The sequence below is a fragment of the Pezoporus occidentalis genome, unplaced genomic scaffold, assembly GCF_034315485.1.
Source record: "Pezoporus occidentalis ecotype Australia unplaced genomic scaffold, CSIRO_AGI_Poc_V1 ctg122, whole genome shotgun sequence".
Taxonomy (NCBI): Eukaryota; Metazoa; Chordata; class Aves; order Psittaciformes; family Psittacidae; genus Pezoporus; species Pezoporus occidentalis.
This window is the reverse complement of record NW_026913016.1, coordinates 481085-1057800: the sequence shown is the minus strand read 5'-3', so window position 1 is coordinate 1057800 and position 576716 is coordinate 481085. Positions and strand designations below refer to the sequence as shown.

The window sequence follows — 576716 nt, the reverse complement described above, 5'->3', positions numbered from 1 at the left end:
TCACCAGGAAACTTACCTGTGTTACCAGTCTTCCTACAAGAAGACTGACCTTGTCAGCAAGAATGAGTGAATTCTTCCTCTGGAGATTATCCAGTGTGCACTCCTAGGCTTCTCACATGTGCTCTTGTAGTGGAGACTATCAACAAATAGGAGTGGAAAGTGGTGGAGAGTAACAGGTCAGGGTAAGGGGAAAGATACTGAAATAGTCTTCAAAAGACTTAAGAAAGTCTGGTAGATACCTAAATGTTATGGCGCTTGTCTATTTCATCAACTTACTGCACATTGTTTAACATGTGCCACCTTTTCCTAAAACCCTACATACTGCTGGAATCTCTTTCCACAAGTACGACGCAGCACAACTCCCTTGCTGTTTTCTCACTGGTACCTTTAACTAGCTAATACCTCCTTCTTTGCAGCCCTTGCTTTTCATTACTGCTGCTGTATTTTATCTATTAGTAGTCTATTGTCAGTAAATGAAGTCTGTTGCTCTCAGGAGTTTTTACTTGTTTCATGTTACCAGTTTTGACTGCAGTATTCCTCACGTTGGGTATATATTTCTCAGTAAAGTGTTCAGGCAACATTTCTGCATAGGGAAAAGCTATGCTAGCACTGGACGCCAAGAATTTCAGAGGTGAGCTGGCTTCATGTCTAGGCAATGTAGCCAATTGCTTAGGGTGACCAACTTCTGGGCACAAAGGGTGGCACCCATTCTGCCACTGCAGCCACAAAGTAGGCAGCTGGGTTTCACAAGGTGAAGTATACAGCTGAGTGAAGCGGAGAGAAAAGCCAGTATGCGGAGCTGCGTTTTGGAAGGTGTAGTACCGTCTACTACCACAGTGAAGGGGTCTCCTTCTCATGGAGGCTGTGTAATAGTGTATTACAGCAACGGTAGTTAAACTCATGTGGTTCTAGATGTTACACATATAGTTGTCTGCCCTGGTCCTCCACTGACAAGCCTTTCCTGCCAGCTGCAAGGGCAGAGGGAACGGTGCATGCCTGATCGTCTACTCTCCCACAGCCTCCGGTGAGGATGGAGTCACTGCTGCATGGGCTGAACTCTTTCACAATCATGGGGCAGGGGAGCAGACTTCACAGCAGTCCAGACTGTGAGATCCCCTGCATTCCAGCAGCTAGCAAGCCTCCTTCACTTGGCTTGAATACAGTGGAGAGCAAAAGTCAACAAAATGTATGTGATTTTACTTCATTCCCCATGGAAATCTGTAGGCATCGAAATAACCACTGCCTCTTGTAGTCCAACAACACTTGCAGCATTTCCTGCTATATTGCGGTATCAGTGCTGAAAGCAGGTCCATCTGCAATCCAGCTGAAGTGTCAGCATCTTCCTGTTGTTGTAATTACAGACTTTGAATCTAATAGAGACATAATGACTCGCATCAACTCCTCCTGCTCAACCCTTGCATACTCAAATTTGTGTATGCAATTTTTCCATGAGTTTAGTGTCACATCTGGGGACGATGTCAACCATCATAGATTCATTGGCCCACCCAGTTGTCCCCCACTCTGTATTTACTTAAACATTTCTGCCTGTATTATGTCTTGCACTGTCCTTATTAAATTACATTCCTTTTTTTTTCTTTTCCCACAGACCACTTTTCCAATTTTTCAAGTTTATTTTGGAGCCTGAGCTTGTCTCACAGTCTCTCACAACTTGTTTTATAGGCCATCTTAATATCTATAGTCTCTCCTCTACCATCCATGTAACAGGCAAAAACACATAAATAAACAACACTGAGGTTATGTCAGACTTCATTAAAGCCTTCAGGAAACCTTTTCCTTTTTGACAATGAGCCATCAACAGTTTCTTTTTATAAATAAATTGTCCACCCAGTGTTATACAAATGTCTCCTTAGTTCATTAAATGTACTGGTTTCAAATAGTTTTCCCCTGACTAATCTACACCGACAGTTAATCTCTTTGCAGAGGCTTAGTTTCATTTTGTCTTGTTTTGTTCCAGAGTTTTTCCAAGAATTGAATTAAGCTGTTTTTTTGTGTTTTGTATTTTTGTTTTTAATTCTTCGTTTGCTTTACCCTTCTTTTTCAAGGTAGGTCCCATGTATGTCCTTTTCCAGTCTTCTGGTCCCTCACCCACGCTCCAGGCACTGATTTAGCAAGTTTGCTACAGTAACCCAGAAACAAGGTCCATCCAACCTAGCTCACCAGAAAACATCTTTCTCAACTAGCTATACCCAAGCAAGTAGTTTCATTCCCAGGAGGGAAAGAGCGAGATGAAAACATTAAAAATTTAATCCTAAAGATTTTTCAGCAAATTAAAATCCCAAACCCAAAGGAAAACATTGCAAGATTTGGATCCTGAAATGGATTTTACTCTGCAATTATTTTGTTTATTGTTCAAATGAGAAAAAAACATAGGAAAAAAAAAGGAAAAACAAGTTGCCATTTGACATAAACTGCAACTCATTTCAATCTCAATTTTTCAGGTTAGCTGAAGAGCTGGAAAAATCAATTGTTTGCACAGCTCCTGTCCTGGAGCCTTAGAAAATTACCCTCTAGAGACAACAATTATGGGAGTTATGGTGCAGAACATCATCATGGAAATTTAAATCAGTTTTAGATCATTATAGAAGATGCCATCAGAGCTTTGTTTTGAAGTGGGCCTAAAAGCAGTTTCTGACACAGTAATGAATATGGCTTGGCCTTCCCTGAGCCTTTTCATCTGGCACCGTTAAGTGTGGTTACCTCTAGTGCTCTTCATGCTGACATCAAATGATAGGGAGTTTTCTTGTTGTAGATGAAATCTCTAAGATGTATTGCTGTATGACTGTGTTGCTGGGAAAGATGAGTTGCTTTTAACCTTCTTTCACCTTATTTGCATGTATGGACACCAGGATGTAAGCCTTTGATAGGGAATTCAACTCTTTTTCAGAGAAAGACTTCTGAGTTTGTCCATTGGGGCTCAGCAAGTGGGTTGTTGCTTTCTTCAGACCTTCCCTAATAAGGCAATATTACTCAGTGATGAGTGAAAAGACTGATGAGGGTTTGTTGTGTTGTTTTTTTTCCCAGTAATGTATCATCAGTGAATGGAATTAATTAAGAAGCTATTTGGTTTAAACTTTTTTTATCACTCAGTGTATGGTCCATGGATACATATATACACTGAAAAAAGAGATACAACGCATAATTCATCAACAGGACGGTTGGTGTATTCTGTCATTACCACTAAAAGAGCACTATTTTAAATTTATTCCCTGTAAATATTAGGCTTTTATTCAAATGCATGATATCATGCAATTTTCCCTTTGCCTTTCCCCACCTTCACAAAAAACAAGCTGCCATTTCTACAGCTTCTTTTATGCACTCTTTTTCTGAAAGGCTTGTGCTGCACCAATATTTTAGTGTGGGTATTAGGGAGACTTTTTTTTTTTTTTGCTGTGAAGCACACATTTTTCCTTTTACTAACCAGGAATACTCTTTTTTGACAGATGTGTATGAGCCATTGCACTGTTGAGTAAGATCAGGTAGAACCTGTACTTAAATTTGGACACCACGTACCAGAACAGAATGCAGATGAGTTTACTTTTCCTATGGGGGCTAAAACCATGTGGGGCAGGCTTGAGCTGGAAGGTGTTATAAAACAGATTCAGCATTTGGTGCCCGAGGTGGTTTGCAGCTTAGCTTGAAAGAGACACAGCATATTGTGTGGTCAAAACATACGAGTGTACAAATGCTAAATACATGACAAAGCAAGGGGTGCTATGGGGTAGCACTTAGAGATCTCTTGATTTACTTTACAGTGAACTTGAAGTCATCACTGAGGAAACACAAGGTGCAGTAGATGATCTAACACCTTAGCTGCTGGAACTAGGGCAGAAAAGCTGTACAACAGCATGGCTGAGGTGTGTGGATGTCAGCCCTGGCCACAGCCCCCTTTGCAAGACTTCCTTGATGACCACCAGTGAGAAGCAGGACTGAGCCTTGAGCAGCGGCAGCCAAATCAGCAGGAGCAGGGATGCTCAGCACCTTGGCAGTGAACGGGGTTTTAACTGCAAGTGCACACCTAGAGTTCAGGAGAGAGCAGTGTTAGCACACATCACTCACTCAGCTGTGCTAGAAACTGCAGCAGTTCCCCAAAAATGTGTTGCTGCAGACACTAATGCTGATGGCATTGACTGACTTAAGCAAGCACTCAGTGGGGCAGTGCTGTTGGTGGGTTTTTATAAGACAGATCAAGAATTTATGGCTGCCCATCACAGATGGCAGGCGCCTCAGAGGGCTGCAGCGCCTGGTTCATCTGGGGCTGGGCCAGGGGCTGGGCAGGGAAGGCTAACAATTTTGTCCGAGACTGCAATCACAAGGGAATTTGTGCTTGTCGCAGTAAGGTCTCAGTAGAGGGAATGTGGCACCTTCAGAGAGATCCCCTGGTAAGGTTTTTCCTTTGCCTTTATCCACCAGTGTATTAACTCATGTGTGCATACCTTTCATGTAGTTCAGCTAATCGTGTGTAAATTGTGCATTGTATTCAACTTCCTATGCATTTTAGTAAAGCAATGTACAAGGCTAGGGATGGGACATGATTTCCATTCACAAAACTACAGAAGAGAGGTTTTCCCTCTCATCTAGTGCTGAGGGCACCTCTTCAGGGTGTGAAGGACTTAATTCTGTGTCCTTTCTCTGTTTGACACACACTTTGACAGCAGCCAAGGGCTCCCACATCCCACAGAGATATCTGATCTCTGCCCTCAGCATCGTCTAAGGAGCCTTTTCCAATCTCTGATTTTGGGGTTCTTTTCTTCAAAAACAAGTCTTACAGTCATGGGAGTAGTCTTGAAGGCTAACATCAGTCACAGAGGTTGCTCTCATTAGGGTCCCTTTATAATCAGTGGACTATTTGTATCTGGAGCAGATATCTTGTTTTGATTTGAGTTCATTTTCAGAAGTGAGAGATGCTTTCAGAAGTGAGAGGTGCTGTCAAGATGATGCCCACACAAGGTCTGTGTTTTTGAAATCCATTCCCTTTAACCTGGAAATGTGCCAGCTTTAGTATTACACATAATCTGATTCACTCTGACTGCTTTTCCCCAGCTTTGTTCAGAGGTGCGTTGAATATACATATTATTAGTATAAAACAAAGCTTGTTGGGATTCTGGCTGCTTTAATGATTCTTGTAAGTCACATAAAAGTAAAAAGAAGCAATGTTGTAATGTCTCTGTAGCTGATTTAGTGTACACAGACAGTGGAAAAAATGTTCTGAATCTCACTACTTTGAGTATTGTTTCTTCCAATTTCAGTAATAAAAATGGAAGGTTAGTAGATCATACTAGTGGGTGCCCAGCACTTCCCTTAGCAGGCACCCTGAGTAGTCAGGAACATTTCTTTTTAAGCTTTGTCAGACAACTGCTTTTGAGGGAGAGGTTCTTAATGCAGAAGATCCTTCCGGGTTGTCCTGGGTTCAGCTGCAACAGTTATTTTTCTGCTTCCTAGTAGCTGGTACAGTGCTGTCCAGAAGAAGCAGAGACAGGACACCTGACACAAACTAGCCAAAGGGGTATTCCGTACCACAGCACTTATGCCCAGTATATAAACTCAGAGGAGTTACCTGGAAGGGCAGATCACTGTTCTGGCTGGGCTTGGTATCAGTTGGGAAGTGGTGAGCAATCGAGTTTTGCATCACTTGGGTTTATTGATTTTTTCCCTTTCTCTTTTTAGTTTTATATTCTCTCCCCTTGTTGTTTCCCTTATTATTATTATTGTTAGTAGTAGTAGTAGTTTTGTATTATATTTTAGTTTTTGGTTTAGTTATTACTGTTCTTATCTCAACCCGTGGTGGGGTTTACATTCTTTCAGTTCTCCTCCCCTTCCCATCAGGAGCTGGGGTGAAAGGGGAGGGGTGAGCAAACAGCTGCTGAGTTACTGACAGGGCTTAAACCATGACATGGCTTTTGCTTGTATTAATTTTACACGAGGCATTTTTGTTAGCCAGAACTAGATAGCACCAGTTATTTATGAATAACCCATGAAGGAATGCATGAGTCAATATGAGACATGCATGATAGGTGACTGGGAAAACCAAAAATGGCATCTATGCAGAACAGTCACCAAAAGAGATAGGAACTACCTTCCCACCTCTATGAGCTGCTTTCCTCAGTGCATGCTTTTCCAATCCTTCCCCTATAGAGAATAAGCCATGATTATGGTGGAATTTTTCAGCTGTGTAGATTGAGTGGCTTCTATTAAATGGTTCTAATGACTTCTCCTGAAAAAAGAAACATCTGGCACATGTTGTGATGGAGAAATGCAAAGTGGTAATGGCATCCTTGCCAGTTGCAAGATTTTTTGAGCTCAGACAGTTCTTCTTGGGTGACATGGTCTAATGTGAGGTGTCCCTGCCAATGGCAGGGGGGGGTGGAACTAAAGGATCTTCAGGACCTTTCCAACCCTAACTATTCTGTGATTCTGTGTGAGGTACAGCTTCTATAACATTACTATTTATACAATTTCAGAAATGAGCACAATAGATAAAGACCTGAACAAAAAAATGAATTACAACACAGTGAAAGAAAAAGTGTGATAAACTCCTGTAGCTGTGCCTGGGATTGCCCTGACCCAGGTGTAGAACCTTGCACTTGGCTTGATTGAACTTCATGAAGTTTGCATTGGCCCACCTCTCAAGCATGTCATATTATCCCTTACAGAGACTCAGCAATTTTAGCGTATTATAACCCCCTCAAAATCTTCAGAGGAAAATTTGTGTCTAATGTGTTTGCTGGAGCACGCTGCTGCTCCACTTAGCCATCAGGTTGCTCATTTTGTGTGCAAGGGATATATAGCCCATAGCAGCAGAGACCTTAAAGCATGAATGTTCATATCTGACTTGAGTTAAATTTTTGTACTGTAATACAGAAAGAGAATGCTGATTTGTAATTTGCCAGAAGCTTTCCATGACTGGTAAAATATCAGGTGAAATAAGGAAGCAGATTAAATATGGTCAGAGTATGTGTTTGGGCTCTGGAATGCATCCAGCTTAAACTGGTGCATGTAGGCAGTAAAACATGACAGTGATTTGTTTTGAATTGACATTTAAATTGCAAAGCAATCATTTAAATGATCAGCAAGTCTGGCTTTAGAGCACATTTTGGTAACTCATAGATATAACCATTAAAAAAAAATGGGCGTAGGCTTAATAGACTACTACCAAAATTCATGACCAGAATGATCTTACCTTCCCTGAATAGTAAGATAAAGTTCATTAACATGAGTAGTTTGGAGTGATTCTTGGATAACTATGTGAATTTTACTACACACATCTGTGTCCCCTAACCAGATCTTCCAGCTGTCACTCAGCATCCCTGTAATAATGTCTGCTGTAGACATTTTCAGGTTTGTTTTAGTATTTCTGCAATGTGTTTTGGGAGTCACTTGGAATATATGGAATTTGCACTGATCCTCTGGATAGAAGTGAAATTCATACACATCTGAGAGCAAGCACTCATAGTCCATCTGGTTCAATGGGTCTACTCATGACAATGAGTCCTAACCCAAGAATTAAGATCTTTAAAATTTCTATCCACAAAATTAAGCTCAGGCAAGTCAGACCTTTGGGGGGTGGGGGGAGGGACAGTATTCACTCTATATAATAAAACCAGCTTAATTCAGGCACAGAAGTTTGCATAGAAAACCTGAAACACCTTTATCAGAATAATCAGTAGAAAGTCTAGCTTTTTTTCTGTGTACTGAAGAATTACTAGGAAAATTCTTGAATGCTGTGGTTATTTTGTTTGCTTGCAATATTAGATGTTATAGTCTTCTTCTGGAATTGAATTTCAGTTTTCCCCTTCTCTCTGCAACAACTCTGCAGCAGTTCAGACATTATTACAGAGATGCTTTCCTTCCACAATATGAGGCAAGTCCAGCGATGTAGATGCATGAGGCATACACTAGGCAACCTAGTTCCAGGAAATAATGATTTTTGTTTCTAACAGACTAGTTACCCTCCAAAATAATCCAAGACCCAAAGTCCTAATAGTCTAGACCAGAGAATCATAAAATCCTAAATAACTTAGGCTGGGGGGAGAGCTCTGGAGGTCATTGCTCATAGCAAGATCAACTCTGAAGTTACCTCAGGTTGCTCAGGACCTTCTCCTGCCAATTTTTCGGTATCCCCAAGGACCCAGCTGCCATAATACCATTCACGTAGCTTCTGTATCAGATTGCTAATGTGATGTTCACAACAGAAACAATTCTCACTTTGTTTGATACATAGTCACATTTACAATCAAAGAAACAGTCAGAAGAATATTAACTTTCTACTTGGAGCAGATTTCCTAGATTTTTAAGACCAGAGGGACATCTGTCATCATGTCCAAACTCCTGAGCAACAGAAACTGGAACATTATCTTCATACAGGCTGGAAAGTAGTGTTCAGGCATGCATATATCTAGCAGTTCACCTCTGTGAGACTCCAAGATCACTGAGAGCAATCTTTATATTGTCAATCACAAAGGACAATTTTAGCTGAAATCCTGCAACTGTGCTCCACTTGCACAATCTTCTACTCATTTGTGCAGACTCCTTAATTTCTGTCTAGCAGACAAAGAAGCTTAAAGGGCTTTCTATGTTGAACAATCATTTCAGGTTAAATTTTAACCCCTGTGGATCAGTTATAAGTTGTTATTCAAACTCAGTTTCAGCAGAAGGATTATGTATATGATTAAAGGCTGTGAGATTGGCCCCTTTGTATTGTAACTGTAAATCACGATGCAGAAACAGGCTGTATCTGCATTTGAATATGCTAAAAGCTAGGAATTTCCAAATCTCAGCAAGGGCTGTTTTCAGGAAGACTTTCCAAAAAGACCTAATCTTTTGTAGTTGCTGGGTAGCTGAGGTAAGGAGCCTGTTAACATCTTATTTTATCTCCTGCTGTGTTGAAAGATGTAGCTTTCTTCTTAAACAACGTTTTTGTCTCTACATGGGCTGAAACACATCTTCCATGGGTCATGCAGTGATAAGGCACCTTCTCTCACTTCCAGAGTGCTGGTGTGCTGTTAGGATACATGAGAAGCATTAGCTGCTTCATGATTGTACTGTTGTGCTGCTGTTGTAACTGCTCAATGCATCAGTTAGTGCTTGCCTTGGAGACAGGTAGAAGTGTGCTAGGTTTCCTCAGCTTCACATCACACTGGACCTGCAGCATCATTCCTGCACATCTCCTGCATTGCCTCTGCAGAAACTTGCTACAAACAAATAAAGATCAACCCTTGACTCCTCTGCATGTTGGGCATTTAGCCATCTTTTATCCTTGGCTGTATTTGTAGGCTCCCAGTGAAGAGTTCTGGACAGTAATGACTGAATTTTCAATGTCGTCCAAATTCAAATTTCAATAAGTCGGAGGTACTTAGCTCCCTTGCATGGTACTGGTTTCTGATATCTGGTTGATGAGTCTTGCTACAAAGACAGAAATCCTAAACTTCAGCTGATGCATATGTATCTTTAACATGCAGCAGAGGCCTTGTTTCTGTGCTATAACATACCGGTCTAATATCTTTTCATAGAGTTTTCATTTACACCCCACTCAACTGCCTGTTTGGGCTTTCCCTCACCCTACTAGGAATGGGCTAAGAGGCAAGAGTCAGGGCAACATGTGTCAGTGCTCATCCTGCTGCAGTCACATGCTTCTTCTTCAAGCTAGGGCTGAGAAAGGGCTGCTTGAAGAAAGCGATTGCTTAGCAGTATCCAGTGCAGTCTTCATATCTGCTGCAGATTTGGAATGATCTGCCTGGTGTATAGCCATTGTTTCCTAATGGTGCATTTTCCTTAAATAGGTTTCTAGTTCAACTCCAATGAACGCTTGCTCTTCTATTCAGTGAAAGTCTGTTTTCTTGCTGTGCTAGATGAAAGTTTGATGCTAGTGTGGGGTAAATCACAGTTACAATGCTACAAGTTTCCAGCTTATCACACTAATTTAGGACCTGAAGTACGGCACAAAATAACTTCAAAAGTAGGTAAAAAAGGTGGAAGAAGAACACAAGATGTTTATTTTCTTTGCATCTGTTAGTAGGACAGGGTGCGAACAATGTAATTTAGTGTGCTGGTTAATTTGAGGCTAAGCAGGCACAAAACACATTTGGCTGACTTCCCACTCTTTTTGCCTGCCATCAGAAATGGAAGAAAGGTCTATTTCAAAGGTCAGCATGAAGTTACAGATTTTAGATGGGTCTCTTTTTCTTCAGGGTTCTGTTCCAGTTTACCCTGTGGCTGACACAGGAGCAGTAATTGCCTGCCCTGCTACATGCTTGACAGTCTCATATCCTACTGAGGAATGACATCTTTAAGGAACAATTCAAGTATATTGCTCAATCATTAACATGATTAAACAGCTGGATCACCTCTCCTGTGAATACAGGCTGAGACAGTTCAGCCTACAGAGAAAAAGGCTCCAGGAGACCTTGTAGCAGCCTTCCAGGAGCCTACAAGAATGCTGGAGAGCTGTAGAAGGACTCTTCACAAGAGCATGTACTAATGGGAAAAGAGGGAATGGCTTTAAGCTGAAAGAGGGTAGGTTTAGATTAGATATTATGAAAAAAATATTCACTGTGAGAGTGGTGAGACACAGGCACAGGCTGTCCAGGGAAGCTGTGGCTGTCCTATCCCTGGCAGTGTTCAAGGCCAAGTTAGATGGAGCTTTGAGCAACCTGTTCTAGTAGAAGGCATCCCTGCCCATGGCAGGGGGGTTGGACAAGATGGTCTTTAAGGTCCCTTCCCATCCAAACCACCCTATGATTCTGTTATTCTATGGTTCCAAAGATATTTCATTAACAAGACACAGAAAATACTTGCAGTCACCTTTGTTTATAAGAGAGGAAAACAAACCTCCATGTTACTGGCAGGTGAATTTTTGTGCATGCTCTGGCAAGCAAACAGATTTTGCATGCCTCTCCAGAAACCCGGTCAAACTGTCTATGGGAAGTTTCTGACTACAGGGGAGAAAGATTAATAATGTTTCTCTCTTGGATAAACATTTAATAAGTGGCATGCCAGCACCAGATAAATGTTAAACCTTTGTGAATAAAATATTAGGAAATAAAACATATTTTAAAACTATGGGGGGAAAAGGCCATTGTTTCTACTATGTTATAGCTCACTTTGGAAATGTGTGATTCACCTGATTGACCATATTTTCCCAAATACCGACAGTATTACACAATGATTAGACAATGATTAGACAATGACAAAGCCGTGGCATTCAGGTTTTGTGGAGCTGCACAGCCAGAAGTTCTGCAGCACATACACACACCCCAGGCCTGCAAAACTGGTTTGGAACCTCAGGAAAATGAACTTCACATAAAACTGACAGTTGGTCTTCTGAAAAATGCAATATGCTTGCTCAGTTTTCTGTAGACCCCCACCAGTGCACAGAGATGAAAAGTGGCAACTCAGTTATTTAATGTATTTTATCATCTCAGAGGAGGTTTGTTTTGGGCAAAAGATTAAAGAGTTGTTACTTGTATAAGGTCTATCCATGATTAATGAGCCATAAAATATTTTGGTTTGTTACTCATCATTGTCAGCTTAATGGGAAAACTTACCTTTTAACTGCACTCTGACAACTGCATTCACTTGTTTGCTGCAAAGCTCCGCACTGTTTAACATGGCTGTGACTGGAGACAACATTGCAAGACCCATTTCTGCAAATTTTTTCAAATACTTGCCTAACCTTCAGCATGCTCTTCACTCTGTACATTCCCCATATTTTGCTGAACTAGGACAAAATAAAAACTTAGCACTCTGCAGCATCTATCTTTAAGTCTTTTGTGATACTACTGGATGCACAGATAAGCCTTATCTGGCTATGCTGCTGCCATCCTTATTTCAGATACGTGATATTCAGCCCATCCTAGAACGCATTTAAGAATAAAGATGAAGCTGAAGATTTTAGGATGTCCTAGGCCAATTATCCCAGCTGGCTGACCTATGGTAGCTTTGAGCAGCTCCATGTTCTGCATAACTCAGAAACAAACTTCTTTTCCAGAGTAACAAAATGGTAGTTATTAGAGAAGACTTCATGGCATTACATGAGTTTGGAACATTATAAAGTGTAATAGGCAAGACTTTCAAAACTGGATATTTCTTTCTAGGCCTTTGAGCATAGATTTGGTGCCTATAAAAGTGGTTTCACTTTCAAATGTACCTAAAACCCTGAGGGGCTGATGAAACTTACATAGTTTCAGAAAAGATAGCTTATATTTTTAATATACTTTGCCTGGATTTTTTTTCTCCAAATGAGCTTCAAACTCCTGCATTTTTGTTGGGTCAATAGAAACAACAAGAGCTTTCACCCCATGGGAAATTCAAATGTTCAGGCACTTGCTTTTAATATGGAAGAATTGCACTGAATTCTACCACATTTCTTTTTCTCAGAGTGCACTATTTCCATATAGTTTTCTATGTGAAAACACTTTTTCAATGGCTTGTTTCAAGTCTGTATCAGCTCTACGTCCATTTTAAGCTATAGCAAACTCTGTGCAGACTGCAATTCAGACATCTTAGTCTCCTATTCTTCCTAAAGGTTTCAAGTCTCTTTAAGCTAGATCACCAGTGAGGTTGTACTATGGATGGTCAAATAATGCATACAAAATGCTTTGTCCTGGAGGAATAGCCCAGCCCATAAAAATCACTTAGGGAGCTGGAGAACAAGGAAGCATTTGGACTATTAGTTTTGTGAGGCACTGCATGATCTGATACCAGTTCTCATAAACACTCTATTGACAAAAATGAAATGAGATGATTGATTCAGAAAGCTCCAATGTGTGGAACTCGGATGATCTTTCAAAAAAAAAAAAACAAAAACCTGTCTTTATTTGTTGGTTTTGAGTTTGTGTTTGGTTTTGGGTTTTTTTTTTTGGTGGGGTGGGTTGTTTGCTTGGTTGGGGTTTTTTTTAATACCCTCATAAAATGTAAACCTAATCAACAACAGTTAATTTTTGATTTTAAAATGTCTATGTTGAAAAAAAAATCACTTTCTATGAAGTAAAAAAATTGGGAAACTATCACTATTCTTTTATGTAAGAAAAAAGGTGAAATTGCACATATTCATGGAAATAACTCACAGAATAGCCAGAGGCAATATTGCATAGACAAGTGGGGTTTTAGAGGCACACCGTTTGTCTTATTGAAAGAGAGATAAACCTTGGTTTAAAATTATATTTTCCTGTAATTCAAACTGATCTAGCACGCTCCTTACCCAATCTTCCTGAAAACTTTTAAGAGTTGCTGAAAATTAATATTGAGGATGAGCTGACCTAATTACTTTATTCTAGCAAAAAAGCTTCCCAACTGCAAAATGACATTAACCTGTCTTTATTATTAGACCTTGTCAACTTGGAGCTGAGTACAGTGGTAGTTATGAGGAACAAAGAACTCTCTGCTGGTTGTTACTTTATGTATTTTTTTGAGGAGGAGGAAGTCTGTTCAACAGTGCTTTTCTAGATCTGCATTGCAATTAGGAACAGCTTTAAAGCTTTATACATTATCTTTTCAACAATTGACTCAGTTTTGTGGATGAGATCTATGGCTATTGTGTTGGTCTCTGCTCCTGAAATGAATAAGAGATCATCAACATAAAACTAAAATGCTTTGGAGAATGATGGCATTCCGAGGAACACAGGAGCCAGAAGAAACTGATCAAGAAATATCAGAGGAAAAGGAGACCCAAACTTAACCAAAGACATTATAAACTTGATTTCTGCCATCAAGTGAAAGAATTCAGTCACACCCATGTTTAGTGAATCCTTCTCTCTCCCTCTCTGCAAAAAACTAAATAGCATGTGTATAGTATGTATGCAATAATATATATGCAGGTCGAAGGAGGTGATCCTGCCCCTCTGCTCTGCTCTTGTGAGACCTCACTTGGAGTACTGTGTACAGTTCTGATGTACTCAACATAAAAAGGACATGGAACTGTTGGAACAAGTCCAGAGGAGGGCCACGAGGATGATCAGGGGACTGGAGCACCTCCCATATGAAGACAGGCTGAGAAAGTTGGGGCTGTTCAGCCTGGAGAAGAGAAGGCTGCATGGAAACCTCATAGCAGCCTTCCAGTATCTGAAGGGGGCCTATAGGGATGATGGGGAGGGACTCTTCATTAGGGACTATAGTGGTAGGAGAAGGGGTAATGGGTTAAACTTAAACAGGGGAAGTTTAGATTGTATGTAAGGAAGAAGTTCTTTACTGTAAGGGTGGTGAGGCACTGGAATGGGTTGCCCATGGAAGCTGTGAAGGCTCCATCCCTGGCAGTGTTCAAGACCAGGCTGGACAGAGCCTTGGGTGGCATGGTTTAGTGTGAGGTGTCCCTGCCCATGGCAGGGGGTTTGAAACTTGATGATCTTAAGGTCCTTTCCAACCCTAACTATTCTATGTTTCTATGATTCTATTAAGCTGCTACCTTTCTGCACAGAATTGAAAGCAGAAGACACTGAGAGTAAAATGAGATATGCCAGTAATTGTGCAAGCTGTGTCACTTCTGGTGAAGGAACCATGGCTTTCTCCTAGTCATAGAATAAACACATAACTTGCAAAAACAAATCAACAGAGAAAAACAAAACTTAGGACAGGAGACAGAATGTGGTTTGTACATGTGTCTGCAGGGAGCTGATGGAGGCAACAGAGCCTGTCTCAGCTGTAAGGCAGCAGCTGCCTGCTGTGGGAACAATATCCACTTATTTCTTAGGACTCTGAGTCAGGTCTAGCCTTAAGTATACGCACATGTTTTCACAGGGGAGTTCCTGTGAACAGGCTGAATACAAGAAAAATAATGTTTACTTGTTTTTTTGCCTTGAGACTTGAATGAAGTATCAAGTTCTTAATACAACAGATGTAATGCTTTGCTAGACTTTATTTACCTTGCGGAGCACAAGCAAAACCTCCAAAAAACATACATAGCCCCACAAAACCAGAGAATATGGACAGCAAGAGACCTTCCAGGACTAGAGATAAGCCCTATGCTTACTTTCTAGAAAACAGCTTTGACTCAAGTTTGCAACTACAGTGTTACATTCTCTTCATGGAAGGAATTAACAAAGCAGTGTGTGAAAGTACAACACAGACATCTAGGGTGGGAAAAAAGTGGTCCTTGTAAATGTGATATAAAGGGAATGCCATTTATTATTTGTGGACCATTACTTGGAGTATCTCCTAATTAGTTTGTCAAAGTTATATAGAGCCTATGTAGACTTTACAAACATAGCTGAATTCACTGATCTCACATGTGATCTATATGACAACATTGTGCCTGTTACTTACCTGGAAAACTACATTTTCTAAAAGAGAGGAACAAGGAATGATAATTTAAAAAAAAAATAACAAAACCACAACATAGCTAACAAAACAGGTTTGCTGCTTCAGCTAAACAGAGTTTCAAACAAGGATTGAATAGCACTTGCAAAAGTGACATCTTTGTCTCTGTAAGTGAAAGCTACAACTGCTGCTGTTCTCAGACTGGGAATCATAACAAATCTGTAGTCAGATCTATATTGGTATATTTGTTTATGCAGATTTTCAAATGACATGCTTTTCCATGCATCACCTGCAGAAGTAATAAAAATGCTGAAAGATACCCATACAGTTAGTGAATACACTTAGCACTGATAAACTTGCTCACTCAGATGAACCCAAACTGTACACCAGAGCATTTACTGAGAATCTGGCTGAATTCCTAGGACACAGAATATAGCTCTGGTTAAAATGATAAATACTGAAATGCATGTCTTCTAGTTTGATTTTAGTAAGCATTTCAGATTGGGAAAACAAGTGGAACCTTGAACCATTTAGTTGTTCTATCGATGTGGAGCAACTTGACTGACAAAGCTCTATGCACATCCTGACACCTGTCAATCATAAGTAGCCCACCTGGGCCCTGCTCTATTTATTCCTATTCAGTAAAGAGATATCAGAAAGGAGGCAGCTGGCAGGATGCAGAGAACGCTTCCTCCTCCCTTCATTTTCATGCCTATGCCTGCAGAAGGCAGGATCTAGCCATAACAACACAGGTTGTTTTTTTTATGCGAGACTGGGAAATAGATGAGGCTGTTCTGGCATAATGGTGCAGAAACTGATGTCACACACAGCTGGATGGGGCTATGTTGAAGTGGCATGCAAGTGGGACACATCGTAGCAGGAAATGTCAACCAGATGATGATATGTCTCCGTTTGTGCCTTTTCCCCAGGCAACTCCACCACACCATCCCCATAATCATAACAAAGAGCAAAGAGAATGTGGTGCCCAGCACTGCCTACTGCTGAGGACCACCCAAAAAAAAAAAAAAAAAGCTATATAATAGAGAGGACCTGGATATTAACATGAACATTATATGGTGGTTTACATGTAGTCTTTACTCTATGGAAGGACACCATCTTTAGTGTGGGGAAGCACATCTAAAAACATCTACTGTCTTATTGGCCTTGGAACCACAGGTCACATAGCCAAGCTGCCATTTGAAGAATGATATTATCACACACAGAATATCAGAAAGACGGTCTGGGCAGGCCTCCAGGATGCCAACTTTTTGTCCTGATTACCATGAGCTGAATCATTGTGCTTATAAGCTGGGATCAGAGGGTCTGGACCGTCCAAGGGAGGTACATGAGAATGCTCAAATTGCACCAGGACTGCAGAGCAAAACCCTGTGGGAGCCCAGGTCCTGCTGCTGAGGTGCCCAGCATACTGCACCATGACAGAGAGAGCAACGTGTTCAGACATAGAAGAGGCTTTGCCTTCATTTTTTTCTTTGCATTGACTTTTCTTCACAGGTACTCACACTGCCTCTGAAGACCTTTGTCATAGAGAAATAATAAAAATACAATCCTCTGTGAAAGTCTGAGGAAACATTTTTCTTTTCAAGACACTTATTTTCCTTTTCCCAGAATTTAGCTTAGCCAGTACAGAACTATACAGACAGTGAAAAAATGGGGTTTCCTCACCTTTGTTCTTACTTAAATTAAATTCATCTGAAAACATTACTCCTTTTTCAACCCACTCAAGCCCAGAACTGCCAGAAGCAAGGAGTCTACAGGTTAAACAAGCTGACCAAGAGCTGCAGCAACAACTACAGTCCCCAGGGGGGCAGCTTGGAGAGTTACAAAATGTCACCTGAAAAGGATGCAGGTCTGACAAGGGTGAGCTGCTCCTCTGGCACACTTTGTCACTACAAATGTCCCAGAGACACACAGCCTGGGAACCTGATAGACAGCCTCAAAGTAATGTCTGTTGTCTGAACTCAAAAACATGTTCCAAACATCTGGGGCATTCGTTGGGGGAATGTCCCAGCTTTTCAAGCACATAGTGTACAGAGGGACTAAAATCTCCCCAGTATTGATTCACTGAGAAATAAAGAACGCAGTTCCTCTTATTTAACTTTGAGTGAGTGAATGCTGCTCCTGTGACTTCTCTTCAACATCTGCCTTTGGACAAGAAAATTCCTCTGGAGGTACTTCCGCCTTTCTACTGACCATAAGAGGATGCCAGGGTGACAAGTTCAGATGCAGATGTATCGAAGCAAGAGCTGATACATACGGAGCATATGCACATACAGGATATGCACATACAGGACAGGAATTTTAGTACTAAATTATATTTTTTTTTTTCAGATTGACAAAAGCAAAACTTCAAGGGCTGGTACTTTTATTCTGACGTCCTCATATTCTTACCTTTCCCTTCCCCATGATCTCAGCTCCTGGGAAAAAGCAGAGCTGACATGGGGAAGAGTTGCACGGGATGGAGAGTTGCAGGGAGGATCAGGATGGGCTTCAAGAATGGACAAGGTAGATGCACCTTATGCACAAATTCCGTTCCTTCTGCTCACCATTTGATTTCAGCATGTAGAGGTGAAGCCTTCAATTCTTATGATCTGCTTCTTCCTCTCCCAAGACAACCTCCTTTTCTACTCTCCAAGAAGGACTTTAGGCCCTTCTTAAATAATTTCCACGCTGCATAAAGACTAACCCAGCACATGATAAACATCTCTGACCCAGAGCTGATCTACAAAACATTTTTGAAGACTGTGAATTCCTACAGGCTAGCGTGAATCTCCAGGTCAATCACAAGTATGCAATGAAAATCATTACTCTGAATGACAACCTGCTGCTGCCTGTCCCATTCCTGCCACTTTGATTTCAGCATACACTTCAAAGTCATTGTTGCTTCTGTTTTGTTTGACACAGAGGAAAAAAAAGGCAAGAGACTAGCTGCAGAGACACATGGCCTGATGAGAGCCACGACACATCAATATGCTGACAGTCAGCCCCTGAGCATTTGGGTGAGCAGATCCCACTATCAGCAGCAAGGCCAAGTCCCACCAGCCCCATTCAGCAGCCACCAAGTCAAAGTGCACCAAGTCAGAGGCTGTCCTGGTTATTTGTCTCAGCTCATTTAAACTGTAAAAGCACAAATGGGCTTGATTTTATTACTACCTTTGACTTCAGCAGATGTCTTGTGGGTAGTAGCTATCTCCTTCATATTCCTGTTGAACAGCTTGCTGCTATACTGTTCTGGGGGAAAAGATAATTGCATCAGAGGCAGCCCTCTTCCTTCAGAGAACAATTCCCCCACCCTACATCGTGTTTATATTTAACTACAGCCTATATTTGGGGTATTTCAGAACTGATAGCTTATTAAAATGGCATCTTAGCCATCAGTCATGACATTCCATCCGGGAAGTAAAAGAACTATAAATTTTAAGCCAGCCAATAAATCAAGCAAAGTTCTAAATCTTTAAACCCATAAAACAAAAGAGGAAAAAGAAAAAAAGTTGAGTGACACATTAGACAAAATTATTCCTTCCTCAGGCTCACAATGAGGCCGTGCAAACAGTAGGCCCTACCACTTATTTTTCATCAGGAAAGGGGACAAATCATCAAGTGCAGGAGAAGCAGGTCTTCCAGAGAACCTGGGGGAGCGTAGCATCTCTACCTTCCACCTGTCATCTGTAGGTTATCCCTAATAATGTAATTTGGGAATGTTTGGAATTTTCTGGACAGATGCAGCTTCTGTACTCTCACCTGGTTAGTACCATCTGTTGCACTACATATGGAATTTTCTGGACAGATGCGGCTTCCATACTCTCACCTGGTTACTATCTGTTGCAACAAGGATAATGGACACTAGCTGCTGAATTTTAAACATTAGTTGGACAATCAACTCACAGCTCACATTTGGCACCAGGGCACAGATTCCAAACACCATCAGACACATTGCACCAGTGGAAAACTGGTGTATCAATACTTAGCAAATAGCACCATGTATTCAGGTGTTTCACCCATCTTTTTCCCCCCGAATTCCTTGTATGTAGCAAGATGAGGCATTTATGTAGTATTAGGAGAGGCCATGAAAGGACGAACGTTCAATGCTCTAGGGAAACTGCTAGTGGTACTTAAGCATCACTTTCAGTTTAAGAGGATAGGAGTTAGGAACCTCATCATCAGAGCCTTTCCAACAGTTTCAAATACCTAAAAAGCCTGAAATGTGAACAAGCATGCCTGAATATACTGGTGATGCTGGAGGGTCCATGTGTTACTTGCTCGCAGCACATATTGTCAGGAGACCGGGAATGCCACTCGCACACCTTTTCATACTCTCACACTGCTTTGCATTGATTAGATTACAGAAGCACACTTGTGGCTCTGCTCAGAGGGAAATATGACAACACAACTTGTCATGCTTTCTGTCTGCTGACATGCCTTTTCCACAGATAGAAAACTGGGCTGCTGCCGACCTTGTTGTTTGGAAAGACAAAATCCCATGGGATTATGTTTTTTCAGAGGTAGGTGTTTCTTTCCTTTGCTGCTTCTTCATCAGTACATTAAGAAGTTCCATGACTTTAATCAATATTGTGTCTTGACTTTCCTGACTTTGCCATAAGTTACCCTTCTTTTCCATTTGAACTTCATGTCATTTCCATCTCTCCCTGCTCAGCTTGTACATGATTTTGTCAAGCAGGCCCCATGAAGCACCAAAGACCATTGGCTATGTTGATTTATGGTGGTAGCAGAGGTGTCAGAGCATAAATTCAGAGGCATGTGGGACAAAAAGTTCAGAAGTGCTCGAGGATTTTTAACATTTCCACTTTGTACTGCACAGCCTGCAATGATCGTGGCTGGCTGTCTACAGTACAAAACCCCTACTATGGTTTTAAAGCCTTGATTATTCCTTCAGGCATAGAAAGGGATGTCGCTTGCTGCAGGGTGATGTTGCACTGAGCAGTGGTGAGGGTATGAACATGCTTGGAGTGTTACCCTTAGAGTAATTTGCACACTACAAGGTGGCTGGGTGAGTTTCATTTAATTTGGGATTTATGGATATCTGAGTTTCACTCCAACATAAATATGCATGAGTGGATGCTATGATGTAAATGAGAGGAGCAGATTGAGTTCTCCTGTGGCCTTAAGACATGGTGAGAGTAACAGGCAGGTTGAAACATATTTAAGCCATTTTCTTATAAAGCATCCATCTTCCCAGCTCTGCAGCCACAGCCTTTCTCCACCCTGGTACATTTGGAGCTTAGGGAGGTGGAGCAAGAGAAGAGTCGTGGCTTTAAGACAGAGGCCGCACAGGATCGCTGTTAAGACAGTGGCAAAGGAAAGCAGTAACAGATTGGAATATCACAACCCGATACTAGACTGAGCTGATGCTAGACATTATTCCAAGTATTTTCATGGAAAGCAGCCATCAGTTGTTGAAGAGCTGATATAAACTAAGTGAATAGTGAAAGGAAATCCAAATCATTCAGGGAGCATTGCTGCTACTTGCTTAATGGGATTAAGGTAAAAGGGAATTCAAAATATGAAGCAAGTTTTAGTCCTGAATTCCAGAAGCTCAGGAAAACAAGCAAAAATGAAAGTTATTCAAAAACAGCATCTGTAGGCAAAGGATGCAGATTTGTTCTTAAAATGACTGCAAATAATTGTTACAGAAAACTAAATTCCTGTTTGGCTGATTATCTGCTTTGCATAAATGTTCTGGAAAGGCCCTAGGGCATTACCAATTTATCACAAAATAAAAAATTACTACTTGCAGACAACCTTCTGAAGTTCATTTAAAAGGGCAATGTGATTTTTCAAGTGTTGCATATTTGCTTTTGCATGTGCAAAAGTAACAAGAAACAAATTATCTGCAAGTGCATCCTTTCTTAACAGAGAAATCCATGCTGAAAACATTCTTAATAAATTCAGTTCACATTACTGTAATGATGTTTGTCTAGTAATATCTTGGGAATTACATTTAGCTTTAGCGTTCATTAATTTGTTGAGATTTTCATGTGTTATTGACATATTTTACATCCTCTGCTGGAGTGAATTACGCCAGGATAATGGAAATTTTTTCTACGCATGAATTTTCAAAATGCCTTTCAAATACAACAAAGCATACAACAAAGAAAAGCAATCTCTCAGGAGCATCAGCATGCAAGATGGAATTTCTAGTTTATTATCTGCATGTATGTTTCCTGACTAGTAATATGAAATCTTAAAATAAATTGAACGCCACAATAGCCAGATCCTTGTATCATGGTTATAGCAAATCATTAAAAACTAGGTTTTAAAGTTCATATCTTAGAAAAAGAGCTGCGTGGGAGATGAAAAGAAGATTGTGATCAGTTTAAAATAACTCACAGAGAAACTTCCCTAGTACAATAAAAAACTTTTGAAGCTCAGTAGTTTTACATAGCTAACATCAACCCAAATACCTTGGGTTTAGCTAGCAAGGAGGGAAAGGCATTACTTCAGCCGCACAGGAGGTAAAAGTTAGAATTTATAAGAAGAAATTAAGCAATGGAAAATAAAATTTAAATGTCAGCGATAAAGCAGCTGACTGCGAAGTGTCTAAGAATTAGATGCCAAAATTGCCACAAACAATATATGAGCAAAGACGAATTATCACAGGCAACTATACTGCACTGTTTGGCAGCAGGAACTGTTTATCACTCTTTTTAACTTGGCATATTCCAGACCTGAGTCTGCCACTATTTATCCATTCACTCAAACCATGCTTCCTCTATCGCTTGCTACTGCAAGCAGTTGCTGTAGCTCAGGACAGCAATGGCAGAAGTTGAGACAAAGAGGAGTTTCACGTAGGAGGAGAGTGCAGGTGCAGAGCATATGGAGGAAGGGTGTTATTTTGGGGTTTTACCATGCTGGACATGCTGAACCCTCTTGCTGACCCTGTCCTAGGTGGGATAGGATGATTTGGCAGAGGTAACCTCCACCAAGAGGGTGGAAATACCCTGTAACAGAAGAGGTGGTGAAGACAGCTATCATTATAGGAGTTGTGACTATTTAAAACAAGTTCCCTTTTAATGCTTGCCCACAGAAGCAGAAAAAGGAGGAAATGGTGAAGCTGAGCAAATACCTGGTTAGACGTGCCCATGTGGAAGGTGTTTACTAAGGGCAGTTACATTTAATAACCAGAGGCACACCATTATTTCATCTGGATAAGGAACTGGCAGGGCTTGAAAGAAAATCTTGCTGTCCCTTTGTTGCCATGACAGCCTTATCAAAAATATAACAGAAGATAACACAACTATCAAACTCAGGATGTGAAATTCCAATGAATTCAGGATATTGTCTGATAGACTAGCTCAGTAATTCAATAAGAGCCATTATCTTTGAAAATCATACCTACATATACCATTGCTGGTGTGAAGGAAATGCAGCAGAGAGAACTGCTGCATAGTCTTGTTCAGTACTTCTGGAAAACAGCGAGACAGGAGGATCAGCAGCAAGGCTTTCTGATGTTTTCTTCCTTTTCACGGCCACAGAAATATTTAGAGTTCCTCTCGAATGTTCATTGTCTCATCCTAGCTAGATTTCAGTCTAAAGTCTTCACATTTTCACTCCTAGGATATGGCATGGTAAAGTTAGATGACACATCACCCCACTCTGAGCTAAAGCAGTCTTTTACATCCTTTACAGCCCTACAGTGACTCTGAATCCTGGTGGGAAAATACTCAGTAACTTTGAGAAACAAAACATTTTTGTTAGAGTGATTTTATAGGCTGATTTTGCAACTGAAGTTTTGGCAACTAGCATTTACTGCTTTGGCCAAAACCTGTAAATAATTGAGACGAGCTATTACTTTTGCAACTCTGTGTGCTTCAAGCTGCTGCAAACACCTGACCTTAGTTTTAAGTTCCCGTAAATCTTCTGATTAAGAGACATGAACTCTAGACCACATGGAGGTTGGTGGGATTTCTCTTTTCTGTTTGATGTCTACTGGTGGCCATCCAGGAGTGTAAATCATGAAGGATAAGTTAGAGGCAAGATGAGGAAATGTGAAAGAAAAATGGTACAAAAATAAAAGTGAAGGAACATCACCTTGTAGATGCAGTTGCCCTGCAGCTCAGTAAGGTCTGATGCAGGCCCTGATTAACATATGAATTTATTTTAATGCCACAGATAAAATATGATCCTTTCCACAGTAGAAAACAACAGGAGACCACAATGGTCTTTAAAAAAAGATTGTAAACAAAAAACACCTACTGGGATTCAGCTTGCATGAATAACAAATTCAGAGACATAAACAATCCATACCAATGAAACCAAACATGTACCAAGGTACTATTTGTTGCCCTGACACACAGGTATATACTCAGGTATATTCAGGGTGGGCCACAATTTATTTCAAATTTACTGAACATTTCAAAGCCAAAAAGAAACCAAACCCACAACTGAAAAATACAACAATCAGCTGATTACATTTCCCAGTAGCTAGGAACAGACACACTCTGCCACGTCATTTTTCTCCCATGCAAAACATATGCTGATTTTGCAGAAGGTCTCATATTTCCTAAACCCACCCCACAGTGAAAACACACAGCTTCAGTACTGAATCAGCGCTGTGCCAATGGTCTCTGTCGAAGACAAGCATCAAGCCAGCAGCATGGAACCTTCTCAGCTTCAAATGACTGGAGCAGGAGGACAAGCCAGAGGTACCCTTGTGCTATTGAGAAAGATAGTCTTTTCTGTTCCTAGGGACCTTATTCTTCTGCATGTAGGACAAAAGAACTGAAAAGACTTTCTCTTCAGGCAGCCCATTCTTCTATCACATGTCATAGAATCATAGAATAGTTAGGGTTGTAAAGGACCTTAAGATTTACCCTTTTACTGAAGCCAGTAACTTGGTTTTGGCTACAGCAAACATTCCAGAAAGCATTCCAGTGCTAATTTGCAAGCACAAATGAAAAATACACTGGTTCCAATGCGAGCTCCTTCACAGTGATGAATCAGCATCCCTGTAAAAAGTGTATATCTTAGAGCTCCTCTGGTTTTTAATTGAAATTCTCATGTGAATGTTGCTTCTGGTTCCGGTAGCATTAGGCCAATGAATTACCACAGCTCTGATCCAGCGTGACAGCTCCTACGTGTAACAGAGAAATCCATAACCTTAAGAAACAAAGAAAGCTAAATGGACAAATGCTTCTTATGTATCAAATCTACCAGCACATGAACCACTGCACACTGCACTGAACTAACAGCGCTCCAGAAAAAGGCAAGTATCAATTGGGATTTTTGTCATCTAGTATCGCAATAAAATATTCAGGAAGTCAAATGCTCTCTATTCAATCCCAAATAGAGAACTTTCAGTAAAAGTACAAAATGTGCAGGCTACAGAAAGAAACAGACACATACATGTCTAAGTTTACAGAATCATAGAATAGTTAGGGTTGGAAAGGACCTTAAGATCATCTAGTTTCAACCCCCCTGCCATGGGCAGGGACACTTCACACCAAACCATGTCACCCAAAGCTCTGTCCAACCTGGCTTGAACATCGCCAGGGATGGAGCATTCACAACCTCCCTGGGAAACCCATTCCAGTGCCTCACCACCCTTACAGTAATGAACTTCTTCCTTACATACAATCTAAACTTCCCCTGTTTAAGTTTAAACCATTACCCCTTCTCCTATCACTATAGTCCCTCATGAAGAGTCCCTCTCCATCATCCCTATAGGCCCCCTTCAGATACCGGAAGGCTGCTATGAGGTCTCCACGCAGCCTTCTCTTCTCCAGCCTGAACAGCCCCAACTTTCTCAGCCTATCTTCATACAGGAGGTGCTCCAGTCCCCTGATCATCCTCGTGGCCCTCTTCTGGACTTGTTCCAACAGTTCCATGCCCTTCTTATGTTGAGGACACCAGAACTGTACACAATACCCCAAGTGAGGTCTCACAAGAGCAGAGTAGAGGGGCAGGATCACCTCCTTTGACCTGCTGGTCACGCTCCTTTTGATGCAGCCCAGGATACGGTTGGCTTTCTGGGCTGTGAGCTCACACTGAAGCCAGCTCATGTACAGTTTCTCATCAACCAACACCCCCAAGTCCTTCTTCACAGGGCTGCTCTGAATCTCTTCTCTGCCCAACCTGTAGCTGTGCCGGGGATTGCTCCCACCCAGGTGTAGGACCTTGCACTCGGCATGGTTAAACTTCATGAGGTTGGCATCAGCCCACCTCACAAGCGTGTCGAGGTCCCTCTGGATGGCATTCCTTCCCTCCAGCATATCAACCGAACCACACAGCTTGGTGTCATTGGCAAACTTGCTGAGGGCGCACTCAATCCCACTGTCCATGTCAGCGACAAAGATGTTGAACAAGACCGGTCCCAACACCGATCCCTGAGGGACACCACTCGTTACTGGTCTCCAGCTGGACATTGAGTCATTGACCACAACTCTTTACGTGCGGCCATCCAGCCAGTTCTTTATCCACCGAGTGCTCCACCTACCAAATTGATGTCTCTCCAACTTAGAGACAAGGATGTCGTGTGGGACAGTATTGAACACTTTGCACAAGTCCAGGTCGATGGCATCAACTGCTCTATCCCTGTCCATCAGTTCCATAGCCCCATCATAGAAGGCCACCACATTGGTCAGGCAGGATTTCCCCTTAGTGAAGCCATGCTGGCTGTCACCAAGCACCTTGTTGTTTTTCATGTGCCTTAGCATGCCTTCCAGGAGAATCTGATCCAAGATTTTGCCAGGCACAGAGGTGAGACTGACTGGTCTGTAATTCCTTGGGTCATCCATTTTCCCCTTCTTGAAAATGGGGGTTATATTTCCCTTTTTCCAGTCATCAGGAACTTCACCTGACTGCCATGATTTTTCAAATATGAGGGTCAGTGGCTTAGCAACTTCATTCGCCAGCTCCTTCAGGACCTGTGGATGGATCTCTTCAGGTCCTATGGACTTGTGCATGTTCAGGTTCTTAAGATGGTCTCGAACCAGATCTTCTCCCACAGTGGGCCCAGGGTCTTCATTCTCACAGTCCCTGCGTCTGCCTTCCAAGACTTTGGTGGTGTGGTCAAAGCATTTGCCAGTGAAGACTGACACAAAGAAGTCATTAAGAACTTCAGCTTTCTCCAAATCCAGGGTAGCCAGTTCTCCTGAGAGCTTCTGGAGGAAGCCATCGTTTTCCCTAGTCTGTCTTTCATTCGCTACATACCTATAGAATCCCTTCCTGTTATCTTTCACATACCTAGCCAAGTTTAATTCTAACTGGGCCTTAGCTTTCCTAACCTGGTCCCTAGCTTCTCGGACAACATCCCTGTATTCTTCCCAGAAGCAAGCCTGTCCTTGCTTCCACCTTTTATAAGCCTCTTTTTTCCTTTGAATTTTCCTCAGCAGCTCCTTATCCATCCAAGGAGGTCTCCTGGCCCTCCTGCTGCACTTCCTTCTAGTTGGGATGAAGCACTCCTGAGCTTGTAGCAGGTGATCCTTGAATATCAACCAACAGTCTTGGGTCCCCCTGCCCTCTAGGGCTATATCCCATGGAACCTTACTAAGCAGGCTCCTGAAGAGGCCAAAGTCTGCTCTGTTGAAGTCCAGGGCAGTGAGCTTGCTGCACGCTCTTCTCACTGTCCTGAGGATCTCAAATTCAAGCATCTCATGATCGCTGCATCCAAGGCTGCCCTGGAGCGTCACATTTCCAACGAGCCCTTCCCTGTTGGTGAGCACGAGGTCAAGCATGGCACCTCTCCTTGTCGGTTCCTCTATTACTTGCAGAAGGAAGTTGTCTTCCACACAATCGAGGAACCTCCTGGATTTCTTGTGCAGGGCCGTACCATCCCTCCAACAGATGTCAGGGTGGTTGAAGTCACCCATGAGAACAAGGGCCTGTGAGTGTGAGGCTTTTCCTATCTGTCTATGGAGTGCTTCATCCCCAGGTTCTCCTTGATCAGACGGTCTGTAACAGATCCCCACAGTAATGTCTCCCATCGCTGTTCTCCCTTTAACCCTGACCCGCAAACTCTCGTTGACTGCTCACCTGTCCCCAGAGTTCCATACTCTCCAGCCTATCCGTAACGTAAAGGGCAGCTCCCCCTCCCCGCCTGCCAGGCCTGTCTTTCCTAAAGAGCCTGTAACTTTTTACTCCAACACTCCAATCATAGGAGCCATCCCACCATGTTTCTGTGATGCCTGTTATATCATACCCCCGTAGACATGCACACATCTCTAATTCCTCTTGTTTGTTCCCCATGCTACGGGTGTTTGTATAGAGGCATCTGAGCTCCAACTGAAGCCGGCTCATTGGCTGGAGTGGCTGGAATATCTCTACATTGCTCCAAGCATTTATTATAGGTGCTGGCAACTGACTGGGTGTGTTGGGATGGAATGATGCCCCCTTCCCCCAACACATCTAGTTTAAAGCATCCTCAACCAGCCTGGCAAGCTTCCTACCAAAACTGCTCGACAGCTTCACCAGCCTTCAGTAGACCTGGCCTCCCAAATAGAGTCCCATGTTCTACATACCCAAACCCCTGACTATGGCACCACTGTTCTAACCATTTATTAACCTGGCCAATCCTCCTAGCCTTTTTAAGTTACCCTCTTTTATCCTGGAGAATTGATGAAAAGACAATCTGAGCTCCAGAACTCCTAACCACCTCTCCCAGGGCTCTGTAGTCCTTCTTTATGTTCTTCACGCTACTGGTATCTCTATCGCTAGCCCCCACATGGATCACTACAAGTGAGTAATAGTCAGTGGGACTTACTAGAGCAGGCAGCCTCTCTGCAACATCCCTGATCCGTGCCCCTGGTAGGCAACACACCTCCCTTGAGACTGGGTCAGGCAGACAGATGAGTGCCTCTGTTCCTTTCAAAGTAGAGTCCCCTACTACTACAACCCACTGCTTTTTCCTGGCTGCACCAGTAGAGATCTTCTTCACCAGTGCATCAGCCGGTTGTTGTTCATGGTGCGAGTGTGTTTCCTCATTAGCCCCTGGCAGGACAGCAAAGCGGTTCTGGGTGGGGACAACAGGTTTAGGAGGAAGCCCCATGATTTTAATTGACCTCTTCCTCCTTTTATTCTTGGTTTTTTTTTGTCACTATTTCCTAGCTTCTTGGGTTAACAGCCTCCTTCTTTCCTCCATGAGCTACAGTGGACGCTTGAGGCCCCTCCACAATTTGGGCCTGGAGCAAGCAGTCCTGCTTCCTCTCATCTTCCCTGACATCTTTTAGCATAGCTTCAGGCTGAAGCTATGAGGACAAAATGATAGCACCAGCTGCCTCTTTGTCTTGCGTGGTTTGAAAACTGCATTGGAAACTACCCAGTGCTTTCACAGTGTACTAGACTTGAACTGCAGTTCATCTTCCTCATCTGCCTGCTCATCAATTTATCTGCAAACATTGAGAGAGACTAACATTAATCCTTCAACTCTCTGGACTGGTTTCTTTGTTAGTTATGATAACTCCTTTTGTGGAGGCAAAAATTGACAAAACCATGTTTTCCCACAAAGCTTTGACTCGTAAGCACTCTGCTTTCTCCACTGTGAGGGCTGCCTGCCTGGCTCAGCCTGAAGATAATAAGGGTCCTGGTGGTTTCTGGGGATGTGAATATAGAGAAGAACCACTGATTTCAACAGAAAATAAACACAAAATTGGTGTCTGCAACCTCTCAAAACACTGAGTGTGGGAGTGTAAAACTTCCTTACAACAAAGTCTGGTATTGCTTCTGCAAAGAGTCAGGTTCCCAGTGCTTTGCTTCACGATGTTTTGAATGCCCTGAAAGGCCCTTGCAGATTCATTTTGTTCACAGTAAGGCCCCACATTTTTGGAACAGTTTGCACCTAAGTATCTGCTGAATCTTCACTTAAACCAAACTGTGGTTAAGTAAATACAGTGAAAAACAGGGCTGCACTGCACAAACATCTGGAAACAGTGCCATTAATAGAAAATATTAATATTAGTAAAGCAATAAGCTTAGGCACCTTCATTAATGAACCTCATCAGTTCACACATTCAGATCACAATGGAACTAGCTTTTTTCAGAACAGCTTTGCATGCAATGCCAGAAAGAAACACCTACTCCATTTACTACAGAACTAAGTTTTTCAGAAATGTACATGTACATTTTGCTATGAATGCTTGAGGTGGCCCTGCCTTGGTAGGGGGTTTGGACTAGATGAGCTCTGGAGGTCCCTTCCAACCCTAATGATTCTGTGATTCCGTGACTTCCTATAAGTACCAGTGCACACATGCCCCTGGAGCAATGTCTGATTAGACATTACTACTCACAAGTAACTGTGAATGACTTCCAGGTAATTTCATGTGCTTATTATGCATTTATTTGCCCTGTTGCATTACTGAGAACCAGATTCAACACACCGGCCACAGGATATACCCATGGCAGTAATCAGGAGTTCATTGCTTTTAAACCATGCCTTGCTACACTGATGTCTGTTATGTGCTCCTCTTTGCAGGACCATGATGCCAACAGAAAATCTTTGTAGAGATTGTCAAACCCAGTGAGTCTATCTGAGAGACTGAAAGAGCATAAAATAATTAAATTATGCTGCCATTGCAAAGACTGGGGAAGGGACCCATGGACTGCTTTGCAGCAGGGCACCAAGATGCTCCTGGTCTGTCAGGAAAAGCTTGAATCCCATCAACTAATACGTGCTATAAACTGAGATTCAAGTCTAAGTGCTTAGGAAAACGTAAGATACTTTCACGTATCATAGCATTTTAGAGGTGCACATAATAATGAGTTTAGGATGCAGTTTATGTACTGTCACATAGTTTAGTCATGCATCTGTGTTAGGATTTTCCCCTTCACAGCTCTGGGTAGTTCCTTGTTATCATCCAACATGCTGGTTTTGAAATACAGAGTGATAGACTCTAAGATGTTTGAAAATCTCACCACTTAACAATGAAGTAAGAGCTTCACTCCTCAAACCAGTTGGAAAAGAAACTTAGTGACAGGTTGACATAAGTAAAGGGAATCAGGATTTAACCATAAATGGCTGTATACAAGGTTGAACTAACAAACTGAAGCGGCAAGTCAGTGCACTCCTCACATGACAAAGAAGGGATAGCCAACTTATACAAACACATAAGGTTTAACTGCAGAAACTCTCATGATCAAATGGACATTGGAGTAGAGGTGGACCCACTACCACCACCACCACACACTCCAATGTAAGACTCAATATAGAAAAGGTACTGCATTAATTCCAAATTAATAAAGTTCCTGCTTGCTTGTAAATCAGGGAAATTTAAGGTGTAGTTCTTTTGCCCTGTCTTGGTCGCTTAAAATTTGTATTTAATTATGAACTGATCATTTGGCACCCTTCACAGGTGGCTCTCATACCTTTTAGCTGGTGATGATCTCTACAGGATATTTTTTTAATAGATCTTTGTGTGTACATGTGTACAGGTACACACACACACATATAACACAGTGTTTTAAGAGAATAACATTGTACACAACAAAAACAGTATGTTTTATTAATTATCAAGGTAATTAAGAAGACAGTTAGTTGTTACACGTTGGAACAAAAAAAAAAAAACAAACACCCAAACCTTCATACTTCACATTCTGTTTGAGCTATCATGTGCCCATCTCTGTGTGCCTGGGGAGTAAGCACTGAAATCCCAACCAAAGGCTAACCTAGAGAGGCACAAATTCACAAGTACTCTGCAATAGATTTAAACATTAGTATATATACTTTAAAACAAGAAAACCAAATAAACAAATAAACAAATGAGCAAAACTATTGAAACTTGTTATATATTGTTACATGTTGATGTAACAGGATAGTATATGTCACAGCAAGCTAGTGTGAGTTTGGTAGTTAATCCTTTTGCATTGTGCTACTACTAAATACCTTTGATAAGAAAGAATGACAAGGATTTTAGGGAGGCTAATAAGTTTCTACTGGGTATGGATGCCACCATCTCCCAGAAAAGAGCTGTCCAGCTCAGTCTCATCAGACCAGCATCTCCAGCAGTAAGACAAATTCCATCCAGCTGTGCCCTTTCTCTGCATGAGACAAGGGATGTCTATGCAACTACTTCAAACTCTGATATCTAAATTTTAGACATCTGAAGTTAGTGTACATGAATGACACTAAGATCATTTCCACTCATGAAGAAAGACCTGAATAATAGGTATTTTTATATCATAGAATCATAAAACAGTTAGGGTTGGAAAGGACTTTAAGATCATCTAGTTCCATATCAAACACAAACTTTTTTTTTTTCCACACTTAGCTAGAGAAAGAAAGACCATTGTGATGGCAGAAAAAAATGTAGTGTAATTTGGTACGTTTGGGGGACAAAGCAGCACCATGGTACCCTGAGTCTATCACCACCATTGCTTTTCTCACATCTGACCTGGATTGTTCAAGATGGTCCAGCTACACCCTTCTGGCCCAGTACAGTGCACTGGAAACAGAAGTAGCTTGTCTGAAGCTTTCTACTTTCCAACCAGCTGCAATACTGCCTTGCATCTATGTCAGCAACTTTAATTATTTGTTCACTATACCCTGAGCATTATTTAAAGCATTATTCTTCCAAAAAGAAAGCTAAGTGCAAGTCTTAACAGGGACTCTCAGGTGAGATTCATATTCTTCTACAGAGGAGTTGTAGGACAAAATAGCTTTGAGAATCTGCATGGATCCTGTAGGAGAGAAATCCCATATCAAGTGTCTGCAGCAAAATCATCTGAGGAGTCAAGATTCTTTGGATTAGACTTGGACTGGCAGATCTACCCTTGCAAATGACCACAAAAATTGTTACTTCTGCCACCCTGTTCTGCAGATTCATAGAAGGGCCTTGTTTTGTTGACCCCTTAACTTCTCCTTTGGTGCTGGAAGTTGCCTAGACCATTGTAGAATTTAAAGACACTCCTTCCCATTGCTGTGGTGGGTTTCTGCCATCCTGCACTAGGTTTTTGGTAGGAGTTCAGTAACATTCAGCATTTGGGAAGACCCCAGAAATTAGAAACTCTGCAAATTCTAAACAGATAGCAACAAAAGAATTCCAAAAATAGAAGTCTAAGCATGGAAAATTAATAAAACGGTGAAGAATGTGTTCAGGATGACCAAAGAGCAGCTCAGCACTTGACAGAGCAGTAGTGTCTGTTTGATATTGCTTTTGTTGAATTACTGATGATTATTCTCGATTTAATGTGTGGTACTGCCAGTCTGGAATCAAAGCTGTCTTGCAAAATAACAACTGACCAGCTCAGGGGAATTTTGTTCATTGTCTTCACTCTCTGCATTTCCACAACATGACATGCTTCTGCATCAATACAAGAAGCCATCAGCATCCTTTTTTCCTGGCACATGGCCTTCATTCACTGCCACAATTACATATCCCTTCCAGTATGAAAAGTAATGACACTTCCAAACAGGTTTTCTCATAATAACAATTTAATCTTGGATTGGTGCAGTTTGTGATCAGAGGCAGGAGGATTTCAACCTAAGACATGAGTATATGCAGCACTGAAGCAGCACAACTAGAATTTCATGTGTGCTTGCTCTTCAGTGAAAGCATACCCTTAATTTAAATTACTGTCATTTTATAAGCAACAACTTTCTACAGTACAAAGAGAAGCAGAATTTGTATTAAATGTAGGTAGGTTGGGGGCTAAAATAAAAAATCTGGATAAAATACATCTCTGGAAAAATTAACTTCCACTGATGTAGTTGTTGCATGAAGAGGATTTTGCTATAGTTTATCACATGTCATTTAAGACAATCTTACAATTTTTTGTTAATACTTCCATACTGAACCCCAAACTGTTACTGCATTACCTGCAAAGTGGGACACCTTTAGGTTCAGTATATGAGGTTTAATGCTTTTGTTGCAAAGCAAAGACTGAGAAAAGCAGATCTGAGGACATTTGGGAGAAACGAGCTGCAGGGAGGCAGTCATGGAAGGAGGATGCAGCTTGCTGAATGGCATGCTGAATTCCTACAAGAGTTGGCATGGCTCATAGAAAGGACTTCAGACTAGAAAAAAAAATGGAGAAACTGGTCATGGTTTTAGTTCTCAGGAATAACAACTGAGGTAACCAAAAGTATGGCAACAGCTGATGGAGCATGAGGAAGGAAACTCATACTGATAGGAACCGAAGTCAAATAGCTGATAGCTCTTCCAAGGAACTGTTTCTCTCCCAGTTGGGTTACTGAATGTGGCTGGTGAGAAACTGCTTCGCATCACACACTCATGCAGGAGGCCTGGCAAACAGACTGGGCAAGGTCAAACTATTGGAACAGGATGTGAAATCAGACACTATAAGGGATAACAGCATGTGATAAAATAGCAGTCACATTTAGAGCAGATGTATTGAAGAAAAGCAGTCTGCAGAAAGACAGAGATGACGCTAAAGGCAGTGGGGTGCATCGACAAAGGAATTGAGTGTAAAACCGCAAAGGTAGAAACAATGGCACGGACAAAACAGTATCTGTCTCAATCTCACTGGGGAAAAAAGTGGAAAAGAGGCTTCACTGGGCTGAGAAACCACTGTATAATTTCATAAAGAGGTCTGGCTGTTACAGATATTTAGGGAATGTTATTAGAAAGAGAGCTTTACTAATAATCACATTGCTACAGCCTAGATAAAGAACTGCATCTATGTCTTAGATGAATGTAGAGTAAGTGTGAGGAGTAATTGCAGGGTAAGTTACTTCTAGATGTGATGGGTGGAAGAGTTCTCCACCAAATAGCCAAAAAAAAACCAACAGACTGTATGCTATTTTTACTGGTCTTGGAATTGCTGAAACCATTTTAGAAGATTTGATCATTAAAAAAAAAATCCCAAAGACTAAGAAGCTGAATTTATATTAGATGGAAGAGTATGTGAAATAGGTCTGGATGTTCTTCACTAAAGACAGAGCATTATTAGAAATTACAGAAACTAATTGAATCACCTGATGTTGAAAAGATCTATGAGCAATTGCAAATATTTCTGCTGTTCAGTAGGAGCTAACTACTTCTTACAGCATGATTTTTGCAGCCTTTCAAAAAGAAGAATGAGAAGTTGGCTAAACCCAGACACAGTGGAGAAAAGATCTGTATATATACACATATATAAGGCATTGGTTTAAGAGCAAGTTGGTTAAAGAATACATTAAAGTGACTGACTGTGCACACATTTAGCATAGAAATGGTGAGAACTCTTGCCTTTAAAGAAGGAAGGTTATGGAATGACATTTCAACCAAAGCAGGGGCGCAAAACCTAACTAAAGCTAAGACAGCTAGATCAGTTGATACCTTATGGCTGTAGCAAAAGAGTGACTCAGGCTCAGGAGCGCCCTTCCTGCCTGCTGTCTGCTCCAAGCTATGGTAATGCTACTGTCGGAAGTGCGGTGCTGCTTATTAAAAAACTGCTGAAAAGTAGGACAAACCAGACATCTTCCTTGCTGTCTCCTTACTAAAACAAACAATACAGGAAATAATAACAGAGGAAACTGAAGACAACGTAAGTTCAAAGGTGCAATTTTCAGCTGGCACTAATGTTTCAGTATTGGACTCCAGGATTTTGCTTTTGATGTGCAGGATGCTGGCTGTTGGACTGGAACTGCTGATAATTACATGGCGTTGATTTTTCTCTGTCTTTCACACTGCCAGAATTGATTGCTGACGCTCAGAGTTTGCCAAAGTACGTGGGCTAAAGGGAAAGAGCTCAGACTTGATAGAATACTCTCTTCCATTGCCGACAGTGCCTTCAGTGATGAAGAAATAAGGGCTCAGCCCTGCAAAAGGCATCCTGTCTTACTGCCCACAGTGCCACTGACTGCCACTAGCATCAAAGAAGTTGGCTGCAATGACCCCTGTTGCCTGAGGCATTTACCCTTAGAGTTTATCTACATTCAGCTGCCTAAGGGCCACCCTGCAGATGTAAACCCCACTGGCCCTCTGTTTGCTCAGTGGGATTCTATGAAAATCAAGACAGAGCACAGAGGGACTGAAGCAATGATTTATACTATCTTCATGACTGCTAGCCCATAGTCTCCTGGGGCCCTCCTCCTTGGATATTTCCTACCTGTAGCACAGAGAGAAAACCCATTAGATAGCCAAATATCATCTTCACTTATGTATTGAAAAACACCTGAATACAAGACTTTATTTCTTCTTTCCATTATGTATGATTTTCTTTCTGCATCCTCTTGGTTTGCTTTTTTGCTTTGCTGTCTGTTTAAGAATAGCCTGGCTTAGAGAGCCAGGAGAGTGTCAGCACATGCTCTGAGCCTCTGACCAAAGAGGCTAGTCACAGAAGCACCATAAACAGCCTGATACTTGTAGGAGCTTGTCAGCTCTTGAAGTTGTTGAAAGATCATTTGCTGTGCTCAACCGACTGCAAATAAGGAGTGCATTCACTTCTTATGCTTTCCTGTAAGATAAGGCATGCACAGCCCCAACTCTGGAGTATAGCACAGCTGTTATTTTTTTACCACATCCAAAGTACAGTGAATTATTTAAATATTCTATAGTTATTAGATTAACTCATTTTTCTTAATACTAGAGTATCGGGGTTATTTGTGGAGAAGGGGAACAAAGGATGCTTACAGTGTGCTTCGTGGGCTAGCAGTTGATTCTTACATGTTCTCTAGTAAGTGCCTCTCATTTTCACCTGCTTTATACATAGCAGTGTGGTTTTGCTTCTCTCTGGCAGCACCATAGAAGGCAGCTAGTTTTGCCTGACCCACACAGTTCTATTTAACATTCAAGACTTATGTTGCGGTTCTTACTATTGAAAGACTCAGCAAACAAATCCTGACAGTGGAAAATAATAGCAGCATCTATAAGAAGGATGTCTTAGGTTAGACATAACAAGACCAGGTCTGCAAAGATGGGGGACCCCATCTTGTTCATTGACAAACCTGGGATTCTGGTACTCAAACTTCCACCTGCTTCACACCTCTTTGAGCTCAAAATATTACCAAAATATGAGCCTTATTATGGTAAAAAATTGGTTTAGACGAATCTTCACTGTGTGTTACAGTTCCAGAGATCCCCAGAGGAGCCATGGAGCCCTATACAATGGCTAGGATACCAAAATCATGTGGCTAACAATAACATCTGGCACCAGTGAGTAACTGATGTCACTTCCATGGCAGTGGAAAACCAAGAGGTTATTCATCTTGATTATAATATATTTTTTAAGCTCCAGCAGTCTAAAAACAGATTTGTTTTTTTAAAACAAAAATAAGAGGACAGTTCGTGACAGCTAGAACAGCAGGTGGCCAGCAATCGATTCATTTTAAAGGAAGATGACTAATCCTGTCCTGTCACACATGAAAACTATTTCAATATCAAACAAAGAGTTTAATTTGGAGAGACCGCATTATCCTCCAAGCACTTGAACCCTGAGAGCTTCCTTCTGTATCTCACGCAAAGTTCTCCTTGCATCTCATGCACAATTTCTGTAATGTGCTTTTTAAAAGATTTTGACACAAACTGATCTATCACACCAGTCATCTGGCTGCAAATGCAGATGTATAAAGCATCATTAATTCTCCAGTGGAAAATATAGCGGTGGTCACAGTGTGGGCTTCAGTTAGAGATAGGCAGATCATAGAATCATAGAATCATAGAATAGTTAGGGTTGGAAAGGACCTTAAGATCATTTGGTTCCAACCCCCTTGCCATGGGCAGGGACACCTCACACTAAACCATATCACCCAAGGCCTCGTCCAACCTGGTCTTGAACACTGCCAGGGATGGAGCATTCACAACCTCCCAGGGCAACCCATTCCAGTGCCTCACCACCCTAACAGGAAAGAATTTCCTTCTTATATCCAACCTAAACCTCCCCTGTTTAAGTTTTAACCTATTACCCCTTGTCCTGTCACTACAGTCTCTAATGAAGAGTCCCTCTCCAGCACCCCTAGAGGCCCCCTTCAGATACTGGAAGGCTGCTATGAGGTCTCCACGCACCCTTCTCTTCTCTAGCCTGAACAGCACCAACTTCCTCAGCCTGTCTTCATACGGGAGGTGCTCCAGTCCCCTGATCATCCTCGTGGCCCTCCTCTGAACTTGTTCCAACAGTTCCATGCCCTTTTTATGTAGAGGACACCAGAACTGCACACAATACTCCAGGTGAGGTCTCACAAGAGCAGAGTAGAGGGGCAGGATCACCTCCTTCGACCTGCTGGTCACGCTCCTCTGGATGCAGCCCAGGATACGGTTGGCTTTCTGGGCTGCAAACGCACACTGAAGCCGGCTCATGTTCGTTTTCTCATCAACCAACACCCCCAAGTCCTTCTCCGCAGGGCTGCTCTGAATCTCTTCTCTGCCCAACCTGTAGCTGTGCCTGGGATTGCTCCAACCCAGCTGTAGGACCTTGCACTTGGCATGGTTAAACTTCATGAGGTTGGCATCAGCCCACCTCACAAGTGTGTCAAGGTCCCTCTGGATGGCATTCCTTCCCTCCAGCGTATCAATTGATCCACACAGCTTGGTGTCATCAGCAAACTTGCTGAGGGCGCACTCAATCCCACTGTCCATGTCAGCGACAAAGATGTTGAACAAGACCGGTCCCGATACCAATCCCTGAGGGACACCACTCGTTACTGGTCTCCAGCTGGACATTGAGCCATTGACCACAGCTCTTTGCGTGCAGCCATCCAGCCAGTTCTTTATCCACCGAGTGGTCCATCCATCAAATTGATGTCTCTCCAACTTAGAGACAAGGATGTCGTGTGGGACAGTGTTGAACACTTTGCACAAGTCCAGGTAGATGACATCAACTGCTCTATCCCTGTCCATCAGTTCCATAGCCCCATCATAGAAGGCCACCAAATTGGTCAGGCAGGATTTCCCCTTAGTGAAGCCATGCTGGCTGTCACCAAGCCCCTTGTTGCTTTTCATGTGCCTTAGCATGCCTTCCAGGAGAATCTGCTCCAAGATTTTGCCAGGCACAGAGGTGACACTGACTGGTCTGTAATTCCCCGGGTCATCCATTTTCCCCTTCTTGAAAATGGGGGTTATATTTCCCTTTTTCCAGTCCTCGGGAACTTCACCTGACTGCCATGATTTCTCAAATATGATGGCCAGCGGCTTCGCAACTTCATTCACCAGCTCCTTCAGGACCCACGGATGGATCTCATCAGGACCCATGGACTTGTGCACGTTCAGATTTTTAAGATGGTCTTGAACCAGTTCCTCTCCTACAGTGGGCGCAAGGTCTTCATTCTCACAGTCCCTGCGTCTGCCTTCCAAGACTTGGGTGGTTTGGTCAGAGCCTTTGCCAGTGAAGACCGAGGCAAAGAAGTCATTCAGAACCTCAGCCTTCTCCAAATCCTGTGTAGCCAGTTCTCCTGAGAGCTTCCTGAGGGGGCCTACATTCTCCCTAGTCTGTTTTTTATTTGCTATGTACCTGTAGCATCCCTTCCTGTTATCTTTAATACCTCTAGCTAAGTTTAATTCTAACTGAGCCTTAGCTTTCCTAACCTGGTCCCTAGCTTCCCAGACCACATCCCTGTACTCTTCCCATGCCACCTGTCCTTGCTTCCACTTATTATAAGCCTCTTTTTTCAATTGAATTTTCCTCAGAAGCTCCTTATCCATCCAAGGAGGTCTCCTGGCCCAGATGAATGTGTCAGAGGCAGAGAGAGGGAGGGGAAAAGAGGCATTTATAATTTTGTTAATTTTGTGGAATTAGAGAGAAAATTAATAGACATGCTAGGGTTTTTTCCCTCTTTATGAGAATAGATCACAGTGCTATTCAGACAGCTTAACACTGATGTAGTGGCAGTAAGCAATCTTAAAGCCTCTCGCATCAACTTTTGAGGGATTTTGGCATTATAGCTCCTCCCACAGATCTTTTCCCCACCTTTTCTTAAGAAAAAAACAATAAATTGGCCATATATCTAAGAGCTTCTTATACCCAGGTAGTCTGACCACTAGAAAGACATGAGAGAGTGTAAAGCACTATATTGGTTACAGCAGCCCATAGATTTGCAATAGGAACTGAGCTCATTGAAGCCTTGGAAGTGAGATTACATTGCTGCCCCATCTTTTAGTCTTTCATGAACCATAGAGTGCGAAGATCAGCAGATTTAGCTAAGATTGCTTCAGTGGTTCAAAAGGAGCAATCAAGACAGAAGCTCTATTCTCATCTATGATGTGCTAGAGGTCCGTGATCATTCTACATGTCACTTAAGTCCACTTAAAACCACTGATGGCACAGAGTCTGCCTTGGAAACTCTAAGTGTCTACTCTTCAAAACAGCAAGGCAGAAAAAATCAAGCTGTAGCAAGTGGCTCTTGAGCACACATAAGCTTGTTTTCAGCAAGGGGTAAGTGGAAGACTTGAATGGATTTTCACCACAAGAATAAATGGCATATTCTCAACACAAATTGAAAGCCAATCAAAAGGAAAAAGTTTTCTGTAATTCCACCTGAGTAGACATGGCAGGCAAAGCTTCACTTCAGATGATTAGTCACTGGCAACATAAGAAACAACTGAAAATGTAGTCTGAGCATGAGACAGACGCTTTTATTAACCCACACAGCAATCAGCTCTGTCTAAAATTATGTGTTTGGTGTATGCCCAATTTGACTGCAAACATTCAAAACTGTTCAAAACCATACAAAACATGCAGGAGAACCACCACTTCTAATCCTTTTCCCTCCAACAAATTACAAAGTACTTACTTGTTTCATCCATACCTCATTCTGAATGTTTTAATATCATTTTATCTAATCCCACGTAGGCTGGGACCACAGTCCTTGATAACCAGCTCACAGAGTGCTGAATGTTGTAACTTAAGGAATGTTAAAACTTAATGAACTCACACCAGCACCCTGCCTAGCTTGCTGACTTCCTGTCTTGATTTGGTGTTCAGCAGCACACAAGGAAATCTAAAGAGTGAAACTGCACTTGGAGGAAATTATCTGTGTAAGGAAATTATATATACTCAGAGCCATACCATTCATGTTATCATTACAAAACAGAGCAAAAAAGGAGATAGAAGAACAAATAATTGAAACAAACCAAGCAATAACCTCAGCTCAGGGGAAAAAATATTTCTGTAAATTAATAGTGTGATGCTTGAAATAAGACTGGAGAGATGGAAGATTCAGGAGTACCTCCAAGTTCAACAGCATACAAGCATTGTTTCAATGGTTTCAAAGCATCATCTTAGTGCCATAAAAATCCATGAGCAGAGCACAGTTCAAAACCATTTGTGGGATGAAGTGCTCTCAAAAGAGAAAGCAACATCCTTCAAGCCTAAAAGTGGCTACTTTTAGTAAAGTTACTATTCTGGCACTCATATCTTCAGCTTGAAGCTAGTGGTTACCTGAATATAAACAGTAAGAGCTAAGAAAAGAGAGGTTGAGTGTTCATCCTCCTTCGTCACTCTCCCTTGATAAGCCTTGCCTCACTGCAGCAGCATTTCAGAGCTGTGAGTGGTACATGGTTGTGTTCTTGGTGCTTCAGGTTATGGAGCAAGTAAAGTATAATATGATAACTTAGACTGAAAGTCTACTATTGCCATGAAAGTGTCTCACATTTCCATGTTTTCTTAAGTCCAACAAACAGCAGCAGGCTTTTGAATAAAGAAGAGCACTATACAGCGTTTAAATAGCAGATCTAATGTAATTACATCTAAGTTGGAGCAATTATATGAAAATCATGCTATAAAGAAAGGAGGCAAAGCACTCAGCCATCTCAAATGAAAATGCCAGAAGGGACCTAAACCTTCATTACAGACTGATGACCTGCTAAATTACATTGCCAGACCACAAGCAAGCCCAACATTGACAGAGTAATTCCAGCCTACCTCTCTGGAGAGATGAGAAATCCTTCTCTCAAGTCCATACACAGAAAACAGATTAAAAGAGCAATGAAAATGAAAAGCTTCACAGGGATCTGCTGGACCTTACTGGTACTGCACCAGAAGTTGATTAAAGAGGTTACAGGGGGCTTAATATTTCTCCAGTTGTCTCATCAGAGAGAATCTCATAAGAAACATAATAGATAGATTGAGAGTGAGGAAATGAGGACACTCACTGACCCATTAACTCTTGGCAGCCAGTTATAAATACGCTCTTTCAAGTTGTAAGTGCAAAGCGGCTCACCTTGCTTAGCAGAAATACAGATGACGGTGTCACTTTGGGCGCAGAGGAGAGTTGCAGTGGGAAGCACTGCTGGAATACCTCTGCAGCACCCGGGGGACCCAAGGAGAGAGACCCGTTAGCTAGAACTCGCTTTGGGGCAGTGTGAGGCACTGAAATCAAGCCCATTAGCTCAGCTGTGGGTCAGGGATCAGATTAATAGAGCAGCACTGAGGTAAAATGGTTATCTGATTTTTAAGACGGGAGCAACACCATGATGTACTGTAGCTGAACATGAACACTCAAAACTTTCTTGGGGTGTGCCATATGTACAATAGAGCTGGTTTACTGCTCTGGTTCCTTCTATGGACTTGAAGCAAATCTTTTAACTTCAATATTCACACATTACGTGAAAATAGGGACATTAGATCTACCTACCTTTCCAGGTTGTAGTGGCACTGATAAACTTGGTTGCGGCAGTTTTACCAGCAGACCAAGCAGGGTTATTGCAAGGCTTCATTGGCTAAAGAAAAAGTTTAGACCTCTCTTCAGCAGAGAGGGGCTGTACAGCACTTTGCACACCTGTGCTGGCTTCTGCTCTGGCTGCAGGGATATTCAATCATCCCAAGGGGCTAACCCAAGAATCAGGGAGCAAGCCCAAAGCAATGGCATGCAAAGGATGTGGAGATCAGTTTGGAAAAGGCAGGTTCCCTAAGAAGAGAGGATCCAGGGAACAGCAAAACCCCTCATTTTTGTGAAATGTCACAGCCCTTCACTGGCCCTGGATAAACAGACTGCAGTATCACTTCCCAGAGACTCTCATCCATGTGAAGATAAATATCTTGTTCCTTAGCTGAAAGTGTATGGAGTAATAAAAGTAAAGGATCTGTTCACATTTTTTTCCTGTGATCTAACTGTCAGGTGTTAGGAAGTGGGGGATAGTTTGTGCATGCAAACTCACTGAAGCATTTCCCCTTGGTTTGGTAGCAGGCAGGCAGAAAAACATGAAGAGGTGCTCTGCAGGGAAATACAAAAACTAGTGCAGAACAGAAGACTTAGTCCAGAAGCTCTGAGATTCAAATGGATAGAGCTTGTCTGCTAGACTGTAGAGAAGTACAATCTCTATTGACTGCTAAGAGTTAACCCTGTTTGCAGAGAAATAACAGGACAAACATGGTGCTCCTGCCACAGGACCCGAGAGCAGGGTGCCCTGCTGTCATTGCTCTTGGCCTAAGCAACCTGGGCTGCTGGACTCTGGGGCATAGGAGAGCAGAGACGTCTGGATGACTTTGCATGGCATCAGCCTGGATCCAGAAGGACTAATGAGCTCTGCGTTAGTGCTAGGCAGTGACTATTCCTTTCTGCACTGTACTCGCAGGAATTCTGGAGTCCAGACTGTGCTCAGGGTTAATGGTTTAGCTTTGGTGTCAAAACCTACACAGCTATGGGCTAATGATTTATGTATCTAGGGCTCAAAAGTAAATGCATTTTGCTAATGCAGAGGCCCTATTTCTTAAAGTTGATTGTAATTTTGAAAGAGTTTAAATGAGAAGTGTTTTCCTTATGCAGTGTCTGACAAAATCAGTCTTCAAAGCACACACCAATAAAGTGCATTCGGTCAGCCCAAGTGACTGTGAGAGTAGCAGCCCCACCATAGCATTAGAGTCATACTCAAGGCAACACCGTCTCTTGTGCTGGGACTGATGTAAAGCTGTGGTACCCAGACAGACAAGCGTATCTGCATAGAGCTGTGATTTATGAAAGTACAGCCTCTACAGGGATGCAAAAGTCAAATGCAGGAAAGGCAGGAGTGAGCATTAGCAGCTGAATCAGGCCCCTTTTACTCCACAAGACAACACATGCCCAGGTGCTATCACCATGGCAATGGTATCTTTAGCACAGCATCTGTCACAGAGGAGCATGGTATCTTCATAATGGCTGGGGAAGAAACAAGGGCCCTGATAGCAAGGTGTGCTACATGACAAACACATGAGGAATCACATTTCAAAGGGTTCTGGTTTAAATCGGACTTGTGCTAGAACATTTTCCTGGATCCCGACACCAGGCAGGATTGCTGGGCAGGAACAGGAAGAGTCTGACATGAGCAGGCTCAGGTGGATTTTAGCCTGTTATTGCTCCTAGAGATGAATATCTTCTTTTAAGTGGTGCAAAAATGATGTTTTCTTTACCATCACTCCTGCCTTGATATGCAAGGCCTGATCCAGACAGCCTTCAAAAACTTCACAAAAAAATAGGAATTTTCCTGTCAATGCAATGGACTTCATTTCATGCCTTTACCTTAAATTTTCTAGCCAGTGACTGTCAAACAACAGAGAAACAGGTTACTCTGCTTCATATATTATTGTGATTCTTTTTTTCAACCGGAGACAAAACAGCAGCACTTTCAGATGAAGTTAATTCCTCATTAAACACAATTAATTCTTTTTATTTGCCTCCAGACATGATGAGAAAAGTTTTAATTTCATTAATACACCCTCACTTCAGAGTATCAGATTGTGTGCCAGCTCTGTGCCTTTTGAATAATAAAATCACCATGTTTGGTATGAAAACACAGATTACAGTAGTTTAATTAAGTGAGTTCTGGAAAAAATTAACAAATTTCAGAACACCATTAAATGAAAAGCATTTTATTTGGGTGGTTATATATTTGGCAGGGGAAGACATGTCCTAGACAAAGACATATTTCTTCCTGCTATTCCTAGAGTGGAGCCGTATTTAAAGGTGCAGGCAAGATGAGGTTTAATCACAATATTGGGCTAATCAACTGTAGCCTGAAGCAGGAGAGAGAGTATATGGTACCAACTTAGAAACGTCCCCTCTTTCTTCTCTACATGCAGATCCAAAGTCAGGAAATCTCTCATTTGCTTTCCAGCACAGCTGAGAAAGCCAAGTTGCTTATGCAGAAAGAGATATTAGTATTATAATTCAAGCTGGTGAAATTCAGACTTCTTATCCTGGGGGAACTTCAAGGCACTGGCATTTCGTTTCATCCTACATCACAAAAGAAAAACAAAAAAATACTTCAGTTTGAGAGTTCATACATATTTTGTTTCAGCTCTCTCAAGCAAATGACTGTGATAATAAAGTCACACTGAAATGTTACACCCTATCTAACAAATATTTTGATAGTTTTCCACAAATATTTTGACACAGCCATAGTACGCAACCATGAATTCACCTAATTTCTTTCAAATAGCGTTTGCTGACAGACAGCTGTTATATTTACAGTTGTTGACAAGCTCTGATTAGAAATTAACTGGTTAATGATGAAGGAACAAATGTATTTCTCCACCAATGGCATATGGCCAAGCCCTGGGATGCTTAAACATCACCTAGACATAGAAGCAATCTGGTGATAGAGTGATGTTTCTGCACACAAGAGATTGGGCTCTCTCTGGACCAGTCTGAGGAGTGGACTTCTCCAGAAGGGATGATTATTCACAACATCCTCTGCTGCAACAATGAGCTCCCCATCCTTGACTAACTACCTTCTCCTAAGGTAGTTGTGAAAAGAGGACTAAAGGAAAGGAAGAAAAAGCATCCTAAATATCCTTACTTAATGTTCTTCAATTTTCTTACTGCCTCAGCAAAGTCTTTCAAAGGCACATATTCCAAAAGGGAATTGACTGCAATTCACTCCCCCCTAGTCTGTGTTTGATTTTGGTATTTTCTCCTCTTGTTTGTTTGCTTGGGTATAGATGCATTACCTTTACACTTTAAGGTCCTCAGGGTACACAGCTATTATCTGTCACACCCTATTTACCACTGATTTTTCTGGCCATCTGCAGTGCTAAGTAACAAAGAAGACAGTAACAGCAGAGTCAACTGAAAAGGATCCTCCAGATGTACAGAGAATGAGTTGGGACAGAGGAAGAGTGAGGAAGGATGCAGAGGAAGAGTAAAGACAGCAGGTGGTGAAAAGCTCCTTAATCCTGGCCTACCAGGTGGGATATTGGTCCCTTAGGGTGATGTAGGGTGCTTGGCTCCAACAGAGGCATGGAAATAGGAAAGGCTGTTGTACAAGTGAATCTTTCATGGGGGAAACATTGGTAAAAGTCAAGGCACACAGGCACTTCCAACTTTCTACCTGGAGTAAATGACCATAGTAGAGGCATTGGTCCCAATTAACTCCTGCCTCCAGTCTGGGCACGTAATGCAAGTGGAAGGGCAGTCAGCACAGGCTGCCTTGGTGGAAGGAAGGAGAAAACTTCCAGTTAGGAGCCCCAGGCTGGAAGGGATGAACTGGAGCCAGCCTGCCAAGTGGGCAGCACCCACCTTCCACAGCATAGGCACTGATGGCCGCAGTCATGGGTAACACTGCCCATGCAGAAAGCAGAAACTATAACTGGAATTTCATACACAGCTGAAGGACAAAAGCATGAGGCTTTCAGGAAGGGAGACTCTCTTGAGTGTCCCTGGCAGGAGCTAGCAAAGCCAGGTCCTAATCTCTATCAGTGCTCTTGGGTGCATTAAATTAACACAATCAATTGGTAATGCAAAAGTAATAGGATGAATTGAAGCACTGTTCAAGTTTAAGTACTGGGAAATCACCAGACTCCTGAGAAAAGAACTGAGAGATTATCTTAAACAAATCTTTTAAAGGCCACTTCTTTTAAATCTCCACTTCTCTTTCCCTCTGTATGGTTGCTAGGTAATGTGTATGTGATGTCAGCCTCAGGTGAGATCTGATTGCTTCCATGTTATCATGGCACACTTGGTATTCCACCATAAAAAAGAGCAAAGGATGAGAAAAACCCTCTAAGAGAAAGGGTTAAAACACTTGGGGGGGGCGGGGAGGGCAGAGGTAATTCTCAAAGAGCAGCAGCAGTGCAGAAATGGATCTGGCCACTCCACTGGGAGAGCTGTTCTGATCATCTACTGTATCACTGTGAAACACAGTGGGACAGAATACAGTTCTGATTAAATCAGCATCTAAGATAAGGCAGATACACCCTAATTAGCCCATTCCGAATGGTAATAGGCAGGAATAATCAAGGCTGGAAGCTGCACTGAAAACAGCTGCTCAGAAATGACTAGGACAAATATCAAAATGAGGAAACCTGTGGAAAAACTGAGAATGATGAGGGGGAAAATGGCAATGAGTCAATAATCGTTGGTCTGTATCTAATGATTCTCAGCCCAAAGGAACCCACATTTTACAGCATAATAGGGAAACCAATTAAGAGAGGTCACTTTACCCAGTGTTGGAAATGGAGCTGCCTCTTGTGTGTCTGGTTGATAGCAACAATTAACAACTACAACAATAATACAAACTGCTTAGGTCTGGAACTATAAAATACAACAAAATCCATCTGAAACATCTGGTAGGCAGGTCTCTCAGCCTTGGTTCAGGTTTGATTAAGAAGGCAGTTTTGAGTTTATCTGTTCAAAAGCTGTGTTGGTAGCAGCCAAACTCTCTGAAGTGTGCAACGCAGAGATGTCTGTGCCTGAACTGTTCTCCCTGGCCCCTCTTACAGACAGCAAAGGGAAACAAGTACTTTCAGTACACAATTCATGTGATCAATGACAGATATTTATTTTTAAATGAGACTAATCACATCTTGAAACTATGATCATCCTGGCTATAAAGGGAGCCTTGGCAAGTAGTTTTAATGTGAGCATCTTTACTGTAAATTTATTTATTTATGTCAGATGAAGGCTACTTGATGTATATAGACACTAGATGCTGTGTGCAAGACAGCAGACTTTGCTGGGTTGATTTAATTTTTTATTTTAATGAAGACAAGGAAAATGTAGCAAAATTAATGTGTCTGCAAGATAGTAAAGTATATGCTTCTCTGGTAACCATTTACACTAGCATGATCCTTGGCAACATGGAAAAATTACTCTTAAAGCTTTCTACCGGTTTTGAGAGTTACTATTTTCTCTTAAAATGTTTTTCTAAAAAAAAAACTTTCCTAAAAAAAGTTTCATCTTTTTTCAAGAATACTAAAGGGAATTTGTAATTGAACATAAATGAACAATTATGCTCAACATTCAGAAGAGGCAAAATTGAGTACCTAAGTATTGCCTCCAAGTAGGTGATTCTGAAGATGCAACCAGAAGTACAACAGAAAAAAATCTTCTACAAACTCAACAACAACTTCAGTGACATTTAAACTTTCATATTCTTTTACATTTACAAGAAAAACTTTCATAGTAGATGGACAATTTCTGTGCTAAATATATAGCTATATATATTGTCCAGGAGTCTTTCTGCAAATGGATGAAATTCATTATATCTAAAGACATGATAAAACCAAACCATAATCTGTAAGGTAGGGTGTGATGAGAAAGCAGATACAATGTAATTTGGAAGTCTGTCAAGAAACAGTGCTATGGAGACCTAGCAGGATTTTTTAAAATGTATTCAGAACAGATGGTATGATAGGTCCATGTCCTCTATGCAAGAGAGATCAGAAGCTGGAAGAATGCTGTATTTTCACTTCATTAGGTTAGGACCATCTGGCTGTGGTGGGAGATTTTGAACTGAGCAAATCCAGATCTTCACAGAGCCCTCAGGTGCTAAAGCATCTCAGTTCTCTCTGTTTTTTACAATGAATCCATGCAAAGTCACAAGTTCACCTTTGCCTCATTTTGCCAGTGAATTCTGTGTGTCCATATCCTTCATTGTCTCCTTGCACTTGGTTCGTGCAATCAGCATCATCGTTAAAAAGCAATTTGCCAGTCAGATTCTACTTTACATTTTTAAAGTGCTCTTGCAAGCTTTCTTTAATCACTTTTTTCCTGGCAAAACCCCTGGGACCATTGTCATCACCATTTCACAGATGCTGCCACCATTCTCTGACATACAGAGAAATGAAGTGACCTGTTCAATGTTACAAGAGAAACCGGCATCAGAGGTGGACTGAAATTCAGGAGTGTCTCATCTTTTTCCAGGACAATGATCACAGTTTTTCCTTTTCCTGTTTTAAAATCAAGCAGGAGGAAAAAAAATAAAATCATAGTCAGCATTGAGGACTGATTCACTAATAATATGAGACTCATAAAGGTATGAGGAGATAAGGCTGGTGCTATGCATAGAAAATGCCATATGGCCCTTGGGTTGGATGAGTTGTATCTTATCTAGTTTAAGAGCTGTAGGTTGTAGACACCAACTGAAAACTACAGCTCAACAAACCTGGGTGCCTAGCACCATTTGGGATTCCCTAGGATTTCTGAGATACCCGCATGAGGCTGACCTGCTCTGCAACATCAGCTTCAGCACATCACCAACAGACTGAAGGAAGCCCCTGTTGGTCTTGTTCATCAAGAACAGCTGCAGTCCTGGAGCCACTGGAGAAGAGGAGCTCTAGGCTTTCCAGGAAATTTGGAGGACCCTGTGGTGATAGGAAGGGTGACAAAAGCCTAACCAGAACAGCCAAGTACAAGACACTGTGGATGAAAAGGGAAAGCTCTATCCAGGAGACAGAGCAATGGTCACGTGCTGGGACAAGTGCATCTCCTCCTTGCATGCATCATGGGAGTCACCTTGGGCCAAACCAACGAAAGGGATTTTGGCCTCTAAAAAACATGCCCAGGGAAAGCTAGAATGCAGTGCCTCAAAACAGGATTCACAGTAGTCTGCACACTAAGTTGTGGGCAGCATACAAAATCACCTAGTAGGAAACTCCAAAGGGATGGAAGTATCCTCCTTTAGACACAGGCACCTCCATGAAGCCAGGATCACCACCAGGAACCCATACAAAGCAGCTAACAACTGCCCCAGTCTTTTAGAAGAGGTTGGAGGGCAGAGTGCTGGCCATTTCCATAAAGGATGGGAGTCTGTTGTCCCTTACCTAGGAAGCAATGGGCCACAGTACCACCATGAAACAGTGCAGATTCCCATGTTTGTCTCTTTCCAAGACAGGGCCTTAGGCACAGAGCTGGAAGTAAGCAAGGGAAGAAGATGGCATCCTTCATTTTTGCCTGTGTTATAGAAACATAAGGTCACTGATGCTGGAAGATGAGAGCACAACAGAGCCTTACCCTGTGGACCAGCAATTTCAAGGTCCATGTGCAGAGGGGATTCTGGGGCTCCAGCTCCAGCTGTGCATTCTTTATGACAGTATCCTGGGCAAAACGGTACATTGGGTGAGATGCAAGGACTGAAGCCAGGAATGCTGCTGAGATGAGTCATAGCTTTGTCTGCACAAAGTCCCCATGGAACTGGAGGTTAGAAAATTAAATCCCCACCCTAACCCAAAATCATCACTGCAACTGTGACCCACAGCATAGATCTGTCCATCCCAAATGTGGTCCTCCTCACAGGTCTACCCAGAATCAGTGACACATGCACTGTTTGCTGCATGTAGGAGATGCACAAGCAGCCTCACACAGCCACTGTCCAGCAGACAGAGGTGATCACAGCCATACACAGGGTCTTAACCCATCCCTCAGCAATCTGTACGTATCTGGAAACAAAAACTATGCTGCTGTAACCATAGTGATCTAAATAACTTAAAGGGTTAAGGAGAAGCGACATCACCTATTAGACCAATTACTGCATGCAGGAACATAAAAACTTCTTCAGGTCTTTTTAAGTCACTCTCCTCCACTGTTGTACACAAGTGTCATCCTTGGAATATATCAGGTCAAAATTGAGATTAATGATCTATTTTCAATAAATCACACATGCTAGTGCAACAATTGGTCTGAAGGCCAGTTGACCCATGTTGCAGTGTTCTGGGGCCTCTGCAAAATTATCTTGTATAATCACTGGATAGTAGCCCAGGAGAATTTTTATTTTGGCTAGGGTTACCAATAATTCTTTTTGAATGATGGATCATCTACATTATACAGTTCATATTTCTCATAGAATTTTTCCTCATAAATCAAGAGGGATACAGTCTCTTATGTACTTATCACCTGATAAAATATAGATTAGTCTGCAGGAAGATTTTTGGAAGTCACATGAAAGTTAATCTGTGTTTCTTCTCACCAGCCCTATTTGTTAAAAAAAAAAAATAAATAAAAGTCCAAGTAGGATACATCCCTTAAAAAGGTATTAGCACAGGGGTATTTCCTGTAGTCAAAGTGAGAGATTATTTTTCATATATAGGTAGGCAAGTACCTGGTTCAGATTGTAAACTACTACTGAGGTGCAAAGTAATGTCCTACATGTCCTACTTACTGAAATCCTGCAAACTCATTAAGTACATTTGCTTCCCTAGAGTTTATCTGATATGGAGGGTAACCTTGTAATGTTGTCAGTATGTGCTGACACAGCACAGCTTACACATACCTTGCAAAATCAGTGAGTTATAATTACAAAATGAGGATACCCAGCTCAGCATACAAGGTGGCTCTAAGAAATCAGAGATTAATAGAGTTTCATTTCTAATCTGTGTAAGCCATCCAGCCTTCACTTTGAGGCATCTGAGTCTCATTTTCAGCTGCACCAATTACTGTCTTCAACTTGGTGTAAATCAGGACCAAAGCAGGGGCAAGCAAGGTCTCCCAGGAGCAGTTCTTTCAGCAGGAAAGAACATATAGCCCAACTGTCAGGCAGGAACTCTTGCCTGCCCTCCAAGAAGCTTGCTCTGAACAACTTCCCAGGTGTCATAAGCTTTCAGCTTCCAACTGTTGATGGTTTTCACACACAGATGAGACAGGGAGCGGGGCTCAGGCTGGTAATCTCTGCAATGTCCTAGTGCAGTCAGCTGGGTCAGGCTAGGATGATTACTACAGGTTTTTCATGGGCACCACCAAAGACATGAGCTGGCAAGGGTCCAGGATGGAGGAATATGGAGAAGAGAGGATGGCAACCTCTGGGAAAGGAGGAGAGGATGTGTTGTGGAGGAAAGGAGATGAAGAAGTCCCTGGAGCAATATAGCAAAAGATGTACACAGAGGGTAGGACAGAGTGATGCCAATCATTGCAGGTCAATTTTCCAGTGGAGTGATGTTAATTCACAAGAGCTGTCATGTGTTCCAGAAAAATATCATGGGATGGACTATGCTCACACTGCTCAACCTTACTCTGTCAGCAGCTCTGAGGACTGAAGCAGAGGTCATTCGCACAGTAAAGCAACACAGAGTAAGCAGCACACCACAGTGGCTGGAAGCTGGAGAGAGCATACTAAAGCAGCAGTTCCATACTTCCCAAAGGACATAATGGAGAAATAATAGATTTCCTGAGAGGCCCAGAAATTACAGACGAGCCCATTTCCAATTATCTACTCATCTAAAAGGTGACTAGTGGGTGTCACTCCCAATCAGGCTCACAGAAACAGTGTACTGTATTTTTGAGCATGACATTTCTTGTCAAATTCAGGTAACAGAAGCTGAAGCACAGTGTTCATTCCTCCCAGGAAGCACACACTTCTAATTTTTTAGGTGGAAAACATGCCCAAGTACAGTAGCTCGTACCACCCAGGCCCATGGAAATTTCTTTGTATGGAAGTTTGGGAATAAATAATACTGTGGGAATCACCGTATCTTTTCTACTGCAATTTGCTGCTTCAGGGAGCAGTTCACATTTGCTCCCCTGATCTCCATGAAACCTGAGGAATCTGTACCTGCCCCAGGACCATCAACCTCTGCTCTGGCTCTTAGAGAAGATGACAAAATTATCTGAGTGGCTGCCTCTGCTATGAATAGCCATCATGAGAATTCGATGGAATTGAAAAAGAGGAAGGGGAAAGATTTGGAAAGAGGAAGGGGGAGTTTCTGGTAACTTTCCCTATCTTTATCTCTCATCATTGCCAATTCCCTGGTCAATTTGAAAAATAGTGTGCACCCCAGTGTTACTGTATGAACCTCTTCAGCCTTGTCATATATTAAGTGTTCAGGTCCTGAATGTATGTGTTCCTGAAGACTCTCTTAGAAGGAAAGTAATTTGCAACCTCATTTCTGTATCTTCTGCTCTCCTCTTCCTGATTGTGGAAAGAATTTGACCAGGTATTTATTTATCTTAATTACTTTCTGTGTGGTGCTGTGGCTATTTATACACACAGAACTGCGTAGAGTCAAACACTACATGCAGCACAGGATCATACGTAAACTTTTCATAAGACAGTCAAAATTTCAGGACTGAATGCAAATAGAAGTGCTCACCAGAGCACAACTGCTACCAAGAATCAAGCAGAGAATTAATGAACAAAGTTTTCCTCAGAGAATTAAGTAAATGGCAAAAGGAATAAATGACAAGGCTGACATTTTAATAGAGAATTTTCCATCTGAGTCACAGCTGTGGGTTGTGAATTGTGCTGGGATTATACTGAAAGGGTGTTGATTAACTCTTCTAATTTCTCAGCCACATGTGCTATTTAACACACTTAATTCATGTGTCCATAAGCTATTTTCTTCTTTGTTGTGATTTTTTAGATTTCTTTGCATTTTTTCACTCTATTTAGCAGATGCTCTTGAAAACCACCAATTTATTTTTTTAAAACACAGAAGAGGAATACAAAAATCCTCTTCATTCTGAAAATAATTGTGAGGTTTCCCACTAAGCAGAAGAGGCCTTCCTCTGCCATTTCTGCATAAAATTTATTACCTGGTTCTGGTAAAATGGATATATAGTGTGTAGATATGCTAGACCCCTTATGTGCTCTTTCTACCACAGGCAACTTACTGTCATCTCAAAGCATTGTTTTAAGTTGTTTACCAGCATAGACTCATAGAATAGTTAGGGTTGGAAAGGACCTTAAGATCATCTGGTTCCAACCCCCCTGCCATGGGCAGGGACACCTCACACTAAACCATACCACCCAAGGCTCTGTCCAACCTGGCCATGAACACCACCAGGGATGGAGCAACCCATTCCAGTGCCTCACCACCCTCACAGTAAAGAACTTCTTCCTTTTATATCTAACCTGAACTTCCCCTGTTTAAGTTTAAAACCCATTACCCTTTGTCCTATCACTACAGTCCCTAAGGAAGAGTCCCTCCCCACCATCCCTATAGGCCCCCTGCTATGAGGTCTCCACGAAGCTTTCTCTTCTCCAGCCTGAACAGCCCCAACTTTCTCAGCCTGTCTTCATATGGGAGGTGCTCCAGTCCCCTGATCATCCTTGTGGCCCTCCTCTGGACTTGTTCCAATAGTTCCATGTCCTTCTTATGTTGAGGACACCAGAACTGCACACAATACCCCAAGTGAGGTCTCACAAGAGCAGAGTAGAGGGGCAGGATCACCTCCTTCAACCTGCTGGTCACGCTCCTTTTGATGCAGCCCAGGTTACGGTTGGCTTTCTGGGCTGCGAGCACACACTGAAGCCATCTGATGTTCATTTTCTCATCGACCAGCATCCCCAAGACTTTCTCCGCAGGGCTGCTCTGAATCTCTTCTCTGCCCAACCTGTAGCTGTGCCTGGGATTGCTCCCACCCAGGTGTAGGACCTTGCACTTGGCATGGTTAAACTTCATGAGGTTGGCATCAGCCCACCTCACAGGCGTGTCAAGGTCCCTCTGGATGGCATTCCTTCCCTCCAGCGTATCAACCCAACCACACAGCTTGGTGTCACCCACCCGCCCTCTCGCACTGCCAGACGCAGCTGCCCCGCCAAGCGCTGCTCCCCGGGGCGGGTTTTCCCCGCTCAGGGCGGGACCGTCCCTCCTGGCCCCGCCCCCTGTGAGTCCCCGCTCTCCAGCGGGCCTAGCGGGTCTGCCGGCTCCCGGGCAGGGCCTGGCGAGGGTTGGAGGCTCCCTCGGCGGCTCTCGCCGCTCAGAGCTGAGGCTCCTGGACGCGGGGGTTCCTCCCGCTCCGGGGCTGAAGGCTCCTCTCTGGATCTGCTCCCCTCGGCAAATGCTGTCCATAGCTGGACCTCACCTAGACGCCAGTTACCGATACTTGCTTTCCCCGTAGCTTTTTACCATGGCACCTAAAGTTGAGTATTTATTCCGAATGGAACTTAATCACTGAGTTTTAAGTTCACTTTATTACAAACCTCGTGAGATCAGAGATAAAAGACTTCATTAAAGTTCACTGATGTGACCCCAAAACTGCTGTGTGTCCTTCACTAGCAGATCTTCCTATTCAAAAAACTAAAGGGAAAGGGAGAAATGCAGATGTCGTTAAGCATTATTCCTGATGCCCTGCTTTAGTCAATTCCGTGTTGCTTTGCACAGAACTGGACCACAAACATAACACATAGCACTATGCCCATGGGGAATAAAAGACAGCTGTCAAATATTGCCAAACCTTTTTCACAGGTTAAGGAGGCTGCGTGGTGGAGAAATGGTCTTGGAAGATGTTCTGCTAACAAGTCTCAGGACCTGAATTCTATTCCACCTTAGAGAGTCAGTAGCACTGAATTTAGTCACAGTGTAGCCTGTATCCCAGTACATCATTATTAAAATAAGCAGCAATTCCCAGTAGAAATAATATCGGAATGGCACTGATTGGTTCATTTGTAACGTCTTCTCCCAAAGACACATTGGAGGTCAAAATCTGCAGAAATCAATGTATGTCTGAAAAGTCTAATGCAATCAGCTGCGTATTATAGGTGATCAGTGGCTGCAACCAAGCATCACAAAGAGAAAGGAGGACTACAAAATAGCAAACATTGATAGTGACTGCTCAGAAACCTCATTTACTATCACACTGACTAACAGCTATGGTTAATAAAATGCTTAAGAAAAAATGGTAAATACGCAGATAAATAACAGTGGAGAAATGAGGACCCCAGTGATAAACATTTCTAAAATCTGGTTATTCTAGCAAATCTGTAAAAATTGCTATGCATCTGCTTAACAGTGAAGCACACATGCATTTCACCTGGTAGCCAAGAGGGCCAAGAGCAGTTACAGACAAATGAATACAATGCCCTGCATCTTTCTACTAAGCTTAATTTCAGCACTCCTTTAACATTCAAGCAGTCCAAGGACCTAATAGGATACATCTGGTGAGCTCAGAAATTTTATCCCCACTACCTTACAGGAGAGCAGAATTCACACTTTTGAACCTTGCGACATGCTGACATGCAATAATGCAGATTTCAGATCCACTAAGAAACTGCTAGTTATTCAATTCATTCTTCCTATTTTTAGTCACTTTAAGACCAAATTACATGTTGGTCCTTCACAATTCAAATGTTACCAATAGCATGTCTAGTTACCCACCTGAGATACCCTCTCTCACAGAGGGAATGTCTACACCAAAACCCCATACACATTCAGCATACAAGGAATGAGAGTAATGATGAAGAGTTTTGCATTGCTAGCCAGACTTTGGATTTCTGCTGGAGAGTGGGTGTTGTAGATAATAATGAGAAAAGTTCACTGCTATTTCCTAATAAGTAGAATCGGTGCCATTAATGTGGGTGTCCTTTACTACTCCCACACTTTATCCAGTCTGAGCATTGCACAGGATTTAGCTATGTCTCACTTACTCAGTGGTCAGGGAATTGAACTAACATCTTTTGCTCAGTGATTTTTTGGCATGAATAATGAAGTTGCAGGAATCCAATTTTTTTTTCCTAATTATCCATTATCCTTATTATTCAGCCACTGTCTGATTATCCATTCAAAAAAATCTATCTCAGCATTGACGGTTAGATCCAAGTTACTTCAGGTTAACTTAAAAAGAAAAAAGAAATCTCACTGGGAAATTATACATTTATTAAGATAAATTAAAAGTACTGTGTCATGTGAAAAATTACAACACAAGCCTGAGAAATTCTTTCATCACTTGTTGCAATTTTCCCTGATGCTTCATACCTATCTGGGACACATTCCCTCCAAAAATAGAAGTTCCAGTCAGGAAGAAAGCAGTAATACAAGGGCTTTACTAGTAGAGATAGAAACATGACCATCCCACTCAGTGTTTGTCAGGCTGCACCTTGAGTATTGTGTCCAGTTCTGGATCCCTCAATTCAAGAAAGATGCAGACAGACTGGAAAGGATCCAGAGGAGAGCTATAAAGATGATGAAAGGGCTGGAGAACCTGCCCTCTAAGTAAAGACTAAAAGAATTAAATCTTTTCTCCCTGGAGAAGAGGAGGCTCAGGAGAACCTCATCACAGTTTTCCAGTACTATAGGTGTGGCTGCAAAGAGGAGGAAGGCTCTCTTCTTCACAAGGAGCCACCTGGAGAAGAGCAGGGGCAATGGGTACAAGTTGCCCTAGTACCCATCTAGGTACTAGGCTCAGTTTCATCTTGATATAAGAAAGACATTTTTTACAGTGAGAACAATCAATTACTGGAACAATTTCCCTAGGTATATGGCAGAGTTCCCATCACTGAAGGTTTTCAAGATCCAGTTGTACAGGGTGCTAGTGTTCTCATCTAGACTTCCTTTCCCACGAATAGTTGGACCAAATGATCTTTCTAGGTCCCTCCTAACCTGGAATGTTATATGATTCATAAAGAAACAAATAATGAAAGGTGATAATGCATGGCTTTTTTCTTAAAAATTTTAAGTTGGGATTGCCACATTTTTACAGACAGGGGATACAATCAATGGTTATTCCTGGAGGCTTTAGACATGCACATTTGCCCTAAAAACAATCTCCCAGCCCAGCCTCTGCAATGCCTCCCTTACACTGAGGCTTTGCGGGTGCTGTGGAGACAGTGGTGTTTGTTCCATACTTTCATGCTGGCTACTTACATGGTTTGATTTTAAGCCCGTATACATAGCACAGTTCAGAGCCCCTAAGCAAGGATCTTACTGCTACCTGTTGTCAGGCAGCCTTTGTAGAAGACTCTCCCTCCCCTCCAGCAGACCTGCAGAGTTTGCTCACCTGTGTCTCCAGTGTAGGTCTCATAGAAACTGTGCTGTGAAGTCAAGCAACTTTCAGCAGCAGCTTGTGTGGGTTCATAAACCTTCCCCTCTTCCCTTACACTGAGCATTCCTCTGCCACACTGCATAATCTGGTTCAGTGTGTCTAATGATGACTGACGGATTGCTTTTTTACTGAAATGTGAGATGAAAAATCTGACATGCTGCCCCATAACAAACTGGGTGTGAAAGACTTGAAGATGTTAGAGTGCATGCTGAAAATAATTTATGAAAAAGTACAACTTGTGAACACTGCCACCATTGATGCAGAGTACAGACTGCTTCCTGGGTATGTGACATCTTCATCTTCTACACATGAAAGGATTTACCAAGTAAGGCAGATTTAGAAGGTGATGAGAGGTGCTGGAAATGCACTGAAAGTAATTGCACGTATCACTGTTTTCATGAAAGCAATATCCAATCCAAATCTATTCCTCTGGCCTCATTGCTGAACATCTAGAGGCAAGATGTACCCAAAATGAAGGAGGGACACAAAAGCAATTGTCAGGACATAACAGATTGCACTCAAGCAATTGCAGAATTGGCAATGCACCTCTTGTGTCCAGCCAAGAAGGCTGGGCAGAACTACGCGGATGGATAGCTGGATCCATACTCCAATTACATTTGATGAGATGACAGAAATTCTGAACTCTGGCTAACCAGGACTAATCTTTAATCAGTCTGGAGGTGGATAATCTCTGTATCATTTCCTCAAGTTATGTGTGAGTTATGAATGACATGTAAGCCAGGTAACGTCATCCGAACTCACATTTATATCCCAATACAACTATCTTAAAACAACAAAGGAAAAATATTACTGAAAATAAGGTAGGAAAACATGAGCAATATTTGGTACAAAAATTTTGCCTCATCCCCTCCCTACCACCTCACAAGGTGTCAATTTCATTTCTTCCATAGAAACTGAGATTTCTAGAGTTTTAGCTTTTTATAAGTATTTTTACATCTTTTCTGAAGACTTAGTAATAATGTACAATGGAGGTGAGCCAAATCTGACAAGGAGGAGGTGGGGAATACTGGAAAGCAAGAGAGATACATGCTAAAACCCAGGAAAGGAGCTTTTCCATGACCTCCCACAAATTTCTGATACCACTAGGCAATATTTAGTGAGGTTATGCACAGAAGTTTGCAAATAAGCCACACAGCATCATCCCAGCATATGCCATTCATGCTATGTGATGAGAAATAGAGGCGTCATGCCTGTGACTACTAGGACATCCTCCCTTTCCCTACTTAACATAGAGAAAAGCCTGAGCTAAATCTGCCTGATTCTTCCTGTAGCCTTCCCAGTTGTCTTAAACAGCCACAAAACTTTTGCTCATCTTTCTGAACTCTGGAGTTCTGAAGAGAAGGAAAGAAATTTTCTCAGGATGTCATGCAATAAAGATTGGGACAAATGTATTGTCTGCATTTAGAGTAATTGGACACATTTGCTCCTCATAGTTATTTACCCACTTTATCTTTGCAGTCTGGTGGCAAGTTGCCACCTCTTGAAAGAAAGAAGGTATATCTTCCAGTGTGCAGTTTCTACAGCATGAAGTTAATGAAACATTCAGGTGTTTAATCGATTCTTGTCACTTTTCAGCCATCTTGCTTCATTAGGTGTTTCCTTTGATCTCTAACTTGTCTCTTCTGGCTTCTGCAATAACATTATTTCTCATGGAGAATTAGCCTTATCTGACAAAAGCCATTTGCCTTTTATTAAAATATTTCATGGGTTGTATGCAATAGCATTGCTGAGAAAGGGCTTGCCGGAAGTGTTTCTCAGTCTATGTACATTCTATGTACTTTATTGACTTTAAGGTTACAATCATATGGAAGTCTGAAACTAAAAACCTTTCCGGAGATGGCCAGAATGAGTTCCTATCTTGTAAAGTACATCTTGATTGCACCTTATTTTACACAATGTCCTGCTTTCAGCTGTAAGTTATTTTTCTCCTTCCTAGTAACTGGTGCAGTGCTGTATTTTGGCTTCAGTCTGAGAACAATGCTGATGACATACCAATGTTTTTGTTGTTGCTAAGTAATGCTTACCCTGATCAAGGACTTTTTCAGTCTCATGCTCTGTCAGTGAGGAGGGGCACATGAAGTCGGGAGGAAGCAGAGACAGGACACCTGACCCTAACTAGCCAAAGGGCTATTCCATACCATGCCATGTCACACCCAGTATATAAACTGGGGGCAGTCACCCGGAAGGGCAGATTGCTGCTTGGGTCAGGCTGGGTATCAGTCAGAGGGTGGTGAGCAATTGTATTGTGCATCACTTGTGTTTACTGGGGTTTTTTCCTTTCCCCTTTTAGTTTTATATTTTCTCCCCTATTTCCCTTACCATTATTATTATTATTATTACTCATAGTAGTAGTTTTATATTATATTTTAGTTATTAGACTGTTCTTATCTCAACCCACGGGGTTTACATTCTTTTGATTCTCCTCCCCATCCTGCCTGGAAGGGGAGAGAATGGGAGGGGTGAACAAATGGCTTTGTGGTGCTGAGTAACTGGCTGGACTTAAACCACAACACACAATCACTCTTTCAGCTCGGAACAATCATTTTCCACATGAAGCCAGCTTTTGCTTGATCTGGTGTATTTTTTAAAATGAATAGTATTTGCATTAGGCAGTGAAAATCTGCAAAATTTCATAATTTCTTTTCATTGCTTTGAAAGAGGATGACATTTTGGAAAGGTTTTGATTTGTCACAGCAGTGTAGCAATGATCTGACAGCTAGCCCTCCAGTTAATGCTTTGCAATGAATCATACAAGCATTCACAGCCAGGGCCTAGAACTACCAGTTGTGGATCTGAGACCCATCGTGAAGTGCACAGGAGGAATGTATCCATCTCATTCAATCAGCTGTTACACAAAACATCCTTTTCTGAAAGTGTGGCACTCCCCCTCTGCTTTCTAATACCCTATGTAGGGACTAATGTGCAAAGCAGATTAGACAAGTCGCTAAGCTGAGATATGGCCATCTTGTGCTGTGACAAGCACTGCCAGTCACCCTAGCTCTGTCTTCCCTGGTTTTGCCCTGGAGTTGTAGTAAGACTTTGCAAGTCCTCCAATTAGGTTTCCAGCATGGGCAGAAGGGGAGTATAGGATGCTACAGAGCATGGTGGAGCATGGCTAGGTTGAACACACACACAGGGCAGGTGTGAGCCTGAGGCATAGAGCATCTCACATCTCAGAGGGACATGGGAACTGAAGGAGCAAGTATATCAGAATATGAGCCCTTCTGGGGTGAAGTTTCCCAGGAACAGGTCCTAGCCCTCCAGAAATACCAAACTGGTCGAGAACCCAAGATGGGAAGGAGATGGCTTGAAGGTCAAGGAGGCAATATACTGAGAAATTCAGCTGCCCTGTCAAAATCACCTTCCATATTTCTTCTCTGACACCTCCCAGAGCTCCACTAATCCTCCCTATATCACCTCCTGGCCCTCTGAAACCCTTCTGACATAGTGTGTGCCCTCCTACCAAACCACTGCCAAGCTGAATTTTGCTGCTGTCAGCAGTGGGCCCTGCACTCTTTCACTTAATTCTGGCAGCTCCAAGCCAGGCAGAATCACATTGCTGTGTGGCACAGGAAGACATGGTAGGGAAGGGAGGTGGAGGAGAGAGGAGTCAAAACTTTTAATTGAGATTAATTGCAGTTCTAAAAACATGCATTTGCAGTACTTCAGACTCTCACCCATGCACTCTGTTCAAAATAGGGCATCAGTCCTTGAACAGCAATTGAATTTAATTGGAGATCCATTTGCCATTGTCCATCTCCTACGTAACACTGAGTCACCATGCATTATGCGCCTTGGAGATTTATGTTCTGAACTGAAGGAAAGGAGCAGATAAATAAAGCAAAGTATTTAACATTGTGAGTGGTATTGTCATGTACCAGAAAAAGCTTTTCTCAAACATAGCTCTTGGATTTATGTTGGTTTTATGGTCATAGTTTTTGTGGTGGAAACACAGACTGAGACAATATCTATACAGTTCCTATACAGAATAGATATGAGCTTTGAGACTAAAAATATGTCACTTCCGTTTTTCCTAGAAATTGTAGAAAGCTCCTCAGGGATCATAGGCCAGCTTTCAAGTCAGAAAAAAAAAAAAAAGCCCAGAGTTATTTGTCATAACAAAAGAGGCTTTTGAGGCTTTTTATATCCCTCTAGGAAATCCAGACTTTCAACTCAGGGGTTTTTGAACTGATTTGGTCTTTAGTAGTATTTTAAATCCTATCATTTTGGTGATGACTCAAACTTGAGGGCAAAAGCCATCCCTGTTCAATAATCCAGCCGGTGAGGCACTCAGGCCCTTTCTGGTTCTGCATGCTGACATGCAAAAGACAATGAAAGAAGAAACCTCCTTCATCTCTGGGCAGTTGTATAGATGTATGTGCTCCTAATTTGTCAATACGAAGGTAACTCAAGGAGTAACTGATTGAAGGGGAAGAGCTTGCTCAGCTTCCTTTCAGACACCTTGGGTGCTCCTGTTTTCTTCAGTGTTGTTCTTCACATGTAAAATCCAGCCCTCACATACAGCCCTCACACACTGCAGAGCAGCCTCAGATGTCAATATTTTGCCTCCAAGCTGTAGGAGCACAGGGTAGCAAGCAGCTGGACAACCAAATGCTGCGCTGGGTGAGGAACAGGACTAAACTTTCTTCAGTTCATGGAGTGCAGCACTGTTATCTCAGCCAAATTCATCCTCTCTTTTTCAGGAGCTTTTTAATCTGTCCAGTACCAAAACCTGCAGGCATTTCCTACAGAAGTGGGAAAAGCCATGGTGAGGTACTCTTTAACTTCTATACTGATCTTGTCATGTAAGAGCAATATAGTCAGTGGAGTTCGGTAAGCCAATGGCCACGTGGGTATCTACTTCAGATTGAGCTGAATTGTCCTGCAAACTGTCCTACAAGCTCAGACCAATTCCTCACACTTAAGGGTGTAGCACTGTTTGACATGTCCTTGGGGATCCCACCTAGCTGACTCTTTCTGGAGCTGCCATTCGAGAAAGGCACATGTATCCAGACAGTTCCCATGCCAAATCTGCTAGACCCTTGAAGAAGACTTGGGTAGCCAAGGGCACTTCAAAGAGCACCAGATGACTGTATGCAGGGAATAGAACCTCTGTTGACTATAACAGGACACATCTGTATTTAGAAACCTGAACTGACATGCCCACACAGTGGAGTTGAATCCCAGTCCATCTTTGCCAGTAGCACCACTTGGGACACCACCAGCTCTTTTGACCTGTGGAAAAATGCAAGGTAATCTACCTTAAGACACTATCAAGGAGCAGATCTAGGAAATATTCTATGTATTTCTCTTACATTTCCTAGATGGTACACAGACCATGAGGGCCACAGGCTGTAGATACAGCTTAGAGGTGTCTGTGATCCAGATAGCGCTGGGAGAATGAATTTGCCCCCAGAGACAGCCATTACAGGATTCCCACCAAGATATCATTTGGTGAATACAGTGAAGGTTCAGCCAATCCCCTTGGTACAGAAAAATAAAATTGCCCATACATATCCACATAAGTTATTTGATGTGCTCAAGGTTATTGCCAGGCACCAAAGTCTCATCTCAGTTCCTGGCAAGATCATGGAGCAGATTCTCCGGGAAGCTATGCTAAGGCACATGGACAATAAGGTGGTTGGTGACAGCCAGCATGACTTCCCTAAGGGCAAATCATGCCTGACAAATCTGATGATGCTCTATGACAGGGTTGCAGTGTTGGTGGATAAAGGAAGAGTGGCTGATGTCATCTACCTGGGCTTGTGCAAGGCATTTTACACTGTTCCACACAGCATCCTTGTCTCTAATGTGGAGAAGCATGGATCTGACTGGTGGACCATTTGGTGGATAAAGAATTGGCTGGATGGCTGCACTCAAAGACCTGTGGTCAACAGCTCAATGTCTAAGCGGACACCAGTGACAAGTGATGCTCATCAAGGGTTGGTATTGGGACTGGCACTGTTTAACATCCTTGTTCATGACATGGACGGTGGGATTGAGTGCACCCTTAGCAAGTTTGCTGATGACATCAAGCTCTGTGGTGCTTTCGACACACTGGAGGGAAGAGATGCCATCCAGAAGGACCTTGAGAGGCTCAAGAGGTAGACTGGTGTGAACCTCATGAAGTTCACCATGGCCATGTACAAGATCCTTCAAGATCATCAGTCTTATATACTGCCATGATTTCACTGCATTCAAGAGAGAGTGTCTAGACATCATCCTTATGACCATATACTTATTTTTTTATGGTAATGCTATAAAAGCTAGAACAGTTTTTCAGAATGCAGATCACATTCAGTACTTTTTGTTTTCTAATATCCACAAAAACTGGTGAAAAATAAAATCACTCTTTCATGGTTGAGCTTCATGACTGTGCAGGAAAGTTACTTGTCTTCTTCCAAACATGTCTCTTTGACAGAAAAAGCTGGTCATTATAATAGTTTCTATGCTCTATTTTTCAAATAACAGGCCCATTTTTCCAGTAGGAAAGAAAGTAAATGCTATCTTTCTTTGATGAAAGAGCACCTTTTTCAGCAATATAATTGGGCCATAAGCATGGGGTCAAATTTGTAGGAGGAATAATCTCCATGACACAAGAGTAGTGTTTTAACAAAGGATGCTGGCTTTTCTCATCTGACCTTTGCATCTTATGATAGCAATTGATGCAGATGTAGATGATTGCATGTGGGCAACTGTTTAAAATTTACGCTTGCTTTTTCCATTTTGTAATGAATCTACCCTTGAAGACCCCATTTATAAAATAACTGTAAAGTATGCACTCTTTGAAAAAAAAAGGTGCTAATGCTTTTCAGTACCAAAATATATGTGACAAAGTATGCCTTTTTAAAAGAACTGAATTAGTATTCAGGACAATAAGCTTTCTTTACTGCAATAATAAAACACATTTAATATTCTTTTTTATCCTTATTGGAAACCATGTAACTTTAGTAATTTTAAATCAAGCTAAGAAGTTATAAGTATCTTCTCCTTCCACTACAAGATAGGCAAGGTTGAATTTCTGCATTTATTCTAAGTTCATTTTCCACCTGGTTGCTCCAGACACAAGCCTTTTTTTGATGACTGGTGTGTAACTAAGGAAGCCCCAAGACCCAAGTTCTCCCCTTACCTACTGCCCTCATGCATCACTGAGTCTCACTTCAGCAAGAGGGCGTGATGCACAAGCAAGGATTAGACAGACTACCTAAACCAGAAGTATAAGATGCCCACACAGTCACTGGGAACATCTGGTTTACACCTATTTACACTTGCAGTTCAACACTAATGTCTCATTTTTTATCATCTGTTTTCAAGGAGCAGTGCATTGTATAAAGATCAGCACTGAAGAAAACCACATGGGTTTCAGTTTATCACTACGTACTCCCTATTCCTGAGCACAGCAGAATACAAGCCAGACAAATAAAGTTGATGCACACACACCTAACCAAATACAGTCTTCCAGTTCCAACGTAATTTGGATTCAACCCAGCACTGGGAGATGAGCAGCTCACAGTCACTCAGCTGGGTCTTCATTCATGAAGAAAAGGAGGCTTACATCTATTCTCATCCTCCTAGGCCATTTGACATGAGTAAGGTCTCAGGAGAAGTGATGGGAATCTAATAAGATATAGTAGACTGTGTACTACTTCTGCTGGAGAGTCATCTAATAGGTGCTCACAGAAGACTGAACCTGCACCTCTCTTGCAGAAATGTGAAAGCCTGGCTGATTTTGTGATCCTTAACCGCCATATGCAGCTCCTGAGTAATCTGGTTAGGCCAAGCGAGCCCAACAGCATTGATAAGCAGGGGAGATACAACTCTACCCACCGTTATATACAGACATTTTCTGTCACCAAATTGACCAAAAGCTGTGGCAAGGTCAGAGAAGATGAAGATGAGTAAGCAGGAGTCAAACCTGAGCTATGTCTCTATGCCAGTGGTGAACAGAGGAAAGACAGTGATGAGTCTAACACCAGAGAGCAGTGCTATTTCTATGAAAGGTGCCCACCCAGTGATCCTCATACAGATTAGGAGATCTTGGGTTGTCCTTACTGATGCAAAGCCTGTCCATCTTGGTGTGGAAAAAAAGCAGGAACCTCAGCAGATCCCTCCAGATTTTGCTTACCTACCTTCCTCCAAACTGTCTGGACAGCAGACCAGAATGCAACTGAAATAAACAAGCAAAACTACCCCAGGATTTCCCTGTGAAGTCCAGTCTTCCCAAGCATCATCTTCTTCTATTCTGTTCAGGAAAAAGTGGGCCGATTTTTTTCAGTCCTGTCTGTTAAGACATGAAAGAAAGAACAGGAAAAAAATCCTTTTCTCACAGATTCAGTCCAGTGTTATCACAAATTTTCTGTGTTCCTACATCCTGTTTCAGCTGGCTGAGAAGCAGAGGAGGTGGCAAGTCAGCTGGCAGACTGTGTCACCCCATGCTACAAGGTTCCTATATCTTGTTGCCTAAAGTAAAAATAACCCTTTTTTACCCCAAAAAGGGAGACTTAATTGTGGTAATGATACATCAAGATCAACTGCACATTACATTTCAGCAACATCGATCAGCAAATCAATTTCTGTTCACTCAGAGTAGCGCTTTTGATTTCTCTGCTGAGGCTTCAGTGATCTGAAAGAACACTTTAGAAAATTCTCAGAATGAAGGCTGTGGATAGCAATTACATTCAAGGTGGCAATGCAACTATCTAGAAAAGGGGTACAGCTTTTCCATGGAAGAAAGACAATGTCTGTGAGGACTGAGTCAGGTAATGAAGTACTCCAGTATGTAGGGACCGTTGCAACCCTTGCATATGGTTCTTCCAGACAAAGAAGGTTGCTTTGACTCTATCATCTCTATACATATAAATACATGTAAATACATGTTTATTTTCCTTTAAAGTCCCTTTTGAAACAAAACATGTCATAGAATCATAGAATAGTTAGGGTTGGAAAGGACCTTAAGATCATCAAGTTTCAAACACCCTGCCATGGGCAGGGACACCTCGCACTAAACCATGTCACCCAAGGCTCTGTCCAGCTTGGCCTTGAACACTGCCAAGGATGGAGCATTCACAGCTTCTGTGGGCAACCTATTCCAGTGCCTCACCACCCTTACAGTACAGAATTTCCTCCTTATATCCAATCTAAAGTTCCCCTGTTTAAGTTTCAACCCGTTACCCCTTGTCCTATCACTACAGTCCCTAATGAAGAGTCCCTCCCCAGCATCCCTATAGGCCCCCTTCAGATACTGGAAGGCTGCTATGAGGTCTCCACGCACCCTTCTCTTCTCCAGGCTGAACAGCCCCAACTTTCTCAGCCTGTCTTCATACAGGAGGTGCTCCAGTCCCCTGCTCATCCTCATGGCCCTCCTCTGGACTTGTTCCAAAAGTTCCATGACCTTTTTATGTTGAGGACACCAGAACTGCACACAATACTCCAGGTGAGGTCTCACAAGAGCGGAGTAGAGGGGCAGGATCACCTCCTTTGACCTGCTGGTCACACTCCTTTTGATGCAGCCCAGGATACAGTTTTGCTTTCGGGGCTGCAAGCACACACTGAAGCCGGCTCATGTTCAGTTTCTCATCAACCAACACCCCCAAGTCCTTCTCCGCAGCGCTGCTCTGAATCTCTTCTCTGCCCAACCTGTAGCTGTGCCTGGGATTGCTCCGATGCAGGTGCACTGCATTCACTTGCATTCATTTCCAATGTCACTGCATTCATTTCCATTCCCCAATTGCAGAAAGCAAGAGAGAACAAACAACACATGACAGATGTTATTTATATTGTATAAAGTTCTGTTGAATACACTCAGACACTAAATGATAATACCTATAAAAATCTCTATAGCATAGACTTCACAGTATATCTCACATGTAAGACATGGCTTAAGAAAGGTTGATCAAGGCTTCCTTCATTGTTTGTTTCCCCTGGCTCAGGGGTAGGGCTACCATGCATCAAGTACCTCACAGGAATGTGCGGATGCCATGGGAGCTGTAGATGGTATTAAGAGCCTGTTATTTGGAGAAGATCAAATGTTGGTTTTCTCATATTCACGTGGAGCATTCTGACTTTGGGGGAAATGTGTTCCACAAAGCTCCAGAGAATCAGGTTCATCTGGTGTTTCTACAAGACCTTATTCAGAAAGGAGCTTCCTTTAAGCTTCTGTTGAATACTTCTGTCCACTGTATGTTAGAAGCAAAATGGGATTTGTAGGGAGAGGTAGGCCCTCTTGTTAGGCAGCTGGAAATATTTATGCTGTTTGTCTTTAGACCTACACAGCCCAGCCACGTTCTTAGTCCTGCTCATGGGATCACTTCATGGAAAGCAGAGGTGATTTAGGATCACATTCTGAGTCACAGATGGTTGAAGGTTGTAATGGCACTCAGAGGAAGCCATATACGTTGCACAGTGCATGTGGTCTCCTCTAGGCATCTACTTTTGTCTGCTGTCAGAAATGGCATACTGAGCTAGGTGGACCTTGGCCTGACTCAGCTTAACCACTCATATTGCAGGAGTTTTCAATAAACTCCAAACAATAGCCACTCCAGGCTGGTCCTGCCACTCCTGGTACTGTCATTTGAGACAAGGGGGGCACAAAATCACAAAATGGAATATAGAAACCTGTAGAATTAGTTTTAAGTAATGTTAAGTTTGATGGCTTTGTAACAGTAGCAATGGAAAATTACTGAGGTGTATGATACATAGAGAAAAAAAGATAGAGTACAGCTAGAGAACATACTGAAAATTCTCACAAGATAAATCGTTATAGTTGACATAGTTTAAGAAAAACAGTCTAGAAGAACAGGACACAGGGATAAGGAGTATCTGGGAATGGCAGGTGTCCAGGATGGGCTACGGTTAAACTAAACTGATAAGTAGGAGGACAGGAGGATTATTATGTCTCTGGTGCTAACGAACCAATTAAGCTGGTATGAGCAGTAGCGTGTGCTTCAAAGGCTGCCAGAAGTGATGAAGATTGTTGGAAGAAGTAAACGACCCTCAGAGACCACCACCACAATTCTGTACGCATGCGGGGAACTTTCTGGAAAATGATGTAATCCATACGTAGCCTCATGAATATGTATGTATGCCCAGTGGCTATAAAAAGACAGCTTGTGTGGCAACTGGGGAGACACACGTTAGGAGGAGCTATCCATCGTGTGTCTCCTGGTGCCGCAATAAAGAATACCTGCTTGTCAGCTTGAAACTTTGTTGGCAAGTTTGTTCCTGGAGTTTTCTCCGAATCACATTGCTGCCTCTTTCACCATGCAAATGGCATTAAAAACTCTGATTCTCTCAGGCTCTCAACTTTAGGCATGTCTGACAAATGAATCTATCATTCATTGCTGATTTTGAAAGTTCATGATCACACTTACTGCCTATTCTCTAGTTTATCCTCTTTTTAAAAGACCTGCCATGTTCGAGAACCTGGACTTTGCCCTTCTGATAGCAGAAAGAGCAAGCAAACAAATTTATCCCAGGCATGTTTCTGAGTACTTTCATCACATTTGCCATTTCAGTTGATGAATCTCAGTCTGCAAAAGTGACTCACCCTACAAAATGAATGCATGAAAATAAGGCAGAGCTAATAGGCATTTTGTTAGAGGTGTTTACCCGCAGACATTTTCCCTTCCAATTTTAAATAAATTTTAATCATAAAGTTCCTTGTCCTCCTTTTCTTAAAAGCACAAATTGTCACCTCAAAACCATCTATTTGACTGTAAACCTCCACGTTTCTTAAGTGCATTATTTTATTATTTTGCTATTCTTATGATTGCAGGGCTAATGTTTAATTTCTGGAAAAAAAAAGCAGCTATATTAATTTTAAGACAAATCATGTATTTGTCTTAAAATTAGAGATAAGCAGTCTTAAATTTTGTCTTAAAATTTGTCTTAAAATAAGAGATGAGGAACCACTCCAGATCAAAGCATGCTTGCTAAACAAAAGATATGTTAGTTGTGTTATTCTCAAACCAGTGCTCATCTTCAAGACAGTTTGTATGACTTGCTGTGCTCCTCCAGATATGCTCTTTTTCAAACATAAGAGATTTCTAAACTCAATCATGAAATTATTTTAACTATATTATAAATTTATTCTTTCTGATAATAGTCACTTCACAGAGGACAAGTTTTGCCCAAACCCAATGGAAAATACATGATTTAGTAGTTATATTAGTCCAGAAACAGCTAAAGGGGAAAATATTTTGCACACGCATTCATCCAGACTTAGAAGCAACCAACCTATTAATAGTATAATTTGTGCAAAGACAACTCTCATACAGAAGACAAAAATATAACAATAGAATTATTCTTTACAAATTATTTCTCCTTCTGCTAATTTTAATGTAAGAAAATAGGTCGAATTTGTTCAACAGCACACAAAACTAAACAGTGAAAAAGAAACAAATGGAAAACTGATGTTTTGTATGAAAATCTATCCTGGAGATTTGGAAAAGAAATCTCCCAGATTTACATTGAGGAAACTCCATTTTTTTAGACACCTAATCTCCATGACTGAGATATATTACAATTAACACAACCCCCAAAAAGCTTGCTGTGATGTAGCAGCATGAGATTGTCTGCATACTCCTTTCAGACCCAAAGTCATCCCATACCCTTGCTCATTGCATGCCAGAGGACCCCTTCACACTGCCCGGGGCTTCCCTGTAAACCCTCTGTCAATGGGAGCTTTGTTACAGAAAGCAAGCCAAAGCAGAGACCCTTGTTGCATCCCACAAAGCCTCTCCTGACACGCTGTATAGAGAAGTTCAGTACAATAACCCCTTCACCTCTGTCCCCAAACCAGCCTGCATTTTCAAAGAGCCCACAGGAAGTACAGGGATCTTTATGATCTTTTTTTTTTTTTTTTTCACAAAAACGAGCTGCAGAGATGGAGGTCCTCTCTTTGGACCTCTACAGGGTACGGTCTGCCCCCTGTTCACTGCAACCACAATTTTCATTTGCTTTAGCAAGCTCTCTGGTCGATCTCATTTAACATCATAGAATCATAGAATATCACAAAATGTCTTGGGTTAGAAGGGACCTTAAAGCTCATGTAGTTCCAAACCCCTGCCCTGGGCGGGGACACCTTCCACTAGACCAGTTGCTCAAGCTGTGTCCAACCTGGCTTTGAACACTGCCAGGAATGGGGCAGCCACAGCTTCTCTGGGCAACCTGTGCCAGCACCGCAACACCCTCACAGCAAATAATTTTTTCCTAATATCTAGTCTAAATCCCCTCTTCCAGGTTAAAGCCTTGCCCTGTCACCACATGCTCTTGTAAGAAGTCCCTCTCCAGATTTCTTGTAGGCCCCCTTAGGCACTGGAAGCTGCTTAAAGGTCTCCCCAGAGCCTTTGATCCTTCAAGGTGAACAAGCCCAACTCTCTCAGCCTGGCTTCATAGGAAAGGTGCTCCAGCCCCCTGAGCATCTTCATAGTCCTCCTCTGGACTCATTCCAATGATTTTTCTAGGATACTCCTAATAGATTAAGCAAGTGTGATTCCTATTTTGTAATCTCCATTTCTGAAGCACTTGCACAAAGATGAGAGGTGTGGGGAACCCTGGCTCAGCACCTGCTGCTGAAGAACAGCTATTGAGAGCACCAAAGAGCTAACAAGGAGGATGCAGGCAGGTGTGTCCTTGCACTGCAGTTGTACAACTGGATAATGTCCTGCTTTCTGTAGACAGCACTGGCATGTCCCAGCTACCTACAGTAGCTTCAGTTGGTAATGTCAATGGGTGCCCATACCTACTTCTGAAATACGGATGAGTTACTTGGATATTTAAATATGCAGTTAGGATGCTAACCGCAATCACCTATCTCAGAAAAATTCCAACATGGATTTTAGCATTTTATTTATTCATAGCTGGCAATGATTTTCCTGATGGAGTTAAGAAGTTCAGTGCTAGAGTGTGTCCTTAGTACACAGGTTTTTCTTATCTATAACACTGAAGCAGAAAATGTGCAAATATAGAGATAAGCAGCAGACAACAGGAATAAGAGCTACCAAGTGTCCTCTGAAATTTCAGGGTCAGTAAAATAAAGCAAATGTAAATATTGAAAAGGATGTTTGAATATTAATATACATCATTATCTCATTTGTAACTACCATATGTAAAGGATAAAGATGATATTTAAACCAACACAAAGAATTAATAGATCATAAGCACCAGCTCATTTGATCATGTTTTGTTCAGTTTAAATTACTTCAGTATTAACAGCTGTCTTTAAAAAGGATGTAAAATACTACTGACCTGAATGTACAAACTCTTCAATTCATTTTAGTTGTATTTTTGCTCTGAAGGAAATAGGATTATGGAAGTTGGCAGTGAAGTTGGATTATGGAAGTTGGCAGTGAAGATGGATTATGGAAGTTGGCAGTGAAGTTGGATTATGGAAATTGGCATGGAGAAAATGCAACATTAGTCCTGAAAATATCTCAGTGAAAGGAAAAAATCTTTTTTGTTGTTGAATTATTCTAAAATGCAGTCCCAAGAATACATTAAATTAGATATAAACATTACATAGCAATTTTTGTACTTTCTATTGTAAAAGGTTTGCTGGAGAAACTACAGAATTGCTCCATGAAACTGAATGCTTGTGTTACATTGGACGGCTGCATGTCTATTAGTTTTATATATCTTCAAATTTACCAGATGTCAAGGTACCAGTCTCAACACAGGCACTGCTGAACAGTCCATGAACATCAGATGTACTTGAGTGTTGTTTGGAGTCTTCAGCATCTCAAATTTTCACCAATAACCCACAGAAAAATTTGACTGTAGACCAAGAAAAATATGCTCATTTCTCTGGGGTTACCAATAACTACTTTTAATCACCATTAAAAGATAGGATGATCATGTTTTCCCACCTGTGCTTCTTTTCCCCTGTTTTTTCATTGCATTGAAATCTCAGGCCAGATGTGTCTTACACTTTGTCCGCCAAAATGTAAATCCATATCTGGTTTCATAATGTTTGTCAGCTCTTGCCAGCAAAGATAAGACACTGGCTAAAGTAAATACTGCTTTTTTCCATGGCTACCAGGATTATCTTTAAAGGAGGATAATGTGAGCTATCAGTTAAGGACTTCAGATGCTTTTTTATTATTTTTTACGCCATACATACACGAGTGGGATTTTTCTCTTTCCACTTGAGCAGTTTACAGTTCATCCATGTAGCCTAACATACATCTAATATACACACACACAAAGTGTGAAGGTGAATGGAGACATAAAGACAAGTAGCTAGGAGAAAATTTGGAAAATCATAAACTGTATACAATTAAAGCTCATCTCGGACTCCATGCACATCTAGAATCTCTGACCACTTTTACCCTCCATGTCCATCTAGCATCTCTGACCAATTTTACCATCTCTTCTGCCCACTTTCCCACTCCTTCTGCCCAGGAAAAAATAACTACTTCTCACCTCAGCCAATGGAGGCTGTTTGTCTGTAGCCTCTGTGTGTAGAGTATATTATCTATACCTGCAGGATCTGGCCTCACACTGGCTTTTCATTTACATCCTTCCTTTGCAGCACCTCCCTCGGCCAGTATCTTTCCAGTCATACACATTGTTCTGTTCCAGTAGCTCTGAACACATTAACCCCACTCTGAAAGACACCCTTTGACATTTCTCCCACACGGTGGAAAAGTAGCAGCCCACATCTGACCTCTCTCAGGTTTCAAACAAGTGCTGAGCTAGATCACTGTCAGAGCTAATCCTAAGTGTAAGTTGTAAATTGTGCAGCAGTGCAGTGTAAATAACTACTCCTTGGGTGAGCTGTCTATATAAACAGGAGGAAAAGGACATGGTATTTCTATTGTGAAAGAAGCCCATATATTTCTGGAGAGGACCTGGATATCTTTTGGCCAATTAGTTACATGAAACATTCTTTCCCTTCACAGCTTCTTCAAAACCCCTGTGGACTGAATGCAGCCAGCCTGGGAGAGCAGTGGCTGTGCTGAAACTTCCAGTTAATCCAAACCCAAGTTAACTGCAGCCGTTTTTTCACAAAGGGCTCTGAGAGACACAAAGCATGCACCATCCACCTCCTCAGCACACTCAGGTTTCACAAGGAAAGCACAGACCTCTAAAAGGCAATTGGGACCAGCCTCATCCCTTCAGAGCAAGGGAGCACAGTTTGGTTCCCGGTTAATGGGCAGGTGATAGCCATATTTCTCACTGGAAAAGGGTCCAACATATTTCACTCCTCTCTGTGTAAAGTCATGTTGATGTTAAGGATCAAATATCATTTGCTTTTGCATCTGTGAGGAAACCAGACCTTGCTGTGCATACTCAGAAGCTCTCACTCCTTTTTTTGAAAACTCTGCAATCTTTTTTCTTTAACCACAGGAAGACATTGTCACTTTTGAGCCAGAAAACAACATGAGATTTCCTCATCCAATGTAGCCAACAGCAAGTTTAAGAAACACAGCAGTTTCATGCAGAAACAGCAGAGTTAATAAAACCTGGTTTTCCCAGAGCTCTGCATCATCTCTGGAGCTACTCCAGCTTGCCCCCTTGTCCCCTACGTGGCACTGCTCCAGCAGAACTCTCCTGTCAGGATGGTGCTTTGCAGAATCTGGCCAGGTTAGGAGCCAAATTTTAAAGAAAATAATGGAAGCCTTGGAAGTGAAGGACTTGCCTTAGTGTTCATTTATTGGTGTTGCTTTGGATCACAGCCATAGCTACCTGATAAGATAAAACAGAGAAGCAGTTTGTTTACACACATAAAGCTGTCACCATTTATTTTCTGGGTAATTATCTGTGTTTTGAGATTCACAGATGGAGTCCCTACATACAAGTTTCTAGAGGTCCTGGGATTTCCCAGATTATAGCAGATTTGTTCGTGTCAAACTGTTACCAGCACCACGCTGTGGACTCTGCTGGGGATCCTCTTTGATTGTTTACCAATATTGTAAAACTAAGGAAGATATCCTGCTGTCCAGCATGCGTTCAATGGGAGAACTCAGGAGTCAATGATTTAACTAGCTACTGCCTACTTTCTCTTTCCAGTGCCTGCGTCTTTCACCAGGTCCTCCTCTGTCCAGGGATGAATATTGATAGTGAATGTTCCAGGCTCTGCCTTTCCCACCACCCCAGCTCACTCCAGTATTTTCAAAGTATCCCTTCAAAATAGGTTCTGCCTGTGCGGTCTTCTATCCCAACAGAGTGTCAAGACCAAACAGCAAGTCACAGCATGCAATGCATACTGATGACAAAAAAGTCACAGCAGGATCCAGCTTCCTGAATGCAGAAGGCCCAAGCCGCAGTTTCACATTGTGTGTTCTCCAATTATCTCCTTCCATACATGCTGATTACCCATAGGTTATAACTATCACACATTTTCCTATGTGTGATATTTGTACCCTATGGGTACCAATTCTGTCATGTCTCTAGGCATTAACAATCTCAGCATACACCCCAGTTCATGTAAAACATCTTTGAATGTCATATTCAGACATTTCCCAGTGCATTTTCTTACTGCACAGTAGCGATGTGCAAAGCACAAAAGCTTAGATAGGTTTTTGTTAGTCCTTTGAAAGACTGCAGACCTCCTCCCTGCTAGACTGTTCTCTGAATGCTGTTCCACAAACTTGTAAGCTTCCCTTTAGGCCATTTTCATGGCTACTGATATTCTGCTGAATAGTCTTCAGACCTGCTTGGGCCAGGTATCCAACTTTGGAACCTCTTCACCATATTTATTACAAAACACGTAAAAAAAGGGGCCAGTGCAGAATGTCTTGTGTCTCACCCTATCCTGGTCACTGGATAGACCTAAAATGGATATGGGAATTCACATCATGACCGTATTTTGTAAAATAGCAGCTGGCTTTTAGAAAGAAACACACATCTTTTCTTTGCCTCAAACGGCAAGTGAGTAGAAATGTTTCTATGGGAATGTACCACTAGTGCCCTTTAGACTAACACTTATTTTGGCTATGCTGCTTCCACTTCATGCTGTTCTTTCGATTATGTTATGTTGGTCAGACTCCCTAACAGATGGATTGATGTGTTTTTTTCCCAAATGACCAGGGAGATTCCTCTGTGACTTTTTCTTGTGTGAAGGATGGAAGGTAGAAGCAGAACAGTGCATTTTGGAAGAAAAAAAAACCCAGATGTAAAGTTGTGATGTACTATAGCTGTACATTCTGGCAGACACTGTTCTCTCTAGTGAGAAGAAACTGCTTTGAACAAGCTTTCCAGCTTTCAGCTAAACTTGAACTTGCCATGGTGAACACCATCAGAGCTGGCAGCAGCCTACATCACTTTCTACTAAGCTGTCTGAACTGCCTGTAAGCAGAACAGATTTCATTTAGCTGATCCACCTCTTCCCTCCCAAAGGGATCTCAAAGGGAACCAAGCAGGTAATGATCCATATCCCCTAAGCATGGGGAGATCAGGGGGCAACCCACAGAGCTCAGAGCTATCACCATTCATGCCTAACATGTGGGCAGCTGCTGGGCAAGGGACTGATGACAAAGACCTGTCTTGTGAAGACTCCAAGCTCCATCTCTTGCACTCAGTATACTCACTGGCTGAGTAAAGAAAAAGCACATATAAAACCACTGACACTTGTACCCAGCCCAACGCATGCAGAGATCACATCTGAATAGCAAACATGAAGATGTTTTTGCTTTCCTGAAAAGCATAAGTATAATGGGAAACAGGTAATCATTCTGCTGTCTTCTAAGCTCCTGAGCTGCCAGGAACAGCACGATAAATTCTGACACTTCTGATAAACTGGAGTATTAATAATAGGCAAGGGCCAAGCAAACTGCCATCAGATTAAAATACTGGAATGTTCCCAGTGGGTGTGTAAAGAAGACCTTGCTGAAATACATATGACATAGGCATACATTCCTGCTCAGCAGAAGATACCAAAGTAATAAATTAGAGAGGCACTTCATATTCTCCACTGCTTGCCTAACAAGATGAAACACTCTAAAATTCTTTATCTGCAAATCCCATGAGTGGCCTGATGACTTTATCCTGCCCCTTCCTTCCCACTAGGAGCTATGTGAGGCTTGAAAGTTTAGCTTTGGGAGAGAGATGCCAGCTCAGGCTTGGTGGCAGCTGAAGAGACCCTTCTGAACAACGAACACCTCTGCTAGGAAACTGTCACTTACGCTCACTGTTGGGAGCACTAATTGAAAAGAAAGTCTTCAGACTTCCAGAGCTATTTCTGAAATTAGAAGACAAAAAAAAAGTGAATCACTAAAAGGTGAATTTCTTTCTTTCCTACTACATTTCAAAACTCAGCATTTTTCATTGATCTACAGATCCATGGTCAAAAACTGGGGAGAGGCTGAACTTTTCCATGTGCATTTCAGAATGCTTGCAGTCTTCCAAAAATACCTTTTTTAAAGGAAGGGCGATGTTAAGAAGAGTGACAACTTGTTATCTGTATTCAAAATAACAGTGAAAACAATAGTTATAATACTTTATGGATGCCGTATATCTGCAAAGCACTGCAAAATAATCTATCGTTATTACTTTTATTGCCTCAACACTAGCAATAAATAACTTGCATTGTCATTGTTTTACCAAGTGCAGGAGATTTACTCCTAGATTTCACTGGCTTCTGTGTAATTTAAATTAAATGTTAATTTAGGTATTACAGAAAGTACAGAAGGTACAGAGTACAATATTAAATTTTTGTGAAGAAAAAAATCTGCCTTCTGCTTCCAGACACATTACCCAGTGGTCCCTTGTGTAAACTGTAGGAGGCAGAGACTAGAATTTATGGAGCAGGACATAGTTTGATTAATTACTGTTTGGAAACCCTCTTCCTTCTTAGATTCAGATGCTTCAGAAGTGAATACAACAGTCGTAAGATTCCAAAGGGAAGTGAGAATGATGGAAGGGTTTGAAACTAATTCATTTTAGCTTCATTATACAACCTCCAGACAGTTTCTGAAGAAAAACAAATCAATCAGCAAGCTGGAAGAGCAGGGAAATTATTATTTTTTTAAAGGATGGAAAAGACATACGAAAGAGAAAGAAGTTAAAATTGAGAGTAAAAGACATTCCAAATATATTTTGAAGTATATTTCATAGTTGTCTTAACAGATTTTCCAAAGATGAGGTAGAGCAAGAGAGCTGAAACACTGCAAATGGAAATGTAAGCATTCACAATGCTACAAATGAACAGTTACAAGATACTCAGTAAGTATAGCTAAAGGTTATGGAAAATTACTAATATTCCAATTGAGATGGGGGAAAATAGAAAAAATAATTTACAGAATGCTACCTCCTGATAGCTCAGACAAGTGTCAGTATCTGTTGCACTGTTAATGAAACAGCCTAAACACCAAAATTGAGGGAGTTTAGCAAGGAAAATGACTCTACTTTGTGGCTCAGTGGTAGATGCCTCAAAGCATCAGCATGAAAACCAAAATGAGATGTGGCAGTGTTTGTCAGCATCTGTTTGCTTTGTCTAAATTTGTTAATTTCCTTCTAATGACTGCAATTTCAGTCCTTCCACTCAGCAACTCACTTTTCATCATGGTTCAAACAGTAGCCACCAACTTTGCAGCCTGTCAGGACAAATCCCATTGTTACCTGCTCATTAAATTCATGTGGACTGGGTGTTTATACAGCTAACATCAGTGAGAAACTCCCATGAGTTCTCATGAAGCTGTTAACTCTTTCTTCTATTGTACACACCTTTCTTATTTCCTCACTTAACCATTTTGTAGATGTTTGATTTTCCATATTCCTGGACAGGACTGTAAGAAATGTCTGATTTCTGTTTCTAGGATGAAGCAAAATTGTTCAGAAGTTCAGAAGTCCTTTATCTTTTAAAAAATGCAACCTGAGAGATCATGATTAAGTCTCCAGGACTTTGTGACACTTCTGCTGTTATTCAAAGAGGTCCACAGATGTGGATTTGCAGTGGGATAATAGTTAAAAGGGATTTTTATGCTGTCCTACTCCACATCACACTGTGTAGATACAGCAGCTGTCCTGTCCACCCCTACAACAGAGCAGTAGGATCCAGACTTATGGACTTTTCAGTTGTTATGGTGTTGGTAGGCTATGCCCACACTCACATCAATGCTGCTTTCATTCCAAGCTGTCTAGAAGCCAGACAGTTACTTTTAGCACAGGTACAGAGAGACTAGTAGGACCTACTGAGAGAGTCTGCCACCACGCTAATACAGGAACATGGCATAGCAGGCAGGGGACCATACAACATAATAGAGCCGAAGAGCGTTGTAGGCTCATCATGTTTAGTGCCATCTTCTGGCCTGTTGCTAAAAGCTTGCAACTAGGTCACTGGCATTGAAAATCCAGCCTTGAGTAAGTCAAATTCATGAGCTATTTCCTCTGAAGTTGGGAACGTAGTTTGAGAAGCATGAGATTTAAAAAAAAACGAATAATGAAACTCTGGTTTCCATTCTTTTCATTAACTGCCAGGCTTTGCTACTGAGCACGTTCATATGATTGTAAACCTCCTCCCAGGACTTTATTGCTGTTGCTTCTTAACACCTCAGAGCCTGGATACGGCAACACAGTGGGGTGTAAGAAGTGGTAGATACTTGATTTTCTTGATTGAAGGTTCTCCTATGAGGATCTGTCATCTTGTTCTATTCTTGACACCAGCACAAAGGTTGGTCAGCTCATTAGGTTTCATTTGACTTCTGCTACAAAGGGTGAGATTCTGCCAGCCAACACTGTGTCAGTTAGACCCTCTGAAGAGGGAGTCAGCTTTTGAATGGATACCACCACCATGACAAGGAAGGGCAACCAGCCTCCTGCATTAGCCCTCAATTAGTTACCTTAGGCTCAGAAGGACAGGTCTGGGCTACCACATTTGCAAATGTATTAATGTATTTAAAACAAGGAGAGGCTCTTCCCAGCTCTCTCAGAATGACAGACTTCACATAAAACCAAATCCTGAAGGCCTTCCATAAGTCCCCTATCAAAACATACCTATTGAACACAAGCTTACGTCATTTCCTTAATGTCAAGCATAACTTGATGTCCTATTGCCTCTGCTTAACTTAAAGTACACATCGGTATTCTCCTGCATAGGAGCATTTTTCTGCATGTGCAGAGGAGTTTTCCTGGATGGGATCTTATAATTTCAAAAACTCTCTTTGACTTTAGTTCAAGTGCAAACAAGAACTTCCAGATTTCTCTCAGAGCCTGCTGCACAAATTATATAGTTTTCTATGAGATCACAGGATTTTCTATTCAGCAGAAGCTGTAAAATTTATAGTAAACTCATATGTCCTCTCAACTTTAAAGGCAAATCTGTACTAATAATATTTGTCTGAAGTCAAAGCATCAAGGAGTATGGACAGTACAGATTATTTAAAGTTGCTCCTTGGAAAAGCATTTTTATCTGATGCTTTACCTGGTGATTTTGACACTGTCTAAACAAAGTATTTACTGGATTTCAGTTACAGATGGATTTTCCACCCATCCAGAAGTTGGAAATAGCATACAACTGTCATTGTTCAACATACCCATAAAAATCGACATTAAAGTAAGAAGCAATCTTCTTTGAGTGTGACTTCAGGTCTTGGGTTTGCTGTGCTCTCTGAGCTCACCTGTGTTCAGTATTTCTGTAATATGTATTCACACAACAGCTTGTCCAACAAATTGGTTCACAATACAGAAAAGAGTAAATCAAGTGATAATTTTCTGTTTAAAAAATACCCTGTCAAGGACCTGAGCCAAAGACTCACTGTTGGCAAAGAGAGTCTTTCTACTTTTATCAGTGGACATTAAAATGATCTCTTAGCTCATTAGTCTGGAGAGAAACCTATAGCCAGTGTGACAAAATATAGGACTATTTTAAAACATGCTTACATACAAAAGTTACACAAACTTTTCCTTCAGAACTGATCTGTTGATTAAAACATACCAAGCCAACATTCATTTTCTCAGAGCTTGTCCCGTATAGCAGAAAATGGGCAAAACATTTTCACCAATAGATCATAGGATTGCAACCTTAGTACATAAAGCAGCCCACAAGACAAGGATCAAAAGGAATACCCATTGACTTGTCTGGCTTAATGTCCTCCTGCTCTCAAATGAAATACAGTACAAGCTGAAAAAGGACAAGTGCGTATTCTCTGCAGATAAACCTAGAACATGTGTTAAGAGATTTTATAGCTATTAACAGACCAGCTCAAAGAAAAAGAATTGTAAGAGAACTCACTTCTATTTCTTTTCACCTTGCAGACAACAATGTTAAGACATTTCAGATTTATGCAACTCTTCAGCCTCAAAACTGATTTCCTTAGCTACCAGCTAACAACTTTCACAAGTCATCTCTGACCCAACGTGTGAGGTAGTTATACCCCAGGGTACTACTGAACTTTGGTTTGATCTCAAGGTTAAAGAGCCCAAGTCCTGGTGTTGTTTTGGACAACAGTTTTCCCACTCCCAGGCAGCAGAAAAGACCACTGCATCAGGCTTAATTTAAGGCAGAACTGCAGTTTCAGGTTAAGCCCTTATCATCAAACACTAGCCTCAGGTTTTGAAAACTTTAAAACTGCTACTATTACCTGTGATTTACTGCTTCCTGTCTAGGTATCTGGGTTATCCCTACATATGTGGCATTACCTGTCTGGTAAGGAAGCCTTGCCAAAGGAAATGAAAACTGTTCTACCTTTTCACAGATGCAAAATGTAGGAGGTGAAGCTGTTCAGCACGGGCTGTAAAAGTATAGCAGGTAAGGAATATACTTCTCCTGGTACCAACTGACAATGTCAGTTTGCTGATGGAACTTTTTATTCTGTTTCTGGTTAACTTTAGCTGAGGAGATTTGCAAGGATTACTTTCTTTGATAAAAAATTACTTCCTTCTATACAGCCCAGTTCTAATCACTTAATTTAAAACCCGAGTAAGAAAACTGCCTCAGCTAAGATATAGCATTTGCATAGTCAAAGCAACTACTTTTTTAGAGTTTGTGCCAGTTTTGAGATGGGCAGACAAGCACAGTGCACACTGATGGCTTTGTGCAGCCATCCATTCTAAACAGCAGTTATATTGCAACACCAAGGTCTTCACCAGCAGATACCTCTCCTGCTCAGTCCCTCAGTCCTTGTTTGATAAGTTTTAAAAGATATGTTAGCAGCTCTTATTCTCAACAGAATATCCCCATGAATTAATGTTATCAACAAAATCATTCAAAAACAGGATTGGGTGACGCTCTGTAAGTCATATAACTCATTATCTTTCTCTGATCCCACATAGGTATAACTAATCACCAGGAAATCCTCTCTAACAGGCACTGGCCTGAACTATCTATAATACTGTCCAAAGACAATGATCCAACAAATTCCCAAAGTGGTCTCTTCCAGTTCACATCTGAACTTCTGTTTTGATAGTTAAGGTTGTTAGTTTCTATCCTACTACCCAGTTACAGAGAAGAATGATCACCATTCTAGTTGTATCAGTCACAGTTTAAACACAATTGTCATACCTGCTCACTGACCATTTCTAGAAAAAGGACAATTCCTTCAGGCTTTTCTTCTGTGATCCAAAGCTTTTATCATTCTTGTTCCTATTTTCTGTATGTCTCATAAGTATTCTCATTCGACTTCACAGATTGATATCACTACTCCAACTGAGGTCTCACCTGCACTGTGGAGAAACATACATTTATTTCCATGTTCTTTGCACATTACACTTTGGCTAATACATCCCCAGAAAGGATCCAACTTGTACTTCACTCCAACTCTCAAATGTATTTTCACAGTACAGATGCCCTGGCAGATTTATCTCATTTTATAGCTGCCTTTTACTTTTTTCTTTCCTAGCCATAGTTCTTTGCTCTTGCCTTGGTTGAACTCCATCTTGTTCATTTTCAATCACTTCTGCAATATATCTAGAGCATTTTGAATTAAAATTCAGCCTGACAAAGTGCTTTCAGCTCTTCCCGATTTTGTTTCATTTGCAAAGATTATAAGTATCTGTCATATTCCATACTCTAAAACATTAATGTCTATACTGAGTAAAACAGACAGACCTCTGCAGGACTCCACTTAAAATGTGCCGCTAATTTCACATGGAATCATTCTTAACAGTTTCTAGAGTAATTAATGTAATTATTCACCCAACTCATCGTCATTTCAGCTGGACCATATTTCCCAAACTTGCTTATGCAAGACAGTGCCAAAAGTCATACTCAGGTCAAGTTCACACCTTTTACTTCCCCTTAATGAGCTAAATAGATGGTTTAACATGACTTATTCTTGACTAATCCATATTAGCTGGTATATATCACCAAATTATTTAATGTATGGGACTTTAAAATGCTTTATTAATGGGTTCTCCTTTTTCTCTTTCTTGGTGACCTTCTTTCTTTTCTGTCCTTCATCTGCCCCCTGGACCCATCTTTGCCAGGATCTCTAGTGGGTGCTTGTGAATGTATCAGAAACTACTGCAGCTCTTTCCTAAGTACCACAGGAGAGCTCATTTGGGACCAGACAGCTAAAACGCCTCCAATTTACCTGAATATAAATATTCTTCATCATGACCTTTTCTTTTTCTGGTGTAAATTTGTATCCTCATGTTATAACTCATTACAGCAAGTATCCACTCACAGTTAACCTTCTGGGAGAAACTAAAGCAAAAAAAGAAAAAGGAACTGAAGGCATTAGTCTGCACTATGTCACCTGCTATGCTTGCTTTTTTCCTTCTCCTGCATTCACACAGCCTTTTCTAGATGCCTTTCACAAACCTCACCAGCTGGAATATGTTCTGTGCAACAGCCTTTCTGTCTTTCTGTGTACTTTACTGAAGCCCAATAACTAAACAGGCAATAGCAATCAATATCTGAGTAAGAAAATTGATGTATTTGAGAACTTTATTCATGTAAGTACCTGTTTTTCTTCAATACCTATTGTCTTCCAATACTTTTGCTTGGGTTCTGCATCCATAAAAACAAAGGGCATGCTCCTTTCAGCAGTAATCTGGATCAGCCTTCTGCAGCTGAAGCTGTGGTAGCTAGCTGTCAAAGCATAGTTAAAGCAGCAAAACAAAATGCTCACAATGCAGCTTTCCATGAAAATTCATATGGGCACAAATGGAGCTGCTAAGGCTTCTTTTTGAGAAATTAACACATACCATAAGCTAACAGAAATTAAAGAAATAGAACCATTCCTGGCTGGCCAGAAATACATGTCTGAAACAGCAAAGGAAAGACATTACTGGCATAAGATATGTTAATAGATCTAGTACTTTTAGGCTAAGCCTATTATCTCTACAGTTCATTCCATCAGTCGTTAAAAAAAAATGTAAAACCTTATCTTCTTTAAATCATGCATTATGCATGGTTATATAAATATTAAGTACCTAAAGTATGGCTGATCAGCAAGTACCAGTCAAACATTTTCCAACAGAATACTTTTTTTCCACTGAAAAGAAATGCTTTGACAAAACAGAACCTTTCAGTAGGCACATATCACTTGCAGTGAAATTTTGCAAAAGAAAAAGGAAAAAATTCAGTCCTCTCAGCACATTCTGCCAATCCAATTCTTTCAATCCTTTCCAAAACACTTGAGTTTTCAACTTGAAATGACATTTGATTTTGCAGTGTTGTGGTATTAAAAAGCAAAAGTCACACAAAGCACTTTAGTGTTATCACTAAACTGAAACATTCATGCAGATTTCCAAATACTTCCTAATTATTTTCATGGGAAGTGTCAAAACCTGGTAGTTTTAGTTTAAAACAAATTTTAACATTAGGAAAACTCCTGCAAAAAGGACAGTCTGGTTCTCTCCCATTTTCAGTGGGCCCGCCTCAGATAGCATTTCAGAGGAAATACATTAAAAAGGCATAAATGAACTCCAAGCTTGCAATGTCGTCACCTGAAGAGTATATCTTCTCTTTTCTAACATGCTTATTGTGTCATTGAGTTACGTGCTTCTTGAAATTTTGTCAGTGACAACAAAAGCTGACTTTGGGGGTTGTTCCTAGAGGATCTTTGCTTTCAGTTGGGAATCTCAAGAAACAAAATCAGTTTTCCTTCATTTGTGCTGAACCAGACTCCTCCTTCACATACCTAGGACAATTAATTGTTAAATATATTCTAGTTCTTAATTTAAAATTATTTAACTTTTGTCACTTTATGCTGCTATGAATATTATTCTGGTTATCCTTTGTCCTTTGAGCTAGGTTCCATCTTCAAACATCTTTTGCTTCTTGTAAAAGGGACAGGGTTATCAGCCATCAGTGAAGACCTCTGCAGAATATTGCACAGGGATGGATTTACACTGGGTTTGCAATACACAACAGAGGGGAATATCCTGTGTTTACATGACACAAACTCCAGATAAGTAGACGGAGGAAAAACTAATTTGTTATGTATGTATGTAATTTACTTATTATGTATGTAATAAGGTAACAGTTAATCTCATAATTTCACATTAGGAGATGGAATTCCAAGTGTATGCCTGAAATAGAAAGTAGTTCTCTAGACTTCATTTAACAATGCTGTGTTTCATCAATCATTTCAGTATCTTGAGTGATATATAAAAGAAATAATGCAGGCCGTATTCCCCAGTGCACCTCACAGGCATGTTTCTGTAAACTTCCCAGCACTGTTTCTCTTTTTGCTGTTGCTAAGTGGCTGCCAGGACCAGCATGGAGCCAAAGACATGGATTTATTCTCCTTCTCATATGTCAAAGTGGCCTTGACTAGTCTCTCTCAGCTGTTTTTTACCTTCATTTAACTTGGTTGTCTTCAACTAGGCTTCAAGATGCCATATGCAAACTGTAAGAAACAAGGTAGTACTCCATCTGCCCCTTTGCCTTGTTCTTGGGCTTTTCTCTTTCTTTCCAGCTTATTTTGTTTGCATTCTTGTCATGACTTTTACTTTCAAGATATTTTTTCTTTCTATTCATAATATGTTTAAGAAACTGTGGTACATGCAACTTGTTATATCCAAAACATTTGTCTCCGAGAGAACACTACAGACAGCCTGTGTGTGACTTGCTAATTAAGTTGGGATGGATCTGGCATTAAGAATGTTTTTATCAAGTAATTACCCCCATTCTTTTTAGGGGTTCTACTATTACATCTTTCCAAGTCCATATTCTTAACAGTGAGTTTTTCAGCAGGCAGTTGTCCCGACTGGCAGCTGAACTAAGTGTATATGAATGTATGAACATATGCATATTCTTGTTTCCTCACACTTGCATGTGTAGTTAGACCCTTAGGCACTCAAATGACAATTTGTATCAGCAATTGACTGTGTTCGCATGAAGTATGAAGACATGCATAAGTCATGAGGCTTAGATAACAACACAGAATACCTGTCAGTACTTCATTTGGCACTTGTTTGAGAAATTCTTTACAGGTATATTCACCAACTAAACTCATTTACCAATGCTTTGAAATTTATGCTAAGTTTTCCTGAAGTATGGTATTAAATATTTCCAACACAGACCTTATTCTTGTTTCTTTAGATAATTAGATTTTAAAGAAATGACATTGACTTTCATTTTCACAGAAAAGCTGAAATATAAAAAAGGAAAATTAAAAAAAAAAACTGATTGGCAGCTATTTTTAAAAGGCAAAGTCTAAAGCACAACTTTTGATTTCCTGCTTCAAGTGGGTGGAAGTAATTTTTCATGTGAAATGTTTTCCATTCAGAGAGTAGCAAAATACATTTAATGTTATCGCAGTTACAAATTGATTCATTTCCATGCTGCTACTATTGACACTCATTTATGTAGACTGCGTAGGAAAAATAATAAATGCAGTTTTAAATAAGCTGTTACAGTTTAAGTCTGAATAAAAAAATCAGGCAGGTAACAAACACACTGAGCTGTTAAATATGCAATTACTGCAAATAATATTTTAGTAAGGAAATTTTTCACCATATTCATTTGGGATTCCAGTGACTGCTTAAACAACCTTTGCAACAGTTTTTTTTGTTCCTACTCAATGCAATTATGATGCCAGATACTAATGAATCACCAGGACTGGATTCAGAAGTTTAGACTTTCCCAGTCAAGCAGCTTGCCTAAGCTGTTCACAACACACATGTTCTCAGTAGAAGGGCTCTACCAAAGCAAGTAGCAAGACTGAATCATCACCTCTCAGACTAGATGATCTTGGACTTCCTGCACTAGATCACTTTTAAAGGTCCTTTCCAACCCAGACCATTCTATGATTCTTGACGAAAGCCGCCAGCACACAAGGTTTCCAGCATATAGTGAAACCCTTTCAAAGCTGACTTAGCTAACATAAATTCCAGATTTTTCCAAAAGTCCCTTGAAATATATTGTACTGCATAAAATGGGTGGTAAATATGGCCATTTGCATGGTTTATATTTTGCCAAAGTTTTTTTCAGAAGACTCTTACTGCTGTGGGTTAACTCCAGTGGGTAGCTCAGCCCCACACTGCCCTGCAGTGGGATGGGGGAAAGAATAAGAAGGATAAAAGTGTGAAAGCCTGTGGGCTGAGATAAATACAGTTTAAAATGTAAAGCAAAGCTGTGCATGCAAGCAAAGCAAAGGAAGGAACTCATTCACTACTCAGCCCTGGAAGGCTGGTGTCCAGATGTTTCCAGGAAAGCAGGGCTCCATCATACTTAATAGCTACTTGGAAAGACAAAAGACAAAACTCTGAACATCCCCCCCTTCCTTCTTCCTCACAGCTTTGTTTTATATTATGAAGAAAATTAACTCTACCCCAGCCAAAAAACAGTACAGTTATGGAAGGAGCACTATCTCACATCACTGTCATGATGTCCTGTGGGCTAGAAAGAGAAAATTTTGTAAGTGCTCTCTATAAACATGCAAAAGTTGAGCACGAATTCTTCAGTTAGCAACAACATACCCAGGATCTTCTTGTAGCTTTTATGTTCATATTGTGATAGAGTTTTCTTCTTATTTAAACCAGACAAATGAAATGTGTCAAAGCAGATAAAGAAAACAAGAGTAGTACACTTGAGACATCATGTAAAGGAAAATTTTACTGATGGTATTCAGGGCCTTCTGAAAACCTTTGAAAGCTTACTACCTAGGGAATATCCACTCCTTTACTCACAACTTTGCCCAAGCACCTTTCTGCCCAACTTATTCTGCTGCTTTGCCAGTATCTAGATGACTTTGTGAAGATAATACGCCTTCTCTGCTTAAATAAAGCATCTCAAAAGAGTATTAACTAGTATGCCAGTGTTGCAAGAAGACTCAAATGCCTTGAAGGTTCAATGGGTTGACTGCACACGGGCTTGGAATGAATTGTCTGTATAAGTTGCTTTGACATATTTAAAGAGTGGAAGCATTATTAGAAGCAAATGTTACACAGACAAGTGCCCATTCCTGAAATTTGTTTAAACAAAAGAGTGCTTCAGTCTGATTATCTGAAATTGCTCATTTCATGTCATCACTATTGCTCAGCAGAGATATCATCACCCATTCATTGCTTGTATTTTACATAAGAATGATGGGTATAGCATGAATCTAGAGGGTATCACTGAATGACACAAACAGCTGCAATTGGGTGATGAGTCTTTGTCCTCTTCCCTTGTTCTGATAACAAGCAACTAACACAATCCTGAAAATATTTTCTGTTTTTTATGCAATTTACCTAGAGGTGCTTCAAACATTGTAAATTCCAGAAACCTTAAACTGTAAGAAACCATGGACAACCAATCATTTTGTCACACTGGCTCTCTCTTGACTACTGTGGCATAATCACTACTGATTAAAATCAAAGAGATAGACTCTTAAGTCACTGATGTCCTTCAGTGTCTATTTGCTTGTGTGACTGCCTGAAAGTGTTAATCTCCCTCCACCACTTCTCTCCTGAAATACAGCAGAATTACAAGCCCCTATAAGCTACTTCAGAAATGAAGAAGCCCTTCTTCCCTCCGCCTCTGCAAGGGGTGTCCTTGTCACATCAATTATCAGTGACATTTCCCTCTTGAGTTTCCTGAGCTTTTTACAGGGTCCTTGATGGATTAGGCAGGTGCAGACATTTTCTGATATTATAAAACAGGGTAACGTTGTCAGAAAATGGTAGCAAATTTTCCTACTAGTTTACTGTATGCCACAGTATCATCACAGTGGAAGTTCGGGAAATTTTTAGGAGGTTAGAAGATGGCTGCTTAGAAACATATCAAGATCTACACCAACAAATATATCTAAGAAGAATCTTAAGAGATGGAATTGAAAATATATCCTTGTAAGAGTACTCACTTTACAATCCACTTTCAACACACTTTACCGTTCATTTTAGTTTACACTGCTCTAATTGTGCAAGAAGGTGGGAACTTACGCGTTTCAATCATATGCCCCTGGGACTCCAGCTGCAGACAGATGTGAGTCTAGTTCTATAGTTTCTTGCCATGTGTCTTAGGTGCTCAGGGGCATCTAAAAAAACATTACAGACCCATGTCTGGGCATTCTGTCTCACATGTAGATATTTTACAATGTGCCGCACCACAACACAAGATTTGGTTATTTGGGTATTTTAGCTTTAAGAACATGCTTAAAACCGCTGATTTCAATGTACCAGTACCTTCCTAAAGGATGGTGGATTTTCATACATCTTGAAATACCTGGCTGAGCTGAGGCCTTTGAGAACAACTTTATCAGAAAGCATCAATGTTTCAGCAAAAACTGGCCATTAAAAATCTCATAGGCATGTCAGGAGCACAGGGATAAGCTCACAATTCACTTTTGTATATCCATGCACACACTTCTTTCTACTCTTCCAGGGATATCTAGAACTGCAGGTAGAGAAAGTCTGCAGCTCACAAAAATCACTTCCAGCCTAGATCTCAAGAACCAGCTAATTCTATGGGTAGCTGCCTGCCCAGCACACACAAGCTGCCAAGCATTTGCCTAGGGACGCAGGCAGATGCAGCAGCATGCCCTCAGCTGTGACTGCTTGAGTGAGCTGCTGCAAGACTTAGTCTATCTCCAGGATCTGCCATTTATCCTTCAATAACCCTCATTTACCCTCATTGGATTTGTCTATGTGACACAAGGCCCTGAAAAATGCCATCATTAGGTACATTTTCTTCTCAAAAAAAAAAAGGTCTGTTCTGTTCCATTTATGCCCTTGCTATTCCTTTGGAGGTCATTCCAATTTACTAAATACCATAAGACTACTTTGCAATGCTGAGTGTCTTAAACCTTTGGCTATGAGCTTGCATGCTAATTTAGCATATCAGAGCACATGGTTTCAGCAAGTGCAGAGCTGTAGAATTACCTTTACAAATGGTGTTGATCTGTGTGAATGCTGGCCCTGTCCCTTATTACTGTGTTTTATTGCCATGCTGCTGACAGCAACACCCCGTCATATATTGGCCATCCCATCATCGATCAGTTCAGCTACACAGCAGAAATTAATTCTGTTCTGGGAAGACATCATTCAGCCAGCCAGCACTGTCTAGGATTTTTTTTTCCCCTCACAGATAATCAAGATTCTGATGTGATGTGCTGCATTTATCTCACCTCCTAATAAGTTGAGAATAGGGATATCTTCTTGTTCTGTGATTTTTGTGTAGTATGTCCATGCTACGAATGCACTTAAGAGACACAGCAATTTATAACCCAAGGGCTTTAAACTACAGTAGGTTTTTTTTAAGGGATGCAATGCTGGGAGCAGGGTTTGTTTCACACATCAGGAGTGTCATGGACATGCAGAGAAAGGGACTCAGTTAGAAACTCACAGACTTCCAGTAGAAAGTGGTGGTTAACATCATGCCCTATACCAGCTTGTTAAAACCCAAGTATCAAGTAAGGTTTCAGGGCACACAAGGAGAGCTTGAAAGCCCTACTCATCGGCCAAGGAATCATGAGTACAGCTGCTGGGGAATCCTTGAGTGGTCTTGCAGAGGAGCAGCAGTGTAAAGACTGAATATCAAAGCCACTGGGGCATATCCTGGGAGAAGCCAAGAGAAGGGATGTATGAAGGGAAGCTTGAGGTACTCGCGGGTGGGAGTAAACATCAGATTGTTATCTGAACAGACACCAAGTGAAATGGTATAGACAGAGAAAAAGTGGGGCACCTTCAGATGTGAAGAGCAAAGCTCATTGCTCAACAAAGCCAACATGCACACTGCTTTTTCATTTTTTTGTCCAAATATGAGCTGCTCTAACACCTTGGAGCTAGAAAGAACACAAGAAAAAAAAAAAAAAGAAAAAACAAACCCTATTGCTTCCTTCTCTTTTTTCAAATCCACCTTCATCATTAAAAGCCATAAGCTACAATTTAGAGTATATATACTACAAATCAGGATCTCTTGAGTCTGGCCCTGTGTGACCTGGACAGCCACCACAGCTTGATTAGACAGTCTGAAACTTAAGCCAAGGGAGACTTGCAAACAGCTTGCTGCACCAGCAACTTCACTTTCACAGGGCCAGCTAAAGTACAATATCTGTCCCTGTGCATAAAGAGGCACATAAGTTTTCAAGGCATGAGAAGGAAAGCCAAAAGTTTAGATGGCCTCCTACCTTTTACGATGTGTTAAAAAACAGGTCATTTCTCCAGTACAGGGGCTGACAGACCTGCAAGCATTAGTTATAACACCGTGATGCATTATTAAATCCTTCTGATAAATATAAAATAAATAATCCATCTCTCCAAAAGGTTTTTACTAGTTTTGGAAGTGAAAGTGTCAGCAATATTCAGAAATTAAAACTTACAGTGTGCCTTTAGGGATAAAAATGAACTAGCTGGAACAGAAGTGCAAAACCACAGCTCTAAAATAGATAGGTGGGAAAAAAAAATATCTTGCAGAAAAAGATCCATGAAACATTTTAGAGAATGTTAAATTAAATTTTCTATGATCTAATGTATAAATTCTGAAGGTTTAGCTATACTGAGTTGATCTTTTGTTAGTTATGCTTACACTGTGATACTTGCAAAATTCAAGCACTGCTAAAGCTGATTTGAGATTATCATTTCATTAATTAATGATAAAAAATGATCCCTGGTGAGATAATGAAAGGAACCTGAAATATGTAATTTTGACTTCATTGTTAATCAAATCCTTTCACCCAGATCTTGACTAATATAAGGAATTGTAGACTTCAGTTAAGCAAGATATTTGAATGTGTATGCCTAATCTGGAGATATGAATAGTCCTATTAGTTTCAAAGAAGGAACCCGATAGAAGAAAGTTATTTACTGGATGAAAAGTAGGCATACGATTACACATCTTTCTGGATGAAGGCCATTGCAGCTCAGATATGTCTCTAGGATAATGTCACCCACAGCAGTAGATTTAAGCATGGATTAGCTCCAGACTAACATAGTCTAGGCTATTTTTTAAGTTTATATGCCACAAAACATGTGACAGTTGTAGCCAATATTTGTAGGTACAGTTGACAGACAATTGCATCCCACTATAGTGGAATTAGTGGCCTAAGGACGGCAGGCAAATGGAAGCAGGCTTCTGTGAATACATACCTTCTCTCCAAGCTTAGCTAGGCTTATAGGCAACACCCACTCTAAGGTTTGAAATGCCTCTTATCTTATCTGGGGACAAGAATTAGCAAACGCTGGCCCTGCAAAAGCTTCTGTAGTAAAGATCTTGACCTGTGGTCAGTGGGGGAAGGGAATAAATTGCCAACAAGCCAATTTGTTGCCTTTCATGGTCTGATCTCTACTCTCCAAGAATGCTACAAAGTGGGGCTTGCCAGGCAAATGACATATTTTGCCAGGAGCAATCTTTCTGCTTGGACTCCTATCTGAGAATTATGCCTTAATCCTTAAAAAATTGCTTTATTTTTATGTAAATGCATTTGCTTGTATGACAGAAGTCCATGTAAATACTATAATTGCATCTAATTGTCTCAAAAAAGGTTCTTAAGGTTCATTTTATCTTCTAGCTAATGGCATAAGACTTCAGATGTCACTTTCCTAACAGAAAACATCAGAAAAGTTTTGCAGTGCTAATCAGCACTAGAAGGCCTTACCCTTGATCTAACACTGTGACATACCATACAGGGCAACACTTCTGTCATTGCAGTAATTCAGATTATGTCTTGAAACATTAAGTCATCCACAGATTATATCAAAGTTACTTGCACGGCTCATTGAGGTTTCAGGAACAAGACCAAGCTCTTCATTTTCATGTAGCTAAGAGCAGGAGCATGGTCTGACTTGAGCTCAGGCTCTGTGTTAGAATCATAGAAGGATAGAATGGATTGGGTTGGAAAGGACCTTAAAATCATCAAGATCCAACCCCCTGCCATGGGCAGGGATACATCCCACTAAACCATGTCACCCAAGGCTCTGTCCAGCCTGGCCATGAACACCACCAGGGATGGAGCAGTCACAGCTTCCATGGGCAACCCATTCCAGTGCCTCACCACCCTAACAGGAAAGAATTTCCTCCTTATATCCAATCTAAACTTCCCCTGTTTCAGTTTTAACCCATTACCCCTTGTCCTGTCACTATAGTCCCTAATGAAGAGTCCCTCCCCAGCATCCCTATAGGCCCCCTTCAGATACTGGAAGGCTGCTATGAGGTCTCCACGCAGCCTTCTCTTCTCCAGCCTGAACAGCCCCAACTTTCTCAGCCTGTCTTCATACAGGAGGTGCTCCAGTCCCCTGATCATCCTCATGGCCCTTCTCTGGACTTGTTCCAACAGTTCCATGTCCTTTATATGTTGAGAACACCAGAACTGCACACAATACTCCAGGTGAGGTCTCACAAGAGCAGAGTAGAGGGGCAGGATCACCTCCTTTGACCTGCTGGTCATGCTCCTTTTGATGCAGACCAAGGTATGGTTGGCCTTCTGGGCTGCCAGAGCACACTGAAGCTGGCTCATGTTCATTTTCTCATGAACCAGCACCCCCAAGTCCTTCTCTGCAGGGCTGCTCTGAATCTCTTCTCTGCCCAACCTGTTGCTGTGCCTGGGATTGCTCCCACCCAGGTGTAGGGCCTTGCACTCACCATGGTTAAACTTCATGAGGTTGGCATCAGCCCACCTCACAAGTGTGTCAAGGTCCCTCTGGATGGCATTCCTTCCCTCCAGCGTATCAATTGATCCACACAGCTTGGTGTCATCAGCAAACTTGCTGACGGCGCACTCAATCCCACTGTCCATGTCAGCGACAAAGATGCTGAACAAGACCGGTCCCAAAACCAATCCCTGAGGGACACCACTCGTTACTGGTCTCCAGCTGGACATTGAGCCATTGACCACAACTCTTTGTGTGCAGCCATCCAGCCAGTTCTTTATCCACCGAGTGCTCCACCTATCAAATTGATGTCTCTCCAACTTAGAGACAAGGATGTCGTGTGGGACAGTGTTGAACACTTTGCACAAGTCCAGGTAGATGACATCAACTGCTCTACCCCTGTCCATCAGTTCCATAGCCCCATCATAGAAGGCCACCAAATTGGTCAGGCAGGATTTCCCCTTAGTGAAGCCATGCTGGCTGTCACCGAACACCTTGTTGTTTTTCATGGACCTTAGCATGCCTTCCAGGAGAATCTGCTCCAAGATTTTGCCAGGCACAGAGGTGAGACTGACTGGTCTGTAATTCCCCGGGTCATCCATTTTCCCCTTCTTGAAAATGGGGGTTATATTTCCCTTTTTCCAGTCGTCGGGAACTTCACCTGACTGCCATGAGTTTTCAAATATGATGGACAACGGCTTAGTAACTTCATTTGACAGCTCCTTCAGGACCTGTGGATGGATTTCATCAGGTCCCATGGACTTGTCTATGTTCAGGTTCTTAAGAACCAGGTCTTCTAGCTTTGGCTAGGGTGGAAATAGAATAACATTTTTCTACATTGACTAAATCTTGCACAGCTTCTTTTGTGCTTTCTTCTCCATCGTTTATGATCTCTGGTTGTTTTGGTCCACAAAGCAAACCATTCGTTTCTATTTCTTCTTCATATTCTGTGCTTCTCTAATGCCCAAGACAGGTAATGTCTATTAGGAGAAAAACTAGCAGTAATGGGAGAACAGCGCAACAGTCAGTAATCAAAACCAAATTTCGACATTTAACCCTAGTAACTCAAAGGAAAGGTAACACCTTCAGTGTCCAAAAATAACAGCCCTCCCATCCCCCATGATTTTAAAGAGAAGGAAGAAGTCATCTGTTGCTAATGCTAAAGATATTCTTAGCTGTGCTATGTTTTAACAAGAAAATAAACCAAATTGTCATTCCTTTATCATAACTCAGTGGTAAAAACCCCTTTAAACAAAAGGGTGTTAAATAAACTTCCATCAAAATCAAACATATTTAGTAGCACAAGCAAAGCACAGATAGTAACAGGACATCACATTCCTGCAATGATTTTCAGTAAATCTACAGCATGACAAGAAACAAGAGTCCCCAGGTCTGCCTCCCTAGCCTGCATTTTTGTCCAAATTGAAATGATGGCACAAGCAGGACTGTCTCAGGGACACTGGATCTTCAGCTTCTAAACAGTCATGCAAACTTGTTCATTTTAATTTTGATCCTTTCAAGAGGTGGGATGCAGATGTGAGGCAAATCAAACACAATTATATTTTGGTGTAAGGAGGATACTCAGAAAGCAGGGAAAGTTAAGGAGGCAATAGAAATCTACCATGAAGAAAAGAGGAGTGAAAACTGGAGAAAGAGAAGCAAAGGGTAGAAATCTGAGTAGTACTGGAGAGAAAACAGGATGTGGGAAGAAGTTGTAAGTAGTCATAACAGGGAAGAATTTCAAATTTCAGGGGAGGAGATCCCCTGACAGAAGAATAGTATCCCTACACTCTAGGTGGACATAGCAGCAGCCAATTGCTCAAGTGAGTTTGGCAATACTGTGGATGGCTGTGCTAATGAAAAGCTTGGCTGTAAGCAGGAAGAGGAGTGGTGCTCTAAACCTCCAGGGCAGAGGAAGGTGGTAATTACTGGAGCTAATGAGTCCTAGCTCTGATTTCAATGGCATGTCATTATGCTGGCATATACCCCCAAAATGAGATACAAACAGGAGAGAAAAACATAAAGCAGGAAGAGCAGATGCAGGATAATGGCTGTCTCATATGAAAACAAAGAAATGTAAGGCTGCATTGCCATTAACATCATTAACAGGAGCACAGTCATAAACTAAGATAAACTCACTAATCAAAACCCGCAGCTTTACAAGTGTGTCCTGAGCAGTTAAGAGAACTGCACAGCAAAGACAGTTTTCTAATGGAACTAACTATGCAATTCATTTGAAGAGTTAATCACTTCATATGAGATCATCTTCTCTGCTGGATCTAAAACATTAATTTATCCAGAACTCATCTTTAAAGGGAAATACAGCTTATTCATGAGAACTGAGAGGGAACAGTTGTGATTCAATTAATCAACTAATCAGCTAAGAACAAAAGGTCTTTAGACAGGTATGAAAACCAGAGCAAGCAGCTGTCCAGGATGGATCAGTTCCATGCAAGATTTGCTCACTTAGTCCCCGTCCAGGAATGGCAATGACATGCTATGCCCCAGACTTTACTCACATGATGACTTCCGCAAATATTTGAAATAAAATCCGCCTCCAAGTCAGAATTTACTGTTCGTGTGATCTTGGATTTGGCTGAAGCTGCTGGCTGACTTTTAAAGTCACTGAAGTACATGCTTGCAAAAGTATTTGGGCTGAAGGACTTAAGGAAGTACAGAAAATATCACTATCAGTAATCACACAGCCATCTTTCTTAATTAGGAGACAGGAATACTTTGGAGATGCTAGTGTTCTGCCCAAAAGACATTCCCTTCACAGTGACAGGTCTAGAAAGGCTCCAGGTGATGCTGAGTTCAGTCACCCAATTCTGCCAATCCTGTACAATGAGCTCTTGCACCTAATGCAATTTTGATTTCAATGCATAATTCTGAATTGGCATTCACGATATCTCATGTTAGCAGGAATATTTTAGTTGAATTTTTCTTGTGGTTTGAAATCTACACCAGCTTTACTTGCTACTTTTGTTATTCAAAACACTTTTAGGTGGTTTTGTTGGTTTGTTAGGGTTTTTTTACATTTGCAAACAAATCTGCTTCCTTGTTCTTTTGTTTAGGACATCTGCAGGAAAACAAACATGTTTAGGAAAAGAGTCCTTTTTTTCCAGCTGTACTATAACTAATCACCTGAGTTTACTGGTAGCTTGTTGTGAAGAGACTGTCTCAGTCCTGTACTGATCATTGCTACTTCATTCAGCAGACAGAGGAGGGTGAAAATCCACGGGGCTAAAGCTCATGAAAACCAAATAGACATGTTCATTCCAGTGCCTTTCAAAGGCAGCTCTGCAGGGCTGGTACAAAGGGTCCAGTGATCACAGAAACACAGAAACCCAAGGGTTGGAAGGGACCTCAAAAGATCATCTAGTCCAACCCCCCTGCAAGAGCAGGGTAACCTAGAGTACATCACACAGGAACTTGTCCAGGCAGGCCTTGAATATCTCCAATGTAGGAGACTCCACAACCCCCCTGGGCAACCTGTTCCAGTGCTCTGCCACTCTCACAGTAAAGAAATTTTTCCTGATGTTCACATGGAACCTCCTATGCTCCAGTTTACACCCACTGCCCCTTGTCCTATCACTGGACATCACTGAAAAAAAACCTAGCTGCATCATCCTGACACTCATCCTTTACATATTGGTAAACATCGATGAGGTCACCCCTCAGTCTCCTCCAACCTAAAGAGTCCCAGCTCCCTCAGCCTCTCCTCATAAGGGAGATGCTCCATTCCCTTAATCATCTTTGTAGCTCTGCGCTGGACTCTTTCAAGCAATTCCCTCTCCTTCTTGAACTGTGGGGCCCAGAACTGGACACAATAATCCAGATGCGGCCTCACCAAGGCAGAGTAGAGGGGAAGGAGGACCTCTCTTAACCTACTAACCACACCCTTTCTAATGCACCCTAGGATGCCATTGGCCTTCTTGGCCACAAGGGCACATGGCTGGCTCATGGTCATCCTCCTATCCACCAGGACCCCCAGGTCCCTTTCCCTTTCACTACTGTCCAGCAGGTCAACCCCCAACCTGTACTGGTACGTGGGGTTGTTCTTCCCCAGATGCAAGACTCTACACTTGCCTTTGTTGAATTTCATCAAGTTCCTCTCCAGCCTGTCCAGGACTCGCTGAATGGCAATACAGCCCTCGTGTGTCAGCCACTCCTCCCAGTTTAGTATCATCAGCAAACTTGCTGAGGGTACATTCAGTTCCTTCATCCATGTCGTTGATGAAAATATTAAACAGCACTGGTCCCAGCACCGACCCCTGAGGGACTCCACTAGTCACAGACCTCCAGCTAGATTCTGCCCCATTAACCACAACTCTCTGCCTTCTTCCTTCCAACCAGTCCTTGATCCACCTCACTACCTGATCATCAAGCCCACACTTCCTTAGCTTATCTATGAGGATGCTGTGGGAGACAGTATCAAATGCCTTACTGAAATCAAGAAAAACCACATCTACCACTCTACCATCATCCAGCCACCTAGTTACTTCCTCATAGAAGGCTATAAGGTTGGTCAAACATGACTTCCCCTTGGTAAAACCATGTTGGCTGCTCTTAATGACCCCCTCATCCTTGATATGTCTAGAGATGGTGTCAAGAATAAGTTGTTCCATCACCTTTCCAGGGATGGAGGCAAGGCTGACCGGTCTATAATTACCCGGGTCCTCCTTCTTGCCCTTCTTATAGACCGGCATGACATTTGCCATCCTCCAATCCTCAGGCACCTCTCCTGTTTCCCACGACTTACCAAAGATGATGGAGAGTGGCCCAGCAATGACCTCTGCCAGCTCCCTCAGCACCCATGGGTGTATTCCATCCGGACCCATTGATTTATAGATGTCCAGATTGCTTAACTGATCCCTAACCCAATCCTCATCCACCAAAGCAAACTCCTCCTTTATCCTGACTCCTTCTAGGGCTACAGGAATCTGGGTCCCCTGGGGAGAGTCTGCAGGAGTAAAGACAGAGGCAAAGAAGGCATTCAGCACCTCTGCCTTCTTTATATCCTCTGTCTCCAGGGCACCCACCTCGTTCAGCAGCGGGCCTATATTGCCTCGTGTTAGTTTTATCCGCTATGTATTTGAAGAAGCCCTTTCTATTGTCCTTAACCCAACTTGCAAGATTAAGTTCCAAGGAGGCCTTAGCTGTCCTAATTGCCTCCCTACATCCTCTAAAAACTGTCCTATATTCCTCCCAAGTGGCCAGCCCCTCCTTCCATAATCCATAGATTCTCTTTTTCTGCATGAGTTTGCCCAGCAGTTCCTTGTTTAACCATGCTGGTCTCCTGGCTCCCCTACTTGACTTCCTACCCATTGGGATACCCTGATCCTGAGCTTGGAAGAAGTGGTCCTTGAATGCTGACCAACTATCTTGAGCCCCTTTACCACCTAGTACCCTTTGCCATGATACTTCCCTTAGCAATTGATTGAAGAAGCCAAAGTTTGCCCTTCAGAAATCCAGAAATGTGGCCTTGCTAGGTATTCGATTCCTCCCACACAGGATCCTAAACTCCACCATGTCATGGTCACTGCAGCCAAGGCTGCCATTGACCATCACCACTTCAACCAGACCCTCCTTTTTGGCGAGTACTAGATCCAGCAGCACTCCTCTCCTAGTTGGTTCGTCCACCATTTGCATTAAGAAGTTATCATCAATGCACTGGAGGAACCTCCTAGACTGTGAATGATTGGCTGTGTAAGCTTCCAGAAAATACCGGGGTAGTTAAAATCCCCCATGAGGACCAAGGCATGTAGTCATGAGGCTGCTTTCAATTGCCTGTAGAAAGCCTCATCAACTCCTTCATCCTGATCAGGAGGTCTATAATAGACCCCCACAACTGTATCACCCATACCAGCCTGTCCCTTAATTCGTACCCACAGACTTTCCACTTGCTCATCTGCCCCTGGACAGAACTCAATACGTTCTAGTCTCTCACATAAAGAGCAACCCCACCACCTCTCTTTGCTGACCTATCTTTCCTAAAAAGGACATAGTCACCCATGACCACATTCCAGTCATGTGAGCTGTCCCACCATGTCTCTGTAATTGCCACCAGGTCATAACCTTTAGACCGCACACAGACTTCTAACTCCTCCTGTTTATTCCCCATGCTGTGTGTATTGGTGTACAAGGCATTTCAGGGAGCAAGCAGAGCACGATAGTGGCACCCTTGGGAGGCGGGAGGCCGTCTGGTCTTCATTAATACTAGAACAATGCCCCACTAGTTCAAACCCAGCTACAATCCCCTTGCACTTTGAATCTAACCTAGAGCTCTGTGAGTGAGCTCTGCTAACTCTTGCCCTGGTACCCTTTTCCCCCTGCGGGACAGGGTCTAAACACCTATCCTTTCCCTCAAATGAAACAATAGATTGAAAATCCTCCCTAGTCCGCCATCCTTCTAGCCCTAGCATGATTCTCTTGGGCTTGTCCCTAACAGGCCCAGTTATCTCCCCTTCCCCCTTCATATCTAGTTTAAAGCCCTGTCAATGAGCCCTGCTAACTCCTGCCCCAGAAACCTTCTCCCCCTCTGGGACTGGTGTATCCCACCTGCCACCAGCAAATCAGGTCTCATATAGCAGCCCATGATTGAAAAACCCCAAACCCTGCCTTTGGCACCAGTCACATAGCCATACATTAAACTGCAGACTCTTCCTATTGATCTCTTCACCCTTGCTTGTAACAGGTGTGGAGGCAAACACCAGTTGCGCTCCAGACCCTCTAACCAGCTGTCCCAGGGCCCTGAAGTCTCTCTTCATTGCCCTTGCCCTCCTTGTAATAATTTCACCACTGCCAACCTGAAAAACCACCAGCAGATAGTAGTCAGAGGGCTGCACCAGATCAGAGAGTTTCCTTTTAACATCCCTGATCTGAGCCCCAGGTAGGCAGCAGACTTCCCTGTGGGATGGAGCTGATCGACAAATGGGCCCTTCTGATCTCCTCAGAAGGGAGTCACCCACCACAATTACTCTTCTTTTCTTCTTAGTTGAGGAAGTTCTAAGGCATGGGGGTGAGTGACAAGCCCTAGGTGACTCACTAGATAGTTCTACCCCTCCATCTCCATTTACCTGGCCCTGTAGTTCCAAGACCTTGTACCTGTTATTCAAGGGCAACTGGGAGGGAGAAAAGGATTGCGAGGGTTTTCACTTACCTCTTCGAGGAGGGACCTCCCTCCATACCTCCTTGTCCCTTAAGTTCACTCCTTCTGCCTGATGGTAGGAGGGAAGGGGATCTATCACTTGTTCAACCACTTCCCTCTGCCCTTGCCTTAGGGTGTGGCTCCACCAATCTATTTCACTTTCACACTCTCTGATAGCTCTCAACCTTTCTACCTCCTCTGTCAGTTCAGCCGCCTGCCTGAGCAGATCATTTATTCGCTCACACCTCACACAAGCGGTGTCACTGGCTCTCTCCAGTGCAAGTGCCAGGCTCAGGCATTCACTGCAGCCAGAGACCCGCACGGCCGCGTGTCTGCAGGAAGGCTCAGTCCGGGTACCCACGTTATTCCTCACTACAGGTTTTGATCGAGTGGTGACCATGCTCTATCTGGTCCATCGGCCCGTCTACGTCTCTCAGCACAACAAGCAGTCCTTCCTCCTCCTGCGCTCCAGGCGAGTCCTCTTGACCAGGCGGTCACCCCGCCCGCCCGCCTGCCTGCCCGCGCAAGCTGCCTCGCCGCCCTCCTGGCCGCTCGCGCTCCCTGGGGCAGGTTTTTACCCACTCAGGGCTGGTGCCGGTGCTCCTGGCTCCGCCCCATGTGAGTCAGCTGCTCGCTCTCGTCAGCTGAGCTGCCGGCTCTGGGCAGGTCCTGTCGAGGACTTGAGGCTCCCTCGGTGGCTCTCGCCGCTCTGAGCTGAGGCTCCTGGACGCTGATCTCCCCCCGCTCCGGTGTTGAAGGCGTCCTCTCTCGAGCTACTCACCCCAGCAATTCCATCTCATACTTCTTTTAAATACAGGGAAGGCTGTTCTAATGTTACTTACTTAGGACGTTTGGCTAAACGTGGTATGTTTTGTAGGCACTGAGGGGGAGCTGCACTCAGAGCACTGGTCACCGGTAAAACCATGGAGCCTCATTGCAGTGAGCCATTTTACACCAGGGTTTGGGTATTTCTGCAGGATGAAGCAAAGCTTTACAAAAGCAGCCACCTTATTTTGAAACTAGCCAGCATGGGCACACAGAGCAGCATAACCTGCAGGAGTAGGATGCTTGTGGTAGCTGGTGTCCCCGCATGTTTTTTTTTTTTTGAGTCCCCATGAGCCCTGTGCTGCAATCACTGTGATGTGAGCTGTCTATAGTTCGAGGCTGCAAAGAGCTACCTAAAGCAGACACAGTCACAGGTTTTGTTCAAGAAGCCTCAGAGAGAACAGGGCAATTCTGAGGTAAAACTTTGTACACTTTTCCCTAATGTAGCCAGGTTTATTCTTACTCTGGAGTATGCACTCAAGACATGGAACTGTTCCTGAAACTCCAGAGATGTGGATGCAAGCATGTCTTTTTTATCAGTCACATACTTTTTAGCAGTAAGAAGTTACCCACAAGGGTGTAAATCTGAGATAGGTAGACAGACAACAGCAACAGAGAGGCTGTTATGATACATAGTACACTTCTGCCCTCTGCCTTGGATAGAATACATACTTCAGCCTTGTAACTTCCCATCTCAGCTTGTTCATGGTTTGCTTCTGTTTTATTGTTGCTCTATGTAGGGATTTTTGGAAGTCCTTGCCAAGAGGAAAGACCTCCATGAAACACACTGAAGTACAAATATTAGGGAAAGTTCAGATAGAGAATCAGACAGGGCAATTCTGAAAGGACATCTCATGGAATAGAGGACAGGGACTCAAAAATCTGATGATGTTCCCAATGTCATAAATAAAGCCTCTAGCAGAACTGAAATAGAACCCAAGATCTTAAGCCATAGCTTACTAGCTTAATCACAACAGTGTCTTTTCTTTCACTGACAAATCCATCTTTTGCAGCAAAGAAGAAATGGTGTTACAGTGGCAGATCCTGAGGCTTTTTCCTCCAATCTATTTCAAAATGACTGTTGAAGCTGAAATATCATGTCTAAGAGATAATGAAGTTACCTAGGCAGTTAATCAAATATTCAAAGCCTCTACTGAGATCCCAAGTTATATGTTTTTCTCTGGTTTAATCTTGCTCTTTAAGGGATTTTCAGGTGAAGGTTAAGAATTTCTAACCCACACATACAAGCTGTGCTCTTGCATTGCCTGATACATTTTTAAAACACGTTCTTCATTGTAGAAATCCTTCTTCACTGTAGAAGAGGGATTAAAAGAGGTCATTTTTACTTGTCCCATGGTTTCCCTGAGTGTCTTTGTTGATTATACACCAAAAGCACCAAACCTTTTCTTCAGACGACAGAGTTGATGCACCTGTATTTTGGGCACAAAGGGGAAAAGCTTCATTGGTTACAAAGTGCCATGTGTATCTCAGTCAGATGCATGGAAAAAAACGCTAGTGTCTGTGGTGGGTTGACCCTGCCTGAACAGCAGGCACCCCTCCTCCGGCAGTGAGGTTCCCCGCAACTGCAGGTGGATATCTACTCCTCCATGGACCTCCATGGGCTGCAGGGAGACAGCCTGCCTCACCATGGTCTGCACCACAGGCTGCAGCAAACCTCTGCTCTGGTGCTTACAGCACCTCCTCACCCTTCTTCTGACCTTGGTGCCTGCAGAGCTGTTTCTCTCACATAGCACACTCTCACACCTCTCTCCGGCTGCGATTGCTGTTGCACAGTTTTTATCCCTCTTCTTAAATACATTATCCCAGAGGCACTAACGCTGTTGCTGATGGGTTCAGCCTTGGCCATTGCTGGGTTTGTCTTGGAGCCAGATAGCATTGGCTCTCTCAGACATGGGGGAAGTTTCTGGCAGCTTCTCACAGAAGCCACCCTTGTATCCCCTGTGCTACCAAAACCTTCCCACACAAGCCCAATACATTCCAACCCTCACCTCTGTGAATCACATATTTAAGAATTATCATTGAAATTCACATTCAGCACACAATGTTCACCAAATTCACAAACTTCACTCACATCAATAAAAAAAATTCCCCACACCAAAATCAAAGCAACAGTTATCCCAGGTATCTGAAGTGCCAGGGCACTGACAAGCATTGAGATCCTGTGCCTGGGGACTGAGCCAAGAGCAGCTGTGGATGTGTCTCTATTCTCCTATGTATCAGATTAAAGACATATTAAATAGAGAAGATCCTCTGCCCTTTGTAATGAAATTACTTCTTGTTGCTGTTACCTTTAGTTGCCATTACTAGTGACTAAGACCCACAAAACTGTTTGGGATGCCTTCCTTGAGAATTTAGACTTGCTAATGAGATCTCTCAACAATTAAAAAGTAAGTTGCATTCAGAAGACCATGCCTGGTGAATTCTTAAGCACTGGGTTAATTAGTTTGTATTCTCAAACATGCGCTGTCAGCTAACACCAAACATGCTGCAAGTGTATTTTGTGTCTTGAAATCTGCTCAGTTAGGACATTTATAACATGGTCATCAGCAATCCTTCTGCTCCCATTTCAGAAAGGTCACATTAGGCTACTCCAAGCTTAGCTCACGTTTCACTCAAATGGGTAACAACACTGCTGCAAAGCTCATGTGGGGCTACAGCCACCAAAGCAAGGTTTCCAGCACTGAAGTACTGTTTAAATTATGTATTCAGCTAGATTAGCCCTGTGCAAGGTCTGCTGTATTTTGGGGGAGTGATTTTTGTACTTACAGCTCCAGGACAGAGGCTGGAGCTACTCAGCTGGGCAGAGGGGTATTTCTCTTTATCTGTCTCCCATAGTGGATGAACAGCTCCATGCCAGGTCATGGCTGGCAGCTAGTACCATGCACGGCCTCCTCCCACAGGCTTGGGGGCCACTGGGGAGCCTCAGCGGCACCAACGGACACAATCAACAAAGGGCTGCTACAGTCTAGGCACCAGGGACACACCTGGGTTTGGATTCAGGAATGAAAATGGTGCCCAAGTCCCGCTGGGGGTGTCTGATCTCTTCAGTGGCTTTTGTGGTTGTGAGGTTCGGTGGCGGGGTGAAGAGGCATGGTCATTCACATGCTGTTTGGTCAGCTTATCCTAGTGCTGGGAAGATGAACAGTTCACCTGCCATGCAAGACTATTGGAATCTAAGCACTTTGCCTTTGGAGACATAGGACAGGGCAATGCACAGAGCCTGCTTCTTTGATAACAGTACCTAATTTTGTTTTTTTTGCCATTCTTATCATTCCATCCCTTTCACATCATTGTGAGCCCCAGGTATTATGTCACCTCAGCCACACACACAAAGGAAATGGACACGTGTGCTGGCAGCTCCAGTACTGTTGATCCTCACATCCAGGTGATGCTGCCCACGTGTGCCTGCCAGCACAGCAGTAGCCTAGCAACACTGCCTGCACCAAGGTGTGGACATACAAAGTCCTGCTTGTTGTTAACAAAGAGAAAGGGCAGATAGAAATAATCATGGTGTAATTAATATACAGTTGTCATTCTCCACCATGTGGAGTTATTAATATCAGTCCTTTCAAACCAGAAATGACAGGAAGTGATTAAAACCAATATTTACAATTAAATAAGAAAAACAACCATGGCTTAGCCGGATCAGAAGAAATACATAAAACATGCAGACACTGCTGACAGTGGTGTAATTTTATTTAATCAATAACAAGATGTAGACAGGTACTTGATTGTGCCTGTGACACTTCACAGAAGAGCTTGCATTCCCAGATCAAAAAGCCTCTACAGTATGTAGCAGTATTTTACTACAGAAAGTGATTTATCTTGTAAGGCACTTGAAACAACATACATTGCCAAAAAGCAGGGGAAATTACAGAGATAGAAAATTGCTTTACTGGGTAACACCCCCCTGAACATTTCCCTCATTGAAGTAATTAGACATTTAAGACAAAGAAATGTAAAAAGCCTTGAGGTGTGCACATTTCAAATGCAGTTGACATTGTTTTGGTACACAATAGGATTTGATTAGTACTTGCAACGCACAGACCCACTACAGAGCATGAACAACATTTGCAATCACAAAACCTAGGAAAGGTAAATGCTATTCTTTAGTGGTGTTTCAAAATTCATGGAAGGGGTTAGGAAGTAGGCTGGGATGTAGCCTTCATCAAGCTGACCAGGTCCTGTGAGTTCAAAATGGAGTCATAATACATACACTAGTACTGGGTGGTGTTCAGTGTGTTACAGTGCAGTGAGTGATGTCTGTGTAGCTGGACAAGCTACTTACTTTGGAAATGTTTTCACCTTGAAATTCTCTGTCTGGAGTTGCAGCCATATCAAAAGCAGCAATCAGCACCCTTGTGAGCTTTCTGTTTTGCCTTGGATAAAGTTACAGCTTCTCCTAGATACTAAGTGTAAGGAATGGACCTGGAATTGGCATAACTCTTGGCAACATCACTTAAAATATTCAAATGTTTACTGTAATTTTCACTTGGTACGCAGCTGGTTATAAAGCGTGTAATTGTATCCCCTGGTTCAGCGAAGTGAAAGATAGTCATTCCAAGAAGACATTAAAAGAGTTCACCGGGGCAGCTGTACGTAAAACTGCTGTGTTGCCCAGAGCGGAGCTGCAGCTGGGAATTGCGAGAAATTGCTCAGAAAATGACCAGACTCAGACAAAAATTTAACTCTCATGCCTGTCAGCAAAGTGTATTTACAACTCACACACTGCTCCAGCAGTTTGACTTTCTTTAGCATCCTTTATTGCTCCATGTCTGCTTGTGTTCTAGTAAGCAGGTTTTAGGAGTAATTAAAGTCTAGGGGAGCAAGGGAAAAGGAAATTTTCTGCTTTAATTGTATTCCTGAAGCATATAAAAGTACTACATTTCTTCTTTAGAATGTATAATAAACTCACAGCAATTGTTCACTGTATCATTTAACTTTCCTAATTGTTGCAATAAAAAAAATAATCCTTTTATTACTAGAAAATAATTAGGTAAATAAAAAATGCCAGGAAGGAGCTGGTGTTTAGATCCATACTGATGAATCGGTCACAGCTGGAGTTTTGAGATTCAGGTGTGTTCCCCCAGGTGTGTTCCCCTCAAGAGACTTGGACACCTCCAAATTCCATTTTTGGAAGACAGCCTATAATGATCTATATACAATGACGTATGCTAGCTATGAATACATAGAGCTTTCAAAACAATATGTACAGATACTAAGGGTTCTAGAAGGATCTCTGTTAACGTCATATTGAGGCTGCTGGAGATTTCAACTCAGGAAAGCACTTGAGCATATGCTGAAGTTTTGATTCAGCCATGTACCTAAGCGGGAGCTGAATTCAATTCTATTCAAATGTACCTGAAGTTTAACCCACACTTAAGTCTTGCCACAGTCATATTTTCCATTACTGCTATTGTAGTGGCCATCTGGGCTCTGGCAGTGAACTGATGAATTATGAAGTACAACCTAATCTCCAAAGCATGGCAAGTATTGTGCTTGGACAAGAAGTGTGGAAGTGACTGCTGAATGTGTTTAAGAACCAGAGTTCACTCACTAAAGGTATAGGGAATGCTGATGGATGTTTTCTTAAGTGTGATTTTAAAATATATTCTTAAAAGATTATATACTTTTAAAAGTTAATTACATATATAAAAATACATCTATAGAAATAGAAATTTACCTATTTCAATAGGATGAAGAGCACTGGATATTATTGTAGGTTGAACTGTTATCCTGTAAAAAGGATTATTAATATTTTATTTAACATTAACAAGTAACAAAGTAAATATGTTTGACATACAGAGTGTTAAAAATACAAGTAAAAATCAATAGAATTCAAAACTAAAAGCCTGAAGATTTGGCATCTTTTTCATCCAGATTACATTTTTTTAGTCCTTTATTACAAGCTGCAACTTTTCCAGCAATTGTTAAGAGAATTGTTACCCCTCTCACATCTGTGTGTGATCTGAGCTCAGACAAAGCCTCTAGTATTGATGACTTTCCATGTTGTGGCCTATATTGCAGCAACACAAAGAATGAGCTTACACATGAATTTGTCCATCAGCTGTGTTGGCTACCCCACACTGCTTGTAATCACACTTGACTCCTTTCTATATCAAATTATCCCACCTTTATAAAGGTGCCAACTGAGGACTTTGTGAATCACACTTCTCCTTAAAGAGAATGCTTCCCACAAAACATACTTTGAGGAAGGAACCTATCATAGAATAAAACCATCAAGGACTTATAAGACATGCTCATCCTACCCCCACACACAAAGAAAAAATTGTTGTGTTACTACCTTTGCTTTCCTCCCTCAAGGGGAGGAAAAGGTTGCTGAAGACTCCTGCTGAACCCTTTCACTGGAGACGGGAGGAGGCAGCTCTATTGAATATGTCAGAAATTATGTCATATCATTGAAATGGGGTTTTTAATACCCATGCTCCAGACCCTTTTCCATTGTTTTGTTTCTGTCTACAAAGAAACAAGTAACGTATCCTGTCTTTCAGGCTGTTTATCTGGTTTATCCTGATTTTCTCATTCTGTCCAGGCTGATTCCAGATCCCTAGGTAAGGCAAGGCCGGGTGCTTTTCCAGTCTTAGGAAGATAAACTCGAATGCAAAAAGAGACACACACAACTGTTATTTTCTAAAGTGCTTTCTCCTCCTTTTTAGCTTGGAAAATGTATAAGCACAGCATTCACTTTCATTGCTGCCTGAAACCTGCAATGTGTTATTTTTCAAGTAACTAGCATTTTGTTTCTGATCTAGCTTTGAAGCTATCCCTCCTCTGAGCAGGAGATTGGACTTGTTCCCTCTTAAGGTCCCTTCCAACCTGCATTATTCTGCATCTCTATTTGTTTGAATACTGCCATTAAAAGCATCCGGAGGTGTTGTGGCTTAACCCAGCCGGCAGTTAAACACTACACACCCACTCCCTCATCCCCCCACCCTGGTGGGATGAGGGAGACAATTGGTAAAACATGTAAAATTTGTGGGTTGAGATGAAGACAGTTTAATAGGACAGAAAAGGAAGGAAAATAATCATAATAAAGTAATAAACAAAACAAGTGATGTACAATGCAATTGCTCACCACCAGCCGACTGATGCCCAGCCAGTTCCCAAGCAGTGCCATCCAGCCAACTTCCCCCTAGTGTATATACTGAGCATGATACCACATTAGTAACAAATCGAGGTTGAAGGGGTCCCACCCCAAGTCTATGCACACACATAGGGAAATGCCAACAGGGCAGCACTATGTGGAAAGCTCATGCCTTTTCTGACTGGAATGACTTGGTGCCTCTCTGAGGTGCCTGTACACTAATGCACACAGCATGGGGAACAAAGAGGAGGGATTTGGGGTCTGTGTGTGATTAAAGGGCTATGATCTATGATCTTCTTGGGATCATAGAGCTGTGGTGGGATAGATCATGTAACTGGAGTGCCGCAGTGGTTGAATACACTGTTTATGAAGTATGGAATGGTGAAGAAGGGGAATTGCCCTTCATGTGAGAATGCAGTAGGAATGAGTATAGCTCTACATGGACTCATGAACATTTGGCTCCCATCTTGGTATGGAGTCAGGACAAAGCCAAAGTGCACATCTGGTCTTAGGAAAAGGAGAGCATTCCTGCTGTCATAGTTCAGCCAAGAAAGTTGTCTTTTGTGGTAAATTATCTTTTCCCTGATAGGGGGATCAAGTCAGGAAGAGACACAGATTACAACCGGTATTTACTGAAAACCTTTCATCAGTAAAGCTGTTATTGATATGTTAGTGATAGCAACTAACAAAATAGTTAATTTAGTACATTCCCAAATTTTTTCAAACAGTTCACTCATTTTAAAGACACGCACAACCACTCATAGTACCTCATTTGGAGCACCATTTGAAATGCCCACCCAAGTTCACTCATATACTGATGGCCATATTGATATGCCAGTGGCTTCCAGACAGGTGTTCAGAAATCCTCAGAGGGTCATTTTCTTCCTCTATGTAGTCCTGTATTCTGCATACAGCAGCCACTGCCTTCTTGGATGTTGTCCAAGCTATTAACTGGAATTGCACTGATGGCCTTGTACAGATCTGGCTAACTTGCTGCCCTGAGTTTGTCAGTTCTCACAGATCTCAAAAGACCACAGGTCTCTAGGACTTACTGGTACTTGTGAGACATTCATGTACAGACCTCTCTGCTCTGTTATTTTGTGCTCACTTTCTTCGTCCACAAACATAGGGGACTCAGAGGTGTTATTCCCACAGCTTGTACAGAAAGTGCCTTTATGATATCTTTATTCCTTGAGGAGTAAAAATCAGTCAAAACCAGCTTTTCTTCATTCATCTCAACATAGGCCTTGACAATGTCAGCCTGCTTGTGTATTATGCACACAAGTTCTGTCCGACAGGCAGGATGCTGTGATACTTCAGGCTTTTCTGTGTCTGCTAATAGAGCCAGTCCCTTCTTCTCCTGAAAGCCATAGGTAAGGGGTGCTTGTAAGTGCTTTCTATGAAGTTTCAGTATAAAAGAATCATAGAATAGTTAGGGTTGGAAAGGACCTTAAGATCATCTAGTTCTGACCCCACTGCCATGGGCAGGGACACCTCACACTAAACCATGTCACCCAAGGCCTCATCCAACCTGGTCTTGAACACTGCCAGGGATGGAGCATTCACAGCTTCCATGGGCAACCTATTCCAGTGCCTCACCACCCTAACAGGAAAGAATTTCCTCCTTATATCCAATCGAAACTTCCCCTGTTTCAGTTTTAACCCATTACCCCTTGTCCTATCACTACAGTCCCTAATGAAGAGTCCCTCCCCAGCATCCCTATAAGCCCCATTCGGATACTGGAAGGCTGCTATGAGGTCTCCACTCAGCCGTCTCTTCTCCAGGCTGAACAGCCCCAAATTTCTCAGCCTGACTTCATACAGGAGGTGCTCCAGTCTCCTTATCATCCTCGTAGCCCTTCTCTGGACCTGTTCCAACAGTTCCATGACCTTTTTATGTTGAGGACGCCAGAACTGCACACAATACTCCAGGTGAGGTCTCACAAGAGCAGATAGAGGGGCAGGATCACCTCCTTCGACCTGCTGGTCACGCTCCTTTTGATGCAGACCAGGTTATGGTTGGCTTTCTGGGCTGCGAGCACACACTGAAGCCGGCTCATGTTCATTTTCTCATCAACCAACACCCCCAAGTCCTTCTCTGCAGGGCTGCTCTGAATCTCTTCTCTGCCCAACCTGTAGCTGTGCCTGGGATTGCTCCGACCCAGCTGTAGGACCTTGCACTTGTCATGGTTGAACTTCATAAGGTTGGCATCAGCCCACCTGACAAGTATGTCGAGGTCCCTCTGGAAAGCAAACTGGAACTGGGTAATAGGTGAAGGCTAATTTCTGGTTTTATCATTATAGTCAGGGTTTATATTCTGGAACAAAAAAATCCAGTTCAACAGCACTACTGAAAGCCAAACCAGAACAAGTACTCATTCAGTAATGCAGTAAGGATGGATGAGCAGTGGCACATTGTACAGAGCTGGGGAGCAAACATCTGTCCAGCCTGTCTGTGGTCCAGACATGTCAGAGCTTCAGGCTAATGCTGGTCTCACTGAAGCCACTGACAGGATTGCACCTGTATTTCAAATATGCATATTTTTTGCATCAGATAAATGAAAAGAGATGCTTATTCTAAGCAGGTCTGCACTATGAAATGCTGGGGCAAAGGCAACATTGAACACCTGCAGCAACCTGCAAGTACTTGTGCTAGACCACTCTCAAGAAGGATAGCATGCAGTGTCCAAAATAGGACTGTTATGAAATCTTGCCCAACCTAGTTAGCCTCTGGTTTAAATTCTTTTTGTTATAACATAGTTACATCTCACCCATGGTGTTTCCTTGCTATGTGCTTTTGTCTTCAAAAAAAATTAGAGACCAAGCTCAAACATAAACTTTCTGAAGCAAAGTACTTTCCTCTCAAATTTTTCATTATAATATAACAATACAGATGCTTCACCATTTAATGAGAGGGAAAAAAACATGATATGTGTCCCTCGTGTCTGGTCTCAGTTATTTTAATAACTCTTTCCTGGGATGCATGAGATATGGCAGAAAGCACCATCCTGCCAGCTGGTAATCTGCAGTCCTTTCCCAGGCCCAGATTCTCCTGTTAAACTAACATTATTCCTTCATCATCTTTTTGTTGTCTGTCTCTGCACTTTTATCCCTGTTCTAAATCTTCAGACATTGCAATGGCCAGCATGCTTTGGCACAACTGTCATATGGCAAAGAGAGAGGCATTATTTATGTGTGCAGGCAGCACTGAGAAATGTGACACAGCTCATCCCTCTCCTTTCAGACATCATCTGTCATTCATCCAGAAAAAGCATCAGCAGTAGCTGAGGAGCTGACAGGCTGCATGTGTTAGCACACCTGGTGGCTCCTGCATTGAGCTCTTCCTTGGCTTGGGACCCTTATAATAGAGGACTGGCAGTTTTTATGCATGTGGTTTCTTTCCTAATGTGCTTGAGTTCTTTTATTCTCTCACTTAAAACCTTAAACTAAAAATGTTGTGGTGTGGGAAACACTGGATATGACACTAAAAAAGGGAAAGTTATCAGGCTCTCTTCCCTCCCTGCTTTCAGCTATGCCCTTAGTTGTAAATGTTTGCGGAGGCACCTACAATTTTGAAAGCAAAAAGTTTCCAATGCAGTTCTGCTTCTTTTTTATCCTGTAACTCTATCAAAATCAGATGGGATGTGAACCAGTAAATTGCTTTCCTGCTGGAGGTGCACGGAGGAGTGGATTGACAGCAACCACCACCATTTGTGTCACCAAACAAGCTCTTCACAAGACGCAGCCTTCACACCTGCTCCTAACCCTGACAGGTCAGAATTGCTTCTAATTAGGAGATTCACAATTATTTGGTCATGCAAAAGCAGTTCAGTGGATTGATACAGGGTAATGATAATTAATGACTCCAGGGTAACCAAAATCTTTCCCTCATTCTTCTGGGTGTCATCTCCAGCAGCACCTGCATGCTTTGCACTTCCCCAGTGCTAAGAGCTGAGGTTGGGAAAGCCAGGGAGCTCTTGCTATACACTGGAGGGGGCACAGGGCTGTGAGAAGTCTTAAAGCACCATATGTGTTATGTTCTATTTTCTCAAACCTCACTTTTAAATGAAGATGCTTGCAGACAAATGTAATTGTTCACACCAAAAGAATCTTAACTTTGGGTGAAAGCATAAAATACTGGGTATCCAGTGATGTTAAAACATTTCCTTCACTCCTCTACTGCTCCCTGAGGAAGCTTATGGACAAGTTCTGGGCAACCTGACCTAGTTCAGGATGTCCCTGCTCATGCAGGGGAGTTTGTCTAGATGACCTTTGATGGTCCCTTCCAAACCAAACTATTCCATGATTCTATGATTCTGTGATTCTATTTTACATGGTTTCAGTATGGCATATACCATGCCATAATGTTTTTGCTTTTCCCTTTCAAGTCCCCAAATATTAACTTACACACTTAGTACACTTGAAAAGTTCTGGAGATGGCAAAAAAGGTAGGATGAAATTAGAACTGTTTATGAAATGAACTGCACAAATACGAACCCTTGCAGGATGGAGCAATTTATGCTATTTATTGGGTGAGTAAACTCAGAATAAAATGTTATTTACCCCCAAGTCCGCAGAATGGTCTTTCACAGAAATGTTAGCAAATACATCACGCCAGGTTTTCAGCAATCACTTTGAACTACACCATAGAGCAAGGGACATTTCAGCACTTATTCTGAGCAAAGCAATGCTTTGTATCTGCGTGCTTTCGCCTAAGCTGTTTTACTTGGGAGTTGATGACATAAGATAATAAGAGAGCATGTCTATAAATCTTGCATGATGTGCACTTGATGTTTTCTGAATGTGGAAGCTACTGAGACTTGGAAAATAGACAAACTCTTTAAATAAAAGTGTAAAAGTCAGAAAAAGTCAGAGAAGCAGAGGAACAACTTCAGCTGCCCCCTAATCCCTAAGATAGAGATGGGTGACGTGGTGAAAATGCATTTTCAGTTACTGCTGGAAATTACACAGCAGGAGAAACAACCAGGAAAAGTCTCAGTTTGTGCCAATAAAGAAGTGTCACTTCATGACAGGTCAGATCTTTGTGCTATTTCCAACACTTGCTGAGTCATCTTCTCTGCTGTCTTGTCCTCCTCATTTGTGCCTTATAAGTTCCTAATTGCTTTGCAGAGCCCCCTTCTTTCATCCAGGCAGAGGCTCTGCCATGTCCACCTTGGCATCAGTATTTGTTTCTCTTCTGGTGGTTTTAGAAATCCTGTCACCTGCATTTTGCTCCTCCTTTTAAAACACCACTTTCGGCCCTCAGTGGCATGAGGCTGGGCTGAACACAAGTCAGATGTGCTTTATTAGAGAGGCAGCCCTCTTTCTTTGCTCTTTGTCTGGCAGCTATCTGTCTGTATTACTTTAGGTCTTGCATTCTAGATTTTATGCCCTTCTGTGGTGTCTAGATAACAATACTTTAAATTTATTCTCAATGGCATTTGAGTCAAAAACAATTCATCTCAAGCACAGCTGACATTAGTTGCTTATGCTATGAAACAGCCTTAAACTATTTCAGTGAACAGGGGGAAATAAATGGAGCTATCTAACCAACATAGCAGGCTGAACTTGAAGTACCCATCCTTTATTTTAGCTTCTTTGCTGAGAGTCACTGTTTTATTAATCTTAATCCTGAGAACTGTAGTAAGTCAAAAGAAAGTAATTACTGATATTTGCTACACTTAGCCAGGAAAGCATTTCTCTATTAGAAGTTCTGCAGGAATACAGACATGCTTTCAGGACTGAAGGGTCATCAGCAAAGGTGTTGTTCATGAAAAAATGTAAACTGTCAGCAACAGAAACCAGCACTGAGTGGTAAACAACCACAGAGAAGCACATGGGAACATAACGCTGTGCTTGGTGACCGCGTACAGCCACAACGCTGCTTCCAGCCATACACAGCTACCCCACTGGGAAATGCAGCTCTCAGGATCAGATCCTGCTTTGGGTCCAAGTGAAAACAGAGACAAATGCCAAGTGCTCAGGCGTGTAATCTTCAGCCACATGTTATACCAGCTGTGCTTCACCAGGGTGCAAGTTTCTCTGGAAAGGCTTTCCCTGGACAAACCTAAGAGTAAATATTTGTGCAGCAGCAAGTACCAAGCTTGTGTGTGACAGGAAGAAGGCTTTGCATCACTTTCCTCCTTCTTCTCAACAGTACAGAAGCAGAGTAAGATCTTCTTCTAGACATTTCAGCCTATGGAAACACAGCCCACTTTACTGCAGCTCAGCCTTGGGCAAAATGTCTCTCATAACATGAGCAGAGGGGTTGCTGTGCATGGGTATGGAACATAATAATTACACTAAATACCAGTTTGCAGAGAAGAAGTTCCAGACTGTGATGTGTTCTTCCAGAATATTAATCTAGTATGGGGTAGCAGAGATACTGCCAAAATATCCAGTTATCCACCATCCTGGAGACATCCTTGGAGATGTTCAGGCCAGGCTGGATATGGTTCTGGGCAACTTGATCTAGTTCCAGATGTCACTGCTCATTGCAGGGGGATTGGATTAGATGACCTTTGAAGGTCCCTTCCAACCCAAACTCTTCTATGATTCTATGATCCTGTGATCCAACAGTCAACTTCACAGGTAGCTCAGACCCAGGGTTAGGAAAAAGCTGAAGCCTGCCTAGTGGTACCACTGCCATAAAAAAATGAGACCAGGTTGTCCATGAAATAATATAACATCATGAGCAGGGTGCCTCTTCTGCTGTAAGCCTCAGACTCTGGCACTGCCTGTTTGGGATGGATTTTTTTTCCCAGGCCACTGGTGCCAGACATTTCCTTTCTGACCAGAATGCTGGCTGGGCCAATGCTTCAGCATTGGTTACGAATGTACGGGGGTGGAATCTAAACCAAATGCTTTAAAAACTGCTTGGAGTGCCTTTGGTTGTGTTTGTCTCATGCCTTCATAAGTGATCTTTTGTCCTTTCATACCACTGATTTTCTAGGGAAGCTGTAAGTCGGGGATGGGGAAGAAGGGGACATTTTTGCACATCTATAAGCACAAGGAAAGATCGGTGCCCATTCCCCTTCATAGTACTGCCTGTGGTACACCTGCTAAACTGTCACTGGTGGCAATCTGAAAAAAAAAGGCACTGCGTGATTCATATGCCAAAAGGATCTTGAAAGCTTCCTTTTTAAGAGGATGTGTAGCAACCCCTCTGCTGTTACTCAAGTACTCATGTCTCTGATAGTACTGAAGGGCACAGCTTGATGAGCAAAAAAATCCTGCCACCACTGAGCAAAAAGGGATGGAAAAGGTGCTCTCCTGTGTGAAGTCTGCTGGGTGACTTCACCCCATGCATGAATGCTGGACTCCTGAACTGCTGGAGCCTTAGCCATGTAGAGCTCAGAGGCTACAAAAAAATTTGTTGTTGACTCAATATGAGAAATACAGTCAAATCCCTCTGTTAGACAATGTAAAACCAAATGGCTTGTTTCCTACAACATATTGCAGCTAGGCAAAAAGGAGTCCTTCCCTCTGCAGTTTCAAAAATGGAAAACTGAGAAATCCTTTCCTGGTTTGAAGTCCTGAGTAAGGACTTCTGCTTCAAGTGCCAGAGCCCCACAGAAAGCTCCTTCTAGAAATCTTTTATTTATGTATCTATTTATTTATTGTGGAAATACATTTGCAGGGCCTGGATATCTGGGACTGGGAACCAGCTGGTTTCTCAGAGTTCAGTCCTAGCACCATGGCTGTCTCTGCAGCACAGGCAAGCTGGGAAGTGGCAAACTATCACCAAAACTCAGCCAAGCTCACCCTTCTTTGTTAAATTTCACTGGGGTATTCATGTTTATGCATAGGAATTTAAGGGATCACCTGCCTCAGCCCCTTGGTATTAGGCAGCACCTTGAATGACAGAGACACTGGTGAGGTTTCCACCCCACTGACTGCAGCCAGCAGGAATCAAAGGAGAAAAAGTCCCAGTGGCTCCAATTTACTCCTGCCTGTCAAGCAGTAACCATCCCAGACACAGCGACAACTGAACCCCAGAGAGACAGGGTACAGCACGACAGCAGTGTTCATTCTCCTAGCTACAGCATCAGCTGCACTCATCCAGGTATTAACAGTCCTTACATGCAGACCCAGCTGCCCTGAGGGATGCCCTCACATATGGGACAGTCCCAGGTCATAGAGCTGTGCAGAGGGTTGCACTGTTTTGGATAACAAGTCATAGTGACTGGCACAAATTTGCTCAGTCATTAAATGTGGCTCATTTCAGCTGATATATCTGAAGCAATGCTTGTTATTACATCTGCTCAACTCATGTATTAACTGATTCAGCAAGCTGAAACAGTACAAGTTTAAAGCCTCAAAAGAGTCCTCCAGAGAAGCAAGATTTGGTAACAACTATAATTTGGGATCTTTCTGGGAAATCGGAAAAAGTCTGAACACTGAAAAAGGCATTTGTGAAGGTCAGGCCAGCTATGGGCAGCCTGAAAGCAAATAAATAAAGTTAGGGGAGATCATTTCCTCTTGTCTTTATCCATCTAGAAAGTGGGTGTTCAGTCTAGACTTCTGCAGATGTAGACTCATTTACATTTATGCAGCCAGCAGTTCCTCATCTCATGTCCCATGGCACGTGGGATTACTTCTCTCTGAAACTGCTTATCTGTGCCATGTATTACGAAGGAAACTGAGAGGGCTGCTGGAATGTAAATGCCTGACTCTTAGGTAAAGCTGTGTGAGCCAAATCCTCTCTTTAGTCATCATTAGCTCTTTCCTACATGTCAGAAAACTCAGCTTGCGAAGTTGTGATGCCTTAGTCTGACCATAGCCATGTTCGTGACCACACATGACAACACAAAGGTTTATTTGCAGCTGCAGCGCTGAAGAGTAACTAATGCCCCATCCCCAGAAGACTGGAGAGAACACAGTGTAAAGAGCTTTGGCAGCGTTAACTTACAACTCTTGACCGGGGTGCACTGGTCAATAAGGGACTATGGGGCCATGTGCCAGCTGTGCTTCCATTTCCAATACTACATTTACTTGTAAAAGCAGTGCTGTGCCAGCAGCAGTGCTGCAATGCATAACACAGCACCCTGACCAGAGTCTGCTCTGAATGACGGCATCTTGTTTTTTAAGTAGTTGCATGTTTCACCCCTTCCTGGCTTGCTATATATTGCTAGCTTTATACTGAGGAAACAGCTCAAACTGCTCTAAACTGAGAAATACGTGCTCATGTTGTGTGGTGAGTCAGAGAGAGGGAAGGTTTGATGCTGTAGTGGAAATACAGCCGTGAGCATTGATAAATGCAACTTGAACATTATTTTGGAAAAAAAGGTCTTTTTCAGTGCCCTAGCATACTGCTCCTGCCAAAGCCTGCTAAATAAACCCAGGGACTGTGTAAAAGGCAGATCCACAAAACCATAACCACAAGGAGCTAATGCTGCAGTAACAGTGCAGGACAGCTCTGTCTGTAGAATGCTAAATTCCCTCTTGCCTGTCTTCATGCAGCTTGTAGGGCTTGGGAAATCACTTCTCCCTGGGATGCTGAAGACACTCTTTTCCTCCTCACCCTGCTCTGTCTCTCCATATGCTCCCACTCACATTTCTCACACTGTGCTCACCACCTCTTCTCCATCTCACTGCTGCTGGCTGTTCTTAGACCATTTCTAGTTTAGTGCCTGGTCACACCTGCAGGAAGACATAGTTAGGCTCTTCATTAGCACTTTCTGAAGCTAGATCTATGTATTGCCATGGGTGAGAAGTACCTTATACCACTCTGTGATGCGTTTGGATAGCACATCTGTGATCCTGGAAGAAAGATGAGAGCAGCAGCAAAGACAATTGCTGTGCCTGCAATACCATCCATATGTCTATAGCCTTCTGGACTGCAGAAACCCAGCCCTGGAGTTGATCAGTATTCACTTCACCCATTGCCTAATCCTGCATGCTTCAAAGAGTAACAAACCTTTCTCTCACTGTGCTAATAATTCTGCTTCTCCATATGCTGAATGTTTCACACCCATTCTGGGATCCAGGAACTAAGAAATGTTACACATATGTAAAATTTTACCCAAAAGAAATGTTGGTGTGTCACAGCAGCCAGAGTGCAGGAGTGCCCTGCTTTGACTACCATGGGAGCTGGGAAGGAAATGTGAAATTAACAGTAAACTTTCCAAAGTCCCACATTGCCCAGGGTACTCAATTGCCTTACAGGGCAGCAAAGCTAAATTTAAGTGCAAATTACAACATTTCCAGGAGGAGAATGTAATGGGGGTTTACAGCATTCAACGAATAAAATTGCCTGAAACACCCAAGCTGATGCTTGTAGAGCAAAACATCAGTGTTGCTTCATTCCAGTTATAAACATCCTAAATCCCAAATCACAGGATTTACTAACATAATTTTCCTTCTTTAATGAGAATCATCGCTATGGTGCAAAGTCATTCCAGCTAGCTTGAGTCTTCTAAAATAGGAGCCTAACAGAAAGGCATGAGTTCTTTAGAGGACAATCCAGATCTTCACTGGAGTGAATTGCAGTCTCCTGAGGGGCAGAAATAGCACAAGCTTTCATAAAACCTCTGGTGACAGATTAGGAGCTATTGTCTGCAAACGATCCAACAAATTCACTACAAAGTATTGTTGACAGCATGAAATAGAAATGTGATAATAAGAAAAGCCACAATAGCCCTTAGTTTATTTATGTTTAATATTCCTTACATCCTTACTTTCTGTTTCTGATTTTTGACAGCAAGTCCTTTTTCCTTTTTTCCCTCCCCCTCTTTCCCTCCTTTACTTTCTGACACCCATTTATGTCCGGCACCAGATGCCTGTCCAATATCCTATGTTCTCAAGCTTGCCTCTCTCCTCCCCTCCTCCTTCCTTTTGCTGTGAAAGCTGAGGGCCTCAGCCTGAACACCCCTCATCCTTGTGAACAAGGGTTTGTGAAGCAATTTATGGGCACATGCCCTAGGGAAAACACATTCCCCTCTCATAAAGCACACATGTAGAGAAGGAACAGGAGTTACAGGAAGAGGTGCAGGACACAGTGCTGAGTGGTGAGCAAAGTTTCTCTACAGCCATTGCCCCTAATGCCCAGAAATCACAGAACTGCTCTCCACAACAATTTTTTTTCATACACTAAAAGAATAAGGCACCTGTATGAGAAGTGTCAGAAGACATCCAGAGAAATCCAGCTTTTTCTGTCATCCCTTGAGGTCTGCGGCAGGGGACAAGCCTTTCAGGATTTTTTCCTTTATTCCCGCCATCCCATTGAGACCAACAGCTCTCCTCACGCACTGCAACGGGGGCCAGTGTCCTGTCCAGTCACTGTCATTCACACTCAAGCATGATCTCTTCATACTGCAAGACAAGTCAGCTTCCCCATTTTTTCTCTCATTCATGTCCTGCTTTTCTCATTTTCCTACACAGTTTATCTCATGCAAAGACTTCCTGCCATGGCATTACAGACATGCATTTATGCAGGATCCTTACAGATCATCAGCACACAATGTATCTAGTTCAACTGTCCATCATCAACATCTGCCCGCTCTGTGCAGATAGCCTCATCCTGGTAGGTTTTGGACTTGTGTCAATACCATAAGCTCCTGTTTCTCTATAGCCTATAAAAATTAAATCAGGTGGAAAAGATCATCAGCCTGAGGTGTTTCCCAGAAGGAAATATATTTCTCCCTGCCCTCAGCTTATTACAAGCCAATCCCACAGAGAGGGTACGTAACATCTCTCATGAGTATGTCCATGAATTCACTAGGACATCCTGCAGTTCCCAGCAGCTTTATGGCAGGCTCTCCTCAGGAAACTCCCAGGACAGGAAGCCACACTATAGCAGAAAGCAAAGTTACCCTATCTTGGAAGAGGGCGGGAGGCAGCATGTCACACACGCTGGTCAGCACACCCATGGGGTAAGTCTTCTGCAGGGAAAACTGTCTGAGGAAGCATTGGCTGAACTGGGCCTTTACTACCTCCACTGCAAAGCCTTACCATAGCATTTGTTCAGGCTACAAGTCATAATGGAAATTACCAAAATAAGGGAAAAGTTGGCAGAGCAGAAGAACTAGCAGGGAATTATCCATCAGTACACGTTAAAATTGAATGAATAGAAAAAAAGCTTCCCTCTTCCAAGGAGAAAGGTCAGATGAAAAATGAGTAAGATGAGAGAAAAGAGATTTTTCAGTCCCTTCTGCAGCTCAGCAGTCATAAGCCTTACATTAATTTTAGTTATAGAGAGATGATGTATTAATTAGGCTTAGCTCAAGGCATGTCACTTTAATTAAGTATCTATTCAAACTAGGAAAACAGGAAAATGGTTTCTTTTCTTTCCTAATTCCTCAGCAAGAGCTGAATATTTTCTTATACCGCTTCAAAGAGTAACAAACAGTTCTTATTAGGACTGAAGTCTAAAATCCTTAACGAGGCACGGAAACGAAATCAAAGCACAGACTTGTGTAATACACGGTTTACAAAAATTAGTCAGACACTAGACTGAGAAAATATCAGCTTGCTTAAATAGCTGTATATTTCATATCTGACATGTGACAAAATCCCCCACGGTATTTGAAATATCACAGCGCTTTCTGTGAGCCCTCTCTTGCAGAATTGCGCAATGATTGGTGCCATATAAATGCTTCCAGGAGGATCTGACATGCTTCAGAATAGCAACCAGACAGCCTGCCAGGTAGAAGCAGAGTTCGGATTGCCAGGATATGACTCAGCTGATTCCTTCCTGCTGCCCTTGGCTATAAATACAAAAGCAGTGGAGGGATTCATTTCACATGCAGATTGTAGGTGCTTGAGCTAGTCCCCTAAAATAAGAGCCAGAGCTCCCCACCTAAAGCACAGAGGAGGCAGGTGTCCTCAAAGGTCTTCAGAGGAAAGAAGTCTGCCTATACAACTGTCTTAATATGGCACTTATCTTATAAGTGATATCACTCATATCAGGCAGAGGTAATATTATCTCTGGAGGTCCTCAAATTAAAATATTGCTTGACCTGTGGGACTTCTCAAATTCCTTTGTAAGAGCATTGTGATATAATCTTTGTTTGGCATACAGAGAGAAATGAGTGGCCTGCCTGAAAAGGCTATTCCTGCCTCCCTTGCTCTGTTTACCTTAGGGTACAGTTAAACATCAAGTTACTGTGGGGAGGGGAGAGGCATGCACGTGTTTAGAGGAAAGTAATTACAACTAAGGCAATATGTGCACAAGGTACACAAAAGCCAGGCTGCTTCACAAGCTGCTCATAGTTTTTATCGTGTAAACTATGAAGCCTGCTTTGTCCTCCTTCAATTTTACATAGCACTTTGTTGATGGAAACAGGAATCCTACAGGGATGTCCACGTGATGTAAGTGATGCAGCCCTGAGCCTGAACTTTCACAAAAATCTGCAGTTCGTTTTAAATAGATTCACACTGGCAGGAACATGCAAAACTTTAAATAGAAAATAAACATGCTTTCCAGTGTCCTGTTCTTGGGGGGGGGGGGGGGAAGGATAAAGAAAACAGGCTACATGTAGAAAAATTGCAGTCACTGGTTAGAATAAAACCCTTTACAATGAAAGCTGAAGAGGGCCTGTACAAGGAGGCTGGTTGCAATGACTGTGATATCTTTTCATACTTTGCTTTTATTGTTGTAGTCTGACTTCACTTGTTTGGTCCTCACCATTCATGCCTTCAAAAGGCAGTTTGATTATTTGTGTTTATTCTGGAGCAGAAGGATTTTAGTAAAGTTCATGGAAAAGAAACTAATATGGAGGCTTGAGCCTTTTGGATCACATAATCAAATCTATTCTTGCAAGCTGTGTGTGAAATAGACTGGCAGCTAAAGACTTATGAAGAAGATGAATACGTTTTGCCACAACGCATCAACCACTGACATTTTTCCCATGCATTTACCAGTAGGGAAGTTGTACAAAATGTTGTTGTTTGTGAGGCTTACTAAGCCAGCTTACAAAGGAGGTCACTTGTTAACAATGCAGATGAACTCTGAAACACTCTGTCTCTTTTCTCCAGCCATTGCAATATTGTGAATTTGTGCAGGAAGTTTCCTCCTGACTAATAGACTAGACTGGAATGGAATGGAATGGAATGGAATGGAATGGAATGGAATGGAATGGAATGGAGTAGAGTAGTTAGGGTTGGAAAGGACTGAAAGGATCATCTAGTTCCAGCCCAGGTCCGTGGGACCTGATGAAATCCATCCGCAGGTCCTGAAGGAGCTGTCAAATGAAGTTGCGAAGCCACTGTCCATCATATTTGAAAAATCATGGCAGTCAGGTGAAGTTCCTGATGACTGGAAAAAGGGAAATATAACCCCCATTTTCAAGAAGGGGACAGTGGAAGACCCAGGGAACTACAGATCACAGAGGAGTACAGGGACCTCCTTGGGGACACCTGAGAGAGGAGGGTTTGAGACCAGTCCTTCAGATAGCAAGCCAGGGAGGATACACAGGTGCTCCGAGGCACCAGGGATATTGCAGAATGTGTGGGACCAATGGCTGGGAGTCAGAACATGGGCAGAGCCTTGGGTGACACGGTTTAGTGCGAGGTGTCCCTGCCCATGGCAGGGACATTGGAACTTGATGGTCTTAAGGTGCTTTCCAACCCTAACTATTCTATGATTCTATGACCACCTACTGGAATGAAAACAGGTAGAAAGTGCATATGTGAAGAAAAAGAGAACAGATAAACTAGTATTTATGTATACATCCTGAAGAGTTCCTTTCTAAAATCTCTCAGTAGCATAAGCATGCAGATGCAATACCTCGCTAGAATTACAAAAGACACTGCACCTACCTGGGATCACAGCAGGAACTCATACCTCTATGGTTTTGCCCAAAACACCTCAATTGAATTTCCAGTGTTTCAAAAACTTGCTGTAAAACTGCAGTTGCAAGAGTGCTGTTTTGATATGTCATCTTCCCAGAAGCAGAAAGAACCTAGCCAGCGTGACAGACATCAGTACTTGACTGATGTAAACTCAGAGGAGCTGTTCTGCAGAGCAATCTGAACTCATAAGGTGATACTCAGACCCAACAGCTGCAATCAGCTTCAGAGAGAATTTACACACCTACTCATAAAACCATTGTATTTATCCTCTGGTCAATTTGGTGAGATCTTTTTTGATCTATCAGCTTTGAAATAGAAAACCTTCCAACACACAATTCACCCTTTTCTCACCACATCTGTTTAGGTTCATTTATTAAAGTCATTCAAATGAAGATGCTTTATCTTTCTTGATTCAGAGCTGGCTCCATTTCAAGCGCTTGCACATACCTTCTTATGGGGCTCTGAATCAAAAGAAGTTAAAGCATCTTCATTTGAATGACTTTAATAAGATCAAAAAAGTGTGGAATTGTCATACATGGAGTCTCTTGCTTTTTTATGTTGTTCTAAAAGCAACACCCTTTGGACTCACCTCACTTGGCAATGATTCAATGCAAGGAATTGTATAGTTAGGGATGTAATTGTGCTCTGAAAGAGTTACAAGGAAGAGAAAGAAAGATAACTTCTCTGTTTAGAATGTCACTTTTTAAAATTATCTACTGCCTCCAATGAAAAATCCCTAATACAGAATAGCAAAATAGTCCCAGAGGTAATAGTGCTTACCGCTTAGGTTAATCAAACAAGGAATGCTCCATACTGAGCAAGATATAGCAGCAGCATACGTTGTATTTTGTCAGTTATTTGCAGAATTGACTGGGTCATATACTCAAACATGACCTCATTACATAGATGTCTCAGAGTTGTGATAAGAGATAGCTTGCCTGCTACAAACAACATAAAATACATCAAAACTGCTTTTTTTACTGGGCACTGTTCATGACTACGTATAATCAAACCTGCTTCTTCACATCAGATTTGCAAGAATCCTTTGCTTCAGATGTACAATTTGTGAAGCGTTAGGGATCCAGAATCAAATCAGCTACCTGTTCTTGAAACAGTTACCATCTCTACCTGTACCTGGTCAGACAGTTTTCTCTCCATTTACCATCCACCTCTGATCACTCTGTGGGAGTAAACCAAACAAAGGACCTGACAAAAACTTGCAGCATTTTTTTCTGTAGTAACTCAGAGGAGTTCCACTGTAGAGATGTGCAAAACTGTCAAGAGCAAGTAACTAGAATGGCTGTCTCGGTACTTTGTGGCCAACTTGAGACATTTCTTACAGCTCTGATGTGAATATTTTGTTTTAAAAGTCAGCCCTCCAGCAGGTCACAGGTAGGAACCCAACCTGTGCAATGGAAATAGCTGCTGAATGGTAATTGTTGTTGTCCTGCACGCTTACGCAGAGGAGATGACCAGTCTCAGCAGGAACAAAGAATTCTTTCTAAAGAATAATCAGTGAAGGAAAAGAGTAAAAATAAGCTAAATCATGACTGATATGAAATCAATGTTGACCATGCTTTGAGAAGGAGGTTGGACTAAAGACCCCTGACACCCCTTCAGCTTGCATCACCTACGATCTCTGCTCAATTCACATGGCTACAAGGCACAGGATGGGGGAAATTCACCCCAGATCAGCTCATAGCAGCAATTCTTGCTACGAACAGGGCTTGCCAGTACACTTCTCCTCTGCAAGTGGAGAACTGGAGGGAAATGGATGACACTAATTAGTAGCCAGGCTATGGGAAATGACCTGGAGCTCTCAGCATTTGGAACATATCTCCAAGGTTAAGCTGCATCATGAGTGCCCTGGCTGACAGAAGGGTCAAGGGAGAGTCAGGAGAGAGGGGAGACTGCCATAGAGAGTCCCCCCTCTCTGACACTGCTTGACACCTACTTACAGGTTTCCTTGTGAAGGACAGGTTCTTTGTCTTAACACAGCACTGCTTAGTGATCTGTGGTATTGACCTTCCTGAGAAGAGGAGTGAATTGCATTTCAATAACAACCAGCTTTTAAAAGAAAAAATAAGAAGGATGCATCTATTTGAACACAAACCATCTTCCTGAACAACAACAAAAAGGATTCCACAGAACTGGTATGGATTTTACCGTGGGCTTCATGCTGCTCTTCTGCTTCAAGCTCCATTGTACTCGTTTATGTTTGATCCACTATGTGCGTTTAAGTGAGACAGAAATTAAAGTAATGGTTCTTAAACAACAGAGTAGCTTCTGATTTAGTTTCAGGCAGTCTCAGAAAGATGAACACATCTGTGAATACTGCTGGTGAGAAACCATTCAAAATGAAATAACCGAGAACAATCTAGCTGGTCTGGCTCAAGTGTGCCACAGGTGGCCTGAGGAAAACTGCTGTAGTTTTTCTTGGAAATATTTCTGTAGAGATCTTTTGCAGCAGCCGGAATGGTTTAAAAACAATAAACTTTGAATGACTTCTCTTATTTTAGCAAATTTGTCTGTGTACCTGAGCTAAAAGAGGTGCTCTGCTATGCCAAGAGATGCTCTAGTATGCCAGAAAATGTAGAAAGGCCACATCAGCAGGTTTCAGGAAGGATGGAAACAAACGCGTGCGGCTGGGACCCGCCAAGTAATGCATGTGCCCTGTGAGTGCAAAGTGAAGCATTGATTTGCAATCCTGAAGGCCTCAACAAAAAATGGTCAAAGTGAATCACAGAAGGCTGGAAAAATCTTAAGTAAAACCTTTTATATGTTGTCAAAAATGTATATGTCTTTTCATGCATATGGTTTTACTTTTTTTTCCCTAATTCTCTCTCACATCCCACTGGGGACAGAGAGTGAGTGAGTGGCTCTGTGGTGTTTAACTGCCTGCCTAGTTAAACCATAACAATGTCATTGAATCCTTGAGAAGAAAACCAGAAAAATCGAAGTATTTTGGGGTTGGGGCTGGAACTAGATGACCTTAAGATCCTTTCCAACCCTAAGCATTCTGTGATTCTACGATTGCCAGTAGCAGCTGTATTGCTTGAGAACAAGAAAATGAGTGTGCACCTCTGCAACTGTCTCTATTATCCCACCTTGTGGAACTGAGCTGTTGCCAGCAACTAAAAGTGTAAAGGGTGTAGCAGGCTTATCTGAAGAAGACAGCTGCAGTGGAAAGTGTTAGGCTTGCAGAAATTTGAGGAATATGAGTTCAGACCATTGAACTCATTTGGATGCACACTTAACAGGAGCAATGGATGCATCAATCAATATGCTTTATCATCACACAGAAAGCTGGAAAAGGACTTAGGTCTTGTATTTTCTTAGCTGCCTTGCTTCCTGTTCTTCTTCTGGGTTATTACTAGATTTATGTTAGGAAAGTCCATTTCAAGTGTGGGTTGCCTAGACTATCTAATCTGGCCTTGAATTAGTCTGTAGCAATCAGAGTTCACTAGTGAGGTGGAGGCCTCATGAGGAGACTTTTCTGATATCTTTTTCCAGCATCTTTTTCAAACAGTGCTGATTCCAGAATGGTACCTGGGATTCCAGTGTGGGTCTGACCAGTCAGGCAATGGTAGAAACATGTCCCGATTTGCTGGTCAAGGAACATCTCCAGTTCTCATCCCTTCACTTGTGCAAAAAGCACGATGTCTTAAAGCCGGTTGTTTTTTTTTCCTAGAACAAAAAGAAATATTCTTAATGTGTTCCTTTTATTTTTTAGTAGCATTCACTATGCTACTCTGGTGACCAAAAAAAAAAAAAAAAAGGCATTAAAAATAGTCAGAATGTACTGCAAAACAACATTTCAAAACGACAGCATTCTGTAAGGGCTGGGGCATAGGACCCTGTGGACTCTTCCACCCCATCCATAACCCAGGCCAAATCTTTACATCCGGCTGCAATAATACCTGTCCTTTTTTTCCCCTTTTCCTTAAAGACACTCTGTAAAAGCACTCCATTTCCTCCTCCTCTCTTCAACAGTGTTTCAGAGCAAGTTGTAGCCTGGTGCAGCTTTATAGAGCAGCAGTTTTAGTGAGAAGCTTTGCAAGAGGTGGAAACCATGAGCTCTTCCCACTTTTCATTTCTTATTTGGAGAGTCAAGAGTCTTGCTGTAAAATACAAAGAAAACAACAATTCAGTAGGATTTAGCTTTGTGCCATCATGGGTGGGAAAAGGAAGGAATAACAAAAGTCACCAGGGTGAAGACATATAGAGTGCTTTTATAAAACAAACAAACCAACAGCAGAAAGAAAACTAAGCCTCTGAACAGTTTTAAAGGAAAAAGAACTTTCAGATGTGGATGGGTCCAAAGAAACCAAAGACACATATACAGTTACATGCCAGTCTGTTTGTAGCCATAAGAGCACAGATGAAGTCAACATGAAACAAATAAAGCCAGAAACTAATTTCAGGATACACTTCGTTTCCTCAAGAGTCCATTGCTGCCCTAAGGGAGAGCAGGCAGGGAACATTCAGTAGCATCCTGGGTAAGCTGTGGTAAGTAACACAGCAAAGGCTGCCCTGTACAGGCTGCATTTTACCCCTCCTGTTCACCTGTATCATACTGGTATTTAATCATGAAATTTTATGGTTTTTTTTTTGCCTTAGGACACTCACCTCACTCACTGCAGCAAGTCAACACGTTGTTCTATTCTTATTGCTCAGTTTACTCCTTGACACATAGGGTAGTATTTGAGCCGTGTTCTGAACGTCAAAATGTTTGTATGGATCCATCAGTATCGCATAGATTTCTTCACACAAAACCCCTTTGTGTCAAGGGAGCATTTTCCCATTTCACAGGTGGGAAGGAAAGAGACAAGATGCAGAGGGATATTTGCAAATTCCGAGTCCCCAGGTTGGGAAACCAGAGGTGGATCTTTGAGTTCTCTGGTATTAAATAGCACTTAACATGCATAGTCTGGAAAAAAGAAACATCTTCCAGTGACCAAAGTCTCAGCTTTTAGCATGCAGGCTCTGAGTCACAGTTCAGCTATCCAGAAAATAAGGAGCATGACAGCAAGGAAATGTTTGACTGAAAAACATTCATGTGTTGTGTCTATGGCAGGGAGAGGGGCAGGATCCAACTCTCTGAGGAAGTACTGGGGCTCTTGGTGTGTGCTCCTTGCTTTACCCATTGCACACCAGCCAACATCTCCCACAAAATGCAGACTATAGTCCAGTCCTTACGGGCTTTTCAGAAAGCATTGCAGAGAATTTGCCATCTAGGTTTCATATGTGAAATCCTGGAAAATACATATAAACCATTCCCAGCTGACTTTCAATGTATGTGAATATACAGTTCCCTGGTAGAACGAACATTTAATGTGCAGCTAAAACAAAAATGGGGAAACACTTCTCTTAATACTTGGAAAACACGAAAATAATTTGCAATAATTATAGCTGGGTTCCTCATTTAGCATTAGCCTTAACGAGTGTTACCCAAACAGACGTGGTTGGTGTAACACCTGCATTTCTTTTCTTTGGCAGACAAATAAATCCTCTTTCAGTGGTGACTGCTCAGTTCCTACAGCGAGACTGTGTCCCCTGGACTGTTTAGAGCTGGAAAGGATCTTCATGTCTATCCTGAAGACACTTCAAAGGCCTCTGAGCACACAGGCATTTGGCACCTCCAGCAGACTCCAAGCGCTTGAATTAAAAGGAACATGGCGAGTGGTTACACTTCTGCAAGAACCCAAAATCTTAGTCTTGCCTTGGCACCTGCTGGACAGGGCAGGTTTTGCCTGGACCTTTGTGTAGTTCTAAGCTGTGCTCATATCCTGGGATTTGCATGCTTTATAGGTGACTTGTTTGTTCATCCATTTGTGTGAATAACACATGAGTGAAAGACACCTGGGGCTCCCTCTGCCATAATGAGAATATGTCCATTGTAACCTGCTGATTGATTCTTGAATTCCAGCCTGGCAACACAAACAAACAAGGTAAACACTGCAAAAACAAAGCCAGAGATTACCACTGGCACTCCTCCACTGCCTGCCTCCCCGAAACAGTGCTGGCATTTATGATTATCGCTGCAAGCCTCTCTCAAAGCCCCCATCCTGAGTTACTCTGTAGACTTTCAAATGCTTTCAGTGATGCCTTATTATTCACAAAATTAATTACTAAATAGCATACTCAAACGCCACTGTATGAACTTTGCATCTAAAATCATCTATTTATTCAGTCCAACAGCCCACTTGGGTACATAACATCACCTCTCTTCCAATTTTTGCAACAAGAGACACAGGAGAGTTACTTTGAACTGTCAGCCTTGGATATCCATGGCTGCTGTAGAGTCCTAATGTGAAAGCAGGGAATTGTATAATTCATGACCATGAGCTGTCTCCATTTGGAATTTTCTCCCGAGGACACTGCTCAAACAATACAAAAGGCAAAGCGTTTGCTATTGCAAGAACCTCATCTCCAGGCTGTATGCAGAAGATGCAGATCTCCCTCACCCCCCAGCAAAGCCATCCTGAGGAATGAAGATACAGAAGCTGAGAGTGCTCAGGTCCTTCAGTGAGCCACCTGCACCGTGAGCCTTTTGTCCAAAGAAAAAGACACCCTTTTTTGATGTGTGATGTAGCTTTTCTGGCCACTCCACACTGACTGCATTCTGTGGCTGGCTTGGCATCTGAAGCTGCACATTGTAAATCAAGCCATGGTACATGGCCAGTAAATGAAAAATATCACTGTGAGTAAAGGATCAGTGAGCCCAGCACGCTGCAAACTAGACATGGTTTTATAACCCCTTTCAGTTGTCATTGTGTAATATGTCTCTGTTTTGAAGGCATGGTAACGCGGATGCTTTCAAGTACAAGATGCTGAGAAGCCCTGGGCACTGTATCAGTGTGTCTTTAGTTACATTTATCTTACCTTTCAACGGCTGATGTTCTGTCTGTTTAAGTGCTCAAAGCAGGCCAGTGCATGGCTGCATGCTGTACCACCAATTCCTTGTATTATCCACAGCCAGGCTGCTGCTTTTCAGGCAAATATTCCCGCCATGGGATGTGGCTGGTGCTCTCTTCTCAGAGGGAGCTCAGTACTTGGGAAAGACAAGAGCTGCCCTGCACATGGGAGCCTTGCAAGCCTGAGCAACCAGCAAAGGGCACAGGAGCTTCAATGCAGGAGAACCTCCCAGCTCCCGCTCTTTCCTGCAGGTAGGTAGTACCTGCATCAGGGTCAATGCCTCCCAGCAGCTGTCAGCAGGATCTTCCTCCTGTGCAAGCAGCCAGCTTGCAGTCATGCAAGGCAACAGCTCCTGCTCAGACACATGGCAGCTCCTGAGCCAAACCCTCATTCCAGCACTGTACTCTGTGCCGTATTCTGTGGCTTAGTCACCCTGTCCTATCCCCTCAGGACTGAGAGCCCTCAGGGTTTGGGTTAAATATCCTGATGGATGCAGATGTTGAGGAACATCTGGACCTGGTTGGGAATACAAGACAGAGGAGATCTCCTGAATGCACCTTCTGTCTCCTCCTATCACAGGTCTCCATCTCCTGAAATCTCTTTATACTTGCAACATTATCATAATGCAGCCTTTGGAGCCAGCCTTTCCTGTGGGGTAAATGGCTAGCCTTGAGTGGCTTTCTTTTTAGTTGTTGCCTGCAAGTTTGAGAAAAATGAGAAAGGGGCAAAACAGGTTCAGGCCTTTTCAGGCTAAAGAGGACTCAGAAACCGTGTTTCTTAATTCCTGAGAAAAAATAAATTACTAGAAAGAATTCAATCTTTTCTCATACCCTGTCTTCTAAGCCCCAATTTATGCATATCAAGGAGCAGGTATAAATAGCACAGCAGCAGGTGGACAGTTATTTCAGTTCTTTCTCATTCCCCCACTCAGACCAATGAAGGATGCTAATCCCGCTTCGAGGCACTCAGCTCTCCTTCCTTCACTGGGGAGGTGTCTCTCAGCCTTGTGAATTCCCCTCCTGGAGACAGCAGCTCCGTTCTGGGCACTGCAGCACTTGAACATCACACTATGAAAGTCCGCTTTTCACACCTTTCTTCAAACAGCCGCAGGAACAGAGTTTTATTTTTGATGCTAAAGATGCTCCCCAGGCTTCTGGCTTGAAGCATGTTGGCAAGGTCTACCAACCTGCGTGCTACAGGGGTGCCAGTAGAGAAGATAAAAATTCATGAAGTGGCTAAGTGGAAAAGGCTCTGTTTCAAGAGGACATAAAGAAGCTGGTCTAGAAGAATAACTTCAGCTCTCCTGGTGACTGGGTTCTTGCTGCATTAAAAGAAAAAAAATATATATATATTTTAGACATTTTCCAGCTATCAGGAAAATAACATTGTAAATGCAAAGACTTCACTGAATGTGAATGGGACAGGTGCAGAAGGAGGTAGAAGAGGGGAGAAATAGATGTAGAAGTGAATATGATGTTTTCCTGTCCTGGGTGCAGAAGGCTCCATGCATAAGCACTCACACGGACATGTATTGAAGCAAAAAGCTTTTCTCCAGCTCTGGCAAACCCAACATGTGATGCAGTCTGCAGTACCTTCACACTTCTCCACAGACACCAACAGCCCATAATTTGGGACGGAAGAGCTGTAGTTCTTTGAACCATGTTATTTTAACTACTGCACGACTCCACTTAAAGAAAAACTCTGGAGGAGGACACAGCCTCGCAGTCCTAACCTCATACCTTGTAGTATTTCACTGCATTACGCATGAATAACAGCCTCCTGCAGTGTGGTCAAGAACAGAGCTGTACAGGCAACATTGGGATGTGCCATGATGATGCAGCAAGGCTTCAGCACCAAAAGCCTTAGAAAAGCCTATAAGAGGTGAAGTGACACTTTGTTGATGGACAAAACTGGTGGTGGAAAGAACAGGAAGAGTTCTAGGAAGCAAGATAACAGTAAAGATTATGAATTGAAACTCATTTAACCTTATAGGAATTTGATCCCCCTTATCTGACTATTTTTTTCTTTCCCAGAAACTAGAGATTTTTCATTTCTGTTATTAATTGTGACTCTTTTACCACTTGAGTGAAAATTACATTGACTTTACACACAACACCTCAGAAACCTTGTGTCATGAAACTCTAACAGAGCAGGGCAGAAATCCTCCAATAACACTAAGCACATTAAGAATTGAGGTTTTGCTGAATAAAACATGAGAATGAATAATGTAGTCTGCACAGTATTCCTTGTGTTATTAATTTGACAGTAAGTTTAATTAACTTAATGCTGCCCTAATTTTTCCTTGTCCTTATTCTGCAGAATCTCAGGGTAGAAATTCCAAAGGGCATTATAAGAATTTCAGAGAAATCACCGGGTATTGGTGTGTGTGAAGAGGAGACTGCTGGAGTTGTTGGGAATGTAAGGCATGGGCGACTGTGCAGGAGAGTGGAGGACAAACTTTGGTACCTTGGTCTTCCAAAACCATCAGCAACTAAACAACACACAAGGCGGGGGGGGGGGGGGGGGAAGGAACCTGAGCTGATTTCTTCCCCGAGCTGAGCTCAGCTGAGGTAGATTGAGTGGATGTGAAGTGCCCTGTGGGCCTGTGCTTAAGGAGTGTTGCTGACAGAGATGTATGTCATTGGAGTCACACAATGATCATTGTTCCAATGATCACACAATGATCATTGTGAAAATTTACACTTCTGAACCCAGTTCAGTGGCTGACTCTGCACAGAGTCCAGAAAGCTGCCAGGTGCCAGCAGGCAGCATGAGGGGCATTCTTTGTGAGGAGAATCTCCAGAAGAAAGCATGCTCCAGCAGCGAGGGCCATCATTAATAAAATGGCATCTTGCCAGTTGCTCGGATATGAGTGTCCTGCTGATGCTGCCTCTGGGATCTCAACAATGCCATGATCTGACAGGTTTCTTCTCCCAGACAATTTGCACACAGGGATGCAATCATCCTCCTGCAGCTGGCACTGGCAGCTTTGTGTATCTACATCCAGCCACTAAAGATCTGCTGTAGGGAACATTTTTCACTTGCTCTCCATGCACAGATGCATTCCAGAAGGAGACATTCAGGAACTTCCCTTTGATCTATATATTTATTTGGCAGAGCTTCATGTATAGTGGGCTAGAACCAGTCTACCCTTATACAAAGGGCTAGAGCCTGATTGCCTTAAAGCCATGGAAGTCCAAGGTAGTTCAAAGACTGTCAGTCATGGACAAAAGCACTCAGGAGAGAAGGGACCATGCAGAGTTACACTGCATACTTCAGCTGTTCCAGCAGCTGGATCTTGTATGGCCCAGTAAATCTGGGTACACAAAATTTGTCTCTGTGATCCTTCACATTTTTTGTGGATTTTCTGTGGCAAGCACAGTGTGCTGTATTGCAGACCTGCTTTCTAGCAAACTTTACACTTTTCCTCAAACTTTGCATTGGTAAATTAAGAGCTGCTGACTGGCTGCCAAGCAGCTCTTTTCTTTGCACCTACAAGACAGGATTGTCCTAAACAGGAGCTGTCACTGACACTCAGAAAATTACTTTTGTCCAGAAAACAGCACATTTATCTCTTTGAGGAGCCAATTTCAGGCCTGTGGGACACAATTCCAGCATCCTCACGCACATCTGCATCAGTGGGTTTTGATTCCCAGCCTTCATCCTTCCAGCATCACAACAAGGGTGGTTGATCCCCATCTGCAGTCAGATGGTGGGTCTCCTTCACTGTGAAGGAGAAAAGACACCACAGTGCTCTCCTTCTTTCCCTTCAACAGGGAAAGACACCACAGTGCTCTCCTTCTATCCCTCTGCAACAGAGATAGCCTGGCACGAAGTTGCTTACCTAAGGCTGGTTGATACTTCCATGAGGCAAGAGGGTACCAACATGCCTGGTCTCAGCCAGAAACTAGTAATAAACCTCTCACATTAATTCCTTGTATCAGTATGACTGATATATAGCTTGCACAGTAGTAAGAAACATAAGGTTCAGACCTAAGAGATGTTTCACTTTGCTATTTCCTTTGCTATTTCCACCTTACCTTCTCAGGAACAGAAGAACCTTTCAGCTCTTGGTGGATTAATGATTTGTTCATTATCTCTTTGAGAACCTAAGAGGACACCTGATCTGCCACAGGGAGAATGAGTCCTTCCCATACGGAGAAGGGATGACCTTCACCATGGGTCAAAGATCTATCAAAAGTGGGTGTGAAAGAAGGACATAGGGAAGATTTAAATCTAAAGGGGATTCCATGAAGACCTCAAGAAGGGCTTAAATATGAGCATATTTAATCAGTCTTGAAATGCAAAGCATGAGCTGGACAAGCAAGCAAGACTGAGTGCAGAGTAAGCAGACATGATCTTGGAATAAATCAGCAAAATGTAATTTTCTTCTGTTTTCTTAAGATAGTTTTATAAATCTGTATGACAAGACTGCTCTAGTTTATGTCCATTAACTAACTACTTCATTTGCTTTAACAGGAATGTGGCTTGACTTTTAGGGGATTTCATTCAGTTTTCACCAGCAGAGGGACTGGTGTTTTGAGGGTATTTGTGCAAAGCCCCTGAGGACCTCCTCTCCCAGGCATCCAAGGGCACCACATTACATCTCCACTTAGCTAGACGTTCTGGAGGACTTACCTCTGCTCCTGGTATTTGGTATTCCCCACTCCCGGTAAGTACCAGACATTTTTTCAGTAATTGGGTGGCATTCACAGTGAAACCAAAAAAAGAGCAAAGGGCAGTTACCCAGCTAAGCTGCCAGGCACTGGTAGCTTCTGAAATCAAAGAGAGGTGTTAAGCCTAATGCTGACAGTCTCTAATATCGTAAGTAGAGACAGGCTCCTCCTAAGCACAGTCTTAGGACAGGGGGCTGACTTGAGATCTCAGGCACCTTTGGAAAACCTGGAGTGAGTCTGCGGCTCCCCTTCATCAACCTCAGTTTTCCCCTTTGATTATCAAAGAACCAGAGACCGGCTTCCTGCCACCGAAATTAGCTTTTTATCCCTTCCTCCTCCTAGTACAGCATCTACTTGCAGCTATATGGCCTGCAGTTCTGTGCAAAAAGCCCTCACATCCTGAAAGCAGACTTTCAAAATCTATAATGATGTATTTTAACTCACTAATGTTTAGGTTCACTCAGTATTAATTCCAGCATAAACAAGAGAAGATCTACACACAGCACAGATTTGCCTTATGTATTTCAAACGACTCTATTTGCACTTACAACAGCAACGGTTTCCCTTAAAACAAATGTTTGTCACTTCTTTTAAAATTTATTCTTTACATTTAGTTCCTTTTGCTAGAGGCTGGTGGATATTCCTTCTCTTCACTGCTTCCACGAGAAGGTGAATAGCTCCCTCAAGTGCCCCATTTAGTCCTTCATCTATTGGAAAAGTAGAGCTGACACCTCCCTTGGGAATCCCTCTGTCTCTTTTACAATTCAAACTGTTTCTTATGACACAGCAGCTGGAATATGGATCAAAAAAAATCCATAGCCTAGGAGAGAAATTACCATCCAAGCTGCAGCCTTTCTCTCCCTCCATCCTATTTAAGTGCAATAGAAATGGGAGCAATGCTCATCCAAAAATCTGTAAGCTTGGAGAAGGAAGTTTCTAAGTAGGGAAAAAAAAAAACAAACAAACCAAAAAAAACCTAAGAACATGTTTAAAATAATTTCTTCATTGCAAGTAATGTTTCTGTATCTCATTTTGTAAGCTTTCATTCCGTGAAAGGTGACATTACAGACATCAGTGGTGCGAGAATCCTACACTTCAAGCTAACCTTTCTTTGTCTGATAGGAAACACTGTTAAAGTAGATATGACAAACAATAAATACCGCTAAAACCCTCAAAACATTTGTCTCAATGAAACAGTACTCTTCACTTCAAGCTGAATTTGCTAGCATGTCGGTAACTATTTTCCATAAAGAATCCTTTCACCCACCAAACCTAGATGTTACTCAGGGCTGTGTCCTGCCAGGTTTTGAATACCTCCAAGGATGGAGACTCAACAACCTCTCTGGGCAACTTATGCGAGTGTCTGACCATCCTCACGGTAAAAGAGTCTTATGTTTAAACTTCATCCCTTTTTCTTTTATGGGAGACAGCATCAAAAGCCTTGCTAAAGTCAAGGTCATATGCACTGCTCTCCCCCTCTTCTCTGAGCTAGTAATTTCATCACAGAAGGCAACATCTGGTCAGGTGCAATTTCTCAACCATGTTCTCTCCATTTTGGAGGGTAAGAAGGTGTAAACAGCATGTGACAGCCACACCAGTTAGCCTCAGAGCCAGAGAGAGGTCCCAAGCATGTTTCATTGACTGTGTGTACGTGGCCATAGAAGTTTAGGTAGGCTGTAGGGGAGTTTTTCTGGAGCAGGCATAGCTAGGTGCTGTACTTGAATGCTGTTCAAACACTGCAAACAAGGGGACAAAATATGTCTCTACTTTTTCAGCTGCTGCCTAGCAGCTGCATGAACCTGGAGCGTTTGGTTCATTTTCATGATCACTCCCAGAATAGTCCATTTGATCAGTATGCCTATGTGCATAAACGTCTCTGTTCATGAGAAAAGATGTATAATAACCAAGAAAAGGCAGCTGCTGGCAACTGGAATGTGATCAGAAGCTCAGTCCTGAATTTAGTCAGGGATTCAGTTATTTGAACAAGACAAAAAGATGGAAAGAGGAAGGCAAGTGTCAAAACTTCACTGCTTCTGGCCTTAATCAGTTTGAACATTTATATTTGCTAACAGATTCAAAAATCATTTGAGCAGTATTGTGTTTTGGTTCACTCAGCATCATCTCATCTCAGTTCTAGTTGTGGGGGCAGACTCTTTTCACAGCCTTCTCCATTCCTTCAGAATGAACTTCTAATTCCTGAAGGTGCCCAGGAGAGCTTGGCCACGCTACCCTGGCCTGCAGGGTGCATTGGACCTTCGTGTGCAGGAGGTGTGGGACCCCAGAACGCAGGACCTGCAGGACAGCCACCTTCCCAGCAGGCTGGTGCTGCAAACAGAAGTGGTTCGATTGCACAAACCTCCTATAAGATGCAGGCTGGAACTGTCAAAACAGTTTTCCACAGCCTGGTTTCTATCTGCCAAATACTCTGTTAACTTTGCAGGCTGCAGCCAGATGAAAAACAAGACAGATCTACTTATTCCAAGGAACCATTGCCATACACTTGGTATTGGCTCATGCCCAGGGCAGGAGGTACCGCCCAAAGCCACTAGAAGCTCCACTTGGCCAAGTCCCTACTAACCAGCCACCACCAAGTCCTACATCCCCTGCAGCTCTTGAAATGGGTAAAATTCCTCAGAGTGGTCAAATACAGACTTGTCCAAATTAAAAGAGGACATGAAAAAGTTGGTGAAGGTGGAAGAAAATTAACTTTGAAAATACATCTGTGTATCAATCTAATGGGTGAGGTAACTATAAGGTGCTTGTGAATGTTAACACAAAGTCACACTGCTCCAGCAGGTTTGGGCTGGTATTACTCCTCGGTGTGCATGTCAACTGGTAAGACTCCTTCAATGCAGAAAACTACAGATCTGGTAGGAGAAGCTGTTCTAACACTAATAATAACTGATGAAGTTGCATAATTACAGGCAAGGACTAGTAAAACCTGGATACTTCCAATTGACATGCACTTTTTGGAGCAGTTAAAACAGGAAGACCTGCCAGGAAGCCACATTAGCCTCTGTGAAGTACGAGAATCACTGAAACAGCAAATGGATAACACAGGGGAATGCAATATAGACTGTATAAAAGGGGAGGCAAACATCCCAGCTTTTGGACTGCTAAGTGTTAGGAAATGATGTAATGTTCTCCCTGCCCCTGCTCTTGCTTGCATTCAACATGCCCACCTTCTGCTGCCAAGGGCACTACTTGAATGAGGGAAACCTGAGCCTCGAAGCCATGCTGACCAGGGGCTACATGGCCAGAGAGAGCTGACAGCAGAGCGCTAGGGCAGAGCCAGCCATGTGACAAGGTCACAGCTTTCCACACTGGAGGACAGCAGAGCAATGCAAGCTGGGAAAACAGGAAAGACTTCAGCAAAACGTTTGGAGAATACAACCCAAATACGATGCAGCTAAACCCAAAGGTCACCCAGCTGCAGTTCCAGCACACCCTCATCCATTTTTTCTGCACTATTTTTACAGCACAATGGTGTTCTCTCCCTCTAAATCCTCTGTAATTAGGGAGCGCAGACCAAGTGCTTGAAAGCAGCAGTCTCAGAGGACTTGAAGGAATTTAATTCCTGCTGTCAGGAGACTGAAAATTTCAGGGATGTAATGGGTTTCCCTGACATCTAGGAACAAGGAAGCATGTTCAAACAAGGAATATGCTTCAGTAGAGAAGCAAGATCAGCTCTGCTAAACCAAGTCAAGCTGAGAACCCCTCATTGCCCACCCTGATTACTTATTCAATTACTGCCTTTTTGGTTCAGACCACCCTAACCAGCTTTCTACAAAACGTATCTACCCTCGAGGAAGGTAACCCAGAGAAGGGTCAACATCAATCTATCACTGACTTTTAATTATGAGCATAGACATAACCAGAGAGAAAAAGCTGTCTTCAGCCATGCCCATCCTGGAAAACAAAGCTAATCAATTTTGGTTTTGTCTTCAAGTGCACATACAACCTCTCCCACCTCTATGCCATCTACACATTTAATAAGCATATTCTCCCATCACAAAAGGATAACACCAGCTGGAGTAAGACCTCGGACACACCACTGCACAATCTAGGTCTCTGGGTCCTTCCACACTGCAGTGAACTGCTACACCCTTGACTCTAGGCCTGCCCAGCTGCTACTGATTTCCATCAAACCAAGCTCCCTGACTTGCATTGGGAAATACTGCATCAGCCAGGGCCAGGGCCTCACAAAAGTTAAAAGGGAAACTAGATGTCACATTGTTTATCTATGAAGCCTATTACTCTGCTACAGAGGAAATTGGATGGTTTGATGCAAGTCACCCAAGGCTATCAAAAGCCATCAGTACTTATTTTCCAGCATGTTTCACTGTGTTACATTCACATGCCATTAAGGCACATCCAGGCTTCCCCTGAGCTGCGGGAGCATTTGTTTAATCACAGAATCAACTAGGTTGGAAAAACCCTGGGCTGATGGGGGTAGCAGCTCTTCAAGGGGGTGTCTTCTGTAAAGACACCACAACTACCTGGAGCAGCTACTCACCATGAAAGGAGGTCAGGCACATCCAATGCCTGGTATGACTCCTTTTGGTGAAAAGATCAGATATTGCCTAGTGCAGGAAAGCTCAGAAGTGTGGAAAATGAAAAGAGCTTTCTTAGTGCTGGCTTGTAGGACTGAGGACCCCCAAGTCCTGGTTTTGTCCCTCAGGTATGCTGTTATTTTTCAGTGAACATAACTCCATTTTCTCTACAGCCTGAACTTCCCAAGTACTGAGTGCACGGCTCAGTCCCAAAGCTACTGACAGCTCTGCTGACCCAGACCTTCTGCAAGCAGCACTTAAACAGGTAACAAAGACAGTATTAACAGAGATCGATAGTGCAACAACGGCATATCACCCTCTCTCAAGTGATGCTCGAAACAAGAGGCAATACTGGCTCTTTTCCCCCAACTAATATATCTTTCCTGTTCAAATGTGCAATGAATAATGAGTACACTTACCACTAATGGTGTTACTTTGTACTGCAGTAAATTGATAAACACTGTTCCCAAACTCATATATAGCATGCTTATGCATACTTATGCCTAGACACACATGCATACATGTAGAACTACTGCCATGATCAGTCTCTTGGAATCTGGGTGAACTATAAAAGCAATACAAACAATTTCACACTATTTGCAGTGAAGTCTTTTATTCAGGCTGTACCCATTCAGATCCCTTCTCGTTTCCCTCCACATGTTGCCCCTCGACATCTGCAGAAATCAGCCGTCATTGCAAAGGAAAGGACAAGATTTCAAGCATCAGCAGAAGCTGAAACAGGAGAAATTGTAGGAAACAGGAACGCAAAGGCCCCTCACAGTGCTTTTGAACTTCAGAGCAAAGGGAGACCAAATATCATTAGTCCAGAGTGTGATACAAGGTCAGAAGAAAGTGAGAGGGGAAAGAAAAGACAAAAAAAACCCACAACCCAAAACAACCCACCCGAAACCTTACTGAATTCCCCTTCAGGAAAACCAATTACCAGAAATGGTGGAGAGTCTTAATACACACCATCCCAGGCTCTCTTCCTGCACTTTGAATTTCTGCTTTCCTAGAACCAATGAGCTAATTAGTGCCTGTGAAATCAAATACCATGTTCCAGAAATTATCTGCCCTGCAGACACAAAAGACAACTCTGTATTAGGGATAAACTATCCCCTATTGCTGCGTATCTACTGCTCACACACCATTCCCTGTCTCTGTAGACAGCTGTGGAGTTTCTTGTATTTTAACACATGAAATTTGGAGTAAGGTAAAAAAACACAAACCAAGCAGGCGAACACCTGTGCATACATGCCCTTCATTAGGCTTCTTGCACTTCAACACACACTTGAAGAAAATCCTTCATTACATTTTAAGGATTGATTAATTATGACATACCATCTTACAAACCAATTATTTTAATTAACTAAAAGAAAAAAATGCAGTTTAGTTTGCAGGGTATTTCAGCTATTTGCCTCAAATGAACACACCTGATGTGCTATAGCAACTCCAGACATGCTATAGCCACTGCCAGCTTTGTTGTATCTACCTCCAACTAACAATACTTCAGATCCCAAATCGCTGCTGACTGGGATAGCATGTATGTATGTATTTCTTATCCAGATTGAGTATTTTTCCTAGGCATCCTTTAGTTGTTTTAACCAAATCAGAATACATCCACCAACAGTATCTATATTAATGCTACTTAGAATTTTATTGTCTGTTTTTCCATGAAGGTCAATTATTTCACTGAAGTATCACAGTAGAAAGTGATTTAATAATACACTAAATAGAAACTGGGTCAGTAGATAACACAGGAAAAACAAACAAAATAATAACAGAATTGATCTTTTTAAATAATTATAGAGTAAGATCCACCCTTAATGTCCACCAGAGATATCTTCAAGCACACTGGCCACAATGTACCCCAAGTCTAACACTTGAGATATCTATGGAACATGAAAACAGTCAATTTCTGAATCTGAAGGCTGGCAGTAATTACAATGTTATTACAAAAATGCAGTTGCTTTTATGGCATCTCAAAACAGCTACAAAACTGCACCGATAACAACTGCATCAAAAGGCAGCAAGTCATCTAAATACAAATTCATTTTACTGCCATTAAAATCCCTGCTCCTTTGAAGTTCTAATCTGTAAGAAGTTGTTTACACATTTTTCATGTTTTGTTTACTTTCTTAGAAATCCTGCTTCTGGCCATATTGACTAATTTAGTAAGTTTCCATTCTTACACATCTTTGATTATTAACATTGCAATACAGTATAGATAAGGAAGTTTTTTATACAGTTCTAAGTTGATTCAGGCAGTTTCTACATCAGCTTTGGGGCATTAAATTACCAAATACACACCAAATGGGTCCTTTCCAACCCTAACGATTCTCTGATTCTATGAACATTGCTTGGCTGCAACATACTTTAATTTAGGCGAAACAGTCCAAAACACAGCACTGTGGTACCTAGGTAATAAAAGCAATTTCCGTACATCTAGTTAGTTTCAAGATACCTAACACAAATCAATCACTAATTCCGTTTCTTCATGAAGTGAAATAACAAGAAATAAATGGTTCCAGACCCCCATCTTTGGAAAGGGGCATGCCTGCCACTTACATACGCCACCTATATATGCCATCCTGGCCACAGCCCTTCATGTTGCTGTTTACACTCCTCCCACCCTGTGACACCATATTCAACCCCTTACATGGATTTCTATTTTCAAAGAAACTATTTTTTTTTCCAGCTGGGAAGTATTTGGATCACAAAGCCATAAGCATTGCTTAAGTAACTTAAAGCAACTCCCTGCCACTCTACAGATTGTTACTGCACACTCTGGTCAGGAAATTGGATGCAGCCACCCTCCTATCCCACACCTATTCTTCATCCTTAGTTAAAGGAATACTATGGGCTTTAGAATTACCCTAATGGCAAACCACTGCTTTCTGTCACATTACTTGTGAATACATCAGAGAAAGTCAGTATTTCACATTCCTCTCAAAGATGAAAACTATTTTGCCTTGGCTCCATCCCCTACTGAACTACACTTAACATTTCAAACAGGGTATAAAGGAAATACTGGTCTAACAGCAGGATCTAGTTTTGCCTCCATTCTAGTCCATTATTTGTACTAAAATACCATCTCCATTTTTCATTTTTGACAACACTGAATCACTTCTGTCTTACTGTTCTTACTGATTTACAGTTAAGGCTGGTTAAAAAAAAAATTCCTCTGTATGAACCTGGAACATTATCATTCCACACAGATTTTAAAAGTTAAAAAATAAGATTAGAAGCAAACCCACAGGCTAGAAATGAATTATCCAAATTATTCAATGATTAACAAATCTATTCAAACTGGTTACCTCTGCAAATCCATTCAAGACACTGAATAAAAACAATTCCAAGCATCCCCATAAGCCCAATTTGGTATGCTGGATCAACAGCACACAGTACTCAGTTATGTGATACCACATAAGATTGAAAATAATCCTATTTAAATTCAGAGTGACCTTAATTTCTGATTTTTCTTGTACTGCCAAAAGACTGCTGTAATACACTATGCTAGTTTAAAGTTTCTTCATTTATTACCCTAACTACCTCAAAACTGCATATGATTTACTGTTTCCCCACATTTCATAGAATCCTTTTAAGTCCTTAGTTCATGTTTATATGATATCACATTTTGAAATCCCACCACAGACAAGTGTTCATTATTTCCTGATAAAACTACATTATCATTAGTCAAGAAAACAGCATCTTCAACAACAACAACAAAAATCAACAGGCCTGCAAAACACAAACAACAAATGAGTAAGAGTAATTAACAGCATTTGGAAATTAAATGGAAAAAGGACCATGATCCAAGTTTTATGTAATTACAAAATCAACAGCATTGTAAGGTGACAAAAATAAATATTAATTTGTTAGTAGAAGCACTATTTCCCCCAAAAAAAGTGACATTTTCTTGCATATTTGTTTGTGCAGAGATCAGTTATGGCCACTTCAGTAAGATGTTATAATGCATGGTATCTGTCCAAGCTTTTCACCACAGCGTGAGTTCATGCGTTTTTAATTATGCAATGAAATTCAAGGAGGGAAAAAATAACATGTATGCTATTGTAAATTGACTCCTAAGAAGCTTTACATTGCTATCCTACATTATGGTTTAGTCCATGAGTATATGTAATTTATCAAAATAGTGACATATACAGAAAAAGACTACAGAAGTTTTGGGAGACATTTTATTAATGTACAATTTCATTAGCAATTTACAATAGACAATTTCATTCTCTATGTATTATGTCTCCTTGAAGTTTGGTAAACGCTTGTTCATATATAAAACTACACGATGCTTTTTTTTGCAAGGACCAGAATTTGTGAAAATCTAAGTGCTACAGTATATTTTGTAGTGAATAAACACATTGTCCAGAAGAGTTACCAGCCACTTCAGTGAAGCACTTCTAAAAATGTTTCTGATCAAGTTCAAATGCACCTGTTCATAAATAATGATTGATGGGCTCATCTCCATTATATTGCTAAGGACAACTGTCGCCAACATAAAATACCGTTTCAATACATTTCTCCATACGGACAACTAGATAATCTAGTCATATTTACTTTTAACCAAATTTACAAGTAAAGTAACTTCAGAATTTATTCAGAATAATTATTTTTCAACCAGAAGCTTTACTTCGGACAACGCAGAAATATATTGCAAGTGACATTCTGCAGCAGAAGCTGGAGGTTTGAAAACAACTAAGGACTAAAAGATCAGCAATACATGCTTTTACAAGAACTCTGACCATTCTGAATGTTAACATTAAAAACAGGTACTTCAGTTTGTGCACCTGTCAAACAGTCAAAACCTCCACAAGAAAATGAAAGCTATCCCACAGAACACAGTATTTCAGAGAACATGTTAGACACCAGCATGACATTCCTCATTTCAAATTGGCAGCTGAAATTTAACATCCACATGAGCTTGTTTTGCTAAGTTTACTATTTCGGAAAGTTTCACCACCTGAAAAACAGAAAATAAAGACTGACTTGAAAGCAATCCTAACTTGAATGAGCTGGACCAATCTTTTTAAACAAAGTAATGCCAGAGAATCAGCAGCAAAATCCAGGGCAGGGGAATTATTACTTAGTCCAGTGCTTCTTAAATCACTTTCAAATGAAAGATCAGTCAAGTCTATTAGAAAACATCTCAACAGTTATACAACGTCTGGTTCTCATTTACAACCCAGTATCTTGATGAAATAATACAAGTTTATGTGTCTTTATGTGAACTTTATGTACCACCCCGTTTTCCTGGGAGGTGCTGGGGTACCCACTCACAAGAGATTCTATATATTTAAAAGGTATTTTTCTGAGTTCTTGTTGCAAACATTTCTGGATCTTATTTTGATACCTTACGGAGCCTTAACTTGTCTTGCATAACAACTTAAAAAGTCTATGAATTATTTCCTGCTTAGAAATTTCTGGGGTATAATGGCTTTTGATAGCTTCTGACTGCATAGTAGTTCTCCTTACAAAACATGTACTTACTAATTTGTAAAACATTTTCTTCAGGCCCTGATAATAACCAACACCAATTTATGCTAAGCTACATTTAGTTAGCTGAATGGAGTTCCAACTTCTTAATATTCTGCAACGGATACTATGTTCTGAAAATATTCATAACTAGCTAACTTACCATTTTTGCAGCTTCATCCAAGTCATCACACGCAAGGATTTTGAGGCCACTAGCTGTTATTAAAGCTTTGGCATCATCAACTCGTGTACCTTAAGAAAGGGATAAAATGCCACTTTTAATGAACAGGAGACTACTACCACCAGAGCATTCTCCTATTTTCTAGGAAGCCTGTTCCAAAAGTAAGTTAGTGAATAAATCTAGAAGACAACAACTTCAGCAGTTATAAAAACAGGAAATGCCTTTTTATTAACTTGCCAATCTCACCATCTAAATTCAAGGTTTGCCTTACTTACCCATAATCTTCAGACAACTGGCTGCACAATATATAAGCTCAAGTTCATTTGTCAATATGGACAGAATATATTTAACATGTATTGAAACACACTCACCTTGCAACCGTACCACAATAGGTATTTTTAGGTCCAAATCCTTTACTGCCATAACAATGCCTTGTGCTATCACATCACATCGCATAATGCCACCAAAAATATTTACCAGTATGGCCAGTACCTACAGAACCAATGACAATATTCACATTAAAAATGGCCAGAGGCACATCAGATAAAAGTACCACTCAGCCTTTCAGTGTAAGGAAAATTCAAACTTCTTAAGTATAGCAAGGGACTCTCCAAGACAGGGAACATTTCTGTTCTTGGGAACATCAGCAACAGAAGTGCAGTTCTGTCAAGTCACATACAGCAGAACTGTTACTTCTGGGAAAATGCCTGTCCCAGGAAACTTCCACATTGTCCTTCAATCCAGCATGTGTTGCAGGCAATCGCCATTTCTCTTAATAGTGCTTATTCTTTGTACATGCTTGAAAAGGCACACACATTTTCTGTATAAAGCCCACACTGTACACTATTAATCATTTTTACAATATTCTGAAGAGAGCTGATTGATCTTCTTCAAGCAAATCAGACAGATGAAACTCCAGCAAAGTTATTTAACAACTTAAGTCTGTCAACTGTTTATCTCTCCATTTCTAACATTACTCCAGCAGAGGTACTTCCCACACTAGTACCTCCACATACTGAAGAAGCCAGGCAAAAGAATGCAGAAAACTTATAAAACTCATGCATGAGAAATTGAATACACAATTTAAAAGCTGGCATGCTTAGAGGTAAGCTCTCTGAAATATGTTTCATTCAGGACAGAGACTGAGGTTAAGGGAAAGTATCTTCCTACTGAAGTGGTGGAAAGGAGCAATAAAAAGATCATGGTCAATGGTGAGAGACCAAATAAAGGAGGAGCAAAAATGCACAGGTAACACTGAAGGACAGAATAAACTTAACAAGACAGAATATTCATGTGCAACTGCTTAAGAAACAGTATCTTGGTTCTCATTATCCTGCAATTAGACTAGCTCATCTATGCGAGATAGTTCTTGCTCCTGCTACTAATGGGTGGAAGCAACTTAGACTGGCACCCTAGAAAGCTATTCCAAACAATCACTGAACTGAACCCAAAGTGGCAGCCAGAGTGCAGTCCATGAGACGAGTGGTCTGCACTGCTCTCTGACTTTTAGCAGCAGGAATCCCAGCTACAGTCATCAGGTTTTGATAAAACAGTGAGCACCTGAAGGAAGGCAGAAAGGGAAAGATATATTAACAAGTCTGTTTGGACACACTGTGTTCTTGCATCAGCAGAAAACTGGCATTGTAAGAACATGTCCCAAATCAACAACTCCCAGACTGTTCCTTGTTTCTTCTCTTCTCTCTGTAATTCAGGTGCTCTGTGCCTATGTCCCTCAGTTTCTCATCTGTTTGCTGGAAGAAGGTGAAGAACGAACAAGCCTTATGAGGAGCAGCTGAGAGAACTGGGGTTGTTTAGCCTTGAAAAAGGAGGCTGAGGGGAGACCTTATCGCTCTCTACAACTACCTGAAAGGAGGTTGTAAGCAAGGTGGGTGTAGGTCTTTTCTCCCAAGTAACAAGTGATAGGACAAAAGGAAACTACCTCAAGTTGTACCACGGGAGGTTTAGACTAGATATGAAAAAAATTTCTTCACCAAAAGAGTTGTCAAGCACTGGAACAGGCTGCCCAGGAAAGTAGTGGGGTCACTACCCTGGGGGTATTTAAAAAGAAATAGATGTGATGCTTAGGCACATGGTTTAGTGGTGGACTTGGCAGTGCTGGGTTCATGGTCAAACTCAATCATCTTAAAAGTCTTTTCCAACTAAATAATTCTATAACACCCATGGAGAGTGTGTTAGACCCTGCATTTGGTAACAAAAATCTTTCCAATGGCAAAGAGACTAAGCTTCTCTGTAATATCAGTCATCATTTGTTTCTGGCCCTTTCCAAAGATGATCAAGTGGGGGATGAAATTCTGGTGCAAAAGTAGCATATCATTATCAGATCCTGCAAGTCACTCCTGCCTTTTTCAGTTACCTTTTTTAATATTTTTCTTTCTTTTTGCAAAGTCTCAAACTACCATTGAGTCCCTACTGGGATAAGCATTTCTATGTAGACCAGCAATCCAGTCCTTGCATTGTCTTTCTGGGATGGTAAAGCTCTTCCTTTAGTTTCAACTACTTTACCATTTTAATAATATTCAAACGCTTCTGATAAGCTTTTGATAGGATAAAATATTAATGCCCTTCCAACATCATTACAAAATTATTTTATCTTACATTACATACAATTAATACCTTAGATACTTGTTTGTGCACAACACAATGAATATTCATCTCTACAACTCTATGCACAAAACAGAGGCAGCTGCAAAACACACCCAAAAGACAAAAAGAAAAAGAAAGGAGAAACCCAAGTGAATGCTGCTTTCGGTTTAAACAGCAGGCAAGAGGTATTTCTGACTCAAAGATTTCTGGAAAGATTCAAATACAGCTGTAACTTCAACCAGAGGATACAAAACTGCTTACTCAGTGCACAGCCAAAGGATCTATTTTTCAGAAAAGGGGAAAAATTTAAAAATATTTTCAGGCCTTTTTCATTTGCACCAAAATTAAGCTAACATCTCATTTTTCTTTCCTTTTTTAATTTTATGCTCCTAAAAACATGTGTTCTGGAGAACATGCACTAAGCATTGTCTTTCAAATCACAGCCTGGACCTTGATATGCCAACTCTTCCCTCACCTTTTTATCAGAGGTAATAAGCTTAAAGGCTTCTGTCACTTGCTGCACTGTAGCACCACCACCAACATCAAGGAAGTTTGCTGGAGTTCCGCCGTGAAGTTTAATTATATCCATTGTGGCCATAGCTAAACCAGCACCATTGACTATATGAGAATAAAGATAACATTTAGGAATTCAGTTTATAAATCCATTAGGTCATTTAAATTTCACTAATTAGAACATACCTAAACAGCCTATGTTTCCATCCAATCCTATATAGTTGAGATCTGCTTTTGCAGCATCCCTGTCTCTTTGATCTTCCTGTGTCCAGTCCTGCATATCAAAGATCTTCTTCTGACGATAGGCTGAATTACTGTCAAAGTTTATCTTTGCATCCATACACATCACTGAAAGGAAAAAAAAAAACAAACCATAATTAACATAATATTAACATAATAGCTCAACTTCTACATAAATAGGCTAAAGTATGTCAAGTCAAACTTGGCAGCTGGTTCATGAAGTCCACACACTTTTGCTGGAAAGACAGACTTAGCACTGCATGTAAATACAAGATTCTCTCAAGTTTATCCACAAAAATAGTTAAACCCTTTAACTGCAGAGAAGATAAATGAAGTTCTTGAGACACCTTAAAAGCAAAGACGCTTACAATAACCAGTTTGATAAATGTGGGTAACTTACGCTTCAATAATTAGCATTAAATTAATCCCTACAGAAGATCTCCAGTTTGGGTTTTTCTAATCCCTCTTAGTTTTCTGTTTTTAGATTAAATGTGTGTGTGCCTGTAAGCACACAGAAACACAAGCTAAAAACATCCAAGTTTGAAGAAAAGTTGTCAGAAGAATACACACAAAAGTAAATTTCACTTAGATATAACAGGTGTTATGGAAAACCTAGAGTATTCTTTTCATCAGAACTAAGTTTCTGCCTGTACAATCATAAGACTTCATCTCTATCCCTCACTACATACGATATAAAAATGACAAGGTGTCCTGGGTTCAGCAGTAGCAGTCATTTTTCCCCTTCTTGGTAGCTGGTGCAGTGCAATGTTTTGACTTTCAGCTCGGGAACAGAGCTGATAACAAGTGATGTTTTGGTTTGGACAAGGACTTTGTGAGCCTCATGCTCTGCCAGGGAGGAAGGGAAGCCAGGAGGAAGCAGAGACAGGACACCTGACCCAAACCTGACCAAAGAGGTATTCCATACCACAGCACGTCATGCCCAGGAGGTAACTGGGAGTTAGCCGGAAGGGCTGGGGGACTGCAGGGTTGGAGGAGGTATCGGTCAGAGCCTGGTCGGGCTGGGGGGGGGGGCGAGTTATCGGTCGGCTGGTGGTGAGATGATGTATTCTCTTCCCTTGTTATTTCCTTTATCATTATTATCATTGGTGGTAGCAGTAGTGATTTGTGTTATACCTTAGTTACTAAACTGTTCTTATCTCAACCCGTGGGAGTTGCATTCTTTTCGATTCTCCTCTCCGTCCCTCCGGGAGCAGGGGGAGGGCAAGAAAGGGGGGGAAGTGAGCGAACGAATTACCTGACTGGGTTTAAACCACGACAGTTCTTTTTGGCGCCCAACGTGGGGCACGAAGGGTTGAGATAACAACAGATCTGACCGAATTAATAGTCATTCGTCACAATGCTGATTTATTGGCTCTCAGAGTTGTTCTTGTTGATCTCACAGCTTCAGAATGTTGTAACTTACGTAGAGCCGGTATTTGCTGTGATAGTGTTTATCAAGTATGGGGCCTGGGCTAAGGTTCTTGTCTCACTGTGCTTTATGGCAATGGCTTGTAATACGGGCGGGCTCCAGCAGCAGGGCGGGACGGACGTGGCCGTGGACTTGTACCTGGCCGTCCGGCTGCTCTTCACCGTCCTGGCCCTCACCCTACTCTCCATCTTCGTGAGGCTGCGGGGAGCCGAGGGGGAGCGGCCCCGGGAGCCGGCGGCAGCCGAACCGGCCCGGGAGAGCGGCGGGAGAAGGCGGCGGAGGAGCCGAGCCCCGCGACGGCTGAGAGCATCCCCTGGAAGCCGCCTGCCGAGCCCCAGGAGGATGCAGGAGACCACGCAGCATTTCCCAGCAAGGCAGAGGAGGAAGAGCTGGACTCAGGAAAAGAGAAGCTGGTGGTGGGAGAGCCGGCAAGCACAGCAGCTACACCAGCCCCAGTGACAAGTACAGCAGCATCAACTGAGAGTTCTGAAGGTTTTGAATGGCCTTTGGGTATCCTTGGGGCCTGCCTGCTGATTGTGATGGGGATCAGCATGTTGGCACACACACAGACTGTGTGCTACCCACAACCATTTTGTCTGATCTCAAAAGTTAAGCAGAGTCAGGTTTGGGTCTTGTCTGGGGTTAGACGACGATGTAGGGGGACCAAGAGGCTTTCCCCAAGGCTGGACAGTCATGAGTGGCAGGGTGTGTGGGACAGTATGGGCAAGTATCTAGTCCACTGGGCCCCTCCAGTGCTTTGGAAGCATCGGAGATGGAAGGCAGCTGTATGGAGTCCCCAGCAACAAGCTGCAGAAACTGTTTAAGGGGACAGTGAATTATTTTAAGCCTGGTGGGCCCATGGCACTTCAGGCCATCAGAGCAGAGATGCAACACAGAGATGGACTCATGATCGAGGGGTGGACTTAGCAATGGACACTATTGCCCAGGTTATTCACGAGTGTGAACACTGCACACAGTCTCTCCTGCTCTGGAAGACTGTTACAAGAGATGGAGCCTGACATGGACCAGATGGACGCAGCAGCTTTATAGCTACTGGTCCATGCACTAAGATAAGAGTGCACTGAGATAAGAGTGATGGTATATTGAAAATGTGGGATCTGAGCATGACGTGAATGGTATGGAATAAGGGGTGGATAATGTCCTGGGTTCAGCAGTAGCAGTCATTTTTCCCCTTCTTGGTAGCTGGTGCAGTGCAATGTTTTGACTTTCAGCTCGGGAACAGAGCTGATAACAAGCGATGTTTTGGTTTGGCCAAGGACTTTGTGAGCCTCATGCTCTGCCAGGGAGGAAGGGAAGCCAGGAGGAAGCAGAGACAGGACACCTGACCCAAACTGACCAAAGAGGTATTCCATACCACAGCATGTCATGCCCAGGATGTAACTGGGAGTTAGCCGGAAGGGCTGGGAGACTGCAGGGTTGGAGGAGGTATCGGTCAGAGCTTGGTCGGGCTGGGGGGGGGGGCGAGTTATCGGTCGGCTGGTGGTGAGGTGATGTATTCTCTTCCCTTGTTATTTCCTTTATTGTTATTATCATTGGTGGTAGCAGTAGTGATTTGTGTTATACCTTAGTTACTAAACTGTTCTTATCTCAACCCGTGGGAGTTGCATTCTTTTCGATTCTCCTCTCCATCCCTCCGGGAGCAGGGGGAGGGCAAGAAAGGGGGGGAAGTGAGCGAACGAATTACCTGACTGGGTTTAAACCACGACACAAGGCATGAGAAACAGATGGGAGAGATTGCTGCATACTGTTCATTTAAGCCACATTATTTAAAAAACAGTCTAACATAATAACAGTAGAGTAATAACAGTATAACAGTAATTGTAAACTTTGATGAGGAAGCTATTTTCATATTCATGTTTAAATTTAAAACTGTTGTACTTGAGTTAAAGTACAAACATTCTCCACAGATTTGTTTTTTGGTGAGAGGGGAACTGGTTCTAATTGAATATTAACTATTCTGCAACTGGATGTGCTAAAAACCTTATAAACAACACCACTTAAATGCCTATAGTCTTTCAATACATCAAATACCAAATTCTATCAGTCATTCTGATGCCCAACTAGTAAAGGCATGAGATTTCTAGAAGGTGCTACTATTCCAGTTACTTTTTCAGTACCAACTTTGAATACACAATATGGCTCAAGCTTCACTTCAGACCTTTTGAAAAGATCCAGCTTCCAGAAATGCTTTATCCTGGGTAGCCAAACACTCAAAAGTGGAAGATGTGTTATTTTTAAATAAATAAATAAATAAAAAGAAACTTAAAAGGAAGTTATTTAAACTTAGGATCCTACTTAGCAATTCAGGGCAGATACCTACTATGCCTAGATTTTCAAATTTATATGCTTTATTAAATCTGGTTTTGATCATATCATGTTAATGCTAAGTCCTCTTGCTGTATACAGCTGAAGTTTTAGCAGTGCAAAGCAACTAAGATTTATAAAAATGTCAAGCTGGTACATGAAGAATATTAAGAAGAAACATTACCAACTCCTGATGAATCTTCCACCATAGGATTTATTTCTATCATGGTAGCATCGTACTTCAGAAAGAGATTATATAGTTTGATCATATTTTCAGCTGCTTCATCCACCAGATTAGGAGGAAATCCCATTTTCTGGGCAAGCTGAAAGTAAAAGATCCATTATCAGTTAACTGATACTCAGGATTTGATTTAGTTACGAATTAGGCATGTTCCAGTTTAGCTATTATTACAGTGTCAAATGAATTTGTAAATGCAGACCCTCTCCTGTCCTCTGGAAACGAAGTAACTCTTGGGTTTTGAGAGACTTTTCAATACGAAACACTGCACTTACCCTGAAAAGGAGCTAACAAGAAGTCATTATCATACACCTTTACAAGCTACACAAAAGCTAGATAAAGCACTGCCATGCAGAGTTGGATTTGCATTGTCTGTCACCTGAAAATACTTAAATACTTAGTTCAAATCCATTTCAAAATGTCAAAAGGGTTTAAGACAACTCAGCAGGTTGAAAGCATGCACTCTTTACAAAATGTAAAAGCAACCCCCCCCCATCCTCCCTAATGTGTACTTGTCCACATTAACAATTACCCTAACAGTTTGCTCCTTTTTTATGCCTTCCACTATATCAATGGGCTCCTTAATTATCGCGTCAGGATTCTCTGCAGCAACATCTTCAATATTAACACCACCCTGCGAACTGCCTATCAGCACAGGACCCTGGAACAAAAAAGAAAGGAAAAAAAAAACATAAGTACTTTTTATTACAAAATTGGAATTTATTCTTCCCATAAGATACCTCACAGTAGCAAAATCTTGTTTGTTGGAAAATGTGGGCATTTACTTCTCTGAGAATGTTACTATCTATTCAATACATCTGTGTAATAAAATAATTTTAATAACAACTATGTAATAACATTTTAATAACACTTTCCAAATTTTAAGGTGTATGTTTGGTCCAATTTCTTTTAACAGGGAAAACTTTCCTTTGTATACACTGTAGTAACAGAGCAATTAACACAGACACACTAGTTTTAAATTTTGATAGACAATTCAACTTAGTAATCATACGCATTTCATCTTCTAGGTTGTCACCAGAAAAAAACATCTCCCCTTTCTCCACTCACCCCTACACAAACACACATCAAATGTCAGGCACTCATGTATTCATTCTGCCATACTCCAACTCCAAGGACAAATCTAATTCTGCAGACCTAGTGACACATTACTGCACACTACTGCTGTTGAATAGAACACTGAAAGTAAATCATGGAGTACTGGCAAAACAGAACTCAATTATTCAATAATAAAAGACATTAAGAACCACTGCAGCAGGTTTGGTTTGGTTTAAAAAAAAAAAAAAAGAACCAAAAAAAAACCAAACCTATCTAAATTTCAATAAAAACCTCAAAGACTTACTACTGGAACCTAAAAATCTCTCCCCATGGGAACAGTCCTCCAGTTTACAGTGAAGACATACTTGTATCATCTCAACTTGCTGTCCCTTATCACCACCCATGCATGGACTATGACAGATGGTGTACTAAGGCAGCATTTCCTATCAGCACAAGGTATTTAACATTAAAAAGCCTTATAATGGTTAACAATTAATTACAGAAAGCATGACATTAGAGAACATGCTCAGTAACCACACCATCCTTCCAAATGGAAACATATAGATAGTAAATTATTCTACATCTAATAGCAAGGTTCAACACAATGAACATTTTTGGATATTCATATCCTGAACCATCAGAAAGCTACAAAACATTATAAAAATAACTCATTATTCTACAGAATTGACAAAAGTGAATAATTTTGTTTAAAACATAAGAAATCTTGCTCCCACTGGCAAATAACACCCAAGAAATCAAGTTCCACTTTTAACAGACTATTTTACAGACTGTTTTCCCTTTAAAGGAAGAAGAAAACAGTGTGTTATTCAACCTCCACACTTCCTTCTTTTGAAAGGCATTTCCTCATCATAAGCATCCTAGACAAGATACAGCAATTACAAGCACATCTAAAAACATGACTTCAAAAGGCAGCAGTAAAACCAAAGCAAATCCCTATCAAAAGACAATAACCCACATGCTTATGCTCTTTATACACTAATAAGATTTTTTTTTTTTAATACGAGATCAAGAACAAGTCAGGAAAATATGTTTCCCTTCTTTATCTGATTTTCTTAAATCAGTTACAGCAAATTCTGTTTCCATTAAGGATGCTTGCTTATTGCTTACACAATTTTAAGATCATAAAATCCAGCCATTTACAGTATTTTAACGCCACCTTGTGGTACGTCTGGGGTTTGTACTGTAACATTTGCATCTTCTGTGCTCTATTACAGAATACAACAGAATCTAAGTGCCGAAGCCACATAACTGTACTAAAACCCAACACAACTGATATTCTCCTGTACTCACAAAGTACACTACAGAGAAGGAAAGAGGAACAAATACAAAATTTAACTCTTAATTTTGCATCAAAAAAAATAAAAATGTAAGACTAGTTTCCTCATCCCTCCACAGAAAATTATTTTGTACTGATGCTGGAGATACTCCTCTAATCACCAAGAATAGCATTTGTGCAAACTGTTAAGCATTGGAAAGACCAAACTCAGGTTTTTTTAAGCTTCAGAAAATAAAGTTCCAAAATCTGCTTTACACTGGCTTTACTGAAGTTACCAATTTGTTCTTTGTGCTCCATAACAGAACACTAGTCTGTCAGAAAGTACACTCACATTTCAGTAACTAGGTTTGAATTGTAGCCTTAAAAACTACATACCCACACATACAGAACATACACATGGAGTAAACTCTGGCTTTCATCTTCTTGAGAGTTCTGAAAACTGACCTCTAGGCCCAAATCTTACCAGTTCCTGAGGAGTACTGGCATAAGAAAGCTACCAATGCTCTCAAAATTGAAGGACACATTTGTGCACCTCTGGGAACCTCCACACACTGGAGAAAAAGAATGTCCAATTTATCCAGGACCACTGGCTCTTCCAAAAGGCTTTTGCTTATCATGCTCCTGACACTCTTAAATAGTGTGTACATGCGCATGCACACACATAGCTGTCTTTTTAAACTAAATTCCAGTATGAGCATTTGATAGGTAAGTGCAAACTCAAACCAAAATGAAAATAAACCCCTCATTCCACCCATCTCCCCTTCAGCTATATGACGCTGAACTTCAGTTGGAGCTACTTATATTCATTTATTATTTCTTAACTTTAAATTGTAGCATTACATCTTTAAAGCATTTAAACACTAAGGCAATTGTTGTTAGAGAAACAAAATTTAGCTTATGCATATTCCTGGTTTTCAAAAGCAAGTGACCAGTACAGTAAGCTGTTATGGTATTTGTCTTTTTTATTTCAGCTATAACAACCAGTTTACTTCTATTTCTAGTATTACTCACTTGAAAAGACCTTTCCATTGTTATTGCAAAATAGTATTCTCTCCTGGGATATCTGCGCTCACAGATAAATACTTGATTGCATATCCTGCCTTTTTCTCCTGTCTGCTTGGTAAACAACTTCTTTCCAATCATTTTGGAGGAGATGTCTTTTGCTTCTTCTGGACTAGAATAAAAGAAGCTCAGAATGTGACAAACTGCTGGGAAAAAAAAAAACAGAAGTAGCACTTTAAAAAAAAAAATCTTACCTATTTTTTGTTACTTTGAGGTTAATAATTAAAACACTGATTTTAAACTAAGCAATAGGTTTAATTCATAATATGAAACTTTCAAGTTTTTCTACTTGGCTGGATAATTTAGAAACAACTTACGAAAAAACTATTTTCACTCCTCCTTTGAGGCCACCTTCAAACGTTCCTTTTCCTCTACCACCAGCTAAAACCTGCGCTTTTACCACCAGATCCTTTGAACCTAGAATGAAAGAAAACCCAAAATTTGTCATCTGTGACTACTAAAACAAATTGCCCCAGGTAGAATAATAAAGGCTGTTTTCATTTTATCGCCCCTTTTCCACACTCACTTCCCTCCTCCCCATCCTGTCCCCCCCGATTCAAAACACAGATGTGTGAACCAAAGACAGTATTGTAACTCACACAGGTTATTCCAAAAGTCTCAAACCACCCATCAATTTCAGCTTTAGGCTGTTCTGTGAACAAACCTTGGTGAGTTAAGTGTCCCAGTTGGTACAAGGATGTTGATGCTTTGATAGATCTAAACAAACCATGTTTAAATCAGAAATGATTAAGCACCCAGTAACAACTGGTTAGTATCTCACAGCCTATTAATGACACTGAGTACCTGACATACTAAAATCCAAGATTTTCCTCAATCAAGTACAAATACTCTGTAACCACTATCTTCTCAGCAATGATATGTAACTGCGGCACTTACCCAAGTCAACTGGCAGGTCCATTATGGCTTCCATTCTGCAAAGCACTGATGCATAAGCTTGAGTGCTTTGCAGAAGTCAGAGGCCTAAGCAAATTTGCTATTTTTCCCAGAGAAGGCAGAGTAAGCCCTTTAGTTAGCTTCAACTGTTTAAAAATCCTTAACAAAATATCATTCTAAGTAGGGAAGACTATGCATTTGGGTTTAAAAAGCAGAGGGTATCATCAAAAAAGACCAGGATGTTCAAGACATAAAGCAATGAAGTAAGTTCAGTTCATCAAGTCATTTAAGGTGATAAAGGAAGTAAAACAAAGACCTGAGTAGTTACTCAAGTTCAATTACAGTGAATAGACTGCAAACAGCAACTAGACTGCAAGATGTTAAGAGCTGCCTCATTCACTTTTGTGCGGCACATCCCATCTTTTCTCATGCCACCATTAGCTGAACCACTCTGGTCTTTCTGAGCAAAGGAAGAACTTGCTGTTCTCTTGGATGTGAAAAGGCAACCACGGGAAAGCCTAAGAAAACCGCAGTACTCCAGCAAAACTAGCAACTATGCATACTGAAGGTTATGGCAGACACAAATATGTTATTTCCTATTTTGACCTGCATCCTTCCTGGCCAGATAAATTAAGCCTGCATAATATCACAAGCTAGGGTGGCTATAAGCAAAGAGAATGCTCAAATTACTACTCCTAATCAGCTACTTGTAAATTTTCCTTCTTGGCTATCTACCTAACAACAGATCTCTGAATTCACAACTGACACAAAGTCTGTTGACACAAGAAGCATGAAGGTTATAAACATGCAAGAAGTATATGTTGACTTACTATTTAACAACTATTTACATATAGTCTATTATCTAATATTTAATTCAGTTCCTGAAGACAACTCTTTCTTGTGGCTACTAGGTACCAGCAATCAAGTAAGTTAACATGGTTTATAGAAGACTTAACTTTTACGCAATTACATTAAGTACTCAGCTTGCTTTAGAAAACACTAAGCCTCATGTGTGAGTAAGATTATCAATAGTAGCTTCCCGGGTAAATGAAGCCACATACTCCAACACGCAAGCTTAAAAACAAAGTTCCATCCATTTGAAAACAATTCACCTTGGGTGTACACACAAACACAAAATGTGGAGAAGCATGACTTCCTAGTGTTAGCATAAAAGAGAGATAAAAATATTTTACTATCTGAGTTAGGAAAAAAAAAGAAAAATAAAATAACACCCCTTTCTCACTGACAATCTACCTAGGTTTTTTCACAGGGCTCTGAAGTAACTCAAATATTTAAGATTTAAAATATTCACATCATTTCACTATTTTGAGCTTTCTATGGAGGTTTGATATCTGACAATGATTCAGAACAGATATATTTAGTAATCAAGACTAAGAGATTTAATTTACAGTACACTAGGAAGCTCAGGAGAGAGGGTCCTGTTTCTCCACCTTACATCTCCTACACTAAATCCAGACAGTAAAAGCTATTTCTACAGAGAAATTTTCAAGAAGGCTGTAAAATTCACCCACAGGCACCTTCTTTGTAGTTTTTACTTCTCCTAGCAATAAAAACCAGTATCTAAACAAGTCAGAACCAGATGCCAACTAAAGCTCTCTTAAGATCTCAGCTGGTACATGACATTTAGCTCTGCTCACGATTATAAAAGTAATTTACAAGGGTAAAGACTGGTTACCAGGATTATCACTGAAATTATGGCCTTCCCATACAGGAAAGGACTATCAAAAGAGAACAAAGCAAGAAAATGATCCTGGTCTTTAGCCATACCTGGTGTGGCACAGAGCAAGCGCACACCACTACATGTACACCATACACTCAGTTTCCTGTTCTACACCAGCCAAAAGCAAAAGCCACTTACCAAGGAAAGTCAGTTCTAAAAAGGGGCACTATCTTCTTTACACAGAAGATAGTGAAGCCTGCAAGAATATATGAAGGAAGAATGCAAGAGTCAAAAGGAATTGGGCAGAGTTGTTCCTAAGGCAACAATTATTAAAATGCTAGCAGGAAATGAGAGGTATGGACTGCAGAAAATAGCCAGGCTAACAGTTTTCCCTTAACAGGATGTCCTTATGCCACTATAAGAGGCAAAATACTGGGCTAAACAAACCATTGCCCTCATCACATACAGTATTTCTTAAGAATGTAACTATTATGCATGATTACACTTTAGCAAAACATAAAGACTGAAAAAAATATGTGAGAAACAACCCCAAACTTTTTGCAATCAGTTTTTGGTCATAACAAAGTCACCACTGCAACAAAATGGAGCAATTGTGGCATTAAATGAGCATGATAGCAATGACTTGTAATTTGTTTTCCTACAGCACTGCAAGCAAACTAGCAGCTTGATTGCATAACACTTCAAGAACAATTTGGGCAGCTATGCTTACAAGTAATTAAGCTGCACAGACATACCTGAAACTAAATTCAAGATAAGATGTCCCAAGAAAACCTTAACTTAACCCATGGAGAAAGGTTATTGTTCAATAAACTTCATTTATTTTTCCCTACAGCTCCTATTTAAAGTGACCCTGAAACTAAAGGGCAGAAATGTTTACTCACATACCTCATCTGCAGCCACAGCACTATCACAGAGAACTGCTGATACACAGTAATCCAAGAAAAAAATTTGGAAACCAGCAGCTAACATTTTTCTACTCAGTTATCAAGAGCTGTGCCCTTCTGGTTTGCTTACACTGCTCTGAAATATTGCTGGGCTTCTGTTTCAATGAGAAATAGCAGTTTCTGCCCTAGAGCAGGTACTCACATACCAAGTTAGGACAGTTTGCACCAGCCAACACTACACCATAACAGCAGTCCTACCCTGCCCCCTGTCCTCAGCTTTTCACTCCAGCCTCCTTTCTTGTGCCAGCATAAGCGTTTGCACGATCACACCCTGGAGCATATCAGAAGACTGACACTGCTGGCAAAAGGGACTGAAGGCACTGAAGGCAAAAGCTAACCCAGTGGACAGTACTTTTGTGAGGAAGTGCACTGTGTAACAAGCACAGTGACTGGAACACTGAAGGGAGCAGGACAGAAATCAGGACATTTGCTCTCGGCCACAGTAACAAATTGTAAAGCCTGAACACAGGGCACTAGAACTACATAGCAAACCTTTAGCACAGCTGTCTCAGGCAAACAAGCTACAGAACAATACACAAAACTCAAAACAAGCATCTGTTAAGAGCTGCATTTCCATATTAATGGCAGTTAGCACTAAAAGCATGTGGAAGTAAAAACAGTCTGAAAAGAACCCGGAAATGTTTAGAAAATTAAGAGTAGATACCAATGAGAACAGGTGCCTGAAATCATCAGAACACTGAGTCAGCAACAAAAAAAAAATTATACAGTACTAACACTATAGGTTTCATCTTCATCATTTATTAACTAGACAGCAAAAGAATAATACCGCCAGGAAACAGACATATCTTCATTTCTAGCATGGCTGGTATCACTTTATTGGAAGGAATAATTTCTGATTCCATAACCTAAGCCTTCAGAGTGGGAGAAAGGTCTCCTTCTCCTTAGATACTCTCATAGAATAATACGTGCATGCATGAGTTATCTATTAACAATCTTATGATAACCTTAAGAAGCAAGGTTTGTTGTTCCATTGTATCTCTGGAGTTTTCTACACAAGTAGAAAGTCTCATGATTAGGGCAAACTTTACTAAAATGTTCTGCTTTACAAGTTTCCATTCTGACTTCTGATAAATATTGACTGCAGTGGCAGTACTGCTTTCCACGTATCATAAACACCTTGATAATAATTGTGCAAGCCTAATGTGTTCTGACAAAGCAAACAACAGTAAAAGGCAGCAATGGTTAATAACATAGTGCCAACCAAATTATCAACTACCATTCAACTGCAAACTTACCCTGGGAGAGAGACAGAGACCCATAACTTTTGCCTCAGTTACTCTATTTAAAAGCTTTTAGTTCCAGGAAGACTCTCCATTTAAAACACAAACCGATTTTTTTCTTGCTGCACAGATATAACAAAATCTCTAAGTTTAAACAATACAGCTGTATTTACTGGAATTAGGGAGGGAAAAAGATGAGCATGTAAGTAACAATGTACTATCAACAGAAGTCTCAACGTAAAGAGTATGCCAACCTTAACTCTGCCAACACAGGCAGAGAATCTCTTCAGAGTATACAGTCTGTGTTTTGTTAGGTACAGCTACTTAGAATCTAACTGATCATTACAGCAGATTTTTCTTTAATGTAAGACCTGCAGCATTTCTGCACATTTACCACCTTACATCATCATCCATATCCTACAGCATCTGAATAAATGCTCTGGAGCTTCAGACTACAGACAACCTAAAAGACATCAGTTAACATAGTCTAGCAGATAATTGAAAAACAGGGAAAAGAGATAATGGCAAAACAACCAAAAACTATTACAAAGAGAAAAACCTAGATGTGAGCTTTCAGTGTGACACAGAATAAAGGAAAAAAAAAACCATAAATACAAAACAAATAAAAAAATAAACTAAAACCACCAACTTAATCAGAGACTACCAAGGAAAGCGTGGCATAGGCAGGGAGGAAATCACCCTAGCTTTGGTGCTACAGAGCCTGGAATACCTGCTCTTTTGAAGAGCTAGTAAAGAAAAAACTATTACTTAACCTAAGAAAAACACTGCACATGTTGTACTAAATTTTGGTTTCTGATTAAATCAAGCCTCAGATGAACAAACCTTTAAAGCTACCCAAGTTTACTTTTCACTTCTTTTTTTTTCTTTAACAGATACTGTTTGTATGCTTAGGCAATAAACAGAAAAACAAAGTAACAACATTGAAAAGAACTCAAAAGTCAGAAAAGAAACATCTGACAGAACTGTCTGCAGGAATAGAGCCAAGACAATTACTTGACTCACTCTGTAGAAAGCATACCAAATGAGATCATTCTTCATAATCCACACTGATAAGGAGGTGGACTAGATCTCTTAAACTGCAACAGCAAAAGTAGCAGCAAATTCAAAAACTTTGATACAGAAAGGTGAAATGTTATGCACCCAGTTTCTCAACACCTATTCTGAACAGCTTTTTATTTTATTGTAATTTGACAATCTGCCATAAGCATAAAGCTGTGGGATTCACTATTTCAAACTCCTACAAAACTACCAGAATACAAAACCTGCTTCAAGATATTAATCACTTCAGAAATCTTAGCTCTCAAATCATCATGTAGAGAAGCATATGCTATAAGAGAAAAGCAGGCTTTTCTATATGCATACAATATGTGACTCTCTTCCACCCAACTGTTAACAGAGGGAGGCGTCAGGAAGCATCAAGTCTTCAGTTACAGCAATACACACACTTTCATAGGTGCTGTCTTAACGAACAGCAATACATTTCAAAGAGCGTGTTGTGCTGAGCTACCTGATATCACACTGACAAAGTATCTGTTCTTCAATAAATAAGCCTTTAGGTTTATTAGTCATGTTATTGACAACATGCCATATTCTAAACCAGCACCAGTCACAGCTGGAATGCATGCATAGGCTGAGAGTACACCATACACTTACAGAGTCTACCACCAAGACACACTGCTGCTGCCTCTTACCAACACTGTGGAACAGAATTTACACAGCTCACTTTTTCGCTCATGTAACACATGAAGAACCACATATTGCAAAGCCCACAAATGACCAAAAATATTGTTGGGGTGGGTTTTTTTTTTTACAGATCCAAGTCTTCTCAGCTCCAAGCAGAATGCATTCTTTCAGAGGCACAAATAAGATCTAGAGGTCGTGAATGGAGACAGTGAACTACTGGAGAAAAAGTGAGCAGCAAGATCTACTGGAGGTCCAAACCTAATCTCAGAGACTGAATTACTCAACAGTAGCTATTTTAAAAGGGGCATAGTTGCACAAACCAGCATACAGTAATAATTCATGTGAAATGAGATGCAAGACTCTTTACAGGGAAAAAGCTGCTTGGGGAAAGTAACAAATTCCAGTGATGACTCTCAAAAGCCACATATGGAAAGAAAAGCTATATGCAAATCAATGCTGTAGTAATTACAAAAGAAAACCTCCCCATGACACAACAGGATTCTTAAAAAACAGAAGCAAAGAAATAATCATTTGCAGAATCCAGCTAGAACAGAAATCTGAGTTGAAAGCAGCACTATAAGAAGTATGATAGCTGCAGCAGAAACCAAATTTTTACAAAATAGCAAAAATATATACACATTTTTTTCCCCTTAGGACTCAAACCAGGTTTAAGTGAGCTGTCACCATGGCTAAGAAGTTGCTCACAGCATCTAATGTCATCTCAGTTTCCTTAACAAAAAATATTAGAAAAAGTTAGAGAATAATGCAAGCTCAAAAACTGTTTTTTACTCCACATACATTTCAAAATTACTCTACATATAGGTAAACAATCTGCTCCCTTTAGGATATTTTAGTCTTTAGCAGAAAGAAACATTTAGTACAAGAAAACTGAGGGAGTGGAGAAGAAGCAACCTTTCTGGCTTACAGACTATGTCATCTAACTTCAGACCTCAAGATAAGTATAACTTTGAATGAAATTCTAACAAATTTTATCATTTTTGTTATTTAAAGAATATTTAGTGCACTATTCTAACTAGGCTCTAAGACAATCTGCAATGTTCCTATGCCTCAGCTTTGATTCTACCACACCAGCTACCTCGCAGTGATAGTAATCATCAGTATGGTTAAGCTTTGGCTTTATTCATGCAATGGGCTTACACTGATTTCGCTACAGCCACAGCTAAACTACAATAATCTCTGTTAATAAGAAGACTGTGTTTGTAAACTTGAGTTTTGGCATTGAATTTCTTTCCTTCTGCAAATACCTCGCTTCAGTTAGAAATGGGTAACTTTTTATCCCAACGTATAACAGAGAGCAGGTTTCTGACTAAAGGTTATCAGAAACATGAGGATCACCACTAGGAAAACAGAGCAGTGCTACCTACTATCTCTGAGAGGGTTTAGACAAACATGTGAAAAAACAATTTAACACCTAAAAAAGAAGCAAAAGATAATCTATCTACTGGCAACAGCTCTTACATAACAAAAATAAACAATGACCAGGTGGACCAAAAAAAGTGAGATTTTTTTCATTATGCTAGAGATTGGGGTTGTTTTTAAAGTATATACTAGAGATACTAGTGAAAAAAAAAGGGGGGGGGGGGGGAGCAAATAGTTACAATAACAAAGAAATCCAAACACTGGAGCAAAGGATAATCTGCCACCATTCAGAATGAGTTCTGGACAATGTTTTAGCAATGTCTCAAAAATCAAGCTCCTTCACTGTGTTCTCCTTTTGGGAAGTCATCCCTTCCTCAAGTACCAAAGAAAGCCACAGCACTATAGTCAAGTATATGGCTGAAGCCAGCAGCCCAGAATTTCTCTATTCCAGCTTATGAAGGAATGCAAACTCATATACTTCATTTTTCTGATCCCCAATAAATTGCACAGGGTCACATACTCCTTTATCTGGAGGCATACCTATGACATCACATGGATGAGACGGTTATAAGCCAGCAATCAGACACAACTGCTTTGCTACAGGAACCCTCTCTGAACAATGAACAAAACAAAGTCATCATGACCTTCGAGTTTCCCTGCTGGCTACTAAGAGCCACAGGCAAAGGTTGCCTCACTTGCCACTAGTAGTTCTGTGCAACATATTCATGTAAGCAAAAGGGTATGTCCAACTTGTGAAGTTTAGATCACGCTACAATGCAACCTGAACACAAGGAGCAGGTCTGAATTTTAAAGCATTCCCAGAAGTATTTTAACACCTCTCTTTAATACTAATGAAGTTATAATTTTGTGTCGTTTATTCTCTAGTGGGAACAAGAGAAAGAAGGCAGGCAGGCAACACCTGAATTTCTGGGACACCATATCTGAAAGAAGAGCAGCTTTTCCATTCCTTTCTACATTACAAAGCAGCCTAACTTGCTTTAGAAAAAAAGGTATCCTTTCCAGACTTGATTTCTTGTCTTAAATGTACATATGAAGCTGAAATTAATCTTACAAAACCTGTAAACGTATGAATCACTACAAATGTAACCATTTGGAGGTGAAAGAGATTTAGGCATTTGCTTATGAGAATGGAATACAAGTAATATCCTTTATTAAAGCTGTATGATAACCCTACTACATTTTTTCAAGGGAGGGAGAGCTTTAAGATTAAAAAAAAAAAAAAAAAATCAGTATTAATGGCTGTAACAACAGAAGCCAACTTCTACATCACATCCCAATTAAAAAAAAATTTTACTAAGACACACAGTAGTAAAGTAGCAAATTAATAATAGGCAGTCAAGTCCAAAATTAAAGCTCAACTCTAAATACAGTATTTAAGCATCAGGCAAAGGCGACTGGATTCCCTTCCACCAACATGCCGGGAATTTAGCATATTAACTACAAGCCATTAAAGTTCTCCCCTCCTGCATGAGGCAGCTGCATTTTGCCAGAACAGCACATTCACAGATGTATAGGATTTTACTTTTCTTCTGCAGCCTGAAGGCACGTATGCTTTGCATCTTCTGTCCTATATGAGATCTTGGACTACAGAAGCCTTACCTGCCACCACCACTGAAGCTCTTCACACAAGATCTCCTCTAAACTTGTTTGTGAGTAAAAAGACACCAGGATTTGTAGCAGAGTCTACTGCTCATCTCAAAGAGTTTGTGTAGCTGTATTAGTCTAGGCTAACGCAATTTATACCTGCCCCATTCCTTCTAAGTGAGACTCACAAGTTACTGGAAGAGTATCTGCAGCATTCAGGATATGGGAATGATGATGCTCAAAATACATGTTCACAGCCTTTAATGGAAGCAAGACCAAGTCCTTCCCCATTTCAGGGTCACAGTTTAGCTTTGTAAACAAGTCTGAATAAAGACACTCTCAGTTAAGTAAAACTAGGTCACTTAACTGATTTCACTGTGTGAAAGCACACTGCTTGTTCTCTGAGCAATCCTAAGCATTAGAAAGCATCAGATTAAGATAATGTCAGCTCCAAAGTAAATACTCAAATCTACAAGAAAATTGCTTCACAGGAAAGGCTCTCTTTAAGATATGTTCAGAACTCCAACAAATGTCTTACCAGGAAAGACAGAAAAAGTAGTTACACCTTGTATCAATCCCATGCCTAAATTGTACATGTTCTATACCTATTTCTTTTGCTATTTTGTAAGCTTCGTCTGGTGTCTTGGCAACTAGTCCATGTGGAACAGCAATGCCAGCCTCCTGCAACAGTCCCATGCTCATATACTCGTGTAGTGACAGACTCCTCTGTTGCTGTTGTTGCACCTGAAATCCATGATTACTGAGTATTCCTGGGCTTACACCAAGTACCTGAAGGAAGAGAAAAACAGAAAACAGAAAAACAAAAAGAACAAAGAACATGACTCTGTTGCCATCTTAACTTAGGTTAAAAACCCTATATATTAAACAAGTGCAGTTTAGTGTATCAATGCAAACACCTGAACACTTAATCCTAAACTTGTTATACATTACCCTTTCACATTAGTCATTCATGTCAGGTTTGGTACTGGGGTTTGTGAGGGTTTACCAAGGCAGTGGGAAAGAGCCAGTGAAGCTGCTAGCACTGACAAGGACTGACAGGGTTAAAACACCCTTGAGTATTTAGCTACCATTTAAGGACTTAAAGGAATATATCTGTAGGGAAAAGAACCTTGAGGAATTTTGGAAGTGTAAGAGAACAAAAAAAAGCACACAGAATAGGTAATTCAAAAGCTCTGGCAGACTGCCTCTGTCTGACAAACTTGGGAAGCCTTGGGAAAGAGGGGCAGCAGAAACTAAAAGAAACTTGTATTTATTCTAGAGATTGGTTTGGTTTGTTTTTTTTTTTTTTTTAGTATGTACCATTGGCACAAGTACCACAAAAATCAGTCTGTACTGGGAAAGTTTTAGCAGACTGGATTTTTAAGGTTTCATTTCATTTTAAATAAAGTAAGCATGCAGACAGCACAAAAGCTTTACTACGGCATTTCAAGCTAGCAAATTAAGAGAGCCTATTTAGCCTCCAAAGGATTCCTTCTGCAAACAGGAGGCCCCTTCCTTGGCATGAAACCCGAGTGAGAGGTGCTGACGGCTGTAGCTGCTGCTCCTGGCACTGACTGACCAGCTGGGCCCTGAGGCTGTGTGTAACACGAGAGGGGAACTCGAAGCGACCTTCCTCCCTGTGTGGAAGGAGAAGACAGTTTCGCGGAGCATGTATTACACGCTTCAGACTCCATCGCTCTTTGGTTTGCACTGTTTTTCTGGGGTTCTTCAGCCAAAACCATGACCATACCCATAAGTCATTCACAGGAAACAAGGGCAGAGACTGGGGAACTGCGAGCTGGAAGAAGAGTCTACTGACACAGCCCTATTCGTCCTATGAGTAAGGTGACAGCGGAGATGGCGACATCGGGATTTCCAAGCCAATTTAGGCAGGGAAGTTTGAAAAGGAAGGAAAAGGGGACCACGCACTCAAGACCTGCCACAAGCAAAAACAGCAGCTAGAGTGGCACGGCACGTACAACAAAGGCAAGCGCCAGCCCCGCCGCCACGACAGGGCGAGGCAGGACGGGACGGGACAGGACAGGTCGGCGGCAGTGGGACGAGACGGCCGCTCCTCCCGCCGTCGCTTCGCAGCCTAGGCCGGGCCCAACCCTGCCCACTCCGTCCCACCCCCGCTCCCGAGCGGCCCCTACCTTCGCCGTGGCGGTGCCCAGTGCGGCGCGGAAACCGCTACCCCTCAGCCCAGCCGACGCCCGGCTGCAGATCATGGAAACCGCCATAGCGGAGCCCCTTCGCTCTCAGGTGCCCGTCCTGGTGCGCATGCGCCACCTCCGGGATTGGGTGGAGGGTACACAGCGGGAATGGGGTGGAGCAGGAAACGATCGCACGACTCCCCTCCCTCAGCGACCAGCGCCGGCGGCGCGGGAGAGGCGCGACTCTATGGTCTCCGAGGGCCCTGCCTGTGCTCGATCGGTTGTGCTGCCCTCTGCCGGGGCGGACTGAGGCGGGGCGGGCGGTTAACCGGCTCCCAACCGCCTGGTTTTCAGCGGCTTTGGTTTTTTTAAAAAAGGTGGTTTTCTGACAGGGCTCCTAAAAAAGGGCTGTAACTCACCCACAGCCGTCTCACCCACGTCAGCTTCAGCTGGCACTGCGTGTCAGATGGGAGGAGAGGGTCCCTTCTGCCACCATCTTCCCCTTCCAGTTCTGCTTCAAAATGGAAAAAATATCAATCTTTTTACTCTGATTTTTATTTCTTTTATTATTATTATTATTTCAGGGTGTCTTCACGCAACAACTCAAACACATCCATTATGAGCTGAACTGAAGACCCAATATTTCTGGGCATCCACTAGCAGCCTGCCTTCACTCCCCGCTGTACCAGCCTCCTCTCCCCATGGCACAGAGCCCATCTGTGCCTCACACAGCTCGAAGCCGTCTCTGCCGTCACAGTTTAGTATGTGTACATTTAACATGGTGGTCTCGAGTCACATCATTAATGAACCTAATCAGGGGGCAGTTGTCTCTGCAGAAACCAGAGAACAGGCTCTTTGACTCATGAAGAGGGGAAGCTTCTTCCTTTAAAAGAAAACAGTAGGAAAACAGTAGTGGCCTGGGCAACCGGAACGAGAACTGTCCTCTACCAATAATGAGGAAAATTGCAGTTATTTCCACACATCATGTGTGTCAAAGCTAGATCTGATGTGAAGGAAAGACATGCTGGAGCTGTAAGTCTCCCAAGTTTTGTAACTGGAATTATCCAATAACCAGAGGGTTTGCATTTTTTTGTTCTGAAAGTGCACTATCATAGCTTCTCCTTGGGCTAGTATTGCAAAAGAAAGAGTTACCATGGTTCAGTTACTTTGCTTCAGGTCTTCCGATTTCCTAATGTTATCCCTACCCCTCAGCACTGCAGTGAGCTCAGCACAGTGCTTAGCTCTGTACCTCTTACATTCAGTCATGCAAGGGAGGAGTTCAGGTCACTGAACCAATAACCAGCTGCAAAATTTTGACAGACCATCCAAAATTTTCCAGTACAGCTGACAAAAGGCTTCCTTCTGCCAAAAAGGGCACTTAAACCTTGTGCTGTTTCTCTCCTCTGTACACACAGTGGCTCTTTGCTAGTTTGTTGGTTTTGGCTGGGGTAGAGTTAATTTTCTTCACAGTAGCTGGTATGCTGCTGTGGTTTATATCTGTCCTGAACACAGTGTCCTGGGTTCACCTGTAGCAGTTATTTTTATCGTTCCTAGATGTTTTCATTATTGCTGAGCAGTGCTTACACAGAGCCAAGGCCTTTTCTGCTCCTCTCCCTACACCACCAGTGAGTAGGCTGGGTGTGCACAAGGAATTGAGAGGGGACACAGCCAGGAACAGCTGACCCCAACTGACCCAAGTGATACTGTGTATGATATGGTATCATCATATACAGCTGGGGGAAGAAGAAGGAGGAAGGGAGACATTCGGAATTACAGTGTTCATCTTCCCATGTAACTATTACATGTGATGGAGCCCTGCTTTCCTGGAGATGACTGAATACCTGCCTGACCATGGGAAGTGGTGAATGAATTCCCTGGTATTCTTTGCTTGCATGCATGAATTTTGCTTTACCTCTTAAACTGTCTTTACCTAAACCCATGAGTTATCTCAGTTTTACCCCCTTTTGATTCTCTTCCCCATCCCAGTACAGGGGGGAAGTTAGAGAGAGGTTGCTTGGTGCTTAGTTGCCAACTGGAGTTAAAGCATGACAGTGCTTTTTTGGCGCCCAGCATGGGGCTCAAAGGGTTTGAGATAGCAACAGATTTGGGTGGAATGTGCTAGAATGAATTTATAGCTGTTACTGCTGTTTAGCTATTAATTGGCATGCTCCTATGCTTGGCATGGGACTTAGTTGCCATACTGTATATAGTCTACTGCTTGTTTGTGGCTGCTTATTGCTTTTGCTGCTTGCTGTACTGCTTATCATCTTACTGTGCTGTCCCTGGGAACATTCTGATAACAGCAATGGCCATGTGCCTGTGCTGGCTGATGGCCATGGCACCGCTGCTACTTCTGTGCTGTTTTACTGGCTGGAACTCCAGTGTGAACTTGAGTCAAAGGGACGGTGACCTGTGGATGAGTCCACAGGTGTGGAACAAGTGTGCCTCAAAGTGGCGGTGGCCATGGATAAGCCCATGCCACAGCAGGTATATCCCTGGAGAGACTGTGGCTCATAGTTAAGGCTCCATGTGGAAGGTTGGTAGGTGTGAGATTCAATGTGAGGAAAAGGATTTTGTTTACGAAAGTGACACTTCACACAGCTAACCTGTGGAGAACCTTGCCATGTATGCTGCAAGTGACGGAAAGTTATATAGGCTTGAGTGGAGTCTTGCAGGTTTAAAAAAGAGAAACCAGAAGAGAGTTAGTAAATACGCAGAAGCCACCTCTGCCTTAAGAAGTCACTGACCCACAGATAGCTGGAGAAAAGTAGTCAAAAGCCCTGCCATGATTTCTTGCCTATTATAATCCAGACATCCACTCTGGACTGCCAGATACTGTCCTAGATGGATTTTTGTCCTCAGCAAATGGACATTTTTATATTCTTCTGTCTCAGTCTTCCCTGGGATTAAATACACCTGGAAGTTTCATAGAAGTTGGAGTACAATCCATCTCTGCCAGGCTATGAGTTGCCCAAGGTCATTTAAACTGTTAATGGTAGAGCTACAAATAAAACAGAATTGTCTTACCTATACTCATTCTGATGACTTAATCTTGTCTGTACACAGCAGAGCAAAGAGATAATTAACAACCGATGAAGACAGAACTCTCCACAGGACAGCTGTAATTTGTCCTATTGCTCTTGCACACCATTATCCTCTATGAATTGTTGTGAAGACAGTGACCACTTTTGGGTTGACACCATATCTTGGTGACAGACAGTACTCTTAATGGAACCAGATATGAATTATAATTCCATCACTGATATAAAAATGAATATTCCAATATTTAAAAGTACAGGAGTTCACGACAGTGAAGATTATAGGAACCAACATTTGGGGGTTTTGCTTAGCTAGGCTTTTTCTGAAGTACAATATTAAAAGCAAGGATTTTCTGTTCTATGATAAGAAAGTACGTAATGTAAAAAATCTCATACGTCTTGTAAATTCTTATATGAAAATGTAATGAAGAATTGGTTGGAGTTTAATGTGAAGCCAGGATTGTGCAGGATGATGCAGACTGTAAATTTATAATAAAGGTAGGGTCAGGGCATAGGCAAAGGTAAAGTAAGCTAATTTCTTCAATATTTCCCTTCTGTCATTTGGAAACAACTCTTTCTTAAGTAGAAGAATTTGTGGAAAGTCCAGTATTCAGCTACAAGTGAGCAGTCTTTATTTTTCTTTACTGAGTATTGTCCATAGCTTCATTGCCAATGACACATTGGGGATGCTGTGAACTCTTGCCTACTTTTTATCCACAGATACAAGTTTTCTAGCAGTATATTATTTGACTGTGACAGCCGTGGAAAAGGAAGAGACCAAGTTTAGATGCAAAGCCTGGAAAGGAAGTCAGGCCACATGAGACTTGACCACTGACCCTATCACGTCAACCCTTCTTTCTTTTTCCTCCACTTCCCAAGAAGTTCAGACAGGCAGATCAAATTAATTTCTTCTCCTGCAGTGAAATTTGGATAAATATCGCGGCACTGGTCTTTATCATCATAATACACTGACTACATCTTTAGGTCTGAATCCTATCTAAGCTTTGGAAATCAGATCAGAGGCACATAGCTCAGGGTTAGTGTTCAACAGCTTATTGTTCATGCTAAACTAAACTGTCTATTTGCAGGTAAGAATCAGTGCAAGATTATTACCACATAGGACCTACACAGGTACTAAAAATTAAAGGTATTACTTCTTAGTGTTTTGTTGGGGATTTTACAGAGTTGGAGCAAAACCTGTTTTCTCACCCATCTTTCATTTTTCTTTATTACTATTAAAATGCATTTTGTAGACTTCAGGAAATTCTAGATGAACACATACAAAATTTCAAATCTGTTATAAACTGATAGGAAAAGAAAAACTATTTGACAAGCAATATTAATTATCAGTATGAAAGTGTATTTGCAATTGCAAAGAACTAACATCAAGGAAATTAAGTGAAAAATCTCAAATTATAAGAAGGCAAACTAAAGCAGAATAGATGAATTGTCAAAAATCTAAAGATCACAAGAGTTGTTCGCCACATGTGTAGATGGGAGTGGGGGAAAGCCTGGATTTAAGGATCAAAAGATAACACATTTTTACATCTTGGCTTAACAAATTGCATGACAACCTATTGAACAGGAAACTCCTGTCAGCTATTCTGTAATGTTTTACACAAGTACTGATAGGAATATATAAAATACTCAGACATATCTTGCAAGGATCTGAGTTCTCAAAGTTATGTGAAAGCAAAGAACAAAGTCTGGTTTATTGTAAGTGGGCCAGACTCGATTGAATAAGCCTGTTTTATCTAAAAAGTCCAAAACACTCATTGCACAACATCCTAGTAGAAAATACAGCTACCAACTTCATGCAAAACTCAGCTTATAAGCATGTCAGTATTTATTCCTGTTGAATCAGGACAATTTAGTGATTGAATCTAAATTGTAGAGCCTAAAAAAATTGCCTTTGGTTTCTCTCCTTGTTTTGTCTAAAACAGCTACTCTTTACATTTGGACTGCAATATCAAAAAAAAAAAAAAAACAAACAACAAAAATTAAATGTGTACTTAACATTTGCATTGGCACTTTCAAGTGTAAATCTTTGCACCCTCATTAGTATATGTATCTTTAGTGCTTTAGGAGAAAAAAAGTCTCAGTCATGGAATTAGAATCATAGAATAGTTAGGGTTGGAAAGGACCGTAAGATCATCTAGTTCCAACCCCCCTGCTATGGACAGGGACACCTCGCACCAAACCATGTCACCCAAGACTCCATCCAACTATCCCATAGGAAAAAGCTGTAGCTTATCAACCCTTCCTAGTTACCACCTTTCCTTATGTTAAAAGTGGCATAGCTAGAGTGGTGCTCTAGCTCTATTTACCTGGTCAACGCAGAACCATAGCTGCATAAAGCATACTCATAGAAAAGATTCTGGCACGTGACTTAAGTATCAATAGTACAGCCTAGCACGGAAAGGGGACAAGAGCTTCTGTTTTAGAGAAGAGGGTGCAGAATCCTACTATGGCAAAAAAGGCCAGGATTTTCACCCAGAAATGCAGAGACTATAACCTCTCTTTCCATCATTGCACCTCAGAGGCAGCAAATGCCTGCTCATTAGATTGTGTCTTGGCTTTACTATGGCTTTGACTGAATTTCTGGTGACTTAACTCCCTTGCTGATACTGAACATGACAAGATAGAGCAGATAGTCCCTATTTCTCAGCTGTGAGGCAAAACTAGCTCCCAGTTCTAACTGACAGCATCTTAAGGAAAAGTTAAGAAGGTAATTTAAGCTGGAGAGACTGGAATATGTCATGTCAGGGGAAATACTCAGGTTGTAACAGCAAGTCTTTAAAAAGCCCTGTGCACAAAATGGCATGTGGATTTACTGACACTAACTTGAATATATTTTCACTGACCATCTTTTTACTCCTGAAAGGCTTTTTTGTTCCAAACTCGAATTATATTTTTCTAATGTATCTCCTAGAAATAAATTAATAGGTTTTGCTGAAATTAACCTCAAAAGTTGATATACTAAGATGACATGCTGGAAATTTATGGCATTAATATTTATGCTTTAGTATATTTGCAAAAAACTAAACCGAAGGAATCAGAAACTGCTAAGCAACTTCAACTATAGCTGGTATCTCCACAGGAAATACAAATCATTCACACATACTCAGATTTCTGTAGCACTGTATGTGCCAGGAGATCCCAAAGGACTTTATAGATCCAGGTCTCTCTAATTTTACAAGCTTTATCATCCTTTCTTGGCTTTGAGGACATGAGTGGTCTTTAAATTAGCCTAATTTCTGATACTGATTTCTATCAAGCAGGAACATTACAGCAAGGGATGATTTATGGTAAGAGACCTGGTGATTTAATGGAAGCGTATCACAGAAATATTTCTGCTATAAAACAGAAGTGAGGAAACAGTTAACAGTGTTAAATTTTAGATTTTCAGTATTAGGATTCAGGGTAACAACCAGCTGCTTGAATGCAAGTGAGGGAAAATCCATCTTCCAAGCTCACATTTCAGTCCGCCTGCTGGCAGGACTTTGATGCCATGCACTGCTGTCCTGAATAACAGCTTTGCAATGTAAAATATTTAAACTTAATCCTTACATCTCCCAGTTCATACTTGTGCTAAGCAAATATGAGTATGCAGTAAATTCCACAGCCAGCGAACCACGTGTGAGATTCTCAGAAAGATGGATGTTTTCTGGTTGTGTAGTTACTTTTCAAGCAGCTTTTGTACATTGTGTTCTTTCCTGGTCTTGTTTCTGTCTGTGTTCTTCTTAAGGAATGGCTGTATAGTCATTTTAATCTGACATAAATCTGGCCTATTCGTAACATGATTAGTTCTGTCACTCTTGTTCCCAGATGCTTTACTTGCTGTCTCCCTTGTGCCAATTCAATCACTTATGTACTTGAGCTGTAAATGTTATCAGGGAACCCATCCTGCTCATAAAATAATCTTTTCCCAGTTTGCTGAGTCAGGTTTGATTTTGTGCTGTTTAATCTGATCTAATTCTGTCCCATCCCCTCCCTGTGCTGCCCACAGCATGCTAGAAAACAAATTCATGAAAAAAAAAGTGGGGCTTTTTTTTGGAGCTGGATGAGTTTACTCATCCAGTTCACTGCACAGCCACTTCAATAGCAGCAGCATGAGTAACCTTGGGCCTGAAAAGTAGGTGCCTCTGCTTCCATAGCAGCCTGGACACATGCTGATTTGAATACACTGCTTTAGCTGTTCACCTCACAGAAGTACTTTGTCAGATGAAAAAGCCTATAAATCATAATCTTGCAAGCTTTTCAACATCCTACTTATTATAGAAGATGCATTTTTACTTCGTTATTCTTGGCTTCTTCCCATCCCTTTTCTTCAGTATGTGTCTGTTCACTATCAAAATCATAAATACTGGCCTATATTTACTTCATAGTCTGTGCAAAACCTGAGTGTATGCCTAAATAATTCCTAAAGTGAAACAGATTAGAAGAGATTCAGTCAACAAAATGCATTTTCATTTTATTTTCATAAGTATTCTTTACATTAATTACCCAAATGTAAGATGAAAAAAAAAAATTGAAACTATTAAATACAAACATCTGTATAAAAGCATTATTTCAAAACCGTCCTTACAAAAAAAAACCAACAAACCTATTTTCAAGTCCTGCAAAGGAGTAGTATTTCACATCCTTGTGATCAATAGGATGGTAGAGAGAAAGGGAAAACCTTAGCCTACTGAAAAGTATTAGTTTTTCAGAAAAACATTTTTATATTCTACATGATATTTGTAACAAATTGTATACTGCTAGCATTTTAACAAGCATAATGACTGTATATTTACAGTCATAAATATTTTTGTATTTAAAAAGATGAGTAGAATGACAGTGGCCACCCTCAGACTCATTTGTAGGTGCCATTTCGTACAAGGTACAGGAAGATGGTATACACAGAAAGCAGAATGTTTTCGTTGTTCAGATAAACAGTCTCAGTGTTTTAATGCATTCAACCAGAATGAGTTTAGTGGGTGAGGAGAAGCCTTTGATAAGACTTTTGTAGGATCACTGACATCTTAAAATGTAAATACAGAAGTGACATAACTGACTGATGCTTAACCTGGAGATAAGATACTCCAGCTGTACAGCAGGGCAGATATAAAGGAACAAGCTTGGTTTACAAAAAAAAAAAAATCAGCTGGGCAATTTGCCCAAGATTCTTATTCTGTTTATTCACTGATGTCAGTAATTCAGGGTGTGGGCTGACACTGCAGCTAAAGAGTGCAGCCAAATACTGTCAAAGGGCAGCCTTGCTGCCTGCCCATGAATGGACTCTTAATGCTTCCTTCATGCCAACACTGGGACTCATCTGATGCCATACTGAGCCCATTCAGGCAAAAAAATAATACCACAAAATAAGTACTGATTAATCTTCAGCCAGTTTGGCCCTGTGGCTTTCATAAGGAAATGAAAAAAAGCTGTATATGCGTATTTTAAAACCTTACAAAAAAACCCCCTCTATTTGAAAGTACTGCAAAGGAATAATAGCTCATATCTGTGTTGTGATCAACAGGCTGGGGAAGGCCTGACAAACTTTACAGTTGTTTGCAAGGAACATGAAAGTTTGTACCTTGTATTCTACATAATTGTAGAATCAAATGTGAAAATGAAGGGATTATTTGGTAGCTGAAATTCTGATTTCTTGTCAGTCAGGAACTGTCATTCTGCCCTTGGAGCTCTGTTTGTAGCTTCTTTTTTAAGTTTCAGAACGGACTCCCTGGTACCAGACTCTACCCAACAGAAGAAGGGGCACTTCTTAAGAGGAACACATCTACAGTGATAGACCAACTGGCACCCTGACCTCCACGGAACCGAGCTGCGTCTTCTTTGGCTTTAGATGCCCCTCATTTGCACAAATGCTTTCCGAGTTCCCAGTGGCTGCTCCGCGCATTCAGAGGGCGAACAGCCGGCAGCACCAACTGCAAACCCACCTCTCTTCACCAGTCCGCCTGGCGCAGGGCGCTGCTCCCCTCACAGGCTGCCGGCAGCCTCCCTGGGCACAGCGCCCCCTAGCGCCCCGCCTCTCCCGCGGCAGGCTCGGCCCTCAGGGCACCACGGCTCGCGGCCTCCCACAACGGCTCCGCCGCCACCACCCGCAGCGCTCACGCGCACCCTGCGTGCTCCCCCCCCCCCCAGCGCCCTCCCCTCCCCAGGCACCGGCCACCCAGAATCGGGCCGCGGCCCGGTTGGCGGAGCCGCCCCCCACCCGCCGGGCCTGAGAAGGGCGGAGCCTCTCCGAGCGCCCACGGTTACCATGGGCGAGGCGGCGCAGCCCCCGAGGCCCGGGGTCGGCGTGGGGGTGGTGATCACCAGCGCCGCGCACCCCGACTGCGTCCTCCTGGGCAAGAGGAAAGGCCCAGTGGGGGCCGGCACCTATCAGCTCCCCGGAGGCCACCTGGAGTTCGGGTAGGAGCCCCGAGACCCCCCATCCCACACCCTCCCCGCGGCCCCGCCGGTACGCGCGCCGTGTCCTGAGGCGGCCGTGCCGTGCCGTGCCTTTCTCTTCCCGCAGGGAAAGCCTGGCCGAGTGCGCGGCGCGGGAAACGCTGGAGGAGGCGGCGCTGCGGCTGCGCAACGTGCGCTTCGCCTCCACCGTCAACTCGTTCTGCACCGCCGCGCGGTACCACTACGTCACGGTCCTCATGAAGGGGGAGGCGGAGCCGGGTGCGGAGCCGCGCAACCGCGAGCCCGAGAAGAACGAGGGTGAGGGGCGGCAGCGTGGGAGGGGGGTGCCCGTTGCATCAAAACGCACCCTGGAGGTCGGTTTCCCGTTTACGTGCGTGGCCACACGCTGTGACCGACCGAGGGCGGGGGGTGGCTGCTGGCACCTTTATTCCGCAGAGCTGAGCAGACGCTCACTTCTGGTAGGGTCAAGGCTTAAGGAAAGTAATGAATTTAAAGTAACTGTGTTGGTAATTTCTGTGCAGTCCGTCCGGACTTGCAGAGGCGGAATTGTTACATGATTATCGTACAATCACAGAATAGTTTGGGTTGGAAGGGACCTTAAAGTGCATCCAGTTCCAACCCCTCCTGCCCTGGGCAGGGACACTTTCCACTAGACCATGTTGCTCCAAGCCCCGTCCAACCTGGCCTTGAACACTGCCAGGCTGGGGCAGCCACAGCTTCTCTGGGCAGCCTGTGCCAGCACCTCACCACCCTTACAGGGAAGAGCTTCTTCCTTATATCTAAGCTAAATTCTAAATCTCCCCTCTGCCAGTTTAAAGCCATTCCCCCTTGTCATATCTCTACATGCCCTTCTAAAAGGTCCCTCTCCAGATTATTTGTAGGCTCCGTTTAGTCACTGGAAGCTGCTTTAACATGTACCCTGAGCCTTGTCCAGGCTGAACAAGCCCAACTCTCTCAACCTGTCTCTGTAGAAGAGGTGCTCCAGCCCTCTGAACATCTTGATGGCCCTCCTCCATACTCACTCCAGCAGGTCCACATCCCTCTTGTGTTGGGGACCCAAGCTGGAAACAATACTGCAGGTGGGGTCTCAGGAGAGCAGAGTAGAGGGAGAACCACCTTCCTTGACCTGCTGGTCACACTCCTTTTGAATCAGTCCAGGATACTGTTGGTTTTCTGTGTTGCAAGTGCACATTATTTCATTCTCTGGCTTTTTCTTTTTCCTTTTTTTTTTTTTCATTTTTTCCCTGCAGGTTGGGAATGGGTTAAGTGGGATGAATTTCCTCCAGCAGATCAGCTGTTCTGGGCCTTACGCTGTTTAAGAGAGCAAGGTTACAATCCCTTTACAGAAGAGCTTGATCATCTGAAGGGGTACACAGGAAGTCACCAACTGGGGTAAAAAATAATGGCACATGATGTAACAAGCCAAATGAAAGACATGCTTTTTGGTGTAAAAGAGAAAAGGATACCTCATGTTCTCTCTGCCCATGTGAATATACCACCCTTTCCAAAGCCAAAAGGATGCCAGATGTTTCAGTGCTTTGACCGTATTTCATGTGACAGTTGTCTCTCATTCCACAGCTATTTCTAGCTGTTGTGGTTAACAGTGACTGTCTTCTTTAATATAAATCTCAGAGTGTTTTAGCTGGTTAATCTTTATATGGAAGAGCAGCAGAAGTCAGAGCAGAAGTTAGAGAAACATACCCCCTTGGTAACAGTTGCAGCATCAGGCTCAAGAGGAACTTTTTTTAAGACAGTGTCCTGCTATGTAAAACTTCTTTGTGTATCATGCTGCTTTCCTTATAATTGTAAATAATTAATTATAAATCTTGGACAAATTTTTAAACTTAGCCTTGTCTTGTAGCTTCAGTTAAGATACTGTCATGAACAGAAGTCACGTTCTACAGACAATGCCTCATTCTGCAGACAGTATATACTTGAAAGAGTACTACAAACATGAAAAGGATTGTCAACATTAATGATGAAAGGTTTATTGCAGGGGGTGAAGATTCCCATCCTTCTTGCCACCCTCTTTCCTTACAGGGTTCTGTTTGCAGCCTCAGTTACATTAAAATTTACCTGAAGAGGTGTTCCAGATCTCTACAGTTGATCTTAATTCCTGATCAGGTTACTAAACTCTTAATAGTTCAATTAGAACTATTAGAACTGGAGAGGTGCCTAAAGTGTTCTGCTAGGCTGAACACAAATAAGCTGACACAAATAACATCACACAAACTAATCTTGATTGATAGGTGTAGCTCTACAGTAGACAGCCATACTTTGGGGCTAAAGAGGGTTGTAGGTTCTAAACAGCACAGTCAGTACAATTCTGTATGGCGGCTGGATTTGATAGAATTGTTCATTTTCAGTTTGATGTGATGAAATGATTGAACAGAGGCAATGAAATCATGACATACAAAAAATTGTGCAAAACCAATGAGTTTATATTTTTAATTTTTCCAGGATCTGTAACCAGATTTGATTCTTTTCCAGCTGTAGTTCATTAGAACATCAGCAATTCATTTTAGGATATGACTTTTTTAAAAAAATCACTAATTGCCTCATTTTTTTCTCTTTGGGCTTCTTTTAAAACACAGGTTTTGTCTGTTTCCAACTGTTGTACAAAATGTTCTGAGATATGTTTTATTCAAAAGAAATTAAAGTTAAGCACAATATTTAAAGATTAAAATTGTCTAAAATTATGAATTGACTTGTCAGTTCTTAAAATAAATGAGCTTGAATGGTTTAGAGCTCAGAGATAGCTCTTTTTCCTGAGAAGCAGAGTGATACGAGGTGTAAGAATGCTGCTTAATTATTGCAAGCCTCCTTGCTTAGAATGTGAAGTATTAACTACATGCTACTTAGGACATATTCTTTCTCTGAAGTGAATAAAGAAGATAATGTTATAAAGCAGTTTTGAAATGGGGAATATCACTGAAAATTCCTTTACCGCTGTATCTTTGTAGAAAGCTTATTTTTTTCTATTCAAAAGTGGAGGTTTTCTTCTTGAAAGCAACTTTATGTACACTGAAAATTATTCCATTCAGCTGTCAACAAAGAGGCTGTAGGAAGAGCTGACAGATGTCATGCCCATCTGTCTCAAAGACTAAACAGGAAAAAAAAAAATTGCCATTATTTAATATGATCTAGTGCAATTTTAAATTTTAGAAGGCATTTGGCTCCTGATGGGGAAACAGGGGTCACTGTAGAATGGTTTGTCATACAATAAATATTTTGATACCATTAATGGTTATATTCATTCTATCTGTTGTAAATACACAAGCAATTACTGAAATGAGGACACAAACAGTATCACCATATGTCAGGGCTTCTGCATCCTTTCTAAGTGGACTGATGAAACTACTACAGTGCACTACTGCAACCAGCTGTCAGCAATCCCTAACTTAAGTAACTTGGTTTGTATGTATCATGCATTTGTACTTTTTTTTTCCCCAGGAAGTTTGATTCTCAATAATTTTTTTGCTGCTAAGGCTCAGTGTTTTCAACTAAATGTTATGTTTACTTTGATTTTTGGTACATTTGCTAAACAGTAAAATCTATTGGGTACACATTTAAGCCACTTAATAAGAGAACACAAATATGGTTTGTTTAACTTACTGTAATAGACAAAATTCACCTAAAATAGCATTATAGTTATCCAGTATTGAGAAAAATACTCCTGAACAGCATATGGTTTGGAGCACTGATGGAAAGAAACTCATTAGGATGTATCTTATACCCAGAGTCTGATTCTATGCTAAGTGAACTGTGTGCAGAGTTGTTGTCTTACCTGTTTCTTAGATGTAACACCACACTGGTCCCATTTGGTCCCTTTTAATCCTTCAACAGACTAACAAGCAACCCAGGAGAAAAAAAAAAAAAAGTGTTCATTGCTTCTGTTCATCCTTATGTCTGGAAACAATCGCCCACCTCCACAGTGAATCACACGATAAAGCCATGTAAGAGTTTTGGGTAGACTGTACATTACACTTCCCATCACTATTAATTATCTCTATTTGTATTTCATGCCAAGAAAAGTATGTTCTTACAAATGAGAAGACAAGAGACTAGTGACCTGTGGCCATGTCGTAAGATGTGTTGAGAGAGGGGCATTTAGGGAAGAAAATACTAATCCCACGGTACAAAGCAATGAGTAGCTGCATTTTGCAATATTGTGTATGATTCTGGTCACGCATGTTTAAGAAAAACAATGTGAACTAGAACAGGGGTAGCCAAGATTAACTAGAATGATTGACATGGGGCAGGTGTATTTGAGTTAACATGAATTAAAAATTCATCTTAATACAGTCCTCTTATGAAGACATTGGGGATAAACTCCAAAGAAGAAAAACAGGATACTAAACAAAAGTCAAAATATGTATTTATATGGAAAACTTCAGACTGCAGAATAGAAGTGAAATTTTAGTAACTAAAAATACTTCCAAAAGGAACAGCTGAGACAAAACCAAATTCCCAATTTCTCTTAAAAACAAAAAAGCACTGCCCTATATTATGCAACTGAACCTGACTGAAGTCCTTTTCATGTCTACATCCTTATGGGATTTGTATGTCTGTTGATCATATGTGGCAGCATTACTGACAGCAATACTTGGAAGATTCTCCGAACAAACAATGAAGTACCTGATTTATCAGATACTTCCTGTGAGAAATCTACAAAATGGCAGTGTGGAGTAAATTTGTGATCTGTCCTTCAGGAAGCCTCACTGCAGGGCAGAAACCTGTAACTGCCATGAGCAACAGTTCACATTAGTTTCTGATCTGATCAGAGGTTTACTTAAGAGAAAAGTAGCCATTGTAAAATAACTCCTTGAGCGAAACAGACCAGGGAAAGCAAAGCCAAGTGCCTTTGGAAAGATGAAAGAACATTGTAGCTGAGGCAGGAAATGCAACAGCTGAAGTAAACAAATCATCAGGTTCAAAGAACTGAAAAATTATAGACAAGAATGAGTACTTTGAACTGGAAGGAGCTGAACCTGCAGTGTGCCCCAAGCATGTCATCTCCGGGGGCCCAGGATGCTTAACCAGAAGCCTTGCAAATGGATGGGCAGTCCACATGGCTGCCTCAGCGTCTGCCCAGTTATGCATGTACCTGGCAAAGCTCAGCTGAAAAGGGCAGGCTCTCAGTTTGTGACTCCTCAGCTGCTTCTAATACTGACTTGGCATTTTGCAAAGGGGAAAAATGAGTACAAACTTCTGAAACTCCAGAATTCAACCACATACTGGGATAAAATGTGATGAGTACTGAAGTTACACAGTAACTCATTCAAGATTTAAGTCTGCAAAAAGAAACGAGAAGTTAGATCAAAGCTAAGTTTATTTATGACAAATCATTATATATTACAATAATTACAAACTTTTTTCCTTACACCTTATTCCCATGTTTTTGTTCTCGGCTCAAAAACATGGATTTAGGCAGTGACAAAAAAAAAAGATATTAAAATTATAAATGTCATGTCTCATTTCTGTGCCATAGAAAGGCCATCATCAAAACAGTAAAGTTACTAACATACATGGGGATTCCCCTTACACCTTTTTTCCCAGGAACTTCTGTCATCTAATGTATAGTAAACATATATATATATACACACCATGTCTCTTGCAAACATACACATTCACACATTTACATAATCGCTGGAAATGTGACATCTCTCCTCCAGCAGAAAGCTCCCAGTCATTTTACTTGAATATCTAATGCAAAAAAATATTCTAAAAAGTCCATGATTTATAAATTAGTCACCCTATTTCTGAGCCAGCTGTTATCTTCTCCCTACACAGGGCCACCAGTGTAATAAAAGGATATTGTGTCTTACGATGAACAGCACCCAACCTACCTTTACCACAGGAAAGGTCTACTAGGGATACTGTCCCTCTTGTACCTAGTCTGAGTCACTGCTGCTGCTTGAGGAGTCTGTTGACATAACTTCTACATCATCTTCATTCTCTTTATTGTGTCCTGGAGGCTCCAACATGAAGTCATTACTATGATTAGGAGGTAGCATGTTCATTGACATATCACTTGACTGCCAAGGATACTGAGGAGCCAGCACATCTGGAAAAAAAAGGGGCATTATCAAACAATCAGCTTTGTATATCAACAAATGCAAGAAGACAGCCCAGCCAGAACTCCAGTTTAAAATTAATCTTAAAATCCTTCCTGAATTCTGGACAGCTGAAACCCTCCATCACTGTAAAAGCCTACGCTGCCTGAGAGGCCCACTTATGTAGATGGCTCTTGATCTCTCATCACTCCTCTTCAAAACAGTATATATGCATACAGAGCTTTTCACCTTCAAAGCACAGTTTGAACTGCCTTAACATTCACAACCACTGGCAGTAATGAAAATGATCACCCTCTGTCAGTATGCAAAAATAGAGGAAAATATTAGATTAAAAAAAAACTAAAACCTTAAGCTAGACTAGAAATTCAAAATAAAAGGTTTTATCCAAATTTCACTGAAAATACCTTGGTTATCATTTTTCCCAACAGCAAATATGGCATACCAAGAGCAAAGGAGACGAGGGTCCTACTACAAAACCAGGGCCACAGAGATACTTGAAGTGGGAATGCCCCACTGTGCCCCAGCGAGGCCAGCTTCAGTTACCTCTGACTTCTCTCCCCTCTGGCTGTTTCTTCTCTTCTACAACTTGCAAAACCATTACACACTGTACTCCCTACCAACCCACCCTCTTCCCACACTTCTTAGTCTCTTCCTTCCTTGCCCCCCACAAACAGTTCCCATTTCAAAGCTGCACTATGCATCTATATGCCATTTCTTCTCCCTTCTTTTTAATTTATGCTCCTACTGCTGTGCTTCAATTCTTTTCCACTTACTACCAGGCACCACAGCTAAGACTATCCCATAGGAGAAACCAGCTATCTCCACTTACATCAAGAATTAAAAATAATTAGGTAGTCAGAAGTGAACAAAAACCCATGCACATGTTACTTTGAGTACAGAAAAACAGTGCACTCTCTAAGCAGGGGGGTCATCTAGGGGTGATGTATGCTCACTCAGGTGCTATCTAACTCAGAACTCTCCACACACATAGTAGCTTCTGATCTTCAAGTTCTCCACGTATGAACTACAGTTACAGTTCCCTAATACCAGATGCATTACCTACCTGTACAAATCTGACCCACCAGCAGATACCACGGCAGAATGCAGCCTTTGTGCTAGTTCTGTGACAGCTTTAGGAAGGCCAACAACAGTACAAGGTGGTCTCATACCACCTTTGGTGAAGTTAAACAACTTTATTTGAACCAGCTGAGAATAAAAGCCAGTGTTCTACATTTTGTGGCCATACTTCAATGCTAGAACTAGTCCATTATTAAACCAGGCTGAATGTATGTGCTAAGCAGCCTCCAAGTTTTCAGGCTACCAAGCAGCACAGTGGCTGGCTTGCACACTCCCTAAGGACTCAATAACCCAGTATGTCCCTGCAAAAGTCTCTAGAAGAGCTAAATCCCATAATGAGCATTCTCAGGACATGCCTCCACACACCAACAGATGCAGGATCCCTATACAAAATGCTGAAAAGTAGGGCAAAAGAAAGTAGGGCAGCCTCTACTTTCTTTTAAATGAAGTTTTGATGTTTCCTTTTTACCTGTTAGTCTAGTAATTAAGAGGATTTCCCCTGACATAGGAAATACAGATTCAAATAACAACTTTACTTAGGTGTATAAATCCCACATTTTCCAGCTTCTCAAGGAAAAGTCCTGAAAAGTGGGCTTTTGGTTCTTACAGAGACACAACTCAAAAGTAAAAGGAGCAAATCTGCATCCTCTGAGGCAGAGGAGCCAGCCAGAATGGCCTCTACTGAAACTTAAGCAAATAAATGCTCAAACTCCATGAGGAAAACACAACCTTAACTTGTACTCTGACCATGTTTGAGAAGAAAACAGAAAAGGTAGTACATGGGCCCATCCTCAGCATTTTCCTGGTGGGCTGCTATAGACAGATGTCAGGGTCCCACTCCTATTAGCTCACTGACCCATTTTATCCAAGGCCAGAGGTTTAGAAAGCAAGATGGTGCAGAACTTCAAGGCACTTCCTAAGAGGTGATAATAGCATTAGAGAGATGATGAGAAACACTAAATCCAAGTTTACTATTTCTCCAATGGAGTCATAGTACAGAGGTTTTCAATGTACTTAGTACAATTTTTGAAAACAAGCTTTCAGACCACCTGAAAGTGGCTTAACAGTCAGGTAAGAACTGTTACAGCTCTATGAAACTAAGAATCATCCACAATTTAGTCTAACCATGGTAGATTAATGCTGCACAGGTACAGAATCACTGGATTCTTGATTCAGTTACTATAATTTAGTGCTAAATTCTATTTTAGCATGAATGAATGAATTCCACTACAGTCAATGGAAGTGCCCATTTCACTAAGCAATTAAGGTAAGGGACTATAAAGCCCAATTCCTACACTCAAGGTACTACCTCACAAGCTGTCCTTTGCAGCATCTTTTCAATCCAGAACTTCTAAGCAAAGAGTCTTGCTATATGCAGCATAGACTTAAAGGAAAGTAGCGGGTGACAATAAACTTTTCTTCCAAATACAGCTTTCACAATCCCATACTTTGTCATCACTACTAAGAAAAGATTGCTTTGGAAATGCTGCTTTCTAATATCATTCGATATCACTTAATTTACAGCAATTTAAGTGAATTGAAGGGTAATTCAGTGACTTTTGCTTACACTTAGCTGTAGTGTCTGCAGTATGATTTAACATGAAGTAAAATTTATGCAATTTGTAAATGTTAACTCTATTTACTACATGATCGCTGCTAGGGAACACCACTGGCCATAATTTTCATTATCTTTACTCTGATTTGCCTTTGCAAATGTATAATTGCTATGACTGTACAAGGAATAAAGAAAAGCAAACAAAACAGTTTCTCTTACCTGGCAGTCTGCCCGCAGCAAGTGCATCCCCTGGTAAGTGGCCATTAACTCCATTGGTGGATGGGTTGTTCATCTGACCCAAGAGACCACTCCTCATTTCCAGATCTGTAGGATATGGCCTACGTGGGTCCCCTTTAAAAAAAAAAAAGGAATGTTTTTAAATATTTAGCAATTGTCTTGCAGACATTAACTTTTTCTTCAGTGCCTAGTTTCCTGACCAAAGAAACCATACTCTGATTGATTAGATCAGCAATGAGCATCACATCTGTTTTGTTAAAATCCAAGTCTGTGCCTTTCACTTTTTTTGTTCATTCAGACCTGGCAAAAAAGCACATTAAAAAAGCCACAACAACAAAAAAAAAACAAAAATAAAACAACCAAAAAACCCCATGTTTAGAGGATATCTTTGCTTTCCCTGCTACTTCACAGCTAAACAGCAAGGGCAGGAATTGGAAAACAAAAAAACAAAAAACCCTCACTTTCTCATTTTGGACAAGAAGGATAGTCCTGAAAATTGAAACCTGGCATGATGGAAGCCCTGCTTCCGACTCTACTGATTACTAACATCCTCTGAAAAGATTATTATAAGGGGCATAAGGGAAAATAACTAAGCACATGGAAAAGCCTTCAACATACTTGGTTCTAACTTACAATTGGGGCCAACATTCCACGGAAAAAAGCAAACAAAGAGCAGAGGAGAGCAGTCAGTTAATGGAATGTGAAGTTTCATAGCCTTTTGAAGATGTACATAACAAAGTCTACAGGACTTTGGATATCTATTTTTCATTGAAAATATAAGCTAGAAGAGGTGAAAACAATGTTATTCTAATAAACCCCGGTGTTCATCACTGTATAAAAGCATTGTAAGAAAAGGTACGCTTCATTATAAAAAAAACTTGTTGCCATAAACATGATGGTTACCTGGCACCCATGTGAGAGGGGCACACACAGCATTGCTAGCACTGATCCTATGGGCATATTTAATTATTTCTTCAGAAGAAATGGCACCTGGAAGAATGGAAGAGAAGTTACTATATTCACAAGAAGCTGCATCATTTAATTATTTCAGAATACTGGGCATTAATAGCTAGAAGATTGGGAATGTAATTTTGTCAAACATTAAGAGCATATCTCAAATGCAGTGACTACTTAGAGGATTCTTAGACTATGCAAGGCTGACCTTTACAGTGAACTGATTTTACAGCCACAAGTTCACTACACTTTTAATGGCAACAGATCTTTAACGCTGTGAAAAACACAAACCAATCTCTTCAGCAGTGTACTTGACAAGCACAATTTGTAAGAAACTTTTAGCACCTGCTTTATTATGGAATTTTCTGTAGTAAAGAAATTTTTTGTTGGTTTAATAATTGTAGGGCATACATGTAGCAGCCCTTCTAAATATGTGCATGTATTACAGTAACATAAGCTTAATGAAATTCCTCTATTTTTTTAGATAAAAAAGGTGTAACAAGATGATGAAAGACACGTAAAAAAAAAAACAAACCCAAACATTAAGAAAATGCCTCCCCCCAAAAAAAACAAAGAAGTAAGTTTCACTTGGTAAGTGCCATAATGTCAGAAATTGTTACAGGTTGTCCTGGGTTCAGCAGTAGCAGTCATTTTTCCCCTTCTTGGTAGCTGGTGCAGTGCAGTGTTTTGACTTTCAGCTAGAGCTGATAACAAGTGATGTTTTGGTTTGGCCAAGGACTTTGTGAGCCTCATGCTCTGCCAGGGAGGAGGGGAGGCCAGGAGGAAGCAGAGACAGGACACCTGACCCAAACTGACCAAAGAAGTATTCCATACCACAGCACGTCATGCCCAGGATGCAACTGGGAGTTAGCCGGAAGGGCTGGGAGACTGGGGGGTTGGAGGAGGTATCGGTCAGTCTTTCGGGCTGAAATACAGTTGGCTGGTGGTGAGGTGTTGTATTCTCTTCCCTTGTTATTTCCTTTATCATTATTATCATTGGTGGTAGCAGTAGTGATTTGTGTTATACCTTAGTTACTAACTAAACTGTTCTTATCTCAACCCGTGGGAGTTGCATTCTTTTCGATTCTCCTCTCCGTCCCTCCGAGAGCAGGGAGAGGGCAAGAAAGGGGGGGAAGTGAGCGAACGAATTACCTGACTGGGTTTAAACCACGACACAGGTACAACCAGTACCACTAGCTAGCCAGTCTTTCAAATACAGTGCATGCATACACAAAGCATTCTCTTCCTTTCCTCAGCAAACCTGCTGAAGCAATTTGGTGAGAGGCAGCTGCGTAACCAGACAGACTATTATCAGTCCAAGAAGAGTGCTGAGACAGTTGAATTCAAGACATGTTTGCCACCAAAAAAATACTAATTCCTGCCTTTATTCTGTTTATAGGTTCATAATGAAATGGAAATTTGTTTACACACAAAGCATCTGAAATCTGTAATAGTAGATGAAAATAAATAAAATAACACTAACTCAAGCTCATGAGCAACTTTGTTTACAATTGCATTTACCTAGGATGTATGATCATGGATACCCACCTTTTCTTGCTTTTTCAATTGATTTCAGCTTTTCCTTTGCTTGATAAACAGCTGTTGCCTAGTTGTAAAAAAAAGAATAATAAAAAAATGAAACAAACCAAACCTTCAAAGCATTTTTAATTTCTAAACTACACAAAGTCAGCTTCATGAATAAAACCCTTGCGTTTAATTGCATTTTAAGAAAGAAACTGTTCAGTGAACATTTTCAAAATATACGGAAATAAAGTAGGTTTGGAAGAAAATTAGCATTATAAACCAAAACTGAATACCATGATAACTAAAGAGAATATGACTACTGAAAAATAAAGCCAAACCACTAAGCTTTTATGAAGTTTTAAATATTTAAATCTTCTCAAACACAACACCACTTCCTCCAGAGCCACCTTTTCACAAGTAGGTTCTCAAAAGCAAGCACATCATTATGAACTTACCAGTATGTGCTCTGCTTCTTTTAGTTGTTTCTGCAGCTGCTGAATATCATTATCCCTCTTTTCTACTACCTTTTCTAAAAGCTGCATTTCATGATGGGTTTTCCCCTGATCAACTGCCAGCTTCATTAGCTCTTGAAACTCTCCATCTCTCTGAATCAGCAGTTCCAGGATCTATTGAACAAGAGTTTTGCAGAACTTTTAATTTAGCTGGAGTAACAATACACCCTCAATCAGGCTGTAAAGAAGAGCCACTGACATTCATAGAGTATTTCTGTTTGCATGAAAATTAAACAAAATTTCTTCCCTCTGTTTGCAAAAGCAGCCTAAGAAGCATACATCAAAATGAACAAACAAACAAGCAAACAACATGAGGACCAAGAATGCCTTTGTAGTGGGGCCAAAACCTAATCATCACCATTAGCTATGCTCAGCACAGACAAGAATAAAGGGAGAAAGAGAGTGGTGGTCCAGATATAGAAGCATTTTGCTTACACAAAGAAATACAGTTTAGAAAGTCAGCTTACCTGGGTCTCCTCTCCTGCTTGTGGAAGCTTCTGGTTTCTTGAAATTGCCAAAATTTCAATTAGCTCCCTGAAAGGAAAACTCAAAATTGGTGTTTGCACAATTTTCTAGGTCATTATTTGTAAACCACAAGTCATCCCCAAATTGTCAGTGTACTGATATCATTACAAAACTATATGCATGGACTTGAGTATTTTATAGTACAGTGTTGGCAAGGATTTCTCAACTAAGAGTAATTCTATGAATAGTCTCATGATTGAAGCACATTTTCTTTGTTCTTTGAGCTCATGAAGCACTTGTACATTTATACTCAATAAATGTGCCGAGTTCTTGCCAAACTACGCAAGACAAACAGAAGCTGAAAGAAGAAACAGCACAGTAAGCCACATTCATATCCTACTTATACTGCCTTTGTTGTAAGAGGGTGTGAAAGTTGTCCTCACCATTTTAGTTCTCTATTTTTTCTCCATTTTTTTTCCAAACAGAGCAAGTTTCACACTTGGGCTTAGAGCAATTAAGTCTACACTTCCAAGCACCTAAAGAGTTTGCTGTGAAACTACTTTTACTACAAGTATTTCTACAATAGTGTATTAGTTGTATATCAAACACATAGAAATACAATTTAAAAAGATAATAATCTTCAGGTGCTTGGTTAGAAGTGCTTCTCAAACTAGTATCTTGATCACACTTCCAGGTACCCATTTACTTTGTCACCATTCTGAAAAGCCATCAAGAACCTTGGAGGGAACTCACTAAGCAACAAGACCACAACATAAAAAGGCATTTCTGTAAACTCAGCAAACTTATTTGGCTTCTAATGGCATGAGTAACTGTCTATCTGAGGACACTGTCCTTGGAACAGATTCTCTGCTTGTTTCAGTGCAAACAGCTGAGTGGGATGTATGACTCATTCAGCACTGGGGCCAGAACCTTAAAATGAAAATAGGTGCTTGTTAAAATATCTGAAAAAGCCCCTCACTACTAAAGCTCTGAGTAACTTGTTGGCCTATGTCTCTTGGTCACTCCTAAATACTAAAATGATTTTACACAGCTAGATAATAAAGAAAGTTGTCATTATCACTAAAGCTTTATTCTACCTTACCAACCACTGAGCAGTAGCAAACAAAATGTTATGAATAGATCAGCTACCACCACCAAAGCTGGTGGCATGGAGGGTTGTAATTCTGCTACGTGTTAGCCAGAAAACACACAGACACGGATTCAAAACTATGCAAAGGCTACAGACTGTTGCTTAATGTTTGCCCATACCAGCAAACCAGTATCATGACTGGGAAAGGCCCAGCTCCACAGTGCTGCAACAGTTTGCTGGTCAATAGGCAGATTCACTAAATATTTTTGAGGGTTGCTCGGGATTCATTATTGTAGAATAGTCCAAATGGTCTAAACAGTCCCAAGATTAAAAAGAAAACCATAAAAAAAAAAAAAAACACAAAAAACACAACAAATAAAGAGCAACGGGATTTTGTTTTATTTCTTTCTCTACAAACACATGTTCTCTAGCAACCCATATGTCACAATAAAATCTAAACCTGAAAATAAAACTTATTAAGAAAACAAGATCAACTGACCAATGTATTTTCCTTCTTGTACCAGGGGTAATCATACAGAGTGAGCCAGCCGCGTAAACAGTGTGGGTTATTCCATGTGAAAAAGTTTTCCTAAGCTCCTACTCTCTCGAGAGGAGGAAAATGACTAGGAAACAGTTTAATTGAACTCTACAACACGGTGGCCAGCCTGGGTGAGGGTCATCAGACCGGCCTCAAAGAGCATGGAAAAAGTATCTGAGAATTACTCCAAAGGCAAGCTCTGCAGCCTACTTTGAGTTTAACACTAATGCTGGCAATGACCAGAACGGCTTGAGTCATGCAACACCACCTACAAATTTCTGAGTTAAACATAATTTTTAGTGACTAATAAAAAGCCTAAAATCTAAGGGGGAAGGGGAGGGAGATGCGTGCATGCAAGCATTTTCCAGGAAACGCAGGCTGTCAAGCAAGACAGCAAATTAGGTGGTAGAATGCTCTAAGAATAACAGCATGCTCTCCTGCTCTAAGAAATAAGGCGCTCTGGGGTAAAAGCTACGGAGGAGAACGCAGCGCCGGACCAACTCCCTCCCCTCCAGCAGGAGCCGGCCTGGGGACTGCAGGAGAGCCTGGAAGCGCGTGCACACGGGCCTGGCCCTGCTCTCGCCCCGCACACCAGCGAGAGGTCGGGCCAGGCCGGGCAGGGCCAATTCGATTCTACCCGATTCCCTCCCAGCCCAACCCCAGGGACACCCGCTCCTCCCGCCGCCCTCATCGGAGGCTCCACGGACGCTCAGCGACGAGCTCCGTCACCTCACCTCACCCCACCCCCGGCGCCCAGCCGCCACCCGGGGCCCTCCCATCCGAGCACAGGGGCACAGCGCGGTACCTGGCCAAGAGCTCGAGATCCTCCAGCGCCGCCAGAAGCCGCTCCCGGGTGCTGCTGCGCTCCCCTCCACCACCCCCGGCCGCCGCAGCCGAGGCCGCCGCCATCACGACCCCCGTCACGAGCCCGACCCAGAACCACTTCCTCAGCTGCGGCGCCAGGCCGCGAGGGCGCCAGGCCGGCCAGCGCCCCCGTGCGGCCAGGCTGCGAACGGCAGCCGGTGGCGGCTGACGCATGCGCAGGTGGGCCCGGCAGTTGCAGGGTGGTTCCTCCCTGAGCCCGAGCGGGAGTGGCAGTGGGCTCACCTGAGGCACTGGAGGAGGAAGGGTCGCGCAGCAGTGGGGACACGGGACGGGCATGTCGCACAGAGCCGTGGGTGTGCGGGGAAAGGAGGTCACATCTCCCTCAGTGAGGCCAGATGCGTTCTTATGAAAGCCCCCTCCTGGAGCTGGGTCGTTACACAGCAGGGGTCTGCGCTTGTTGCTGTTCTGGATGCATTTCCAGTCCCCGGATTTCCACAGAAGAGCCTCTAAATGAGATTCAGATGTATGCTAAAAACACAGAAAACTAAACGGCAGGGAAAAAGGGTTTGTGACTAAATTGAGTCTGAAGTTTTTTAACTTAAATTTTGACAGCCATGATAGACCAGTGTCCCTCAGGTGCTTTTTATCAGAAGGAGGATGAACTACCAGCTAAAGAAAGTTAGTGAAAATGTAATAAAACCCCGGAGCTTTAAATGAGCACCAATAGTTGTGATCTAGGCTGCGTTTCCCACTGGTGACAGGAGCCATGACCTGCCTGACACGCTGATGCTGTGACTGCAGACGTGTCCAGCTGTGGAGGCTAAAGGCAGCTTTGCATCCGCTACAGAGGCCTGCACACGGTGATGGGGCAGGTAACGGATGCAAATCCTGCCAGAGTTTCAGCTTTAGCTAAAAAGTACCATGTTTTTCTTGTTAATGTTGCTGTCTATGGGCTGGCGCTGTAAACAGGCCTCTAACCCTGGGTGGGGTCACAGAGAAGCCAGTGGAATTTTTTATGTTCATGAAGGTTTCAGTAATGTGAAGAGGTTCGGAGAGAAGCCAGGGTGAGGGCAGATGAGGGAGCACAGAGGAAAGCTAATCTGGGGCCAGGGTTTATAACCAGGGCAATCACTTCCACAGAAGGGAAATGAGTCCCCAGATCCCATGTCCTGCTGCCGGCAGGCGGCTGCAAAACCTGCCAGCAAACAGCAATTCTCTCCTGATTAGAGCAAGCACTAGATGAATGATAACACCCCACCGACTGCGCTGGTATTTACCCCGATTATCTTTTTACCCTCTGCAAAGTATGTCCCTGAGAAATTTACGCTTCTTTTTAAAAAAAAAAGGCAAGAAACTCATTAGCTGGTGATTCTTTTAATTGTGGTTTAAAGAAACGATTCAGCACAATGAGATTTATGATAAAGCAATGTGATTTGGCAGCCCTGAGGAGAAGATAACTCTGCCATCAGGAGTTACTTAAAATTCATTTACAATATACAACAACCTTCAGCGTTCTGATTGTAGATAGTTTGTGAATTCTGTTTAAACTACATAACAGATAACATATCATCAAATAATCCTGCCCTTTAAATAACTTTTGGTTGCTTTTTTGTTTGTTTTTCCCCTATGTTTCTGTGATTTTGTTCAAAGAAAGATGTAATTGGTGATGCTGTCTGGTTGTGCATCCAGTTCACTGATTTGTGTCTTTATGGGTGCATAAACAGAAAGAAATAGCAATTTTGAAAACAAAGCAGTCCTTCCTCTATATCATTTTCTTCCTCATATCCATGTTGACATCTGAATTATTTAGACCTGCAAGTACTTCTGATATATTCTGGGGCCGTAATACTACCAGATGAGGGTGAGGAAGTTGACGAGGCCTTCTACAGGCAGCTGAGAGCTGCCTCACAGTCACAGGCCATGGTCATCGTGGGGGATTTTAACTTCCCTGATGTTTGCTGGAAGGACCACTCAGCAACCCAGCCACAGTCCAGGAGGTTCCTCCAGTGTGTGGATGATAACTTCCTCCTGCAAATGGTGGATGAGCCAACCAGGAGAGGAGCGCTGCTGGATCTCATCCTCACTAACAAGGAGAGTCTGGTCGAAGCAGTAAGGGTTGAGGGCTGCCTTGGTTGCAGCGACCACGAGATGGTGGAGTTCAGGATCTTGTGTGGTAGGACTAGTAGAATACAAAGTAGAATTGCAACCCTGGACTTTAGCAGGGCAAACTTTGGCCTTTTCAAGCAATTGCTAGGGGAAATCCCATGGGCAAGCCTGTTTGAAGGTAAAGGGGCCCAAGATAGTTGGTTGACATTCAAGGATTGCTTTTTCCGAGCTCAAGATCGGAGCATCCCGACACGTAGGAAGTCAAGGAAGAGGGCCGTGAGACCTGCATGGCTAAATAGGGAATTGCTGGGTATGCTCAAGTGGAAGAGGAGAGTTTACAGGTCATGGAAGGAGGGGCTGGCCACTTGGGAGGAATATAAGGCTGCTGCTAGAGGATGTAGGAAGGCAGCTAGGATGACTAAGGCCTCCTTAGAATTAAACCTGGTGAGAAGGGTCAAGGACAGCAAAAAGAGCTTTTTCAAATACATGGCAGATAAAACTAACACCAGAGGCAATGTAGGCCCACTGATGAACAGGATGGGTGCCCTGGTGACAGAAGATACAGAGATGGCAGAGTTACCGAATGCCTTCTTTGTCTCTGTCTACTCTGCTGCAGGCAGTCCTGAAGAGCCCTGTACCCCTGAGACCTTAGATGAAGTCAGGTCAATGGAGCGGTTTGCCTTAGTCGATGAGGAATGGGTTAGAGACCAGTTGAGCAATCTGGACATCCATAAATCCATGGGTCCAGATGGGATGCACCTGCGGGTGCTGAGGGAACTGGCGGAAGTCATTGCTAGACCACTCTCCATCATCTTTACCAAGTCTTGGGAAACGGGAGAGGTGCCTGAGGACTGGAGGAAAGCAAATGTCACTCCAGTCTTCAAAAAGGGCAAGAAGGAGGACCCAGGTAACTATAGACCGGTCAGCCTCACCTCCATCCCTGGGAAAGTGATGGAACACCTTATCCTTGGTGCCATCTTAAGGCATATCAAGGATAAGAGGGTTATGAGGGGCAGCCAACATGGCTTCACCAAGGGGGAATCATGCTTGACCAATCTCTTAGCCTTTTATGAGGAAATAACACGGTGGATGGATGATGGCAGAGCGGTGGATGTGGTCTACCTTGACTTCAGCAAAGCATTTGACACAGTCTCCCACAGCATCCTCACAGCTAAATTGAGGAAGTGTGGTCTGGATGATCAGGTAGTGAGGTGGACTGCGAACTGGCTGAAGGAGAGAAGCCAGAGAGTTGTAGTCTATGGGGCTGAGTCTAGTTGGAGGCCTGTAACTAGTGGAGTGCCTCAAGGGTCAGTACTGGGACCGGTATTATTTAATATATTCATCAATGATTTAGATGAGGGAATTGAGTGTACTATCAGCAAGTTTGCTGATGACACTAAGCTGGGAGGAGTGGCTGACATGCCAGAAGGCTGTGCTGCCATCCAGCGAGACCTGGACAGGCTGGAGAGTTGGGCAGGGAATAACTTGATGAAATATAACAAGGGAAAGTGTAGAGTCCTGCATCTGGGCAGGAACAACCCCAGGTTTCAGTCTAGGTTGGGGAATGACCTGTTAGAGAGCAGTGTAGGGGAGAGGGATCTGGGGGTCCTAGTGGACGACAGGATGACCATGAGCCAACACTGTGCCCTTGTGGCTAGGAAGGCCAATGGCATCCTGGGGTGTATTAGAAAGGGGGTGGTTAGTAGGTCGAGAGAGGTCCTCCTTCCCCTCTACTCTGCCCTGGTGAGACCCCATCTGGAATAGTGTGTCCAGTTCTGGGCCCCTCAGTTCAAGAAGGACAGGGAGCTGCTGGAGAGAGTCCAGCGCAGGGCAACAAAGATGATTAAGGGAGTGGAGCATCTCCCTTATGAGGAAAGACTGAGGGAGCTGGGTCTCTATAGCTTGGAGAAGAGGAGTCTGAGGGGTGGCCTTATAAGTGTCTATAAATATATAAAGGGGGAGTGTCACGAGGATGGAGCTCTACTCAGTGGCAAACAATGATAGGACAAGGGGTTATGGGTACAAACTGGAACACAAGAGGTTCCACTTAAACTTGAGAAGAAACTTCTTCTCAGTGAGGGTGACGGAACACTGGAACAGGCTGCCCAGGGAGGTTGTGGAGTCTCCTTCCCTGGAGACATTCAAAACCCGCCTGGACACATTCCTGTGTACCATTATCTAGGTGTTCCTGCTCCGGCAGGAGGATTGGACTAGATGATCTTTTGAGGTCCCTTCCAATCTCTAGCATACTGTGATACTGTGATACTAGTTCTGCTAGAGCTAAAAGCTTGTGGTGTTAATAGTACACCCAGACTTGACTGGCCAAGGAGTGAATATCGGATGTGGGAGGGTCCTGTAGGCTGATTTTTCCCTCTTACTGTGCCCAGGGGCCTGTTCCCTCCCTTGTTAGTGACAGCAGTACTGCTCCCACCCAACCAGGCCAATACTGCCAATCCTTCACTGGAGCAGCCACCCTTCTCTCCCCACTTGTCAAAGTGCTGCCTCTCTTCCAATCAGTGTGCTTGGTACTGCCCAGTCATAGAATCACAGAATCATGGAATCACAGAATGGTTTGAATTGGAAAGGACCTTAAAGAACATCCACTTCCAACCCCCTTGCCATGGGCAGAGACACCTTCCACTAGACCAGGTTACTCAAAGCCCTATCCAGCCTGGTCTAGAACATTTCCAGGGATGGGGTATCCACAGCTTCTCTGGGCAACCTGTGCCTGTGTCTCACCACCCTCACAATAAAGAACTTCTTCCTTTTATCTAGTCTGAATCTATGTTTTTTAGTTTAAAACTATTGCCCTTTGTCCTGTCACTATAGGCCTTCACAAAAAGTCTGTCATCTTTCTTTTAAGCCCACTTTAAGTACTGAAAGCCTGTTACAAGGTCTCTCCGGAGCCTTCTCCAGGCTGAGCAAGCCCAGCTCTCTCTGCCTGTCTTCATAGGAGAGGTACTGCATCCCTCTGAGCATCTTCATGGCCTCCTCTGGGCCCTTTCCAACAGGTCCATGTGTCTCTTGTGTTCTGGACTTGAGCTGGACACAGTACTCCAGGTGGGGTTCACCAGACCAGAGTAGAGGGGGAGAATCACCTCCCTCAACCTGGTGGCCACATTTCTTTTGATTTAGTCCAGGATATTGGGTTTCTGGGCTGCAAGTGCATTGTGGGGGTGGTGTAGCTACTGTGCTTGGAGCTGGGGTAACCGCGCTGTCTGTTGCAGTTGAAGTTTGAGCAGCTGCTGTACTTGCCACTGGGGTAGCTGTGCTGTTCATTGCAGCCAAAGTTTGAGTAGCGACTGTCGCTTTGCCCTCAGATCCGCCGACATTCTTTTCCTTTTGAAGGTGCTGGATAGTGTTGAACAAGGCCCTGTAAGCGTACGCCAAGCCCCAGCACGTTGCCGTGATTTGTCCATCTCTGGTATGGCCAGAATGACCACACACCTCATTTAAGTGTTTTACTAATTCTTCTGGATTTTGCAGTTGTTCGGTAGTGAAATTCCAAAGTACTGGAGGGGCCCACTGACCTAGATACTTGCCCATACTATCCCACACACCCTGCCACTCATGGCTGTCCAGCCTCAGGGAAAATCTCTCGGTCCTCCTACATCGTCGTTTGACCCCAGACAAGACCCAAACCTGAATCTGCTTAACTCTTGAAATCAGTAGTGGGTAAAACACACTCTGTATGCGTGTTAGCATGGTGATTCCCATCACCATCAGCAAACAAGTCTCAACAGCATTAAAAGGCCATTCAAAAAATTCAAAACTCTCAAATGTAAATGGTCTGGGGGGACGACTAGGAGGGTAAAAGGATGTCTCCTTCCCAGGTTGAGCACCTGAGAAGGAGAAAAAAGATGTGTAATTGCTAAGTACCTCCATCATATACCTCCCAAAGTATAAAGGTGGTGACCACACTGGGAACATAAGCCAGATCAGTTTCATGATCAATGATTCTATTGTATTACAAGTCATTACCATAAAGTACAATGGGATAAAAACCTTAGCCCAAGCCCCACACTTGAAAAACACTAATACAGCAAGTACCGGATGGACGTAAGATATCATATACTGAAACTGTGAGATCAAGAGGAACAACCTTGAGAGCCAATAAATCAGCATTGTGACGAGTGACTATCAATCCAGTCAGATCTGTTCTTATCTCAACCCCTCATGCCCCACGTTGGGCGCCAAAAGGAACTGTCGTGGTTTAAACCCAGTCAGGTAGCTTGTTCACCCACTCCCAGTGAGTGGTGCCGAGCTGACAACAATCGAGGTCCGTGTCCGTCTTCCCCCCCCCCTGCCTCCCTGCACCGGGGCTCTCCCCTTCCCCTCTCCCGGAGGAACGGGGAGGAGGATCGAGAGAGTGCAACTCCTACGGGTTGAGACAAAAACAGTCCAGCAACAAATCACCACCACTACTATCAGCTACAACAATGATAAGGGAAAATAACAAGGGAAGAGAATACAATACCACCAGCCAAGAAAACGAGTTCCACCCGGAAGCCCCTGTCCTTCCAGGTAACTCCCAGTTACCCCTCACCCCGGGCATGACGTGCTGTGGTATGGAATACCTCCCCGGCTAGCCCGGGTCAGGCGCCCCGTCTCTGCTTCCTCACAGCCTCCCCTCCTCCCTGGCAGAGCATGAGCCTCACAAAGTCCTTGGCCAAACCAAAATATCCTTGTTATCAGCTCTGTTCCCGAGCTGAAAGTCAAAACACTGCACTGCACCAGTTAACACAAAGGAAAAACATGACTGCTACTGCGGAACCCAGGACAATACTGCCGGCTCATGTTGAGCTTCTTGCCAGCCAACACCCCCAAGTTCTTCTCCTGAGGGCTTCTCTCCGTTCAGTCTCCACCAGCCTGTATTTGTGCTTGGGACTGCCACAACTCAGGTGTGAGACTTTATATTTGAACTCTCCTCCTTGTCAGACTCCCCTCCCCTTGCCATGGGAATGCAGCAGTGGCTGGGAAGCGCAAGTCAGTAGGCAGAGACTTCTGCTCTGGCCTCTGTGTGGGAGGACAGGGTGAGACCAGAGACAGAGGGAATGCCTGCCTCTGCCAAGACGCAGAAAGTCATTCAGACTATGTCAGAGGGGTCATCTCCTTAGGGACACAGGGAAAAGCTGGGTGAAATGGGCTCATGCCCCACAGTTGCCCTGTGGGTCCACTGCTTTAAGACTGAGAGGATAATTGCTGAATAGACTTCTGAGATTTGCTCAGACAAAACAACAGAGCCTCTGTTTCCCCAGTGTTGGTTCCTCTGTTTCCTCAGTTCTTAGTACTTTTGGCCTTCTTTCCCCTGAGTAAACTTTTTTCATACTTCTATTGGTTTCAAGCCAGATCTGCCTTTTTAAAGCTCATGCCCCTCGTGAGTAACTAAGCATTCTCAGTAGTCTTGAGAACATTTTAGTTGTGTGGCCGTGAATGTATCTTTCTGTCCACAGTGATACTATTAGATGTTTCAGAGCTCTTTCAGATTCTTTTCAATGGCATACTGAATGTGTTAGTAAGAACCTGCTAACACAAGCAAAAGTAGCTTATTATATCTTGTTCAGTTGAGTCTTGTCTCTTCCAGAATGGCTCTTAAAGTGATGATCTGCAGAGCAAAATGATTCCTTTAGACAGATCCATGAGCAGCTGAGCTGATATAATAGTTCACCAACGCTGAGAAGCTGAGTTGTTGCTGACTCCTCATCTCCTAACCACACAGGTTTTCACTGTCTTTTCGCTCCTCCTTGGTGTTTGCCATGTGCTTCTGTGAGACACTTAAACTCAATAACAAGTCTGAGAAATATTTAATTTGGGAGGGGATGTTCATTTTCTTTTGGGTTAGTGAGTGAAACTTAACCTCATCCTATTGAACTTCAGAGTGTAGTTTTATGTTACAACTAATTTAGGATGACTGTGGGCTAGTGCTGAAAAGTGCACTCTACTCCATCTCTCTCCAGCCATGTATCTCATCTTGTTCCCCCTTACATGAGGTCCAGTGATTGTGAGACTGCAGAATGAACCAGGCAAGCAAATGAGTTCAATGGAAAACTATCATTTCTGGACTTGATCGCTGTCAGATGAGCTCATTGAAGTAGTTAACTTCAGGGCTGCCATTGCTAGGTCACTAGACACAAGGGAATATGTGGCCAGGGAATGGAGCCAGGGATGCTACTTTTAGTCCTAGTTAAGTGAAATTCAGGCCTAGGATTCCTCTGGTGCAAAGGCTTTCCTTCCAGCATGCTATTGTGATTTCTTAACTCCTGGTGTTCCTACCTTACTTTTCATGTACTAGAAGATCACTCTGGAACTTGGAAGCTGAGTTGTAGATAATCTTACATAAGAAGCCTAAAGCAGGTATGTGTTTCATTTGCAGTCTGTATCTTTTCCAGGCTACAGTGCTTTTCAACTCTCTTTTATTTATACATTCCAGATGCTAAACATCAAGAGTTCAGTTGGTAAGCGTTCAGTAAACCACACCTTAAAATAATAATGGAAAACAATGACTACAGAAGATACGTAACCCCCAAAGGCTCTCAGGTGTCTGGCCACATGTAATAAAATATTGCAAACAATATAAATAAAAAGACAGGAGGATAAGCAAGGAGAGCAAGTAGGGAAGAGGACAGGATAAATACTCATTTCCACTTCCCCTACATAATGTATAAATAAAATCCTTTCTGTCAAATATCAACTAAAATATAAATCAAACAGCTTGGAAGGATGCCACAACTGTACTTCGGCTTCCGGAGATGGGAATAATCATCCCTTATTTGTCAGCCTGTCTTTATGCCATTAATATTTTTAAATGTCCCTGATAAATCCTCCATTTCATATTGCTATTTAAAAAGAAATCTTTATTTCCCTGCTCACTTATGTTAGATAGCGATTTTAGACCAATGAGATGAGAAAGGAAAAAAAAAAAAAAACAAAACAGTGATTTTGCTTAGCTGATGTAATTCTAGAATAGGTTAAAGATGAGGTAAAAATAGATACTACTATAAGACAAAGCTTTTTTTTCTTTGTGGAAGGGGTGTGAAACACTACTACCTATGGCCAAAACCAGAGTTTGGTATGACATTCCAGACTGTTCCAGCACAAAATTAGATCTGCTTTGAGCTATATTAAACCTGAATTACACTGGTGTAAATTTGGGCACAGAGCCCTCAAGAGAGGAAATCACCCAGGCAGAAAGCAGTCATGGTTTTCATTCTGCTGGAGGGCTTCTTGGGACCGGTGCTGCCTATGAAGTAGGAGGTGTTGAGTGGGAGAGAGAATCAGAACTGGCCCTGGATAGTAAGGGGAAGGAAAGAAAAAAAGGAGAAAAAAAAAACAACAAACCCCAAAGAATATCCTTTGAAAAGGGAGAGCTTGTTTGACAGCTTGGCCACTAGAGATACTCACAATCCTGCCAAGTGTTCCCAGGAATAAAGGAAAATTTGGGGGCAATTAAATATGAGCTCTTTTCCCTCACCAAGCTAAAAGTTAACACTGACTAACTCATGAAATTAAACATCCAATTAGGGATAATGAGACTCCAGGGGTAACCCCCCAACATATATTAATTTTGAGTTTTCATTAAGTTAAACTTGTTTATTTGGAAAAGAAAAATCTTATTTTCCTTGCAGCTCCTGCTGTAACCTGTTAACCAAACACTACTGGGACACCCACACAAGCTTTTGTAGAAGCCAGGCTGAAATTTAGAGTTGTTTACTTCCCCTCACATGGTCTCCCACGTGCTGAATTCCAGCTAGGCTGATAGAAGCTGTCATTTACTGGAGATAAATGTTTTTCCACACCTCTCTCATCCTTTTATTGTGGCCCATTGCCTGCTAAAGATAAAGCTGTTACCTCTTCCCATTTAGATTAGGTCACCTGTCTTTTAACTGGGTAAATTCATCTTCTGACCTCCAAGATGCACAAAGATTTTCGCCTGCTTCACAGTAATGCACCTTCCAGACAGGTTTTCAAATACCTGCAACTGACATCAGCTTCTGCCCATGGGATTCAGAAAGAGCAGAACACCAGAAAGAAATAGATGCAGCTGACTCAAATTAGCTGCAAGGACTCAGGTCTAGGGTGAAGATAAAAAGGAAGATTTATTTAGAAACATACAAGAGCAAAAATTATTAAAAAAAGGTTTCTCTCCAAGCAGTTGGAGATGCGTAGAAGTAAAACTTCTTGTGAAAGATGAGTCTTGGGAGAAGTGAGACAAGCTTTTATTGGCAGATGAGGAAACAGTATGATAAACTATTCCAAAAACAATTACAGAATTACTTGTACTCAGCAGCCAAGTAGGATCCCATGGGAGATTCTGAAATCTAACAAAGTATTAACAGTGCTGGTTCCATGTGCAAATGAGGGGAGAGTTCATAGCTATTAACTCTGGGAAAGACTATTATGATCATTAGTAGTCCATCCTGTCTGAAGTGGGCCTTACAATTACAATCCATTACATGGATTCTCTACTTCAGGACTGTGCCATTTATTTGGACATTAACATATCAGGCAGAAAGAAACTCCACTCTTCACTGCAGTGCTGGCAGATTTTTGATGTCTGTAGATGTCTGTAGATGATGGGAGGGGAAGTTACTATTTATGTTACAGGTAGGCTGGAGAGTATGGAACTCTGTCTGGGGACAGGTGAGCAGTCAACAGAGAGTTTGTGGGTCAGGGTTAAAGGGAGAACAGTGATGGGAGACATTACTGTGGAGATCTGTTACAGACCACCTGATCAAGAGGACTCTGTGAATGAAGTGCTCTATAGACAAATAGGACCAGCCTCATGCTCACAGGCCCTTGTCTTCGTGGGGGACTTCAACAACCCTGATACCTGTTGGAAGGCCGGTACGGCCCTGCACAAGCAATCCAGGAGGTTCCTCGATTGTGTGGAAGACAACTTCCTTCTGCAAGTAATAGAGGAGCTGACAAGAGGTGCCAGGCTTGACCTCGTGCTCACCAACAGGGAAGGGCTCATTGGAAATCTGACACTCCAGGGCAGCCTTGGTTGCAGCAATCATGAGATGCTCGAATTTGAGATCCTCAGGACAGTGAGAAGAGCGTGCAGCAAGCTCACTGCCCTGGACTTCAACAGAACAGACTTTGGCCTCTTCAGGAACCTGCTTAGTAAGGTTCCATGGGATATAGCTCTAGAGGGCAGAGGGGCCCAAGACTGTTGGTTGCTATTCAAGGATTACCTGCTACAAGCTCAGGAGTGTTGCATCCCAACTAGAAGGAAGTGCAGCAGGAGGGCCAGGAGACCTCCTTGGATGAATAAGGAGCTGCTGAGGAAAATTCAAGGGAAAAAAGAGGCTTACAAAAGGTGGAAGCAAGGACAGGCTTTCTTCTGGGAATAATACAGGGATGTTGTCCGGAAAGCTAGGATCCAGGTCAGGAAAGCTAAGGCCCAGTTAGAATTAAGCTTGGCTAGGGATGTGAAAGATAACAGGAAGGGATTCTGTAGTTACATTGCAAATAAAAGACAGACTAGGGACAATGTAAGCCCTCTCCAGAAGCTCTCAGGAGAACTGGCTACCCTGGATTTGGAGAAGGCTGAGGTTCTGAATGACTTCTTTGCCTCAGTCTTCACTGGCAAAGTCTCTGACCACACCACCCAAGTCTTGGAAGGCAGATGCAGGGACTGTGAGAGTGAAGACCATAAGCCCACTGTAGGAGAGGATCTGGTTCAAGATCACCTTAAGAACCTGAACATGCACAAGTCCATGGGACCTGATGAAACCCATCCGCGGGGTCCTGAAGGAGCTGGTGAATGAAGTTGCTAAGCCACTGTCCCTCATATTTGAAAAATCATGGCAGTCAGGTGAAGTTCCTGACAGCTGGAAAAAGGGAAATATAACCCCCATTTTCAAGAAGGGGAAAATGGATGACCCGGGGAATTACAGACCAGTCAGTGCCAACTCTGTGCCTGGCAAAATCTTGGAGCAGATTCTCCTGGAAGGCATGCTAAGGCACATGAAAAACAACAAGGTGTTTGGTGACAGCCAGCATGGCTTCACTAAGGGGAAATCCTGCCTGATCAATTTTCTATGATAGGGCTACGGAACTGATGGACAGGGGTAGAACAGTTGATGTCTGTCCTAGGTTTAGCAGTAGCAGTCAGTTTTTCTCCTTGGTAGCTGGTGCAGCACTGTGTTTTGACTTCCAGCCTGGGAACAGGGCTGGTGATACCAATGTTTACAGTTGTTGCTAAGTGATGTTTACCCTGACCAAGGACTTAGTGAGGCTCATGCTCTGCCAGGGAGGAGGGGAAGCCGGGAGGAAACGGAGATGGGACGCCTGACTCAGGCTAGCCAGAGAGGTATTCCATACCACAGCATGTCATGCCCGGGGTGGGGGGTAACTGGGAGTTACCCAGAAGGACACGGGCTTCTGGGTCGGACTTCTTTTTCTCTGCGGGTGGTATTGTATTCTCTTCCCTTGTTATTTTCTCTTATCATTGTTGTCATTGGTGGTAGTGGTGGTGATTTGTGTTGTACATTGGTTGCTGGACTGTTCTTGTCTCAACCCTTGGGAGTTGCACTCTTTCGATCCTCCTCCCCATCATACCGGGAGCAGAGGAGAGCCCCGGGGGGAGGGCCTCGGTTGCTTTCAGCCCGGCACCACTCACTGGGAGCGAGTGAACAAGCTGTCTGGCTAGGGTTTAAACCATGACAGTTGTTTTGGCGCCCAACGTGGGGCATGAGGGGTTGAGATAATGACAGATCTGACTGGATTAATAGTCACTCGTCACAATGCTGATTTATTGGCCCTCAAGGTTGTTCCTCTTGATCTCACAGTTTCAATATATCATACCTTACTTCCATCTGGTATTTGTTGTATTAGTTTTTTTCAAGTGTGGGGCTTGGGCTAAGGTTTTTGTCTCATTGTACTTTATGGTAATGACTTGTAATACAACAGAATCATTGATCATGAAACTGATCTGGCTTATGTTCCCAGTGTGGTCACCACCTTTATACTTTGGGAGGTATATAATAGAAGTGCTTAGCAATTACACATCTTTTTTTCTCCTTCTCGGGTGGTCAACCTGTGAAGGAGACATTCCCTTATCCTCCCAGTCCTCCCCCCAGACCGTATACATTTGAGAGTTTTGAAATTTTTGAATGGCCTTTTAATGCTGTTGAGACTTGTTTGCTGATCGTGATGGGGATCACCATGTTGGCAAGCATACAGAGTGTGTTTTGCCCACGACTGATTTCAAGGGTTAAGCAGAGTCAGGTTTGGGTCTTGTCTGGGGTCAAATGGCAATATAGGAGGACCAAGAGATTTTCCCTGAGGCTGGACAGCCATGAGTGGCAGGGTGTGTGGGATAGTATGGGCAAGTATCTAGGTCAGTGGGCCCCTCCAGTACTTTGGAATTTCACCACTGAACTAAATCCAGAAGAATTAGTAAAACACTTAAATGAGGTGTGTGGTCATTCTGGCCATACCAGAGACAGACAAATCATGGCAACATGCTGGGACTTGGCCTATGCTTACAGGGCCTCGTTCAACACTATCCAGCACCTTCAAGAGGAATAAAATGTCGGCAGATCTGAGGGCAAAGCAACAGTCAGTGCAGCTAATCCAGCTCCAAGCACAGCATCTTCACCACCCCCAGCAACAAGTACAGTTGCTACTCAAACTTTGGCAGCAATGAACAGCATGGCTATCCCAGTGGCAAGTAAAGCAGCTGCTCAAACTTCAACTGCAGCAGACAGCGCGGCTACCCCAGCTCCAAGCACAGCAGCTACACCACCCCCAGCAACAAGTACAGTCGCTACTCAAACCACAGTGATAATCACTGCAGCCAAACCGGAGGACCAATTCGTACCAATATCGGTTGCCCCTGTACACAAGAGAACAAGCAAAAAAGAGGCAAGAAGGGTGAAGCGAGATGAAGAAACAATGTATTCACCACCCGGTCTAGCATCTGATCAGGAGTCATCATCACATGACGAAGAAGAAGAAGAAGAGGTAACTTCTCGACCTCGCACCTCAACCGAGCTATGGAATATGCGAAAAGATTTTACCCGTCAACCAGGGGAGCACATTGTCACCTGGTTGTTCCAATGCTGGGACAATGGGGCCGATGGTCACAAACTAGAAGGTACAGAAGCCAAGCAGCTGGGATCACTTGCTAGAGAAGGGGGAATTGACAAAGCAATTGCAAGAGAGAAAAAGTCCCTCAGCCTTTGGAGGCGGCTCTTGGCAGCTGTGAAAGAAAAGTTTCCGTACAAGGACGATGTTACGAGTCGTTCATCCAAGTGGACTACTATAGACAAAGGCATCCAGTCTCTGAGGGAATCGGCCATCGTAGAGATGATCTATCACATCAAGCCAAATAACGAGGATATACCCATAGATCCAGATGAAGTTGAATGTACACGACCCATGTGGCGAAAACTTAGACAGAATGCACCATCATCATATGCCCATTCATTGGCAACAGTAACCTGGAATGATGTAGTACCACTAACAGTGGATGAAATGGTTCATAAACTCTGAGAATTCGAAGACAATCTCACCCCTTCCATCATCTCACCTGTGCAAAAACTGTCCCAGGACCTCAAACAATTGAGGGATGATCTATCTGATTTACCCAGCTCCTCACGTGTACCAACACACGTCTCAGCTATTAACAAAAGGCGTCCTATTGTTCAAGAGAGGAGATACAGGAGGTATACGCCACGGGCTACCCTATGGTTTTACCTGCAGGATCACGGAGAAGACATGACAAAGTGGGATGGAAAACCTACGTCAGCTTTGGAGGAATGGGTGAGTGAATTGAAGAGGGGAGCAAGGGCCATGACTGATCATCCCATGAGAGCTACAGCTTCAGTCTCTGGTGAGCAGTTTCCCAGATGGAGCGGAAGAGCTGATTTTACTCCAGCTCCTGTGATACCGAAGAATAATCCCTTTCACCACAACTTAAGTGTCCAACGCTGTGATGACCATTAGAGGGGCCCTGCCTCCAGCCAGGTGGAGGTAGGGGACAATCGGATTTACTGGACTGTGTGGATCAGATGGCCTGGCACATCAGTCCCACAGAAGTATAAGGCTTTAGTAGATACCGGTGCACAGTGTACCCTGATGCCATCAAGCTGTCAAGGGGTGGAACCCATCTATATTTCTGGAGTGACAGGAGGATCCCAAGAGTTGACTGTGCTGGAGGCTGAAATCAGCCTGACTGGGAGGGAATGGCAAAAGCACCCTATTGTGACTGGTCCAGAGGCTCCATGCGTCCTCGGCATAGACTGCCTCAAGAGAGGGTACTTCAGAGACCCAAAAGGGTACCAATGGGCTTTTGGTATTGCTGCTTTGGAGACTGAGGAAAGTGAGCAGCTGTCCACCTTGCCTGGTCTCTCAGAGGATCCTTCTGTTGTGCAGTTGCTGAAAGTCGAAGAACAACAAGTGCACTGACGGCAATATCGCACCAACCGAGACTCCCTGATTCCCATCCATCAGTTGATCCATAGACTGGGACTCAGGGAGTGATCAGCAGGACCTGCTCGACCTTTAATAGCCCCATATGGCCAGTGTGAAAGTCTAATGGAGAATGGAGACTAACAGTAGAGTATCGTGGCCTGAATGAAGTCACACCACCATTGAGTGCTGCCGTACCGGACATGCTAGAAATTCAGTATGAACTAGAGTCAAAGGCAGCCAAGTGGTATGCCACGATTGATATCGCCAGTGCATTTTCCTCAGTTCCTTTGGCAGCAGAGTGCAGGCCACAGTTTGCTTTTACTTGGAGGGGTGTCCAGTTCACTTGGAACTGACTGCCCCAGGGGTGGAAACACAGCCCTACCATTTGCCATGGACTGATCCAGACTGCACTGGAACAGGGGCAAGCTCCAGAATACCTGCAATACATTGATGACATTATTGTGTGGGGCGATACAGCCGAAGAAGTCTTTGAGAAAGGGAGAAAAATAATCCAAATCCTGCTGAAAGCCGGTTTTGCCATAAACCAGAATAAGGTCAAGGGACCTGCACAGGAGATTCAATTTTGGGGAATAAAATGGCAAGATGGACGTAGACAGATCCCCACAGATGTGATCAACAAGATAACAGCAATGTCTCCACCAACTAATAAGAAAGAAACGCAAGCTTTCTTGGGTGCAGTGGGGTTCTGGAGAATGCACATCCCAAATTACAGTTCTATTGTAAGCCCTCTCTATCATGTGACCCGGAAGAAGAATGATTTTAAATGGGATCCTGAGCAACAACAAGCCTTTGAGCAAATTAAATGCGAGATAGTTCACACAGTAGCCCTTGGACCTGTCCGGACCGGGCTAGATGTAAAAAATGTACTGTGCACTGCAGCTGGGGAGAATGGTCCTACCTGGAGCCTCTGGCAGAAAGCTCCAGGGGAGACTCGAGGTCGACCCCTTGGCTTTTGGAGTTGGGGATACAAAGGATCTGAGGCCAACTATACCCCAACTGAGAAAGAGATACTGGCAGCCTATGAAGGGGTTCGAGCTGCTTCGGAAGTGATTGGCACTGAAGCACAGCTCCTCCTGGCACCCCGGTTGCCTGTGCTGGGCTGGATGTTCAAAGGCAGGGTCTCCTCTACACATCATGCAACTGATGCTACATGGAGTAAATGGGCTGCACTAATTACACAACGAACTCGAATAGGAAATCTCAGTCGTCCAGGCATTCTAGAAGTCATCCTGGACTGGCCAGAGGGCAAAGATTTCGGAATGTCACCAGAGGAGGAGGTGATGCATGCTGAAGAGGCCCCACCATATAATAAACTGTCAGAAACTGGAATGCAATATGCCTTGTTTACCGATGGGTCCTGCTGTATTGTGGGAAAGCATCAGAGATGGAAGGCAGCTGTATGGAGTCCTGGACGACAAGTTGCAGAAACTGCTGAAGGAGAGGGTGAATCGAGTCAGTTTGCCGAGGTGAAAGCCATCCAGCTGGCCCTGGACATTGCTAAACGAGAAAAGTGGCCACTACTTTATCTCTATACTGACTCATGGATGGTGGCAAATGCCCTGTGGAGGTGGTTGAAGCAATGGAAGCAGAGCAACTGGCAACGCAGAGGTAAACCCATCTGGGCTGCTGCACTGTGGAAAGATATTGCTGCCCGGGTGCAGAACCTGGTGGTGAAGGTATGTCATGTAGATGCCCATGTACCCAAGAGTCGGGCCACTGAGGAACACCAGAACAACCAACAAGTGGATAAAGCGGCTAAGATTGAAGTGGCTCAGATGGACTTAGATTGGCAACATAAAGGTGAATTATTTTTGGCCCGGTGAGCCCATGACACTTCAGGCCATCAGGGCAGAGATGCAACATACAGATGGTCCCGTGATCGAGAGGTGGACTTAACAATGGACACTATTGCCCAGGTTATTCATGAGTGTGAAACACGTGCTGCAACTAAAGCAAGCCAAACGGTTAAAGCCTCTTTGGTATGGAGGACGATGGTTGAAGTATAAATATGGGGAGGCCTGGCAGATTGACTATATCACACTGCCACCAACCCGCCAAGACAAGCGCCATGTGCTTACCATGGTGGAAGCAACCACCGGGTGGCTGGAAACATACGCTGTGCCCCATGCCACTGCCCGGAACACTATCCTGGGCCTTGAGAAACAGATTTTGTGGTGACACGGCACCCCAGAGAGAATTGAGTCAGACAATGGGACTCATTTCCGGAATAACCTTATAGATATTTGGGCCAAAGAGCATGGCATTGAGTGGGTATATCACATCCCCTACCATGCACCAGCCTCTGGGAAAATCGAACGGTACAATGGGCTGTTAAAAACTACACTGAGAGCAATGGGTGGGGGAACTTTCAAGCATTGGGATACACACTTATCAAAGGCCACCTGGTTGGTCAACACCAGAGGATCTGCCAACAGGGCTGGCCCAGCCCAGTCAGAACTTTTACATATTGTAGAGGGGGAGGACAAAGTTCCCGTGGTACATATGAAGAATTTGCTGGGGAAGACAGTCTGGGTTATTCCTGCTTCAGGTAAATGTAAACCCACTCGTGGGATTGCTTTTGCTCAGGGACCTGGATATGCTTGGTGGGTAATGCGGGAAGATGGGGAAGTCTGATGTATACCTCAAGGGGATTTGATTTTAGGGGAAAACAGCCAATTAACTTAATTGTATGCTGTTGCCTGCTGTGTAATACTTTTATAGCACATCAGCTAGATGTCTCCAGGTCACCAGCGACTAGCCCTGACTTTCCTCTAACCATCATCCCAACAAAGAATGAACTTTGATAGAACCGGATGAGTTCCGCAGTAAAGAAACGACCAGCATCAGCAGGCAACGATCCAATACTGCACACAGCCTTTCCTGCCCTGAAAGATTGTTACAAGAGATGGAACCTGACATCATGTACTGAATGGACTCCGCAGCACTATAGGGATTTGTCCATGCACTAAGAAAATTATCTCTTTCTCTTGGTCTGTGTGTATATGGATGTATATATGTGGGAGAGCAATGGTATATTGAAAATGTGGGATCTGAGCATGACGTGAATGGTATGGAATAAGGGGTAGATACTGTCCTGGGTTTAGCAGTAGCAGTCAGTTTTTCTCCTTCTTGGTAGCTGGTGTAGCACTGTGTTTTGACTTCCAGCCTGGGAACAGTGCTGGTGATACCGATGTTTTCGGTTGTTGCTAAGTGATGTTTACCCTGACCAAGGACTTTGAGAGGCTCATGCTCTGCCAGGGAGGAGGGGAAGCCGGGAGGAAACAGAGGTGGGATGCCTGACCCAGGCTAGCCAGAGAGGGGGGTAACTGGGGGGTAACTGGGAGTTACCCAGAAGGACACAGGCTTCTGGGTCAGACTCGTTTTTCTCGGCGGGTGGTATTGTATTCTCTTCCCTTGTTATTTTCTCTTATCATTGTTGTAGTTGGTGGTAGTGGTGGTGATTTGTGTTGTACATTGGTTGCTGGACTGTTCTTGTCTCAACCCTTGGGAGTTGCACTCTTTCGATCCTCCTCCCCATCATACTGGGAGCGGAGAAGGGGAGAGCCCCGGGCAGGGAGGGCCTCGATTGCTTTCAGCCCGGCACCACTCACTGGGAGCGAGTGAACAAGCTGTCTGGCTAGGGTTTAAACCACCACAACGTCATCTACCTGGACTTGTGCAAAGCGTTGGACACTGTCCCACACAACATCCTTGTGTCTAAATTGGAGAGACATCAATTTGATGGATAAAGAACTGGCTGGATGGCCGCACACAAAGAATTGTGGTCAATGGCTCAATGTCCGGCTGGAGACCAGTAACGAGTGGTGTCCCTCAGGGACCAGTGTCGCGACCGGTCTTGTTCAACTTCTTTGTCGCTGACATGGACAGTGGAATTGAGTGTGCCCTCAGCAAGTTTGCCAAAGACACCAAGCTGTGTGGTTCGGTTGATACGCTGGAGGGAAGGAATGCCATCCAGAGGGACCTTGACACGCTTGTGAGGTGGGCTGATGCCAACCTCATGAAGTTTAACCATGACAAGTGCAAGGTCCTACACCTGGGTCGGAGCAATCCCAGGCACAGCTACAGGTTGGGCAGAGAAGAGATTCAGAGCAGCCCTGCAGAGAAGGACTTGGGGGTGCTGGTCGATGAGAAAATGAGCATGAGCCGGCTTCAGTGTGAGCTCACAGCCCAGAAAGCCAACCGTATCCTGGCCTGCATCAAAAGGAGCGTGACCAGCAGGTCAAAGGAGGTGATCCTGCCCCTCTACTCTGCTCTTGTGAGACCTCACCTGGAGTATTGTGTACAGTCTGGTGTCCGCAACATAAAAAGGCCATGGAACTGTTGGAACAAGTCCAGAGAAGGGCTACGAGGATGATCAGGGGACTGGAGCACCTCCCGTATGAAGACAGGCTGAGAAAGTTGGGGCTGTTCAGCCTGGAGAAGAGAAGGCTGCATGGAGACCTCATAACAGCCTTCCAGTATCTGAAGGGGGCCTATAGGGATGCTGGGGAGGGCCTTTTCATTAGTGACTGTAGTGATAGGACAAGGGGTAACGGGTTAAAACTTAAACAGGGGAAGTTTAGATTGGATATAAGGAAGAAGTTCTTTCCTGTTAGGGTGGTGAGGCACTGGAATGGGTTGCCCATGGAAGTTGTGAATGCTTCATCCCTGGTGGTGTTCAAGGCCAGGTTGGACAGAGCCTTGGGTGATATGGCTTAGTGTGAGGTGTCCCTGCCCATGGCAGGGGGGTTGGAACTAGGTGATCTTAAGGTCCTTTCCAGCCCTAACTCTTCTATGATTCTGTGATTCTGTGTGTTGCTCAAGGGTCTGTGGTAAGGCCAGTTGAGGCGTTATTTCCATAATTTTGATCATCCACAAACTTAGGTACTGAAAACTCATTGAACTGTCATTCTTCATTAGTAACTTATGTGGGTGCTTGCAGGTAGCCAACAGAGACCTTTAGAGAGTCACCTCATCTGCTTCTGAAATGGATGAAGCCATTCAGCAGCATTGCCAATGCAGAATCAAAGACTGCCTTTCAAATTCACACCATCCCTCCAGAAGACAAATCCTAACTACAGTTCACATTTACTGGTGTATGTCTCTTTTTTAGCTCCAACAGCAACATATTATTGACATAAGGTCATGAAAAGCCATGAAGTCTTATCATGCCACCTTGTGCTAGATAGGTGGCAGGCAACAAAAATAATGTGCTAAGACTTCAAACATAATTAAAATAAATGTATCATAGAATTATGGAATAGATCACACTAGACCAATAGATAGAGTATCACTGATATCTAGGGCATTTTGAAATCCTGAATGTTTTTCCTATTTAATCTAAGCTTCTAGTGGAAAGTGGTGTTGGCAGGGGTGTTGGAACTAGATGATGTTTAAGGTCTCTTTCAACCCAAACCATTCTGTGATTCTATGATATAAATTGTCTCTTGTGTCTTGTAAGAACACAGAATCTTGCTCAGGTCCAAGATGTTAATCAGAATTTCATATGTTATGTATATGGCAACACTGGCATTGGAAAATCCTGTGTTAAGAGCCACTTTGTAGGCATGAACTTGGGCACGTAAAGCATGTATGCAAAATGCCCTGTGGAATACAGGATATGAAAAGTAACTAGCACAATCTGTCACATGTTAACAGACCCTGAAAAATGTCATGACAGAAGAATAATTTGCATGTTATTGTTTCCTAAACCTCACCAAAGTCCTTTCATAATCTCTCACCTGCCCTGCCCCCAGTAAGAGATATATACTCATTTACAATAGGGGGGAAGATGGCCAGGCTGGGATCAGAAGTAATTCTTGTCCCCAGGTGCTTCATAAATCACACTTAGGTAATCTGGTAATAAAGATGGTAATGGAAATGATGCTGTGGCAGTGAGTTATAGGCATTTGCAGGTGGTAGGACAAGGAGTTCACCCCAAGAACCCTCTTACTCAGTTGTCTGCTTCTTCCCCCCACAGTATCCCTTGTGCTTCTAATTCTCCCTTGTCTCTGATTTTGTTCTGGTTACTCAGGGCGTGAGTCATACACCTTGAAATAACAGTCACACTCATTTCCAGATTCAAGCTTCAAAGATGCATGAGCAGTTATGGTACTTCGAGAAATTAAGGTTCAATTTTGCCAAGGGTTTACCTTATGAAGTGCTGAGCTATTTTGCCCTCAGTTCAATAACATGCCTCTCCCTGTGTTTAAGTTTTGGACTTGGTTGCTTGCAATTAAGCACATGTTTAAGCTGTTTGGTAGGTTGTGGTCTGAGTATACAGTAGCTGGCAGATTCCAGTTGTGCAGGACAGAGTACTCGGGGATGTGTTTGTGCTAGGGCTACACAAGTACCTTTATTCTAGATGCTGATAACTCTGCCAAATGCTTCTATAGACCCTGCCTTCCAAGCCTTCACATTTTGTCCTGTAAAATGTGTATGAAGTGTATATATTTTATATATATAAGGTATAGTTCTACTGCTCCTGGAGCATTTCCACAAGCATGGAATTGTATCTGGCATGGATGCAGGAAGGATACTTACTGAGTTGTGGGCAGTTGAATGAACTTACTGGGTGGCTTCTTATATGACCACTCCACTGTCAGAGGAGAATATCCTTCCACATTCGCCCAACAGCTCAAACTCCCTACACAACCAGTATGGGTTAGATATTAGTGCTGGAGAGGGCACTATATTGTACTCTCCCCACCAGCACTAACTATACTATTTCTGTTACGTGCAGCTGCAAGCAAAATCAAAGAATCTGATGAAGTATGTCTAAACTTCAGAAGTCAGGAGTGCCTCCACAATAGTCCCAAGTCCAGGCACATACACCTCTCTGGTATGTCAGGGTGAGCCGTAGATGTGCACCAGCCTATCCTTTTGCCTCACCCACTTCTTCACACCTTTGTTTCATGGGAAATAAGCTCAGAACAAAAGACAACCATGACACATTCTTCCAGACCCCCAAGCAAGGAACATATGTTAGGCATTCCAGTCCTATGGCATTATGCATGTAGCCACATGTCTGGTGGTGTTTTAGGGACTTCAGTCCTTCTCTTTCTGTTAAGCCTCACCACCCATTTTGGAATACAGTTTTCAGAATATACTTTTAATGAAGCATAGATATTTCATAAACAAGCTTGCTTTTGTCTTTGTGAAAATACTGTCCCATCCCTATGGGATTTCTCCTTCTCTCTGGCTATCTGATGTCCTCTGCTCATTAGGACCCACATAAAACTCCTGTCTAGTGCATTCACACCTGCCTTTGGTTCTGTCATCTTCCTAGACAAACAGCTGCCTCTCTCTCACCAAAACACACAATCCAGGTACCCAGGTGCAGCCTCACAGGAGAGGACCATGCCAGACTCTGTAGAAATAAAATCCTAAATCCATAACCCTCCTTTTCACCCAGCTCTTCTTCCTGGCCTGAACATAGGTGCCAAGAAAACAAGAAATGTAGAATTTGAAGGACAGAATAGTGTTTTTCTAAACAGTATCCTAATACTACAGAGTTGGTAAAAAAGAGGAGTATTCAGTACTTAAGGTTTTTAAGATTATTCATGCAAAGATATGAAACAGAAATTCTGTCTGACATAAGCAGTTAGAAAAAGGTTCTACACATAAAACTTAAAAATCTTTAAACTTGAAAAATTTTGCAGAGACTTTAGTTTTGCCTTTTTACATCATTTTAGTGCCTGTCTGTTGCAGACTTCGCACAAGTATTTGCTGTTAATCCCATGTGCCTGATTACCTCAAGGCTTGTTTTTATCAAAACAAAAAGCTGTGGTTTGTTTCAACATCTGAACATCAGCAGCAGATTAGCCATGCAATGTCCCCAGTTTCAGACTGACCTCTGGCAATCCTGCTTCCTGGTAGAATAACACCATGTGTTCACTTCCTAACACCTGACATGCACTTATATTCCAGAAGTAACGGTATGTAGGAAGGGAATCTAACATTCAGTCAAACCCATTGTCTTTATCTTTCTGAGAGATGACAAACTTCTGTTAGCAGAAGTGGAACTGAAACAAGTCCTTTCCAGCTAGAAGTTTCACACATTTTCAGGAATATGCTAACCGAAGTTTGCTGAAAATAAAATGGAAAGTGATGCAGAAGCTAAAGTAACTTCACGTGCTATATTGAAAGCCAGACAGTGAATGGATTTCTTGAAATACCGAATTCTAACTGTAAAAAACCTGTCAGAATGCATCACGTATGAACACAGAAAGACATTACAGACCATAGGGAGATGAATATCTGTGATGAGAAAAAAAACCCAACTGGCATGTAGGGAAGTGCTTGAAGCTTTCTTTGTTATGACTACAGTAAAAATACACATCTATTTTCTTAGAATAACAAAGCGTTCATTCTCTTTTCTGCTTGGAGCTCTTGGGCATTTACAGTGTGTTATTAGCAACTGTACAAACGTCTTGTGTCTTGAAAAATCAAAGGCATTAGTGAGTAAGGAGAATTAATACCTTCCCTATAACCCTGCCCCTGGATTTCCTTAGATGTTTTGCTTCAAGGATTTACTGGATAAAAAACCCCACAATCTATGCTGGAATCAAGGACTGGTGCTCAGGACCTCACCTCTCAAGGAAGCACCTTGAGGGTTTCGAGTACAGAGTTGGGCTTCCTATTATTGCTTGTGCTTTTCCTGGCTTTGTGATTCTTTGGTGCTTTTTTGTCCAGTGGTCTCTGCAGTGAGAAGGAAGGCTCATGCAGCTTAGCCTACTAGCTCTGGTCTAAGAAGCTTCCATTTGAGAAGAGGAAGTTGCAGGTTTGAACACTGTCCCTCTGAGGAGAACCCTGATCTCTTTTCTCCTTGGGTAGATATTCAAACCATTGCATATTTCTCCTCAGAGGCCATTTTTCAGCAAGACACATTTGTTCCCAGGGCATGAGCTAGTTACCTAAATCTAGAGGTGATTGAAAAGAAGGAGGGTTCAAAATATGTTCTGGTCTCACACATGCAAAAGTCTAAAACTGAGAAGTGGAAGAATCTCAGCTCTACTCTGCCTTCTCATTTCTCACTGGTTGGTTTTGTTACTAGGAAAAGGATGCACTACAGACTAACCCCCTCTGTGCCTGGAAGGGGAGAGAGATGCCTAAATGAAGCTCATGAATCACAGTCCTTGAGTACCTGCCTAGAGATAAAAAACTCAGCTTGAGTCCCTTGTGAATCTTTCCCTTTTGTTCCTAGTATCTAAGCCTGAAAACATGCCTACCATGCATATGAAACAAATAAAAGGTTGTTAAAAGGGCAAAATATCTTTATTTCCTTTCTTTATGCTATCAGCTAAATGTTTGTGCCCCTTCTCTTGCATAAAATGCACTTGTGCAGTGGACCCATTCAGAAAATAGATTCCTGAGGAAACAAACCACTTTCTGACAGGTTAGACTCTAGCTACATTAGCTCCCTGAGCTTGCTTTGTCTTCTGGTGCCATGGCACCAACGCCATACAAGACACAAGGCCAAAACGTGCCAGAAAGGAAGAAATGTGTGAGTGAGGAAGGAGGAGAATCAGGCAGCAGTAGCCCAAATTTAGAGCAGCTTATGCTGTGTTGGAATGGTACTCTGAGGTACAGTTTGGGCTGTTATGTGCCCAGTGGGTTGCTATCATCCATACCTCCTGTAAAATAAATCTGTTTGAACTGCACACAGGGTCCCAAAATAGATTAGATATCACCCACTGTAGGGGGTTGCGATTAAAAAGAAAAGGAAAAAAAAGACTTGGCAGTGAGCAAGGCCCAGGGGTGGGTTTCATGTGATGCTGAATGCAATTTAGCAGCTTGCTGCTGCTGAAAGGGGGCAGATCATCTTTTTTTCTCCTGCATTTCCTCCCCCACAGGCACATGCCAATAATGCTTGCCTTGCAGCAACTCCAGCATTTATCTTTCACTTATTTTAAGAGCGGGTCAGTTTGTCTTGCTAACCACATCAGAAAACGGAGCCAGCTAAAGAGAGAGTGGTCTGCTGGGCTTAGGAGTTGAGTCAGCTTTCTTGGTCACCTGCGCTGGTCAGATGAGCACCACACGAAGCAACGCCAGGGAAGGGGCAGGAGGCCCGGCTGGGAGCAGGAGGGTGCCGGGGGAGGCAGGAGCAGTATCGCAGAGTGCTGGCAATACCAAGCTGCTAGGTTGGCTCAGTTTCCTATCACCCCAGATCTTCTTGGACTTTGCTATCCAAAGCACATTATTAAATGCATGCAACTCCTGCGTCAGAGCCCTGCCAGCCTTTTAGTATATTATGGGACAAATAAGTTTGCAGATCCTTGCAGATTCAAGAACCAGCTTTGTTCTTGGCTCTTGCTGGCAGCTTGGGCAAGTCGTGGAACAGTGGTGCAATGCGCATTGCCCTTCCCTGCCCTCGGGGCAATTCTGCTTACTAAGGGAGCAATCTAATTCCCTTCTTGAACCTTTTGGAGAATCTGTATCACCAGCCCCCTGGAGGGGAGCTGCAGTAATCCAGATGCTAGGCAACAATAGTAGGAAACGCTGTGATGAAGCCTGCTTTCAGTAGGGAAGTATGTCTCCTAAATGACAGAATACCTACTTGAGAACTCCCCCTCTTTGAGCAGCAGTCTAACGACTCCTTTGTTAAGAGGAGTTAACATTTTGTTCTCTGTCAGGTCAGAGTTTTTACAGGCCGTTGTTAGAATGGGCCCAGCCTCTCTCTGCTGGCATTTTTAAGCCAAGAGATTCACAGATCTGTTTCATAGGTCACAGCTCTGGCCCTTCCCTGTTCCACAAACAAAAGCGATTTCAGTTGGCCAATAGTCAAGCAGTAAAGGGAGCTCTTTTGCCCCTGAGGTGCAGGAGGATCCCATTTGAGTGATTACAATCTATAAAATCAACCACATTCATTGGACAGAGAAACCATTAACTCTGTCCCTGACCCCCAGGCACCCAGGCAATAGGATCTACTCAGAGGGGTTTGAATCCCACTGTGAGTTGGTAGAAGCTGTGGTGGAAACATAGGAACCTTTCTTCCCCTCCCACACAAGTTAAAATATGAGCTTTCCAACTCCTTCACACTGAAGTCGATTTGCTTCAATGAAAATTCCTCTGTGTGGTACATCTGCCGAGTTCCTTCCTGCAGCATCTGTTGCTGAGCTATTGTTGAGTATGTAATGGAGCCATAGGAACCCTGGACTCCAGATTATTCCTCACAGAATCATTCAATTTCTCTGTTTTTATGCTGCCAATATCTGTAAAGAGGATGTGTGTGCTTACTGACAGAATTTGGGAAGTTTCAGTAACATGGCCAGGGATTTCTAAAGAGGAGGTGTCCTGAGTTTTTTGGCAGGGTTGAAAGAAGCAGGCGTGAGTCACTGGCAATGTAGTAGAGCTTCCGTATCTTCATTTGGGGTAGTGGCTGCATTTTCTGCTTTTCCACACTCATGCCACAGTGTGCATGGCCTTTGCACCCCATTGCAGGTTCTAGTTGTGCAAAAATATTATTTGTTGTGACTGCAGTCAGTGCCTGGTGTGGAGCCTACTTTCTGAGAACACGCTTGCCTTAGGCTTGCTGCATGAGTCTTCAGATATGCTTAGCATTAAAATGTGGTTAACTCGGTTTCTAGCCCAGCTGAACTTCTACAATTAAGAAAAACATTCTGCAGTGAAATCAGACTTTTTTGTTTGTTTATTTTTAGCTTCAGTGCAAATTACAGTGATGCAGTCATGCTCTGAGCATATTTGTGCTCTTGGGTGTCTGTCTGTCCTCCCTTTGCAAGTAACTCCTCGTCATTCTGAGCCCAATTTCACTTACATCTAGCAGTTTCAAACATACTGGGTCCTTACATATTTCATGAAAGAAGACAGTTGAATATAGCAGAGGGAAAGTCTACAGCCTTATACGGAAGAAAATGTATACGACCAGCCCAAGCCATGTTAGGCATAAAAGAATCTACACAGGAGAGCAATATTCTATGTCCCAACCTCATTAAAAGTTTTGATTAGAGGTAACCACCAGAGAATCCCACCATCAGATGAAAATGAGCCAGAAACCAGGTTTCATTTGCTTTGTCACATATGGAAATACATGATTACTTAGGAGAGTAAAAAATAAATACTTATTTTGTCTCCCCGCCTTCTTGCTTTTCTTCTTTGCTGCAGGCCTGTAATACAGAACCAGGTCCTGTGTCACCAGGAAGTGAGGTTGATAGCTATGCAGAGAAGGCTTAATTTTAAGAGAATGTTCATGGTAGGGGGGTTGGAACTAGAGGATCTTAAGGTCCTTTCCAACCCTAACTATTCTATGATTCTATGATTCTATGAAATGTATCCTTTGAATTGAAACATGGAATGTTTTACTTCCTATGGTCTTGTATGTCTTTTCCTTAACCCCACATTAGTTAGGTCTTAGCAGATCACTGTGTGTTTGGTATGTCCATCACTGAAACTACAAATTAAATGAATTAAAAGGCTTTATTGGAGAAAAGCACAATAAAACCATGCTTTAAAATGGTGGTAGGCTTCTAGCTACTTTCAACAATCCACACATCACCTGTCTTGTGGTGAAGGCCTCATCTTCCCAAAACTGAATGGTTCATACTATGAATTTTCTGAATCAGTTCATAGCGAAGTGCAAACAGAAATATAATATAAATTTCAGTTGCCAAAAGAAATAAACTAAATGTTTTAATGCGCATTCCTGGTGGCTTTTACTGTCTCTCTTTGTCTCAGCCACAGTGTCTAAATAGCCACCAGAACTTCTGAAGTATTTGGAAGTCTGGGGCTTCACAGAACAAATACATATGAATATGCAGAGACTGATGTTGTAATAATTACTAATCATATTGTAGTTTTATATATATAGTACAACATACGCTATACCTTCATTATGATGAGTTATTCTGTTGACTTTGACACATTTATTCATGTTAGTAGACAAATGCACTGTACTCCCTATACTGGTGAAGTAAACAGTGAATATCTCCTGGAACTAGAATTTGAGTGTCCAGACTATTAAAATGGAAGAAGGAACCCTGGTAAGAAGGATATTCTGACACAGGGTGTGCAGCCTTTACCCACACAGTTCCTAGATGCAGTATGGTAATCAGCCAGCAATCAGCCACCCTGTTTGGGGAGATAAGAGACTTTAACAGAATGGGTAGTTATAGTGGGACTCAGTGGGATCCTAAGCACATTCAATTTACTAGCGTAGGCATAGACTTACTATCTTGCAGTTGCTAACGTGGATACAGCTAATGTGAATTTGTGAATATAGAAAGAATCTCCTTTAAAGTCTGACAAATTATTTGCTGCTTTTGCTTATCCATTTTGTTCTTTTAAAGACTTTTTAAACATCAATTTCTCCTTCACCTTTGAAGCCCAGCTGTCAGCATTTCCCATTTCCACAGCTGACCCTTAAAGTAGGGTAGACTACTTATGCTCCCCTAAGTAGCAGCAATGTCAGCAAGTATTGCAGAAGCAATGCAAAACTGGAAAGAAAGACCTGAACTCATCTTTGGCAGGATTAAAAACCTGTAATTTCTCAGTGTAAGAACAAGCCTGTGTAAGAGATCATTAGCTCAGAATGCATTTTACATTAAAATTCAAACACTGTCACAGGAGAAAGATGCTTTTCTTCTTCTTCTTTTTTTTTTCTTTTTTTTTTTTTTCCCCAAAGGAAAACATTCCGGTGCATATTTTGATCATTGTTTGTTCTGCTTCTTATAGAAGTCTGCAAGGGAAGAGTCAAAATAAGAAAATATTGTTCAAACAAGGCAAAACTTGAGTAATTGAGAAGTCAATATATGCTTTTCATTAGTCATAGATGTGTATTAGTCAACAGTTTCAAACAAGTTATAAACTGCTGTTCAGTCCTTAATTACTTTCTATTCCTTTTCCTTATTGCTACTTTCTTATACTGTCAAAGCATCTGGAGGCCCAGTCCTGACTGAGGTCTAAGGTCACCATTTTGCTCACAGAAAGAACCTAGGCTTGGTGGGTTTATCTTTCTTCCAAAATGTTTGTTTAACTATGGGTATTACTCAAATGATGCAATACTATGAATGTATATTTATGATTATCATGGACAGACGGTCTTGAATTAGCCCACTGTGTTTTGTTGTTTTAATAAATTACATGCTTTAATTAACAGAAATATCGGCCAGACATTTACCTATCAATTTTCCATAGGCTTCCTTTTCCCTTTTACTCATAACAGGAGCTATTTCACGTTTCGGTGTGCAGAATATCTATATTAACAGAACCTTTTGTTGGTAATTTTGAAGCCACCTGTGAATCAAGTGCTTACAGGCAAATAATTATTCTCTTGGTGTACTCATATGATCATGAAAAGGGCTGACATTGTCAGCATTCCTTGCTTTGCTGTAAGTATTCCCATTTTACAGAGGAGGGCAGTAAGAAACAGTTTAGTCCCTAATTTTTGAAAGCTGTTATCAAGCAACTTGTACCCTCTGGGTGTGTCTAAAATCGTGGGACAGAGACTTTTCAGTTCCTAAAATGTACCCTGATCATGTTATAACTGTGTAAGGGAATAAGATTCTGATGTACAGTTTTTGCTCCTTCCTGCATCATGGTTTTCACTGGAAAGAAATTCACATATATGGAATAAGAAGGCACTACTGTGTGCTCCAACTGGTATCCACTTGGACAGGCACAAGACCATGACAGGAGTGAGGACAATGAAAGGGAACGACAGAGGGATGCACCCCCACAGTACCCCCCACACATTGCCTGTTACCAGTGACAGTAGATATGTAGGGTGAAAAACTTCCATTAGGGCTAGCGTCCAGATAAAAGAACTTCTTGGCAAATATGGCACTAGGGCACTATTTTTTTAATTGGGGGTTTTGGTCTTATTCCAAGATCATTCCTTCCCTCATTTCTGTTTGTTTGCTGCTATAGAACCAATGTGGATACTGTGATATTACATATTCATATTACAGTTGCAAAATAATACTCTCCTTTTTAGAAAGTAACTTTTGATAGCAAATCTGAGAAAGCGACAGATTTCCTTCCTATGGTCAGTTCATCTATAGCCTCTCTCTACAGCCACATTTTCTTGTCCCTGATACTCACCTACAGATCACAGGAGGTTTTTCTGTTTGTATTTCCTTTATTACTCTTCATCTATGACAAGTATTTCAGTTTCCCTGCAGCAGACTGGCATTTGTTCTGGGATGTTTCAAGGGGAGCTAATTTACATCAGGAAATTGCTTCAAGGTGTCCCATCTGGGACAGTCAAAAAATCTGCATACTCTATATGTGCTATGTAGATGCATTTTGTTATTTGTTTTGTACTTCACACATCACCTCTGGCTCACAAGCGTATTCCCACCATGACCAGTCTTTGTTCTTTTCATAGCAAGTGGGCAATAAACACATGGTTGCCAATTGTGGCATCCCAAAACAACTGGGAAGGAAGAGTCCATCAACAGCTGGAGACCAAAGAGGACTCCCATGGGTCAAGGCTATCTTCCAGCTCTGAGGAAGAGTGCTAAGGGACAGAAACAGGTCCCTTCTTTGCCTGGAGATACTGTGAAAGGACTGCTCAGAATGTTCTTCCCTCCTGCACAAGGTTATTTTTTTTGTGCCAGGTCCCAAGTTGGAAATGCAGAATGCTTCATTTACCACTCAGCATCAAGTCAATGGGTGCCATGCAAGAACTGCAAATGGATTAAATAAAAGCAGTTCCAGCAGGGAATTTACTGACACATCCTACGTTGCTGACTGACACTAGTCAGATTCAGAGCTACATATGTTCCTAGTCACAGGTGAAACAAAACACTGTATTTCTGCAAAGGTCCATTTCCTGCTCCCTGTCCAGCTTTGATCTCAGCCAGAAAGGGGAAAAAAATGGGATTGCTTCAAAGTGGGAAGTAGCATGTACTTGAAGTACACTGCCACATTTCCAACCAGCCCATGGCATGGCTCTCATTACGTAGCAGATGTGGCTTTTCTTCTTTTTCCTCCCTTTTCCCTCCATCCAACCCTTTTTTTGATCAGTTGAACTGATCAGGCCAACAAAAGCAGTCCTTCAAAGAGGCTACACAGCACTAACAAACATATGCACTGAATCTGCTAATGCCATGGCTCACTTCGAGATCTCCATTCTTTGTGCCCCTGCATCTTTCTCCAGAAACATCACTAAGCTTGTCATCTTACACTGCCCCTCAGGTATTCCATTACATTCCTTAAAACTACCTTTTTGAGAAACGCTGACAACAGCTGTAGCTGTCTGTATGCTGTAGACTGTCATGCAGGTCTGTCATGATCATAGAATCACAGAATCAACTAGGTTGGAAAAAAACCTCTAAGATCAAGTCCAACTGTTAGCGCATGACTGCCAAGCCCACCACTAAATGTTGTCACTAAGGGCCTCATCTATATGGTTTTTGATACCTGAGTTGTTGTCTGGTTTGTCTGTTCTGTTGTGTTCAGTTTGAAGTTTAACTGCTCAGTCCTGAGAGGTAGGGATATTCTGTCTTGTGTCTGTACAGCACACAGCACTGTGATGTCCTGCATCCATTGCTTCAGATTTCTAAAAATGCATGCAATCTGATTGATCCTAATTGCTCGTCTCCATTTCTAATGCTTAATCATATTTTGTGTAATCCTACTCCCCCTACCTAAATGAGTATGAAATTATACTCACACCAGAAAAATCCACAGGGATAGGAAACAAAAACTATTTTCTTGACTTCTCTTTAATTTTTGGGACTGTAGTGTGTCTCCTCAAGGGCTCCTACACAGGCCTTTTGTGTCCTGTGTCTATGGAAGTGCTATAGCTACACTGTAACAGGCTACTGAAACCCACCACCCCTACAGGTTTCCACTGCTTCACTCCAAAACAGGCAGCCTCTGCCTGTAGCACATTTAGGGAGTGGAATTTCCCAGCCATATTTGCCTTTCCTACATCTCTCACCAAGCAGAAAATGCCAGCTTGAGACGGTATTAAGAGCACAGCCTTGCTCCTGTGTTGATGCTTCCTGAGACAGATATGTTCACTCCTGCTAGATAAACGCCGTGGTTATAACCACAGTGTTAAAAAAAGATCGTGTGTCACTGAGTATTTGGTGGTTGCTCTGTGGTGAAGAGAAAGCTGTCTGAAGCTGTGCAGTTCAGGATGTGCTTTAGTAGCAGGGCAAGTATATACCCGAACAATGTGTTAGATTAGAAAAATACACAAACTGTTGTGTGACAATAGTGCAAAAGAATCTTGTAAAGGTACTGATGCCTCTATGGCGAGAGAAAAATAGGGCATACTGGAGTATGGATGGGCAGGCCATATGTGCAGGGTTACTGGTTTGGTGGAGTTCTGAGAAATGGCATCCTGTAAACTGTCTTTTCAGCATCTGTTCTTTCTTAATGCTGTTGTGTGAATGCACTCCCAAAGCACTGGACAGACTGAACACAACTTGCCATCACTCATAAAATATTGCTGTTCAGGCCATGAGGATGTGCTGCTCTAGCAGAGTATATCCTCACTCACCGTCTTCCAGAGTGACACATGGCTCCCTGGAGGAGATGGACAGCTGGGAGGGAAGTTCAAGTTTGTGGGGGCTGTGGAAGTGGCTAGGATTAACTCTCCTACAGGATGATCTGCCTGAAGACTCTTCCCAGAGCCCTTTCATGTCCCCAGGCACCTTAAGGCAATATGGGAGAATTTACCACAAAGCAAAGGGTCTCAGGGGATCTGGTTCCTGGAAACTTCCAGTTCGACTGGATCCCCACTCTATGAATCTGTAAAATTTGTCCTTTTTAAAGCCATCTTTCATACTGTACACAAAAAAACCTTCCCTATGTGACACTTTCCATTTCAGCCCCATGTTTTATACCTAAGGCATCATGAGGTCATTTTTAGTACCTTGCTGGTGGCTCAGTGTCCCTCTTCACCCACTCCCTACTTAAAAGGTACCATAATCACTCCCACCTCCCATTCTCCATAGATACACACCAGTCTACCCCAATTTTTCCACTAGGATCTCAATTCCCTTCCTGTGCCAAGGGTTCTCTGCCCATACCATTTTCCCTTGCCAGCTACCCTCCTACCCAGTGAAAAGCTTTTGTCTCCCTCTCATTTTTCCTGAGGTCATGGTTTAGCTGACCCTAATTTCCTTATACTAAAGACTTTATGGTCTTCTTTTCAATCCAGGCTCCCCCCACCTCCTTCCCTCCCTACCTCCTGGGCTGGATTGATACCCATTCCCTCACTGTTGTTATGGGGTTTTTCTTTTGTCTGGGAGAGGAATTATTCAGTGTGGGTGTGTTCCAGCTGTATTGAAAGGATAAACAGAGAGGATGGATGGGCACTGTTATCTTGGAAGGTGTTAATGGATTTTTAGTTCACTATACACTTAGAAAAGTGCCTGAGACTGCAGTTCTGATAAACATAGGCGAAAGGCTCTGAACCCTCTTCACTCTTTCTTCCTTCTTCATTATTATTTACTAAAATCAAGGTTTCTCCCAATCCACTTGTACCAAGAATACTTCCTGAAATTCAAGAAATAAATAGGAAGTGTTCAGAAGTTACTGCCTTAGAGAAGACAGAGGTACCATGAAGCTGAGTGTAGGGCTCAAATACTCAGTCCATAACTCATACAAAACACAGGGTGCAGCAAATATGATAATGTATTCAAAGATGTCTTCACACTAAAGAACATCTTTTTAGGCCTCCTAAACCAAAACAAGGTGGCAGCCCCCATGCATACTGAGAAAAACATCATATGCCAAAACATGTCTACCCACTATTTTTTCTTTTGTAATAACTTACCACTTTCCTCTTAATGTGGGTTTAAAACTAGCATGAAAATTGCCTTAACCTCCACACTCACAGTCTCATTAAATCATCTATTTCCTTTCTCTTTTTCCTCTGTTTTGTTTTTTTTTTTTGGCTCCTTCTCCTTCAATCCTGGTTTGCATTTATTTGTGTTTGTTCTTGTTTTTCAAATATGGGACCTGCTTCTATTGTCTTTCCTCCGGCAATTCCTTATTGAAAGCAAATGGCAGTCTTACTGGAGAAAAGGCAACAGAAATGATCCATGTTTTTCATATTAGGATCCGGCTTCTGTGGCAAGCTGCATGCTGGTAGAGATATTTACCAATATACAAGTAGGCTCAGATTTTATCACAGTTGACTGGTTAAATACTATGTTTCCATTTACAATCTATGTAAGGAATTTATTGCTCATAAAGTTTTCTATTTTTAATCTCTTTCTAAATGATTTCCACTCAAAAGGGGCCATAGTATTTAGGGATCTAATTCTTGTGCTATGAATTATTGAAGACTGAAGGAAAACTAACTGGTATGCTGGCAAGGTATATATATTAAAACACTGAACCATGCTTTTGACTGATGATGGCTTCTTATCAATCATCTGAGTGATGCAATTTGTGCAGAACCCTCTGTATTCTGCTCCGTCACTTCCAGAAATGGCCAGGTGTTTCTTGGCATGTAGATTTTGGTGATCTTAACAGGGAATTGTAAGCTCCTTTTTTAGGAGAGTGAAGATGGATGATTTATCTCTAAGGCAGTCAAGACTCGTAACTGCACATCTTCATTCCATGTTACTATTGCTCTTGACTTCAGTAACTACAGAACAAAGTCACAAGCAGGATGACAGATCTTTGTCTAAGCCTCCCCAGAGCAGGTAGTTGAGAATTTTTCTTAGATTGAGACTACAGTTTTCTCTGTGGGTCTTCGTGTTTCTTTACAAATTGCCATTACTTTTATTTTTCCTGCATAATTTATCTCCCTAGGGAGAGTCTGAGCCATCCTGAACAAGTAGGTAGTCACCTTGCCACAGCTTGGTTTACACTGTGCTGGTGCACTCAATGCTGCATTATACTGGATACAGAGAAGCTCTTACCAACAGACCACAGGCGTTTCCTGGGGGAATATTTCTAACATGTCTTTCAGCTTCTTCAGTGTTTCATTTTTGTAATCACTACTCCAATAACCAGCCTCAAAAATATAAAGGAAACTTTATTTGTTACCTCTGTAGCTTTAAATAATCTCGGAGAGAAAAATATTGGGGAGAGATTGCTTTTATTTCTCTTTTTTTTTTTTTCCCTCTATAACCAGGCAAAAATTGAGGCTTGCTGGGGAGTAAACATCTTTCCACAAATCCATTGGGATTTGAGAAGGTGATCTTGCAAACTTTCTTGAAGGAAGTTTTAAAACAGGTTTAAATTACTGCCAGATACCTATTTTTCTTTGGCCCAGGGAGAATACTTACAAGCAGTATGCTACAGCGCACTCCACATTCTGTTGTCATTATAACCATGGTTTTAACTTTCCTCTTCTTGAAATTGTGAGCAATACTGGGAAGTCTGAGCCGTATGATATGAATAAGCCACTGTCTGGGGACGCATGCTTATTGCTCTACTTTACTAGAATTACCATATCACAAAGGAAACCTCCCTCATGCCAAGCATTCCTTGGGAAATCTTTCCTCGTTCCTATTAAGCCAGGTGACCTTTTTGAACTTACAGATGTTTTAAAATATATATATTTAAAATATATAAAAGGGACTGGGCTATTATACAAGTCTGTAAATTGAGTAGAAAGGTAACTAAATGTCCTAGCATCTTAATCTTACCTCAGATGCAAAGGTAGGGATACTCCTGACTACTGGTGGATCCCATCCTCTCTTACCAGTATTCTCCCTCAGCCCCTCTTAATTTATGTTGTTCCTGTTGTCTTTCCAGTGTGCCCTGCCTGTCAGGAGAAGAAAGAGAAAAAGAATGGATGAACACAGAGATCTCAGCATTTGGGCTATTTTACACCTCCACCACCTCCACCATGTTCATTACCAGGCTGATAGTGTCAGTTGTTCAGGCATCAAGAGCAAGGTTTTGTATTACATCTAAATCAAAGTATCTGTGCACTGCTGCTGCCTGCAAAGAGCCCTTTCACTGCTCCTTCCCCTTTCTCCCCCACCAGTGAGCTCCAGCTGCTTCCCTGGAGGCAATTCTAGAGATTGTGCAGCTAAAGGAGTGAGTGAGAGGCTCAGAGCTGATCCACTGCAAGCTCATGCACCAAGCCAGTGCAGTAATAAGGAGAAGCATTTTACTCTTGGATCCAGCTTATTGTGACCACACCAAGGCCTGGTTCATAGGAAACAACTGGTGTAGCAGATACATGCAGTTGTCCAAAATTAGGTGTAACATGAAGCTTTTGAAGATATCAGGTGATGCTTTAAACATACACATCTAGGTGCAGTCTCTGACTCCTGCTGTTTAGGAAAGTTTGTCCTAGGTGTGGCAGAGAGCTAATGGAGAAATTAACCCTTCAGTGCAAACCACATTGAAACCTGTTTAAACAAGATAGAGCCTTTCATGCTTTCTATTGTGTAACTCATGCAGCTTTGCAGAAGTTTATACTAAAAACCACCAGTTGCTAGGTAGAATTAATCCTACAGCATCAGGCTGGAAAGGTGAGTTTCTTACTTTTTTTTCTTTTTTTAACCAAATGCTGGTAAGCATAGAAGAGATTTGAAAATCAACAAATGCTTTAGGGAAAAACAAAGAAACAAAAAAGACCTTGACAAGCAGAAATTTTGACAAATTTGGCAAACGAGAATTTTGTTTCAATCCCACCACTGACATTCCCATTCCAACCCCCTGCTTGCGTCAAACCCCCAAACGAACAGCAAGGATACTGTCTGAATGGTTTGTACCACAAAAGTGCCTATGGCACAAGGCTAGTTAGCCTGTGTCACACAGCAGTGTGCACGCTCACACTTAGGGGCAATCACAGGTGCAAAGACATGAGAACATAGCAATACACAGAAAACGGGGGGGGGGGGGGGGGGGGGGGGGGAAGGAGTGAAAACAAAAGTGCAGAACAACGGTAAGAGGTAAGATGATTTGGACTAGTGAGGTGAGCAGCCTATTACTTCAACCGTATCAGAGCAATCATCTTACCTGCCTGATGGGGCACAGAAGGCTGCATCCCAAGTTGCAGGACTGCAGAGGAACGGTAGCAGTAGGGTCTCCCAGTGCAGGGGTCCATCCAGCAGACTCAGTGCTTCAGGCATGGCCTCATCTTCTCCTCTGTATAGACATCATTTGTCCCAAGGAAGAGCAATGCTATAGCATTAAGTGCAAATATGTGAGATCCTATTGATCTGTCTGGGAAGCATGAGATAAGGGCAACTTTACAAATCTGTGGTGACCCAGCTGCCACAGAGGTGATTCTTCTGTTGAGCTATGAACACACATAACTTGAGCAATGTTATTGTTTTTGATGGACACAACAGCTCCTTCCATGTGAGGGTGACCCAGGGACAAAGAAAGGAAAGTTTGCACCAGTAATGATCTGCTATGAGATCTCATGACCAACATGGATGGGGCCACTTGCCAGCTGGGGAAGGCCTGGGAGGCCAAATGAGGACGTTTGTGTTTGATGCAGCACAAAAGGAGACAAAAGGACAGGTACAAAAAACGCCTGAGGCTTAAACAGAAATTTGAGACTATGACACTCTATGATAGGATATATTGCAATGGAGTAAGGTGAATTTGTCCTTAACCTCTTAAAGCAGGTGTCCTGGCATAAATTAACCAGCAGCTCTGGAAGTCTTGGATGCTAATGGACAAAGCAAGAAGGAATGATAATATCAGCTCAATAAAGCCTAAAAGAAAAAATATATTAGCAGTGTGTATTTAATGTATAAAAAGGTGGAAAATTACATTCGTTGGGCCAGGAAGGAGAAGGCAGCTGCTATGATACTAGAAGACAAGGGCTTGCACAAATTTTTTATTTCTGTGAATGGAGAAAAGGCAAAGAGCTTAAGGGAAAAGAGAGGGAGCCTTCAAAGTTATTCCGTGCCCTTAACTTCCCTGAGAATTTTTTCTTTCTGTATCTGATTTGGATTATAAAATCCCTGGGGCAGCAGTAGTCTTTGAGTCTTCTTCAGTACTGACCAAATCACTGATGCTTAATGAGCAAATACAATGTCAATAAATTAATATAAATGTTGCCTTCTTGCAGTCTGGCACTTTATAGATGACATCCAGTTAGAATTGAAGTAAAAACATTTGTATTGAACCTGAGCTTTAAGAGGAGAGCATGAGTCTTTCCACTGCCTTCAAACGAGGGAGGATCTAGCTCATGTTGCAAACAATTCTTTGAAATTAAGAGTGTGCAACTGAGTACTGTACACACAGGTACATTTCTGCATATTGCATATGGTAATTTCCTACCGAACTACAGACCCAGCCAGGCAAGCTGCTGTGGACCCTGGGGTTCCATGTGGGTGCAGGAGACGGTCATGCAAAGCAGTTTGCATAATTCATTGCAGTGGTGCCACTTAAGCACTCTAATGGGCTTTCAGCAGGGATGACTGAGGTTCCAGAAGGCACAAGCCAAGCTGAAATAGATTTGTCAAGCTTATTTCATGCTTTGTTGTAGTAGCTACATTTTAGACAGATTGTGAAAATTACGTTATTTTTTAAGATTTCGATTATGATACTGCCTAGAGACTAATAAAAATAGGGGATTCTGCTGTAATGGTTGGGTCCCAATATATGCAAGTACACCAACAGTCTGCAATCTGAACCATCTGCAAGTTAAGAATGGCAAAGACTTATGTAGCATTCGGTTTGCCAACTTCAGCAGGCTCTGGGTTGTTAAGAAGAATATAGAGGCTGATAAACAGATTCATACGCCTTTTGATGTGTTTTCTTTCCTATCCTGTTTACAATAGTAAGTGCCATCCTTTCCCTTCTGCTCTAGCCATCAGGAATTTATGTTGTTCTTTTTGAGTTGTTACAGGAAAGGTAGATTTGGAGGTGGTGGGAAGTTTAACTCAGGAGAAAGCTAAAAAAATGCTGCCATGGCCATTTACCTTCCATCTAACCTAAACAACAATCTGGAAAAGATTTCCCAGATCAACACATCAAGCAATGGGGAAAGGAAGAATCCTTTTGCTGATAAAGTGGCATTTCCAGCACAGGGTTTTGTCACTGGAATTGTACAAGTAAAACTAGGAGTCTTTTTTTTTAAAACTAGAAGTCTTGTATCTTAAGATTAAATCTACTCTCAGGACAATTCCTTGTGAATGAATTCAGGGATCCCACAAAAGGGACAGCACAACAGCAAGGGGGTTTTGGACCATTTGGGCTATAAGAATCTGGTAGATGAGACTTCTCCAGGTGGAGCTGTGGGGGCTCTGCAGAGAAGAAGTGGGGTGGAAGGCAGAACAGGGCAGAGAGGAAAAGCCAGCCATGGTGTGAAAAGCCTTCAAATGATGTAAATGGATTTCAACTTCTAGATAAGAAGGCAAGCTGAAGAAATGTCCGTCACAGAAACAATTTTTGCTTGTCTCCTCCCTCCCCTTGCCCAAGAAATGAGAATGATATACATAGTTAGGCAGATACATTTATATACATATATATATATATATATATATACATGAAACTGGAAAGAGGGGTTGAAGGAAAAGCAAGACACACCATAGCAAAATGTCATGCAGTTAACAAGAAATACGGAGTGGAAGAAACAATTAAAAAATACTGTGACACCATATGGAACTTAGCACATTCAGTTGCATTTAAAAGCTTTCTAAAAGAAACTTTAAAAGCAACTACATCCTCCTCACTTCAAAATAGTGTCCTTTGTTGGAAGACAATATCATTATTTACCTACCCCTTGCCCCCTGCAGTTTTACATGTTTGAATCCACAGATTGTCTAGTACAGGCATTAGAAACTTATGATTCTAGTGCAAGAGACAGCACATAGGCTGGTTTTGAATTGTAGACGGGCAAGCAGAGGTATGGCTTGGAGCATTGTGGCATTTTAGGAGAGACGAGAAACAGAAAGTGACTCCCAGTCCTGATGGATGCAATAACCATTTTCCACTCAGGGTAAACAAGGAATCAATGAGATGCCCCCTTTTTAGTGTCAGCTGAAACAATGGAAAACCTCTGCCCAAGGACACAAAACACACAGATTTAAACAGCATAGGTCATCTGTTCCTCGGAGGGGTCCAAGATCAATGGGCCAGGGGACTGGAGGAGATGAAGCCTTGTCCATGAAAGAAAAGGGGCAGAAACGTGAGAGAGAATGAGGAAGTCATACGGATATAAACTGAGATGCACCTACGTGCCTGAGAAAAACTGAGGCTGTGGTTTTGAGAGATGCGGTGGGCTGATTTAACACTTGCATCTGGGTCTTTCTCTGCACTTCACCCCTCCTCCCCATTCTTGGCCTTGCAGGACCACTGTTCATACTGGTGCTGGTCCTTGTATCTCTCTAAACTCACACAAATCATCAACCCAGCAGAAAACTAACCCAGAAAAACTTTGATATGCACCAGTCATACATGCAGCACAGTATCCTACTGTGTGGGATTGCTGGTGGAAGGAGGGGAGTACAAAGAGTGAGATACGGGGGAAGATGAAGGGCAAGAGGAGGAAGAAGATAAGGCAAGATTTTCTTTCAAAGGAACAGAGCCATCCAATCAGCCCAGCTGCCTGTGAAACCACAGCTTGAAAGCAAGCACGTAGAAGCAAAGTGCAGTCCAGAAGTAAGCTGAGATATTCTCTTGATGCTTTATTCTTATTCCGTTCTCTAATAGAAAGAACCCCAGATGTCCTAAATTCTAGCTAACCAAAAGGTCAGGAGTGGCAACCCCATAAGGGTGCTGCTCTACTCCAGCTGTAGCAAGCCACGATGACTTGTAAACATGATTCAAGACGCAGACAGAGTATATTTGATCTGGACAGATAAGAGCATATGCTGCCTAGGGAAAGAGTTACATATACTTTAACATAGCTAATAAAATGCCATGCCTCAGCTTTGACTGTCTTCTGCACACCCATCCTTCCGTGAGGAGTATCTGAAGATGTCATTAAGGACAACAAAGCAAAGCAAGCCTCTGAACTGCAGCCTAAATAGTGCCCTGAATACACCATGCACCTGCACACATTCCCATTGAATTGGGAGCAGAGGTGTCACCTGGTGCTTATCTCAAACTAGGAGTGGAACAACAAAAGTGCAACTTATAAAAAAATGTTAAAATCCATGGCAGTATCCTGGGAAACTACAGTTTATGATAGCCTTCTTAATGCACTTTGTGGTTTTCACGTAGAATGCTCAAATACTTTTTTGGAAAGTTCCTACTAAAGCAAAACCTCCAGGATCACACCAAATATAGTCAGAAATTGCCTACAGAAATCTCTGTACTCTTTCTTTCTTGGCACCCATGACTTTTTATACTTCAGTGAAATACCTCTAAATGATTCAGTTAACCTCTGTTAAATTTTAAGGTAGTTAAATCTGAATTCTTTAAATACCTGGGGCAATTTGCAGTCTTGGGTACAAGCTATACCATCAGCTGTTTTATCTTGAGATCACATAAAATGATCATGGTTTGCTTTGTGGATTTTATATCTTTATGAAAAAAAAATAATCCTTAAATTACCCATAGATCCTCGGGTAAAAAATACTTGATGATGATAGCATGAACCAGGTTAACTTAGCTTTTTCTGTCAACCATTTTAGGTCAACAATTTCAAAGGACACAGATGACCAGGCACATAGTGTAAGGATAGTGCAGTTGTGGTGCCATGTGAGAAAGACCAGATTTTGCCCAAGTCAGCATCAGAGCCCCCGCTGAGCTCAAGGACTGCCAGGTATCTTACTAAAAGCAATAGAAACACTACTCTGCCAGGCTCTTGCCAGGAAATCAACTCTACCCATGTGAGTCACCAAAATGAAATCCTTCTCAGAGCAGGCTATAACCATTTAGATATTAGAACAAAAGTCTTCACTGTGAGGGTGGTGAGGCACTGGCACAGGCTGCCCAGAGAAGCTGTGGCTGTTACATCCCTGGAAGTCTTTAAGGTGAGGCTGGACGTGGCTTTGAGCAACCTGGTCTAGTGGAAGGTGTTCCTGCCGGCAGGGGGTTGGAACTGTATGATCTTTAAGGTCGCTTCCAACCATAACCAGTCTGTGATTCTATTACTTTATTCTGTGACTTTCCCTTTATGCTGCTGATACAGCATTTTGGGGATTTTCTTTCCAATCGTAATACCCATAAATTCAAACAAAAGTCAAATTACAGTGGCAATCTGAGAAACGCAGACAGGGCACTGGGTGAACCAAATCGCTTGTGCCACCCGTGTCCTCCCGTGACAGTGCACTCCTACGTGAGGCTGCAACCCTACAGCCTGGCCAGCAGCGTGCCAGGGCCCGTCAGGCCGCCGCCGGGCCAGGACCGAGGCGCGGGCTTGCCCCTGAGGCCATGCATCGATCGAAGGCCGGGTCTGGGGGTACGGGTCCCCGGGGCTCTTCGCCGAGGCCGCCGCTGGCGATGCCGGCCGGGGGCACTGCAGGGCACTGGCAGAGGTACGCCCTGCAGGTGCCCGGCAGTGCCCCCGGCCGCCATCGCCCTGCCCGGGGGGGGAGAGCTGCACCGGTCTCCGAGCCAGCCCCGTGGCCCCTCAGCTCACCATACCACGGCGGGCTGCACCGCGCTGGCGGAGGCCGAGAGTCCACCGCCCCCAGCTCCCCCGTACCGCCCGCCCTGTCAGGCGCCGCCTCCTCCTAGGCTCTCCTCCTCCTCCGCTGCCTGACAAGGGGACGGGGGCGGCAGCCGCGGCTAGGCGGCAGCGGGGGGGTGACAAGGCAGGCGGCAGCTTTCGAAGCTCCGCGGGTTCGGGTTCCTTGTCGTCGTCCTTCTCCTGTGTGCGGGGCACTGCGGAGCGGCCATGGTGAAGGTGTCGTTCAACTCCGCGTTGGCGCAGAAGGAGGCGGTGAAGAAGGAGGAAGAGAACAGCCAGGTGCTGATTCTGCCGCCGGACGGCAAGGTGAGGAGGGCAGCGGGGGAGCGAGCCGCTGCGGCCGGGTGGGCTGCGCGGAGGCGACAGGCGCTCTGCTCCGCTCCGCTCCGTTCGGCGGCGAGGTGCTATCGGGGGAGGAAGGGCGCCGAGCACGATTTAATTCTTCATGTGCTCCTTCCCCCTGCGGCGATAACCCGCGGCCGGGCAGGCAAGGGAAGGCTGCGCAGCGGTGAGCCCCGCCGCCCCTCTTGCCTCACGCTTCTAAAATGGCTGACAGGAGAACGAGCTTTAAAGCTCCGCTTCTCCCTACTTTCGGGATTTTTGTGGAGGCTTGGGTTTTATTCTCCTTTTGTTTAGCCCGACAGTGCTTGGGCCGCGTCCAGCTCGACTTTTAATGCCGCTTTAGTCTCCTCTGCGGCGTCCCGTGTGCGGACCCGCGAGTGTTGGCGAGCAGAGGGGCCGGCCCAGAGAGGGGCTGCCGTGGCTGGCACTGCCAAGCCTGCTGCCCGCACGGTCCCGCAGCCTGGCCCCGACCGCCGCCTGCAGTGGGGAGATCGGGTTGGCCCTTGGGGGTGTTTGGGTGGGTCAGGGAAGTTGGTTTGTGTGGAGAAGGCGGATCGCGTTTGATCTTCACACCGCGTTGAAACCCCTGCAACCGCACGGATAAGCCCGGCAAGAGGCGGCTAGCGAGCTTCAGGGCAGGGAGCGCTTGGTGAGGACCAGGGTGGAGGTTTGGCCGTGCTTCTGCCGCAGCGTGTTTGCGGAGCCCGGTGGTTGTGTGGCACAGCGAACTTCGCCTTGGAACTTGGGCTGGCTTAACTAAAGGAACAAAGAGCTGCTTCCCCCCGCCCCAAAACAGCACCCAAACTCCAGCCGCTGTCGCCTTCCCTCCGCGGCTCCAAACGGCAGCAAAGAACAAAACAGCAACGGCTTTTAAAGTTTTTGAAGTGCAAAACTGCTCAGAATAGAATGGTTTTGGGTTGCAATTTCTGTGCTCCTGTAATCAAAACCAGTTTTTAATTAGGAGTAGCGTAATTTTCTCAAAGCTCTTTGAAAAGAGAATGAAAACTTGAAAAACGGCCAGCTGCACAGAAACAGCGTGCCTTACTGTTTTCATTTGCTTTCACAGTCTTTTGTGCATCAGGCCTTTGAATTGTCAGATTAGATCTGCAGAATGTGTTTATTAATTTCCTGTGTCTTTGTGATGAACTTCTGCCTGGGAATACAATATCTGTGGAGTTTTTAGCATGAAGTTGTGTTCCCAGTGAGGGTTTTGCTGTGAGTTTGATGGGGCCACGTTCTTCGCCTACAGAATCTGTCATCCTTTCAAAGCCCAGGAGGACCCAAGATATTTCCTAGTCACATTCTCCTGGTATAGCAAGTGGTTAAATTTTACACTTCTACTGGATTTACTGCACCTATAAAACTCTGACCAAAATATTTAAGTTCTTAAAACACTGCCACAACAAATGAGACAGTATCATTACTGAAATTGCTTTCAATTGCGGGAAGTCAGTTAAGCGATCTGTGTGCTTGTTCCTAGGGGGAGTGCCATTCTGTAGAAGGTAATGGGTTCCCCCAGCCCAGTTGGAGCTGTGGAGTTACTTCCTGACGCCAGGTTTGGTGATCAGTTTGACACCAAGCACATAAGCAAGACACAAACTAAAGTCCCAGAAAGCAGGTTTTATGTGTAGCCTTGGAATCCAGATCTGCTCTGATGATGTTTATTTCCAGATAGCCTACCAATTTAGGCTTGCCATTCCTACTGCTAAACAAACAAAATATATCTGGCAAATTGTACACTGGGGAGCAGATCCTCGTGACCCTGTCCAGAGACTGATGGAAGCATCTTATTTGACTATTATTTCCTGAACGCAGAGCTGAGGACAAGATACAGAATCTGCCTTCACTTTGCCCAGGTCGTAGTACTGCTTTCCTTGCCTGGAAATGAGACTTGCAAATATTTATTAACCTGGTCAAAGGTGGTCTGGTCCCACAGTAGCTACTTAAGAGCTCTTGCGCTGTTATCAGGGGATGAACATGCCTGAATAAGGCTTAAAACAGTCCTAAAATATCATTCTAGGAGCAGATGCTCTCTACAGATGAAAGTTCCAAAAGCAAGTGAACACGCTCTTAAGGGACATTGGGCCTTTGACATTCTTCTTGACCCATTTCCATCTTTCCTCAGCAGAACAGAGACCTACACCTACCAGTGTGCAAAATTCTCTTGAATAAGCTTTTTTTGAGCTTGCATGCTTTAGAGCATAAATACAAGCAGATCTGAGCACAGTAGCATCATCTGTAGTTTTAGTAGATAAGACTGCAGTCCATGCAGGATTAAACAATATTGAAATGAATCGTGTCATATAGCTATAGAGGTATTTGGATCTTTGAGTCTATGAGTTTACTCCCAGATCTCAGACAAAAAAATAACTGAGGGCCATTTTAAAGCTTGATACCTTTGAAGTAAGTGCAACATATGCACTTACTCTAATATGAATGCATTAGAAATGAATATTTTCCTTCCCTTCCACAAGGAACTTCTACGCCTATGCAGTTCTTTGGAAGGAAGGAGAAAATAAACCACATCTGAAAAATGCATTATTCATATCACTTCATTGCTGGAAAACCCTTAGCTTCAAGTGAAGTTTGAAGGCAATATAAGAACATGTATAGAACAGTGAATTCTGGTAGGCTGAAAAAAGGCCCCATCTCCTAAAGAGGATGTATGGTACATCTGTTTTTCCCCTCACCAGTATCTTTACAGACATTATTTCTCTAGGTCAATAAATAGATCTGGAGCGCAAGGGAAACATGAAAAAATGAAAAAATACTTCAACCTTTGACAAAGCTTGCTTTTATGAAGAAAGTCCTGGGAAGTGTTCTGGACTGAAGTAAGCAGAAAACATGAAGAACAGAAGAGGAGCAGAATTGCACATTCAGCATTTTATTATCAAGAAATTCCAAAGATTTGAGCAAGAGACATTGGAAAACCAGTTTATATTTAATGAATAAAGCCAAATACTCTGAAATGTCCAGAAAATAAAGAGAGTGGGACGAGCTTTGGGCTGGTTCTTTGACAGTCTCATTCTGATGCTTTTCCCAGCATGGTGTCATGAAGACTGCCGCTTTGTCTGCCATCACAGGATTACTCTCAAGTAGATAATCTTCCTAGGGCTTATTAGAGAGTGTTTGCAGCCAAAATATGCTGATAATGTGGTATAGAGATAATCTGATCTCACCAAAAATTGCCCATACTGTCTGATGCAGACAGTAACAGGAAACTAATTGGGGAATGGAGGAGAGGAAGATGTGAGACGAGTAGGGGATGTATCATGGGAACAGCAGCTTAAAAAAAGCTTTTGCAGAAAGCAATGATCTTATGCATTGGAGTGTGCTACTTAAAAAGGAGTTTAAAAATCAAGAGTGCTAATCCTGTCTCTGCATAAATCACCTGTCAGTACTACTGCGTGTTGTGAAAGTAGCTCCATCCTTACTGTAGGCAACATTACAACTCTGCTACTGCTGTTGGGACGATACTTCTATGCCATAATTCTTGGCCAAAATGCAGAATGCATTTTGAAGTGAAGGCTCTCAGGCCACATTTAGTTTTCCACTTTGCTCATTGTCCATATAATGGGGTATTTTATAACCCAGTTTCCCAACAAACAATGTGTGGTATTTTAACATTTCTCCCTACAATAGATCTTTGGAGAGCTAAAGCTGGTTCTGAGCATAGTTGAAGTCTTTGGACATTTTGCAGTCCATTCAATAGTTTAAGATCTCCCCAGAATTCTTTGGGCCTTCAGTACCTCTCAGACAGTTGCTGTCCTCTGCTGGGGGAGGTGACAACCTTTTCTTTCTTTATTTATTTTTTTGGGTACTCAGCATATCTTTACCAAGTACAGCTTTATGTGTGGAAGCTGAGGGTTCACACATATGTATCACAGCTGACCTTTGGATAGCTATATCTGCGGAGAGTTCAGTGTGGAAGTGTAAATGTTAAGAATTTTAGAAGCAGCAGCTTTGTGCATTTATTCTTTATGAGAACATACTCTGCAGTGTAAAATTAATCTTTTTCTTTGTTTTTTAGTTTAGCTTAATCTTTTCTAAAGTGTACTGAAATAGGTACTTTTAACACAGAGTAAGAAGGTCCACATGGGAAATACTGTTGAACAACTAATGAGTACGATTTTTCCATGTTGAAAAACCTTTAGATTTTGTGTAATTGATGTTAGATATTTCTGAAATAAAGGTGTTGGCTTTACAGTTGCTATAGTCTGTGTGTGTAAATATGTCTAAATACTATATAACGTATGCTATATGTTAGTATGTACACTAATAAATAGACATTTGCTTATTGTTTTGCTGTCAAGAAAGCAGGTTTTCCTACTTCCTGTGACATGACTTTAGATGGAATTTTGGGGTTGATTGGTTTGATTTTGGTGTCTTGGAGGAACTTCCTTATTCCCTTTATAGCCTTCTTCCGGCAACATTTTCTATAGGTCTTTCACCAGTCACCATGGAGAAAGAGCAGTCTTTAGTTTCCTGTGCTTCCCATGATGCAACTAGGTCATTAAACCAACCAGCTTCTGCTGTCTGTCAGAGCACTCTGGCTTAAGGCACAATTGCTTAAAAAAGGAGCAGAAGTAAAAAATCCTAGCAAACTGAATTCTCTCCCCTTTCTCCTCCCTGACTGTGTTAAGATTTTAATGAAAAGCTACCAAACCTCAGATGAAAACCCTCCAGTTTCAGGCTCAGAGGGCACACAGGATTCTGTTACTTACCTGTGTGTATGGATTCAGGGAAATTGAGTTAGAAAACAAAATTTGTGTCAGGAGTTGTTCATAAGAAACTTTTCCTAAGGAAAGAAGCTTTGTGGCTGATGTCATCCTTTTTATGGGAAATCTCTGCTACTGGTTAAGTAGTGCAGCTTTCTGAAAATAGGATTGCTGTGGTCTTGCGACGTTTGGCTCCTGAAGCTATTCTGTAGAGGTTGCCAGCAACTGAGAGAACAATAATAAAACTCCAAGGTCTTCAAAAGTTTGTGGTGCTCCTCTGGAAGCCTCTCGCTATTTTGAAGTGAGTTTTGGAATTTGGAGTTAGAAGTTTGAAAGTTCAAAAATTGATTTGGAAGAACTTGTGTCATCCCCATCCCCCCAGGAATGGAAATGAACCCATGGGACAGTGGAATTCTGTCAGTGGTCCTTATTTTGCTTCCTTTTCTGTTTCTCATCATTTCCTGACCTGAATAACAAACACAAAGCTTTGGCCGGCAAGTACAACTATTTCCCAGAAGAATTATATTTAATATTTCAAACAGGATGTATTCTACCAGACCCTTGTGATAACTGCTTTGTCAGTTGTTTCTATCATTTACTGTTTTGGCTGGCTTAATAAGAGCTGATGGCTGTATGTTAGAGCTTATATGAATTCAGTGCAGGGATGAACACAGACATTGCAAATACTTTATGCAGTTCTAAATAGTTTATCTTTCCAGATTAAGAAATTTATTCTTAGCTGAGGCCCCTTGCCCTAAAAATGTATTTGGAGACATTTTTTTGCTTAATATTGTCCTGTGGAAAAATCTGTAATTAGGTGAAGCTTTATATAGGGCAGTATCTAGAAAAACTATCCTGTAATGTATTGTTATAGTTAATGCCATAAATAGTTCTCTTACATTCACTGCTGTCTTTCTGTGCTGTAATACTCTCTGATGAGCTTCAGGAAACTAGCTTGGGTATTAATAGTGCCAAGTGGTATGTAGAGCAGTGCTTAAACAGAGGCTGTTGGAACCAAAAGCTCTGTTCAGTGGGAAAAGCTGAAGTTAAATTAGTTCATTTCTGAAGATGCGGATCAAGATGAAATGCTGAGCTTTCTTGTAAAAACAAACATTTGAAAGAAAATGTTCTTGGAAACAACAATATTTTCAAAGGAAATGGTTTAGACACTTTCCATTATAATGACCATTTAATCCAACATATGAATGTCTGTTTCAAGAAAAGTTTCATTTCAAAACATAATGTATATGTGTATTTTTTCTGCTAAGCATTTATTGAACTGTTTTCAGTTGCAAACAATCTTAACAGTTTTGTTTTAATAGACTCAAATCAGTTTTCCTTGTTATTTGAATGGAGTTTTTCCTTTTTTTTTTTTTTTTCTTGGCAATTAAATTAGCATTTCTTTCTTGGCAGTGTTATGCATTTTTATGCTAATGGTTGTTTGAGGGGGATATAAGAATAGTAAACACACTTACCTCCAGTAATGTTTTCGGTTAACTCTTCTGCAATTGTGACTTTGGAGTATTTGTCAGCATTATGCATATTTTCTATGCAGTAGCCACTAGGTACAGGCACCAAATAGCATACATACAAAGAATACAGTTCTGTCTGTGACACTCAGGAAGTATCTTTGAAAGTAAGTATTGCATTTTAAGTCTGAATCATTTTAAATGTTCTTTATTCTGTGATTCCAAAAACATTATGATGTATTTAAAACATAAGAACTACAGCTGGGATAAGTAATGGTGTGCTCTGATAGCTATTGCATAGACTCCTTTTTTTCTCTTCCCTCTTTAATGCTGTGATTGACAAAGGTTGGCATTATCTGGTTTTAGTCTCCTGATCCATATGAATAATACAACATTCATTTTCTTCCTATTTATGTACTGCTTTTTATCCTCAGTGGAAATTACTTTGAGTCTACAGATGAAAAGCATGCTAATTTATAAAACTCAGATATCTGTCCTAATTTTACAGATGTGGTAAACCAAAGGAATGAGATAATTAATAAGATTGAGCTCTGCAATGAAGTAAAAAACGGTTTTGCAGCAGACATCATGTGGCCCAGGGTTTGGACCACAATGGACATGGAGAGAGACACAAGCACCTAGCTTCATCTGCAAGCAGAGGTTCTTTGTGCAACAGCCCTACAAAATCCACCCTGAAAAACCCAGCAAAGTAATATTTGCACAACAGTTATTATAGAGGTTGTGGAAAAATAAGTTGGTGTTTTGTTTGCTCTTACCCTGTAGTGTCAGTTCATGTGTGTTTATAAATATTTTTAAAAGTTTATATATTATTAAGTATATAATTTATTTTTATATATATATATATTTGCCCACACACAAAAATAAACCCCACAGGCATTTTAAGAGCGGAGTTCCCTGAGTGCATATCCTTCAGTAATTTGTAGTTGTCTTCCTCCCAGGGTTCAGCATGCTTTTGATGGTGGCTTTCTCCTGTTTTGAGAGTAGAATGAGAGTGGGATGACTGTGGAAAACGTATGCTGGGAAGATCATAACTGGGAGGGGGCAGTGATCTCTGGGGTGGACCCTACATGGTTGCTGAATCGTAAAGATCTCTTCATTTTAGAAGTCTGAGTAGAAACCCCTTACATTTACACGTTTGAAAATGTAGTACCCTTTGCAGGGTGGGAGGCTGAACATGACTTTCTGAGGCTGCTGCATACTGTGGTGAGTTGTCCCACCTAAGGTTTGCAGGTTTGGAAGCTTTCTTGGTGAGGTGTTTGAATGCTGGCCATTGTCTGTGTTTCTGAAGGGTGTGATGCAGCCAGGTGCTGGTACTGGAGTGTATGCTCTGTGTCAGGCTTGGATAGTCTAATTGCAGTGAAGTCCTTCAGATCGTTACAACACTTTGTTCTAGAAAGAAGATATAATTAAATGTAAGCCTTGCAAGGTCAGCTCTTCTGTGCTGATATTTGTAAGTGCTACAATTAATTGTTTGCATGTAGAATGATTTCCAGTGAGAGAATTCTTCTTGCTGTACAGCTACTACTTATCTTAATTCACTAATATATTTATTATCAAGGTATGTTTGTTTGAGGACAGGGCTGCCACTTAGAGGAACCTCAGCAGGCTACAGTAATGGATGGAACAAAACCTCATGAATTTCAGAAATAACAAATGCAAAGTCCTGTACCCGGGAGCAGCCTCACCCATTCCATCAGGACCTGGCTGAAAGGCACAGGGTTCCTGGTGGGTGGTCAGCTGGACACGAGTCACTGCCATCACTGACCATGGCAAGCTTTCCAATCCAAAAAAAATAAGATACTGGCAAACTGGTGTGAGTCCAGCAGGAGCCACCGCCGTGGTCAGGGCTGGAGCATATGCCCTGTCAGGAGTAGCCAAGGGAGTGGAGCTTGTTCAGCCTGGAGATGAGACAGCTGCGGGTGGACTTCACGGCAGCCTCCCAGCACCCAGAGAAAGGTGGCTGAAAATGCAGTAGCCATAAATTGGGAAATCAGAGCTTCTAACTGGTTATAAGCAACATATTTTTCAATCTGAGGAGAACCGAATGCTGAGCAGGTTACCCAGAGGAGCTTTGAAGTGTCAGTACTTGGGAGGTTTTCAAAACTTGACTGGACAAGAGCCCTGAGCAACCTGGACAGACTTCAGAGTCCACTCTCCTTTTGAGCAAAAGGCTGGACTAGAGATCTCCCAAGTGACTTCTGTGATGCTGCATTCTGCTTTTGAGAGAAACTGAGACATGGTGTTTGAAACTTGCTGGAGATGACATACCATCTGTGGCTGAACTGGGAATAGAGTTATTAAATTCTGAGGCTCAGTGGTGCATATGTGCATGCTAATGAGATCTCTTGGGTGAAAGAGCCAACACCGCTTGGGAAAATAGCCTTGAGAGAAATCTAGGTTAAATCCACATAGCGTTCCATCATACTGATGCCTGAGATTCAGGCAGTCGTAGGAAGAAAATGGAGACATTGCAGACATGAGAAACAAGCAGGAAAAGGAAGAGACAGGAACTGGAACAATCAAGGTCAAAAAGATAATTTGGTATTGATCCATTTTAAGTGGAATAGGAACCTTCTAAGTTCCTGTTTTCAAGCATTGATCTAATTCAGTGTAAAATTGAGAGAAAGACGGCATTTAAAGTTACAGATTTATTTAGTGTAGGTTTTTTAGGTATGGTAGAATTGTAAGTCAAAGAGTGCAGGTGGAGAAAAGGGTTTATTTTGGCAATGTGTAAAAATGAAGCATTTTTCAAATTTTAATGAAATGCCATGTTTGACAGGCTGTAACCATGAAGGGTGTAGTGATTTTGTTTTCTGAAAGCCAAATGTATTATGAAAAATGTCCCATATAACCTCTTAGGTTGGGGTTTCATGTGAAAAAATAAACACCCTTCGGGCACCTCTTACCAGATAATTTAAGCCTTTCATCTGAATGTTTTAGTCTATGACTTGCAAACTGTTGTACCAGAACACTTTTCATAAAAAAGTTGAGAATAATAGGTGTGAAATGCAGGACAAATTTCTGTCATTCTAATATATGAAAATATAGGTATATTCATCAACATTTATATACTCTATAAAAAAACTGACTTCCACCACCTCTTCACTGGACAAGCTTATGAAAACTTTTTGTATCCAGTACACTACAGAGGCAGTTGCAGATCTCTGTGACCGTCAGCAGCACAAGAACTTCTCACTTCAACCTCCAGACGTTTAAAGGCAACACATTTTCCAAGCGTTGCAGGTTTTGTTGAAGTTTCATGTTGGAGGCAAGGTGGGAGGGAGAAGGCAGAAGAATCATAAAGCTTCAAACCAAAGGAAACAGAGGATGTGTGGAGCTTTATTATCTGTCTAGTGCAGAGCCCACATCCTGGATATTTTTTATTATTTCATAGAATCACAGAATCATAGAATAGTTAGGGTTGGAAAGGACCTTAAGATCATCTAGTTCCAACCCCCCTGCCGTGGGCAGGGACACCTTACGCTAACTCATATCACCCAAGGCCTCATCCAACCTGGTCTTGAACACTGCCAGGGATGGAGCATTCACAACCTCCCTGGACAACCTATTCCAGTGCCTCACCACCATAACATGAAAGAATTTCCTTCTTATATCCAATCTAAACTTCCCCTGTTTAAGTTTTAACCCATTACCCCTTGTCCTGTCACTACAGTCCCTCATGAAGAGTCCCTCTCCAGCATCCCTATAGGCCCCCTTCAGATACTGGAAGGCTGCTATGAGGTCTCCACGAAGCTTTCTCTTCTCCAGGCTGAACAGCTCCAACTTCCTCAGCCTGTCTTCATACGGGAGGTGCTCCAGTCCCCTGATCATCCTCGTGGCCTCCTCTGGACTTGTTCCAACAGTTCCATGGCCTTTTTATGTTTCGGACACCAGAACTGCACACAATACTCCAGGTGTCTCACGTGAGCAGAGTAGAGGGGCAGAGGGGCAGGATCACCTCCTTCAACCTGCTGGTCACTCTCCTTTTGATGCAGCCCAGAATACACACACTGCAGCCAGCTCATGTTCATTTTCTCATCAACTAACACCCCCAAGTCCTTCTCCACAGGGCTGCTCTGAATCTCTTCTCTGCCCAACCTGTAGCTGTGCCTGGGATTGCTCCGACCCAGGTGTAGGACCTTGCACTTGGCATGGTTAAACTTCATGAGGTTGGCATCAGCCCACCTCACAAGCGTGTCAAGGTCCCTCTGGATGGCATTCCTTCCCTCCAGCATATCAACCAAACCACACAGCTTGGTGTCTTTGGCAAACTTGCTGAGGGCACACTCAATCCCACTGTCCATGTCAGCGACGAAGATGTTAAACAAGACTGGTCCCAACACCAATCCCTGAGGGACACCACTCATTACTGGTCTCCAGCTGGACATTGAGCCATTGACCACAACTCTGTGTGCAGCCATCCAGCCAGTTCTTTACCCACCGAGTGGTCCATCCATCAAATTGATGTCTCTCCAATTTAGAGACAAGGATGTTGTGTGGGACAGTGTTGAAAGCTTTGCACAAGTCCAGGTAGATGACATCAACTGCTCTACCCCTGTCCATCAGTTCTGTATCCCCATCATAGAAGGCCACCAAATTGATCAGGCAGGATTTCCCCTTAGTGAAGCCATGCTGGCTGTCACCAAGCACCCTGTTGTTTTTCATGGGCCTTAGCACGCCTTCCAGGTGAATCTGCTCCAAGATTTTGCCAGGCACAGAGGTGAGACTGACTGGTCTGTAATTCCCTGGGTCATCCATTTTCCCCTTCTTGAAAATGGGGGTTATATTTCCCTTTTTCCAGTCATCGGGAACTTCACCTGACTGCCATGATTTCTCAAACATGATGGACAGTGGCTTCGCAACTTCATTCACCAGCTCCTTCAGGACCCACGGATGGATCTCATCAGGTCCCATGGACTTGTGTATGTTCAGATTTTTAAGATGGTCTCGAACCAGTTCCTCTCCTACAGTGGGCACAAGGTCTTCATTCTCACAGTCCCTGCGTCTGCCTTCCAAGACTTGGGTGGTTTGGTCAGAGCATTTGCCAGTGAGGACCGAGGCAAAGAAGTCATTCAGAACCTCAGCCTTCTCCAAATCCTGTGTAGCCAGTTCTCCTGAGAGCTTCCTGAGGGGGCCTACATTCTCCCTAGTCTGTTTTTTGTTTGCTATGTACTTGTAGAATCCCTTCCTGTTATCTTTAATATCTCTAGGTAAGTTTAATTCTAACTGGGCCTTAGCTTTCCTAACCTGGTCCCTAGCTTCTTGGACAACATCCCTGTACTCTTCCCATGCCACCTGTCCTTGCTTCCACTTATTATAAGCCTCTTTTTTTCAATTGAATTTTCCTCAGCAGCTCCTTATCCACCCAAGGAGGTCTCCTGGCCCTCCTGCTGCACTTCCTTCTAGTTGGGATGCAACACTCCTGAGCTTGTAGCAGATGATCCTTGAATAGCAACCAGCAGTCTTGGGCCCCTCTGCCCTCTAGGGCTGTATCCCATGGAACCTTCCTAAGCAGGTTCCTGAAGAGGCCAGAGTCTGCTCTTTTGAAGTCCAGGGCAGTGAGCTTGCTGCACGCTCTTCTCACTGTCCTGAGGATCTCAAATTCGAGCATCTCATGATTGCTGCATCCAAGGCTGCCCTGGAGCGTCACATTTCCAACGAGCCCTTCCCTGTTGGTGAGCACGAGGTCAAGCACGGCACCTCTCCTTGTAAGCTCCTCTATTACTTGCAGAAGGAAGTTGTCTTCCACACAATCGAGGAATCTCCTGGATTGCTTGTGCCGGGCCGTACCGTCCTTCCAACAGATGTCAGGGTGGTTGCAGTCACCCATGAGAACAAGGGCCTGCGAGTGTGAGGCTTTTCCTGTCTATGGAGTGCTTCATCCACAGGTTCTCCTTGATCAGGTGGTCTGTAACAGATCCCCACAGTAATGTCTCCCATAGCTGTTCTCCCTTTAACCCTGACCCACAAACTCTCTGTTAACTGCTCACCTGTCCCCAGATAGAGTTCCATACTCTCCAGCCTATCTCTAACATAAATAGGAACTCCCCCTCCCCACCTGCCAGGCCTGTCTTTTCTAAAGAGCCTGTAACCTTCCATTCCAACACTCAAGTCATAGGAGCCATCCCACCATGTTTCTGTGATGCCTGTTATATCATACCTCCATAGACGTGCACACATCTCTAATTCCTCTTGTTTGTTCCCCATGCTACGGGCATTTTTATAGAGGCATCTGAGCCGAGCTCCACATGAAGCTGGCTCGTTGGCTGGAGCGGCTGGGATATCTCTACATTGCTCCAAGCATTTATTTTTAATGAAGCAAGTGGTTATGGTTATTTATTAATCATCTTCCTGTATTCTATTAATGTTAATTAAAAGCTGTAGATGTGTATCACAGAATGGCTATGATCATAAGGAACCTTTGGAGATCATCTGGGCCACCTACCCTGCTTGGGCAGGGCCACCTAGAGCTATTTGCCAATGATATGTCCAGTTGGATTTGGAGTATCTCCAGAGACTCCACAACCTCCTGGAACAACCTGTGTCAGTGCTTGGCCACACTGTAAAAAGGAATGTACATTTTGTATATTTCATGTACAGAAGGAATTGAAAGTGGTATTAAGGTCTTGTGCTAACTGCAGTACAGAAAAAGGAGAGCCATCCTTGGCCCTGAGTGTTCCCAGTGAAAACACAGGGCAGAGGCACAGGCATGCTGACTGGTGGGGCAGGGTCAAGGTATAGAGCACTTCTATGGCCATAGTCCAGCTCCTTGTCCCAAGACTGAACCACACTGATGCGGTGATGGTTTATCTTATAGCAGTAATGAAGGAAGGAAATGGAAATAAGGTCTGCGTGATGCTCTGTGAGCAGCAGACTGGAGAAAGTCACAGGGAGCACAGAGGCAGGGTAAGAAGGAAATTATAGGAAGACTTGAAACCAGTGGGTTCGGTGGTGAGAGAAGGGAGTTGGTGGGTCTTGGAACTGGACAGAGAAAAGAGGAACATTTTCCAGAACACAGTTTGAAGACAACAGTAGAATATAGTGTGTGGTTAGTTGTACGGTTGCTGTAGACTGCCTGGGATGAGGATATAGCCAAAACCTGTGCATGTGAATTACCTGAAGAAAGTCCTTACTGGTCTAAAAAGACAGAACTTTCAGGCCATTTAAATAAGTGTATTCAGTTTTGGGTTTTATTTTTTCCCCAGCTTTCTAGTCCATGTAAGACCACAGCTAAGAATAAAAATAACCATTCTTAACAATACTGCTCCCAAATTTAACTGAAGTGGCAGACTAAATAGTTACAAGCTTCTTCCTTCTTTATCCATCCTCTTTAATTGTTGGCTGCTATCAAGTTTCATAATGACTTATCTCAGAAGTGGAAGGCAGTGATTAGGTAGGTCAGGATTACTCACATCAGTTAAGAGTTGCAGGATTACTCTTCCAAAACATTCTTATTTTATTGTCCCTCTCTCACATAGCTGTGGGTGAACTGCTGATTCACATGCTTTACATTCACTTTACGGTTGTAATTTTCCTCTACTTCCTGCCAAGAAATTGAACTCTTCATGTTCCACCATGTTTCTCTCTAGTTTTATTTCCTGCTCCCCTTTCCTTGCCTGTCTTCTGATTTTTTCTTCTCCCTTCAACTCCATCTTACCCAATAAATGCAGCTACCTTCTGATCCACCAGCAGATTCCCTTTTTAAGATGATCCGGAGCTGGCTGCTTATGTAAATGTTCCATGATGGTTATGACATTAAACCATGAAATGAGTCATTTGACAGATTTGACAGATGCCTCATTTTTTAATAAAGCACCCCCATTGTTTGGCTAAAGGTAGTGTTCAATTAACATCAAGATGACCTTGCATTTTGAACTTCGGAAAAAAGCTCTTGGAGTGTATTTTCTTCTTGCTGCTGGATTTCTTAGTGCTGTACAACAGATATTGTATTTATAGTATTACTTTATAGAACACATACAGATACTAGAAATACAGGAGGAGGTTAATAGTGCCAACTGCCTATTAGATAATTTTAATTAATCTCGTTGGTTATGTAGGCTACGTGACTACTGCAGGCAACATGAGAACTAAGGTCTGGTTTTCATGCAGTTCTTTAGGCAGATTGCCTTTGGCCAGATGGACAAGTCCGTGTCCATCTTGAAGAAGAACAGGCAGTGCTGCCACAGAAGGGTCGCAGTGTTCAGATATCAACTACGTATGAACAACCATAGCTTGTTTTCAGGCTTCGTCATCTGAGTAGAAAGAATACGTCACTCCATGTGATAAGAAAGAGATCTCTGAAGCATCTATTGTATATAAAGTCTGTTTTCCCAACTAGCAAGTTAAAAGATCATTGTACATAAAATTTAAATTTTGTTTTATTAGGAAGCATAAAATTGCTGCTTGAGAAGCAGATCAGTATTATGGCCTTCCAGATTTGCAGCATCTGCCAAGTGAGGAGTCTTGCAAAAGCCTGCCTTAATTTCCCATCTGCAACAAGTAATAAATAGAATACCAGTCTTGGAGCAGTCTTCAGGCAGCAATACCATGGGAGGAATGCAGAGCTCTGTCTAAATTAAGTTAATTTTAAATTGACTGTCTTTTGGGAGGTTTTTCTACAGATGTCAGATTTATAAGTCAAAGCAGGCAAGCCTGACCAAGAGAATTCAGTTTATACAGCAATGGTCAGTATTTTATTTCAAGACTTTTTAGCATCCCTCATTAAAAAACACATTTAGGGAGACATCAGTAACTTACCTTCTCCCTGCTCCGCTAATTAAAGCTGCACTTGGTCAATATTTGCCTTCAGGAGGCTCAGTCTGCCCCACTGCACTCTGTCCATCCATGTGAGCTAACTGTCATGTAAAAGACCTCAGAAGAGAACTGTTGTGAACAGCTTATAGCCAGTTCTATGCACACTAATTGTAAGATTTTATATGTGTGTATATATATATATGTACACACACACACATTAAATGTCCAGAATTATGCATCTGAGAATAACAGTGCGTATTATGCTGAGACATTTTTAGTAATATTTGTAATAGTAATATTCTGCATCTGATTTTTCTGTGGATCAAAGACTGTGTGTTGGTACTGAAAGACATTTCCCCCTCGCAGAATTATTTTTGTTGCTGTTGTATCTACTTTTAAATTGGGCCATTATTTTTTTGCATAGGTGCACAATGGTCCTGCAATATTCTGGACTCCCCACAGCATAACCATCTTACCTGGTTTAGGTGGATCCTTACTTCACTGGTTCATATGTTGGTGTTTTTTTAAATCATATTAATTGATGTGGCCTTAATTCCTGCAAAGAAATGAGGTCTGATAATCTCACCCATTTTCATATGAACTAGACATATGCCTTGTAAGTTTTTAGACTGCTTTTCTTTATAGTGTTAAAGCAATTATATTCCACTATGTACAAAAAGCCACAAGGGGAAAATCTAAGTAATTACCAAGTCTAATTATACCATTTGTGGCTCAGTTTTGGAGCTTCTTAGAAGAATTTTGTGCTGTTACCCCAAACATGAATTTGGTCCTTTCTGAAATTCAGCATTTACTTAAAGAAAAACAAGTAGCATTGAAATTGAACAGTGAAAAGAGCAACAGAATACATGGCCAGTAGCTGTTAATAACTGCAAATGTTTGTAGGTTTAGGGGGCATTAACATTTTTTCTTTCTTTTAATCCACTCATAAATATGTCTCTGTGATGATTTCTCTGTAGTTGAGAGGTGCTTTGGTAATTAGTTTGTGGTAGCATTTGTCTGCCCCCAAAGTGTTTCATTAGCTACTGTGGTCACCGATGAAGGCATCGTCATGGTAAAGTGGACCTTCTCTTACCATCTTGAACCTTCTTTGTGAGAAGAAGACAGATTTGAATCTTGCCAATCTCAAATAACAGATAATTTAGTACATTTTCTATCTAAAGTAGTTCCTGCAAAGCTTGAAACTATTCAGGTTGGGAAATTCCAAACCATTTAATTTTAACACTGTAGGATTTAGTGTACAAGTGGTAGAAAGGTGCTTCTGTTTCATGTCTTGTCTATGGGAAATAGGCTAATCAAATGTTTTCCAATTAGAACAATCAGTTCATCGAGGGAAACAAGCCAGTATTGGGCTTGCATCCAGTTCCTCCTAAGGTGTTTTGTATCAGAGAAGATTAGTTCTGTGGCATCATCTTGAGGATTCACCAGGGAGTTGGAAGTACACAGGGTAGTGATGAAGCAGAAGAGGGAAAAGAAAAGGACCGGAACAGCAATAGTGAGTTATTTCTGCTCACAAAAGTAGAGAAGGATATTTTTAGAGGTCAGTCTTGACCTCAAGTACATGATGCTTTCTTTTGTCAGATACCTCTGGCAGCGGAAGGCTGACCTAGAGAAAAATTAGTCACCGAGGCTGCAATATCATGTTGTGCTCTGGCTTCAGAAGCCATCGCTGCTATCTGGGAACAAAGTGCAGTGGGAACTATGTGGGGAGAGGTGCTAATTCAGCACTGTCCCTCTTGGTAGGGATCATCTTTCACTTAATGTATTTTTTCATTCAGAACATGAGTCACCTGGAAGGAGGGTGAGCATCCATCACACTTTCTTCTCTTGCAGTGCGGATGGTCCTTTATATAGCGAGGGATGAATTAGTCTTTTGGGTCAGTTCATCCCAAACTAAGCTGTCATGGCAGCAGTACAGCAGCTTAGCCACAGGACAGCTACTAATATGAGTATAATTTAGCTTCAGTAGGGTATTTATAATAATTCAAGGTGGTTTTAAACTGCTGGATAATGTACTTAGTTTTCAAATTCAGAAGAGGAAATCAATTCTGTGTTCTTCAACAGCATAAAGTGTTTTCAGTGTTACTTAATGCATATGGTTCCTCTACAGTGAGATGCAAGACCTTCATGCATCCACCTAAGCAAGAGGCTAAACTGGGCTTGAACTCTTGCTCTAAATCTGGTGTGCTGTTTTCAGTAGACTATGGACAAACAAATGCAATAGGCAACTACAAATACAGAATAGCTTAACATGCTACCACTGGGGATGCCTTCAGAAATAATAATGATTAAATTTACCTGCTGTTAGAGGATAAGGAAGTTGTATTAAACCTGTTGTTTACCTGTCTCCTCATATATCAAACCAAAATTCTTTAGGGTGTAATACTCCAAAACTTCTTCAGGTTCCTCCAACATGGTAAAAGTTACTTTTACTGATTATTTTTGTGGCCTGTGCAAAATTAATTTGACATTAATCCCCATTACCAGGTAGGTGTTCACACTGTGTGTGCCTTCTGCACCGTTTCCCAGATGCCTATTTTGCTAGTCTTCCTGAACTTAGAAAATGATCTAAAACTGGAAGAGGCAATTATTGCACTAATGGATGATTCTGCTTGGAGTTTAAAAAGTGGGGGGTGTAAAAGCTGCACTGGGAAAGAATAAAGATACTCTGTATTCTTCACTAGGGAATATTTTGGCATTCTATCCCAAAGCGAGCTTGCTGTCCTTTTTTTCTGACATTAACTTACAACAGTTTAAATGACATTATTTTAAAAAGTTTCTATCTGGTGCCCTTTATGCTCTGAAATGCCTGGGGAAATAGTTACCTAATGATACAGGGCAACATAAAAATAAAAATCCTTGTTTTACCTGGTTTAGATTTATAATTGAGATGATTTATAAAAGAATCCACAGTGAATCTTAACCTGACCTGAAAGTTAATTAGATTACCATGGGTATTATGTCCTATTCTGAGTCTTTGCAAACAGCCAGGTTAAAAACCATGCAGCCAGTAATCCTGCGATTCTTTACACTGAATTCCTTAAATAATTAGTAATGTAAAAGCTTTTAAAAGCTGCTACTTGTCTTTTCAGTCTGCTTTTTCAGGCCATGGCAACTGTTTTCTAGCCACGCTCACTTTGTCTTGTAATGTATCCCAGAAATGTTGGTTGGAAGGGGCTTCTGGAAGTCATCTGGTCCAACCTCCCTTTAGAAACAGGATGGTTGCCAAAGCAAGATCAGCCATGGCTTTGTCTAGTTGAGTCTTGAAAACCTCCAAAAATGGAGATTTCACAATCTAATTTACTGCAGTAGTTCACAAGGTAACGTAAAACAAAATCTGTGAAATATCTTCACTTTGACTCTAAATATTTCCGAATCAGATTTTGGCAGCAGTTGCCTGGCAAAGAAGCTGCACTGCCATTGCTGTATGAAAGATAATTGCAATGTACTGTAAGGGTGGGTTTCACATCACCTAGTTTTAGCTGCATATGAAGTAGGTACCTAGTTAAACAAGGAGTTTCCCCCTGTAACCAGTGAAATCAGTCCCTCCAAAGACTGTTTCTCCCTCTTGGGGATTGTTGGGATGAGTCTGTCTCAGAAAGTGCCTCTTTCTCCCTGCCATTTACAGGGAGCGTCCCCTAGCATTAGACTTGCTTAGATGGCTTTGGCTGGATGAGGGGAATTCCTTCCAATCGGGCCAAGGCAGTGTGGGGACTACACCCACAACTTTGATCAAGTGGGAAATCATCCTCATTAGCAAATGCTGCAAACCTGCACCATGAGGGGAACATCATCTGTCAGAACATCGACTGGCAACCAGAGCTATCAGCCTCCTCAAGTGCTCTTCTCATGCTCTTCCCCCATTTTATGGTTTGGGGTTTTTTGTTTATTTGGCCATAATGATTTTGCCCTGGTCATCACTCTACCCTACTGTTGTTTCTGTTTTTTTTTTTTTTTGTTGTTGTTGTTGCAAAGGGGTAATGAATTACTTTGTATTTCCTTGAGTTCTGGTATTTCCCCAGGATTGCCATGGCTTGGAAGAGGGTGACTCAAAAAGACGGTTTGTTGATTGATTTTTTTTTTATGGATGCAAGTTATGCAAACACTTGGGGGAGGAAAGAGCATTGTAAAGTGGCTGATAGAGGAAAGATTTTGCAAGCAGCAGTGTATTGCTTAGAATGCCTAGGGGGACTGCATGGTTATGCAAAGTAGTGCCCCAAGGGGGAAACATCTTGTCATTCCTTTAGCATAACATGAACAGCAGAAGGAGGTGTGGCCAGCAAAGTCTCAGAGCAGAAAGGTTCCTTAACAACAACTTACAAAGCATTTTTTTTCATACCCACTCGTATTATTCTCTTTTGTCGTGATGGAACAGCATAAGAAATGGTATGTTTTGCTCTCCTTATTACCTTTGATCTTTTGTTGGTTCTTCAGGTTCACTTAAATTGCATATAAAGATAAAAAAGAATCTGACCTTTCTGAATTGGCTTCCTGGCTGTGCTGATGTTGCAAGAGGTTGACTGAGAACAGTTATTTTTCTGTAAAGTGGCTCACTGTGTGCTGTTAGGTTTCTCAGGAGATTTTGTTACATTTTTCTCTTCCGTAAGACTGAAGTCTGCTGATTTAGTCAGTGACAATTGCATTAACAATTACTGTTAGTGCAAGTATTCCTAATAGGGGTTTTAAACTTTACCAAATAAAATGTATCTCCAGACAATTGTGATAATGTGCATATAGGCTTTTCTGATGGATGCAAGGTTTGGACTTGTTGGGCCTGAAGTATCTGGTGTCACACATGTCTTGGGAGCAGTGTGCTGAAGGTCTCTCCCTGATACACTGCAGGACCCTGAGGATGCTGTGCCTGTCGGGCAGAGGAGGGCCTGGTGCTGGTGCATGTGCTTCGGATTGGCCTTTATGCTGGCTGGGGTGATCCTGGGTGGTGCCTATCTGTACAAATATTTTGCATTCCAGGTAAGTCAAATACATTTCGTTATGGGAGGGTTGTGTTTTTCTCTGTTAATGCCTTACATTTAGAAGAGGGAGGAGGAACAAAATACTAACCCAAACAACCTTTCTGCTTTTTTTTTGTTTCCAAAACGTAAGCATTCCTAAAGGCAAAATATGTGGCCTGCTCTGAAGTTAGCTATTAGCAGAGGAGAGCAGAAGCAAAGCTGGCATATAAAAGGGAGCAGCACTTTTGGAAATCTTACTTTGCAGAGGAAGGATTATATCTAAGTAGGACTTGGGCTCAGGAACTGCAGCGGTGTCCCAGATTTTCACCTGCTCTCTCTCTGTTCCACAGTGATGAATACTGGAGGTGGATTAACCCCTTGAAAACCTCCTTGTCTGACCCCAGGTTTCCTAGACACATGCAGCACTGCTCATGCACAGGAAAGGGACTGCTTGTCAAAGTGCAGTGATTCTCCTGCTTCCTAGCCTCCAGAGGGATACAAAATACAGGCCCTGCGGGGCACTTGGGAGAAGCTCAGTCAACGTGGTTAAACATGCTCTGTCAAGTCTAATCCACACTGACAAGATCAGACCTCTGACAAAATGTATTTTCAGTCTTTAACAAGCGGCACTGCTGCAGTGGGAACCCTTTGAAGACACTGGTGCCAGGGAAGTGGAGCATTTACCCAAAATATGGGAGACCTGAGTTAAATGTTGCCTTCCTCAGGGAGAATTGTCACTGGGCAGCACTGGATATATGCTGGGATGTTGCCCAGGTGGTGTGAGCACACCCTCTCTCCTTCAGAAACTGCCAGGGTTGCAAGATTCACACAGAAAGGGAGAGTATAAGTGAAACATGAATCCCTCTAGCCCTCTGGTTAGTATAAGGTATAAATTCTGTGTTCTTGTCCCTGCTACTGGGATTATTGTTTTTCTCCCCATTTTAGTAGCTGCAAAGGAGGAAGGCAGAGTGATTAAACATGAGAAATTCTAGCTGAACTTGCAGTTTATAGTCTCTTTGCCTGTCACATTAACCTCATTCATAGGGGAGCAGTAGTATTGCAAGTGATGCTTAAACAGCATAGTGTATCTTGGTGGATTAACAAACTGAGAGTAGCTGAAGGCCCGTTGTAACACTAACTCATGTTCCATCCGTTCCACCTGCAGTGCTCCACCTTTCACATCCCAGTTAGCTGAAATGGAAGGTGCCTTTTCATTCAGATTTGTTTATGTCAGATCTGGGTTGAAGGAAACATTCAGGAATTGAGCTGAATTGCACTGAAGACGTGTTTCCAATTTAGAACTTGAAATTGATGGCATGTGCATATACATAAGTTACATGTTTCTAAAACTATCTGGCATATAAATTTGGGATATGACTTCCTCTGACTCAGGACTTTAATTTATACTTCATTTAAGTAACCTGCCATGTGTACTGTGACAAAATTGGTTGTTTTATTTTCTGTTATTTGTTTGTCTTTTAAAACTGTTCAGAAGTGGTTTAGAAACTGACTTTCAAAACTTTTGAAGCTTTGCAAAAACTTAAGCAACTTCACAGAATAATGAAGGTTGGAAGGAAACTTTTGCAGTCACCTGGTCCAACCTACTGCTGCGAGCATGACCAAATTTGGAGTTAGACTTGTTTTTTAAAGGTGATCTGGATGATCAGTTTCAGTATTTTAAGTTGTAATTATTGACCACAGTTAAATAATAATTTAACAATAATGTGCATGTATATAGATGTAGGATCTTCATTATCTTTCTAAAAATAAGATACAGTGTGCCACAGCTAATGGATGCAAAACAGAAGACTAGATTTTAAGAACCTGCTTTTGGGATCCTGTTTTCCTTGAATTCCAGGGAAGGGCTCCCTCTGGGTTCAGTACAATCAAGGTTTTACCCATGGTCCTGTTGTAGATAGATAGCAACTGGCTCCTGCTCTGGTGTATAGGTCAAATTAAAGGGAAAACATTTCATTTAGGCTGACAGGTTTTTCTTCTCCACTGTGCTTTGAGAATATTAGTTTTAAACTTGTAGGCTGATGATGTTTTTGTTGCTGGGTTGTTTATTTTTAGCAGGGTGGCGTGTATTTCTGTGGAATAAAGTACATTGAAGACGGCTTAAGCTTACCTGAGTCTGGGGCAGAGGCTCAGAGTGCTCGCTACCATACAATTGAGCAAAATATTCAAATCTTGGAGGAGGAAGATGTTGAGTTTATCAGTGTGCCAGTCCCTGAGTTTGCTGATAGCGATCCTGCTGATATCGTCCATGACTTCCACCGGGTAAGAAATACTTCTGAAGAGCTTGAAAGCATTTAAAACTGGAAAATTACTCCCCCTCAGTCATCCTGATAAATGTACTCCCTAATTATTGTAGTGGGGGAAAGCAGAGGGTGGAGGAGGCTGCAGAAACGTTTTGATCAGCAGCAGGCTGCAAGCAATTATTAACTGGGCATACAAAGTACAGCATTGTACAGTCATCAGGAGGGAGTCTGTAAAACACCATTTGCAAATACAATTCTGTTTTTAGAAAGGGAAAAAATCTTAGAGCTGTTTCCTTTTGTTAGTATGAGGAAGTAAAGAAAATATAGTTTGTGCTGTGCTAAGTCCACCAAGCCAGAATTTGACCAGCTGCTGTGGTGCCAGGGGAGTTTGGAAAGGGCTGTCATAGCTTTGACCTCAGTTTGCAGGGACTGGTTGCTTCTGACATGAGTAGGTTCAGGCACCCCGAGAGGTGCTCTCTGAGCATGGCTCAAAAAGCCCAAAGCAGCAGCAGAAAGGGAAGGAAGCAACCAGTTGTCTGACCTTGGAAGAGAGCTCTTTTCTCAGGTGCCTTAGGAAGCCTTGTGCACCACAGGCTACTGTGATTCCTAAAGGCACTGAACTAGGGTCTCAGAACATTTTTAGCTGTTTCTTTCTTTTTTGGAGAAACAACATTGATAGGGATCATGGTAATGATTTTTTTTGCTAAGGCAGTTGACAGGCCTACAGCTCTCGATATTGGCGAGATCTGTAAAAGATTTAGAAGCCCTTTTTCTCTGTAGCAGCCTGATGAAAGCTGTCTGATAGCAATGAAATGTTCTGCAGCTGGTTTTCGGGAAGCTGAATTTCTGTGAACATTTGAAGACTTCACTGAGCAGCTTTTTAAAGCAAGGCTGGAAAAGAATAGGGAAGTGTCCTATTTTTTTAATGCAAACCTCAGAGTTACAATTTTCCAGGCAGAATGGGTTCTATCTATCAAATATTCATAACCAGATCTGGAGGAAAACATTGCTTGCTCAAGCAATGTCATTTAATATTCCTGAATATATTTAGGGAGCTTCTGTTAAGAGTTAGAGCAAAGACTCTAAAGAGGAAAAAAGAGGGGGGCTGGGAAGTATCTAAGAAGTGAATAGGGACAATATTGGAAATTTACTTTTTGATTTACTGGGTTAAAGGCTCTGCTCTAAAGGTCAGTGCAAGGATCATTTGCCATAGGCACAGCACTTACTCCAATGTAATGAGATTAACTGCACTGATGATTGCTGTCCTGGTACTATTTTGACTGTTGGGATCTTGGTGCTCAGCATTTTATATACGTCTGCAGCCTCGGAGCTTTCAGCAGCTTGAGATAACGTGTTTAGCAGGAACAGATGCAGTAAAACACAGCTCAGTGAACAGAGCCATAGGATTCATCAGGATAATTCCGGAGTTTTTACATCTCTGTCTTTATAAAATAATGACAAGTACTGCCATCCAGGTACTATAAAGATAATTATTCAGTTAGGAATAATCATTAATGCTTCAAGCCAGTATTATTTTTGAAAATAAAAGGATTTTTGCTGTGTTGTCTGTGACAGTATTTTATTTTCCCTTCTATATTCTGTTCTTACCAGTGGTATTTCCCTTTCCGGTATAACAAAAATATAAAAGCATGGAGAATAGAGCAAGGTTTTTGCCCTGTTGTTCCAAAATGCAGGCACTAGGAATAAATGAATACTATACTTGATTCCATAACAGCTCGGCTACACCTTTGTAATTTCATTACTGTGGTGCATTTGAGCTACTTATCGCCTGCTGCCTTGCACTAATCCCTGTCATAGATTTAAAACTCTTATCGAGCTGCCTTTTATTTCTGCATTTACCTACCCTCAAATTGGGGTTGTTTGGACAGGTTTTATAGTGAACAAAACAATAATTTGAAGAACAACACGAGGCAATAGGACTTTAGCAAAGTCTATATGTGAATTTTCTGATGTTCTTGTAATTTTGATTAAAATAAATACTTCCTCTACAGAGACTCACTGCCTACCTTGACCTTAGCCTGGATAAATGCTACGTGATTCCTCTCAACACTTCTGTTGTTATGCCACCAAAAAATTTCCTGGAGCTGCTGATCAACATCAAGGTACGGTTAAACAGTAAGTGATTTGCTCCTAAAACAGGGGAAGAGGAGACATTGTACCCCCAGCTAACTCTGGCATTCACACAAAGCTCATGTATTAGTTAACTGATCACTAGAGATTTTTGCAAAGAGAGAAGAAAGTCTACAGTGCTCTTAGTTAATTAATTACCATTGTGAAGGAATTGTTAATTTGAACAAATGTGATTTTATTTTTCCATGGTACAAATTTGGCTGACAAAATCATGTGAATGTGGTGTACCTTGACTCTTTGATAGTCTTGTGTGGTTTTTACTTTTTAATCCATTGTGGCTAAAGCTTCCATGAAGCATGTATGTACTGGACTAAGACTGTTTAGCTGACATGCCTGAAGTGGATATACTGGGAAACTCTTCTAACATGGCATTGTTTGAGGCATGGGTCCCTGGGGTTGGCTCCTAATTTGACCTGATCTGGCGGCTTGAGGGTGTGAGGTGTATTGGATCTGCTATGCACACTCTGGGAAATGAGATGTGGCACACATCACACAAGGTGTGATGGGCTAGCACTGCATCCAAGTTCATGAGGCTTCCACCAGCCTTGAGATTCCACCTTCCTGTTTCCAGGCAGGTTTTGTTGTAGTAATGACAATTTGGACTGTATGGTTAGCAAAACCCACTTAAGAGTCTGCAAGCACCAGACCTTCAGAACAAGATTCCTTGGCCTTAAAAACAAGGACCATGGAAAGGACAGAGATACCACAATCGCTGAACAGCCCAACATGAGTTTTCAGTATCATGTAGTGGGAGCTCCTAATGACTTCCCAGCAGGGTTTGATGATTGAACACTACTGCTGGGCTTGTGGTGCTGGCTGGCTTGTCGCCACCACGGGGACATGATGTTCTGTTAGAAGGAGAAACTGGGTGAAACATAATGGCTTGTGAAATAGAGGAGGCCAAAGTAGAAAATCTAATGGGATCTTTTACTAATTTAATATGAATCATCTTTATCTTTCTTTTTAACTCTTACATATGTATGTTTTAATGCAGGTTTGTATAGTGTTTGTCTTGGTTTCTTTATAGAACAGCAAAACACTCTTGGTGGGGAAGAGAGCTGATAACTTATGTCTAAGATTTGGGGGAAGTGTTACAAATTTCATTTTACTGGGCTTCTGTAACTTCAGAATTTTTATTATTGTCTTTGGGTTTGCATCTTCCAAAAAAGGCTTTGGAATTAGGCCTTCAGGAACCATTTCAGCCATTTCTTAGTGGTTTGTGTATATAAATGAATTTCATGTGAGAAATGACTTCACAAGTAAGTCCTCTGCTGCGTTTTTGCTGCCTATTTTGAGACTGGCTATTTAACCGCACTTTCATTTCCCGTACACAAGGATGAGGTGGTGTCTGTAAAATTCAGTGACCCTGTATCTTTTTATTCTGTGTATGCTGTTCTGTTTCCATTTTTAGTTCACACAAATTCCACTGTTAAAATCTGTTAATTTCCTACTTTGTTGTTAGCACTGAATCAAATATACTTGGTTTACAAGTAAGAGGATAACCAGGCATCACGCATTTAATTGGAAATCTGTGCAAAAGCGAACTGTTTTGATCATTGTCCCAATCAGCGAGTGCCCTAATTTTATGAGACATCTGTTTAATTCTCATTGTATTAACAAAAAGCTGTGGGCATTTGATGTCTCAGAAAATCAGGTTAAATGTTTTGTAACTGAAATTTGGGAAACGGTTCTGCAAATGCACAAAGTGAGTAAATTTCTGCTCGTTGTCCTGCGGCCACACTGGTTGCACAAGGAGAATATGTATGATATTAAAGTGCTCGTTTGATTAAAATGAGCTCTGAATACATGCAGAGGGCATTTTATGAAAGTGGAAGTGCTATGGGCTGTTTTGTTTCTTAGGCTGAAATTATGGCTTTCTTTTAAAGAACTACATTTCTATATATTGATACAGTTTGCTTGGATGTGCAGACAGTGAAAGGCCTCCTTTCCTTGGGAAGCAAAGCGGAAACCCAGGTCTAATATTTGTTCATCCACCTCCTTCCCATTGCTGAGTCAACTGGCCAATTTTAACCATATGTGATGCACTGAGTGTCTCAAAGATGATGATATTTGTGGCTGTGCTGGATCTCAGTGCTCAGTAATTGCTTGTGCAGCAGCTAGGCAGAGGATATTCCCGCATTGAGTTCTCCCTCTTCCTGCACCCCGCAAGAGGGCTGAGAAGGCCATGTCCATGGAGTGGTCCAGGAGGTCCTGTGGTTTAGAGGGCACAAGCCCAGGAGTGTCCTCCCAGGCTGCCCCAAGGCTTCAGCACCAGCAGTGCCCACTCTGCCAGTGCCCTGCCCTGCTGAAATTCAGGAGACCAGCAGTTAAGATACAGTAATTTACAGCAATTTAATTACCAAATATCTAGTGGGATAATTTGGGAGTGTGAAGTCTTCCAAGCTCTTGCTTAAAAAAAATTGCTGTTGTTTTCCTCATAGTACATGCTGAAGAAAATTTTCATAATTTAAAGTGAATTTTAGTCCTTTCTTTACTGAAGAGAACAGCATTCAGTTGGTGACTCTTCAGTATGTCACTTGGACTGAAAAGGCAGTCTTGTTTTGCAGTGGAAATTTCAAGTTGTTTTTTGTCAATACAGCGATCTTTCACCACGGAAGGTGACTTTGTTTCCATAGTAAGTGATCATTTTATTTTAAGCAAGCAAGCAACACCTTCTCTACTGCCATAAACGAGAATCACACTAACAGGATTTCTTAAATGAAGCAGTATTTGAAAGAATTTGATGGCCATTTACCAGTGGCAGTCTTGGGAAATCAGCTGACAGCCAAGTATGTGCATCTTCAGATGCGTGCAGCCAGGTGTGCGCAGAGCTGGGTTCCTCCATCATTTCAGCCATGGCAGAATAACACAGAACGGGCTGCAAAAGGCTTGGGAAGCCTTCACATCTCCTCCTCTTTCAGCATGTTGCCTTAAAACACCTGATAATACCACTATGACTTTCTAATACCTTTCCACAGGAACAGTTGTGGGAATCACCATAATAACTTACAGGGCTAGAGGGTTTTGGGTTTGGCTTGAGGGTTGTGATCCACACTGCTCATGGTGTCACACGAGGCTTCCCAAAGTCTGTAGGCTGTTGCTGGCATGCTTCATAGCAGCTCCATGTGGAGCATGTTTCTGCCAACTCCTCTTTGGAAGCTCCGTTGGGATGTTGTTAATGAAGTGAAAACTGTGGATGGTTAAGTGCAGGACTGATCTGGGACAGGGGGTGCACCTGGAAGGAAACATTTCTTCTCTACTGAACCCTGAAGTTACTGTGGCAGGAGGGTGGTGGATGTGTGCATCAGTGGACATTTTGTAACCTTTTTGAATATAACCATTATTTATCTCCAGTGCAGTCACGTATGCGTTTACAGTAAAAATCCTGTGGGTAATACGTATTTTAAAAGAATTCTATGAAGATATGTCACAGCTGAGTTAAAGAACACTTCTAAAGTGTTTCTTGTGTGCTCAGACCAGGAAAAGACAGCTTTTGACAGAGCTGTTACATTTTTTCAACAGGCTGGAACATACTTGCCTCAGTCCTATTTGATTCATGAACAGATGATTGTTACTGATCGCATTGAAAATGTGGATCAGCTGGGATTCTTTATTTACCGCCTCTGTCGCGGCAAGGAAACTTATAAACTACAGCGCAAAGAAGCCATGAGAGGTAAGGTTCCTCCTTCCATCTTTGGAGTTGGCAGAAAGTTTAATAAATAGGCTTGATTGTGTTGAAAGAAATCACTCTTATTAAAGCAGGTGTTCCTTATGGCGGTAGCCAGCTCCGTGGGCTTAAGTACGTCTGATATTTTCTGTGGAGCTATGGAAATAAGTCATTTTATTGTGCAGAAGTACTTAAGGCCCCATAAGCTAGGAGCTGCTAAAATGTGTGTGTGTGTGCGTGGTTGTGTTTTCTGGGGTTCAGGCTTTCATGGAGGCCTTTATTTAATACTTGTTTCTTGACCCACCAACTCCAAAACAAACAAAAAAACCAAACAAACTCACTTTAATGTAAGAGAAACCATAGCCTTGTAGTCCAAGTTCAGAATTGTGACTTTTTACAAGGGCATGTAGTGATCTGACAAGGGGGAATGGCTTTAAACCAAAAGAGGGTACATAGGAGGAGCGTTCTTCACTATGAGGGTGGTAAGGCACTGGAACAGATTGCCCAGAGAAGCTGTGGATCCCTGGCAGTGTTCAAGGCCAGGCTGGACAGGGCTTTGAGCACCTGGGTCTAGTGGAAAGGGGGTTGGAATGAGATGATCTTTAAGATCACTTCCAACCCAAACCATTCTGTGATTCTATGAATTGTAGATTTTTTTTGTCATTAAAGCCATTTTTAAGTTAGTTTAGTTACTGGTTTACTCCTTCGCTGTTCCCTCACGTCCCCACAAGCATTTTTGTAGGCACACAGAGAGGGAGACTGAGAACTGATCTGGGTTCAAATTAGCCTGTGGGGGAGTTGGCAAGTTGGCTTTAACTAAAACCAGAACTGGGATTTGGGTCACTACACCATCAGGATTGCTGCCTGATGACTGATTTTCTCCATATGAACGTGTGCCTGTGTGCATTCCCTCTGAGGAGGGGATCAAAGAATAGTAGTTCTGATTTCTGATGACATCATAGCAAATGTAAAACCATTGTGTCACTGACATGCCATCATCCCCTCTTCTCTTTGCCCTTCATTGTTCTCTGCTAACACAAACAGGAATTCAGAAGCGGGAAGCTGTCAAGTGCCGAAAGATTCGACACTTTGAGAGCAGGTTTGCTATGGAGACACTCATCTGTGAGCAGTGATGAGCAATATTCTTGCTACCGGAGACTTGCAAACTACAGTGTGACCCCACCCCTTGTGTTGTGTGCAGTGATTATTTTTTAAGATTTTCTGTTATGTAAGTAGAGGACAGGGCTTTACTGCTGAACACCTCCCGTACTCCTCATCTCGTGAGACATGGCCTGTCAGGATGAGTTAAGATATTTTCCTTATTTCCAGGTATGGTGTTCTTCTTATATTTGAATAGCAATTGTATAAAGACTTAGTTGCTAGCGCCTTTCATGTGATGAATCTTGAATACTAGGAAGAAGAGGAAGTCTTTGAAATATCCACCAGTTTTTAATTCAGTAAAATTGAAAAGAATTATTAATGTACAAATGGACTGCAAGAGCTACTTCTAACTGTAATATTACCTGCTATATAGTTTGTTACAGCATATAGCCAGACCTGTATTTGACTCTCCCTAACAAAGTGCAATTTGTTTCATTTTTAAAATATTGTCATATTTACCTTTTTAGATTGATTTCTGACTCGATGTTTTAAAATGGCAAGTGTTTGCTGTAACAATCTTTTAGAAGATTAAGAAGTAACTTATGTTACTAACTTGTATATAATCCATGTATGTGCAATGGAAAATAAACCTTATAAACCTGTTTGTCTAAAAGTCTTGTGTTTTCTTTTGCTATTACTGGTTTGTTGTTTTTTGTTGTTTTTTTTTTTAAGAGGAGGGGACTACAACTAAATGTAAAAGTTAAAATTAAAGCTTTTTACTTCTGGTGCTATTTTTAAAAGCGAGAAGATAAAAGGGAATAGGCGATAGGGGTGGCTGAGAAATGAAACATGAATAGAGAAGCATGTTTTTTCAGTTTTTTCTTCATTTAAAGGCAGTATGTGCTGCTTGCTGAAATTCTGGTTGGTATTTCCAAACTGCATACAATAACAGTGGAGATCCAGAGCTGACCTGACATGTTAATGTCTGAAATCCCTGTCCTGAGTATTTGTCAAATGAAGAGCATAACGTAGAGTGTACCACAAGTCGGGCTGACCCAGCTAAGAGCCAGGAGTGTTCACAACAGGCAGGACAACACCAAGCTGTGTGATGCGGTCAACACACTGGAGGGAAGGGATCCCATCCAGAGGACCCTTCACAGGCTTGAGAGGTGGGCCAAGGTAAACTTCATGGAGTTCAACAAGGCCACGTGCAAGATACCATACCTTGGTTGGGGCAATCCCAAGCACAAATAGAGGCTGGTGGAGACTGGACTGAGAACAGCCCTGAGAAGGACTTTTTGCAGTTGACAGTAATCTCAACATGAGCCAGCTTTGTGTGCTTGCAGCCCAGAAACCAACCATATCCTGGGCTGCATCAAAAGGAGCCTGACCAGCAAGTCAAAGGAGGTGATCCTGTCCCTCCAACTGTGTTCTCGTGAGACCTCACTTGGAGTATTGTGTGCAGTTCTGGTGTCCTCAGTGTAAGAAGGACATGGAGCTGCTGGACAAGTCCAGAGGAGGCCACAAAGATGCTCAGGGGGCTGGAACATCTATGAAAAAAGGCTGAGAGAGTTGGGCTTGTTCACCCTGGAAAAGAGAAGGCTCTAAGAAGACCTTAGAGCAGCTTCCAGTACCTAAAGGGGACCTACAAGAAATCTGTAGAGGGAAGCAGGAATGGGATAGAGGGTAGATTTAGACATTAGGAAGAAATATTTTACTATGAGAGTGTGAGGCACTCAACAGGTTGCCCAGAGAAGCTGTGGCTGCCCCATCCCTGGAAGTCTACAAGGCCAAGTTGAATGCAGCTTTCAGCAACCTGTTCTAGTGGAAGGTGTCCCTGCCTATGGCAGGGGGTTGGAACTACATGATCTCTAAGATCCCTTCCAACCCAAACCAAGAGTCTTCATTAGGAACTGTAGTGATAGGACAAGGGGTAATGGGTTAAAACTTAAAACAGGGGAAGTTTAGATTGGATATAAGGAAGAAATTCTTTACTGTAAGGGTGGTGAGACACTGGAATGGGTTGGCCAGGGAAGTTGTGAATGCTCCATCCCTGGCAGTGTTCAAGACCAGGTTGGACAGAGCCTTGGGTGAGACGGTTTAGTGTGAAGTGTCCCTGCCCATCCATGGCAGGGGGTTGGAACTAGGTGATCTTAAGGTCCTTTCCAACCCTAACTATTCTGAGTCCATGATTCTAAGAGATGATTTATGATTCTTCATTTCCCTTTGTTCAACCTCAGGGCATTCTTGTCAGCCCATGTGCTTGAGCTTTGCCAGTTAATCTGGAGCTACCTCAAATATCACTGATAGTGTTCTGTATTGTGTCATTTGCACTTAAAAGTGCAATTCCTAAAACAAATTTGATTGTTTTTTATTGATATGATGGGGATCCTTGTAATGGCCACTTCTGTGGAGAGGAGTTCAGGATAAGATGTGTCATAGTACCTGTTGTTTTGAAGCTGGTTGCAAGGAAAATATTGGGTGAGAAAAAAAGGGAGTAACATCAAAAACATGTCTGGAAAATCTCCCCCAAAATCTACTTCCAAGCTTCAATGATATGGGAACTGACTTGACTTTCTGCCCAAATTTTGAGCATTGATTCATCAGGAAAGTAGCATAATCTTCAGTATAATATTTGCATATTTGTTTGCAAACCCCCCACTATTTAAACTGATTTTTAGATAATCTGCCCCATAGGTGTCTTTTGTCTTAATTTAATTTAGTCAAGAATCTTTGGACTAATCTTAACTTTTAATCTCTTACAGGATCTTTTCTTAATACAGAGGGAGGATGCTTTACTGGGTTTGGAGCCATTATACAGATGTAAACACGCTGTCATCCTGCTTCCTGCTATTGTGAATGTTTGGATCGAGATAAAATAATTTGTTTTAAAGGAAGTTTCTTAAATACACAATACATTTTTTTTTCCTTCATCTGCATTTGGCTTAATTTACAGTTTATTCTTAGTGTAGGTGCATTATATATAAAATGAACAGTATGGTTATTATTTTCTAAAAGCTGGACTTCTTTAATCCATTCTTGATGGTGCATGGCAGTAACAAACATCAAAACCTCACATAGATACAGGTTAGATGCTCATGTATAATTTATATTTATATGGCTATACTTTGGACTAGATGTAAGCAAGCTGGAAAACCTGATGGGAAAGCTTCAGCTACAGACATGCAGGATGTTGCAATTGTGTGCTTAAGGTCAAATGTATGTCAGGGCAGGGTTACGGGAGCATTCTCTGGAGCCCTGTGTGACATGAGAGCCCTGATGAAGTACTTTTAAGCTGTTTCCCACTTCTTCATGAGCTGAAACATGGAACTTGTTAATTTTTAAGTAAGTCTTGCATCATCTTCAGCTTGTTTTCAAGCTAAAGCTCGGTGAGAAGCTGTGATCTGTGGTGTGTTCTTTAACAGCGACACCGGCACATGAGGCTGCCGAAGGGATGGCAGAGGGGGCAGAACTATGTTTGTTCTCACAGACAGGAGGTTTATATGATCTCACTGCACACCTGGGTACCAAATAACTTCTGAGCCTGTTGGATGGATGGTGGAGGGAAATTTATTTCCCTCAGTAGCGCAGAAATAAACTCAGGTACACTGAGGGGAAGCTCTCAGTGCGCACTTACATCTTACCAAATGCCAGGTGGTTTTTATGGGAAGATCAGCTAAAACACCTGGGGTGCAGGAAAGCTCCCATTGAACTTGTGTCCTCTTACACAATGCCAATGAAGTATGGGACACAAGTCCACGCACAAAAATAGTTCTGGGAGCTGCTTGGGCTTTTTCCCCTCTTAAATAATAAAAGAGTATAATAAACAAACCTAGTGGTGCCTTACTGAAGAAAACCACATTTGCAGCCCAGTGAATTCCAGAAAAGAGTCAGGATAAAAATGACCTCATTGAACAATTATCTGTGCGAATATTTCTGAAGCTTCTTGTAAGAAAGAAAATGAATCCTAATGCTGAGACACATTTTGTCCCTGAAGCAGCGAAATAAAAGCAGCGCCACTGTACTTATTTGGTGTCAGGGGATGTGTTGCTCCCTTGTGGGCCAAGAGCAGCCTCTCATGTTTTGGTAGGTCTTTATGTGTGTAAGGCTGTTGAGAGCAGCCGATGTGTATGATCTATGCTTGTAAAGCACAATAAAAGCCTCCAGTCTTCCCTGCTCCTCTTGCAGCTTTAGTAAAAAGCCACAGGGCAAGTTTTGGCATGAGGAAGATACTGAAGGCCTGCAAGACACAAAATGGAAGAGTTTGGTTACCTGGCACAAGCCCATCCCCTGGAAAGGTGGGTACATGCTTTTGTTCCTACAAGTTGGGTGGGAGGGTGGAAGTCTGACGCATCTGTGTGAGCAGAATCTTGTGGTTTGGAAATGCAAGCAGAGCTCTACTGACTGACATTGCTTGTTCTAGCTGCAGGAGGGTTATGTTATGTTACTGTCATGGAGGAAGCAACATGGAAGGGCCCATAGTACTGGTATCATACCATGATTTTTCTGGAATGCTAGACAAAAACGTTTTCACCTAGCTAGGATATTTCACTGCCACGGCTTGGTAAAGAGTGCTGCCATCTTAGGCACAGATAGAAAACCCCAAGATCATGGGGTGGTTCAGTTCAGCGCAATGCCTGTGTCTGTGCACTGCAGACTATGGCTGCTAATTTTCAATTGGTTTTCAGGTTGTTGGTTAAGATTAATTTGATTCCTGAGCAGTGCTTCCAGTAGAACATTTTCTGCTTCTTGTGGGCTTGGGAAATCTTGCACGAGGAGGCATAGAGAGCCCACCAGCAGCAGGACAGGGTGTTCCCCGTGCTGGAGCGCACTTCCTCAAGTGGTGAGAGGAAGCAGAACTTTGGCCTGAGCAGGACAGGAAGGGAGGGACTGCAGCGGGGTCATTAATGTGGCCATGTAATTTCAAGCAACAAGAAGTTGTGGTTTGTTGACCTTTGTTTCAGTACCAGCTGGCAGTACCAACTGAAACAAACTGCCCTGCAGAGGGGGCACAGGGAATGGTGTTTTTTTTCTGCTGTAATTGCACTTGCACTGGCAGTTTATCTGGTCAATTGCACCAGGCAGGGATTTTATTTTTAGTGGCCTTGTCCTCAGTGCTAGCACAAACCTAAAAGAGACACGACTCCAACAGCCATTTTCACTTACAGAGAACATGCAATGTCTAAGGTCTTTATACAGTTATAAGTAGTTATGATCTTCCTATAGTCAGATAAATACTATTATCCAAGGAAAAAGAGAAAAAAAGTGATGCTCAAGTCTAAAAACTTTGATCAATACAAAACCTCTCTAAACTAATATCAAGGGGAGAGCATCAGAAGTATCCGTGCAGTGGCCTGGGTCGAGGTTTTGCATATAGGTATCATATACATACAGATGTTTCTCCATCCAGCAACAAGAGTCACAGTGTCCTTTCAGATCCCAGCAGCAATTTGGTCAGACACTGGTAGAGATTCCTGCCTTAAACTGACCACCATGGTACCTGAGACTCCAGCAGTGCACTGCGTAATGCTCTGAGAAGAGGAAGTCACAGATGTGTGTAAATGTGGAGCTAAAATACTGTTTTTATTAATAATGTGTATATATGGAGAGAGGCTTTGGACTGTTATAGGAGGCAATATCTAACAAGTATCTCTGTTTAGAGAGAAATGGGTTGAGTTTTGTCACAGTCCCTATGGATTTTGCAACACTGTAGAAATATTAACTTTTAGAAATTGTTTTTATCCTTCATATTTTGAACTGAGTCTTCATGTAGGATAATTAGGAATAGGATACTAGGAACCAGGCTCACCAACAAGGGGTACAACAAGATCCAGAAGAACTGGTTTTATCATAACTGTAATTGAAGTGGTAGAGGTCTATGATAATGTAGAAATAAGCAGCTAGTCTTGGTATACCATGAGGTGCACTTCAATCAAGCTTCCCCCTCACATACATTTTAATGAAAACAAAAAAAGTAGCAAGTTTCTATCATATCTGAGCAGTGAGAGTCAAAATAAAAAGGCTTGGGTTTATTTGCAATGGAAGCATGGCTCCAATTCCTACCGGCAACTGACATGAAACTATAGCAACAGTTTAAAATGAAAAAAAAAAATCAAGGTAATAAAATTACTTAAGACTGTGTAGCATCTGGAAACAATGAGTCAGGACAGCCTGACTGGGCAATGTTTCACAGACTGCCATCTGTCTATGACCTGCACTTTAAAAGCTGTTGCAGCACGATGTTTAGAATAAAGATATTGTCAGGTCACATGAGACGTTATTATTAATACTCTATTTGACCTTGCAGTGTTTCCTTTGTTTCTTGTAAGCGCTGCTTTTCTTCTTTCCTTTGTCATTTTATTCCAAAAGCCCAAAGGCTCCATTTTAAAGAAAATGTTTCAAATAATCATCATAGCTAACAAGGAGGGCAGGGAGAGCTCAGTGATTTACATATGGTTTTACACATGCATATGCCTTTCTGTGGAAGTACATGCATACTCATTAAGTTATCTTGTTGCAGTTTGGATGTAGCTACTACTTCTGATGCTCCATAATGGAGGACTACAGGTTATTGTAGCTCGATTCATCTGCTGACTCCCTTTTTCTCCCTCCAGTTGTAACTTGAAGCATTCTGAGATTATATTTTGGTTGTCTGGGAGCCCTAAATGCGTTGCTTGATGAAAAAGCACATAAAATTTGATTTGAGAAGGAGCTTGGCACACCAACAATTTTAGAAAATTAGTATTTAGACTGAGTGTGGTTGTCAGCTCTTTAAAAGGATATGATGTTCCCTGAGCACTAATGCACAGAGGGTTATGACAGCAACACAGATTCTTTGCCTATCATGTGGATGATCTAGGGCCTGGCTCCAAAACCATGTTAAAGCAGTTGTGAGGGATGCGACTCAGGAGGGTGTTTTGCCTTCTCGCTGACAGCTGGGAGGGTCTCCACTGGCTGGGACAAACTTTTCTGAGATGTTTTGCTCTCACTTTATATTCTTCCGTGCACCTAAAGCCAGTGTGAGGAGAGGACAATGGCCTTGTCTGTTGCTCAGGGGTTAGCTTACTTTTCCAAGCTGGTAGATCTGCCTTGCTGTTCCACTGCAGACACCATGCAGCCCCAGGCTCCAAACCTTCCACAGCATCTGGTATCATCTGACTACGAGAAGTACTTAAACGTGCTTAGAACCAGGGCAAAGTTACTGTCACAGTTTTACTAAAATCATAAGGAATGTCTAAATTCCACTGCAGTCTGCAACTGAACCACCGAATTTTGAGTTTATGTACTTGGATTTGCCCCAGAAATCCCATTTGTTCTGTATTCACTTTACTGTAATTGGTTTAATTCTAATTATGAATCAGAAAAAGACTGTTCTCCTGTTTGAAAATAAGTTAATGAATATAAAGAAAAAGCATGAACAAATTAATAGTGTGTCCATCTTAAAAATACTTGGGAATTTTTATTGTATACCATAGTTGTACTGTTTTTTTTTTTTTTAATCCAGAGCTTTGACAGCCATCTCACTAAACCAAGTTGATTTACAGATTAATAAATATGTGCATGTAGTAGAGAGTCCTTACATACACATATTTTTGCTTTTTCCAAGTTCTCATAACAAAAATCTGAAAGTAAATATTCTAGTTGCTTGATGCAGTGATCTGCCTTCTAAATGTGGATATGTGATTGCAGGCTACACAGTAGATCTGTTACGGTCTCTGCATCAGGGCACTGGGGATTTTAATATTGTTGTCTTAAAATCTGAAAGATGCCTCAAAGCCTGGAGAATTTCTTATACTAAATTGTAATATTATGTAATTGTAATGCACAGCAGTTTTTTAGAATCATAGAATGGATTGGGTTGGAAAGGACCTTAAGATCATCTAGTTCCAACCCCCCTGCCATGGGCAGGGACACCTCACACTAAATCGTATCACCCAAGGCTCTGTCCAACCTGTCCTTGAACACTGCCAGGGATGGAGCATTCTCAACTTCCCTGGGCAACCCATTCCAGTGCCTCACCAACCTTACAGTAAAGAACTTCTTCCTTATATCCAATCTAAACTTTTCCTGTTTAAGTTTTAACCTGTTAGCCCTTGTCCTGTCACTACAGTCCCTAATGAAGAGTCCATCCCCAGCATCCCTATAGGCCCACTCCAGATACTGGAAGGCTGCTATGAGGTCTCCATGCAGTCTTCTTAGTAGCGCTTGGATGAATGTCAGATTGAGATGGTCATAGAGGATTTGTATTTCTGTTCTGCTCTATATCTGTATGGTTATTTACTTTTACATACAGGTCTGTGATTCTTCCCATGTCAAAGAAAAGATGTATCGACTGCCTCCAGCTTGTGGAGTGCCCGAAACACCAGAAATAGCAATGCTATCGCCTCTGGAGGGCCGGAACGACTCTGGAAAACCTCTCCGCCCCCGCCCCACAGCCGCTACCTCAGGGGGCCGGGCCGAGCCCCGCCCTCGCCCCGCCCCGCCCCGCCCCTCCCGTCTCTGCTCGCGAGCCGTGGGGCGCGCCGTCGCTCACGCTACCGGTGCGTAGAAGCTCCGGCTCTCATTGGCTAGCGCGAAGAAAGAAGCTGTTCATTGGCTGAGCGGCTGGTGCGGTTAGCTTCCTCTTCCGGGTTCCGGGGCGCGCTGAGCCGGTCTGTGTGCCGCGGTCGGGCTCACCGCTTCTCCTCGTCGGCGGGGAGGGGTAGCCGGGCCGCAAGTGACGGCAGAGCGGCTGGAGGGAACGCAGTTTACCCGCAGTTTGGGAGGGAGAGCAGCGGCTGCCCGTAGTTACTGCCGTCTGCGGCGGGCGCTTGTACGGCGGGTCCCAGAGGCCGCCATGCCGCCCAAGCCCCCCCGGAGGGCGGGCCACGCCGCCGCTAAGAGCCAGCGCGCCAGCCCGGAGAGCGGCTCTGCGCCGGGCTCCGCATCCCGGTAAGCGCCGCCTGGGCCGGGGCCGTCCTGTGCGGGCTGGAGGGTGCTGTGGTGGGCCGGGCTTGCGCCGGGCCGGAGGTGCTGCCGCGCTCCCGGTGCCCGGCGGGGTAGGTTGTGCCTCTGTCCCGGCTCCTCTGCTGGGTGGGGCCCTGTCACCGGTGCCCTTCCGTAGTTCTGGGCCGGATATGTAGTCGGTGTCGTGCACGGAGATCCCGCTGGCGATGGCTGTTGCTTTTCCTAGGCTCGACATCGGCGAAGCTGATTTCGTTGGGCTCTGTGATGCTCTGAAAGTGTCCGAGGGCGTGAGGGAGAAAGCCTGGAAAACGTACGAGAGTTTATCGGCTGCGGATGGAGCTTTAGTGAGTACCTGCTGCTTGTAGTTCATCCCTGTGGTGTGGTGTCTGGCCTGTGCCCGAGATGAAGTATTTAACTCTGGGGAGCAGGTGTCTTTCAACCAAGGCCTGTGCAGCATGACTGTTTTTACGAAGTGCCGTTTGACTGAAGTTGGATGTTGTGCGTACCTATATAAATCAGTTTCTGTATATCTCCTTTTCTTGTTAAGGTTTTCTAATAAAGGTATGGAATCAAGAGGTTTTTTAGGTTACTAATCAATGACAGTAGAAAACGATGCTATGTGATTAGCTAATTCTTTAAACCACAAGTTATTTCGAATATGTCTGAGTCAACGTTGTACTAGTCATCCTGTGTTTCTGTGCATTCCTTCCAGTTGCATCCTTTATGAGGCTGCAGGTGGGGTCTGAAGAAGGTTGTTACAAATAAGTGTTTGCATGTTAAACACTTTTTTGCTTGCATGTTAAGCTTTATGTACTTATCACTCAGGTATTTCCGTTCAAAGTTAGTCATTGGGCATGTGTAAGCAGATTAAAATGTTATGGCCTCTTCTGTTTGTTTTTTTTTTTATTTATTCCTTCTTAGTGTATTACTGCTGTCTCAACAAGCTTGCTTGTAGAACAGCTACAATGCAATTAAATCATGACTGAGGCTTTGTTATACAGACCGAATTAGAATGTAAGATACCTTGGGTCTTATGCCTGCTGTGTGGGCTAGCATCCACGTATTAGTTGCAACTTCTGCAACTTGAGCTGACCTGCCACATCTGTACTGTCACTAGTAATACCTTGTGGCTTTCAAACCACAGCATGGGTATACCTGCTTTTGATGCATCTGAATTTCATAACACAATACAGTTTACAGTGTGGAAGAGAGACTGTGTACAACTTTTTAAGCAATAGATGCAATTTCTGGCCATGGATCCAAGAGAATATTTACTTAAAAGCGCAGTTGAGCTCCTCTCTGTGAACTAAACCAGGAGTAGTTGGTTCCATTCAGTGAAAAAAGCAAGGCAGGTTTCAGTATAATTCTGGAAATTTCACTTACAGGTGAAATTTTGTTTTTCAGTGTCAGATATGATGCAGTATGTTTGAAACCTTTTCTTTCAGCATCTGAAAATGACCTCCTTTACCTATTCAGAACAAGGCAACGACTAGATTTTCATTGTGGTATATAGCTAATATTCATTGTCTTGCAGTTAAGGCTTATGCTAAGAGCCTTTCACTGTACAGGGAAAAAGTCTCCATTACATTGTGGTTGCATGAGGCTTTAAGCAACCTAGTTAGAAGGTGTCCCTGCCTGGGGGGGGGGGGGTGGGGGTTAGAGCTTATATGGTCTTTAAGGGATCTTCCAACCCAAGCCATTCTACGATGATAAATCGAAAGCCTTTTCCTCAGACTTTCTGATGTATTGGCAACGTGTTGAAATGGGGAAGATGACAACAAGCAAGTGTGCCACAGGGAGCTGGCAGGCACTTCTAGCTGAGACCAGCGCAGGCTTCACTCAGGTTTGAAGTAAAGCAAGTTAACAGCCTGGCTAATTGCTGCTTCTCTTTCCAAGTGAAACTGTTATCACAGGGAGCCTGTCTTCTCAGGGTGACTGACTCTGATTCAAGTTGCAGGCACTGATGAGACTATATTTAAATGCCCATTCCTTTCTCCCCTGTGGTGAAGGTAATGTGCTGGAAAGGCTTTCCCAGGGTTTGTCCTGCAAGCACCAGCTATGTGTGTTTTAATCAATGTGGTTCAGTGCTAACCTGTTCAATTCTGAACTGCAACAGAAGCTGCTTATGTAGCAGCTTTCTATTCTGAAGCAAAAAGGGAAATACCAGGACACCAGCTGAGACAAAATACCTACCAGAACACTTCTGTTTAACCCTGTCATTGGCTTGAACTTGAGGAAGCTTAAATCATCAGACCACTGATGGAAATAGAGGTAGCATCTAATGATCCCACTCTCAATCCATTTACAGAGCATAAAAGACCTGAAACCTTACTTTCCCTGGCCTTGTTCTTTGTGGTTGATCTCAGAACGGTGCCTGCCACGCCTCTGAGGATGCAGAGGGGACTTGCAGCACTAACTAGGAAGTGGTGTGGTCCAGACACTAGGTATTGTAGTAACTGGCAGAGATTCAGGGTGCATATGTGGGCTTGGGCCTAGTCTGAACACCTGCTGTAGCCTTGCTCAGTGAATATTTAGTGGCTTAAAGTGAAAACATCTATTAGTACTGTCCTTTTTGGCTAACTGAGGGTACATATAATCAAGTGCAAAGAGACTCTGCAAGCAAGGTATATGCAGCTTAGAAGTATAAAGCAGTTGTTTTTGGCACACACACACACAAAAGGTTACTAGGATGTAGTGACCTATCAGTCTGAGTGTGCCTGTGTCTTCAGTGAGCGACCTAAAGAGCCTTTGCTGACCAGGTGGGCATTAGTCAGGAGGAGAAAGAATCATAGAATGGTTTGGGTTGGAAGGGACCTTAAGGATCATCTAGTTCCAAGCCCCTCCCAGCCACAGGGATGCCTTCCCCTAGACCAGGTTGCTCAAAACCCTGTCCAAAGTGGACTTGAACACTTCCCAAGATGAGGCAACCATAACTTCTTTGGGTGACTTGTTCCAGTTATGTTAGTATTCTCTGCTCCCTGGAATGAATCTTCTGTGCCAACACCTGAAGCTACTGGCACCACCAAAACTGGCTGGCTTACTGCTATTTTCCTTCAGGATGTCACACCTTTCCACATGGGTATTTTCCTTTTGAATCTTTGTGCTGCTAATGGTCTGACTTCTCTTTGAAATTTTACCTTTCTTATTTTGCGTAGCTCTGCACTGTAGCTTTTCTTACACTGCTCTCAAGTTATCTGTTTTGGCAGCAGTTTAAGTCAAGGCTGTGCAGCTGGGCCTGGAGTTCTTGAAACAGCTGAACCCCTTTGAGAAGTGTGGAGAATGTTGCACAGTCTTTATGGAAAATGAAGCTGACTTCTAGTTGGAAAAACTAGACCTGTGTGGAGGTCTAGTTGTTTGTTCAAAGCTGTCTGTTAAATATGGTGGTGTTTTATTTCATAGCTGGAGAACATTAAAGCTTTCCTCTGCGACAGCCAGAGTTTAATTACATTCTTGTACAAGGAAAACATAACTCTAAATCTCACAGATAAAACCCCAAACACTGGTTCCAGAAATGTTGGACTGAATCAGCACTTTGTTGGTGTGTGGTATGATGGAAGGTATCTGATGCATGACCAGAAAGATGTTTTATTTGTTAAATTCTTTTTATATCCAGTGAACTCCCACACAAGTTTATTGTAAACATGGAAGTGTGTATATAAATAAAAGCTTTTGTGTTAGTGTCACACAAAGACTTTTGTTCTTTCTGTCATTTCTCTTGTGTACCAAACCAACCTACCCAGGTAAACAAAGTGTTTGTTTAGAGTTGCTGTTTTTACCGTTTTAATTTAAGTCTCTTGCACACTGACAGTTGCTGGCTTAGCAGTTGGCTCTGATGCTTGCTTCTCTCATACTCTTTTAATTTTTATAACTGCCCTGAAATCTGTATTATGAATCAATGCCTGTAAACTCTGAATAGGTTTAGTGGAATTACTAATGTGCTTTGGTGAGCAGCATGTGATTGTTGGTGTGAGAAAGACTAGGAGAAGTACAGGAAGCCATACTAAAACTGCTAAAACAAGTTCAGGGCATTTGTTTTGTTCTGCTACTGTTTGTTTTGGTAAGGAACAACAGAATGAGAATCTGAACTATAATATTGGGTGATGTAAGCAGGAAAATGAAACTTGAGTGAATTGTTGCTTCATATGTTTGAAAGAACCAATGTGAGGAACAGATGACATGGCAACTAAATTGGAACCAAACTTTAAAGAAAATTGAAGTGGTTTAGGAAATTGATAGAAATAAGAATCTGCCAAGGCGCTTGAGGGTCTGTTGTGCTTCAACCTCATCAGTCCAACTTGCTGCAGTATGTGGTGTGTGGGTAGGAGCTTCATTTTTTGTTTGCTGTTCATAGCACTGTTTAGGAAGTGTGGTCCACTGTTCTGCTGCTGCTCAGCTGTTCAGACTCATGAATTCCTGAGTAATTTTTATCAAGTGCGTGTCTAACCTGCAATTAAAAAAATTCTGATGGTGAAAGATCTCCAGTCTGCATTGTTAGTCCTTTCTAATTTAGCTCTTACTGAAGTACTACATTAATCTGTTTCTGTGCTGTAATTCAAGCCAGTGGTGATTATTCTGTATCCCATGGATGTGAGAATGCATTATCGCTGACGTATTGTTATTATTTTTCCCCAGAAAGTCTCTAGCACCTGAAGATGTTTCTGTCATCTTTCCTTGTTTCTAATTTCTCTTCTTTCTTTCTGAAATTCTCTCCAGCTGGTCACTTACACTGGTATGCAGTTGCTGCAGAGCAGTTCATTTGCATGAGAGCTGAGCTGTGTTCTTAGTGAAGAAAACTTACAAGATGAACTATATAGCTGAAGTGGAGGAGTGAATGAGTTCTTAAATATAGCAAGGTTGTTCTATATAGACCAAGAAGTTAGTGATGAGCAGGTCAAATATTCCAAATCCATAAAATTTCACATTTAAATCAAGTCCATTTTGATTTTAGTTTCTCATGAAAAAGAAAAGACTGTAGTTGGTAAACCACCTCAACATTGTGTTAGAAGACATGCAGAGGTTTCTTGCTTTTGGCAAAAGCATGAAACACACATGAGCTAATAAAGTCTTTTCTGTGTAGAGCTTTGTCTCTTATTTATAGAACTGCAGCCAGACTGAACTTGAATCCACTGAAGCTTTGGATGGATGAACTAAATTACAGGTATTTTAGAATCTTCTATTATTAAACAAAAAAATGAAGAGCTGTTGAAAGTCCCTTAGCAAACATAAATCATCACCATGGCCTCTTGCTGATGCATGCACCTTAAAAGCATAGCTAACTGGCATAGTTTCCTTTTTTACTTGCCTTCTGCTCATCCTGGGGAAAGATTGATGTTGCCCTCAGTCTTGCTTCATGCAAGAAAAGTGTAGTGGGAAGTTTTCACATCAGAACTATTTTCATTGGTTCAATACTTTTCATTGACTTGTATTACTTTTAGCTAGTATTATATTTAATCTGTTGAGAACTAATAGTAATCTTCCATTCCAGACAATGTTCAATAGAAAATTAAAACCTCTTATTGCTGAAAAATGGAGGATCTAACTGTCTTTATACCGAACTTCTTATATGTAGACAGTGTTTGCTTTCAGATTTTTCTAGGAATTTTTTCCTATGAATTTTGATTCTGATCAGTTTTCTATTGTGAATGCTTCTTAATTCTTTTCCCCTGCCATCTTACTCCCTTGTAGCCATAAACATATCTGTTAATGTTTCCTGTACCATGTAGCTCATTCCCTATATTTATTAGGGTGTGGTAGCTGAGTTTCTAGTAAGCCAACAAGTTCCACATAATCCCCTTCAAAATTTAGGGTACTGGTATTTAGAGTGTGACATCCTGTATCCCATTTAAATCAGAACCACATCTACATTTGTGTATTTGTCATGTACATTTCTCTTGACCTTCTTTTATACAACATCATCTGAAGTTTCTGTTCCTGGGTCACTTTTGTAGGCTGTCATCAAAACTTTTGTCAGTGTTGATAGAATAATACACATCTCTAACTGCAAACTAGAACTGACACTCCCTGTGACCATCTCCTCCTCTGACTGGTTTTAGCTCTGGAGAGCCTCTTGAGGTAGAGAATAGAAGTTATTTCTGTTAGTGCCTTCAGCATCTTGCAACAACATCTGGAAAGAAGAGGGGCGAAAATCCCATTTTACAGTAGTTCAGTTTGAGTATTTTAAGCTATAACTCCATGTTGTTCTCACTAGATTTAGGCAAACTGATGATCTGCTAAAATGGATAAAATAGTAGTTAGTCCAGAATAAGAAAGAAATATTTTGAAAGAGTTTTTAAGAGTTTTAGATCTTTTCCTAATGAAAACTATATTGATTCAACAGAACTGACCTATGTTACCCAAAGTTACAACATTGGCTCTGCAGAATCCTAAATAAAAAAAGAAAGCAAGCTATATAGACTATTAGATACTAAGTCAGTGATTGGTAGGCTTTGATTCTTGATGAGTTGAAATAAGGTCACTGGAAGTCACTTACTGACATGACAGCCCAGGGTAAATACTGAGCCCTTGTCCTGCCCATTTTCTGTAGTGGTGGTGTATCAACAAAGATCTTGAGTCAGGCTGTGGTCAAGAAGAAAAACCTCAGAAATGAATTTCTGGCTGTGAATTTGTCTTGTGTCCATTCCCATGCCCTCAGTCCATCTGGGATGAATCTTCTGTCTTTGGCTGTAAAACAAATTAACAGTTTGTTTATAGGGTTGGCTCCCCTGGAGTTATGGCTGTAGCAAAACAGTTGAAGGGAATGATGCTGCTGCATTTTTCTTCTACACTCAGCTTTAATTCATTTGTGTAGGAAAGAACTTGAAAAACTTTCTTTCACACCATCCTCTAACATATGTCAAATTGGACCTAGAGCTGCTGAGAGATGTATTGAAGTGCTGCTCCTTTGCAGCTGTAGGCCTGATTGTCATTGGGGGTGTATTGACGAGGATGCTAAATATCCAAAGAGTATGCTGAACTTGCTGTTTACAGGGCTGCACCCTCACCTAGTTCTGTCTTCAAAATAGTTTTGTTTCTGAAACCTGTGGTATATCTGGTTCAGTTGTTTCTCCCATGCTTATACAAAACGTTGCTTTTTAGAGATTTTTACACTGAGATGCTGTTTTGGTGGAATCATAACTGATGCCTGACTGGCTCCAAGTGACTAGGTTATGAGCCTTCAAGGTTGAACTCTGGATGGCATATCTGTCATTGTAGGGTGGCTTTTCTTTGATGAAGGATGATGAGTTACAGCTTGTACCTTACCTTACTTCTAAGCAGCAGAAGACCTTGATTGTGTATTTATGGTAGCAGAATGCCTGAAGGTGCTTGTTACTGTCACACTTTACTAAACAAAGAGATGAGTTTGTGGTTTAGCTGTGACAAGTTGTTGGGACTTAGCTGGAGAATAAAGTTCATAAGTATCTATTGTCTGTCCTTGTAATGACTTTCTGTTTATTTCTTAAGGGTTTTCTCCTGATTCCTTAATCTTCAGTGTCTTGTTACAGTCAAATATAGTAACCTATAAAAAAGTAAATCATGGCTTCTGCTTTCCATAAATGTTCTGTGGAACCAAACCTTCCTATTTTAAAGCTTTGCTGAACTGTGTGGGTAAAACTGATCTTGCGCTCTAGGAATAAGAGTTGAAGTGCTTGGACTTTAATCTGAAATTTAAAGCTTGGAATAGTTTGCAGTTACCAAATAATTGGTTGCAGTAGTCAAATATTTGCTGCAAGATACTTTGTTTTATCATTTCTAATCCTGTTTGGACTAATTAATGCTTTCCGTATGTTACCCACTTTTATTGAATAATAAATATAAAACCTCTTTTCTCTTTCTAAAAGGCTTCTAACAAGAAGAAAAAGGAAACATGGGGAGTCTGTATCTTTATTGTAGCCATTGATCTGGATGAAATAACATTCACTTTCACAGAGCTTCTGAAAAGTATAGGCATGAAGTAAGTGAATTTAAGTGTGTGAATTTACTTTCAACAGTTAACTAGTCAACATTTTAAAGCATTGTAAATCTTTGTGCATAGCAGGCTAGTAGATTTTAAAGTGAAGGTTACTCATGGGAATTCTGAATGTTTTTGTGAATAGGAGACTGTCACATTTTATTTGAGGAAGCAATGATACTTGTTTGATTCAGCTGAGATAGGCTGTGATTGTGTTACACAGCCGATTATTGTTCTTGCTCAAGCTAAAGTCTTCATCAATTAAACTTGGTGGAAATTACATATAAAATATATTCCTTTCTTCCCTTTGTTAAGATTTTCTGTAAGACATTTTTTCCAACACTAGGCTTGGGCTAAATCAAGAAGTGGAAAAAAAATACTGCTCTTCAAATAGTTTGCCAGCATGTTGCTCTTTTTCAAACATTTTAATGCCAGAGTAAGTTTTGTACTTTTGTACATGCCTTTTGCTATGAGATTTTTACTGTTACATTGTATATTCAGTAAGTTCATAATACAGAAATTAAGATTATAGGACAATACCTGCTTTTTAAGATACATTTAGGTGGCAACAACAAAAAGCATACCTTGTGTTAGATTCATCTAAAGACAGAAATTTAGTGCCATCTGCCTGATAACTGTATTGAAAGCATGTGCAGGAGCAGAGCCTGTGAATGCTCTGGGGCAAGAGGCTAAGGCAGAATGCTGGGTGCATTGTGGCAGTAGCCCCAGGCTTGGGCCAAAATACCCGTCTACTCAAGTCATCTGTTAAGATTAGACTTCTGCATGCCTCTTCCACCTTGCATCATTTCCCAGAGCAGCAGTCAGGTTCTATATTTCTACTTAAATCTTTTCAGTCTTGGCTGACTTGGAACCATGTGGATAAAATGTAATTGCATTTGTGCAGCGACTTTCATCATGTTCCACCTGAGTACCTACCAACTTGTGCTACAAACTGAAAGAGACCTTTTCCCTCAGGGTTTCAAAGCGTAAGCTATGACTCTGCTGGTTTTGATTTTAGCAATACTCAATTTCTTGTTAGCCCTAGGGTTTTTATCAGCTATAATGTCAAACTGGCAGAGATTTTTACCAGTCATCTTGCTCTCTAGAGCCACACAGGTATATATTTGAAAGCTTTTTCATTCCACAGTAAAAGAAATCCTAGATGAACTTCTGACTGGGTTTATATTCTGTTTTTTAATCTGACAAAGGTAAAAAAATCTGAATACTGTATTCTGATAAAGGATCAAAATATTTTTGATATAGTTGAAATAGTCAAGTATATTTGATAGCTTCTTCATTAAGTTTTAGCAATCTGCTCATTTTGGTTATGAATATTACAAGACTATGTTCTTTCTCTTGGTGGCCATAATATTACATGGATGAGTAGGGAAAACTTTGGCCCCCGGTATAATAGTATTTAGAAAGTGTGGGGATGTGGTTGCCCTCAGTACCTGTTGCAGGACTTGAAATTCCATATAATCCAATGCAGTCATCTCAGTTTTCATTCTTGGGTGTCTCTTCAGCATGGATGGAGCCAAGGTTCATGTTGTTAAAGTAAGAACATTTCTGAAGTAGAACTTTTAGGTAGAACAGAAGGGTGGAAATGTCTGTGTTAGATATTTGTGCTTTTACTGGCAGACCAAGGAAGAAAGTTGTGTCTAGTTAGCAAATTCTGACTTCCAGAGATAATACCTGTGCTAGCCAAGAAAACTTTCTTTCTGTATTAGAGTCTGTATCACAAGATGCCTCTGCTACCTATTTGAACAGTATTCTTGCATCTGGAAGATGTCAAGGTTGGGCTCAAGGTAGACAAACAGTGTTTCCCAAGGCAAGGTTCTCAGTCACTGCTAGTTGTAGTAAGAATATGCTGCAGTTTAGTGAAGTAAAGCAATGGGTTTTGGTGAGGTGGGTGTTTTTTGTGTTTTATTTTATTTTATTTTTTTTGGGGAAGAGTTACTTCAGACCACTCATCCTCATAGTTATGATAATCTGTCGTATTTTTCCTTTTTCAGTGTATGCACGTTTTTCCAGTTTCTGAAAGAGGTGGATGTTAACATGGATACTGTAAGCACTAAAGTTGATAGCACTGTGTCAAGGCTGAAAAAGAAGTATGATGTATTACTTGCACTATACCACAAGTTTGAAAGGTAGTATGTGTGTTTTATTTTGAAATTATGTATTCTTTATGGCTGTCAACATTTAACGTTTTAAATGTTAAAGTAATGCAAGTACATTTAAGTACTTACATTTTTCAAACTGTATACTAGAAGAGACCGTTTACACTCTATGCACTAATATTTACGGAACAGTGAAGTGGAACTGTTTACATGCATTGAATAAACACATCTTACATTTTACTCTATTACAATGCATTGTTAAACAATCCTCCTGTTGCATTGCAAACAGCAGTAAGAGTAGCATGACATTAAGCTTTCTTCAGATACAAAGAGGATTGTTACACTATCTAATATTTCTTTTATTTAGTGGACTTTCTGTTTTTACCTGCCCACCACTCCCCAAATCCTGATCCAAGAGTTTCTTTCTAAGGAGCTCTGGAAAGGAAAAAAGCACAAATAAGACAGTTTCTCTGCCTCATACCTGGAACTGAAGGCTGTTTGTTCCTGTATCTAGGGGTGTTGCAGAGCCTGCTCTATTAGCAGTTCTCACTTGTAATCAAGGAAGATCTTCCCAAGTGTTTTAGCTGACCATACAATAAAAACAGAGGTACGTTCTCTTTGTGCAGAATAAATTGAATTTGCATATGGCAAAGTGCTAAGAGCTTTCTATGGTACTTGCAAATCAGAAGATTATCAAGTATTTTTTTGAAATGCCATTACCCTGAGGTGGTAGGTTGCTGCACTGTCTTTTAACTTGAAGGCTGATGATAACGGCACTAGATCCTTTTACAGGCAAATAAGTGTTAGCACAGATGTGTATTGGCAAGATCTGATAGCTTCTGAGACAGTTTTTAATTGGTCTGTGAAATTCTCTATAGCATATACCAGTAGAAAACTGTTTCATGTTAGTAAACAATGAAGCGTTGTTCCTTGGTGCTTGTACTGTTTGATAAACTGTTGCTTCGGAATGCTGTGCTATTTCTCACCTATAGAAATCAGAGTCACTGTAATGTTTTGCCTTTCAAACAACAAAAGGCTCTCAAATATCTCTTAAATGGCCTTTGAAAGGGGTAGCAGGCCACCCGTGGTAGTTTATAGAATCAAGGCATAAATATGATAGAAGTTTGTCTTTTCAAAGTCCAGTCAGTCACATTCACTGTTGCCCTGGGTGTAATGTTGATATCAAAATATTTTTGTAAAGGTTATTGTTGTCTTGAAGCTATGGAGTTCTATGAAAGTTGCGATTTTTTTTTTTTTTTTTGCTAATTGCAAGTCTTTCTGGGCTCTAAAAGTTCACTTGCTTACTTTTTTGAAACTTAAATTGCAGTAAGTTTTTTTTGAAACAGGATTTGAATTTTTTTTTTTTCCCATTCAAGGGAAAACCAGAGATTTTGTTTTTAAACCAACTGAGTCTATTTCTTGAAATGACATGTACCTAGAATAATTAGGAAGTGACATTAAATCACAGGGCTTGCAGTGACACTGCAGTAATAGTGAAGATTCTAAAATGCCCTTTTATAGTGTTATGCACAACTGTAGTACGTACTTTGCTGTGTTTTACAAGCCACTAACAATGTACATACAAATTGTGTCTTTTTGAAGAAAAAAAATATACCAAATTAAAATTGTTTTGCTGTTAAAGCTTTGACATACACAGCAGCATTATTTCAGCTCTGGCAGGGCCGTAGCTGTTCTGTTGTTAATGTGTTGTCCAAGAGTCAGCATTTTATTTTTTTAAGCTAGGCTAATGTTCTGTGAACTCCATGTTTTTACTGCATTGAAGTCAAAGATATTCCATAGTTTGTTTTCAGAAATGTGTTTAAAAATAAGAATTTATTTTTATTTTCTAGGACTTGTGGCCTTATTTATCTGGAACAACCTAGTAGTGAGTAAGTTTGACTTTCCTAAGTTGTGTTTAAGATAAGATGTAAAACATGTCAGCATTTTATCCTTTCATGCATTAAGGTTGACCTACGTCATAATATGTCAAGGATTTTAATTTAGATTCAGTGGGGACTTTGAATCTCGGTGAGATGATGAGAGCCACAGAAGTGATACACGTTTGATTCCTTCTTCCATGAAGGATCACCATCCTATGATGGGTGTCTTGGTATGATGGAAATAGAACATTTGGAGAGTGAGGTTCCTAGAAATGAGTGGATGAAAAGATGCCTTTGCAACTCCCAAATGAGCTTGTGTTCATTCTGTGACTGGAGATAGGGCATTAGTCAAAGGCACAAGAGAGAAAACGGCTTGTAACAGTTAAATGAATTATCTAAGTTCACTTTCTTTTCCATGGATGATACAGACATTTCCTAATTCTTGAGTGGCTTTACAGAGCTTCCTTTTTTTCAAATGTGTAGTTACATTTATGTAGGGAATGGAATGAGATTATTAATAAACTTAACTGTATGGGAAATGTTGCATGTTGCCTTGAATTTTTCCATAGACAATATGTGTCTCTACAGGATTTCTGCTGAGCTCAATTCTGTATTAGTCCTGAAAAATTACTGGATTACTTTTTTGCTGGCAAAAGGTGAGTTTTAATTAAAAGAGTTATTTTAATGAATATTGTTGAAGTGAGTTTGTGAGTTTGTTTTACATGTCCAGCATGAACTAGCATCCTTATTACAAATATGCATAGTTACAGGCCCAGAATGTTTTAATTGCATGGCTTTCGTAACAGCCAAATTGCATGTGAGGAAGTATTACTATTCTTTTCACCAGCATATAGTTCCTGTATGTGAATATATATGTATTTAAGCTTTCTAAGGTTGTTTTGTTTCGTTTTTTACTTTAAAGTTTGGTATTCTTTATTTGAATCTATTCCGAGGTACTTTATGGTCTGTCAGTATTTTCATAATAGGTGATTCCCTGAAAAGATTGGCAGATTACAAGACAGTAAATCCCTGAAATCATGTCCTTTGAACCATTCTTCCTTGAAAAGGCAGCGGTGCCAGTTAAAGCCGAGTGATGAAACAATTACAGTGGTTCAAGGAGTCCTGTCTCATTGTACTACTCCTACAAAAAGGAAAGAATCATGTATCTTAATTGCCGCGTACTCCAGGCCTGTGTAAATTAACGGTGTAAACATCTCTGCCATGAAAATCGGTCTTGGATTAGCTAAGCTTTGTGGAGCTTTTTCACTAGAATTCTCCAAGCATAAGCAGAAAGCAAAACCCACAAAGTTTTGTTTTTTTTTTTTCCAGCCTGTTTTTTTTACTGAGAATAAGGAAAACTAAAATTTACCAGCAAATAGTTGAAGTCACAGGGGATCCTGGGTGATGCTTGGTAATTCTGATAGAAAATAGTTAGGAAAATTGCATGAGGAAATAAAGCGTAAGTAGTGGTCTGTAGCTGTATTGAATCGCTGTTGGTGTTGCAGATGTCTATGGTGAATGGCATCTTGGAATGGCCCTGTATCTTCTCTGGCATATGAACCATAATTTGTGAACTGTTGGAATTACAGAGTTCTAAAAGTTCTGAAAGTTAAATATGTGTGACTTCTAAGTCATTTCATAAATGCAACAGGCTGAGCATACAGTGTGATAGCATATTTTGATTTTCTCATCACTATGTGCTATCAGCTCCTTAGTAGCTTTCAGAAAGCTTGCATAAGGCCACAAAAAAGAAAGCAAGGAAAAATTGCTCAGAAATGAGAGGTACATGTAGGTAAAATAGTCGACACAGTTACTCCACTGTAATAAAATGAAAAACCAGGAGCAAGCACTGAAAGGTAGGGATTCTGTGCCCAGTAGGCATATGTATGCTATCTCTAAAGCAGCAAACCTCTTAAGAAGCACAAGTTTGAAAATCAAAAGCCTTTAAAGAACACTGGCATCCTGTATGGTGCTTTCTGAATTATAATTATAGTGGTTTATTAAATAAACTTCTGAATATTTGTTTTTTCAAAATTACTTTTAAAACTAAGACAAACATCTCACAAAGGTTTTCCTTACATTTTTAAACATTTGCAGGTAAAGTGTTACAAGTGGAAGATGACCTGGTGATTTCTTTCCAGTTGCTGCTGTGTGTCTTAGATTATTTTATCAAACTGTCACCTCCTGCTATGCTCAAGGAACCATACAGTAAGCTTTTCTGGTTTTGTTCACTTAAGTAGAAAACAAGTTAGTTAAATTTCTATTAGAATCCTGCTAACATTCATGATTAACATAATAAAACTTCTTAAGCTTATTAAAATGTTTTTTTTGGTGTTTTAGTTCAATTTAGATGATAGTGGACTTGAATTAAATTACTTTTTTTTTCTTTCCTATTTTTTTTTTCTCCTATTCTTACCATCCATTTGCTGTATTCTCTGCATGTAGAAATTGTTTGGGGGCTTGTTAGAGCAACAGTTTTACTTTGGTAAAAGAATTCAGGTTCTAGGTAGATGATTGAGAACTATTATTTAGTTTTGTTTTGAGTTACGAAAGGCAAAAATGGTGCTATGACTCTTATTTCGTTGATGTATAGCCCATGATGACAACAGAAATGTACAAGATACTGAATGATACAGACGTTTAGAAGAGTTCTGTGATGGATAGAAAACCTAATTGCAGTGGTAGCTGAAAATAGAACAGTAGAGATAAAATGTAGATAGCTTTGCTTTTATTGCATACCTTTTGTTAGCAGGTGGTGTCTCTATTTTAAGAAAAATATAATGGCTCTTCACTACAGAACCTTCTCTTCAGCAATAACTTTTTATACAGTCAGGTTTTATACCTAAAATCTGGAAATCCTCACTAAAAAGGGAAGCTAAGCATTTGTGGTAACTTTCAAAGATAGAATTCTTTTTGTTCAGTATATTCTTCTGCAAGCTATGGAATTGGTATTTTGAAGTATTTGGAGTCATAGTATGTAGAAAACCATTTTTTTTTAATACTAATTAGTTTATTCTCTGCTGGGTTTGGATGCAACACTAATATTTATAAACACTAGATAACACTAAATTGGCTTGCTTTATTTCTTTGTTTCACAACTAAATACCCACTTGGGTTATAATTTAATAGAACAGATGATGTATTCATTGCTATATTCTTCAAATTCCCTTTTTTGGGGGCTATTTATCTAATCTAGTAATTATTTGTTGCAGGTAAAGACAAATAACCTCACTTTTATTCTAGTGCCAATGCAAATAAAGGATGGGATTGGATGGGCTTGTGGCAAGCAAGTCTCTATGTCTGTCCAGTACTATTTTGAATTTAAATTTGCTCTCCTTAGGAAGACAAACATATGCTGCTGCTTATTTTGGATGTTATAAAGTAGATCTTTTCAAAGAACACTGAATTGAAGTTGCCTGATTTTGAATTTTGTGTCACACTGATTTATAGTTTTTTAGTCAAAATGTGAAGATTAGGAGCTCATTATTAGAAACAGCTCATTATTAGAAACAGTTCTGTGCACTGTATCTTGAAAGAAACTTGCCGCTTTAGACTAAATTGCGAGTACGAGTATCACTGTCATAAGTGTAAAGCATTAGATCCTAGCTTGAAGCTGTGTGATATGTGCAGGTGCTGCGTAAATTCTCAAACAGTGCTTTATTCTTTCAGGAAATAGCAAAATGTATTGTTCAAAGTCTTGTTACTAAGAGGCTTCACATTGTGCCAAATGATGTCAAGCTTTACAGTCTGGCTAAGGCTGAAGGAATTAAGATGTAACCACCCGAGCAGTGTAGTTTGTGAGATTTTCTGAAAACAGTTATCAAATCACAGATACAAATTACAGATGAGAACAGCATGCTGATTATACTATTAAATCAACACATTTAATGATATTAACCTATGTTATTAGTATAATTCACTTCCTTCAAGCTGACAATATTGAAGCCATCTACTTTGAGCTTAACAGAATGAAGGTGAACTTGTTTCTTCCTACTTGTATTTGAGGAAAGGAGGAATTCCCTGCAGAACCATATTGCAGGTTCCCACCAGCACTTGAGTCCTTGTAGAATCATAGAATCAACCAGGTTGGCAAAGACCTTTAAGATCATCAAGTCTGACTGTTACCCCAGTTCTGCCAAGTTCACTACTAAACCATGTCACTAAGGGCCTCATCTACATGTTTTTTCAACACATCAACCGCAGATTGCACCACTTCCCTGGGAAGCTTCATGGACTTTATTAATCTTCAGACACATAGCATGAAGCTACTCTTTCAGCTGCTTGTTTTACACTTCTGTAAAAACAGAAAAAATAGTTACTCCTCTGCAAAAAGGTAAGAGTTCCCTAGCTTTGCAGAACAGATGCTTATTCAAAGCTTCTTACAGAAAGTGCTGTTACTTTCTGTGTTGGATAGCTTTTAAAAACAAAATGTCCAAATACTGATACAGGCATTTAAAGAATAGTTTTAGTTTTGTATAGGTTTTCTGCAATGAAGGTTTCTTACCCAACAGAACAGATGAAAAGGGAAACACTAAAGAAGAGGACTTGAAAAATCATATAAAAATTTAGATATCTTAGGTTTAAAATTTTGAATCTCGTCTTCCTTAAATGCTTCTAACCTTGTGAGGGTTCTGAATATCTTTCCAGAGTCTGCTGTGACTGCAGTGGCTGTTAATGGTTCAGCTCGGACCCCAAGAAGAGGTCAGAACAGGAGTACACGTACTTCAAAGCAAGTTGATACTGATACAAAAGTTATTGAAATCCTTTGTAAAGAGCATGATTGTAATTTAGATGAGGTAATGCCTGTGTTTTAAAGTCTGTTAAGTCTGTCTGCTAGGCCCCATCTGGAATATTAATTTATTTAAATGTTTTTTTAGAGTCTCAGTACTTGTGCTTACTTACCTATTCCCTCAGGTTTAGTAGTGAAGGTATTCTACCATTCTGTAGCTTCTCTAGTAGGTAGGTAAAGAAACCCAAAACAAACCACAACCAACCAAATGTAGAAACCCAACACAGAAAAACCCAAGCCCTTTGGTATGAGTGATAATTTTGTGAGGGAAACTGAACTGTCAAGAATGGAGTATGAAGTTAGAGGCTGATCAAAGCATGTAGCATGCGGACACAGGGCTGCTCTAACAATGTTTTACAGCTGCATGATATGAGAAGATGTACACAGCAAGTACGTTGCTTCTGTGTAGGATCTTAAAGACCCCATTCTCCTTTCCTTTCTCTGATAAATCTATTCCTGGGTAAAAAGGACTGATTTCTGAATATCCAAGCAGATGGTGGAAGTGAAAGTGTAAAACAGCTGGGAAGAATGCAGTTCTTTCCCAGTTTAGTAATCTAATGCAGTGCATAATTCATTGCTGGAACATGCTTACGTATCACTGTTTTGGATATGTAAACAACTTATTTTTTTGCTTATAGAAAACAAAACAGTGTGTTATAGGGGTGTCATATTTAGTTTGTTGATTTAAAGGTATGAAAGCAGTGTGTGCATGGCTGCCTGTCTAATGCTAATGTTATTTCTTTTTTCTTTTTTTTTTTTTGTAGGTCAAAAATGTGTATTCCACAAGCTTCATTCCCTTCTTGAATTCTATTGGTATTGTAGCTTCAAGTGGGCTACCAGAGGTAATTGAAGGAATTTAAGACTGTTCAGTAACAGTGCTTTACTTCATGCTGAATCGCTTAAGATTGCCTTTACACATTGATGAAGTTCTAATAGATTCTTCTAAAATAATCTAGAAAATGCGTTGGCTTTCAGGAATGTGGCTTAGCAGGGATTACAGTATTCATGGAGCACATTTAGCTTATACATTTGAATGTTATAAATTAATTTCTTGAGGCTGAACCAGTGCTTTTGTTCAAAGCAAAAGATGACATTGGAGTTGCATATCCATGATCTTGGTGAGGCCATTAATCTAAAATACAACTATTAAAATATCATGTCTCTGAAGTCAGTCTGTAAATGCATACAGTCTTAAATTACACTGTTGAATTTAAATATAATTGAGACATGTTACTGTAGTCATGTTGGCAAGAGATCCAAAAGATTAGGCCCAGTTTTACAACTGGCAGAGTTTGGACTGCTGTGTTGATGCAGAATTACTTTCATCTCACTGAGTTGTAGCCTGGATGCAGCAGACTACAACTGTATGCAATTGCATGTCAGAGTGTGCCTTAGAAGGTAACTTCTTGTAATGCATTTATGTCCATTCTTAAAAGAGTAGGTTTATCTGTGTGTCACCTATAGATACAGTAACCTGAAAATTTGAAGCTGTATAGGAGCTTGCTTTTTCTTGGAAACAGAAGGGAACTAATGTGGGTTCATATGCACTTGTCGCCTGTTTTTCTAGCAGAAATTTTCCAGAGCGCAGAATCATTTAGCGTGTTTGGGAGCTCAAGGAAGAGATAATTGAGGTGACTGCTGCCTTCTGCAGGAGTGTGCAAAGAGCACAGCAGCAGATTTGCAGTGGAGACTAGTATCTGCCCCTCATAAAAAAAAAAAAAATCCTGACTTCTAGTTAACGTTAGGCACTCAAACCAAAAACAAAACTGAAAACCAACAAACATTCCCTTGAAATGAAGTCATATCAGTATGGGATCTAATCAACTCAGAAATGTTTAACAGTAGCTTAAAAACCCAACAATATGTATATGAAATAATGGTCTATGTTTTTGTAGAAATAGGCATGTCTCTTAAGAATTACATCAGTACAAATATTAATATGAAATGGGGGAACTCTTCTTATACTCAGAACAAGAAGCTTGTGACTTTGGGCCTTGGTCTTCATCTCCAAACCAGCAGAGAGACAGGGACTGAGACAATTGTTCTAAGGGCAGTCATTTTACATTTCTTCCTCCTATATACACCTCCTTTTTTTCTGGAGGGAAAGATTTAAAAGCCTGGAAATGTTTGATTTGCAGGGCTCTGTCTTCTACTCTAGCTATTTTTAGCTCCTTACAGTGCCAGGACCTACATTTCTTCAGAAAAGTGTCATGATCTTGGATTATATTATCTTCTAAAGAAATTATCTTTGTTTGCATGTGGGAATAATTTTCCTCTGGGTATATTTTAGCTGTTATGTAAGAAGTGACTTTGTGAGCTCCAAGGTCATTTTCTTAGCATTTCACCATTGTATTCATGAGGTGGGACTAGCTTATATTATTCAGTAAATTGTCAGACTTATTCCTGTAAAATAAAGTTGTTGTGTTTTTTTTTTTTTCCCTCTAATATTTTTTGAGGTTGAAGTTATCTTGCAACAGTATGAGGAGCTCTATCTCAAAAACAAGGATATAGATGCAAGATTATTTCTGGATCATGATGAAACTCTGCAGCCAGATGTCATGGCACGGTAATATTTCTCTTATTGCTTTTGTTTTATAATAGGAAATGTGAGCTTACATTGTTTTCTGCCTTCTTATGTTACAAATGTAAATCTCTGTATCCTGTTGACCTCTTTAAATTTGTTGTTCAGCTAAGGCATTTCTGGCATCACCAGCCTTGTTTTACGTTATCACCTAAAATAATTAGACAACATTTAACTGGGACTCTGCCTGTAATTATTTAGAAGCTGTACTCTAGTTCTCACTCATTCTGTGCTAGCCCCTGTTGTCCAGGGGAAGCTGAGGACTTGTAAGGAGGAGGCTAAGACCATGTCATGCTAGTTTGATTAGATATGCCCAAGGAAGTGTTATGGCTCTAGGGCCAGCTGTCATGGAATAGCTTGGGGCTTAACTGTCCAGATTCTCCTTCCTAAAACCAGATGGTGGCATTTGGAAGCTGCCTGCTGGGAGTGGTCTTCAGCCCATTTTGACTTTCAGCCTGTACTCAGAAATTGTTTGAGGCATGGTAGTTTGCAGGAGACAGAAGTGTGGCATGGGTGGTTTACCAGATTAACAAGTTGAGTACCAGCACCCAGGCACATTCTGTAGTGCTATTCAGTAATACAAATGTCATGGATCTTCTGGAGTGGCTCCAGAGGTGGGCCACAAAGATGCTCAGAGGGCTGGGGCACCTACCCTATGAAGAAAGGCTGAGAGAGTTGGGGTTGTTCAGCCTGGAGAAAAGAAGGCTCTGGGGAGACCTTGGAACAGCTTTTCAGTACTTAAAGCAGACTTACGAGGATGGACTTCTTAGTAGGGCTGGTAGTGATAGGATAAGGGGGGATGGCTTTAAACTAATAGAGGGTGGATTCAAACTAGATATAAGGAAGAAATATTTTATGATGGGAGTGGTGAGACACTGGAACAGGTTACCTAGAGACATTGTAGATTCAGGGTCAGGTTGGATGAGGCTTTGAGCAACCTGATCTAGCTGAAGATGTCCCTGTTTATTGCAAGGGCTGTCAGACTAGATGATCTTTAAAGGCTCCAGCCCAAACTGTTCTATGTTTTTTTTTTTTGTGCACTTAAATTTTTTTGTGCACTTAAATTCCAGTGTTTCCTGTCAATTCAGTGTTTCCATAACTTGATCTGAGGTCAGTGTAAGTCTGTGACTTTATCTGTGCTAGAAAAATACATTAATTTAAAATCAGATTAAAATGGAGGTAATACCAGCTATACTTAAAAATTAAGCTGTTCATAAGCAGAATTTAAAAAAGAAAAAAGAAGTCGAAAGGAAACTTTGGAGGTCTTCTAGTCCAACATCCTGCTTGAAGCAGATCTACTTGGGAATTGTTCTAAGAACTGGAGTGGTTGGGTATCTAGGTCTTCTAAAAAAAATCTGCTTCACAGTTTTTAGAATAATTAGAGAAAATATTATTTTTTGGATTGTTATTTCTTCATAAGTTGCCTTTTTTTTCAATTCTATAGCTCACAGGTGGACAGGATGCCACTAAAATCCAATTCAGACGAGGAACATATTCTTACACTTCCACAGACTCCTGTTCGGTAAGAGTTTTTCTTTTAATCTCTGTTCTTTTGTTTAACATCCTAGCTAGAAATATTTATCTTTAGAGTAGTTGCTTTAATTTTAAAGTAACTGGGGTTTAGGATTATGGTGTCTTTTTGCTTTTATGTAAACCAGAGTGCAGTCCTGCTCAGTAATAAGCCGTGAGCAGGTACTGAGGGGTACTGAGTGCCCTCAGTTCCTGGTACAGTTGTTGGAAAACAGAAAGCTTTTTACTGAGATGTGTAAAAAGTCCAAGTTGTCTGTAAAAGAGAGTGTTGTATTTGCTCTTATGAGACTGCAGCTTTATACTTCCATGATAGTACTTGTGTCTCCTGTATTTCTGTCTTCCTTTCCATCTTTACTTTAGCTCTGTATCTTTTGGCTTCCTTGCCTGATACCAGATTGTATATGCACACACATTTTTCCCGTGATCTTTATCTTCTTATTACTGATTTTTCTGCCAGGAAAGGTTAACCATTTTTCCCTCGTGCCACACAGTTTTTTGACAAAATCAGTGCTTAGAAATTCCTGGACACTCAAGAACCAACCAGCTGTGTGATTGCAGTGGTGTGTGCTATGTGGAAAAACAAAAAAGTCCGTCCAGGCAGTTGTTTGTTCTTAAAAGCTGTTCTTAAGCTGTCCAGTTTAATAAAATCAGACAGTTCTTGTTCCAAGCTTGTTATGTAAATGCTTTTCAGTTTAGCATTCTGGAGAGATAAGAAGTTAAAATATTGTACGCTAAATTATTACTTCAGTTTTCTCCATTGAGTAGAATTATTTTTGTTTTTATTAAAAGTACTTCTACAGTGTTTATCTGCTTGTGGAAAAATGAATTAGACTTTGGACTTGTGCATCCACTACAGATCTGTTAAATGCCATCTGGAGAAACTGTGTTCTGGCCAACAGAGCAGTAACAAAGGTTTTCAGTTAGGTACTGAAAAGCTTCTTAAAAATAACAAAAGGAGACATGCAGCTGAGATAGATAGTCAAGTTGTGAAATGAAAGAACTTTTAATCACCTGTGCCTGCAAAAGTCTGTATTTGATTGCCTTAGTTGTCCCTTCTAGTCTTATGCTTCAAATCTTCAGGTGCCAATGATGCTTTTTTAGGCATAAAGTCATCAGTTTGCCTTTCAGTTCCCAGACTGAATGTGCAATTTTTGGGAGCTAGGCCATCTATAACATGCAGTATATTTAACAATAAAGTCCTTGACAACAAGTCCCATTTTTGGCAGATACAGGTAGCTATTGATACTTTTCAGGTATACTGGAAGTAAAACCGTCTAACACTGAAAGATGCTTCATTAAAGTTTTTGACTTGGAAGGTCTATTAAGAAGGTCCAGGAGGACCAAATTTCTGCACTGCTAAAACTTTTTGAAATTTACTGAACCATCTTTGATTTTCAGAGGAGGTTGAGCAAGATATTTACACTCTCTCCATCCACACTTGGGCTTTTCTCTGAGCTTTCCAAAACTGATGCCATTTAAGACAGTTCAAGCGCAGGCTTATTCACCAGCAGTGATTTCATTTGTATTAACTGTTTTTCATAAAGCCACAGAACTGTCACTAGATGGCAGTAAACCTTTAATCACCAGCATAGAGCGGAAAGTGTGTCATTAACTCCCTGAATTAACAAGACCACCTTACAGGATATGTTGAAAATACTATACTTATTATTTTGCATCTTCTTATAATGATGTCCTTCTGGACTTAAGGCACTTTGGATCTGGTCTAAAGCCCCCTGAAATTGGTGAGAATCTAAGTTTCATCAGTGGATTTGTATCTGGTCATTTATGTAGAAAGCAGTAGATAAAATGGGTGTAAGTACTATTTCAGAGCATAGTGAGAATGGGTCATTTGGTTTTATTTTTTTTTACACTGTCTTTATGTTTTTCCTTATTGCTTGTAGTGTTTTGGCAGAAGTCTGCGTCCTCTTCCCCTCCCCTAATATTTTGAAACTTAAGAAGATTTTGTATTTAAGATCTGTCTAACCTAGCTACAGATAGAACAGGTGGAATAAGGATTACAGAAATTGTAGCCTTTCTATTGGAAATGGAAGGAATTGAAGCTAAAATAAGAATTTAAGTTTTAATGTGATTTTGTATTCAGATCCAGGGAGGGAGAAAGCTCTGTTCTCTTGCTGTTGCCAGTAGGAATGTTGACAACTCTGCCTCTGAAAAATGAATTTCAAAGCATCTGTGTTAAAAAGGGCTGCATTTTTTGAAGAGTCATAGAATCATTTGATTTGGAAGGGACTTTTAAAGATCATCTAATCAAACCCCACTGCAGTGAGTCCTTCTTGGCAGGTCTCCTCTCAATCCCTTCATCCCTCAGCCTGTATTGATACCAGAGGATGCCCTGACCCAGGTGCAGGACCTTGCATTTGGCCTTATTGAACCTCATGATGTTCACGTGGGCCCACTTCTTGAGGCTGTTTGGGTCACTCTGGATAGCATCCTAATGGCTTGTCAACTGCTTCACTCAGCTTGGTGGGATGTTGTGAAAGGCCTTACAGAAGTCCAGATAGACAGCATCCATAGGACTTCCCTTGTCCACTGATGTAGTCAGCTCCATTATAGAAGGCCACTAGGTTAGTCAGGCAGGACTTTGACCTTGTTGAAGCCATGTTGGCTGTCTGTCTCAAATCACCTCCCTGCCCTCTATGTGCCTTAGCATAGCTTGTAGGAGGATCTGTTCCATGACCTTTCAAGGCACAGAGGTTGAGGCTGACAGGTCACTACTTTCTTGTGACTGCCGTGTTTTGATACACCTTACTTATTACACTTTGGAACAGGTGACCTGAAACATAAAAGCTGTCTTCGTTCACCAGACTTTGTATCATTTTTGTACAAAAGCCAAAGAGGGTTTGGTTTCTCTTTGTTGTCTTTTGTTTTTGTTTTGGGGTTTGGGGGTTGTTTTTTTATTTTGTTTTTTGTGGGTTTTTTTTATGTTTTGTTAGGGAGTTGCTTGATTTGACTGAATATTTTCACATACAAGAATTATAATTCCATTTTTATTGCTTTTTAAAAGTGTGTATTAGTGTTTATTACTTAATTTATGTCCTTTTGGTTATTTACTTGCAGATTATAATAATTCTAATAATTAAATGATTAGATAAAATTAGATAATTAGAATTTAGTGGTTAACACAGTACAGCAGCATTTCCCAGCAGATTGTTTGATAACTGGGGTTAGAACTAAAATCATAGTTTTTTGGTGTTGTTTTTTTTTTTGTTTGTAGAATTGCTGTTCAGTTTCTGGAAACTGTCAAGCCAACCTTAATGTGTATTATACATTTTATTGTATTTTTCCAGAGCTGCAATGAATAACATTCAGCAACTGAGTATGATTTTAAACTCAGCAGCTGATAAACCATCAGATACTCTCATCAAGTATTTCAATGTAAGTGACTAGAAGGAAGATTTGTGAAAGATTCTTGGGATTATCACTCAAGTAAAATACTCACCTGTAGATTGTGTGTTTTGGGAGACTTCCTTTTTAACAGCCATTTTTTGAAGAAGTATATTTTAATTGGGATGGTTTAAATGTAATCATTAATTTTGGAAAGCACTTCTATCTTATTGATTACTGGAACATTTTAAGTTCTTGAATCTTTTTGTTATTGCATGAAATACTAGGTTTATGTATATAAATAAATATTGCACTAAATACTAAGGTTTATTTATGTATGTTTGTTTATGTATGTATGATGGAAAAAGAAAGGGATATAAAAGGGAGCCAAAGAAAAGGAGTATCTGATTAGAGGATCACATGTCCACATTCAGCAGCTTAAGCACATTTCTAACTTTAAAGACATCAATGTCAATGGTACTAGTTGCATATTAATTGAGTTAGTTGCAACTGGTTGCATATGAGACATGAAGTAGTTGGTACTGGAAATGGATGAACATATTCTATCTTCTTAAAAAATCCACTTTTATTTATGTGGATGAGCTGATTGAGAGATATTACAAAGTGAAGCAGGACTAATGTGCTTAATCAGTTAAGGTGTTTTTGCAGTAAGATGTACTTTCTTTGCATTTCTTTCCGCTGCCCTCCTTGTATTTTCTTAGAATTGCACAGTGAACCCTAAGGACAGTATCCTGAAACGAGTGGAAAATTTTGACCACATCTTCAAAAAGAAATTTGCTGAAGCAGTTGGACAGGGATGTGCTGAAATTGGCGCGCAGGTAACTAGCATTTTGGTTGAGTATTACTCATTTGAACTCTTGGTACTAGCTAATGTGAGACCTGACTTACTGACTGTCCTCCTTCAGTGCATATCAATAATGGTAAAAAGTAACAATATTCTTTTCAACTTGAGAAACAAACAGGTATTTTTTCCTAAACAGCTGCAAAGATAGTATTCAACAAATTATTTATAAGATATAAGGAGCAACAGGAAGCAGATGAAAATATGTTGGAAATATTTAAATGAAGAATGAGAAAATTGCAGGGTAAAATACATTTAGTGAAATGCCTATTTGTATTCTTTCATGGCTTTGTTCAGCTTTGAGAAAAGAAGTATCAGGGGAGACTTTATCACCATGTTTCAGTATTTGAAGTGTGGCTACAAAGAAGATGGAAGCTCTTTTTACAAGGAGTCCCATGGAAAAGACGAGGGGAAATGGGTGCAAGTTACTCCTGGGGGGATTCTGGTTGTACATCAAGGGAAAATTTTTCACAGTGAGAACAACCAGCCGTTGGCATAATCTCCCTATGGAAGTGGTGGATTCCCTAGCGTTGGTCACTTAAAAGATTCGGTGGGACAGGGTGCTGGGCCATCTAGTTGAGATCGTGGTTTGCCAAGAGAGACTGAGGTCCCTTCCAACCTGGTATTCTATGATTAAGAGTAGTGTAGCCTGAAACTGCAAAAGGTGACTCACTTCCTTACAAAATCAGTAGGCTAGCTGCGCTCTCAGCCAGGATTTTGGAAAACAGATTCAATCCAGTTTATACTTGACAGTCTCCTGTCTGTCAGCTCTGCCTTTTATCCTGTTACCTGTGAATCAGCATAAACACTTGATTAAGTCTTCATGTGATTAGGTAGTCACAAACCTTAGTAGCCTTTGAGGCCCCTCCAGTGCTATTGGCAGATGGAACTGGGGATGGACAATGACTTTATAGTAGCTCTTCAAAAAAACTGAACATGTTCTTAATTGTTAGAACCTGAGTGTCTGCCTGTTGTAGTCTGTTAAAACTTGAATTTTTCCTGAATTTCTTCTTTTTTAACAGAGGTACAAGATTGGAGTGCGCCTGTATTACAGAGTAATGGAGTCAATGCTAAAGTCGGTAAGTTAAGTACTGGTACCTTAGTACTGGCATTGCATTTACAAATACTAAGAATATTCACAAGTTTGATTTTATTTACATATATTTCAGGAGGAAGAGCGCCTCTCAGTGCAGAATTTCAGGTATGTTCCCCTAACTTATTACCAAAGTCTGCTAGTTTAGTGTTAGGGCAAGTATTAATAGTTTTCTTTCTCCTTAGCAAACTTCTGAATGGTAACATCTTCCACACGTCTCTTCTGGCATGTTCTGTTGAGGTTGTCATGGCTACATATGGCAGTAAGTTGAAGCTTAAATCCTAGATAGCACTATTATTTATTGGTAATTATTGCCATTTGTTCTAATACATAAAATACAACAAATATAAAAAGTGCTTACTGAAATTTCTGAGCTAGCAATTAGTCATTAAATACAAAAGGAAGAAACATCAGAAGTGGAAGAATGTTGTAGTCTTGATAATTTTCATCCATTTTCCCTGCAGGAAATGCTTCACAAAGTGATGGTACCAGTGCTGAAACTGACTTGTCTTTCCCATGGATTCTGAATGTATTTGATCTAAAAGCTTTTGACTTCTACAAGGTGATTGAAAGCTTTATTAGAGTGGAGCCAAGCCTAACAAGGGAAATGATAAAGCATCTAGAACGTTGTGAACATCGAATTATGGAGTCTCTTGCTTGGCAGTCTGTAAGTAATACTTTAAAATAGTATTTGTCCTTGTATAATGTGCATATCTAGAAAAGGGAAATCCCACACAACTCTATAAAATAATTTGTGGTCTTGCTGAGATTTATTTGTGGCAAAAGAGCAAAACAAGATTAGTTTTGGCACGTCTTCAGGTTTTGAAAAAAAGAAGTATGTCAGAGAAAGAAGTCAGCATAGCTCTGCTGATTTATGTGATTGTAAGCTAGTTTACTAGTCTGGCATGAATCATGAGGGTAATACCCTTAAAACAGCATTTTGTTACCAAAGGCAATAAATTCTATGCTTTTATTAAGTTTTATCCATATCCCACTTGGCAATAGGGCTTTAGTTCTCTGCATATGATATATTTATTAGTAGTACTTAAAATAATGATTTGCATTGTTCTTTGCATTTCGGTCACTTTGATATTTTTTGGATGCCATTAAAATAAAATGCTGGGAGGTGGATTGTTTTTTAGGCTGGATTGCAGAAAATCAAACATTGCTTCTTCATATTGTGTGTTATTTATAAACCAAAAATATGCTATTTATGCCAAACATTTGTCATTTTGACCAGAGACACATAAAACAGCTGTTTAAAAACCCATCACATATCATACACTTCTGGGAAGTTTAAAACCAGTATGCCATAACTAATAGGATAGTTTAGTTGTGGATCAAGGTTTTTTTTCAGGTTAATCTGCGTATGATTTTTTGCGTGACTTCAGAGTGAAAAGTTAACAGTTTTCTAGTATGGGTGATACTTTGCCAGGCTGTGCCATTAAACTCTTGGATTCAAAAAGTCGTCTTGTACCTGAGCAGCAAGAGCCCCATCCATCTCCAGGTTTCTAGCTCAAGAGAAGCGTGCTGACCTCAGGGTTATATGGAAGCAATTGCCATGCTTCAAGCTGAGTCTGATGGACCACCTTGTACCAATGAGCCCTTGCCACTAGATTTTCCTTGCTAACAGAATCAATGGGTATATGTTCCTCTCTGAATATGCTGTTATGAAGATGACCTTTCTATTGTGGGTGCCAAGACTTGTGAATCCAGGTCCATGCTCATCACTGTGACACTGTGTGTTTCCCAGGATTTCTGGTGCAGTGCTCTAGCTGCTGTACCAGAGTGTAAATTTTTCCCTCTGTAAAACTTCTACGTGTTTGGTGTCTTGGGAAACACACATGGCCTCTCTGTTGCTGTATGAATTTCTTTGTGATTTTGGCACTCTTGGAATAAGAAAGCACTTGAGGCTGATAGCCTTTCTGCCAAAGCCTACAAAAGCAGGGAAAATGAGGCAGTATTTCAAGAGGCAGGTATTATTTTAGGAAGCTTGAAGACGTATAAAAAGTGCTTGTTTGAGAAATTGCAACATTCAGAGGACAAAAGGCAGAGGTGCATGTACCCAGGTTTGATCTACAAGCAAGAAGTGGCTCCTGCTACATTCTGCAAACCAGTTTGCAGCCATCTTACTGATCAGCAATAAGTCTCATCTACCAGTTTCTATCTGGTAATTCAAGCACCACGTGCAGATAATTTGATTTGGGCTTGGGCTTTCAGACTGGAAAATCCCAAGCATTGTGTTTTCAAACATTACGGGTATAGTTGCAGACTTGTGTGAAACAAATTATGATGGCAACAAGCACAGCATTATTTCAGGTTTTCTGAGTGGTCCATTTGAATGTATTTTAATGTATTGAATCTATCTTCTTGAGATTTCAGAGGTGTATGTTTGGTATTGTTTGGGGTGGATTATGTAGGTGATTTGAGTGTTAATAGAATGTTTGAGTTGGAAGGGACCTACAGCGATCCTGTAGTGCCAGTAAGATACGTGGAGTGGAGCACAGTGGAGGGAATAAGAAGAAATGCGCAATACATGTATCCAGAGGTCCTTCTGCTTCCTTGACCTAGGTGTCATGGACAGTGTGCAGTCTCCTGTTGCCATAGATTTGTCACTAGAGGGCACAGCAGGATTCCCTCAAAAACTGAGGGAAGCTGTGGCAGCCAGCTGCTTGCAGCTGGAGCCTATGTACGGGTACCCGGTGATTGTGCTTGAAGGCCTCCATTGCCTCTTCCAGCTACCCATAAGGGAAAGGCTGTGAGTTGTAAGCAGCAGACTACACAGTGCTGGCTCAGGAGACAAGAAGTAGTGAAACATTATCTGTGCTAAAATGTCTTACTGGGTCTCTTTGAGTCACTGGAGTGAAGGACCTGAGGCTCATACATTGTATGGCTGCACATAGAAACCTAAAGCCATGAGTGCAGAAAATCCACCCAGTAGCTCGTATCTAAATATTAGCTGGTTTAGTCTGACAAGTGTAATTTATTAACAACAGAAAAAAAACACTTCTGTGGCTGACTTCAAGACTGTTGGTCAGGTGTCCCAGAAAGGTTCAGCTAGTGAACAAAGTGTTGGTTTACCATATTCTCCTGCAATTCATTACCTGGATATTGTCGCCATGTAATGGTGTATGAGGTTTGCAGAAGTGTCTGCTTAATTGGTAATTCCTTCAAGAAGGGGGAGGCAGCTAGGGTGGTGTAGTTCATGCCAGTAAATATCTTCTACCTCCAAACACTTGATAAAGGAGGAGGGAAAAGCCAGATGATTCCTGCTTTTAGTCATAAAGAATATCTCACCATAAGTGATTGCTTTGGGTTAATTTTAAGCAACTTACCTGATAATCCAAAAAAGATGGAATGTCAAGAAGGTTCAAATTTTCTTAATATGCTTAGAGAATGTTGTTTGTTTTTTTTTTTTCTCTCAAGAAGTGTTAAAACAAAGAAAAATGAGGAAAAGCATGGAGTAAATAGAACTAATTAAAAAAAAATCTAACTTGTTAAGTAAGGATAGAACCATTTGAAAAATACTGTAAATACTTGCATAATGCAACTCTGATTCCCCCAATCATTTTCCATGTGTTTTTGTTTAGTCCTTACCTTCCAAATGTACAGTGCAATGTACATTGCATTACAAGGCTTACCTGCTCTTTGAAAAGTCACGTCTGTATTTATCCAGTCTTTATTCATTCTGCTGACTGCTTTAGGAAGCAGGTCTTCAATATGAAATTTAAAGGGAATGAACAATTGAATACAGGATAGTTTGTATTTGTTGTAGTTTTACTTATCACAGAGCTTTTTTTGGGGAAAACCAACTTGCATAACTTCCCTGAAGGAAAAATCTGAAGTGCATCTGACCTTTATCTGGCTTTGGAAACTGTATCAAATGAATGTGAAGGATTCTGTTTCTTACTGGGATCTGAAGATAATAAATCACTCCTTTGGTAGTCATTGTGAATATGTTTATTGCTTTTGCTTAGCTAGCTGATTGTCATCTGTGCTTTAGGAAAGATTTGAAGCTTTTCTAGGTCATCCTTTCTTTTAACAAAAAAAAAGCATAGTGAGACAAAAGGTGGAAAGAAGTTGAAAGTTCTCAAGAATTCTTAGTTTTGGAAAGGGGCAAGATGATTAAATCAAATTGGTTTTACTTAAAACTTTATTGAACTCTAAAGGGAAAAGCTCTATTTATCCACTCAAATATTATTTACCAGTAAGGTCATGATGCTTCCAGATGCAGATTACGTGGAGATCAGTTTAGAATATGTTAATAATGCTGCATAATTTTTATTGGCAGAATAGAAATACACCATACAGTATTCTTTCTGTAGAACGCTTGTGCTTCATCTCACTACAGTACTTTGTGGCACTATTTTAATTTCATAACTTTAAAGGGGACTGAAATTAATGTATGCTTAAAAATAAAGGTGCCTATAACCTTTGCTTTATTTTTATTATTTAAATATGATTTAAACCCTGGCGTAGTTAAAATTTGTTTCCTATGAAAGGAATAGCTTGTTGCCTGCTAGCCTGGGAGTTCATGCTTGGCCTTTTCCATAATTCTCTCAAACTGATCTCTCTTCAGGCCAGGCAGAAAAATAATTGTTGTGAATATCTCATTGAAGGTTGTACAAATGAATTCCAGAGTCTCTGAATTTCCCCTAGAGAAAGCCCTGTCAACTGCCATGTCACATATTTGACTGGTGCTGCTTGCTGCAGTTCATTAGGAAGAAACAAGGGAAGAGCAGGTCTTCAGTGCAAGCAAATCAAAGTCTATAAATGTTCACAGGCTATTTTAAAAGTGAAATGTCTATAATATATAAAATTAATTTGTTTCTAGGAACAACATGACTTGGGTGTTTGGGTTTGTTTTTTTTTGTTTGGTTTTTTTTTGGTTTTTTTTTCTGTTTCATTCAAGAAAGTAAACAGCTATGGAGTATCCATCTTTGTTATCTGTATCTGCAAAGCAATCCAGTCATATTTCCCTGCCTCTCAGCTTGCATTCTGCTTACAAGATGCAAACAGGGAGGAACAGGCAGGGTATTAGATTTCTTTCATGCAGCTGCTTAGAGAATATTCTTCCTATACATGCCTTTGCACACAGTAGGTGAAGAGTGTGGAGCATACACATGTTCTAAATCGTCACATTTGGCATACTTGGAATAGTTTGGGTCACACTGCAAAATACTTTCTTCAAGCCAGCCTTTGGTGGGCTGGAGGTGAATGAAATGTGTGAAGTCCTTTTGCTATGTCAAGCTTAAACTGCCCTCTACTGTCTTGTTCTTCACTGGAATTGCAGACCAACCACAACCTTGTCTAAAGGTAAGGTAATTCATGCCAGCCAGGTAGGGTAGGTTAGGAAAAGAAGCATGGTCACGCTTTCTTGTTTAGCTCTACAGAGGGTAAAATGTTCTGTTGTTAACTTGTTAACTCTTCCCTAGGAGTTCAAGTGGTATTCCTGGTAGGAGTGCAGTTTTAAAAGGTTATGTGGTAGCTTTTGCTATTAACAGCATCTTACCCTAGCTGGGTCACCTTCTGCAACTCCAGAACAGATGTGAAGGTGCACTGTGGTGGGCTACAGGGAGTTCATTTGCAGCCTGATTTGGTCTGCTTGCTTCTGCTGCTTTTCTTGTGTTTATGTGTGAGGGACAAACATGTTGAACCAAAGAAGTGTATTACAATACAGCTGTTCACACCATAGTCGTCTTTGGCTGTATTGCTCTTTACACTTGCTATCCTAATTTGTGTTTTTTCAATGGAAGAAGGAACAGCAGTATTGATATGTGTTGTGATTTAGAGTTGTGGTGTGATTTGGAGTTTCAGTGACTGATGCAAGATCAGGATAGCTCTACAAGTTTACTTGTCTTAATGGTTAAAATATGATCAAAAGTAGGCAAGTGTGCTTTGCTTTATTTATAACTTGCTTCTTGTAGTATTGCCTAAACTGTACTCCATAATGCTTCTCCTTTATCAGCTCCTCCTTCTCAGTGGTTTTTATTGTTAATTAAACATTTACAATAAAATCTTCAGTGCTGTTCCATCTTGTATCATTGATTTTAAGGTAACACAATGTTTGCAGTAAGTATTCGTCAACTGTGTAGTTAATGTTTATACTCATCCCACATGAGTATGGATGTATGCTCATCCCACGGATACCTCATCCCACACCAAAGACTTCTGTTGGTTTTAAATTATACAGCACATTGTGCAGAAATGCCTTCCTGAGGAAAGCCATGTATTCCCAAAGAATACATTATTGCATTAATATGACAAACTCACTGAGCTGGAATAAGAGCAGACCTACTTTGATCATGCAGTAAGGAGAAAAATATTAAACAGGTATGTTTAAGATTTGCTTAGAAGCTGTTAGGCAAATCCAGGTCAGGGTAAAGTGGTAAGAAGTTACAGGTAAACAAGTACTCCTTAGTACGTTGGTATAGTACAAGTTTAATTATGCAGCCTCTGAGTCTTTGATTGTACAAGGACACAGTTATTGTGGAGCTCAGCATACTTGAGCGCTTAGTGCCTGTTCCCTTGGATGTGGTGTACAATTTCAAATTAGGTTTCTGTGCTCTTTGTAAGAAGAAATTAAGCATCTAGGAATGGGAGTTAGATTTGCTTGTGGTATGTATCTTAGTGATGTTTCTTACTAAGTTGTGTCTGAAGTCGTACACCTCTTCTGGAGGTGGATGTCTACATGCAGTTTGAAGTCCTCTTTTTGATTTTCAACATCTTAAGTCATTCCTTTTAAACCTGGAGTAAGAATGTTCCTAGTGTCAACATTTTCAGCAATAGTTTACTGGATAAATACTTTACTGTTGTCAGAAGAATTGCTATAAAACCTTGTTGATAGGCAGCCAAGTAAGGCTGGGCAGCAAGGTCCCAGGTATTGGTGCTGCATCTGTGTACTACAAAGGACAATAGTTCTGGCTTGAGTATTGCCTGACAGTCATCAGTGGTGTTTTGTTGGTAATGCGTTCCCTCCTGGCACGTTTTGGTATTTGTCAGCATTCCTCCGGACAATGTTTAGGCAAGATTTGGGGCATGATGCAGCTCAGGGGCTATTTTCAACTGCTGGAATAGGTTAGAAGTGAAGAATGTTTGGCTGTGTGGGTGCAAGCTGTGCTTTGCCACTTGCCCTCAAGGCCTTAGGACAGGCCATGGCTCGTTGTGTTACCAACTACAGACAGTCTGGGCTCAACCACGTGGGTGACTTCAGCGCTGGCAAATGAGTCATGCGTTCCATTGCTCTCTGCTCTAGGCTTCAAGAGTTGTATGTGTTACTGCACAGCAACCAGCTTCTCTTAGAAAAGCTAAGAGTATGTCAGACATATTCCTTTCATGTCTACTAAATTTTGCCTTAGATATAGGAAGAGCTAATTTATTAATGATGGACAGCCTTAGGCACAAAAAAATGCCCGGCATATCCAGAATGACAGCATTTGTAAGCATGCTCACTGGCAGGGTATAAACTGCCTGGGAAACTTCACTATTATAAAGACAGGCATCTCAGAAACTACAGGCATTAGAGCGTTCTTGGAGACATCACCCATCCCCTGTGATTGTCTGGATTTTAGGTACTTAGTATCCTGTCTCAGCTGGAGTTTACTATGGACAGTGATTTCTAATATGTAATCTTCTAGGGTTTTACTTCGAGGGGAAAAGCTGTGCTAAGAGTCACCGAATTATGCCATTTCACGTGCTCACCATGCTCCCTTCAGAAAAGTTAGGTTGGAAGGGTGCAGCTTTAATCTTAAAGAAGGAACTGAGAATTGATTTGAGGTTTTCTGTCTGTACATACTAAATATACTTCTGCTTACATCGTGGGTGTGTTCTAGAAGCGTGTGTGATGAGAAGTCACTGCCACTACTGCTGCTTGGTGTGATAGTGCTAAAGGATCATACTGGTTCTACTGCATCTACATTTCATTTGATTTGTTTGGGGTTTTTTTTATATATATATATATTAAGGTTAGGAATTAGGTCTGACACTTAATTGTGACTTAGTTGTCACAGCTGTGTCTGGAAAGCCTTCTATGGTTTTGCCTTGAAATTACAAGGCACATTGTTACAATTCTGTAAGATGGCTGCTTTTTTGGTATTTGTAAGTATACCATATAGTATCATATGTATATATGTTTATATGCTTTTTGGTTTGAGCATATACACAGGCACTTTTTAATAAATACATAATAAAATGTGTTTCTTCCATGATTTTCTGGTACTCCTGAAGAGTTGCCTTTTATAGAAATCATGCTGTGCTTTTTGAGGCTTGAAACTTTTATCTGCCTTAACAGCTGAAGGCAACTTGAAAAACCAGGAAGAATACCAAATGATAGTCTTCACTGTCTGCACCATCACTCTGAAAATCTTCCTTGCCACTCCTATTTATCATGAAGATGACTCAAGCTGTTTTTCATGCTTGGGTGTTACCACCCGAGCAAATTCTCTAGGCTACTGGAAGAGAAGCCACTTAAAGCCGAGGTTCTGTGTTTCCTGCTTTGTCTGTGTTGGCAATGTGTTTGCTTCTTGGTAGACACTCACCAAGTGTACTAAACACTTGCTGGGGTTGTAAGGTATTGGTTATGTTAGCACAGTGTTAATGGATTTATTTGTTGCAGGTCTACCAAGTCAGCCCAACCCTTGAGATGCTATTTTGGTTCAAGTATAAACACGACTAAAGGGCTTACCTAAGACACAGCAACTATGCAGAGTTTTCGTTCTGTGAAATTTGGATGCCATTCTTGATTAGGGATTTAAGTGTTCCACTGTTCATCTACTGTTTTGAAGTATGGAGTTTCTCTTCTTAGGGGGATATGACTCCAACATTGTTAGACTTCCACAATTTAGGTGTTGAGGCTCGCTCTATACTTGAGATAGAGTTGCACTTCCAGCAAGCAATTAATTCTATTTATCTTGGGCATTTTATGTTGGGGTTATTCATTTTCTGAAGATACCTGTCTCCACTCTACTTTAGACAGCATCTGTCTTAATCACAAACCTAAACTAGATGTATAATGTTAAGGTTAGTAAAAGTGAATAGTCTGTGTAATACTAGGTTTCGTAACTCTTTCCTCCTTCCTTCCAGATTAAGGGGGCATTAGCAGGAGGCAGTTATTGAATTATGCTTAGTTTTGCTTTAGGTGGCTATTTGTGCTGTATATCTCACCTGTAGTCACTGTTGTGGTTTCTGTTCATGTGGAGGTCATGTACTGTTACCAGTGTGGCTGTGGAAGCGGAGGATGTGTCATGATTTCTCTGGCTATAGATTTACAGTTGTAATAGGGAGCTGGGATTTATAGCCTGTGCTCAGTGGAGCTTGCAGCTCTGTTGGTGCAGCATAAAAATATCTTGCCTTTGTCTAGGTAGGTACCAAACAAATGTTCTAATGTTGGAGGGTTTTTTTCCACCTACATGCTCGATTTTCAAGCTTGTAAAGAATAACAGTATCTTGTCAAGCTCAAACTGCTAAATTATGTGTCATTGGAAATGTTTTTTTGTCTGTGCTTGCTGCATTTTCTTTAAGTTATTGTATGCATAAATGGGTGGGGTTTTTTTGTTTTGGTTTTTTTTTGTAGGTCAAATAAATGCTTTTGTGCCTGCTTTTATACTGTAGAAATGTACAGCATTTCTGTTATATGTTTGTATCACTGAGTGTATGTCTTGCAGTAACTTTCCAGTAATAAAGATTCATTGTCAGGGATGAGGATACGCTGGTTTACAGCTGTTGTATAGGCACAGTGCTCACCGTGCTCCAGAAGGGTAATCCCTCTAAGTTTTGTTAAAGCTCTTCATTTGGCCTGGATTGGGTTTGCTTGTCAGAATGGGTTTAGGCACAGGCTGGTGAGTGCCTGTGGTACAGCTGAGTGCTGTGCCACTAATGTCTGGACCTGTGTGCATGGTGTTCTCCTGAACCACTGAACAGAGACTTCAGGCTTATCCCGTTAGATTGTACTTAGTCTGAACCTGGCTTGGGTAAGTACCTGGACTATGATCACCTTGTCCTTCCAGTTTGGGAGCTAGGCTGCCCAGAGAAGAGCCTGTGCATTGTATGCTCTATATCTGTGCTTGATGTACCTTTCAGCAGCTCAGAAGAACTCCCTGGACTTAATCTGGACAGAAATACCTGCTGGTGTTTTGTTTTGATGGGGTTTTTCTGCACTTATCCACCCATGGGAGCACGCAAGCATGCAGTGTATGTGTTAGTTTCTTTCACACACAAAAGGTGTTAAGTGGCTTAAGAAAAGAAGCAGATAGTTTTAAATTTGGTTTCATTGATGAAAAGTATTTTTGTTAGGGCTGAAAACACAGATATTGTGATACTTGCTTCACCATCTGTATTTTCATTTTTTTGACATAATTTGCTATATACTTAACAAATTTCTCCATTAAGAAATATCTGCAATGTTACTGTTTTCATTACTTCATTATAGATGCTTCTCACTTTAGTCAAGTGTGGTTCTAATGTCGCATAATTGCACAGAAGGGTGAAGACTTGCAGCTAATGTCTGCAATTGACTTGCTTTCATAAAGCAGCTATTTTTGCAGAATTCATCTGAAAAGCGGAAGAATTATCATAGCCATGGTTGTTTTTATGTGAGGTAGACTTAATACCATTTTCAAGGAAATAACTTTGAATGCCTCCTGTTACTAGCATTGTTTTTACAATTATTTTTTCTTTTTTTTCTTTAAGGCAGCAACTCATTCTATAAAAAAGGTGGAATTTGGGAAAATGTTAAAGCTATGTGTATGGAAAAGTATTCTTCTGCCTCTCCATAAAAAGATAGGGACTTCTTCTTAGAGGCCTTCCTTTGTTGTTGCTTGTGGTTTGGTTCTCATGTTTAAGATGCAGGAAATGTAGCCCTTCGTAGTGCAGGACAGCTTTCAGTTGTTACAGCTGGAGCAGACAGATTGCTTGTCAAATAGAAAAAAAATAATCCAAAATCTCAGTTCTGGAATTTTTAATTTCCCAACATAGTGGTAGGTTTATAGAAAACCAGATGATGTGTTCAGGATACTTTGTTTTAATTTTGCAGTAAGTTCAGTTCTCATATGGGGGAAAACTGGGCTTGCTTTATAAGCAGTTGTGTAAGAGGAACTAGAGTTGGCAGGAGGTGATAGATCTGAGAGCCTTTGGTATCAAAGTGGATTAGAGGATTAGAACAAACTTCTCCATTCAACTTCTTGCAGAATTATTAGGCTCTGCAAGCATGGCTTTCTGAATTTGCATTCAACTTAAATGAGCTCTTTTGAGTAAAGTCTGAAAACATGCTAATTCAGTGATTGTCAGTTGTATTTATACAATTTTTTTCAGCACTTTGATAATTAGGTAACAACTGCAGTCAGGGCATTTACAGCTTCTATATTTAGAACCACTTTGATTTACAGTTTGCTTTAGCTTTTGAAATGTATCCTCTTTCATTCTGTCAGTGATGCTCAAATGCCAGTAACCCTGAGGTATAAATAGTAATAGTCTCACAAAAAAGGGAACTTGTCAGGATTTACAGGTCTGCCCAGGTGCAAGAACTTTCTAATACTCCATTTACTGCTGGAAAAGTATGAACAAATTGCTCTTCATTGATAAAATGCCTAGGAAGTAACTTGGAAGAATAAATAGTGTTAGAGGGTAGCATGCTCAATTGGGGTTTTCAAAATTACCAGTCTCAAAGTGAACTTCACTGTGTTCACTGTAATTTTAGCTGTTTACTTCATGCAATTCTAAAAAATCTCATCTTTGCTTGTTGAAAATACAAATGGAAATCACTTTCTTATAAGAGATGATAGAATCATAGAATAGTTAGGGTTGGAAAGGACCTCAAGATCACCTAGTTCCAACCCCCCTGCCATGGGCAGGGACACCTCACAATAAGCCATATCACCCAAGGCTCTGTCCAACCTGGCCTTGAACACCGCCAGGGATGGAACATTCACAACTTCCATGGGCAACCCATTCCAGTGCCTCACCACCCTTACAGTAAAGAACTTCTTCCTTATATCCAATCTAAACTTCCCCTGTTTAAGTTTTAACCCATTACCCCTTGTCCTGTCACTACAGTCCCTAATGAAGAGTCCCTCCCCAGCATCCCTACAGGCCCCCTTCAGATACTGGAAGGCTGCTATGAGGTCTCCATGCAGCCTTCTCTTCTCCAGGGTGAACACCCCCAACTTCCTCAGCCTGTCTTCATACTGGAGGTGCTCCAGTCCCCTGATCATCCTCGTGGCCCTCCTCTGGACTTGTTCCAACAGTTCCATGGCCTTTTTATGTTGAGGACACCAGAACTGCACACAGTACTCCAGGTGAGGTCTCATGAGAGCAGAGTAGAGGGGCAGGATCACCTCCTTCGACCTGCTGGTCACGCTCCTTTTGATGCAGCCCAGGATACAGTTGGCTTTCTGGGCTGCAAGTGCACACTGAAGCCTGCTCATGCTCATTTTCTCATCAACCAACACCCCCGAGTCCTTCTCCACAGGACTGCTCTGAATCTCTTCTCTGCCCAACCTGTAGCTGTGCCTGGGATTGCTCCGACCCAGGTGTAGGACCTTGCACTTGGCATGGTTAAACTTCATGAGGCTGGCATCAGCCCACCTCACAAGCGTGTCGAGGTCCCTCTGGATGGCATTCCTTCCCTCCAGGGTATCAAGCGAACCACACAGCTTGGTGTCATTGGCAAACTTGCTGAGGGCGCACTCAATCCCACTGTCCATGTCACCGACAAAGATGTTGAACAAGACTGGTCCCAACACCGATCCCTGAGGGACACCACTCGTTACTGGTCTCCAGCCGGACATTGAGCCATTGACCACAACTCTTTGTGTGCAGCCATCCAGCCAGTTCTTTATCCACCGAGTGGTCCATCCATCAAATTGATGTCTCTCCAATTTAGAGGCAAGGATGTTGTGTGGGACAGTTTCGAATGCTTTGCACAAGTCCAGGTAGATGACATCAACTGCTCTACCCCTGTCCATCAGTTCTGTATCCCCATCATAGAAGGCCACCACATTGGTCAGGCAGGATTTCCCCTTAGTGAAGCCATGCTGGCTGTCACCAACCACCTTGTTGTTTTTCATGTGCCTTAGCATGCCTTCCAGGAGAATCTGCTCCAAGATTTTGCCAGGCACAGAGGTGAGACTGACTGGTCTGTAATTCCCCGGGTCATCCATTTTCCCCTTCTTGAAAATGGGGGTTATATTTCCCTTTTCCAGTTGTCCGGAACTTCACCTGACTGCCATGATTTCTCAAATATGATGGACAGTGGCTTCGCAACTTCATTCACCAGCTCCTTCAGGACCCGCGGATGGATTTCATCAGGTCCCATGGACTTGTGCATGTTCAGGTTCTTAAGACAGTCTCGAACCAGTTCCTCTCCTACAGTGGGCGCAAGGTCTTCATTCTCACAGTCCCTGCGTCTGCCTTCCAAGACTTGGGTGGTGTGGTCAGAGCCTTTGCCAGCATTTTACAGAAGACTGCAAACAGGAGAGGTATGGAAAGGCTGAATGGTGCTCCAGATGCTCCTCGCCTCTTCCAAAAGAAATGAGGAGGCAGTAATAAAACTAGTTGATTTGAAACAAAAAAGGAGGTTTGAGTTTTCTTTAGTTTTGTTCCCCCTCCACACAGACACACGATGTGAACTTTTTACTGCAAAATGCTGTGGGTGTTAAAAAGTTTACACACATTCAAAAGGAGGCAGGGCAAGATCACAGAAGAAAAAAATTGATTGTTGCTGAACATACAAACACATCTGACCCAGAAAGTCCTGAGAAACAGCTAGTGAAGTGGGACAGCACTTGAACGAGAGAAGGCCTTGCGTGCCTCTCCTACTGTTACCTTCTTCCCCAGGCATCCAGCTTTGGCCACTGTTGGAGGCAGTATCTCAGATTAGCTGAATGTGTGGGGTCTGATCTAGTACAGCCATTCCTATCTTCTGCCTGATCTCGTGAGCTGTTCTGCAGTCTTTGCATTTCTGTAACTGAGGTTACTTTCATAAGAAACAGTAGTTTGTAGGTTGATTTTTAGATAAGGATATCTTTCCTACCTGAAGGTTTATTGTTTGGGTTGTTTCTTTTCCCAGCAGTTCTGGATGAAAAATGCAAAGATGTGCTTGATTTGGTATTGGTATTTCTGTAGATGTCAAAGACTTGCACTGAATGAAACAGATTGCCTTGCATTCTCTTCCTGAGAAAGACAAAATTTCAAGCTGAGAATAAGATGTATAAAATGAGAAATGTTTTGCTTTTGAAGTGATGGTATGTTGAGGTAAATCAGAGGTGCTGATAGAAAGGTTGCTTGTTTTCCTTGTCTTCTGAAAGTTCTGGTTAAGTATCTGGTTAACAATGGCTGGCCACCTTGGTTTAGATCAAAAAAGTGCTTGCAATCAACTAAATTTTCACTGCTTTTATTTTTATGGTAAATGTGCCATATCTGTGCTCTGTCGATGAAGAAACCAGAGTACAAAGAACAAATTTGTAGGTTCTGATCCTAAAACTGAACTTCTAATCCCCCTTGCATAAGCATATGAATAAAAGTAATGTGCTTTCGGGAAGTACTGGATGCAACACATTCAGGTGCTCAGGAGCTCTGACACCATAAGCCTTTTTTGAGATGCTTAGCTATGATTTAGATTTAAATTTTGGCATAAGCTATTACCAGAGAGGTGGTAGAGCTGGCATCAAAGCAGGAGCAGACAGGAGTGCCATTCAGTAAAAACATTGCTCCATCCACAGTTCTCCAGGATAATCTTGTTGCAGAACCAGAAAAGGTGGAGGAAATTTCATCCAGTCCTGAATAGCTGGTAGCTTGGCTTTCTATCAGCTTGTTGTGGGAGGTACAGGTTCACTCTGCCTCTTCTGAATTAGTCAGATCAGGAATTTCTGAAGTAATGGGTAGATTCTCTAAATTACAGATGTTGCTTTTTTGACTGTGTTCTTTTGTTGTTGTTTGTTTATTGGGGTGGTTTGTTTGTTTGTTTTTCCCTCTGGAAAGAGTGAAGTATCTTTAATAATAAAAAATACATGTTTCCTCCGACAGTTTTGAGATCTTGAGCTGTTAACCGGTTGGAAAGCTGTTTTACTGTGTTGCACTATGCCATTGCAAAAGCAGAAGCTACTGCCCTGGAGAGTGAGTGCAAAGCAGAAAGAGCTACTCTTTGTGCTTCCCCAAGTTTTTTTTACTAATATACCAAGGAAAGTCTGGTTTAAAGGGGAGTACCCATACATATGACTTTATCTGCTGCTTCTGCTTGTAAGTCAGTGATTATTTTTGTCTTCCTGAAGTTTTGTAATCTGAGGAGTAGCTTCTCTTCACTGAGGTGGGGCTCTGGGGTGCTCACTGCTGTAATGCAGAGGCATTGCTGAGCAAGTTGTCGCTCAACCAATTAACAGCTTTGACAAGCTCGGGGAGAGTGGTAGCCGAAGAAAAATAGCCCAGTAGTGGATTAAGGGCTTTAATATTGAAGTTTTTGGAGGGAGTCTAATATTAAAGAGGCTCTTTAGAGAGATGTATCAAGGCATTAGAGATGCATATTTGGCTTTTGAACTTTGAATTTGCCAGTGACTTTGTCAGTGGCCTGTGGAAAGTTGCAGAATTTCTACTTGTGCTGGGGGTTTTGTGCATTTTTCTGAAGTCGGATATAAATCGGAAGAGTTTAGGATTCCTAACTGCAATGACTGCCTATTTTTATATATAATGCAGATGTATCTAAACTATCTTTGAAGCCTGAGTTCATACTGTTTGAATTTTCCTGTCACAAGTCGTGTGGGTAAAGTTATAAAATTCTGTGAAATTTGAAATTCAGTCATTAGCTTCTAGCAGTCTCTGAGTAACTCAGTTTTCCAGTACTAAAAGGCAGCAAAAGCTGCACAAAGGGAAGTAAACTTAATCAGGTAACATATGTACCCTGACAGCTCAATGTGCATTTTCTCCAACATTAATTTGTGCTTCTATATACTGATCTGAAGTCAGAATGCCTCAGGTATATCTGTGTTGCAGCTGACTTCCCTAAATCTAAAGTGCAGATTCATTTTAACTCGCTTTATGTTCTTGAATCCATTGTTTCTGGGAAGGAAAAACCAACACTTAACTACTTACTTTCAGCTTTTAAATATTTATTTAATTTTACAGTGATGTAAAATTAATTTTAAGGAATATGTACACAATGTTCTGTTAGCTGGGAAACATATATAGGAAGTTTTAAAGCACTTTTGTCTATATATTCCTGTTTGTAACAGTAAGATGCAGAGATCTCTGCTTTTACATGGCTTTGACTTTTCAAAGTGTCTTGATTGACTATGCCAGCACATACCCCCTAGGTAATTTATTTGTATACTTTATAAAGTTTGCAAGAAAATAGCATTTGAAATTTTAAATGCTCATGTAAAAAATACTTTGAGAACACAAAGATTGAGAGGAAGTTTCACTCTGAAAATTGCTGTGTCTTGAATTTGTCTGGGAAACCAAATCATTTCAACAGTTGTGAAATATTTCAGTTGATGCAGATGCTCATTTCTAGTTAGCAAAGGTCCTGTTTTTCTGTGAAACTAGTACTTTGAGATTGAATTACCTGGTTTGGAGGGTGTTATTTTGCTCAAAAGTTATGTTGAGTTGAACAGCTTTTCACAAAAGACTGTATTAAAGTGGTACTGTACCTAAAGCACCAACTTCAGTCATCAGAGGTTATTTTGTTATAATTACACAGACATCTTGAGACAGGTGAGAAGAAAAACCAGTTTGTTTGAGTTGTTTCCAGATGCCCTAAACTACCAGAAGATTTAATTGCTTTATGGGGGCCAGGCTTGTGGAGAGAGCATATATTTTGTCAGATAAACCTGGGAGAAACAGAGTTCTTACAGCCTATTGATTGAAGCTTCCTATGAATCCAATGGTCCCTAAGAAGGAAGGTGCAGGGAGAAAGGCAGGAGGGAGGTGTAAGATACAGGGAGAAGAGTAAACTCCTGAGCAGGCACGGTAGCTGAAGTAATATAATTAATATGCTGCTGTTTTCTTCAGCAACTGGATCCTGCAGTGTAAACCAGGCACTTTCACCCCCATCCTCAGTTGGATATATTTAATATATTTAATAATATACTTGGAAGCCAGTATATTATTAAAGATAAGCAACTGGTTTAACTTCAGACATTCCCCCCCCCTCCCCCCAACCTACTTTCTCATTTGTGTTTGACTTGACAGACAGTCCTTGGACTTTGGTTAACCTTATCCAAACCGAAGTTTGTTTCTAACATACATCTTGTCAGAACAGACATCTGACATAAATTCTTAAAATACTTTTTCTGTGTACTGTTATGCTTAACACTTTTACAGTCTTATCATAAATTTTTTCTAATGTGAGTGAAGCATAACCTTGACATATCAGAATATATTTCCACAGCTGAAGAAATGTGGAGGCTTGTAATTCCAGTTTAGTCCCAGCAGTCTTTTAATACAGTTTATATTGTGGAGTCACTGTCAAATATTTTCATTTTTATGGTCTGAAGGCTGTGTTGAATGAAGTTTTCTGAAACTGGCCTTTCAGAGAACCTGATGTCCTGTGCTCTGGTGGACCGGTTCTTTTTTATCGAATTCTGGATTGTATCCGACGTGAAGTAATAGACTATAGGGTCAAAACAGCAGTTTGAAACAGCGATGCACAAAGTGATGGGGTACATAGTCCTGACTGCAGTTACCACAGAACAGTTAATCCAGGTCTGTGTTCTCATAAGGGAGTAAAGTATTAAGGTAATGTTATAAGGCACAAAGCAGAAACAGAATATCACCAAATGGACAAAAATCATTTTGAGTACCTTTTTCTTGCTTAATTTATTCCGACTTAATGTAAGGGGTTTATTCAAAGTCCGTAAGACCATAGTAGAGCAGGTCACGTTCAAGATGAGTGGAATGAAAAACCCAACGATTTCAATGAAGATAACAATCCGGGATAGGTAGGTTTTCCACGTGTCCTCCGAGAAGTTTTCAAAACATGTCCTTTGTTCAGTATTATTCCGGCGATTTGTGGACTGGAAAAAGCTCGCTGGTGTGCTGCCTGCTAACACAGTTATCCATACTACAGCACAGACAATTTTTGCATTCCTTTTGGTTCGGAGAGTCTTGGATCGAAAGGGGTGTACTATAGCTAAAAAGCGATCTACGCTTATGCAAGTCAGAAATAAAATGCTCCCATACATATTTGTATAAAAGAGGGTGACAGAAATCTTGCACAGAATGTCTCCAAATGGCCAGTTTCTTGTTACGAAGTAATAAATCCTGAAGGGTAGTGTAAACACAAAAAGCAGATCTGATATTGCTAAATTAAGCATGTAAGTTGTAGTTTCATTTCGGACTTTTAACGAACAAGTAAAAATGTAGATGGCAACACAGTTTGCTATGAGGCCAAGAACAAACACCATACTAAAGATACAGCCATATAAAGTATATTTAAAGGAGTCCTCAGTGGAACAGTTAGAGCTTACCATTATAATGGTATATTTCAGATTCCTGTGATTTGGAGGTTTCTCTGTATTTTTATTGCAACTTTTGTAAAATTCCAGAAGAACTTGAAGATATATTTAGGCTGTGTAACTGGCAAGTTTGCGGCACTGTAAATCTTCAGGGAAGAAACACAAGCTCTGTAGCAGGGGAGTACATCTCCAGCAGTGATCACCAGGAGGTCACTCTTCTCTTCCAAGTGCTATTTGTAATCACATAGCCAGTCTTCAAAAGTCAAAAAACGTATAATTTGTGGCTGCCGAGGTCATCCCAGAGCTTGCTTAATTCCATTTACCCCCTCGATTCAGTGAAGCCGCTGTAAAACTTTCTGCCTTACTTTTGGCTGCAGATCGTGGTAGTGAAGTCTTGTCCATTCAAATTTACTGGGCACGTATGCTTTAGAGAACGATTTCCTGGATGCCGGCAAAGCGTCAGCACTTGCATTTCTCTCTCAGCCTTCTTTCTGAAAAACAAGCTTTCCAGCTCCTGGGAGCTCTTGCCTGCTCACTCAGCCTGTGGGGCGGGAAGCAAGCTGCTTGCGAGGGCAGAAATGAAATTCCAGAGCGTGTTTGTTCCTGCAGAGCAAGGCTCTTGCTTCCCGACAGCCTCTCGCCTGCCCAGCTCCTTCTGAGGAGGAGAGCAGGGAGCTCAGGCAATTTGTAGCATGACATCACAGGAAGAAGAGGTTGAACTGGCAGGCTGAAGACTGGTTTCAGTTCAGCTTGTTTGCCTTACTCTAATCTGATAACGTGTCTGCTGGGACTGTACCTTGCAGGCGTGTAACTGGTCACCAGCAGAGCGCTGCAGCTGCAGCCTCCGGTTAGCTCTTTCTATAGTCCCTGAAAGGTCCTTTGCCAGTGTTGCTGGAGTGTGAAAGCTTCATCACAAAATCTTTTTCTGCAGTTATAAGGAGACATTTAAGTGTCTCAATGGCTTAAAATTCCTGTTTATGGTTTGGAGATAATGGGTATTGTGGGCTTTTATAGTTGATACTGGATTGAACTAATGTTACTTTTTTTGATAGATATCTTTGCTTGTGATAGATAACATGTTAAATCAGCAGAAATCAGCCCAATTCCCTCAGTACACCAGTACAAACCTCAGGAGGGACAAAGTAACATTGATAGGTAATTAAATAATTTCACCAAAAAAATTGGTAAAAGAGAGAGGCATACAGATTATTGTGGATTGCTCTTGGATGTTCCCAGGAGCGAGGTGTGTGGCAGTAGTAGGAGAAATTTTTAACTTCTTCTGTATTAGGAGGCTTGTCCCAGGCTTTATTTCCAATCAGAAAGATGGTTCTTTTTACAGAAAATATGCTTCAATTTTCTGTATAAATTTTGTGTTACAGAAAGAATTTTCTTCAATATGTAAGCACAGAATTAATATACCAAACTAAATACTGCACTATTCAATTGTTTCTCAATTGTTTCTGGTAATATGTAAGAGGCCAGTTGTTGCACAGCCACGAAATACTCCCATTAGTCACTGATTAATGAGACAAAAACATGTTGTAACTAATTAAATTAAGTACATATAAAAAAAGCAGCTCTTCTTGCCTGTAGGGGCAGATAAGAGATAAATCTCAGTTTAGACAGACTCATCTATTTAACAACAGCTTGGATAGACTCAGTTCTGGCATCAAACCCAGTCTATTTCTAATGTTTAGAATAACAAATCTCTTCATATCTGGCTGGGTGGTATGGTTCTTTTGAACTAGATTTTAATCAGTTGTACCTAAGCAAGGCTCTGGGCAAAACTTTTCTAGTCTGCTGTAGAGGATAGTAAATAATAACACTTCACAGGGGCTTGGCACGTTTTTTTTTTTTTAATGTAAAGTATGTCAAACAAAATTCAGAAATGTGAAAATGATTCTTGATTATTTTAGTTCAGGTTTTCTTGATAAATTTCTTCTGTGAAACCTTGATTTTGAGGTGAAATCAAGCTTTTTTAATTTAATAGGGTATAACCACAAGAAACCTTTTGAACTATATTTGAAATTCATACTTAACTGTAAAATGTAGTGTATTTCCACTTTTAAGTCGGCAAGAAATGAAAATGTAAGCTTGGCAGAGTCTCGTGCGTGTCCAGCTCAACTTGTGCCTTAGCATAAAGTTGTCTTACCTGGCTTTCCTCACAAAAGCAGTTGTCACATGTTGCTAAATTTTGTGTCTGTTCCCAGCAGGCTTGCTTGGTGAAAGGGCGGTTTTCCTGCAAGAGTCCAGGAGTTCTGCAATGGGCCATGGGACCTCTGAGCTCAGTTTTCCTGCTCTGGCTTTGTTTGCACAGGAAAACTGTGTGGGGCAGGATCAGTTACTGGAATGAAAATCCCTGAAGTACAGAAATCTGACATTACATGTCAAAACCTCAAGCCATAATTCACGCTAAGAGAGAGAAGCTAATGGAAATGTCTCTCTTATTCACTAAATTTGATTTTCTGTTTGGGTGAAGGTGTGGGTGCACAGACACGAGGTGGTCTGTCTTTCTTTAGAGGGAAAAAACACCTTCAGCATTAGTAACACAATAAATTCTTACAGTGCTTCCAAAGCCAGGAAATGCACTGTTAAATGAAGGTTGTCAGATGCACAAAATACTGTATGTAACTCCTTTATTCTATAACTAATGTTACTGTTTTTAGAAACATCACTGTATCGTGGTAGTTTTGTCCTCACTTCAGTTACTGTTGCAGTGAAGTCAACCTTGGCAGGGCAGTATTTTCTTTGCCTTAAGTGGTGTTATTTGTCCAGCTGTCTTCATGGGGTATAGCATTTTTCATCTGTTTACTGGAGTTTCTCTTTGAGCATGTGTATGTACAGGAAGGATTTTATTATGGTTGAGCCGTAGGGCTGAAAGCCAGGAAGTCTGTTTCTGCCTGTGCCACAGATTTGCTCCTCCAGCCCTGGCAAAGTTTTCTATGATTTTTATGCTTTTTTAGCTTCCCTCTGTGTAAGAGCTCGTTCATTTCTTCACTGGGATGTGAGGCCATCTTAACTGTTAAATATGTTTCGTAGTCCATGGATCATAGAATCATAGAACAGTGTGGGTTAGCAGGCACCTTTGGATAGAGAACTCCTTATTAAGTATGCTACTGAGATAATTACAGTAGCTAGTGAATAGCGATAAAATGTAGGAAGGTTAAAATTTTGTATGTTTATGTTAAATCCTGTCAAGCAAAAGGATCTCTTGAGAGACTTGTTTCAACACTGTATGTCTACAGGGAAGTAGGTGCAGAGAAAGCAGGGCTGGGAACTTTGACCTTCTCAGCTACCTTTTGGGAGCTGCCTGCTCAGACAGATGTAAGTCACTGTAAGACTGTTTCTGGTAAGTGGTTTACTGCCTTCTTAAAATGCAGTGATGGTGTCCACCTACAGAGACAGCATGAAGTAGTTAGTGCACTGAAAATTCCCTTTTTCCCACCTTTAAGATTTTCCAGTGTAGTAGGGAAGTCTTTAAATGAGCATTTAAAGACTTATTTTTACCTAGCCAGGCTAATCCTGCATAGTCAGTTAAAGACTCCTCCATGTCCGTATTGTTGGCTTAATGCAAATGGAACTATGCATACAAATTACAAGTAAAAGAAAACTGTAAATGTTTTCTGCTGAAAGTTTGACTGACCTTCTAGAACCGATTTTCCTGATTAGTTTTTATTTTAGTAGCCATGTTCTAATACATAACTGCCAAAAATCTTTAAAATATTAAAAAAAGGTAGGAGAAGCTGAAGTATTTGGGCGATGAGTCTGTTAGAACTATTCATAGAATCATAGAATAGTTAGGGTTGGAAATGACCTTAATATCATCTACTTCCACTCCCCCCCCCGCCCCCGCCATGGGCAGGGACACCTCACATTAAACCATCTCACCCAAGGCTTCGTCCAACCTGGCCTTGAACACTGCCAGGGATGGAGCATTCACAACCTCCATGGGCAACCCATTCCAGTGCCTCACCACCCTAACAGGAAAAAACTTCCTCCTTATATTCAATCTAAAGTTCTTTAAGTTCTTTAAGTTAAAATAATTTTTCTGTGTGTGTAGTTCCTTAAAAGGAGAAAAGGAAGCCCGGAATAAAACAACAATTCTCCATTCATGTACATTTGGAACCTTTCTCTCTTTTCTTTGGAGTTGTTTCCATTTCCTTTATAGGAAATGCAACTGCTCCTCTCCTGCTTGCTGAAAGAGGAAACAATTTCTCTCCTTTTGTATAAATTAAGGCTGCTAGAGTCCTTTTTTTTTTTTTTCTTTTCCTACTTTTGGGTTGTTGGAGAAGAGCGCTTTTCAATCCTGAATGTGTGTATGGTAAAGGTATTTTGTTGTTGCAGTCTCTCTAAGTAACTTGAGAACAGTGGATTGCTTTGGGTCTTTGCTCTTAAAGATATGTGTGACGAATATGGCAATCACACTTTAGGAGATGCCACTTCTAGTCAAATTCTAGTTCTGAAACACTTCTTTACAGTATTTGTTGTATGTCTGTCTGTGTGTAAGCGCTTTCTTTGAACCACTTTGGTTAGTCACATGAAGTCCCTTTCTTGCTGTTTCCTGTACTGTCCTTTGTATACGTCTTTTTATAAAGAGAAGTGAACCACAGAAAACATATTTTACTTAAGGAATACTGTGCAAAAGCTGATACAGGCAGAAAGAAAAATCAGTATGTGTTGGTTAGTAATTTTTAAGCAGCTAAGAGGCAAATACTCTGTTGCTTTTCTAGCTGGTACCCTCTCCTTTGAAGTGGAAATTTCAGGTCTAAAGTGCTGTGTTCAGTTGTTGCAGTATCCCTTAGTGTGGTATAATCCTTTAGAATACTTGCAAGACTACTTGAGGCTTTCTAAATACCCTATCTTACAGGGGAACTTCTTAAGAGAATGCGAAAACGGGAGAATCTTTAAAAATACTAATGATTTGACATTCTTTTTCTTGTTTCATTTTGATTTTGTGTAGAAGTTTTTCCAGAGCAGGCTTTTAGGAGAAGCTTTCCATGCCCAGTGATGGAGAAAAGTTCCAAAACTGTGTCCTGGCATTTATCATAAAAGTTCTGAAGATACTTTTAGAATATTTCATTCCAGAAAATATTGTATGTACCCTCTGCTTTAATTTTGGAGCTTGTTCTTGGCATTATTTGGTTTGTTGTCCACCATAATTGAGACAGAAATTGAAAATAGAGGATTGACGGTTTTAGAGCACAATACTGCAAGTTTTAAAGTAATTTTTTTTCATAGCAATAATAGAAGTGGGCAGTGTCTAATAGTAAAAAGAAGCTTTGCTATTTCAAATGTCCAGTTAAGGCCAATGAAAATGTTAGGCTTGCCTGGAATATATAAACAGTATCACAGAATATGCAGATCGGTTGTCTGCATTATAAGTCCACATAGGAAGTTACAGCAGTGTTTTAGGCCACTTAAGGATAACTGATAAATATTTTCATGAAGGCTCTTGAGTTGTACTTTTCACGTAACTCACAGGAAGTCCGAGCAGCGACTCATGTTATGTTCTCAAACGTTTTGATGTGCAAAGTAAACTTCCCTGAGAAAGTGCTTATAGAGGTATCTAGTGGGAGCAAGCAGTAATTGGGTAAGATATTCTCAACATGTCCATTTTTTATCTGATATATTTAAAATGTTGGTCCCCACTTTGCTCTAATATATGCAGCAAGAACAGTTAAGAAGTGCTGTACACTTACCCCTCTCTGCAGCCTCTACTTTAGACTCTTAGTTTTCTGTAGTTACTAACAGTGTGTGTGTATGCCTGATAGGGGTTGCTGATTTAAGCCCATGGACCTCTATATAGTCTTACTTTAAGGGAGAACTTACTTTGCGCAAAGAACAGAATCACCATTTCTGTTGCATCTTTGGAGTAATATAATGAGCCCACTTGGCAAGGTAGGAAACTTGAAAGACAAATGGCTCTGCCTCTGTGTAGTACAGTATTTCTCAGGGACCCTATAGTGTATGTAATAGACATTGTACAGATGCTTGTTAGGGACAGTGACATTGAGAACTGGCAGTTTATAACAGGTATCCAGATACATCTTGAGGTGATGTTTGGAGTTGCACTTTCTAGATAAACTTCTTTATGCATACTGCAGTGTATTCCCTGGAGAAAAGGCAGCATGGCATTGTGCATTAGAAGTATATTTTAGACATCAGATGATTATGACATGTAAATAAAAGTAGTAGATCTTAACAGTAGGCTAGTAGAGGTTAGATAACATGAAATCTTTTTGAGCTTTAATGTATGGATTGAGTGGTTTAAAAGGGATGGGCTAAGAAAGCAAAGTAAAGGATCATGAAGATGAAAAGCTTAAAAAACGGGCATGGACATTGTTCAGAAGGAAGGAAAATGGAAAGAGGATTAGTAAACAATCTTAGCAACATGATTTTCAATGGGTAGGAATAGGATGAAAGGAATTCTGAAAATATCAGGGGATGCCTTAATTAGAACAAAATACTGAGCTCTTGAACATTTACTTGCATTTTTTGAACTTTAAAAAAAGTGCTTATTCAGTCACTCTAAATATGATTGAAATAATGTCACTATTTGAAATTTCTCTCCACCTTATAAGCAGGAAACAATGTAAATGGGCTTTCCTTTACACTGTGGCAAATTCTGGCTCTACTCAAAGTTACACTTTCTAAATCATAAAATTAGAAATTCAGAGTTTAATTAGAGTTGGCAGAAATTTGCTAAATATTCCATGACTAAACATTATTCAAAATACTGTGCAAGTGCAGAACATGACTGTTTATGAATGGAAAAAATAATCAGCTACCACAGTAAGCAAATACTAGGAATGATAGAAAAGAAATGGAAGAAGCTTCATAAATTATTTGAAAGCTATTCCAGACATACAGGATGAAATAGGTCATGGAAACAGAATTTTTAGGGAGGTATTCGTAGTTTGTTTAGTTCTAAGGTTATTACTTTTTATTTTATAGATCTTTAAAGCTTTTATTCGCTGGCTGGGTTTGAGGTAGGCTGGTTCCATGTCAGGATTTCTGGTGTTTATCCACATAGTTCCTGAGGATGTATTTCATTTTCATGCCAAATTACTTTCAACCACAACATCAAGTGCTTACAGCATCAAGTGCTTGCAGCCTCTTGCACTTTTGGCCAAATGGAGGCCTCCATTGCACAAGATGATTCTAACCTCTACTTGTCAGAGACAGCACAAAGCCTGCAGTCATACTCTTGTTCTCTGTTTTATAAAGGATAACATTATGAAGCCATTGAAAGAGTTTACCATAGTCAATCAATAAGTTTTATATGAATTCATGTAGGTAAGAAATAAAAACCAGCAAAATACAAACTATGGTATTAATTTGGTCTCCTTCAAAAAAATAAAATGTAAGAAGTTAGGGAAAAAAAACTGTAGCTGGTAAGCTAATTAGTATAGCTAAATACTAATACAGAAATGCTTGTCAGGGGAGAAACATTGCCAAAGAGCAGAACTTGAACTTGATTAATGTGAAGAGCTGTTACTTTCTAAACATGTAACCTGTTCAGATTTTCCATCATAAGATCATTTAAATGATTATTTAGTGTATCGGTACTGGTAAATAGCAATTGCAAGTATTTCAGCTAACTTCCCCCCCACAACTGCTTTTCCTTCCAGCCCATATCTTGAGGTTTTAGGAAACAAATTCAGTACCTTATGGACTTTTTTTATTAAATTGTTAACTATGTTTAGCAGTTGTAATTTCTCTGCGGCAATGAGCCGATACCTAGGAGGCAAGATAGAAAACGTCAAGTCTTTGGAGGAGGGACAAAGGGTGTGCTTTTCACGTATGTTTTAAATTTTTTGCTGAAATCTTGGAAGGAATGCAGTGAGGATCTCAAATGCAAAAGACAGTGTACATTAGAAAAGGAAAAGCCATTTTTCCATTAACTAAGCTTCTACAGAAGTCCAAAGGTTGGTTGAAAGGACATTTGCCACAAGTAAACCATTTTCACTTGGGTCTGTGTTAATAATCTTCCTGGAAAGGGCAAGTTGTTTGCCTGGGAGATGCTGGTCTCTGAGATGAATAGAGATGATAAAAGATGAAAGCTTTGTAAGGCAAGTATCTCATCTGGATTCTGTAAGTTTTGTTATTGACTCCAGGGTGGTGGATGCTTTGGGCCAACTGTCTCTAGTACTGATACTGTTTTCTGTTTTCCTTGTCAAGTTACAGTCTAAAGACTGATGTCAACCAATCTACTGAGTTAGAAAATGCGGGCAAATATGCTACAGGTACTTTGTGTCGCCTGCAGTTTAAACGCAGAATAGAGAGTCAGAGAGGTAAATCCACATTCTTTGAGAATGTCATTTCTTGGTCTAACTTTAGAAATGCCTTAATTTTCAGCTTTTTATCCTATTGGAAGGCCATGGTAAAACTTGTCTTGTTTTTGCTGTGACTTAGTCATTGGTTTATACGCTTCAGAATACCTACAGAAGATGCCCACTGAATGACAAATGAGGAACTTGTTAAATACTTAAGTTAAAAAAGAATAGCATAGCAGAACTACTGGATTGTTGCATCTGAGATGAGGTGCCTTGTATGAGCTTTTCTTAAACAGGGATATTTACATATAAGGCTTCTGTCTGCTGTTTTCCTGCACTTGTGGGTTCCCATTGGGCTGTAATAGTTTCCGTATTTGCTTTGGTTTCTATGAGAGCATTAGAGCAGTATATTTGTAGTGAAGTCAGTGGAGCTGCCTGCAACAGATAGCACACAAACCAATAGCAGAAATAGACATTTTTCTCTACAGTGAAAGTGAAGACAGCAAAGGCAAATTGTATCCAAAGCAAACTAACTACTTTAAATTTGTCAGGTAGTTCCATGTGTTCTTTGTCCATCTTCCTCTGAGATATCAGAACACTGGAATGTATAGATGAACAGAACAATATAAATGAGTATAGAATCACAGAATGGTTTGTGTTGGAAGGGACCTTAAAGACCACCTAGTTCCAACCTCCCTGCCACGGGCAGGGACACTTTGCACGAGACTAGGTTGCTCAAAGCCCTAAGTCAGTGTGAAAATGGTATGTTTCCTTACCAGAAGCAATGTGTTAAAATTTCAAGGTCAGCTTGTGTTTTTAAGTCATCCTTTTATTCTCTACATTTCCTGAGGTAGGTTTTCCTTATTAAAATGCAACAGAAATCTATGGTAGCTATGATTTTTAATTTCATTGGAATTTTGCTGCTTTTAAGATACTCCTTTCAGAACTCACCTCTATAGTAGAGTTTTTTGGTTTTGCTGTTTGTTTTTTTTTCAAGTGAACGTTTTTTTGTGTGTCACAACTCTTCTTTAAAATAATTTTCTGTTTCTGGTGGGAGGGAGGAAGGTATTTGGTGGAGAGCTGTATAACTGGTATTGGAAACTATTTAATCCATCTGACCATCATCTGTGTCTGCACTGTCCTTCCTGCACAGTCTGTCAATCAAAGTGTGCTTTTAGTTGCTTTTGCTGTGTCTGTGCTAGCTGTGCTCAAGGTGTAGATGTAGCTGAAGTCTTCCTGCCTGCGAAAGGTAGGTTTTCTTCTATAGAGATTGAGCATGCTAAGTTTCAGTATTACACTCTGTGCTGATGACAGGAAATGCTCAAAGTAGAAAGTATGTGAAAGGTAGGTTTAGGAGAAATGGCTACACTGCAGTTCAGGTTTGTTTTTCTAGTGCAAATAAGAGGAGAAGCTGTAAAATTCAACAGACTTCAAATTGCATCATTCTCCATATAATGTGTAACCTTTACACACACTGAAGTTTGAGAGGGAAATATTTTGGGGGGCTTCTATAAGCCTGACAGTTTAAAATTCCCTGGAGGGAGAGGAAAGCTTCCAGGTCATGCCAACCTTCCTGCATTTGCTTAAGCCATAGAAATTAAACAGTACGAAGTTTGACATGGTTATATATAACTTCAATAAAATGGAGTTCAAGTTTTAAAATCAAGTTTTAAAATCAGTATGATGCCTTTTAGAACACTGATTAGTGAGTTTCTGTTCTGAATTTGCAAATAAGATGCCGTATCCTGACTGTAGTAGTAGCAGAGAGAGTTTGAAGTGCTTTTTATTGGAAAACATTGGCAAATGTAAGGTTTCTGTGGGAATGTTTTGGTGAAATTTCTTCCAAAAAGGCTGACTGAATTTAAAAAAACAATAAAAACTTTAGAAGCTAATTCAGTTTTCTCAGATTTCAGGAAGTAAAACTAGGAGCTAGACTTCAGTTTCCTAAAAATAGGATGTAAAACCTAGTGGTTTCATCAGAAACATTGAAAATTTAGGTTTGCTTCTTTTAAAAATGACCAGGAGTTTCTTGGTCAAATAGAAAAGCCCTTTGTTACTGAAGGATTTCACATTTTTCTTGTGTGAATTACAAATATCCTGCTGTTTCATGAGATCAGGCGAAACATAGGTTTTGATTTTTTGGTAATGTAATGTACCTTGTCAGCCAAGGCAGTTTTACTGCTTTGCTGGTATGTGCTCTTCATGTATTACCTAGTGCTACTGCTACATTACTTCAGTCATATACATTCTCTTCTGTACATGCTGCAGTTTTTAATTATATGCCAATAGAAATAAACCCAAAAGAGAAGTGTTCAAGGAGCAAGTGTTGCACAAAGGAGAGAGCAAAGGTTGTGCGAATTTAATGATTTTCATGGACACATCCACTCCCTACACTGAGGAGTATCTGAGCACCAAAAAGCCCCCACCAAAGCATCAAAATTGTTCTCAAAATTCTGAAATTCTTTTAGCCATCTAGTTTCCCTTGTGGGTCTTGCAAGGAGCCTCCAAACCCAGTGCTGGCTTCAGGTTTCAGAATACCTGAGCACAGGGGCAAGATTGGATGCTCAGTATGGGGCCATCAGTGTAGCACAAGGCCTTCCTGTATGGAGGGGAGTTTTTGCATCAGTGCTGTTCAAATGTGAAGCAGGGGATCTGGTATGTGGTATTTCAGAAAAAAAAAACCACCGTGATCCTTGTCTTTCTATAACTGTTGATTTTACAACTTAAAGATTAATGTTGCTTTCCTAGATCCCTGTGAAGTTGTCCAAGTAGAAGCGTGTTGAGTTTTAAGCACAAGTTTGCGTTATTTCCCTGGGCATCAACAGAATCTAACTTGCTGTTGTACTCCAGCACTCAGGCATTTTTGTCCACAAGCACTTTTTCTCTAAAGTCAGTTATCTTTACGCTCTACTCTTATAGTTTATGTAATAAAGACACCTAAGGGGAAAAAAAATGAAAAAGAAAATAGCTTGATCTCATTTTTAACAAGCTTGAAGAAAGTTAAAAATGAGAAGGGTAAATTGGCAACAAAAATCTTACGGTACCTGACTGTACTGCAACTCTGCATGTCTGTTACTGTCACGAGTGCTCAGAAGCTCTGCGTATGCTTCTGCTTTGAAAACTAAGCATAACACAGTGACAGGTTTTGTCTGCCTTAAGCAAATACTTAATATAGAGCAAAGTAACTGGGCTTGAGATACTCAGTAGTGGTAGTCACAGAAGCATTGGCTCAAAGGAAGATCAAAACTCACCTTAAGGGGTGGGGTTTTGCCCAAAAATATAGCTGATAGATTTGTTACAACTATAGCTTTCTCTTTCTTCACTGTGTCATGTATAATTTTCTTCAGATCGAGATAATTTCTGAAAGTGATTGATAAATTCATCACATAAGAGTTTTCATACTTGTGCTGCCTTCCTTTGTTATGAAATATGGCATATTGCTTTTGGAACTCCAATTTCTTTGTCGTATTTCTTCTTTCAGATGTATGAAGCATGTTACAAGGTGTGCCAGGTTGAATGTGGCTTTGACAAGGGGTAATGGGTTAAAACTTAAACAGGGGAAGTTTAGATTGGATATAAGGAAGAAATTCTTTACTGTAAGGGTGGTGAGGCACTGGGATGGGTTGCCCAGGGAGGTTGTGAATGCTCCATCCCTGGCGGTGTTCAAGGCCAGGTTGGACAGAGCCTTGGGTGAGATGGTTTAGTGTGAGGTGTCCCTGCCCATGGCAGGGGGGTTGGAACTTGATGATCTTAAGGTCCTTTCCAACCCTAACTATCCTATCCTATCCTATGACTCTAACCTCGCCTAGTAGAAGGTGTCCCTGCCCATGGCAGCAACTAGATGATCTTTAAGGTCCCTTCCAACACAAACCATTCTGTGATTCTATGATATTTATAGTCCTTTTTTGCTTTTAAATATCATAGCACATCTGCTCTTAATGATTTCAGGATGTGTACCATCCCCTAGCTAATATTACTTTTTCTGGAGACTTGGTCTTTTGATATGTGAGCTCATCCACATCCTCCACAGATTATCTGTTGTGTCTTTTTTCGTTCAATGCATAATTTGTTGACTCCTTGATTATGTTGGTAAAAGATACTGTCCTGCTCTTTCAACAACTGCTATCTGTGAAGTTTCCTGGCACACTTACCACTTTTAGCTAGATTAAGAGAATTGGTGGTGGGATGTTGTACCTAAATTTGTCCGGCTAATGAGAAGCTAGAAAGAACATGAGACTTGAAACTGAACTGCCAGCTTTAACCAAAAATTTTAAGAGGCACTTCGTTATCATGTCTCCACTTGTATTTGGAAAAGTAGTTCCTGGAACTGCTCTTAATGGTTGTTCTGGGAACTGGGACTGTGTAAATCAATTAAAAATGAAGCGGCTAGAAAGTGTGATGTGGTAATGTGGCAATCCATTTGATTGTTGCAATAAAAATGGCATCAATAAATTCTTTGTACTGAGATAGACATTTTGTGACCCCAAAGTTACTCTAAAGAAAGTTCTTGAGAGCTGTTTTATTCCTTACTGTAATAATTTTTCAGATATGGATATAAGTATTGAAGTGTTCTTCTTAATACTGTGTGGTGTCAGTTAACGCAATGGTCCTTAAAGCATCTCTTCTCTACTTCTTTTTCTGAAAAAAGTTGTAACACTCTGTAGTGTTTTCACAGTTTAAGGTTGTTGATAAAATTCTCAACCTCAGGATTTTTGGCAGAACATTTTGTTGCTGACTGATACCATTTCCAACAGTCAAATGGTTCACATTGGGTAGGTTTTAGTTTGTCTTGTACATGTTTTCTTCTGCAGAGGGGAGGAAAAACTGGTAATTGTCCAGTTTGTCTTTGAGACCTTTGGATTTCGCCTGAGAATCTTGAAGTGAAGTTTGTCCAAGAATTATGTTGCAAGCTAGTTACACAGGGGAGCTACTTCAGATATTGATTGGTTTTGTAGCACCACTGCCAGTGCAGAACCCACATCCATCTAGAAGAGGCTTGTAGCAATTGCTTTGTGGGGAAGAAAACAAACTCCATGAGGTGTATGAGCCTACAATTCTATTTGGTTGGATAATGTTGAGCAAAAAATACATAGTAAGCATTATTGTATTATGTAGTGCTTTGTGGATCTATGTGTGCAGTTGTCTTTTGAAGCAAAGTCAGTTTTCCACGCTCACCTTTTGTAGCAGTTACTTCCACAGCTGAACACTTGAGCTGTGTGATAAAAGTAGTTGGTTTTGGCTTTCAGTCTTACTACTTTAACTGGTTTGGTGACTGATCACAGACTACTATACTGGCGTAATAACTCTGTTTTACTTTTTTTTGCTAGTAGTTCTTTAAGCTTTGACTTCTGAATGTTGATTTGGGGTTTGCAGAATTAGTTACACTAACTAAATATATATATTTAAAGTAATGGTAACATTAGAGCCCTTGTTAAAAATATAAATTAAGGAAATTTTCCTCTATTTATTATTTTTGCTCTTATCATCATTGACTACTATAGCTATTTTATCATCCAGTCATTGAAAGTCATGAGATCTTTTTGCCATGATTTTATTTTTCCTAAGACTGAATAATTTTGTGCTTCTAGCAGCCTTATCTTTCCTGTCCCTTCCAGGTTTCCTTGTCACTTGTGAATGTTAAACAGAGCAGTCTCAGCAGAAAGCATAAAGACTTCACTGATAACCTCTCTTCACTGTGAAAATTGACCTTATTTGTACTTTCAACATCTGTCATTTAACTAGTAACTTCATTCTTATCTGCCCTTCGGCAGCACTGCCTTTAAAGACCCTTACCTGAAGGACCCTGTCAGAGCTTCTGATTGGAAGATATGGAGACCTATTCAAAGATGTGTTGGTCACTTTAGAGAAGAAACCTGGTGATTTGTGAGGCTTGACTTCCCGTTCTCTGCCATCATACTAGCACTGAAAGGTGGTGTCTCATGTCACCCTCCAGCTGCTCATTTCTATCTCTTCATTCATGCAAACACTTGCATTGCCATAACATAAACTGGATAGGGAGGCTGCTCTGAATGCAAAACTAAGGCCTACCCTGCCAAATATGTAAAGCAACAAAACGCCTCCAACTAAATAAAAATGGCAACAAAACCTCAGTTTCCTGGACCAGTTCTCCAACTCTGCCAACACAAGAAAGACTGGGGATGGAGAGAGGGAGGGTACAGGTGATGAAGTTTGGGACTGTGTCTTTTGATGGACTTCTGGCTTGTACAGACTTAAGACTGTTTGTGAAGTTGAGGCTTTAATGTGCTGAATTCCTAAGTTACTCAGCAACCTGGCTCTCCTTCTCTGACTGGAGAGATTTGAAATCCGTGTTCACTATGCCTTCAAATAGCTTTTGATAAGAAATGTCAGTTTCTACCATTAGAGATGCTTGATTTCATATTAATAAGTATCTGTATTCGTTAGAGACTGCCTAAGTCAGTTCCACATTTCCACAATGGGTCCTGTATGCCAGACCAGAGCAGTTATTTTTTTTCTGGTACGATAATTCTATTAGAAATAATTAAAATAGTCAAAATTGGAATATTGAGAGAACTGAATTTGAAAATTCCAAACAGGCTTGAGGCTAGGTCAGCTGCTCACATATTTTGCATTAAGGACTTCAAATAATCAAGGTTTTCATGATTTGTAGGTGTATTAGTATGTGCTTGTTATTTCCTCCATATTTCCTCCATGCTAAGCCTCTTGTTTGAGCCTGTGAAAATACGCTCTCAAATGACCAGAACTAATTAACAGTCATTGTTTCTTTTTTGCTTTTTTTTCACCTCTGTATAGAAAGCATTTAGATAAAAGTCGATCCGCACAAAGCTTGGTGACAGTATTACTTAAATACTGGAGATGAGCAAGGTAGGAATAGGACTTGTGTTAAGCATACGTTTGCTCGAAGGAGATAAAAGCAGATCTGTCAGTATTCTTGGATGAATTAAATCATTAGCACAGCAGTTAATGGAGATTTTTTTTATAGATTTTGTAAGCACAAGGCTTAATAGGAACATACTTTATCTAGCACAACTCGTGTATGAAATTAAAACATGGTCCTTATCTTACCTTTTTTATGATAAAAATGATTTAAATTTAGACTATGAAGTATCTTTTGCTTTAGCAGTCCTAAATTATTCAGAATTCTGAATACCAGTTGTCATGTGAAGCTTCTGAAAATACAGTTTCAAGCAAAAGTCATCTTTCTGGGCATGCAGTGCTGCCATGGGAAAGAAGGGTGGAAGTAGCTCACACCGATCCACTACTTACAGTTCCATTCCAGAGGTCTCAGTTCTAAATAAGTTATGTTTTGCCTTGCAAAATCACAGCCATCTTTAGCATATTATGAATAATATTTCTTAATGTTATGTATTGTGTTGGCTGATACAATAATTTGAGCTGGTGTTGATTATCTAAAAAGGAAACAAACTGTCCCAAGGGAACTTGGCATTGAAATAGGTACATAGTTTAGTGATAAACACAACATTGAAATTTACTGTGGACAAGTAACTAAAACCTGAAAATTGATTAAGAAATCATTATAAAGAATAAAACCATGAAACAATAGAAACCAGACAAAAGCAGTTTAAAAATTACTGCAGACTGTCAGGTAGCAGTGCTGAGAGTGTGGCTGCTCAGGGCCTTCCCCTGTGGCCAGTGAGTACACCCAAACCCAGGGGTAGCTGTTCTCCAGGTTTGAGGATTTAGGTCTTTTGTTTAATCATTTCATGGATACCAAAGTCCAGTTGAACATGTTGGAACAGAGCTGATGTGATGATCAGGAAGCTGGGAAGCACCTGTGTGTCCTGTAGTTTTGCCATAGTCAAATAAAGCTTAGCCAACAAGAAATTCAGCTTGTTTTGTCCATAAAAGGAGTTTTCAGGCTGAGCTAAAACCACCACAGATACTTCCCTGCCACGCAAGCATCCTGTAGAGGCTCACTTAAAGCCCCTCTTAATTCACTGGATTAAACACTGCTGATTTATAGTTAGCTCTGGGTAGTAGGAGGGGGACTGAGTCACATTTCAGGCTTATTCTTCATTCTGATGCCAGTGGCTGTTTGACCCTGAGAAATTTCAGGCCTTAATTGCTTTCTCCCTTTTTGCACTAATAATATGGGGCTTCTCTAGCCACTGCAGGGAAGTTTTAGATGAAAAGTATCATTTCATTTAGTAAAAATTATTCCGTTGCTGCATCTAGTAACATTAATCACATACTGAGCGTTAAAGCAAAAACTGTAAAACTCCTTTCATGTGAAAGGAATTCATTGAAGGTGACCTGTTCACCTGAAGTGCTGCTTGAAAGCTTTAAAAAGTAATACAAAATTTGTAACAGCTAGCGTGAATAATATCGCTTTAGAAAAAAGCTACTGATAAGCAATCCTGTTCAATAAAGCTGAGCCCAGGGTTGAAGTTCTTCTGTGACTATTACTTTAGCGGACCGGTAATCATCTGGTTAAGGATATTATATTTTGCTCATTTGAGCAAGAGATACATTGAATACCAAATGGGGGGACTGTATTTGAACAGACTTTGCCCCGATAAGATCAAAACCTGCAAGCTGCAGAATGTGTTTCAGATTCACTAATTTGAAGGTTTTTTCATGTTTAAATATAAAGAAAGGAGGCAGGGTTGTAATCCCATCACTTTTGCAGGTTAGGGGTAGATGCATGTGAGAAAACTCACCTCTGTGTACTTCTACATTTATTTTTTTCTTGAGGCGCTGCATTTATCTTGCCACATTTTTAACCATAGTGTCAATTAGTATTTGTGGGACCCAAAAACGATGTATTGGACTTGCTGTGTCTTGCTACTCGGTTTCTGTAAGGAGATGTTTCTACACAAAGAATATCTTGGTAACTGTAATTCATCTAACTGATGGAAAGCAGCAGTAGGTGTCTTCCGCTTCTGTAGGGTAAAGTTTCACGTGCCAACCAGCTGATTGAACAGATTGTTCTCATCAGTAAATATAGGACATCTCATACTCCCCATGTTCTCCTTTTTACTGCTTTGCTCCCAACCTTCGTGGTGTTGCTGCCCTGTCTTTTCTTAGTGTTTGTTCAGCTCTGCGTGTGATTCTTTGCAGAGCTGCCTTAAATCTGGTTTTGCTTTTTTTTGTTTACTTTCTGCTGGTTTGGTGCATCAAATTGACTTATGTAGAAGTTTACTGGTTGTCAAGGCTGGCGAATAGAAGAGGAGGAGTGGAGATGATGCAAAAGTAGGCAGGTCCCTTCCATAGGTAGCAAGCTGCTGTGTCCCCCTCGCTTCATCTAATGAAATCTACACCTTGTGTAGGGAAAATTGGAGCAGAGTTGAGAGAGGACCTGAGACTGCTGGTCTCAAGTGCTGATTTCAAAAATAGTGACTTCTACTTCTGTTTCTTGACCACTCATTCCCCTTTATCAACACTTTTTCCTCCTACTGGTGCTCCATTCAAAACAATACTTTTCTACTCATTGATGCCTAAAATGTGAAACGATTCACTCTTAGTCAAGGAACCAAGATGTTTTAGCAATGACGTAGTGATTGCTTTGGAAAAGAACTTAGATTCTTCAGAGCATAGTGAAATGCTGGTGGGAATAAGAGCAAGGAGAGGCTAAGTGGTTGGAAGAATTAGAAATGGAGAAGGTAATGTCTCTGTGTTTCTAGCAAGGGCAGTGCTGAAAGAAACAAGCGAGAAGAACGTGCACTCCTAAATTATAAGGGAAGACTTTGCAAACCAGCCCAAGAGCTGATCTGGTTGAGAAGTGCTGGCGAAATAACTGTGCGGTTATGAATCAGTGACTGATGTTTTTCTGCTGTGGATGGAACAGCTCCAACAGTATTGCCAAAATCATAGTTTAAAAATTACACAATGTAAGAAATCGTAAATCTCAAGTCACTCTTATCTTATTGCTCTGAATGTTTACTTGTTCACTTTTTTTTTTTTTTTAGAACGAAGGCTAAATGGAGCAAGTCTTAACAGTAGTTTTAATTCTAGTAAATCCAGCCTAGTTTCACTAGGCCTTTTCTTATTGCCTTAGATGATGCAGCTAGCTTTGCATGCGTGCTGTGCGCCTATTTCTTATTGTAGCTACAGGTTTGTCATCTGTGCCATCATATTTTAATATTAGTAACATGTAGGATCAAATAGACCTTGGACAGTCAGACAATGAATTGAGTGCAAAGTATTGAGATCATTTGGAGAAAAATGTTGTTGCCCACTTCATTCCCAGTCTTATGGATACTGTTTTCCCACCAAGGCTGCAAACATTTGCTAATCATATGTTCTTTTGCTTGTGGAGTTCTGATGGTGCACTGTTGGAAGGCAATATTGTGCTCAAGGATCTTGTGCTCCCATTTAAAGAAAATATAAAACCAGAAGCCAGCAACACTGTGTTTTCAAAATTAATTATGTAGATGATGATGATGAAATGTTTTCCCATGCTGTTGTGCTGTCTCAGCATAATTCTACTCTGTGCATGACACACGAGCAGCAAAAGCCTGAGATAATTATTTCTGCAAGACCTGCTGTTTATTACTGACATCAGCAGTAGTACTTATGTTGCTTCAGCCAGAACCTTCTCCATTCCACTTGCATCCTCCCTGCATTGCCTCCTACCTCAGGCTCTTAATAGGTTCAGACTTACTCCAGCTAAAGTACTGATAATTGACCTAAAATCCAAATGGGTTTTGGTTTTAGAATCATAGAATCATAGAATAGTTAGGGTTGGAAAGGACCTTAAGATCATCAAGTTCCAACCCCCAGGCATGGGCAGGGACACCTACCACTAAACCATATCACCCAAGGCCTCGTCCAACCTGGTCTTGAACACTGCCAGGGATGGAGCATTCACAGTGTTTTGGGCATGAGGGCAGAATCTTAAGGTATCCAGAATGACTCTAACTCTTGCCAGAGGTAGCTCTGGAACATGATACTACAGAGATCGAAATAGTCCCCAGTGCAGTGAGATGAGTTATGACCTATATTATCGTATGTAAAATATTGGTATATGTTGTACCAGAAATGGAATGACACTAAGTACAGCAGTAACTTTCAGTCACTGAGAGGTTGGTGGTTTTTTGCTTGCTTTATTTTGTTTGGGTTTTGTTTCATTTTTTGAAAATGTGACCTTTTATGTATTTTCTTGTATTGTTTGCTGCTTTTTTAGAAATGGCTATTTAATAGAAAGTAATAACAGCCTCTAGAGTGCAGCTGTGTCTCAATTCCACAGTTAGCCTGTATCTAATGGGCTGCTGTAGAAACAGAAAAAGTGGTATATTTAATACTTAAAATTTGTCAGTTAAATAGTTAAAATTTACCTGGCAAAATGTGGGTGTTCTGAAGTATTTCAGAAGATTAATGTTCTGGTTAGAATCATAATTTTGGGGTTGTTTTTAGAGAAGGAACAAAATCCATCCGGTGTGGTTGTCTATTCTCTGTATAATGAAAAGTTACTGTCATTTTTCTAGGGGTCACCGCTGTTTGATCTTATCAAGCAGTCAAAAGAACGAGAAAGCCAAACTGAACAGCCTGAGCCCACTTCCACTCTCAGTCTGCCTCTCCAGCATAATCACACTGCAGCGGACCTGTAAGTGACATGTTAATATCACCCTTAGTATTTAACTCCACTTGTATTCTGTTTTTCTACTTGTTAGGCTTGGTACTTAGGCTTGGTACATGTTGGAGTGTTGCATTTGCTGCTGCTTATTATACATGTAAATTTAACTATATTTAATTCTGAAATATTTTTTACAAGCCCTGTCAAACTTGTAATTGCAAACTGTTATCTTACTTGCTCATGAATAAGTCCCTTTATGAAGTATTTAATCAATAACTTGAAGTTTTAATTCCTGATATGGGAATAGCAGGTTACAGGAGAAATTAATTTCTTCTAATGGGGGAAGAGTTGCTGCAAGTATTATTCATGTGAGATTATTCCTTTATCCTGTGATGCTAAGTGCCTAATACATGTTGAATCTCCAGCTATCTTTCTCCTGTGAGATCTCCTAAGAAGAAAGGACCTCCTCTAAGTGGTACTTCCACTTCAGATGCTCAGCCAGGTGTTACCCCTCAAACACAGAAGCCACAGAAATCTACCTCCCTCTCTCTGTTCTACAAAAAAGGTTTGTTGCTTCTGTATGTGCCAAAACTGCAAAGTTACCTCTTGTTATTTTTCCTTTTGGGGTTTTGCAGCTCAGCGTTTTTAAATGATTATAGTAGAATCGGTAATAAACACTGTGCAAACCCTCAGGTGCCTCTGGCAGAAATAGTAAAACAGTGCCAGGAGGTCAGTGCTTGCACTCTACACACTATTGAGTTCTAACTGAAAACTTATCTGCTGATGGTAAGAATGGCCGTAAGGGGTCAGGTGGAGGCTTCTTCTAGACACAGTGTGCACAGCATTGTGTAGTGTGGACTTCTGTGTGTCCACTGCCTGTCGTATAAAGAATCTTTTCCATATATTTTGATTGAGACTGGCATCTGCTAACTTCATTTGATGGCTTACAGTTTCTGTAGTAGGAAATGATGAACATTCAGTTGCTGTCCATCCTCCATCATGTTCCTTTTGTTTTGTTTGCCACTCTTATTACAATTTCAGTTTATTTTATTTCTCTGTTTTTGAAGTGTATCTGCTGGCCTATCTCCGACTGCATACCCTCTTCTTTCGGCTTCTTTCTGACCATCCTTACCTGGAACCCTTAATCTGGACCCTCTTCCAGCACACACTGCAAAATGAGTATGAGCTTATGAGAGACAGGCACTTGGACCAGGTAATATTAACAATAAAGTTTTGAAACTGAACAAAATGTTGCTTATACGTTCTTTAGCCATTATAAATAATCACCTGAGCTTTTATTTCTCTATTGATCACTCAAAGGAGAAATTAATATAGAGTGAAGTCTAACATCAGGTTTTTTAAGTACTGGCAGTGACTTACTCTGGGATCCTCAAATAAAATTTGCAGCTATGTTCAAAATAACGAAGACACAACAAGTTTTATAATAATTTGCATAAGAAAAACTGATTTTTCTTTGGGAAGACAATGTGTGGCTCATAAAAGTTTTGTTATTCAAGCCTAAAATTGCAGCATATGAGTTTGGGAAGATATCAGCTCCAATTGATTATCATACAGAACTAGAGGAAACAGTAGTTGACTTATATTCTGGAAGGTCTTATGAAGCAGAGTTGCATGCTGGTTTACAGAGCACAATTAGTAATTGAAGTTCATCAACTGATTACTTGAAGAAGCTGCATTAATTTTCTGCATTTCCAGTTGTCTTGTCTTGTTTCTTTTGTAGATCATGATGTGTTCCATGTATGGTATATGCAAAGTAAAGAATGTAGATCTTAGATTTAAAACCATTGTTTCGGCCTACAAGGAGCTTCCCAACACAAATCAAGAGGTATGGAAATATTTTAATGTTATCCCTCCATAAAAGTGTTATAAACTAATTATTTATCTCTGTCTAAAGCAAGATAAAACTGCGCCTGAGCACCAGAAGAAGACTTCTACTTCACTGCATCTCCATTTTGTGGAGGAGAAAACTGGCTCTAAATGTTTCTTTAAACATCTCACGCAAATAGTTTGGTAACTCTCCTTGGAAAGAAAACTTCATTCCACTTTTTTACTTAGAGATACTGATTAATGGTTTATGATTCTGTTTGGAGACTAGATCAAAGATTCGGGTCTAGAGCTAATAGGATTTTCAAATGCAACCCAAGTGCCTTTAACAGTTAACATCCATGGAGCGTTAAGGGAAGAGAAGCAGACAACTTTCTATAGAAGCTTTCAATAGAAATATGGTTAGATATCAAACAGGTGTGTATGTATTAAAGTTGCAGGCTTAATTGTAACATTAAGAAGTTCCTTTCTTCATAAGGGCCTTACATTTTTGCATGAAACAGTAACTAAATTAATAGAAAAAATCTCACTGAACAGTCAGTTGAACTGTAGCATCCTTTAGTAGCAGAATTTCTCATAGAGTATTTGTGCATCTTGGCTAAACTCTGGACTTTTGTCTCTAAGCCTTAAGAACTATTTTTATCATCAGGACAGTAATGATTTTTTTTTTAGCCTTCCAAGGTGTGCACAGTAATAACAGTTGTGTGTTTGAAAGTAAATGGAGCTTAAATATGGATAATGTTATCAACATGTTACCGCTAAGGTGCTGTGCCAGTTAATTAAGTAGATGCTTCTACTGGTGTTCATACATGTTTGGAAAAACAACAGTTAAGAACAGTTCTAAGCAATGGTTACAATGGCTTGCATACACTACACATGCCATCTTAGCTCTTATCTGGCACAGACTTTTTGTATGGTTTTACAAGTTTGTTTTTCATCCCTCTTTTAAAAACTGTTTATGATTTTCTCACCCTATGTAGACCTTCAAACGTGTTCTCATCAGGGAAGAACAGTATGACTCCATTATAGTTTTTTACAACTTAGTGTTTATGCAGAGGCTGAAAACGAACATTTTGCAGTATGCCTCCAACAGGGTAAGCTGTTGTGTTTAGAGTTCATTATTTAACAGAATAGGGATATATAGAAAATAAAACCTTACAATTATTTTATTCTTTTTATAGCCTCCCACTCTGTCACCTATCCCACACATTCCTCGCAGCCCTTACCAGTTTTCCAACTCTCCTCGGCGTGTCCCTGCTGGCAATAACATCTACATCTCACCCTTGAAGAGCCCATACAAATTCTCTGATGGGTTTCAGTCACCCACAAAGATGACTCCAAGGTCTAGGTAGGTTGTTGACAGGCATTTCTTTGACAACATTAAAGGTATTTGGCGCATTTTACTGGAAGAAAATTAGAAAACCTTTTGTTTGTTTGTCAGTAGTCTGTGGTTGTTGCATCTTTTCTGTTTAAACGTTCGCATCCTGTATTTGGCATCTTTATTCATCCTTGAACACTTTTCTGTTTCATTTTAGTCAGTGTGCTCAAAGAGGTTTTTTGTTTGTTTTTTTTCCCTTTTATTTATGACAGTCATATGCAAGCAGAGTTTTCTGACCTAGTTGTTTAAATGTTGGCTTTGACTCTGGATCACACTCCTGAAATACAGAGCTGAGCTTTGTATGCTTGTTTAATACTTTTATGGAATAAAATGGTTCAGAGTATTTAGTTGACTGAGCAGAACATTTCAAACTGTCGGTCATTAGTTCTTAGAAGAAGATGACAGCAAATGTGCCAGTTTCCTGTGGGCTTTTCAAGCTAGGATCGAGTGAGTCCCCTTGCACCTAGCCCACTGTGTACAAAAGTTAAAATATTACTGTGTATTTTGTGTTGAAGTCCTGCATGGTTTTGATTAGGAAACACCTAAAGGTAAAGATGAAAAGATGGTTGGTTATCTGGATACCCAGCAGTGAAGCGTCTTCCTGCTGATAAGGAATGAACTGTGGGGGCCTCTGATTCTTTCAAGCCACAGTTTCTTTTCTGTCTTTATGGTTGATTTGGTAATTCCATGTTCTCTGGTTTGCATAGAATCATTGAACAGTCTCAATACAGTAAAGCACAGTATGGGTTTGCACTGTTAGTGCAGAGAGGAAGAGACTTTGTTAATGTCCTATGCTAAGCTGTGCAGATCAGTTCTATCATTATTAAATGCATTTTACTCTTAAACACTTCTTCATTTTGCAGAATTCTGGTGTCAATTGGTGAATCATTTGGGGTGAGTTTTACCTTTTTAATGTTTGATCTTGAATGTGTGTAACTTTTGGAGGAATGGGCTGTTTTGCTGACACCTGTAGAACTGGCTACGGAGTGTCTGTAAGTTAATGTAATGTCTTAGGGAACCTGAAAGCACAAAGATCATGGGGGTGTTCTGTTAACTCCTTTCAAAAATCCAGTTTCCAATGCTTTGCTTTGAATTTGCATTTTACTTTAGTTGCTCTGAAGAAGATAGAGTTCTTAAACTGCAGAGTTGTAGAACTCCTACTTTGTCTTAGTGGATAATCTGGAAAGTTTGAGTAGTTTCAGGATTTATTGGCATTCCCCCCCCTTTTTTTTTGTCACTTCAGACTTCTGAAAAATTTCAAAAAATAAACCAGATGGTGGGCAACAGTGACTACCATCTGAAGCGCAGTGCAGAAGTAAGCACTGCTCCTAAGCCACTGAAGAGGCTGCGCTTTGATATAGAAGGGCAAGACGAAGCAGATGGAAGGTGAGAGATTGTTCTTGGCTTTTCAGTATCTTATGTGTATTTGATTCTCGGGCCCTCAATCCTAACTCCTTCCTGACATCCTGACTTCTGTTAATTTGTGAACTTCAGTAAGTGAATGAGAGATGTAGCTTTGTACTTCTCAATTAGTCACTTTGATGTCAGAAGCAAGGATTTATGCAGTGCCTGCACATCCAGCATCCCAGTGTTACAGCTGAGTGCTAAACCATGATGTTTAGTCAGTTTTTTTAAAAAACAAATCCCCTCTACTCTGCTCTCATGAGGCCTCACTTGCAGTATTGTGTGCAGTTCTGGTGTCCTCAACATAAAAAGGACATGGAACTGTTGGAACAAGTCCAGAGGAGGGCCACGAGGATGATCAGGGGACTGGAGATATGAAGATAGGCTGAGAAAGTTGGGGCTGTTCAGCCTGGAGAAGAGAAGGCTGCGTGGAGACCTCATAGCAGCCTTCCAGTATCTGAAGGGGGCCTGTAGGGATGCTGGAGAGGGACTCTTCATTAGGGACTGTAGTGACAGGACAAGGGGTAATGGGTTAAAACTTAAACAGGAGAAGTTTAGATTTGCTATGAGGAAGAAGTTCTTTACTGTGAGGGTGGTGAGGTACTGGAATGGGTTGCCCAGGGAAGCTGTGAATGTTCCATCCTTGGTGGTGTTCACGGCCAGGTTGGACAGAGCCTTGGGTGACATGGTTTAGTGTGAGGTGTCCCTGCCCATGGCAGGGGGGGTTGGAACTTGATGATCTTGAGGTCCTTTCCAACCCTAACTATTCTGTGACTCTATGATTCTATGATTTTTTAGGCAGATGAGATCAGGTAGCTCTTGAGTTTAGTGTAGGCAAGAATAAGAGTTTGCATCTTTGTAAGAGAAGGCAATAGCACTGAAATGAACTAACCTTGATTTAGTTACCTTATGAAGATAAAAAGTTTGGTTGTTGTTTTTTTTTTCAACTTCCACTTGATATATGCTTTCTGTCTGCAGCAAACACCTGCCACAGGAGTCCAAGTTCCAACAGAAGCTTGCAGAAATGAGTGAGTGTGACTTTTTTTCATTAACTGTTCATCAGTGAGTCCCTTGGATAAATCAGTTTGTGCCCACTCAGATAAAGACACTGCTTTCATAAAGACACTGACGTCATCTTGATAATTTGTTTAGTTACTTGTACTTGCTTCATTTAATCTTGAGAATGCAGATTATAAAATGGAAATCCTTAAAAGCCTCGAGGATGTTAAATGGCACAGCAGCATAGAAAATGCCGTATTACATGGGAATAAGACACATTCTCCCTGAGCACTCAAATTTTTGAACTATGGGATTAAACTCTTGCCAAGGCTTTCCCATTTTATGAAATGATAGACCCTTAGCTGAGAGCTTGCAGATAGAAAGAAATCAGTAGTAACTGCAGCAGTGTTTAGTTGACCAGACCACCAAAAATGCAGTTATAGTAAAGGAAAATTATATAGACAGGGAGATTGTAATTTTATATGTTGCTTTGCTGTCCTTTATGCTAAAATACTCAAGACTGCTTTTTCTTTTACTGTGGGTCAGCATTTCTGTTTGATTTTTATGGGGTCACTCCTCTGTTTTTCAAATGAAACTCAAATCTAGCTCATGAAAAGCAAAATGGCCCCATCCCTGCATCTAAGCTCTATTTTCCACTCCCAAGAAGGAATGCACTTGGTCTGACCTGGCATTCTTACTCTCTGGTGGAATCTGAGCTCCGTAGCTGAGCAGATTTGCCCATCAGATATTCTTACCTAGCAAGTGTCTGCTCATCAAGCTGGGTATGTGCATGGATTCAGGCACCTCTGGTTTATTTTAGGGCAGGGGAAATGTTTGTGTTCACTTGTGGCAGAGGTAAAGAAGGAATGTTCTGTCTCATGTCCAGTTGATGGTTAATGTGCATTACTGAGGGGGAAAAAAGGGCATTTCCCGGGCAGGCTGGCTCTGGGATGTGGGCACTGCTTGGCCCAGAGCATCTGCCTGGCAACAGGACCATATCCCTACACGATGCAGTCTGTCTCCTACCTGGAGGATGGAAGCAGACAAAGGGAGGGCACAGAAGCAATGTGAACTTGAATGAAAGGGTGGAATGAATTTAAGATGTGTGAGATTGAGCAAGAACTCAGAAGCATGTGTTTATTTTCAAATGAGGGCCTTGTTTTATTTAGAACAGTGTACTTCTGTTCCTTGTTTCGTTACAGATTTTTGCAGTAAATAATCACATCCAAAGTATTTCTGAAGAAAGTATTTAATCTTTTGTTTGCTTTGGTTTGGCTTTTTTAGCATCTACTCGAACAAGAATGCAAAAGCAGAAACTGAACGATGGAAATGATACCTCAGCAAGTGAAGAAAAGTGAGATTCTTCTCAGGACCAGGGGCTGCACTGCAGGCCCTCTTAGATGGTTTCTGCTTTACAGCCTTCAGTAATTAAGTTGCTTTTTTAGTTGCTTTTTATTTCTAAGTGCTAGTTGAAAGCATTTGGACTTATTAAATTTTTATATGTTTTTCATGATACTTTTGGCCTTATGATGTAGCATATATACAATGTACGCCTCTGAATTTAATTTATATATTTTTGTGAGGGTTTTACAAACGAACTTTGGAAGGTGTCTTAGTTTTCCTATTGCAACATGACTGATTTAAGCCAATTCAGTCCACTTGGACTGAATTTCTCTGTCTAAAGACAAGATGTTAGCTAGAATGATTTGAAATGCACTATTTTTTTTTCTTAGGTTTCATTTTTATATCCTCATTACTTCAAATTTTGAACATGAGGGGCGAGATACTGCAAAGATTTCTGTCTCTGTATATAATGAGCGCATCAGATTCCCATTAACTTAAACTGCACAGCAGTCACGAGACCTTGCAGAGTTGGGGCCTCATATCAAGACATACAACCTGAATGCAGAGTGAACTCATTATGTAGCTGTACTACTGAAACCAGTACTTAGTATTTGTGTAATTTCAGAGGGCAGTTATGCTGTCCATCAGTTCGAATTTCATGGAATATGGATCCCACAGAGAATATTCCAAGAAGCTGAAGCTTCTTCCCGTACACAGAGTACTTAACGTGCACTTTCTTCTCTTGGAAAATCTCAAAGTATTGAGATTCCCACCTGGTACATGAGGCTTCAAAATTCTAATGATGTAGAATTTTCTTGATTTCTTCAGATTTTCACCTACCCATCACCAAGCTGAACAAGCTTGAGAAACAGGTACCAAACCTTCTTCCTGTAGCTGAAAGCTGAGTGTCTCCAAGTGGGGTTCCAGGTAAGAGTAGCCTGGTCTCTAAAAGCACAGGGTATCCTCTCTCATCAGCCTTGCTGCAGCATCTGCAGAAAAGCCAAACTCGATGAACCCATGCTGAGAAAAACAGTCTGCCTTGTTTTACTGAAAAGGCAGAGTTTAACAGGCAAGTTCTTGTTGGAACTAGCAAAAAATCCCCAAAACAACCCCAAACCTTTTTTCATCTGAAGTATTTGTAAGTTACTGATTCAGATACTGGAATTTTTCTTGCAATGACAAAATGTTTGCAAAATAGGTAAGGGAAGCACATATTTGACTTCCAGTGGATTAAAATATGAATAAATAAATGAAGTTTTGCTTCAGAATTACCCATTTTTATGAAATTTAGCTTTTGCAGCTACTTAAATTACAAGAGCTATAGCAGAAGCGTATGCTATTCATTACACACACATTTTAAACCAGCATCTTCTTTGGCTAGCTTATTTAGAGGTTGTTTAGCTGATCCTAGAATAGTTACAGCAGCACATTGGAAAGATCAGTTCTTTTATTGAATGGAAGCTAATCCTAGAGCTACTAACAATTCTACCAGCAGCACACTGATTTGTCAGTGAACTTTAAAATAGAACTGAGTTCTTTTTTTTTTAGTCTCAATACAGCTTCAGCTTCCTTTCTGAAAGATGTAACAGTGTTAAGAGTACCTTATGTTTATTTTCTCACTTCTTGCAGTTTTACAGAATATGTGTTAACATTGTGGTACACTGACCATAAGCGACAGCAGCTGAAGTCCTCCCACGATCCTTTGGCTGTATTATTTCTTTACTGTGACAATGTATTTTTTTGTTCAAACAGACAGGACGCTTTGCATCAAATGTAAGAGAATATTTTATACAACTAATCAGTTTCTCTTCTTTCAAGATAAATAAAATAGCTTTTAAAGGATTTATAGTTTGCAATTTCCTTTCATTTAGGTGAGAAGGTGACTTCACGTGGTATAAAGTATGGTAATGGTGTGGGCCTGCAAGAAGGCTGGAGAGGGGCTTTTTACAAGGGCGTGTAGGCATAGGCCAGGTTGGATGGGGCTTTGAGCAACCTGGTCTACTGGAAGGTGTCCCTGCCCGTGGCAGGAGGGTTGGAACTAGGTGATCATTAATGTCCCTTCCGACCCAAACCATTCTGTGATTGTGTGATACTGCGTTGTCCTCCTGCATCACACTTGACCATGATTCTGCAGTTGGTACAAGCAGAGGTCACTCTATCTCCAGTGACTGATTCTGTCTTGTTGCAGACGTCCAAATACTTACACTGTTGGGCTTGTAGTTACCTTGAGAAGTTTCTGAAGATATTCTGGAAATCTTGTTCTCACCAGGCCTTTTGTTCTAGGGTCGCTGTTGGTAACGCTTTGGACAGACACAGGCCAGCATTGTGTTCTGTGTCACCCTTGTTGAGGTGCCTGAGGCAGTCCTTCAGAGGAGCTGGTATCCCATCATTTCACCACCTTGCTTTTCATAATCCATTGTTTCACTCAGACTGCTGGAAATAGGCCAGGATGTCAGAACTCCAGCATAAGCCACACTGCCCTTCTGGGCTGGATGTCTAGCCGTGGGCATGTCAGTCCTGCAGGCTCCCTGGGTTGCCTTATTGGAGTCCATAGGTGCCTGTGACTCATGGCTCTACTGAGCCTGCAGTGCTATTTATAGCATCAGTGCTCAGGATACTGTGTGGAGTACAAAGTGCACAGGCTCACGGGCCAGTCCCTGCCCCCTTCTACAAACACATTTTCAAAGTCTTATTTTTAAGCAGATAAATCTCCAAATAAATGTGTATGGAAACTATCAGATTTGGAAATAGTACAGTGTTGGAGAGTGCCTTTCTTACAGCAAGACCTTCTATTCAAAATGGCCTACAATACTGAAATGGTACTTTGGGGAAAAAAAGAAAATGAGCATTCAGAGCAGAGGAACTGGATAGAAAATGTGACAGGCAATTTAGGTAGCGCTAAGGCAATGGTGAGGATTGCATTGCTGGTCAAACTCTCCCTCTGTTTGCTGTGGAGAAACATGTATTTGTGGAGATCGGTCTCTACCTGAGCCCTGTATGTAAAATGTGTGAGATGAATTGGCTTTGCCAGTGTAGCCACCTCAGGTGGGATGAGCTGACTCTGAGCCTCCTCAATTGCCATTATAGACCTTGATCTCCTCCTGCCATCCCCCATTTCCAAATGCTGTTTGTTTTTACGTGTCACAGGAACTTATTTCTCTGCATTTGACTTGCAGGTGAAGAATTTTGTGATCACTCAGTGCTAGTCCAGAGAGGCTGTCATAAATAGCAAGTTCCTCACAGACACTGGAACAGACATAGGCAGTGTATAAACTGTGTGTTTTGAAGTACAGGAGTGGCTGCAGAAGGTACCTATGTCAGATGTGAAACAGCTCTGGGATACTGGTGCAAAGTACAAGTTGAAATACTTTAAGGTGTAACAGATAAGCTGGTCATAATGTACCTTTGCTTCAGAAACAGTTATTGGTGTTTTGAAGACAGTTTTATTACTCACTAAATCACCAGGCCATTAATTGCTTTGAAAGGTAGAAACACACCTATGCAAGTACTCCAGCTTTTTCTTGCAGACCCAGTTTTCTTTCTGCTTCAGATGCTTTATCTGGTGACAGTTATTTCTAGAGGAACACAATTATATTATCTCTGGTTTGTTTCTTTTTCTCCCTACTACTCCATGATCAGCTCATTTTACACATGTCAGGCTCCCACTCATAGTTTTTTAAGTATTATGGCATTTTTATTAATGGTCTATTAAAACCAGGCAAGTTTATAGAGAAACAAGAAATCAAAACATATTTCTGCATCATTAGGTGGCAGCCAATGAATCCTGTCTCTGTGGGGTAAAGAAATGCTTTGGAAAGCCCATGGCAATTGTTTAGCTCATGTAAACCCAGCAGTTCACACAACTATTGGGCACTGTAACAGAATTCTACTGGAGGGTACTGGTTGTGATGCAGTGCTGACTCTTGGCTTCAGTGACTCAAGAGAACCATTAAATGATCCTATCACTGCCTGTAACTTCTTTTTCTTTCAAATTCCATTTGATTCAGGAAGTTATCCACCTGGTTCCGTTTCCGCAAAGTGGAACATCCCTCTTTAAACCTCAGGTACAATTTTTGGCTGTGGTGTCCTAAACCAGAACAATACTTGCATATTTAAACAACTCATTACATATTTAACCTGCAAGATACACAAACATGAGTCTGTTGCAGGCCATCTCACAATGGTAAAACGCATCCCTAATTTCTCCTACAAGGACCCATGATTTGGTTCTAAGCACGTTTGTATGCACACATCCACATTTAACCACCTAAGCCAGGGTGTTCTTTTAAATATTGACCTTTAAGTGCCAAGGAAAGTGCATGCAATGAAAGTTTAAAAAAATTAATAAATCAGTGTCCCTATCAATGTAATGCTGTCACACCCAGGCCAGATGATACACACTGCATGAATAAAAGCCAACACTGACCCACTGCATCTTAAGAATCATCCTCAATCAGTCCAGAGATACTTGTTCTCAAAGTTACAGCCTTTGTCAATTACTCTGAAACTGCAGTGAGGTTTTAATGTGTACAAGTAGGTTGGAAATTATGAGCAGGAAGGAAATATTTTGAAAAAAAAACCCAGTGGCACTATTGGCTATATTAAGCCAAAAATGCCTTGCTAAGAAAGCATGCAATTTGCAGTACAGTTGTGGTTGAACTACTGGTTTTGAACTTGAGCCAGCTTGAGAGAGTGGCCTTGCTCCCCTCTGCTGTCACTCCATGGAACGGTGCCTCTATGAAACTACTGAGCAGAGAATGTTTTTAATCAGACCTCAGGTTAAAAACAACCATTTCACAGTTACAGGTTTGGTTCTTTAAGTAAGAGAGACCTTTTGTAGTCCATATATTGGGAAGGCCAGAGTGATGGCAAGGCCTTGGCAAGGGGAATGGGTGCCCAGCTGGTTCTGTTTCCTGGTGAGGTTGGCTGTATACCAGTGCAATGCCAGTACAAGCTGGTAGCTGGCCACCTTCTTTCTGTGTTGCTGCTATAGCTAAGAAAGCGCCATCAGGTGAACCTGGCAGTTCTTGAGTGCTGAAAGGGGCTGATTTACTTCAGCCATCCCTGGCCTAACCAAAACACCTGGAATTGGCCAGCCTTGGCTTAGGTAGAATTGCCTTGTGCCTATGCTATATGTTATATGCTGGGCTATAGCATATAAGGTTTACAGCAAGGCTGTGCCCTGCCATGGTACTGTTCCACTGTCTGTGGGCCTGAGTGAAGTGCTATTCAGCACCACCTTACAAAGCTAATCTCCAGGGAAGTTGTGGTTTTGATGAAACAGCATTATTTGCTGGGAAGTTTTCAACCAGTTCTGTTTGAATACAAAATACTGACACAGCTGCTGAAGTATGGACCTCGGCTGCTGGAGGAAGTTGTACTAATCACTGAGAGGGTGGCAGGAGCACTTGTTAGCAGGAGATGATCCAATATATTCCTAATGAAAGTGAGGTAAAAGTCTCAAACACAAGTAATTTTTTACCACAGCGTTTTCCAAAATAATTTGCTTATGTCTCCCTTCCTAAGTAAATTCTGCTGTTTGGATGCCTTGCCCTTCCACTCACACCCGCAGGGACTGATGTGAAGAGAGGCACTACTCACTACTCATCTTGTCTGAGGACATACGTCTCCTTTTCCACCTCAAGAAACGGGATTATTTGAGAAGAGATCCTCCAATACAATAACAGTTATTTCTACTTTAGAAATGAGGAAATGAGGCTGCAATCATTTAAGGGAATTAGGTTCTTAGAAACCACACTTAAGGATTAGAAAAAGTCATCGAACGATTCTGTGGCACAGCAAGGATCTGATGACAGGTCACAAGACTAAGTATATCAGTGAACTGAGCCTGGTCACCCAGTTTTTTACCTTCTCCATTTGTAAAATGCCTCAAACGGCTCTTAAGGCCACTTCATCAGTCAAAATATAAGAGAAATAATTTCTTGAGGGTCAGTTCACAGTTATCTAGTAGAAAAATTCAAGTAAATGCTTCATAAGCTCAGTGTCTTCTGTAAGGGGGCAGACCTCCCTCTGTGCAACATTGGGTGGGGGTGTCAACTCACTTTAGTCTGTTAGAAATTAAGCGTCTACTCTGCCTTAGCCATCTGGTCCCCTTGATGAGCAGTCCTGAGAGAGGCAAGTCCAGAGGGCAGCTCTTCTTACCTAGAACAGGCCTGTAAGGTAAGTGGTATGGTACCTCCCAGCATTGAACAAAGGAGAACTTGAACCAATGTATTTGGACAATGTGTCCTTATTGCCACATGGAAAATAATGTTAGTTCCACTCTTATGATTTAATTGTAAGAGCCATTTTACCACTTCAAAACTCTCTTTTCCCCCATCTTTCTTAAGGTGGTTTAGCTGGGGATAGACAGTAAAATAGGAAAACAAACCTCACGTGGAACTTCCCTTTCCTTGACATTTTTTTTTGATTTCTTTTGATAACAAGCAAACAGGTGGCCTTCTCAGTACCAAAACACACAGGACAATAATTCACGTGCAGCCAAATACTGTGGATGCTTCCTGGCCCACTGGGGTGCCAGGGAACATGCCTGGTGTAATGGAAAGGAAGATGTTTTTCATTCTGTCTGTAACAATGGTCACAAGTGCCAGGAACTCAAAACTTGTAATGTCCAGCTCAAGCTCTTCATGGCTTATGTTCTTACACTCCAAATACATGCCAAGTGAGACACATCCTCCTACCCATCAGAAAGCCTCTTATCCTAAACAATTTATATTCATCATATGTTCAGAAAAACAAGTTTGTATCTATCTTCACCATATGATAAACCAGGCAAGCAGCAGCCCATTATGGCATATTAACATAGTTTGGTTGATAAAAATATACTACAACAGTTTTAGCAGCAAACAGGTCAGTGTCCAAATGCAGGTCATTTAAAGAAAAAAACTCAGACAAGATGACAGCTTAGTTTGCTTGACTCTAAGTGGGAGAGGGCAGTTACTGCATTACATTTTTGTTGTTAAATTCTGACTGTTGGCAATGAACTCTCAGCACACATCTATAATGTAACCACTTTTACAAAATCTGTACGTTAGTGGACTTTACACATTTCCTAAGCTGATGGACACTGAGTCTTTCTTTCCAAACTTTTGCACCTTCTGACCATGGATCCAAAGGAGATGTCTTTCCAGGAGGGAAAAGGATACACTCCTCAGCAGGGTGGTAGTCAGACCTCAGTTTCGGAATGCTCCCACTCTGCTTGCTTTGCTAATGAAGTTTTTCAAGAGGTCGTGGTCCATTTCAGCAAAGCCTTGGGTTTGTGTAACAACAGTTAAATGGTTTATGCAAAATCTGAAGCAAAATTCTTCCAAGTCCTAGGAACAAATTGAGGTAATTTGTAATATGAATGACTGAGAGCAAAATTATTTTTTTGTCAGTTTAGATCTGTCATTCAATTAGCAGAGAATATCCCAGATTGTTTACAATACCAATCCCTTTTCTCATCTATTTGATTGGATCATAAATGATAGGATGAAATTTGTTCATACAAACTACTCAATAACCCCCCTCAATAACCAAGAAAACAGGATTAACCACCTGAATTGACCCTAGAACTCCATCACATTTCCTGAGCTCATTAGAAAAGTTATTAATAAGGGAAACCATCAACTTTCCCCAGATACTAGAGCATCAGTGGCTCCTTTCTTTTCCTCCCTGCACTGAATACAGTAGCTGTCCTGTGAACAAGGGCAGATACCCTAGTCTTGCTGAAGATAAAAGGAAAATATGGTGTAACATTTGATGATGCTTACTGAACACAAACAGAATGGTAGGATACAAATGTCTTTCTTGGTGAACCCAGGATCTGTGTCCCCCTATCTAGAAACTGGGACTCCTAGATGGTGAAAATGATTCTGTCTTGTCTTGCTGCAGCAGGATGTTCAGATATGCAGCACAGCACAGATACAAGCTGTTAAGCCGTACAACCATGATTTCACACAGTAAATTTTGCCCACTGAAGACTCCTCACAACAGTGGCAGTCCTCCTTTCCATGCACTGGGTCAATCCCCTTTATCTGGTTCCTACGCAACAACCTGCTGCCTTCCGCAGCAAGCAGAGCTGGAGCCACCAGCAAGGCAAGTCTAAATTGGAAGTATGATCCATGACCTATCAACTCTTCAAGGGTTACAGCAAAAAGAGGTCTCTTAATCCATGTCATTTTTATTCTATCTTAACTATACAGACATTACAGCCAGGGATGAATACTACAAAGACGTTTAGCAGAAAAACTGTGTATTTCCCTTTAATATCTCTTCCTTAGATTGTGTCAAGATGTAACTAAAGCTTTAACAGAGACCAGGCAGCACAAAATATCCTTCAAAAGAAGTAAGGTAGCAGCAATGCACAGAAGTAAACTGTCTCTCTCCTCAAAGAGTACTGGAAAAGCAAGAAAGGGAAGGTAAGTAAAGAAGAAATTAAAAACTTACAAGAAATAAAAAAACAAAGTAAAAGGTCAAAGACATTGCTTAAGTTTCAGCAGACACCTGAAATGCTACTGCCACACCTGACCTGCTTTACAGTCAATGTGTGAACTTTTACAGTAAACGAATATAACACCAGCTGCCTTTTCTGGTGCTGATCTATGAAGAGGACCATAGATACTATAGAATCCTGGTCACTAATTTTGCAGTTTCAAGAAATACTGGGTTTTAATTCTGTTGTATAGAGATGATTAAATTTTCTACAGTGCTGTATAAGAAGTATGCTTTAAAATAACTTGTAGTGTTCACACTTAATGAACAATTAACTCTATCCTTTCAAACTTCAAAAATATTAGGCCATTTTCATAATTCTTCTTTGGGCAGTTTTTTTACTGAAGTGCAGATACACTGCACATGGTTCTCAAAACAGTTTTTACTATATTAATGTAGTACCTCTGTAAGACCCCAGCTTACTTCATGATTCCTTAGACAGAGACTGTCCGATGTCTTTGATGAAGAAGTCTTTGCTGCATTTCTCTGAAGCAGTTTTACTACAGCCCTGCCTGAGCTGTGGCTGTAGGAAGGAGGGCAACAAGGCACTTTTGTGCCTTGCTGCCATGTGCCAAACTCCTCAGTTTGGCACATGCTACACCTGGGGCAGGTGAACCAATTCATCATCCAGTGATTGTGTTAAAATGTTACATGTTTTGAAACAATACTAGGTGTACAGAATAAAACACTGAATCATAGAAGGAAGAGGAGGGTAACACGCATTTAGTCATCTAGCCAATCCCTTTTATTGTGCTTCAGCCATTATAAACTCTAGTACTTTGTCCTGGCTAGTTCTATTACTTCACAATACACCTAAATGTATCTTTAACTACTTTTAAACTCCTTTATATGACACAGGTCAACCAAAAGTACTTCTGCTTTGAAGACATTCAAAACTGTTGAAAAGCCTGCAAAGGGAGAAACTCCAAAGTAAACTTTGAATGAAAACTGCTGTTAGGAGGTTCAAACCACCATGTCTTCCCTTCCTGTCCAGTCTTTTTTTGTATGCTGGGCTTCTACCACCACAACACACTGAAAGTACAGTTTCTCTTTGCCTCAGCTGTTCATGCCTTCCTGATACCTTGGTTACAACTGCCTTGTAACCAGCAGCTGATAATCTTACTATCTACTAATCTTTACGAAACTTTCTGACTTTCAGACTCCTGTTTGCAAGCCCTACACAAATTTATCTCATCTAGTACGCTGCCTACACGCTGACTACTGCAACGTTTTAAACTCAGTTTTTACTTCAGTCCCTTCTTTCTACTTGCTTCCTGTACCTGGAACTGTTTATCAAGCCATTGTATTATACTTCTAGCCTTTCCTCCTTTAAAACTTCACCCTACATTTCACAGCCAGGCAAAAGCAAAAAATCTAAGTATGTTTAAAAAACATTGTTACTAGCTACAAATTTTGGCTTTTCCAATAGATAATCTTCTGTTTGTAAAGCAGGAGAAATGTCAAACAGAAAGATCTGGATTGTTAACTAAAATACTCAGTTATAATAACAGTTACTAAGCTTAGAATACATATGCAGACTTCTTAAATAATAAAATCCACCATACATTATTTCCACAATCAGCACAACACTAAGAAGTTGAGAAATGTAAAACAACTTTGAAAGTATTTGTCTGTTTACGAAAACAGTGCTTGCAGTACTGCTGATAACAGGTTGAGTGCTAGTGAAACATTCCAGAGCCAAGGGCAGACCAGAAGACAGGATACGGGGAGAGGAATAACAATAGGTAATTTGTTGAATGTCAGCATGATTCATTGTAAACAACATGGCAAAAGTGGATTTTTTTTTTTTTTTAATATAAGCACAAGTGTAAATAAGGAAGGGCTTTACAAGTAAATTCTCCCACTGCCTGTAAAAGGTGGTACCAGAATGACTGTAGCAGATGCCTGCAGACAAAATGATTCGGCGGCGAACTCGGGAAGCAAACAGGCAATGCAAAATCCAAAGGTGGAGAAGTGAACAGCAGTGAGAAATTTGCATGCCATGCCATGCCATGCCATGCCAGATGACAAGGCAGGAAGCACATTAAGAATCCTGACTCACAAGTGCAGGCCAAAAAGCCAGGAAGAAAACACTAGTAGCTCCAATTTTCTAATAGCTTAAAATGGGAGAAACAAACATCTGGGAAGCCAGAAAGGGCAATTGCAGTAATTGTGCCTCATCAGTGAAATGCTAAAACAGTTTAATTTCTCAGAAGACAACTGTTTGCCTGAAGAGAAGTTCTCCTTACCTGAGCTTCATATTTGACAGCTGCAGAAAGAAGAGCAATGGCATTCTCTTCACAAATGCCTTGTTTGATCGTTTGCTGGCAAAGCTTTTTCAATCTGTTTTCTCTATACAGTGTTGCCAAATCTAGCAGTCCTGTGAAAATTCATACAGCTTTAACTATCCTGGTGCAAAACTTATTAATTTATTTTCAAATTAATTAGTTACCCTGTTGTTATAGGCTGAATTAATCAAAGACTTACTCTATTTTTTTCCCCTAAATGAAATGTTCATTTTTAAAGGTCCTCAAAAGACATCAAAACTGGACCTTTTTATTACTCTGTGAGTGTTCTGTCACCTTGTTCACTGTATTGTATCTCACTGTAGGTATCGATTAGTGACTTCCAGGGGACAGCTCCCTTTTCATTCATGATCAAATCACCACAGCTACTCAAACTGAAGAGTTTTAGGGGTTTATTGCCTTTTTAAGGAGAAAAAAAAGTTCTTAATATGAGGAAACAATGAGTTCTTTTTGAACATTTTGCATTTTTGATCTCACTGATTCCCACCACTCATTCTCCTTGGGCATGTTTCCTGCTACTGCATTCCTTCTTCCTGACATCTGACAAACTCAAGATTTAAGTGCTAACAAACTAAAATTAACAAGCCCTGCTTTCCTCATCCTGTTATGACATACAAATTGAACTTTTCAGAAACCGTAACCTAGGCTTATTTCCATTTATGGCAAATACCTATTGCATCTTCAGGAGGGAGCCTAATGTTGTCTGTATACAGGTATTCCAGGAAGGCTCGGTAAACAGGATAGGAAAATTCACTCATTTCTATAATTTCATCATCATTACTCAGTACGGAACGAAAATGTTCACACCTACAAAACATGAACAAAGATTGTATGCTGTGAGAGTTAAGCTTGAAATATGAGCTGCAGCAAGAATTTAGTAAAAAAAACCAAATCAGTCATAACACACTAAATACACAACCATAAATTCTAGCTACATGATTTCTTAGTTTTAGCATGTTAAATTTTTTAAGCCTTATAAGGCTTGTAAGCTTTATAAATATGTAATTCAGAATATTCCTTTATTTCTGTTATTAGTATTTTATGGTAGGCTCCATTTCTACTTCCAGTATCCTTAAGGATGGTCCGTGTGGTTTTGATGTAATTTTCTTAAATATGTTGTACATTAACTGTGAATTTTATTACCTGACTCACAGCAGATAAAGCTTACAATTAATTTAGACAATTCTCACATTTCAAACTGTTCTCTCCAACATGACCTGGTGAGGAGGGAAATTATTAATACTCTAGATACTATTTATTCCAGTCTCAAGAGTCCATATAGGATTTAGACTTAACCATTATACGTAAGAATTAAAAAAAATATTTAAGGTTAAGGCATTCTCATCCAGATCTTTCACCGCCGTTTTCTTCTAAGTCTGAATACTTTTGTGACAGACAAGATAGAAACAAGGAAAAAGCCTTGCCTTTGACAGCTGTACTGCAACTTACAGTTCACAGAACTTACTACTCCCTAAGAAAACTATTGTAACATTTGCATTGTTTGCAACACTTTGCCAATGTAAATGAACACCATCACCTCAGTTAGCTTTTCCTACAAAAGCCACAACTTAATTGGACTCTTTTGTACTACACTACTTACTTTCAAACTCTCCTGCAGCAGAATGTGCTTTTCTTTTACTAAAACTTTGATGTAAAATGTAGGTTAGTTTCCTTTTAACATCTCTGGGATAAGTCTACATTGGAAAGACAGCATTACTCAAATACAAAGACATTATCACTTAATTTAACTTCTTCATATTTGATCTTAATTTTTTTCTTTTTTTTTTTAAAGAACTTTATCTCAGTATTACATTTTTTAATAAAATAAATAAACCTCAAGTCAAATCCATAAAAAAATTAAAAACTCATTATCTGGCTTCTGCCATATCTTTTACCGCATTGTGGCATTGGAAGAGGCAGACCAAACCCAACTGCTTTGTCTCCCAGAGTCTCAGGTTAAGTAGTGGTGACCATGCTATCCATCCAGCTGTGGAGCAGACACTGGGAATGGTCTGTTTTCCCAGTGGGACCACACAAAAGTAGGAAGTCAGAGAGAAGGTGGTGCCATTGCGCTCTCAAAAAATAAATGAGTAGATAAATAAAAATCAGTTGGTACTTATCCTTAAGCCTGCAAAACACCTTGGAGTGACTCATCCTTTGGAGTGTCGCTCTCCCTCTATCTCTCAGAAGAGACAGACCAGACACCTCATTTTGGCTGGTTAAATGGAGAGTAGGCAAATCCCACCCAAATACTCAAATGTATCTGTTTCTGCAGACATGTTTCTTGCCCAGCCCCTCAGTGAACTAGGTGTTGCCCAGCCGTTTCACCACCATGGCAAGGTAATAACCACCAACAATATGATCTAGCTCAACAGCAGGCAGAGAACAAGATGGAGAAAAGTTTTCATGAGTAGTAAAGAAATGGCTGGATGATGAAAAGGAACTTTTACCAGCACTACATTCATTACAATGCTCTGGAACAGGCTGAATGCTGCAAAATAGCATTTTAAATACATTATCCTCTGATCCAGTTGCATCATGAGACTACAAGGTTTAAAGAAAATATTAATTCTGTAGACTGTGCCTGCATATTATTTTGACAATGCCCTACATTTAAATCCATTTCACAATTAGACTCACATTTTCTTCCCACAGTGCCATATAATGCGAGAAAAGTAGAGCGGGCAAAAAGGAACAAGGAAAGTTACATGTAGTCTGATTATCAGAAAAAAGAACCCCAGAAACATTTTGGGGATACACAAGATTTGAAGTGGTATCTGACAGATGTCATTGCAAAGACAGTGGACTACAGGCATGAGTGTAATATACAAGCAATGATACCAGTAAAGGGAAGAAAACAGTAATAAATGTAAGTGCAGTAGTAAGAGGAGAGCAGAAAAGAGAGGGGAAAAAAAAGCTGTAAAACAAACAAACAAACAAAAGCCAGCTTAAAATTCAAATTCACTGATAAAACAAGCAGGATAAGAAGTTTGATAAAAAAGGAAAATCTGAAAAGCACCTACAGAAGTGCTTACTGAAGGGTCCTGTTGAAGGAAAGAAAGGCAAGAATAGACACAAAACCCTCAAATCATCCCAGTGGAGGAAGCTAAGCAAATGAAGGAGGAAAAACTGATTCAAACTACTGGGAAGGCAGCAGAAAGAAACGAGTCTTTTCCTCAGCAGAAAAAGGTTATTAGAAATCAGGGTCAAGGCCATTTAGGTAGCATGAAAGAGAATACATGTTGGACAGAGGGAAGTGATGAAAAGGCTGGTAGTAAGCAGCATGTTTCAAAATTCCAAGCAGCAAGGAAATGAAGAATAGAGAGCAACAGTGAAAGAACAGCAGGTGAATCCCATGACTGAGGGAAAAGAGAGTTTGCAAGAGTAAGTCAAGAATTTTGAGCAGTAGTTACTCAGCACAGTAGACTATACTATCCAGTTTAGTTTGTATTTAACTATAGAGTTTGTGCCTTACCTAATTTTGAGAAGAACTTTATGAACATGAATGTATTTTCCATCCACTAGAAACTTCAGGTCTGCAGTTTCAGGGTTATCAAATTCCTTCTTTAGTGACTGGGCTACCGTTAGATGGTCATCAGGCTCTAGAATAAAAAGGGGGATTAATAGTAAATGGTAAGTAATACAGGTATCTCTCATGATAACATCCCGGATATCTGTCAGCCATTAACACTCTTGATAAATACACCCCTGTAAGGCTAGTAATAAAACCCAGCAGACTATGTGTTCAGTGTGAACCCTCAGAAAAGCAAATAAAGGATAGTTTTCTTCAAGCCTTACTATGTCTCTGTTAAAAAAAAAATTCCAATTCCTCTAAATCATCTATAAAAGATCAGAAAAAGAAAATTAACACAGTCTCAGAAGTTTAATGCTGCATCTAATAGCAAATGCTATCAGGCATCACTGGGTAAATTATTCTAAATGAAAAATGATAGTTATTCTAAGATACCTAAAAGGTCACCTGCCCAGTACAATATCCCCAATGGTAAATACCAGCAGTTACAATTCTATACAAAAAGTGTTTTCCCTAGACTTAGGGTATTAGAAGCACTCCATGTGAATGTCTGCATATTCCTGTTTGTGTCAAAGGTATTTCCCACTGTGCATGACACTTGCATTATGAAGTTACCAGATATCCTTGAAAAGCCATCTGTTGTCTGCATAAAAATTTTGATTTCCCAACTGTTTCTATCATATTTAGTAGCCTCAGAGAACTATTTTCTTTTACAGTACTAAAAAATAAGCCACCCCCCAAACCTCATTCTTAACCCAGAAAACATTTTGCCTTCTTACCATATAAATACACAGTATTGGTTTATTTGTGGGTCAGTAATAAGCTGTTCCCTACAAAAAATTACATAAATGCTAGGTCCTACAACCTACCAAGCTAGAAGAAAGAATAATATTCTACTGGAAATGGAAAGACCTTCACCATAAGCTCTAGAAAAAAATTAACACTTGGATAGTGTTAACCTTCGTTAAGCACAATTACTTTTCATTTCATTTAAATGATGTCACTTATGTTCAGGTTTACCCAATTTGGGCAATAATCATCAAAGTGCACCAGGTGACAGGTAAAAGGATTGGGGAGAATCTAATGTAATGATAATAAAAAAATCATTCTGATATAATAGTACTCTAAAATACTTTGTTAGTTCTTATTTTTTACAGCATGTTTTTTTCTTCAGACCTCTTCTATTTGAATAAGTAACAATTTTACCAACCAATGCAAAGCTGAAGTTCTTCTTCAAAGCTAACTGGCAATTCATATATCCAGCAATACATATCTCCAGATGATGACTTCTACAACGAGCAGAGGTAAACTGAATATAGTGAAGTTCAGTTAGGAAATTCTTGGAGGGAAACAGGTGCTTTTATTTGTTACAGCAGCTAAGGGGGAACCAAAGGAAGGAAATGAAGAGACAATTCACACTGACAAGGCACAAAACCAAGAAAGCTCCTTAGTAGTCAGTGCTAAGAATTGTATTAGAAACATAAGAACTGCCACAAACAAGGAATGAATGGGAGTTGAAGCACCCAAATACAACCAAGGGAGAAGGGCTGTAAGCATGGCAGATGTCCATAGCACTTAGTTCAGCAGATGTTAAAATCCTAGGATGCAGCTGCCTGAGGATTCTCACCACCTGCAGATCCATAGACAAACAAGAGTGAGTCAGTCCTGACAACTCGCCAAGGTGGGACAGGATGAAGAGACCAGTCACCCTCAGCTCCTAAAGCATGCAAAAAGGCATATCCAAAACCAGCACAGAGTTATCTAACCAAAAAAAATCAAGGACACATGATAAAGGCTGATCGACAGCATCTTTTATCCAGTGTCACCACAAGGAGCCCTGCTCAGATCACCTGAATACACATTTTAGTGCTGGGATGCTGGACAGACCATTTGGCACGTATGAGAATGTGGGTTTGAAAGTGCATCTGAAATTAATTTTGTTTAAAAATAAAACAATCTTTTCCTCTGGTAAGATTTTACCTCGTGCTTTGCTACCAATGTTGCCACAATGTCACAACATTATTTCCAGAGGGACCAAGAATTCAATGTCAAAACCCCCAAAATATGAAGAGGTGCTACAGTCAAAAATAACTTCCAAGGTGTGAAAGAGTGCAAGGAGGCTGGGTGTACTGTTCACAGTAAAAGATGTGTTGGGAAATAGCTATGGATATAGTCTTAACCACACTGCATTAGAGAGAGTGAATATCTCTGAGTGTTAATGAGCAACATGCTTATTAATAAATGCGTTACTTGGAAGTCTTCAGCACAAAGGTGATAATTAGAGGAATAATCATATATAATCCCAATCAGGACTCTTTTAGATGACCTAGATCAGCATTTCTGACTGAAATTATCATTTGTAAAAGAAGATAAGAAAAGATGAATTTGCAGAAATGAGCACTGTAAAACCTAACAGGCACTTTTAGTCTCAAACAGTTGTCTTCCCTATGAGGAATGAAAAAGAGGCAGTTTATGCTTTTTACTTTGTTCCACTCTCCTTTGTAAAATTCCTCAATATTCTCTGCACTAAACTGAGAAGAAAAGGCAAGAGAAAAGTGGAGGAGAAATTCCAATACCATGAATTAATATTTTAACTGTGCAAGAACAAATGGAAGATGATTCTACGAAGAGCCCCAGAACCCTGCTACTGTACATAAGAAGATACATATATTAATAACGTCCCATTCATAAAATAATCATCTCCTATGGAAGAAAACTCTGAATATACTAGAGATACTTTCATGTATAACTTAACTGACAAACACGTATCTACATGGAATGAACCACTCCATTGCCTGGGATTTTAGTTCAGTAACACAATTTACATCTAGCTAGTAGTAGATGAATATTAGCAATATTAAAAATTTCCCCAGTAATTAAGCATGTCTCCTACAGTTCTGAACAAGCCACCCTAGAAAGCACAACTGCCTCACCTAGAGAAAACGGGGGTCTCTGGACTGTGCCCTAAACTGCAAATTTTGTCAAAGCACTTTCCTGAGAACAGTATTCCCCATTTAATCCTTAAGTCTCTCAAAGCTGAAATGTGAGTACTATTAACAGAACCTCCTTACCGTGGCAACCAGAAAGCACCAAGGGAGCAAAGAGTGTTCTACAATTGTCAGACAAAAGCATGCAGCGACATAATAGCAATTACATAGGCAGTAGAGAAGTGGAAAGGAAGCACGATGGACTCAGTACAGCTCAAATTACACATTAACAAGTTGCTGCATTTTAGCTTTTAGTGTATGCTCCCAGACGACACCTACAGACAACCCCAAGAGTCTCATCTTTGATTAGGTCACCTAAGCCAGTTACTTCATTAGCGACCAATATGGAACTGCATTTGTAGCTGAAGAATGAGGTCTCTGTTAGACAATGCTATATACTTAGATCTTTCTAGCCAAAGCCAACAAGACAGACCTTAGTGTTGGCCAAATATCTAAGATCCAGCAACCTCTCTCTTCAGAAGCCCTTGTCATGATCACTTATAATAAGACTCTTAAGTGCCTGTGGCCAATTCTGAACATTGGAATTTGGCTCCCTCAATTCTCAGTAGTACACTTAAGGGCATCAAAGAAAGCTTAAGGGTTCGTAAACATTCTGCATGGCTCCTCAAGTCTCTGAATTCAAGCTCGGCTTCTCCACCTGTGACCATTTTACAGTAACATTCAGTGGCTGCACAGCAAAAAATCCTCCCCAAGCCCAAGGTATTTCCCCACAGAAATGAAACACATCAATAAAACAGACAATCAATTAGCACTGCCATCAGGCCTTCGCAGTTTTTACAATTCCATATTGCCATTTACACATATATAATATATGATTACGATTATGCTTCCCAGTATAAATTTCTGCGAGAAACTAAGTTTAAGCTTCAAATACATGCAAGTGCTTTATGCACTAATGTTTTTAATTAGAAGACATTGAAACGAGAAATATTTAAGCTCACCTACTGACAGAAGACGCCACATAACAGCCGGAGTAGCAAAGCAAGCAAACACATCATCAGTGCAGGCAAAGTGCGTGAGGTGGGGAAGGATCACGGACTGCCCACGGCACTGGCCCCACATGTACACTTGGCCACTCTGGGTCTTGGCAGCTGACGTGTGAGCAGAGTGGCAGGCAGCAATCTCTATAACTCTGAATTTACAAGCAAACAAATTAAAAAAGCAAGTCATTCCCATAAGAACAAAATGCAGTGAAGAAACTCACCACCTCCTGTCTTTCTCTAGTGCAAAATGTATTTGCAAGCACGCATGCACTTCCAATCTTGCAATTGTTTTCCAATGGTACATAGCAAAATTAAAAGGGCCATCAATATTTTTTCAAATAGTGTGCACTGAGAAAGTGAGAAAGCATCCTGGGAGTAAGGAGACGTTGCAGCAGAGCAGCATTGTCTGCTGCAGCACATGCTGTACTGACCCCCTTGGCCCCCTCAGACATAGCTATGATGAGTTTTAAGTCTCTAAATGTCGTCAGTGGTGCTGGGCAGTGAGGTGAATGGTTGCAGTAAGCTGCAGAAAAGATACATCTTCTTGGAGAAGATGAAGAAGGAAATGAGGCATTTTTTAAAAACAACAAACAACAAACAGGTATTTGCATTTTGGCTATAATTGAAAATTAATGAAAAAATGTTTTCCTGCTTGCTTATTGGTAACAGTTATAAAACAAAAATTTAAACATACTTCAAATTAAAACACTGAAGAGTCATTACTCATACAATTATCATTACTTAAGTTTAATGGACTTTTATTCTGAAAATTTAAAATCAGAACCAAACAGCACTAAAATATTTTTCTAAGTGTATTTTAGCTAGGTTAGGCTATCTCACTAATCCTAATGCTGATTTGGGATTTCAAAACTCCCACAGGGGATTACACAATCCACTGGTTTGCAGTCTGGACTACTGCTTGTTTACTTGTTTTCCCAGCTGCCTGGGGCTGGGAAACAACTTGTTTAAAGCTGTATGTACAAATCTTGCAGGCTTTAGTGAGGTAATACCCTCACTGACACCAGGAATGCATATTCTGGCCACCAAAAGGGAAAGGCAGCATAGAATACCTTTCAATACATACAGGTATTGAAATGTGGTAACAATTTAACTGCAGCTGAAGTGTCTAGAAAAAAATCAGTTACAGTGTAAGCAAAGCACAAACACATGAAGAAATACGTTCAGAACACACAAAGAAAAGCTCAACACCAGGCCATGTCTCATCACCAGAGAGGAGTTGCTTCTTCCATACAATAATTGACGCAAGTTTAGAGAGGGACATCTCACTTTTCTTATTATTCACAATATGAGGCCAAAATCATGACCTCAGTAGTAAGGAACAGATTCAAATTTCTCGCCACATGAATGCATGGCTTTACATCAGCAATAGCAATAACTGCCCCACTAGCCATCAAGGTCTTAAAGGAAAATATTTAACTTGTAAAAATCTAAGCATGATTTTTCAGGCAACAAGACAAAGAGCGAGCTCCTCCCTTTTGCTCCATCTTGGGTTATGAGCCAGATTTAATAGGAGAAAACACTAACTGCAGATGTCCACTCTTCAGTTTTTCTGTGTGCACTTCTTGTCAAAAGTAGCATATTAAACTGCAATTTTTATGCAGAGACAATAAAGCCTTTATTGCTGAATTCAAACAATGAAACTACACCACTGAAGAGAAACTGCAATTAAGGCCTATACAGTACAGTATGAGCCGAAGCAGAAAATAACACATTCGGTCTCAGAACATTAAGTTTCTCTTTCACAAGGATGGTTATGGGGCAGACTTTCAGTGAAAATTCCATTCACATTTAGCAGAAGAACTATTGTAAAACATGATAGGTTATTTTTTCCAAAAAATACATTAAAAATGACATAATTTTCTGTAGCTCTTCTGAGAGTATACCAACTGATATCTGACGGCGAGACTATAAGTATTACCTGTCTTTATCCACAGCAACTGTTATAGGGTAAGACTGGTTACTTTTGTTCCCAGTACCTAACTGGCCATATGAATTGGCCCCCCAGGCATAAATCTGACCTTCATCTGTTAGCACTAATGTATGTGCATAGCCACAGGCAACCTGTAAAGAATAATAAAAAGAAAAATCTCATTTTTGTGTAAGTTAATACAGATAGATACATGCTATGCTATACATCAAGTGATTCTATACTAGCGTAAAAAATTACAAAAACCACAGATACAGATAAGTTTATTAAAAAGGGAAGCAAAGTAGATGAGGTGACTTTGAGGAAAAATGTATGAGGAACCCTGCCAGATGATCTCAAGAGTAAAGCAAAAGAATAGCTAGAAATTGAGATACAAGGAAAGTTATATGACAAATATGAACAGTATGAAGAAAAAAATGCAGAAAAAGGCAGATTGTCTTTCACTGACCTTGCTCTATGAGGAACTGCTCCAAAGTGAATAGCTTACCACTGTAAAAATAGGCAAGGTCTTCCTATCTGCTCCTCTCCTGCCTGCCAGCCACACAAAACTGCCCCCTCCCTGTGCTCACCAGATATTTTGTAAATAAGTGTAACAGCCACCCAAGATCAAGACTAACCAAGGAATCTTACCAACTGTTGACCAAAAGCAGTTGGAAACAATTTGTTCAGACTCCAAAGACCAGTTAGTCACTGTGGTTGGAGTACGATTCTGAAAATGATACTCAGTCTGCCAGAAAGACAAAATGCTAAACTGCAACATCATCTCAAAAAAGAAGGGGTTAATTAAGAATGGGGCAGCCTATGAAGACTTTTTTATTTACTAAAATAACAGGATTTTTGTTTTTTTAATTTTTCCATGACAAAAGGAAAGGAAAAAACATTTCTAATGGCCTAGTCCTATGTACGTAAAATCCTGAAGTCACAGAGAATAATGGCAAAATTCCTACTGAACTCCACAAGATCCCAGTTTCTCCCCTACTGAGAGAGTTCCATTTTAAGATACATGTTTCTATCCTTATAAACAGTGCTTCAAACAGAGAGATAAAGGATTATCTCCTTCAAACATAGCATATGTCTTGGCATGTATTCAATTGCTCCCAAAGGGTTTGACAAGGAGTGTCACACACATACCCGCTGTACACGAATGTCTTGCAAAGCTGCTATTCGGCATGGTGTTGGCTGATTGCCACTGCTGCCCAGTCCAAGCTGCCCATTACCATTATAACCCCAGACATAGACCTTAAAAACAGAGATAGGGATTTCAACTGTCTATGTTATTCTGCACCACAAATTTTGGATGCTATTGCTGTTTAAAATACCATCTGCATGCTCATCTAAAATTCTAAATTTCCATATTCATGTTGCTCTTTAAGAGTTGGATTATGTAAGACTACAATATTTTAATATGAAGAGTAGAAAATAAGTGATTCATATGGGTGTTTCCCAGCACAGAGCAAATTCAGCACAAATACTTCCCTTTTCCCAAGAGCTAAATTCTCATTCAAAAATCCTCTAAAAGAAAATACACCACTCTAAAGGGAGTACAAACTGTGAGCTATGCACAACAGTTTCAGTGGGCTGTTATTAGCTTTATGATGAACATAACAAAAAGCGAAAATACTGAGCTCTGATAATTTCAGTGACATATGTTCTACTGCAAACAGTCAATAGCTATTTAGGCATAAACTGAAATGCTTTGAGTGAGGATGTAGGCAGCCCAAAATCTTCAGTTCATATAAAGTAAAACAACAAGAACACTACAACTCTCTTAGTATCTTTGCAATGAGGGTAAAATGCATGAGAGGAATTCAAGGGGTATTGCAGTAGAACAAATGTATGAAATGAACTTTTATTCTGTTTTCTTGAAGACAAACTGTGCATATATGAGCACTGAAAATTAAAATAGCATTCACTGATTATTCTCACACTCCTGATAACTCAAGATTCTAGTATTGAAAATAATTTATTTTTCTATGAATGCAGCAGTGGGATAACATATTAATCAGCACTTTAATTTTTTGCTAGAATATACCAGCTCTTAAAATCAGTGAATCAGTGATGCAAACTTAGTTATTTTCATATGAGAAAATGAAGCTATCTGAAATGCTAAGTGTACATGTAGATTCAATATGATTTAATCCCCAAATTTATAAAAGTCTCCTACCTCCACAATACTGTTTTTAAATTTGATACTTGAATTCCTTCAACTCAAAGCCAACTTCGATAGCTGACACAAAGTAACAGCTGCTAGATTTTATGAGTAATCTCGTACACCAAAAAGCCATAAATTACATGTCAGTGAACAATTTTCCCTATTTCACTCTACCTCCTTTCTAAATGAGAAACCATAATCAGCATGGATAGGAAAGTGTGCTGAAGTATGTCAGAATGTGCAGAACAATTTATGACAAAGGTTTTTACAAGCAGTATAAGGAGGTAGATTTGAAGGAGTCTGGAAAAGTACACTTCTTTTCTGAGTAGTAGTTCATTACTGAAACGATCTAATTCCATGATATTACATCATACAAAATTAAGTCAGAAATTTCACTTAAAATTTCTTACCTCTCCATTTTCCACCACAGCCATAGAGCACATTTGTCCACAAGCTATATTAACTACTATTTTGTTTTGTAGGCAGCTGGTAACTCTTCGAGGAATTGGTTGATTAGCTGTTGAACCTGATCCAACTTGGCCTGAGTTATTATAACCCCATGTGTATACCTGTTGTAAGAAAATTGTCATAAAAAATTACCATATAACAGTTCAAAGTACATATTCAAGAAATAAAAGTTATATGCATAAAAAAAAAAGCATTTTGAGTTAAAGTGGATGTATTCTTTTAAAGACCTAGGAAGATACATAGGTTTACAATTTACTTGTTTCCATCAAAAATATGCCACTTATAATATTTATATATTCTATTTTGTTCCTCCAACCAAATGTAAGAGGCAAGATGACAATTGAGTTAATCCGGGAAGAATTCTGTTTTTCCAGAATCCAAAGTAAAATGGCTAACTGGACACTAATGGCATCTCAACTTAAATGACAGAAAACTTTTTACTTTGGTGGGTAGCAATCCTTACACGAATGTGATGTATATTTATGTCAGCTTTAACTCCACTAAGCATTTACAGTTTCGTATAGCATAGAAAGGAACCGGCTGCTCTCTACAAACACATTATGATTTGTTATTACAAGCAGATGTGGCATAAAAGTCAATGTTCTGCATACACTTAAAGCAGCTAGACCCTAACAGGTTTTCTATTTTTATCAAACATTTGTGTTGCTTAGCAATGCATTGTGAGGGTAACAAGAAGCAAGGTCTAATGCTCTAAGTGCAAAATATTTTCCTGTTTCTCACATATGTGAATTTCATTAAGAGAAAAAGAGATATTTATTCCAGCTGTTCTCACCTCTCCATCAGATGTTAACACCATAGAATGGTGAGAGCCACAGGCAACTTCAATGACTTTCTTGTTCACCAAGTTAGTAGAGACTTGACATGGAATGAAACCATGATTTGTTGTACCATTGCCCAACTGACTATAAGCATTATGACCCCATGTATACACTTCTCCTTCTATAATAAAAATGTAAAAAGATGTTTTAAAATCGGTTTTTCCAATGAGTACACAACATAAAATTACAAACTGAGAAGTCAAATTCAATAACAATATGCCTATTTAAGTGTGTATATATATATATAGATGTATGTATATGCCCTCTGGGGCTCTTAATCCCAGGAAAATACCCATACTACCTTCACATAGTGTTCACCACAAATCTAACAGGATAGTATCACCAGAATCTTAGTAAAGGAAAACATATAGCTAAAAGAAAGGAAATAGTGCAATACAGAAGAAAAAAGGATATATGACAGTCAGGAGTCCCTATTTCCATTTCTTTGTAACTGACAAGAAAACAGAATTTCTTGTCTGCCCTGGTACTTTCTCAACTTTGGAAAATTCAAGTAACAAGCTTTCATTCCTTTAAAATATGCATGAGGATGCTTGTAAGAAAAACTTATTATTACTTATTAATAAACATAATAGTGTTTACTTATTATTTAAACATACTAGTTATGTTCTGTATTTTGAAAAACATGCTAGTAAAATTAAGAATGCATGAAATGTCTAACTCTGTTAGACTGATGGTCAACCTAGTGTAAAATTCTGTCTCCAACTAGCAGTAGAAAAAAGCTGCTGTTTAAGGCAAACATGAGCCTAGTCACTTTTTGCACTTCCAAGCATTTACAATCACTAGAGTACAGATATTACCAGGCACTTTTTATTCTCTTTTTTGTTCATATATTGCCCTATTATCCACGAAGCTAACACCTTTTTGTACTCCCTTTCTTTCATTTGTTTAAAATGCAGTGTCCTCTAGTTACAGTGGTGCAGGACTTGACGAATAACTGTCTTACATTCATCTTGTCCATCACAATCATCATCCTAATTTCTAAACCTAGGTTATACTGTTATTGCAGGGGCTAGGTTTGACAGACAACTTCATCAGATTTCTAAAAAAGATCACCAAACTCCTGAATCCCTATGAAGGTTCCCTACTGCAAAGGCAAACTGTGCTCACTAAACCAGTATTTCTTTGCAATAACAGGTTAAATCTAATTACTTTTTCCTGTCAAAAGCAAAAAACCTTTCCTTCCTTTCACTGACATGAGAATACAAATTCCAGTAAACAGGTGAAACAGCCACATAGAAACATACAACATAAACTGGAGATGATAGTAATTAACACAAGGATTGTGAAATATGTAATGGCTGTCTGAAAAGAAGGTTAAAAGAGGCGGAATAGAAGTTATTCGTGGGATGGAGTTATGAGTAAAAATCATCAAGGATCAGTTTTGGACGTGTTCTTTTGCAATAATTCATCATCTGGGAAAAGACTATGAGTGTGTCAGTGAGATCTGCCAGCAAGAAAGCTCAGAAGAATACAGATACATCTATAAAAAGCATCTAGAACGGTCTACTCTTAAGACTGCAAAAAATAGTGGAATGTAACTGAATATAAATAATAGTCACACCTGTACAACACAGCTCCCCTCACCTATCTTAGGTCATCTAATCTAGACTATCAAAAAGATTTCTTCTCATTAACAGAGAAAGAGACAAACGTTAACATAATCAGGCAGGCTCTAACAGAACATCACTTGGAACTCAGTTATTTGTCTTCCAGAATAACATACTTAATTATGAACAGAAGGGCCACTAGTACAATGTTGATAATAGAGTGTCAACAAGACAACACAAAACAAAAGGTTAAGAGGCAACATAACTGGTCTCACACCCAAAAGCACAGGAAAGAAAAAGCACAGGAGAGAAAAGATGCATTTTAGCTAAAGGACACCGTTGGCACATATAATGTAGCCACTAAAGCATTTCAAAAGCAATCAGAAGTTCCAAACTTAACTGCAAAGTAAAGAAAACTTCCAAAATTAGCAAAAAGAACAAAGCAGAGCTTGATAAACTTTTGAAAAGAACTACCTATGAACAGAGCTAGCTGACATGTCATATTCACCAATGTAAACATGTTGGACTTGACAGCCAGGAATGTCTATCCCATTTCTCTCTCTTACGTTACCAGCACAGTCCTTCCCCATCTGCTGGACTAACTAAAGTGGACTATCTGAAATACAGAAATATATATTCAGATCATACTTTACCTTCTGTAGCAAGAACTACATGAGGGCCACTTCCATAACTCAGACAGGCTATCTTTTTGCCACATAGAGAATCTAACCTCCTTGGTTCAATAGTGCTCTGCATGTCACCTGTTCCCAAACACCCACTGCAGTTCATGCCAAGCACAAAAACCTGTTAGAAAACAATCATAGAATCATAATTTAGGATGGAATGGAGGATGTCCTCCAAAGGACATCTAGTCCAACTCCTTGCTCAACAAAGGTTTAAACAGATCAGATGATTCAAGAAAATGGCCAGTCAATCAAGTCTCCAAGGAAAGATCTCACAACCCCGCCAGAATTTAACCACTCGCATGGTAAATTCTTTTTTCCACTGCCTCTCATCCTGTCCCTATGCACCTTCACAATGTCTGACTCCAACTTCTCTTTATCCTCTGATTGTGGTAGGAAGCCATTAATTTGAATTGGAAATATTTTGCTAGCAATCAGACATTTTAGCATGCAACTTTTTCCAGTTATACTATCATAGTACTGGCTTTCAGAGTAACTTTATGCATAAATGATAAGTATGTCACGTTCATATATACTCTTGGATAATTACCTCATCATTTTCAGTTGCATACAACACCTCATTACCAGCACTACCAAATACACAGGCTTGACGAATTAACTTGAGCTCTTCTTGAGAACAGAGAGAAAAAATCGGCCATTTCCCAACATCCAGCATCTTCAGGGCTGACAGTAGCGTTGCTTCCAAGACCTGATATTATAAAAAATGACATCAAATACCTAGACAGAGATAAAAACATACGTTTGGACAGTAAAAAGTGATTTTTTTTTTTTTTAAGAGAGAAACACCATTCCCTTTCTCAAGCACAAACCAGTATTTTAATTCTAGAACTATACTTGGGAAGCCATTAAAATAAATGAATACATTGTGATCCAGAAAGAAAGGACCTATATGCATGGAAAAAAGTACCATATAACAAGTTAAAGGATGAGGTCATGTTTTCAATGTATCCATACAACATAACTGATAACTTATAGAATTGAATTTACAGGATTCTAATACAGAGTGCAAAGTATACATTAAAAACTTGAAATTATTGTGCGTCTTCTTCCTCAGGTGCTAAAATTACTGTTAAAAGAAGAAACCATAATAAAGTCTTCCCAAGAACATACTTATTTTTGAAAAATACATACTTTTTTCACACAGTGAAAATGGAAACTTGAGAAAATGTTTCCTTTCTCCTTTATTTTTGAAACTGTGTTTCAACAATAATTGAATCTTTGGAAACTTCCTAAGAATATTTGCATTTTATGTAAGTAGACATGTAATAAAAGAAAAAAGATAATTACACATTTCCCAGCTTATCCAAGGACCAATGACAAGTTTCTAATTAAAGGAAAAGAATAACGGGTCTCTTCAGTTATTAAAACTAGTCAAGCTAATGTCTGAATCTCATGCAACATTTCTACTGTTTTAGTATATCATAAATCAGAAAAAAAATGTTGTAGTATCAAAATTTAATAGCAAAATTTTCATGGGGCATGCATCCAATTATCTTTTCTGAAATTAAAACAGGCTCTGAACATGAAAAATATAGCAGCATTACTTGCCAGATCAGAAGGTTAAGTGCAGGACAGTAAAGTAAGAATAGGTTCTGCCTATCACAGGCATTACATAGTTCACCGTGTAACAGTGAGGACTGCATCATTAGTTTATTTCTAGCAAGTACCAGACTTACAAAATGGTCTGCTTACAGAGCATAATTTTTTCTGCCTCTGAAACAAAGACGTGAATAAAGTCTAGCTTGGAGTCTGAAGCATGTTATGTCAGTAGTAAGGATACTGCTTTTTTGATTAGTACCACTTACTGCGAAAAAATGTGCACAGAAACATAGATAATGTTTTAAACTTCAGACATTAACCCTAAATTAATCCTGAATGAAAATCTTTACACAAATAGCAGTTAATCACACATGTCTTTATATATAATTCTGAGGAACAGAAAGGAGGGTTGGTCATCACTAAAGAAAAGTTGCGGTTTTGATCACACCAGTTCTTTCCCCATCATCCACGCACCAAGTAACTGACCAATTTCAGCCAAATTTGTAAGTGAAAGGGAAGTAAGATTCCGCTGACACAATCTATTTGGCAGTAGACAGCTGGCCAATCAGACATGTATGTTATGAAATAAGTCAGGAAGCAAGTAGGTCAAAGCTAGTTCTAGCACATGCTGTCTTCTACGACACATAGCATGGTTATGAGAGACAAAGGACATGAATCTGTATGGAATCAGGCTTCATTCATCTGGTGTTTGTAGAACAATGTTTTATATCAATAGGTTAGCATTAATTTTATGGAGGATTTTAGGCACTTCTAAATGATGATAATGAATACTGAAAGCATCACAGACTGCTCTTCCAATTGCATCAGCAAAACTGCATTCCACTTTTGCTCAAGATTCGTGAAGCCTGAGGTTCAAAAGGACAGTCAGGGTGCCCTTCAGTTGTACAGATTCCTTTAGTGGAATAACATACTGGGTCTAAAATGTGGGCTTTAAATTCCAAGCGCACAGTAGGTCAGAACCCATTCATCTTGAACAGGAAAGTTTTTCTCTGTAACCTCCTTCTGCAAAGCATTCGTGTTCTACTCTCATAATTAACATGTTAAAAAAAAAACCAAACCCAAACTGTAACATCTCTCAACACTAAAATACTACACTGAAAGAAAAAAAAACAAACTACCATTATTAAAAGCAACCAAGGAAACACCTTTTTTTTTTTTTTTAAACAGAAGAAATAATCACAAACTTTATCAGACTAAAAAATTTCCATAACTTACCTCCAGTCTCTGGAGTTATTAGTTACATTCAACTCAGTAACAAATACTCTCTCACCTTTCAAGATTTTCTTCTCTCACACTTCTCCATTATATTTTGTCCAGTATATATATATATATATCTCTCTATATATATATATCTCAACCCCAAACATTGGACTATCAGCCTGCCAATATTTATGTCCCATAAGTGATCAGTTCCCTCATTATATTACACAAACTCATTAAAGACAGAGACCAGAATCTGAGATTTCATCTGGCCCAGTTACCCCACAGGCTTCTCAGTTACACGTCAAGAAACTTCTTCATTTCATCTGACCTCAGCAATCAGTTTGAAAGCTGGTCATTCAGTTTTATTTGTCATACAGATCACCTTAAAAGGCATTATCATTAAGCTTAAAATCTGAATGATGTTTCATTAAGTTTTACATGCAAAGTGTTCAAAGAAAATAGAAAAATGAGAGGAAGTTTTTGCCTCAAATTCTGCTACAAAACTTAATTCTAACAAGTTTATGTTATTGAAACATTAGGCTGCAACATCTAAATTTAGAAATTAATACTAAGTTAAATCAGCCTTGTAAGCCAAAGGAGCAATTCAACCCAATTAAACCATATTGTTCTTCTAATATTATGTGGATCGCATAAGTAACATTTCTTTTTCTAGTATAATTTTTCTATCTATAGCTTTGGTTTTCTGCTTATCTTGACAGCTACTAGCATGTAGTAATCTACTGCTAAATGGAACAAAGCTTATTTCTTTTGGATACAGCAGTACAAAATTCTCAGTACAAAATCAAACTCTGACCTTGACACTGATTCCTTGAGGAAGAGACTCATCCTCCATACGGATTTGTGCTTGTGTCACCCTGCAGAGAGAGAACTGTGGTTAAAATCACCATATCAAATTGTTGCAACAATACTTTATGGAACTATACACAATACTAAAGTCAGAACTAGTTGCTTCTGTGGGGTGAGAAAACAATAAACACAAAGGTCACTCAATTTTGGTTTTGTATTCAGTTGTCAAGTGATCAGTTAGACTCTGCTCTTCCGTTTTCTTACCTCAAATAATAATTCTTGGGCAAAACATTTTTATTTTTTTAAACTAAACAGACTGTGATTGGAAAGGAAGAAGTTTTATTAAACACAATACTCCAATGTCCTTTTATTGCAGTAAAAATAAATTTAGAACCTTGCTGACATAATTTTAAAAGATTTATTTCAGAAAAAAAAAGCAGCACACAGATTGGAGCTTTCTGTTTCTGGCTTAAACCTTCAAATGCTTTTCTTACAGTTCCATTCTGAAAACTAATGTTAGAAAAACATTTGGGTCTTTTCAGGTTTACTGAGAATTGTTAAAATATTCACTCTGCTTCAGAAAATACTGCCAGCCTTGTAAATTACTTGAATAATATCTAGGATGTGCATTATCAATAGAAACAGATTTTCAGATCAGATGTACAATTAAGTATCTAGACAGCATATTCGGGCAGTCTGAGTTTAGGTCATGGAATCTGAAAGTTCTAACCCTGGTTTTGATTCAACTATGGCAGGTCTTTGGGTAAGGGACACATATTTCTATGGTATAGATAAGATTGAGTTAAGGAACACAAATACTAGTTCTAATAGTCAAGTTCTACTAGCAGTTTAAGACTATTTAATCCTAAATATTTAAACAGGTTCACTGACTCATTCAAATGTAAACATTCTTGTAGAGTCTCTCTAGGAACTTGGCAGGCAAACAAAAATTTTCAGAACTCCACTCAGTATTTCCTCCCACTTAATCTGAGCATTCACGAATTTCATCTGCTGAATCAAAGGTCTGTCTGGAGCTTCTTCCTCAAGGACTCTAACCATAGGCTTAGCAAAGATCAAGAAGAAAAAGTCACAGAAAAGAGGGATTTGCTGACACCTTTACGAAAGAAATCTAACCTGATATTTGTGATTTGCCAGCAGTTTCCCACACGAGTAGTCATTAAATGATGCTAACTTATCAAAGTGATCTTGCACAGGAGGAGAGACCGGTAATATCGTCAACAGTTATTCCTATTGAACACGTCACATTCCATCACTAGGAAGACTGGTTTCAAAATGATCTTCCTTCTCTGTATTCACATTGAAATGTCACTACTCTGTCCAGTGCTGACGATTAATTGACAGAACTCAGCTCGTCATTCATTATTACATTGATGCAGCATTTTCCATTACCAAGAAACTTCAGACCTAGAGAAACAGTAAGTGGTTGCTTGAAAAACTGCCAACTCCAACTCAAGTATAGCCTTCTCCCCTTCTTGCTTCTTGACATTAGACTGTGACTTCTCAGCTCCTGATGCAAGCTGTACTGGCTGTCTACTAATTGCAAGAGCAAATCTGCATGCAATTTAAAGGTTAGAGCAAAGAAATTCTGAAAGACTGGAGTATTTACAGTCTGAAAGACTGCCATCCTTGACCGTGCAATGTAGGTAACTGTTACAGAAATTTCTAATTCAAAAGATCTAAGACAGCTTTATTGTCTCGATCTCCACAGAGACAAAACTTTAGCCAAAAGCATTTTGTCAGATGCCACCTCTCTCTTGGCATGACATCCAACTCCACCTGTTGGCTCCAGGGATGGACCTTCAGCATAACCCCACTGAAGTTTTCAGAGGTTCATCTACATGCAGTTTGCTGTATTGGAGCTAAATGCTTGAAACCTACTTGCAAAGGCCTTACATCATCACCCTCAAAAAGAAATGGGTTATCAGGAACAAAAGCTATGAAAGCTAAGATGCAAGCAACACACGGAAGAAAACATAAGCAAATTAAAAGCAAGGAAGATAGTAGGAATATTGTTCTGTTACCCATACTTAGCACCATGCTTCAATACCACTGTGATAAAGAGCAAATACATCAGGAAAAACTTTCTGAAAGAGGTGAGAAGGCAGGAAAGAAAACAAAGGGCATGATTTTTCAATTCTCTGATGGTTTAAAATAAGTGTTAGGGTCTGGTGTGAAATTTGTGCCCTAAGTGACAAAACTGCTTTGAAAAAATCATATGTAGATTCCTGGGACACCTTCCCCTAGCCTTCAAAAAAAACCCACTGTGGGGTTTTGGGCTAGCAAAATAATTTGACTAATTAGATTTTTATAAAATCATCTATGACTTTCAAAAGTAATGGTAAGACACACTGCTCATACTAAGTTTCTTTATTTCCCCTATTCCTATTACTTTATTTCTCCTATTCCTTCTTTTCTGTTTTGAACTGATGTCTATCATCGTCACTAATGTACAACAGTGTATGGTTTACCAGCGAGCAATGAGTGGAAGTGACTGAAAAAAATGCATCATCACAGAGAAAATGTTTATAGCAGAATTAAAAAAGAATCTCAAATTCTTTTCTCATTCTATAAACCCTACAGTCACCCTGAAAAAATAATTTCAAAGCTTTGGCTATCCATTTATGTGACTGACACAAACCAGTAGATTGGAATAAAAGTACCAACAGCTATCAAGAGAAACGATAATAACAAACTAATGAAAGCCAGAAAGACAAAGGCTAGAAAAGAATAATGAAGTTTATACCAAAATTATATCTCTAATAGACTTACTGAAATGTCAAGGTCAGCAGCTACAAAAGCCTGATAAGATGTTGACAAAAAATATTTTTTCTTAAAAATATTTACACTTCTTATACACAAGCACAAAAATACCTTTGGAAAGCAATCAAGTGTTTCAGATCATGAAAACAAAGCAACAACTACCTTTAGTGCTGCAAAGCATTATAGGAGGAAGCTGGAGTCATTTGCACATAATTAGTGGCTTACTTGTGCAGTAAAATTAAAAAAAAAAAAAAAAAGGGCATTATCTCCAGACTTGAAGGGTATTAAAATAATCAAACACTTTTTTAGACAGTCTCTTGGGAACAGGATGTCATCCCTGCATCTAAATCTAAGCTAATGTAATCTAATGTAACCAACTCTAACCTGAGCTGCTGAAGGAAAACATTTTTTGCATTTTTTAATGTGGCTGATCCCGGATTTTCAGAAAATTGCTTGAAAAGCTCTTTTTCTTTGCTGAATTGTTAGACAAACTCTAAACACACGCAGGTTCCTGTAATCCGTGCATACACACAAACATAATAAAATACAACTGATGCAATTGTTAGCTCTTGTTGATTTTAAATGCTACATAAAATTTAATTTACCATAAAATTTATTTGGTAGAATTTAAACATATACTACTCCTTCATTTGACCTTCTGACATGAGAATTCAAGGAATCAGCTTTAGGGAGACAAAAGTATTTCAAAGATCTGGTCTTAAAAGAACTTTATTAAAAATATTAACCATGTAATAGAGGAAAGTAACTCCAAATAATGCAATAAATATGTGAAAGACTGAGCTATTAAATTTTTATAAACTTCAAGAATCCCACCTGCGTGTGGGAACCTGCCTGGACATCAGTTCAATGCCATACGAACAGTATGTTTGGGAAGAAGCCTTCTGTTACTATGTAATCCTAAATACTATACTGCATTAACAGATAACCAGTATACAAATGCACTCATTTTGTTATGCCCCCTCTAAGTTGATCTCACCTACCCTAGATTGTTAGCAGTCTTGCAGTTATCTGATGCAGTCAGACACTGAGCCATGCATCAGGTTGGATCTTTGATCTCAGTCTGCTCTAGCTAGAAAGAAATATTTACAGCTTGTGCAAGTTCTAATCTTTAATCATTTCCTTAGATGTCCAAGGAAGGTCATTCTAGCCTCATTTGGACTAAATCCTTAATTTATAAAATGTATCTTCTAAAACATTCTAAGCCTTAGTAAAAGAACTAAAGATAAGCATACTAAGGCACATCCGTTTTTTTCTACATTCCTTGCTTGCTTCAGTTTAGCCCAGCTTTCCAGCACATAGAAGATGTGGTCCATGATAAGGGCTCTTGCCTACAGTTGAGAGAACTACGTGATGGGTCACCAAAAGAAGAGGTTTTTCAAGGTGATATCTAGCATGGTTCCAGCATGAATCTGGCTGTAGCTACGTGTCCCTGTAACATAAGGCACTTGCCAGAGCACCTCCCACGGAACCAGCATGCAATGCCTAGGCAGATGGGAGCACAGTGCAATCCTTCCCTGATGCAAGTCAGAATTTGCCTAGGTATATACATCAAACACATGTATCAATACGGATCTAAAAATAAGTAAATAAATAAATAAATAAAACACACACAACACATATTCTATGCCCAGACTGAGAAATATGGTAGTTTAAACTTTTATAGTTATAGGCATCTGCATAAAAAGATACTTTATGTTAAGAAGCGAGAGATACAATAGTAAATAGAATATGAAAGAAAAGTTAGCCCACTTCCTCTGTGAGCAGATGTGTGTAACTCTCTGAGGATTTCTTTAACAGCCTTCTGATACTGGAACTGCCCAATGATTAGTGGCAAGAGCACTGGATTAGATGTAACGCATACAGGTTTCCCAACTCTTAAAAAAACAATTAAGAGACAAAATATTAATCTTTATGGTATAAGTTTAAGCATTCAATATTAAATCTACCCACTGCAACAGCCTCATCCAAACTGCAACAAACCATATGCATAATGCTGCCAAGGTTTTTACCTTTTTACCTCAACCTTATCACTCGGTCTTCTACTTTTTACCTACATGGTTAAAGAAGCTTTAAAAACCAATTGCCTATAACTAACTCAGAATTACTTTTGTCAGTTGCCACCTTAGAACTGTGTTTTATCTCTTACACTTTTCTTTGCTTTTCCATCCCTTTTCCAGCCTTTATTCCTAAAATCCTTTTTCATCAGGGTAAAACTTCTTTTCAATAGATCTTTCCTCATTTTTTTTTTTAATATAAATTCACAATAGATTCTAGGTTTGGCATAAAACTTACTCCATTCCTTCTCTCCTTCTAGGGCCCTCAGGACTCCTGTACAAACATACACCACTAATTAATCCTCTTGATTTTTTAAAGTTTGCCCTTGTAAAATTGAGCATCTCAATCCTGTCTCCATTTAGCCCTCTATTTTTTCCTATTTATTTAATCTAATTAAAAATGTGATTTAAGATCACGAGCTGACTAATAAACCAGGTCACCTCAGAATTTTTCACTCCTTACCGAGAGCAAGTCTAAAGCAATTCAATGCTTATTTGGTAAGCTTACAGCAACTGTGTGTAAGAACAACTGGATTGCTACAAGCCCTTACCATATGATGCTGTTACCTGTATTTACAAAAGAAATCCACTTGTGACATAACTCCTCTCAGTAATCAATATTCTCATCTGAATCCAACTCTTGTGTTCTTTTCTCAAAGCAATGATACACTTGGACTCTTTTTTTACCCATACAATTTTTTTTCTGTTACTTTACAGTCCATCACAGCATTCACATCCCCTGTAACTCTGTCACATGTGTTTCTCATATTGGACAGGATCAGCTCTCCTACTGCACATTTAGCAGGGTCATCATTCTTTGTGTTTTGTTTACCCCCGTCTGCTTCCACATCCTTCAACATTAGTTCAGCCCAAATGGCTTCTGATGGCGCACAATCCACAACCAACTGTGCTCACCACTGCCGTAAATCTCATCTCCACAAGGGACCACAACGCAACCCTCCCATCTCCCTAACACCCCTTGTTTTCCCAAGTACTCGTTCTCTGCTACCAGCCATTTATAAACCGGGTGCCTGGTAAACATGACCCAGGGGAACACACTGCAGACAAAACAGGCCTCAGCACAGCTCCCTTCGCACCCGCAGCCGCGGCGGGAGGTGTCTGGGGCAGCCCGAGGACACAAACCCACCACCCGCACAGACATGAGCTTCCCGTTGGAACCACCGCAGGCCCCCGGCCCGCCACACCCACAGCCGACGTGGCGGCGCTGGGCGGGCCGGGGCGGGGCGGGCACGTCCGCCGGAGCGCGGCGTAACGGTCTGCCTCGCCGCAGTAGTGGCTCGGCTCCGCTCCCCTGGGCCGAGGGGTGCAGAGGGCCGTGCCGCGGGACAGGATGGGGGGGCTGGGGGGTTTAGTGATCCCCCACTCTCCGTAACTTACCTTCCCCGCAAGCGGCGGCGGCTCCTCCCTCCAATGAGACAAGGGAAGATGCCGCCGCGCTCAGGCGCCTCCTCAGCCGCGAAGGGAGGGAAGGAGGAGGGAAGGCGGTTAGCGCCTCCCAGGGATCCACCTACTGCAGCGGGAGCCTGGAAAGCGTCGGGCGCTGTCCGCCGGGCACAGCGGGGATGCGGCTGTAGAGAAGGGGGCTCCACGGGGCCTGGCCCGAGCTGCAGTGTGACTGTCTTTCTACCAGAGTGCTGATCTACTGAGCGCCTCAGTAGAGAGAAACCCTTCTGTAACTGCGCTGCCAAGGCCTGTCTCTTGGTGGTGTGGCTGCCTTGGGAGACTTAGGCGCTCAGGGCATGCACGGCATTTGAGGCAGGTCACACCACTTTCTGCCAGCCCTCAAGCTGTTGCCTGAGCCTGAATATGCATGAGGACAAGGCATACGGAGAGACACATGGTCAAAGGCCACTGTTAGGGAAATGTCAAGTATTGCTGTACTGTTCCATTGTACGATCATTTTGTTTCATGCCAAGAGAAGTGAGAGGATATAGATATTTCTCTATTTCTGTTTAGATTTATGTTTAAGTGCTTCCAAAGAAGAGAAACTAGAAAAAATCCCCTGAAAGGAACAACCTGGCTGTTTTGCTTGGTTATGTCTCTTACTTTGATTGTGATAATTCCCTGCTATCTTACTGTGGTATATATTCATAGAATCATAGACTGGTTTGAGTCAGAAGGGATCTTAAAGATCATCTACTTCCAACCCCAAGCCATGGGCAGGGATATCTTCCACTAGACCAGGTTGCTTCAAGCCCTATCCAGCCTGGTCTCGAACACTTTCTGGGACAGGGCATCCACAACTTCTCTGGGCAACCTGTGCCTGTGCCTCATCACCCTCATATTGAAGAACTTCATACTAATACCTAATCTAAAATGCCTGTCAGTTTAAAGCCGTTCCCCCTTGGCATATCGCTACGTGCCCGTGTAAAAAGTCCCTCTTCAGCTTTCTCGTAGGCCCTCTTTAGGTACCAGAAGGCTGTTATAAAGTCTCCCCTGACCCTTCTTTAGGCTGAACAATCCCAACTCTCTCAGCCTGTCTCCATAGGAGAGGTGCTCCAGCCCTCTGAGCATCTTTGTGGCCTCCTCTGGACTCACTTGAGCAGGTCCACATCCCACTTGTGCTGGGTCCCCAGATGTGGATGCAGCACTGCAGGTGGGATCTCACCAGAGCAGAGTAGAGGGGTACAATCCCTTCCCTCGACCTGCTGGTTGTGCAGCCCAAGATATATTGTCCTTCTGGACTGCAAGCACATGCTGCCAGCTCATGTTGAGCTTGAGACCTTTGCTGTGGTACCCAGTGGTTAGGCTATTGCTGTGGAAACATTCAGAAGGAAAAGGTTTGCTCTGGGGCTAAAGAACTAACTTTCTATAAAAAATTAAATTCCTTTATCACCTAGGGAGGGCCTCATAAGGGTGTTTTTATATTTTAAAGATTGATATACTTGGATACAAGACTGGATGTCTAATAATGAGGTTCATATAAGTACCTAGTGGCAAAAACTTGTCCTTTCATTTACCAAGGGAGTAAAGACAATATGTTCGCCGTACTTGCTGCATCATATCACAGTCTCATGTGATAATGATACATGTAACTTGCATCCTGTTCTTCACACGTATAATGCATGAAGAGCCTGCATCACTGTACTGACTACCAGTGCTCTTTCCCAATGTGTTCCCTTAGTGCATGCATGTTCTCTGCCACTGACTTAGTGTTCTGTGCTGTCACTATCTCCTTTTAGCTTGTCAACTGTTTCTTGCACTGTTTTAAGTGTAATGCATGCATCCTAATCTGCAAAGGGTGCGTGTTTTCTGTGCTGTTGGCTCAGTCACTTTGATTCTTCCAAGATAAAAATCAAGAGTATTTTTTGCTAGGGGTGGTTTCTTCATTCAAAAGAGATATCCATAACAGCTTGTGTAGAGTGTGGGATGGAAGGCAGCAAATTTTTTGGACACTGAGCTCAGTACGGGCTATATGTGGTGCCTGATAGTTTTATTTTCTCTTTATATAGAATAAAGTGATCACTCTTTAACACAAAGCAACTTACAGACTGTTACCATGATCCCTTCTCAGTTTTCTGTTTTTGTGAATGCAGTCCTAGGGAAAAAACTTGCTGGATCTCAGCTGCATATATAAATGTGATAATATCCCTGGTATTAGTATCCAAGTCAAGCACACGGTGGTAACAAGACCCCTGGAAGTTGAAACTATTAATTTTCAGGCTGTCAGTAAAGCAAAGAGTAATTGTACCCTAAAACAAGTTCCATCTTGGGCTGTGAGCTGTTTATTGATTCTTCAGTGCACATTTTTTATGCACTGAATAGGATATTTAAAGATGTTTTCCTAAAAGTTATGCTCTGTTTAATTCAAGTAAGTGCTGTTTATTATGTTAGGCTGAAGGTCACACTTAAAATCAGTGGAACAGAGGATGTATTTGACTCACTGAAACAAAATGCAGTTTAATACAGTGAAGGATGTAAATCTACAAGCAGAGAAACAGTGTTCTGGAACATTTGGGTAAAGGGTTGAGGTCAGTGAAAAACAACAAGAAGTGTAATGCCAGAGGATGCAAAAGTGAAGACGGCTGATGTCATTCCTGAATGTACAAAAAGAGGAGTTGACAGTAGTTAAAAGGCAACTTGCCTTCAGTAATTAGTATTTTAAGCCAACCATTGTGACTCTGCATATAATGCTACTATGTATGCACTTAGAGAAGTTGAAAATAGGGTGGGTGGCATGAAGATAATCAATGGTTTGAAAATAAGAGATAGTTAAAGAGACTAGTCTATTAAAAACTTTTAAAGGTGATTACAGTTTATGGTCCCTTACTGTGAGAAAATATTATGTACTGATTGGCATTTTTAATGAAAAAGAATCATAGCAAAAAGCAATGGAGAGAAAGCCATAGGAATTCGAATTCTAAATGTAGTGCAAATTTCTGACAGTAAAAGTGGTCTCCATTTTTATGCCTTCAAATAAAAACCTGATCCAGTTACTCTGCCCTTCCTTCCAAGCTGGTTGTTCTATACCTGTCTCATTTTATTTCATTTGAGCTGTCTTCAGTTTGTTTTTCTTCCTTCCCAAGTCTAATGCTGGATTTTGAAATCAACACCACTGAATGGAAGGGAATATATGCCTTTCTTGTGTCACAAACACTGCTGCATATATGTACCAGGATTGTATTTTCCTTTTTTTCCACTTGCAATGTATTGCTGGCCTCTGCAGTTTGAGCATCATATCTCTTTCTCGATTTATTTGTTATATGAATATCTGAATTTCTCCTTGATCTTTAGAATACCTTGACTGAAGTTGATCTTATTTTTTCTAATTAACTGGTGTTATTTTACTTGAATTCATCAGGATTATTTTGTACACTGTAAAAATATAAACATAAAAATAGAAAACTATAATTAGACATTAAATGAGAATGTATAAGGAATCATAAGCAGTTGTAAAGCAGCAAACTGACTTCCTGATTCAAGCACCGAAGGGCTCCACGCAGGATTTCAGTTGCTTCTCTTCAGTATAAAGTTGTGTATTTTTTCAATATCTAAGCATCAGTTCAGTGCACCAGTGGTGTTGCAGGCTGCAGGTTCTCCAAGAAGAGTCTGGAGAACTTCACAGAAGTTCCATTGCCTTCACAGAAGGTTCATTCTGCAAGCATTCCTGGAGTCACTGGGCAGATCTGTAGGCCATCCGGGGCATAAGAGTGCAATGATCCGGAGCCCCCCATCTGGGAGACAGGTGCTTTTGGAGATCATGCTCTTCTGTGACTACAAAGCTGGAGGCAGCATAGAGCATGGCCATGTTCTTCTCCAGGACTACAGAGAAAAGGAAGGGTAAAAATTAAAATTCTAGTTACATTATCTTAGTGCTGCCCTGCTTTCTTCCTTGCTACTTGCCTTATTAATCTAGGCTTTATTAATAGCCTGCTACCATAAGTCTAATTTTAGCTAGTACAGTAGGATCATGTCATTGTGAAAGAGGTAAACGTCATACTAGGACGTTTAAAAAGAGTTTCTTAAGGTAAAAAAGAAACTTGCCTTTTTGTGGTTCTGACAAAGTTCCAAAGGAATCTTATTTGCTGCTATGGGAGCTCCAGAAAGTTGTGAAACAATTGCAAAAAGTTGTGCTTTAAGAAAGCTATAAAGCAAGTAAGCAGTTAAAGGAAAGTTAAACTTAAGAAACAATTAAAACAAAGCCGGGGAAGAACTGAAGGAATAGGGCTTTTTAGGCAGAAGAAGAAAGGACTGAAGGAAACGAACATTCTGAAGAACTTAAAATGCTGCTACAAAGAGGAAAGTGATTTTATTTTCCCTGCATGAATCAGGAAAAAACTGGGGTAAAGGAGATTCAGCTTTGGCAACAGAGAAAACTGCTCTCACAGAAATAATAAGGAATTTGAGAATAGATTGCCCAGTGAGGTTGTAGTTTCCATCATTTGAAATTTTATATCAGAAATAAAACAACTTTTGTTGGTCCTAATTCAGGTCATGGAAGTTGAGCCAAGGTCTTTTCCACTTTTGGGGTTCTATCATTAGTTCCATTTACTGTACAGGAAATTACAAAATATTTGCAATAAGAGTGATATAACCTGTAGTTAAAATAAGAACAAGTGGTGGGTTTTAATCAAAGTAAAATGCCTTTCATGTACATGTCAGTTAATAACTGAATTCCCTTTAAAAACCCATTGAAGTTCATGAGTTTTTGGGGGAAGAAATGTTTTAAGAATGGAGTAGTAGATTAGAAGTTAATCTTCACATAGCTGAAAGAGCCACAAGTCTAGAAATACTTATATATTTTGCTTCCATATTCAGTAATGTCTCATAGGTTGGGCCTTGCAAATCTTTGTTATATCAAAACATCAGTTTTGCTGTGATTTTGTGACACTACCCATTATGTTTACAACAAATTAGGATTTTCCTTCCTATTTTGAAGGATATTCCTTCAAAAAAGTCGTGGCTATGGAAGTGCAATTCTTCATGATTTTTGTTTAGAGTAAACCTTTTAATAGATAGTCCCTTGCTCCTCTTCCCCTCGAGTATATCTTTTTTTGACATCTTCAGTAATACTGGTTTTCAGTCTAATTAATCCTTTTTGATCTTTTCAAGATATATTAACAGAAATAATGTTTCACTGTTAGTATCAGAGAAGAAGCAGGGCCTCACTACGTGCATGATTTTTAGAAGCTACATATAAAAAAATACGCTTGAATTTTTTTTAATATTTGATATTCAAACTTTAATGAATGCTGATATAATTTCTGAAAGCAATTTTCTTTTAAAGTTGCTTCATACTGTGTACGAAGAAAAAAACCCAAAGAAACTAGAACTGTGACTATTACCATTTTCTGTAAGTAATGTTATTTAGTTCACTGCAAAAATGCTATTTCTAGCACTGCAGACATTCTTTTTTCAACAACAAATGTTACAGACAGGAAATGTTTTGGGTAGTGTAACAGCATTTCCTGATTGATAAACATTTTATCACAGCTTGATAACCATTTCCTGTTGCTAGAATTTGTTTTAACTATTGTAATTTTGTTGTTTTTCTTGCTATAATTAACACACATATGTGGTCGGGCTAAGTGTGCTTATCCTGACAAACAAAGGTTTCAGCAAGTCAGACAGTTATAATGTGATGCAAGATTTTGTATTGCCCATTTCCCTTCATTTAAACTTTGCCTGGAGCAATAAATGAAATAGCAATACACGTGCAGCATTGGGAATTCCCAGAAGGGTGGAGGTTCCTCAGTATTTCAGATAGAGCATTGTCTGCTGTGCTGTCAGTGATTTCAATAATCTTCTAAAACAGTTTTAGATGAGAAGGTCAGACTTCATGTGGATCTAGTCATTCAATGCAAACTTGGACTTGAATTGTCCTGGAGGGGTATTAGAAGAAATCTGTGACTTTTTAAAGCATTGCACATGCAAATTACTATTGAAATGAGACTATATTCAAGAATTTTACTGTATAAAAATGTCATGTTTTCAGTCAGTAATGCCACTTTTGCCATCTTTGGAGTTACCTACCTACTTTAGTGATAACAGGCAGGCAGTATCACTCACAGCTGATTCTGGTTCTTATTCACACAAAGATCAGAGGCATATTTAACTATGCCTCTCCTGAAGTAGTAGATGACCATGACACAGCCTCTGGCCTGGAAGCCTAGAGGCATAGCCTAGCTCACGTCCGTATTATTTAGGGCTAGTATTTAGTATTTCCCTTAAGATCAGACTAGCCAATCAACAAGCCAATCAACAGTACATAGCTCTTGGCCCTGGAGCTCCTCTGTGCTGTTTAATATCCTGCCTTAACATATGGCCTTCAGACATTGATATTTATTTATGTCTGTGGATTTTGCTGTGGTTGTTGTTGGTTTCATTTGTTTGTTCATTTTTTCCAGTTCATTGTGTTTGAAAGTGACTGTTTATTACATTTTATTTTGAAGTTTCAACTCCTCTGTTTTCTTTCCCATGATTTTCAAGAAAAGTAAAATTTAAGGCACATTACTGCAAGAAGGCGTGTGATATTTGAGGGTGCAAAGCCTGCTGAGATAACATTGAGGAAGTTTGTAGCAAGTAGACTTGAAGCAGTGTTGTCTATAGAGCTCACTTGAAATGGTGCTTGGTGTGCACTATCCCTGAACTGTGCTAGTTGGCACAGGCCACATTTGCCAGGAAGTCAGCTAAAAAACAGTTTGCATCTTCAGAGGTCAAGTATTCAGGCTGTGTGTCCAGGTATGATGACTTTATGGAGTCTAACTAAGGCTTTGCCTTAAGTTTTATTTCTATTGGAAAGGCCTGAAGAAATAAAGAAACTGTAAGTCAAGACTTCAGGTAAAGGCCTGCATGCAGAGGGCTGAATTTAGAAAAAATTATGATCATTGCTGCATTGTGTGTAGGTATATTTTGCATGCACACACTGAAGGTATCCTCAGAAAAATATCCAAGGAAACAGAATCTGAAACAAATGAAAGTTAGTTAGTTAGTTTTGTTTTTAAGGCTGCAACAGAGTGAATATATTCCTGCGAAGAGCTGATCCAAATCATGCAATCCAGTGCTGACTCCATAAGCTATTGAGGCATCTGAAAGGTGACATTGATGTAATCATCCGTGTCACTTGCTGAGAATGTGTGTAAAAAATTGAAGTGTTTGTGGAACAGGAAAATGAACTCACATCCTTCATTTATAATTGCAAAGCATAATTGGCAATGCTGAATCCAGTAATTGATAAAGTAGATTGATTTTCCATTATTGGACTGTAGCAATAAATAATAAGTAAGGCAGTGTGAAACCTATATATGGATAGTGTATCCATTATCATCTGCTTTCTACAGAGCAGACATCTTAGAGACATTTCCTTTGACCATAATGAATAAAACAGTTTTAACATTTTAGACTAAAACTGTAAAAATTATGGTAGCATATATGTGACGAGGTGTAAAATTTTCACTAAGCTGCCTGTAGTTCTGTAACTGTGTTATTAAAGGACAAAGCACATGCTTTAGCACTGGTCTTAGCTTTCTGGCAAGGAATATACACAGTAACCTTGTAATAGGTAATGACATTGATACCTCAGGTTTTGTGGGATTTGTATCTTAGTATCTTAAAAATATCTTAAAAAAATCTTAAAAACAATATGTGTTTTTTTTCACTGGCAGCAATTTGCAAGTCACTGTATGGGCTATTGAAAAACTAAATAAAATCAAGCAATTGCTTTTTGCATACATGTTAAAAACCAGTATAGATGATAGAAGCATCCCATTTTGTCAGAAGCCAAGAGCAATATTATGTTGCTTAGGATTCCTTTCGAAATGTGAACTTGAAAAAGCAATTGTGAGGAGAACAGAAAGCTTTTTTTTTTTATTTATTTTATTTTATTCACAACATTAGTTTTAAGAGCTCAAACAAAAACCACAGAACTTCCTGTTACAAAATTCTGGTAATGCTAAAAGTTTGCATGAACAAGTGAAGGGAGAGCAATCAACTGAGATGATTGCTCAACAGAGTCTCCAGCTGGGGAAGCCTCTGAGCTATGAATGCTTGAAGGCTAGGATAATATTTAAAGGAATTTTCATATTTACTTACCCTGTCCTTTTCTAACACTCTCTGCCAGGGAACAAATTTTCTTAGTGCTGGGGAGAAAGCACTCTGGTAAAACTTTGGCCTGACCCCTTATGGCCCTTTTTCCATTCTGTGTCCTTATGCAGAGGATGTTTAATTATGTGTCTAGCTTTTGAGATAACACCGATATGCACTTTTTACTTCCTGTGAGGAAATGCTCAATGCTTTCTGGGATTGGTTTGTTGTTTTTTTTTGTGTGCTTTGTTTCTAAGTGGAAGCATTGCTGCTGTTTGTTGATGTGAGGACTATTCTCCATTAAGGTCAGAGGGACTGAAGATTTTGGACTAGTCTAGGAAATGTGATGCGAGACTAGGTGGGCAGCTGGACATGTCCAAACCCACACTGAATCTAATATTGAATATATACTATACTAAACCATACAGAAATTAATACCTTAAAAAAAGGAAGCATATCATATATTTTGTCTAAATGTAAATTATTATAGTGTCATTAGAAACGTAGTATTATGTACATGTATATGTACACCATATATAGATACTGATACACTTAAAATGATACACTAGTCCGTGATATATCAGCTCTAAAGTTGACTTATAGAGTGCCATACCTGAGGGAAATCAGTGGTCATATTTCTTAAAAAACAACACCAAAATATCAAGTAAGAATTTGAAATGAAAGTGAATCAATTAAGCCACAAATCTGGGTCTACTTGGGGAACTGAACACCCCTAAAGGATTCGTATTTATTATCAACCTTAATGTTGTAGGGTTTTTTTTTCAGTTTCTTCATAGCCGTATTAACTTGCATTTTGAGAAAAAGTGAGCAGGCAAAGAAGACTTACCTGTTCTATTACTGCTCTAATTTTGTATACCCTAACCATTTGCCTTGTTATGCACCTTCTATTTATGCTTCAGGATCTTAATACATCCAGTGTATACTTATGTGAAAATCTTTTCATTCTGTCCATCAATGACCTTAAAATATTTAGTTAATAAAATTAGTTCAATGTCAGCAAATGGCTGTTAAGTCAGTGTCTCTCTACAGTATCTAGTACTCTTTGGAGGAAATGTGATATGGAATTTATTTGCTTTTAAACTCATACAAAATGGTATATAACCATTAGTTCTCACAAGACATGGGGAAAGGAAAATAAACAAGTTGCTTGGGGAAAAAGCCAGAACTATAAACTGGAGTTGCTCAGACCAGCCACGTACAATTTGAGTTCTCAGCATCACTTGATATTTCTTGCTGAAACCCTCAATCTTTTCCACTGACAAGGATCTCTGGACCACCACAAGTTTTTCAGTGCTCTTTTTAGTAGACTGGGGAATAGTTCACACTGCGCTTCACAGCTTTTTCGTGTTTCTGTAACTGCAAGTAGTGGTGTGTGACAGTTCATCAGTCACCCTGTCAGCTTCTCTTCGAATGGAAAAATGAAGATGACTCTAAAAAGCGTGATGAAAGCTCTGCCATTCAGGGAGCATTTGCTGTCAGGAAAGAAGTTGGAAGAATAAAGAAGCTCTGCCAAAATGCTTATTTTGTCCTAATTCTAATGTCAAAACCTGCAATTTAAGAAAAACTAATTTACTGGCATTGTACATACTAATTGTGCTTTAAAGATTAGCAGTAGAGCAGATTGCTTCATCTGAAGTTCCTGATTTGCATAAAAATGTGAATTCCATCTTTTTTTTATTTTTTACTCCACTTTTAACTTGTCTTTCAGTGCTATGTTTTTTCTCTTTCACTGCTGCTACACATTTTATACACACATGTTCTACAGTATTCTTTTCCTTCTCTTTCCCCAGCCCCCTTCCTCTCAAGCGTCGTATGTCTTCCTTGAAAATCCCACAGATAGATAAGGTGAAATTGCTTCCATCCTATCTTGCCTGTAGTCTAGTCATTAAATGCTCAAAGCAGGGCTCTGACTGATCTACTGTAATACAAAAACCACTTAATAGATGAAGAAGTCCAGGCAGCACTTTTGATATGTAAATAACATTCTTCAGTAGAGTCCCGAGCCCAGACCTGTAATTAAGCACCAAGACAGAGTTACTATGTCAGATGTTACTCCTCTTTGCTACTTCATTTTGGTCTGAGCATCATGTGTAAGCATGCTGCATGGTATAAACCTGAAGTTTGGGGCACACCACCCTCCTAAGTCAATGTTGAGGGAATATAAATAACTTCCAAATGATGGTAAATTCCACTTCTTTCAGTACCAGAGGTCAAACAGTTTCGTATGCATTACAGCTTTGCTGGTGATTATTGGTTGTCTCTCTTTAATGGTTTTGAGATAAAGGCAGAAGGGTCCCAACTGGTCCTGACTGTTCAAGTAATGCATCCAAATTGTGATCCTCTGGAAGAAGTCTAATGACCCTAAGTTAACTAACTGATTTTCCATCAGTAGATAAGTAGTTCTTGTTGTCTAAAACATTTAGATCCTACAATGTTACACGTCCTTACTGTGAAATATTTCCTTTCCATTCCTTTTTAAAACTGATACAGAAATCCAAGTACAAAATGCATCAGGCAAAGTCACAAAGGGTTTCAGATACAGCCAAGAATGTAAAAAGACCTCCTGAGGAAGAGTTCAGTGCCTTAAATACAGACTTTTCAGTCTTTCCTTTGTTATCTAACTTCAGAAAATAGCTTGGGTATGTGAATATTGGATCTACATATTAACTTGAAAAGAAGACTAGGAAAACAGTACAGTTTTAGGTAACGGATCCAATCAGCTTAGCACAGAAGTCCTTAAGACCTCCTGTATGAGGTTCAGGTGTTTGCTTCATAGATATGCATTCCACTGACTCCAGAGAAAATGGAGTCATTCACAGTCATTCACTGTTCACTTGCCCCAGACCTTCTTATCTGTAAATCAGGTGTACTATCACTAAAGGTATTCTGTTCATGTAAAGGAGGGCTTAATAACAGAACAAGCTTTCAGCCCATTAAATAATTTTAAAATACTGTAAATAATTGAAATATTTAAAATTAAAATGAAAAAAATTAAATCATTTATCTCATTAAATAATTTTAAGGGGAATAGATTAAAAAAAACCCCAAACAACCGAAAAAAAACAAACCAGGCGTAAAAAAAAAATGTATATAAAAGCTAGCATGTGCAACCAGCTGGTAAGACTCCAGCTGCCAGGCAACTGGGTGCAACATCACAGCTTTGTCTTAGCCCTGAAATTATTTAACCACATCAGACAGGAACAGCTCCCTCCATGAGCATCAGGCACCAGGACACAGCTGGAGCACATCTTGTTTTGCTGCTTCTTGCATAGTCTCAGGGTGGGGGGCATGAGATGCAGCGGGCTCAAGTGGAAAAGAAATCCAAAATTCTCATTCGGAGGAAAGGCGAAAAGCAACAGAGCTGTGCCTCACGCCAGCTGTTATTTAGCCACTGCCATCAGGCTCTTCTGGGTTCCACCCTTGTAGAGGATGGAAAGGGTATGAGGAGAAAGGCTCACTTGGACAATGGCCACCACCCAGGAAATGCTGTGGCTTCTTTGCATATGCAGCTAGAGAAGCTCTCTCACCAGTTCCTCCCTAAAGAGCCTTCTCTTTCCCCAGGCAAGGGGAAGAATGCTTTCTGCATCTCAATAACTTCTCCAAGTACACAAAGGCCTAGTTTCTCAAGGGCTTGACTGTATTTCCAGACCTGTATCCAAATGCTGTTTCCAGATCTGCATGCTGTGGGTCCAGTGGCTGTCAGTCCAATGATAAAAGAGTGGTCAAAACTGTGCCAAAGCAGATCCCAGACCTAAGCTTTGTGCTTGCAACTGAGAGAAGGAGGTCTGCTTGTGAGCAGCATAGGACAGTGCAATCTGAAGACCTCTTTCCTGAAGTCAGGGTGCCAGACTTTGTCCATATTTCATGCTACTTCTCTTTTTGGGATGAGATGGACTAAGCAAACCCAAAGAACCTCTAAAATGACCATCTGGAAGTGTGCCAGCACAGGAGCCTGGCCATGTCCCTGTGAGTGCTGGTCAGGGTGAAAAATCAGAACCCAGGGCTTTCAACAGGGCATGTATCTAGCTGAGCTCATTCACAAGGCCGCTTGTGTCTGAGGCTGGGAGGTGGCTTTGTGCCATTTGTTTTCATAACAATGTGGAATCAGGAATCTACATTCTACCCAGGTCCCAGTTTCAGTACCTAAGTCCTCTCAGGTTCTCAAAGTTAAGTGCTTGTTACTCTTTCCCATGCGTCATTAATGGAAGTATTTCGGTTTTGTGTTTCTTCCTGCGATACTTTAACTAGCGAGGAGAATAAAACAAGATTATCTCAGCACTGCAGGATTTGCTTCGTGAACAGAAAAATATCAAGATTCCATCTATTCTAGACAGATTTAAGGGAGTAATTAGACAATAGAATCACCGTTAGCACATTTTCAGAAGGTTTTTTTTATGTTTTGGCAGACTTGATTTGTGTACTGCTTATCTATAGAAATGCAACACCTGCCCCTCACACGCCTTTCAAAAAAAAAAAAAAGCCCTCACCTGAAATAGAAAAAAGGACATGTTAATAAAGAAATGCAGTAACACTGCAAGCTGCGATTGGTACTGTTGCTGTAATAGAAGCACTGGCATATCACACAAGTATTGTGCCCATTACAACCACATAAAAATGCTAAGCAAAAGTGTGTCTGAGTCATGAATCCAATCTATAAGATGCTGAGTATCATCAGTTGCCAGATATCAAGTTCTGATCACCTCACAGCTGTGGCTCCTCTGGCATTTTAGGGGACACAGGTAGAATATATTTGAAGAGTAAATTTGGATTAAGAGGGTTAGGCATAATGTATTTATGGTATCTGTCTCAAGATTCATGGTGCACACCAAACACAGCCTCTGAAAGCCTTGGAAAAAAAACCAACCCACTAAAGATCTGTTTAAGTTTCTGCTGCAATGCTGAAGCTAAAAGCACTTCTGAAATCTCTCCCTGAACATCCATATTTCTCCCATCCCAATGTAAGGCTTATGTTTCCCATCTGTCCTGGCTGACAGCAGAGTCAGCATTCCTTCAGGAAAGACCATGGACTGATTTGTGTCTTGTCCATGTGATCTAACTGAGACAGTTTAGAGAGGTCAGGCACAGCATGGCTGTTTCATAGAGCTGATAAACACCTTAAGAGCACCCTGTGAAAATAGGTATGGTTTTCTCTGGAGATACAATCCAGGCTGCCTCTGAAGACTTCTACAGGTTAGTATGAACAGGCGGTTCATAATAAATCCAGCCCCAAGTTGGGTTTAAGTTTGCTGCTGCAGAGCAGTGCTGACTAATGGAGTAGGATGCAGCTTCCCTTACTATTTTGATGGTGCTTGCAATGGATGTTAAGTGTCCTACTACTTCTGTCTCCCTGCATCCACATGTTTAACATAGCTTTAAATCACCCCATTGCTTATCAGGTTGCAATGCAAATGTAATTGCATAAATGCTACTGGAGTTAAATGAGAGTACAAGCAGCAGCACTGAAGAATGAGAATACTCAGGTTGAATACTGAGGCTTTTTTGATACTTTGGCTTTCAGACCATGAACAGGATTGCATAACCTGTATGCCAGTATTTTCAAGCTGATTCAGTGACCGAGAAAGTCCTTCAAGGCTTCCATTCTATGGTTATAGGATCACCATACATCATGTATGAGTGTGACATGTAGGGTGGCCATTCTGTAGCTGCTGTCATTGCTCCAATGTAGCACCCTACACACTGAACACCAATGTCACGGAAAGGCTGTAGCCAGCTCAATAGAGGAACAGCGCTGAATGTAGCCCAGTCTTACTTAAGCACCTTCCTTAGCATCCTGACCAGTGTTATTTCTTCCAGAAGGTGCCAGTCAGGATGCTTAGCCATGAAAAACACCAGTAGTGATCAGGAGAAACTCAAAACCCAGAAACAGTCATAAGCAAATTGCACTGAATAAACACAGAAAAGTTCAGCTTTACTTAGAAGGTGTAACTTGATGTCTCCTTGCTGGCGTTTTCTCTTGTCTCTGCTACAAGCCTACTTTTCTTCCTCTAAGCACCTCTGCAAAGGCAATTCCCCAAAAAAACCTTTAGGCCAGTGGAGTCATGTACAGTTTTCTGTGACAGCATAAAAGAAGGAAGAATGGAGCCCAGCTGTTTCTTTTACACTGTAATGACAGCAAGTCAACCATAGAGAATAGTCCACATATCTCAGTCCCTGGTAATCCTTCCTGGTAACCACCATTTTGTGTCTGTCTGAAAGTCCATTGTGTCCTTTCCCTTACAGAAAATGTTCAGGGAAAAGAAAGTTTGCTCTCAGGTTCAGTGCCTTGGTGTTGCCAGGACACAAATCTACGGAAACAAATATTAAGCTCTTTCGGACTAAGCAGTAATTATCCAGCTTTGCCTGCTGACTGGTTGACTTGCTGCCAGGGGACTGAAGCAAGTCTTGCGACTTCTAAGTGCATTGCCTGACAAGTGACAGAACATGCAGTGGGGATAAGGGTACAGATTAGCACAGTTCAGTGAACAGGAAAACAAACAAAATAGGGCTAAATGGGTGTGGTCAAAATAGATATTTATTCATCTGGAAGCCATCTTGAACTTCTGGGTGCAAGACTCCTTCTGTGAATGCTGGGATGGAACTAGTCAAAATTTCAAGAGGAGTTTCTCCTTTTCTATTACCGAAAGTATTTCCTTTGTGTGTTTTTGTCCCCTGCAGGGGCTTCATATATAGAGAATTGCTCTTCAGGTGCTCTGTCTATGGCTTTTATTCCTTCTGAGTGGAATTTATTTCTTTACAAAGAGCTATGGTTACAATCCTACCTAATCCAGCTGTCTTCTATCTTCTACTCAGCCTATGAAAAGAAAACTTTAACCCTTTTTTTACTTCTTCGTCCTGGTTCTTTTAATCCAAAGGGCTAATCAAACCTGTAAGTTAACTGAAAAAAATCAGTTACAGCGAAGCAAAATCCCAAACTAATATTGGTTTGCCCGTGGAGAAAACAAATTAGAGATGCAGCTGAACTTCAGCATCACAGCCTAAATTAAGGAAGTTTTAAATTGCATTTGAAGCTTCAATTTGCTCATTGCTCTTGTTGAGCAACAGGAACCTTGATAAAATGGAGTTCTATAGTGCATGATAATTAATAATTAAATTATGAAGCAAAAAGTACTGTTCCAATGGTACCTTAATCTTCCCTGCACATGCATGCTTTTCCATCTATTCTATGCGAAAACATTTCAGAGACAGACAAAAATCACACAACCAAATAAATACGGCTAAAAGTAAACCTATACGAAGAACACCAGGCTAAAAGTGTCTTTTCATAATGTGGGATATCAAGAGGAATCTGGCTTGATTCCCCAGAAGCAAGGGGCTTCACAGAAGTACAGATATCTTCCCTTTTTAATGAATCTAAAAACACTCCTTCTTTTATGCTATGAAAGCCGTGACCTCTTCAGCAGGGACTGGAGATTATAGTGATGTGAGCTAAGGGAAATGTCTGTGTTCCTCAGTGAGGCCAGAGACAGTACCCACACAAGCAGGCATCACAGGTGGGAGAATCTTTCCTACCTTTAGGTATCTACAGGGTAGACCTCTACATTACTCATGTATCCTTTATAAACTGTGAAGGATAATCATCGTTTTGAGGGCTGGTTTATTTTATTTTGGATGTCTGCTGTAGGACAAGATGATTTAAATCCTGCCAATGTCTTTTTCTTTCTGCTGATTATAGTAGGAACTTAGGATGGTGATTGGCACAGACATCGTTGTTTGATGGAGTGAATCCATCACTGGCTACTGGGCTTCATGGGCACATTGCTGCCCAAAGCCTTACAAAGCAGCAGCATGATAACCTACTGAAATGTACCATGCTATCGGATCATTTTTTTATAATTACAACTTGAAGTTTTTTATTTGGAGGTGTGTGTAGAAATACCATTATACTGTAGTGAAGTACGTATGATACCTGATGGTTTCAGCTGATTTTCATCAGAACAAATTGCTTCCATTAACAATTCTTTTTTTTTTTCACTCTGACTTGTAGAAAGAATTAGAAATTACTGTTCTCTGGCTCCATCAGGAAAAGCTGAGCACAATCTTTGAGCACTTAGGTTTAAATTTAAATCATTAACTTTTCTGGACATTTAAATTACAATTATGGCATTAATCAACGTAGGTAAAAAAGATCCTGATCTCTCTTTGGAACAGTGACATAAAAAAATAAAAAAATAAAAGATACTGGATATTATTAGTTTCAACATGTATTGGGTTACTTAAAATGCAAATTGCTTTCTGAATCCTTAATCCTGAAGGTGTAATTATCGGTATCTATTCTTGTTACTGACTAGCTCTCTTTTTCCTGGTTATGCTAATAATAATCCTGGTGCTATTTTGCTCTGTTCCTGTTTTGTGGGAGTTCCTCACTGGCTGTATTTTCCTGGGGTTTTAAACTAGCTTTTCTAAAAAATAATAATAAAAAAGAAGAGGTCCATATTATCACTGCAGTCACAGGCTTCTCCCCCTCCCATCCCCTCAACAAATGACTTTTAAACTCCTGGTACTGTTTCAACTAAATGAAATGGGAATAGAGGTTTCCAGAAGAATTGCACTCCTACCAGATTTGTGGAGACTGACAGCTAGATAGAGGAGATTGCTGAACAAAAGCCTTTGTTGATGGGCAGACAAGTAGACCTAGGACATAACACATTGATTCTACCGCAGTGTGCACTTTTTTTTTTGTCCTTGCAGGAGCCCAAAGGGGCTTGTTGGGGGGAATTCGGGTTACTGTAGGATGGGTACATGGATGCAGATGAAAGGAGGGGGCCCAAAGCATGAAGTCTGATTTACCTTTTAATTGTGTCTCTCTGCCTTTCCCCCCTTCTTCCCTGGTTCATTTCCCTTCACTTTACCCTCTTTGAATGAACTGATATGAGCTTCCTAAACTTGTCCGAATATGCAAACAGACACAAAACAGACTCCATTTGACCTTGGTTCACTGCTTCAGAATAAAATTCTGGGCATTTTTAAGAAACTTACGTAAAATTCCAGGAAAAGTGATCTGCAGTCACAGAATTTTAATCTGAACTCCTTGAACTCTGAAGCAGGGCTGCTATTTCTGTGCCAGATAATGACACACACTTCGTATACACCACAATTAGTGCTACATTTATTCACATGTACAAGCCTCAAGTGGGACTGTGGCATTTTTGAGCATGATGTTTACAAGTGCATATGTGCAAGAGAGAGAATGAAGCAAAAAACAAAAGCAAAAAAACATTAAATAAAGTTTTCTATGAAGACTAGAGATGGCCAAGAACTTTTCACCAAAGTAACTGTCATCACAAAATGCCAGTTATTTGAAATGAAAACTCTTTTTGCACAAATGCATTCATTTCAGCTACGTTTTTCGTATGAGATAGGAAGAAGTCCCAGGCTTGGTCTGCCCTGTGCAGAAACCTGTTGCTCTCTGGAGAAGCGCCAAGCCCAGGCACACATGTGTACACAGGGTAAAAACTTCTTTGGAAATTCAAATATGGTGCTGAAGCTCTTATGGTCAATCCTGAAAGCTTTATAACGACCCCCTGCCCACGTGTCCTGCTTGTGGAGTAATCCATATGAGCCTGGACATGGGAGCTGCTTCTTGGCAAAGCATGGGTTGAGCTACCCACAGCTTCTCAAACAGGCACACTGGCACCTTTGCTCTGGGGCTCAGGTTCTAACTCAAACTGGGATCTGACCGTGAGAGGGATTTTCCACTTTGTAAGGGGAAAATCATGATGCATCTGGCACACTTATGATTTTATACTAATCACTGGGTAAATCCTGAGCTTAGGTACAACTTAAGTTATTAAAGCACCACTACAGAACATTCTTTACTCCATCTTGGCTGTGAAAATGAGGTATTTTGAAATTCCCACTTTGTAACACCTTGAGGCAATTGGAAGAGACAAACGATATTCTGAAAGAATGTTTATTAATCCTTAACTCATATACAACCATGAAATTTATTTCTTAAAAATTCATAATCTGGTATTAGGGTGGGCTGTTATTTGCTGAGTAGCATCAATACAACCTTTCAATGAAGTCCTGCTGAACTTTGAAGGTTAACTACCTTTTTTTCGTATTTTTCTTTTCTATGAGTACTTACAATATTTTTAAGCACAAAAAACTTTTTTTTTCCATAAATGGAAATAAGCTATTTTTTTTTCAGACAGTTTCATATATTGTAATTACTTCAGTCATCACAGTCTTTTATGTTTTGAACCACAAACTGTTAGGCAGATAGTTGTGTTTGGACTGGTGAACACCCAGACTTGCAGTGAATCAAAGGAGACAGTGTGCTGGCTCCCTCTTGCTGAGTGGGTTTCACATCTGAAAGCTTGCATCTTTTGGGTTAGAAAAGAGATCCTGAAGCAAAATTAGAAGAAAGAGTTAGTGTGGATTATTCTGTTTAAAATAGTGGGAAGATTTTGGGGCGAGCGTCCTAATCAACACCTTGTTGTGCTGGCAGTTTTATTTCAGGGAGTGGAAGAATTGTGTCCCTCTCCTGAAGTGTACAGCTGACATGGGGTTATTACTTAAAGCAGTCTGCAGACTAATTTGAGATATGTTGAGAGTGAACCAAAGAATTAGGAAGTTGTTGCTTTCAATTTTGTTGTGAACCTGTTCTCTCTTAGGGGCATCAGGCTTGGTAGGAAAAAGAATCACGTATTATTTATTAATTGATTTGTTTGTAGTGAAGTATATCAGATACATTATATTGCATCATCTCTGGTCTCACAACCCCTCTGGCAGTGAAAAATAATTAGAGAGATTGGTTTTGATGTCATTTATGCCCAAGTTGCTAAGTCTAGTTACTCCAAATATAATTGATGTATGCTGAAAACACCCAGGACACTTCATGCTCTTTTTCATCCCAGTGACAAAAAGTAGTCATGAAGACAGTTTATCAGTGCAATTAGGATTGGTTTCTGATTGTGCTGGATGACTGAAAGTAGAAAAGCAGATGGGGTGTGTTGGGAATCTGCCCTGTGGCTGTCCACCTCTGTTTTCCTTTATCAGCACACATCAGCTCCAAATGCCTACCTGCAAGTCAAACAGCAGCAGCTATAACCACACTTGCAGGGCATACTACTACTGTGAGCAATTTCACTTTGCCTGCCAGAGATTCTTGTATTAAACTGTATGTGCCATCATGCAGGAAAAACATGGGCTGTTGGAAAGTATTACTAGACACTGTTTCCGTATGTTTCTCCAGAGGAACAGATACTGCAATGTGTGAAATTATGATTAGGAACAAACCCTGCCTAGTGGCAGGAAAGGTTTATTTTGGCTGCTGCTGAGAGCTTTCCTCTTTAAATTTTTAATTGGTCCGAAGTTCAGACTAGATACATTTGCATTGTTTTGAACTGGTGATGGTTCTCAGAAGCTCTGAAACCAGCACCTGGTTTGAATTTAGCAGTATAAGATGTGAGAACATGGAGTTAATTTTTTACTCTTGAACTCCTCCAGATAACCCAAGAAAGGTGAGGGTTTCTTCCTGCAAGACTATGAACCAACCTAAAGAAAATATAAGACCATGGCTGTAATAGCCTTTCTGGCTTTCCTAGATTTTAGGCCATGATCTGAGTGATAAAACTGTTTATGCTGCAGAATAAACAGGCAGGGAGGGATAGAAAGGCACATGCCATGGGATCACACATCTAAGCAGCTGTGGCACCTAGGAGAAAAGAGAGAGCTCATTGTGTCCTTGCCATCAGGATTAGTCCTGTTGACAGCAGCCAGTCCCTTGGCCTCTGCAACCATACTATCTTTGCTCTCAGCAGGCTGCATAGGCAGAACCAAGCTGTTACAGATATTTAGGTGTAAGCTTATGATATACTGACTTTTTAAGCTTACCTTTAGGGTAAGATTCTTCTGATCAAATTGGACAGTGTCATGTCAATGTCTATGTCTGAGCTAGTTGTGATATAGAGTTGGGGCATGATTCCTTTTAAAATGTCTGAAATATATCAGATACACAGCCTTAGACATGCCTGCTTGCCTCCTTTTACGACAAAAAACATGTAAGTAAAACTACACAGACTCTAAGTTATGTACAGCTTGGCACTAGCAGAAATTCTGTATCAGTAATAGTGCAAACTTACTACCAAATTATAATTTTTAATGTTACTTTATAATTATCTTGCCATTTTCTTGGAATTCACAGCAAGATACTGTTTAGATAGAAACTACCATTTGGAATTAAAAGGCACATTGAACATTTCCTGTGACCTTAGCCAGTGCTATATAAATAGAATCAAATTATGGCTGTAATAAGCTATTCATTCAGAAATGACTGAAAACAAGAGAGCAGTGCCCAGAATTAGAGCTACTGCAGAGGAAGAAATTACTGAGTTGGTGCAAAACGGTTTCGGATTTTGATGTCTGGTCACAAACTGGCCAGTAATTAGACTGTGAAGACAAATTTTGACAGATCATGGAAGGATGCAAATTTGGAAAATAAGTGAAGGAAGAAGGCAGACTTAATTTTACTAAAGCTTCAAGTGCATAATTGATTCTAGATCATATTCTAGGTCGCCTGTAATTAATTACCTGCAGTTTGTAAAAGCGGCACAGTAGTGGTGGTAAAGAATGTAATTTGATAATTCCCATTGTGTTCCCAAAAGGACACAAGAGAGACCACAAGACAGGCTTGTTGCGTGTCACTGTGCATGTCCTATTTGTTTTGTGAAACAGGGCACTGTATGCTACACCAATCTCTGGGTGTTGTCAGGTGTCAATAGCTGTAACTTGCAACTCCGTTCACTTATATATGATGGGAGATGTTGGCAATGGGAGCAAAATCATCTTTCCTGAAGTATCTTTTATTCCAGTGAAGCTTCACCAGAATAGCTTAGTATAACATGGCTGTTTTCCTAAAATAACATTAATAACTCAAAGGTTTGACTCAAATATTCATACTCAAGTGTGCAGATTATTGCAGCAGCTAATTCCCGTAGTAGAGAAAACTATAGGAAGAAAGAAGCTGTATGCAATTCATGCCAAGCCAGTGACACATAATTATATTCTATAAATAATGTTTCCATATATAATTGTGTATGTTCCAGATATGCCGTAGCATAGCTTTTCCACCCAGAATTGCAGGAAGAGGGAAATGAGAAGTGGTACCTCATTGGCAGCTCTGGCCAAAGGCATTTTGCTGTGAAGTGGTGCTTCAGGCTGGACTTTTCTGTGACTCCCGGGAAAGCTCACTTTGAAGACCCTCAGCGCCAGTTTTTAGAGATGTACTCTGCATCCTCTCAGGAAACAGCCCGTATTTGAGTTAGGGGGCTTGTCTGTAGCCTCTTTTTCAGCTATACACAAGGATTACCTGGGTTGCCTTTGACACAGGTGCAGAAAAGGTTTGAAGGCAGCTGTTGAAGCTACATCCCTTCCTCCCATACAATTTAAAGGAAAAACAGAATTCAGACATGGCAGGGATGTTATTTTCCCCAAAATATCACTTACTGTGTTTTAAATAAGTGATTGCATGATCATGGAGGACTTTGAGGAAGAAGGTGGTGCATAATCCAAAACCTAACTCACAGATTCATGGAGCAGTTCTGAAGTTTGAAGAAATCTTTTACCCACCCAAAACTGAAAACGGAAAAGTAACAAAAATTAAAAGCACAGCACTATTGCAGTCTTTGATTACCATTTTAGCCAAGAAGCTGAGACTGATGTATTTAGATCTAGCAAGAGGTGGCCTGAATAAATGAGAGCTATCTTCACATGTTGCACACCAAGCTACATTAAAAGGACATAAACGCTTTGGACCCAAGGTGTCAGAAGTTAGGAGATGCCAGGAAAAAATTGCACAGACAACCTTAATTTTTCCCCTTTGTACAGACACATTATAATAGTCCTTAGCTGTCAATTCCCCAGCTATTTTTGCTCCAAATAATTTCTGCCTTAATCTGTACAAAGAGGAAGAGTGCTGATTGTTCAAGAGCTGCTCCTCAGCTGTTTGTTTTATTTTGCTTTAGTCTTCAACCTTTGGCCAGGTTTTCTGACACTGAGATTAGTGGACAGATGTCCAAAGTTCCCTCTGGAGTCAGTGGAGAGACATTAGTGCTTCCTCAGGGATTTTTTGTTTAGTATAAACTGTTACTTTCTGCAAGTGTTTCTTTCTCTCCTTTCTGGAGCAGGGAGTCTAAGGTGAGTAAGTATTTGTATCAAGCACATTATGTGAGTATTTGTTAACGTGAAATAAATCTGGTCCATAAGGCTTGTTTACAGTCCCTTGTTCTGATCCTCTTCTCAAAACAATTCTTAATTTCCCTATGTGATTTCCCATGATACATGTTACTTCACTGTCTGAATGCTCCAAGATCCTCTAAAATGAGGAGATAACACAACTCCAATTTTTTCTGTTGAGAGATAAAACCCTAAGTAGCATTAAAAAAAACCCTGCTAATTAAGATTTTGGTGTACTTTGCATTATGTATGGATTAAGTGAGAGCTCTCATTGCCTTTGGATGTAGCTCTGTGTAGATAAGTGATCTCCAGATCATGTCAAAGTGTTCAGGACAAACCTAGAAAAATGCAGTTTGTGAACTCCTGTGAGGGGTTCTATGTAGGTGACCATCCCAGGGCCTCGCCGATGCCCTCTCCTGGAAAGGGCAGAGTTTCTTTCTCCATAGCAGTGTTCAGTCAACTGAGCTGCACAGCTATCTTCTCCTCCCCTTGCCTCATTCATCAGCCCAGCTTATAGGTTCTGTTAGTTCAGGTGCTCCTGCGCCAGATCCCTTCCTCTTGCCCCCCTTCACTTCCCCAGCTACCTCAGTCTAAGCTTTCATTCCCCTGAGTCACACCAGGGACCTTCCCTTGATCAGCTACCTCTGTGCAGTGGAAGGGTCTCACAGGAATGCCTCTTTACAGGAATATCCTTAAGGAAGATGTTTTGGAGGTGAGTAACCATCTTGGCTCCTGTTTGAAGCTACAGCTGAAAGGTAGCCCATCCATCAGCACACAGGTCAGGTCCAGCACTGTGGTGGGACTCTGGATCAGATAAATTACCTTCCATTTGCAGTAGTTTTTCTTGTAGCATTTTGGCTTTGCTTGTAGGTTTCTCATCCAAGGAAAAGCCTGACTTCATTAGAATATTGGCCCTATGGGCTTTCTGTCATGCCATGAGTGCTATTACGCTTATCCTAGGGGAAAAAACATGCCAATCTTCAGTTCAGAGGTAGAATAAGACATGACTGCCAACTTTCCTACATTTCAGGTTTTCCATATCAACATCTTGACTTAATTCTGAATGTTTTTAAAATGCAGAGCCCAGAAAGTCTGGAGTCCGCTTTTGGATTTTAGTTTAATCCATTGCTTTTGGAATCAAACACAGATTTCATCTGATAAGACTGAATTTGGACATAGTCCCAATAAACACTGGTTATTTTATTTTAGCTGAGAATGATTTGGATCACTCTCCTTAAGAGTGTAACACTGAAGTCATAAGCTTAGTTAAACAGAAATCAGGAGGTAGCGTTAATGTGTTTATATAAAAATCACAAGGAGCAACTCTGTATTAGCTTACTATGTTTTTCATGTCCACAACTTGTTTTTCTGGCCAGAAGAAAAGAAAGAACAGATGTAGAGGCAGTGAGCATGGGGACATTTCCAAAAGCATTCTTCAGTCATCTAATTCACGGTACATTTTGTTTTTCTGTCCCACTGGTGAAGCATCAGTTCATTTATATCTATGTCACTGCAGCATTGCTAAACCAAGCTCTTGAAAGGTCCTGGTGACCTTACACTTTCTCATCAGAGCTGCATGGAGCAGCCCCCCCAACTCCCAAATGCTTTGTCACAGCCTCTGTTTCACTCAGTGTCAGACATTGTGAACTCTCTCTAAATCCATCCACACTGAGGAATCAATACATCACAAAACTTTCTTGCCTTTTATCAAACAGATGTCTTCCTCTGTTTCTAAGATAGATCGCTAGTACTTCCCTTGCAACAACTGAAGTTAGCTCAGCCGCCTTGACATCTCGAGCTGCACGGTTTGCACCACAGCAATGACCAGCTGACATGGTCAGCTGCGTGCAGTTCAAAACCACAGCATTATTAAGAGAGAAAGCTGGCAACCACAGAGGCTAAAGCATCTCATACTTTCAGTGTTTCTCCCATGTTGCTGGTAAAACTGTCTCTGATGTTTTTCTAGTTAACTTTATGAACCTATATGACCCTGTAATGACCTTGTTCAAGGCTTCTGCCCTGGGTTTAGCTGCCTCTCCCCAAGAATGAATCAGGCACACAAATCACACATAAGCCCTCTGTTAAATAGGTATTGAAAACTCCCTGTTTAGGACCATTTTGTGTGGATGTTCTGTACTGGAACCACTGTGTTTATAGACTACAAAACTTTAATGTCTTATGTTTTCTTCTTCCATTTTTGAGTTAATTTTGGTGGAACAAACACTCTCAGAGCAACATGCATGTGCAGGCAGGTTTTGAGCTCAAAAATCATGGCCTGTCTGCTCTTATGTAAACATGCTAAAGACTTTCTATCAAAGGCATGAAAATTGTTGGCTCAAGCACAAAACCAAACAGAATCAAACCAACAGTCATTTGAACCCAAGCAGATGTCAGGTTGAGTTTAAAACTTAGTGAGGATTTTTCCTGATCCATCTGCTGAAGTCTCATGCCCTTGAGTGGTCATTTATAGTGGAGGGACAAGATAGTTTCTTTATTGAAGGTAGAGCTAATAAGAGCAGTCAGTTCTTCTGTCTTTAGCAGAACAACATGGGAAGGGAGGACTGCAAAATAAGGGGTATGTGTAGAAACAAGCTCAGGTAGATACTTTCAAGATGTGGCAGTTGTAGAATGGCAATTCCCAGCTAATGGGTATCCTGGATAGCTGATCTGGTCCTGATGATCAACGTCTGAGCTGTGCTGTTTCTCATCTGGGTCTGGCCTTTCTCCTGTATCATTCTGTTAGCAGCTACTGCTGTATCTCCTTATTGCAAGAATGTCATGCAACATCTTCCTCCCATGTAATGGGGAGAGATTCCACATGCCCAGTATACACCTGATTGGTGACTGTTTTGTTAAAATCAAATGTTTCGCAGTGTCCAAAATGTTCATGAATCCCAGAATACAATAAGGGCATCGTGAAAAGTTACATGCCAGGAAAACCAGAACAGTTCTCCCACCTTTGCTCTCCCATCTGGAAATGATTCCTCATCTGCCCCAGTGATCTACTGCAGGTGACAAAGGAAGAAAAATCCCGTTATTCACTCCCACCCTCCAAAGCCCACCCAGCAGCAAGCCACAGTCACACACCCGCTGTAATTTGGGGCACCTCTGTCAGCCGCACATAGTGCCTCCCTTGGGTCTCTCAGAAACAGGGAGAAGGTGAGCAGCTGCTGCTTAAGTCCTGAGAATTCCTGCTTCATAGGGGGATCTTGTTCAGGGAGTACATCATATAAAACTATGAATAGGAACAGGACAAAACCACTTTAAAGTATTTTTATTATCACCAAGGCTTGGAAAAGTGGAGAACACTCTTCACTGAAAGGTGTCCCTGTAATTTATAAAAGTCCTGCACATGAGAAATACCCTTTTACAGTTTGTAAATGAGGCTGAGCTGCTTTTTATGCTCCACTTAACTTTTATGGTGTGTATTTTATTCCTCTTCTAGATGGCGCCAGTGTCTCATCACTGAGATGACTCCTGTCTCTTCATGGTTCTTATTTCCACAATTATATGTAATGATTTCTTGTGTAAACCACTGAAATAGGCATTTGTCAAGACCCAGGTTTGCATTCCTTTCTGCTAGCTCTTGAAAGCTGCTATTATTTTTCATACAGTCTTGACTTTATGGTAGGGGTGCTTTCTACAGATGTTAAATTTTAGTATTTCTCTTACACCTGTTTTATGCTTTATTATTGTTATATGGAACATGCCAGTTTACATGAAATATGAAAGAAGATTAATAATATTACTCTAATTTTTCTGCTTTTCTGGGCCCTTGGGAGAGCAGCCCTTTAGTAACAGATGCTCTCTAAGAGCAGAATGGAGCCAGTGTGTATTGAGGCATCCCAGTTCATATGTAAGGAAGAAATCAGGGATGTTGCTTGATCAGCTCCCTGCAAAAAAGGTTTTGTGGTAAAAAAGATTTTCACATGTAGCTGGTGCAGTTCAGTTTGTTTTCTATATACCAATACAGTTTTGAAAGACTTCACTGCCTAATGTCAATTACTCCTGCAGGATGGATGTCTCTGGTTACAAAGAAATGAGTTTTCTCACACTCCAGCTATTTCAGAAAGAGCTGGTGGCTCTTACTTTCAGATGCATCATGCAAAACTCCAAGAGAAGGAGCTGTTAGTTGAAAAGAGCTATTTTTTTTAACTAACTTCTTTATTACTAGACTGATGTTGCTTTGTGAAGTCTAGACTAACTTTTTGATTGGTCTACCCACCCTGGCTAACATTTTTTATTATATTGCTCTGCTATTTAAAATCCATATCTGTCACGAGGTTTTGTACAGCATGTGTCATTCAAAACACCTCAGTAGAAATGGGATTTTCTGGCCTTTCAAGTGGGAATGCTGAGAGAAGGAGGATTTTGCAGCATACCTGAAGATTAATCACAGTTTTTATCATTTTGATTTCCTTCAGAATCTAATTCCCCATCGGCAACCTTGAACTGAAAACACCTGTGACTTGCTGTTCTGATGCTGAGATTTGTTTTAGCAGCAAGCAGTTGCCTGGGTGGTGCAGGGAGGAAGTGGCATTGCTGTAGTGCCCTGGACCTGATGCATTTCTGCCCAAATTCTAAGATGGGTGTTGCTTTGCGCCTGCAATGCCTCAACACCACACTCTTGGTATTGCTGAGGCTCTGCTATTTGCAGCCCTGCAGCCTGCCTTTTACTCACAGCTCTGCAACATTTCACTAAAGCTACTGTGGCAGCATATTTCAGAGCTTCTAAAGCAGTGGTTTTCCCTTGTTAGCTCTTGCTCCTCATGTTGGTCATTTCTCATGCTCTCTTCATGGCTTTGTACCTGCAAACCCAGATATTGTTATGATGGGTTTTCAAAGAAAACAGCTACCACTGCCAAGAGACTGACACTGCATTTCCCCTCTTTCTTACCTCTCATTTTCTAGACTTTTAGTTTGCATTTGAGAAAGCTAACATATAGTTCGTAATGAAGTAAAAAGAAGTAACTTAAATACTCAATAAATATAGACCAATAAAATACATGCAATGCTTTCACCTAATGGGTAGATTCCCTTCAGCACTAAGAGCCTCATGAACAGGAACAAGTAGTAGGGTGTTCAAATGAGTCCCAACAAGGCGCATATACCTGTAGGGAAATAATACAGTCGCCATTGCTGCCACCAACTGCACTGGATAGAAGACCCTGAGAGGGATGCTTACCTGGGTCCCCATCACTGCATTTCCTGGCTGGTTATTGGAGAGTTTTCACTTCACCTCATCTGTCTCTCTCTGGGATTTTTGTTTTGTTTTGTTTTGTTTCTTCCAAAACTAACTTTCAGCATTAGAGCCAATGTAAGCCATGAGCTTATATAAGCCATGAGCTACAGACCCTGCAAATAAAACTGCATGTGCACCTCTGAACATCCTTTGTGCAACGGAGAATATACAGTCTTCTGCCATCCTGCAGTGACATTGTGGTGTCCCTGAAAATAGCCCACATGCTTAAATTATATGGCATAACAAGAGTCCCTGGTCTCTCTTTTGACATACATAATACATGTAGAGAATACATGTGTATATAAAAGCAAGTTTTGAGTTCAGACAGAAAACACTTTCATTAAGGATTTTATTCCTGAAGCAACTTCAGTAAACAATAGGTACTGTTTTAATCCAGATGACTGCGAAGTGTTATATGAACCACTCTGCAGGTAAGAACTTGCTTTCTGCCTTTACCAGGAACCAGCAGGGACTTTGACAAACTCTGTACATATAAATGGAGATCAAAGAATGCTCACACAGATTACTGGAAAGGTTAAAAACCCCTTAATCAAATAGCAAATGGCAAAATTATATGACAGATGGGCATCCAAAGTGCTCATTAAGAGATAGTGCAAGGAGGAGCATGCCTGAAATTATGCTCTCTCTATTCACACAAGCCAAATTCACTTTGCAAGCAGATTGACACCTCCTGGAGAAGTAATTCCAAGTCAGTTTTTAGGTATTTTTGGTGTTTTTATAACACGATTGCTCCTTCTTCCAAACACACAAGGGAGAAGCCTGACCTTTTCAAAGATGAACTGAAGCTTTACTACAAACAGGTCTGTCTAATGGAGGCTTTGCCAACCCATGGCTTGCATTACATGAAATCTGTTAAGAAAAGCTATTGAAGCCAGCTACAAGAAGGGGAAGAGATTTCTGGCTAACGAATTATCCAATTTTATGTGGGGCATTTAAGCCTGTGGGCATTGTGGCTGCATATCCAGGCACTCTGGCTGTATTTACACTAGTACCATGCTGCTGGCAGTACCCCAGACCAAACCCTTCGCCATCCCTGCTGTCCCAGTGCTGCTGCACACAGGGATGGCTGACTTAAATTTACCTCACAACAGGTTGTGCCTGCAGACGTTTTGTGCTTGAGTAGCTGCTGTTCCCAGCCACAGCCTGTCCTGGCTTGAATGTTTGTCATCACCCTCCCTAAGTCTTGGCATAGAAAGCCCGGATAGATGGGTCTTTGGGGCACTGTGCATTGCAGCACTTGGTCAGATTTAGAGGACACATGGAGGTAGAAAACCCAAATGAGCAGTCTTAACTGATTTTGCCCTAGTGATTTCCACTAGACTGTGGGTTGGTTGTACAGGTGTCCCACTTATACATGTCCCACTACATGGGTATGTGGGGAAGCTTTTGTCTCTTTCAGAAGCCTCACTGTGCCACAGGCCAAGGGCACAGTGAGATCTGTGGGGCCATCAAATCTTCTCTTGATATTATCTGTCTCCTACTGAGCTGCCCTAGGCAGGCTTCCCTTGTGCGCTTGGTGTCTGAGGATGCCTGTAAGGGCCCTGGCTTTGCCCACAGTGTCTCTGAATAACAAGTGCAGAGGTGTTAAGCCTGGCACCAGAAGCAGAAATAAAATCTGCGTTGCTTGACTATGTGCACCTTGTGTCCTGACTCATTGCATTAGTGTTTGCAAATCCTGTGCTGTTCCTTCCTCACACCCAAAATGGGATTTACCCAGAGGACAGTCATTCCCTCTCTCCCATAGCCCAGGTGAGTGGTCCCTGGTGTCTGTGGGTGCTCCCAGGTTGTGCTGCTCTGGTCTGAAGCTCGTAAGCTTCTTCTGTGGAAGAAAGCAGAAGGCATTCAGGCCTTTTCTCCATGCTAGAAGAAGTCCTCAGTGTGCTGGTCATTTGGCTGTGAGCTCTGCATTACCTGATGGCCAGCAGCTTGTGTTCCATCTTCTTCTGTGATAGGAGGAAGCCACCTTGGTGAAAACAATGATCTCATGTGCTGAGGCATGATATGAGTTAACGAGTATGGAGTAAGCCCTTCCCAGCCCTTCCAAAATAAGTTAGGGATTAGAATTTTACTCGGAATCTGTACCTACTTTTTGACAATAGTGTTAGTAGATGCTGGACAAAGAGGCAAATTTCACTTTTAGGTATAGCATGGACAGCTTGGACTAAATTTACTTCCAAACACTGACATTAGAAGTTTCCTCAGAAACTGCACGATGGTAACAATCCTCTCTTAAAGCTGAGAAAGAAGAACTATGCAATGACAAGTGGAAAGGTGTGGAAAGTTTGTATTCTTCAAGTCAGTATCTTTTCTGAGATAAAACCAAAACATGTAATAACTGTTAGGATGTAGCACACTTATTGACCAGGGCAGAAAAATGAGAGTTCTGAGTAATTCAAAATTGTTTTGTCAGTCTGCTCAATTCATCAGAATTAACTGCAGATGTAAATTATTTTCTTTTTAAGTTCTGGTTCCTGTAGAGGGTGTTGAAGTACTTCTTAATGGAGTCTCTGCATATGTTAATTTTGCTGGTTCATAAAAGTGCAGATACACTGAAATGCATCTCCTGGAATCCTAACCCTGCTTCCAGTTTTTTGCTCAAATCAGCATGGAGACTTGTTTTTCAGATTTTTTTTCCTCTGTCCACAGGGAGATAGTTTGAATTGGAGATCTCAAATGCAAGGAGCACTGCATTAAGAAGTCCACCATCTGTATTTTTCGTCCTTTAAAACTGAACTTCCACACTCTAGTTTCTTTGGAGCATTCCAGCTCTGCTGGAATATTCGGTTCAAGGGGCTGCAACACTCTTGGGCTCCTTTCTGACACTAGTAGAAAGCACTGGCTTGAAGACTCTTTTCCTTCTGACAGTCAGGGACTTGTCACCTCTCAGATCATCCTTGACATATAATCTCTTACCTACAATAAAACCAGCAAAGCCCATCACTCTTCATTAGCACCTGGCAAGGAGAGAGAGCAAACATGTAATAAACCTTTGTGACGTTGTCCTCAAGTCTCGCTGTGGTGGCTTGGGAGCTGACATGCTGGATGTAGTATAGCTATTACTTTCAATAGAACGGTACTGGAGGGACTATTTAAGGTGCCATATAATTTACCCATCATTAGTAACCAGAAACATACATTTAAAAAGAAAATACTGCATCTCAGAATCAGCGTCTGTTTGTCTTAACTAACATCTTAAAGGTCTTTTCCAACTCAAACAATTCTATGATTCTCTAATGAGACAGCACCCAAACTTATTTCAAAATTAATAACCTTACCTTTTATTCACTTTCATGATTTTCTCACTGGTGAGGCCATGATGTTCATGTGTACCAGAAATAAATGCATATTGATTCACTTCAAAGAAGTTCTGTTACTGCGTAGGTAAGTAATTTTGCCTTAAAAAGAGAACTTTTCCTGTTTGGCCATGCATACACTAGTTTAGCTTTCTGATTGCTTAGATGAAAGTCATTAAGCTGTTTCCTGAAGGCCTTTTGTTGCTTCTGCTAATAAGTTGCTAAGGACAACCAGCCTTCAAACAAAAACCATCCAGGTGAACTTCAGTAGATAAAGATTTGGTTTAGCGCAAATAGCCAGTTCTTCACAGTCAGATGCACTCTAAAATAACTCAGCCTGGTACTTCAGCTTCTTTTAGGAGTTTTACAATAATTTCTGTAAGAAAGCCATTTGCAACTTGTAACCTTGGGTTTGTGCACGTACCCCAATTAAGGAAATATCACTCCATCAGCTGACAGAAGTGCAGTTACAAAGATGAGGCACAGAAATACCAGTTCAAGCCTTGTTCTGGAGTCAAAATGAAGGTTGCATAAATAAAATTCTTGGTCTCTCAGACTGGAGAGCCAAAGATGAGTGTATTGTAAGACTAACCATCACTTTGCTCTGTGAACTTACTGTTTAATTAGACTCCAAGGAAAAACCTATGTCAACAGACAAGTGTTTGTGCATCATCAGAAAAGAAGTGTAAACAGGCACCCTTTATACCAGCTATAACATTGTCTATTGGTAGTCTGATAGTGTTGTTTTCTGTGCTGCAATAGATTTAAACAATATCATAGCCCTGATGGTGCTCTCTGCATGTTTGTTGCAGTGAGGGTAAAAGAGAATAGGGACTGACTGGCTAACTCATTCATCACCACTAATTTAGAATCATAGAATAGTTAGGGTTGGAAAGGACCTCAAGATCATTTAGTTCCAACCCCCCTGCCATGGGCAGGTATGCCTCACTGTAGATCGTGTCATCCAAGGCTCTGTCCAATCTGGTCTTGAACACTGCCAGGGATGGAGCATTCACAACCTCCCTGGGCAACCCATTCCAGTGCCTCACCACCCTTACAGTAAAGAACTTCTTCCTTATATCCAATCTAAACTTCGCCTGTTTAAGTTTTAACTCATTACCCCTTGTCCTATCACTACAGTCCCTAATGAAGAGTCCCTCTCCAGCATCCCTATAGGCCCCCTTCAGATACTGGATGGCTGCTATGAGGTCTCCACGCAGCCTTCTCTTCTCCAGCCTGAACAGCCCCAACTTTCTCAGCCTGTCTTCATACGGGAGGTGCTCCCGTCCCCTGATCATCCTCATGGCCCTCCTCTGGGCTTGTTCCAACAGTTCCATGTCCTTTTTATGTTGAGGACACCAGAACTGCACACAATGCTCCAGGTGAAGTCTCACGAGAGCAGAGCAGAGGGGCAGGATCACCTCCCTGGACCTGCTGGTCATGCTCCTTTAGATGCAGCCCAGGATATGGTTGGCTTTCTGGGCTGTGAGTGCACACTGAAGCTGGCTCATGTTCATTTTCTCATCAACCAGCACCCCCAAGTCCTTCTCTGCAGGGTACAATTTGAGGTACAATTAAGTAATGTCTCCCACAAAAGCATCTCCTTTGGCAGAGTCTCTTTTTTCTGGACATCTTCACATAGTTTTGCCTTTCATGGGAAATGCTTCAACTGCCATTACTGCTGAATCAGAATGTGTACCCTGCCAGGTGGCAGTGGTTTTGTAGAATCATTTTGTTATCTACTCCCTTGGGTGAGATATTTGTATCAAAATTAGAAATGATTGGTTCCTTATAATTAGTGTGGGTGCCTTTGCTCAGTAAGCAATTGTTAGTACAGTTTTCAGTATCTTTTCCCTTCTTCAGGAAGGGAAAATTTATTTTGTGGTCAAGGAGCCCTTTTCTTGATTCATATTTGTCTGTTTTCGCATAAATTAATTTTTTATTTACTCAGGAATCTGCTGTTTACCAACCAGTTTGTGCTTCAGCTCTTGTCCTGAATCTTTGAATTACCAAGTAAGATGGGTCTGCTCTAATAGTTTTTAGTTATTCCCATTCTTTAGGTCATTTCCTGGATTGACTGCAATTCCTATGGCTACAGCTATACTAGCAATAAGTATGCTGAACCATTCTCTCATATTGAACTGAACGGCTCAGGCCCATATTGCAGAAGTTTGACCCTTTTAATCTTTCTAACCCTCTCTCTTTTCCAAACGACTTATTGCAATGACCCTGATAACTTCCAAATCACACATGGAAATTGGGAGAACACACATTGGCACTCCCAGTACCAGATTGTTTTAACCATATAACATTGCAGACCATCTGGGAACATTTCTGGTGTCTGAGAACATCTCTGGGCATGTGTTATTTCAGTCTTATAATTGTAGTCTCTGTTTCTTAAAATAGCTGTTTCAGAGACTGTTGGTCTTCCCAGGGATCTCTATTTGTCAGATTTCCCAATGGGGATTTTTCCAGTAAGTAACATTGAAGGTTTACTTTTTTTCTACTGTAAATACTACTACTGTTTACTGCTCATTTCAAATCTTAAATACACAGAGCCATTGGTAGTTGCTGCCAGAGCCTCCTCTTCCTTTATTTGAAAAGATCTGAGGGATCGTTTTCAGGGGACACAGTATGCTGCTGAACCTGTTGCCAGTCTTCTCCTGTCTCAGACACTGAAAGTATGTTTTTGCTCACTAGATGCTCCCAGTCCTGTCCAGTTTCCATGAACAGCTCTGCCAGCCAGGAGCCAGCACCAATTCCCAGTGCATGGTGGTAAAGTCAACATGAGGGGACCATGTCCTTACTTTTCCAATGACTCCTTGTGTCTGTCCCTACTGGGCATCACATTTTGTCAGGACCTCCTTCCTGCTGCTGCACCACAGCAATCCTTCTCTGTTAGTCTGTGCTTAGATACTATTTTCTTTTTTGCAGACTTTCTTTGATACTCTTCCCACAGCTGGATGAAACCTGTTAACAAAACCATTCTTTCCTTTGTTTCTTGATTTAAGACATCACCACCAATAATTTGCATGCCTTGGGTCTTGTCTTCCTGGTTACTGAATTTTATCTGTGCAGCAGCTGGAGACTCAAACCTTCTAAGGACCTGACTCTTGATTCTTCCCCCTTATTAATTAATCTGGGCACCAAAGGCCTCATCGGCTCCCAGGACTAGTTTGAATGGTAGTATCCAAGGTTTTGCCAAGCCCAGCTTTATCAGCCTAGGCCCTGGAAAACAAACAAGCCTCTGAAGACTCAGTATTCTTTCATAACTGTGTTAGTAGCAGTCCACCTCTTTCTATTGATCTCTGCATTTTATTAATACTTTTCCATACATAAGTGAGGATCATTGCTACGAATAAACCGTAATTCCTACAAGAGAATTCCTCACCTCTGTCAGTTCAGGTTTTAGTGTTGATCTGTGTGCTTTGCTGCTCAGCCTGTCTTTATCTATTGATTAACAATGCCAGTAGAAGAGATCTCTGCCTACCTTCTGGGCCCTTTTGGTTACAGTCTGACAAACACTAAATACGTCTCAACTGATCCTCATACCCTCAAAATCTTCTGTCTTAAAATTTCCTCGTGGGTATCTTCCTTTTTTTTCCATGCAGTTTTAACCTCGCTTAGGAAGGAATTTCATTTTCAGCATGGACCAGGTGTGGCCTACTAATGCTCCCATAAAACCAGATTCTCCTACATCAGACATATACCTTTCAGGTTTAGCAATTTAAGTTAATGTCTTTAAATTAAGGAATTAAGCCCTTTATTAAGGCCTTAAATAAATCCTTCAGGAGTAAATACTGAAATATTTCTACCTTAAGGTGGTGAAAATCATGAGAAATTGAATCTTTTCCAGGAGTGTCCTGATATAGTTGTATTTCCCTTCCTAATCAGAAGGAAGTAGCTGCCTTTCCCCCTTCCCTCCCCCAAGTCATATATCTCAGAATTAGGCTGCTTCTATAAGCTTAGCCCTCTGGAGGCAGAGATACCTGCTGTAGGGAGGAGAAGCTGTAGCAGTGATCAGTTTCACCATCACCCATATAAATAGATGAGCTTATAACAGTGACTTGCTTGCGAAGTGAACCTCAAAATGTATCTGAATGAACTTCTAGGAAATACTGGAGAGGTGTTGGTACCTGTGACCTGTGTTCAGGAGGAAGCTGAGTATCAAGATCTCTCTGGTTGTGCTGTCCAAAATGTTCCTGGCATCCTGTGCAAGACGGGAAAGAGAAATAGATGTTACTCTGATACTTGTGTGAGAAAATGGTACAAAGAAGAGGCATAAAAATTCCTTGGGACCACAGGAAAATTCCAGAATAAAGAGAGCACATACCAGACAGATTAACTTAATTTAAAACATAAGATAATCATGCTTTTGGCACTTAAGAAGGTCATAGATCAGTGTTTAAACAGAAGTGCACGTGGTTTGAGATGTATCATTGAGTAGAGAAAAAACAATGGAAATTCTCTGTAACTGAGCAGGACAGAATATTGCAATATTCACACGGGAAATAGGAATAGAAAGAACAGCTGAAGTCTGGAAAATGGGACAGACAGATTAGAGTGGAAAATTTTAATGAGGGTATCAGTATAATAGGTATATCAGAAACGTGATGGAAATCACAACGATACAGGAGACAACGTATTTTAGCAAGGAGACCTGTGCTAATAGAAGAGCTCTGTTGTGTGTTACAGAAAACATTAATCATGTTAACAAATTGTTCACAAAGGAAATAAAATCTTTGTGGATTGAAAACTGGGTTTATGAAGGAAAAATAAAGAATGCAATATTATATGATCATATTATGAGTGTGATTATACTCGTTACATTCTTTTCTGGTATTTATTGTTATTAGATACTATTACATTGCAAAATCACAGAATAGTTGTAGCTGGCAAGCACCTTTGGATGTTGTCTAGTCCAGTCCTGCTTGAGGCAGGGTCAACTGAAGTAGATTGCCCAGGACTTCATGAAGGAACAACATTAGCATACAGTGATTGTTACTGTAGAAGAGCCATTTTGTAGTTGTGACCATGAATTTACATGTCGTGTTACCATGACTTGAATTTACATTTTCAGGACCAAAAGAAGCAAGAAAGCCCAAAGAAATAAGTAAAACCCCCTTATAGCTATTAGATTTCACAAAGGGGAACTTACAAAAATGAGGGTGTTTATTAAGAATGTGTTTACAAAGGCATTGAATCTCTGCACACAACTTTGGGACCAGTTAAGGATACCATAGTGGAGGAACAAAGCAAATGCCTTCTTCTAACTGAAAAATATTTGAGAAAGCACAGAAGGAAGGCAGCATAGAGAAACATCATTGGAAGGAATGCTATTAAAAACAAGAAGGGTTCCTTTGAATAAATGAAGTCATCCCCAAATAGGGTGAATGGAAAGGTATCTTTCCTTGTTGTGAGGCACTGAACAGGCCACGCAAGGAAGCTGTTAATGGTCTGTCCCTGGCAGATGGATGGGGCCTTGAGCAACCCAGTCCTGTGGGAGGTGTCTCTGCCCCTGACAGGGTGGTTAGAACTAGATGATCTTTAAGGTCATTTCCAGCCCAAACCATTCTATGATTCTATGATTCTGTATGTAAGCTGCAATTAAGTGCAAAAATAATCAAAGCGTGAAAGATGTAGGAAAGAAAAAGCCACAGACAGAAAAAATGAATGTATTTGTACCTTTTGGATCTGTCCGCTGAGGAGGAGGCTGGATAGCACTTCTTAGAGGCTTTATCATGAACATATCTCAATTTTAACTAAAAAGGTCTTGGAACAATCAGGCAGAATAAGCATTAATGAGCCCCTGTTACTTGATAGTTTTTGTCCAAAGTGCACCAAAGGAGCTCCAGGTAGAAACTGCTGAATTTCTTATGGTAATATATAACTTTGCACTTACAGCTGCCTTAGTACCGGAGGAATGAAAGATAGTTAATGTGAAAAATTGAGACACTAATTTGGAAACCTGGCATATGTACTGGGCAAATTACTAGTAACACTGTTAAAAGTACGATTGAGAATTAGTGGATAGATGAATAAACCAGACATATTGAGGAAGAACATTTTTGTAGCAAGGAAGAAATTTTTCAAGGGAAATTGTGTCATGCAAATACATTGGACTCCTCTGAACGAAAAATTATGAAAATAAAGGAGATCTGGATTCAGCATACCTGGTGATGATCAAAAATATTAAAAAATCTAAATCTAAAGGGGCCTTTAAAGCAATTGAGCATCTATTGGATAGAAAGGGAGATCCTTGGGGGAGTAATCAGGAGAGAGAGGGTAGAAGCAAATGATCGATCTTTAGAGTGAAAAGAGGTTCCTGCAGGTGTGTTTCAGTGGTCTTTGCTGGAACTTCATTGCTCCATATAATGATCATCCCATCATGCCATCTAGATTATTATCTGGAAAAGAGGAGATAAAATATGAAGGTGATATGCAGAATACTTTGCTATTCTGAGGGTTGACTGCAGAACTGCAAAAGCAGCATGTGAGGATGAATAACAGAGCAATTAAATGACACATGAAATTTAGTAGAGACAGATGCAAAATGATGCACATCAGAAGCCTCCTTGTCCAGCAGTTTTAGCTTTATAAATAAGATGGGGGGCTCTGAGATCACTGCTACCTGTCAAAACTGAGAGCTCATTATATGAACACCTCAGCTTTGAGTTCAGGAGCAGACAAAAAAAAACATGTTACTATGCCACTGTGTAAATCTACAATGCACCTGTGTTTTTAACATTCTGTGCAGCATAGAGCTCCCCTCAGTGGGTATTAACTCAGATAAAGTTTACAGTTAAAAATGACCAATGCGCACAACCCGGCTTCCATACACTGGATGGGTGTGTAGGCTGGGACCCTTCAGCTTGCCAGAGATGACAGGAGGATGTGGCAAAGGTCTACAAAACTGTGTGTGGCCTGGAAAGGTTGAATACACGTTGATTGTACTCACATCGAGTTTGGCAATAAAAGGAAACCTTTCATCCATGTTAATGCTGGAAAGGTGTATGTTGTTTTCCAAATGCACCGTGCTTTCTGTACAGGCTCAAGGAGGAACAAATGAAGTCAGCTTGAGCCATATTCAGAATAAACAAACAAAATTCTCTAGCTAAAAATACTTGTAAGGTACTAAGGGGAATTAGCATGTAAATTTGTTGTTCCCACATTTCTCTGTCAACCCAGCTGGAGACTGAATACTTCTCTAGGTATATCCTCATTTTGAACCAGCCACCTTTTTCTGGTGGCTGGAAGGAATGTAGGAAGGAACAATTTTTTTCCTTCCCCTTTTCAATAGAAGTAGCATGGAGTCTCAAAGAAACATAGTAATCAGAAGGTTCAAAAAAGATGACAGGGTGTGATTTTTATGGAGGTAGTTCTAATGTATGTATGTACATATGTAGAATGTACATGATATAATTCTGCAGCACATATTTTCCATGATATGTACTTTGGCAAAGGAACTCTTCTGTGCAAGATGTTGTGATTGTCAAGGGTTGACACGGTCAAATTCATTGAAGAAACCTCATGAAGGGTTATTAAATCTCCAAGCAGTTCTGCAGCAAATCCTTAAGCAAGAATTGTTGACAGCTGAAAGACTGTTCTGGGGAAGCATCACTACATACTTGACTTTTTATTGAACTGCTTCACAGGCATCCTTGATTTGTCCCTGTCACAGGCAGGGTGCCAGGCAAACTGAGCATTTTGACTGATTCTCTGTGACCTTTCTTGGCGTCTGATTTTCTCTTGCAGTGAAGAATGTGTGTGTCCATCCATAGGTTTGATCTCCCCAAACCTGGCCTTCAGGATAAAGATTTATTCTCTCCTTTTTTTTTTCTGATACCAGAAGGAGCTTTTCCCCAGGCACACACACAGTGGCTGAGATGCAGCCACAATTCTTATTGTAGAGCTTATAACTCTTTTAAGTAAGGCTACCATTGTGTATTACGAAGGTAGACACTGCTTTCTAGCTATAGTCTTTCATGTTGCTGATGAACACAAGCACTGCCTGATGGTCATCCAACAGTGTGTTGATACATAAGGTGGGCTGATGCCAACCTTATGAAGTTTAACCATAACAAGTGCAAGGTCCTACATCTGGGTTGGAGCAACCCCAGGCACAGCTACAGGTTGGGCAAAGAAGAGACTCAGGGCAGCCCTGTGGAGAAGGACTTGGGGGTGTTGGTTGATGAGAAAATGAACATGAGCCGGCTTCAGTGTGCGCTCGCAGCCCAGAAAGCCAACCGTATCCTGGCCTGCATCAAAAGGAGCGTGACCAGCAGGTCGAAGGAGGTGATCCTGCCCCTCTCCTCTGCTCTCATGAGACCTCACTTGCAGTATTGTGTGCAGTTCTGGGGTCCTCAACATAAAAAGGACATGGAACTGCTGGAACAAGTCCAGAGGAGGGCCACGAGGATGATCAGGGGACTGGAGCACCTCCTGTATGAAGACAGGCTGAGAAAGTTGGGGCTGTTCAGCCTGGAGAAGAGAAGGCTGCATGGAGACCTCATAGCAGCCTTCCAGTATCTGAAGGTGGCCTGTAGGGATGCTGGAGAGGGACTCTTCATTAGGGACTGTAGTGACAGGACAAGGGGTAATGGGTTAAAACTTAAACAGGGGAAGTTTAGATTGGATATAAGGAGGAAATTCTTTCCCGTTATGGTGGTGAGTCACTGGAATGGGTTGCCCAGGGAGGTTGTGAATGCTCCATCCCTGACAGTGTTCAAGACCAGGTTGGACGAGGCCTTGGGTGATATGGTTTAGTGTGAGGCATCCCTGCCCATGGCAGGGGGGTTGGAACTAAATGATCTTGAGGTCCTTTCCAACCCTAACTATTCTATGATTCTATGATGGCCAGCTCTTCATCACTAGCTCAGTCTTTTTTCTTCCATTAAACAGCTGCATAAAAGGAAGCAAAATCCTTTTGTTTCTATAGCTATGGTCTGCAGACATTGTGTATTGTATCTCAAGAAACAGCCAAATATAATTTGACCTTAGCTATGGCTAAGGTTTCTTATGCTAAAGCAAAGGAAGCTTTCATTTTAAAATATTGTGTTTGCTTTACTACGATTTGCCATATCAAACAGAGAAGAGCCTCTGTTGCCCTTTATAAACTCTTGACATGGTAAAATTGTGCTTTCAGTTTTTGGCTTATTTTAGCACTTCGGCAATTCCAGTTGTAATATGTTTCAGCAGTACAAGTTATGGATCTGTGCATTAGAGAGATGAAAAATGAAAAGCAGAAGACATCCCTGAAGTGGGAGCATGCAGTTCCCACAGCCAGTTTGCCTACACTAGCAGATGTTTTCACGATTGCCAGTCAAAGGGAAGCAGAATTTTCTAGGGATGTATCTGAAGAATACAGAATGCTGCTGATCCTACTGAAGTACTTAAGCTTTGTGGATATGCAAGCAGAGGATACATAAACCTAGGAAGTTTGACAAAAGGGAATGGCGCTGCTGCACTGATATGTAGAAACTACCCTATTACCTACAGAGATCGTAGTGAGAAGGCTTGATTATTAGAAAAGTAAGACATGGTACTCTTATTAAATTAGAATATCTGGGTTTTTTGCTAGTGTCCTGGTTTCAGCTGAGATAGAGTTAATTTTTATCCTAGCAGCTGGTACAGTGCTTTAGTCTGGGAATAATGCTGATTGACACACCGATGTTTTAGTTGTTGCTATGTAGCACTTACCCTGACCAAGGACCTTTCAGTTTCTCATGCTCTGCCACTGAGGAGGGACAAGAAGCAGGGAGGGAGCAGAGACAGGACACATGATGTGAGCTAACCAGAGTTTTACCATACCGTAGAATCTCATGCTCATTATATAAAGCATGGGGGAGTTGGCTAGGAGGGATGATCACTGCTTGTGGATGATTACTACTCAGGGATGAGCTGGTCATTGGTCAGTGGGTGGTGAGCAATTGTATTGTGCATCATTTGTCTGTCTTGGGCTTGATTTCCCTCTCTCTTGTTGCTATCTCCCTTTTCATTATAATTACAATGACATGTACTAGTTACTAGCACTACTACTGCCATTATTGTTGTTGCTATGATTACTATTATTATTATTACTATTATTAACTATATTTTCGTTATTAAACTGTTCTTACCTCAACCCAAAGGTTTTACCTTTCCCCAGTTCTCATCCCCCTCTCACTGGGGGGAGTGAGCGAGTGGCTGTGTGGTACTTGCTGGCTGGACTTAAACCACGACAGGAAGATTGCCTTTGATTAGTGGTGAAATTAAAAGTTTAAATTGTAACATAATGATCCTAATACAATATAATATGCTGATACAAATTTGCTAGAAGTAATTTAGCTATCTCATAGGAATTATGGTTATTATCCTACTGAACACACTTAAGACATGCCTAGGAAATGAAAGTGTAGAACAGAGCAAATGAAGTGCAAAAGATGTATTTAAGGTGTTGTTTTTTAGAGCTTTCCTGAGTGATGTTTTTTAGAGACTGTATCATGTAGTCCTGTCAAGTAATGTTAAGATCTAAAAGATAAATAGCTGCCATGATTTTAAAGCATATTAACTTCATCTTGTTTCCTCTTTACATAAGCCTGTGACTTTCTAGACTAACTTTGGCATCACAAAATAACCTGGCAAAGTTTGAGCATCTCAAACAGATGTTATGAGCCTCAGTCATACTCATCGCCTGTGCATGGGTACCAGTGATTGCAGCAACTAAGAAAAATTACACTGCTCAGCACTGAGAAATGCGAAAGATCAGTTTGCTGTTCAGAGACATAGTTTACACTGCTAAGAGCCTTCCTAACCCTAGCACGGTGCCACACGTGGTGCACATGTGGGTTAGTGGTCCCAGCAGACTTAAGAGGGGACCTAGACCACTCCCCCATCTGTTTGGCAAGTGATGTTCTCATTGCAGGGAAATTGGTCTAACACAAGTGAGATTCCTGCAACAGCAATGCTTGTGTGATGCATATGAGGGTCAAATTGTGGGAAAATGCGAGATTTGTGTGAAGAAAGCTGTGAGATTTCATCTGAATTGGAAATCTGCTGGCTGCCTGCTGTGTGTTTTGCCTCTTGTCTATCAGCCAGACTAGGCGTTGTTAAATCTAGTCTAGCATGTGGAAAGCAAGAGCAGGGAGAAACGTGCTAGGCAAACACAGCCGTAACATGGGAATACAGCATCAGCCTTGTTGCTAGCAGAGTGTAACATGATGCCGTGGAAAAGGGATGGTTAGTGAAGATGCCACCATCAGGGTAGACCCTCCTCATGGGAACCACTTCATCTACTGGGGGATATGATTTTAATGGTGATGCAACATAGATTCAAAACCTGATAGAGCCACGTAGGCAGACATTTTGGCCAGTGCTGAAGTCTCACTTCGGAGTGACTTAGGTTTTGCAGCCATGAAAGTGTGCTAGCTGAACTTACAAAATGTCTGGGCAGAGGGGAGGACACTTCCCCCCATTCACCAAATTCACCAGTTGTATAAACTGTGCTAACAGCTGCCTTGTGGCCTGGAATTTGACAAATTCCTTGTCCTAGAATTAACTACACCAAAGCTTCATTTGCCTGGTTCTGTGAAAAGTCAAGCAGAGCTAATTGTGGCATAGACAGTGAGTCCTGCTGCAGCTAACCAGAGCTAGAAAAAGTACATTTTCATCATGTTATTCTTTTTAATGAGAAGTAAAATAAGAGCTGGGCAAGAGAAAGCTTTATTATGTACAAAAACTTCTCTACTTTTCTCCCAATCTATTATGTGAAAAATGAGTCATATTTTTGATGGTAGTGGATAAGAAAAGTTGTGGCTGAGGGACTGTGAGTACAAAGGGAGGCAGATGGATGGGTGCTGGAACATGCTGAACAAACAGTTTACTTCATTTTGTTTATTCTCTTGTAAGGACTCAGTCTCTGAGTATTGGGAGTGCTACATAAAGCTAAAACTATTGTGCTAATTCTTCTCTGGTGGCATGCTCTGGATTTCAAGAGAATTACAGCTTTGGTCTTGTAGCAACAACAACAAAGTGGAAGAAGCATGTTTGCCAAACAGAACTGAATTAAATCATGTGTTTCCCTTTATTTTCTCCCTGCAACAGAAGTCCAATCAGCCTCTGCTCAGCTTGTCCTCATTGCACTGAGGATTCTGAAAGCAAAACATGAGGTAGTTTAATCAAGATGGAGTGAGCTATCTTCCCGTTTTGCTGTAAACCCCCATGCAATCTTGACTGACAGGCACTTGGTTGCATAGCCAGCCCATGTCAGGCTGCTCAGACCTTTCCAGTCTGGTCCCAAGCACTAGTTATGCTGGTGAACAAGTTCATCTGGTGACAACCAGCCACAAAGATGGGTGCCCATGGACTTGGTGCCCAGGCACATGTGGGGTGGCAGCACACCTTGGGCTTCTCTTGTCTTCTGCAAAGAAACCCAGAGTTCATATTTAAACCTCTACAATAAAGGGCAGCAACTGCATTAATCAGTACAGCAGCTTTCCAGTGTGTGGCAGGGTAGGATGTGCTTCAGGGAGAAGAACCTCTGGCAGATAAAACCCACCAACCTCAGATAAAAATAGCGAGGAACTCGTGCCCCACGTGCTCCCTAAATTCTGGCCTAGAAAATTTAGCCTTAATGATTGAGTTCAACCTTTTTATTGAACATTTGTATGTACATATGCATTTATATTACAAATGCATCTGCACCCAGATGGGTCCTCTGTAAGGGCTTGTATCTGAATGCACTTCTGTGAGTGCATGCATATAAATGCATACATGCAACTGCACTTACACTTGTTGTATATGGACATACACAACCCTCCCCACATAAAGAGAGTGCATGAAATTGCACTAGAAATGCATTGGGTAAGAAAGTGACTGGTCCTTTCCAACCCTAACTGTTCTATGATTCTATGATTATATGACTACAGTAAAAACAGGGAATTTGGTTTCAAAGTTATACAGGTGAGGTGTAGGTTAGATATGAGGAAGAAATATTTTACTCTGAGGGTGGTGAGACACAGGCACAGGTTGCCCGAAGAAGCTGTGGCTGCCTCATCCCTGGCAGTGTTCAAGGCTAGGCTGGACAGGGCTTTGAGCAACCTCGTCTAGTGGAAGGTGTCCCTGCCCATGGTGGGCAGCTTGGAACTACATGATCTTAAGGTTCTTTCAAACCCTAACTATTCTGATTCTATGATTCTATTAATTGCATCAAGATGCTGTGATTAGGGAATGGAATTGCGGTGAGGCACATTGTTGTCTGTGATAATGTTTTTGCTAAGTATTAGCAATGATTACATTGATATGAAAGTGGATTTGGTGGTAGCTGGAGTTTGCGTGGAAGTCTTGCAGGTTGTATCTTACAGCAGTGGTTAGCCATTGGGTATAAGATGTAAATCACCTACACCTTGTCATTCTGATTTTAGTACATTGTTGCTGGGCTTTATCCAGCTGTTGAGTCATAGAATCGTAGTCAGGGATATTGTAAAGGGTCAGAAAAAAGAAAAGAAAAGAAGCTTGTTTTACTTCAGGTTCCTGTATTTGTATGAAGGGACAGTTTAGCAAAATAACACAGGATTTGCAGAACATTTAATATGAGGTAAACACAGATCAAAACACAGAGCTGTGTGCACGGGGAACTGTGGAATTGCATACATGTGCCAACATATACAAATTATAAGTCTTTAGGAGACCAAATCTTGAAGCAGAGATGATAACTAGATTCATTGCCAAATCCTGAAAATTATGCACTTTCATTATCCCATCAGTTTGCAACCCTGTGATGTCTAACACACAAACCAGAAATAATAAAGATCACAATTGCAGATGGTGATTACTCAAAATGCATAATGCAAGCAGAAGGTCACTTCAGCATCATGGTAGTTAGTAAATGGCTGTGGAATTTGAGCGAGAGGTTTTGAAAGATAGATACACAATGCAGAGAAGACAGAACATACCTGGCATGCTGACAACCTTGCACATTTTAGATCTGAAAGGCTTTTAGCTAGCTGAAGTGAAAAAAAAAAAGTTCTTTCTTTCTAGTCACACTTCCTGAGACTGTCTTATTTAGGTTTTAATCCCAAAAGGTATTATTCTTTCCAATGGCTTCAGTGGACTTTAGATGATGGCCTTAGAAAGTGTTTGCTGTTTTGTCCTGCTCTGGTTCAGTCTTTTCAGAGTCAAGGACTGGATCGATTCATCTCCTGGAAGAGCACTAATGCTCCCAGCTGCCATTGGCTCCACAGCTTTTGGAGATGATCAATTCTTCCCAAGGCCCCCAGCTGCCTTTGGAGGGGCTAGCAAAGACTTTTTCAGGTTTAGTGCTTCAGACTCAGAAAGGAGCAGTTTATTTTACATAAAACATTAGATGTCTTTTTTCTGTCCAGCTATATATTAATGTTCCTCTGCCCTCAACCATATCCTAATGAGGAACATCAAACAATTAAGAAAGGACCGCAGGCAATTAAAAAAGATGTCATTACTAATGATGCAAAAGAAACAGCTTGAAAACCTTCTGTGCTTTTCGTTTCTGAATAGCCCCTCTTAAAATTGCCCCTGGTTCTTCCTTCTTCTTCATGCAGCTGTCACTTTCATCTTCCCATCTATGCAGCCTTATGGCTGACAACAGATGAGGTACTAGCATTGGATGCTGTTTTTTTTTTCCTTTCCCTGGATTGCACAGAAAATGAATGTAGGCGATTTTAGTCTCTGGAGATAGATATGTGTTAGTAGGCTAAGCTGCCATGTTGAAGACATACAGCACTAAAATCTTCAATGGAGATAATCCCTTCTGTTTGTTTGATAGATCCATTTTTACCAAAAATCTTTTGGCATGAAGAAAGTGAAACTCTGCCACTGGAAGTTAGTGCCTGAAGACAACAAAACATGGACTGAGTGCCTGGAAAAATATGCATCTGGGTTGTCTAGGATACTGATGTCTCACTCCAGCTCCCTGGTGCTGGGTATTGCTATGTCTGCCATGCACAGTCCCTGTGGCCATGGCGCTGCTGAGCTACTGGAGCTGATGTGCAAATGCATCAATGTGCCATGAGCTGATGAGCTAACATGAGTCTGTTGGGCTGTGCGTGTGCATCAAGACTTAGATGGGTTTCAGGCAGCTTTCAGGACCCTCTGCTCAGGTGTGAAGCGATGACAACCTGCCCGGTGAGACTGCAGCTATGGAGGGATGCGCCAGAAAACAAAGTGTCCTCAAACAGCAGCTCACCCTGCTTTAGGGTGACACAATATTGCTGTGCAGAGACAACTGGCCCTGTAGAGCATGTAATAGCAAGATGTGTGTTTGAGATGCCCCACGTGGCCTATACGGGTTGTGTGGTAGACAGGCTTCTTGACTGGCACTCCCACCAGGCAGTGCTCAGCCCATGAGGACACTTGAACTAGCCTATAGGACATGCTGAACAGGGGAAAGAGAGTCTAAATTTTTGCTTCTATGTGGCCCTTTTTTTATGGGCAGTATGCCTGTGAAGGACTGGAGGGGAGGTGGGTTTGTGAGGAAGGAAGAACAAAGATGAGTCATTCCCTCATGCTCTTCTGTCTTGAAACTGGGCTGTCATGGAGCCAAAAATGCAAAAGGGAATAGAAACGAAGGCAGAATGGGGAGTAACTGCAGCCCAGAGGGGTGGTTTACACTCTGCTATGTCCTTGATCATCTACGCATTTTATGGGACTTAAGATTCAGAAATAATCTAGGCTCTTAACTGTTGAATAGGTGATATCCACTCATCATTTTATGATGAAAATCTTTGATTCTTCATGATATTCTGAGATTTCTTCAGAATTATTGAGCTTTTTATTAGTCAGATATGTAATAAACTCCCCTCGGAAGCTGAGTCATTCAGTGACTGTTTCTAAAATATCCCAAGCAGTCACTCAGGATCTAGCTCATCAGGTGCAGGGTGAGGTGGCAGCCAACCTCATTTACTCAAAGCCAGGCAAAAACCAAAATACAGAATTATGTTATAAAATGGAGGAAACAGTACTCTCCAGAAAGCAGGGCGTTTAAGAAGGTCAGTGTGGGAAACCATCCAGGCAACAAAGATAACCTTATATGGTGAAAGAGATGTTCTCAAAACACATTCAGGAAAATAAAATGTGATCAGTGTCTAACTTTTCTGCATATTTCAATCTCTCACCTTCTGTATATGAGAACAGCCTGCCTATTAGTCCTAGAATGATTATCACCAAGTGCCATGTGATGGAGATGTCATCAGACTGCTACTGCAATGCCTAAAGCAGTCTCTGCTGGCTGCAGGTAAGATGCAGCCCAAGTTACTGGGGCATCTCCTGAGTGAACACCAAGGCCATAGCTGTCCTCTGGCTGTCACACCCCACACTGCTTCCTGCCACATGTCACAGCTCCCTCCCAAACAGCTCTGCCCTTGAAATCTGCCACCGTGGTGTTTATGGGTCATTTCCACCTTGCTTCAGTCCATATGGACTGCGTGAACAGAGGCCTCCTGTTTCAAGTGTCTATGTTTCTCAGTGACTGAATGGGACTAGGAAGCACACACAAGCCACTCTGCAGGCAGACCTTGGCAGATGGGGAAACAGATGGGATGGTAATGAAAACATCCAGCACAACCACAGCTAGAAAAGGACATCTATCCAGGGGCTTAGGTGCCACGAGATTTGGGAAAGTCTAAGTTAGCCAGCAGTGGTCTCAGGTGGGTCCTAATTCCCTGTCACGCTGCACCTTGAAAATTCACCTTGATGTAGATCTCAGATGTGGATCAGGGAGCTTTTTAAGCTTACTTTGCTCTGTCAATGCAAATGTTGGCAGATGTTCAAAAGCACCACTTACGGATTTTGTGCTCACCCCAGAGACTGAAGGTGTTAGACTAGTTCCTAGCCAAGCTGGTTTTCCTTTTGTAGTCCCACACTGAAAACAACATCCGCAGAGCTGCTTGCAAGCTATACATACTTATTACATGGTCATAGGGATCTGTGGGCTCTGGTAACATGGATCTTTGCAGCCATTGCACATTGCCAACATGACCCTGCATGGAGTATGCTGAGAGGTCTATTTCTGTTCTCAAACACACAAGTAGAACCAGAGTGGAGAGTGATAAATGAGAATCAAGCCCAAGTGGCTATGGAAGATAGATAACAATCATTACCTGAAGCACCCTGGGGTGTAGACAGACATAAATGTGAGGGGCAAGAAAGCTTTTTTGGGGACTACTCATCCACTGAGCCATGGTGAGGAGTTATGCATGGACTCCTAACCTGCTGCTGATACAAAATACAACACAGCAGCCAGAGAGTACTTGAGTATGTCTGGTCCACCTGCATGGGCCGACAGGACAGAAGAGGAATAACCAAGCTGTTATATCTATAGTATGTATAGATACCTATTTCATAACTGCAGTGGGCTCCGAGCACCCATCTGTGCAGACAATGTTGCTCCACTGTGAAATGGTAAAATGTTAAGGGGAAGTAAGGCATTCACTGCAGCCACTTGCTTGTGGCCTGTGGATTCTGTTCCTATCAAAATTCAAGGAAAATTAGTCCCTCAGCTCTGTAAACTGAACCTTGAACTATGAGCTGAATGAGATCACACACCAGTTCCTAGCAGCCTGCTTTCAATTTCACTCTTCTCGATTTCTGCATGAAAAGCCTGGGAAATAACCCCATTACATGTCTTTTCCATAATTCCAAGAATTACATCTCTAACAAGACATGTGAAGGCTATATGGGGATATCCTCTAATATTTTGAGCAACCCTGATTGCTGAAAGCATATATATAGAAGTGTGGGCCCAAATACAGAAATCCAGGAAACTTCCCAATATGCCACGTAGCTGCAGAGCCTCTTTCATTGGGTGAAAATTATGAAAGATTGCCACGTGATTACTAGCACAGCTCCTTGAGCTGAGAACATTTCTCTTTTAAGAAGATGGAAGACCTTTCAATCAGGATTTACTTCCCTTTCTTACTGCTCATTACTTTTCTGTGGCTTCTGCATAAACAGCACTTGGGTTTTGCATCAAGTTTTTTTCTGTTTTTCCCTTTTGTTAAAAAACCCTGAAAGTTGTGAGCAACAGCAAGCAGAAGAAGGGAATACTGAACACACCAGAAGGCTCATGAGTTGAGGTAGGACAGGATTTGTCTGCATTTTCTGATGTAGATTAAAATGTTGCAATGATTAAAATGCAACCTACTTGTATTTCTTATTACTTTCAATAGGTTTTTATTTGCCAGGAGCTGTGATTGTTGACTAAAGTTCTCTATGAGAAAGCTGGTCTTTAGAAATATTTTTGGCAAAAGAGTGTATTTATGTTACTAGGCATGTTTGCCAGGTGGATGATAACAATCAAATTGTGGATCTGATTGTGAGTCTTTTCTTTAACTAGATGAAAACCACATATTTGGTTTATGGCAAACTTCTAAAATAAAAAGTGTTAAATGTCAGACTCTTTATTTTTCTTTTCCCGTTATTGTGCATGTAGAAAGGTTAATAAAATGCCATGTTTTGATGAATTTAGTGTTAATTCTAAATATTACATTCTGGTACATTTACTCTTGGTAACACTGTCCCTGAAACATAAAGTAAATGCCAGAAGCAAGCCAATAGAAACTTCTAAAAAAACCATGAGAACTTCTGTTTTTCTCAGAAGTGCAGTGGCAAATGCAAGTGATCCCCTATACAGCAATGATACCATAATTGCCTGCCTATTTGGGTAATGAACATGAGACTGTGGTGTTTGGGGTCCTCTTCAGACAGAGTTGTGATAGATGTGGAGAGCATCTCTTTTTCCTGGCATATAGGAGGATCTATATATTTATCACTTAACATAACAAATACCTCTATTTTGAATGAGCAGCCTGATTTCCCTACTTAACTTTGCATGTGCAGAACACTGTGTTCTTTGGTAGTTCCCGATGTTATAGTGAATGCAGTGCTTCAGAGCAGCAGGTCCAAGATCAGCACTTTGGAAACTGAGAGTTTAACCTTCAGAGACAGTGGAGGTTTCATATTTACACTGTTAGCAGCAGCCCTCCTTCACCTTACCTCTTCAAAAGCAGTGTGTCCTTCTGTCCAGACATGGCATAGAAATTGATTCCATTGTCCACTGAGATGCTGCATGGCTTGACTGACTGTCCTTCACTACAACTGGGGGTAGCCTGAGGCTGCTGACTAATGCTACTTTCTCAGTAATAGGTTTTTGACATAGAGAGTGGAATCGGTATTAGTATCACTGCAGGCATTTGTCTCACCTCACCAGCAGGAATTTGGATCAACTCAGTGAAGTCAGCTATGGTTGTTAATACTTCCAGGAACTAGGAGCAAGTTGTGACTGTAAGAAATTTGCTAGCAGCTCATACTGATGTCCATCTAGCCTAGTATTCAGTCTCTAATGGTGGCAATAGGAGAGGCTGGTTAGAGACAACATGAGAGCCTGATCACCTGCCTGATCGCCTTCTGGAGTGCTTTCCCCTTGCATTTACCCAGCTTCTTGAATGCTGTCTATGGGCACTGGGGAGCACATCCTTGCCCAGTCTTCTGTTTCCTATTTATTGTCCTGGCATTTGTCCAGTCCTGTTTTGAACCTGCTGAGCCATCTGCTGTGGCAACAAGTTCCCAGTGCTGTACAGAGGAGCACCCTCTTTTCTGCTTGAAAGCAGGCTCTCAACAACTCTCTTGAGTACCTCACCTCCCAGTACTGCAGGGCCCTATGAATAACAGAGTGCATTCACAGTATCTCACCCTTCATGACTCTGTAAACCTTGACCACATCCATCTTCAGCCACCTCCTTTCCGTACTAAAGAGTCTCAAGCTTTTTAGTCCTTGCTCTGTCTCCTTGATCATTTCATTTGCCCCTCTCTGCGCCTTCTCTAACTCCATAATCTCTTTATTTAGATACAAAGACCAGAGCTGGTCATTATTGGGGTATATGGAGATGTTATACAAGATGATACCCTACTTTGTTCCCCATAACCTTCTTGATGATGCCACTCATTTTGCTGACATTTTTGTTTGCATGTGCTGCTGCAGTCAATGAAGAAATTACTTCAGTAAGTGGTCAGTGATGACAATGCCAAATGCCCTTTCCTGAATGTAACAACCAGTTTCAAGCTCATATTATGTAGACATGGTTCAGATTATTTTTCAAAACATGCATCACCTTACATTAAAATACACTAATGCTTATCTGCCAAGCTTTCAATGTGGTATCTGCCAACCTGGATAACTGTCTTTTCCAGGTTATTGATAAATATATTGAATAAATCTGCTCCAAGTACTAAGCTCTAGAGACTCCACTGCTGATTCATTAAGCCCCACACTTTGCTTCTTCCCCTTCAACCAGCTTTCAGGGCACAAAAAACATGCTTTCCAGCTTACTGACAGCTTAGTTCCTTAAGAAACCCTTGGTGCAGAACTTTGTCAAAGGCTGACAAATGCAACCGTATAAATGCATACATATCCATATATGCATATAAAACGACCCCTGAACCTTCTTCATCCATCATTCTCACAGCATTTCAGCAGGTGAATGGGGCAGGATCTCCCTTTTCAGAAGACATGCTAACTCGTTCTCATCAGACTAGCATTTCAATGAGCTCAGTGCCTTCATTCTTCATTACAGACCCCCACAACATACCAAAGGTGTAAATCAGTCTCGGCAGTTGATAGCTCCCAGCACTGAGAAGACCTACTTGTGGCCTTTGAGCTGCCCTCTCAAGCCCTTCTTGTAGATGTGAGAGCTACACTGGTGACATGCCAGTTCCATGGCACTGTGCCTGATTGTAATGGTGGGTTACATGCCTTGGCTGACAGTCTCATTGTTGAGATCCTTCAGGATACCCATATGAAAGCCATCTGGTACTTATTACTTGCTGTTCTCCCACTTATCTGGGTGGCTTAATACTTCCTGCACACATCCATTGAGTGGACCTGGCTCCTCTGACCGTTTTGCTGCATCAGGCATGAAAATACCCCAACAACTTTGGCAGGGAAGAGCGAATTCACTGAGTTTCTCGACTATGGCCTTCATGTCCCTAAAAGATCTTTTGCCACCAAGCAACCCTGCCAGTTCCTTAACAGTATTTCATATTTCAACGGGTTTACAAAACTGTCATCCTGAACATCCTTTACCAGGTGTTCTTCACTTTTTTTATTAGATGCTTTTAGTTTTTTTCTCCATATTTGGTCTGCCATGATACAGGCTTTCTTATTCTCCTCTGTTGGACAAGCCTTCTGCTTTCTAACTGGTGGTCTTCTCCTTACAATAGTCTTGCTAACTACTCTACTGATAGACATCAGTCTCAATATTTATTAAAACGTCTATTTCCTTAGGAATGTAGGCTTCCAACACAGGCTTTGTTGAATTTTCTGCTTATTTTTCTAAAGACCTCCCTAATTCTGTGGGCTTCTTCCCTCTGGGACTGCTTCTCTGTCCCACAGTGCTGCCAAACACAGCTTTACTGTGATTGCCAGTACAGGACTCCCTCCACCAAAACCTGCTGAACATGTGCAGCACTAAAGATGAAATACAGAATACCATCTTGTGTTGCGGATTTGGCTGCAGGACTCATTATTCTAGCAATCAGGCTTTGTTGCATATGGCTATTATATCTTATTTTGCTGAAGCATCACATCTTTATAAAGGCACCCAAAATCTCCTGCTACTGCTACCTGCTTTCAGCTTCCTACTCTCAATTAACATTTTCCGATGACTGTCATCCTCATGATGAGAAATTTGTTAGTTCATTCCTTGTTCTATATTTTTATGATTAGTCTGTGGGATGTTTGCCTACAAGAACTCTGTACTGTTTCTCTTTAGCCATAATATTGTTATGCTGTTGCAAATTATATAGTCCTTTATGCACAGTGCCGCTCCTCCACCTGTGCATCCTACACTATCATTACCATAAAGCTGGTAGCATGGCAACACAGGCTCCCAGTGATTATCCTTTCTCCTGCAGGTCCCTGAGGTTCCTCTTGCACGAGGGTTGCTGTTTCATACCAAGCCTGCCAGCTCCCCAGTCCTATTATTGGCTTTGAGCATTGGTACAGAATTACATGTAGGATTTGCTTTTGATCAGTTGCTCAAGATAGCAGGTGCCAGCCAACTGGATTTGGGGCAGCTGGATTTGCCTTCCCTAGTTATTGCAGTTAGGCTTTATTTCCTTTCTGACCTTGTCAGAGGTGCACTGGATGTGACTTCACTGCTCTCTCAGCTCTCATCAGTTCCCTCTTATGCCCATCAGAACCCCTTCTTCTCATTAAGTACTCCTTTGCAAACCTTCCAGTCTGCAGCACCAGCAGCCTGGATCACTCCTAGTACAGTGCAGTCTCTCATTACTGTATCACTGCCCTTTATCCTCAAAGATCCCTCAGTTCCTTACATACCTAAATTTCTCCTCTCTACTACCTCATGCATGCACTGAAACACTGGGTCTAACCTGAGCTTCTCTCTTGCATTGTAGCTGAGCCCCTAAGGTCCCACTTTGATCCCTATTGACCACAATAACCACAGCCAACACCAGCTCCTCTCCTGCACCTGCAAGCAATCTGCACAGGCATCTCATGAGGTCTGCTCCTCAGGCTGACCTGCTCTTGCCCTACACCTGCCAAGCCACTCTTGCCTCAAGAGAACCATCCTTGTACCTCCATGTCGCCAGCTGCTTGTCTCACACGTGCATGCACAAAACCTGCCCCGGGAAGGCAGCCATACACATCACACTCTAGGCAATTTATAGGGTAGCCCTTACTCTGCTGCTAGACTGCTACCTGCATCCCAAGCTTAAAATATGATGTTTTGGGGGAATTTTTTTATTTATTTAGTATCTCCTCCAATTAAACATATCTCTTCTTAACTTTGCTCCCATCAGTTCCCTACCTGGCTTGTACACCCATCTGTTTGCTAATGGTATTGGATTCACCTTAGGCAAAGAATGTTTTTCTGTTATCCCCTTACCTTAAATCACACTCAAGCCAGGCTAAGATAAAAGGCAAAATATTTCTTCATAATAAATATATATAATTTACCATATATATGCAATTTATAATAAGAGGCAAATATTTGTTAATAAAATCCATACTAACAAAATCATGAATATTTCTAAAACACTTAACAGAGGTGAAGACAAAACCCCACCAAACTCTACACCTAATCTACTTACACAGCATTTACTTCAGAAAAGCCTCCCTTTTCTTGCTCAGCTGAAAGGCGCTCTGTCTCCTGACAGGTGATTGTCAGAGCCTTGGGACGTGTGTCAGGTGCTCCTGCTTGATAGCTTCCATCAGGGAAACTCATATACAGAAAAATCTCGTGCTAGAGGGTATGCATCGGATAAACCTTGCAGTACTGCTTAAGAGGGATTCCCATTTCAGACTGTCCCTATCTTTCCCTTTTTTTTCCTCAGGGGGTTGTTAGATCTTACCACCAATTTCCCTTCTTTTGGGGGACTCTGTAGGTCCACTCTTTCACCCCAACCCCACCCTGTTCATTCCTAACCCGGGAGACCATCTGGACGCTCTGGTGAAAACAAAGTTTATTGCACGTTCTTAGATACCAATTCTTTCTATTTATCTAATAGCCATCTCCTAGCCTTAGCTGGCTAGTAAACAACTCTTGGCTTCAAGGAGGCATAAAATTCTCCCTTTCTCCTCTGTTGCTGCTTGTATCTTTCACTGCACCTTCCTTTCTACATTGATCTGTAATACGAGCATCTATGCATGATTACTGCATGTGTTGCTCTTGACTCTTGAGTGAGGGCAGGCATCATAGTGGTGAACAGCTTTCAGATGACTGCTTTCCAGCCTTTTGCTCTTAGACATCCTATAATGGCTTGAAAGTTCTGTTTGGATAACTTGTAGAGGAGGCCAAGAACCGGCTTTCTTTCCAGGTCGGAAGATTCTCAATTACACATGTGCATCTGATTTCCTAAAGGTCTTTAGCTGGAAGAAGAAAACAGTTTTAATGGTAGTTGTTAGCTGCATAACCCCTTATGAAGAGCCTGAGAAAAGTGCCTCAGCCTCTGTGCTTGTACAAGGGCTTTTCATCAACTGTGTTTTCATTGCCCTAATCTTGTCCTTCAGCAGATAGCTGCAGGCCACAAGGCATCACTTGTAGTGCTCAACAGGGCTTTGAATTTGTCCATGTTCCAAGTTCTTCATCCTCATGTGACTGCTGTAACTCACAGGTTTAACACACAACAGGAATGCTTCAACAGGTTGCAGATATCTTCACTGATATTTTCTTGTGTTTTGGGATTTCTAAAAGCAAGGATGCTTGAGCCATAGAGAAACAGCTAAAAGGGCTCTTCCCTTTGCGGTACCTCGGGCTGCAGTGTTTCCCTGCAAAATCAGGAGATCAGATTCAGTCAGGAGAAAAGCTGACCCTTCATCCTGTACAGAAAATGTGTATGTCAGACAGCCACTTGTTACAGAAAACCAAACCCATTCAAAACCCCTCTGACTGAAAAAGACTTGTTCTTAGGAAGTATATGTTGTTTCTCCCCTCCATGAGGAAAGAGTGTCTCAAAAAAGGAGATTTCCTTTAAGAGCATGTGTTTACTGGGTCTGGGGCATTGCTGAGCCCCAATATGCAGTTTGCCCCCTTCAAGTCTTCAGCGCTCCTAAGCTCAATATGTACTGTATTTTCTGGAGGGATAATTTCAAGCACTTCAGGGATGGGCATGACACCGGTGTAAGTGAATGTCCTCTTCCCCAAGCCACCAGGTTCCCGTCCCATGATGTGGGGGGTAGGTGCTTGAGAGCCCAGCCTAAGGGTTGCACTTCCCATGCTCCCTTTTGCAGTGGGGCTGGGTAAAATGTGACCGCTAGGGCACATCTGGTTGATGCATGAAGGGATCCAGATTGTCTCCGAGATGCTGCCCTGAAGATACTGTGGGCTGCTCTGAACACAAAATCATAGAATCACCTAGGTTGGAAAAGACCTTTAAGATCAAGTCCAACCATTACCCCAGGACTGCCTGGGGGTAGAGCCCTTTTAGCTGTTTCTCTATGGCTCAAGCATCCTTGCTTTTAGAATTCCCAAAACACAAGTCCACCACTAAACTGTGTCATTAAGGCTCTCCTCGACACAGTTATCGAACACTTCCAGGGAGAGTGACTCCATCACTGCCCTGGGCAGCCTGTTCCAATGCCTGAGCACCCTCTCAGTGAAGAAATTATTCCTAATCTCCAGTCTAAACCTCCCCCAGTGCAGTTTGAGGCCATTGCCTATCACTTGTTACCTGGGAGAAGAGACCAACCGGCACCTCACTACAACCTCCTTTCAGGCAGTTGTAGAGAGTGATAAAGTCCCCCCTGAGCCTGCTCTTCTCCAGACCAAACACCAGCAGTTACCTCAGCTACTCCTTATCAGACTTGTATTCCAGGTCGTTCACCAGCTTCATTGCCCTAAACATAGCTCAGGCTCCCACACCATGGCTTGAGTTTGCGAATTACCTCCCATTTAAGCACACTGGGAATACTGCACTGGGTAACTGGGATTCCAGGGCACCCAAATCTAGAACCCACTTTTCCACCTAGGGCTTCTCCACCTGTGCAAATAAATTAATTTGAAATTGTGAAGCCAGTGAGGTTCAGAATAAGAGATACGACACAGCTGTGCACCATCAACTCATTATCACTCTCAATAGGGCAAACTAATGCATCTAGGAGGCCATGTAGATCTGGTTTTTAGGCTAAAATTTCCCATGCTTTGTCTCTAGAATATGTTGGCAGATGCACAGAGGGAATTACTCCCACTATTAAACAAGCAACAATACTGAACTTTCCTTTTCAAAATACTACTAGCTGTAAGTCAGCTGGGAGAAGAAATCAGGAGCTCGTCAAGGAAATAGACTCTAATGAGGAAAAAACCCTATTATTTAGAGTGTTTTAGTGATGGGTGGTTCTGATTGGATTGAATTATAGCCTCATAGGAGGAAAAATGTCACTCTCTGTGAACGCAGCCCATTTTCATTAGGGCTGCAAACACGGGCTGCCTTGGAAGTTGCAGTGCGTGTAGATGACTGATGCAGAGCAGCTGAGCACAAAAGAGGTTGACAAAGTGGTAAATGAAGAAAAGGCCCCACAAAAAGAGACAAGCATCCATCAGAAACTGACAGGAAAGAAGATATTCAGTGTAAGGAGTAGGGAGTTAAAAATGGAGCTATGCCTATCTAGCACAGTGTTTACACAGTGTTTAAGGTCAAAATTTCCTTAATTTATACATTCTGACCTGTATCAATATACCTGTGGTATTGCTGGGGAAAGTTCAGTGACACACTGCCAACAACATACCAGAAAAAATTCGGTAGTTCCAAAAGGCAAATTCAGTTCTTTTGGCTTTTCATCCTAATCTGAACTGCAGACTTACCAGTGGACAGCAGTTTCTTTTCTGATTTTGATGTTTCCATGGTAGGTAACTGGGGACTCAAAAACTGCCTGCTACAAAATGGCTGACAGCAAGTTGGCTTGTTTTGCACAGAGAACATCTGAGAATTGCCATTAAAACACACACACTAGCACTCACCTTTAAAAGGGAGCACTTTCATAGGCTGAGACAACAACCAGCTGCTGTAATGGTGAAACTGTACAGAGATGACTTGGGGATTTACACTCTGAGATGTGTATTTGCTGGGACATCACAACTAATTACTCAGTAACAAACCTTTACTTTACACTGCCATCCACATCTTACTATTTCTGCCCTCAAGAAAATAGTCCTGAATAGCTGAACTCCCTGCCCTGCCTGTAATGCAGCACTCACGCCACTTCTTTTTACTCTGGCAGAAAGACAGAGAGCCTGGCTCCTGACTATGGATATTTCCAAGATGGTGCGAGTCGACAACTTCACTAACAGCTCCTTCAAGTGTACGATTGATAGCTTCAAGCAAGTTATTTATCCCACCATTTACCTTTTTATCTTCTTTTTTGGTGCTGTTGGAAATGGCCTCTCCATTTACGTTTTCTTCCAGCCTTCACAGAGGAAGACCTCAGTAAACATTTACATGCAGAACTTGGCTGTTTCAGATCTCATGTTTGTGAGCACTTTGCCCTTTCGGGCCACTTATTTCCTGTTGGGATCACACTGGATATTTGGTGATATTGCCTGCAGGATCATGACGTACACCTTGTATGTGAACATGTACTGCAGCATTTATTTTCTCACTGTGCTCAGTGTGGTTCGTTTCATAGCCATTGTATACCCATTCAAACACGGCAAAGTAACCAACATGAATTATGCCAGGATAATATGCGTGATTATATGGGTCTTTGTGATGGCAGTCTCCAGCCCTCTGTTAACCAAGGGAATTGCTGGGTACATAAACCCAGCCAAGTGCTTGGACCTCCACCCCTCCAGCACACACAGGCTCCTCATGATGAACAGCTTTGTCCTCGCTGTGGGCTTCATTCTGCCCTTTTGCATCATTATTGTCTGCTACATCTTTGCAATCAAAGCGCTGCTCAAGTCCAGGAGTCCACAGTGCAAGAAGGCAGTCTGTCACAAGAAGGCACTGTCAACCATCATCATCACTCTCATCCTTTTCCTCCTCTGCTTTCTGCCGTATCACATACTGCGAACTGTCCACCTGATGTACAGCAGCTGCAGCCAGGCCAACCTGCCTGTGCACAAAGCACTGGTGGTCACTCTCTGCCTTGCTGCCATGAACAGCTGCCTTGATCCCATCCTCTATTACTTTGCTGCTGAAAATTTCAAAGCAAGAATCAGAAGTCTGTACCGCAGGTAGCTGGTCCAGAGTTGCAGAATGATGTATATATAGTCCTGACGGGACATCTAGACTGGGTCCGTACTATTCATTGCCAGAGGCTGGCACAGATGCCAGGCATCTCTGGAGAAAAAGTGTCTTGGCAATAGCTTGTTGGGGCTAAAAGCAAGGTAGGATGATCACAGGTCAGGTACCTCAGTGTTATCCCTGGTCCTCTCCTATGCAGCAACACAGATACATCTCTAGTGCCCATTGTCCTCATGAAATGGGATTGAAAGGGATGTAACTTGCTGCCTGAGTCCATTTATTTCATTTCACAATGCTCAACTGGTGACTTGTGTCTGTGTCTGAACCTCTCTGTGCTCCATTTCCCTATGTGTGCAGAGGTGTGTGGTTCAGACACTGTGATACCCATCAGATTCACAGGGCTCTATCAGTTCCCTTTGAAAATACTGGTCAAAGTTTTGCAGGTAACAGGAACATAAAGCAACAGTGATACTTTCTGCTGAGGCTGACTTACAAAGCAGGCAAAGAACCAAAGAGGACCCGGCAGTGGCTCATGCTCCTTAGAAGGCATTAACATTTCTGAATTTTCCACTCTGAGGGGGCCACCAAGGTATTCTGCTTAACACTTCAGTGGTTGTCAGGTGAGATAAAGATCTCAAGCAAATGGTGTCAGCATGAGTAAGATGACTGCTGGCAGTGAGGGCAGGATGTGGGTGCCCGGAGCACCAGGCTGTAGCTCTTCGTGTGTGCATCAATTCCTTTGAGGTTGTTGCAGCACTTGCTTTGATGTGCAGTGTTGCCAGTGCTTTGCTGAAAGCAAAGTTCCCATGCAGGGGCCCAAAGATAAACTTTTAAAATTATTTTGGTCCAAATAATACTCCTGAGTAGCTAGGGAGCTCAGCAGTGGTTTCCTCCACACAGGTAAGCCAGTCTGACAGCAAACTGCTGCCAAAGGCATCCCTAATCCCTCACTTCCTACCTGCTCCAAGGAGGAAACTGGTCCCTTTTTTCATAGGATTAACTTTCAGTTACTTTGAACTGCCTGACACTGAATGCAAGGGGAAAACACTAAAACAGGAACAGGAGGAAAGAGGGGCAGCAGAGGAGGAGGAGGACAAAGGCTGTTTATAAAGCAATGAAGAGCTACATGTATGTGTAATTTGGCTGCTTCCATTTTTTCAGTCTCCAAATATTTTCTAAAATGCATGTCCTAAAAATCAGACCACTTGCAATTAAGTGAAAACATGCTCCAGACTCAGCTTGACTGCGTTTAAATTTTACATTTGATCACCTCATTCTGTAAAAAAAAATAGACAATGTTTTGTAATATTTTCCAGGAAAGCAGCCTGTCCCATAAGTAAACTAAAAAAGAAAGCTGAATGCTTTCCCTCCACGTGGAATCCACACAAAGGAAGGCTTCTGTCAGTGAAGATACTTTCATAGTGCTCTGAACTGTCTTGGAGAAAACAATCTACAAACTGAACATTATTGCTCCCAAACAAAAATAACTGCAGCTAGCTATTTTCAGCTGTGTATGAAATATGCAGAAAACAAATCATTGCTGGCCAGGTGAAAAAGTACTTGGCAAATCACTGGGAAAGTCACATTTTTCTTGGCTATGTAAGGGTTATGTTCAATTGCAAAGTCAATCTATTTCAATCGCTTTATGCTGGCTTTGATGTAAGCACAGAGTTTTATCATAAGTCTTCACTAAAGTTCATGTTCCAAATCCATATTTCAGTAACTAAGTGGAATACCTGCAAGTTGACCAAATGATGCCATGTGAACTCCTGCAGTGCTTGGTCCCATGCTGTTGAAGGAGAAGGGAATATGCTTGGTCCCATGCTATTGAAGGAAAATCAAATATTACCACTGGTTTACAATGGGAATAGAACCCAAATGGTAGCCTGTTCAGAGAGATAGTGGGCAAATAATTAGAAGGAAGGGGGCAAACTCTTTTTCTGTAGTTTTCATGTCAGGAGTAGACCTGTGCAGGGTGACTTGGAGCCTCTGATGAGAGAGTGCACACCTTAAATACTACAAGAGAATGGAAAAAAATTAGCCACAGTATATTCTCACTGATGTGTTTTTGTTTGTACCCATCCAATGCAACATATTAGGTAATTTTGCATCTAGAGGATATATGTATCTCACTTATGAGGCCACTTTTTTTTTGTATTGACCACACTCTAACTTTGTTAGCAATTGAATTAACTGTCAAACCCTTGTTTTAATAAACTCAATTTACTACTGGCTGAAGATATGGTTTTTATTGATTGAACAGCTACTCAGAGTGCAGGGGAAGAAAGAGCAAGAAACAGGTATTGCATTTTGTAAGTGGACCATCATTTCACAAGAGAGAAATGCCTCTGGAGGTGTGAGAGCATCCTGCTGCCTTCTTCACTTCACCAGCAAAATAGTGGGGAGCATCAGTTAAAATCTGGGTGCAAAGTATAAGATCTTTATTACTATTATTATTATTTACTTGCAAAAGGATTCAAGACAATCTTCATTAGGGATCCTTACACGCAGCTTTAGCAACGCTTGCATAAATGCTGTGTTCCCATTTACTACCATTTCTCCCTTTGGTATTCTTGCATGTCTCTACTCATGGAGCTGAAGACCAGGGTACTTTTCTGTGGAAGTACCATAGTAAAAAATGTAGTAAAGAAAAAGACACCATATTTACTCTGAAGAATAAAGCTCCTGACAGTTAAATTACTGGCAATGCCTCTAGTTCCCTTGAGGGACCACCTCCCTTAAATAATATTTTGATATTTTCCTTCAATGAGCTTGAAGGAGACATTAGAACAGGAAATTAAGTCATTAAGTGACTGGTACTCCTAAGTGACAGCAAAAGTTACCCCTTCATATGTATGTTTGCTTGTCATTCAGGGAAGCCCTGGTATTTCTAGAAAAAGATAATTTTTCAGTCCAAAGCTACACCAGAGACATAGAGAGATTTTCTAGAGCAATCTTACTGCAGCCTGAACCACACTCCAGTGAGATCCCACCTGCAGTATTGCATCCACCTCTGGGGTCCCCAGTGTAAGAAGGACATGGACATGTTGGAGAGAGTCCAAAGGAAGGCCACGAAGATGCTCAAAGGGCTGTAGCACCTCTTCTATGGAGATAGGCTGAGAGAGCTGGGTTTGTTTAGCCCGGAGAATAAAACGCTCAAGGGAGCCTCATGGCAGCTTCCAGTGCCTAAAGGGGCTACAAGAAATCTGGAAAGGGACTTTTTGTAAGAGTAAGTAGTGATAGGGCAAGGTGTAATGGGTTTAAACTGAAAGAGGGGAGAGTTAGGTTATATATGAGAAGAAATTTTTTATTATTAAGGTGGTGAAGCACTGGCACAGGTTGCCCAGAGAAGCTGTGGCTGCCCCATCCCTGGCAGTGTTCAAGACCAGGCTGGACACGGCTTTGAACAACCTGTTCTAGTGGAAGGTGTCCCTACCATGGCAGGTGGTTGAAACTAGATGATCCTTAAGGTCCTTTCCAACCCAAACCATTATTACATTCCGTGATACTACATTTTTTATTTTAAGCAATGCATTATCCCATTCATTTTCATGATATATCCTCTGCCTTTGTCAAATGCATCCTGTTACCATAGCTTATATTTTGCTTTAGTTCCTAAGAGTGTCTAAAGAAAGGGGTGCCCGTTTTTCTCCTCAGCATCTCCTTCTGAGGTGCACGTTCCTCTGTGCTACAACAGCATGTTGTGCTGGCAGCAGAGAAGGCACTGGACTTTTTCCCCCTGTTTAAGGGCTGTTGATGTTTCTCTTGGTCATTTGGGATGGGCATGATAGAAATTACCTGCTGCCCCTCCAGCTGATAGGAGAAATAAGATGCTTCTGAAATAACCAAGTAGTTGCACTCAGGAGTTGTCAGATGCTGTTTCAATAGTGACACCATCCCTGGGCTAATGTTTTGATTTCCTACATATCTGAGCCAAATGACAGCCTACTTAAAAGACAATGTGAATGAAGTGTAAATGCAGATTCCCTGAGAGAGTCCAGTGTTTTTCCAGGCCTTTCAGCTTTCTGGTGAGTGCCAACTGTGACCTGCCATGTGATATAACGCCCCCCATGTGGCTATGCAGTCCTGTGCCTCTGACATTGTTGTGCTGTGTATATACAGGAATCTTTCTGAACATCTGCAAAGACCAGCAATATAATTAATTGCACCTAGCTGATGTTATGTAGTTACATCTGTTTCTCCACCACTCAACAGCTTAAGGAAGCCAAAGAAATTAAATAGCATCCTTTGCCCCAAATTCCCTTTTCACCTTTCAGAAAAACTGGCCAGATTTCCACCACTGCTTCTCCTCATTTTGGTTGTACAGCTGAAAGGGTAAAGCTGCCTAACCTGGAGACTGAAACCTGGTCTCTCAAGTCACATTCCTGCTCACAGGAGCAAAATTTTAGCCTTTATTTCTGAACCTGAGAAATAAAGCTCTGGACCTTGTTCCACCACTCTCATTGCCTCACGTTGGTCTTAAATGCTCCGAGTAGCAGCTGGCAGGTTTGCTCACCATGTTTGCTGTCTGCATTTCCAGATGTTATGAGATGCTGGGCATGTTAACTGATGGATGATTCTGAGCAGCCATGGTAGATGCAACGGGATGATTCATTCAGAGTGGAACTGTGTTTTGTAATACACAATTTTTTGGGGAAAGAAATCCCTGAAGAGGGTTTCTGTTCTCCATGTAGTTTTCCCTTACATTATTGCCAGCTTTTAATTTTGGATGCAAGGGAGCCTCTGGCAGGGGAGCTGAAGGCCCCTTCTGAGGCCCAGACCAAAAACCACTCCACAGCAGAGAAATCCCTGTGCTTGGTTTCTCCTTGCAACCAGTCTCTCACCAGAGATTCAGGATGTTTAAGGGTGCTTTGCTCATTGCTGAAATATTGCTTGCATGCTTGTTGTGGTTTAAACCCAGTCAGGTAATTCGTTCGCTCACTCCCCCCCCTTTTCTTGCCCTCCCCCTGCTCTCGGAGGGACGGAGAGGAGAATCAAAAAGAATGCAACTCCCACGGGTTGAGATAAGAACAGTTTAGTAACTAAGGTATAACACAGATCACTGCTGCTACCACCAATGATAATAATGATAAAGGAAATAACAAGGGAAGAGAATACAGCATCTCACCACCAGCCGACCGATAACTCACCCCCCCAGCCCGACCAAGCTCTGAATACCTCCTCCAACCCTGCAGTCTCTCCCAGTTACCTCCTGGGCATGACGTGCTGTGGTATGGAATACCTCTTTGGTCAGTTTGGGTCAGGTGTCCTGTCTCTGCTTCCTCCTGGCTTCCCCTCCTCCCTGGCAGAGCATGAGGCTCACAAAGTCCTTGGCCAAACCAAGACATCCTTGTTATCAGCTCTGTTCCCGAGCTGAAAGTCAAAACACTGCACTGCACCAGCTACCAAGAAGGAGAAAAATGACTGCTACTGCTGAACCCAGGACAATGCTGCAATTTAATCTTTTTTTTCTTGGTTGGCTATGAGGACAAACAATCCAGAAAGAATGAGAAAGGTAATCCAGTTTAAGAGCCATCATACATCTTTGAAGGCCTTCATTACTGCAGATACAAGCAGTCTCTTCTGGTGGTCCCTCTTCACTAAAAGAGAAAATATTAAGCCCAGGTCAGGAATGTGAATATGCTCTAAAACCAGCCCCCTCAGATTCACTTTTTTTTTCTTTTCTTAATTTTGAATCTCGTTGACCTAACCGTTGAAGACATTGGAGCATGAGGACTTCCCTTTATAAAGCTGCTATCAGGCACACCTAGATCCTGCTGTGGTGGTGTGTGGAGGGAACAGCTCAGTGCTTCTACACCAGCCTCTCAGGCATACAGTCACTTGGGCAGTCTGTGGACCTGGGTAGGAGCACACTGTCTATCCATGTTGAAGGACCTTCCTATTTCCTGGGCATATTCCTACTACAACTGACTCCATGCCAGCACAAACCCAGCCTGTGCATCAGCCCTTCCTATAGCTTTGTGTTTTGGTTGCCACAGAAAGGAAAAGTAGTTGCAGAGACCAGGTGGGAAGGTGTCGTGGTTTAACTCAGCACCATGCAGCCATTCACACACCCGCCACTTTTCTCCCCTCTCTGGGCAGGACGGGGAGGAGAATCAGAAGAATATAAACCTCACAGGTTCAAATAAGAACAGTCCAATCTCTGAAGTATAATATAAAACTACTACTACTGATAATGATAATGATAATAATGATGCGGAAAATAACAGGGGGAGAGAATATAAAACTAAAAAGGAAAAGAAAACAACCCCGTAAGCACAAGTGATGCACAATACATTTTTTCACCACCCATTGACCAATACCCAGCCAACCTGAGCAGTGATCTTTCTTCTGAGTAACTCCTCTCAGTTTATATACTGGACATGACGTGCTGTGGTATGGAATACCCCTTTGGCTACTTTGGGTCAGGTGTCCTGTCTCTGCTTCCTCTTGGCTTCTCCTACCCTTCCTCACTGTCAGAGCATGAAACTGCAAGGTTGTTGCTCAGGGTAAGCATTACTTAGCAACAACTAAAACATCGGTGTGTTATCAGCATTGTTATCAGACTAAAGCCAAAACGCAGCACTGCACCAGTTACTAGGAAGGAGAAAAAAAACTGTTACAGCTGAAAGCAAGACAGAAGGACTGCTTCAGCAGGTCACCAAGATGCGTGACAAAAAGAGAGCACCCAAGTTATGTCTCTGGCCATGCCACCTTCACTGAGTTGTTAGCACCAGGTACAATTTGAGACTGGCCTCTTCCCAGTTCCTTTCCCTTCAAATTTCTGATTTCATTTAGGTAGTTATTTGCATGTGAGCTAGCTGGGCTGAACAGGTGAAACTTGCCTTGGAAGTGTAAGAGTGGGTGAGCAGATGGTCCAGTTGGAGAGGGTTTGAGAACATGTTGACCCATTCTCAGAAGAATGGGACATCCAAGCCAATGCTCAAAGACAAAGAAGCCAGCGTCCACCTGCAGACCCTTCTGCAGAGTCTCTCATTTTACCATTCACTTTCAGGACCACTGCAGCTCAAATAGCAACCTCTACTCTCCCAGGAAGAATCTATCTACATGCTTGCAAGGAGTAAGATGAACCAAAGGCCTACTGACACAAGCTGTGGTGCTTTTTCCTACATCCAGTCTAAAGCTTGCATGTCCTGCCTTTCTGGAGAGATCCTGCAGAGCAGACTCAAAATCAGCAAAGCTCAGCAGCACACAAGGACATGACATGGATAGCTTGGCAATGAGGAAAAGAATGTGTCCTTTGGGTTGTGCCATGGAAGGGGATAAAATGCCAGACTTTGTTTAGACACTAATTCCAGAGACACACTTTACACTGATAGGAGCCTTAAAGTGTTATTGTTGTCTGCCCCCAAATTATCTTTGCCTTCTGCAAGGTCATGAGCAAAAAGCAGACCTCAAAGCTACCACCCACCACAGAGCTTTCCCATGGCTTTAAGCTAAGGCAGCATTACAAATGCCCCTGGGTGGGCACTATTCATAACCCATAATCAACTACGCTATCAGGGCACCAATGTCCTGAGGCAAAGACAGGATCTAAAGAAGCCTTTCCAAACACCACTCCTCAAGTGAGACTTTTTCTCCTAAATAAGTCAGCAGTAAGTACCTTTAAATACCGCAGGATCTCTTCATAAAAGCCCTTAGGTAATTGTGTCCTCTTGAGTCATCTTCTACAGTAAGGCTGTACACACAGCTACTCATTCAACCAAACTAGTAAGACTGAGGCAGAAAAACTCACCTATGAAAGGGAGTTCCCAAACCAAAATACCCCTTCTTCCGTGTCCCCTCCTGGGCCAGTACACCTTGCTGATCCACCCCTACAGTTTGTACCTGTTCTAAGGACAGGGCCAATGGGAAGACATGGCTTTGGAGACAGTCCAAGACATGCTGACAGAGGGTTTGTACCTGGTCAGGAGAGAAGGTGCAAGGATAGCAGTCATTCTCTCACCCAGTGGGAAGCTCAGGAGGCTAAGGATACCCTGACATCTGCTGAGCTCCCCTGTCCCCCTCCCTACCGAAACAGGCATGTTTTAACTTTCTTACCTTGGCAGCCTAACGGGTGGGGAGCCAGAGGGAAAATTTTAAGTGAAGCATGACTAATACTGACTTTAAGGTGTGTGTAGCTGTGTGTTTCATAGGGAGCCAGGGTCACAGGATAAAGAGAAACCAACAGTCAGGGGAACAATGCCAAAGACTTTCTCAGAAAACAAGCAAAAAGGAACTTACTTACAAAACCTCTACCAGAAAGTTTTGGTGACACCTCCATTTCAGAGATTCATGTAGTTTGAAGTAGTATACCAGAAAGGAGCCTCAGAAATCACAGACGGGAATGCCCCGGTTGCTCAGGCTGTGCCTCACAGCTGGGCTTACTTCATGTTTCAAGGTGTTTAATTTCTGGCTTAATATCACCATTATCAGGTTATCACATGATGATATAATATACTTGCCTTCAGAGTCCCCATCCTGGTTCCTAATTTTTCAGTACATATTTAATAGGCTTGGATTTTATATTTAGCATCCAGTAATGAAGGGTAGCAGCAGAAAATTAAAATATCTCAACCATAAGTAAGAGGGTTAAGTATTTTCAGTCATGTAGTGCATTAAGAAAAAACGTGTATATATGTGTGTGTATATATATGAAGGTGCACACACACTCTCACATTCATTTATTCATTAATTTTTATATGTTTATATGCATATATATATTAACATACATCTTAATTTGCAAAGTCAATGAATACCTATTTGGTTATCAGTGCCAAACTTCTCAAAACTAATGTCTCATATAATCCTGTTCCATTAATATCCCAGTAACGGATTTTAAAAAAGAACACAATGGGACTAGCCAGCCATCCCTGCTCTACCATGAAATTGTAATGTAGATCTGAAGTATAAGAAAGTGTAACTTTAGTCCCTAAGTGTTACACTAAAGTTCATATCTGCTCGGATGAAACCTGATACAAAAAGGGACCCCAAATCTTTTTGTCCTACATCTTGCTAAATTTTGCTTAGCATCCTTATTACAAGACAATTTCTACTTTCAGTTTCATTGGGACTCCCACTTTGGCCTGAGGTGGTAGGTAAAACCTTTGACATGCTGTCTTTTTAAGACTTTGACAAGCTGTCTATTTTTCTCACGCGTCAAACCATGAGGAAAAGATTTCAGAAATCTCTACTGACAGCTGTGAATTCAAGACCAGACTTTTGGCCTGATGCTGGTATAGTGAAATGATGTTTCTTGCCCTGTAGTGTACAGACCAGTGGGACTCATAGATCCTTCTAAGAGACCTTCTAAGAAAAAAAATGTCAAATCTACTGTCAATCAGATTGGGTGGCTCACACCTCCAGAGGAAAGCAGAATGCCATCATGAAGCATCATACCCAAATGTGGCCATGTCTCTTCCCAAAATGTGAATGTCTTGTGTTCAGTGCACGCACTAGTAGCATGTATAACCAAGAAGCAGCAAGGCTGAACATCAGATTTGAAACATTCTGCGCAAGCTGCACTGGACAGTGCTGTACACTGCCTCGGTTCCTGAGTACTTCCATTTATATGGGGAAAAGAAAGAGACCTAGTAAAAATTCAAACCCTTCAGCACCAGAAGAAAGTAAAGTAAAATATTTAGGACTTTTATCCTGAAACCACTCTCTCCCATCAGAGGCAATGTTCCCAATTACAACTAATTTATCATTGTGGAAGGCATCAGGAGAATTCCAATTTTTAAAGTGGAATGAAGCGATGAAAATGTAATACCCAAAAATAAAGATGAAATAAAATTATAGTGAAGACTCATGAGAAATTGAAATTGATTTGAAGGCCAATATAATCTTCCTCCAGTAGAAGACAGTATTATATCTTCTTCCCATACACAAATGTATGAGAAGCAATCAAATTTTATTGTTCCAGAAAAGCTGTGCCATAAGCGGAGGTGGTAACAGAACACAGTCAGATTGTTCTGCTGCCCTGGGGACTTTTGCTCAAACACTGTGGGATTGCCTAGCTGCCTCTAGCAACTGTGGAAAAATATAAAATAAGATGCAAACTGCACTGATACTCTATTTTCAAAACCCAAGCAAGGTATTTAGTAAGAAACAACCAAAGGTTGTTAAAAATTATCTTAATTTCTATGGGAGGAGACAGGTGAAAAAGTAAATCTGAGCATGGGAAGAAGTGAGTATGAACACCATTAACTATAGGAAGGTCAAACTTGGAGTTGTGTCTTGGTATGGCCAGATGATTCCTGGACCAAGCAAGATTAATTAAAACTAATCAGATTATTCAGAACTCAACATTTTGTACTGTACTGTGATGTACAATTAACTTGCATGGGATGGGTGTGGAGGCCAAGTCTAAAGTTTGAACCAAGACCGTGAAGCGATCAGCAAGACTCTACCCAAAAGAAGAGGGATTTCCACCTTGTAAACTACACAAGGATAGAAATTATAAGTGAAAGGTTCGGATAAATATAAAGAAGTCACATAGGGAGGATGTGCTCTTGTGACTACATGGTCAGGTATAAAACTCCGGTGCAGGAGTCACCTCAATTAACCTTGGCTGGTGATGTGTTCCAAACAGGAGAGCTGTGAAGAAAGTTCCTGTATAATTTGCAGAAAACCCTCCAGCACATTAAACGTGGTGTTGTTTCTTCCTCTAAAATATAGCACATAATAAGGCAGGGATAATTTCCCACAGACTTGTGATACAAGAAACCAGCTCCAGTTCTTCAACATTTCCAGCTGTAAGAACCGCTCCACATTGGCTGTCTCCTTGCAGGTGGATTTTGCTCTGTCCTTGTGAAGGTCAATTCCTCCTTCCTCCACCCTCACACAGGTCTGCTGTCTGCCAGACACTGCTGCTCCACTGGCCGAGCCTCCCTGGCACTGTTGGCTGGCGCAGGTTTTCTGTGCAAACACTGTACAAAGGGACAGATATTAGGTCAGTGCTAGTGTCAGTCAAGAGAAGTCTTGAGCCTCCTTCTTGCAGGATGACTCACAGAGCAGGTGGAGATTACGGATGAGTGGCTTTAGTGATACTTCCTTTGCAGAGCCCTTGTCTAAATCAGCAAAGATTGCCATAAGAGGCAATACACCTTTTTGCTCTGATGATTGAAGAACCTAGCCATGGGATTCACTGAGCTTCAGACTCATGCATGTTAGATGAAGAAATCTGGGCATGTCCCTCTTTATTCTTCACATAATTAGCAGAAGGAGATGGGCATTTCCCAGCACTGGCTTATTCCACCCTAGCACAGGGTGTGTATGATTTGCCACAACTGAGTTTAGTGGCAGCTCAGGGTGATTAGCTCTATTCTTTTTTCTATTTTCTAGATGTTTACACTTGGGCATCTGAAATCTCTCAGTTCTCTCTCACGAATACCACAGGGACACAGCACTTGAAGAGATCTGGGAAATGGTTTTGTTGCTAGCATCATATGCCCATGTACTGATCAGAGGCACCTGGAAAGCAGTTTGACTACTATAGGAAAACATTTGTTTGATACTCCTTTTACAAGTTATGGTGCTTTGATGGCAAGAAACAATTATCCAGTTCCACTCTACATGTAGCTGTGAGTGCTTTGTTCATGCATTGACTCCTCTGTGCTTTGCACAGTTGTTTTTCTCCATCTGGAGATTATCTGCCAGATATATTATTGAAGGGAAACATTTTTGGTTCAGTTTTTGCTAGGTCACATGTCACATACTCTTCGAACAGTGTCTCCTCATCAACCTGGTCATTCTTCCCTGCATTCATCGGTTGCTGAGTGCATCCTCCTGGACACGTGTGTTCATGATAGTACACGCTGTTTCAGCTCAAGTGAAATAAAAATCAACAATGGCACATTTTCCTGCCTTTACTGGGATGAAGGATAAATTACTGGACTGACACATCTCCAAACGACTGGATTTTTTCATGATTACATAGTGTTCCCAGGGCTCATATTTGCCCTGTGGCTGACTCACATCCTTCTATCCACCCCCTCTTTTGTTTTTTCCACAAGAGGAGGGTCATGCATCTGTGCTTTATTGTGAGCCTTTATGGCAGTGCTTATGCTGATGAGGCTCTAGACCAGCTTGCACCCTGGAAAGAACTGCCTGGAGCCCTCCAAAATGGTGTTAAGAGTGAAATACAAGCCTTACAGAGAAGCAGATAATCAGTTTCTGGGCTTGGTCTGGCTCTCTTTTACCTAGCAATGTGGAGATAGACTCATAGAATCATAGAATAGTTAGGGTTGGAATAGTTAGGGTTGGAAAGGACCTCAAGATCATCTAGTGCCAACCCCCCTGACATGGGCAGGGACACCTCACACTAAACCATCTCACCCAAGGCTCTGTCCAACACCACCAGGGGTGGAGCATTCACAACCTCCCTGGGCAACCCATTCCAGTGCCTCACCACCCTCACAATACAGAACTTCTTCCTTATACCCAATCTAAACTTCCCCTGTTTGAGTTTTAACCCATTACCCCTTGTCTTGTCACTACAGTCCCTAATGAAAAGTCCCTCCCCAGCATCCCTATAGGCCCCCTTCAGTTACTGGAAGGCTGCTATGAGGTCTCCACGCAGCCTTCTCTTCTCCAGGATGAACAGCCCCAACTTTCTCAGCCTATCTTCATACGGGAGGTGCTCCAGTCCCCTGCTCATCCTCATGGCCCTCCTCTGGACTTGTTCCAACAGTTCCATGTCCTTTTTATGTAGAGGACACCAGAACTGCACACAACACTCCAGGTGAGGTCTCGCGAGAGCACAGTAGAGGGGCAGGATCACCTCCTTCAACCTGCTGGTCACACTCCTTTTGATGCAGCCCAGGATACGGTTGGCTTTCTGGGCTGCGAGCGCACACTGAAGCCGGCTCATGTTCATTTTCTCATTGACCTACACCTGCAAGTCCTTCTCCACAGGGCTGCTCTGAATCTCTGCTCTAAGAAGTGTATGCAGTCTTATGTTTTGCACTACTAAATTTGCTCCTGATTTCTGTTTCCCAGAGGATTTTTTTTATATTCTCTGTTGTGTGCCCACTTATTGTGATAGGATTGTCAATAAGAAGGTAAAAAGGGGTGAGTTTCAGGTCTGATTCTGGCAGACCCACACTATAAAGCTCCTGCCAGCTTCCAGCTCCTTCCTCCAGCACTACTTGCTGTGACTTTTCTTTAGAGAAGAATGAATGACTGCTAGTTTTTTGTTTGTCCTGTCTACCTACATCTCTTCTTCATCTTCTTAAGTAGAAATACGGACCAAGAGCTGGTCAGTAAGTACTCCCCAGCTTGAGAGAGATAGATACTGAAACATTTTGCTTGCCGGTGACATCAAAGGATGTGGATGTCATCACATCAACTGAAGGAGCCTGAAATGGGTTCAAGCAGAATAGGTCTATAAATTAGATGGCAAGAACCAGATTTGGGAAGACCAACATGATCAACACAGTTGAGGGGGAACTTCCTCACCTGCTGCACAAGCATGCACACAAGAGAAACAACATGAATTGGGAGAAGCAGGAGGTAATGGAAGAAAACAGAACATGCAAGGCAGGAAAAAAAAGTGGTGAGGAGAAGGGGAACTAGGAAACGAAACAAACAGAAACTTTTTAGAGGGATAACTTATCATAGCATGAGCCAGCTTGTGACACCAGACATGGACTTTTTCCATGGGACAGCTTTCTTTGGCTTTCCACATTTCTGTCAGATGAGAAACGGGTATCAGAAGCTCAGCTAATGACCTGTCCCAGGAGAGGAAGTGTGAAGGGTTGGCCAGGCAGACCCTGGTTCCTAGCTGCTACTGCTTGGAGCATGGGAGATCAAACCCTGGTTCCTAACTGCTGCTGCTGGGAGCATGGGAGACCCAAGGGTCAGAGCCTGGCCTCAATGAGGAGGATCAGGGAAAGGTGATGTTGATAGAATTATTACCTTGGTGAATATGATCTTTGCACCTTAATGCATGCTGAAAGATGTTCCCTAGTTCCAAGGGTATAGTTATAATTGCTTTCTGGTGTTAACTTCTGGCATCAGTTAAACTTACCACTTCTCCAGCCACAGAAAATTGGAGTAGAGGCACAGACCCAAGGAAAGAAAGAGTGGAGCAAAGGGGAAGAAAATACACACTGTGTGGAAATGAGAGCTAGAAAAAAATAGAAGAAACAGTGGAAAATGCAGAAAAGTATGAGCAAAAGAAAGGAAAGTGATGGAAGAGAGAGGAAAAGAGACACAAAATCTTACTGCTGAAGTTCAAGAAGGAAAGCTGTTCAAGGGCAGAGAGGAAAGACACAGCTGCAGCTAGAGAACCTGTATAGAAAAGTTTAATATACATCACCTTCACTATGACTGCTATATAAACCCAATACAACTTAGCACTTACATGATGCATTTTAGAAAAGTGGGGAGGGCAAAGGAGTCTGAGACACTAGTTTACAAGAGTATGCTAATATAGTAGCAAAGAAGAAGAGAGGTTAAGCATGCACACACCATCCATGTTGTACCACCTGGTCTCAGAGACCCTTGACTGTTCCCTGTACTGGTATAGATGTATAGGCAGTGACATCTGGGGAAGGTTTGGGTTGAGGTACTGATTACAATGGAGATGTCTATAATAAAGGCAGATGAAGCTGCTCTGGTGCACTGGGAGCCTATTTTGGACTGTCCCTGTTGCTATTTGCACTGAGCAAAATCTGCCACTTCTCCACTGTGTGATATTGAGCCACTGACTTAAACTTGTAGCATTTCAATTCCCCATAAATAAAATTTAACAAGTACTATGAACAACTGCATTACTTAAACCAGCAGCTGTAACAGTAATATCCCCTATTGTTAATCTGCAAGTGCAGTGAGCAGGCTTTTATCAGAATTTTGAGGATTTCAGCTGGAAGGAGGGACCTAAGAGTATGAATAATTTTGCCTTGTCACACCAATGTATAAAATCAGTGTAGCTCTACAGAGGTCAGTGAATTCTTCAGATTTCTACAGGTGGAGCTGAATACAAAATGTGAGCAGCCTTGCAGAATTGTGAATAAAACCAAAGGAAATCCTGCGCCAGCACTTAGTAATTTAACTAGACTTCATACTAATAACCACTGCATGCAGTCTGGCGTTTCTAAATATGATCTTTTAAATAAAGCAATGCAAGTACTTAAAATGCAACCATCACACAGCAGCAAAGTGAGTGAGCTCAAACAAGTAAATCCCTAGGTAGAGATGACATAAGCAGCATCTTTAAATGATAAACTTTCACCTTTCTGAGCTAATAAAGAAGAAGCCTACCTTCTTGCTAAAAATACACTGTACCAGCAAATTGCATACACTCAAAGTACACATTAAAATGCAGAGAGAACCCTCTGGGATCTGAGGACAAATATGGTCCTGTGCCAGAGCTGACTGATTTAAGACTGTTAAAAGGATGCTTTTAAACAATTAAAAAATATCTGCCAGTCTCTTGTGTCTCCCACTATGTTAGAACAATTCCATGGTAATGGGATGATGCTGGTGCACAGTGACATATGAGAGTAGAAGTCTGTGCTCTTACATTTCCAGTCTCCAGCACCCCAGAGGAAGGACAAGAAAAGCGGTGATTGCCGTCAGTCAGAGTCCTTGAACAGCACAAGGCCTGGAAATGTTAATATACCCAGAAAGATAAAAGTAACTGGAATTCACAGAAAGGACTCAAAAATCACTCCATGTTTCGAGAAGGTCTTTCAGGATGCCTGTCAGGGATGAGTGTCCCAGTCTCCAGGGACAGAGAGTCAGCATGCGTCAGCTTGGATTGATAAGCTCCTTTTTTCAGAAAATTATCCTAGGAAAGTTCTCAGTGAGCAAAGGCTCTCCAGGTCTACCCTGTAAAAACGGCCCTGCACAGCAGCAGGAAGGTGAGATGGTGTGATATTGTCCAGCAAAATCATTCAGAGCTGACCCTGGCAGTCTAATCCATGGCTGCCAGTTGCCATGGTGTTTGGACCCAGAATATCTATGTGAGGGTGCTGCAGGGATCCTGGAAAGCTCGGGTTTCCCTGTTGCCTGCTTTCATTTCCAAAAAGATAAACTCCCTGAAGGCTATGAGACTGGAGACCTTGCTGGTCTGTTTGGGCAAGAAGCCTTCGCAGCAACCAGCTGAGCGATGGGAAATTTTTTCTTCAGGATTCTAATGAACTCTGTCCAGTTGTGTATGGCCTTAGCCTTGCCTTAGATGGAAATGGAGCAGAATCAGTCCTTCTGCAGGAATGTCCGCCAGAGGCATGAATAAAATGACCTCCTACTTAGATGACAATCCCCTAGCCTGATGTGGCTTGCTTTTACTTCTTAGATAGATAGAAATTAATTCTCTGTGCCCTGTCCCTAGCCTTTCAGGGTTTGCAGCAGGGGCAAGGTGCAGAATCCATAGGACTTTGCCCATCAGAAGCAGCACAAATCTCCAGAGCTCCCCACTGATACCAGAAAGAAACCCTTCTGATGGCTTTGAAATCCCCAGCAAGCTGAGATGTGTCCATGGCTGAGGTCCCTCAGTTATCTTTTGGGAGCTGTTCATTGCTATCTCAGGGCTCCCAAAAAAACAGCAGCAGAACTGGACTGAACTTGGGGTCAGGCACAGGGGAAAGAGGCTGCACAGGCCAGTGAAACCCAGTTGTGAGGGTTATTGCATTAAGTATTAACCAGTTCTAAGGGCTATGGTGTCACTGCCTGTGACCTTGCTTATAGAGGAAATTAGGGTTAGCTGCATCAGCCATTGCCAGGTGGAGCCAGAGTGGGGGCTGTTGACGTGTTTCTGGGGGGAGAAGACATATTTTTCAACTTACTAATGATGGATTTTTAATAGGCCAGAAGCTGGGAAAGCATCCAGGTACAGAAAGTGTCTTCATCAGAAAATTAAGTGAATGGGAGCAGAAACACACTGTTGCTGTTCCTTTTCGGGTCATTTTGTTCTGGTGCTTTCAGCTGTATGCATAGAAACTCTTCAAGGAAGATATACAGCTTGAATTGTATGAGGCAATGAATTAATGGTTATCACAAACAGCTCCTGCCACTCACAGACTACAGCCCTGGAGGAGGAAGGAGCAGTAGCAGCATGTTAGGAAATGGATCTGAAGAAAAAATCCTCAGCTGCTCACAGGTCACTCCTGCTTTTAACCTGCTCACAATTTAAGGGTTTTGAAGGTACTCATGGGTGCTGCCCCACTGGAACCTCTTGTGAAAGATGATCCAGAGTCTGAGCCCACCTAATGGAGGTGCGGAGGGGTGAGGAGGCATCTGAGTGTCTGCTGCTGCTGGTAACTACATCCAGGAGCTTCCAGAGCTGCCCTAAGCAAAAGGACCCAGGGGATTTATTGATGGGATCCTCAGCAGCCCTTTTGAGGACAATGTTTTCCAGCCCTGACTGTAACACCAGCACCTTTGTTTTCTCCCCAGGAGTCTCAGCCCACTGTTTGTTGTTGTGTGTATTTTTACCCTGCTTCACTATAAAAACAAAGTTAAATGGCCATGTCATCAGCCTGTCATTTCCCTTCACTAACTTATGAGGGTACAAGACAGTTTTGACCACATTTGGCAATGGAGGTTGAAGGTTTTAAGAAAGAGGTCTTTATATTAAAAGGCATGTATATTTTAAAGTGGTGTTGGAGGGATGAGACCCCCACATTCATTGCCACAGAGAGCAAGAGTCTGCAGCAGAAGCTGAGCAGGCATTTGTCCTGCCAGCTGGACCATCAACATGCTGGCTGGTGTATTAAGGGACACAGAAGGGTGTGGGGCTTTTGCACTGGGAACAGGAGCAGGGTACAAGAATATGCCATGGGAAAAACAGATTCAGTGTTTATTCCTGTTACAAAACATCTTGTTTTCCCACAGTACGAGGAAAAGTGATTTCCTGGTAAAGAACTAATGGGTGGAAAGTCAGGATGTGTTCTGGCTTATTTGAAGTTGCCACTGGTTTTCACAGACAGAAGAAGCCTGGAAGGGTTTCTCCATAGAAATAGCGTGGTAAGGTCTCAAATCCTCGCCTTGCTCCCCAGCATATACACACACATACCCATTCATACATACACACACAGAACTAGGGTCTCATGAGCAGCAGTTCACAATGATTTTTTTCATTTGTATTGTCTGGCTGGGGTCAGACACGTCTCCATGTGCCTCATGTGGGTGTCTCTGCGTGTTCCAGTTCACAGCGTCCTGCCTATCTACCAGGGACCAAACCTCAAGTATTCAAGAAAATAACCTATATGTGATCTAAGCAAAGGAAATCATTAGTAAGATCTTCTTAAAAGGAGAATTCCTTGGTTCTTAGAAATGTTTGTGTATTAGCCTCACAGCTATTTCTGTCTTTTTCTTCTGCCACATCTGTGAACACACATAAGCATGCCCTGGACATACACATGATGGGAACTTTGGGAAAGCAGGCTTAAGAAGGAACAACCTCCTAAGGAAACATTTCAGGTTTGAAAAACAAACAAACCTGGCATCAGCAAAAGCTAAGTGTCTAAATGTGCTCAACAAAGCTTTTGCTATAGGTACGTATAGTCAGCTAAGTTCTCTTACCTATTATGAACAGGATACTTGATTCACTTGATCATTCACTCAAAAAATTGCTATATGCTAAGGAACTCACAGCTCCAGATCATACCACACCTGACAGATGAAGTGACACCTGAGCTGAAAAGCTGCTACAAACCTTGCTTATAGATTATTTTTTTATAAATGCTGAGTGAACTCATAAATGTCCATACATGAGTGCATGCTACCTCCTTACACACCAGGAAAGTGCATTGCCAGTCATAAGGGATGGAAAGAACACAGCAAGCCACACCACGGGCACAATTCAGGCATTCCAGCTGCAGCCAGCCATTTTCCTGAGCATGAATGACCCAAACAGGCTGACCTAAGGGAAGCCTGAGAAGCCTAAGAAAAAGCTGTTGGGAAAAGGCTTTCTCACAAGCATTTATTTCCCTTGTTATTGCACAGCCATCTCCAAACTACCACATGTAGGGCAGGCATGGAATAAGCCTGGTCTGCTGGAGACATTCCTAATCAAACCTGAAGGTGCTCACCTAATAGTCATGGAGCTGTTGTGGGGCACTGCCAGATCTCAGGGTGCAGGCAAACCCCTTTCTCAACAGGTACACACATGCTCAGTGCTCTGCTCTCACACAAATCTTGGGTAGGATGCAGATCATTAACACAACCAGGTTAGGGTGTCTCTATGCCAGTGAGAGGTCTAAATTTCCAGCAGTGATGATTCAAGACTCAATTTAGTCACTACTCATAGGGCTCTAGTGCCACTTAGAGGTCCTTCAGCGTTGTCATGGGGCTAATAGACATGACAATGAGTCTTGGGGTACTCAAGAGCATCCCAAATAGCACCAGGCATGATGGATGCTAACAGAGACTCTCCTTTCACAACCAGTCATAGAATCATAGAATAGTTAGGATTGGAAAGGACCTTAAGATCATCTAGTTCCAAACCCCCTGCCATGGGCAGGGACACCTCACTGTAGATCATGTCATCCAAGGCTCTATCCAACCTGACCTTGAACACCACCAGGGATGGAGCATTCACAACCTCCCTGGGCAACCCATTCCGGTGCCTCACCACCCTTACAGTAAAGAACTTCTTCCTTATATCCAATCTAAACTTCTCCTGTTTAAGTTTGAACCCATTACCCCTTGTCCTGTCACTACAGTCCCTAATGAAGAGTCCCTCTCCAGCATCCCTACAGGCCCCCTTTCAGATACTGGAAGGCTGCTATGAGGTCTCCACGCAGCCTTCTCTTCTCCAGGCTGAACAGCCCCAACTTCCTCAGCCTGTCTTCATATGGGAGGTGCTCCAGTCCCCTGATCATCCTCGTGGCCCTTCTCTGGACTTGTTCCAACAGTTCCATGTCCTTTTTATGTTGAGGACACCAGAACTGCACACAATACTCCAGGTGAGGTCTCACAAGAGCAGAGTAGAGGGGCAGGATCACCTCCTTCTGAGCTGCTGGTCACACTCCTTTTGATGCAGCCCAGGATATGGTTGGCTTTCTGGGCTGCAAGCACACACTGCAGCCAGCTCATGTTCATTTTCTCATTGACCAACACCCCCAAGTCCTTCTCCACAGGGCTGCTCTGAATCTCTTCTCTGCCCAACCTGTAGCTGTGCCTGGGATTGCTCCCACCCAGGTGTAGGACCTTGCACTTGGCATGCTTAAACTTCATGAGGTTGGCATCAGCCCACCTCACAAGCGTGTCAAGGTCCCTCTGGATGGCATTCCTTCCCTCCAGCATATCAACCGAACCACACAGCTTGGTGTCATTGGCAAACTTGCTGAGGGCGCACTCAATCCCACTGCCCATGTCACCGACAAAGATGTCGAACAAGACCAGTCCCAACACTGGTCCTTGAGGGACACCACTCGTTACTGGTCTCCAGCTGGACACTGAGCCATTGACCACAACTTGCAAATGGCCATCCAGCCAGTTCTTTATCCACCGAGTGCTCCGCCTATCAAATTGATGTCTCTCCATCTTCTGTCATCTCAGTGACTCATTAAGCTCCTCTGGCTGACATGGAAGTAGGCTTCAGGTTTCCAAACATCCCTAAGCCTTCATTTGTGCTGTCATTTTAAATGGTGCAGGATACCCTGCCTGGCTTACCAGGGCATGGGTCTATGGTAATTACTGTGTCATATCTGCCAGCTTGAAAAGGTGTCATGGGACCACAGGGCATTTCAGATGGCATCAGGTGTCCCCTGCACATGGCTGGAGTTGGTAGCATAGACACCTAGGTGGAGGAATGTAATCTGAACCTGGACCCCACCCCAAATATTTAAATCACATAGACATTTGCAACTGCAACTTCTGCCTCTGAGTTTTCAGTTTAATCGGTATCAGCAGGTCCTCAAATCAACCCAAAAGACAGTCAGGTAAGTTCTTTTTACTTGCCTCCTTCCCAAACTGAAATCCACCAAATCAGGTTGGGAAATCGTGCTATTACCTCCTAAGATAGAGACTGAACAGAGGGTTTTGGCATTTGACCATCCAAGATCCTTTCCCAGTCATTTGACATGATAAGCATGTAATAGCAATACAGTCACACTTTGTATTTCAGTTATTGTAACAAATCACTGATATTATATCTGTACAGGTAATCACTGTAACGTTGATAAGTACAGCCCACAGTGCTCTGTTTGTACAAAGCTTCTACAGCTTTTACCTGTACTTTATTCCAGGTAACCAAATAAACAAATCTAAAATAACTTTAGCCGCTCTTAGTCCTGTCTTCATTAGCTCTGCACTATCTTGTATTAATATGCATAATATTGGCTGTCAGGTTTTACGCTCCTGTAAGCCTTAGTCTTTGTGCAGAAATTTTGGTCCCAGTACTTTGTGCTAGTTACCTTGCTCCACAATTACTGCCCAGCAGCAGGGATTAGTCAGTATTTCAGCACAGTCAAAACCTGGTGGGAAATCTTTATGTGCACCTGTTTTTGGCAAAGTATCTTTCCTCCAGTGACTTTCTGTATGGCTGAGTTACGATCCTGACAAGCTCACACAGCAAATCCATTCCTGTCTTTTTTGGGGTGATGATGTCTAATGATGTCTTTAGTGTGGGGTATGACAAAAATGTACATGTGAAAAAAGTACCATAGTCTGGCCTGCATAAGACAGACAGTCTTGCATTCAATTGCTCCCATGACTGGGCCTAAAAGTCCTTCAAAGTCAGAAAAGATGGGCCAAATTGTTTCTGCAGGATTTTGAAGCAGTGGGTTAATAGGATGAGGGGTAATGTTTTTAAGGTAAAAGAGGGGAGATCCAGGCTGGACATGAGAAAGAATTTTTTACAAAGGGGGTGGTGAAACACTGTCTCAGGTTGCCCAGAGAGGCGGTAGATGCACCATCCCTGGAGACATCCAAGGCCAGGTTGGATGTGATTCTGGGCAACCTGGTATAGTTGAAGATGCTGCTGCTCATTTCAGGGGGCTGGACTGGATGACCTTTGAAGGTTCCTTCCAATCCAAACTATTCATGATTCTATAATTCTATTACAGTGTCTTTTCCCTCAGAGAAGTAAAAAAATAACTAACAGTATATAAAGATGTTGAAGCTTAGTCTGTGTTTAGATGAGACAGTTGTGAGAAAGACTCAATCCTGCCACCTGAGCATAGACCCATGTTATCCACAGAGAGGTGGAAGTGTCTGGATGTCCATTGCAGCTAGGATGGACAAGATGACAGCCTACACTTGACTTTTCTTTGTCAAAGGTCAAACTGCTTAAAAAACCCCATACAGCCCAAAGGAAGCAGCAGCAGCCCACTGCCTTTTCCCCCTGTACAGCACGAAGGATGTGGTTTTCCTTTTTCATGTGGGACTTGCCACAGTTGTCTTTTCTGCTACCTCAGTTGGAGGATGCCAAACATCCTTATGTGAGGGTGCAGCTGAAGGTCACATGGAAATTTCGGTTAGCAGAGTATGTATCTCCATGGCTGATTAGTAATGTTTCCCATATGGTGCCTTCATTATTTGCTGTCTAAAAATGGGACTAACTCATGCTATGCTTTGAGGTACAGTCCAAACAGCTTTTGGTTTTGGCTTTGGTGGGGTTTTTTAATCCTCTCACCCTGTCCTGTTGGTGTCCTCCGTTTTTAAAAGCTTCTTTACCTATTTAAGAAACACCTCAGATGAAGACATTGCCGGATCATCTGAATGGCCAAAACAGAAAAAAAACAAACAAACCCACAGGGCTTCTTCCCCTCCTTCTTTAATGGCTGCATCCTCCCTTCTCCTCTCATATTTGCAATTTTTTTCTCCCTCCTGATTTCGCTTCTCATTTCTCTGCTTTTTCCTCTTGTATATTCTCTAATGGCAACTCTATCTTCTCCCAGAGTTTCAGATACTGTTTCTCCAGCAGAGCCTCAAACCCAGCTCAGCTTTTCAGCTTTGCATTTAATTCCTTTGACATTTGTTTTTGTGTGCCTATCCACCATCCCAATACAAGTTCTTTAGGATGAACCCCAGATCTTTTTGCCTTGGCCTTTTCTGCATCATCTATCACTGTAGACAACTCCATTTTCTTCTTTCTGTCTTGTAATCTGGACTCTTTTGTCTCCTTCAACCACACTAAATCTTGTCTCATGAATCTTGCAATTTCCTTTTTTAATATAATCAAGACCAGTCTTTTCATTGCTATCTCCAGTCTTAACACCTGATTCATCTTCTGTCCTTGTGATGATTCCTGCAACAGGCAGCTGTAATGCTGCTAGAATATTTCAGTCAGGGAATAAATCCTGCTCATCTGCATTTTTTTGTTCGATTTGGATGATTTGTTGCTCTGTGATAAACTGACTTTTCTTCATGGACAAAGTAGACCTCAGATGTGGTCCTTTCTGTGTGCTGTTAACTGTATGGCCAATACCACTTTCAACCTGAGCAATTGTTGAACAAAGCTTTGTATGATATCTTCAATTTCTTTTGCTACTCCATTGCAGGGTCATCTGATCTGTTTTCTACTCTGCAGTAATTATTTCATGTCACTCATTACAAGTGAACAAATCAATTCAGTTTATAAGCTCTGACTCTTCCTACCTGCATACTCACTCCAGTGGACTGTTTCCAGCTTGTGTTCTTCTCTGAGCCACTGACAGGACATGGCTTCACTGGATGGCATGAAGAGAAAGATATTTTTTCTTTACTTGCAAAACAATTGAACGCTAAACCTACTCGAATGAGAAACATGATTATTCCTCTATGTGACTTCTTTATTTGAGCTCTTTTGTTTGCACAGTCTCTCTTCCTCACATATTTTGCACACTGCCGGTTTAAAACTTTACGTATCTGTAACTCTACTGCTCATGCTGAGCGCATCTGCAATGTGTTGATTAGGAGCCACCTGGAAGATGTGGTAGTCATCACAAACACCTTTGCTTTTCATTCACATCAGTTACAAGCCAGGTCTTTAGTATCCCTTCCTCACCCTTCAACTCTTAGAATACAAAAGATTCCCTGTATCTTGTACCTCTAGAAGATACGGGGAATCTTGTAAATGTGTAGGATGTATCCTACAGGAAACTGGTAGAGATGCTTCTCTTTATGTGGTTTAAGTCTTTGTCACTGCAAATAAAATTTCTTTTTGTAAGTACTGAGATGGATTTTACTGGTTTGCACAGCTTGGCCACCTGGGAAATTGCAGCGACAACAAGGATGGAAGGTGCATGCTGCTGCACATAGATTTGTATATGTTGTACCTACATATACACATATGTGTCAGCCCCTGACAGGGGAAATGTTCACCACATCTGAACATCGCACGTCCCATGACAAAAGCTGAATGTGCCCGATTCCTCCCAGCAGAGGTCAGTGGTAACCTAGTTCCCAAAATTGCTTGGCGTGTCCAATCAAGCATGTACACACAAAACTGCCTCGGATAAAGGTGCCCTGCAGAAGGGTGGCTCAGGCAAAGTTGTACACCCAGTGCTGGGAAATTTCATATCTATTTCTCAGTATAGGGCCACAAGCATTTCGCATATGCAATACTGCCTTAGCTTTTTCCTGAGATGTGCACTGAACTTTTCATTATAGTAAATAACACTTATGGCTCACAGCAGCTTCCTTTTCTCATTGGTTCTTTCCCCCCACTTTAGATCATGGTGTTAGTATCACTTTGGCCATTGTGGCCAATTTAACACAAAGTTAAGAATTCCCACAACAGTTTTAGTTGCTATTGAGAGTGCATAATGTATTAAAAAGCTTTCATTTAATGTTTTCTTTCCTCTCCCACTGAAGATGAGAACTATGTAAAGTACTCTTTCTTTTTCATTGTTTTTTCCCCCACCTTTATGCCTGAACCCTCCTCCAAGACTCACGCTGCCAATATAACGTATGTATCAGATATAAGAGGCTGGAGACCCTGTTTAATAAACTGCATTGCAGAAGATAATGGTGTGTTGTATTTTTCAGCATCTCTTTTCTGTTTCTTTCTGAAAAGCACTTCAAGCTTTATTTCACATTAGTGTTCAGTACAGCCCAGCCACCAGCTCTGCAACAGAAACAGCAAAGTACAGGTGAATAGGAACAAACTTCTAATTAGAGCTCAGCTTGCCTCTGTTAATTTATTTCAGATTCACCAACCTTGAACCATTTGATACATGGCAATGACATTCTTGTAATTCACAGTTACTCACCATTTAAACAGCAACTCAAGAGATGCAGAGCATTTCATAGACATTAATGACCCCCTGGAGACCTGCTGACCTAAGGCCAAGGACCCATAACCTTGATTGATCATAAATTCCCAAACCACTGTTTTGGCCAGAGTTCATCATCGCTATTGGAAGCTGAAAGGCATGGAATAATATGTAAGATGTCTGTTTTTTCCACACTGCCAGGTTCTGTGATGTGCCTGTCCTAAATTACCCTGAAATTCTGGGAACTGCTAGGGAATTGACTTCCTTTGTGTAAGCTCACCATGTTCCGTTTTTACATCTTAACTACTCTGTTTCTCTAATTCAGAGAATAAGCTGCAGCACTCTGTAAGATTGTTTTGTCCAGTCTTTAATTCCTCTTTCTAGTGTACCTTTCTAGGTACATCTATTGAAATGTGCTACAGTCTTAATGTTTAAACCAAAGACACTGAAGTCTAATCACCTGTGGGTTTTTCTGCTGTCTTTCTGATGTATATTTGTATGGTGCCACAGCTTCAACAGACAAGCTATCCTTCCTAAATTAATGAGGAGATCCAACCCAGAGCAGCCCAGGGCAGGGCACAACCCTTGGGGACCAGCAGAAATGATGTTCACAGCTGTCTTGCAGCACACAAAGTGATTTCTAGATTAAGGACAGTATCAGACCTATGAGGAAGTCTAAATACTTCCTTATAATGGAGATATCAATAACTAAATGGTTTTGGTTCATCAGGAGTAAACCATGGAAAACCTCCTAGGTCATGTTAGGACAAGGGAGCAGGACAAGCTCAGGACTGTATTGTGGTGTGTCCCATGCTGATTTCAGTAAGGATGGTCCCTATGATATCAGGTCTGCCTAAACAAGGTGGAAGATCCTCTCCATGAGGGCTTATGCCTGCAAACACTTCCATGTTTGACCTGGCTAAGACCCTTCCCAGCAGAGGCTTCAGAAGAGCTGATGAAGGAGGAAATTCCCACCAGCAAGCTCCATCACTTGCTGTTTATTACACTCCTCCTGCTGGACCCAAGGGAGAAGCAGAGACCACCCAAATGAAAAGAGTCTTTCAGTGTTGCATGAAAGACCTAGAGAGCTGCTGGAAGAGCAGGGAGGTGGCTGGGCAGAATTCATCAGGCCCAAGGAGGTGCTAAAGGGGCAAAGGCCTGCCGAGGGGCAAAGAGTGTAATGCCATTAATTTTTGGTCACACTTTGGGGGGAGGAGAGGCTAAGAAATTATAATGCATGCAAGAAGGCAGGAGAGATGGCAAAGGATGCTGGAAAATGGACAATTTTATACAAAAATAATTTATTTGCACTGTTTAAGTATTCTTGGGGTATCCTAGAATACTATCACAAACTTTCAACCAGTCAAGTAAAAGGAAATGTGGGTCAAGTGGAAAGAAAAGGCATGTTTTTAATATCTTCACAGTAAGATCTACAGGTCTGCAGTGCCAAAACCACATGAAGAAGTAAATGTGCAGTCTTACTTAAAAGTTTCTCCACAGATTTACTAATCTGTTGGACTTAATTTTGTGTAATTTCTGCACCTGGAAGATTTAGCCAGATATTCCACCTGAGCATTACTGCAGAGCTTTTCCCTTCACCATTTACTAGCAACGTTATGCCAATGACACAAATCCCAAGGAACTCTGAGGCGTGGATCTTACTGCTGAGATACTCTTCTCTCACTTGTTTCTTCTTCACGGTTCCAAGCTTGGGCTAGGGTAAAAATTCAGTAACAATGTTTAAAAACTCATCAAATTTCAGCAACAATGGACAGAGACATCTCCCGTCCAAACCCTGGGTTCTTCAAGGTGGTCCAGATGCCCTAGAAGAAGGGAAGATATGGCTACCAACTGTGTTGAAATGAGGAGGACTGTGAAAGGCAGTCTATATGTCTTCCCCATATACTGAATCGGGTTCCAGCCATACAAGTGTGAAACTGGAAGAGGCTTCCTGGGGAAAGTTCAACCTTTTCTGGTTGTAGCAGCCGAGCTGTAAAAGCAGGGAAAATATAACTGGTTTATCCATGATCAAAACTTCATTTTTAAACACTTAGGTTTCTTACCTACACAACTTCTGTTAGAAAGCAGAACTATTTTCCTCTTATTTAATATATCTGCTTGAAAAAAATCCCACTAGATGAAAGATTTCAGCAGAATTTCTCTCCAAGTTATCTTTTCTGACTCCTTCCTGTATTTCAGAAGGCAAACAGCAACACTAAAACAAGCTGAGCTTTTAAGAACTGCTCAGCCAACAACTAGGTGTTTTCTTCATATAGTTTTCCCATCATAAATATACTGTCAATACAGCATAAACCAGAGGCAGATGGCTTGTCAAAAAAAGTAAATCTAAAAATAGGATTCTCTGTTACGTACAGTTTATTATAGCTGCAACTGTAATAAACTGTACCCCTTTCAGGTTGTTTTCCTGCAAATAGTTTTATGGGGTTTTCTGCTTGCATGGATGGATGGGTAATTGGATGGATGGGTAGACAGATGTCTGGAGAGGGAATTTTATTCAAGCAAATGGAGATCCAGCATGTCAACAAGTATATTCATGCCAGAATTGCTTTCTCGCCTGTCATGGATAGAGACATAGAGTTAAATATGTATAAATAGGTATATGCATGGTTATTGGCAGAAATGTGAGCTAAAAATGAAGAAAGTATCTTCAGATTGATAGCATTTCTGCTTTGTCAGGAGGAAAATCCAGCTATTTAAAAACTGGGACCAGCATACCATGGAAACATAACACTGCTGTGCAAAACGAACAGGATCAAAAGATGAAAACGTTGTTAAATGCTTTGATTTTTCCTAGGCTTATTTTTCAGCTATCTGTATCTGAAGCTGCAGGGTAAACCCAAGCACTAACATGACAAATGGAAAGCAGGGACAAGGGAGACAGTGCCTGTAGTTATCCTGATGGGTAAAGTCAGTGATCCACACGTACCAGCTGGCTCCAGGGCTGTGCCACACTGCACATCAACCTCAGTGCAGGGCAGACTCAACCAGGTGTTGCAGTGGAGGATCCTGCAGGCAGCTCCCACTCAGCACTACAATTACACCACCTGTGTGGCCTTGTCTTTAAGAGTGCAGCAGCAAGTTCTCATGTGAACAGCCTGTCTGTTGGATGGGAGAAATGAAGAACAGAGTTGTTTTCTTATAACAAAATCCTGTAATAGCTTGAATGACCAATATGGAGTAACCTTTTTTATGGATGAGGTGTGCAGATTGTGCTGCACCTGATGGGAGGCTGGTTTGGTGCTGCACAACTTGAGGTTCCCAGCAGATAAGGAGATGCTCGTTTACCTCTAATATTCTTTCTTTATTTATATTATTAGGATTAATAAATACCATTTTAAATGATACTTTACAGAGTCTGAGCTCATTCCTTACCAGGATCATAATAAAACAGCTAACATGCAGGACAGACAGCTCCACAAGGAGCCATCATACATGCCATGATGAAAGGGGCAGGGGATGGGGGCAGCTGCCTTTACTGGGAGCTGGGCTTCCCTGTATGGTTGTGCCCATGGAGAGAGGGGAAACTGGAGCCTGGGCTGAGAAGATTGATTTGCTAGTGCTGGTCAGGTCGTGTCCCAGCAGCCAACCTCTCTTCACCATCCACCCTCTGCACTTGGGAGCAAGAAATCCTCCATCCTTTTAAGTGTGTAAAATACATACTGGCATTGTCCTCTGCTGGTTAGTGCCAGCCCCATAGCGGGGTTTGCTCTGATGAACACTAGCAGACCCACAAAGCACCCTCTGCTCCCAGTCCCTGGCTCTGCTGGAACCCAGGCAGGTCAGCCATGGGCAACCACCACAGGAGCCACCAGCAGCCCTGTAGAGAATACTGCCCTCTGCATTTTACTAATTTATTCATTTATATTTTCTGTATTTTCTTATTTATTCTAAAGGATGTCTTTTTACATTTATTCGTGGTTCACATTTGCTCAGTCTGTGTGGGATGGCTCCTTAAGGGATGGAACCGACCACTCCTGCTGAGCAGTTGATGCCCTACAGGGAATCTGGGCTGTACTGGTAAATTTGGTCAGGGGTACTGTTCCTATTCCCTGGGGTGATGAGCCCTACTCATCAGGAAACTGATTGAGGATTGAAAGAGGGAGAGGGATGATTGTCCTCCTAGAAAGAAACAGAGCAAGAAGATCAGGAACATTTAGAAAACTAAGACTTCATTTAGTGGGCCTCAGTTTAAACCGCAACTTTATCCAGCCCTTTTGCCATGTGGTAAGTGCTTGTGTGCAGACATGTATTGGAAGCATCAATGAAATGATCAGACCTTGCTATTTTTTATATTGCATTTTCATATTCACATTATTTATTTAAATTTTAATATTTAAATGAAATTATTTATATTTATAACATCCATCTCTATTACAAATACTATTTATCATATTCATAATCATGGTGTTTATATTATTTATGCTATTATTATATTTATACTATATTTATATTATTCTTATTTTTTTGTCATGGATTGGGGGTGCACCAGGCCAAACTCAGAATGCAAATAGCAGCTGCAATGTACTTTAAGCTTGTGGTACCAGCCTGTGGGGCTCCATAACGCTGCAAAACTGGCAAGTGCAGAAGATCATCAGCAAATAAGGAAAATGGGGAGGAATGAAGAGACACAAGCCTTCTGGCCTGCATACAGGGCTTTGCACCCATGCAGCCAGGCAGGTCTCCTCCATACTCGTGTACTGAGAAAACACATATCTGTAGGGATGCACTTATACTGGGAAACACATTTTTGCACAAGGATAACTGCCTGCCTCAATATGTACCAGTTCACCTGTGTGCTAAGGGAGGGGGTCCTTTGATACCCAAAGTGATATTGAGGTTCAATTTTCTTAACTTGCCAAGAGCTTTTCCTCAAACTCAGGCAGAGACCATCAAACAAAATCCTGGAAAGGCAAAAAAAGCAGCTGCCGGTGCAATATCTGTCCAGGTTCATGTTAAATCTGTTTCTTTTGATCACAAGGTTTAAACACTGTGGGTACTAGAGCAAGCCAAGATCTGAGAAGTGCTCAGATTATTCTGTTTTGTCCAACATCTTATGAAGCCCAGCTAGGACACATGTTCAGGTTGTGGGATGCTGTGAAAAGCAAACTGCATCCAGGTGCCACAGTGCAATTATTGCTAGAAATGCTGCAGGCTTTGAAGGGGTCTCTGCTGGATTTTGGAGCAGATGTCCAACATTGTGCATGCTCTGCGGTCACGGGCAGGGGGGGCTGCAAGGTTCATGCCAGGTACCTCACAGGATGCCAAATCCAGTAACAGCAAAAATTAACCCTGAGACATAGCATTCTACATGCTGATCTTAAAATTGTTCCTAGAAGACACTCACATTCACTCACTGAGATGTTGCATTTGCCTTACAAGCACAGATTCTTGAGCTCACAGGCTGACATACTTCACTTTGTGCTAGGAAAAAGTTCTCTGTGTGGTTTGCTGGGTAAAGCAAGTGGAGGCTGTGCCTTTGCCTCCTAAAGTCTTTCAGTAATTCAGGGACAAAACCTGCCCCTGTATCAGGGACATTGCCCTTTGTCTGCTGGGATGGCCCCCATTTAAAGCCCTCATGCTTAACAGGGACCTGGCATGTGAATCTGTTTTTGGGGCTCTGCCATGTTACTCTCCTAAGCCTAGGAGAGCAGGCTGCCACGTTTGTCCTTCAGCGCTGCTGGAAAAAATGAAGAGGGAGACACATAAGGCAAGCTAATGCCCAAAGAGCTTGTGGATTGCAGGGTATTTTGATGCTATGATAGGAGGATATTTTGATCTATGGTGAAGTAAGAGCAAGGAGAAGATAGTCTGCTTCAGGGAGACTAAGGGAACAAATAAATTCAACATGATATTTTGAGTCCACATGCTCCTTCCATGTATCTTAGTGCTCTCTGAACATATGAATACAACACCCAACAATTCCTCTGCAGGAAAGGTCTTCTTTTTATCCCTGTTTTACAGGCTAGGTCTCAATAGGGGAGCATTAGAGATGCCCAATGAACCAGACCTAGCTATTTGCCCCATTACCCGTACTATCACTGTCCTCCCAAACAAACATCTCAGACATCCTTTTTTTCAACTAAAAATGGGTCTGGGTGCCTATGCTTAGTGCAGGTGGGCTAAGCAAGGTGTTAGCTCAAGGGCTGAGGCACCAAGATTGGGGACCCTAAGAAGCAGAGCTCCCCATACTCCCTGCTCCCCAAAAGGGGCAGGGGCTATGCTGGGACACCAGCCCAGGGTAGCCAGGGCAGCAAACCTGCCTCCCCAGGCAATCTCATTTCATCTGCCTCCTCTGGGCAGCAAAATTCAGTTTTGTATAGACCACTGTGAAGCCTAAAGCCAGCTCTGGAAGACAGCCCCAGATGTGCTATGTGAAGGCACATGAGCTCACAGCAACAACCAGCTTTTCCCTTCCATCTGCTCCGATTAAATACGTTTGTGACAAACTGGCTGTGCATTCCTCCAGCAAAATACTCATTTTTTAAAAATCTTGACTCGAAATAAAACCCCAAATGACAGAGCAAAGCTGATTGGGAACCGGGAGTTCAAAACCATGTCTTTTTGAGAATGAAATCCTTTTCCTTTACAGCTTTTGCCCTCTCCCTTCTGCTACTTTCTATAAAACAGGGAAGTTATCTTGGGAATCAAAATTTCCCAGTTCCTTTTCAAACGGACACAGGGTACAGTGCTATTTCAATCTTTTAAGGTATGCATTGAGAGGGGAAGGCAGGCAGATACTAGGTACCATCTTGGCTGGTCCCAGTTCCCACCCAGCCCAGCAGTCCCATTGCCCACGAGAGCAGACACCTCCCTGCCTGCAGCACAGCTCACTCCATCTCACTCAGGGTGCACCGTACACAGCACTTCGAGAACACTGTGGCCAGCATCTTATGGAAGATGCTGTGAAGTGGGTGATCAACCATTGCCTAAGCTGTCTTTCGCTGCTGATACCAGTATTGGTAAGAGCTCAGTCTTGAGGGTGTATGAAAAGGAGCAGTGTTACACAAGACCAGCCTTAGGTAGGTATGCTATATCACTGCTGTAATATTAGGTATCAGGTAAGAAATGAACATGATGGATCATTTCTAAACCAGGCCTCCTCTGGGAACACTGTTCACTGGCTGCAGTATAAGAGTCCTGATGTGTCATGGAGGTTTTCACAAGGCCCCATCTGCACCAGGAGCTGACGAATGCTTCATGATGAGATCCGGACCTTCGTCTGCTCCTTCTGTCTCCAGTCCATCAGCCCATCCGCTGGTAATTGAAAGCTGCCTGGAAATTACTAGTCTAAGTTTCTGCAGCAGAGGAGAGGCTGCTCTTGTGGATTTCTTCTGTGGTTTCCAGCAGCCTCTTGTTATGAATGTCAAATCCCTGCATTTCCCACAAAAAGAGCTAACAAAGCCTTCACATGGCTGTTTGCTATTCCACTGCTTTTTACATCCTTCTTTCATGCCTTTTTGAATGGATTAAGAAACCCTCAGATACCAGTACCTGAGGGAAAACTCAGCGACTCAGCTTACATGCAAATTCTGCGTGTTTGTAATTCAAACTGTGTTGATTAGGTACAGTAAATAAGTATTGATTCTGACTAGATGGTTTATGTAACTAAGCAGCGCAGCAGGAATGAAGCATTACAACTATTACAGCTGCATGTGCAAATTACAGAGCTCTCATTTATTGGAATAGTTGAAATGAACTGCTCCTGCTGTGCTGATTAGTTAAATAAGCCATCAAATCAGGGAACATAACCATGTGCCGTAACACCGCGCGCAATCTGGAATTATGCATTGGACTGTAGTGTTCGTGATTCATACCAGCTAGTCATCTGTCCAACCAACTCAAGGCAAAAAGAGTTTTCTTCTCCCAAATGCATAATGTGATATTTGTTCTCCGCAAATACTGAAATGCAGAGTTAGCCTGTGATGACCGGCTAGGGCTTTTAAGTGTCTGTGAGTATGAACTGCACGAATATTAAATGCTAGCAGAGACAGGGCAGGAAAGATTTTGTGACCAGGAGCCATATCTAAATTCCAAGCAGCTGTGGGCCCACATCTCCACCAGATGTGAGTGCTGTCTATCCGTGCTTTGGCAAAGCAACTCGCATCTCTCAGGTGTGGCTGGTCCCCTTGGCCAGCTGCTCCTGCAGGAGAAAAATGCATGTGCAGCCCCATGGCTATTTTTGTGGAGGGTTTGCTTTCAGCATTTGTGTTGGTTTTAGCTGTTACACCCATACAGCATATTGGGAAAAAAAGGCAGCAATGAAGACTGTATGCAGGGGTATGAAGATACGTGATTATCCCTACTCTTATGGTCTTACACAGCTATTAGCTGCAATAGGCTTGCTATGTCCTCCAGCTGGGTAGATGGACTAGGTGACCTTCGAAGGTTCCTTCCAAGCCAAACTATTCTATGATTCTATGAAATCTTCTGCCTTTGGTAAGCTGCATGAGGGGCAGGCACACTGTCCTCCCACCCCATCTTTGTGTTCTTTCCCATGTATTGACTTCCTTCTCCATTCAGAGACCACTGGAATTCCTGCTTAAATGGACCTTTGGTCCCAGTAAGTCTGTCCTCATTTTTTTACTTCTTGGACTGTCCCATCTTGAATCTATCCTCTGCCTCTTGCAAAATTTCCGAATAGGAAAATGTGTAGAAGAGATACAGGGAACTGCAGAGCTCTGCATGGTTGGGTAACATTGGGCTGAGGACTGTGGGTTGCATGGAGGACCAGGAATGGATGTGAGTTGATATTTTAGGCAAAGCTGGTGCAGAGAGCAAAAACATGACCTCATGGGTTGTGCAGCAGCCCTAAGGGATGTATTGGGAAGTGCACTGACAAGGCACACAACTTTAGGGGTTTCAAAGTGACAAGCTCATCCTTCAAGCACATCCTCCATGTTTATCCTTCACCCTGGTCTGATTATTTCTCCCATCAGCAGAGGATGGAGGGGACGGCTGGAGCACTGCAGGCCAGTAGTGTCAGTCTCGTTACAATCTCAGTGAAACATAAAGCTGAGTAACTTGTTCCTTCACCTGGATAAAAGTGCTTCTATCACTTACCTGGATACTCAGCTACATTAAGCTGACAGCTTGCTTTAGTATGCTTTTGGGGTGATGCCTGGCTGTCCTTGCACAGCACATGTGAATGAGGCATGTTCTTGCAGAGCTGGGGAGCAGCACACACTAAACCACACTACAAAAACCATGAGGCACTCATTAGCAGGCTATATCTGATCTTGCAAAATCTGCCCAGATCTTTGGCTTAAGCCTTGCAGAGATGTGATGCAGGCTTTGTATCAAGCAGAGCTGAGTTATATAACATTTTACAGTGACTGGTAAGATTGATGACCTGGAAAATAGGATTTGGCACTGCCTGTGGCAATCAATGGGTGTGCGGCTACCATGTACAGGTAACGAGGGGTCTCTCGCCAGGCTGTGTCTCAGGTTTTGGATAGGGTTTGCTCCTTCCCTATAGTGACGTACCTCCTGACTTCACACTGACCTCCTGTCCATGCTGGGGTGTTTTCCCGTTTTCTGTAAGCATCTTGTTGGATTCCTCTCAGTGGCTTGGAGAAGGGGATGGACTGCACCCACATCCAGTTTGTGAATGGCAAGAAACCTGGTGGCAGAATGCACTACTATGGAGGTGCCCCAGCCTGAGCGTTTCTCTGTGAGTCAGTAATAACGCACTGCTGTGCAAAATGAGAGTTTGCATTTTGCAAGGCAAATCAGTCCTATACTAATTGTAAGTCCAGATCACCAGTGGATAGGTGAAGCTTTACTTCTGAGATGCTCTGGGGAATTCTGTTGTTTGCCTTCCAATCCAAACACATTGGCAAAACAAGTCAACTCAGGCTTAACGATGGGTCTGCATCCTAGAGGTGACAGGAAATGTTAACTCCTGATTTGCAGTGCCACAAGCAGGAAAAGGATCACACCTTTGGTCTATCAGCCAGGCTTCATGGACTACATCTGGATCAGACGACCTCCAGAGGTGCCTTCCATCCTCAACCATCCTGTGACTCCACAATTGAATTTATTTAGCACGTTCTCATGGAAAGCACTCACGATATTGTACAATACTGTGTTACAAAAGCCTAGTGCAAATACCAACTCCTGGATTAAAAACAAAGGAACGAATGAAATTACAGGAGAGCAGGAGGGTTTGTAAAGGGCTCAGCACTGTCAGATATTTCAATGACAATGAGTTTCTATTACTCAGCCTCAGTTCAGATCTGACACCTAAGCAATACAAAAACGCGTATCAAAAATCCTACAACTGTACAGTTTTGCAGTACCCTTCAGTGTGAACTTCAGCACAGCGCCATCTGTATATGGAAGTTCTTACAGGAGCACAAAAAGTTGGAAGAGGACAGACCATGTTAATTAACCCCTAATTATTGCCATGAATAAATAGTACAATAAAAATAAAGACTGAGTTCTAGCTAAAAGCATCTTCCAACTATTTTTTGCCATGGAAGTACATTACAATCAGGAAAATAAATATATAAAGGTGGGCAGAAGCACACACATAAAGGATGCCGCCCACATGAGACCACTTGCCCCAGATACCTTCATGCCTTCCCCAGACACCTTCATGCCTTCCCCAGACACTTTTCTACCACCTTTTCACTTTCCACTGACTTTTTCCCTTCTGCTTCTCATCACAGGACCTTCCTGCCATTTTGGTAAAACTGCAGTCCCTAAGCCCTGCAGTTAAGGGGTGTTACAAGATACTGTATTTATATATATTTAAAAAAAAAAAGGGTAAAAGAGAGGAGTATATTACAATCACAAAAATAAATTCAGAAGTGTATGAATTCCTTAAGAGGAAGGTGATGATCATTTTAGTTTTACTAGTGTCGTGTATGCTTTTTGGCTCTATTAGAAAGTCATAGGGGGTTGCCTTGTCTCCATTGCTATTCACATTACCTGAGCATTTCCCACAGAGCAGGCGTGGCTTTGCAATTTCATTTTGCTTTCCATTTTTCCTCCCTGGCCTGCTGGGAAATCACTGCAGAAAGCACACAGGTGCACACTCTTGTGCCCAAGCACAGTGCATGGCCAGCATACAATGCCAGCCCTGCCCTGGCGCCAGGGAGAAGGGCATCCTGGAGCCAGCCACCCGCTGCATCCCACAAGGATCTGCATGAAGGGGGATTCACACCAGGGGCTTCTCCTACTCCCTACAAGAAGGTTCAGTGGCAAGTTAAGTTCTGGAGATGGTGGATTTAGCCAAATACAGGCCCCATTTTAAATAGCCAAAAGAACACGCTGCAGCTTTCCTCTGCTGTCATGAGCAGAGTCACTGCTGTGGCATCCTTGAAACATTGGGCTGGCTCTGGGAAGCCGCTGGGCAGCGAGGCATTGCAAGCACCATGAGCAGGCCTTCTGCAGTCTTCTTCCAGCCTGGTTCCTCAGGAGATATTTCTGCAGTGTTTTTGGATACCACCACCTCCAACTTTTCTGGCAGAGCACACAATGCCCATGTTTGCTAGCCTGATGCCATGCACACAGCTCAGGACCTACATGATGCTGTGACCCACTGTAAGACCTGACTCAGGTGGCGTTTTTGTTTTGAAGCTAGTCAAAACAACCACTTCAAATGCCACCCGTGCAACTGCAGAAGGGCAGTAACATGGGTCTAGAGAGGCAATGTGAAGCCTAGGACAGCAGGTTAACCTCCCCTGCTCCTTTACAAGGCTTCTGGTATCCTGGACCAAAGGCAGCAAGCTAATGCTTTATGCAGTGCTTCTTCCATCTTTTTTTCCTTTAGCATGCACTCTCCAATGGTTTGGAATCCCTACCTCTGGCAATCCAGCAGCCCTCAGGAGCAGCAGCCTGACAGCGACAGCTGGCATCTCCTGACAACACCCAACACTGATGGCTTTTATTGATTCTTACAGCATCATTTCTGGGGCCCCAAAAATAATAATTGTGACTTGTTTGTGAGCAAGGAGCAGTGTGAGGACTTATTAAGGAAAACATTGAAAACAGTGTCCAACAGAAAAGGCCAGGATGTGTCTCCTGCATGTAGGAAGGAGCTAGATCTGTGCAGAGAAGCATGGAAACTCAGTGGGAGCTGGCAAAGGCAGTCGAGTTGCAAGTGTCATTGGGTTGTGAGAGGTCCCAGAGCCACCAGCAGACCTGAGGTGACTTCTCCAATAAGGGAGGTCTGCATGAAGCATGGGCAGCAGGAACCTGAGTTTCAAATCCTGGGCCTACAGGCTGTGAAGAGGCTGAATGTGCTGAGGGTAGGCATGGAGGAAGAGGCAGGAGATATCGCCCTCAGTGGGGACTGACTGGGTTCCAATCATCTGAGCTGGCTCCTGTCACTTCCCTCCCCAGCACAGTGGGTGCTGGAGGTCAAAGGCAAAGGTCTGACACAGAGACCTTGTCTTTGGGCACCATTAAAGTGAGAGACATGCTGGATTGTCCCAAGACTGTATAGAGTTAGAAGGGTGGGGAGCAACGTGTGAAGAGACACCATAAAGGAGGAAGGAAAATGCAGGAGAAAAGCCTGTAGCAGAGCTACAGGAAGTCAAACTGGGGAAAGGAAGGATCTACAACAGCAAGACAGGCTCAAGGGCAGGAAAGTGATTTCTCAAAACCAAAGTTAACCCAAGTGAAGTGCTTTAGAGAAGCACAGCCATTGGTCCAATGTCATCTCTAGCACTGCATTAAGGACCAGTGTTTGGGTCCTAGGACCTGCATGTGTGCTGCTCAGATTTTAATTTTTCATCATTAAAAGTAATCATGTGTGGATGTCTGATTGATTACTCATGTCCTTTTTCCCATGGACTTTGTGACATACACTGCTGACTGAGTGTTGCCCTCTCCCTCATCCTGCCAACATCAGAGCAAAGAGGAGATTTTTCCTCCACTCACTTTACAGCTAAGGCAGATGGATTCTGTTGGCTTCTGGTGTATTCCCAAGGCAAATAATTTTTAGGGCTGTGCTGCTTTTGAGTGGGTAAGTATTATGAAAACTTTCATTCTCCCCTTTGGTAAGAGCTTATTGCAATGCATGGCACCCTGACTTTCAAATAATAAGGTAATTGCATCATCGCATAATCAGTTGCCTTAGAAACCGATTTCCTAAATTTCCGTGTTGCATCTGCATGTTTATAAGTATGAAAATCAGACATAAGAGAAGGAAAGGAAACAAAAGACAATCCAGGGCTTTGTAGGATGTGCTCCATGATGGAAAGGCACCTGTAAGGCTGTTTGCTGATCAGCCTGCACTTTGTTTACTCACCTTTGTCATGTCTGTGGCCCCCTCGGTGATGCAGCAGCAGCTGGTGTCAGCTGAATGGGGGGAGCAAGCCTGGAAAATTACTGGCATCATCCCTGCAAGGTTTAGTGGCACAGAGAGAAATAGATTATGGGCAGATATTTGTATTGGCAACTACCAAGGGAGAGCTAAGGCAGGGTTAGGAACCCACCAGACAATGAATTCAGTTTTAAGAAAGCTTGAGGTAAAAACCTTCAGTGCTGGAGTGCTGCTTACTCGGTGATGCTCGGCTCAGCAAAAGTTACCTCAGCAGAGGTCATTTTTCTGGAATCTGCAGCAAGCTTTCCAGATCAACTCCCTGCTGAGCCCAGGCTCAGATGGCCCCACTTGTGCACTCAGAGGAGGCTCTGGAGGTGACGCTGCTTGCCGTTTCAAGGGCTTCTCTCCAGGCAGAGCCACTGCAGCTCAGTAACCAGCAGCCTCTCAAATCTAACACTGAGCCTCAAGAAGCAGCTTCAGCGTGTTTTGAACTAGCAGCAGATGAGGGACTGTCAGCCTGTGCCTGGAAAGGCTGTTCTCCTCTTTCCTGGTAAGCTTTGCAGCAGAAATATGAGTTGGGACTGATCTGGAGATAATGGTGGGGGAGTAGCTGAAGGTGCCTGCAGTCAGCACTAGGTGCACAAAGTACCAGCATCCAGGCCAATTGTAATGGCCTAAGAACAACAGTCTTTGGGAAGGATGGAAACTCGTCCACCTGGGCACAAGTCCAGCTTAAACTGCTGGAGCCTGTGCCATGCCTGGAGATGGGGTGACAGGCTTCTCCCTGCCCTGGACATCCACACTCCAGCCCCATGGAGCCCCTGCACTGCCCTCCCCTGCTTGTCCTTTAGGGACACATTCTGTGGAGGCACTGGGGGAAATGTGGTTTTTATAGTACTCTCTACAATTTGTGGCCTAATCTGCCTTTGAGGATGGAGGTAAGATGGAGGGCTGGCCAGCCTCCTCACCTGCCCCAGGCAGTGCTAGCACTTAGCTTTGAGACCTGCCCCATTGAGAACAAGCAACTCACAACAACCACAGAGTATTTCTCTGTACAAACACACCCTAGCTGATAAGGCTGAGAACAGGCTCCAGTCACACATGATAAAGTCCAGCTCAAATAAGCCGTCTCACTGACTGTAGTCACCCAGTGCTGCTCACATGTAGGATGAGGGCAAAGGCTACAGTGGGAGCTCAGCAGACACAGCAGATACACGGCCAGCACACCGTGGCTGTTCTATCAGGAGTCTTGTTTTCGATTCCCATGCTTAGTCTCGAACTGGGTAAAGTGCACGTGGAAATTAAAGCACGCTTTGCTAAAAGGTGAATGTTGAATACAATGAATTAAGCAAGCACAGTATATAGAGAGCACTGTAATTATATCATCAGGGAGTATCATGTACACTGTGCAATGCTATGATTCATGATGTTACAAGTAAATAACAGGAGATTAAAAATGTTCTTAGGTTCTCATCTGTAATGTAGCCCATCTTAAGGTTATACTTATAAAATTACCAGTGGAAAAACACTGTATTTCAGAGCTGAGTCACAGATGGTCACACCGAGTCAGAGATGAAGGTCTTGCTGCATTTGCTCGTACTAAGACCAAGAGCAAGGTCCTGATTATCCCTAGAGACTTCCAGAGATTGAAAATACTGAGGAAAACATTATTGGATCTTTTCGGCATGGCCATGGGAGGTGGAATTATTCCCATTTTACAGATCAGTTACTTGAAAATCAGTTCCGCAGTGGAAAATGTCATGGTACTGCCTGCACTAGGAGAGCAGCAGTGCATCTCCCTGCCCCTGCTCAGTCTGGCAGAGCATGTTGCCTTTGGTGGGTACTGGTACCCCCCACTCCAATATGCAGACCTTCTCTCATGACAACACTTCTCTCTTCACAGCTTGCCAGACAGGAATGTGTTTGCTTTACGTGTTGCTAAGAAAGGCTTCAACAAATACTCAGTGTCAAGTGGCAGGAATCGTCATCCCTGGGAGTTGCTCTGGTAACACGGGCATGTACAGGGGGAGGTCTCCTTACACAAGGGCAGGAGGTGGGAAGCAGAGTCCTGAACCTACTCACCTATTTCATCTCCTACTGTTGGAAGTTGTAAGGAATCATTTCCGTAATCCAGGCACAAGCCTGCATATAAAACTGGCAAAGTGCAAACACAGGAAACCTTGATGGTATGGGACAGGATTTCCCTTGCATATTAAGCTGAAGAGGGATGGTATACATGCAATGATTAATTTCTGAAACAAGGCAAAAAACTGATTTGATGGTAAACAAAGGGAATATTAGTACTGGATATTTAGTGATCTTAATATTTATATGAATTTTCACAGCTAATTAAAGAGGTAAAAAACCCCAGCTTTCAGCTTTTGTCCATGACAGCAGTCACTATACTGAGAAGGGGAGGCAGGGAGCTGGCATGAAGGTGGACTGCTGATCTGTGTAGTGCCTGCAAGAAGCCTCATGAGGAGCAGCGCTGGCAGTAAGGCGAGCACCAATGAGCTCTTTGCAGTAATACCCATGGGACAGCCAGAGATCCCTTCCCATGCTGTAGCACCATGCCTTTGATCACTGTATAGAGGCAGGGAGCCCTGCTACTGCTCCACCTACCCTATGGGAAGCACAATGAAAGAGGACCCTGTCTCCATAGTTGCCAACATTCAGATTTAGACATCTGATTAAAGGTTTTCTTACCGCCAGAGATGCTCTCTACTCACTAAACCCTTTGGCCTCTCAGTATAAAGCACTTCTAATAAATCCAAGCCCTTGTACAGATTCAAGATGGTTAGTGGTACCACTGGGACAGTGAAATGATCTCCCTTAGCAGCAAAGCTGACTGTGGATCACTGGGTCCCTGCCCCATTGGTCTGAGGTCTACTAGAGTTGATAGAGAAATTCGCAGGGCTTTGACCAGGTCACATCATTGCTATTGCCAACACTAGTGATGAATATTAAACTGGTGAGGTGATACACTTCTAGCCTGCTTAGAGCCATGTGTGACGTGTTCATCCAAATAGGCCACAGGATTTATGGACATGCTAAATCCATGAGGAAAGATGCCAGCACAACTGAACATGTTTGAACTAGCAGCTGACGCTGTGTCCTTCCAACCAGCAGCTGAGTGCAAGGTCTGGAGCTAGACAAGCATGAAGGGAACAAGGATTTTTTGGTTCCTCCTAGATCTGCAGGGGGAAGTGTGACACTGCTGCTGGCTTCATGAACTAACAGGGTCTGGGGATGCTGCTGCAGCCAGTACAGCGTACTGCTGAAGGTACACAGCTGGGAGCATATGGCCAGTGCTCCGGGCAGTATGCTCCAAGGAAAGTCTTCTTGGCTTTCCCCCTGCTCCCAAACTGACCTACCTGTGGGATCATGCTGGTATCAGAAACTGGAGCTCAGCAAGAGCCCACAGAGGTTTTCCAGAAGAAGGACAGAGCTGTCTTTCCAAGGTCAGCATTGGGACTGGACAGCCAAGGCAAGGGTGTCCCACGTACATAAATCCTTATGGGCTTTCAGCTCCATGCAAAAGCTGTGTTTGACTCACTTTGATGTGAGGACAGCAAAAATAACAAAACAGCAGTAGATATCCTTAGGCCTGGCTGAAAGTTGTAGCAGAGCTTTACTGATGTAAACCAGGCAAGTTAATGGTGCTACAGAGAGGCTGGTAGCGCTGGCTTTTATTTCACCTCAAACTTCTGGTTTCAGACACTTCTCAATGTATTGCTACAGTTCTCTGTTGATAAGAAAAGACTCTAGGCCAGCCAGTGCTGCCAAGAAAACACTGAAGGACATTGCTATTTGGTTGCTGCTGACCCAAGGCTCTGCTCCAGCTGTTATCTCACCACAACCCAGGAGAAAATTGCGCTCACTAGAAACCTACCAAATAATGGACTGGAAACGTAAAAGTGTTTGTCCTTCATACTGTTAAACAGTTGGGGAAATTCTCTTTTTGCATCTAAGAGTTGCGACATTAATCATAAAATAAAATATGAGTTTGATTACTAAAGTAATTTACCAAAGCTCGTTACTGTTTCATATACAATAAGGGAGACTACCATAGAACAAATGGCAATTTGGAAGCAGAAAGAGATGGTTCTCTCTTACTTGCCCTTTGAGGAACAACAGGGGTGACTCAGGTGTCTGGAGATGCCCCAAGCCTTCACCATCACCCAGATGTAGTTGCTTTTGGGAAGAGACACCACAAAACACACAGCTCTGAGGCAGAGAGTAAATGCTGCTTAGTGCTGGGATAGCGCTTGTAGTGGCGCTAAGAGGCTTGTGTGCAGTGGAGACAGCTCTGGGGTATTTTTAAAACCTTTCCCATTGAAATAGCTACGACCCTTGGAAAGGGAAGAGAAGCCAGAAAATCCAAAGCAGTTTTTATTAACCGAGAATCTTACATTAGGCTAAATATTTACATTGAGTGTCATTGCACTAGGACACATGCTCCCTGCAAGAGCCCAGTAATACGAGGTAACTTCTGGCAAGTCATCCCCTGCTCCACACCTCCCAAGCCCACCACCAGAGACATTACAGCTGACACACAGGGAGCCTGCAGGCACCACTGCAGCTGGAGGAGCCCAGAAACAAGGAGGAACTGAAGGTGGGAGAGGGTGCACACAGTGCCCACGGTTGTGTGGGGCCTGAGTGCAGCAGCTGAAGTGGGAGCAGGGTCAGAGGAAATGTGCCTGGGGGGCCACCATGAGGGAGACCGGAGCCGCTGCCCTGGGGACTCACGTGCCCGGGTGCTGGCCACTGGGCAGACTGGGATCCAGGGGAAGCCACTGGGCAGGCTGGGTGTTTAAGACTGGCTGCTGCAGGGTTCACATCCTGCCTATGTGTATATATAATTTCCACTGATGGACCATCATTCTGCTCAGCTGGTGCTTTCGTCTTAACATAAGTGCTGGTCATATCTGTCTCAGTAATCAGGATGTCCGGCCATGGGTATATGTGTGTTTTATATGTGTGCCTGTGTGTGCATCTATGGGAAATACAGGCTCAACCTTACCACTAGCTGGACCTGGAGGCTCGGAGATATGTCAGAATCGCCTCTATTGGGCTGCTCCCTAACAGGTTACACATTCCCCTTCAGCCTTTCATGTAAAGAAAGGGGCTTTAGTGTCCCTGCAGATGTCACACATGGCAGCATTTCCAGGAATAAAACTGCTGAAGACATCCCCAGAACGAGGGAATCCTCAGCCCCGTGGCAGGCTGGTACTTCTCATGCCTGACCCCCCTTAGTGCAAGGACACACACACAGTCAGCCCTGCCTTTGCACTTGCCTTGGAGCATCAGGCTCCCTGGGCCTCTCCAAGCAGCTCATTTCTGACAACCAGCAAACCCCACATCTGGGAATGGAAGTGAAGATTTAGCAAGGTCAGGCGGTGGCAAAACTGCTTTTCCACTCCACACTGCATAGATGCAAGCTGACACCTGCGCTGCAAAGGCTCCTTCCATTTCCCACTGACTTTTTAGTGCTTTCTCCTCATTTTTATATCCTAAAATAAAACTCTTGTGGCAGGGTGAGGGGGGAAGTTATCAGTCCAATGCCTCATAAAGCAAGCCTCCAATGTCGTTTGCAGCTTTTCTGTTCCATGGCTAAAGCTGGGCTGGATATCTTACTCATAATGAGCACGTTAGACTTTTCCTGTGATGTCTGTGCTTCTCCCTCCTTAGGCCCTCCCCCTCTAGGGCATTGACGTGGGTAATGATTTTCTCTGCAGGAGCAGAGTTCATAATTTCATACTACAAATAAACATAGAGTTTAGCCAAGGGTGAATTCATGACTGTAACTCATTCTGAAACAGGGCAAGTCTTTTGCTTATACACAAGCAGATCATGTGGCCGCAATTGAAATTTAGGCATTGGAACACTAAGTAGGAAGTTTGCAGAGTGGGATCCTAACAGAAGCAGCAGGACACAAGCTGTTTCCCTCTGGCAGCTCCCTCCCTGGGTCCTGTCTTTGCCACAAGCATCCTTGCCAGGATGAAACCCTGCACTGCTTTCCTTGTTAAACACGTGGACTTTATTTTGGTAAGTTTGAAAAGGCATGGAAATGAAATACACTCCATTTGGCAGGGAAGCTGCGGCTCTGCAGAGGCTGTTGAGTCACTTTGCTGGAAGAAAGGAAGTATGAAAATGAAAAGAGAAGAACTTTCAGCAGCTGCCAGTCACATGGGGATCCTTGAAGAACCTGAGCAGGATTACATCCTTTGTACCTGCAAAAAGGCAAGATGTACATGATGCACTGTGGAAAGACCTGAGAAGGAAGGAAATGCCCTGCAGGAAAGGAGATATATCTTTGTCCTGATTATTCAGCTTATAAAAAAATTGAAGAGTAAGAAGGTCTGGTAGAGAGAGGACGCACAAACAGTCTCAGAAACTTTCAGAGCCATGACTGTTGCACAAGGCGGTCTCATTCCTGCAAAGTCATGCAGTTAACATTAGAGGTTGAGCAGCCCCAGCAGATGAACCTAAGCACTCATTTATATTCCCTGACAGACTATATCATCTGTTCACACACTTAAATGCTGCCTCGGCAATGTGTGAAGATGGACAATGGATCGAGTTGGCATGTCTGGCAATCTGGGGTTGCAGCATTGTGCTCCTGCACAGACAGCAGAGCTCCCCAAAGGGCCCTTGCTCTCCTCCCACACTCAAGTAGGTGCATGGTATAAACACAGGTATGCACAGCTTCAAAAGTCACATCAAATCCATGCCTGAAGTAGCTCACATCAGGAGGTGGTTAACACATGAAATCAGCAACATATTGAGAGCCGAATCCTGTACCTGGAGAGTTACCCAGGGTTACAGATGCAGGTGTTGCTTGGTGAAGTGCAGACATGGGGAAAGCTGGCTTATCCAGAACCGCGTCCTTCATCCCCTTGCCTTTGCATGGCAATAGCGCAGCTGCCCTGTGTCTTTTAGGACATCCTCCCACAGGCAAGAGACAGCACATGTTGTTTCAGTATCCTGTGTCCAGATTGCCTGATGAGTGAGTGCATGTCCACCACCCGCCCGACTGCTGCCATGGACAGGGTACCAACAGCTGGATTCACCCTGCGCTTCCCTCCACCAAGAGCTCTGTTGGCCCTTCCCTGAGAAGCAGCCAATTTTCATGACACATGTAGGACAATTCACCCTGAGACCTCCATCCTGCCATCAGACTGACTGGACTGAAACAGGCCAGCAGGTTCACAGGGGTTTCGGGAGAAGGGACAGAGGGAGACGATAGACAGCCAGGCAGATGGGCAGCCTCATCACATCAGCCTTGTTTCTTTAGCAAACCGAGCTAAAAATAATAACAGTAGGAGACAGACATTTGAGAAGCTGAGACTAAGGCACAAATGCCATGTGAATCATAGGTCCTAAAAGGATGCCTGGGCTATCTCAGGCAATTGCATTGTGTTATTTCTTTCATACACCATCCTCAAGGATACCTTGCTCTTTCATTCCACCTACTCAATGGAAAGCTTGAGTTACCTTTTATTTTTCTGGCCACTGAAAACATCCTCTCAATTTCCAGCTTGAATTTGTATTACTTTCTTGGACAACTTAATTGAAACAAGAACTTAGACTGTGCCCAATGAATTTTAAGTTAAAAGGAAAATGATGAAGTCATTATTATGCCAGATATAGAAGAGCCGAAACTAATGTTCAGGAAACACAGACTGCAAAAGTCTTGTTGCTCTCTGTGTATGTGAATGACGCTTCTTTGTGTTTGTGTAAAACCTCTCAGACAATGTGCTCAGGAAGCCAAGGCTGGATTACCACCCACGTTCCTGAAGCCCAACCTCACTGACTTCAATGGTTTGCATCCTTTCATTATCTCTGGTCCTGATACGATTACTAGTATAACAGTTCACAAACCATTTGTTCTGCAGCGAGGCCCTGTTCTGAATGGTGCTGCGCTTAGAAAAAGACCACTGCTCAAAAATCCTTGGTTGTTGCAAGGTGGCTTAAATGAAAAGTGGGGCTGAACCAGCAGCGAGCCCAGAAGCAGAAAATATTTTGTGTATGCTGGGAAGTACTAGCTTGTGCAATGACTTTTCTCAACATTCTTCATTTGGCTCCTTGAGAGGAGAGGTAGTTTTTCATGCAACAGTCATCACCTCGCCTGAATCCCACAGCAACAGCAGAGCTGATGTGTTAGTGCTGCCTACCAGTCCTGACATTGCTGCCTGGAGAAGACAGACCCAGGATCAGAGTGAGGGCTGTCTGAAAACACTGCATGTCAGACACATGCTGTATAGTAAACGCACAAGCTGCACTTGCCTGTATTTCAGTGTGGATCAAGTAAGGCACCTTTGGGCCACATGCAACAGCAGCTGACTTTGCTTTCCCTGTAACACTCTGCAGCAGTTTGTTTTGTAGTAGCCTTCAGAGAGAAAGGGTCAGGTTGAAGGAGCTTCTCTAGTGGGAGCTGTAAAAATACAAATAAAGTCTATGTTGTGAAAAGCTCACCAGTTAACACACCAGGGCACTGCAGATGGATAAAATGCAATGAAAATGAGAAGAAAATGGTGAAGAGGCAGTATAGGAGCAGGAGCAGAGGGATTAATTTACTCTAATTAAAGCATTGGAAGAGAAGAAAAAGATACCTCCAGAGCAGTCCTCACCTCCTAAGGTATAATGTACATGTCACATGAAACGCTCTCTACACAGGCCTGGTGCTGCCAGCCAGCTCTAAAAGAAGCTTGGGATGCCAGACATCTGCCTGAATGTGGTGTGATGAATTACACCTGAGATGTCCAATGTTTTAGTTTGAGGGCACAGTGTGGTGGCTTCAGCTTTGTGAGATGTGGTGTGGATTATTTAAAATAGAAGTATGAAGAAAGGATTTCATGGTCCCATGACAAATTCCTGGTCCAGTGTTTAGGTATGACAAGTAGGTGCTGTTTTAATAGAGGACTTTCAAGGGTGGAGCAGAGCCACTTGAGGAGACTGAAGAGGATGTGCCATGAAGGAGAACATGGTGAGGGAAGCCCTGAGGGTTTCAAAGTTTCTTGAGCTTGTGGACACACCAGCAATACCAGTCTGGACCTGCTACAGTAGATACAAACCCAGATTTGCCCAGAGTTTGAGGGTTTCATGCAAATTCTCTCCTAGTGAACAAAGTGCCCAGGACTGAAGCAGCAGCTTCTTCCCAAGCCACAATGACTGCTTGTGATCAGGAAGGTCATTGCATGTGCTTCCTAGAAACTGGTGGTTCCCATCAGAAACCAAAGAGCTACTTTTTCATTTCAGTGTTCCAGAAGCATGAGTAAGGGGAGCAGCAGCAGTGCTGGCAGCAGGAGGTGGGGCAGATGCAGCAGCCAAGCACAGGTCTTGAGGAGAAAGAAACCTGTGACCTTCCCCAGACTGGCTCGTGGTTGCGTGACGGGATGGAGGAGACAGGGAGAGGCTGCAGTGACGTGTGGAGCTGTTATCACCTGGGTGTCAGGGGCTCTCAGAGAGGCCAGTGTGGTGATTGCCAGCAGGAGCAGGTCAGTGTCTGGGTTTGCCAATGTTTTGTAGCCAGTTGGCATCGTTGCCCCTCCCCAGCTGTAAATGCCAGACTGGCCAGACAATATGCAGGGGAAAGGCCATTTCGCCCTAAATCAGGGCATGTTGTGTCTGCCTCTAGCACACAACCTGCCAATAGCACCCTCCCTGCAGTCCGTCTTTGCAGACAGGGCATGGAGTGGTCACCCCCAGCTCTTTCAGGAGTCGGGTAGTGCTTTTGGGGTGGAACAGGTCCAAATGCATTTAAAGGGTTACCTTAGGAGGAGAGGACCTGCAGCCTGTTGCATTTATGCCTAACATGAAGGGAGCTGTTGGGCAAATCCTGCTCAGGGCAGGTGCAAGGAAGAAGTGTGTCTCATCTGCAGGCACCACCAGTGTCCCCCACTGCCATCCACCCCCTCAGTGCCATCCCCAGCCATGTCTCAAAGCTCCAAACCATCTTCCTCCACAAGAACGTGGGCTGGCAAGGGAAAGCTTTTTTCTTAATGGTTCCTGCATATTCTTGTGTCTTATAGAGAGGATGTCTTCTGCTTCAGCAGCAGCGATCAAAGGACATAAAGCCAGAGGTAGAGCAGCACTGTGCTTTGTCAGTGCTGTAACTCTAACTAACCTTGGATGAGAACGCTATTGCTAAAATATAATAACAAACTACTGGGGAACATGATCTCCTGTTTCGCAAGTGATCAAACAAATTATTCATCTTTCTAGACTGAACCTAAACTGACAGCAACCTTTTCATTAGAGCAAATTAAGGATCTCAGACTATCAAACACGAATGATGATTTTTTTCTTGTTTTTATCCCATTTACTTAAATGAAAATGGGTTTTATAATTTAAACATTCCTACACATCGCTGAATGAATACAATTTTTCCCCATGATTATTCGTGCAGCACAGCAGCAGACTGAATCCAGCAGAGTTAATTCCCCAGTGATTCCTCCTGAACAGATAGGGTGTATACAGAGAGTTATAGTAGCTCCGGGAGACCCACAGCAGAGGTCTTATTGTGCCAAGTCGTGCACAGAGAAATAGGAAATGGCAGTGTGTGCTTCAGAATTTCCACTCTAAAGTAAAAGCTTAACATGATGGCTGGGAGCAACAATGAGATGCCCTCCTTCCCCTGCACAGGATCCCTTACAGGGTGCGCCTGGTGATATTTGACAAAGCAAAGCCTGGACCATCACACAGCTCCTTTCCCAGGGCCCCACTGTGGTTATGTCCAACCCTGCTTAGCAGAGGGATGAGCTGGGGCAGAGGCAGGAGGAAGGTGGAAGAGATGGATAAAGAGGTGAGACATTGTTTTGAAGATGGCAGCTCTGCCTGATGCAGCTGTGAGAGCCTGAGCAGCATCCCATCACTGGGGTGGCTGCGGCTGGTCACACTGCAGGGTATAGCTTCCCACTGGGTCAGTCATGAGCAGAGTGCACCTTGTGCCATTGCCATCAAGGGGATTTTGCAGAAGAGGTGAGGGTAGGAGGACAGTGTGGGTCCTTGCACTACTGGTCTCCTGTGCCAGAGACCTCTGTGGTAGGATATCACTGACTACACCAATTCTGGTCACCTGAGCAGGATAGGGTGTTGAACGTCCTCAGATAACTTGATTTTCCCCGAGCCATGCAAATAGATATGAGCTTCCTTTATGGGTAGTAGATGAGGGCTAGTATGGGTGCGTGACTGGGGTCTCCCTGCACATTGGTGATCCTGGCTCTCTCCAGAGTGCCCTAAGGAGCACTCCTAAGTTGGTCTTTCCTTTAGCATGTCCCACCACCTGCAGGACTCTGTACAATCTGCCCGGGGGGGGCAGATGCAGCTCTGGAAGTCATGGCCACATCTCAGGTAGCCCTGTTGTGTCACCCAACCAGCAGCAGACTTCAGCACACCACCACACTGCTCTGGCTTTTCACATCCCAGTGCTCCCAGTTCTTCATCCAGCAGACCCTCAGCTTTGCCTTCGCTTATGGCTTTGGAGCATGCATCTATGGCAGATGAGCACACACACAGACGTTGTGTATGTTGTGGGTGAAAGGAGTCCATCACTATGAGTAGCAAGCATGCCAACATGGTTCCACCTCCTTTCCCATCAGTGACAGTGGTAGCATCTCTGGGATAATGTATTTAAGAAGAATAGGGGTAAAAAACCTGTGCAGCAGCACCTGGAGAAGAGAGGAGTGCAAATATATGAGAGCAACAGCTCTGCAGACACCAAGGTCTGCGCAGAAGGAGAGGATGAAGTGCTCCAGGCGCCACAGCACAGATTCCCCGGCAGTCCGTGGTGCAGCCCATGATGGTGCAGGCTGTCCCCCTGCAGCCCACGGAGGTCCACGGTGCAGCGGATCTCCACCTGCAGCCCGTGGAGGATCCCATGCTGGAGCAGAGGGATGCCTGAAGGAGGCTGTGACCCTAGGGGAAGCCCATACTGGATAAATTAAACACACTTTCCCAAGTCTAGTCTGGTTTGCTCCTAATGGTGATTGATGAGTAATCTCTCCCTTTTCTTATCTCAACCCACAAGCCTTTCATTGTATTTTCTCTCCCCTGTTCAGCTGAGGAGGGTAGTGATAGAGCAGCTTTGGTGGGCACCTCACATCCAGCTAGGGACAACCCACCACAAGGGCTTGGGGGACTTCCTGAGCAGGAGATTGTGTCTGCAGTGTCATGCTTAATAATCACAGTCAGAAGTAATTTATTCCGTCTGCCTTGAATACCTATATGTTTTCCACCTTCACAATTACCATGGCAATCAGTTCCATCATTTTATAGGTACTTTGTGAAAAAGTACCTTCTTTTGTTTGCGCTAAACCTGCTGATGGCAGGAGTCCCTCTAGTTCTTATAGTGTCAGAAATAGTGAAGAATCCCTACTTTCTTCAGTTTCTCTATGATATCCTGAATTCAATGGACCCCCAAAAGGCTGTATAGGCCTCTATAGACCATCAGCTGCCTGCATCCCAGAGTAGAGGCTCCTGGTCTGCTTTACCTCTTTAAGTCAAGAAACTGTTTTATACTCATGATTGTCTTCCCCTGGATGTTTTCTAGCTCTGAGATGGGGGAACAGAACTGATCCTGTAGTCACAATTACACTACTCATTTCTTGGTAACATAATATCATTTTCTGCCCTATTCTTGATTGATTTCCTAACAATTACCTTACAAAATCTTCAAGTCCTTTTGCAATAGCACTGCCATACCTCTTGGCTAAGATTTTCAAACCACATTGCCTAATGTTAAACACCTCAGCCCACAGAAAACTGTTACCTGACTTTTGAGAGCTTCCCACAATTCCCATTGAAGTTGTTCTACAAAATTTTCCCTGAAGTGCAATCAGATAAAGATACATACATTCCTCTAGGGAATTAACCTACATATGTCTAGAGAGCAAACAACCATCTGTCTCTATCTGAGGTATGCACATTCTACAACATGCCTGACTAAGCCTGAGCATTGCCCACGTCTCCCCTGTGACAGTCCTGAACACTGGGTATGAGGATGGAGCAACCCACAAACACCTGCTGGCTTCAGTAAAAGTTAGCCAGACTTTAAAAGGAGCTCAATCAATTAGAAATTACTAATTATATTCAATAAATGCATTTACTTATTTATTTATTAGGAAAAGGAATTACATTTAAACAAATGTATCATCAGTCGGGATTAGGCTTAACTGCAATGTTAGCCTTGGTGATAGACATCTGACTTATCCTAGTACATTGCAGAGCCAGATCAAGCTTGCTGTGTCCATAGCAATGTCTGTATTTCCTTGTGTGTTCTGCTAGGCCATCAGAAGAGATAAATCCACATTTTTCTGGTCTTCACCAGCTAAGCACCTCTGATTCTTCCCCATCCAACTGCAGGCAAATGTTTTTGCCTTCCTAGAGCATGGGTCATGGGGAGGCACTGGAAGACTCTCAGTGGTCTCTGGTGAAATATTTCAGTCTCTCAGCACTGGAAATCTTGGACCTCTCCAGTCTGAGGTCAATATCCCATCTCTGAGAAGGGCTGTCAGGGGTTTTAGAAGAAGCAGCAGAAAGTAGCATCAGACATTGACAAAGAGCCAATGCAAAATAACATCTAGCTCTTACACAGTGCTTTTCTATTGACCTCAGAATTATTTACAAAAAGGGTTTGCATAATTTCACTTTTCTTTAAAACTGAAATGACTCATTTTTACGTAATAAATCAAGAACTTAATGGTGTCAGACTTCTGGTCTTACTCCAGGGATCTACCAAACAATCTACACAGTCTTCCATGAAGTGGATGACATTATGCCTGAGCATATGTAGACCTCCTGACATATGTAGATCTTTGTACTGTGCAGTGGTACTGACCCACATCATGTCACCTCTGGGTACTCTTAAACAGCATGGACCCTAGTGGAAAGGACCAGGTAAATGCTGGGCTGGGCTCTGTTAGCCAAGGTCAAGGGAAGTTATCACTGCCCTTTACTCGGCGCTTGTGGGACCACATCTGGGGCACATACTGTGTCTGATTTTGGGCTCTCCCATACTTGAAAGGCATGGGTATAGTGGAGCAATTCCAGCGTAGGGCCACCAAGCTTGCCAGATGGTTAGACTACATGGTATGGGAGTAACCTGGAGAACTCATCCTAGAAAAGACTCAGTGTTTTCCTGTGATCCCATGATTTTGAGTACTGAAGTCCCTAGAAATTGTACCAGTTCAAGAGTCAGCAATAAATCCTTGGATACGATCTGCTTACCAGTTGGTTCAACAGTTTAGAAACCTTTGGGATGAAAGTCACAACACAGGAGTTAAGATAGTTATCAAGAGCTTTTGAAGTCAGCTGTAAAGTGAGTTTTACAATTTTCCCGGTTCCTCCTTGTTTAAGACAATAACTTTCATGCTGAACTGAGGAGCACTCAAAATACTTCATCATCTAAGCAAGGTGCCTTATGCCATATTTAGCACATCAGTTTAAAGGGAGTTTGAGCCCAATCTGTCTTTTATATAACCCATTGTACTAAATCCCAAAAGGTGAAATAAGGCTACTAGAATCAGCTGATACTAACTGAAAATGTGAGTAATGCTTGACTGTTTCAGAAAATATATTTATTCTCCATAGTTAGCAATGTGTATGAGTCACGCGGGCTCCCTGGCTACTGCACTGCATGAATGACTCAAAACTCCACCAAGAGTGGAGGCACAAGCAGTTCTCTCTTTGCACCAGATTTTCTTCTTTTAAATCACTCTTGCTGTATCTCACCCACTTCAAAAAAAGGAGGGTCTCTTCCTTCCACTGTCCCCATGCAAGCCCAGATAAAACATCATGCATAAGGACGGTCAGGGCTCGTTGTGATTCAAAAAAACACAGGATATGATGCAGTAAAGTGAACTCAGTTAACCGTTTTTAAGAAGTGAAAATGTACATAAACTAGTTGCTTTGCAGAGCTTCTCTGAAGTTCTGGGAAGAGCAAGGACATTGCACTTTTGATCATGTTGAACCCAAATGTCTGCTATGAAATTTTCCTGTGCAGCAAAGCTCAGAGTCTGGGGTCTTGGAAATTTTAGCCAATCATTTGTCTGGGAGCAAGTTTTGAATTGAATTAATTGTGGACCTTGAAACACCTCAGGTCCTGGAGACCTGTATGGTTTTACAAACTTGTAATCCCTGCTTAATTTAAATAGGCTAAATTGCTGCTGGGAGGATCCATTTTAATTTGTATTAGGTCAAAACAACACACACCCCACTACCTTTAGTGACTTCTGGCCATATGCCTGAACCCAGGCTCCCTCTGCAGAGCTCTGAGCAGCTCTTTGGAGTCACAGGCAAATCTGCCTTTGGTGTCATGTTCCCACTGTCTCCTCACTTGATGCATCACATGAATCAATTTTCAGGGACTGAAAGATGGAAAGAGAGAAATCACATTGGTCTGTATATTAGTTTTCACTCAAAATAAAAAAAAAGTAGTGCATAATCTGACTATTGCCTAACCCCATTACCTCACCCCAAGGCTGATCAGCAGCCTCTTGTTCTCTGGGTCACAGCTCTGTTGCAATAACCATGGGGTGTTTTCGACAGTGTTCATTTCCTCTTCTCGAAATCCTCCCACCATAAGACCAGTCTGATCCTCTGGTCACATAATGAAAAGTATACACAGTCATTTGGTAGAGCACATCTCAGTATGGTGAGCCACTGGTTTCAGTTCTGCAGTTTGTTTCCTATTGATGAGAAAGTTACCAAGGTCAGAAGGAGATACTTTGATTTGTTCCCCTAAGCCATTCTTCCCATTACACATTCTTAATTCAGCTTTGTCAGAAGTTTAATTATCTTTCATTCTGCTGATCTTCAGTCAAGCAGATACCTAGCGTTCCATCACACCTTAAGCTGCTTCATACTTCATCAGCGACAGCTCGTGTTGTCAATGAAAAGGAAAGGTTTGGGTCCTCTGGGCTGTCAAGTGCAGCCTTCTAGATACACACCTTTATACAGACTGAAGCTGTCCAAGAGTCATTAACTCTTATAGCTGTTACCACAAAGTCTGTTTGCCAGAATTTCTCTTTCAAAGTTAACCCATTTCATTGCTGCCCACCTTGACCATCTGGAGCCAACAAAATGATCCACGAGTGAGGAACCCTGCTAAGTAGGCAGAAGCCTCGCCTGCTAAACAAAATTATTTTGGATGAGTCCCTTCACTTTGTCTAGAACCTCTTCAGTTGCCATCATGAAATACAGCATTCTTCTGGGTTCGCCATTCTTTCTTTTACCCTGGGGCTTCTGAAACAGGTTTTGGTCACAAGTCTCAAATTACGGTCAAAGACCGTTGATTTTGGCCTCTCTCAGCTTCCCAGATTCATTCTTTTGGCTTTTAGATATCTAATTCAGGAGTGCAAGTAATGCGATAGTCAAGTGAGAAAACAGATATCTGGAAGAAGTATGTGTGTATATGAGGAGCAGGAGGGGGAGTTGGACTTGTTCACCCAGAAGAAAAGAAAGGTTAGAGGATCTCATTTCTGACCACAGCTGCATAATGGTAAGAAGCAGAGAAGATGACAGAGAGAAACTCTTCTCAGATGTGTACTGCAATCTGACGAGAGGCAACAGACAAACTGCAAAACCAGAAATTCTAATCATGGCTTCAGAAACATTTTTTTCACCATCAGGATGGTGAAATATTGGAGCAAGCATTAGAGAGGTACTGGCATCTCCATTTTTGGAGATATTAAAAACTCTGCCAGACAAGGCCCTGAACAACATGCTGTAACTGAATGGGCTCTGATTGGACTAGAAGACCTCCAGAAGCCCTTTCCAACCCAAATTTTCTTACGGCTTAATAGTTCTGTGGGTTTGCAGGCCATCTCAGATACTGATCAAGTGTTAAAGCTTCCCTGTTAAAAGCTACCTCATTATGTTGCTTTTCACTGTGTAGTTTAAGGAATTTTACACTGGTCATTTCCACATGACTTATAATCAGTTCTTCTCTCTTCTGACCAGTTCATAAGAGTTTAATTTTGGTTCAGGTGGGGACCCATTTATTGTATAATCAAAATATTTCAGGCACAACGCTACCTGAAATCTTTTGAACACCATGCAAAATTACTCATGTCTGTCTTGCTTTTTAACTCCACTTAGTGGGTCTCAGCTTTTCCTCACTCATCATTTTACCAGCTGAATTATTTCTGTATATAATATCTTCCATTCGCTAACTTCTTCTTGCCTGCTGGCAGCAAAGATATTTGGCATTGACAGAAAATTGACAGAATATCAGTATATGTGTCCCTTTAATATGATTAATTAGTGTTTGGAAAGAACTTTGTAATCAGTCAAGGAAAAACTGCAAAGCTGTGAGAGTTAACAGAGAGGTCTTTTCCCTTACTTTTTGCTTGATTTGTTTTATTAAGAGTGATGCAAGCAAAAATATCAGGACTCAGACTGGAAAGTCACTTCTTACTATGTGCAATTAAAGGAACAGAAGATCACTCAAAGGATTTTGCTTGCTTTTTTGAAAGATATGACAGCTCTAGCTCTGTCTATACATTTGCAGGTAGCTTAATTCTCCATCAGCTTGTGTTTTGTCAGTTAAATGTTTATCTGAAGCCCTTGACCAGCAATCTTACTGAGCAATGGCTTTCTCTCCACTGTTACTTTCAAAGCAAAAACTCACAAAAACTTGTTTGGCATGTTATCTCCTATCAGCTCTTATTCAGTTGTGAAAAATGGCTTGAAAAACAACGGGAAACCCAAGAAAATGTGATAACAAATAGCAGCATGTCAGGGTTTAGGAAAGTGTGATTGCAAGCACCATGGAGACCATTGTCAGGTCAGATCTGTCTCTTTTAATTAACTGAAGTTGAGGGGAAAATAGCATGTTAACAAGATTAAGACATGAAATTACCAAATTGTAGATGTTAATATCACCAAGTATCATTCTCTGTATTATCCCAGAAGATGCTAGCCTAGGAAATAATTTTCTTTTCATTTTTATATCTATGTTTCTCACTTCTATTTCCTTTTTTTTTTTTTTTTAAGTCATCTCAAAGAATTTGAAAATGTTCTGTGAGAGCCTCCTGAGGACTGGACTGGGACTGGCCTTCTTGTACGTTAGCTCAGAGATCAAACTCTTTCACAAGGAAGAAAAGTGGGGCTTTTGGCTTCTTCCTTTTTCCCATCATACAGACTTAAAGATCTCCATACAGGTTTGTTTAGGTCACTAGAGCAAAATTCTAACCTAAGATCTTAAGCTTCTCTATTTCCTTTTGACATTTTCAGAATCAGATCCTGGAAAATTAGTTTAGGGCCAGGATTAATAACTATGCTTTTATCCTATTTTAAAGCTTCTTAAGATCTTCCCCCAGAAAGATGGAAAAGAAATGGTATTGGAGCCAGAACACAGAAAAAGATTTCTGTGCAAAGGAGTGGGGTTTTTATTTGCAGAATCTTTGTCAGTGGTTTGGAGTTATCTAAAATCACTGCTGGCAAGAATTGTGACTAAGCCAAGTACTGACTAACAGGTAAGTCATGAGAAAGACAAGTAAATAGCAAGAAAGACAAAGCTTGCCATAGAGACCAATCAGGATTCATCAGTGCATCAGTACCATTAAAACATAGTTTGTAATGCACCACAGTGAAATTAAAAGATAAGTGTGCGTCATTCAGTAAGAAGGCAGATAAACCTCTTCCTATATTGAGAAGTCCTCCAGTCACTATACATTTACTGGCAATGTTCATGCTTGAAATGAAAAAATAAAAGATGCTACTGGTAGCACTGTCAAAGGCTGCAATACTGCCAACATTTATATGAGCCAGTCTGAAATCATTGAAAACTGCAGAGGAGGAAGGACTCCTGCTCCTTTGATGTCTGTGCAGCCTTTGCCATATCCTTAAGCATGTGTTTTGGTGGGACTTTGTAGTCAAGAGCAGCAATTCTATTTCAGTCTCACCCACCCTTCCTATTCCTCTATCGCAGATGGGAATGACTGGCAATTCATAACATCCTAGAAAACTTTGGCAATGGCCATACAGATGCTAGTAACTGCACCTTCCAAACATGCAGTCCTGTTCCAAATACTCTCCTCTAAAAACTGACTTTCCCTGTGCCTTTTTATAGTGCACTTCACAAGGGCTTATGCAAAGAAAAAGTAAACAGCTACTGCTATGAATCATCCAGTTCCTCTAAACTATAATTCTTTTCTTCTAACTAGTTTCCTGGGATGGAGGTATGTAGCAGGCTGCTCTCAATATCAGAGTTAAATGCCTTCCTCCATCATGTCACAGTCCTAGTTCCCAATAAAAGAGGCACATGAGAAATACAAACACAGCATGCAGAACATCTCATTGAAGTCACTATGAATATAAAGAGTGCATATGACCAATCAGTGGTTCAATATTATTCAAAGTGCTTGCAGATACTACCTCAACAGCAATGCCAACCCAGTGCCAAAAGATTGCAGAAGTGTTCTCAAGGCTGGAAGATTAATAAATGCTGCTTCTTTCAAATGGATTCACTGATTGGCGAACTCAATACCAAACTTTTTCCAAGCCCTAAACCTCAGTATAAATAATGAAAAATATTTTCAAACTATCTTCTACTCCACAAGTGAGTTAAAGTAGACATCCCATCCCAGCAAGCGTATCTAGACATATTCACTTGCTGCCTCCCTGGGGCCTGGGTTAAGGACATCACTAAGAAACTTCCTAGCTTGGAACAGCTCTTGGGCTACTACCCATTACCGCTCTTTAATGTGGGTGGTGATGAATCGGCAGCTTATAGTCTGGTGGTGATCAAAAGAGACTTCTGGGCATTAGGATGGTTGCTAAGGGAATCTGGAACACAGATTATTTTCAACTCTATTCTTCCAGTTGCAGGCAGTAACACTGGAAGAAAAAGACAGATCCAGTCTATTATTACATGGCTCTGTGGCTGGTGTCACTGCCACAGTTTGGGTTTTTTGATAGTGAGTTGGCCCACAGAGCACCAAGCCTGCAGGCATCAGATGCAATACACTTTCTCGAAGGGGGAAGAGGGCCTTTGCTCACTAGCTAGTGGGCTCAGTGACATAAATTTAAACTAGACTTCAAGGAGAACAGGGATAATATCAGGCTTGCCCATAACAAGCTCTGCAATGACGTGCCAAAGTTAGAGAACAGTGTGCTAGTAAGGGCCCTCAGCTCTGAGGCATCCTGGCTACACTGGGGCATACTTGAAGTCTTGTGAAAATGAGCCAGGGGCTCCTGAGGTACTAAAAGCCATCAGGGAAACATCAGTGAAATACCTCAAAGGAATTAAGGGTGGTCCTCTAAAAAGGTGACACGGCCAACAGCCCTGCTAAAGTGCCGCTTCACCAATGCTTGCATCATGAGCAACAAATAGATCTGGAAGCCACCATGATGCTAGCAAGCTGGGACCTAGCTGCTATTACTGAAACTTGGTGGGACAAACCCTGTGACTGGAGTATTGGCTACTGATACCCACAGGCAGTTCAGAAGGGACAGGCAAAGAAGGGGGTTGGAAAAATTGCCCTCTACATCAAGAAATGCATAGAATGTGTAGACCTGCCTCCAAAGAATAGCCACAAGCAAGCTGAAAGCTTATAGGTAAGACTTAGAAACCAAGGCAACAAAGGGAACCTTCTAGTTGGTTATCTACTACAGGCTGTTCTATCACAAGGACCAGACTGACGAAGTCTTCTTACTCCAGCTACAGGATCATTGCACTCTCTGGCTCTCATCCTGCTGAGGAACTTTGATCACCTGAACATTTGGTGGAAAAGTAGCATGGTGAGATGTAGGCAATCCAGGAGACTCCTGGAATGCACTGAGGATAACTTCTCAAGCCAGATAACAGAGTGCCCTACCAAAGGGGGTGTGATACGAGATCTGTTGGTCACCACCACAAATGGGCTAATCAGTGAGCTGTTTGAAATAATCTCTCCTCCATGTCCTTTACTGATTATCCTCTTCCTCTGCCCTTCACTGTCTGTCTGCTCCTGTGGCTGCACAAAGCTTAGCCTGAGGCTCATGGTGAAGCCAGCACGGCAATGTGCTCACCTCCACACCACAAACCACTAGGACTTTTGTATGGGCACATGTAAGGCATCTGAATGAGCCAAGCAAAGTTTCCAAGCTCAAGATCACAATGTCTCAGGGAATGACATAGGAGGAGGACATCACTCAGAGCTCTAGGTACTCATGCAGCAAGTAGCTTTTCATGGGTGGATGACTTTAAGACAACAAATGAAGTTACCGTTTTTTTCTTTTTTTTAGGTGAGTCTTTACTGATATTTAATCTGTCTCCTCACAGACTCACACAGTATTTCTGCTTTAACTTGATTCATTCTGGGTTAGTCAGCAGATTGTTTTTTTCTTGGTTTGAATCCATCGTCATCATCTTCTGATGGTTGCCCTGGGTCTCTGTCACTGGCTTAGCTCTCATCTAGTGCTACAAAGGCAGCAACTCTAGTTATGGCTGTACGGAAGGGAAAATGACTGACAGATGCTTCCTTGGGGACATTCCGGTTTTATGCAGGCTGGGAAAAATTTCTGAGTCAAGTGCTCATTTCTTTAGTAATAAAGTCTGACAGTAAGTTAAGGGCTTCTGCCAGTAGCTGTCTCCTTAATTCAGAAAAGAAAGTTTTCAACTTTGAGAATGAAATTCCATGAACAAAGCAGGTTTTTGGGAAAGCCTCATCTCAACACGGTCTTTTCAGAGTAAAGAGTCATTTATTTCTTTTTTTTAAAATAAACAGGACCAAATTGTTCTAGAGTTCCATAATCACCAGCTGCCATGAAAATCAATGGGAATTATGCATATATACCTGAGGAAAAATGTTACTTGTAGTTCTTACAAATGAGAGAGGAATGAATTAAAAATGGATTTTGGTTAAAAAGGGAGGGATCATCTGACTATGTGCTACAGAAAAGAGCTGACTTAGAAAGCCTTAGGAATCAAGGTTATCACAGAAATTCTGCCAAGGCATTTATCTAAAGTGGTAGATACTGTTTTGACTTGCATACTGCTAGAGAAATATAAACTGCTTTATTCCCTTGTCCCAGTTACATTAGTCAAGTACTTAAGCACTTTATCTTTTAATTAATTGTATTGGCTAAGTGTGTATTTAAAAACTGAATTTCTGTGCAGAAATACCCAATATATTCATCATTTCTCGTACACCCCTCTTCTCCGCAGCCTTCCAAGCACTGAGTCATAACTCTATTTTATTCTATTCTTTCCATTGCTGTACAGCAATTGCACAGTCTACGAAAAAATATATTTGTTGTTTAATCATCAGGGGGACCAGCCATTCATAAGAGAAGGAGAGACAGCCTGTGCACAAAGAGCATGATTTAACAGAGGGTTGCAGAATGTGATCTGATTAAAAATCAACTAAACTTAGTAAATGGAAAATTTGGAAGCCTTGGTCATCTCTTCTGACAGTCTACTTTAAGAGAAAAATCATAAAGGAAGAATATAGCTGCTGGTTTCACATTCATTGTGTCAATCGGCCAATCTGTTTTCCAGAACTTTGCTAATCTAGAAGACACAGAAACTGCATGTGACTATTGTTGTGGGTTTGGATTGTAAAACAAAACTCAAAGCAAGGCTTTTCTAGCCAGTTATCATTTCATTTGCCCATTGTGGACTGAGCAATACTGGCTAAACACAATGATGATTCCAGTCAAATGACTTCTCAACCTCATTCAGACCAGTGCTTGTTAGCAGCAGTTATGCTTCCCCAGAAACATAATCCTGAACTTATCCCTAGTTAGCACTGCAGTGCAATCCCTCCTCCTTCCCAGGTGCTCAAACAGAAACAGAAAGGGACATAGGAAAGTTTGGCCACATAATGTTAATTTTAACAAATGTTAAATATATAACATCCGTTTTCAAAAGCTCTAAGATTGGACGAATGAAATCACAGTGATCTTCTACTTCAGGAGAAGTGTAGCTTGCCTTGATGAAAACATGGGTTTCGGATTGTTTCTCGCAGGTATGAACATTAATTCATCCTGAAATTGTAACTGACTAGATAAATCAAATGCCCTCAGATAATGGCTCAAAACAACATGCCCGACTCATTCTGCAAGGCTGTGCAGGCAAGTAGCATGTCTTGAAGGGCTGTGCTCAGGGTGTACTTGGTCTGCTGCAAAGCACAGTGGAAGGACTGTACGAATAAAGTCTTTATTGGGAAATTTCATCGGAGTCACCTCTGGGATGTGACTGCTCTGTTCAAGCCAGCACTTTCTGCTTGGACCAAGCTTGCCAGACCTGCCTGGACCTGCTCCCAGATGATACAGCAATCACTCTTTCCTGTGCCGGGGATGCCTGCTGCATCCCAGCAGTGAGGGATGCTGGCTCATATTCGCTCCCTGCAAGTTAGCCCAGTGCTGAGGACATGATGGAGAATGGGCTTGCAGTGCACTCTGGACAGACACGCTGCCCAAACAGACACTCTGGACAGACACCTACGTGCCTGGGAAATCTGCTGCAGATTGGTAGTTTTTTCAGCCACTGGGATCGTGCAAGTTTAAGGTATTAAAGGTCACATTGCTATAGCTGGTTTCTCAGAGCACCAAGTTAGGACCAGGGTCAAATCAAACCAAAAAGGAGGCACCAGGTGACAGACTAGAGCTCTGGCAGCCAGGGGTTTGCAGTTACAACTTTAAGCCAAGCTACTGACTCATGCTGGATGTGTGAACATGAGCAATGCAGTTGGCTCCTTGCTACCTAAATCAGCTAAGCTGGAAGATTGAGTCATGGCTGGACCTCCCAGAATCCAGACACGTCTGAAGTGACCTTTCTAGAATAAATAAGTGCAAGTTTGCCCATTGCCTTGAAACTCCACATATAAGTGTTAGACTGTGCTTAGAGAGCTACAGTGAAGAGGATGAGGGAGAGGATGACGTAAGCTCCCCCTTCCTCCGTACAGTGGGGAGCTTCTTGTAGAAATGAATGAGGCTTTTTCTCTTTTGCACTGTGGGAATGCTGCTTTCCAAGATGTTTGCACTCGGCTTGCCTAAATATACACTGGTCCATAATACAGAGCACACAAGTGCATCCAGGACATCGGAAAGAGAAAAAACCCATAGACTCAGGCAAGAATGGAGGCTGAAGTGGCCTCTGGAAGTCACCCAGGCTGACCTCTTTTATCCTCACCCCCAGGGCTACCTTCAAAGTTCAATCAGCTGGTTCAGGGCCCCATCTGGTCAGGTTTTGAATATCTACAAAGACAAAGATTTTGTGGGCTTTTGAGCAACCTGATTTAGTGTTTGATCACCCTCACTGGAAATTTTTTGCTTTTGCATAATCAGAATTTCCTTTGATGCAACTTGGTTTTCATCTTTCTCTGTGTATCCAGAGAGCTGTCTGGCTCCATGTTCTGTGTAATTCCCTTTCAGGTTAGGAAAATAGCCCTTAGTTTTATCTTTTTGAGCCTAATCCCATGCCCCTGGCTATCTTAGTGGCCTTCAGCTGAACTTGCTCTAGCTTTTAAATATCTTTCTTGAACTGGGATCCCTCAACTGGACACAGTAATTGATATGCAATCTCACCAGTGCCAAGTAGAGAGCACTAGTCTTCCCTTGGTCTGCTAGCTGTGCTCCTCTTTTGCTATGTATGCATCCACATCTGCAAGGACACACTGCTGACATATTCAACTCAGGGTCCACTAGGACCACAGGTCCTCTTCTGAAGAGCTGCTGTTTAGTAAGTCAACCCTCAGCTTGAACAGCTATATGGACTTTTCTGTCATGGGTGCAACAACATCAAGAGTAAATCTATGCTAATAAATACACCTATTGCACTGGTCAGGGGTGGTCCATAGTCAGAGCAAGCTTTTGGCAGTCAAGACAAACTCCTGTCCAGGACAGAAGACTGCAGGAATAGCAAAGTGTCACAATCCTGCTGCCCATTTTGCTTTTACCAGATAAGCTTTGGCAACCCAGGCTCATTTGCTGATGAAGTTTGGAACATACATGTATATGTGAATGTATGACTATTGCAAGGCAAGGTGGGACTCCCATAAAGCCATCACAGTTACCTCATCTCCCATATGCCTGGTGGCAGCTGGAAGAGCAGATCCAACTCTCCAGGGCTTTGCTGCTGGGACTCTGTCCCAGTTTGGCTCTTCAAGCTAACAGAGGGACTCATTCTCCCCTGGGCTCATACAAACCTAGGCAAGTTCTGTCCATGCTTTTCAGTTGTATTACTGAAATTCTCCAGATGTGAAAAGCTATAGTGAATTAACTTATTATCATCCAACAATGCAACAACAATGTATATATGCAGCGTGAAATTATATTCCAGATTTAAAGTGAGTTCTTCTAATTAAACAACCATTTTAGCAATGCTGAACACTGTAAACTCGTTAACCTTGATAAATGCTAGATACGCTCATCTCTTTAGAGAAGTGTGAAATTTGTTGAACTATTTACAAAGGAAGGCATGTCATGATGAACTGCATGTGGAGGGCAGGGTGACTCAAAGATGCTCCCCTCTGCCATGACATCCAGGGCACAGAAGCACTGGAACACAAGGCTCTGTCTGGTGAGCAGACTTATTTGACCCGTGATCACAAGAAGGGGGACAATCTGGATCAAAGATTTCTTGCTTTACTGATCCAGCTGGCTCCTCACCAGCTGGATCCTAGGTGGACTCCTGAGAATGGCTCTGAGGCTACCTGTGGTTGAAGCTACTCCAGGAAAATGGGAGGAAAAGTCTGGGTATCACTGTACGTCTGCTCCCCTGGAAGCTGAAATCACTGGTTTACCCATCCTTAAATGAAATAGCAAGTGTATTAGAAGAAATCTCTGGTTGCTGCTGTGACCTGTTACAAACTTCTATCTGCATGTCCTGTTAATGATTCAGCTGTAGAGGTGGTGCAGAAGCAGGCAGGGTTTTGACACATAGCCTGTGGGCATCCTAAGTGGATACAGATCTGCCGAGGGATACACAGGAAAGAAGTGGGCATTCAAAGATTCAGGGCCATCACGCACATCTCCGAGAATTATAGCCAGCTTTCAGTACCCTGGTGACCTTTAAGACAGAGGGGAGTTGTAGTTGTCTCATCTGAAGCAACATGGGAATTAATTTCTGCCACAGTAGGCATGTCCTGCCAGCACACTGTCAGAGATGACCTGAGGAGAGGACTCTTTGCTACCCATGGAGTGCAAGATAACATAAAGACACTGTCTTTCCCCACTGGGTGTCATATAGGTCTCCCTTCACCTCCTCCGCTTCCTTCCCCTGGAGTCTCTCGTGTAAATCAGTGTTATACTCCTGCCACATCCTTTAAGTGTCTCAGCAGTAACACCCAAGTTAGATTACAAGTGCCTGGGGCAAATTCTCGAGTCCTGCTCCTAATGTGAAGTCAATTAAAATCAAGTAACGCAAGGAACGCATCTGGTCCTAGATGTTCATTGTAATAAAGAAACACCATTATGGTATTCATGCAATGTTATTACTAAATAGCAATTCTTAAGATAACGATGTCAGGAAGAAGTCTGAATTACAAAATTGAGACATTTGTTTTAAGGTGGATTTCAAGCCTTTAGGGTCTGTAGATAAGTAGATTCCATTTTCTGTTAAAAACCCAAGACCTTAAACACCGTATTAAGCTGTACAGTCAGTTCTGCATCTTGAACACCTCCTCCCCAGCAGCTCTAACAGAAACCATTACAAAGAAGGCACCTGTGGTTCTGGTTTGGAAGAATAACAAAATTAGGAATGTATGGAAGGTTTAAAGACAGGATCCATCAATTCAGTAACACAGAGCAACACATGAACATCTTAGTGATCTGAAGCAGCTAGCTCAGCCTGATTCTTGTGAATTTAACTTTATTTGCTCACTGTGAGCTTTTTTCTTTTTTGCATCGGCTATGAATCATTGCATTGTCCAGAATGAATACCAGCTGAATGCTTCCCTGGCTCAGAGATAACAGAGCCCCTTGCTTAGGCAGGAACATGATTTAAGAAAATCAATGGCCTGGCTTTGGTTACAAAAGAAATTTTAAAAATAACAGTATAAGAGCTAAACAGTTGGGATGACAGCAGAGGTGTGCTTCAGTCCACTGACCTTTCATACCAAGCAATTCAATAAACAAGTTTCTCAGCAACATCAAATCCTAGGCAAACTAGTCATTATTTCATCACTAAATTATTATGAACAGACACATTGGGAACCTCCTTTGGGTCAGTAAGAGAGCCCCATGCAACCTTGCCATAAACACCCTAATACAGGGCTGTAGCTAGGACTGGCCTAGGTCTGAAGGACAGATAATCTTAATAGAATGATGCCATTAACTTCCAAAGTGCTCACGGTCATCTACAGAGTTGAAAGTGGGCAGTGATAACTTTTTAGGCTGAGGCACAGTTCAGTGCTGCCCATGAACATTGATCTTGAGCAGCACATGCAGTAATTACAGGTTTGCCAGGTCAGGGACTCCTATGCTTTGGTTTTTTGGGGTGTCAGGGTGTGGTGGTGACAACACAGCAGTACTTCCTATCTTCCCCCTCCTCACTTTGTTTGATTTCCACCACCAATATACCACAAGAACATACCTGCAACACACCTTCCTCTTATCCCCTCTGTAGCAGGACCTTGGTAGCATTTATTTTTGTCTACACTGCTAGCAGCAGGAAAGCCTGGTGGGTTGTCTTTGACTCTTGCCCTCTCTGTGAGATTAAATGGCGGTAAGAAGTTGTTCTTCTTCAGTACATAGTGATTACACATATTGTTCATGAGAAGCTTTCTCCATTCTGAGAGACCGTGAGGCAAAATTGCCTCATACTGTATGAAGTATGAGGCATACTGAAGAACAGGAGCCATTGACTCCTTTGGGTCTTCCTGGTACAGGTCTACACAAGTGTGCGTGTGAAAGTACTTAAACCAGCAGAAAACTGCTGCAACAGAGTCTCCATGTGCAATCCCAGCAACGCCAGGTGCTCCTGATGCATGAGACTGCCTTTCCATGCAAAGTAAATGTGCCTGAATGCCTTAGAAGCTGGCAAATAACAAAGGAGACACCAATTCCCTTCCCTCCTTACCCACATACAGAGTCATACATGCTCAGCTGCATGATCACACCTTTGCTATGTACACAGAAGAAAAGTAGATAAATGATGCAGGCTAATCTACCATGGGGCTGAAATACCTTTAAGAAAGAGGTCCAGGAGAGCTACTGAGTAATACTTCTCTGCATCAAAGAATTGTGAGAGTTAACGTGATGAGTTAAGCGTAGATAAAGCTCTGGAAACTACTTGCTGTGGACAAAGCCTCTGTGAAGCCCCTGAAGAAGCATCCATGACAAAATAGAGCAAATCATGGAGCATTCAATAAAGGTCTCAGCTGCCCCACAGGTTAAAACAAAACCTGTCATTTTTAACTTGATTATTTTGCTAAAGAAAGGTAACTCCCAACTCACACAGCAAAATGAATCCTTCTGTACTCTGAGTTATCTGTCATGCACTTGCTACAGAAGATGAGAAAAATATGCATTTCACACAGCTCCACACCTCTGACGGAACAGTGAAAACAGACTGCATAAGCAGCCTCCTCAAGCTCAAGTGGGGCTGAAGGAGGACACAGGCTCATCCCCGTGCAATCCCTGGCTTTGCACTGCCCAGTGTGAGGCATAGCAGCTTTTTTTTCTCATCATTTTGCCTGAATGCAATGCCCACACAAGGCACTGGATTACCACCGTCTCCTGGACTACACAGGAGATCTGGTATTAATACTGGCAGAAGAAGTTCCCTTAGCTTGCTCTGGCAGGCTAACTGCAGCCCTTGATTGAAGGTCTCACTCCAGAAGATGATACATCCACCCCTACTGCAATTCACTTCATGAAGGGCAACCTTGACATTACCTTTCACCACAAGGTCACTAGCATTTCAACTGAATCACCTACGCTCTTTTGACATAAGTCACTGAGTGGTTGGTTAGAATGTTCAGTCACAACAGATGTGGGCAGAGTTTGGATTAGTCACATAGGATGAAAAGGCTTCATCAGCCACTTACCCTTAGAAATGACATTTCAATACAAAATAAATTTAATTTTAAAAGCAATTGATTTCTTATATATGAAGGGGAAAGCTTCCTTCTAACTGAACTTCTGTTCACTGTGAGCATTACTGAAGCCTTCACTGGAAAATCATCCTGTTTCATGCCCAGGGCTTTGAGAAGGTTTCTGATACCCTGCGGTCATCTTCTGCTTTCAGTGGGTCTGCATGGGAGAAGTGAAAGGGAAGGAAATGCTTGGTTCTCTGACAGTGACCCAGAAATAGTTGCCAACTGAGGGAAGTGACAGCTGAGCTAGCAGGTCAGTCCCAAGAAGTGATTATATCCCTACGATTTTACGCACACATTCCAGCAAAACTCATCAGGGTTCCCAAGGACAGTGGGATTTTAGGAGGAAAGACAGGACTGAAAGGAAACAGAAATGAGCCTGAACACAGAAACAAACACCCTTAAACCGTGATGCTGAGGTTGACACATGACTGAAGATGGACATCTGCACTACTGTGATTAAAAACGGAAGAAATAATAACAAGAAAACAACCAAGAAGTTCCAGGTTCAGTCTTTACTGAAGTATTTGCCAGCTGTCCACTCAACACTGGAATAATTGCTCCTTGCATGCCTCAGCCACAACCCCAGCCCAAAGGGGCCACACAGTGTAACAAGACACTAACCTCCAGCAAGCCCCCTGCCGTTTCAATACCCCCATTGCCCTCTGCCTAGCACAGAGATCACTGTACAGGGTCTATCATTTCTGTCTCCAAGCACCTCTACATCACAGCAGCCCCCATAGTGGGGGGTGGTCCCTGGGAGTGATCCCAGCTCATGCCCCAGAGGGGAGCAAATTGGTGGGTTTGTATCCCACATTGACAATCATGGTGTGGACCACAGAGGAATTTGGTTTCACCAGTAGCTTTTGCTCCAGAGGTGTCTAAGGTCCAGCTTTAAATGGAATTTAACTCTGTCTTCTGCCATTAGAAAGAAAAGGAACAAAAGAAAAAGGACCACACAAAACTTTCCAGGTGATCACTGCAAGCTGGGTCCTGTGCAGAATTCACCTGAGACAGGTGGTCATCTACAAAGCAGAGTTGTGGCTGGGACCTCACTCTTTGTGACCCAAATATTCAGCTAAAATATTTTGAATGAAAAAAGTTAGCTTGCAGTCATCAGTCCACTGTGGATTGAGGAGGATCTCCAGTGGGAAAAAGAAGCTTATTAAACAGATGCTACAGAATACAGCAATATGGGGCAGAAGAGAAAACAATAATATGAAATTACTTCTGCCTCAGATACCCTGTACAGTTTTTATTAAAGTCAACAGGAATTGCACACACAGCTCCAGGAGCAGGCACAACCCATCAACAGAGTGTTAAAGCACAAGCTATGGGGGAAATTGAAAGGTTTGAACTCTGCAATGGATAAATAATCACAGATCTCACCGCTTTTTACAAACAGTAAAACTCGCAGATCTTTTGTGTGCAAACCCCCAAGCCTGACATCTCAGAAGAAGAGGAATTTTGCACCATTTCCCACATAGAGAGGTGCAGCAGACACTCCACAGGCAGTCCCAGGCAGAGGAAGCAGTTTGGCACTTCCTCCTCTAATGCAGAAGCAGAAGCAACTATGTAGACACAAAAAAGCAACCAGTAAAGCTTCCTGAGATTTTTGCTCCTCAAACAGAGGAGATTTACATCTCCCGAAGTGACATTAGATTGCTTTATACACTTTAGTTTGTTTGTTTGTTTGTATTTTTTTCCTTTTTCCAGGTGAAGTATTTATGGAACATTACAATTTAAACGTCCAAGGGCTATGCTGAGTGAGTGGTCTGCATTAGGTAGGTGTCATGCATCATGACAAAATTATAGCACTTTGCAAGATCAGCTGCACAAAGAAATGCTTTCACTTAGCACTGACACACAGACCTCTTGCATTTCAGCTGCTTAAGAGTGCACGCAACATTTCACCACAACCTCAAACAACAAATGAAACATATTTCTGCGTTTCTGACAGCATGCTCCTAGCCCACCCCCATGGGAAGTAATGCTATTACTTCCCATGTAGCATTAGCTACAACTAGGTCACATCACCTCATGGCTGAAGATCACAAGATCATGCATAGGGCAATGCATATAGATGATGTCAGCTCAGTTTATACATAAGGAATCCATCGAGGGAGCTTAGATTCAGGGTCCTGGTTGGATACATGTTTGAGGAATCATTTTTCTGCTCTGTAGGGAAACAGTAGCCCAGTGAAACATCTGAGAAAGAGGCAGGGAATAAGATGCCTCTCTCTCCCCCACAACAGAAACTAGAACAACCCTAAGCTTTCCACACTGCACAAAGTGACTCCATGAGTCATTCAGTGCTGCCTTTCAAGGACTCCCACCGATTTATGCAATGAAAAGCAAGCAGAAATCCTCACTATGGTTTAATGATGTCACTGCACAGCTAATTTGTTTGCTACAAATCCTTGCAGACTTTAAATTTAATGTCTAAGTTCATACCAGGTTTGTAATTTGCACTGTTGAAAAGCAACACCAAAATATACCAGTCAGCTGAATGTGTCCTAAATGGACAACTCCAGTCATGTGACAAAGAATAAATCCCATTAACAAAGGAAACTTCTATTGCTATGGTATTTCTTGCCTCAGGCATAAGGAGCTTCTTCCTTGGGAGGGTAGTGCAGCACTGGGACAAGGACCTAAGGACATGGTGGCATCTCCAGCCTTGAAGATTTTCAAAACTTGTTTGTACAAAGCTATGTTTGATGTGAACCAGCATTGACGATATTCCTGCTTCAAGTGGGAGGTCAGCCTAGAGCCCATGGCAATCAACATTTCTGTAATTCTGTGAGCTCTTCCTTCAATCTCGGTATATTTCTGACACAAATAAGCTTCCACGTTAAAAATGAGAGGGAATACAGATTTATGTGGAATGAAAGTATACTGGATCTTTAAATTACCTTTACATTGAAATGATGGGCGTTTGAGAGGGATGTATTTAAGGACTCATGCAGCTGTGTAGAATACTGAGGGCTATTTAGGGGCAGACCCTGAGAAGACAATAACTGCTCCCATACGCATTGATGAAAGCTCTCTTACTAAAGAAGGGAATGTCAAAGGGGGACAGTTGACCTTCAAGACGCCAGCACAGTTGTGTTAAATTTCCCTTCTCAGTGAGAAGCCAGGCAAATGTCACCATTCATTGTAGAACTGGTCAAAGCACAGGGTAAAGCTGCTGCATTTTTCACACTAGAGCTTTGAAACAAGCCATTTTTATTTCTCATCTCTCATTCAGGCCATCAGCTTTAGCATGAAGTCTTCCTCTGCAAATCAAATTGAGCTGTAGAGACATTTACTCATCTTTCCAAGCACTTTATATGCTTTAAGATTTCCATAAAGCAGAAAACATGCGTATGAAGACTGTCAATGACAGAGATAACTGCTAACACTGAGTCTCATGTTATTTCACATGAAGATGGGCACTGTCATCTTAATGAATTTTCATATACCACAGATGATTTCTTTGCAGGAAAAGGAACAGTTGTTAGGTGTTGCATACTCTTTCATGTTAGAGCTGCTCCTTTTACCTTCTCATTGAAAAATATCCCCTGTTAATCCATGTTATGAATCAAGCCTCGTATTAGGCTCACCACACCAGCATGACTAATGCTTGCCTTTTAAACATCTTGTGACACTTCTAACAAACTTGTCTGGTACTGACCAAATTCAGCCTGAATAGCCCTCATATCATAAAGCTCTTGTCCCATTCCCTTCTCATTCAATTCTAGGTCTGGCAGCTCCAAAAAACTGACAGAAGGGGGATTCCTGCAGTGCCATCAGTAGGATAGTAGCAGGGAGCCAGAGGCAGGCTACCCTAGGGTCCTACAAGCCAAGGCACAAGGAGGAGGGCTGCTGTAGTTGTGAATCTCTCTAGGCTGCACAGATGCACTCAGGCAGCTCCTCCCAAGCTGAAATGTTATTTTGCTCAGTACGGCTCAGCATGGCTCTAGGGAAATACAACAGGAGCTCTATTTCTAAAGGGAAACAGAAAGGGACCCAGATGCAGATAAATCCTATAGACATTCCCCAGCCTCTGACTCCTTAATTTATTAACAAATAAACTAAATATTTAAAATCCAACCCTCTTGTATGACTTTATTTTCTGAAAAGCAAACAGCCACTTCTAAAAAAGCCACAGCCTCTTTGCTGTGGCTTTGGAATGGCCTTCAAATATGAATTGTGAATGCCTGATGCAGAAATAGTTGGGGTTTGCAAAGCACCTGAAACTACAGATTTTGGGTTTTCTTTTCAGTGGGTTCCCAGTCAGGTGCCTGTGATATGGATTTAATTGTCAGTGTTGTTAACAATTTCACAGCTCAGAGAGGGATAATGATTATAGCATTGAATGGCTCTGCTTTTCCTCAGAATTTGAGTGTGTGTACAAATGTGTGTGTAAGGATAGAAAAAAAAGAAAGAAAAATTAAATAAACCATCTAGGCCACCACCATATGCATAGTGAGTTCTGACAGTGATCAGTTTACCTTTCTGTAAGGAATTTTCTGTGAAGAAGGGACTCAACACTTGAAAATCTGGCTGTTAGGCAGCTTTGCCATTCACATAATCTGTCATGAAGGGAGGAGTCTCAGCAGAGGTTATGAACCAGCAGCTTCAGAGTGGGTGGTAAAATTAGACAAAATCAGTCTTTCCATCCCTCAGAGCAGATGCGGCAGCAGGTGTGGGTGGGGACTGAAGGTGCACCACAAGGGAACGTAGCCTAAAAAAAGCACCTTGCAGTGTAATGATATCATACCTTATTGCCAACACTGACATAATGCTCATGCTATCTGCAAAATCTTTATGTTTCAAGCAACCCTTCCTGAGGCTTAGAAAAAGAATAGACACTGAGAAAAGAGACAAACTTTTCTTTTAAATTTCCTTCTGTGTGGAACCAGCTCAGTTCTAAAGTAAGGGCTGTGGAAATAGCCAGGCCCTATTGAAAATTTCTAAAAAGGAAAAACATCACCTCCAATTATTTTGTCATGTACTGAAAATATCCCAATCTTAAAATATCTTGAGAAAGACCCTGAGACTGAACAAGTAATGCCTTTGCTCTCTCCATGTGTCGGTGGTGCTTTTTGTCCCTCACTTCGTGAATTCCAAATTCACATAAAAAACTGTAAGAAAAGAGAAATGATGACAAAGACCTCAGTACCCTGAGAATCATCTCTCTTGCTCCCCAAGGAACACTGCTGTGAAAATGGCCACACTGATGTCAACTCAGAAGAAAGTAACAATTGTGTCCTGTGTTCTGATGCAGGCAGATGATACAACAGGGAAGAAATGTAAGTTCATTGATTTCTGCCACACTGATGGTGCAAGATACCATCTTATCTTTTATATGCATTAGTGAAGGTGGTTAAAAAACAGTGTATCTTCACAGCATCCTTTCTGTAAGACAGGTTATTACTGTTCAGTTCCTACAAAGCCAAAAGCAAGGCAGATTAACATGATCAGATCACAAAGAGTCTTAAATCTTTCCTGTGATGTAGTGCCTCACACTTAGGTGTACATGCCACCAGCACATCTACTGCTTTGCCTGTAGTAAATCTGATCTTTTTCTTTGGTTAAAGATGATTTTTAAGGTACACTGGACTCTGCATAAAATCATGTGCAATCTCATACCTATCTTCCCCTGGTTTTACCTTGCAATATCTCTATTGTGAACATTTTATAGTGTTCAGAAATGTATTAACTGGACTACAGGAGACATGGAAAGTAGCTATTTCTAGAACTTTTTGAGAAACATCCTGATAAATGCATGTAAGTATCTTCATAGGGAGAAAATGAAGACCTCTTTTCTCATTGCTTAGTGGATATGTGTGTGTGCCTGGTGAAAGGGACACTGCCAGTTAGAGTGGGCTGTGTCTGACCATACACAATATATCAGCTCTTTAATCTAATGTTCCTTCTAAATCATCTGTGTACAGCCTACCTACCTTGGTATGCAAAATCCTCGTAAACCTTAATGGCTTTTTCTTTGGCCAGCAAGAGACCTGGCTCCTATTTTATGAGTTGTGAGCTGAACGCAGTGGAACTTCAGTAATGGTCAAAAGCCATGGGAGAAGTCATAGGGAAGTGGAACTGAACATGACTAAATGAACCCAGCATCCAAATCACAAGGTGCAGCCCTAAAGAGCTTACACAGCTCATAGCAAAACAAGTGAGGATGACAAATATTTATGTAATAGATATTCGGAATGCAAATGGTATGCATTGGGTAATGCAGTGCAAAAGTTCTCTGTGATAACAGGAGGGTTTGCTTAAGGTTAAGAGATACTCATTCCATAAGGCAGCACCTACCACAATCATATTTGAACCCTTGAGGTGCAACCCCCCCCTCTCCCCCCCCAGGCACAGGTAGCTGTCACTATAGAGTTACAGGGCAAAATAAAAGCTCAGCCTCTCACTGCCACTCCATTAAAGGAAATTGTTTGGATTTGGTCATTGAGTTTGCTTGTTTTCAAAATTATGATGTGGCTGTTATCGGAAAGATGAGTCAGTGCAATGAGTTTTGTTGTTCCAGAGGTGAGGGTTATTGGCTGCCTTTTGAAAAAATGTAACCCCAAGGGGCCTCAGGACAGCCTCTGAACCAAGTTCCTGCACCATGCTCTAACATTATCCTCGAAAAAGACAAATATCCTGAGTCATCTGGTGTCTGTGTCTATGTTTAATATACCTTTCTCTGGCTTCGAGTAAGATCAAAAGTGGGTGAACCATAAACATATGACACTAAACTGTATTATTTCATAGTAAAAGAGTAGATAAGCAGCAGCATATTTGACTGCAAGGTAACACTAAATGGCTGGTTTACTTTGCTATTTTCGATCTCCACAATATTAGCCATGTGATACAGTAAAAGTTCCTTTCCCTCTGAATAGCCCTGTGGAATCTGAGAAAAGGGAAGCAGTTAAACATCAGATGAGAGAAATTACTTCTAAAGTGGCCATCATTTTTAAACTGCATGCTTTTAGACTACTAGAAGAGCATTTTTCTTGGATAGGAGTTATAATTTTGAACACAGTTATACTAACATGGGAATGCCTAGAATTTGAAACTTTAATAACAGAGTAGCTGCAGATATTTTTGAACATTTGCACTGTCTTCGTAACCTTCAGGGTTTTTTTCGCTCTTGCATACATAAGCACCAAAGCCTGTGCCTCTACTGCAAAACCTCATGTGGAGTACTGCACATGACTTCAGTCTCCCCAGTACAAGACAGACACATGTATACTGGAGCGAGTCCTGCAGAGCACCACCAAGGTGCCTAGATTTGGAGCACCAGCTGTGTTTTGGAGATGTGCATTTAAATTATTTTATTATTCTATCCTTTTCTCCATCTTTTTCCTTCTATGTGGCCAGTACACACCATCCTTCTAAGCTTATTGACTTCATCCCACTTTGGCAAATGAGCATGTATAGCCCAGGCAGTGATTTGATGTCACCACATTTCTAGGTGTAAGCAAATCACACGGTCCCCATCTCCCCTCTCTCTCCCCAATCCTACCCCTCCCACCCCCACCCCCCAGATAGGTTAATAACATCTTGGTGGGTTTTCCCCAGACAGAAGATGAAAACACCCATCTCTCTGTTTCCTTGCAGGACAAGCCAAACACTGCACTTCTGTGCATGGCGCTCCAAGGAGGGGTGCTCAAGCCATCCTCTGCTGTCTAAATCACATCTCAAATGTTTTTTGTAGTCAGTTACTTTAAGCATATTTCCAGAAAAGCACCTCAGAACATGAAAGAAAAGACACCAGGGAAAAAAAAATAAGTAAATCATTTAAAGCTGTGCTTTGCTTCCCGTCCAAGGCTAATTTTTTGATTCTCTGAAACTACAGACAGGTGACAAGAAACATAGAATATAGACAGTGCAATAATCTTGTGCAAACCTCTCACACCTGCACACTCTCCCTTTTCTGGGTCTGGCTGACTCATCCAAGTCAACTTCAGGGAAAAAATTACTCTAAAAAAGTACCCCCCCACCACCCCCCCCCTTCCCACCCCAGCAACTAATCTCCCCTGGATATAGGGAAGGGTCTTCTTTGATCTCACCTTGCTTGGACAGCCAAACCGGCATTTGCAGGTACAAAAGCAGAATTAGGGAAAGAAAGCTTCTCTCGGTAGCTGATCCCTCTTCCTCAGGTGTATTTGTTTTAACACAGCAGTCAGGCTCCAGTGGCTGCAGTAGGATTAGAAGGTGACTCAAGAGTAAATGTTCAGGAAGAGTTTGCAGACCATCTGCTGTGTACCTTTCTGTTCCAGCTGTCTTATTCTTTCTTTACCCACTCTGGCAAGATCTGTGAGCCAGTTCCCTTATGCCAAGAGTGAATATTTAAGTTGCTGGATTACTCCACTAGAATTTGTTTCCGTCTTTCAAGGGACAAGGCAACACTTTGAACCTGATAAGCCACTTCCTGTTAGATCCTGCCCAATAGTTTTACATTAAAAACCTAGGGATAATATTTCTGCACAATGAGGGTATGTGCACAGATTCTGTGCACCAAATAAAAAAAAAGAACTGGAAAAAGTCCCGCTAGATCAAGATCCATGAACAGAGTAGCTGCACCTGCAACATTGCTTCCAAAAGATGGACAAGAGACCTTGGAGGTAGAATTGCAGGTGCTCTGCTTCTGGGACTCAAGCTAATGTCTCCCCTTGGCATCACACCGTGCACATATCCAGCTACACAGACCTAAGGCAGACACCATGCACAGCCCGGACGTGCCCTCAGATATATGTAAACCCCTTGGCAAGCTCTCTTCCACCGAGTTGAAAATGCTGGTAAATCCATGTGTGTGACCTCTGATCTGAAGGAAAACATCAGGATATGTCCAGTAACAGCTAATAGCAATCAGTTACACAGACCACTATTTAATTTGTGAGAGATCCAGAGGAAACTCTCAGTAAAAGCTGACTTTAATATTCATTAAAGTCTCTTCAAAGACTGTTTTCTCTGGCAACCACAATGAACTTTGCAGGGTAGGAAAGACAGACTTTCTTTTTCTTTTGCAGGGAAACACAGCTTTCAATTAAGAGAGTACCACTGTCATACCAATTTGGACATGAAAACGACAAATTGCTTTCCGTGTTCATTTCTTAGTAACGTCTTCCATCCACCTCTGTGTTTCTCCACAATAATGGAGATAATTGAATTCCTTCTGTTTGAGTTTGGTAAAGTGAAACTGTGGATTGGAGAACCTTTTCCCTACACACCTGGCAGAGAGCACCTGATCAGAAAGGCTTGGATGGGATGGATGTATATCTTGCTGCATTTCGCCCACAGGGGTAAAATATCAATTTCTGTGAATTCAGTATCCAAGAGTTTAGTGGCACCAAAATGTCAGTTCCTATTTCCTGCTCAAAGTTTGATATTTCCTCATCAACATCCCTGTCATTAAGTATTTACTGGACAGTACATCTCACAGGCAAATTCACAAGAACAAACCCATTACTGTGTTACCATTCCTGTCTTACCAATTATCTGACTTAGGTGCCTATGCTAGAAAACCAGCCTCCCTAGTTCCTTTGTCAGTCAATGGAAAGGGGCAAGTCACTTCCAGGGACAACTTAGAGTAAGGAACTCAGGCATGTTTTCCTCTGTTAATTGTATAGGAAGATAAAGCTCTTGTTCAGATGTCCACACTCAGGTTCTATACTTCTCTTCCCTCTACTTCTAATTTCTTTTCTGGAGAAGAAATATCTGCAACACCAATAACCTGAGAATCTGACTGCTCTAAACCACCAGCACTGAAAAATTATTTTAGAGATCTGAAAAAAAACCCAAACCCTTCTCTCTGTGGTAAGATAGGAGAATAACCAGGGAGCCTTGACCGCACTACATGCAATCAACGTGGTACAGCTGAGCTTACTTGTGAATTCCTCAAAACTTACCTGGTTTCGCATCTATACACAAAACAAACTGCTTTAATTAAACATTCAGATAGAACAAGAAAGAGACATATTAGAAAGAGTTTATAGTAAAAATGTGTATGACTTACCTAGTGGACAATTTTATTTAATGAAGCAGTTGTTAAATCTTAAGAACACTGTCTTGCCTGTTAATTGCTGTATTTTAGCCAAATAACTCTATCAGGCATATTTATCACTGAGAGAGTCTGAACTATAAAATCAATATGGAAGACTATGAGCAGAAGCATTGCTTGAAAAAGTATAGAAAGGGCATTGAAATTTTGATTATTTTTTTCCTGCTGGGAGAAGTTTTTCAGCATAAAAGCTATGAAGGAGAAAGAAAAATACCACTATCTCATTTTCAAAATTCCTGGGAACCAAACCCACTATTTTACCTATAATTCTGACAGCAAAAAATTGCTAGAAGGACTGTACAACTACATTTGCACTAAAGCAAGTGGAGAGTAGCTATTTCATCTGCAAGAAAAAATATCTGTTTAGAAGACCATTTTCTACAGAGCTTAAATGTTATTTTCCTGATACTTTCCTAAAAGAACAATTACAAATAAGATTAATAAAATGCTGTGGATTTAATTCAGTTTGGAAGTATGTTAAAAATTAAAAACCTAACCAGAATGATTTTACAAACCACAAGTAATAGAAACCAAAGGAACTCAGTTAAAGTTAGAATGAGGATAATACTGAAAGCACTCTGTGCTGGCCTCTCAGCAAACATGACAAAGGAAACAAAATTTCAGATGCAATTTAATTTGCCACAACTGACCATATCAATACATCATGACCACGAGAGAAGAGAACATTTTCCTTTTACTTATATGGTCATCACAAACAACTTTCATCTTCATTAACTCTCTAGAAGAAGATACACTTGGAAAGTTTGCATTAAATAGCACACTAAAAATCAGTATTCTTATTTCTCCTTATTTCATTACTTCTTGTTCTTCATATACTGTGACTGCTCACAGTTTTATAAAAGTGACTAAACTCAGGCCAAGCATTTTTACATATGCAAATCTCCCAAGATCACACAATAGCACTGACAAGAAAAAGCAGAAGTATGTGGGATGAAAAACACTGTACTTCCAACCAGTGTAACACATGCAAGTATTTACAAATAGCCTAAGCACAAGACCGTCTCTATGTTTGAGCATATCCATGGTGGAAAGCTTGGGGTGAAGAAGGAACCCATGAACCCAGTGAATGCAGTCCTGTAACAATTCCTTGCAATGTGAGCAACATCTATTCCCACCAAGTAGGATTTTTGGGTATCGCATCCCAATCACTTCTAGATGCTGTATTAAAGCCATAGGTAGGTACCACACCTCTGAGAAGTTTTGAGCTGTGCCATGAACCAGACAGGAATTGACTTCAGGACCAGGCAGAAAGAAAAGGCTTTCCTTTTACAGTCAGAGTACAACCCACCCACATATTTTACACTTCAGTCTGCGATACAGATGAAACACACCCAAGAAGTGCCCATTGCTCTCCATTGACTATAAGGAAACCTAGAGTGCCTGAATATGCACAAAACTGCCAAAGGGACCCCCATCAAAATGCCCACAGACATGACCTTCACAGGCATCAACCATTACTATTCATTATTCAAAGGGTCTGCCCACTGTCTTGCCAGGTTAAGGAGCCACATTAGTTTTCATAGATTCCTGGGAGCAGAGAATCTGCAAGAAACAGAACTTCTTCAGGAACAGTGGGAGGATAAGTATACGTTTAAAACAGTAACAAACGAGGAAATGAGTCTCATATGTCATGCTAACTGTGAACTCATTCATTGAAGAATTCTGAAAAAAATGTCACTTCCCTTCCTAACAATGAAAATAGTCTCAAAAGCACTTTGAAATCCCAAATCCAGGTATAACAAAGACAAAGAAGTATGGAGTTTGCTTATACACTGGACTGAATTGATCAGCACTTATTTAGCCCTTTCACATTATGAGAATTAATCTAAAACCTTCAAAAATGGAACCAAGATGATAATTTCCATTAGTATTTAAGTATGTTCTCACAGAATTCTAGCACAAGATAAAAAAAAAAAATCTTTTATATTTTTTAAAGGGCAAAGTATAGAAAAAATATAGAAATGCTATGCACTGCTGCATTACATCATCTCAGAATATTGTCTGAGGGTGACAGACTGGAGCCATAAATAACATGTTTCAAAACCTTCTGTGTTAAATGACTTCAATAAGTTGGCTGCAAAGTGAAGAAAATATTATGGCTGAAAGACAATATAGTGAAGATGGAAATTGTCACCATATAAACAGATATTAAGCTGAAAGCCAGATTAAATCATTTATCCTATGAAATTCTTTTTTTTTTTTTTTTTATAACAAGGAATACGTAATACATGAAACCAGAAGTTTTCTTTTGGTCTCCAGCAATACTTGTGTATTCTTACACCCTCCAAAGAAGAGGAAGAAGGCCACCAAGTGCAGGCAGGCCTTTCCATCACTGTGTGGACCCTTCCCAGGGTCCAGTTAAGTACCTGTCATCATTTCAATTGTAATTCACCTAACTGCAAATCATCTGACTGTTATTCTACAAATCAGGCAGTTTCTTTAAGTCCCCTTTAAAGTCAATGAGAAAACTTTGGGGGGTACCAAATGCTGGTTAACAAGGAGGCAGCATCTATGACAAATGTTATATTAACATGTGGGCAAATGACCTAAAACTGTTTATTAATGGTATCTATGCTCTCCTCAGAACTGAGTTATCTCCATGGCAGGGGGTTGGAACTAGATGATCTTAAGGTCCTTTCCAACCCTAACTATTCTATGATTCTATGATCTCCAGTTATCTAAGTAGTTATTGCAGATAAAGAATGAAAACTGCTGAGTGAGCTGCAGATTAGAGGCATCTCTACTCTTAAGTCATAGCTTAAGCAGTGAACACCCCCACAGAGGAATTAAAATTGCTGTTACAAATAATGACCTGGCTCAAACCTTTCTGCAGAAGTGCTACTCCTCACTGAAAAGACTTGCTTTGAAATTAGTGGGGTACCCAATGCATACATACTGGGTAAGCATTAGCTTCTCTAACTGTGAAAAAAGAAAGTAACTTTATTCAGCATTTTGAGTGATGAAGTAATACAAATGCACATACACATATGAAACCATGACATAGCCAGACATTGAAAAAAAAATTCAATCACATAGTAACAAGGAGGTCAGATCATACTAAGAATGTGAAGAAATTCACTTGGTACTATTAGGAGAAACTGGTTGAAATATTTCACAAAAGGGCACATAAGCCACCAGTGGGATCCACCCGGCACCCTGGGGAATGGACCACAAAGCTCTGCTGTGCCCAGAAAGAAAGATCATACACTGTGGGAAGTCTGGGCAGGGCAATGCTGTGAAAGTCTCATGCCTCAGTGCTCGAGACAAGGAAGTCTGTGTAATGTAATCTGCAACCACTATAAGGCCAGTTGGCACATTCATGTAAATAAGAACCACATCCTTTGATTTCAAAATCAGTATTTTCCAAATGTAACAAAGACCTTCTGTGGAAATTACTAAGTCCAGGATGGCTGTGCTGTGGTAAGTGCAGGTTATTTTGAGTTATTCACTGCATAAACCCACAGGAATATATCTGTATTTTTAAACAGATCCTGCTTCTCCAAGTAGCATAATGGTTCAGGTGAGCTCATTTTAATGGTCCACATGAAAAATAAATTTGCTCTGAGAGTGAGATTTAAGTACAAAGAGGACTGAGCAAGAGAGTGAAAAATAAGTAAGACTCCTGTGATTTAACTGTGGGGTGATAGATACAACCCTGTAATTAATCTACCTAATAAAATAAGAGATAAAATCCCGTATACTTTTACCACCCAGAGATATAACGTTATTAGTGTAGCAGCACTTTTTTTATACCATATACCTGAACTTTCATGACTCGAGCTTTGCCATACAGCTCAAAATATGTGTGCTGTTGCTACCACAGTGATGCCAAATAGAGATCAAGTGGTGTAGAGGATCAAGGAAAACAGGATGCTTTCCTCTTCCAAGTATTGCAGACAGGGTGCACAACATAACCTTCCCATTTACTGCTTAAAAGCACGTTAGAAATTAATATCCCTGAAAGACTGCACTTGATGTTTTACCATTCAAAAATCTGGCTGAAGTAATTTTCAGTTGATTGAGGTTATTTTGTGGAAAAGGAGAGCAGATTTTCTCATACTTAGAGAATTAATTGTGGTTTTCCTCTTGCTGCACTGATGACCACTTGATGCCCTGTTTGTAGGTTATCAGGAGGCATTCACTTGCTGTTGTCCATTCCAACAAAGTCTCATCCACTTTCTATCTTCCCAAATAAGGGCAGACAGGAAGGTGAGTCAGTAATATCATTAACTGGCAGCTTGTCCACTCGATAAGTACCATAGCAAAAATATAGGAGTGTCTTATTGCTCTCAAATGTTGTTCAAATACACTGGTACTAAGTTAGGGAACATTGATTCAGTTTGGATTTTGTTACCCAGGGTGGACTGAATTTAGCTTATAGTAGTTCAAGGAAAAGAAACTATGAGAAAACTGTCTCTCTACACACACAACTCTAATTACCAAGTTAATAGATGTGCCTTCAGATCAGCAGGGAAATTATTTCCTTTTATTTCTTCTGCTTGTGTATGACAAAGGAAAAAAAGAACAGTTTTAGAGCAGGATGGTCTGAGACATTTGGAAAAGGAGTTTAAATTTAGAACAGAGTAGACCAGCAGTTCCAAACAGCGGCTCATCTAGCTAAAGACTGTCACTGACAGTATTTGGACTGAGAGATAAAGCTAAAAAATCCTGTAACGGACAATCCTTAATAGTGTACCTCCAGGGCAAGAGTCTTTCTCACACTAGATAGGAAGTGGCTGACTTTCATCCAGGAAAGACATGAAGTCTAATAAAGTCTTGCATGTTATTTTCTATTTAGATAGCAACAGAAATTTTTATTCTACTCTTTCTAAAACATTTGTTTGAGTAATGAGTTCTGAAAATCTGTGTTTTGGAAAGACATGTTTGATTAATTTTAACTTCACTGGGAACTCCCTTGAGCTCATGCTTTTGCAGAACCTAAAGAAAATTTTGCATATACCCACTGTATCATCCCTTGTTTGTTTATTCACAGCATCTAATAGCCTGACACTTCTGCCTCTACCTCACATAGCAGCCTATTTTTGTTGCTTCCTCTAAACCTTTCTCTGCTATATTCTTATTTCAGAGAGGATCAGAGTTCAATGCAGTGACTCCAGCTATATCACTTTCCAACAGGGTTTCCTAAAATGCTGCTGGACATAGTCTCCCGTTGTACTAACATAAGAATCCTTGGCAAACTCTCTGCAAGCAACAAAATTACGCTTGGAAAAGTGAGTAAGTGTTCTAAGAGGGGTGTGCAAAACCAGACAGGTTCTCTGTCTAACAGCCCACAAGTCTAGTTTTGCAGGTATTTGGGGGTTACTTTTGTGGTATGTGGAAATCTATCCCAAGAGAGGCACTGATTGATTCTCCAATAACATAGTATCCTAACATTAGTATCCACATTAGCCTTTTTGATTCTCCAATAACATAGTATCCTAACATGGTCCACATTAGCCTTCAGCATTCCCAGCATAGCCCCACATCTTTTTGATACACATCTTGCTTCAAATGTCCCTGCAGCCTGAAATGTCAGAACACCTGATACTAGAATAAAAATATTTTTCAGCTATTGCGCATTAAAATTCGTTAGCAGAAATACGGAAATTCTTCCTGCACTGAAAGAAAATGTCTTTAGTGAGGCTAGCAGCCCTGAGCACAGGACCTGAAAATCCAAACAACCTAGATTTGTAGGATGTTGTGGGACTAGAGGAGTCTGATAGCTTCTCATAAAAATCCTTGAAGAAATAGAATGTCATCTCTAAAAATATAAACATGCACCAAACGATTGGAACAGAACTTTAGATAGGCAAAATAATCTTACCCTGTGCACTGAGACAGATCTGTCTAGACTGTTTTCCTTATCTTGCAGCCAAACTGTTCTCCCTGCAGCAGTCAGTTATACCTTTCAGGGTGCTCTCTGTCAAGACACACAAAAATACCCAGAGGAGGATCTCTGTAAAAGCACATGTTCTGTTAAGCAAAAGTTGTTGGAACTGTGTCACCAGATAAAGACAATTTATTTCAAGCACCTTGGGTTGGAGTGATTAGTGAACATGCCATCGTGCCAGCAGCAGAAAGAAATTAAAGAAAATAATCTTAAATTGAAGACTGGAACAAGTGAAAGTCCAAAAGGAGCTCAGTCCCTACAGATGTACAGAAGGCAACAACTTTTCTGCGTGACATTAGTCAACCTGGACAGACCTGGCCTCTATCCATTTTCATTAAAGTCAGAGGGAATTAAAAAACATGGAATAGGGGAAAAAAATAATGAAAATCAGGTGGGCTGCTCCACACTGAAAATTAAACCTAAGGGTAGTGTCTAAACTAAAGGTGAAAAAAAAAAAAAAAAAAAAGAAACAAAATGGAAGGATCTGTGACTGGTCTAAGACTGAAGACCCAATATCCTAAAGGAAAAGATGAGAAAGAGTTAATCAAGTCTTTGATGACATGCCACACTGTGACTAGAATCTGAAATGGGGAAAAAACACATAAATCTCATGCCTTTTTCCAGGAAACCCAAAATTAACATTTCTCCAGATATCTCAATTTTTGCATGAAACAAATTGCTCACTACACAATAATGTTTCTGTAGTAAGTACCATGCGTTCATACCCTCAGCAAGATGAAAATCCAAGCACCACATGAAAAGAGGTCTGAAGCAAACTATTTTTCCTTCAAGTGTGACACTGATGGTCCACATCAGTTACTGGTATGAAGAACAGAGAGTCAAATTTAAAACTTAAACCTTAAATTTAAAAGATGATGAAAACCAGAAGGAGGGGGAGAAAATTGCTTAAGGAGCATTATAAAAATGATGAAGTTCCTATGTCCATATTTTAATAAGTGATCAGAACACTGAAGTACTTACCATAGAAAGAAAACACTCATGAAGAAAACATGTAAAAGATAATCACTGTCTCTTGTGGGTTTGATGCCTATTTCTCCAACAAAAGTTTCAAATCACAGTTTTGCCCACAGAGAGCTCTGCTGGATCCTGGGTTTCATTTTTCCAAAAGAGAATCTGATCTGCAAACACAGACAGGTATTCCTTGCAAAATACAGGGTGAGACAGTGGTGGAACTTCCCACTGTGACACAGAGCTTAAGGGATGTCTGCTGAGGCAAGAGGGTAATTAATGATGACTACTCAGATTGTGTCCCTGGACTCTTTCTCACTTGCCAGGGCCTTTGGAGTGGTGCTCATCTACCCTGCAAAAAATTAGGAGTCGTTCCTGGAACACCAAAGACCATGGTGAAGAAACACCATTTTCCCTTTTTACACCATCAGCAACATTTCAAGTTGCATGACCCTCATTTCCAAAGATAGGTCCTTTTAAGAAATGAAAGGCTGCTATCATTTGGAAGGTCAAGGTACAAGAAATCTTCTTGAGTTATGAGCACTGAACATACCTATTGGTTGGATTCAAAGAACACTCAAGTTAAAAATACCAAATAGAAGCTCAGACTATTAATTTTTATTTCTTATTTTTAATACTTTATAGGGACCACTTATAAGTTGTATATTTGTTTGTAGGAACATGCAAATACAAACAGAAGCTGCCCAAATATACAGCCAGTAGTGTCTCCTGCTTGCGCAGAGGTATTTCCAGAAGTATTCAGAATCAGACACACAAAAGTTTTAACAACCTACTGTATCTGCTTGGAGTGGAAGCAACAAGTTACTTGGAAGAAAATTAAATAGTTTTCAGAGCTGAAATAAAATCGAATAGAAGCAGAGATGCTTCAAGGAAAACAAAAGGATTTCACTTAATTTAGCAATTTTTCCTGGCATGAATCTAAGACCATAGCAAGTACTTATGTTTACTGCTCATGCCTCACATATACTAGTGTTCATCACCAACTACATCAACATACAGAACTGGACAAATCCCTGGCTGAGGCCTTTGATTGCTAAGGGGTAGTTTTTCCCTTACAGACTAACACAGCATTATTTAATTTCTTAATAGCCTACTCTTTGTGATATCTTTTTTCACAGACAAAATAAAAAAGCAGCTGTAGATGAAAACAGGCATAGTGGGTCAGACCAAAGAGCAGCTCTTTGTAAAAACCCAGCATCCCATCTCCAGCAATAGCCAACAGCAATGCAATGGGCAACTGCACAGTAATACTTCACAATATTTTCTCCGCCCTTAGCAATTTGTGGTTCAGAGACTTCTAAGCCAGAGACGGTGTCTTTGTTTTTTAATAGCCCTTCATGGCATAGGCTATATCCTTTGCTTATCCTGCCATGATCCAAACTTTTCTGCAAATGCAATTGCATAAACCAAGTGACCAGCTAAATTTTTCATTTTGCCCAAGAGTTGTGTATACATTAGCCAGTAGCACTCTTTGTATGACCACACGAAAGCAAAATAGGTGTTCTTCAGGGGCTAAAACAAGTTCTCTTACAACACATGATGATTAAAAAGGAGGAAACTATAATTCCAACAACAATAAGTAGCTTCAACTGCTTGTAGCACTGAGCTGCCTTTGCTATTTCCTGCCACAGGAACCAATTGCCAGTTGCTTGACACTGTTAACATTTCTAAGACACCTCATCAACCATGACTTCAGCTTTTTCCTGCACGGAACTTCAGAAAACAACACTGTTCTTTGTGCTCATCGTGGTTTGAAGACCTCTCAATGGTTCCATTATTCTGAACCTAGTGAAGTATACTTGATCTCCACTGTCATGCAGGTTTTAGGTGTGAACAGTGTTTGTCTAAACACACAGATGATGCTTTCATATCATCTGGATACTTCATTTGGAAGAAAGAGACATGAAATAAATATGAGGGGAATTGGCTTTCTCCAAGCCACCATGAAGCAGCTAAATTCTTCCAGAAAACCACACAGAATGTTGGCAACATGCTAAATATTCAGTCCTCGGGAGGGGGGGGGGATCTGAATGAAGAGAATAATTAGTATTCCATGAGCACACTGAACTCAGGCTGTTATCTTGCCAGACAAGGACTTGCACTGCAAGGCCTTTTACTGAACAAGCTTGAAATACACCCTTATATGAAGAGGTTGACAAAAACTTCCTTCAACTTCTTTGTCTGCAAGCACAACATAAGCCTAGTATTTCAAAGGACTGAAAAAAAAGAGTCACAGCCGAACCCCCAAACCCAGCATTTCAGGATGACATAATGGAAATCTCGTGTGTCTCAAAACTCCTCAAGTTAGAGACAGAGCTGCTCAAATGTGATAGTTAACTTGCTACTCAACTAGGTCAAAAGTCCTAAGCCCAGTCAGTCCATCCTAAACTCTGCCAAATCAGTTTTTTCACCAAAAGAAAACCAGTCTTCCAGAAAATTCGCACTTCACCCTCAGGGGTCCATCAGATGAAAGCTACCATTTATCCTAACAGCAAATCTCCTGGAAATATCTAAACTTGGGTATGAAAATCCTGAATATTCAAGAAGGAAAAAGCTCATAAATAAATGCAGAATTATAACCTAGGCACTTAAATCCCACACATGAATTTTATAAATATTTCTGTTGCCATACAATTGATTTTTAAATGTTTAACTTTTCACCATGTTTTGAAAAGAAGGCTACAAAATTATTTTGAATCAACTCCAGGTAGAAGCACAAATTCAAGGTATGCTCCTGGTAAACATTTTGATTACAACCAGGGCTGACTGATTATTCAACTTTACCTATCACGAGCCAACAGATAACTAGATCACTAAAGATAGTTCAGAAATGTCTCAGCTCAAAAAGCCAAAACAAACATCAGTGTTTTTTGTAAGTAAGTGACAAGGCCAATAAATATTGCTTTGTTGGTGTCTACAGTCACTGCTCTAAGTAACATTTCAAGGCAGGAGATGATAACATGAAATCATAGCTTTAATTCATGATGGGAAAATCACAGTTCAACTAGTGGCTGATTTCAACAAGTAAAGATTTGCAAGGTACAGAATGATCCCTTGCAAGAATGCCAAGGTGAACATCATTGCTGGGCATTTTTCACCATTTGTATTTTGGGGTTTTTGACTTAAGTTTGAAAAGTAATATTATAACAAATAGGTTTGTGCCATACAAAGATAAATTTTTCCATTTTAATAAAGTAAGATAAATGAACTTGGGGTCAAAACCATGTAGTCCTTCTTCCTGTGTATGTAATTCCTGACTATATTTTGTTTTTCTGTTTGACAAATAAATGAATCAGAAATTAAATGCCACACAATAAGACTGTTCTGTCAGCTGGGCTCCAGCTAAGTGTTTTTGAAGTCTAAATCCTGGCACTAAGTTTGAAAATTTTTTACTTATTAATATTTCTTAAACAGTTTGGTTTGGTGTAGCACCTGAACATCTTAAGTGAACAACTTGCCATGCCTGTTGCTGTTAAGCAACACCTAGTTCTGTAAGCAAACCCATTGAATTTAGTGTATTTATTCCAGAAAATGAGACTAATCAGTAAGCAAGAAATAGCAGATTCCAGCTATCCTTTGAATTTAACAAGCTGCAATTTCCCTCAGATTCCTGATACTCTGTTAGAGTTACATCTGTAATGCAAGAGTTGAATGGTTGAATTTTTTTTTTTTGCCTCTGACAGGGTTAGCATTTTTATCCATTTAATCCTTCCATTCATTTTGGTACCATCATTCTAAAATTTCAGCTGGTTTAATCCTGTCAGAGGATGATCTACTTCATCACCCATGTCCTGTAAAGGAGGTAAAGAAGCAAAAGAGATGTGGATTTGTGTCTTTTTAAGGTGTCCATCAGTATCTTGGAAAGCTATGGTAAAATACACCACATAATATTTATTCTTTAATAAGTATCAAAGAATCGTTATAGACATGATAAACATTTTACCATATATCACTGCTCAATGTGTTTTGAGTTCTACTAGTTTGCCAGTTTGTGTAAAAATACAGATGATCATATCAACTAAATCTCAGATTATTTTTCCCCATAAACACATATTTTACCATTGAAATGAATCACACCTAGCATTAAACAGTTCGCATCAAAATTTGATTTTGATACATCATTGTGATACTAAATTGTGATTTTTACAGTTCAAATACTTCCATACTCAACCTTATAAAGCTGCTAACATCTTACAGCTTGTTTATTTTAGGGGAGCTATATTCATGCATCTGTTGCCTGTTTTAGAAAATAAACACTGGCTGTATTTCTTTAATTTTGTATTACACAGATGCTACCTGTCTGGTAGAAGACAGCAGTGCTACTGACCTCATGGCTTTCATAGTCCATAGTCCAAACTGCTGTCCCTGTGGTCTGTGAGACCATGGTATGTGTTCCAAAAAGAAGTTTGGATGATAAACCTGTTTTTTGGTGGTACACATGACAGTTTAACTGCAAGTCTGCTGATTTGCATTTACCAACCACTGCCCTTACAGGCTCAACAAGCCCCATGTGACAGCAGCAGAGCAGCTACTACCAAGAGTGGTCACTGTTTCCTCTTCCAGCATAGGTATTACAGGGGACCTACAAATTTGGCTGAGGTGTAAAAATAGGTCACTCGCTGTAGAGGGGAGGAGACCTGCGGAACTCTCCAACTTATTTTAACTTCAGAACTAGAGGGTTTCCTTGTTTCATCATAGAATAGTTCATAGAATAATTTGGATTGGAATGGACCTTTAAAGGTCATCTATTCCAACTCTCCTGCAATGTGCAGGGACATCATCTGATCAGGTTGCTCAGAGCCCCATCCAACCTGGACTTGAATGTTTCCAGGGATGGTGTATCTTGCAAGGGTGGAGAGAATTGGAGAACTGGATCAAGTGATGTAGATTTTAAAATTATTGTGAGTTGCCCAGTTCTGATCCCAGGTACTACATTGCTACATACTTTGATGAGTAAATACAACTTAATGCAAACATGAAATAATGACTGTTGTAACACCAGTTCTTCACAGTTCTCTGAAGGCAGTAGCTTTGTTTGACTGAAGAAATGAGATCCACAGAAGGGAAGCATAAAGCATAACGATACAGTCAAGACTGTATCTTAAGAGGGTACTCTGCAAAAGATTCCCTTGATGGATTTATCTTCCCATCTCCACTGTACTAGGCTTAGCTATAATATCAATTTCATGAATGTTCATCATTAGCACTTGGATGTATATCTGATACAATACTGTAAAGAAATTCTGTCTCCATGGGTCCTTTTGGGAAGTTCTACAATGGATGAAATCAAGAGTATTTGGTCAGTCACCTAGAAGTACCTGAAATTTCTATAGGCAATTTAGACTGGTAAATAATTCCAATCTAGTTTCGTTTTGGTTTAGAAAAATAAGTTTATTCACATGAGCTCCTAAAAAGAGAAAGAGTTTACTATATTGGTTCTCCCATGCCTTCCACCCATTTTTTATATTATTCAGAATTATTTCCAGGTGATTTTAATTGATTTTCCAGAAGAAAAAGGGATTTTGTATAAACCTATTTTTATAACTATGACCTAAAAAGGAAGGAAGGAGATGAAGGACTGTGTCATGCAATGCAAATTTACACACCATTAGGACCAGTGTTTGGATGGGGAGAAGAGCCCTAAAGACTCTCATCTTTTCCCTGTCCCAGCTGTATGTCCATATGCACACACCCACAGCATTGCACAGATTTCTGAATTTCCCCTGCAAGGAATTGTGATGGAGCATCATCCCTGGGAAGCCAGAAGAAGGCACGTAGAGTGCTCTCTCCCAGGGCTCTCAGGCAGCAGGGCATTTACAATCAGTGCTCCATGCACCAATTCAAAACCATACGGTCTGACACAAAGTCAGCATCTGTGGCTGCCTACAACGATGCCTATGGCCACTGTTGCCAGTGCCATTCCTGGCCCACCACCACCAGTGAGTGGTGCCTGACAAAAGGAACATTGGAAACCCTTTGCTATATTCTACCAAAACTGCTGGCTAATTCTGGAAACCTGTATTGCAACTGAAGTAAAGTAGGAAAATCAGCGATCCCCTAACAGCTGCAATTGGCAAAGATCTCTGGTTTTATGCCCCTGGATGGTACAATCCACAAATGCTGTGCAGTGGCATTTGTTGAGCCCTGACTCATAGACAGACGAACGCCACTGTATGAATCAGCAGCAGCACTTTCTGCAGTACCTAACAAGATAGCTCATCCAAATATTGATCAAGCCCAGGTCTCTTTAGTTTTTGAGATCCAACATACCATAGTCTAGGATGCTGTTCACCAGTGAAATGTTGAGTTCTGGAAAGGGGGCCTAGAGAGAGCAACCAGGAGGGCAAAAGATCAGTAGGTGCATCCTTTGTCGATAGGAGCAACCTTCTGCCTGCTGTTAAGCTATAAAAATGATATGAACACCCCTGAAATGCAAGAGAAATAGCAACTTAATAACAGAAAACTTACAGGCAAATTAACAAAACCACTTTATAAAACATCTCATTCTGTTCAGTCCACTGCTGTAAAAGATCATTAAGCCAAACACTGTAATAAAACAATTTTGATCCGTAACAGTTGAAAAGACAAACATTAAGCAAAGGATAGCCACAGATTAGCATTCAGGATATCAGCTGAGATTTGCAGGTGTTGAGAGAAGATAGCTCCTCCCTGCATAAGCACCTGGCAAATCACGTTTCTTCCCCTTTTCCCTCAGATGTTGGACATGATGTGCTTGGGCAGTGGACAGGGCATATCACAGGTGCTCACAGTCATGCACTCGTGGAACCTCTGCTTGGCCTCAGGGCAGCTGGATTAAAAGTCCTTTGACTTTTGCTGTGTTAATAGTCCTTCCTACCCTTCACGCTATAAACCAAGGGCTCACCCAGGGCCAGGCCGCCACCCAAAGCCCACCCAGGTCTAAGCCCAGACCCCAAGCCCAACGTCATGGCCGAGGTCCAGCCCCACGCCCAAGCCCCAGCCCCACAGACACGGCCCCGCCCTCCCTCAGCCCCACGCCCAAGCCCCAGCCCCGGCGTGGCAGAGGCCGCGACAGCAGCAGCGGTGGCGGCCGGGGGCGACAGTGACAGGTGCGGGGAGAGGAGGAAAACGCGACGGAGCAGCGGCGCTCGAGGCGCAGGTACCTCGGGTGGGCGGGTCAGGGGGTGGAGGAAACGGCCGGCGCGACGCCGCCCCTGCCCGAGCTGCACCGCCCCTGCCCTAGCTGCGCCATCGGGAACTCCGCTCCCCGCCTGGCTGCTGCTGCCCGCCGGTGCCGGAGACCGAACCGTTAGCCGGGAGAGCCGGCGGGGCCATGGCGGTGAGTAGGCTCGTTTGCCGCCCCGAGGTGGCTGGCAAACCCCCCCCTTTCCCCTTGGCAGGGCGGGGAGAGGGGTGCGAGGGGACTGGGGCAGTGCCTCCACCTGCCCCTGAGGCGGGCGGGCGGTGGCAGCAGCAGCCTGGCCCCTGAGGAGACGCTTGCCCGAGGATAGCCGGGAGCCGGCGTCTTCGGCCGGAGCCCCCCTGAAGAAACTTTCTGTCACTCTTCCCGGGCTTCTCTGCCGCTCGACGATGCCTCTCCCGGCCGGGCGGGGGATCCTCCTGTCAGCGCTGGGCGGCGAGGCTGGCTCCCGGGGCAGGGCTGGCGGCTGCCGCGGGAGAAGGGCCGTTGTTCGTGGAGAAGCAGATGCGAAGCGCGACCAGGACAGCTGAGCTGTCTGTGACAGGCGGGGAGGAGAAGGAAGTGGTGATTTTCAACACGTCTTTTCGGTGGTGGTGGTGTTCTCCGGCTAAGCCGTAAGGATTCCCTCAGAATTCTCGGCTAAAGGGACTGAACGTATGTTTCTGTATGTAGATAAAAAAATCTTTCCTAAAACAGTATAACCGTCTTGCCTAGTGCTAGCAGAGCTATTCTTTCAGCTAGATTCCCCCCTGATTCTTCCTTTCCTGAGTGTTACCCAAGACTGGTATTAAACCTAAACAGAAACTTTTTGTTACTTCCAGGCAACTAGAAAGTGAAAGCAATTAAAAGCAAAAATGAAACTTTTCAGCTGATTTTTCTTGTGCGAAGTAAAGAAAATAAGCAGTGGAAAAGAGAAAATACGTTGGCTAGGAGCAAATCTTGCTTTTATGAGTGGCATCTGAAGACGTGTTAGTAATTTGTTTAACCTTGTCAAAGACAATTCTTTAGCTACCTTAGATGTGGAGTATTATTCCAGAACATATCATGTTATGAAGTAATTTCTGTAAAATGTTCTTTGGGTTTAGAATTTAAGCCTCCATTTATTCAAATGCATATAAATATCTTCAATTATTGTGAAGACTTCAAATCTCTTATTTTTTTTAGCTGCTAAGTACTTGGTGGCTTCTGTTTTAAAAGCTACAGGTCTCAGTCCTGCTAAGCTTTGTGCTTAAAAAAGCTGTTTTGTTGTTATGGCAATGGGCAACTTTCTGTTTTGCGCAGCGTAGAAATTTAACTGTAGCCATGATGTGAATGTGCATCCATAGATGCACAATAAACAATATTCTGTGTTGTGAAATAGTATGAATCTCAGCAACTTGGCAGTCCTTCAGATTCATAAAGTACAATCAGTTAATTTTTTTTTCCTGCCTTTTATTTTTTTTACCAAGGTAATGGTCTCAAATAACTGAAATTTCATCACATGACAAATGGGGAAGTAGGAAGCTTTCAGGTAGGGAGAAGGTTGTGCACATAACTGACAGTATGAAATAGATGAGTACCTATAGCTCTCAGTGTTGCAATTTGTTTAGAGTTCTTAGTATCTGGTATTGCTACTAAGCGGAGGCGCAGGAAGGGTACTGATCAAGTTTGGAAACAGCACCTAATTCTAGATTCACTCTGCATATACAGAGTGTACCAAAGTAATCTTGATGCATATGGGTTGAATCTGGGATTTGTTTTGGCAAACTACACCAGAATGTTTTTTCTAGTGACTTGGGGGGGGGTGGTGGGTGGGGGGGGGTGGAATTGGCATGCTGAATCCCTTACATCAGGTCATTGGGCACTGATTTTGGCAGATGAAAGCTTAGTTGAGAGGTGCAGATCCTTGTTCTCAGGAAGGTCAGCACTTGGTGGTCAGTTGCTTAGATCACTTGGTCAGGATAAGTCTGCTTTGAGCAGAGTCACAGGCTGACTGCTGTTGATGATAATATTAAAACAGAATTAGATTATTCTCTCAGTTTTTTCAGGGCAGATGGAGAATCTTTCAAGGCTTTTTGCTGTATGACAAGCTCCATGTGTATGAGTTATGTGAAGCTAAGGTGATTACATACAACACTGAAGTTACCTGATTTCAGTCTATTGGTAGGATTTCTACCTTTTTCAAGTTGGAGTATCTACTAATTTGTAAACTTAAGCCTTTTGGTTTTTGTAGGCAATGATATAACAGAATTGCAGAAATTTGAATTATGATTCAGACTAATAAGTCATTTGCTTTGGTCTGTGAGTCCTATTGGTCTTGCGATGCTCTTGTTTGTTATTCTTTGCCTTGGGGCCATTTAATTTCACTTGAATTTGGACCTACATCAGCTAAGTCAGTGTTACACTGATGATCACTTTGGTTCAAGATATCTTGAAGAGATCCTTCATAATTATTATTGCAGCTTCAACTACTTACCTGAACATGCTTCAGCAGCGTTCTGTCTTAGGGCTTACTGGGAAGCAAAACCCTCTGACTTCAGGACTGATAAAATTTTTTATCTTTGTCAGTATTTTCTCCTAAATGATTTTAACTTCTAAATGTTTTTAGGCAATACACTAATTTACTTCTGCCAGCAGGTGACTTCTGAAATGGTTTATGATATTGTAAATGTGTTGGTCTCTAGAAATACTGAATACTCGAAAGGTGTTAAGTGCTCGTGTTCTGATTTGTCTATTGATATCTCTGTCAAATTGGCAAAATCTATAACCCAGCCCAGTCACCTTTTTGGGGCTAGATTGGGTGACCTGACAGAGATACAGTCTTGTTCATTCTCAGACAAATAACTGGAGAAGACAGTTTTTGGGAGCTGCAGACCTGCTTCCCAGATAATATTGTTGTCTGCAGCTATTGATGTTTGTTGTCAGTGCCTCCTAAAATCTGAGGAATTTTTATCTTCCTTCAGCATACAGCAACTCTGTACCTTTTTTTCTGACCTCCAGCTTCTAATTGTTATGGGATTTCTAGTTCAATCTCTGCTAAAATGTCTACAGGTAACATGTCGTGTTTCATCACTGCATTTCTGTGACCTGAGATATGAATTGGATTCTCTTCTTTATATCTGTCAATAACACTTCTATATTTTATCATCTGTTTCTTTAAGACTGTTGGCTTGGGGAAATTCCCAAGCAATTTGTAGCAAAATTGAACTTGGCTGCAGTTTATAGTGCACGAGCTGAATTGTGAGCCATTGCTTTTCCTGTAGAACCAGATCTAGTAAAAATAGATTTGACTTGGACTGTCAATTCTTTAGCTTAACTAAAAGATACCATCTGTATCTCAGGAAAGTGATAACAGTTCAGAATAAGTACATTGCTGCTTTTTCTGTTCAGCAAACACAAACAATGTTTATTTTGCTTCTGAGGCCAATGTTTCCTGAGCTACAGAAATGACTGTTTTTTTGCTCATTCTTTTCCTGTACAGTAAACTTAAAGCTTTCTTAATGCTGATGTTCACTTGGTGCCAGTAGAAAAACACTGTTAGCTTTTTTTTCTTAAACTAGTCCATAAAGTTTAGTGGTTTTGTTTATGTTTGGTAATGTTTTGCATTGTCACCTTGGGATCTGTATTTTGTAGGGCTGATGAGTAGAAGGATGTTTAGAAAGTGTCTGTAACACTTAATAGTATAACATGTTTCTTGTAGGTTTTCCTCTTTAATTGTTCCAATTAAGTTACATTAGTTTCAGATAGAACAAGTATTTTTGAAGGTGGTGTTCTGTCCGCCCTGCAGAGATCTGGTCCTGTTCCAGCTGCTCACATACTGTTGAGCCTGTAACCAGTGAAAATGCTCAGACTTTTTTTGCTAAGCTGTCATACATGACTTCAACAAAGTTTAAACGGAAATATAGTTTGCTATGCGCTTTTGTCAGTAATATTTCTTTTTAGGTGTTGTATTCATGCTGGACTCCACTGTGTAATGAGAAGTCTTTTTATACTCATCTGCTACGTCATGGACCCTTTCTTGGTTGTATTAATAATCTGTTTTGGTTAGAATATGTGCTGCGGAAACTGTTGTTCTTCATTATGATGGCACAATTGTGTAGAGGACTGTATTACAGTTCTTCATGGATGTATTGGTTTAGAATGCTTTTCTCTTTACAGATATAGTACATCAAGAATAGAATATCCTTGCATTTTCTAAACCCTTTATTAAAACTTCAACACCAGATTCATTGCCAGTGTCTTCACAGCACCTCCCAGTTTGAGTTAGACTGGACATACTTTTCCCTCTTTGCGCGCATGGTTCCAAATAAACTTTTGCCATTTATGTCTAGGCAAGCCCATTTGTTGGTCTGAGTCTCACCAGACCTACCTGTGTATCTACCAGTTTGCTTAACTGAATTAATATTTTTATCTCCCATAAGTTTTTGCTTTTCCAGGATGTGTGGATCCTCTTCTGGTCATACTGTCCCAAAACATCACCTAGGTTAACACTGGTACCCTCTTTTTCTGTTTGGCATCTTGATTGCCAAACGCCATCCCAACAGCAGTTTGCAGAAGTAAAATAGGAGTGCTGAATACATCTATAGTGTACCCACACACACCCCCCAGCTTTGTTTTCAGAATTGTTCTGAAGCATTTCGGACATATTAAAAGATATGCTGCAAAACCTCTTCATTTCTAAGAAATGGAAGTGTTGTACATTTATAGTTAATGAAAAATATATATATATTTAATTACTTAGGGCATAATGTAGATAATTTCCATTCTGCCAACTCAAGTTTTCAACCCTAGTTTAACCAGTAGATCTCATCTTTATAATTCATTAGTAAAAAAGAACTATGTCATTTTCTAAGATCTGATAAATGTCTTCTACTTTCCCAAAGCACTAAAACAAGTCCTTCTGCTTCCTGGCTACAGGCTTCTATAATACAGCATCAAAAAACCTGTTTCACAGCTATGAAAATTTACAAAATTGAATCAATGCAGTCCATGATTTAAAAAAAACTATTTATCCAAGTCTGGGGAATTGTCCACAGGAAAAATAACAAGGTCCAAAAGTATTTATCCTATGACAGGTGTAGATAGATAGGAACTTTATCCAGTAGCTGGGAGTGAAAAGAAATATGTGGCACACAGATGGTAACTTTACCTTCTGCATGGCAGTTCTTTTCGTGTTTGCTTTGGGGTTTTTGTATGTTGGTTGCGTTTAAATCTATGAAGCTCAGTTCTTAATGTCATTTGGTCTTGAATAAGTTGTAGGTTTAAGTTCATTTTCACCTCAACTTTACTGTTATTTGAAGTATAAAGTAAAAAACCCTGTAGTTAACAAGTGCTTCCTTTTAAGTACTATTGAGTTTCCTCCGTGTACAAATCCAATGTCTGGTAAACAAAGCCCAAGCTTTACTTACACAAGATCTTACAAGCATGGGCTACTGCCAAGCTGCTGTCTCATTTCCCCTCACTAATGTAGTATACTTAGTACCATATCTTGCTCCTTTGATTACAAAGTAAATCCTTCTCTAACTTCCAGTACTTAAACTGCGGGGTTTGGTTCAGTTTGTTTTTCTTTTAACTGGAAGAACTGTATCTACTAGATGGCTTGACAGAAGGAAACTGAGATACAAGCAGCAGAGTATCAAGTGAATTAGCTTTACTGTAGAGCAGAGAAACACATTTTTTAGATGGTGGTAGCAAATCAAGTAGTAATCATATGTAAAAAAAAAAAAAAAATGCATGTAGCTGAAAACTAATCCATAAGCAGAAATTAACTGGGTAAGGAAATTCAACACAAACTTTGGTGACTTGAGGTGTCTTGGGAATGAGAAAGAACAATAACTTTACACTAATATTTAAAAATACCTATTGATAAGCTGTTAGGGGACTTGCTACAGTAAGAGTAAATATAAATCCCAAGAGTTACTGTGTCTCAGCAGATCCTATAGAATCTATAAAAAATGTAAATGGGAAGACCATACTTAAAGAAAACTGGATTTTTACCCTTTTAGTCCAGTATGGAGGTAGATTGGAGATGTTGAAACAAAGTACTAAGAAATGAGGTCTAAAAGAAACTGCAGAAATGAGTAATGACTGTTGACAGTGATCAGTCTTAGGTGCAGCTGAAATGTGATCTGTTTTAATTTCTTTAGGCTTGCTAATAACTTGACTTCCCACATATAACAGTATTAGTATACATGCACATTCCACTCAATGGCATGGGGATAAATTACCGTGATTCGAGTAGTATTTCTTAAAAGTACTTGGGTACATTTAATTATGTATGTCATGACAATACAGCTGCAAATAGATTAGTTTCTGATTTTGTGGGCTTATTTTTGTTAACAAATTGACAAATGTTTGGTGTTGCAACTTCATGTGTAAAATGGGAAACTGAGGGCAGCTTTGTCCTCTAGACTTGATGGGGCAATCAAGCTGGTTGGTCCCATAGTGTTTTGACTTACTAACATTTTTCTTGAACGATGGGGTGGAACTTGTGAGAAAGGAGTTCTGGTATTATCTGAGAAACCTGCTCTTGCTGGTCTTCCCTTTCAGTAGTTGCAGAGACTCCTCTATTAGAGAACTCTCCGTTGAATAGCATATTCAGTCTTCAGGAGTATCATTCAGCTTGAGATGCTGTTTGACTATTTTTTCTGTATGGTGTGCAAGTAACTGCTGCAGTACCATTGTGATTAAGTTTAACCTTGGAAAAGTGTAGTGCCTGCCAGGGTAACTATCTCTTGACCTTGTTGCTGTCTGTAGCTTTATGAATGCTGTTCATTGACACTGGAAGAAACAGTTCCTCTCTGCTTATGCCTATGTTTGGCATTTGTGTATTTGTTTAAATGAAATGGATCAGACAACTGTTCTGTGTTGAAACTGTGTGATTTCTGTAAGATCAGTTTTAAGCTATATCTGTCCAACAGTTTAAATTCACTGCTGGGTGTGCCCTCAGCAAGTTTGAGTGCGCCCTCAGCAAGTTTGCCGATGACACCAAGCTGTATGGTTTGGTTGGTACGCTGGAGGGAAGGAATGCCATCCAGAGGGACCTTGACATGCTTTGTGAGGTGGGATGATGCCGGCCTTATGAAGTTTAACCATGCCAAGTGCAAGGTCCTATACCTAAGTTGGAACAATCCCAGGCACAGCTACAGGTTGGGCAGAGAATTCAGAGCAGCCCTGCAGAGAAGGACTTGGGGGTACTGGTCAGTGAGAAACCTAACATGAGCCGGCTTCAGTGTGCACTCGCAGCCCAGAAAGCCAACCGTATCCTGGGCTGCATCAAAAGGATTGTGACCAGCAGGTCGAAGGAGGTTATCCTGCCCCTCTACTCTGCTCTTGTGAGTCCTCACTTGGAGTATTGTGTGCAGTTCTGGTGTCCTCAACATAAAAAGGGCATGGAACTGTTGGAACAAGTCCAGAGGAGGGCCACGAGGATGATCAGGGGACTGGAGCACCTCCCGTATGAAGACAGGCTGAGAAAGTTGTGGCTGTTCAGCCTGGAGAAGAGAAGGCTGCATGGAGACCTGAAGGGGGGCTATAAGGATGCTGGGGATAGACTCTTTATTAGGGACTGTAGTGATAGGACAAGGGGTAACGGGTTAAAACTTAAACAGAAGTTTAGGTTAGCTATAAGGAAGAAGTTCTGTATTGTGAGGGTAGTGAGGTACTGGAATGGCTTGCGAATGCTCCATCCTTGGTGGTGTTCAAGGCCATGTTGGACAGAGCCTTGGGTGATATGGTTTAGTGTGAGGTGTCCCTGTCTGTGGCAGGGGGTTTGGAACTAGATGATCTTAAGGTCCTTTCCAACCCTAACTGTTCTATGATTCACTATGTTGTTAACCAGTTGCTTGCAGTGGTGCGAGCAGAAGCTGCCAGAATGATTTAGCAGAACTGACTTACAGCAGTTTAAAGTCTTGATAAAAGAATATCTCCCAAATGTGTGTGTTAGACCTCAGACACCTTCTTTTCTGGTGTATTTTTACTTTTAGGAAGTAGTTTCCATAAGCCTGTCTTGACTTGTCATGTTCTATGCTATTATCCTGTTCCTTATGGGAGCAGAGACCTGCAGGTTTTCTAAAAAGAATCAGTGGATAAAAAGTTTAAAAGCTATTAGACATGTAGCCTCATTGATCCTATGTCATCTTGCATTTGGATAGCATAGTTTTTAATTTTTCAGAATGAGCAGGAAAAAGCTTTTTCAGAAGAGTTCTTTAAAAGCTGCCCATTGTGCTTGAATCATGCAGTCCTTGTAGCTCCAACACCGGCAGCTGTCTCTGCAATAAATTTATCTCACTGACCAGTTGCACCACATTGATAAAAATATATTCATGGTTTTAGTTTGCCTTAAAGGAATCTTATAAAAAATATTTTCAGAATGTCCTTGCTGCTCCTAGCTTCAGAGAAGGGAGAGTTGATAACAAATGAGGAAGTAGCTTGATTCTTGGCATTGAATTTGATTGTTTTCTCAAAAAATAAGCATGTTTTTCAACAGAAATGAAGGCAAAAGTAATGGTTAACTGGGAAAGGCCAAACTGTTTTTGAACCCGAGTGATTTTCAGACAATAAACTGAAGGAAGTCCAGTCCTGGCAGAAGCTTGAAGAACCAAATTTAGCTGGTATAAAAGTAAGACTAGGAAAGCTTAAGGAATTTCTTGAGAGTAACAAGAGTGTAGAACAGAACAGCCCCATAGTTTAGATCAACATAGTATAAATAAAGTGGAATTGCATTGGAGATCTTTAAGTGGTGCGAAAAATAGGCTATGAAGTTCACTCTCTTAATTTCTTTTTGAGGATGATTCCAGAAGTGTCCAAAAAGGCAGTTGTTCCTGTAAGACAAAGGAGGCCACAGTGTAGCACCCAAACAATGTGCAACAGTGAACCAGATTCATGTACCCTCTAAGGACTAGATGTAATTTTGCACCAAGGTGCTGACAGTTTAATCATTGATTTTAAAATGCACACTATCAAGTTAGTTCTGTGTAAAATGAACAGATTAATTCTGATTTGTGATATGATTGCACTTATCGCTTCCTAAAAGTTACAGAACCAGTTCAGGCTTCTTTTCTTTGAAGGTATAAGAGGGAGGGGCAAATAGTTGGAAAGTACGGAATTCTTCTTACGCAGTGACTTCAAGTTATATGTACATCGTCCAGATAAAGACTGTGGATGGGATTTTTTTTAAGAGTCTAGTAATACTAACAACATTTAAAACGGGAATGTTGTGTTTTCAGGTAGTCTCCATTGCAATGGTCTTGTTATGTACAGTCCAGAATTTAACAGTTGTGCTGGACAAGATGAGGTGGTAAGTGTCTGTGAACATATATGCCTGTCTGAATGACTGATTTATCAGTGTCTAGTTCTTTATGCAGTCTTCACCTTCAAAAGTTTAGTTTTCTACATCAGCTCCTAGTAAGAGCTTAGCCTCTTCGGCCCTGATTCAGAAAACTGCTGGCTTGTAAATACAAACTCATTAAACTTGAACAGCTGGAGTGTTTCCAGTTATCTATTATGCAATCTCATATAAGTTATAGTACCCATGACACAAATGTATGAACTGCATTTGAAACTGATCTTAAATCATTAGTGTTCACAACCTGGAGCATGAAGGTAACCTGGCTTTGGCCAAGGCAGTAACTATTGGGAGTGAGTCAGATGCAGTACCCATTTGGCCTGTTCAAGTGCAACCTGCATTTGCTCATCAATCAGTATTTTCTTTATCACACTACTGCATTCACTTCACAACTTCTAGTGTTTGCCTTCCAGTGGTAAATATTATGAACAGAGGCATGTATTGCATTTCTCAGATTTCTTGTGTCTGTGACACAACTGGAGAACTGCAGTTGAAGTATTTCCATGTTTATGATAGAGGTTGTAGATTCTTCTTTTTTCCTATTGGGAGTTCCAATACTTATTAAAACATTTTGTATATCTTAATTTTTAACTGTTTTTATGTAGGATTTCTAGTGAATGTCAGATTTTGACTTTGTTGGTTTATTTTATGAAACTATACTTCTTTATAATTTCCTATCTGCAATTTCAGTATTATGAATGGGGCTGAAGGGAATAGCCATTTCAGTTTCACTTAAAAGGAGATTGTTAAATTAGTGAATTAGGAATGTTCCACAGGACAGCTTCCTTCTGACAAGAAATAACAGTCCTGTTCTTTTGGAAAAGTTTTCCAGTAACCACTTTTCTAAACCAGGAAAATATTTTATGAGGAACAAATCACAGTTTTAAAAGAAATTGCATATTAATTGAAATAAGTTCAGAACTGAAAAAGCTAGTATAGTGTAGCTGCCACATCAAAAACTATGTGACTAGAAAAAATGGTAAATATATGGGGAAGAGAATTAAAATCATTTTGTTCTATTCTCATTCTTCAAAACAGACACAAAACTGTTCAGCATGCTTCATAACTTTAATAGCTTAGCTACAATCTTATGGATTTCTGGGTAATTATTATATTCTAATACATTTCTGTACCAGCTACATCACTGTATCTGAGCTTTTTCCAGTAGTACAGTAATATAACTAACATCTGTTGCCTATGCTTTGTTATTTCCTTTTCACTCTAGACATGTATTTTGTTTCTAGAATTTTCCTCATTTTCACATATTTGTATGTCTTGTGCACTTTCATTTGTCCACTCTTATGACTTCTGAACTGAATGGCAAACTTGGAAGGAATCATGATAGTAATTTTTACAAGTCTCAGGGCTTTTGGAGATTCCCTTCTTCAGCCCTTTATCAGGACCTTGCATGGTCAGGTTTTGACTTCCTACAGCAGTGGTCTCCAAACTTTGTTGGCTGTGCACCCCATCAGTAAAGATGTTGAGTGTGTACCTCTGATATATGTACATTTTTAGATTATATGCATATGCTATTGTGCTAATACAATATGTACACTACAAAACATGCACAGAAAAGGATGAGATAAAGATGAAAAAATCAAAGACAAAATATTTTCTTCTTATACCCCAAGGGATTGTCTTGCGCACCCCACTTGGGAGGCTACTGATCTACAGAATTGAGATTTTTTTGCAGCTTCTAACAGCAACCTATGCAAGTGCTACACTACTCTCATTGTGAAGGTGTCTTTCCTGCCCCCCCCAGCCAGCCAAAATTTCAAGTGGTTTAGCATGTGTCCATCACTTCTTGGACTTCTGCACGCCTTCAAGAAGAGTTTGATTCAAGGCTCTCAATGAGCATGGGGGTGTAGTGGGATCCAGCCAGTAAGTGACCCTGACTGCTCCAGTACTCTTAGCTTCTCCTTGTCCTTCATGGGTCTAAGCTCAGTAACAGGCTTTCTAGCGTGTGTCTTATACTGGGGAGGAAGAGGTGGCTGGGAAGAGCAAAGCTGGATGTGGTATTCCAGATGCCACCTTATAAATGCTGAGTAGAGGGGAGTAATTGCTTCCCTCAGCCCACTGGTTGTGCTTCTCTGCTAATACAGTCCAGTATGCTGTTAGCGTTCATCACTGCAAGGATGCGTGCTGCTGACTCACGTTTTGCTTTGGTTATCCAGATGATTTAATGCTGATGAGTTCATCAGAGACTGTTGTTAAGATCTGCTAGTCTCTTGGAGATGGAAAAGCTGATCCTTTGTACATGCAGAGGAAATGCACTGTCCAGTGATCTCAGCCTTACAGTATTCCTTAACCCTTAATGAACAATTGACTCAGTAAAAAGCAGAGTTGTATATGACTTTAGAACATGAGTGTAATGCCACAGAAACAGTAAAGGACCAAATCTGAACACATTTAAGGATTGAGTTAATTATTATAGTAAGGAAGGCAAACTTGCTTACTGAACTGTTGAGCGGAGCTCAGTCATTAAGCCTGAACAACATTTAGCCTTTTAACTTGGTGTAATCCATTCTCTAGTGGTTCCTCAGGCGTAAGCCCCACAGTCTCTAAACAAGTCATGTCCAGTAAATTTAGATGCCTTCAATTTGCTTCAGTTTTGATAGCTTTCAGAAAAATCTTTCAAGGTCTTTTCAAATGCATGTGGTAAAGAAAATGAATAGCAATTGAGCTGGGGTTAGTGGGGAATAGGTAGTTTGCTACCCAAGTCACATATAAAACATGAACCTATGCAACTTGGTTGAAATCTCAGGAGACCTTATACTTTTCTTGCATCCTAGGACAGTCTCAATGCAGTTTCTTCTGAAAGAACAGTGACAGCTGAGTTAATCCTGAATTACACTTTGAATGTCTACTACTAGTTCAGTACATTCAGTAACAAGACAAGAAATGAGATAGCTGTTCATGCAGTAGTTGCTGTGTGTGAGTCAGTATGGATTTCTAAATAACCATGCCTTTAGTGCGCCACCAGTAGAAAAACACTTCTCAGCTGTTTCTGTGCTTAGCAACAGTGTATTTCCTATCTATTCAACTAATGTGTCATTTTCCTTGTCTGGTCCTTTTTAATATGTTCACAAGAATTGTGCAGTGAGTTGGCCTTACCTAAATCCTTAGATTTATCCCACGTGTTATTTTACCCCTTCTGAAGGCTGCCGCATGCTTTAGTTTTCAGTGGTGCAGAAATCTGACAATAAGCTAGTGAATTGTTTGTAGTGGCTCTGCAGGAGGAGCCTGACCTGTTGTCCAGATGCAGGTTGCTTTTCTTCTTCATCCAGAGCAGTTTTGTGTGGAGTAAGGCTGAAATTATATGCACATACTTTGCTTTTACTATTTTCAATGTGAAACAATATTTTCAAGAAGTTGTAGTCTCTCGTGCTACTCTTTTGATCAGGTATCTACTGTACATTAGCAAATTGGAGACAATTGTTTTAGAAAGAATAGCTTTACCTTTATTAAACCCTTTTGTTATGCCTAGCTTTTTAAGCTATTCATGTCATTTTAGTGGAGTAAAATGACTTGGTCTCTTATCCCTGTCATGGTTTGTCATTTCCGGACTAACTTCTGACTTCCCTTTTTTCTGTCCCTCTCCCCCCCACCCCCCCACCCTCTCTTCCCCCCTTAAGAGCTAAAACATGTTCTGTTATGAGAAGCCGACAACTGATACCATCCCTTCCTATTGGAAATTCACATGCTCAACAACTCTGTATTCACTATTAATATTTAAGGTCTGTCTGTCCAGTTTTAATCCATGTAATATCTGTTCTGTATTTTTGTTGATGAGAAATGTTACATAATTCCAAATAAGGTTTAGGATTGTTTTTTCCAGTTCTCTTGTACCTTTGTCAGCACTATGTCACTGGAAGATTCACATCAAATTAATTGGATAAGCTTTTCCTCCATCAATCATACTTGTCTTTTAATTGTTTACAAATAGCATCCAGTGTCAACTGTTCCCTTTTATTTGGTCTCAGATCACTGTTTACTAGCACCTCTAGATTGGCCCATTTGCTCATTTACAATAGAGTATTTAATGCAAGACTTCGGTTTTCTTTCAGAAGTCTGAGAGTTTCCCAGGACTCAAGTTATTTGCAAGTCTTTTTCAAAGATCTTAGTAGATCTCTTCTTCCAGAAGTCTTGAATGCAAGCTATCTGGGTCTGCTGATTCAAAAGCTGTCTGTGCCCACTTTATATCCCTGTCAAGTGTCATACAGTGGCATGTTTACTGAGCAGTTTTGCTTATTTTGATGCCAACCTTTTGTCCATTTTAGCTGACTTCTCTTTTTGCCACACAGTACTTCTCCCTTTTCAAAGTCCTTTCTGTCTGTATTTGTCCTCAAAGCTAAAAAGAAAAGGCATCTGCAACTGGTGGGCATACCACATTGTACTGCCTGATCAAATTATGGGCACTGACTTGTATAATTGCTGCCTTTGACTACTGACAGAGAAAAGGCTTTTGGTGGTACATGTAGCATAGACCCACATTGGTGTGAAGTTTATACCTTTAGTCTTCAAGGCTAGATCAGTGGCATTGTAGAGAAATTTAATATTGTATTGTCAAGAAAGCATTGATTATTTTTTCCTCTAGATTGATGACACAGTCAGACAGGTAGCAGTTTTGTTACTGTTGTAGAGGGTGTCAGGAGTAAGACTGTACCTAGTACATTCTGTCAGGTTTTATCGATGAGCAGCATGCTTTGTCTCCAGCATAAATCAGACATTTTGGATCCAAATATGGAAGTTAGCCATGTCCCAGTTAAGGCATGAAGGCTGTGTGCCAAGGGTGAACTATCCACCCAAACACTTAGGTGCCTGTGGGAACCTAATTTTCATACAAATCTAATCATTAAACACCTGTATGAGAAAATGGAAAGCTGCTCCATGGAAGAGGACCTGCGGCTGTTGGGCAACAGCTGGCTGAACATGAGCCAGCAGTATCCCAAGGTGGCCAAGAAGGCCAACAGCATCCTGGCCTGTATCAGAAATAGTCTGGCTAGCAGGACCAGGGCAGTGATCGTCCCTCTGGCGTTGGTGAGGCCGCCAGCTCGGATACTATGTTAGTTCTGGGCCCCTGACTCCAAGAAAGACATTGAGGTGCTGGAGTGGGTCCAGAGAAGGGCAATGAAGCTGGTGAAAGGTCTAGAGAATAAGTCTGATGAAGAGTAGCTGAGGGAACTGAGGTTGTTTAGTCTGAGGGAACTGGAGTTGTTTAGCCTGGAGAAGAGAAGGTTCAGGAGGGACCTTATCGTTCTCTGCTGCTACCTGATAGGAAGTTGCAGCAAGGTGGATGTTGGTATCTTCTAGCAGATAACAAGTTGCGCCAGGGAGGTGTAGATTGGATATTGGAAAAAAATTTTTTACCAAAAGGTTTGTCAGCATTGGAACAGGCTGCGCAAGAAAGTGGTCGAATCACCATCCCTTAGAGGTATTTAAAAGACATGTAAATGTGGCACTCAGTGATATGGTTTAGTGGTGGACTTGGCAGTGCCAAGTTAACCTTTGGACTTGATGATCTTAAAGGTCTTTTCCAACCTAAATGATTCTGTGAATGAGTGAACCTGTGACTAAATGCTAGGTATGTCCAGAGCTGTTCCAGTCTTGGAAGGGCTGAACAAGTTGTCATGACAATCCTATTTTAGTCAGTTTGGGTTATGTTTAATTCTCACTGGTATCTAATTTGATAGATGTGTTTTGATTTATGCCTAATGAATGATGATAGCACTGAGTGCATTGTAAGTTATGAATTCAATCAAAAGTCATTGTGTGTGATAAAGGAGGTTAGCGTTTTCCTATATAACAGACTAGTTATTATCTTGGTGGCTTGGGAATAACATGCTGGTTTCAGTTTAAACCTGGGGAAATTCAAGCCAGATTATTATGGGAATTTGTTGTATTATAGCTTGAAGTATTGGAATCACCTTCATGTCTGTGCCACTTTAGATAGGAGTGCAAAATATTTGGAGCTGTGAGATGAAGAGATGGTGGAAGAGCAAGCCTGGCTGTGGCTGTCATGGAAGGAAGGATGCCTTGATTCTAACCTCTGCTTCCAGGCTGTGCATTCATTTTACATTAAACTGTCATTGGATCGTATCCTGGGAAGCTTACCATCAAACTTGCTAGCTTGGAAGATGATCCAAGTAACTTTCATCAGCCCTTCACCACCTGCAGAAGTGGTGGGGACTGACTGTAGTCTGGAGGATTTTTTGATGAGTGGGAAAGCTTTTAAAGTAAGGGAGGAATATAAAACTCTGCCCTATTTGCTTGGGAGACTAATTAGTCTGGCTAAGCAGGTATAAGTGATGATGAATTCTTAAGTAATCACAGTTAGGTTTAAAATCTTTTAACCTAGAGGGATTTTTTTCCCCCTACTTTAATCTTTGCAGAGTATACTGGGAAAGTAAATGAAACCTCTAAAATAATTTCAGAATGCTTTTTTTCCCAAGTTAACAGTTTCATAGGACAGCCTTCACTATAGGAATAGCTAACTCATACTGTATATATAGACCTGTACTGTAGAGGCTTATAGTACTTTTGTTAATGCATTTTTTAGAAAACATGAAATTTTTGTTCTCCCCCAGTCGTCTTGTACTGACAGCACTGTAATACAGGTTTCAACCCACAGCAGACATACAATGACAAACAGGTAAAAGCAGTCAACTGGTTGGGATGAAGATCGTTTTGGAGAAAGCTTCTGAGTAGTCAGCTGTAACAGCAGCTCTTCAAGTTAACCCAATATCATCTCTAGAACTTGGTATTGAAGTCAGCATCATTAAGTTGACTTTATCACTCCTAGAATTTTATCAAATATCTCTTCATTTAAAGTAGGTTACATGCTACAGTAAAAGCATTTGTTTATGAGCAGACAGTACATCTGTGTTAGAAGTTTACACGTGTTTGTGGAGAGTTTCATTAGCCAGATGATATCAAAGCAAAACTTTAAAAACCTGTAACTTTACAGACTGGCTGTGCAATTTCAAAAATATACTTATTTTCATCAGGCTACTGTAAGTACTTGTTAAGAGAGGCAGTTCAGCTTTAGAAATAGTGTACAAGCTATTCTCAGCTTAATCTTTATGTCCATGTTTGATGTTAAGCAGTTTTCATATGTAAAGTCTGATTAACTTGTGGGAATTCTGAATGTACAGTTCACCTCAAGTGAATTCTTTCCATCTGTCTTTGTTTTCTTAAGAAATATCAATTTCTCAGTTCTTGTTGATCTAATTTTTTTATTTCAAAATCCAAGTGCTCTTGGATTGGGCCGGGATGAAGATAAGATTAGTACACTAAGGCAGTATAATTTAGAGATTTTTTTTTTTTTTTTTTTTAGTAACAAAATGAAATACAATTTCAAAAGCAGCTTACTAGACTCCCAGTGCATATTTCCAGCATGGAAGAATGGTAATCACCAGCTTTTCTGGTCTTAATTCTTCCATCCAGTCTTCATATAGCACTAACACGCAAAATATCATTAACAAGCCATAAGTAATGTGTTCTGTGTAATTGAAAGGAGCGCTTGGCTGAATCCTGCTTTCTGTTATGCTGTTACTTGACACTCATCAGAATTGAAGTGGATCACTGCTTTCGTGGGCCTCTTACCTGTGTGGCTTTTTTTCTTGTCATCAGATTTCATGTAACTTTACAGTATGTGCTAGCAAGGGCTTTTCCATAATAGAGTTATGAGGATGATGATTTTGTGTTCAGCCATTACCTCCCCCCCAAGTTTAGCTGCTGGATAAAGCTGTTAGAGGGCCACTGGTTATAAAAATGACAAAAATGACACAAATGACACAGCTTTAATTCTGGGTCGAATTTATTTTAAAACTAAAGAAATATAACATCTTTTTATTCATTCATCTCACTTGGACATTCCCTAGTAGCTAGTTGTTCCTAAAATAAGTGTCTCCTTTGTTATACTAGTGGAAAAAGTAGGTTGGTAATAAAAAAATAAAAAAAAAGAAACAAGAAACAGTATCCCTGTTCATAGATCTTGTTTTTTTTTCCCAATTTCCTATAAAGAACAACATTATATATGTAAGGAAACTGCTGCTTTTATTTTTCGATTTTCCCAGTAGGTATTTTGTCAGCAGTGCCAGTGAAATTTAGGCAAAATCTTGGTTTATAATCAAAGTTAAAAGGTACACGTTTGTTAGCTCCAAGGCTGTGATGTGTTTTCATCTGAAGTTAAGCCGCTAGAGGGGGTCTAAACCACCCTCTGTATAAGTAAGTCCTATACTAGCTGGCAGAACACATCTTCAGGTTTACATGGTTGCTGGAATGTTGTGGAAACACATTTTCTAAAGGTGTCTAAGAATTATTTTTTTTTCCTTAAAAAGTGGGGCTGTTTTTAGTGGGTAATTATTCAGAAATATTTATATAGTTTAACCATTTGAGTAATTTTTCTTTGCAGGTGATCTTGTGAAATAGTGTACCGTCAATGATGGCAGAACATCCACCATTACTGGATACCACTTCGATTTTAAGTAGTGAAATCCCTCTTCTAACTTCCCCTATTGTAAGTGGGGATGGAGCACAACAGGTAAGGAAACTTCAGTATCTTTTTTTCTTCTTCTTCCCATCGTGTCATTGACATATTAACATTGCAAAAGATAGTAATCCTTCATCTGGAATATGTTTTGTACGGCTTTGGTCGTGCATCTATTTTAGGGATTGAGGTGAAGGTAGAACTTGTGCAGGAAGAGATTTGTAAGGAGTACGAAGAAGAAAGCCTGTCTTGTGAAAGAACATCTTCACAGAAGGATGGCACCAAACAGCTATCAAGTTGTCTAGCCATGCTTGAGTCTTAATTTGAAAGCTATATATTCACATTGTTATAGGACCATTTTAAGGTTACTAAATCTTCCTCTGTGGTAGGGCTTACTAGCACAGGCACAACATGTGCTAACAACTCTATAGCCTCTCTACTGACATTTGCTTACAACTCGGTATCCTGAGTGGTGGGACTTGCTTGTGTATATTGGTGTCTGCTTGGACCCACCTTCAATTTTTAATTTATTTTTATATTTCTTTGACAGAAAACAGTCAAGGTAACAGAAGAACTTATGGCTCTGGTTTCAGAACACTTGAGAAAGGTCAGCTCCAGTTAGGAAGAAGTGTTGGCAAAAATGTATGCATTCTCCATAACTTTAAACTAGGCAGAATATTTTAACCCCTAAATAAGCTTCCATAACAGAAGAGGAATGAAATGTTAAGTGTTTTGAAGGATCTGAAGTGATACTTCAGATGAAGGGATGATACTTCAGATGAAGGGATGTTAAGGATAACAGGAAGGGATTCTATAGGTACATGGAGAATAAAAAACAGACTACGGAGAACGTAGGCCCCCTCAGGAAGCTCTTGGGAGAGCTGGCTACACAGGGTTTGGAGAAGGCTGAGGTTCTGAATGGCTTCTTTGCCTCAGTCTTCACTGGCAAAGGCTCTGACCACACCACCCAAGTCTTGGAAGGCAGACGCAAGGACTGTGAGAATGAGGACCTTGTGCCCACTGTAGGAGAGGAACTGGTTCGAGACCATCTCTCTGTCATTCCCATGTTTGGTCTTTATGCAGAAGAAATAATTATTTATCATAAAAAAGAATTAATTTGTAGAGTAATGTCATGTTTTAAGCCCAGCTGGCCACCCAGAACCACGCAGCCGCTCACTCGCTCACTCCCCCCCTTCTCCCTCCGCTCCCGGAGGGATGGGGAGGAGAATCAAAAGAATGTAACAGGTTGAGGTAAGAACAGTCCAGTAACTAAGGTATAACACAAACCACTACTGCTGCCACCAATAATAATAATGATAAGGAAAATAAGAAGGAAAGAGAATACAACCACTTGGCACCCACCGACCAATACCCAGCCCGACCTTAACAGTGATGTAGACCTTCCGGTTAACTGCCCCCAGTTTCTATACTGGGCATGATGTGCTGTGGTATGGAATACCCCTTTGGCTAGTTTGGGTCAGGTGTCCTGTCTCTGCTTCCTTTCAGCTTCCCCTCCTCCCTGGGAGAGCATGAGACTCGGATAGTCCTAAAGTCCTTGGTCAGAGTAAACATTACTGAGGAACAACTAAAAACATCGGTGTTACCAGCACTGTTCCCAGGGTGAAAGTCAAAACCACAGCACTGCATCAGCTACTAAGAAGGAGAAAAACGACTACTACTGCTGAACCCAGGGCTAGTAAAAATACATACAAGACCTCTAAAATGAGACTGGAGAATGGATTGCAACAGTTCATAAGGTTTGGGCTGCAGAGAGATCTTCGCAATATAGGGAAAGCTTAAATACAGAGAAGGAGCTGATGCATCCATACATTTATTAAAAAGGATTTAACATTGCAGGGATAAGGACAAAAAACAATACCGAAACTTGCTTTTCTTTTTAATTCTTCTTTCAAATACTGATGTTTTGAAGTAGTAAAGCATAATATGCAAGAGGAGAACTGCTTTTGTTTCCTTACATGTTGTGCCTTGAAATGTTCTTTTAAAGCCTTGCAAACAATACAAACAAACAAAAAAAAAGCATGCCTACATAAAGGAAACATACCACTGGTGTTTCTTTATCCAATTGTGAGTATTCTTTGCTTTTACTGTTGTTTGAAAATTCTTACGGATATATCACAGAACCCTTGAGGTTGGAAAGGACCTCCACAAATGATGCAGTCCAGCTTTCCCTGACTCAAAGAAGGTTCAGCTAGAGCAGGTCACCCAGGACCATGTCCATTTTGTGTATGTCCAAGGATAAGGGGCTCAGCAGCCTCTCTTGTATTTTATTCCTCAATATTTAACCCACTCTCACAGTGAAATAATTTCTTACATTTTGGTGAAATTTCTGTATTTGTTTGTACCTGTGGCCTTTTGTTCTTTCACTGGGTACCAGTCTAGTTCAGTTTTGTTTACTCCTCCACCTTCAGGTATTCATGTACCCTGATAATAGGATCTCTCCTGCTACATCTCTAGTCTGAACAGTCCCAGCTCTCTCAGCCTCTCTTCACAGGTGAGATGCTCCATTCCCTTCATAATTTTTCTGGACCTTTGTTGGACTCTTTTCAGTATGTACATGTTCTTCTTGTACTGGAGAGCCCAGGACTGGACTCGGAACTCCATATGTCTCACCAGTGCTGGTTAGGTGGATCACCTCCCTTCACCTGCTGGCAATACTCTTCCTAGTTAAACCCAGGGTACTGTTGGCCTTTTTTTGACTCAACGGTGCTTTGCTGACTCACATTCAACTTGCCTGTCATTCCTTTTCTGAAGCACTGCTTTCCAGCCAGTCAGCCCCAAGTGTATACTCATGCATGGGATTATTCCACTTCAGGTACAGGACTTCATTTCCCTATGTTGAACTTCATGAGATTCCTGCTGGCCCATTTCTTCTACTTGTCAAGGTTGCTCTGGATGGCAGTGCAGCTGTCTAGTGCGTCAACTAGTCCTCCAAACTTTGTGTCACTTGCAGACTTGCTGATGGTGCACTCTGTCCCGTCATCCAGGTCTTTAGTGTTTATTATCTTCTTTATCTGCCCCAGTATCAGCCACTAAAGTAGATGACTAGTGTGTGGTCTCCTGCTGAATATTTATTTCATTGCTGATCTGAACCCTTTGAGACTGACACCAGCCAGTTTTCATTCCACCTCAGTGGACTTGTGTTGACTGATGGGAAGCTCAACATGAGCTGACAGTGTGCGCTTGCAGGCCAGAAAGCCAAAGGTATCCTGAGCCACATCAAAAGGAGCATGATCAGCAGGCTGAAGGAGGTGATTCTGCCCCTCTGATCTCCTCTTGTGAGACCCTACCTGCAGTACTGTGTCCAGCTCTGCGGCCCTTAGCACAAGAGCTCCTGCTGGAGCAAGTCTGGAAGAGGCCCACAATGACCTCTCCTGTGAAGTCTGTATCTCTCTGGAAGTCTTCAAGGCCGGGCTTGGACAGGGCTTTGAGCAACCTGGTCTAATGTAAGGTGTCCCTACCCATGGCAGGGGATTGGAACTGGATGACCCTTGAGGTCCCTTCCAACCATAACTGTTCTATGATTCTAACGCTGTCAAAAGCCTTGCGTAAGTCATGATGAAAAGTATCTACTCCTCTCCCATCATTCATCAAGCTGGTAATTTCATTGTAGAAAGCCATCCAGGTTTGTAAGGCATGATTTCCACTTTCTGAATCCATGCTGACTACTCCTGATCACCTTTCCATTTTTACTGTGTTTGGGAATGACTTCTAGGAAGATTTTCTCACTGACCTTCCCAGAGTTAAAGGTGATGTTGACTGGCCTGATGCTTCCTGGATCCTTCCCTCCTCCTTGTCCTTTTTAGAAGATTGCAGTGACATTTGCGTTTTTCCAGTCCTTGGGAACCTCCTGTAATCATCCTGACCTTTCAACATAGTTGAGACTGAGTTACTTGTTCTGCTTTCCCCCAAAATAAGACAATCAAGCCATGCTGTCAGGCTTACTCTGTAGTAGTGCAAAAATTTGAGTCGGATATAAATGCAAATGTTGTTTGGGGGATACTTTATCGTTATCCAACCCTAACTATTCTGTGATTCTATGATTTGTTTATATGTTGGTATTTCCTACATTAGATTAGTTAACTTGCAAGTTTTTGCTTAGCAGTAAGACATATGAGGATTGTTTAATCACTTCCTTCTCCTTGCATCTTACCAGAGATAACTATTACAATTATTGTGACTTATGTTGTATATACTGATTACTGAGTTATCAAATTAATAGAGACCATTCAGTACTTTTCTGGAACGATTCATATCATCAAGATAATCTGTTTCAAATACTTGAAGTTCTGCTAGCCATTTAGATGTGAAATAGTAGTACAAATATTTGAACATGTTAAGATGAAAGGTCTTAAGCTTCAAATGTCGAAGTATCTGATGAGGTTAAAGCCATAACTTTCCGCCATGTTTTAGAACAAAACAGTCCCTGAAGTTAGGGGAATGTGCATGTTCACGCAGAAAACATGGGGAAATTAAATTGTGCGGATGTTCATATGCTACTCTGTGCTGCTGTGGGAGACTTCTTCATTCTCTGTCCCACAGAACAAGGGACTACTGTTCGTTTCATAGGACAAAGCTGGCGTAGAGGAAAATCGAAGATCAAGCCTGTTAGCTCCTCCCTGTCTATTAAGCACAGAAGTACTGCCTTTGCACCTTCTCATCATTGCATTCAGGGTGCGTGGATAGTGTACTACTTGTATCTCGATGCATAAGAGTGGATGAAGTATGGAGAAGGTCCATAGGAGTTGATAGAAACCAAGTGACACTGAGAAATCGTGGTATGAGGGCAAAAAGTGCTTGAGAGTTTTTCATGTGAGGGTAAGTACTGCAGTGAGGATTTACTGATTATTGCTGAGGCTGGACAGGAAGGATGTGCTTGATTACATGAGTGGTGGGAGGAGGTAAATTTGTGATTGAGAGGAAAACGAGGAGGCAAGAGTTCAAACCACTTTCTTTAACACACTTTGTTTTCCTGATATTAGATTGATGTTAAATTGTTTCAGACAGTTTCTACAGCACCCAGTGCTATTCCAAGACAAATCAGTAAGTTGTTGACACAAGTTTGCAGCAGCCCTGGAGTTCTGGACCCTCTCTGCCTTTTCTGTACCTTCCCACTGTAGCTAACAGTTGCAAAGTGGGACATCCCTGTATAGTCTTGGTATCCTTTGTAACCAAAAAGGTAGATGGCACCCTCAAAGTAGCCCAAGACCTGTTAATCATTTCCATTTCTTTGGAGAATGGGATACATAGTGTGTGATTTTCAGTCACCTTTATTTCTCAGTGAGGTATAGCGAGGAAGTAATACTTCTAGTTTGGGAAACTGGTTGCTTATCCTCCAAACTTTATTCAGACGTTTAGATGCTTAGTGGGTTTTCCAAAAATCCCATTATGTGTGTGTATATATGTAGTATGGATCTCTGTGTGTGTAACCACCCTGACATCTGTTGGAAGGACGGTATGGCCCGGCACAAGCAATCCAGGAGGTTCCTCGATTGTGTAGAAGACAACTTCCTTCTGCAAGTAATAGAGGAGCTGACAAGGAGAAGTGCCATGCTTGACCTTGTGCTCACCAACAGGGAAGGGCTCATTGGAAATGTGACGCTCCAGGGCAGCCTTGAATGCAGCAATCATGAGATGCCCGAATTTGAGATCCTCAGGACACTGAGAAGGGTGTGCAGCAAGCTCACTGCCCTGGACTTCAAGAGAGCAGACTTTGGCCTCTTCAGGAACCTGCTTCGGAAGGTTCCATGGGATACAGCCCTAGAGGGCAGGGGGGCCCAAGACTCCTGGTGGATATTCAAGGATCACCTGCTAAAAGCTCAGGAGTGTTGCATCCCAACTAGAAGGAAGTGCAGCAGGAGGGCCAGGAGACTTCCTTGGATGGATAAGGAGCTGCTGAGGAAAATTCAAATTAAAAAAGAGGCTTATAAAAAGTGGAAGCAAGGTGGCCTGGGAAGAGTACAGGGATGTTGTCTGGGAAGCTAGGGACCAGGTTAGGAAAGCTAAGGCCCAGTTAAAATTAAACTTAGCTAGAGGTATTAAAGATAACAGAAAGGGATTCTACAAGTACATAGCAAATAAAAAACAGACTAGGGAGAACGTAGGCCCCCTCAGGAAGCTCTTGGGAGAACTGGCTACACAGGATTTGGAGAAGGCTGAGGTTCTGAATGACTTCTTTGCCTCGGTCTTCACTGGCAAAGGCTCTGACCAAACCACCCAAGTCTTGGAAGGCAGACACAGGGACTGTGAGAATGAAGACCTTGTGCCCACTGTAGGAGAGGAACTGGTTCGAGACCATCTTAAAAATCTGAACATACACAAGTCCATGGGTCCTGATGAGATCCATCTGTGGGTCCTGAAGGAGCTGGCAAATGAAGTTGCGAAGCCGCTGTCCATCATATTTGAAAAATCATGGCAGTCAGGTGAAGTTCCCGAGGACTGGAAAAAGGGAAATATAACCCCCATTTTCAAGAAGGGGAAAATGGATGACCCGGGGAATTACAGACCAGTCAGTCTCACCTCTGTGCCTGGCAAAATCTTGGAGCAGATTCTCCTGGAAGGCGCACATGAAAAACAACAAGGTGCTTGGTGACAGCCAGCATGGCTTCACTAAGGGGAAATCCTGCCTGACCAATTTGGTGGCCTTCTATGATAGGGCTACAGAACTGATGGACAGGGGTAGAGCAGTTGATGTCATCGACCTGGACTTGTATAAAACGTTCGACACTCTCCCACACGACATCCTTGTCTCTAAATTGGAGAGACATCAATTTGATGGATGGACCACTCATTGGATAAGAACTGGCAGGATGGCTGCACACAAAGAGTTGTGTTCAATGGCTCAATGTCCGGCTGGAGACCAGTAACGAGTGGTGTTCCTCAGGGATTGGTGTTGGGACCAGTCTTGTTTAACATCTTTGTTGGTGACATGGACAGTGGGATTGAGTGCGCCCTCAACAAGTTTACTGATGACACCAAGCTGTGTGGTTCGGTTGATACGCTGAAGGAAAGGAATGCCATCCGGGGGACCTTGACATGCTTGTGAGGTGGGCTGAAGTTTAACCATGCCAAGTGCAAGGTCCTACACCTGGGTGGGAGCAATCCCACGCACAGCTACAGGTTGGGCAGAGAAGAGATTCAGAGCAGCCCTGCAGAGAAGGACTTGAGGGTGCTGGTTGATGAGAAAATGAACATGAGCTGGCTGCAGTGTGCACTTGCAGCCCAGAAAGCCAATTGTATCCTGGGCTGCATCCAGAGGAGCATGACCAGCAGGTCGAAGGAGGTGATCCTGCCCCTCTACTCTGCTCTTGTGAGACCTCACCTGGAGTATTGTGTGCAGTTCTGGGGTCCTCAACATAAAAGGGACATGGAACTGTTGGAACAGGTCCAGAGAAGGGCCACGAGGATGATCACGGGACTGGAGCACCTCCCGTATGAAGATAGGCTGAGAAAGTTGTGGCTGTTCAGCCTGGAGAAGAGAAGGCTGTGTGGAGACCTCAGAGCAGCCTTCCAGTATCTGAAGGGGGCCTATAGGGATGCTGGGGAGGGACTCTTCATTAGGGACTGTAGTGACAGGACAAGGGGTAACGGGTTAAAACTTAAACAGGGGAAGTTTAGACTGGATATAAGGAGGAAATTCTTTCCTGTTAGGGTGGTGAGGCACTGGAATGGGTTGCCCAGGTAGGTTGTGAATGCTCCATCCCTGGCAGTGTTCAAGACCAGGCTGGATGAGGCCTTGTGTGATACGGTTTAGTGTGAGGTGTCCCTGCCCATGGCAGGGGGTTTGGAACTAGATGATCTTAAGGTCCTTTCTACCTCTAAATATTCTATGATTCTGTGATTCTAAATGTGTATACTGTGTGTGAGTTTAAGTGCAAATTCTTTGAACTGAGATATTTAGCTTCAAATCTCCAAGTAAGTATTTCTAAAAAAAGTTTCTCCTTTAAAAATTTAAACCTCTGATCTGAAAGGTATTATTAACCCCTTATCATAGGAGGAAGTCTTCAATCAGCAGAGTAATAGATGGCTATAAATACAAATAATTCTGAGAATTGCCTTTTGGCTTTCAGATTGTTTTTGTACATGGAGTCACAGCAAAAATATAGTGGTGAAGATGTAAACTAGATTACTAAATGACTTTCCTCAGCTTTAGTTCTGATGCTACTGTTTCTGAAAAGCATATGGTACGTTATAAAGTTCCAGCTTGCTTTGTTTTTGCCTTCCTGCTGAAAATGAAGCCTAGAACTGCATATGTTTCATGATCTTTTCCTATACAGGGAAAAAAAAAGCGTGTTATAAGTTGTTTAACAACATACACTGTTATAGCTGTTCTCACTGCTTTCCATATTGTGCTTTTTCCCTTTTATCTGTGGTTTGATTTCATAGAGTACTGAGTGTGTGCATGGCTGCTTTTTTTTGGGGGGGGAGGGGGGGTGGGGTGCGGTTCGTACTTCCCTTTTGACTCTGTTGAATTAGCAGATAAGTCTAAATTTTTCTTTTTGGAGATTCATTAAAGTGTGCTTTTGCTGGCAGTTATTCTTCTGTCCTTCAGTGACTTCATAGCATTGAAGTACCCCAGAACCATATTCACTGGACCCATTGAAAGTCTTGTGCTCGTAATGCTGCAGTGCCAGCTTATGGAAGCTGGTTATCAAGCTGTATTTTTTCAAGGCTTACTTCTGTATAGCAGCCATCACTGGAAAATGCATAATCAAGGTCATGTGGAACATTTTATATACAAAAAAAATCTCTTCCAAAGAAGTTTTTCAACTAGTGGTTGGCTATGATGTTCTATAAAGAGCAGCACAAAAAAGAAAAAAAGGTTATAAGGATGTGAGTTTGATGCCTCAAGGTTATTGAATCCTTCTGTATCTAAGTTAATCATAGGTTTTGATAAAGTTTTGTCTTAGTTAAGTGTAATTTATTATTTTTGCCTTAGAGATCAGAATTTTCTCTTGTGTCTTTATCCTTGATTCCAGATGCATTGAAAACTTGCTTTAAATTACCTAGAAGTCATCATTCTCAGCAAAAAGAGTGAATTCAAAATTCTTTGGTATATAGTTATAGAATCATAGAATGCTTTGGGTTGGAAAGGACCTTAAGATCATCAAGTTCCAACCTCCCTGCCGTGGGCAGGGACACCTCACACTATACCATGTTGCCCAAGGCTCTGCCCAACCTGACCGTGAACACTGCCAAGGATGGAGCATTTACCACTTCTTTGGCCAGCCTGTTCCAGTGCCTCACCACCCTCACAGTAAAGTTATATCTAACCTCAACTTCCCCTGTTTAAGTTTAAACCCGTTGCCTATTGTCTTATCACTACAGTCCCTGATAAGAGTTCCTCTCCAACATCCCTATAGCTCCCCTTCAGGTACTGGAATGCTGCTATGAATACTGTGCTGCTTTTGGTTAGTAGAAAGCAGCATCAGATTTATTACACAATTTATAAATCCAGATATATTTATTTTAGTATTTGCTGCCTCAAAATAAATGTAGAAACAAGAGTGAAGGCTGTGTAGTTCATAGCCTTTCGTACTTGTATTCACTATGAAAATTCATGGAATGAAATATACTCATAAAACTTCACTGAGTAATCCTCCTTTCTCCCTAAAATGTCATTTTTATTTGTATGATATGAATCCTAGATTAATTTTAGTCTCTGATACAGTAGATTCCTCCCAAGATACTTGAGGAAAGAGTTCCTCTGTTGAATGAATTTCTTCAGAAATGGCCATTTGGGAGAATTGGGTAACATCTGAAATCTGATTTAAAGTCTGTTAGTCACTTTAGGTTGTTAATATTGTTGTCAATGGGGTGAAATAAGCATGTCTGGAAGATCTGTACTTTTGGGGAGTTTTGGTTTTGGGGGTTGTTTGGATTTTTTTTTTTTTTTTTTTGTGAGTGTTTTTAGGTGAGAAGGTGCAAGTTGCCTGGAGCTGTAAGCATTGAGGTAGTCTAGTTCCTCTCTGCAGTCTGTTGCAAATGGGCCCAGTCCCCAAACCTGTGTGCTTCTGTCAGTTAGGTTTGGAAGGATACGCTTATGTCCAAGCAGTGTCGTGGCACCAGGCATGTTCCTTGGTCCCCTTCTCTCTCCTTCTCTTTGCTATTGGACACTCGATGCTGAATAAGCCAAGACCTGAATGCCAAAATCCAAGACCTACAGTCACCCTTATTGCTTACATACATTTCTTCAGAAGCCAGCTGTTTTAATCTCTCAGTTAAATTTTTATCACCACTTACAGTTTTGCAAAGTCATACTCTTAACTACAGAAACTCCACTTGTAAAATACATGAGAATTACACACTTTGCAAACAAGTAACCTGGAGCACAGCCACTGCTAGCTGTGTTTTTTTCCCTAGGAAGCATTTCTCCACCTAGAGGGTGGTCACACAGTGGAACAGACTTCCTGGAGAAGTGGTTGATGCCCCAAGCCTGTCAGTGTTTAAAACAGATTTGGACAATATCCTTAATAACATGCTTTAACTTGGTCAGCTGTCAACTGGTCAGGCAGTTGAACTAGATAATCCCTGTAGGTTCCTTCCAACTGAAATAGTCAGTTCCATTCCCTGGTGACTGAGAGGTTTCTCTATATATAATTGGGCAAAGTACATCTAACCCTCTGCATATTACAGAATTAACGCTTTACAGAGCAGCCAAAATGACATTCTCCAGGAAGAGAGCGACTCAGGTTTATACACCATAGCAAAAATGGCCCTGGACTCCCCTTTTTTTTTTACCTTTTCTTTTTGAAGTGGAGGAAAAAATATATGGGAAGAGGTTGGGGTTGTAGAGATTTCTCCCACCAAGCCCTGACTAAGGTTTCTCAACATGATCAAATTGAGGGTGCAGCCTTTAATTTCACTTCCAGCTCAGGTTCCTGTTGTCACAGTGTTTTGATATACAGTGATACCCAGATTTGCGCAAATCTGGGAATGAAAGGCTACTTTAGAAGTAAACTCCTGCCATTCTATTTTTATTTTTTAAATTAAATGCTATTTTGAGTAACTACAGAATAAGTTCTTCCGTTGGCACTCCCTTTCGTGCTCCATTTAAGGTAGAAATGTTAAAGACACATCCATCAGTCTTAAATATTACGGGCTTTTAACTTGCGTATCACCCAAATGGGAATCTGAGCTGTAAGAAGCAATGTTGGGAAATACCAAGTTCTCTTATAGTCCATATACTTTCTAAACCAATGGCTTATATGTTCCTTAAATCTTCTAAGCTCTTCAGGAACTGAATGTCCAAATTCAGTTTCAGCTTGCTTATTTGTATTTTTTTCTTAATTGTTACAAGTGCCTTGCAGAAAAGGGGATAGTTTTTAAAGGATATTTATTACAAATTTTGATGAGAGTTGTTGTTTACTTGGGTTCTTTCAAAAAGGAGAATGTGGTACCTTTTTCTCCCACCTATCACTTCAGCCCTTGAAACAACTATATAAATTAGAGAATACTGCACTGCCAGAGTGACCTCAGCTACTACTTGTCTGGCAAAGATCTCCAGGAGTAACATGCTGGTACTTGCTGGTTGTAGAGGAGAGAAACAAAGTGTCTCTTCTGCTTCCTGGGTCCCCTTTTTGCACTTCAGAAGGAGAAAGGAAGTCAGGACAAGGGCTCAAGGGGCTCTCTCTCAGCCTACAGAAGGGGAATCAACTGTGGCTTTGTAACCCTTCTGGAATAATGTATTCAGCTTTAAGCCAAAGGTTGATCATGACTGCTTTATAATGTTGGATATTGTTTCTTGGTGAATGCGTAACTGGTTGCACACACTTAACAGACATGTCCAGATATTACTAACAAAGAAATTCTTTTAAGTAAACTACCATTAACTTGCATCATCATTAGCAAATCTGTTAACTGCCCACCTTGCTTTGTTCATCTTGGCCAACTTTCATAATGTTTGTAAGATTTTTTTTGTTGTTGTTGTTCATTACTAGGTGTTCTATGGAAAAGAAAAAAAGCTCTCCACAATGGCACAACTGTTCCACTTGTTTCAAATGTGAGCTAACCAGCAAACTAATTCTTCCCCTCTTCTCAGCATTAAGGTCTTCACAATAGAGAACATGGAAGCAAGCAGTCTTCAGAAGTAGTTTTTTCTGTTTTTTGCATATGGAAACACCAAATAGTACCTATTTGACATAAGAGTGCTTTGTGGCAACTGCTGGTACAGCCTGCAGTCAAAGATGAAGTGCAGCTGAGAAGTGTCTTCAGTTTTGATGCTTAATTGAAATAACTGCAAGGGTGTTTTGATTCCACAGGTTGTGTGAAGAAGTCAGCATTATTACAGGAAGATAAGATTATTTTATTTATTTTAAAATACAATATCTAAAAATCCTGTTGCAAGTCAGATAAAATCTTCCAAATGCCTGGCATTTGGAGCAATGTCACATGTACTGCTTTAGATGTTTAGATTTTTAATTTTTAACTATTTTTTTTTTTTTTAGAAATTAGGTTTTTGATTCTCTGAACTCTCAGTAGCATCTTAAGCAACTGGGGGTCGTAGGATTGGCTTTTTTTTTTTTTCAATTTTAACTTTCAATTCAGACAGTCTTTGTTAAATTAATTAGTTTTCCAAAATTAATTCAGCAGTCTTCAAAGTTTCTCGGTACAAATTAAACGAAAGTTACTCCCTGATTCTGTTTTGGACTGTTGCAAATATGCAGATTGATTAGGAAAAGTGCCAGCTAAAGGGAGCAGCCCCAGCACAGTATTACCTGAGAGCTTAACCCTTGCTACCACTTTGCTGTGCTGTACAAGCTCAGGTTTGCTTAACATTATAAAGCTGAAGTCGTGTGTATTTCAGGCAACAAATCATTGTGAAATGAGAATAATCTGATTGAAGTCTTCCAGTTTTTACTTCTAGAGGCTGATGTGTCTAAACATTGGCCAGGACTAGACGCCTCAGAAGACTCCAGAGTTCAATGACTGCCCCTAATACTGCTTCCTTCTAATACCCTGTAAACAAGGATTGGTTTAAAACATTGAAGCACAAATGTTTGTCTGTTGCATTATCCAGATTCTTTGAAACACTTCTGCTACCCTAATGTTTATGCTTTGACTGATCTAAAGATACAGTGGGATTATTTTAAGTAGTGAATTTTCTGTGCTGCTAACCACAGACTGTGTCAGTGCTAATAAAACAGATTGGGTTTGCTGTGAATGAGTCACATAAAACCTTGCTTAGCCAAGCTGTGAGATCTGAGAATGCAAAAGAGAAGACAAAGCAGAAACAAGTAAATCAAAATTGTAAGTATTTCTCTGTAATGAAGAATGAGACACACGCTTACAGAACATGCACTGACTCCCACTGTTGTATGTGGACACTAACAAGTCTTGAACATTCACAGTGACCTTAGATGCAGATTTTAAAGTTTATCTTTTACTGGTTCTTCTCAGAAAACTGTTTTTACAAAGCAGGACTCCAAACAATCTTCCCTCCTCAGTGATCAGCTTTCTGCTGATCATCTTTCATATGAAGAGAAGGGAGAGAAACGTGAATACAGTAAGAATTAGAAATAACCTGTTCATAAATAAAATTATTTGCTAGAATAAAAAAAAAAACAACAAAATCACCAGTTTTCGGATATTTCTAAGCTGCCTTTTGGAAAAAAAAAAGTGAAAGCTTATTGAAATCTGTAGGTTTTGAATATCAGTGCCACTGAACAGTCTAGTCATCTTTCCAACCTCTCTGTTTCCAGTTGCTTCTAGGGATATTCTGTTGTCTTGGTGCTTTCAGTGGTGCTGACACTATCTTGTAGCAGTGGTTAAAGATGAAACGTTTGCTGATTTTATTATCTGTCAGTTGCCTTTTAGAAATATGATGCAGTCTCCTGTTCTCTGAAAATACACATAGGCCTTAGGAGCATGTCACTGAAAATAAGGCTTCTTTCTCTTGCTTTCTTCAGGACATGCTGCTGCTACATTTGTAAACTGAAATAATTTGCATTGTATTGGGTTTGGTTGGTTTTTTTTTCCTCAAAATCCCAAACATGTAAATTGTTACTGCAATATATTATGTAATAATTAATTCTGTGTGGATTTCCTCCCTAGTCCTGAAAAGCAAGATTTGTTAATGGCCTTTGTTACCTGTACTTTCCTGTTCTTTTTTTTTGCATATGGAAACCAACTTAGGAACCAACTTATATGGGGCAGTTAGATCCCTCTAAATTATCAGTCAATATTGGCAGATGCTGGGGTAGAGAGTTGTGTAGTTGTGGGAAACCTGTAAATTGAAATTTGCTCAAATAAATCTGTTGAAAACCTGAAGATTTTAGAACTTCAGTGTTAACAGCATTATATATCGTGTTACTTGGACAAAGATCAATGTCTGTAGGACACATTTAAATAACAAGAATCCTGTTTTCTTCTGTCATTCATACTAAACCCAGAAGCTGTTTAAGGAGAAAAAAAAAAATCTGATTACTTTTTCTTATAAATACCAAGAAATGTTGTGTGCTTAATCTGCTTTGAATTAGCATGGTACAGTACAGAGCTCAACCTAAAGTTTTCAGAAATCTCTATTGGCTACTAACCAACGTAAATGAGAGGGGAAGAAATCTTTAGGAAGTCTAAAAGAAGATGGAGGTAGAAGAATCTTATGAAAGGTGACTAAGTAAGAATTAGTTGGAAGTAACACTCTTCACAACCATGAAATTCTTAAATTGTTTTAAATTGCCAAAGGCTTAAGACACTTTTAATTTAGCATTTATTACTGATGTTTCAGCTGTTCTGATGTAATAATCTTATGCTGTCTACAAAACCTGTTACATAGATCTTTTGCATTTTTCTATTTAATCTGTTTTCTAAGTGTTGGTGAGTTTGATTGTGGAGAAGAGTTTATAGCCTCATTAGCATCGTTATATGAACAGCAGATCTTGAATACACAATCAACGGAAAAATGACTTGTGCTGCATTGTAACTGACATCACCTTTGCTGGACCACAGATGTGATTCCATCTGGCAATTCATGTGCTGCTAATGAATAACAACACTGAAGTCTTTCAGTATACTTGATCAGTAGCATATAGGGACATACAAATACTAGTCTTAATAACTGGGAAAGTCTGGCGTAGGTGAGATGACAAACCCAGATCTCAGTAAGTCCTTGTCAGAGCCACAGAGGAGTTAGCATTTTGAGACTGTGTCCAATTTTCCGTGTTCTCTGGACCACACTCTGTGGAGCCAACCTAGATATAAAGATTTTCCTTGCAACAAGAAACTGTATGTAGGTGAAAAAAAATCTGTTTTGAAAAGCAAATGTTTTCAATAATAAAATAATGTTTGATATGAATAACTGAAACCTTGAGCCTAGAAAGCTTTTAATTGGTGAAAAATTTCACGCTGATCAAAGAGTAGGAATATGACTTGAAGTGAAAGAAATTACTTTTTTATTGTAGGTAGGCTGTAGGTTTGAGTCCTTTTACATAAAAGTGTATGTGTATGTACACTTGCTTATTATTTTTTAAGACATTACTGTCCAAGTCAAGTTTTAGTTTTTTTTTTATTCCTCAGGCAACATTTCATCGTAATCTCATGTTGTCACGTTCCAGATACCAACTGGTTACGAAGGAGTTTCGTGTACCTTGCCCACCTGTGGGTTAGGACTTAAACCAGAGTGACGCATATGTGGTATTTGAAGTAGTTTTCCACAAGGAGGGAGGGCTGTGTGTTTTGCCCTGCATAGCTGTCTTTCCATCGATGAGGGTATGCCAGTGGGCCCTGCTGTCATTGGGATTAAAGATTGCAGATGTGAGATTGCCAGAAATTAGTACTGGAGGTTTTCAGTTCAGGTCTCAAATGGAGAATATTGGAGGAAAACTAACTCTATCAGCCATCTGAAATGTCTTACCTTTTATTAGGTATTAATAGGATATAGTGTTACAGTGTTATTTAGGGCAGACATATTAATTATACAGCAAAAGTGGGAAGCATGCTTCTTTCATGCCTTTTAATAAACTCACAGTATAGAGTAACACAGTATTTAAGTGAGCCCAATAGAATCCAGTTGATTATTTCTTTGGTATATTCCTTCTTTTTTTTTTTCTTTTTTTTTTTATGTATCTTACAAAGTGCCACCCTCCCTTCCTCCTCCTTTCTGCGTGATTTGCAAGCTGAAGTCATGAGCTGCATCATAGATTCAAGTATAAAGTCAGGAGCTGGTTAATTCCAAGCTAGTGCTATCTGGCAATCAGGAGGCTAAATTAAAATGCGTTATAAAATAGCATATATTTGGAAGCTTTGTTCTCTTAAACCCGAACCGTCTGTTGACTGACGTTAGATGATCCAGAAGCAGATGCTGCAGCAGCTATTTGTTGATTTAGTTGCTATGGTGACATGATACATTCGTGTACAGCAGGAAGCTCACTGTACGTTGGCTAATTTGATAGGAAGGAAGGCTTGAGGTAGGTATTGCTGACTATATTGTTAATTGATCCTACCTTTCACATCCTGCCTCCACACACTTTGTGGATGCACAGCTACAGAGGAAGGCAAAGGGAGATACTCTGGCGTGGCTCTAGGTTAAGGTGCCCTGTTAAAAGAAGGGGGGGGAGGCAGTGCTTATCACATCACCGAAGATTGCCTCAGTATTGAATGAATGGAAAAGATTGGAGCAGCCGGGGTGGTGACTGTTGAATCTTCCTTCATCCTTTGTCACTGTGGTAGCACCAGTTGAATGAGAGAAATAAAAGGATGCGAGCAACAGTAAGTCAAAGTGCTAAGGCTTTTGAAATGGGTTAGGAGATAAATTGTGTCACTAATTAACATCTTGATTGGAGCTATTAGTGCAGAAAAATGTAATTGTTCTAAATATTTGCCCTAATGACGGAGCATAAATGTGACTCTGCCTGGAAGTTGTATTATATTATAGTCACCCTTTTCCAGAAATACACCCTATTTTAATCTTGTTGCTGACAGACTGTTAAAGATGCAGTGTACATCTTACAAAGAGCTTGGCTGTACCACCCACCACCCTCTTAACAGGTTTAATTAAGTGTTTTAAAAATGTTTGGAGTCAGAATGGCCAAGAGCATTAAATACAGCCTTACCTTAAATTCATGAAATGTTCAAAAAATGAATTTATCTTTGTCCTTTGAGCTACAAATCTTCTCATCAGTACTGCTGAACTAATTTGAGTTGCAGTAATTTTAGACAAACCACTACTGTCTTTTTTTTTTATGTTGATAATGCATTTAGTAATATGGTTTTGGTAAAGTCTTGCCATTAGTTGTGATTTTTTGGCTGACAGTCATTTGCTACTGACTCAGTACCTGTGACCTTATAATGCTAAATGTATATATTTTCAGATTAATAGGAAACAAAACCGAAAAAAAAAAACCAACCCCTCTTGTCTCTTTCCTACAACACAGAAAATATAATTGTTTCTGCTGGCGCAGAAGTGGATTATGATTTGGTTCTCCTTAAATTATGGTTTCAGAGGTCCAGGGAAATGTTTTGGAACACTTCACTCTCTTGTTTTCTAGGAAGTTAGTTTGGAGGGAAAAAACAGTATACCTTACAACCCCCAAAACAGCACACGTTTCCCCCCACCCCAACCCACTCCAGGATGAGAGAACAGAACTCTGCTTTTCAGTCATACTATTTTGCTCCAATTTGTAATCTTTCTTGTTGTATAGAAGTCTTTTACTACGTTATTTCATTTAAAAACCTGCTTTAACCACAGTTGCCATATACTCTAATTTCTTCATATTCATACTTCATATTCATACTCATAATTTCTTCATATCATAAAATATTTTAGCAATGGATAAAATTTATTGTAGCTTTCTCCCCCACTTTCTCATTGCCTTCTTACTTCCCCCCATTTTTCAGTATCTTAGTATGTATGCCAGACTATGAACTGACTTTGCTAATAAAGGGTTGCTTTTTAATTTCAATTTTTTGCTATGCTATATTTAGTGGTCGATCTATTAGCATTGTTGTCACATGTATTCAGAGGCTTTTAACTTGGCTGGAAAATTTGTCTGAGATTTCACTCATTCTGGAAAAATATGTAAGTTCAAAGTGTAACTTCGAGAGGAAGATATCAAGTAACCCATTCAGTTCCTCTGCCCTTAAATGTGAAGTGGGGGGTGGCCAGGGAGAGGGAAGAATTCCAAATATCCCTTTACACTGAAATTCAATCCGCTTCTTTGGTTTTCTTTCCTTTGTGGCAGTAGACAGTGCTAGCCTGTGGAGAGAACAGAGTGCCAGTTCTCATATAGGCTTATCCCACAATTTCACACATAACACAAAGTATTTAATGCATTTTGGTTCCTTTAGCCTCAGCCAGGATTAACAAAAATTAACCTTTTTCTTTTCCCCTTCAGGCTGGTAGTCCTTGATACCGAAGGCTGTGAGAGCTAAGATTTTTTTTGGGGGGGAGGTTAAGAAAGCTCAATGTCTGTAGACTTTTCTTTAATGCAAATGCAAAAATATTTCTGTCATATTGCAGTAACTCTAAAATGGTAGTTTCAGTCTTTCAGCTAAGACTGTGCTCATTGGAAATAAAGCCATAGGTATTAGGAAAACTAAGTATTTTGAAACTGTGTTGTATATTCAATATCTAATAATTTCTTCTACAGGCAGATAAGCTTTTGGGTATGAAAGCATTTATTTGGGCAACACAATTTGTTACCTGCTACAAAAGAATTGAAAATGTGGCTGTGAATACCAAACTTGTAAACAAAATTTTGCTGTATCTGAATTGAATATCTTGATGTTTGTGTGGGCTTAGAAGAGTTAGAAACTATTTCAGTCTGATCCTTTTAGAAATACGAGTATTATTTGACCAGCAGCTGTAAAATGTGTAATACTCAAAATCATCCTTATGTGGTAAGGATAAGCTAGGCTGTCTTCCGCAAATCTTACTCAAATCTGTCTTTCAAAAACTTCCCCATAATTTTTTGGAGCAGGATGGAGGAGAAGTTTAGTAACTGTCTTAATTCTGGATTTGTTTTGTTTTGTGCCTGTGTGAAAAATCATCTATTGTACTTCTAGACACAATCATTTGTGGTCTGGGTGGCTTAGAGTTTTGGGTTTTTTAAAATTCAGACTAAATGTAAACTTACAGAACCTAAAAAATAAATTAAAAATATCTGTTCTGTATATTAGCAATAATAAAATTTGTGTATATAGCTTTTTTTTTCAAATAAAATTTCTTTTGCCTTACAGAACCGCTGCATATATGTATTGAATAGAAGTGGCAAAATATTTTTGAGATGCTGTTTTTTTGCTGGCTGTATTGGGCCTGCATGTGTATTTGGGGAGGGAGCCTTATTCAGACAGGTGTATAATAGTGAGCAAAAGCAGAAAAACATGTCAAACTTGCTGTGACATATTTTTAGTAGGTTTTTAGAGCTCATTGACTTATTTCAGGTTGTGCTTACTGGCTTTTCTTCTGTCCATAAGCACAAAAATACTTTAGACTTTCAATTGTATTTACAGTTTCTGCTGTGGAAAGGCACTGCTTTAAAATAGTGAAATAACATGCTGGTGGATTAGTCCTAAGCTGTTTTGTTTTCCTGCCATGTAAATCTTTCACCTCACCTATGGCTCTTCTCAGGTTGAATCCAGTTTTTCAGTTGTTACTTCATGATAATATCCATAGGTTTTATTTTGGTCTTGCTTACTAATCACCTGATGGAGAACAGTCAATTGTACAAGCCTATTTATAGTTTATCACTTGTTTTGTGACGGAGAGCACTGGGAAAATATTTCCCTGCTTGTTGTAATGTAAATATGTGTTTCTGATGATGCCTTTCTTTCTTTTCAGCTGACTGAAATTATTTTAAAACGTAACAATCTGCTAATATATCACTACTTCCAGTAGCAGGGTTGGAAGTGCAAGTACAGAGAGATGATTGTAGAAGTGTGTCTCTTAGTGACAGAATGAAGAGTTGGTTTTAATTGTTATTTCAGTGAATTTAATGGATTTGGGGCCTTAATCAGTGTGCAAGCAAACATATGCAAAGCAAGATTAGGTAGCTCTGTGTTTTAAATTTCATTCTGTGCCTCGCTGTGTTCCAGTGAAGAAATACCTTAACCTGCATATTCATCTGGTGCAAGCAAAATGTTAGGCTGCTTATGTGGAAGTAGTCTGTATCCATAAAGACAAGGATTAGTAAGATATCTATCAGCTACATTTTGTATCATTGCCATTCTGCTTTTAAAAGACATTGCTGTGACCATATTGGTGAGAGCAAAATACCTCTAAGAGTCTTATTTTGGCTTCTGCAGCCTCTGCTTCTTGCTGATAAGTTACTTCTAGACCTTCCTGGAGATAAGTGTTAGCATTTGGTCTTAAGTTTTTTCCCGTTTTTTTGGAGCAGCCGTCTGAGTCAAGGTGGCTGCAGCTCTGCCTTGCACAGATTTCCCTTCTACCTTTTGTTGCTTGTATTATTAGCCTTACAGGGTTTTCTGTGACTGCAGCCATTTTTATGAAATTCATTTGTTGTATTAGAAATAAGCTGAAAACGTGGAAAAAAAGAAACATTCAACTCCTTTCCTGGTTCAGTCTGCAGAAACATCCTAAAGTTTCTCTTGCAGATAGTGAAGAGTTTACTAATAAAAATAAAAAACATCGAGCATTCACCTCTTGGAATATTTGTACTGCCTTTGATTCTTTAGATGCAAAATGAGAATACTTTCTCATCCTACTCACACTGATGTAGTAAAGCTAAATCATATATGAGATCTTCAGATGAAATTGTTGTTAAATTATCATTATAGCTGTTGATAGTTGTATGTCCAGTCAATGTTGCATGTCTCTGTAGGATGTGATCATAATACTTAAGCTACAATAAAGTGATATTTTAATTTGGAATTCTTCAGGGAGTGAAATATTATAAAATAGTTTTGTATAGAATTGTTGTATTCTAAGAGTGTATTTATTATATAAGGCCAGTTCAAATTGTGATTTAAGGTGAAGGACAGATTTTCAAAGCTAATTAAGAGGTTGTACCTTAAGTAGTCCTTCAAAAAGGCAAAAAGTTGCAATGCTGCTTCAGACAACTCTTGGGAATTGTGTATGTATTAGTAATTTAAGGGTGCTCAGGAATATTCCTGGAGACTGAGGCTGAGTGTCATGTAACAAGTCAGTTCTAGTAAACTATCTTTTCTTCCAGAAAGAGTGTTTGCAAACTGCGTGATAAGACTGGTCTCAGGAATAGTTCACAGTGTTGTTGTACTCAGGACTACAGTAACATGGTTCATCGTTGCAGGTGACTGTTCCAGCACCTGCAAATGCTCCTCAGCACTGCTTACTTTGCTAATACAGATGTGGGTTTAGGTACCACTGATGTGGTCAAAGGGATGAAGCAGTTATCCTAGGAGAGATTAGAAACATTAGGACCCCTCAGTTTGCAGGCAGTACGCCAAGGAAGGGGAAATTGCTGAAGCTTAAGAAAACATTGAAGGAGGTGGGTGAAATTTCCTCAGGACTGTTCAGCAAATCCTATAGCACAGAAATTAAGGAACATTTAACTAATTGGAGATGGTTTTAAAATGGCTGAGAAGTGAACTTTAGACTTGCTGCTGCAGGCAATTCAAAGCATAAATGAACTCAAAGAGTACAGGTAAACTGGGGGACAGTAACAGAGATGGACTTAAAGATGTGGCCTGGCTCACCTGCTCTCCTTAAATAGCATCTCAATTGATATGTTAGAGACAGAATACTGGGCTAGATGGACTGCTGATCCAGACAATGAGGACATTTCTTGTGTTCTTATTTGGCAGTTTAGAAAGCAATTTCAGAAAAAACGTACTGAGCTTTCTAGCATATGGTATGATTCAGTTTTGTTAGGAAGCTGGTCTTTGCCAATCTGGGCTATGTTATCTTGAACTGACAGTTGATGGGCAGCAAAGTAAATGTTTTGAAATCAGGAAAAAAGTCAAGTATTCCATGCTAAGGTGGGGATTTAATGAACACTGTTCCTGTTTGCAAAGCCTTTCTATGTTTTTAGGGTGGATTTTGCTTTTAGTATTGTGCAAAGAAGAAACCTCTAAAATCCATACCTATTTAATTAAACTACTACAAAGCTTAGCAGTTTTTCATTTGATCTGGATTTATCTTCCAAAATATCCTTTGTAGAGTAAATTAAGTACCATTGAAAATCATGATATTCCACTGTTAAAACAGACAAGTCTTTGGCAACTGATGTTTCAGGTACTTCAAACTTTAGTCATTGGGCTGGTAATTTTGTTTTATTTAAGCAAGAACTGTTTTTAGCATAAGTATGTAGCTGCACTCTTGTCAGCTTGTATGCTAATCTCTGGAAAGAGATTCTGTACTGTTTTTCATCAGGAACTATATTGAGGTCATGTACATCATCATTAAATAACCGTTTAAAGGAAACTATTTAAAGTCCCAGTGGAAATGACACAAACCTAGTTGCTGACCTAATACTCCCATTTCTTAATAGCAATGCCTTAATATGTTTTGAACTTGAGGCAGTATGTTGAGTCAGAGTTGTGTTAGCACTGAGAAATTACATTTTTAAATATTACTGGGTTCTATTATAATTGGTTATGCTTTAAAAGTGCTTGTGGTATTCTAGAGCTTGTATCAAGGCCTCAATGTCTGAAGTTCACGTTATTTTTGTGAAGCCTGTGAAGTCCTTTATTAGAGTTGATTCAGAAAAGAGATTTAGAAAGAGAAATGGCATTTGAAAAGTGGCTGTGTTAAAGGTGCCTCCCACAGAGATTGACACATCACAAATGAGGGTTTTTTCAGATTATCATAGTTATCTTAGAGGAGCAGGCAACAGAAATCTGGATATAATAATGCATGTTAGCATTTGGATAGCAGAGCTTTAGATGCCTTTAGTAAAGCAACAGGATTTGTCACCAAAAGATTGAAGCATGGGAAGAGAGGCCAAACTATCAGATTTTTCCAAAACTCTTTGTTTAGTTTGAGCCAACGTGAATGTTTTGCCCAGAAGAGGAAGGAGGTCAAGGTCTAGAATATTCACTGTGAAAGACAAGGGCCTTGGTTTTCGTAAGTATTGATGTCATGGTTCATGAAGAGCTTGTGGGTCAATGAGATGTGCAAGCCTGCACCAATTCACCCACAGTGAGATTAAGGAGCTATAAATACTGAGCAATCTGTAGATTTTATTTGCCTAACACATAATGCTGTGAAAGATCCATGTTAACTTTCCCTTTAGAGAAATTTTCTTGCATCTTGGATTATTTGCAGCAGACTTCTATTAGATAGTAGGGAATCCCTGTGAGTGATTAGCAACATCTCTTCTGAACAGAAAGATATCAGTCTCTGTCTGTGCACAGCTTTACCTTTTTTTTTTTTAACCTTTCTTATTTCAAATTGAATCTATTGAGGTGGTAAGTGCCAGAAATGTCCTCCTCAAATCAGTGATTACTCTATGGGGTTCAGCAGTGGTAAGGCTGGTCCAGCAACAGTGCTGGTCACATTGACACGTATTACCCCAACACAAAGACTTTTGAAGACAGCAGTTCTTGAAACTTCTGACCCTTGATTCAGACTCTCTTTTGGCACACATGGCAACAAATACAGCCTGTCTTTGAGCAGTTGTAAAATACAAATGGGAATGCACAATGTCAAAGCAAGGCTGAAAGTGGAGCTGGTGAAGTAAGAGTCAGGCATCAAGCAGACTGATAGTCCATTGACAAAAAGGCTCTATTTCCTGCTCCTGGGAACTGAGTGTCTAATTAAACTACATTAAATCAGCAAGTCTCCCCACCCTTTTGAGCAGAATTTGAATGTCCACAGAGATCTGAAAATCTGATGACATCTGAAGTGTTTCAGAACAGTGCTGGGCTCCATCAGAAGACCTGTTGTCTCGTGCACAGCCACTGCTGAGAAGTGTTCCCTCTCACTGTGTTACCTCATAGCTGGCATGCTGAGCCTTTACTTTCTCAGACTAGCTGTGAAGAACAGAGTTAAGATCTGGGGCTCCCAGCATAAGGAGTGTGTGGACCTCTTGGAGCATGTCCAGAGGAGGGCCATGAAGATGCTCAGGGGGCTGGAGCGTCTCCCATATGAAGATGGGTTGAGAGCTGGGCTTGTTCAGCCTGGAGAAGGCTCCGGGGAGACCTTAGGGCAGCTTCCAGTGGCTGAAGGGGGCCTGCAAGACATCTGTAGAGGAACTTTTGACCAGGGGGAATGGCTTTAAATTTAAAGAGGGTAGACTTAGATTGGATATTAGGAAAAAATTCTTCCCTGTGCAGCTCGTGAGGTGCCAGCACAGGTTGCCCAGAGAAGCTGTGGTTGCCCCATCCCTGGCAGTGTTCAAGGCCAGGTTGGATGGAGCTTTGTGCAGCCTGGTCTAGTGGAAGGTGTCCCTGCCCATGGCAGGGGGGTTGGAACTGGATGATCTTTAAGGTCCCTTCCAACCCAAACCATTCTATGATTCTCATGTGGGAAAAACTGCTATAAAAGAAAATCAGGAGGCAGAGAGCTCATTTGCTGCAGTAGGGCTAGCACATGTATTCCCTTGCTGAAATCCAGTCTGCTAGCTGGAGCCTCCAGTTTGGTTGTCCTGCAGCAGAAGTCTGGAGAAAGAAAACCAGCAGGTTGTCAAGGCAACATTACTCAGGTTACCAACCTCTGGCTCTTGCAGAGATAAAAATGGGAACAATGCAGGAATACCAGTCATCTTCCATTCCCTGTTACTTTAGAAGAAGGAATAAAGGGAATTATACCAGCCATTACCCTAAAACTTGAGGGGTTTGCAGCTTTTCTGTTTCTCATAGTTCATATGGTAGAGACCAAGAATATTGAACTGAAAATTGTACAGATTGACATGTCAGTTGCAGCCAGAATGGTTCATGCTAGAAGTTAGGGCATAGTAAATCAGCTTGGTAAATGCTAAAGACTTGGGTAAATGTGGCTTTCCAGCCCACATATAAGAAATGGAAAGATGTTCTTGTGTATTCCTGTGAAGCTTTTAGATACTTTTATTCCAGTCTAAATTTCAAGCTAAAACTTTCAATTGTAGCAGAGAGGGGAAAGAAAATCAATGAGATATGTCTTCAAAAAGTTATGCCTGCTTGGGGAGTCTGAAAAAGAAATTGTAAGAACTTACCCACTCATATTTCTCTCCTTCATCATGTTTTGAAGCTGATAGCCAGTTGTTACATTGCTGCCTTCCAGCACTTCACAATGAACTCTGGCAATACACTGTTTTCTGAAGATTTGTAAGTTTTTTTTAAAGTTCATGTCTAAAATCCTGTTACATTTAGATTATAATATGGATGCTCACTCTTACTGAATTTTGTATTCAAATGCAAGTTAGAAGATCTGAAAAATCTGTTACCATGTAAATAGTGATAGTTAATTGTTTTTTCTCAAAGAGCCTAAAGCTTCCAGAGACATCTTTCTCCTGTAATAGCACTGTACCACACGAAACAAAGTAGTATTTTTAAAGTGCATGCTCAAAACTGAGCTAAATCAGTATTGAATCATATGGCCCAAGTTAGGAAATGTGAATATCCATCATATACCATTGGCACTGCAGCTATTTTAGGGTAGTACTTGCCATCTTTTCATTACTTTATAAAGTTGCTCTACCAGAGTGGGAGGAATTCGTATGATTTCTGCCTTTTCCTCACCCTTTCCTTTCTCTCTGGTGTTCCTAAAATGAGTAACAAGTTTCCTGGTTTTTTTTTTTTGTACACATGATCAATTTTACTTTCTTTTAACAGAGTAAATTTTTGGCCATAATGTTGAGGAGTTCTGTATGTAAAGTCTTGTCTCTGATTCACACTGGGAGGAAGAAATACACTCTATTTAGACACATGCAAGAAAGAGTGAAGAAGAAGGTGTCCAGAAAGGAAATTGTGAAATGCACCTGCTCTTCTGTTGTTTTTCCCTTTGTTCATCATTTTAGCTGGGTTCTTTATGTTTACAAACTTTTCTGTCAGAGAAAGGGAAGTTTCAAGTGGGAATACAGAAGGCAAAATGGTTAACAGGCTTCTGCTTTGGTCATGTCAGACTTCTGCTGTTTACTTTGGCTGATAAAGTGCACTTTGCTATCAATTTTGCATTGCTTGGGTTTACAGAATTAGGATAAACAGCTTTCCACAAATAAAACTGTACATATGCTTCAGGCTGTGCATCTGGTGCACTTACTTAGTCATGACTTAAATAATGTTTTATCTTTGCATGTGCAAACATGCTTGGATCATAACTATAAGGAAGTGACACAATATTTCCCTCACGTTGAAAACTGTCAAGTGCTTCTGATGAAAATTCTATCACTGGGAATTCTAGGCTTCCTTTGGAAACTTCATGTAATTGTTTGATTAATGTCAAAGTTAATGTAATTTGTTCAGATAATTTAAGCTGTACAAATAGATTTTTAATTATACTAAGTGGTTGACAAAATAAGATTTGTACAGGTACTGATTTACTCGGTTGTTATTCTCTCCTTGGTTCTTTGAAAAATGGTTGTTTAAAAATATCTGTGCTTGTTCTTGCTCTTATCTCTTTTTCTCTGTGGGATGAAGGCAGCAAGCTGTTTGAAGTGAAAAATAATGTATTTACTAACCAGGGGAAACAAAAAAAGTTTTTTTCTTTCCCAGTAAAACTTTTATTTTTTTTTTCTTTTTGTCCTTACCAGACTTTTATGTTCCTGTGTAATGGTTGTAAACACTCTTTTATTTTTAAGGTTATTCTTGTGCAAGTTAATCCAGGGGAAGCATTTACAATAAGAAGAGAAGATGGACAGTTTCAGTGCATTACAGGTAAAGCTGATACATTTCTTCTAATATTTCCCGAGTCTGCATCAGGATTAATAACAGGCAATTTGTGTCGTTGAAAGTAAAAGACTGACAGAAATTATTTTAAGTACAAGAGCTGTTTAAAGACATAAAATATTATGTACTAAGGATCATTGGATTTAGATTTCATTACCATAAACAAAGTACTTTTTTTTATATTGGATGAAATTAAATTTCTTGGGGAGGGGAAGGGGAGAACATTTTCAGTTTGCAAAGCAAACAGAGAAGTGTGCTGGCAGCAGCTTTTGACTAACCTCATTCATCACAGAGACCTCAAATTAAAAGCTACATTTGTTGATTTGGTTTGAGTTTTGATTTTTTTTTTATTCTTTGCTGTCATGCAGACATTGTTCGCCTGTCCCAACTGTAGCTGTGTTATCCCACTATTAGTTTTTCATTATATCTAGGGGCTAAATTGTGTCCTTTCTGAGTTCTTGCAAGTGCAGCTTCAAAATACAAATGCTTTGTCTAAACATAGTATCCCCATATGTAATGGTCAGTTGTTTTCTGTTCTGAATGAAAATAGCTACCAGTTAAGCCTATCTACAGCTGCAAGAAATGAGCAGTCATGCTGCTAATCAGAACACTGCTTTAATGTGTTACAAGAGTTACAAGTTATCCACAGATTCAGCTATCAGAACTTTTCTTTTTTTTTTTTTTTTTTGTAATCCTGCCTTATTTTTTCTTGATGTTGGCCCAGCTTCAACAGACATCATTCTGGGAAGTTGAAGCAAGTATTTTCCAGCTTCTTTCCCCCATCTCTCCAATCTGAGAGGAAAGGTCTGGTTTCTAGTGGCGTAGGCAGGTCCTTTGGCTGCAAAATAACTGATTAAAAGGACACCTTGGATTGAAATTAAGTTTACAACAACAATTCTTGAAGTTTACATGTCTGTTAGCACCATTTTCCAAAACTGTGCTGATTGCATAGTATTGTTACTTCTTTTGAGCCACAAATAGATCAGTGTTGCAGTTTACAGTTCTATAGGGCTTATTTAAACATGGTGTGTAATAATTACATGACAGTATCAGAGGAAAATACAGGGGGATTTGCCTTGCAATTCAAGTTAAGGAACAGGTAAGATGTATTTTACTTCTGTTGCACAAAACAGTGAGGATGGTGGCATGCATTTTAATTTTTGATTTATTAGATGGGCTTGAGGGGGGTAGAATGACTTGACGCTTTCCTTGCATGATCATCTTTAAAGCTGGAAGTGTGTGATGTCCTGCAAAAATACTGAGATCATATATTTATAGATACGTTTCTAGCCTTTCATGGTACAGCTTTTATCCTTGCTTGGTCCCTCTTGCTTTCTGAGTAGGCAGCCCACTATTGTGATTTGATTCAGCTACTGATTTCTTCATGCTTTAAATATGAAAGTGAGTGTTAGCAATTATTAGACAGTTGTTCATGGGACTCCCTGGGTGTAAGCCAAGGTATGGTCTTTACAACTTTCCTGAAAAGTGGCACTGGCAGTTTAGGAACGTATATCCCAAATCATTTCCACAGCTTTTGCAAACATCCTGTTATATATTTTTCTTCTCCTGTCCCCTTCCAGGAGTTGAAAGTACAGCTTGCAGTTGGTAGTAAAACAGTGAGCATAGAGGTTTTTCATACCTATACATCTACTAACCTTAGCACACAATCTGATTTGCACACGATCTTATGAAAGTTGCTTTTCTGGTCTGTTCTTGACACTCCTGAGACATTTCTGTGTTTTGAGTGCCATGCTGATGGATCTTTCTACTTTTGGGCTTCTTGCTTCTTTCTGGCTTAAAAAAAGAAATTCAGTTAGTAATTGATGCTGTACCTTTCTCATTATATGCATTGCAACTAATGAGGAATGTCTACTTTCCTGTTTTCTGTGTAGAGATTTGTGTAAAGGGAACCATT

The 576716-nt window shown here is 41.3% G+C and overlaps 9 protein-coding genes and 1 long non-coding RNA gene across 22 annotated transcripts in view; 6 read left to right on the top strand and 4 right to left on the bottom strand.

Moving 5' to 3' along the window:
* Positions 1-143184: 143184 nt before the first annotated feature.
* Positions 143185-167266, bottom strand: SUCLA2 (succinate-CoA ligase ADP-forming subunit beta). The gene is made up of 11 exons (XM_062607362.1): positions 167062-167266; positions 165514-165697; positions 155756-155855; positions 155388-155550; positions 152556-152684; positions 151970-152108; positions 147978-148139; positions 147754-147896; positions 145046-145166; positions 144657-144745; positions 143185-143981 (listed from the first exon to the last, which is right to left on the bottom strand). The coding sequence occupies exons 1-11, from the start codon at positions 167146-167148 to the stop codon at positions 143907-143909; spliced, it is 1392 nt and encodes a 463-aa protein (XP_062463346.1). The 5' UTR covers positions 167149-167266; the 3' UTR covers positions 143185-143906.
* An 8969-nt stretch (positions 167267-176235) lies between these two features.
* Positions 176236-179256, top strand: NUDT15 (nudix hydrolase 15). The gene is made up of 3 exons (XM_062607360.1): positions 176236-176513; positions 176620-176810; positions 177764-179256. The coding sequence occupies exons 1-3, from the start codon at positions 176362-176364 to the stop codon at positions 177907-177909; spliced, it is 489 nt and encodes a 162-aa protein (XP_062463344.1). The 5' UTR covers positions 176236-176361; the 3' UTR covers positions 177910-179256.
* A 2571-nt stretch (positions 179257-181827) lies between these two features.
* On the bottom strand, positions 181828-191483 carry MED4 (mediator complex subunit 4). The gene is made up of 7 exons (XM_062607359.1): positions 191348-191483; positions 188917-188983; positions 188393-188563; positions 187962-188019; positions 186363-186449; positions 185442-185573; positions 181828-182580 (listed from the first exon to the last, which is right to left on the bottom strand). Exons 1-7 carry the CDS (start codon positions 191449-191451, stop codon positions 182408-182410), a joined length of 792 nt encoding a protein of 263 aa, XP_062463343.1. The 5' UTR covers positions 191452-191483; the 3' UTR covers positions 181828-182407.
* Positions 191484-234480: 42997 nt separating this feature from the next.
* Positions 234481-264530, top strand: ITM2B (integral membrane protein 2B). 2 transcript variants are annotated; one of them, XM_062607358.1, is made up of 6 exons: positions 234481-234709; positions 254568-254696; positions 256754-256957; positions 258951-259061; positions 262612-262762; positions 263801-264530. In XM_062607358.1, exons 1-6 carry the CDS (start codon positions 234611-234613, stop codon positions 263887-263889), a joined length of 783 nt encoding a protein of 260 aa, XP_062463342.1. In that variant the 5' UTR covers positions 234481-234610; the 3' UTR covers positions 263890-264530. The 2 variants fall into 2 exon arrangements, with proteins under 2 accessions (XP_062463342.1, XP_062463341.1); XM_062607357.1 differs by having other exon boundaries at positions 256751-256957.
* An 8063-nt stretch (positions 264531-272593) lies between these two features.
* RB1 (RB transcriptional corepressor 1) lies at positions 272594-490133 on the top strand. Of its 4 annotated transcripts, XM_062607346.1 has the most exons (27): positions 272595-272788; positions 273030-273147; positions 280642-280754; positions 282764-282898; positions 284719-284757; positions 285337-285404; positions 286846-286956; positions 289396-289544; positions 290302-290379; positions 291994-292103; positions 293563-293640; positions 296954-297041; positions 297713-297829; positions 298875-298931; positions 299022-299053; positions 299131-299207; positions 299410-299612; positions 337109-337227; positions 337623-337762; positions 338265-338410; positions 338939-339043; positions 340023-340136; positions 340224-340390; positions 341284-341314; positions 341664-341806; positions 342803-342852; positions 344108-346009. In XM_062607346.1, the coding sequence occupies exons 1-27, from the start codon at positions 272694-272696 to the stop codon at positions 344179-344181; spliced, it is 2757 nt and encodes a 918-aa protein (XP_062463330.1). In that variant the 5' UTR covers positions 272595-272693; the 3' UTR covers positions 344182-346009. The 4 variants fall into 4 exon arrangements, with proteins under 4 accessions (XP_062463334.1, XP_062463330.1, XP_062463333.1 ...); XM_062607349.1 differs by lacking the exons at positions 272595-272788; positions 280642-280754 and having other exon boundaries at positions 273031-273147; XM_062607347.1 differs by lacking the exons at positions 272595-272788; positions 273030-273147; positions 280642-280754 and adding an exon at positions 281610-281737.
* LPAR6 (lysophosphatidic acid receptor 6) lies at positions 316056-318122 on the bottom strand. The gene is given in 2 exon segments (XM_062607335.1): positions 316056-316521; positions 316524-318122. Coding segments are annotated over 2 exon segments (939 nt in total). The 5' UTR covers positions 317401-318122; the 3' UTR covers positions 316056-316459.
* On the bottom strand, positions 350459-373847 carry RCBTB2 (RCC1 and BTB domain containing protein 2). 3 transcript variants are annotated; one of them, XM_062607352.1, is made up of 13 exons: positions 373746-373762; positions 372999-373022; positions 370698-370856; positions 370118-370268; positions 367851-368017; positions 367000-367158; positions 365569-365676; positions 364429-364571; positions 362448-362638; positions 358442-358568; positions 355637-355773; positions 354910-355040; positions 350459-351501 (listed from the first exon to the last, which is right to left on the bottom strand). In XM_062607352.1, exons 3-13 carry the CDS (start codon positions 370821-370823, stop codon positions 351361-351363), a joined length of 1581 nt encoding a protein of 526 aa, XP_062463336.1. In that variant the 5' UTR covers positions 370824-370856; positions 372999-373022; positions 373746-373762; the 3' UTR covers positions 350459-351360. The 3 variants fall into 3 exon arrangements, with proteins under 3 accessions (XP_062463336.1, XP_062463335.1, XP_062463338.1); XM_062607351.1 differs by lacking the exon at positions 372999-373022 and having other exon boundaries at positions 373746-373847; XM_062607354.1 differs by lacking the exons at positions 372999-373022; positions 373746-373762 and adding an exon at positions 372944-372962.
* On the top strand, positions 428652-438929 carry CYSLTR2 (cysteinyl leukotriene receptor 2). Of its 2 annotated transcripts, none has more exons than XM_062607355.1 (2): positions 428652-428993; positions 437660-438929. In XM_062607355.1, the coding sequence occupies exons 1-2, from the start codon at positions 428990-428992 to the stop codon at positions 438616-438618; spliced, it is 963 nt and encodes a 320-aa protein (XP_062463339.1). In that variant the 5' UTR covers positions 428652-428989; the 3' UTR covers positions 438619-438929. The 2 variants fall into 2 exon arrangements, with proteins under 2 accessions (XP_062463339.1, XP_062463340.1); XM_062607356.1 differs by having other exon boundaries at positions 428652-428999.
* On the top strand, positions 456805-463473 carry LOC134157877 (uncharacterized). The gene is made up of 3 exons (XR_009962504.1): positions 456805-456866; positions 457579-457733; positions 462081-463473. It is a non-coding gene; the product is annotated as an uncharacterized LOC134157877 (long non-coding RNA).
* A 39955-nt stretch (positions 490134-530088) lies between the features above and the next one.
* The window catches only part of FNDC3A (fibronectin type III domain containing 3A), a 125514-nt gene continuing 78886 nt past the window's right edge, over positions 530089-576716 (top strand). Inside the window, exons 1-3 of one of the 6 annotated variants that reach the window (XM_062607337.1) lie at positions 530089-530189; positions 547973-548101; positions 574714-574789. In XM_062607337.1, the coding sequence (XP_062463321.1) occupies positions 548000-548101; positions 574714-574789 (178 nt within the window). In that variant the 5' untranslated portion in view covers positions 530089-530189; positions 547973-547999. Of the gene's footprint in view, positions 530190-530224; positions 530370-541260; positions 541438-547972; positions 548102-564493; positions 564770-574713; positions 574790-576716 lie in introns of those variants that run through there. The other 5 variants (XM_062607336.1, XM_062607338.1, XM_062607345.1 and 2 more) reach the window with 5 other exon arrangements.

Excerpts from the sequence above, each read along its gene's own strand:
- SUCLA2 (XM_062607362.1), bottom strand. The coding sequence starts at position 167,148 with ATGGCGGTTTCCATGATCTGCAGCCGGGCGTCGGCTGGGCTGAGGGGT. Across the intron at positions 155,551-155,755 it reads GGAGTGAAAATAGTTTTTTC|TCCAGAAGAAGCAAAAGACA; the intron begins GTAAGTTGTTTC and ends CTTTTATTCTAG. Across the intron at positions 143,982-144,656 it reads TGGATGAAGCTGCAAAAATG|GTGGTGAAACTTTCCGAAAT; the intron begins GTAAGTTAGCTA and ends TCTGTTTTTCAG.
- NUDT15 (XM_062607360.1), top strand. The coding sequence starts at position 176,362 with ATGGGCGAGGCGGCGCAGCCCCCGAGGCCCGGGGTCGGCGTGGGGGTG. Across the intron at positions 176,514-176,619 it reads GGAGGCCACCTGGAGTTCGG|GGAAAGCCTGGCCGAGTGCG; the intron begins GTAGGAGCCCCG and ends CTCTTCCCGCAG. Across the intron at positions 176,811-177,763 it reads CGAGCCCGAGAAGAACGAGG|GTTGGGAATGGGTTAAGTGG; the intron begins GTGAGGGGCGGC and ends TTTTCCCTGCAG.
- MED4 (XM_062607359.1), bottom strand. The coding sequence starts at position 191,451 with ATGGCGGCGGCCTCGGCTGCGGCGGCCGGGGGTGGTGGAGGGGAGCGC. Across the intron at positions 188,020-188,392 it reads AAGAAGCAGAGCACATACTG|GCAACAGCTGTTTATCAAGC; the intron begins GTAAGTTCATAA and ends TTTTACAACTAG. Across the intron at positions 182,581-185,441 it reads TGCTGCGGGCAGACTGCCAG|ATGTGCTGGCTCCTCAGTAT; the intron begins GTAAGAGAAACT and ends TTTTTTTTCCAG.
- ITM2B (XM_062607357.1), top strand. The coding sequence starts at position 234,611 with ATGGTGAAGGTGTCGTTCAACTCCGCGTTGGCGCAGAAGGAGGCGGTG. Across the intron at positions 254,697-256,750 it reads ACAAATATTTTGCATTCCAG|CAGGGTGGCGTGTATTTCTG; the intron begins GTAAGTCAAATA and ends GTTTATTTTTAG. Across the intron at positions 259,062-262,611 it reads AGCTGCTGATCAACATCAAG|GCTGGAACATACTTGCCTCA; the intron begins GTACGGTTAAAC and ends TTTTTTCAACAG.
- RB1 (XM_062607346.1), top strand. The coding sequence starts at position 272,694 with ATGCCGCCCAAGCCCCCCCGGAGGGCGGGCCACGCCGCCGCTAAGAGC. Across the intron at positions 289,545-290,301 it reads ATGATTGTAATTTAGATGAG|GTCAAAAATGTGTATTCCAC; the intron begins GTAATGCCTGTG and ends TTTTTTTTGTAG. Across the intron at positions 297,042-297,712 it reads CTCTCATCAAGTATTTCAAT|AATTGCACAGTGAACCCTAA; the intron begins GTAAGTGACTAG and ends GTATTTTCTTAG.
- RCBTB2 (XM_062607351.1), bottom strand. The coding sequence starts at position 373,784 with ATGGAGGATGAGTCTCTTCCTCAAGGAATCAGTGTCAAG. Across the intron at positions 365,677-366,999 it reads CTGTGGTGGAAAATGGAGAG|GTCTATGTCTGGGGTTATAA; the intron begins GTAAGAAATTTT and ends TCTGTTTTTAAG. Across the intron at positions 355,774-358,441 it reads AAAGTTCTTCTCAAAATTAG|GTGTGAACATTTTCGTTCCG; the intron begins GTAAGGCACAAA and ends CATGTTTTGTAG.